The sequence below is a fragment of the Natator depressus genome, chromosome 2 (genome assembly GCF_965152275.1).
Source record: "Natator depressus isolate rNatDep1 chromosome 2, rNatDep2.hap1, whole genome shotgun sequence".
In the NCBI taxonomy this organism is placed as follows: domain Eukaryota; kingdom Metazoa; phylum Chordata; order Testudines; family Cheloniidae; genus Natator; species Natator depressus.
This window is the reverse complement of record NC_134235.1, coordinates 133,066,116-133,642,831: the sequence shown is the minus strand read 5'-3', so window position 1 is coordinate 133,642,831 and position 576,716 is coordinate 133,066,116. Positions and strand designations below refer to the sequence as shown.

The following is a 576,716-nucleotide window of genomic DNA, read 5'->3' as shown; positions in this document are numbered from 1 at the left end:
GATTTATTTCTGTAGTCAGTCTTTTACCACATACTCCTCCGTTAGTTTCAAGGTGGCTTTTTTTAATTTTATTTTTATATAGAATACAGACACTTAACAAAACAAATATAAATACACACACACAAGCTGAAAGTACCATATGAAAACAAAATTCCATGTTCAAATATTTGTAAAACCTGGAAAAAAAAACAAAAAACACCTGAACCTGGAGAGGTCATGTAGGGCATCAATTATTAAAGTGACTAAATAGAAAAACAAGTGAGAATAATCTATGAGTATCGGGGACTAATCTATACTGAACTGCAGAAGTATGCAATAGTTGCACATGTGACCAGACACCCTCATATTTTTTCCCAAGTGTTTCTATTATGAAGCCATTTTTTCCCATTCATTTAGTAGCAGAGAGCTCACTAAGCCAGTCTGTGTATGAGGGAGGAATTGCAGATTCCCATTTTCTCAAAATAATTCTTTTGGCCGCTAAAATAGCTACTGCAATCCGTTTCTTAATGTTAAATGGTAATATCAACTCATCTAGCACCCTAAGGAGAAGGAAAAATAGCAACACAAAGTTTTTGAGAGAGCACTGAATATGGTGTTCTAGAGCACATGCACTTTTGGAAAGGTATAGAGGATGTGTTAAGAGTTGGTATGTGGCTGTTTGCATCTCCAAGATTCAAGATGTATTGTCAATCTAGTCTTAAACAAACATTCTGGAGTCCAGCTATGCCCATTTAATACCTTGTTCTTGTAGAATCACAAGGATAAAGACCTTGAAGTATCTTTCACATTAATCCAGATATCCTCCCAGGTGTCTGTTGTACTAGTAAGACTAAGTTTTTTTCCTCATTCTTCTTGAGTCTGAGACGGTAATGCAAAGCATTAATGCACCTATAAGTAAGTCCTACAAAGTGACTTTTGTGTCCATATTTAACATGTTCTTCTAGAGGTGAGAGTGTTGAAACAGGCCAGCTGTCCCCTATCCTTGCATGAATGCTTAAGCATAGCCCCTGAAAGAAGGAACTGTGAGACTATGGTAGCTGATATTTGTTACATTTGTAATTGAAGGAGGCCAGACTATCATCCTGTATTATATCTTTAATTTTTGTTAATCCCTTCTCTATCCAAAACTGTTTTAAGCATGATGTTGACATTGATCCTGAGGCACAGGTTATCTCATAATGATAAGAGAAGAGAATTGGTAAGATTGGATGCTGTAATTATCTTAATGTGTTGCAGGTGCCCCATGCAGATGCAAAAACTGGATTTTCCTTAAGGGTGTAGACAGCTTCTCAACATATGTAAAATAAGAGAGGAAACTAAATGGCATAGCTAAGCTTTTTTCAATCTCAAACCGTGCCACTGTGTATACAGAACAATTGAAGAGGGAACCACCTTACAATAGGATGCATTTGGAGTGCTAGATAATAGATACAAATCTAGCGACCTGATACCTCCAATTGCCCAGGATTTTTTAAGAGCCTTGTGTGACAAGCAAGGCTGTTTTTATCCCGTATAAACTGTAAGATAAGCCTATTTATTCGAGCAAAGGAGAGACCTTGAAAGGCAATACAGTGATGATGTAAATTACTCTTGGGCAGATCTTCATTTTGGCTATTTCTGTTCTCCCAAGTAAGGATCCAGGAAGGAGACATCTCTTCTCTATATCCTTGGAAATTTGTTTTAATATATAGTCCATATTTATAGAAACAATTTGGGGAAGATTAGGACAAATTTTAAAACACCTAAATAAACTATGTCCTTGCATATTCAAAATGTAAAATGCTGAAACTGAGAGGGATCTGGTCTTTTGGATATATCCATTGTTTGTGATTTATTTCAGTTAATCCAATAGCCAGAGATCTCTTTTCAAAAATATTAGCTACATTAAATAATGATGGGACTAATGTGGATGGATTCTTCAATAGCACAAAAATGTCATCAGCATATGAATTGATTTTGTATTCTTTCCAGTTCATAGTCACAACTTCAGTGGCCGAGGGTTCACATATGTACATTGCCAGTGGCTCAAGAAAGACATTAGAAATGAGGGGACAGCCCTGTCATATCCCTCTTTCTAGGGCAGAGGTGGGCAAACTTTTTGCCCTGAGGGCCACATCGGCATTGCAAAACGGTATGGAGGGCTGGATAGGGAAGGCGGTGCCCCCCCAAACAGCCTGGCCCCCAGCCCCTATCCACCCCCTCCCACTTCCCACTCCCTGACTGCCCCCTCAGAACCTTCAAGTCATCGAACCCTGATACCAGTCAGCTCTGTGTTCTTGGGGAACCAGGGTGCAGTATCCAGCCTGTCTGACTCATGAAAGACACCCCCCACTACCAGTCTCTGCTTGAACCAAAACCCATCAGAGAAAAAGCTTGCAGAGAGCAATGAAGGGCAGATGGGAGACACATCTAGACCCCTCCTGGCAAGGGTGACAAGATTAAGACATCTCCATTAGCATACAGAATGGAAAACAGAGACAACTCCCCTAGCCTCATCTGCATGAAAGATGGGACAGGGAGACATCTCAATTTACATACAGAATGGAGAGCCGCACTGAACTCTGGGACCAGGAAAGCGGGGACACACTGGATCATGGGAATCTCTGCTCCAGATATTAATGAACCTACGCCCGCACACACCCAGCTCAGCAATTATCAGACCAATTCTAGTAATGAATCCTTGATTGATATCCAAAATACTGAAGCAGCCTAGTTGCATTGTGTGCTCTCTGGAAGAAACCACCACTCATAGCCAAGAGTGATCAGCTCCTATTGTCTAGCCTAAAGAAAACCCTTGAGTCATCAGTTTACCTATAAACAAATGTAGTGTTCTCCCTGGAACCATTGTATTTTCTCTTACAAAAATCCCTACTCACCCTCCAGTCAGTGTTCTGATGCTTAGACTCAAACTCTGCATCGGTTCCACTGGGACTCCATCATCACCTGACTGATCATGCTGGGGGCTCTGCCAGTCTCCTATCTTCAGGACTCTGAGCTGCTACCATCACCTGGGAACCCCGACCAGTTCACGCTTCTTGGAGTGGTGAGAGCCTCTCTCTCTCTATCTCTCTGTGTGTTTTCCTTTCTGCCTCAGGTATTACCCCTTAATAATGGATGTTTTGTTGGTTTAGTCTCTCCTTGTATGGTTATCATTATTATTCAATAAATAACCCTTATGGTTAAGTTGGGTGTTTCTCTCTCGCTCTCTGAATTTTACTCGTTTGTGTCTTTAGCGTCTCCCATTTACTCTTCAGCGACGCTTCTTTTACCTAAGCTAACAGATCCCTGTAGTGCCCAAAAATACTGTGGGGTTTGCTCATCAAGTTGGTTCCTACCAGTATGATTATAACGTGAAAGTGGAATAGGGACGTGCTGAACTTGGGGCACATAAATGGGGGGCAGCGGAGAGTGCTGCTCAACTCAGCCCATTGAGACCAAGAGTGCATAAGGGTACCAGATTGAAAAGTGCTGCTTGACCCAGCTCACTGAGCACAAGGACATATGAGGGGGTCAGCTGAAGAGTGCTGATTGATCCAGTCCACTCAGACTTGCTCTGCTAGTGTGTGTGTGTGTGTGCGCGCGCGCACAGGTCCATCTAGTTCTAGGGCTGGAGGAACCCAGCCCCCGGGAACCTAGGGCCTTCAGCATAGCTCCATTGGGAGGGGACTTGCAGAAGAAAGGAGGAGACCTCCATATGAACACACAAGTGACATAAGCAGCACATTAATAGACTTACAGCACACACACACCCCCCCGAAGAGTAACCCAAATAAATGAGCATACCCCAAAGTAACGGGCACATCTGGTAACAACCCCCCCTGCTCCTTGTCCCCTGACCGCCCCCTCCCGGGACCCCCCACCCCTAACCCACTCCCCCAGGACCCCACTCCCTATCCAACCCCTCCCCCCCGCTCCTTGTCCCCTGACTGCCCCAACCCCTTTCCACACCCCCACCCCCTGACAAGCCTCCCGAGACTCCCGACCCATCCAACCCCACACACACACACACTCCTTGTCCCCTGACACCCCCTCCTGGGACCCCATCCCTAACCGCCCCTCAAGGACTTCACCCCCATCCAAATCCCCGCTCCCTGTCCCCCCCGCCCCTCCCGGGACCCCCGACCCCCCGGGACCCCACCCCCTATCCAACTCCCCCTGCTCCCTGTCTCCTGACCACTGTTAGAAAAGGCCATGCAACCCTACCAAAGATTTTCTCTCTGCATCAACAGATAAGTCTTTGGAGGGAACACCTGAGCTTACTGGATCAAGTGAGTGATTTTTCTCACATTATCAGCAGCCAATCTTCCTTTAATGAAACCAACCTGATCTGTGTGTATAATTGATGGCATAATGGTGTTCAGTCATGTCACTAAAATTGTTGCAATTATTTTGCAATCTGTGTTCAATAGCAATATGGGGTAGAAATCGTAACAGTTGTAACCATCTTTGTTCTTTAATATTAAAATAATTAAAGCAGTTCTCAGGTCATGAGACATGGTTCCTTTTTGGAATGTTTCAGTAAAGACCTCTGAAAGAAATGAAGATAGCCGATTACAAAATGTTTTGTAGAAACAGGCCAGGAAGTCACCACCCAAGAACCTTGCCGAAATTCATATTTTTTATAGCCTGTTCCATCTCTTGCATTGTGATAGCTTTGTCCATAACAACACTTGTTCTGAAGTAAGGGTATATTAAAAGATAGGCCTTCAATGAAAAGGTCAAATTTATTGGAGTCAGATTGATTGTCTGATTTATATAAAGCTTGACAGAATTGCTTAAAATTGATTATTTATATCTATTGGTTCAAGGATGGAAGAAATGTTGTTGGCTAGTTCCATCTTAAGTCTTCTGACAAATAGTTTACCTGCTTTATCTCCCCATTCATAATATCTTTGTTTGACCCTATTGAATGCAGATTTGACTTGACTGGATAAGCATTCATTACATTTATATTTAGAGTTGATTAGAGAACATAGGTTGTTTTCACTATTTGGATCGTTTTGTGTGTTCTCGGCAACTCATCTATTCCCTTGTCTAGAGAGTCTAACTTGAGACTCTCTGTTCTTTTGGGAGGCATACTTTATGCATTCACCCCTTATAGTAGCTTTCAGAGCTCCCGGAAAAATGGTATCTGAGACAACTCAGTGCTTATTTTTCTGTATAAAGTTAGAGATGACTGAATCAACAGTGGAACAAAACTTTCAGTCCCTTAATAGCTGAGGGTTCATCTTCCACCTAGAATATTTTAATTATGTGTAACCAGCATCTATAGTAAGTATAATTAACATTTTTGAGTTGAAACAGCCTTCATGAAGAAGGTATCTTCCTTCAGGATCAGACCAAGATTGTATACACTGAAAAGTTACACTGTTAGAATTAAGATGGATGTGTCTCTGCTCTTTGAATTCAATGATGAATGGTACTCACAAATAGAATCAAGAAGATGTGGGTAGGTGCAACTATTTCTCCTAGATGAGTTTCCTGCAATAAAGCTACTTGGTACTTTTTTGATCTGAGGTGTCTCAAGATTTTAATTCTTTTGGAAGGTTGATTAAATCCCCTCACACTCCAGGAGCACGCACTAAAAAAATTCATGGCAAAATTTTAAAAGATATATAACCTTAAGGTACATATTTTCCCATTGATATTATGAAACCACATCTCTAGGATATGATCTGGATTTTTACATATTAGATACTGCTTAGTTTTGAATGAATTTATGCCTTCAATTGAGCCTCTAAGGGTGTCAGCTATACAAAAACATCTGTAGTTAATATCATGTGTCTTCCAAAGTATATTTGTCACAGCAAACAAAAAAAAATTAACAGACTTAAAACAAGCCAGTGTGGTCATGTTCAAATTCCTGATGGCTTCAGTTTCATCCACTCCTCCCCTCACTATATTTATCCAATAATAGTCTAAACATCTCTAATTACAAATATATTTTAAGTCCATATTATAGACTACCCGGTGGTATTCCTCTGTAAATACCACCAGGTAGTCTACAATATGCAGGGCTTAAATTCTCAGAAATTATTTCCCGGAGCCCCATCCACCTGCCCTCATTCAGGGCTCCAGACTTCAGCTGTGGGGCGGGGCATACTGGGACTCCGGTGGGTTTGAAAATATTTACCGGCACTGCGCTCCAGTGAGCATCAGCTGAATTTAAGCCCTGATAATATGTAGAATATACCTACAGAAGATTTTATATATACATACACATATGTATAGGCATAATGCATATATACAGACTCAACACCTGCAAATTTACAATTGTTTTGATAAATCAAATATAAATTTGTACAAAATCTTAATATGAATATATAAAAAATCATATTCATAGTATGTCAAATGCCCTACACAAGCTGAATAACTAGTGCTATTCAAGGTTTAGGTTATAGTCTACTTTATATGTCAGGAGTATGGACTGCTCCAAGGGATACAATCCATCAGAGGCAGAGCTAGGGACAAGATTCTGTCTAGCAGTGCAACCTGGGATGATTAGTGCTGTTAATACTTTAGTCAGTAGATGGCGCTATAAACCCCATTTTAGTGTTCAACTATTATTCTGTGCATTGCAGAGCTATACAATTGTTGTTATTGCTCAGTTCCAAAGGAGATCAACAGAAGAGTTCAGCCTAACTGGTTATTTGTTAGGAGTTGGAAGATTATATAAGTGAACACTGCCATATCTATAAGGATACATAGGAAAACAAATTGATCTTTAAACTTGTTGAGGTATGCTTTTATGATAGAATTATTTTTTTATTTTTGGTAAAATCTGGTCTCAGTCTTTCAAGAGTCTGCCAAGCTTCAGAGGGGGTTTTGCAAAATCTTGTGGAGGCTGCTAAATCCATAATGAAAGGTGGATAGGTATTTAATGCTGTACCTAACACTGATCTGCCTTAGGATTTCCTTTATGTTCATCTCAGTTAAGAAGTCAGGAAATAGAGAAATTTTGTGGCCTTTGTACATAAAGATTTCAGCTTTTCTGGCAGCGTTCATTAACATTACTTTATCATTGAACTTCAGGAGCCTGAAGATGATGGGTCTGGGTTTACCAGACTCCTCCCTTCTAGTACGAAGCATTCCATGAGCCTTGCACTATCTAATGGAGGTAGCCGGGGTAAAATTTAAGTACGTCAGGGAGCAGCTTCTGAACAAAGCAGAACACTTTCAAAAGACGAGCCGGGGAGCTTAAATTCATAACTCTGCTAGACACTTAAAATCATAGAATGAACAGAGACACTAGATTTATAGCTTATCACAACAATCTGTAACCCACTAAACCCCTCTTTGTCCTAAAACTGAAGAGGTGTTAACGGGCCACTCTATCTTGAATGGTCCCTTCGAACAGTGTTTCTCCATGACTAACCAGCGGGCAGAGGTGCTGGAACCATTTTTTCCTGGAGGTGTTGAGAGCCATTGAACGTAACTGTAAACCTGTATACAATGGAAACCACTTCAAGCCAAGGTGTGTGACAGCACCCACACACACACACCTGTAGCCCCAGCATCTATATCAGTCTGTGGACCAGCACCAAGTCCCCGAGATCTCCCCGACAGTTTAGGAAGGCAGCAAGTCAGTCCCTGGTATCAAAAAGATTGAGAAACACTGCCTTAAAATGTGTGTTAACTACTTTTGCTAAACAATTTGTTCCACCTTGCATTTAACTGTGATACTTGGAGTACCTTTCCCAGACCTGAAGAAGAGCTCTGTGTTACTCAAAAGCTTGTCTCTCTCATCAACCAAAGTTTGTCCAATAAAAGGTATTAACTCACACATCTTGTCTCTCTAATATCCTCTCTAATATCCTGGGACCAACATGGCTACAACTACACTGCATATAAGAAGTCTTTAGCACTGATGGGACCTTTCACCCCAAATCCTGTTATTTAAGAACAAAAATTAAGGCACACAACAGCCCTGCAAGAATAGCATACATCTTAGGGTTTGTCTTCATGTACAGCATTGAAGCTGCGCCACTGTAGCAGGTTAGTGAAAATGCCACTACACCAACAGGAGAGCTTCTCCAGTTGGCGTAGTTAATCCACCTCCCCAAGAGGCGGTAGCTATGTCGACGGGAGAAGCCCTCCCGTTGATATAGCGCTGTCTACAGCGAGGGTTAGGTCAGTATAAGTCGCTCAGGAGTGTGCATTTTTCATACCCATAGTTATACCAATATAAGTCTGTAGTGTAGACCTGGCTTTAGTCTACAGAGGATATGAACAAGGCAAAGATTAGATATAGATAGCCCAGTCAGATGCTCCCAGTGGCTTCCTAAAACTCTGAAGTCTTTTCATTAACCTAAGGAAAAGGAAGGCTGTTTCTCAAACTTAATATGAATGAGTTAATATGGGACAAATTTTGCCAAGCTTACTCAATGGTAAATGCACAAGGAATAAGTTACCATTCATTGACCATCAACTTCACAAGAATGCAGGTCCAGGTTCTCTTTACAATTAGAATCATAGAATAACAGAGTTGGAAGGGACCTCTGGAGGCCAGCTAGTCCAACCCCCTGCCCAGAGCAGGACCAATCCCAACTAAATCATCCCAGCCAGGGCTTTGTCAAGCCTGACCTTAAAAACTTCTAAGGAAGGGGATTCCACCACCTCCCTAGGTAACGCATTCCAGTGTTTCAGCACCCTCCTAGTGAAAAAGTTATTCCTAATATCCAACCTAAACCTCCCCCACTGCAACTTGAGACCATTACTCCTTGTCCTGTCATCTGCTATCACTGAGAATAGTCTAGATCCATCCTCTCTGCATCCACCTTTCAGGTAGTTAAAAGCAGCTATCAAATCCCCCCTCATTCTTCTCTTCCGTAGACTAAACAATCCCAGTTCTCTCAGCCTCTCCTCATAACTCATGTGTTCCAGTCCCCTAATCATTTTTGTTGCCCTTCACTGGACTCTCTCCAATTTATCCACATCCTTCTTGTAGTGTGGGGCCCAAAACTGGACACAGTACTCCAGATGAGGCCTCACCAATGTCGAATAGAGGGGAACGATCACGTCCCTTGATCTGCTCGCTATGCCCCTACACCCCAAAATGCCATTGGCCTTCTTGGCAACAAGGGCACACTGTTGACTCATATCCAGCTTCTCGTCCACTGTCACCCCTAGGTCCTTCTCTGCAGAACTGCTGCCTAGCCATTTGGTCCCTAGTCTGTAGCCGTGCATTGGATTCTTCCGTCCTAAGTGCAGGACTCTGCACTTGTCCTTGTTGAACCTCATCAGATTTCTTTTGGCCCAATCCTCCAATTTGTCTAGGTCCCTCTGTATCCTATCCCTACCCTCCAGCGTATCTACCACTCCTCCCAGTTTAGTGTCATCCACAAACTTAATCAGGGTGCAATCCACACCATCCTCCAGATCATTAATGAAGATATTGAACAAAACTGGCCCCAGGACCGACCCTTGGGGCACTCCGCTAGATACCGGCTGCCAACTAGACATGGAGCCATTGATCACTACCCATTGAGCCCGACAATCTAACCAACTTTCTACCCACCTTGTAGTGCATCCATCTAGCCCATACTTCTTTAACTTGCTGACAAGAATACTGTGGGAGACCGTGTCAAAAGCTTTGCTAAAGTCGAGGAATAACATGTCCACTGCTTTCCCTTCATCCACAGAACCAGTTATCTCATCATAGAAGGCAATTAGATTAGTCAGGCATGACTTTCCCTTGGTGAATCCATGCTGACTGTTCCTGATCACTTTCCTCTCATTTAAGTGCTTCAGAATTGATTCCTTGAGCACATGCTCCATGATTTTTCCAGGGACTGAGGTGAGGCTGGCTGGCCTGTAGTTCCCAGGATCATCCTTCTTCCCTTTTTTAAAGATGGGCACTACATTAGCCTTTTTCCAATCTTCCGGGACTTCCCCCGATCGCCATGAGTTTTCAAAGATAATGGCCAATGGCTCTGCAATCACATCCGCCAATTCCTTTAGCACTCTCGGATGCAACGCATCCGGCCCCATGGACTTGTGCACGTCCAGTTTTTCTAAATAGTCCCGAACCACTTCTTCCTTCACAGAGGGCTGGCCACCTCCTCCCCATGCTGTGCTGCCCAGTGCAGTAGTCTGGGAGCTGACCTTGTTCATGAAGACAGAGGCAAAAAAAGCATTGAGTACATTAGCTTTTTCCACATCCTCTGTCACTAGGTTGTTTCTGAAGCACTCTTGTCCATCTCCAACAACCTCTGAGAACTGTAATTCTCTTCAGCAACATAACAGAGAGAAACAAAACAAAACAAAAATCCATATTTGGAAAAAGAAAACATTTATGTTTTGCAGCTCCTAAGGATTGCAGCATTGGAGTTGAGGCAAGGAACAAAAGCTGATTTGGGGGTCTTGGATACAGACAGGTCAAGAACTCTTGCCTGAGCAGAGCTGGCAATTTAAACCAATGTGTGTGGGGGAAGGTTATTGCCCCACCTCATTCCAAAGGAACTATTATCTCCTGCCTCTGGTTTCATCAGACGACACTAACCAATTTCCACAAGAAACCCTCCCAGTCTGAACTGTTACTTCAGACTCCTTCCCAGATGACACTATACAAACACTTTTGCTTCCTGAAATCTACTTCCCTTGAATCAAACCAGAAAAAGGTCAGCTGCACGATCCACTTAAGTCTTTTGCCAGTATATGCCTTGCTTTCCAGGGTGTACCAGTCAACACTACAAGCACATTAGCCATCTTTTGTCCATTTCAGAATATTCCCTTAACTTAGGATGAGATCTAAGATCTACCTTGCTAATTTAGCAGAAGTCAGAGTTCCCCCTGTGACACAGAGTCCCCTTGGTGGTTCACTACTCTGTGTCAGCAACTCCTGCCAGACCTGACAAATTCACTACACCTAACACATTGCTGTCAGGCTATTTGTCCAAAAAGTCTCTTGTAAGGTATCAAATGGAAGCCAGTGACAGACTGGTTATTAATATCATTGTGAAATGGAGGCATTATTGCTATATGAGGAATTATATTGCTGACAGTATGCTTTAAAGTCTGTAACCAAGTATGGAGAGAAACAAGTTTTCTTCCCAACAGGAGGGAAGATAATTATCTCCCTGCCTCTAATGTAAATTAAGCACTGGGAAAGCAAGTTGTATTTGCAGGTAAAGTAAACAAGAAAGGCCAGGTTGATTGGAGGAGGGTGAGATGTGAAGTTAGTATGTGAAGACACTGCAGACAAATACCACAGGAGTGGGAGGTTGCCATGTCTCTTGGTCAAAACAATGACTTTTGGGGAGATATATGGAGAAGCAAAAAAATATTGTTACCCATTAACTGAGGAGACCCCGGGCAGGGCATGTTGGAAATCATGAGAATCTAGATCCTGATTTGACTAAAAATTAGCCAGCTCTAAAGAAAAACTCTGAGGGTGAGAAAACTGCTTCAGCCAAAGGATTATAGTTTGCTAAAGTTATATTTAGTCTCTTAGAAGCGAGTTATACTTTTGTTTTATTTGTAACCAATTCTGTTTTCACTGTCCTTACTCAATATCACTTAAAACTCTATCTTTATTAATAAACTTCTCTTTGTTTTATCATAAGGAGATCTTAGTACTGTATACTTAGTGGAATCAAACAAGCTGGTGTGCACAGTGCCTCTTTGGAGACACCAAACTTTATCATTCCTATGAGTGTTCAGTAACAGGGCCTGGAAGCTCCAAAGGAAAGCTCTTCTAGAGGGCTTAGGAACGGCACTGCACCAAGTGTTACCTGGAAGGCAAAGTAAGGGAGATAAGTTCTGAGATATTTGTCTGGGATGGCTAACAGACTAGGGTGACAGAGTTATCCCCCAGTTTAGCACCACCAAATTTCTCTCTTGCTGAGGCAGATTGGTTACACAGTGACCTATTGTTTGGGTACCCCGAAAAAGTGTCAAACCTCCCTTAACTACTCTAGTATAGGTTCAGGTTATTTTGAGAGTGTGGTATACATAGCCACAGCATCCTCCAACATTCAACTCTAGACTCAGCTCTTCTATTAAGTAGTCAACTTCTTTAACAATGCTGCCCACCACACATACATTAAGCAACTATTTCACTTATGGCTAATTTTTCCTATTAATAATTGTTACAGTACTGTTTAAGGCCCATATACACCATATACTGCAAACAAGAATTGCTCCATAGCAAGGCGATGCTAGCCCAGGTATTAAAAGAAGCCTTATAAGTTGTGTATCTTAAGTATAAGCTCAAATAAGGAATCTGCTATAGTCCGTAATAGTACCTCATCTCCAAACATATGCAGAAAGGGAACAGTTTTGTAAATGTTTCCAGTATATAACAGCCCACACAAATATACAGTATTATGGTCAACAAGGGTCGATTTGGTATTTCAGTAGCTGAAGTAAGTTATGCATGTAAGCAAGATTCTCCATCATTAATTAAAGGTTTTATGTCTTCCTGCAATTTTCTAGTTTTAAGAGATGTACCCAGAGATCTTACCATTGTTGTGAGGTTTTGGCATGCTAGAATATATGTCAGAGTCGGAATTGGGGGCTGTCTAGGTATTAGGGCTCAAGTGTCTCAGTACAGGTAAACCAAGGCACACTGGAAACCAAAGAAAGATCAGTTCAGTAAACTTACTATAGCATCTCAAAATTGTTGCAATTAGCTTAAATCTGACACTAAATGTTTCAGTAACAAGACAGTGCAAAAGGCAACTGCTCTTTTTTAGGTGAATTAATGAGAAAACAGAAGCCACATTTTCTTCTTATGAGGTCATCTAGTCCAGCCCCCTGCATTAGAGGCAGGACCGTGTATAGCTCAACCGTCCCTGACAGGTGTTTATCTAACCTGTTCTTAAAGACCTCCCACGACAGGGATTCCAAATCCACAACTTCTCTTGGAAGCCTATTCCAGAGCTTAAACTACCCTTATAGTTGGAAAGTTGCTCCCAATATCTAGCCTCAATTTTCCTTGATACACATTAAACCCATTACTTCTTGTCCTACCTTCAGTGGACATGGAGAACAACTAATCACAATCCTTTTTATAGCAGCCCTTAACATATTTGAAGACTTATAGCCGTGGTTCCCAAACTTGTTCCGCCGCTGGTGCAGGGAAAGCCCCTGGCGGGCCAGGCCGGTTTGTTTACCTGCCGCGTCCGCAGGTTCGGCCGAACGCAGCTCCCACTGGCTGCAGTTCGCTGCTCCAGGCCAATGGGAGCTGCTGGAAGCGGCGGCCAGTATGTCCCTCGGCCCGTGCCACTTCCAGCAGCTCCCATTGCCCTGGCGGAACAAGTTTGGGAACCACTGACTTATAGGTTTCCCTTCAGTCTTCTCTTCTCAGGACTAAACATGCCCAGTTCTTTTAACCTTTCCTCATAGGTCAGGTTTTCTAAGCCTTTTATCATTTTTGTTGGCTCTTGTCTGGACTGTCTCCAGTTCATCCACATCTTTTTTAAAGTGAGGCACCCAAAACTGGACACAGTACTCCAGCTGAGGCCTCACTGGTGCTGAGCAGAGGAGTACAATTACCTCCTGGGTCTTACATACATCACTCCTGTAAATACTCCCCAGAATGATATTAGCCTTTTTCACAACCACATACCATTGCCAACTCATTCAGTTTGTGATCCACTGTAACCCCCAAAGCCCTTTCAGTAGTACTACCACCTAGCCAGTTGTAGCCCAACTACAAAATATGTAGCTACCTGCCACAAAGTCAGATATAGAAGAAGCCAAATTGTTAGCTACACAGGAGCTCTACAGAACTATATTCAGACTGTTAATTTGAGGTCTAGAATTCAATTCTGAAAGGACCAGGCCAACCTTGTGAAAAATCAGGATTTAAGTGGTTCAATTCACTACTGAGGGTCAGAGTGTGCCATTGCAGAGGTCTTCTTCTCTACCACCACCTGTTGACCACTTGGGTCCTGCCATGGCCTGGATACATTTTTTGCGGTCCAGCCATCCAACCACGTCACCTTTTAAGTTCGGTCCCCTTCCACAGTACTAAAAGTCCAACTAAACAGCCAAACAAAAATGTTCTTCTGTCCCTTATGAGCTATTCTTCAGCCTGCCTTCTAGGCTCAGCTCTCACCCCTTTAAATCCTTCTAGCTTTGCTATAGGGATCTGACACTCAGGCTGCCTTCCTTGGAATCCCTCTCGATCTAAGATTCACTGATATTCCCCACTCTTTACCCATACTCCCATGGGTCTGCAGAGTTCTTGGAACCTTTTAACTAAGCACTGCTTCCCAGGGCCTTCTCCCTGGAGGCTCTTTTCTTTTCTTCCTAGCATATTTCCCACTGCTTCCCCTCTCTGAGGACTCTGACAGCTTCTCCAAGGGACCTCCTTGCTTCTTTACAAGCCTCATCTTACATCCTCCCATGCAAGCCTAACCTGTGCCCTGTAAACTCTCTCCAGCAGGAGGTGCCTCCATCAGGGACTTCTCTCTCTGTATGAAGAACTCTGACCCTTTCAGGCCTGGGATCACTTGTTGTAAATAGTCAGTTTAATATCATCTGGGGTAACTGCTGTGTCACAGGCAAGGCTGAGCTTCAGTCCCCTTCAAGGGCCAGCCATATTTCCATACCTGTTTGGTGTCCCCTCACTTTTATAAAGGGCAGACTTGCATCTTACAAAATATTCATGGAGTCAAAGTTAACCTAAAAGAATACATCACACATTGCTAGCCAATCAAAACATGGCTTTACACTCACCTCAATAACATTTCTGTCTGTATTTGACACAATAACTTTTGAAAACTGCGTCCAATCAATCCCCAGGTTTCAGAGAATGTTCTAGACATCAGTGGGCAGATCCTTACTGATTTTGTTGACTAGAAGACTTGAAAACCCCACTGTGGGCCACTGACTTCAAGGTTAGGGCAAATGTTTTGGGGTAAGGGTTAGTGGGCCCCTCACTCCTCTGGCCAGCTCCCTCCCCCACAACCAATCAGTACCCTCTGGATTTTGGTAAGAATTGGAAAAGTCTGATTTCCCCTAAAAATCAGGCACTTCTGGTTTTAACCAAAGTCAATAGTGTCTGTATTGTAGGAGTCAAGGAGAGAGCAACAAAGGCCCATCTGCACGTACAGCTCAGCTGGCATAAGCCACAAAGTGTACAACCCTTAAGTTAAAATGAGTCTTGAGTCTTTGTCACATTGTGTCTCAAATTTAGCCCTTGGCTGGTTAAGTGAGTTACTGCTGAACAGAACACAAATACAGCTTTGCATTCAAGAAGCGAGCTTTTTAGCGCCTCTGTTAATGACACTTGCTGTATTATTCCTTGAAGCCTCAATCCCGCCCCCTTTCCCTTCAATCATGCTAGTCACAGCAGATCCTATTTCTTAGCTTCCTAATGTTACCATAGCAATAGGAGGAACTGCTGAGAGACAGAATGATGCAAGATCCAGGATCCTGTCATGTTGATGTGGCAGAACTACAAAGACTGCACTAGCATCTCAGTTGGGCTATATTTAATGCATTCCTGATTTTGGATTCATTATCTGCACCCCAGGCAGAGAAACAAAGGGTATGGCATATGACCATAATGCCAGAGCCATTGTCTTAGCCGTCAAACAGGAAAGCATATGCATGCAGCAACAGTATATGTTTTAGCTGTAAGGCCCAATTAAATACAGCTCCCATTAACTTCAGTAGGAGTGGTGGGTGCTCAGCTTTTTCTAAACATCAGCTACTGGAGTTCCAAGTAACTTTAGTACTGTCTACCTTTAGAATGGTACTCCTGGCATCAGGAATGTTTTAGACATTCTGTAACATTTGTGGAAGACTTGAGAAACTTGTAATTGATTGTCCTAGGAGGTTTTAGCAACTCATCTTGCTCCTCGTGACTTACAGATGAATGGGTAATGCTATCTAACTCTAGGCTACAGAGGCAGTTCTTTTTAGCCTCAGTATGATGCTTTAAGGCCTTGTTTCAGATGCTTATATCCTCCAGTCTCTAAGTTCCTCTGACTGCTATGGCAATATTTTATGAGGCTGAAAAAAATTGGGTATTGTATTCATGTAGCAGGTCATCTTGCATATAAAATCCACAAGGAAAGTAGAAGGGAATGGAAGGAGAGATGAGAAGCAGGAAGTGAGGTTTGGAGAAAGAACACATTCGGTCCTAGTAACAGACTCTGGTGAGAAACTGTCCCGCTTAACTCATATATTTGCTCAGTTTTATCCAGGATGAACTCACTGCTCAACTCCCTCAAGGCTCAAGTGTGGCAAATAATGTGACACACTCAAAACAAGATTATCTATATAATAAACTCACGCTGGTATTAAGTTTAGCTTCCACAGGAAAGTTGATAATGTCTCAGTAGAAAGCTATATGGACTTGAAGAGTATCACCACACCCCAAAATTTTAAGTGCCCCACCATCCAAAAGGCTTTCAATCTCTCTAGCTTCCCTGAGATTGGAAGCCACATTTTCAGTGCCATTCCAGTTTTTATTTCAGAACTCTGAAATACTCCAGACCAAAGCATTTTGTGCCTACAACACTGGTCTTGATAGGTTGCCCATTTCCTTTTGGACACACAAGAGCAGTATGAACACCATGAGTCAGTGGGTAAAATTAGGAGACTGACCAAGCGGCTGCACAAAGAAACCAGAACAGTTAATTATACACAAACCAGGCAAACTGTAATGAACACAAGTTGGTTATGGCAGCACAGTTTGCTTCCTGATTTTACCAAGGTGCTGAAAACCTGCTGCTCCCATTAACTTCAAAGGCAAGATGTGTTGGGCACCTGCAACCAGAATCCATCACTCTTTAAAATTCCTGAAGGTGAATATTGTTCCAGAAGCTTAGACATCATTTTTGTGAAGATTGGCCTTGACTTGACCACAATTCAGAGACAGGAAGGGTCCCAAAGTGGAAGGAAATGCTTGTCTGTTGAGCAGTCCCCAAATTCCAGGCATATGCTGGCAGTACAGAGGAGGCCCAAACCTCTTAGCTCTCCTTCCACAACCTTGGGGAGGTAGGAATTAACACCAGAATTAAATGCCACATCCATGCATAAAACCAATTTTTGTATCTGGGAAGGGACAAAACATCAAAGAAGGACCATTCAGGAGCTTCTATGGGAGTCATGTATACATCCCCAGCAATAGCACAATCTAACCCATCAGAGTTCAAACTACTCACAGCCTCAGTCCCAAAACAGAGTGCCTCCTTTCTCTTCCAGTGCTCACTGATGCTTCAGTTCAGTGTGAGCTTGGAGTGGTGAAACTCGGTTGGTTGGGTTGCCAGGTGTCCTCCATTATGCTGGGCCAGGACCACTCTTCAAATCTGGCTGCAGCTCCACCTAGCCCAGGTCATTTGCCTAGCCCCAGGGACAGGTTATGTTTGTGCGTACTGTCTCCAGAAGCCTCCGCACTAATACATGTTTACTGCCTGTAGCAGGGTGCCATTTTCAGAGCTCCCCCTCATGGCATGAGGTGACCCTGCTTACACCTCATCCTCACTTCCCTCCTGGGTCTCCCAGTAACCTTCCACAGTCCAAAGTATCTCCTGGGGGGATCCAACTCTTTGAATCTGTAGATATTTTCCATTGGCCCTTTGGGCCCAAACCCTTTCCCTTGGTTAAAGGATCTGACAGCCCTCTTTTGTGGGGCTGTGCTTAACTTCAAGCAGCTTCTCCCAGTTGACCCCTTTGAATTATTCTCATCCATTTCCACCTGGACTGGCAACAATGTCTTTCACACAGAGAACACAAAACTAAACCTCAATAATAAAACTCTTCTTCTCCCAGGCCCTTTACTCTGCTGGGTGGAAGCTTCCAGCCTTCCTCCTGAACCAGGAGACCAGGTCTCACCACCTCAATCCTTTGTCTCCTAGCCTGGGAGTGACCAGCAGACAAACAGGCCTGCCCCTGCTAGTGTCTCTCCTTAACTGGCTTTAAGCTTCATTTTTTGTTTCACCTGCCCTGTTGTCTAACCATCGCTTGACCCTTCCCCTGTAGGTCTAATAGCCCCAAACACCTCTCTGGACCAGCTAGGAACAAGGAGAGCCTTGCTCCTCCCTCTCTACAAAGTTTCTAGTCCTTGCCCTTAACAATAGCCTGGATTTTCCCACTCCTTACTCCTCCCCCAGACACTAACTATTCCCCAGTACGATCTTCTCTCTCAGTGTCTGTCTTAATTATTCCTTTGACCTTCTTTCACCTGGAATGGCTGACTCCTCTAGCCTTAGAGGCTCAGTACCCCGTTACACTGACCAAGTCTACTGTTTTCTCCCCACTCTGCCCCACACCAGCTCATCACCTCAGACTGAATCAGACGGTCTGCAACTATCCCCCCCGTCCTCTTTGAGCAGGGATAAACTCCCACTCTAGAAAGACTTTTCCCTCCTCCACTGAGAAGTGGGCAGGCACGAGGAGGTCTAGGGTATATTTCCTTCCAGCCCTCTAGCCAGCCTGGGCTGTGGGACCCAGCTATCATCTTTGCTCATCCCCTAGTCAGGACGTTTATGGGGCAGGGCTGGGCCCTGCACACTGCTGACATGCCTCTGGGGAATGAGGGCTCCACACCAATTATACCTGCATTTCAACTATCTGAAGACAATCTTGGTAACCAGATCCTGCCATAATTGTAGTTTTAGCACAAAGGCTCACAACACTACTTCTTAAGTGCTATAGTTAAGGCAACATTTTCCCAGCTTTTTGAAAGCTAAGCCCCTTCCTTAATCCCTACCATGAGTTTAAGGCCTACACATTTGACTGTTTTAACTAAAAATGGAGAACGTGTTTTGGTAAGCAAATTTACTTCAGGATTTCACCAGGACATCATGATTAAGCAGAAATATCATGCTTGTCAGTCATTTAGTCTCTGTAAGAACAAAACTAGAGTTTTTTTGGAAAACCACTGTAATTTTTCTGTTCTGACTCTTCAGAAGCAGGTTTACACAATCCCTTGGAAAATGCCATCTCCTTTTCAATAGCATCTAAAAGTCTGTGCAAATAAAATTGTCCATGTCCCTTTCCCTTCTGTTGTAAAAGGTGATATTTCAGTACATACAGATTCCCCTCTACATGCCAAGCACCACTGCCAAATTTTGTGCATACAGATACTACTTCTAGAAAACACAAGTGCTAAGATTATTTTGCAAATTAACATTAGTGATCTATGTAATGCTCAGTGTCTAGAGTACATAACTACAACACAAGCAGTGAACTCATTTCATTTCAGTTTAAAACAAGTAATTTTTACCTGTAGGAAATTTTTCTCTATCCCTTAAGGGAACATTTGCCAGTTCGTTTCCACAGCAAAAAAGTAAACGTGTCACATCACTATACATAACTACTACAGTAACTGATGACTGGACAGTAAGTTTCTCTTTCAATAAACTGGAGACAGTTTAAAGAGCTCCAGCTGCTTGAACACCTGCATGTTCTCAAATAATCTTGTGTGAACATGTTGGCTGACACCACTGCATCCCTTCAAATGAGCCAAGTGCATTGCTGGAGACCCAGCAGACAGTCATTAATTCCTTGTACATATCAGGCTTATCTAAGTAGCAAGCAAAATTACATTTATATGTATAATATAAAGCCTGATTGGTCCTTTCAATAGTTGCCCAAGTGACATTTTACTTGCTCCTTACATTGGCTTCATTTGCATTTCTGCCCCTTCATTTGCATTGGGTATTTATATGACAAGGCTATTTGAAAAAGTAGCTGCCCATACAGTACATTTGTCATAAATATAAAGGGAAGGGTAAACCCCTTTAAAATCCCTCCTGGCCAGAGGAAATCTCCTCTCACCTGTAAAGGGTTAAGAAGCTAAAGGTAACCTCGCTGGCACCTGACCAAAATGACCAATGAGGAGACAAGATACTTTCAAAAGCTGGGAGGAGGGAGAGAAACAAAGGGTATATGTGGTCTGTCTATATTTTGTCTTTGCTGGGGATAGACCAGGAATGAAGCCTTAGAACTTTTAGTAAGTAATCTAGCTAGGTACGTGTTAGATTATGATTTCTTTAAATGGCTGAGAAAAGAATTGTGCTGAATAGAATAACTATTTCTGTCTGTGTATCTTTTTTGTAACTTAAGGTTTTTTGCCTAGAGGGGTTCTCTATGTTTTGAATCTAATTACCCTGTAAGGTATTTACCATCCTGATTTTACAGGGGGGATTTTTTTTTTATTTCTATTTACTTCTATTTCTATTAAAAGTCTTTTTGTAAGAAAACTGAATGCTTTTTCATTGTTCTCAGATCCAAGGGTTTGGGTCTGTGGTCACCTATGCAAATTGGTGAGGCTTTTTATCCAACATTTCCCTGGAAAGGGGGGGGGGGTGCAAGTGTTGGGAGGATTGTTCATTGTTCTTAAGATCCAAGGGTCTGGGTCTGTAGTCACCTAGGCAAATTGGTGAGGCTTTTTACCAAACCTTGTCCAGGAAGTGGGGTGCAAGGTTTTGGGAAGTATTTTGGGGGGAAAGACGTGTCCAAACAGCTCTTCCCCAGTAACCAGTATTTGTTTGGTGGTGGTAGCGGCCAATCCAAGGACAAAAGGGTGGAATATTTTGTACCTTGGGGAAGTTTTGACCTAAGCTGGTAAAGATAAGCTTAGGAGGTTTTTCATGCAGGTCCCCACATCTGTACCCTAGAGTTCAGAGTGGGGGAGGAACCTTGACAACATTAGAGCAGCGTTTTCCAAACTTGGGACGCCGCTTGCTCAGGGAAAGCCCCTGGCAGGCCGAGCCGGTTTGTTTACCTGCCGTGTCTGCAGGTTTGGCCAAACGCGGCTCCCACTGGCCGTGGTTCACTGCTGCAAGCCAATAGGGGCTGCGGGAAGCGGCGCAGGCCGAGGGATGAACCTTGGGGAAACACTGCATTAGAGAGACATGGTGGATGATGTAATATATTTTATTGAACCAACTTCTGTTGGTGAAAAAGACAAGCTTTCAAGCTACACAGTGCTCTGGAGAAGTTACCCAGAGTATCCAAGCTACACACCAGGTAGAACAGATTGTTTAGCATAACTGGTTAACACATGTTCTAAGGGCCCATTCAAGGTGTGTAGTAGAAAGAGAGAGCCTGAGACATGAGGCCTGGTATGAGGGCTGGGTGTAAAGCCTAAGGCCCAAACTAAAGTCAGGCCCTGTTGATTTAAAGCAAAGTTAGCAAGTTTCAGACTATGAGCAAAAGTCAGGCCCTGTTACAAAGCAGATGCCTGCTTGCAGGTTCACTATCCGACACATGAACTTAACAAGAATAGGGTTGGTGTTATAAAAACACAAGCACGGATAAGTATTCACGTAAACACATTCTGGAAAGATCATGCCAGAACATCCAGATACAAGGTTATGTTGTAAACACACTCCCCAAAGATGATACATAGAAAAACTGACCCCTCCTAAGGTGACCGATGGAGATATTTTGATCAAACCAACATGTACAAGGTAAATGGCGGTAACTATGTCAGAGGGGAAATATGTAACCTGTTTGTATCAGTGTATATGAGGGGTCACAGAGTGAGTATCTTTGTCCAGCCTAGGGGGAGCGGAAGGTCCTGCCCCTCACTGAGCCAAGTCCATTGTAATGGATATATATGTGTTAGTGTCCTGTAGAGTCTATGGGATACTAGGACGTGCTTCATTGAAAATAAACCTGGTCGAGCGCCTTCGCTACTGAACCGCGCCCGTGGTCTCGGGCAGTTCGATCGGAGCCTGCTGTTTGGGTTATCTGGCCAGAGCCAGTGCAACATGCAGAGAGAACACACAGGCAGCCAACAACTGACAACAAGGTGAAGTGGCCTATTAACACCCCTGCAGTCACGGGACCAAAAGAGGGGAGAAGAGGTTTAGTGGATTACAGCACTGGTTCTCAGCCTTTCCAGACTACTGTACCCCTTTCAGGAGTCTGATTTGTCTTGCGTACCCCAGCTTTCACCTCACTTAAAAATTACTTGCTTACAAAATCAGACATAAAAATACAAAAAAGTGTCACAGCACACACTTTCTGAAAAATTGCTCACTTTCTCATTTTGTCTGTATGAAATTTTAGTTTGCACTGACTTCGCTAGTGCTTTTTATGTAGCCTGTTGTAAAACTAGGCAAATATATAGATGATTTGATATACCACCTGGAAGACCTCCAGGGGTACATGTACTTTTGACTGAGAACTACTGGGTTACAACTTATTACACTCTAATAAGTCATAGGTGATGGGGTGTACCAGGTGGTCCTACCACACCCAGCCCCAGGAAAGGAGCAGTGAAGGTGTGTCCTCCAGGTCTACCTAGAAAGGCTGCAGGGAAACAGCCAATCAGAGCCCAGCAGGCTCAGGTAAAAGGAGCTGCACGGGGCGGAGTAGGTTAATTCCTGACTGGGACCTGAAAAGCACAGATAGGGAGCTTGATGCTAGTCACAGGAGCTCAAGAAAAAACTCAGAAGGAAGGTTTGGGGGTTCTTGCATTCAGTGAGGCGGGAGAGGAGTTAAGAACCTCAGCCCTGATGTCAGAATGAAGAGAAGGGACTATGTGGGTGTGATGTTATCTGATTAAAATATGACCATATAGATCATTGTTGCTACCATTGTTATACAATTGCAACAAAGCTTGTACAAAGCATGTCATGTAAGGTAAGTTATGATTTGCTGAATATGTTTATCCTATTTGTATGCATGTATCATTTAGTATCTGAAGTTATGAATATTGACTATGTACCTGTATTTCAAATGTTTGCTCCTGTGGTAACACCCACAAACTATTTAGCCAGCACATTGTGAAGGCACTATTCAAGTTGAATGGCCCATCAAAGAACACTTAACTCACAATAGGCCATGGAAGAAACCTATCCACACCTGATGGACTTTCATGTGTGGATGTTCTAGCTAGAGTAAGGGTAATAGCTGCCCGGCCTCAGCAAAGCATGCAAGGGCATGGGACTAGATCATGTTACTAAACCATGTGATTAGAACAGATTTAAGAATTTTATTAAGATGATGTTAAATAAAAAAAAAAGGTACAGAGTTTAAGCATAGAAGTTTCTGGTTATCAGGGAATAAGGTACAGATTATCAAGGGGTGCAAAATTCGGTTTAGGATCGGATGGCATAAGGAATACATAACCTGAAATATCCCCAATTGGGGGTAAAAGGTTAACGGGTCAAAGTACAGACATTGAGGTCTGAGGGTATATTGTTCATATAATGGCTATGTTCAGGTGTGGAGTATAATGAGTGGATACAATGATGAGGATGGATTGACCCTCATTTGGTGAGATTTAATGTTCAGTTAGTTTATGGGTCCAGATTATATGGTCCAATGGAAAAAGTCTCTTGGTCCCTTTCTTGTAGTTGATGCACGATGTCATTCCGGCTCACGCCTCCTGGTACTGTCGGTGGCCAGTGATGTGTTTGATGTAGATGTCCCTGGACCATCGGATGGTGTCCAAGACCATGAGGCGCCGGATGAGCCGTGCATAGCGTTGACCGATCCCACAGGTCCGCAGCACACGCTCATTGCAACTAAACTCCATCTTGTTACCTGTATTTTTCCACAAGTTGTGCTGAAGGCTTTGTCTGAAACAATGTATTTCCCTCCACATGGCAAAAGCTATAGAAGGCCCTGGAAACCTCTCCATTTTGCCTTTTTCCTGCTCTGATCTCTGTGCTATGGACTCAGACTAATGGAAGCATTCTAACCAAGAGACTGAGGACCTTCTAATGATTTGGGAGCAACCAGAGACTTAACCAGGTAGCAGTTTATGCCATCACTGCTTTTGCAAGCCTGATCCAAGAACTCTTTACAACACAAAAGCTCCCCATTTCTAATATGAAACTGATCTCAAAACTGTATTCATATCTGTAGTATTATGATCTTTTAACCAACACATTCTCTCCTTTCTTTTTTAATAAATTTTAAATTTTTCTAATTTTCTAATAAATTTTAGAGTTCGGAGGTGAAAGTAAGCCGGTCTGGTATGGTGTACCGGCAAGAGCCGGTATGCCGTGCCAGACCAGACTGGCTTCCCCAGCGGTGATTTAAACAGCCCAGGGCTCCAGCTGCTGCGGGGAGCCCCGGGCCCTTTACATCACTGCTGGATCTTCGGCAGCGGGGCTCGGGCGGCACTTCAAAGGGCCCGGGGCTCCCCGCAGCAGCTGGAGCTCCTGGCCCTTTAAATCACCGCTGGAGTCCTGCCGCCGCTACGCCGGGGCTCTGACAGCAGGGCTCCGGCAGCGATTTAAAAGGCCAGGGGCTCTGGCTGCTGCGGGAGCCCCACGCCCTTTAAAGCGCCGTCCGAGCCCCGCTGCTGGAGCTCCAGCAGTGATGTAAAGGGCCCGAAGCCTGTGGTAGCGTTGGCCAGCGCCCCAGGGCCTTTAATCTGCCCCGAGCTCCCAGCCACCTCTGCAGCTGGTAGCTCCGGGGTCATTTAAAGGCCCTCGAGCTCCCAGCCAAAACCGGAGTCCCAGGGCCTTTAAATCTTGATTTAAAGGCCCCGCCTCTTCTGGTTGGGGCCACGCTTCTTCCGGTTGAGGCCACGCCCCCCACTCAGGACTCCGGCATACCAGTAAGTCCTTTAAGTTACTTTCACCCCTGGTTTAGTTCATAAGAATTGGCTGTAAGCATGTATTTGGGCAGGATTTGAAATATTCATTAACCTGGGTGGTAATGTGCCCAATTCTTTAGAATTGGTAGAACTTTCTGGGTGGAAAGTACAAGGGTGGGTTGCTTTAAGGGAACTGTATTTTGGCTTCTATGTAACCAGTAAGGTATTGTAGCTGTTCTGTTGCAGCTTGATGGATCTAAGTATTAGAATAACCACCAGCTTTGGGGATTGTCTGCCCCATTCTCTGGGGTTTGCTCTAGTTGAGTAACCTCAGAGTGGCTCCCCAGTCACAGTGGGGGAAAAGGCCTAGGGAACTGCAGCAGCAAACTGAAAGAAGCAGTATGTGGCTGCTGTGCATAGGGTCCTTGGGCTGGGACCTGGAGTAGTGAAGTGGCTTAAGCCCAGAGAAGGGGACAAGGCTCTATTGCGAAGCTCAAGTGAAGGGCAGGACTTAAAGGGACCAGGGCTGAAGGCCCTGGGAAAAGTAGGCCAATGGTTGCAGTTGGACTCTTTCTTAAAGGCCTGAGAAAGGGGCTAGATTTAGAGGGCCCAGAGACAGGGCTGAAGACTCTAGTAAGGACAAACTGTGTGTTGAACTTTTGTTACCTTGGAAGGGGTTCATTCATAATTTTCATGGTGTGAGTGAGCCAGAAGGCTGAGCCACTGAAGACCTGCCCAGGGAGGGCAACAACCTACAGGGGTGCCAGAACCAAGAAAGATTGCAGCACCACACACAGCTAATAAGAGGCACTCAGGAAGTATGTCCCCTATCACTCCATAAATCCAGTGTCTTTATTAAGACTATGAGCTTTAGTGTATAGCAAAGTTATGAATTCAAGCTCCCAGGCTTTGTTTTTTTTTGTTTTTTTTTGGGGGGGGGGGGGGTGTTGTGCAGGTTTCTTTGAAGATGAGGACAGAGATCAGATATGGAGTGATCATTTTTTGAAAAGTGTTTGCCCATGGGTGACAGTGGGTTTTGTCTTAATTTTCTGTGTGCACTCATTCGAGAGTGGTGATTTTCTGGTTTCACCCACAACTGTTGTTGGGGTTCTTAGTGTACTAGGTGAGGTACACCATATATTGTGATAGGCATGTGTAGGACTCATGGATCTTAAAGTCTGATGTGCGGGGGTGTTGATCCTTGTAGCAGTGGAGATAGGTCTGCATGTTTTACATCTTTTCTGGCAGGGTCTGGTGCTGCTCTGAGTTGATGGATCCTGGTCTGTGGGGAGCTTGCTTCTGATGAGGTTGGGGAGTCTGAAAGCCAGAAGTGGGGGTCCCCATCAAGTATGGGCTATAGTTGTTTGAAAATATACCTTTATAGGTGGGGTGGTAGGTGACAACTAGAGGTACAAAGTCAGAGGGGTTTTTCCCTTGTCTTCCACAGAGCTAGCTTTAGCATTATTCAGCGGTAATGCAAGGAATTTACATGCCTGTATTCTGTAAGACATTTGCTTCAGCCGTTACCATAAGGCTTGAGGCCTATGAACTTTGGCACAGATAAACTTCCCTAAGTTTTGGAGGCCTGGAAATAGTGTGTAAGGGGGAATTTTGTCCATAACAGCACCAACTAACCACAGGAACATGAGCTAACACCAGCTTTTGGATAAAACATCTGCAGATGTCCAACCACAAGAGTGCTATGGTGACAAATTGACGTGTATATATAAGTTGAGATCATAAACGTTCTATCCTATAGAAGAAGGACACCCCAATGTTCATAGGGTGAGGAAATACAAATAAGGAAGATGAGAGAAACTCCTACTGAATATGCATTAGACATAATGGCATCAGCATAACATATTATAAAACTTGTATCCCAGCCTCTGTGTGGGAGAAGAGAGAGATATAGCCCTTTGGAGGTGCCAGGATCATGGCTACTGTTGATGATGAGGAAGGTAATAGTGATGAGAAAGAGAATGGCTAACACTTCAGGTTGTTCTGCAAGGGATGGTGGGAGTATCTGGATGTGCAGATGTACATTCTGTATTCTCTATCTACCTTATTGGGTTAGAGGGCTTGTGACTTTGCTAAATGTATTAATAAACTATTGTAAATATAGAAAGGTTCCTACAGTGCGAGTATCGGAACTCTGCATATCAGGATTCCCCACTATATAGTAACTTTAATAATACTGTGCCTGATCTTAGCACAAGAACCTGTCAAACCTCAGTGATAACTGGGAATTCTTAAGTAATCAGTCAATCTAATTAATACATAATCTATAGATCAGACTACATCCTGTATGCATGTTCTCTCGGGATATTTGGGTGGCCCATTCCATAATGCAATCCATTTCTCTGGTGGAGTGTCCTTGTTTGATGAAGGTGGTTTTAAGTGTGTCAAGGTGTCTGTCCTGGACTTTGTCTTCAGAGCATGTTCTGTGGCATCGGTGGGCCTGGCTGTAGATAAGATTTCTTGGGGCAGTTACCAGATCTCTGATAAGCGTGTGATTTGTGGGTTTCTTACCTACAGTTTATCTGTAGGGTTCCATTGCTGAAGCTGATCATGGTGTCCAGAAAGCTGATGCTGGTGTGGGGTGTTAATGAGTCACTTCACCTTGAAACGTCCTTTAGAATGCATGCTAACTACTTATCCTAAACTCAGAGGTGAAAGTAAGCAGGTACGCCCCAGTACGGCATACCGGTAAGAGCCGGTGCACCGTACCAGGACCAGCTTTCCCAGATGGCAATTTAAAGCTCTGGGGTAGCAGTGGTGAGGCTGCAGCGGGGATTTAAAGGGCCCGGAGCTCCAGCCACTGCTGCTGCCCCGGCCCTTTAAATCCCCGCCACCGCTACCCCAGGACTCGGGCACCAGGGCTCAGGCGGGGATTTAAAGGACTGGGGCAGTAGCAGGGGCTGGAGCTCCGGGGCCCTTTAAATCCCCACCTAAGCCCTGGTGCCAAAGCCCTAGAGTAGCAGTGGCGGGGCTCTGGCTGGGATTTAAAGGGCCCCGGAACTCCAGCCTCCACTACCGCCCTGGAGCCCTTTAAATCCCCACCTGAGCCCTGCTGCCCGAGCCCTGGGGTAGCAGCGGTGGGGCTCAGGCGGGGATTTAAAGGGCCCCGGAGGGGATTTAAAGGGCCCCAGAGCTCCAGCCGCTGCTATCACCCGGGGCCTTTAAATCCCTGCCGGAGCCCTGCTGCCAAAGCCCTGGGGTAGCGACGGTGGGGCTCCAGAGTGGATTTAAAGGGCCGGGGCAGTAGCGGCGGCTGGAGCCCCAGGGCCCTTTAAATCCCCAAGGAGCCCGTCCACCGCTACCCCAGGGCTCAGGGAGCAGGGCTCAGGCAGGGATTTAAAGGGTTCGGGGCTCCGGCAGCCGCTACCACAGCGGAGCCCCAGGCCCTTTAAAGCTCTGCCAGGGCCCAGAGGTAGTGGTGGCAGCCGGGAGCCCCCAGGGCTCCTCAGTGATTTAAAGGGCCCAGGGCTCCTCTGCAGTTGGTAGCTCAGGGGTAATTTAAAGGGCCCCAGGCTCCCAGCCGCCACTACCGCAGCTGGAGCCCTGGCCCTTTAAATCAAGATTTAAGAAGCCTGGGGATTTAAGGTCCTGCCTCTTCTGGTTAAGGCCACGCCTCCTCTGGTTGAGGCCACGCCCCCTGCTCAGGACTCCGGTGTACCGGTAAGTCCTCTAACTTACTTTCACCCCTGGCTATTTGTTCCCCCTGGCATTTAGCTGTGACACAGGGTACCTTTCTCAGAGCTGAAGAGCTCTCAATCAGTCAAAAACGTTTTTCTCACCAACAGAAGTTTGTCCAATAAAAGATATTACCTCACCCACCTTGTCTCTCTAATATCCTTGGACCGACCTGGCTACAACACTGCAAACATACAATACATCACAGGGAAAGAAGATGCCAACGCTCTGAACAGCATGTCCAAGTGGGTCACTTTCAAAATCATCCTGAGTACCAGTGGCAATTGAAATAAGGGTTGTATAAGAGGTACTTGTTCCTGACCACGTATTGCTGGTCCATGTTGGCTATTAGACCTACAGACAGGTTTCGAAGTTTGGTCTGGTATTTGAGATGTTGTAGAAGTGACTAAAAGGGTTCCAGTGACTTGACTTAAGCAAAGCTTTTTAATTGGAATTTCCTTTACTTCACTATTACATATGGTCAAGATGATCTACTAGTTTGTCTTGCTTCTTATTTCAGAGAGGAAAACAGACCTGCCCTTTCCTTCTCTCTGTATTCATGTTTGTCTATTTTATAACTGTTACCCCCACCCACCCTAACACATCTACATGGTATATCAAGTTGAAAAATTGACAAGTTTAAAAACTGTAACTGCATAATTCTATTGGATATCCTGTGAAACACGATAGTTAGAAACATACACTAGCTATAAATTTACTTTTCTACACTTTCCATTCTGTTTGTGTGAAAATCAATTACATAAACCCATTTTACATCAAGTGGGCTTTTAAATGCTAAGTTTACATTAACAGACTCCAATTAAATAATAAAACAAAACATTTTACTCTATGGTCACAGGTGCTGGGGCAACCAGAATTACCTACACACCCAAAAATGGGGCAGATATTGGGCGTTAAAATTGCCTCATTAACTGTATCTTATGCATTCACATTTAGTGCAAAGTGTGACTTACCTATCTTATTCACATACATCAAATGAAATTAATTTTGGAAGTTCTGTAGTCATGTTTCTACTTATTTTTAATAAGCCTACATTGACATTTTCTACACTACAACTGTCTAGGGTTTATGCAGGACCCTTTGGTAAGTAAGGCACAATTCCTTACCTGTACTAATTAGCAAAGATAAGTAAGCCTTTACATATCTGAATTTGTTTTAATTAACATCTAGTTATTTCAGCTAAAGACTTCATAAGGACCCTTATTAAAATAAGGTGCTCTTAATTTGTAATACAAATTGTAAAAGTATCCACACACTTCCACTGCAGCTACAGGTTTAAATTCCAACCAGCTTAGGTATTTTGGGTCCCATTTCTACACAGACACTCAGATTAGTGTTTAGCCAATACTGGCAACTTCTAGAGAAAAGATGTAACACAAGGGGCCAGAAGATACTTTTCACCAGCTGTGGGCTCTTTTCTTGGTTAGCATTCAAGATACTGGATGTTCCTCCTTCCCCCTTTAATGTAGCCTGTTGCCCATAATACACATTGCTCACCATGTACTGCTATCCTGAGTATCCCAGGGAAACTCTACTGTTCTTCTAGATGTAGCCGGTGTACAATAGTTTCTTACATTTAGCAGCTATTTCATGATTTTACTTCCGTGTTCCGCTGAGCTCAGCAGTCCTTCTGCTCAGAGCTAGAATGTATTTTTTTTTTATTGCCCTGCTATTTGGATGCTCAACCTCTTTCCCTCTATTCCATGTGACTTCACCTATGATAGATTCAGTTCTAGGTTCCACATACACCCTTGTTCTTTGACATTCTAACAGGTCATAAACTGCACAGAAAGATGAGTATCAATCCTTCGGCCTGGACTACACTAGAAAATTAGGTCAGCATAACTACATTGCTCAGGGGTGTGACACAGCCACACCCCTAAGTGGAATAGTTAAGCCAACCGAAGTCCCCATATAGACAGCACTAGGTTGACAGAAGTATTCTTCCATTGATCTAGCTACTACCTCACAAAAGTGGATTACCGACACCATCAGGAAAATCCCTCCTCTATGCATAGATTGTCTACGCTGCAGTGGCACACCTGTGCCGCTGCAGCATTTTAAATGTAGACAAGCCCTTAGCATAGCACTGCCACCATGACCAATACTGTGGTTTATACCACTTTCTCCCTTTTGAGTTCCTACATCTTGCAGGGATCAACTACATACAGTGTTAATTGCAAGGATGGCAACCTAGCTCACAACTCTTTATAAACAACCTAGCTCAACTCTCTAACTCTAACAGAAATAAAGTAGTCCAGTAGTTGGTTAACTGCTTGTGATGTTATATGGATTTAAATATGACCATGTATATCATTGTTGCTACCACTGTTATACAATTGCAACAGAGCTTGTACAAAGTATATCATGTAAGGTGTCAATGGAAAAATTATGGTTTGCTGAATAGGATTATCCTGTTTGTATGCATGTATCATTGTAGTATCTGAAGTTATGAATATTGACCACATACCTGTATTTCAAATGTTTGCTCCTGTGATAATACCCACAAGGCAGTTTACATAAGTCTAGCCAGCACATTGTGAATGGAGTATTCTAGTTGGCCCATCAACAAACGCAATGGGCCATGGAAGAAGCTTATCCCTACCTAATAGGCTTTCCTGGGGACGTTCCAACCAGAATATGGGTAATGGCCACTGCTATGACTCATCCAAGTAGGCACGGACATGTGACTAGATCATGTGGTACTAACCCATCTTGTGCCTGTACTTTTTCATAAACTATGCTAAGGGCTTTGCTTAGAACAATGAGTTTCCCGCCACCTGATAGAAGCTAAAAAAGGCTCTGGAAGTATCTCCATTTTGCCTCTTTCCTGCTCTGCTCTCTGGATTATGAATTTATACTAATGGGAGCATTCTAACCAAGGGACTAAGGACATTCCAATCATTTGAAAGCAACCAGAGGCTTAACACGCCAGAAGTTATCACTGCTTCAAGCCTGATCCAAAAACTTTGCAGTTGTTTTAGGTATTTGATTCCTTTAACCTATTTTAACTCTCACCTCTTTCTTATCTAATATCTAAAGGTTTATTTATGCTAAAGGATTGGCAATAGGGTGATTATTGGGTAAGATCTAAGTTATATATGGACCTGGATATGTGGCTGGTCCTTTGGGATCAGAAGAACCCTTTGGTTGATGAAATTGGTTTTAAATAACCACTCATCATTAAGGTTACTATCTGGGTGTTGAAACAAGGACTTGAATACCTAAAGAGACTGCAGTTCTGACTTCTTGTTAGCCAGTGGGGTGAGACAGGAGTTTACTTTTGTTGCTGGTTTGGTATATTGTATGGAAGAATAACCACCAGTTTGGAGGTGCTATTTCTCAGCACTTTGTCCTGAATTTGGTATTCTCAGTTGTGACCCTTCTTATGGAGGTTTTGTAGCCTGTTCTCGGTACTTGAACCTAGGCCTAAAGGCAATCAAGTCATGTAAATTGTGTGTGGATTAAAAGCCACAGTGTCTCCCTCAACTCTGTGCAAAGAAGCATGAAGCAAATGTTAAAACCCAGTCTACTGGGGGGGCTGTATTAAGAGACCAGAAGCCCAAATCTCCACCACATTAGACCCTACACAGGTGTCAATTTTCTAGCAAGTGGATTGTTCTGTTTATAAAGCTGGCTTTGAACAGCAACGCTGCCACCTCCTCAACTGTAGTGCAGCTACTTGCAGGCCTACAAACAATTAAAGCACCAAAATCTCCAGTTCATGGCTCCACCTTCTCACTGAACTGATTAAGAAATAACACACTACAAAATATATTCAGTGTTATCTAGTGTGGTAAAAGTGGAATATTCATATGGCTGTCTTTCAAAGCAGATCATATGAAAGTGAAAAGTTGATTTTCTAGACAGAAAGGTAGTTGGAAAAAACATTTAAGGGCTTTCTGGCAGAAATCAATGCACATATCCCGCCTACTCTGGCCTCCGCTTTTGACCATTTTACCTTTAATCACTTCTGTAATCTAATTCCCAAGATCACACCTAAGCTTTGAAAGAAATGAGGACTCATTTAGCCCACTGATAAAGCTCTTGTTAACATTCATAACTATTTGGAATGATTTTCTATAAAACTTCTCTGCTGAAATACAGTAAAACAATGTTGCCAAGATCATATAAATTTCACTCAATCCCAAAGCCCAGGCATCTTAGTCTTGTCACTTCTCAACACTTACCTGGTCAATGAGTTCAGTGTTTCATTTTTATTTCCTCTGTTCTAATTGGAGGCTGTGTTTCTGCTTATGTTGCAAGTTCTTTGGGGTAAGGAGTGTTTTTTCTGTGGATGAGTACAATCCTTTCACCATAGGACTGTAGTCCTGATTGGGAATCCTGGACACTACTACAATACCAACAGTGATATGTTTTGGTAGCTAGTTGACTCTGGATAGTCATTTTGGTACAGCAGCAAGTCTCTCATGTACCAAATGATTCAAGTACCACTACTGAAACATTCACAGATATCATAATCAAGTTCAATTTGGCACTTAACAGCAATATGCATTGCCAGACAAAGTGACCTAAATGCATACATGACCTTCAGTTCTGAAAGGCAACTACATTCTGTGGTTTTAATGAGTAAAATTTGGCCCACCTGAAAACTATTGTAATTACATCTATTTTAATAAATCTGTTTTTAGAAACTATTTATTTTGCAATGCTTATATAAAAGTAATTCCACACCCCCACAGGTTAGATCTGCTACCACTGAGGCCTTGATTTGAGGATGGCTGTGAATTCTTAAACATATTCAACCACCAGTAGGCCTGGGCACTGAACTGTGTGTAGTTGGTATCTTCAACAGCTTTGCCTGTTACCTTCAGTAATTTCTCATCTCTAGCACCAATGAGCCATTAGTGTTATAGTATACTGACAAAAGAGGACTCATTTTCCTTCAAACCGCAGCTGCACAACCAGGAGGACTAAGGAAAAGCAAGATAATATACCCCAACATTTGAACAGTACCACAACTTAAAAGGGCAAGTTTAACTGAAAGTAAAGAGATAAAGAGGGAAAAAATGACTTCTGCCCCCAACCACCAACTGAAGTTAGTGGGTTTGCACAGACTAAATGTGAGAAGAGTTTGTGGCAGGTTAGACTAGATATTAGACAAATCTTACAGAGAATGTTGGACAGTGGAGAAGTTTTCCAAGTTAAGAAAAGGAAGCCCCTATCACTTGACAGATTTAAGTTTAGATAGGAGAGACCCTGTAGTGAACCTGCACTTGCAGAGGATGGACTCCATAAACAGATCTGTTTTTATCTGTGATTGTAGACAAACATTAGGTCAACCAGTATTTAGTTGTTTTCTGGCATCCCCCAATCCTTATCTAGTCATGCTTAAGAAAGCAATGTATTAGTAATACTTTTGGACTGCTGAGGTCTCATTGGATGCAGTTGGCCTTATGAACTATCATCACCTTGCTGTTTGATGAAAGGTAGTCATGTGAGTATCCATTAAAAGCCTTAGGCTGTAAATCTTGATATTCATCAGCCTTCCTGATTATACATACTGTTGGGCCCTGGACAAAAGGAAAAGTTAATTGAATTAGTTTAGCCTGAAAGTCTCACTTGAAGTCTAACCATGCAAAGGTCTATATAAGTAACTGATTTCAAGGCTTATGTCAACAAAACTAAGGGCCAAGCAACTGCCATGGCAGCAAATAGTCATAAACCTGACCACATCAGCATAAATTTGGAGGCTAATTGATTTTTTTTTTAAGAGCTCCCTGGAGGAGTTGACAGCCTTTTGGATTATCAGATTGTGATAAACCCATATGGATATGTTGTCTTCAATATCTGCCCCTCGGCTTGAGGGTGCTCTCAAGAACCCCTTTCTGCAAGAGTTATTACAATAAGATCTCTGAAGTTATCCTGTTTTAAATGGTTCAACTTCTGGGGATTAAAACCAAGCTGCAGTTACTGAACCTAGCTGACCTTTATAGAGTGGCTTTGTATACAACTGAAGTTCACTGACAATTCATCACAGTACAACTAGTCATATGAACAAGAGGCAGTAGAGAAAGTGATCCAAAATTGTCTGCTCTCATTTATCTTCGTGCCATTGATATCAAGCCAAATCACAGATGACCACCCTCCCTTGCATTGGGTGAGTTAAGGATACTCCTGGACAGTGCCATCTATCTAGGGATAATCCCCACCTTGTGGTCCAAAGAAGTGTGGTGTTGCTATGCTGATGTTGGGGGAGAGGGAATACAGCCTCTTTTGGCAAGGCATGCGAAGTTAGATTTTGTGAGATCTGCTAACCAAAGTAACTAGCAATACAGGAACTGACAGTATCAGATCTCCCAAGCAAAGTGAAAGAAGCCACCCTGCAATAGGCAGTTAAACTTGGATTCGGGGTTGGCTGTTGCGTATCTACCACTGCAATGATTAAAATAAGGTGTTGTTATGTCCTACCATAAGAAAATTTTAAATAGCTTTTTAGGACTTCGGTGCTTGGTGATTTTCTTTTATACCCTGCTACACCCTTTTTTTTTTTTTTTTTGTCTCAGTGACATTGTGGTCATGAGTTCCACAGACAAATGCATTGGGTAAAGTAGTATTTTAGTTACCAATTAGTTGCCTTTTGGTTTTGTTCACTGCCCCCTTGTTCTAACTTTATCCAAATTAGTGCTCCTATTCATCCTTTATTTCTTTATACTTTCCACTGTCAGCCCATTAGGTCTCCCTCTTATGTCCCCCTATTCAAAGGGAAGAATCCTAACTTTTTTCTGTGAGGTTTTTCATTCTAATTATTCCTGTTGCCACACCCCTGCCCCCTTTTCTAAGAAGCCATCCTATTTCTTCTGTACTCAGATATACAATAAGAAACTACACACTCCAATATTACACTGGTAACTGATTTACAGAACTTAATAGTTTCATGTTTTTTTCCATTCCACTCTTTATGTCTATTCCTATGGCATGAAGCTGCTGCCCCCATGGCTGCCGTGTGGTTTCCTGCTGCGCTCTTGAGAGTTCAGCTAAGGTACTCTATCCCTTAGTCTTTTGCACCACCTCCCTTTGCAGATCTATGCTTCCCTGAGCTCCTCTTCCCCTTAAGACTGCCCCTTTTCTTCCAGACAAAGAAGACAGGGTTTCTTCCTACAGCTGCCCCTACTGCTCCTAGCACAGGGAAAGGGAAAGTTAAAACCCTAGCACCCCTTCCCTGGCCTGGAGCAGTGGGGGAAGGTGCCAGGACCTTTACACCCCTATTCAGGCTTCGAGAGAGGGGCCAGGATCATTGCTCTCCCCATCCCCCTGCCAAGAAGAGCAGCAGTGGCAGCTTCATCCAGGCAAGACAAATATTCGCACTCATGATGGGGAAAGGGATCCCCACAGGCAGGTGAGCTTAAGGGGATGAATGGATTGAGGAAAGTGCTGGTAAGGCTGCTGGAGATTGGGCAACTCAGCCGACAGATGCAGAGAGGCTCAGAGCACTGCTGTTCAATTCAGATCACCTCCTAGGGCAAGCACTGTGCATGCCCTTCCTCCTCCACTTACACACACCTGAGTGCTCCTGCTCAGGCCACCCTAACCCAGAGGGGTGGGGAAGTTAAGGCCAGCCTACAAATTTGCAAGGCAAAATGCTGGCATGAGCCAGGGCTAGTGAATGGCTGAAAACAGAGCAGCCAGGGCACTAACAGCAGGGTAAAACATGTTTGGAAGCATTTAGGAAGGGCAGCTCCTTTTCCTTCCCCTCAAACTAAGGCCCAACAGCCTTTGGATGTCATTCCCTTCAACTAAAATGAGGAGTCCTTGTGGCACCTTAGAGACGAACAAATTTATTTGGGCATAAGCTTTTGTGGGCTATAACCCACTTCATCAGACTTATGGAGTGAAAAATATAGTAGGCAGGTGTGTGTGTGTGTGTGTGTGTATATATATATATATATATATATTACAGCACATAAAAAGATGGGAATTGCAACTGTGTGATGACAGCACAGCTGTTAGGCAGAAAGTCGTGACAAGGGGACACCTACAGGTGCCTGACAATACTTGGAGGGTCCGGTTGGGTTGAATGCCTCTTCTTCCCTTCTCCCCCCAGGGGAAACAGCCTTCTACAGTCAATATACCAGTCTTTAGTTACAGAATTTTATTCTAGTCGTTTTCCTTTGAAAGGCCTGTCAGCCTGGGATCATGACCCAGTGTCAGGAGTCCCAACTCCCTTATCGCCCATGATCCCCACCGAGGTGTTGGAGGATTGACGAGTCCTTTGCCCGGAAGAGGCTGAAAGCCCCTGTTTGAGGGCACTGCTCGGGTTGCCGTGGCGTTGCATGGGGCTAGCTAGTGTGTGTGTCGATAGCTGCTCTCCCCTGGGGGCACGCCTGGGCCCTTGGGGAGGAACCCGAGCCCGCGCTGAGGCGCGCGTGACTGGTGGCCGGATCGAGTCTCTCTCGCTTCCCGCCCCCGAGGAGACCGAGCACCCTGCGCCCCCTCCCGAACGCGGCACGCTCCGAGCAGCCGCGCGCGCCTTAGCTCGCCCCGCCCAGCAATAGCCGGACCCCGGCCGCAGCACAGTGACCGCTCTGGCCCATGTTGCCCGGCGGGCAAAAGGCTCCGCGTTGCTGCCGCCGCCTGCTGCTCTCCCTGGGTGGGGGGCCGGGAGAGCAGCAGAACCCCTGCCCCACCGCCCCGCTTCAGACCAGAAGAACCACTGCGCGCCTCACCTGCATTTCTTTGATGTTCTCCACCGGCGCGATGGGCTGGGCGGGTCTGGGGTGGCGATAGCCCGGCTTGGCTTGGGGCTGCGCTCTGCCCGGGGGGGTGGCGGCGCCGCCGGCGGCAACCGCACTACGTTGATCCGCAGCCCCCTTCTCCATCTCCTGCGCCCCCTCCAGCTCCCAGGGGCTCTGAGCGCGGCTGCCCGCCGCCGCTTGCCCCGGCTGCGCTCTCCTCCGCCGGCTTTCAGGCCAGCCCCGCAGACCCTGTTTGCTGCTGCTGTTTCCATGGTGAGGAGGAATCCTTAGACACTCGCTCATGGTCCCCAACAACGGCCTCCTCCCTCGGGACCATCTGCCCCTGGGCGCAGCTGCTCCGATTCACACAGCCGGCTCGCTCCAGCAATTAAAGAGCATGTGCCCTGCGTTGTCGCTCGTTTTACAGCCAGCCAGCTCTCGCTTTGAATACCAATGACCTACCTGCGTGCCACAGATTGTCTCAAGAGCAACTTTATCACCACCTAGCCCCAAGTCCATAACATTTAGATGCTCAAGACCTGCCAAACCAATCCATCCCCTTCAACCCTAACAGCTGCCGTGTCAGCATGGGAATGGTCATTCTCCCCCACACGTGTTTTTTCCACCTCCTTTTTACTTTCCCAAACAATACAACTTCATCTGGCATTTAAAAGCAGATTTAATTAACTACCCCAGGCCAGAAGTGCATGGGCCAAAGCCCTGCCCTTGTCAATGGGAGCAAAGCCACCTACCTCTCTGCTGGAATTGAGTTGAAAAATCCACAGGGCTAGTTTTATGTTGCATCCCAGTCACCTACACTGGAATGACTCAGGCATGGGATAATTTGTTCCTCTTAACAGCATACTCAGCTATTGCAGCTCCAAGCAACAGGGAACCCTCAGTGCCATTTTACAGGCCCTTCTTGAGTAAATCTTTGAGCTTAGATATTAGTGCATGAAGTGTCAAATATTTCTACCTACTCTGCATCTGCTGCTATCACTGCTAAGTGTGTGTGGAGCTTGCCCCAGCCCTCTCCAGTGCAGCGACACCAAAGTAAAAGCTGCACTGGCAGTGGAGAAGCAAGTGACCATCACTGTGTAGAAGCTTGCAACACCAGATTGCTACCGATCAGTCAGGAATCAATTTGGAGTTAGAAAATCCACCATAGGGGCTGCTATGATGCAAGTGTGCAGAGCCATTAATCACATGTGTAGTATAAGGGACCTACCATCAATCAAACGTAGCCCCTTCCCTGACTCCTCAGGCCCCGCCCATCTGTCACCCTAAGACCCGCCCCTGGGAGTATTGCTTCCAGGGTCATGACGGACACAAGACTGGAAGCAAAGGGTCTCGTGACCGTTCTAAGAACTCCTCCCACTGCCCTCTACGAATCAGGATGTGTTTCACCCCCATAGGACCACCCCGAGAGGAGATATGACCAATCAGGGAATGTTCCAGGGCAGGGTGATCCCTCCAGAAGTGGGTCATGTGACCCCTCTAAGAATTCCTCCTACATCCTCTACCAATCAGGATGGGTTTCAGCCACAGAGGACCTCCCTGACCATGGATTTGAGCAATCAGGTGGAGTTTCAGGGCGGGATGACCTGCCCAGAAAAGGGTCATATGACCCTCTAAGAACTCCCCCCACCCTCTACAAATCAGAGTGCAGCACCATCCCTGGAAATTCCAGCGCCGCACAGAAGAGGACATTTCGTTCCAAGAATGCGTGTTTTGGAAATTGTGGAAACACTGAGTGGAAACAATGACTCCTCCACCACCCCCGTGAGAACTTCGGACTTTGTTTTAGTTTCTAGGGCGTTCGACTACCCGTGGAGGAAGCGCTACATCAGCGACAGTTCCAAGGAGGAGGAGGGAGCGGCCATGGGGAGCCCTTTGGCCAGCTGTTGATGGATACGCTGGAACCCGATCCTGAAACCCAAGCACTTATGAGGCAGCCCAACAAGTGTGATGGCCTCTCGTTGTCCACCCCTATGGAGGAAGGTGACCACGGCTCATGGGAGTCACTGGTGGACAAGATGAATGGAAAAGATGTCGCTCAAGTAAATGAACGATTAAGAAGTGACAGTCGAGGATGGGGTGTAATGGGGTTAGGAACCGACCCGGGGTTGCAAAAAACCTAAAAACAAGCAGTGGGGCTGACAGTGTTTCTCTTCTTAAAATATCTCAACTGCTCGACGATGCCTTTCTAGAGGCCTTTGAAAATGTACACATCGGTAGCCCTGTGGGAATAAATCTACCATGCACCAGCTGTTTTTGCTCGCGTCTGAGACACAGATCTGAAGAGGAAAATCCAGAAAAGGACAAAATGGAAGAATGAACCAGCTCAGACTCCCTAATGGTAGGGGTCATGGAGTCCATTTTCAGAGGCTGCTGGAAAAGGGGGTGTTAAACTAGGTGATCAATAAAACTTGTTTAAATTTGTCAATATGACTCTGCCCCTTCCATACTCATGTTAGTAAAAGATGGTACAAGCAGATGGCTCTGTTAAAGAAAATATATTACACCCCTGGGGACGTTGGGAGCTTTGGTGGGGTGAACCCTCAATTTCAAGCAGCCAAAAAGCAAAGTAAAACTTTAACTAGAAGACAGGTAACAGCTTGGCTTTCAGACCAGGATGCTTACGCTTTACAGAAACCAGTTCGAATACATTTTCAAAACAAACAATTTTGGGCAACAAGCGGGACAGTGGATGGTTTTGCACCAATAGGGTTCCCGAACTGTGGGGGGGTGATAGATGGCACACACATCCCTATTTTAGCACCCAACCACCTTGCCACAGAGTACATCAACAGAAAGGGCTACGTTTTATGGCATCAATGTGGGATGGTCAGGGAAGGTACATGACACATGCACTTTTAATATCACAGGCCTGTTCAGAAAGCTGCAAGCAGGGACTTTCTTTCCAGACCAGAGGATTACCATTGGGATGTTCAAATGCAAATAGTGATTCTGGGAGTCCCAGCCTACCCCTTACTCTTATGGCTCATGAAGTCATTTTCATTTCACAAATGCCAATCGTGTCTCTCACAGGTCAGCGTATGTATGGCTGTGATAGTCTGTACTCTCCACCGGGGCATAGTAGTAGGGGTATCGCAGAGGCCCCAGACGCCACTTAGGGAGAGGGAGTGAGTGAGTGTGTGTGTGTGTGTGTGTTCCAGAATGCAGTTGTCTATGGGCGACAGAGGGAGGCAAGCACAGGTCTGTTGAATCTGAAGGTCAATAAGAGTCTCTAGCATGTCTCCTTACTGCTTGAGAAGTGCTAGTATGTCCTGCTACACTGCACGTCTCTCTCCTTCTCCTGTGCTTTTCTCCTCTCTGCTCTATCCTGGTCCATGAGAGCAATCCTCCAAGCCCTGTACTCGGTATCCAAAGCACCAGAGACTTTCAGGATCTTTTGGAACATGTCATCCTGTGTCCTCTTCCTTCTCATCTTTATCTGGCTGAGCCACTCCGCTGGTGTGGATAGAGAGACCCTCAAGGCCACATTTGCATCTGCAAAAGATACAATGCACCGGGGTACTGCTGTGAGTGTATTCACAAGATAAATGGAAATTTGGTATACTGAACTCATTCCCCTTGATCTACACAAGTTACAAGCACTACATTCTCACTTCTCCTTGGGATTCATAGAGCACAGCGGCACTCCCAGCCATGGTGAGTACAGCCAGGAGGTGGCGGGGAGGAAGGTGAGCCGGGACAAAAAAAAGTGTGTGGGTGGAGATCACTGGTATCAGTAAATGCGAATAGGGCAACTGAACTGAATACTGGCACCATTTTCCACAGGCAGTGGTGATTTTAGCTGATATCTCACTCCTGAGGGGAACAGAGGTTGAAAAGGAACAGCTCCTACATGCATCCAGCTGCAGACTGGGTCTGTATGCTGCTAGCCTGTGTGCTGCAATGGTGCCTGCTGAAGTAATTGCTGAGTGGCATGGGAAAGTGTCCCACCGCAGCAGAAGAAATAAGGCAGCTCTCCCCAGAGACCTTTGGCAGAGGATTGCAGACTACCTCCAGGAAAGTTTACTCAAGATCTCTATAGAGAACTCATAGGACATCCTAGCCCACATAAACTGTTCTGCAGTCCCCTGCTGCCTAAGGGGCAGGAGGGGATTGTATAAGGGAAATGAGAAGCAGATAGCAACTCTACTTCCACTGGTTGTTTCACTGTCTCTTCTAGCATGATTCAAAAAAGAGTAAATGAACAGATGTGTCCCTGCACTATCACAGCAAATTGCATACTTACCAGATGATCCTTTTTCTGCATCAGGTTTGCCCATGCTGGACTGTAGGGACTGGCTTGACTACTCTGGCATCAAAAACAGGTCTGGCTTGCTGCACTACTGGATCCCCCATTCACCTGTCCCCATCCTCCTCTTCCTCATCCAACGCCACCTTCTCACTGTTCACTCCAGGGGCCTGTGACTCCAGCTCCCCCAAAGTATCCCGAGGCCCTTGGGGATAGTGGTGGGGTCTCCACCAAAGATGGCATGCAACTCTCCAAAAGCGGCATGTCTGCAGCTCTGCACCAGAGCAACTGTTAGCTTCTCTGGCCTTCCGGTATGCCTGCTGAAGCTCCTTGCCTTTCAGGTGGCACTGCTTTGGGTCCCTCTTGTAGCCCTGCTCCCCCATGCCCTGAGTGATCTACTCATAGATACTGACGTTTCTCTGGCTGGAACAGAACTGGGCCTGCACAGCCTCTTCTCCCCACAGACACAGGAGATCCATCACTACCTGTGTACACCAGGCAGGAGCACATTTGCAGCCTGGAGCAGGCATGGTCAGCTGGGCAGTTGCTGAATGAGCTCTCCACACTAAGCAAACAGGAAATGGAATTTCAAAAATTCCTGGGGATTTAAAAGGGGAGGGTCATGCGTACCTGTGTATCTTGCCATCAGGCAGTGGAGTTCAAAATGGTGACCAGAGTGGAACACTTCCTGGAGGCTATTAAAATCTAAGTAAGTAACACAGTGTCTACACTGACACTGCATCACCCTAACTACATCGACCTAAGCGCTATGCCTCTCATGGAGGTGAAATTACGTTGGCATAGCAGGCGAGTTACATTGGCAGAAGTTTCAGAGTAACAGCCGTGTTAGTCTGTATTCGCAAAAAGAAAAGGAGTACTTGTGGCACCTTAGAGACTAACCAATTTATTTGAGCATGAGCTTTCGTGAGCTACAGTGAGCTGTAGCTCACGAAAGCTCATGCGCAAATAAATTGGTTAGTCTCTAAGGTGCCACAAGTACTCCTTTTCTATTGGCAGAAGTGACATTTTAGTTTAGATGTTTACAGAGTTAGGTCGACATAAGCTTCCTTGCGTTGACCTAATTCTGTAGTGTAGACTAGGCCTAAGTCTACAGCCTCCCAGTCCACTAACCGGTGTTGAGCTCCCAGTTTTTGGGTCCTTTATTGTATATTGTCATGAATGTATGGGGGGGGGCAGAGGGCCATGCCCCCCGCCCACACACACACTTTTAAAAGTGGGAGAGCTATGCCTTCCCACTTTTTATCAGCCATATGGGCAAGGGGGGGAGAAGAGAGAGCAGGATCAGGGTATTGGGGGGAAGAGGTGGCATGAGAGCAGGGCCTTGGAGAGAAGCGGCAGCGCAGGAGGGTAGGGCCACAGTTCAGGCACCTTTGGGCCCCCCCCACACACACACACACACTCACACTCTCTTTTAGGAAGCTTCTGCTGCTCCTGGAATGGAGTTTGGAGATGGTGGCAACTCACCAAAAACCTAATACAGGCTATGGATATTTAGTCTAGGTCTTTCATGTCTTTTTAATATTGAATAGCTTTGGGTTTCTTATATGTGTAGTATCCAGTTTCTAGTGTGACTGTTAAATTAACCTCTTCCATCAAGAGGTCAAAGAAATGGAAATTTTCTTGTTGATATTTGTTTCTGGATGCATTTGAAAATTGGCTTCCACTTAAATAACTAGTAGAGAGGCATCTGGAATGGGTTCTTTTAAGAGATCTTTATCTTTACTATCAAGTTCTGTGAGTGAAGAGTGGTGAAAACCTGCTGACTAAGAAATCCTCAGGTTACCTGAGAGGGCTAATTGCATTTTCTTGTAAAAGACAGCTGTATTAAGTTAACACAATTACTTTTGCTGTGAAAATGGATTTAGTTTTAGTTCTGGTCTATCATGTAGCTACTATTAGATAGTTTGGATTCCTATCTAGTATGTTCACTCAGATGTTTAAAAACTTGGTATTTCACACAGTATTGTCAACATCAAAGATTCAAACATGAGATTTTAAAAATGAGATTAAATTTTGGGTTCTCTTTTGAATTTTGAGGATATACCTGGTACAAGTTTTAAAGCTGTTCTATGCAATCATGGGGGCTAGTAAACCTTTCAGAAACTCAGCTTTTATTTTCATGTAACCCTTTGACCCAGAAACAAGGGTCAAAAACAAAAAAACAAAACACAACCAACCATATACAAAACAAACATGAGATGAGAATATCAGGGGTTGCCTACACTATGCATAATGCTTCCTTGAGAATCAAAGCGCTACATGTGTGGGATCTCACAACTCCCTCAACTGTATCCCTTATTTATCATCAATAACTTTTATTAAAATTACTTGGACAGTATGTTCATTGAACTTAATCCCCCTTTTATAACAAATTAAAGCACACTAGGGTTAAACGCTCACAAGACTTTGCCTTATTCCTGTGACAGATGGATGTGCACAGGTATAAAGTCTGAGGGAAAAAAACTAAATATGCAATTGGCTGGCTACGTGAAGGAGTTCTGCAGCTACTGCTCATCATCCCATACCTGCATAAAGACTTGATCCTACTCGTCAGTGCATGTTTCTCAGGCCCAAAACCAGCACTCCACCATCTGCAGCTGCTCTGTGAATGCCAACAATAGCCTTGAATTCTTTCTTTCTATGTCCCACAGCAAGTTAGCCTCCAAGGAGTCATCATGTTCCCTGTGGTTCCTCTGGTGGCTCTGCAAATACTGCTGGATCAGGAGCATTGTGCTCGCAACATTCATGACAATAGCGCAGAGCTGTGCAGGATCCATTCTTCCCACAGAGATAGCAGACATGCGGGTTTGCAGGGCTTTTGAGAAGAGGCACAAAACATTATGAGAGGCAGATACAGTTATCGGATGGAGAAAATGCATCATGGGATATTGAAACCATATTCCCAGTCACCTTTCTGCGACTCATTTGCACTGCAAACCCTTCCCAAAACAGCCTGCACTAGATGGTGGCGAGTTGCACAGAGGGGGTGGTTACCTGCGGTGCACAGTTCTCTGCATCAGTGCAAGTGCTGCTGGTTAGGAAGTGCACCACCGGCACAGGGAGCATAGTGTGGACATGCCAAATCAATTTAATTACTGTGGTGGCTGCACATCGACATAACTTAGGTCAACTTAATTTTGTAGTTTAGTCTTGCCCTTAGGTTCTAATCCTAGCTCTGCCATTGACCTGCCATGTAACTTTGGACAGTTCACTTCACCTCTTAGTGTTCCTCTTTCTCCCCTTTGTCTACGGCTGTATCTACACTGCCACTTTCAGCGCTAAAACTTTTGTCATTCAAGGGTGTGAAAAAACACACCCCTGAGCAACAAAAGTTTTAGTGCTGAAAAGTGCTCGTTCAGGGTGGGTTTTTTTTAATTGCAGGGAGAGCTCTCCCCTGGTGATAAAGCGTGTCTTCACTGCCCACGTCACAGCGCTGCCGCAGCCGCGCTATAACGTGGGTTGTGTAGACATACCCTAAGTGTAAGCTCTGTGGAACTGCAACTGTCTTACTATGCATTTGTATAGGGCCTAGTTCAAGGAAGCTCTGGAGTCAGTAGGTGCTACTGTAAAATCATTCCTTCAGGCTTTGAGAAGTGCCACTCATACTATTAGTTATTTTATAAATAGATCAGACATAAAAATCTAAATATTCATTTGTAATACTTTTATGCTTAAAACATTAATATATTAATGCATCAATGTTGGTTACCATTTAAATCTACGGGAATTGCTATTGGTTAGCATGAGATCAAGCTCCAGCCCAAAATTTGTGCAATAGAAAATTAAGGTTTTTTCTTCTTGTTCGTTTAGAATATTTTCCCAAGAGAAATTAGTGGCTAGTATTGCTAAGCCTTGCACTTGGAAGATTTTGAGTTAATTAAGGAGTCTAAACACACAAATATTGCTGACGAAGAACAGATGTAAAAGGAGAAAATGAAGGTCAAAAACTAAAAGTGGAATGGCTAGTGCAAGCCAGTAGCAAACTGGGTAGATCAGGGTCCAAACAGGAGACTGGACTGAGGTAGGGATAGAAGCACCAGAGACACTTCTACCCCCAAACAAAACCATATGTGGTTTTACAACAGCTATGTTTCCCACTGAGCCCACCTAAAGAACTAGCAAAATTAAAGTGACTTAGTTTGGTACGACACATCCTCCATGTGATTGTTATCCAACTCTTAGCCCAAGTGAGAAAGCAATCATGTCTCTGAGCAGGTCTTATGATATGACAGTTCAGGCCCCAAGATCCTATAAGATTGGCTGTTACCAGACTTAGAAGTCATTTACCACTTGCACATAATTCCAGGTGCCAAGGCCTTTTCCATTAAGTATTTTATGCTTAACTGAGGTAGTCTTCTAAAGCAAGATGTTTCCTCAAAAAGGATAAAATGTGTGCTCTCCTCTATTTATTTTTGTCATCCTTAACCTGTCAGCTATGTTGAATCCCTTGATTTTTCTTCCAGCAGTGGTCCCCATGCTGGACAGTAGCAGATTCAGCAAGACAGCTTGAAATACTATTGTAAATGCTCTGATTTCTGTTGTAGGAGCACAAAGCCTGCTGTACTAATAGTTTTCTCAGAAAGTATTTTTTTTTAGTCAACAGAATTAACATTGTACAGATGGCTCCTATATTATAACGCAACATTCAACAGTTTACACAGGTTGTAACAACTGAACTGATAATTCATCTTCAGTCATTCTTTTAAGAACCCTACAATAAATAGCTCACCCTATAACATGAGCTAAACTTTACTAAGGAAGTAATGTTTTGACAGCTATCCATTTGCTTTACTTTAAGTGGGTAGCTCCGCTGATTTCTACAGAACTTGCATAACTGTTTGCACGATTGGGACATTGTTTGGAATAACTGTTGTTGGTTGTTGTTGTGGTGTTGTTTTTTTTAAAAAGCTAAAACTGTAAAACTTTCCCCCTGAAATACAGACTAGTCAGAAACTATTAACAGTGCCTCCTTATATATTCAAGGTGGGTGAGGTAAAATCTTTTATTGGACCAAATTCTGTTCATGAGAGACAAGCTTTGAAGCTTATACAGAGTTCTTCTTCTGGTCTGGGATATGTACTCAGACTAACATGGCTCCAACAGCACTGCCTACCTCCCTTATATATGACATTTATCATTATACTTGCCCAAATATTTATCTGTACAAATATTCGTCTGAACAAAACCCCCAGTTTCAGTGGTTCTGTTGAATTTGTATTTCCATACCACTTCAAGAATAGACAAGAAAGAAGTGTTCTTTAAGTTTATTTATAAAGCTGTGGATTCTATGATTATCCATAGTTGTACAGCTAGAGTTTGGAACAGAGTTAAAAAGAAGTGAGTTTTTGATCTTAGCCCACACGTGGAATATTATGAGAGTTTATTATTAGGAGGGTGTGAATGCTAGTTTTAATTAATATTTGTACTTTTGCCAAGACCCTGTGACTGATGGCAGTTTAAAATTCTAAATTAATAGGCAGGACTCCAGACACAGCACTAAAGTTGAATTATGATGTCATCCTCTATTCCTGAGGCCAAACTATTCCTTTTGAAGGTGTATTTTGGTACATGTGTGAACACATTTCTCTCTCCGTTTGCTGATCTGCTTCCATAGTGTTACTTTTATCATCTTGTTAAAGAACAGTTACTAGAGCTCCACCGTGCATGTTCATTTAATGTTCGATTACAATAGCCTTAAGAAACTGAAGAGGATGGTAGAAATATATCAAAGATCTCATTCCCACTCGGAAAGAGCAAACACAGATGTAAAGTTGGGCTTTAATTTGCAATATCACTGACAACATTAGTAAAAAACAGGAATTCATTAAGCCGGGGGGGGAATTCCCACAGTTGTCTTACTAGACATCAGTATCAGTACATCATAATGCTTCCTCAGACAGGATCTCCTCTAAAAATATTACTAAGGCAAAGGAAACTGCTCTTCACAACAGGGCTCAGAGTTTGTACACAGGACGTGTACAAGGTCCCATCTATATCTTTTTACTGTATACTGAAGGTATCAGATAAGTGTAAAATCAATGCTTTGTGATGCACGTTTTTGACAAGCTATACAAAAAAAGTAGTTCTCAAAATTTAAGAGGTCTGCAACCATACACTGTAGGTTTCATAAAACCCTTATAAAAATGGGAAAGATGGGAATGAAGTAGAGAAAGTGATGGTTGCACAGTCACTGTCAATATTGTGTCTCCATGGCGAGTAATATTCCTTGCGCTCCCTTGAGCCCAAAGACTGCTCTTAGTTAGTGGTGCTAGCAATCAGAAAAGGGAAAGGAGGAGATGTGTGGCCATGTCCCCTACCCTTTTACACAGCCAGCAGAACTGAAGAATAATGAAGTCAAATATTGCCTTAACTGAACTCCATTGGATAGCTGTATATCCCCCTTGCATGTGGAAATAAAGGAGTTCCAAGCTGTTGCTAATCTTGTAAGCAGTTGCTTCTCACACTTAGCAGGGAGTAGGATCCAACCAATGAGAACCAGCAACTTCTCAGTAGTTTCACAGAACTTAAATTTTACAGCCTTTTTAAATAAGACATTCAACCCCTAAACATATTTTTAAGTTGCATTAATTAGGTCGATATCATCTCTTTAAAAGAAGTACTTTTAGGACAAATACATTAAGAGTTTTTCCTGGACCATTGATGAGAGAACGTATTTTTGATTGGTGAGCTCAAATCTCAGCATCACAGCCCACTTGCATTCCCTCAGGAACATTGCTCCTAGCAATACTGCTTGCCTGAACACTGCTGTCAACACCTGGCGTTATCATCCCCTAGCAAGACCCGGACCAGCACTTAGGGTAAGTTTCTGCCTGTTTTGGGGGGGGTATGTGAATGGAAGAAGGTGGGTCACTACCTTCTGCACTAAGGAAGAGGTGTGTCTGCTCTGGCAATGCTTGCAGTACAGCATTGTGGCCTGTGACCCTCCAGCCTGGGTCCTTAAGATATCCAAGAAGTATGATACTTGTAGTTTTCATTAATGCCCCTTTACACCTCATTGGCATTGGAAAGAGGTCCTCCTGTAAATGAAAATAAGGCCCATAAGCTTCTACTGCTGCTAGCGAAAGGAAAATTTTTAGTAGCTGTGTGTAGACTTAAGGTTTATAGCCTCTTCATAAACCAGCCACTAGAGGGCAAAATAATACCAAACACTTGAGCTGGTCTGATTCTATCTTCGAGTACCTAAGTACGTACGTTACACAGTTATCCTTTAACATGACCCAGTGTGCAACTGCAAATAATCCTATTCTTGAACCTCTATCCATGAACCAAAGCAAGTCCAGCACACTGGGCTTATTGTTAGCAGTTAAACAGATTATTTTTCCGCAAATATAAGCCCTTCTTTAGAAAGGCTTAGATTTTCATTAACAATTTTAAGTTCAAAGTTGATTATATTTTGGTTATTAATATTATTAATTGTTGATTGTGTCCCTTTAAGATGAACTCAGTAAATCAAACTGACTAAATGTCAAGCCTTTTTTCAGCACATCTCAAAGCATTTCATAAACATGCAGGGCTAGATAGTGACTTGGAGTCCAACATGACAACGAGGCAAGCGACAATACTTTGACCAACAAACAGTTGAGCTGCGCTGCCTGTACACACAGTGCCGTCTAACAAGTCCCAATGATGACCACATGAGAGCCTGATTCTGCCACCCTTGATGAAATCACTGGGACTACTTGCACAACTGGTACTACTCAATGTAAGTAAGGGTGGCAAAGCAACTATTCTACTGTGACACAAAGCAAACCAGAATAATATAGCCTTTAAAAAAAGCCATTAGCCACCCACATCACCAATGCAGAAGTTTTTAGCCAAATACAATCCAGCCATGAAAAAAATCTGCATATAACAGCCATGATCATTGAGTTGGGGTGGCACCAAGACTGCGTTTTTTTGGAATTATTATTATTTTTATTAGGTTGGTTGCTTTCTCCGCCCCCCCCCCGCCCCCCAAACTGTTGTTCATAAACAGTATAAGGAAGTAAGGGGATACAAAACGGGCAAACCAAATGCCAGCTCTGGCCAAGGCTGTAGGCATTAGCTAAGAACTGGCAAACTCATAGCTGGAAACCAAACCAGCTTACCTCCATGTTAGTTTTGTTCAAAACAGGAATTAGTCTTAATGTTGTCAGTGTTTAGACTCTGAAACATTTGTAAGTTGCTGCATGCATTAATTTCACTTGTAAGGTCTGTATTCCATGATACAAGGTGAAATAAAAGATTGTTTTAAAATTGTAAAATACCTGCTCTGAACTTGTGAAGTCAGACAGGAAGACTATCCAAAATTAAGTAGGCTATTGTAGAACAAAAGCTTTATTAATTGCCCCCATCTTCCCACAGAGAAGCAGATGCAGAAAGCCATGTCCCATTTGTTTGAATGCTGGAAGAGGGAAATAATAGCTAAGACAAAGATTTTTCATCTCTTTGCTGTTTTGACTCTCACAAGGGCTGGAGCTAAGAAACAAAAAAGTAGAGCTCCCAAGGGTAGGCCTGGGTTAAGCCCTAAAAAGACATTCAGTGCTGGCAGATTGCTACATCTGTCACCTTTTGAATCAGCCTGAACTCTTACGTACATATATTTGCTTGCTTTAACCCATTAACAGCATTTCTTTTTCATAGTTAATAAACCTTTAGTTTTTATTACAGGATTGGCTACAATTGTCTTTGGTGTAAGATCCAAGGCGATTGGCTACACTACTGTTTAAGTCTCCTGTCAGCTTAGAGCAGCTACAGGCCACTGTAAGCTCTCTAGTGTAGCCATAGCCTAAGGTACAAACTGATCTGGGGTAAGTGATTGGTCTCTTGGGGCAAGGAGCAACCTGAATATTTTATAATTTTTTATGATGTCAGTGACCATTTATCACTAAGTCCAGTTTGTATCAGTGGCAAGATAGACTGGAGAACCCAAGCGGACTGTCTGTGACTCCATAGTAAGACTGTTACAGGGATCTAGGAGTTCACATTTGTTACTGGGTTGGTGAAATCTAATCAAAGAACATGCCACCAGTTTGGGGTGTCTGCCCTGTTTATGACAGTCTGCCCTGAGGTAGGCACTCTTGATCATGAGCCACTCCAGACAGCATGATGGGGGGCACTATATGTCCCCTTAGCCTCCTACATGGCTGCTTTGGACAAGTCATGATTGAGTTGTTGTTAACTGCATAGTTTTAGGCTGCATGATGCAAGTACCTGGAATTCTTCTTTACTGTAGGCTGTCCACAGATAAAGCAATCATTTATTGGTGGGTGGGGAGGAGGGTCTCTGTGTCCATCACTTCGGCACACCCTAGGGGCCAAGACAGGACCTCTGCACACACCTGGCGTTTGGTCTGTGACATCCAGGTGTTCCTACACACTGGTCCAGTCTTAGGAGATTCAACCCTCCAGTTGAGTCCCAGATATTTCAACATTCCAGGGTTAACACACACACTCACACACACACACAAAGAAATAAACGCAAATCAGCAGTCACACTGGCAAGGTAAGGCTCTTTCCTTAGAGAGCCCCTGGTGAGCAGTGGTCCCAGTCAGGTTCACAGCCCAGTCTACAGTAATGGTCTCTCAACTGCCGTTCAGCATTAGGCCCACCCACTCTCCCTCCTTCCAGAAAGGGAACCATAAGACAAAAGTCATTTCAGAACCTTCTCCCTTCAGCCAAGAACTGGAGATCTGGGATATGTCACCTATACAGCCAAAAACAAAAAAGACCACTCCAAAACCATGGCAGAGAGTTCCAGAGCCCAGGTCAACTGAGGAGCCGCGACCGGCCGAACCTGCAGACGCGGCAGGTAAACAAACCGGCCCGGCCCGCCAGGGGCTTTCCCTGCACAAGCGGCGGAACAAGTTTGGGAACCACTGGTCTAGAAGATACACACAATAAACAAACAGGCATGCATGCAAGCTCTGACGTACATGCTCATCTGAACGTATTGATGAATCTCATGCCCATGATGTACATTTCAAACTGTTAGCAGATAATAGTTTAAAGATCTGACACTAAAATAGGAAGAAAATTAAAATCTGTATCAGAATATGTTTCAGAACACAAGGAAGTATTCAAAAGTTTAAAAAAAACAAAAACAGGAGAAAAGGATTAAGCTGAGTGTATGCGCTGCACATGGCGTGGCCCCCATTATTAAATGTAAATATTTATAAGCTAATAGTTCTAAGTCTACAACAGTAAACTGTTTATTCAAATGAAAAGGTTTATTTGGGGATTAGAGATATATTGTTTTCTTAAACTCAGAGGTGGCATTGTATTTTGAGTTCGCTGTTAGTTCTGCAGCAAACTACATTGAATTCCATTCATCAAAGCATTAATCTATTAAATACTTTTTTCCCTGTCCTTCTGACCACCAAAATAAACCTCCATATTTACCCAGAAAAATTATTTTTTCCCCACCAATTTTCACCTGTTTTTGTTGTCGTTGTAATAAACACCGATAAATTTCTGAGAAAAATTACATAAAGTAAAAACTGAAAATGAAGGGCCCTACGCATGAGACATGACTCCGGGACAGAAAGGAAAATCATCTCTTAGCATGAAGCTTCACTCTTAATATTATGATCCCCATCTTAAAACCTAACAAATACAAACTGTATTCCAGCCACACCGTTGCCAAATTTTGTGTGGCTCCCAACATGGGAGCTTCATATGCATGACAGCAAAGCACTTATTCTCCCCAACCCCTTTACGAAGTGGAAGCAGGTGTGGGCAGGATGAAGTGGCACAAGACAATTCCACCCCCTCCATCCACAGAACAGCAGGAGGCAGTGCGAATGGGAGGGCAGGTGGGATTGTATTTCTCTCCATCTATCACACCGGTCAAAAGGACGACCCTACTGGACCATGGATGGGTTCAGAAGTTGGTTATGGGAGCAGTGGGGAAGCGCTTGGGCAGCTGGTAAGCTGAAAGTGCTCATGTTCAAGAAAATGAAGGGATGCTTTGGGAGCTGCAGGTGCTGATGCTGAGGGGAGAAGCTCCTGTGTAGCTAGAGGAGTGGGCGTTGCTTGTGGGTGGTGATGGATGAGGGTGCCTGGGCAGCTGTACTGGCTGAGAATGGGAGGGCAGGCATGATGGAATTGGAGGGGAGGGAGGCTACACCAGGTTGTTGAAACAAGCCTTTAAAAGACTATTCATTTGAAAATCTGTAAAGAAAGTTAGTACATTTTTAAGGGAATGGTTTAGATGTTTAAGCAAGCAGGTTTAAAATAGCTAGACTAGTTATGGACAAATCAATCCCTCTTTCTTCTGCAGCTTCTTCATTCTTTTTCTTAAGAAAGGACATTAGGAAAAGTTCTGGAAGAGATCGCTGACTTCAGCAGTGGAGAAGATAGTGGAATTAGTAAACCAAGACACATTGGAAGAACACCCAGAAAGTTAGGTTTTAATTAGAGGTAATTAGCATCAAGTCACAGAAAGGAGTTCATGCCTGACAAATCAGACAATCTCTTTTTAAGTAAAATACAATTGATGGGAGAGCCGCTGTGGATATAATTTACCTGCTCTCTAGGACAGCTTTGATACAGAACCACATAAAAGACTAATCTACAAAGTCAGTAATTACACTGTAGGGGTGAGCTAATTATGTGGATAAAGAACTGGCTTGGGTAGTAAAGACAAAGGGTAATTGTGAATGATAACAGTTTGGGCTAGAGCAATGTGATTAGTGGAGTGCCATAGAGATCAGAAAGTACTGGGAGTGCCTTTGTTCACTGTACACGTATCAGTTGTGGTAAGGAAATTGAATCTGCTTAACTGGGCAGAAACTCAACACAAAGGAAGAGAGCAATAAATATCAGAATGTCTTGGACAGACTAGGAGCAACAGGATGAGTTGCTTATACAATTCCATTAAGAGAAATGGTGGCATGAAGCAGTGGGACAAAAAAAATAAATTATTTTGGTTCAATGGGGTGGGGCACTTGCCCCACACAGGTAGATGGAGGGTTAAAGCAGCCCTCAGGGGGCTGTGCAAAACCCAACCAATGGGAGGAAAGCTTGTAAAGAGCCAATCAGGAAAAGGTTTGTTGGAGCAGACATTCAGGGCCAAGGTGGGCCATATAAGAAGGGCTGCTCAACAGACCTAGGGTAGTTTCTCCCTGGTGTGCAAGGGAGAAGGATTAGCTGCCTTATAGGAGTACCCCAGAGCAGTGCTGGGCAGGGGAGCAATGGGAGTTCCAGCCTGAGGACTGCCAGACTGAGGCACCTGATACAAAGGGCTGGGAAGGAACTAGGACTATGGAGAAGCGGCCCAGGGAAATAGGCAGCAAGAGTTGGAGGAGCAGCAGTACCGTGGCCGCTGGCTCTGGAGTCCCTGGGTCAGGGCCTGGAGTAGCAGGTGGGCCTGCCTTCTTCCTCCCCTCCCCACTTGCCACAGAGGAGGTGGCCAATATTCAGGCTGCAGTTTAACCCTTGAGTTGAGGGGCTAGAGAGAAGGCTTCAGTAGGCCAGAGTGGCAAGTGGATGGACTAGAGACAGCCGGTTCCCCCCAGAAGTGGGGAGAAAGCAGAGTGGGGCACAGATAGAGGACCATGCCCAGAAGAGGATGCTGCCGTCCGGGGAGCGACGCAGGTCTTAGAGGGGGAGCAGAAGTGACGGTGGTGAGACACCACTAGAGGAAGGTAACCAAGAGCAAATTCCTAGCACAGCCAGCAGGAGGTGCCGAGGTGATGAGTCCCACCCCATCTCATTCATTTACTACACCCATGACCATGGCATCTGAACACCTTAGCCACACTACAATGAAATGCTGAGCAGGACAAGGATTAGCAGTTATAGATTATAAAATCCTAAAACATTTATCACTACTATGAGCTGAATGACCATTCAAAATGGAGCAATGTAATCCCTCTATCACAGGGCTCACTCTGCTCACCATCTGGGATTAACTCACCACTGGTTTAATGCCTGGCCTTGAAGTTTCTCACCCCCTTGTCCCAATCTCTCAATTTCTGGTCTCTCTCATTCTCTACAAGCTGTAGCATTTCCTCTTTGTGGCTTGGCCCTCTAGCCAGCTCACTATGTGGTTTCCCTTTTCAGAATATAGTGTCTCATTGGACCTGCTATCCAGGCAATAGTGCTCTGTTAGGAGCTGGTAGGGGAACATGGGGTCCACCCCTATTCTGGCTTCCAGTCCAGAGACCCTACACCACACAGCTAAGGTTTGCTCAGTTCCCAACCTTGCTGTTCCTTTCCTAGGCTACTTCCTCTTCCCCCAGGCTTTCTTCTTCACCCTTCTCTCTTCTGGGAACACCCTTTCCTCAAGGCCAGGCTCATAAGGTCCTGCTCTTTTCCTGGATTTCTTTCTTCCTAATGCACAGAGGATGACCACAAACTTTCTCGGTGCAGCCATTTCTATTGCTGGTTTTTTGGCTCTAAACTAGTTCAGCCCACACACCTGCTCGGCTGAGCTCTATCTTCCAATCAAGGGTTGTTCTCTAGCTTAAACCCCTCAGGTGCAGACTGGCCCTTTTTTTCTTACCCTTTCAGGGCTGATATGGGGTGAGCACCTCCTCACAACCTCTTTCCTCACTTTCGTAACTTTTCCAAATTGACTTTTGTGATGGAGGTTTTCCACACCAGGTGTCAATCGATAAGAACTTTTTTTTAATGTGGTTGAGCAAAATCTCTTCAGCCACTTGTGAGTAACATATGTTTTTAAAACATCTAACCCCACTTTTGTATAAACTGGGCTACAGGGAAATTCAGTGAGTGTTAAAACTTGAAACTTGATATGGACATTGTCCTTGTTGAAGGGCTGTATACTTTGCTTGTTGTTTTTGTTTGTTTTTTTTTAACTTAGCAAAGTTGTGACCATTTAACAACTATGTAGTGAGCACATGTTGTAGATATTTTTAAGATCTATAGTTGTGCATTTAGTTATTAACATTACATCTTTGCTCAGATGTTTAGGTTTTCTAACCATTTATTTACACATTTTTTGAGGAGAGCAAGCCTTCTGTAGCATTGCTTGTGCATCCACTCATTCCTAATTTATTTTAGGGTTTGTAATGCTGGATTCCATCCTGCAGCTGATACTAAACAGATGGGTATTGAGCAATGGAATGTTGCCCTGCCTCTGATGGCAGCTAGAGGTATGCAGTTCGCTTCCCCCAGACAGCTCCACCAACATCTATTAGGAATTGGGCCAGTGCAGAGTGCTGGTGGTCAAGGATGCTTGAGCAATGCAAAAACTATCTAGTGAACCACTGCAAAGCAACTGGATAGACTGAACCTATCCAGACTGTTCTGGACTGCTTTGACATTGGCTCATCCTTTGGTCTAATAGTCAATGGGAAGCTTCTCCCTCAAGATTTGTCTCAAAATGGAATTTGGAACAGAGGGATCAGATGCATTACAGTTACATGTATTTGATGTACAGACCTAGCTTCAATATTAGGGCATAATATGTTTTCTATATAGATGTCTCTACTACTCCCATTACCATACTGTGTGAGCACCGAAAAGAACTTAAACTCAGCATCCGTTTTGAATGGGTTAAATACAACTTTATCATACCACATATTAGCCTGAAAATCATACCTGATAGCTATAGAAGAGTGATGGAAGGCAGGTATATCACCCCTAGAATAATAAAAGCCCTTTTCCCTATGAGATGAAAAGAGGGTACCTAGAAACACCCGAGACCAATTAAAGTCTGCCTGAGACATTAAACCCCTCTTCTGATGAGAGATGGGGGAGGAAAGAAATGAGAGACAAGGTATAACAGGGTTAGTGGCAGCTGGGAAAAAAGGCCTCTCCTGGGTGGAAAGCTGCTCTTCACCCTATAGGGAACACAACCCAGCTAACTGTTGTTTGGGGAAGGACTGGCATCCAGAGGCCAGCATCATAGAATAGCAGGGTTGGAAGGGACCTCAGGAGGTCATCTAGTCCACCCCCCGCTCAAAGCAGGACCAATCCCCAATTTTTGCCCCAGATCCCAAATGGTCCCCTCAAGGATTGAACTTACAACCCTGGGTTTAGCAGGCCAATGCTCAAACCTCTGAGCTATCCCTTCCGGGCAACACCTGAGATGGGGCAGAGAAAGGTACTCATATCAATGAGTTTGTTGCTCGTGTTCAGCTGAAGAGTACCCCAAGGCTCACTTTGTAAATACTGAAAAAATAAACCAGAGTGAGGCACAAAGAAACCGCTCTGGAGTCAGACTGATTTACTCCAGGCCTCCTCCACCAGAGGGAGAAATGCTGAGACTGACAAAGTGAAGGAGATGCCTTGCCAAACATGGTGTCAGAGTGGGATTTCATGCAGCATGCTATTCCAGTGGCACGGTAGATCACTGCTGAGACTGGAGGATATGGTGAGGGTACTGATGCAGGCCATGGTGGCACAACAAGAGGCAACCAGAGTCCAGATGGCTGCTCAGCAGGAATCTGTACAGTTACAACAGGAGGCTAATCAACTGCTGATGAACCAGGCAGCCCAAGAGTGAGTCACCCTATAGGAGGTGGTGAGACAACTGAAAGCCCTGACTGTCCTGGGATGTGGCCATGACAGGACCCAATCCCTAAGGACCAGCAGTTACCTGCAAAAGATGATGATGGAAAATGACATTGAGGCATATCTCCTCACGTTTGAGGGTGACTGAGGATGGCCACTCCGACTCACAGCCTCTGCAGCTGGACGCCACCTCCTGGATCCTAGGTCTTCCTCTTCTGTGTGTGATGGGCACCCTGTGTGGCCACCATCCTGTTTTCTATACAACGATGCATGCCCACAGTATGGCAGGGCAAGTGCGGAGGAGGGTTGGGGGAAGAGAGGCAGGGGGAAAGGACAGAGAAGAGGATAGGGGAGTGGGGAGGTAGGGGAGGGGGAGAAGAAGGGCGAGGGGAGGGGAAGAGAAGGTGATAGAGGAATAGGCGGGGAAGCAGGACCCCGGAATGCAGCGTCCTCTCAGCAGCAGCAACAGCTGAGGGTCCCCCATTAAGCTGACCCATCCCCTCTCTTCCCCAGCACTGGCAGCCCAGGTACCACTCCAGGTGGGGGTGGGGGGAGAGCCAGTGAGCCAGGGGAACTGGCTTCAGCACCTGTGTGTGTGTATGCATACTACCCCCTCTCCTCTGCCAAATATAGCTGTCAAACTACGCCTATGCTTGCCACCATGGTAAAATCAACAGGGGGTGTATTCTGCTTCAAATGCTGGCTGTAACTCTCATGGATATAGCAAAAAAAAACCCAGTTTCCATTATAACTCCTCTTCTCTGACAATCGGGATACCGACTGTCTCCTGTGCCACGATCTGCTCAATTACAGCTCCATAATTCATAAGTCACATCTCCTCCAGCCTTGGCGTAAATTAGAGCAGCCATCTGAGAATTGATGGGCTGCACTATGTTGGGTAGGTGAGGCGATAGGTGTAGGAGAGAGCTATGATTACTTCACTCAGTCTGAGGGCTCCACTATCCCAAAGGAATTCTCATGTAGGAATCAGCCCTACCTTCAAAATCTTCTGAAACATTCATCTTCTGGCAAAGACGAAGCATGAACGATTTCAGCCCAAAGGTGAATAATTGGAGGAGATGAATTTCAGAAATCAGAATGTGTTATAATGGAAACTTTTCTGCAACACTAGCTGTACTGGTCATGACCAGCACCCTCTGTAATATGCTGTGCATGTCCAGGAAGTCAGATCTGTGTTTGTGTGACTCTCTAGGAGTTAAATCATACTTTTAAAGCCAGAATACTGATATTTCTTAAGCCTGTGTAAAGATCATGTCATCCTACATGGCTGCAGGCTACAGACGTTATAAATCCAAGTCCTGTCAAAGCTATGGGATTCTCCATAAATTCTCAATTTTCAGAGCCTCCTAAGAAATCTCTGACTGGCCCTCTCCTCTGTTCCTCTCATGTTCTGTCGAAGTTCAGCCAAAACAGCCACTTCCTGTATTGGGGGGCTGTTTTCTCTCTCATCAACAGATACAGGCTTCCTGCTCTCTCCCTTCCCCTGTGCAGGGAAACTGCTGTTTCCTGCTATCTCTGCACTTCCATATCCTTTCTGGCTCTTCCAGCCCTGCCCCAGAGACTCGGATTGAGAAGTGAAAAGACTGCTGTACTTTGCCTCGTCACTCCTTGCCCTCTGCAAAGCACCAACTTTCTGTTCCCCATGTTAGGATATGAAGGAGGAAAAGAATGAAAGGGAGTAAGCAGTTAGAAAGAGAGAGAGAGTGCATCTCCCCATGAGAACTACCCCCAACACTCACCCTTTTACATACATTGGAACTAGAGTACTTACTGGTGAAATGGGGGCTTCTATTTTCTCGTCATTGGTGTATGTGGAGGTAGAGAGGAGGGGGCTGAACCCAGTGGGATAGGAGACAGCATGCATTCCTCACACCATTGAGGACCCTGCCCACACCAAGGAAGAGGACCATGAAACTCCTACACCATTAGCAAATGCTCTAATTCAGATTTATATAAACTAACACAAATTTTGACTCTACTGAGTATTTTTTTCCCCTTTTTTCAGATGAGCTGGCAGGCATGACACCCTAACACTAATATGAATGTTTGTTTCACAGGTTCCTGCTGGTTAATACTCATGTGAGCTGAGTCAGCATGTACATCCATAACAGAACCTTTACATGAATAATGCTTGGCAATTTGTTTCTTTTTGTTTCATTTGTGTATTTGTTTCTTTAATCTGCTTTGTTTGTTAATTATTACAGTTCTTCTATCTTGTAATTAGTATTCCCTGATTTAAGACCTCTTTGAAAATAAAATTTGAATCTCTGAATATAATATTCGTACTCCACCTAAAATAATTGTATACATGTTCAGAATGTAGATGCATATTAATAATGTCTTTATAGTTTTGGAAATGGCTATCATAACAAAATACCATACTAATGAAATATAACTTTCATATTCAAATAATAGAATCTGGGAATAAAATAACTGATTTATATTAGAGAGAACAAACAATTTATACTGGCAATTTATGTAAAGTATTTAAATGCTATAATGTGTTGTCAAAATGCTGTAGAATATTAAAGAAGTGTTGTGGACTGCAGCACTGACAAGAGATTCATATGGAACACTAATACAAAATGAGTTCTATGGACAACTACTTTTCATAATTCTATTTGATTTTTCTAGGAGTAGAGCTGATCACTCATTGCACATGTGAAATCTCACACCTGGGCAATGAGATTTGTAACTGAGGCAAACACAGGCTCTGGCTAAAAAGAGGATTTGGGATTATAAATATTTAACCATAACAATCCCAATACATAGACACATTTGTACAAAGGCTGAGGTTACAAATTATAAATCTATTTTCGGTCCTAATGATGTGTAAGAACATGCTGGAAATAGGAAACATGTAGAAGTTTCCCCACCTGGGACAGGAAAAACTCCACAGTGGCCCAACACTGTAGCATTTAATTTCAGAAAGGGGAACTACACAAAAATGAGGAGGTTAGTGAAACAGAAATTAAAAGGTACAGCACCAAAAGTAAAATCCCTGCAAGCTGCGTGGAAACTTTTTAAAGACACCATAATAGAGGCTCAACTTAAATGTATACCCCAATTAAAAAACATAGAGAACCAAAAAAGAGCAACCGTGGTTAAACAACAAAGTGTAAAAAGCAGTGAGAGACAAAAAAGCATCCTTTAAAAAGTGGAAGATAAATCCTAATGAGGAAAATAGAAAAGAGCATAAACTCTGGCAAATGAAGTGTAAAAATAGAATTAGAAAGACCAAAAAAGAATTTGAAGAACAGCTACCCAAAGACTGCAAAAGTAACAGCAATTTTTTTTTTAAATACATCAGAAGTAGAAAGCCTGCTAAACAACCAGTGGGGCCACTAGACAATCGAGATGCTAAAGGAGCACTCAAAGACGATAAGGCCATTGCAGAGAAACTAAATGAATTCTTTGCATCGGTCTTCACTGTTGAGGATGGCAGGGAGATTCCCAAACCTGAGCCGTTCTTTTTGGTGACAGATCTGAGGAACTGTCCCAAACTGAGGTGTCATTAGAGGAGGTTTTGGAACAAACTGATAAATTAAATAGTAATAAGTCTCCAGGACCTGATGGTATTCACCCAAGAGTTCTGAAGGAACTCAAATGTGAAATTGCAGGACTACTAACTGTTATCTGTAACCTATCATTTAAATCAGTTTCTGTACCAAATGACTGGAGGACAGCTAATGTGATACCAATTTTTAAAACGGGCTCCAGAGGTGACCCTGGCAACTACAGGCCAGTAAGCCTCACTTCAGTACCGGGCAAATTGGTTGAAACTATCATAAAGAACAAAATTGTCAGACACATAGATGAACATAATTTTCTGGGAAACAGTCAACATGTTTTTTGTAAAGGAAAATCATGCCTCACCAATCTACTAGAATTTTTTGAGAGGGTCAACAAGCATGCAGACAAAGGAGATCCAGTGGGTACAGGGTATTTAGATTTTCAGAAAGCCTTTGACAAGGTCCCTCACCAAAGGCTCTTAAGCAAAATAAGTAGTCATGGGATAAGAGGGAAGGTTCTCTTATGGATTGGTAACTGGTTAAAAGATAGGAAATAAAGTGTAGGAACAAATGGTCAGTTTTCAGAATGGAGAGAGGTAAATAGTGGTGTCCCCCAGGGGTCTGTACTGGGACCAGTCCTATTTAGCATATTCATAAATGATCTGGAAAAAGGGGTAAACAGTGAGGTGGCAAAATTTGCAGATGACACAAAACTACTCAAGATAGTTAAGTCCCAGGCAGACTGCAAAGAGCTTCAAAAGGACCTCTCAAAACTGGGTGACTGGGCAACAAAATGGCAGATGAAATTTAATGTTGATAAATGCAAAGTAATGAACGCTGGAAAACATAATCCTAACTATACATATACAATGATGGGGTCTAAATTAGCTGTTACCACTCAAGAGAGAGATCTTGGAGTCATTGTGGATAGTTCTCTGAAATAATCCACTCAATGTACAGCAGCAGTCAAAAAAGCGAACAATGTTGGGAATCATCAAGAAAGGGATAGATAATAAGACAAAAAATATATTGCATCTATATAAAATCCATGGTACGCCCACACCTTGAATAATGCGTGCAGATGTGGTAGCCCCATCTCAAAAAAGATATATAGGAATTGGAAAAGGTTCAGAAAAGGGTAACAAAAATGATTACGGGTATAGAACAGCTTTCGTGTGAGGAGAGATTAATAAGACTGGGACTTTTCAGCTTGGAAAAGAGGCGACTAAGGGGGGATATGATAGAGGTCTATAAAATCATGAGTGGTATAGCGAAAGTAAATAAGGAAGTGTTATTTACTTCTTCTCATAATACAAGAGCAAGGGGCCACCAAATGAAATTAATAAGTAGCAGGTTTAAAACAAACAGAAGAAAGTATTTTTTCACGCAACGCACTGTCAACCTCTGGAACTCCTTGCCAGAGGGTGTTGTGAAGGCCAGAACTATAACAGGGTTCAAAAGGGAGCTAGATAGATTTATGGAGGATAGGTCCACCAATGGCTATTAGCCAGGATGGGCAGGAATGATGTCCCTCGCCCTCTGTTTGCCAGAAGCTGGGATTGGGTGACAGGGCATGGATCACTTGATGATAACCTGTCTGTTCATTCCCTTTGGGGCACCTGCCGTTGGCCAATGTCAGAGGACAGGATACTGGGCTTGATGGACCTTTGGTCTGACCCAGTATGGCTCTTCTTATGTAAGTTTTAAATTGTATTAAGTGGCTTTGTGTGGTAGCCTGACCAGAAACATCACTGTAGAAATGCCATTACTAAATAAGGCTCAATCCTGTATTTCTCATATTTCAAACTCCCACTTACAAAAAATAGAATTTGGAGTGTGCAAAGACTGCAGGATCAGATGAAGAGAAATTATTTGTTTTAGTTAAAATCAAATCTATCCCACTAAATTTTTTTTTTGCTGTAAACATAAGAATAAACTATAATCTTTCAGTATTCAGTAATTTGTGAGACTTCTTTTAAGCCTTCTTAGCAAAGTAACAATAAAAACAGGAAATGAAGAGTAGAGAAATATTGACTCAAATTGCACAACTTCATTATTTGAAAACCATCTATGTACATGAAATCCTTTATAGCTGAAAATTGCATACAGAGAGAAATTCCTTCACACTGAAAGAAAAGTCATGCCTGACTTCTACCATTTTTTTTTAATACACTAGGTAGTTCCAGTCTGCCATTTGATTTCCAAACACCTGTGCTAAGGGTATACTTCTGTACAGAGACACGTTTACCACATCAAAAAAGTTTATTTTCTACTGGATGCTATCTAGTCCCTAAAATGCATTTGCAACCGTACATCATAGAACAGAAATATGTAGAAAGCAGAACAGATAATTTTGATTCTGAAACATAAACAGTACTCATAATCTAGAAACAGTAACAATGAGAAAAATACCCTTGGTCGTTTATATTAGCATTTTTGAGTGTTTCACAAATATGTACTACTATCTGTGATAATACTGAAATAGAAATCTCCGTCCTAACTGATTTGGGGGGAAAAAGGCGATTTTTGTTAATTAATTAAAATATAACAAAATATGCTGGGATAAATTTAAGATAATGTAATTTGACAAACTTCAACACAGATGAAATGGTTACTTACTGTAACTGTGATACTTCAAGATGTGATACAGACATGTATTCCACTTAGGTTTGTGTGCACCCAGGGCAGCGCTTGCATTTCATGGCTGTGGCCCCTCCCTTGGCTATATGAGGCGATGGCGCCCTGACCCCCCTCAGTTCTTTCATACCGAAAATCCCTGAAAGGAGACACTAATGCAGAAGGGATGGAGAGTGGGTCGTGGAATACACATCTGCATCACATCTCAAAAAACCGTAGCTCACTCGTCTTCTGGGAGTAGATGCAGACGTGTATTCCACTTAGGTGACTTACAAGCAATACCCCAGTCCAGAGGCGAGGCTCAGAGCCTACTGCAATAGGGATCGCAGGACAGCCCTTCTGAGAGGCCTGCCTCCGCTTTAAAAGATGCAGTAACACAGTACCATAATGGTCCATAAACATATGTATGGAGGACCGCGTTGCCGCCCTGCAAATGTCCAGTATGAATATGTCACGGAGGGATGCTAGCAATGTCACTTGCGCTCTCATGGAGTGAACCCATATTTTTCTGAGAAAGTGTAAACAAACTTATCTCATATGCAGCCTTGATACAGGATATTAGCCATCTAAAGGTAGTCTGTGCAGAGACTGCTTGCCCCTTCATGCAGTCCACATATGACACAAATTGGCAATGCAAAATGGCTTCGTCCTGTCTAGATAAAAGGCTACACATTGCCTGACATCGACAGTATGGAGGTGCTGTTCCTCTGGGGAAGAGTGCAGCTTGGGGAATAACACAGGTAAATAAACTGCCTGATTCAGATGAAACTGAGACCACCTTGGATAAAAACTTTAGGTGTGGTTGCAGCATTAGTTCTCCAAAGACAAGGTGAGTATAAGGCAGCTCAGCCATGAGTGTCTGCAACTCACATAGCCATCACTTTGGAAATAAGGGTATCAAGAAAGCAGTTTTCTGAGACAGGAGGGTTAGTGGACAGGATGCAAGAGGCTCAAATGGAGGGCCCATCAGAGCCACCAGGACTGTGTTTAGGTCCCACAAGGAACCAATTCTCAGACTGGAGGATGTAAGCAGAGAAGCCCTTTCAGAAATACCATCACCATGGCATTGATAAAAACTGACTTCCCTTGAACCTGGGAATGGAACACTAATATTGCTGGCCAAATGCACTCTCAGTGAACTGAGCACAAGACCCAATTTCTGAAGATGTAACAGATATTCCAAGATGTTCTGGATGGAAGCCCCTGTTGGTTGGGTGCAGCAGGCCAAGGACCACACTGAGAACAGCTTCTGTTTCACTAAGTAGGCCATTCTAGTGGAGGAATTGTTGGACAGACTCTGAGCACTGAGCTTTCTCTTCATTTAGCCATGCAGCAGCCACGCAGGGTAGCTGATCACAGGATGGAGGGTGCAGCTGGGGTTCTGGGTGAGCAAGTCATGATGGAGAGGAAGCAATATGAGAGGTTGAACTGACAGAACAAGGAGATCTGAGAAATAGCACTGTCTCAGCCATGCTGGAGCAATGAGCTTGGCCTGATCCGCTTTGAGCTTGAGGATGAACTGAGGAAGGCCTGGAATAGGTGGAAAGGCATACAGAAGAGTCAACTGCCAGCTGCAGTGGAAGGCATCAGAGAGGGAGCCCAGGCTGAGGCCCCATCAAGAGCCGAATAGTTGTCAGTTCCTGTTTTTATTTTGTTACAAAGAGGTCAATCACAGAGTTGCCCGTGTTACAAAGCTGACCCAGAGAATACTCTCCTTCAGGGACCGTTTGTGGCTCAGGAAGAAAACCCTGCAGAGAGGGTCTGCAAGATGATTTTGCGTCCCCAGCAAATGGACTGCTACCAGAATGATGATGTCTTTGTTGCAAAATTGCCACAGGTTTATCACCTCCAGGCAGAGTTACCTGGAATGCGCTTCCCCACCGCTTGTTCATCACAGTGGTATTGTTGGTAAGAATGTGAACCACTGAGTGTCTGATGCGCTCTTGGAAGGCATGTCATACACTGGGGAAATTCCAATATGTTGATATGGCGTGAAGCTTCCTGTTCTGTCCACAGGCCCTGCACCCTCAAGTCCAGATGCACCCTCTGACTCAGAAGGGAAGCGTTGGTAACCACTGATGTGGTCGGAGTAGGTCAAATGAAGGGGACTCCCACGAGCACAAGGAATCTAGGACTTGTGAAGGAAGGTGAACCAATCTGTCTAGAGAATACAAAGCAGGATGGTTAACCGTCCTGAATCACATCTGATGGTGGCAAAAGTGCAAACTGATTAACTGGACCACCCATGTGCAAGTGGACACCAGTAGGTTCAGACACATGCAGGACTGTCTTGGAGGGCTGAGATTGCAGACAGAGGCAGAGATGTTGAATTGCCTGGAAGAACTTGGTCAGCAGGAACACCCTAAACCTCATGGAATCTAACAGGCCCCAATAAACTCAGTTTTTTGAGTGACAGCCAAAGCTGACATTGCAGTGTTTAAAATGAGTCCCAGATCATTGAGCAAATGCAACATTGTGCCTATGTGGGTAAGTACCTCCTCTCAGGAGTCTAACTTCAGCAACCAGTCGTTGAGGTACAAGAAGATGTGGATTTCTTTTCTCCTGAGATATGCCATGACCATTGCCATGCATTTGGTGAAGACTCGGGGAGGGCAGAAGAGAGGCCGAATGGGAGAACTGTATACTGAAAATGACGTTTTCCTACCACATAACTCAGAAACTTCCTGTGGCTCAGCAGAATCGCCACATGAAAGTAAGTGTCCTGAAGGTGCAGAGCAATGAACCAATAGAATGACCATGCGGAATCTCATGTACTTGAAGAATTTGTGGAGGCCAGGAAGGTCAAGAATGCAACTCATCCCACCCTCAGATGCTGGTATCCAGAAGTACTGGGAGTAAAAGCCATGGCCCCGGTGTTTTGGCAGAACTTCCTCCACTGCTCCCAACTTCAACAGTGAGCTGACCTGCTGGATGAGTAGTGTCTCATGAGAGGGGTCCCTGAAGAGGGGAGGGGAAGAAGGAGGTGTGGAGAGGAACTGGATTGTATAGCCCAATCTGAGTGTGTCTAGGACCCAACTGTTGGAGATAATCAAGTCCCAAGCACTGTAAAAGTGGGTCAGCCTGTCTCCAAAGGGACAAAGGGGGTGGAGTAATGACTGGACCAGTGCTCTGGATAAAGGAGTCAAAATGGACACTTAGCCTGCACCAAGGGAGGGCATGTGAACTGTTCAGAGTCTGAGCCCAACTGCTTCCTCTGTGGGATCTGTCCCTCTTTCTAGGGAAGTCCCACTGTTTTGCGGGGGAATGGTTGCACAAAGGAATGCTGCACACAACATTGTTGCTGCTGCTGCACCCCACAGTGGCATCTTTACACAGATGGCATGTACACTTCCAAGGATCTCAAGGTAGTGGTAGCTCTGAAATCCTTGAAGGAGAGTCATCACTCTTGTCTGAGAACAAGACCTGGCCATCGAAGGGCAAGTCCTCTGACTTGCTGGAGGTTCAGAGCAATCCCAGAGTTTTCCAGCCGATTACCACCAAGTCCATGACCCTGGCTGAGGTGTCTGCAATGTCAAGGGCAGACTGCAGGGACATTTTGGCCACCAAGCAGCCTTCCACAATGAACACCCAGAACTCTTCACATGAGGCCTCGGGCAACTGGTCCTCAAATTTAGCCATGGCTGATCAATTGAGGAAATCATACTTGGACAGCAAAGCTTGTTGAAATGCAATCCTTATCTGTAGGGATGATGGGGTATAGATTTTCCTGCCTAAAATATCCAAATACTTGGAGTCCCTGTCCTTGGGTGTAGACATGAACTTACCCCACCAGGCCCTTTTATTTTACCACCATTATGACCAGGGAATTTGGGGATGGTTGGGAATATAACCCCTCAAATCCCTGCATGGGAACTAAGTAGCACTTTTCCATGTGCTTAGCCACTGGCAGTACTGAGGCTGGTGTACTCCACAGGGCTCTCACCAGCTCAAGGAGCATATCATTGATTGGGAGGACCACTCTCCTGGGGTCAGCAAGTTGTAAAATGTCCACCAATTTGTGCATTATCTCTTGGAGGAACTCCCTCTGGAGGCTCAGGGATGCACCTACATGGCATAACAGGTACCTGGTACCTTAAAGTTCTCCAGAATAGATAAGGAGGGTGAACGAGGCAACACATTATTGTCTAGCAATGAGGACACGGGTCTTGACTGAGCCAAAACTGGGTCTCCCTCCAGGAAGACATACCCAGGAGGAAGTATGGCTCCATGGGGAGGAAGACCACCAATTCCTGGGTTTCTGGTTGATCCAAAGCCACCACCATCAACTGGGCAGGTGATTTCGGCTTCAAACGGGATGAAGAGCGATCTCCATGAACAAGGAGCATCCCACTGAGTCAAAGGCTGCTGATATGGGTAGGGCATTGGTGTCTAGTAGGGGCCAAGCCAGGAACCTCCATCCCAGCCAGGGGAGACACCAACCCTGCAAGCCATACTGGTCCATTCGCAGCCACTGGAATTCATTGGGTAATGAGGAGCAGGAGGATGACGACTCAAAATCAGAGCCCCAATATCTTGGCGACCTGGGCAAAGAAAGGGAGCCAATAGGTGATGCAATTCATCTGTCACCTGGAACGAGGTGTAAATTGGCATAAGCAGCGTCATTCCCAGCACAAACAGCAGTACTGGAGCACCCAAATGCGCTGATGTCGAAAGTGGTGAGAGCCACCATGGGAGCACTTGTGGCATCAAATGCAGCAGGGCCAAAGAGAGTCCTGGTGCCAAGGTCCTCTGCACTAATTCTGGTACTGGTTCCATCCCCACCATGGGGAGGGGAGCATCTGGATGTGGTGCTGACAGAAATGAGGGTTCACTGGCTCACTCCATCGGAGGGGCCATAGGTGGCACAGCCCTGGGAAAGTCCTGAACAAATGGTGAGGTTGCGACTGAAAGGAAGAGAAGGTTTCTGGCTGCCTGGTACTCTGACATGGACACAGACCTTACCGGTCCTTGTTGGTACCAGGCTCAACAGATGCCTGGAGGCCAGAACCAGAGTCAATAGTACATGGAAGTGTCAGAGGTATGCATAACATCCCACATGCTGGAACCGGCCTCATGCCAGTCCACGCTTTTTTGGGGGAAGCAGATGAGTTGCCCCATGACCTGGAGTGGTCCCAATTGGTCTTATGAGACCTCTTCCTTGGCGCCAATGATGGAGAAAGGCTCTTCTGCCTCTTCAGAGAGGTGCCTGCCCTGGAACAAGAGGCGGCAGTGCTCTCCAAACCCGAGGGCAATCTTCAACCCGAGGAGGGCCCTGGTTCCAAATTGGGCTCCATGGCTTGTGCAAGCAGGTGCTACTTGAGGCAAAAGTCCCACAACATCTGTGTCCTTTTTAAATGATTTACAAAGGTGGGCCTCGCTGAAACAAAGCAAGCACCATGTGTGGAGGTGGCTGTTGGGGATTGCCCCTCCACACGAAGGACAGTGTTCAAACCCCGGTGAGGGCATCACCAGGGAACACTAACGATATACAATAAATGAGGCTAAGACTAAACGAAAGGTTGTGAGACTACAACCACACGGAGCTCTGACTCCAGCACAGGCTGTGAGGAGGAACTGAAGGGGATCAGGGCAGTGCTGCCTCACATAGCCAGCAAAGGGGCCACAGCTATGAGGCGTGAGCGCGTCCCCCCTATGGGTACTACTGGGCGAAGTCTCTGGCTCCAGCGCTCTGGGTGTGCACACACGTAAGTGGAATAGACATCTGCATCTACTCAAATACTACCTACCCTATGCTTTAAAAAAATGCTATTTTTGCTATGGATTTTCCAACCCATTCTTATATCAATGATTTACCTGCTAAGAGTCTGATTTCAGGATTTGTTCTAAAGAAAAGTTGTACTGACTTATCACTTTGATACCATGGGTATGGGCACCAGGGAACTATCTAAAAGGGAAAGAGACAGAGGGAAGTCATATTGGCCCAGATCCTCAAAGGTATGTATGTTCCTAACCTTCATTGATTTCAGTGGACGTTAGCAGCCTAAATACATCTGGTCTGGAACACTGTGCCTAGATATGAGGGTCCAGATTCACAAAGGTACTTAGACACCACCTAAATTCCAGTTTTAGGCTCCACTACAACCCACAAAACTCCCACTAATCCTTAGGCTATAGGCACCTAAATTCATTCAGCATCTAAGTTCTCAGGGTAAAAGTTTCCTAAGTGCCTATGTGTCTGCCTCTGAGCATGTGCACTGCTGCCTCACTCTAGGTGGCCAGATGCCAATTTCCCACCTAACCTCAGAGCAATCCACAAACTGGGGAAAATGAGGCATTTGGCCACCTAATTCACATGCAAGGCCCAATCTGGTAGGTGTGCTCAAAGGCTGCCTACCAGATCAGGCCTATTCAAAATTTGGCTACTGCCAGGAGGGGCTGGTGGTGCTGCCCACTATAACTTTTAGCCCAAGTGCTTAGGGTACTCACCTGGGATGTGGGAGAACCAGGTTCAATTCCCCCCTCTGCCCGTGTGGGAGAAAAGAGTAGAGGTGTCTTGCCTCTCAGCCCAAATTCTTTGGGCTATGGGATAGTCTGATGTGGGGCTCCCTTGATCCTGTGGGTTGAAGTTGTTTCACTGTGTATGATTTCTTACAGAGCCATTGGCTAGGCACAGAAAAAGTGAGTGACTCCGTAGTCCAGTGCTTAGGGCTTCCAACTGAGAGATGTGAGGCCCTGGGTCCAGTCCCTGCACTGCAGTAACTCTCTATTTATACACTGTGGAACAGCTTCAACAGGAGAGACTGAGGGAGTCATAGGTGCCGACTCTGTGGGTGCTCCGGGACTGGAGCACCCACAGGGAAAAATTGATGGGTGCTCTGCACCCCAGCTCACCTCCGCTCCACCTCCACCTCCTCCCCTGAGCGCGCTGCCGAGTCCTGCTTCTCCCCCCTTCCAGCGCTTGCGCTGCAAAACAGTTGTTTCGCAGGGCAAGCGCTCGGAGGGAGGGGGGGAGGAGGAGGAAGGTGATGTGCTTGGGGAAGAGGTCCAATAGAGGAAGGGAGGGTGTGGAGTTAGGGCATGGCCTGGGGGGGCACGGAAAGTTGGCGCCTGTGGAGGGAGTCCTATATCACACTGTCCCATAACTATAGTGGTTAGCACATTTTCTTGAGAGGTGGGACACTCTTCTTCAAATCCTTTTTCTCCCTCTGTCTGAGGGCAGCTTGCATCTCCCACATCCCAGGTGAGTGTGCTAACCACTGGGCCGAAAGGTAAAAGGGGTGAGGGGAATCACACCTCCTCCTCCTCCTCCAGCTACTTTGTGTGGAATGAGTCAGGCACCTAACTCATTCTTACAGGAAACAATTCAGGCACCTATATTGCCTGACTCTACGAGAGGGGTTCCTAGCTGTGGAGCACTAGCAGAGATAGGTGCCTATCTCTGTGAGAGGGGTGGAGCTTAGGACACATCTTCTTGGCCTCTTCCATTGGCTAGCTCAGGTGGCTCCCTGCCTAGCGTGCTGGCTTTGTGGATCGCATTCTAAGGTGCCTCTCTCTCTCCATTCTTTGTAAAGGGCAGGGGTGAGCAAACTATGGCCTGCGGGCCAGATCCAGCCCATCAGGGCTTTGGATCAGGTCCATGGGATTGCCATCCCCATGGCGCCACGGGCCCTGCACCACTGCAGGAAGCGGACAGCACCACGTCCCTGCGGCCGAGGCGGGACAGAGGGCTTTGTGCACTGCCCTCGCCTCCAGGCACTGCCCCCCGCAGCTCCCATTGGCTGGGAAAGGGGAATCGCGGCCACTGGGAGCTTCGAGGAAGGTACCCACAGGGGAGGGCAGCGTGCAAAGCCCTCTACCCTCCATCCCCCAGGGGCCGCAGGGACATGGTGCTGGCCGCTTCCTGGAGCAGCGTGGCGTGGGGCCAGGGCAGGCAGCGTGTCATGGGGCCAGGGCAGGCAGGGAGCCTGTCTTAGCCCTGCTACGCACTGCTGCTACTCCGGAGCCACTCCAGGTAAGCCGCGCCGGGCCAGAGTCCAAACCCCTGAGTGGATTTGTAGGCTCTAAAGTTTTACATTGTTTTGTTTGAGTGCAGTTATGTAACAAAAAAAAAAATCTACATTGTAAATTGCACTTTCACGATAAAGAGATTGCACTACAGTACTTGTATGAGGTGAATTGAAAAATACTATTTCTTTTATTTTTACAGTGCAAATATTTCCAATAAAGTGAGCACTGTACACTTTGTATTCTGTGTTGTAGTTGAAATCAATATATTTGAAAAAGTAGAAAAATATCCAAAAATACTTAATTTCCATTGGTGTTCCATTGGTATTGTTTAACAGTGCAATTAAAATTGCAATTAATCATGATTAATTTTGAGTTAATTGCGTTAGTTAACCGCGACTAATCGACAGCCCTAATTTAAACATCTTTAATGTTTAAACTCTTTGGTCCAACACTGGACTGAACTTTGACATTGTAGGGCCTGTATTGTACCTTTTATATGCTAGTTATCAGTGTTAGGATTCTCCAGTGGGGTGTGGTTGAAATCAGAGTTGGAGGGTGCGGTGGAAAGGGGGACTTGTGTGATTTACAACTTCTCTTTAAGATGCTTCTCTAGAGTTCACATCATCACAGGCTTATCTTATTAAGCATTTCCCTTGACACAAGGCTTGGTATGTACTATTTTTTTGACAGCCACACCTCCTTTCAAGTTATAAACCCCTACCCCTTGCCCTCCACTTTTTTTGATACTGGAAGCTGCTAACGCCTGCCTTTTGTCTCTTGTAATAGCACTGTAAATTCCAAATGGTCATAAATTAGATTCCTGACACTTAATAGTCACTTTTTACTTTACTTACACCAAGGATATAATTTATACCACCATTTACACCACCACAGGATTTGGCCCAGTGAACTAAGCAATAGGCGTTAGGCTGAAATCACCATACGTCCAGTTATCAAACCAGCACAAAAATTAAAACCTGGTAATATTACAATGTTAACCTTACTTTTTTCTGTGGTTTTCCAGCATTCTGCACGCCTATCACACAGATTAGTAGCTGCCAAATCAAATAAATCCTTAATAGCCACTCAGTCTTTCAAAATATGCCAACAAGTTTTGCAGTAGAAGTGCCTGAACTAATCCGAAAGGAATGTGTGCCACTTGCTCAGTCACATTCTGCCTGTTGGAAACATTTCTTTAATGCTTATCCTAATTAGGTTTTAGACATAGGTGTTCCACTCTCATGTACCAGGAGAGGCTTACCTTTCCATGGGTGTAATTAACTGGATACTGCCTGCAGCACAGAGCAAACAGAGCCCATTGATCTAGGGATGAATGATGTACAACTCCTGCCCCTTTGTGATTCATCTTAGAACTGGGAATGTGAACTCAGACAGTGTCATTTGAAGAAATAGCATCTTGCACCTATGCTCCTGGGTTCCCTTGGATAGGGTGACCAATGAGTAAACCTAAGGGCCAAAATCAAAGCAGATTTAAATGCAGATAACTGAAAAGCATTCTTACAAGAGTGCTAGGAGTGTCTAAATATATAATGTCTTATCAGAAATCTGTCTGCTTTGCGTAGCCCAACCTGCCAGAAGTTTATTGAAGCAGAAGATTTCTCAGAGGTCCTGGTAGCAATCTAGCTTTGCAAAAATGCCCTGGTTTACTATAATGAAGGAACAACAAGATGAAGAAGAAAGTGTCTAGACTTGTTTGAGTGAGAATAATGAAAAACAGAAGCATATCTGCTATTAGAACTAACCAAAAACTGATACCTCAAAAAGGTATAAATAATGATTGGAAAAGATGCGTTCACGGTGTGTAGGTGACAGCTTTCTTCTGTGACTGAACTCTGGTCCCCCATATCCACAGCTATTCTGGGCTTACACAATATCATTTAGAATAAAGCATGGTTGTCCATTTTTGCCACTATCGTTTACACTTACAATAGAACCTAAGGTGAGCATACATCTACTAAGATGTGCATGTGAACAACACAAATGAAGTAGGACTCAAAATGGCAATGTATGCAGAGCACTTCTTGGTGTTTTCTGGGTTATCAAAGCTTAAAGAATCACTGGCTGCAGTACAACACAATCTTAATGACTAAGGGCCTGATCCAAAGCCCACTGAAGTCAGTGGAAAGAATCCCATTGACTTCAATAGACTTTTAGCCCCCAATCCAGTCTGCTTTCATTCAAAATGGGGGATTTGATCCACAAGTAGAGTTAATCAACATGTTGCCTGGAAATTTCCCTGTGATAGAGATGTGCCGAAAATGTGTTGCTATTCCTAATAATGAAAAGAAAACAGATCCAAACTTAATCTTCCCTATCTGAAAAGATTCAACAAGATTTACTATGATGGAAAGGATTAGGGCCTGGGTTTTCCATGGTACTATATAAACATGTCCTTGTCTCCTACCTGTGACCTGATATTGTCCCATCATCTGAATGTATCCCTGGCATCCTCACCTCTAGTGGAGCATCAGGCCAGGGAGAAAGGGAGTAGGGAGTTACTGTGGCACTAAGAGCACATTTAGCAGGAATGGAAATGCTATAGTAGCTATATGTAGCCATGTGCAGTTGCATAAGCACCACAAAGGATGACCTTGGGAAGGGATACCAAAATCATTCTATGGAATGTATATATCTAAGGGAGATGAAGAACTATGGCAATACATAAAAAACAGCTTTTATTTTAATTGGAATAAATACATTTTAAATATTGGAGGGAAAAGATAGTCCAGTTGTTAAGGCACTATGTGAGGATTTAGGAGACCTAGGTTCAAGTCCTTGTGCCACCACAGACATCCCATGCAACCTCAAGCAAATCACTTAGTCTCTCTGGGCCCCTGTTTCCCATCTATAAAATGGGGACAACAATACATCCCTACCAGTAGAGTTGTGAGGATAAATCTATTAAAGATTTTAAGTTGCTCTGTTGTTGTAGTCCTGAGGCCATATAAGAACCTTAGATAGACACATTTAAATAGAGTTGGGGGGCGGGCAGGCTTGTGTAATTTATAACCTCTTTAAGATGCTTTTCTAGACTTTATGTCATCACAGACTTGCCTCATTGTGCATTTTCCCTTGGCATGCTGCTTGGTATGTTCTATTTTTGGGCAGCCACCTCTCCTTTCAAGGTATAAACCCCTTTTATTGTACTGCAGCCAGTGATTCTTTAAGCCAGGGATCACAAACTCAAATCATCACGAGGGCCACATGAGGACTAGTACATTGGCCCAAGGGCTGCATCACTGAAACCTTTTCATACAACGATACAAAAGTATAGTCAAAAATGGAAAAAAAATGAGTAGAGTACGCTATTAAAAGTCAATGTATTAACTTTTTTTAAACTAATGCGAAGAGGGGTTTTAATAAAATATAAGCACCTGTAACTATTCCTTATGTGGTCAGTAACACTGATGATGATCTACACTAACAGTCTATCAACATAGCTGTAATGGCAGGAACTTTTTAAAGTAACTATTCATACAAAATACATTGCCACTTTTAACAAACATTCTTCCCAACTACTCACAGCATGCCTTGTTCCGTCTCTAAGGCAGCAGCTGGGTGCAAGGTGGAGTAGAGCATACTGGGAGTTGTAGGGCTCTATTGAGCAAATTTACTCAGCAGTCAGCACCTGTGTTGAAGCGTCCGCGTCCCCAAGGAGGGTCGGGGATTTATTTTCCACCCAGGCATTGTTGAGGGTGAGAGGCGTGGGGAACAAGCTTGGCTTTTGTACGCTGGAAAATCCAAGATCTCTGTTCCCTCCCCCACACTCATGATATTTCTCTCTGATTCATGTTCCCTTTCCCTCCCAGTGTTAAAGGAAAAGGGCTTTTCCCAGTGACTGGCTGCTGCTGCTTTCCCGGCTCCCTTCTCACCCAGTGTTTCATACTGCACATGGGATCAATGGGGATGGATTTCAATGGCGGGTGTGTTTGGCCCTCCCCTGAGGGAGGGCAGATTTGAAGAATGGCGAAGGGGCTGGCCGAGGGTTGGTGTGAGTTGGGCTATAGCTGAAGGGGAGGACTGGGGATGCAGGAAGAGCAGGCTCAATGGCTTAGTCGGGAGCAAGGAGCTGCAAGGCTGTTTGTCAAGCTTGGGCAGTTTGACTCGGGTAACTTCAGAGAACTATGGAAACAGCTCATTGAAATGCACACAGCAGACATCCACACCCCCAGAGTGAGAGTGACTGGAAACACTGCTTTAAACAGCAGCTCGGAGAGCCCACCTGCCTGCCCGCCCTCCTCCCCAGAGCATGTGTGGGGGAGCTGGCAGCAGCAGGGCCGGAGGTGGGGTTATGTTTTGCTGATCCAGCTAACAACGTCTTCCCCGCCCTGGCTTTTCCCACCCCTTCCCTGCCCCCATTCCAACCCCTTCCCCAAATCCCTGCCCTGGACCTGCCACTTCTCTGCTTCCTCCCTTGAGCATGCTGTGTCCCCGCTCCTCCCCCCTCCCTCCTGGAAAGTCCTAAGCGCGGCCAAACATCTGTTTGGTAGTGGGAAGCACTGGGAGGTAGGCGGAGGAGCGGGGACACAGTGTGCTGGGAGGGAGGTGGGGGTGAGGGGAGCTTGGCTGCTGGTGGAGTCAGCGCCTATGGTGGGCTGCAGGAAATAACTCCCCAGGCCGCATCCATGTGTTTGAGACCCCTGCTTTAAGCTTTGATAACTCAGAAAACATCAAGAAGTGATCTGCATACATTGTCATCTTGAGTCCTACTTCATCTGTGTTGCTCACATGCACATCCTTGCAGGTGTATGTTCACCTGCAATTCTATTCTAAGTCTAAACAACAGCGGCAAAAATGGGCAACGATGCCTCTTTCTAAAGGATATCTTTGGCCTTGTCTACAGTACTAAAGTAAATTGAACTAAGTTACGCTACTCCAGCTATGTGAATAACGTAGCTGAAGTCAACGTAGCTTAGGTCAACTTACTGCAGTGTTTACACCACTCTGCATTGATGGGAGACACTCTCCCATTGACTTACTTTACTCTTCTCATTCCGGTGGAGTACCAGAGTCGACCGGAGAGTGCTCTGCGGTCCATTGAGTTGGTCTTCACTAGACCCACTAAATCGACCCCTGCTGCAGCAGCATCAATCCCCAGTAAGTATAGATATGGCGTTTGTATAAGCCCAGAATCACCGTGGATACCAGGAACACCAATTCTGTTACAGCAAATAGCTGCCACCTACACAAAGTAAGCACATGTCAGATAATGATGGCTGTCTGTAACAGGTGGAGAATGTTAACAAAATGCCTTGCCATCTCCCAACTACCCCGTGAAACAAATAGTTCGACTCCTGTAATTCATACCAGGGGTTAAGGATGGGGAAGAGTTTGACTGAGGAAAATAAAGGGTAGTGGTTTTCAAAATGGTACATTTCACATCTTTGCTGCGGTTATATGCTAGGCTACAGAGAATGTGGCAGCTTTTTAATAGTGCTGAAATTTTATTTGAGGACAGGCTGTATCTTATTTCTACAAGCTATTTTGTCAAAAAATTGCGGGAAGGGAAAAACAAGTAGAACAACAGATTTGAATATTGTCTCCAGCATAGACTCAGTGAAGGAAAGCCATAAAAAACACAGGAACTTTGTAACAACGTCAGATACTGTATATCACTTTCATATTGCATACAGTAGATTTCTCTTTCCTAATTTCAACTTGATTCATACATACTAATTTTAATAGGTCATGTCATATGAAATTACATGTAAACTACTAGGACCTTTTAGCTAGAAGCCATAGTAACAGGCATTCCTCCACTTCTATCTAATGATTTGTCCCTATCAAGAAGCAAAAGAACAAAATTGGAAAAATGGCATCAGATTTTTATTATTTATATACAGACTATGGAATCTACAAACAATCTAGAATCTCCACATATGCATTCATTTATCTTTCCCATTGGGATTTGTTACAACATAATTTTAAAATAGGAAGGAAGGCAGGCTACTTCTGATTTATGCAAATAAATGCAAATTTGTGCAAATTTGAAATCCATGGTCTTTTGGTCAGAGGATGGCAGCAGGTTTCCTACTATAAGCATTCAAGTTCTAATGACCAAACCCTATCCTGTGTTTGTTCTGTCTCGTTTTCTTCCGTTTTCCTTTGCTTTTGGGATTGTTAGCCCTCTCAGGCACAACAATTAAGTGCAAGCCATCACTGACTTCAATGGGATTTAAGCACATGTCTAAAGTTAAGCACATCACACTTTAGCTTTGATAAGCTATCACACACAAACCAGAGGCCTTGACTTAAGTGGGCTTTGGATTAGGGCCCCAATGATTATGATAAAGAGATGCCAACAAGTTGGTGGTGTTTCAGCAACAGTACTGTACATTTGGTTATGAACTGCAGAGGCTATATTTCCATTTTCTGCAACTCTACAGTCCACGAAGAAAGGAATTGTACTACACATGTATAAAATGGTTCATTGTCCCTGTTATACTGGAAAGCAAAACTTACATCCATGATTACAGAATTGGTGTATATTTTGAAGTTTATTTGATCAAAGATTATATAATCATGAATTTAAAAGTTCTGGCTGCTTGCGATTGCATTCTAGTACAGAGTATAACCAAACAGACAAATTCAAATGAACTGGAGCTTTCAGTTCCTCTCCTGTTCAGCCACCCTGGGTGAATTTAACTGAATAAGTGAATAAACCTCCTTTATTAAATGAATGGTGATATAGTGAAACATTTTACAGACTTGTATTAGTGACTGGTCAAACTTTCCTTTACCCAAAAGGAGTCTGTAAAGGGATGCTCTAAAAGGGGTGCTCTGGATTTCAAAACAGACTCTTTGGAACAATGGGGAGTTAATACAATTACTCTAGGTGTGTGTTGTGCTCCCTCTCTTTCTCTCTCCCCCTCCCCCTCGGGCCCTTTTACACTTTTCTCAGGGTAAAGGAGCTTTAAGTAGGTATAAATTACATCCACTTTAAGGCCCATTTACACTACCAGAGCACTGGAAAGGGGTCTTAGCCCTGGTCTACACTAGGACTTTAGGTCGAATTTAGCAGCATTAAATCGATGTAAACCTGCACCCGTCCACACGATGAAGCCCTTTATTTCGACTTAAAGGGCTCTTAAAATCGATTTCCTTACTCCACCCCTGACAAGTGGATTAGCGCTTAAATCGGCCTTGCCGGGTCGAATTTGGGGTACTGTGGACATAATTCGACGGTATTGGCCTCCGGGAGCTATCCCAGAGTGCTCCATTTTGACCGCTCTGGACAGCACTCTCAACTCAGATGCACTGGCCAGGTAGACAGGAAAAGAACCGCGAACTTTTGAATCTCATTTCCTGTTTGGCCAGCGTGGCAAGCTGCAGGTGACCATGCAGAGCTCATCAGCAGAGGTGACCATGATGGAGTCTCAGAATCGCAAAAGAGCTCCAGCATGGACCGAACGGGAGGTACGGGATCTTATCGCTGTATGGGGAGAAGAATCCGTGCTATCAGAACTCCGTTCCAGTTTTCGAAATGCCAAAACCTTTGTCAAAATCTCCCAGGGCATGAAGGACAGAGGCCATAACAGGGACCCGAAGCAGTGCCGCGTGAAACTGAAGGCGCTGAGGCAAGCCTACCAGAAAACCAGAGAGGCGAACGGCCGCTCCGGGTCAGAGCCCCAAACATGCCGCTTCTATGATGAGCTGCATGCCATTTTAGGGGGTTCAGCCACCACTACCCCAGCCGTGTTGTTTGACTCCTTCAATGGACATGGAGGCAATACGGAAGCAGGTTTTGGGGACGAAGAAGATGATGATGATGACGAGGTTGTAGATAGCTCACAGCAAGCAAGCGGAGAAACCGGTTTTCCCGACAGCCAGGAACTGTTTCTCACCCTGGACCTGGAACCAGTACCCCCTGAACCCACCCAAGGCTGCCTCCTGGACCCAGCAGGCGGAGACGGGACCTCCGGTGAGTGTACCTTTTAAAATACTATACATGGTTTAAAAGCAAGCATGTGAAAGGATTACTTTCCCCTGGCATTCGCGGCTCTCCTGGATATACTCCCAAAGCCTTTGCAAAAGGTTTCTGGGGAGGGCAGACTTATTGCGTCCTTCATGGTAGGACACTTTACCACTCCAGGCCAGTAACACGTACTCGGGAATCATTGTACAACAAAGCATTGCAGTGTATGTTTGCTGGCGTTCAAGCAACATCCGTTCTTTATCTCTCTGTGTTATCCTCAGGAGAGTGAGATATAATCCATGGTCACCTGGTTGAAATAGGGTGCTTTTCTTCAGGGGACACTCAGAGGAGCCCATTCCTGCTGGGCTGTTTGCCTGCGGCTGAACAGAAATGTTCCCCGCTGTTAGCCACAGGGAGGGGGGAGGGTTGAGGGGGTAGCCACGCGGTGGGGGGAGGCAAAATGCGACCTTGTAACGAAAGCACATGTGCTATGTATGTAATGTTAACAGCAAGGTTTACCCTGAAAGAGTGTAGCCAGTGTTTTATAAAATGTGTCTTTTTAAATACCGCTGTCCCTTTTTTTTTTCTCCACCAGCTGCATGTGTTTCAATGATCACAGGATCTTCTCCTTCCCAGAGGCTAGTGAAGATTAGAAAGAAAAAAAAAAGGAATCGAGATGAAATGTTCTCCGAGCTCATGCTGTCCTCCCACACTGACAGAGCACAGATGAATGCGTGGAGGCAAATAATGTCAGACTGCAGGAAAGCACAAAATGACCAGGAGGAGAGGTGGCGGGCTGAAGAGAGTAAGTGGCGGGCTGAAGAGAGGGCTGAAGCTCGAATGCGGTGGCAGTGTGATGAGAGGAGGCAGGATTCAATGCTGAGGCTGCTGGAGGACCAAACCAGTATGGTTGAGCTGCAGCAAAGGCAGCTGGAGCACAGACTGCCACTACAGCCCCTGTGTAACCAACCGCCCTCCTCCCCAAGTTCCATAGCCTCCACACCCAGACGCCCAAGAACGCAGTGGGGGGGCCTCCGGCCAACCAGCCACTCCACCACAGAGGATTGCCCAAAAAAAAGAAGGCTGTCATTCAATAAATTTTAAAGTTGTAAACTTTTAAAGTGCTGTGTGGCATTTTCCTTCCCTCCTCCACCACCCCTCCTGGGCTACCTTGGTAGTCATCCCCCTATTTGTGTGATGAATGAATAAAGAATGCATGAATGTGAAGCAACAATGACTTTATTGCCTCTGCAAGCGGTGATCGAAGGGAGGAGGAGAGGGTGGTTAGCTTACAGGGAAGTAGAGTGAACCAAGGGGCGGGGGGTTTCATCAAGGAGAAACAAACAGAACTTTCACACCGTAGCCTGGCCAGTCATGAAACTGGTTTTCAAAGACTCTTTGATGCGTACCGCGCCCTCCTGTGCTCTTCTAACCGCCCTGGTGTCTGGCTGCGCGTAACCAGCAGCCAGGCGATTTGCCTCAACCTCCCACCCCGCCATAAACGTCTCCCCCTTACTCTCACAGATATTGTGGAGCACGCAGCAAGCAGTAATAACAGTGGGAATATTGGTTTCGCTGAGGTCTAAGCGAGTCAGTAAACTGCGCCAGCGCGCCTTTAAACGTCCAAATGCACATTCTACCACCATTCTGCACTTGCTCAGCCTGTAGTTGAACAGCTCCTGACTACTGTCCAGGGTGCCTGTGTACGGCTTCATGAGCCATGGCATTAAGGGGTAGGCTGGGTCCCCAAGGATACATATAGGCATTTCAACATCACCAACAGTTATTTTCTGGTCTGGGAATAAAGTCCCTTCTTGCAGCTTTTGAAACGGACCAGAGTTCCTGAAGATGCGAGCGTCATGTACCTTTCCCGGCCATCCCACGTTGATGTTGGTGAAACGTCCCTTGTGATCCACCAGAGCTTGCAGCACTATTGAAAAGTACCCCTTGCGGTTTATGTACTCGCCGGCTTGGTGCTCCGGTGCCAAGATAGGGATATGGGTTCCGTCTATGGCCCCACCACAGTTAGGGAATCCCATTGCAGCAAAGCCATCCGCTATGACCTGCACATTTCCCAGGGTCACTACCCTTGATAACAGCAGATCTTTGATTGCGTGGGCTACTTGCATCACAGCAGCCCCAACAGTAGATTTGCCCGCTCCAAATTGATTCCCAACTGACCAGTAGCTGTCTGGCGTTGCAAGCTTCCACAGGGCTATCGCCACTCGCTTCTCAACTGTGAGGGCTGCTTTCATCTTGGTATTCATGCGCTTCAGGGAAGGGGAAAGCAAGTCACAAAGTTCCATGAAAGTGCCCTTACGCATGCGAAAGTTTCGCAGCCACTGGGAATCGTCCCAGACCTGCAACACTATGCGGTCCCACCAGTCTGTGCTTGTTTCCCGAGCCCAGAATCGGCGTTCCACAGCATGAACCTGCCCCATTAGCACCATGATGCATGCATTGGCAGGGCCCATGCTTTCAGAGAAATCTGTGTCCATGTCCTGATCACTCACGTGACCGCGCTGACGTCGCCTCCTCGCCCGGTAGCGCTTTGCCAGGTTCTGGTGCTGCATATACTGCTGGATAATGCGTGTGGTGTTTAATGTGCTCCTAATTGCCAAAGTGAGCTGAGCGGACTCCATGCTTGCCTTGGTATGGCGTCCGCACAGAAAAAAGGCGCGGAACGATTGTCTGCCGTTGCTCTGACGGAGGGAGGGGCGACTGACGACACGGCTTACAGGGTTGGCTTCAGGAGGCTAAAATCCACAAAGGGGGTTGCTTTACATCAAGGAGTAGTTCAGGCAGGACTTCACGGAGGGTTCCAATAAGAAATGGTGCACCTAAGTTATTGTTCTTATTGGAACAAGGAGGTTAGCCTGGCCTCTGATTGATACATGGCTAGATTTACCTCGCTGCACCTTCTCTGTGAGTGACTGCAGTGTGACCTAGAGGAATGAGTCCCCTAGACAGGGGAGGAGGCAAATGAGTACAAAACAAATTTGGTCTATTTCTTGTTTTGATCCACTCCATCTATCTTTTACATCTTTGGCTGGCAGCAGACGGTGCAGAAGGACATATTGCCTACCTGCTCACCATAAGACGGTTCAATAGGACTGACTGCCGGACTTAAGAGAATGACCTGGTCAAGTCACTAAAAATTTAGTCCCTGCGCCCATGTCTGCCCAGGCGCTCCTGATCGACCTCACCCAGGCGACCAGGAGTACCTCGGACATGACGAGGACGGCTACCAGTCGTATTGTACCGTCTGCTGCCACAAGGCAATGGGTTGCTGCTACTGTGTAGCAATGCAGTACCGCGTCTGCCAGCACCCAGGAGACATACGGTGACGGTTACCTGAGCGGGCTCCATGCTTGCGGTGGTATGGCGTCTGCGCAGGTAACTCAGGAAAAAAGGCGCGAAATGATTGTCTGCCCTTGCTTTCACGGAGGGAGGGAGGGAGGGAAGGGGGGACTGACGATATGTACCCAGAACCACCCGCGACAATGTTTCAGCCCCATCAGGCATTGGGATCTCAACCCAGAATTCCAATGGGCAGCGGAGACTGCGGGAACTGTGGGATAGCTACCCACAGTGCAACGCTCCGGAAGTCGACTCTAGCCTCGGTACTGTGGAAGCACTCCGCCGAGTTAATGCACTTAATGCACTTCTGTGGGGACACACACACTCGAATATATAAAACTGATTTCTAAAAAACCGACTTCTATAAATTCGACCTTATTCCGTAGTGTAGACATACCCTTAGTGTAAATCAAAATCAAGCCCATTTATACCTATATAGGTTTCAGAGTAGCCCTGTTAGTCTGTTTCCTCAAAAAACAGGAGTACTTGTGGCACCTTAGAGACTAACAAATTTATTAGAGCATAAGCTTTTGTGGGCTACAGTCCACTTCATTAGATGCATTGAATGGAACATATAGTAAGATGATTGTATGTGTGTGTGTGTATATATAGGTTTCAGAGTAACAGCCGTGTTAGTCTGTATTCGCAAAAAGAAAAGGAGTACTTGTGGCACCTTAGAGACTAACCAATTTATTTGAGCATGAGCTTTCGTGAGCTACAGCTCACTTCATCGGATGCTCCGATGAAGTGAGCTGTAGCTCACGAAAGCTCATGCTCAAATAAATTGGTTAGTCTCTAAGGTGCCACAAGTACTCCTTTTCTTTTTGTGTATATATAATATATATATTATACACACACACACACACAGAGCTGAGCTTGAATTAATATGCAAACTAGATACTATTAACTTGGGTTTGAATAGAGACTAGGAGGGGCTGGGTCATTACACATATTGAATCTATTTCCACATGTTAAGTATCCTCACACCTTCTTGTGAACTGTCTAAATGGGCCATCTTGATCATCACTACAAAAAAGTTTTTTCCCCCCTCCTGCTGATAATAGCTCATCTTAATTAAATTAGCCTCTTACAGTTTGTATGGCAAATTCCACATTCTCTGTATGTGTATATATCTTCTTACTATATGTTCCATTCTATGCATCTGATGAAGTGGGCTGTAGCCCACAAAAGCTTATGGTCTAATAAATTTGTTAGTCTCTAAGGGGCCACAAGTACTCCTGTTTTTTTATACTTATACAGATATATATGCCCAGAATTGTATGGGTATAATTTATGGTGGGATTTTAAGTTTTGCGGTAAAGTAGATCTTCGGATGTGACACCCCAAATAATTGCTGATAACCAAATTGGTGCTTTTGAGCTGCTTCCTTGCCACAACACCACAGTCTACAAAAAGGCCATTGTTAGTCCCTATTGACATAAACTGGACTCCCTGCTGATGTGTTGCCAATACACTGTAATCAGTGAGTACACATTTTAAAAGAATGTCAAAAACTCTGACTAGTACAGGACAAGAAGTCATATGGCCCCACACTGAGGCTGCACAAAGAGAATAATCATGTTAATAGATGGCAGAGGTCTCTAAAGAGAAGTTTACAACAGCCACATAGTCCGTTACTCTTAAAAGAATACACATATGGATCTATGAAGCTGAAGTTGCATCTTAAAGGCACTGCCTCCTGACAATTGCAATCTAATGCATCATCCCATTTCCTCCGAGAGTTAGACTCCTAAGAACATTTTAGGCACCTAATTCAGTGGCCTGATTTTCAAGATTGCTGAGCATGCCAGGAGTTCCTAGTGACTACAATGATGCTGGGCATTCAGCACTTTTGAAAATTAAACCACTTCTAAATCCATATTTATAAGCCTAATGTTTGGCTTCAAAGTACAATTTTGGCCAATATTTTGGTGTCTTCATGTCATGTGAAACGGCATTAATTACACATATGATTAATTTTCACGTGGTGCCAGTACTTCACCACTAGCCCAAAGAAGCTATTTCCTGCATAAGGGATGTTATTTGCAGTGTAACACAAAATGCTTGCATTAAAACCATGATTGCTTTGCAACTATGCCCTAGTCAACGTGTTTGACAAACTTGCAAGCAGGCACCATGCCATCCTAACAGATGGGCTTGATTGTAGACAACCAGGAGCCCATGTATGTGCACCAAGTATGGGTGATAAGGGCAGGATTATTTGCCAAGAACATCCAAACAGCTGTCCATCCATAATTTACATGCCTCATGGATGAGGATATGTGCCTTCACTAACTGAGTTCTAAGCTGGATAAAGTTTCAGAAATTGAGGCTTCTGAAAGTACATAAAGAAAGCTGTTTACATGGCTTTTAATCAAAGGGATTCACTAGGAAGAAGTGAGGCAATGTTGTGACATCTCCACACCCTTTGCCTCTCCTCAAGAGGGCCCAGCAGAACTGGTCATAACAAGTTACTTTGTTTTAACAAGTCAGCAGGGGTGCAGAAACCTGTTCTGCAGGCTTTCTCCCTGTACAAAAGGTGCATAACATTTTATAGGAATAAAGCCCTAAGTAAAATTTCAAAAAAAAAAATGCATAGACACTGTCTTACGGTATAAAAAATCAGGAGGGGTAGAAAACAAGAGAACAAGCTCTTACAGTACAGAAATGCAAGAACTAGTTGGGCAGTTTTTCATGAGGTTTAACATGTCCCCCAAACAACTGAGTTTTTGGACAACTGGACACTAACACTTAAAAAAATACAGTCTTAAAAGTTGTTTTCTCAGGTTAGAGTTAGGCATATTAGCGGGATGCAGGAGAAAACCTTACAATGCTTGCAAGACCTTCATTTCAAGAGCTATCAGTAGAGTATCATTCAAGATCACTAACATTCACACACACAATTTCCAATAGACAATTAAGCAGTACTCCAAATACATTTGTCTTGGGTTCAAGCTTCAACAGCAGCCAGAGATCTGTCATGACAAACTGAGCATGGTAGTTAGGTTCTGGAAAGTTTTCTATATTATTTCAACCAATAAATGACTATCCTTCTTTGCAAACTGACTGGACATGATGAAGACCATCTCAACTAACTCTAGCAAATGACCAAATATATGCCTAACTGGATATCATGAGGTCCACCTATAGACTTCCTACTATAGTTTAATATCTTGCCATCGGAATAATTACTATATTACATGAAGTACACCAATACTATGTATACTAATTATACTACTATGTAGGAAAAGTGTTGTTCGTTCATATATATAAAACACTACAGTCTTCACATAAAGAAGAATGATTGTTAGTTCAGGTATATAACTTTTGTAAATGGGGAAACAGAAGCAGTTAGAGGCTATAGTAATGCTAACCCTATTTCAAGATACACTACAACATAGGCACCGACTTTTCGTTTTCCCCAAGAATGCTCCACCCCCAAGTCCCACCCCCACTCCACCCCTTCCCCCAAGGCCCTGCCCTTGCTCTGCATATTCCTACCCCCACTCCATCCCCTCTGAGGTCCCTGCCCACTCGCTGCTCTCTGCCCTTCCCCAAGCCCCTCCATGAGCCACCAAACATCTGAATCACGGCAGCGCCACTGACCAGCTGTGAGTCAGTGCCTGTGCATTACAAGAAAACTGTACTTATCTTCTCAGCACAGCAATCTGAACATTTACAGAGCCATAAACACCTTGTTAACACATAAAAAGTGTAAAATACATTTAGAAAATGAATGGCCAAATTACAGCCATTTTGGTGTGGGTGAGGTAGATGGGAGAGAGGGTGCTAAGAGTTTTTTTACCTGCAGTGCACAAGTTTGGGGCAGGCATAACTGGGTGCAGGGAGTTGGAAAGTATAAGGAGAAGGGGGCAGCAGGTGCTGACAGCCATGTTAGAGCCTCTCTGGGAGGGCACAGCTGGAGCCCTGTCCACAAGCACACCAGCAGAGCTGAGTGGAGGATGTGCTGGCTACAACTTTGCAAAGATGTAACAAAGGGTGCCTCTCCCCATCCCCCATGCATCACGCAGGAGGCACCGTGCTTTCAAAGGCTCCCACAGAGCTGCAGAGGCAGTAAATTGCTTCTGTCTCCCCTTCCTCCACCTCTTATTTTCATAATCCTCGATGCATTTAGAAAAAAAATTAAAGGACATTTCTGAGCTGGCCTCAGCCATCTTGCTGAAAATGATAATATACGGCATTAGCAGTATGGGAAAGCAATGAACTGTAAACTAACTTCCTTCCTATTTAAGTTTCCTGTGCGTCGTTTATGTTATGGCATTAACTCTTGAGGACATTGGAAAAATGAGTATTTTTAGAAAATAATCATTCTCACCACATTGTGAATAGAAAGTACCAGCTCTCTGGACCAATTGATCTGTACTTGGCATAAGACCAGAGGAGGGAGGCAAAGGTGGCTTTAAGGCACCTTTATTCCTTGGGCCAGGGTAGTCTCCACCATAAGTTGTCTATGGCCCCAGAGGGCTGTTCTGGCAGCAGAGAATTGCTGGGACATACACAATGCCCCAGTCATTACCCATTTTCCTAGCCCGGCCTCAGGATCTGGGAGGAATAGGAGCTGCCACATCAACTTTATGCCACCCAGCATTCCCCTGTGGAGCAGAAATTCTTTGGGGGCTGGAGCTGCTGGCTCTACAGATGCTATGTGGTGTGAAGCAGTTTTCATGGGGCCAATTTTATAACATGCTCCATATACTTAAAAAAAATTAATCTGTAAGGTTAGCAAGCAATAAAATGTGTGAGAATTTTCTTGAAGCATAAAAAACACCAAGTCATTTTAGATCACCAAAGTTTGACTTAAGGAATATGTTGTCCAGATGCTATCAAAACATTAATATCCTGCCTTCTGGCTTCTCAGACAATTATAAACTTACCTCAGCAAATAAAAAAGTGATATAATTCATATAGTCTACATTTATTGTGCTGTTTTTAAATGAGGGTGTGTACTCTAAAAGTTATTGCATGTCAAAATATTTTTCCGACCCAGTTCTGCAGATTGGGTCCCTATTTTTATAGTGCTGAGCTTGCTGATTATTATACTGCATTCAGAGAGGGAACGGTGATTCAAAATATTAATATTTTGCCAGGTAATATCGAATTGTGATTATTAGTTGCTTGGAATAAGCAGATGGAGAAATTTGCATTCAGAATAAATCACACCATAGAATGGGCCTTGTAGCCTTGAGAGATTTAAATGAATTGTTTTTCATTTTTACATAGACATGTTCTACAATTTGCAGCATAACCACATTGGAACAAACCAGGAGTGCCCCTATTTGCTGTTTGGTTTAACACTGCATAGCTAATTCAGTGAAATACATTGTATCATTCAATAGACTGCATTTTAATGGACTGCTACTTACAGTGGACAAAAGCAAATTTCCTAAATTACACATTCAGTTCAATACATTTTTTGGCAGGAACTTCATAAATAATGGACACTGTGTTCTTTTCTGAGCATTACTAATGCTCTGAATTAAAGGGGTAGGCGAGCTGGCTAGTATTGAAATAAAATGGAGCTACAAACGTTCAATTTGGTAGAAAAAACAATTATCCATAAGCTGTGCAAGCTCAATAGAGTTGTGCTATGGTGAAAGAGGCTGAAAGTTTGCAAATCATTTATGCCCTTGCCTATGGGATTTTTGGAGAAGAGGGTGTGATGTTCCCCTCTGGTGTTATCTGGACCAGTGATCTGCTAGGTCACTCCAGTCCTTGACTGTGGGAGCCAGCCTTACCCTGCTCCGCTGTGAGAGCCCCCCACTCCTGGGCTGTTCATACACAGCCTCTGGCATGTAAGCTGCTCCCAGCTACTTGCAATCAAATTACACTAGCCAATATCTCTGGTACCAGACAACTCCAGGAACCTCCGCTTGCAGTATCCAGTTATGCCCGCTGGATGCTGCAAGCTTATATGAGTTCGTCAATTTAACAAAGAAATCGATATGTATCAGACTTGTTATCCCAAGGGGAGCCTCTGACACACTTCAAACCAAATGCACTGCTTCAGGTAGAATAAAACAAATACATTTATTAACTATAAAGAGATTTTACATTATTATAAATCAAAACATAACAAGTCAGATTTGGTCAAATGAAATAAAAGCAAAATGCATTCTAAGCTGATCTTAACACTTCCAGTGCCCTTACAAACTTAGATCCTTCTCACCACAGGCTGGCTGGTTGCTCTTCAGCCAGGCTCTCCCCCTTGATCAGTGCTTCAGTCATTTGGTATGGTGTCTGTAGATGTAGGTGGGAGACAGAGAGGGAGCATGGCAAACGTCTCTCCATTTTATCATGTTCTTTCTTCCCTCTTGGCTTTGCCCCCTCCCCACCTTCAGAGTCAGGTGAGCATTACCTCATCACAGTCCCAAACTGGCCAGAGGAAGGGGGAGTGACTCACTCGAAAGTCCAACAGATTCTTTTGTTGCTGCCTAGGCTAGCATTCTTTGTTCCTGTGAGGCTAGTCTGGGTTTATCCCATACCTGCCCTGATGGGGTGTGAACTGCCTCTCTGCTCTTTGGGAGTTTTTGCCTGTGCTTATTTTAAGCCATGAGGATACATTTTCAGACTCATAACTACATACATGAAATTATAACCTATAACATTACTGTAACAATGCTCAGTGCATCATGAACCTTCCGAAGACACCCGACATGACAAAGTTTGCATTGGATACCACACAATCATTTTACTAGGATGAACACGGGGGTGCTGGGTGTTCCCCTGGGGTACAGAGCATCACAGAGGGAGGTCTTTCTCCAGGTGCATATTTTTGAACAGGCTGGTAGTCATATATTGCACTTCCCTCATTCCTGTTCAAGCTATTGAGAATGGCTCTAAACTTATTATCACTAAGGCCCAATCCACAAAGGTATTCAGGCTCCTAACTTCTACTGATTTCAAGGGAACCTAGGAGCCTACGTACCTTTGTGGATCCGGACCCAAGCGTCCTTATTCTGAAAAAAGGACAAGCAAATCTCTGCTCTTTGTAGCCCCAATTCAACAAAGCATTGCTCTGAGCAAGTGAGTAGTCCCATTTGCCTTCAAAATGACACACATACTTCAGTGTTTTGCTGGATTTGGGGCCTGCAAGGATCACATTCTGTAGCTGTTCCATTAGCTCAATCATGCTGCCATCGAAGGGAATTTGCCATTTTCTCTTTAATGGAAATGGGATCGGGCTTTCTGCCAGAATTTCTGGCACACTCCAGTCCCTTTGCACTTCTCAAGTGTCATTAAAGGGTTGGATTCTTGCTATAAATGATCAGCAGAGAATTTTCCTGGAGGAGGGGAACTTCCTACTAATGTAAAGCCATCTCCTGAACTAGCATCAACTCCTACTTCTGGTATAGAGGGCATGCCAGGAGCAACATGGAGTTGTGCTCCACTGATACTCCACTAGTGTTAGTTAGAAGTACCGGTAGGCTCCTTTGAGAGCTTTGTTTGTTTTGCAACAAATCAGAGTGCGTCCATTGGATTAGTTCTGAAAACTAGAATTGGAGGAAAATCCTTGCTCTGTTTTTCTTTATGAAGCTGGGAATTTTTTCTACATTTTTGCCCCACATTTTTCTTTAAAAACAAAAGAGGTGTGTGGACATGTAAAGGGGCTAGCTGGGGCTTGACCCTCTCCGGGGTGGCGGGAAGCCACATTGGCTTGCTACACACAGTTGACTTTGGGGAAAGTTGTCCGGCCACCGGAGTCTCCCTCGACAGCCTTTGCGCTAACTGGAATGAGCACCGTAGGCCTGGGCCCTGAGTCAGGGCGGGGCACCAAATAGTCAGTAGCTCAGGCCCTCAGGCAGGGGCTGAGCAACACAGCATATGTGAATTAGCCCAGGCCTCCAAGGACCTGGAAGAGGGGGAGACTGCCACCCAGGAGTTGCACTGCATCCCAGTCCGGGGCCCTAGCAGCAGCAGCAAACGACGCGCTGCTGGGTCCGTGGGGATCCTGACCGCAACACACTGACGTGGGCTCTGGCAGAGTTACAGCCAGACTAGGGTCGTCTGCCCCCAGGCTGCTTCCTAACTCCCCTCCTTCCGGTACCTGGGTCCCGGCGGTGTTCTCCGGGGGGTCCAGCACCATGGGCTCCTCGGAGCAGTGGGCAAGCGGCCGGCCCGGTCACTCCTCTGTGTAATGGGCACAGGGCAGGTCCGGTAACTCCCCTGGATAGCGGGCGCAGGGCAGGCCAGGCCAGTCCAGTCCAGTCTTGGCATAGACCTGGGGTCGGGGGGTTTTCCCAGTCACAGTCCAAGCTGGCTGCGTGTGGCCTCCCCGATGGCTGGTCCTCTAGTGAGCTCTGAGGACCTGCCTTTCTACCTCCAGGTCGCCGCCTGTCCCTCTGAGGGGCGGGCTCAGAGCTTCCTGGCTCCACCCACTCTGGTGTCTGGAGGGGCTCGACCCTCTCTAGGGCGGCGGGGAGCCAGACTGCCTCGCTACAGGACACAACAAACAAGAAAAGAAAAATCCATAAAAAGGAGAGGATGTGGGCAATATCACATGGAATTGTAACAAACAGATAAAAGGCAAACATCTGAGGACAATTTTGGCAGAACCTATCCCCCATATAGGAATAACACACACACATACTCTCTCTTCGTTTCTTTCTCTCTTCCTCTCTCTCACTTTACTAGGCTCAACAGAGCTTCAGACAGTGCTAAGGAATTTTAATTTATTTGCTAGCCAGAGACTGCACTTTCCCTTTATTCAGTATCAATTGTGAAAGCAGAAGTTCACCTGCCTGCTCAGCTGGAGGAAAAGCAGTGGACAAAAGCCATGATGCTACACAAGAGACATGGGGAAATTAAACCAGAATAATAGGAGTGGAGAAGCCAAAAAGAAAATATATATGAATGTAAGCTTTTATTTGCAGCATTTGCATGGGAAAATATCTCATACATTTATATTAATAAAAAGTGAGAAATGGAATAATGGCAGCAATTTGCACATGATAACCAATTTCCTGCTCAGTGTTTTATTGTCTCCAGTTGCTGGTTCCCTGGCAAGTCACGCTGCATATTAATTAGGAAAATGAAAGTCATTTCTCTATTTTCAAAACTGATGGAGTGGAATAATATTTAACAGTGATGAAACTTTAAATAACATGCTAAGTGTATCAAAACTGGTGAGGCAGCAGATGTTCAGCGGTTGGCTCGCCTGTGAAATAAAACAGGCATCTCATTATAAACCAGGAAGTATGTAATTAATCCCAAAATGGTGTAAAATTTAATAAAGAAAGCTCATAAACAGACTGGTATAACTAATATTCTGAGAATTAAGTTTATAGTTCTTCTACATCAGAGGAACTAGCAGAGTCACATCAGAGAGGAATCAGAGTAGTGAGCTGTAGCTCACGAAAGCTTATGCTCAAATAAATTGTAGTCTCTAAGGTGCCACAAGTCCTCCTTTTCTTTTATCAGAGAGGAAGGAACTGTCTGTGATTCAGATTTCCAGTTCTGGGCCAATTCAATTGTTATAATTAAGAAATGTTGCAACTTCCTAATGTTAATTCATAGCAAAATGTAAAGCAGTTGCAGAGTCTGGGTCACATTCCTGACCTTAGTGGGAATTGAGGGTTGGGTTTTAAAAAATAAGGACAAGTTTTATAAATTCCCCTGTGTGGCTATGAAAGGGAGTAAGGGGGCATAAGGATGTGTGTTTATTACTCTTGTTGCTGCTTTACATGTAGAGGGGAAAAGCAGGCTCCACAGGGCACTACTTCCCCCCTGCACAGGGAGTGGTTAGAAAGGACTGGGAAGTGGGCAAAGCCCTGGCTGTCTCACGATATACAGGTACACTGACCAGGACATTTTACCTGGTGAATGGAGAGAAGTAATATGTGCCTGGCAAAGGGCTGGGGCACATTACTTCCCTTTGCAGGAAGATGGGAACTATGAATGAGTCACAATTCTTTTTCTGGGCTGCTCCTAGAGTGTGCACTGTCTCTCACACAGGCTGAAATGTAAAGTTTCAGTCTTGCCATAAATATCAAGCCTAGATCGAACTTGCTCTCCTTCAGTTATTTGAACCCAGTGTACCCTATACGTATAGGTATTTGCTAGGTAAGGCATAGGTATAAGTTAAGGCAGTACCGCAATGAGCCTACAAACCTCAAGGCCTGTAAGACAATAGCTTAGCTTAGCTAAACTAATCAAGGCATAAAGCCCCAAAAGCCTTAGCCTAAACAGCTAACTAGGAGCAACCATAGATCATAAGATATAACAAGACAGAATGCTGTAATAAACAAGTATGACTAAACTGCTGATAGGTAACCACAAGATGCCAGTTTACACCAGCTTGCAATATTTTAAGTTAGGAACATCAGCAGATGTCCAACCACAAGAATGCCAGGGTAACTAATGGACATATATGCTAATGAACTTGAGGTAAAAGGCCTACTAACCTATGGGAGAAGGGGACCCCAATATAGTAGGGTGACGAAAAGGTGCTGAAACCCCTACTAAATATGCATTAGGGATAGGTTTCAGAGTAGCAGCTGTGTTAGTCTGTATCCGCAAAAAGAAAAGGAGGACTTGTGGCACCTTAGAGACTAACAAATTTATTTGAGCATAAGCTTTCGTGAGCTAGAGCTCACTTCATCAGCTGAAGCTCATGAAAGCTTACGCTCAGATTAATTTGTTAGTCTCGAAGGTGCCACAAGTCCTCCTTTTCTTTTTGCATTAGGGATAGTGGGTGTCAGTGTCACACATTATAAATGCTGTATTCCAGCTCACATGCCTTGGGACATAACAGAATGATATCCATTGGTGATGAGGATGAGGATGATGACTAACTTCAGATTGTTCCACAAGGGATGGTGAGAGTATAAGGATGGACATTTTACATTATCTCTACTTTCTTGGCTGGATTGGTGTGTTTCTCATTTTGTTAACTGTGCTAATAAAAATATTAAAAGGACAGAACGCCTTTCCGACAGGGAATTGTCTCTGCGCACGCTGGCATCCTCGTAATAACTTCAATATTTTTGTGTCTGTTCACGAGGCAGAACTCTGCCAAATCACAGAATATTAACTGGGAATTAATACATAATCAACAGAAAAGGCAACATCAGAAAAGGAGCATGAGTGAATGCATTTTGCCTCGCTGTACCTTTGCTGCTGCTGTGAATCCAAAGCCTAGAAACGAAGAGAATACATTTGTTTTGGCAATACACATAAGAAGTAATGTCAACTGAATAGACTGTGTCATTATGAAATAATAATATTCTGTCAGAAGAAGAAGAATATGAGCTATTTGCCACCAGTGTTTGGACCTGATCCTGAGAGGGACTTGTACCTGCAATTCACATTGTAATCAAACTCTCAGGCCTGGTCTACACTACGAGTTTATGTCAGATTTAGCAGCGTTAAATTGAATTAACCCTGCACCCGTCCACACAACGAAGCCATTTTTTTCAACATAAAGGGCTCTTAAAGCCGATTTCTGTACTCCTCCCCAACGAGGTGATTAGCGCTGAAATCGACATCGCCGTTTCGAATTAGGGTTAGTGTGGACACAATTCGAAGGTATTGGCCTCTGGGAGCTATCCCACAGTGCACCATTGTGACCGCTCTGGACAGCACTCTGAACTGGGATGCACTGGCCAGGTGTACAGGAAAAGCCCCGGGAACTTTTGAATCTCATTTCCTGTTTGGCCAGGCGAGCTCATCAGCACAGGTGACCATGCGGTCCCAGAATCGAAAAAGAGCTCCAGCATGGAGCTAACGGGAGGTACTGGGTCTGATCGCTGTTTGGGGAGAGGAATCCGTGCTAGCAGAACTACGTTCCAAAAGATGAAATGCCAAATATTTCAAAAAAATCTCCGAGGCCCATGAGGGACAGAGGCTACAGCAGGCACACAACACAGTGCCGCGTGAAACTTAAGGAGCTCAGACAATTGTACCAGAAAACCAGAGAATCAAACGGACGCTCCAGGACAGAGCCCCAGACATGCCGCTTCTAGGCTGAGCTGCACGCAATTCTAGGGGGGGCCACCACCACTACCCCACCCCTCTCCGTGTACTCCGATGATGGGGTACTCTCCGCAAAGCCTGAGGATTTTGCGGACGGGGAAGATGAAGAGGAGGAGGACGAGCTTGAGGAGAGCACACAGCACACCGTTCTCCCTGACAGCCAGGATCTTTTTATCACCCTGACTGATATACCCTCCCAACCCAACAAAGCCGGAGAAGGGACCTTGGTGAGTGTACCTTTTTAAATATAATACATGTTATAAAAGCAGGAGTTTTTTAATGATTAAGTAGCTCTGAGGACTTGGGATGCATTCGTGGCCAGTACAACTACTGGAAAAGTCTGTTAACGTGTCTGGGGATGGAGCGGAAATCCTCCAGGGACATCTCCATGAAGCTCTCCTGGAAGTACTCTAAAAGCCTTTGCAGAAGGTTTCTGGGGAGAGCAGCCTTATTCCGTCCTCCATGGTAGGACACTTTACCACGCCATGCTCATAGCAAGTAATCTGGTATCATTGCATGACAAAGCCTGGCAGCGTATGGTCCCGGTGTTTGCTGGCATTCAAGCAACATCCGTTCTTTATCTCTCTCTGTTATCCTCAGGAGAGTGATATCGTTCATGGTAACCTGGTTGAAATAGGGGAATTTAATTAAGGGAACATTCAGAGGTGGCCATTCCTACTGGGCTGTTTGTTTGTGGCTGAAAAGAAATCCTCCCCGCAGTTAGCCATGTAGAGGAGGGGGGAGAAGGGGGTCATTGGCGCTGAGCTGTTTGCGTTTGGCTAGCAGGGATCTTCCCTGATACCAGCCACGTGGTGGGGGGAGGGGTAAAGCGATCATCCCAGAGAATTGGATGATGGGGGGGTTAGTTTGGTTTCTGCTGCTGCATGTTAACAGGAAAACCGCAGCACTAAATGGCCAACTCATCATGCCTTGCTTGGTATGGGAGAGGAGGGTGCTGCTGTTATGAAGGTTGCAGAAGCCGAAAGACTATGGCTTACCATGGCCACCTGCAAGCCGAATTCTGTTGCCTGGCACTGTGTGTGTGATCTCTAACACCAAAGCAAAATGCGACTTTGTACCAAAATCACATGTGCTATGTAATGTGAATAGTGTTGTTCACCGTGAAAGAGTATAGCCATTGTTCTGTAAAATGTATCTTTTAAAATACTTCACTCCCTTTTTTTCCTCCAGTAGCTGCAAATGTTTTAAGCCTCCCTCCTCTGTCCCAAAGGCTATCTCAGATAAGGCGGTGAAAAAAACACATCCACAATGAAATGTTCTCTGAGCTCATGCAGTCGTCCGGCACTGACAGAGCTCAGCAGAATGTGTGGAGGGACACAATAGCAGAGTACAGGACAGTGGCCGATGAACGTGAAGAGAGGTGGCGGCGGCAGGAAGATCAGAGGAGGCATGAGGCAACACTGGGGCTACTACGGGATCAAACGGACATGCTCCGGCGTCTGGTGGAGGTTCATGAACTGCAGCAGGATCACAGACTGCTGCTGCAGCCCCTGTTTAACTGCCCTCCCTCCTCCCTAAGTTCCATAGCCTCCTCACCCAGACGCCCAAGAACACGGGGGTGGGGGGAGGCTCCGGGCACCCAACCACTCCACCCCAGTGGACAGCCCAAGCAACAGAAGGCTGTCATTCAAGAAGTTTTAAAGTGGCCTTTTCCCTTCCTCCTACCCTCCTCCCACACCCCACCCAGGCTACCTTGTGAGTTATCTCCCTATTTTTGTAATAAATTAATAAAGAATACATGTTTTTTAATGATAGTGACTTTATTTCCTTTGCAAGCAAGCTGTGATCGAAGGGGGGAGGGCGGGTGATTTTCAGGGAATTTAGAGGCAACCAAGGGGGTGGGTTTTCATCAAGGAGAAACAAACAGAAGTGTTACACAGTACCCTAGCCAGTCATGAAACTGGTTTTCAAAGCTTCTCTGATGTGCAGCGCTTCCTGCTGTGCTCTTCTAACCGCCCTGGTGTCTGGCTGCGCATATTCAGTGGCCAGGCGATTTGCATCAACCTCCCACCCCGTCATAAATGTCTCCCCTTTACTCTCACAGAGATTGTGGAGCACACAGCAAGCAGCAATAACAGTGGGAATATCGGATTCGCTGAGGTCTGAGCGAGTCAGTAAATTTCACCAGCGACCCTTTAAACGTCCAGATGCACACTCTACCACCATTCTGCACTTGCTCAGCCTATAGTGGAACAGCTCCTTACTACCGTCCAGGGTGCCTGTGTACGGCTTCATGAGCCAGGGCACTAAGGGGTAGGCTGGGTCCCCACGGATAACTATAGGCATTTCAACATCCCCAACAGTTATTTTCTGATCTGGGAAGTAAATCCCTTCCTGCAACCATTTAAACAGACCAGAGTTCCTGAAGACGCGAGCGTCATGAACCTTTCCCAGCCATCCCACACTGATGTTGGTGAAACGTCCCTTGCGATCCACCAGTGCTTGCAGCACCATTGAAAAGTACCCCTTGCGGTTTATGTACTGGCTGCCCTGGTGGTCCAGTCCCAAGATAGGGATATGCGTTCTGTCTATAGCCCCACCACAATTAGGGAATCCCGTTGCAGCAAAGCCATCTAGTATGACCTGCACATTTCCCAGAGTCACTACCTTTGATAGCAGCAGCTCAATGATTGCGTGGGCTACTTGCATCACAGCAGCCCCCACAGTAGATTTGCCCACTCCAAATTGATTACCAACTGACCGGTAGCTGTCTGGCGTTGCAAGCTTCCACAGGGCTATTGCCATTCGCTTGTGAACTGTGAGGACTGTTCTCATCTTGGTATTCTTGCGCTTCAGGGCAGGGGAAAGCAAGTCACAAAGTTCCATGAAAGTGCCCTTACGCATGCGAAAGTTTCGGCGCCACTGGGAATCATCCCAAACGTGCAACACTATGTGGTCCCACCACTCTGTGCTTGTTTCCTGGGCCCAGAATTTGCGTTCCACAGCATGAGCCTGCCCCAGTAACACCATGATCTCCAAATTGCTGGGGACCGCGGTTTTAGAAAAATCTGTGTTCATGTCCTCCTCACTGCGCTTCCGTCGCCTCCTCGCCTGGTTTTTCAGGTGCTGGTTCTGCATAAACAGCACAATAATGCGCAAGGTGTTTATAATGGTCATAACTGCTGCAGTGAGCGGAACGGGCTCCATGCTTGCTGTGCTATGGTGTCTGCTCGGGCAATCCAGGGAAAAGGGCGCGAAATGATTGTCTGCTGTTGCTTTCACGGAGGGAGGGAGGGTTGACTGATGACATTTACCCATAACCACCCGCAACAAATGTTTGGCCCCATCAGGTATTGGGAGCTCAGCCCAGAATTCCAGTGGGCAGCGGGGACTGCGGGAACTGTGGGATATCTACCCACAGTGCACCACTCAGAATGTCGACGCTTGCCATGGTACTGTGAACGCAGACCGCCGAATTAATGTGCTTAGTGTGGACGCATGCACTCGACTTTATACAATCTGTTCTCAAAAATCGACTTCTTTAAAATCGAAGTACTTTAGTAGCGTAGACATGGCCTCAGAGCTATTACACCAGTATAAAGCTGTCGTGAATTGGAGAATCAGCCCCTTTCTCCATAAACTGGCAGTATCTTTCTCCTGCTGGCAGGCAGATTAGACACTGATTTAGATCATTTGGGGCAGGTCCCCAGTGACTTCAATGGAGCTATGACAATTTACACCAGTTCAGGTTCTGCTCCTATGATCTTTACCTGCTGGTGTTGTCAAGGTTCCTTCCCCACTCTGAAGTCTAGGGTACAGATGTGGGGACCTGCATGAAAGATCCCCTAAATTTATTCTTACCAGTTTAGGTTAAAAACTTCCCCAAGGTACAAACTTTGCCTTGTCCTTGAACAGTATGCTGCCACCACCAAGCGTGTTAAACAAGAACAGGGAAAGAGACCACTTGGAGACGTCTTCCCCCAAAATATCCCCCCAAGCCCTATACCCCCTTTCCTGGGGAAGGCTTGATAATAGTCCTCACCAATTGGTACAGGTGAACACAGACCCAAACCCTTGGATCTTAAGAACAATGAAAAATCAATCAGGTTCTTAAAAGAAGAATTTTCATTAAAGAAAAGGTAAAAGAATCACCTCTGTAAAATCAGGATGGTAAATACCTTACAGGGTAATCAGATTAAAAACATAGAGAATCCCTCTAGGCAAAACCTTAAGTTACAAAAAGACACAAAACCAGGAATATACATTCCCTCCAGCACAGCTTATTTTACCAGCCATTAAACAAAAGAAAATCTAACACATTTTCTAGCTAGATTACTTACTAACTTTACAGGAGTTATAAGGCTGTATTCCTGATCTGTTCCCGGCAAAAGCATCACACAGACAGACCAAACCCTTTGTTCCCCACCCCCCTTCCAGATTTGAAAGTATCTTGTCCCCTTATTGGTCATTTGGGGTCAGGTGCCAGCGAGGTTACCTTAGCTTCTTAACTCTTTACAGGTGAAAGGGTTTTGCCTCTGGCCAGGAGGGATTTTATAGCATTGTATACAGAAAGGTGGTTACCCTTCCCTTTATATTTATGACCAGTGTAAATTGGCTCTGCATGGCACTTTAACATGTCCATTTGACCTATCCACTATCAGATGTCACCATTCTCCACTATTACCCAATTAACACAAAACAGATATTCACCAGGGAGTGGGTACGAATACCAGAAGATACTTAAAATACAAATAAGGAATAAGGGAGGTTCAGTTATAAGTCACTGTCACTGTCAGAAACCAAGACATGGACGGTCAGGCCTAGTGGTTGGAGGAATGGCAGTTGGGCCGAGTAGTCGGTGGAGTGGTAGTCAGGCTAGAACTGGAGCCAGAGATCAGAGCAAGAGTCAAGAGCAGGGTTGGAACAAGGCAAACGTAGGGCTGGGAGCTAGGCTGGAGCAAGGGCAGGAGTAGGGCAAGATTGGGAACAAGCCTGGAGCTGGCCAAGACTGGTGGAGTCTGTCACTCTTATCAGGCAGGTCAGAGTTTCAAACCATGAAGTGACATTGGGCAGACTGAGCTGCTGCGTCTCCTGTGAGGCTTATATACCTGCACTGAGAGTCATCTGACCAGCTCCTCGTTTGTGGATTGATTGGAGCCTAGCACAGGAATGACTCATCACCGCATGTAGCTTAAACAGGCTTCAGTTCAGGGATGACTCATCACCTTACAGTCAGTGGTCCAGATCATCCCTTTCTGCGGTGGTGTTAAAGCTGCAGAAGGGGCTTCTAGGGAAGGAAACCTTTACAAGAATCCCCTTCTGCTGAATTCTCCACATAGTCTCTCTTTAGGGAGATGGGGGTCTGTTCCCACTGACAGGCTCCGGCCTCTGGCTGCCTTCTCAGCTTCCTGGCAGCCGACAGTCTACTCTTACTTCTGCCTTGGTCAGTGTCCACCTCCTGCTCATGTGCAGACCCCAGATGTCACAGAAAGGACTCCATAGGGTGTGGGTTCAGGGAGTGGAATGGTGCCATGGAGGAAAATTTTTCTTGGAAGATGGCTGTGCATGGAATGTCTCTTCCATGAGTGGATTTAGGGGGCATGACATGAGCCAGTATTTCCATCTGTGTGTTTGGCTATGTCCAGGGCTATTTCCTAGTGCCTGATTTTAACATCTTGATGGGTTGTATTAGCTAACAGGAGTCTGAAATTTTATTTTTTTATTTTTTGAGTAACAGAGAAGTGCACCTACCAGTGGTCAATTAAAAAAAAATTACTTTAAAATTATTTTAGCAAATAAAATTATATACCTACTAGAGGCTCACAGAGATGCCAATATGAATTTGACCTGTTAAGACCAAAGCACAGTGCAGTTTTGCTGGTATTCTACATTACAAACGTTTATTGGCATAGTTATGTCGCTCAGGGATGAGATGAAGTGTGTTATGTGATTGATATAGCTGTAGCAAGAGCCCCTAGTGTAGATGCAGTATAGATTATTTCACTCGGGAAGACTGGAATAAGCTAGATTGGCAAAACTGCATACATACTAGGAGGTTATTTCCAGTATAACACACTGGAATAGTTATATCAGGAAAGCCTTCAAAATATAAACCTGGATCAAGAGTGTCCACACAGGGAACTGTACTGATATATTTGCAGAAGACTATTAAGGAAGCTAAGTAGTCACATGGTGAGACGTAAAGTACAGTACTATGATTTCTTAGAAATGTATCAAGAGAAATAAGAGTAGACGTTAATGGTCAATTTTTTATATGCAAGTAGATTAACTGTGCAGGGAAGTGAGATGCCCCAAAGATCAGTACCAGGACCAGTGTTAGCTAAAAAAATTTTTTTTAATGATCTGAAAGAGAGTGAGCAACAAGGGTGGCAACATTTGTAAATGACACAAAATGAATTTGATTAATGAAATATACAGAGGACTGTGAAGAATTTCAGTAGAAATTCTAAGAACACTAAGCAATAGAACAACATGATCAATGAAACTCCATGTAGACAAGTGCAAAATACTGCACACTGAGAGGAATTATTAAGCATACACATTGCTGGGTTCTAAATCAACTGTAATTACCCAGTAGCCAAATTGTGTTTGTCTCACTCATGTAAAAAGCACAATGAATTTAATATGAATGTCTTCTCATGTCTCTAATCCTTGTCGCTGCCTTTCTTTGATCCTTTCCTTTTTTCTCTGACCTTTTTATTTTGTCATTAACATACATGAATTGAAAAAAAATATAATCCTTCAAATTGTACAGATGTTTATTAACCCCAACCTAATCAATTCCCATTTCTACTCAGGTATAATAAATGTAGTTTGCTCTATCCTTTTTGAGATGGAGTGACCACAACTGAACACAGTTCACAAATCAGCCTGAGATAAAACTGTACCATTAATTTACATAATAACAATACTACAACCATGATCACACTGTTATATACATTGATGGCATGCTCTCTCCTTGAGCTGAACTGTGATCTGTGTTCATTTTTTGCCATGATTAATCCAAAAGGAAAACAAATTTAAAAAGTCCAGAGAAGGGCAACGAAAATTATTAGAGGTATGGAAAAAAAACCTTCATAAGAGGAGAGATTTAAAAGATTAGGGACTATTTAATTTTCACAGAAGGGTAAGAAGAAATATGACAAAATATATAAAATAATAGATGGTGTGATGGGAGTAAATTGAACTCACCTCTTTACCTTTAATCATAATACAAGAAAGCAACAGGGCGCCTATTGAAATTAAATGGCAATACTGTAAATCTGTGTTATGGGATATATAAACCTCACACTAGTTAACCAGGGTGTGATGGGGTGGACTATGCCCTGAGGGCCCCTGCCAGAAGCCTTGTGGTCCTGCTACAACCCATCCCAGAAAAAGGGCAGGAGAGAGGTCCTTCAAGCTGCCTAAAGTGGCTGTGTGGGAAGCAGCCAATCAGAGCCTAGCAGGCTAAAATAAGAAAAATTGCACGGCCAGCGTGAGATCAGTTCCTTGCTAGAACTGGAGGACAGTGGATGGAGCTGGATGCTGGGACTCCACCTGGACAAGGCCTTGAGGTAAGGGTGAAGAATGTGCTGGAGCCATAGGGAAGTGGCCCAGGGAATTGTAGCAGCAACACAGTGTATTTAAAGGGACATGGCAGATGGTTGCTATCTATAGAGTCACTGGGCTGTGACCTGGAGTAGAGGGTGGGTCTGGGTCTGCCGCACCAGCCACTGGGAAAGTGGTCTGGACTGTGATGCATGCCAGAAAGGGAGCTGAACTCTTTTAGTGGCCTAGCTGAAGAGCTGGAGCCAGAAAGGCCCTGAGAGGGTGAAGACATTATCTCTAGGCCAGTGGTTCCCAAACTTGTTCCACCGCTTGTGCAGGGAAAGCCCCTGGCGGGCCGGGCCAGTTTGCTTACCTGCCGTGTCCGCGGGTTCGGCCGATCGCAGGTCCCAGTGGCCGCGGTTCGCTGCTCCAGGGCAATGGGAGCTGCTGGAAGCGGTGGCCAGCGCTGAGGGACGTACTGGCCGCTGCTTCCAGCAGCTTCCATTGGCCTGGAGCAGCGAACCGCGGCCACTGGGACCTGCGATCGGCTGAACCCGCGGACACGGCAGGTAAACAAACTGGCCCGGCCCGCCAGGGGCATTCCCTGCACAAGCGGCGGAACAAGTTTGGGAACCACTGGTCTAGGCACTGCTCTATACCGGAGCAGGGACAACTTGAGAGAGATGTTACAGAGGGCACTGAGAGAGGCCTCTGTTGGACTTGTATCCTGGAAGGGGTTTGCTTTGTTTTTATTTCACATACAGACTGTATGCTGGAGGGCTGAGTCAGCAAAGACCCACCACAAGCTGATAGAGAGAGCAGGCATACGCACTCGGCCAGGAGTGCTCATGACAGGTGAGTGCACCCCATTACACAGGTTAATGAGAGCCTGAGCCTAATTAGGCCACTGGGTGGCAGGCAGGCATAACTGATAATCAAATCCACCCAGGGAGGAGCTGGGCCTTCATAAAAAAAAAAAAAATGGAACAGAGAACAAGGGGAAGGAAAAAGAACCTCTACCTTTTTTAAGGTTCTAGAGCAGCGTAAGAGCGTAGTGGCATGAATGTATGAGGAATATAGAAGGAGGTGGTTATAGACTCACTAGGTGAGTCTGCTTCACCATAAATCATAAGAAGAGGGAAGGGAATGGGGGAGGAGGAGCAAGAAGGAGGAGCAGCAGCATGGAAGGGTGGGTGGTTGGCTTCTGGGCTGCAAAGGGCCTGGCGGGCTACAGAGGGAGAGGCTGAAAGTTATGTAGAGAAAGGAGGGAGAAGTAGCAAGAGAGGCAGAATGGTTTCAGATTAGGAAAAAGAATAGAAATATCTGTATCTGAAGAAGAGGGAGCAGATGGGCGGAGAAGAGAGTAAGGGAAAGGAGCAACATCTTATAATTAGAAAATCACTAGTTGAAGATGTAGAGATAGGAGATGTTAATCCCTTGAAAACAATGGAATACATTAGCTAAAGTATTAGAAATATATTAAGAGCTAAAGAATGTAGGGTGGAGATTTATTAGTACAATGCAGACCGAAGGAAGAGGCTGAGAAACTTCTTAAAACTACACTTGTAGGGAGAATAAAAGTAATTTGCCAACTACTTAAATATTGAAAAGATGCAAGAAGGGTAATGTATGGGGTTCCTCTAAGCATGTCTGAGGATTAAATTAAAAAGGTATAGACGAGGCCTAAGTGTTTGTTATGTGGCTGACTAGCAGGAGAGGGGGAGAACTAGTTATGATCACTAGTTATGCCTACCTGCCACCCAGTGGCCTCATTAGGCTCAGGCTCTCATTAACCCCTGGTTAACCAGTGTGAGGTGTATACATCCCGTAACCCAGATTTAAATTTACAGTATTGTCTTTTAATAAGTGACATTGTGACAAAGTCAGGCTGGACGGTTCTAAGAGAGTGGTAGAAAGTGGGTATGTTAGCCCTAGGCCTTGTCTACACTATCGGGGTAAATCAACCTAAGTTACGCTACTCCAGGTACGTGAATAATGTAACTGGAGTCGATGTAGCTTAGGTTGACTTACTGTGGTGTCTTCACTGCACTGCGTCAATGGGATACGCTCTCCCGTCGACTTATCTTACTCTTCTCATTCCGGAGTCGACCAGAGAGCGCGCTATGGTCGATTTAGCGGGTCTTCACTAGACCCACTAAATTGACACCCACTGCATTGACTGCAGCAGTGTCAATCTCCCCAGTAAGTGTAGACATGGCCGTAGAATGATAAAAGCCCTTTTCCCTATAAGCTGACAAGTGATTACCTCAGGCCTACTAGGGACACCTGAGTTCCATTAAGGGCTGTCTGAGACCTCTGGTGAGAGAGGAGAAGGAGAGACAAACTGCTGGAGGGCTAGTGGCAGCGGGGTGAGATGCTGCTCTCCTCCCTACAAGGGAAACAACCAAAACTGAGTGCCTGTTTAGGGGAGGGACTGACACCCTGGGGCCAATAACACACACGCCCCAGAGAGGGGACAGGGAAAGGTGTTCCCCTTTGTTTTATGTATGTGAATTTGTTTCTTTCGTTTGGTGGAGGAGCACTTCTTGGGCCTGCCCCGAGGTTGTCCTTGGCAATACTGATCATTCCAGGCCCCACCACAGCCACAGGGGGAAGTGTGGCGAGAATGAGGAGGTGCCTTGCCACATCATCCACAGCTGTCCAAGTAACATTTAAAGGTGCAACACTACCCGATATGGTGAAAATAGGATATGAACTCTTCTAGGTTAAACCATATATCCCGACCCCTTTGAGATGTTATAAATGTCAAAGGTTTGGGCATGTGACGGCTGTCTGCAAGGGAAAAAACAAGGTGTGGTAAATGTGGAGGAGAATGCTTCCATGAGAACTGTACGGCAGGAACAGAACTAAAATGAAGCAATTGTGGAGCTAAAACTGTGCAGTATACAAAGGGTGCATGGAATGAGCTAGAGAGATACTGAAAATTAAAACTATCCATAAAATATCCTAAACAGATGCTACCAAGAGATATTAATAGCAGAAAGTGGAAAATAAGGAAGATGCCAGTGAGGGGAAAGAGCTACTGGTACAACAAAAGGCAGTTTGGGGCAGGAAAGATAATATAAGGGGAACAGAAGAAGAGTCACACTCATGGGCGACAGGTATGATGATGGTGATGGGCAATCACTAGTTACCGAGTGTGATCATCTTCCATTGGAGTTATGAGTCCTCAGGTGGTTAATAAGGCCAATCCTTGAACCACAAGTTCTATTACAATGAGGGTAGATGTTTTCAGGCTCAGCAGGAGGCTGTTGACCATGACTGGGAGCCAGTCTCCCCTTCCTCCTGCGCCTCATGTCCTCTTCAGCTTGTCGGTGAGCAATTTCAAAATGCAGGGGACCATCACTCCATTTTAAGCGATCCTGGGCAAGTGTCAACGTCAATATTACACTTCTTAAGGTTGTCCTTCAGCAAGTCCTTATAATGCTTCCATTGTCCACCCACATTACGGTATTCTTCTTTCAGCTGAGAGAAAAGGACCTGTTTTGGGAGGCGATGGTCTGGCATCCAGACAATGACCAGTCCAGTGGAATTGCTGATGGATGATCATTGCCTCGACACTGGTGGTCTTTGCCTCTTCCAGAACACTAATATTGGTGCACCTGTCTTCCCATTTGATCTTCAGAATCTTAAGAAGGCAGCGTTGATGGTGCCTCTCGAGGACTTTCAAGTGGTGTCTATAGGTTGTCCAAGTTTCGGATCCATACAACAGTGTTGGGAGAATAACGGCTTGATAAACAAGAAGCTTGGTGTGTGTTTGAATGTCGTGATCTTCAAAAACTCTGTGTCGTAAATAAGAAAAAGCTACACTGGCACAGCTCAGGCGATGTTGAATTTCTGCATCAGTGTCTTGGATGAAAGATGACTTCCAAGGTAGAGGAAGTGATCGACGTTCTCCAGTGCCACTCCATTGATTTTGATAGATGAGGCATGTAATACCTCATTTGGAGAGGGCTGATAGAGTACTTTAGTCTTCTTGATTAAGAGTGAAACCAAGACATGCGTAAGCATCAGCAAACACATTCAAGATAGTTTGAAGATCTTTCTCAGTGTGGGCAAAGATTGCGTTGTCATCAGCATACTGAAGTTCCACAATAGATGTTGTGGAAATCTTACTGTTGGCTGCTAAGCCTGAACAGCTTTCCATCCATTCTGTAAATGATTTCAACGCCAGCTGTAAACTTCCGAGCAATTAGGTAAAGAATGACGGCAATAAAAACCGCAAACATGGTTGGAGCGATGATACAGCCCTGTTTGACTCCTGTTTGTACTTTGAAAGGTTCACTCTGGGAGCCAGTGCTGCTCAGAACAGTCGCTTTCATGTTATCATGAACCAATTATAGGACATAGATGTATTTATCAGGACATCCAATCTTAGAAAGTACAATCCAGAGGGCACGGCGATTCACTGAATCAAAGGCTTTAGTTAGATCAATAAAAGCCATGTACAGTGGTTGGTTTTGCTCCCGACACTCTTCTTGCAGCTGCCGTGCTGTGAAGATCATATCCGCAGTTCCACGACATGGTCGGAAACCACTCTGTGACTCCAGTAAAATTTCTTCTGACAGGGGCAGAAGGTGGGTTGCAAGGATCCTCACCAGAACTTTGCCTGCAATGGCTAGGAGGGAGATACCACAATAATTTCCACAATCCACTTTATCCCCTTTCTTGAAGAGGGTGACAATCAGGGCATCCCTCATTTCACTGGGTATCTCCTCCTTTATCCAGATTTTAAGGATAAGCAGCTAAAGCTGCTGAATTAGCTCTGGTCCACTGTCTTTAAAGATTTCAGCAGGCATCCCATCTAGACCTGCTGCCTTGTTGTTCTTCATCTGCTTGGTGGCACTGTGTACCTCATACAAATTGGGAGGGTCTCCAAGCTCATCCCTAAATGGTCATTGAGGGATTTGCTCAAGGACTTCATCTGCAACCACAGAATTACGGCTAAGGAGATCTTCAAAATGTTCTTTCCAGCGAGAATTGATGGCTTTGTTGTCCTTCAGAAGTGTAATTCCATCCTTACAGCGAAGAGGATTCATAACATGACAAATAGGCCCATAAGCAGCCTTGGTGGCAAGGGTATAAGCCTTCCCTGGTGCAGCTGCCCCTGAGGGACACCTGGACCATGGTGACCCCAGCCCTTCCCTGAGGACCTCCCACCTACTGCCGCCTGCTGCTGCTGCCTGCCAACCTGCAGTCCACACACACCCCAGGTCCCCGCTGCTCACCACGTCGTTTCTCCTCAGGGAATAAAATATAATAAAATAATTATAACAAAAGCAGCAGAAAAGTATTTACATATAGGCAATCTCTCAATAGGCCACATTCAGACAATTTCAAAAGAAGGTAATAATTAGGGCCCTACCAAATTCACAGTCCATTTTGGACAATTTCACAGTCATAGGATTTTAAAAATTGTAAATTTCATGATTTCAGCTATTTAAATCTGAAATTTCATGGTGGTGTAATTTTAGGGGTCCTGACTCAAAAAGGAATTGGTGGGGGGGTCACAAGGTTATTTGGGGGTGGGTTGCAGTACTGCTACCCTTACTTCTGCACTGCTGGCGGTGGCAGCTCTGCCTTCAGAGCTGGGCAGCTGGAGAGCTGCGGTTGCTGGCCGGGAGCCCAGCTCTGAAGGCAGAGCCACCTTCAGCAGCAGCTCAGAGGGAAGGATGGCATGGTATGGTATTGCCACCCTTACTTCTGCGCTGCTGCTGGCAGGGCACTGCCTGCAGAGCTGGGGACCCGGCCAACAGATGCTGCTCTCCAGCTGCCCAACTCTGAAGGCAGTGCAGAAGTAAGGCTGGCAATACCATGACCCCTCTAAAATAACCTTGTGACCCCCCTTGCAGCTCCCTTTTGGGTCAGGACCCCCAATTTGAGAAACACTGGTTTCCCCCGTGAAATCTGGATAGTATAAGGTAAAAGCATGCAAAAGATCAGATTTCATGGGGGGGAGACCAGATTTCATGGTCTGTGATGCATTTTTCATAGCCAAGAATTTGGTAGGCCCTAGTAGTAATGTAGTTTAAACAACATGGTTCTAACAGTTTTTTGCTGCAATGTATATAGTTTAATAACACAGGGCCAGGAATGAAAGAAAACTCTTTTTGACATGAAAAACAAACGTGCTGTGATATGTGTACAAGAAATATGGTTGGAAAAGAAAACATATGTGTAGACTTCCAGAACATGATATAATCAATGATAGAGAAATAACAAAAGGAGGAGAGGTTTGTATATTTATAAAGGAAGGCCTTAGCAACATCAAAATAGCCACACAGAAGTTTTCAATTCAACACCATTAAGATTCCTCTGCAGAATAACACCACCTTTATATGAATCTATAATGTCTATAACCCATGTAAAAAGCTAGACAATTTAGAATTGGAAGAGTTATTTAAGAGTGTCAAAGACCTGTGTATTATTGGTGGAGATCTTAATAGTCATAATGAATTATGAAGAAGCAGGAAAACTGATTGTAATGTCAAATGCCTACAACAATCCACTGACATGCACAACCTGGTATTACTAAATAGTGGAGCACCTACTAGGGTTAATTTGGTGGATGGAACTTTTTCATATTTAGATCTGGAAATTGCAACAAGCAATATAGCAAGCAAATGCAGCAGGCAAATTTACAAAGAAGGTGGAATGGGAAGTGATCATTTCCCTATGTTAATTACATATCAAGGTCAGGGTAATGTTGAAAACACTGAAGGAATTTCTACCTGGAGCCTTACAAAAGTAACTGCAGACTCTTTAAGAGTAAATAGAAAAGGAGTACTAGTGGCACCTTAGAGACTAACCAATTTATTTATTAAATGTGATTGAATATCTAAGTAACAATTGTATAAGTGATAATTTAGAGGAATTTCAGGATGATATAATCAAGGGAGTTGTAGAAGTAGCCAACCTAGCCATATGCACGACATTGAAGTGCCACAGACTCAGAAATCCATTACCGTTAGAATGAAGATTGTAAAACAGCAATTAAAGAAAGAAATTAGGCATACAAAAGAAGCAAAAAATACAATGACTAGCAAGGACTTAATGAACTATAAAAGGTGTAAAGCAGTGGCACAAAGACTTATTAAAAAGGCAAAGAAAGAGAGGTGGAGAAAGTATTGTGGAAAAATGAACAAAAATTCTAAGGTTACAGAGATATATAAACAAAGTTAAAAGAATGAATGGAATATAGAGTAAACAAATTTATACCTGGTCTAAATGTAAATGATAAAATTGGAATTTCTAACTTAGGAAAAGCTTACTTTTTTAGCAACAGTGGTCCAAACAATTGGTAGTGATATCAATCAAAATGAAGATTTTGTGAACAAAAAGGAAAGTTTGTTTAAGAAAACTGAGTTCATCAATGGCTGGGTACACAGTAAAGATGGTGTATTGAATGAAAGTTTCGGTATACAGAAACTCAAAAAAGCTACGACAGCCCTAGATAAAGATAGCATATGTAATGCAATAATTAAGCATCTACCAAAATGAAGTTTAAGGGTTTTATTGAAATTGTATAATAATGCAGGGATTCTCAAACTTAATTGCAGTGTGATGCCCTTCTGACAACAAAGTTACTACATGACCCTGGGAGTGGGGGGGGGGAGGGAGAGGTGAGGCAGAGCCTGAGCCCCGCTGCCCCAGGTGGAGGGAAAGGGAGCCGTAGCCCGAGCCCTGCACTGCTCTGGGAGGGGGTGAAGCCCAGGCTTCAGCTTCAGTCATGAGTCTCAACAGCTTTGGGGTCCCGACCCACAGTCTGAGACCTACCATAATATATGGGGGAAAGAATATTATCAGAATGTAAGCAAGTGATGATTACACTAATAGGAAAACCTGCCATCGTGTGTGGGGAAAATTATGGAAAGAATGATAAATGAGAGATTAGGAGCATACTTGGCTGTGGGTGGGAAATGAAATTATAAACTGAGTACAAAGTGGTTTCAGGAAAGTAAGATGCACAGTTGATCATATTATAAAATTTGACATGGAAATACAAAAAAGCATGAGGAACAGAGTTTGACAGCTATTTTTTTTTACATTGAAAAAGCATATGACTTGCTCTGGAGGAAAGACTTGCCAAATAAACTGGCTGAAACTGGAATAAGAGGAAGAATTTTCTGGTGGATAAGGGACTTTTTAGGTTATAGAACCATACAAGTTTGGTGGGGATGGAGATGGCTTTGTCAAATATTTATAAGCTTACTAATAGCACTCCACAGGGGAGTGTTATCAGCCCTCTCTTGCTTAACATCATGATTAATGATCTCCCAGAAAGTGTACAGACAGGAATCGGTATTACCCTATGTGACGTTCTGTACCTCGGGGGAACACCCAGCACCCCCATGTTCATCCTTATAATAGGATTGTGTGGTATCTAACACAAAGTTTGTCAGGTTGGGTGTCTTCGGAAGGCTCATGATGTACTGAGCATTGTTATGGTAATGTTATAGGTTGTAATTTCATGCATATAGTTGTGAGGCTGAAAATGTGTCCTTGTTGCTTAAAGCAAGCCCAGGCAAAAACTCTCCAGAAGCAGAGGGGCAGTTCACACCTCATCAAGGCAGGTATGGGACAAACCCAGCCCAGCCTCACAGGAACAAAGGACACTGGCCCAAGCAACAACAAAGGATCTGTTGGACTCTCGAGTGAGTCACCTTCTTTCCTTTGGTCAGTTTGGGACTGCAATGAGGTAATGTTCACCTGACTCGGAAGCGGGGAGAGGGCAAAGCCAAGAGGGAAGAAAGGACATGATAAAAGGGAGAGAAGTTTGCCATGTTCTTCCTCTCTCTTCCACCTCCATTTACAGACATCACCACAAAGCAACTGAAACACTAATCAAATGGGAGAGCTTGGCTGAAGGGCAACCAGCCAGCCTGTGGTGAGAAGGATCTAAGTTTGTAAGGGCACTGGAAGTGTTAAGATCAGCTTACAATGAGTTTTTTGCTTTTGTTTCATTTGACCAACTTGTTATGCTTTGACTTATAATCACTTAAAATCTACCTTTATAGTTAATAAATTAGTTTGTTTATTCTACCTGGAGCAGTGCGTTTGGTTTGAAGCACATCAGAGACTCCCCTTGGGATAACAAGCCAGGTAAATATCAATTTCTTTGTTAAATTGACAAACTCATATAAGCTTGCAGTGTCCAAGACTGCAAGACAGAGGTTCCTAGGGTTGTGTCTGGGACCGGAGATATTGGCTAGTGTCATTCAGTTGCACAATCCAAGGAGCAGCTTACATGCCAGAGACTGTACGTGAACAGCCAAGGAGTGGGGGTTCTCACAGCAGAGCAGGGTAAAGCTGGCTCCCAGAGTCAAGGATTGGGGTGACCTAGCAGATCACCGGTCTGGATAACACAGGAGGGGAACGTCACACCTTATTTGTGGACGACTGTGCTATATGGGCCAAACACAGAAGACTTTAGACAGCTGTGGAAAGAACTGATGAGGCATTCAGGAGGATTTCAGAAAGGAGAGATACTTGGGGATTTAAGTTCTTTCTTGCTAAAAGAAGAAGGAAGAGTGGGAAAGAATGGAACCTATATCTCTATGAAGAGAGAACTCAGGTAGTTCAAAATTTTACATTCTCAGGAATTATGTTCAATAACTAACTAACTTGGAAGGGCGATACAGATAATGCCACGAGTAAATGTAAAGGTTGGATGAATCTGATTAGAAAGTATTTCTGGGAACAGCTGGGATGCAGATAAAAATACACTGATGATGTTGTATAGGGCACTGATAAGACCAGTTATAGATAATGGCTGCCAAGCCTTCAATGTTTCTAATTCAACATTTACAAAATTAGAGCTGATCCAAGCCCAAGCTCCATGAATCACATGTAGTGTGAATATTACAACACTGTGGGATGCAGGTAGCTACCAAAGAAATGCCTAGAAATTTAAGGATGAAATTGTTAGATTTAACCTTTTGGGCTCAGGTAAATGGAAATATCAAAGATAAGAGTGCTCAACAAATACACAAGGGCTGTTGGGAATTAAGAAGACCAGATGTAACTGGCTGCCACAAACTCCCACATGTTAACAGGGTCAAAAGGTGGATAAAAGACTTGAATGAAAAGGATGGACTGGAAGAGATTGAAATCTTTAGTCCCGGGAAATCAAACTATAGCTGGGGATGGTTTTCTCTCCAGCTGTGGATCTGGAATTAAATGATAAAACAAAGGAACAAGCAGGACCATCTGATATGAGGAATAAAGTTTATACATGGCAAATGAGGTCAGCATTGCCAAATGTATACTGACAGATCTAAAGATGACAACACAGATCGAATGGAAACAACCTTTCATATCCCTGAATTTGAAATTGAGATTGATATGAAACTATCCAGTTTTGTGGCTGTTATAACAGCCGAATTGGTGGGCACCCTGCTGGCACTGACCTGGCTAAGATATGTACATGCAGCTGTAGCTGCAATCCTATCTGACTCTCTTCATTGGGTATAATAGTGATCAAAAAGGGAGCCTTGGAAAGCAGGAGGATTTAATCAATGAAATACTGTTCTTAACTATGAAGATAGTACAATTAGGTATACATGTAATAATAGCGTGGATTCTAGCACATGACAGGATATCTGGCAAAGAGACTGCTGATAAAGCAGTGACAAATCCCTTACAAAATGAGGAGTTTGATACAAAGATCCAGCTGAGTACACAAAACTTCAAAAGTTTGGTTAAGAGAGAGCTTAAGAAGGAAAGGCAAGAAATATGGACCAAAAGAGGAAAAAAGGGCAATGTTCTATGAAATATGTCCTAAACTGGAGGATAATGTTACACTTCACAGCTTCAACAGAAGAAGCGAACTAACTATTTAGAGTGCTAACAGGTCTCTGGGGCCTGAATGGTAATTTATATCTACTAAATGCACACGAAGATGGGTTGTGTGAAACATGCATGGGCGGTGGGTATAATAGGTCAGGGAAGGCTAAGCCTTCCCTGGCACAGCAGCCACAACCCACCGCCAGACACCTGGGCCATGGTGGCCCTGCCCCTTCTCCGAGGCCTCCACTGCCCGCTGCTGCCTGCCGGTAAGTCCTCCACTCAGAGACAAATGGGGGGCATAGCACGTGGGGTCACCAACAGCTGCAGCTGTGCAGGAGCCAGCAAACAGAGCTGTAAACAGGGGAGTTTGAGTGGGAATTTGTAAGGGGAGTTTGGGAGGAAGAGTAGGAGAGCCAGGCAGAGGAACAGACAGGCTAGTGAAGGGAGTGGGTGGTGGTCTGGCAGTGTTTTGGTGCTTGTTGGGGGTTTGTTTTGCTGTGGGTGGTGGTGGTTTGGTTTGTGTTTGTGTTTCCCTGACTAACAGGACTTAGGTGAGAAGGCAATGACTGATTCAGAGGCAGCAGTGGTAGCGACCCAAGCGGTGGAAGACACAATAAAGATGACTGGATGTGGAAGCTGCGGCATGTACATGATCCTGGAGCAAGTACCTGAAAAGAGTTTTGTCTGTATGAAGTGCCGCCTGATAGAGCTGATGGAAGAAAAGATCCGAGGATTGGAGATGCAGGTGGAAAACCTGATTGAGTTTAGAAGTGGGTTTGAGAGGATGATGGAGCAAAGACATGAGGAGGCTGAAGGGAAAAGCTCAAACTTGCAGATGGAAGCAGGACCAAAGAACTCTGAGGGGAGACTGCTGGGTGAGGAAAGTGGACAGTGGACGCATGTGACTAAGAGAACCAGGCAGAGGAAAAGACGGGCTAGTGAAAGAGAAATGGAGCTCAGGAACAGGTTTGCTGAGTTGGGAAATGAAGAAGGAGCACAGCAGGTGGTCACTGAAGTTGAGAGGGCAAGGAAGAAAAGAGCAGCTAGTCCTATAGGAAGAGGGGAAGAGTCAGTGGAGATAAGAACACCAAATATGAGCCCCAGGAGGATACGGGATGGGTTGCAGAGGATTGCAAGGGACAACAGGAATCGAGAGGACTTGCAGCCAGATGGAACAGGGGATAGACCGGAGAATCACACCATCACCAGGAAAAGGCAGGTCTACGTGATTGGGGACTCCTTACTGAGAAGGATAGACAGACCTGTAATCAGAGTTGATCCAGAGAACAGAAGGGTGTGCCGTCTGCCAGGTGCTAAGATATGGGATGTGGACCTGAGGCTGAAGAGGATCCTAACAGGAGGGGGAAGAATCCACTGATTGTCCTTCATGTGGGAACAAATGATACGGCGAGATTCTCGCTGGAACATATCAAGGGAGACTATGCCAGGCTGGGGAAGACGCTTAAGGAAATCGAGGCTCAGGTGATCTTCAGTGAGATTCTGCCTGTTCCTAGAGAAGGGCAACAAAGGTGTGACAATATTATTATGATCAACAGATGGCTCAGGCAGTGGTGCTATAAGGAGGGCTTTGGGATGTACGGCCACTAGGAAGCATTCATGGACAGAGGACTGTTCTCTCGGGATGGACTTCACCTGAGTAGGGAGGAAAATAGACTTCTAGAATGGAGGCTGGCACAACTGATCAAAAGAGCTTTAAACTAGGAATTTGGGGGAGATGGTTGAGAGATGTCCAGGTAATCTCCACGCCAGATTTTAACATTGAGAGGGAAGAAAACAAAGTAAGAAAGGATACAGCCATGGATAGGAGAATGGACATAAGGAGGAAGGGTAGTGTAGATATCAGTCTAATAGGTGATACTGGTGGTAGAATGGTTTCTCTCACATTCTTTACCCGATTAGGCACAGACAAACAGCAAAAATTAAGATGTTTGTACACTAATGTGAGGAGCCTAGGTAACAAAATGGAGGAACTAGAGCTATTGGTGCAGGAAGTGAAACCAGGTATTATAGGGATAACGGAAACATGGTGGAATAGTAGTCATGACTGGAGTACAGTTTTGAAGGGTATGTGCTGTTTAGGAAAGACAGAAATAAAGGCAAAGGTGGTGGAGTAGCATTGTATATCAATGATGAGGTAGACTGTAAAGAAATAGGTGATGGAATAGATAAGACAGAGTCTGTCTAGGCAAAAATCACATTGGGGAAGAAAGCTACAAGAGTCTCCCCTGGGATAGTGCTTGGGGTGTGCTATAGACTGCCGGGATCCGATTTGGATATGGATAGAGACCTCTTTAATGTTTTTAATGAAGTAAATACTAATGGGAATTGTGTGATCATGGGAGACTTTAACTTCCCAGATATAGACTGGAGGACAAGTGCTAGTAATAATAATAGGGCTCAGATTTTCCTGGATGTGATAGCTGATGGATTCCTTCACCAAGTAGTTGCTGAACCCACAAGAGGGGATGCCATTTTAGATTTGGTTTTGGTGAGTAGTGAGGACCTCATAGAACAAATGGTTGTAGGGGACAACCTTGGTTTGAGCGATCATGAGCTAATCTAGTTCAAACTAAATGGAAGGATTAAAAAAAAAATAGATCTGTGACTAGGGTTTTTGATTTCAAAAGGGCTAACTTTAAAAAATTAAGGAAATTAGTTAGGGAAGTGGATTGGACTGAAGAACTTGTGGATCTAAAGGCAGAGGAGACCTGGAATTACTTCAAGTCAAAGTTGCAGAAACTATTGGAAGCCTGCATCCCAAGAAAGGGGAAAAAAATCATAGGCAGGAGTTGTAGACCAAGCTGGATGAGCAAGCATCTCAGAGAGGTGATTAAGAAAAAGCAGAAAGCATACAGGGAGTGGAATATGGGAGGGATCAGCAAGAAAAGCTACCTTATTAAGGTCAGAACATGTAGGGATAAAGTCAGAAAGGCCAAAAGCCATGTAGAGTTGGACCTTGCAAAGGGAATTAAAACCAATAGTAAAAGGTTCTATAGCCATATAAATAAGAAGAAAACAAAGAAAGATGAAGTGGGACCACTAAACACTGAGGATGGAGTGGAGGTTAAGGATAATCTAGGCATGGCCCAATATCTAAACAAATACTCTGCCTTAGTCTTTAATGAGGAGTTTAGGGATAATGGTAGGATGACAAATGGGAATGAGAGTATATGAAGGTAAATATTACCATATGCGAGATAGAAGCCAAACTCGAACAGCTTAATGGGACTAAATTGGGGGCCCCAGATAATCTTCATCCAAGAATATTAAAGAAACTGGCACATGAAATTGCAAGCCCATTAGCAAAAAATTTAGTGAATCTGTAAACTCAGGGGTTGTACCGTATGACTGGAGAATTGCTAACATAGTTCTTATTTTTAAGAAAGGGAAAAAAAGTGATCCGGGTAACTACAGGCCTGTTAGTTTGACATCTGTAGTACACAAGGTCTTGGAAAAAATTTTTGAAGGAGAAAGTAGTTAAGGACATTGAGGTTAATGGTAATTGGAACAAAATACAACATGGTTTTACAAAAGGTAGATCGTGTCAAACCAACCTGATCTCCTTCTTTGAGAAGGTAACAGATTTTTTTAGACAAAGGAAACACAGTGGACCTAATCTACCTTGACTTCAGTAAGGCATTTGATACGGTGCCACATGGGGAATTATTAGTTAAATTGGAAAAGATAGGGATCAATAGGAAAATTGAAAGGTGGATAAGGAATTGGTTAAAGGGGAGACTACAACGGGTCATACTGAAAGGTGAACTGTGAGGCTGGAAAGAAGTTATTAGTAGAGTTCCTCAGGGATCAGTTTTGGGACCAATCTTATTTAATCTTTTTATTACTAACCTTGCCACAAAAAGTGGGAATGTGCTAATAAAGTTTGTGGATGACACGAAGGTGCGAGGTATTGCCAATACAGAGAGGGACCACGATATCCTACAGGAAGATCTGGATGACCTTGTTAACTGGAGTAATAGTAATAGGATGAAATTTAATAGTGAAAAGTGCAAGGTCATGCATTTATGGATTAATAACAAGAATTTTTGTTATAAACTCGGGACGCATCACTTGGAAGTAACAGAGAAGGAGAAGGACCTCGGAGTATTGGTTGATCACAGGATGACTATGAGCCGCCAATATCATATGGCCATGAAAAAAGCTAATGCGGTCTTGGGATGCATCAGGCAAGGTATTTCCAGTAGAGATAAGGAGGTGTTAGTACCATTATACAAGGCACTGGTGAGACCTCACCTGGAATACTGTGTGCAGTTCTGGTCTCCCATGTTTAAGAAGGATGAATTCAAACTGGAACAGGTCCAGAGATGGGCTACTAGAATGATCCAGGGAATGGAAAACCTGTCTTATGAAAGAAGACTCAAGGAGTTTGGCTTGTTTAGCCTAACCAAAAGAAGGCTGAGGGGAGATATGATTGCTCCCTATAAATATATCAGAGGGATAAATACCAGGGAGGGAGAGGAATTATTTAAGATCAGTACCAATGTGGACACAAGAACAAATGGATATAAAGTGGCCATCAGGAAGTTTAGACTTGAAATTAGATGAAGGTTTCTAACCATCAGAGGAGTGAAGTTCTGGAATAGCCTTCCAAGGGGAGCAGTGGAGGCAAAAGACCTATCTGGCTTCAAGACTAAGCTTGGTAATTTTATGGAGGGGATGGAAGAATGGGATAGCCTAATTTTGGCAATTAATTGATCTTTGACTATTAGCGGTAAATATGCCCAATCACCTGTGATGGGATGCTAGATCGGGTGGGATCTGAGTTACTACAGAGAATTCTTTCCTGGGTGTCTGGCTGGTGAGTCTTGCCCACATGCTCAGGGTTTAGCTGATTGCCATATTTGGGGTCAGGAAGGAATTTTCCTCCAGGGCAGATTGGAAGAGGTCCTGGGGGGGTTTCGCCTTCCTCTGCAGCATGGGTCACTTGCTGGAGGATTCTCTGCACCTTGAAGTCTTTAAACCACGAATTGAGGACTTCAATAGCTCAGACATAGGTAAAGGGATTGTTATAGGAGTGGGTGGGTGAGATTATGTGGCCTGTGTTGTGCAGGAGGTCAGACTAGATGATCATAATGGTCCCTTCTGACCTTAAAGTCTATGAGTCTAGGAAAACAAGCAAAGTTAAAGAAACGGCTGAACATTGGCAACGTAGGGAGAATTATACAGGAAGAGTAATTCTTTAGGAAGAACTAAGATGCCTCCAGGTGAGAGAATATAGACTAAAAGTATTGGTGAGAGTGCTGGGAAAATGGGGTAGCATTAAAAAAGGATTAAAGCACCTTTTCAAGGATACAGGACAGGGTCATAGCCTCACATGCTGAGGCTACTGTGCCATAAAATGACAGGAGAAGGGGAAGGAAACCAGGCAGGAAGCCCTGATGAGAAGTAGTGGGGAGTTTCCTCTCCTGGGCTACAAGCATAGTGAATTTGGGCAAAAGGAGTGTTTTGGACTGAAGTCTGAAGGAAAGCTGTGGCAAGGGCTACAGAAGGCTCCTACAGAGAGCTGATTAGGCTCCTGTGAGGCCATGAGGTAGAGCCAGTAAGAAGCAGAGAGGCTGAATGCAAAAGCAAGGGGAGATTCTGGAGGAGTCGAGTAGAGGTATAACTCGTATGTGGTGGACACTGTGGAGAACACTGCAGAGGACTTGCTTGCAGGAGCCCTGACATGAGAGATGTGGTTAGTGGGAAGAAGTCAGGGGGCAGCTGCAACAAGTCTGGCAGAGCACACTATAGCTACTTGTTATAGTGTCTCTGGATTGGAACCCACTGTAGATGGTGGGTCTAGGTTCTCTTACCAATCAGTGGGAAGGTAGCATGAAGCTCCTGGCAAAGTGATGAGACTAACTGGAAGCCTTGAGAGAAGGGCTGTGATGAAGACCATGCTGCCCAGAACTGGGACCAAAGACCTTTTTGAAAGGATATTAGGACTGTTAGATGGACTTTTTCTCCACCCAGAAGTGGTAGAACTAAGGTGTGTTCTGTCCAGAAGGCCGATCCCTGGGAAAGGGCAGACTACCGTGGGACTGGAATGACCATCCACAGGGGATTCTAGATGTGAAAGAGCTGCTGTGCCACAACCAGCCACAAGGGATGTGCAGCAGGAAGCCACTTTTCTACAATTTGATAAAAGAAATAGTAGTTTTTTATTTTCTGCATAATTACCCTGTAGAATTCCCTGCCACAAGACAGAAGTCAAGAGCTTAGTAGGATTCAAAACAGGACTAGGCATATATGACTATTGTATGCAGGTACACTAGGCAGGATAAAAATGTTTGAAGGACCGCAATCATGTTTCAGGATATAAGCCCACTATTAACTGAATACGATTAGGAAGAAATTTTCCCTATAGGCAAAACATTATTAATAATTATGGGGATTTAATTCTTCATCTGCAGTATCAGGTATTTGCCACTGTTGAGACAGGATTCTGAAATACATAGATCACTGTTCTGACCCACTATGGCAATTCCCATTTGAAGACTTGACTGCGAAGGAACCTTCCATAGTGATTTACTGTTCTCCATTTTACATCTTAAAATGGAGAATTACAAACTACAAAACTGTCAATATTCCACATGGGGGGAAAAAAACCAAAACAGGTTCAGATATATATGAACATCAAAACTTTGTCAGTTTCAGGAGAGCAGTATTTTATGCTACACTTCTCTCTCCCCCACTAAATTATTCAACTGGTACAACCTATTTGCTATAGTGCAGCTTCTCACAGCACTCAGAAGCAGTTCTATATCTCCTGGCTTCCAACCTGAACTGTCACAATGCAGTCTTGCCTAGTTTCTTTTGGCTTACTTAGTGGTTTACTCCTAACAAAATAGCTCCTTTGCCCCCAGTTCCATAAGAAAGATTTATAAAAATTGTCACTCAGTAGTTCAAAGACTACCTCAAATAACTGAAGTACATCTTGGATATCTGACACTACTACAGAAACAGAGTTACTTGACAACATATCACTTAGAAGCAGTGATCTTTCAGGAAGCAAAGAGGAAATGATGAGGCCCCTAAACATATTGCTAGGGATGCGAGCCAGGTAGAAGAAAACTAGTCTTTGACCACTGTCAAATATGGAGAGAAAAGCTGGCAGCTATGGCTGGTTAGGCTGATGGGAGAGATGTAGATTACAAAGGAAGTAGGGCTGCCCACCCCCCATAGGGTAAAGGAAAAGATCTTTCTGCAATGGAAGAATATTGATTTTACAGGGGGAAAGGGGGAGGAAAGAAGGGGTAATTGTTAATCAAGTAACCAATTGGGGACAAGAAAAATGAGGTAGCTGAGGACTATGATTGTAGTGGTGACAAATTGCTAGACCCATGATAAAATGTAATTTGTTGCTTTTTCAATTTGGATTATCGCTGGTGTTACTTCCCAGAATAAGTGGAAGGAAGCTGCCCTGTGTGATTTCGTATGTACGATTAGATAAAAGAAGCTGAGAATGAAATGGCTTGTCTTTCCTTTCACTACCTGGCTTAAGAAGGTTTGTGGTATTGGAGTAAGTTTTCCGCTCCCTGCAATATGGCATGCCTGAAAATCAGTGCCAATGTTTCCTTTCTGTAAAACAGGCTTATTCCTTCCATATGCCTGTCTCCAAGGAATACAGTAAATATATGCCTGTTAAAGCAAAAATCTAATTGATATATCCAAAAACTAGATAAAACTATGTCGTTTGCTTTCTAAGGAAAGAGCATATTCTAAAGAGCAGCTTTATAGCGTTGACAGGGAAGTATGTTAAGAGATCTCCAACAGGAAAGATGGATCTCTGTGAAGACAACTTTCTAAGCTTTTTCTGTGGAACTGAAAATAGCTACTTGCTCAGGTATTTGGGGAGGAAGGACCTTGATGAGGGCTAACTTTCCTCATGGAGGGGAGCCTTGTTCCTTGCTGTAAGGCTATTGGTTAAAACACTTTTTCAATTAATTACTTTTTTTTATGGATATTGAATAATCAAACTAAACAGACTTTTTTTTAAGAAGACGAAAGGGAGAGATGGGTGTTTGACTCTAAAAAATGGGTGATAAACTCGGTGCAGTACATGTTGCCAGTTGACGTACTAACTAGATTTACTGAAAACGGTCAATAAATGTCAGTAGTTAAAGCTTCTAAGGCCATATTTCTATCCGAAACAATGCAGACTCTAAAATCTTCACTGTATAATAGGTGAGGTGGCAAGAAGACACAGGAAACTTATTCTTTTCATTAAGAGCGACAAGTTGTGGAAGAATACCAGGTCTGTGACCTTCAGTGTGAAGTTTATGAATTTCTTAACTTGAAACCTTGATTGTCTTGCTTGATGTGTAGAAAAAAAGCATGAAGTATTATTCTCTTCTGCTTTTAAGCTTGGAAAGCTATTCCCACCACTACAAAATGTAAATAAGCTATCAGATCAGAAAGATCATGTTTTGTGCTCTATTTGCAGAAGTGTAAATCAGAGCAGAGGAAAGCAAGGCCCAAAACTATGTGTGTATTTACTATTACAGGCTTGTGGGCACCTTCTACTTGCTAGTGTCATTCTTGAGTGAAGAAAGCCAAGGAAATGTTGCTCTTGGTTAACTGTATTAATTTGGTTAATTTGTATGCAATTAACAGTTCTAAAATTTAAGCTTCACAGCATCAAAAACAGAATTAAAGAATAAGGGTACAAATGAATAAATTCAGTTTGAAAATGACAAATGTTTGTTTGGATTTGCTTGGACTTCTGAAATTATGACACTTATAACTAAGGAGTGACTTGTGGTGATGCTCTTAAATCTCACTCTGGGTCAACTCCTTGCTAGTCATGCTACCATTCCCAATTGCCATTCATAACCTTTCTCACTGATGTCCTTTGGGGGTGATTCTAGCACCTTCTATGTTATGTCTAGTTGGTAACAGGGGTAGAAATGTTTTTTGGTGTATTTGAGTGGGCCTGCCTAAGGATTTTGGGGAGCTTCAGTGACTCTCTGGCACCTCAAACTTTGATTACAGAAAAACTATTTAAAACATTGCTCTCGACTCCCAAGATGAGGTTCTTAGGTGAGCAATAAAAATAATGAATTAATTTATAAGTGAGTTGTTAAAGGTGCCAGACTGATTGGGAAACAATCCATAATCACATCAGCTTCATTGAACTGCTTGTCTGTAGAAGAGAGGACTGGTGGTGTAAGATGAAGTAATTCCCTGCAAATCCTTCTCATCTATGGATAACAAAAGACAATCTCTGAGGTAAACTACAGATATTTATCTGCCCATTCAATCTTTGACTTGCCTGAGACTGCCAAAAATTGGTATTAATTGTGGTGGTGGTATGACATGGACATTCGTTCTCTAGGAACTAGACAGACAGTGTCTGTCGCCCACATTCCCCACCACATGTTGCGGGGCTAAGGTCCAAATCTGGCAGTACTGCCCAGCAGCAAGAGACAGTGGCTGGGGATAGGAGAACCCAGGCCCCCTCTACGCCACCAGCTTAGAACCCTGATGCCCAGAGCCCTGTGAATAACAGTCCAAATATGTGGCCTAGGGGCAGGTGCCCTTACACCTGTACTCTGGGCTACTGCCTACCCCAGCTTCAGTTCCTCCATCTGCACCACTGGTCAGTTTCCGGGATCCCCCTGAAGTTCTCTCTGATCACACTCTGGAGGGTTTTCCTTTATCATCCACGGCCCATTGTTCCCTGCCCCCACAGAGGGAAGGGCCTGTGGCAGCTTGGCAGTGGGGCCTGGTCTCAGCTGCATAGAGCCCCAGTGGTTTCTCTGCAGGAGCCTGCAGTGCACAATTGCTCTTCTGCTCTGTCCACCCAGACTTATCTGAGCTGCTCCTTTGTGAGCCCCACCTCCAAAGTGAGCATGCCCAGCAGGTGTGGCTGATTGGGGCCTTCTGGGTCCAGAGCTTTATGTTATGTTCTTTAACCCTTAGTTCACCAGTGTGTGGCTCATATACCCCATCACAATAACCAGTGGAGATGAAACACATATTTAAACTATTCACAAATTAGCCGCCTGACATTAATAATGCTGCCTGTGGGGCTAGTTGATGTAATACAACTTTAATTGATGAGGAAACTTATGCCTGGGTTATCGAAGAAAATTATTATTGCATAATAAAAGAGAAGCCTCAGTCCAGGCTATAAGTCTGACCCTGCTGCCTCTGTAGTAAATTGCACAAGTATTCATTTCAAAAAGTAGAATTTGGGACCTAAAGTTGTGAAGTAGTTGCCTTTGGCTGTATAAACAGGAAAGAAAGCACAGTGAGAGTAGCACCTTCCTGACTACTTAATAGACAAATCACGTGAGCTACCATACAGTATAGCTTTATGGCTCAAGCCAAGAGATCAACTATATAGTGCTCAGTTCTGACCTCCAGCAGTAAGTATACTGTTTCAAACTGGACAAGCTTATGCATCTGAGAATTTAACAGCTGCCTTTATGGTAAACTGATGCTTGTCTGCGTCCTCTAAAAAAGCATGTTACAGTAGATAAACATCCCCATATCTAATCAAAGATCCCATCTGTGTCCTAAATTTAGATTGCATGCCATGGCTGAAAAACCACATTCTGACTGGCATTGCCAACTTTGGTTGGCCAAAGGCCTGGAGAGTTCGTCACATGACATAAGCTTTAATGAAAAATTACGCTTTAATTCCTGGAGACTCCCGGACAATCCTGGAGGATTGGCAACCCTAATTGTGACATGAGTTACACATAAATGAGAAGCCTGCTTTATACCATGAGCCACTGTATCCTGAACTGCAAGCAGTGGAAGACTATCACCTGTAAAAACGGCAGTTTTGCCAGAAAAAAGGTTACTTTAAAAAGGTTCCTGTTCCCGCCCCCCCCATTTTTCTAAACCTCTTTCAACAGTTTCTCTCATTGAATTAATGCCAATAATTATAATTCAGTCACAGTTGCTCTGGTTAACCTAACACTAACTTAGACTCATGAGTATTAAGAGAAAAAATTATGAAACTCAGTTGAGAGAATTCTCTGGAAATTTCCCTGGGTTGCTTTTTGTCAAGACATGGATGCAGCTAAGGTTCAAAAATCAAGATTCTAACACATGCTAGAGATAAAAAGCTTATTCTTGCTGTAATTAGACAGAATCTAGTTTTTAACATTAAAAAACAAAATGTAGAGATTTTAAAGTGCTTTATCCTCTTTTCAAGAAGAAATGCACTTAAGGTGTTGCTCATAAACTGTGTTTTCTTGATAAAATGCTCAAAAATCTCTAACTACAGGACCAAATTTGTAAATTAATGATAGGCCAGATCTCTTAAAAGCAAAACTGAGGTTTCCCTTTAGAAAACTGTCTCTCACATGGTGCCAGTAGGAAACATATTTTCTCCAGGATGGACAGTGGGTATTATATAGTCAGAACTCTTGTCTTCAGAAATGGCTGTCCCCTCCTGAAATCTAGATTCTTAATAGAAATTGGATTAAGAAATAGTGTTAGGAGATGAGGAAGAAAGGGAGTGTGTTATATATACTCTGCTTTCAAGACATAAAACAAGATGACAAATATGGTGGTGACGTCTCATGTGTGCCATGACTTTGAAAATTCTAGTTATCCCAGGACAGCAATGGGAGGCTAATGAGTTCTAGGCAAAATAAAAGCTGGAACAAACTTGAATGCATCCTGAGGAGCTATTATCGCTAGAAATAAACTTAGTCTGAATCCACTCTTTCAAAATGCAGTTCTGAACCTCTTAACCTCCTGGTTAAACCCAGTTAAACCTTTTTATTTTTCCCCCTTTCTTTTTTTTTTAAAGAAAGTTGGCATCAGACAACTCTCCCAAACACTTAATCCAAATCACCACACTTCTAGCAATGTATCAAACAAGAGCAAGAGTTACTTGAATCCATTATATAACCTTCTACTCTGAGTGTGTTGATTTGTAAACATAATTTTCTGTTTACTTAAAAAGGAACTACCTTCTAGCAAATGACCCAAATTAAATTATGGAGCCAAGGGCAGCTTTATCGCAACCCGCTTGTTCTCTTGGTCTAGTTCTGATAACATAATAAACAGACAGTAAGTTTTTGCTATTCGGATGGCGGGGAGAGAACACACCCTGAAGTCAAAGTTAGTAAAAATCAGTGATACCTTGACATGTTTCTCACTGTAAAGGAAGTTAGTAGTATAAGGGCCCTACCATCAATCAAACCCTGACCCCGCCCCTTGACCCCTTAGCCCCGCCCCTTGACCCCTCAGCCCCGCCCCTTGACCTCTTAGCCCCACCCACCGGAAGTCCCGCCCCATGGGTTATTACTTCCGGGGTCAAGGCTGCCACATGACCGGAAGCAAGGTGTGTCATGTGACACCCACCCCACCCCTTGACCCCTTTAGCCCCACCCCTTGACCTCTGCCCCCCCCCACCGGAAGTCCTGCCCCATGGGGTATTACTTCCAGGGTCAAGGCTGCCACGTGACCGGAAGCAAGGTATGTCATGTGAACCCTCTAACAACTCCTCCCACTGCCCTCTACCAATCAGGATGGGTTTTGCCCCGTAGGACTTCCCCCCCAAGAGGAGCTTTGACCAATCAGGGTGAGTTCCGGAGAGGGGTGTCCTCTCCAGAAGTGGGTCTTGTGACCCCTCTAACAACTCCTCCCCTCCCCCCCCACCCTCTACCAATCAGGATGGGTTTTGCCCCGTAGGACCTCCCAGAGAGGAGCTTTGACCAATCAGGGCGAGTTCCGGGGTGGGGGTGTCCTCTCTGGAAGTGGGTCTTGTGACCCCTCTAACAACTCCTCCCCCCACCCCGCTACCAATCAGGAGGGGTTTTGTTCCGATAGGACCAAGAGGAGATTTGACCAATTAGGATGAGTTCCGGGGGCGGGGTGACCCGTCCGGAAATGATTCGTGTGACCCCTCTAACAACTCCTCCCACCAACCTCTACCAATCAGGCCGGCCCGAGAGCAGATTTGACCAAAATAGGGCAGGTTCTGGGATGGGGTGAACCACCCAGAAGAGGGGCGTATGACCCCTCTGCCAATCAGAGCGCAGCACCATCACCCCATAAGGCCCAGCGTTGGGCAGAAGAGGCTGTCTTTTACCAAGAGCGCGTGTTTTAGAAATCGTGGAAACATGGACTCCTTCACCACCCCTGTGAGAACTTCGGACTTTGTTTTAGCCCCGAGGGCCTTCAACAAACCGCGGAGAAAGCGCTACATCAGCGACAGTTCTGAGGAGGAGGAGGGGGCAATTGAGGGGAGCCCTTTGGCCCAGCCATTGATGGATACCCCGGACTCTGAAACCCAGCCGCTTGTGGGGCCCCACGATGAGCGTGATGGCCTCTTGTTGTCCACCCCCCAGGAGGAGGAAGGTGATCGCAGCTCGGGGAAGTCACTAGTGGACAAGATGAACGCTCAGGTAAATGAATGCTTAAGAAGTGACGGTCGGGATGGGGTTGTAACGGGGCTAGGAACCAGGGATTGTGTAAATCAAAAACCGAGCAGTGGGGTGCTAACGCTGTTTCTTTTTTGAAAAAAATCTCTCAACAGCTCAATGATGCCTTTCTAGAGGACCCGGAGACTCTGGACAGCGTTGCACCAAGCAGCGAAGATGAACCGGGCCCACCTTGTTTTTGCTCAACGCCAATACAAAATGTTGAAGAGGACTCCGAGGATGACGGCTATGAGGAGTTTAGGAGGAGGCTTGGCATGGAACTGACTGAGCCAGTGCCACGTCGTGAGCGTAACAAAGTCATGCGGACTATTGTACGCGTTGCTGTTTATTCTGTTCTTAATCACTGTCTTAGGGAAAAGCTTTTTGAAGATTGTGAGGGCTGTGTCATAGATGCACCAGGCCAGCGGCACCATGACTGTGTGACTTGGACTTCAGTGGATATAAACTGCAAGCTCCGGGGCCTGTGTGCTGAGCTGTGTTTGGAAAGCTTATTAAACACTGTGATTGCCATAGGTTATGCTATGCAATGTCTATGCCTAACCCAAGAACATTTAGCACAAGGGGTGACCTTGATAAATGCTGTGCAATTCAGTGGAGACCCTGACCATGTTTTAAAGAAAATGACCAAACCGGAAGATGCCTGCTTAGAGCGTTATATTGACCGTCTGGTCTGCACAAAAAGTTACAGAACCCTGCTTAAGAAAAAGGCTATTTGTAAGAAATCTAAAAGGATTAAGTTAGAAAATGGTGAGGTGCCAAACATGCGATATAAAACTTGGTAGCTGTAAATTTAAAAAAAAAATCTATTGAAAAGGGCTTTGTGACTATTTGTATTTCTGTTAAAAGGTCTCTGGCCCTTAAGGGAGCTTAAAGTCTTTTTTTCTTTCTTTCTTTTTTTAATGGAGCATCTTGGTTTGTTTTGAAGGAGCTGTATGTCTTTTAAATAAAAAAAAAATTTTTTGTGAGAACCTAGCTCTTGTGTCTTTTGTGTAAGAGAGACCTATTTACAGCAAAAAAAAAAAAAAAAGCTGAAATGTATGTTGTGGGAGGGGGAAAAATACCCTAAAAATGTGTTTACAATAAAACAAACGGGGATGGTTCAGACATGTGGTTGAGTACAATAGAGTTGACTTATTCTGTTGAACTGAACGGGTTTAACCACCCCCCCCCCCACTGAATAGCCAGGGTGACTGTGATTACTCACCCTTGTTGCCATAGGGTTAATTTTGATGGGGGTGCACCCATAGTAAGGGAGGTGGGTGGGTGAGGATGGTGAGTTCTGATTAATATGAAATGAAATAAAACCTCAGGAGTTTGCAGATGCTATTGGGCAGTTTAAATATAACCCCTGGAGTTGGTGGAACGCTATAGGCCAGTTTAAATATGGCCCAGGAGTTGGTTGAAGGCCACGGGGCACTTTTTCTAGAAATCACCCCCCGTCCCACCAAACTTTAAGCATGAAAGAACATGTTTTTAAAAACAAAAACAAGCCCCAAGACATTCATTGATATCTGCAAAGGGCCCCTCACTTGAAATGGTTACTGTAAGAAGGCCCTACAGGGTGGGGGGAACAAAAAGTATTTGAACTTAAAAAAGAAAAAAAAAGAAAAGCAGCCCAATTGTGCAGAAAAACTTATTCCCCACCCCCGATCACAAAAGGGAATGCTAGGGAGGGGTGATCCAATCAACCTGCTAACTATTTTGAAACAAAAGAGTTAGGATGGTGTAAAAAAAAAAACCAAAACCTCAGGTAGCTTGGAGACTGTCTCTTTCAACAGAAACTCTCTTGAATTGCTGCTGGGCTGCAAGTGGAGGTATGTTCCCTGGTTTTTTTTTTTTAACTCTGAAAATATATATATATTATATAATGCCATTTTTTGGCCATGCTATATTAGTAAATAATGGTGCATATCTGTATCGCAGTGTGATCTGTTTAGCATGGAGCCAGTAACTTTAAGTTGCAGTTCATCACCAGGCCAACGTAAAAACCATTTTTAACTGTAGTTGTGCTTAATAACTTCAGGTATTACATAGGTTGAATAGGGATTTGGGAGCTAATACTAACTAACATTTTGGCTTGTTTTTCTTACCCCAAAGACCCCAAGCACACATGGCTGGGGCAGGGCGGGGGCCAGAACAACCAGGGATCTTTTTAAAAGCATGTGGGTTTATTGAAAAGTATTTTGTTGCAAACAGTGTTTTAAACTCTGTGTGTGTGTGTGTGTGTGTGTGTGTGTGTGTGTAAAACATAGGCGGTTTTTAAAAAGTATATGTCTACAAACTGATGGTGATGGTGTGTTTCCAATTAACAGGGTTTTTACTTTGCAAAATGAGATGTATTTTAAAAAAAAAAAATATTTGTGGGGGTTGTTTTCAAAGTGGTAGAAATAAACTCAAAACCTGTGATTGTTGTACAGCCTGAAATGGATTATTTTGTTTTAAAGCTATGACTTTTTTAAATAGAAAAAACACTCTAATGGATATTATTTTATTTTATTTTAAAGTTTACTAGACAGTTTCATGTGTTTTATTAGAATGTTGTTTGCTTTACAGCACGGTCAAAACTTGAGCGGGTAAAAATGCTCAAAAGAAAAAGGAAAGAGACAATTGAAAAGAAAAATTCACAAGTATCAGTGACAGATGGATGGATGAAGCCGGGTAAATATATTTTGCTTATTAGTCTGGTTAATTTATGAGGTTTTGTATTTTAAGTACATACATAGGTGTGGGTGAGAAAGCTGGCAAAGTTACATTTTTGTAAAATGCTTTTTTTTCCCCCCTCCTGCCCCAAGCAGGCATATGCAGCCCTTCTGACAAGGCTGTAGTGGGAGCTACAAGGACCCCTCCCCGAGAACCACCAAAGAACCAGGAATCTGCTTTGAGACCTTTAACAACGCAAAACAGCACAAGAGTGCAGATGAAGCATCAGCCCAGTCCAAACCTCATTTACGTCAAACCCAAGGACAAAACAAAACACTCTGGTAAAAAACATCCATGCAAAGACAACTCCAGTTCCTCAGCGGCCACCGCCACGCCAAGCCCTGAGAAAACTGTGAGCGAAAATGCCCACATTCACAAACCCGGAACAGGCGCTCTAGGGATTGTGAATAAAAAACCAAGGATTGAAAACACCTGCGATGCCAAGGTATTGCAACCATGCAAACACAACTCCAGTTCCTCAGTGGCCACCGCCGCACCAAGCCCTGAGAAAACTGTGAGCGAAAACGTCCACATTCACAAACCCGGAGTAGGCACTCTAGGGGCTCTGAATGTGTGCAGAAACACACACATTCACAAACCCAGAGCAGGCACTCTAGGGGTTGTGAATAAAAAACTAAGGACTGACAAAGATCCCCCATATTCTAGTATTTGGGAAGAGTTTGATGCTTCATTCAGAAAACTGATGGACGCTGTATCTTCGGGGAGTCTAAAACTACGGCATTCTAAAAAGATTTGGAAAAAATACGACGCTTTGTTCAGAAAACTGATGGACGCTGAATCCTCAGGGGGCCTAAAAGAAAGGGGGGCTGGAAAGGGTGGCTCTGATCAGGCATGACTAGGTGTGGAAAGGGGTACCCTCAAGGGTGCACATCAGCTCGTGTGTAAACAAAAGGGCGGACGGCGCTTGGGGGATAAACAGATGGCTGCCAAAAAATTCCAGGCCAGGGTCGCTGTAAAAATTTTAAAAAGGGCTAAAGAGGTAATGAGGGAAAAAAAACAAAAAGAGATGCCCCCTACCAGAGGCTCTCAAACTGGCATGTCTGAAAATGGGGAGGCGAAATCAGACTCTGGTTTAGAAAATTCCCCAGAGTGCTCTCTAGACGGAGTCCCATCGACTCCCAATGCCCCTCACGGAGGCGTCTCAGAGTCTGACTCTCAATTAGTATCGGATGTAGAAGATGCCACTGATGGTTCCGTAGAGGAACCCCCAAGTAACCCTGAAAATGCAGAGGTGTATATGGAGAGAGTGAGAAGTTGGCAACGTGAATTACGTAGATTTGGGGGGTCGGTGTATTGTGAGGAGTTTCGTTTTGTCCATCTTGAGCAAATAAATTCAGCTCAACAGGCTGTTGAAGCCATACACAGAGGGATACAGCTAGTTCTTGATGATGTTAATGGTAGGGTAGGCCCTGATGATTACGTACAGTTACGTTTAGAGAGCCGTCGTTTAACTAACCCTTTGTTTTCAGTCAGAAGAACTAGGGATGAGCTGTCCGCTGAGGATTTCTTGAACCAGACCTCAAAGCTGCTTCAGAGCAATAGAGAATTGCATTTCGATGGGACGTTGCGCCTTGTTGTGACAGTTGTAAAAAATAGGGGTGGGGGCGCTCGAAGAGTTTTAAATTCTATCCTTAGTAGTCAGATTATTCATAAAAAGAGACAATGTTTAGTAGACCTGACTTACACCGGTACCAATCTATGTTTTGCGGGAGGGCTCTTGGCTGTCATGGCCGGTCATAAACCCACAGATGCAGAATTGTTAGCAGAGGCGAGAAAGTTGCACGAGAAACTGGGGTGGTCAGATCAAAAAAAGGTTATGCTCACTGATGTAGCAAAGTTTGAACAGCATTTAGGAGTTAACATACAGGTGGTGCTGTATGCGGTGAAAGGTGGCTGGGGTTTTTTTAAAACGGGGGGCCCCGTGTACCCTAAGACTTATTTCATCCTGTTGCACAATGAACATTACTATGGGGTTCTGGATGTGAAAAAGTTGTTCGGAGCAAAAAATTACTGTGAGTTTTGCCACACGGTGTACAGTCACGACCATTCTTGCAGGTATCGTTGCCATCTCTGCTTGAGCGCAACATGCTCTGACAACATGGGTGTGCAGCTGAGGTGTCCTAGCTGTAAACTATATTGTCGGTCCAAAGAGTGTTTAGACAGACATGTCAACTGTGCGTCAAAAAACCAAGTTGAATGCCTGTCTAAAACTTTGTGCGGTAAGTGTCAGGCGTATGTGGACAAGCAGCACAGGTGTAAAGGAGGCGCTGTAAGCAGTGTCAGGGTTTGATCGTTGGAGATGTAGACATTCACCTCTGTTTTATGGACAGCCTTAGAAAGCCCAAATCATCAGAAAAGTATATTTTTTATGATTTTATTTTTGCAATGTCCCTAAAGCCGGAAAAATCCTGGAAATTTAAGGGTGACGAATGTCTTTCTATGTTTGTTAAGACCTTTATTGGCAAAGAGTTCCGGGACTACACGTTCCTAGCACACAATTCCAAAGGTTATGATGCGTATTTCTGCGTTAGACAGTTACTGAAGGAAAAGATGTGCATAGAACTGATCACTCAGGGCAGTAAACTAATGTGTGTGGAAGTTAAGGCCCTTGGCATTCGTTTTATAGACTCTTTAAACTTCTTGCCCATGAAGCTTAGCAAGCTCCCACAGGCGATGGGGTTTGAAGGTTGCAAAGGGTATTTTCCACATTTTTTTAACACTTTAGAAAATCAAAATTATGTGGGGCCTATGCCCGGTGTGGAGCACTACGGAGTAGAAAGCATGATGCCCAGGGAAAAAGCAGAGTTTCTCGACTGGTATCAAGACCACAGCTCTGAGACTTTTGACCTGCAGAAAGAGCTTGCGTATTACTGCCAGCAGGATGTAAAAATTTTGAGACAGGCTTGTATCCTATACAGAAAAGAAATTATGAATATGACGGAGAAGGTTGATCTAGTAGAGAGAGAACCCGGTAAATTCACTGAGATAAAACTGTGTATAGATCCGTTCCGGTACATAACGCTGGCATCCTTCTGCATGGCTATGTACAGGTTTATGTTTTTGGAGCCTAACACGGTAGCTCTTCTCCCTCCAGACAACTATCACAGACAGAAAAAGAGATATTCGACCCCATCTATCCAGTGGCTGTTGTATATCTCTCAAAAAGAACATATACAAATACGGCACGCTTTACAGGGTGGGGAACTACAGGTAGGCCCCTACTTTTTAGACGGTTATGCCAATATTGACGGGGTACACACAGCCTTTGAGTTTAATGGGTGTTTTTTTCACGGCTGTGTCGCCTGTCATTGTGAAAAAGCACAAAACCCTATGATGGGTACAACTTTTGGGTTTCTTTATTACAAGACGCAGCTCAAGACCGACTATCTAAAACGGCTTGGTTTTGTAGTGAGGACTCTTTGGGAGCACGAGTGGGTGGTGATGAAAGAAACAGACAGGGAGCTTGCGAGCTTTTTAAACCGAGCCCAGTTACCCCAGCCTCTCATGCCTAGGGATGCTCTTTTTGGGGGGAGGACGAACGCCATCCGTCTATATTATAAACCTAAGCCCGGGGAAGAAATCCACTATTATGATTTTACCAGCTTGTACCCTTTTGTAAACAAAACGAAAGACTACCCTATCGGGCACCCCGATATAGTTTATGACAAATTTGGACCCCTTGCAAATTATTTTGGAATTGCAAAAGTTAAAGTGTACCCCCCACGAGGCCTCTTTTTCCCATTGTTACCTGTCAGAGTGGGCGGCAAGCTTATGTTCCCGCTATGCCGAACCTGCGCGGAAACCGTGCAGCGGGAGACGTGCACCCACACTGACGAGGAGAGGGCCATCCTGGGGACTTGGTGCACTGTGGAATTGAACGCAGCCATAGCGAAGGGGTACGTGGTGGCTAAAATCTATGAAATCTGGCATTTTAATGAAAAATCTGATAAACTCTTTTCGGAGTACATAAAATTACACCTCCGCCAGAAACAAGAGGCTTCAGGGTATCCCAGCTGGTGCACAGACGAAGACAAACAAAATAAGTATGTTAACGATTTCTACCAGAAAGAAGGCGTGCTTTTACGCCGACACGAGATCAGGCTAAACCCTGCTAAACGCCAAATTGCTAAACTGTTTTTAAATTCTCTGTGGGGTAAATTCGGCCAAAGAACCAACCTACCCAATACCAGCATCGTGAGAGACCCCGACGAACTCTTTCAGTACCTATTTTCCCCCAACTACGAGGTTTCATCCTGTGAGTTTATCGACGATGAAACAGCGTGCGTATCTTGGAAGCACGCAAAAGACCGTTATTCTGTCTCTGGCAATACCAATGTTTTCATAGCCTGTTTCACCACCGCTTATGCCCGCTTAGAACTATACAACCTCCTAGACGGATTGCAAGAGCGGTGCCTGTACCACGACACTGACTCTGTGATATTTGTGAAAAGGGAGGGGGCCTGGAATCCCCCTCTGGGGGATTATTTAGGGGACCTCACGAGCGAGATCCCACCAGATCAACACATCACCGAGTTTGTGTCGGCAGGCCCAAAAACATACGGGTACAAACTGTCGGGAGGAAAGGCTTGTATGAAGGTCAAAGGTATTACCCTGAACGTAGCAAACTGTGAAAAGATCAACTTTGACAGTTTGAAAGATCTAGTCCTGGACTATTGCACGGGTCTGCGAGAGAACCCCTCAAAAAAGATAGAGGTGCAGCAACCCTCTATTGTAAGAAACAAAAATCAGTGGCAAATAGAGACAAAAACCCTTAAAAAAACACAGAAAGTCGTTTACAACAAGAGGGTCCTAGGAGAAGGGTTTAAAACCCTGCCCTACGGTTTTTGAAAAATGGATACGAGGTGGAGACACCCCTTTTCTGCAATTCTCGCGGGGCCTAGCAACTGCGGGAAAAGTTACTTTATAAAAAATGTATTGGATAATGCCAAACAAACATTGTCTGTTACGCCTGAGAATATTGTGTGGTGTTACAGTTGTTGGCAACCCTTGTATAAAGAACTGCTCTGTAAATACCCCTTTATCAATTTTGTGGAGGGTCTGCCTGATGCTTTTGATGATGACCGTTTGTTTCCTACCAATAAAGTGAACATGATTATCATAGACGATCTGATGAACTCCGCTTGTGAAAGCAATGAAATCGAGAAAGCCTTTACCAAGTACGTGCATCACAGGAACCTGAGCATTATGTATATAGTTCAGAACGTATTTTGCCAGGGAAAAAAGAGTCGCACTATTAACCTAAACACAAAATACATGGTTCTGTTCAAAAACCCCAGGGACAGATTACAAATTGCTACACTCGCTCGGCAAATGTACCCCGGCAAAGCTCAGTTCTTTCTAGAAGCTTTTGAGGATGCTACCAAAAGGCCTTATGGCTACCTGGTGGTGGATTTAAATGCTTCCACACCAGAAGCTTATAGGCTAAGAACTGGTCTTTTCCCTCCAGACTGGCCGGCAGTTTATACTTTAAAAAGAACAACAGCCCTGTATAAAAAGAGAGGAATTATTGGCAGGTCCCTTTTTAGCAGCCGGGGTTGCTGACTGAAAACATGTCTAGCTGCGTGAAAAGAAACCTGGGCCTTTTAAAATTACTTAGCAAATCGTCCCCACAGCAAAGGAGGGCTATACTGTGCTCGGCCTCTGACGATCTAGTAGCAGCCATCTCAGAAATAGCGCTCAACACCTTAAAAGGAAACGTACCTTTAACACCGAAGCAAGTGCGTGTGCTGAAAAAGAAACACACGCTTATAAAAACTTTGTGTAATAAAAGGGTTTCACTTAAAAGAAAGAAGCGTCTGGTGAAGCAGTCTGGGGGGTTTATAGGACCCCTGTTAAGTTTTGCTATCCCTCTGATAACGGGGCTTTTAACTAATCGATAATGGAGTATGCAGAAAAAATGTACCTGGTGCCCAGCCGGCAGTTGGAGCAATTAAGTGCTCCCCCTCCGGCAGAGGAAAATATCAGAACGACTGCAACTCGCTTACTGGATGCTGAAATGAAATCTGTTCTTCAAAGAACTGACTTAGGTGAATATGAAAAGGCTAAACTTTACAGCACCGTGCTTCAAAGGTACCTAACGTACGTGAAGCAGAGCGATGTGGACAAAGGAAAACTAAGTCTGTTTCTACCAGAACAGGAACAGAGTGTGACTGCCAAACCCTCCGAAACACCAAAGACCTCAGACTCTGTTGCTCAGGAGGTGTTGGATAACGTGAATAAGCGTTATAAGAAAAATGCATCAGTATTGCTAAATAAGCTGGGCCAAGATAAAAACATTTCTTCATGGACCGATAAAGGGTCTTTTGTGTACAAAGGCTCTGTGGTTAATGGTTCTAACATGCTCGACTTAGTCAGGGCCGTCACCCAGACGCGCTCTGTTCCTAGCAGACATGTACCTAAAGGATGGGATGTGTTTATGAATGCCATGGCGGAACTGAACATGCCATCTTCCATCATGGGCAACGCGACCAACAGAGATCTTTTGGAACGCCTCAAGGCCTCAATCGCCGACACCGGTGTGGACCAAGAAACAGTGACCCCTTTTTTGCCATCTAAAAAACGAAAATTGGCTAAAAGAGCCGAATGGCTCAGTTTGTGATCTTTTTCACGTTCTATTTTTTTTTAAAACTGGTAATGTTTTGCTTTAAATAAAACATTTCTGAATTGGGTCATTATGTTTTGTTTTTTTTAAAAAAAAACCACGCCAAACATCAATTGTCTTTAAACTCCCCACCTGGGGTGCTTTATTGGGTAACATGACTATGAAAATCGTTGCAAGATACGCATGTCTGGGCTTGTTGACACATGCTTTGAGCAAGGCTAGGCATGGCCAAGTATTTAAATTTATTTTTTACAAAATTCATCACCATCCGGTCGTTTTGCACTAAGTCATTAGAATACAATTTTAAAATCCGGTCAAAAGATAAACCCTTGCTACGATGGTGTAAGAAAAACACGCAGTGATAGCCGCAGGCAACGGAGCTGGGGTCTTGTAATTGTCTGTTGTGAAACACAATGTCTATGGCATTTTTGTTTAAAAATTTCATAATGCTTTTAGGAAAGAACACACTGTTCGGGGGATGCCCGTATGAGTCCAAAAACTCTCCAAGGTTACGCTCCACCAGATACACGGCAAGCCAGTGTTCACCTGGTCGGCTGTGTGGATGTGTGTTGACCACCAAACCTAGGGGTCTCTGAGACAGCTTGCCGCCAGGGAGCCAATCGCAGGGAAACACGTCTAAGAAATTCTTTTTCGTGTAAGGGTCTGTTGATAAGACACGTGAGAGCTGCACGGTGTCCATGTTCACATGTAGTCAAACAGAACATTTCTCCTCTGATTTATCTCTATGACGTTGTCAAAAACCCCATACACGATCATATTGACGGTAATGGTTAAAGCCTTCCCAAAACGAATTTCTGCTCTCAGGTTCCCGGTTTTAATCAGGGAATAGTGATCGGCGCATTCCTGGTCGGGGGACAGGTCAAAGGCAAACATGGTGTAACCCTGTGCAAACTCCTCACGGTCGATTAACAGAGAACGATCTTTCATGTGTTTACCGGCCGTCTGTACCAGATTCATGTATTCTCTCACGCAGCGTCCTGCCTCGAAGTCTGGTTGCAGAGGCTTGGTCGGTATCTGCTCACCATCCACATACAAGGCCACAAAATTAATATCGTAATGCTTAAAATGAAAGGGATTTTTAGCGTAACTTCCGCTAAAGGCATCGTTATCCACGAACCCCAGGACAAGCATTTTGGGCAACTGTCCCAAGAACAGGTTCTCCTGGTTACTGACCCTGCTGCCCGCAGGGATGCTAAACACTTTCATTCCCACACGGTCCACGGGGTATTTGGCATTAGCGGTAAGCAGGGCCTCGGCGTGCCCCAGACGAACGCTCGGGGCCACACGTACTTTCTTCACAAAAGGGATGCTGATAGAATGCGCAGTTTAAAGCCTTCGGTTCCGCTGCCCATTAAACAGAAAGGATCTTTACTGCGCGTCAGTTTAATTTTCACATCCACTCCGTTCAACAATAGTTTTTCTTGAAAAAACAGGTCGCTGTGTAGATGACCCAGAAGCTCTACTGTTCTGCTTTGAGCGGTCAGCTTTGCACGCCTCACAAACCCTAGATTCTCGCCATCCAAGTCTGTGTCTTCCTGTTGTCCGGCAGTGTCTTTGTAAAAGAGGCCAGCGGAAAATTGCGTGGCGAGGGTGTCGTTGCTGTAATTGAGCACCGATTCTATAAAGGCCCTGTAAGGGTAACAGTTGTTGCTTTGGCTTACAAGACGGTCTCCGAGCGTGACATCCAGCTGACTAAAAATAGAGGCCACTGGGTAATTCACCAGGCCCACCTCGGCACCCGCGTTGAGTTCAGTTCCGTCTCCTTTTACAATCTTGCAACACAGGTACAGCAGTGTGTTGTTTAAATCCATATAATCTACGCCATTCCCTGCTATAAAGAAGTCAATGGGGGCAGACTCCGTAACGGCCGACAGAGGTGGCACCTCGATGTAGATGCTGTTCTCAATGCTGGTCTGCGTAGGGGCTATTTGGAACAAGTCTAGTTCGGATTTGGTGCATTCTTCAGACCCGCAGTGAACGAAAGCCATGTTGATTAAAATATATCTCTCGTATCAGCCGGCGAGTGTTTCCTCTTTCGCCCAGGCTTCCTCTTGGACTTTCGCTTATGGCCGACCCTGCGGGTCAAAGCCCTTCTTTTAAAGGGTTTCGGGGGACCTGCGCGTCGCGGGTATGACGCATTTCTCTTTCTCTTCTTCCTCCTTTTAATGTACATCAGCCCCGATCCTTCCTGTGAAGCTGTGTTCCCCACCTTCTCCAGAACAGCGCGGGAGACGTGACCTACCACGTCTTTAGCTATGTTTTGAGCGGCGGTTTTTACGTGGGGTTTAATAATCTCTAGCCCCCTCCTCAAAAGCGGTACGGCTTTTCGAAAGAGGCTACGGAATATTCCACCCACGCCTGCCCCATACATCATGGGGGCCCCATGATATCCGGGAAGGGCGTATCCCGCCTGGGCTTTGTAATAGTTTCTGTAGACTTTGGGGTCGCCGTAATTTTTTAGGATCGCCATAATACTGTTTTGCTTTTTTAGAAAACTCGCTCTCTCCGGGGGCGCAGGTGTAGCTTGATGATCACCTTGCCAAAGCGAAATGAGATGCTTTTGTTCTGATCTGTCTTTATTTCAATGGTAATTGTGTCGATGTGGTGTTTACTGATAGGGACGTAATGAGGTTTATCGTAGGTGATGGTGACAAACTCGTTGTTCCTTCCTTGGACGGGGACACAACGTAACAGGGGAACAGAAAAATCCCCCACAAACTGATGTTCTACGATATCCGTGTACAGATACAAGGAATTAAAACCCCCTGTAATGTCTGCCGAGAAAGGGAATTTTTGGACGCTGTGTTTGGGGCCCAAGCCCAGAATGTTAGCTAGCTCCCCGCTGGTAGAAAACATATAAGTAAAAGCGGCGGATTTAAGTCTAATTTTTCTACCCACAGGGTCATAGTTCATGACCATCTCAGGCGGTCCGGGGTGACGAGCTATGATACTGTTCATATGATCCAGTAATTCGGGTATGGACGCGTAATAACCTCGTCGTAGGATGAAACTCCATGCCATATCTCCAAAGGTGACTTCAAAAGGGGTGTCTTCGTTGATAGTGTTCCAGCTGTGCGGGTATTGTATTTCCACTAACCCCATCTCCCAGGCACCCCGGAGATCCAAGGGCTTAATTAGCCGTATTGTAAAGTTCGAGCTGGTGTTTTGGGGAAAAACTGCAGCGCTGGCGTTGCTGGGCAAAGTAATGTAAAACCCGCCGTCGCTCATCTTCTCTGACTTTGCGGGGAGGAATAACTTTTGTTTGTTTGTTGTTTGCGTCTAAATGTCACAGAGTTGAGAAGCTTTCACCCAGCTGTTAAACTTATCAGGCCACCCCAACCATTTTACCAGTAGTTGCTTTTTTCTCTCTTTTCCTTTCTCCGCTAGAACTTTTTCAACCCTGTAAATCCTGTCTCGTTTGGGGTTTACTTTTTGTAATTCTTCAGGGTAAAAAGATCCAGTAACTGTCTCACCCTCGTAGTCTTTTAATCGGTATACAGGTCTGTGACCCCTGGTTAAGGCTTCATCCACTATGAATATCTCATCGGTAAATGTCTGTTCATAACCTTTTCCAAAAGCTCCTTTGGTTTTAGATAGTCTCACGTGGTCACCTTTTCGAAAAGGGGCAACAACCGGTTTTATTTTAAAATCATCTCCATAAACCATTTTCCATACCTTCAGAGAATTTGAAGGGTTAACATCAGCGGGTCTGGTATGTATAGTTCTGTGAAAGCTCTGGTTGTAACTCTTTATAAAGTCAGGTAACACATCGATGTAGCGAAAGGTGTTATGGGCTGTAAAATATCTCCACATCCTAGTTTTTAAAGTTCTGTTAAACCGCTCCACAACCCCTGCTTTGACTTCATTATTAGTAACAAAATGGTGAATGCCATGCCATTTTAACAATCTGCTTAAGGGTTTGTTTAAAAATTCTTTCCCCCGATCGGTTTGTAATTTTTGAGGCACACGCCCTTCGCTAAAAATAGCTTTAAAGGCCTTGCATACCTCACCACTCGTCTTGTCCCTTAGGCCTAAGGCCCAGGCATATTTGGATAGAATGTCTACCACTGTTAAGATGTACTTAAAATTGCTGTTCTGTTTGGAGAACTGGTGCATATCCACCAAATCTGCCTGCCATTGTGCATCCACATCTGAAACAATGGTCTTGTTTCTTTTAAAACGTATTCGAGCCGGTTTGTGTAAAGTATAAGCATCCTGGTCTGAAAGCCAAGCTGTTACTTGTCTTCTATTTAAAGTTTTACTATGCTTTTTGGCCACTTGAAAAAGAGGGTTCACCCCGCCAAAGCTCCCAACTTCCCCGGGGGTGTAATATATTTTCTTTAACAGAGCCGCCTGTGGAGACATGACTGTTACTGGTACCATCTTTTACTAACACAAGTGTGGGTGGGGGACAACATTCATATTAACACGTTTAAATAAGTTTTATTAATCGCCTGGTTTAACACAACCTTTTACAACCGCCTGTAAAAATGGACGCCATGACTCCTAACATGAGGGTGTCTGTGCTGGTTCATTCTTCCATTTTGTCCTTTTCCTCTTGAGATCTGTGTCTCAGACATGAGCAAAAACAGCTGACGCATGATACATTTACTCCCACAGGGCTACCGATGTGTAAGTTCTCAAAGGCCTCCAGAAAGGCATCATCGAGCTGTTGAGAGATTTTTTTTTTCAAAAAAGAAACAGCGTAAGCACACCACTGCTTGGTTTTTGATTTACACAATCCCTGGTTCCTAGCCCTCCCCCCCCCACCCCCACCCCCATTACACACCCCCACCCCGACCGTCACTTCTTAAACATTCATTTACCTGAGCCACGTCTTTTTCATTCACCTTGTCCGCCCGTAACTCCCCCAAGCCGTGATCACCTTCCACCTCTCGGGGGCTGGACAACAAGAGGCCATCATGCTCATCGTGGGGCCTCACAAGCAGCCGGGTTTCAGGGTCGGTTTCCGGTGTGTCCATCAACGGCTGGGCCAAAGGGTCCTCCTCAGAACTCTCGCTGATGTAGCGCTTTCTCCATACAAGTCCAAAGGCCTTCGGGGCTAAAACAAAGTCCGAAGTTCTCACGGGGGTGGTGAAGGAGTCCATGTTTCCACGATTTCTAAAACACGCGCCCTTGGTAAAAGACAGCCTCTTCTGCCCGACGCTGGGCCTTATGGGGTGATGGTGCTGCGCTCTGATTGGCAGAGGGGTCATACGCCCCTCTTCTGGGTGGTTCACCCCATCCCAGAACCTGCCCTATTTTGGTCAAATCTGCTCTCGGGCCGGCCTGATTGGTAGAGGTTGGTGGGAGGAGTTGTTAGAGGGGTCACACGAATCATTTCCGGACGGGTCACCCCGCCCCCGGAACTCATCCTAATTGGTCAAATCTCCTCTTGGTCCTATCGGAACAAAACCCCTCCTGATTGGTAGCGGGGTGGGGGGAGGAGTTGTTAGAGGGGTCACAAGACCCACTTCCAGAGAGGACACCCCCACCCCGGAACTCGCCCTGATTGGTCAAAGCTCCTCTCTGGGAGGTCCTACGGGGCAAAACCCATCCTGATTGGTAGAGGGTGTGGGGGGGGAGGAGGAGTTGTTAGAGGGGTCACAAGACCCACTTCCGGAGAGGACACCCCGCTCCGGAACTCGCCCTGATTGGTCAAAGCTCCTCTTGGGGGGGAAGTCCTACGGGGCGAAACCCATCCTGATTGGTAGAGGGCAGTGGGAGGAGTTGTTAGAGGGTTCACATGACATACCTTGCTTCCGGTCACGTGGCAGCCTTGACCCTGGAAGTAATACCCCATGGGGCAGGACTTCCGGTGGGGGGGGGGGCAGAGGTCAAGGGGTGGGGCTAAAGGGGTCAAGGGGTGGGGTGGGTGTCACATGACACACCTTGCTTCCGGTCATGTGGCAGCCTTGACCCCGGAAGTAATAACCCATGGGGCGGGACTTCCGGTGGGTGGGGCTAAGAGGTCAAGGGGCGGGGCTGAGGGGTCAAGGGGCAGGGCTAAGGGGTCAAGGGGCGGGGTCAGGGTTTGATTGATGGTAGGGCCCTTATACTACTGAAGTTTCAAGAAGGGCTGGCTTAGATGTTGTGAAAGGTTAGCAACATGTGGTTTGTTTCTGATACTTTTTACCAAAAAAGTAATAAAAATATCAAATATTCCAGGTCCCAAAGTATAACTTGACATAACAAAGACAACACTTCAATCACTTAAGTTACGCTGCTTTGCATTTAAGTTCTTGTGCCGAACAAGCAGACCAACATGGAAATTTTCTGATAATAGTCTGCTCACTGCTCTACATGATAGCTTACCTGTGAGCCAAGCAGTGAAGAACTTAACACAAATAGCAGAAAGGTTTTGGTACAGAAAAATATACATTGAACTAAAGGTTCATAAAAGTTTACAAAGATTCATTGTTTCAATAGCATTTTAAGTCCATACCTCCAAATGAAACAAAGTAAAGATAAGATTTTAGTTTTCCCCTTTAAACTTTTTATACTTACAGATTGCAGTGCAGCAAATAAAATATGCTGACAGCTAAAGTGGGGGTGTTTGAGAGTCAGTGATTCAGATTAGAAGTACATGAAAACTGATGTTCAAAGACGAAATGATTTGGTGGTTCTCCTTATCAATAGTAAATGCCAAAATCCAACACAATCCACAGATGTCATTACTTTTCACCTTTGTGTGCAATACTGGCAAAGAGGCAAAAGACTGAATGGGCAGGAAGCCTTAACTACCCTCTCATACCTAGAGGATTCCCCATAAAGAGGAGGATTGAGACACTTTGGCTGGGGTGAGGAAAATTACATTGATCCCGCTTGTGTTATATGCACTGTCGTAGTAGATGTGTTGGGCCCAGGATAGTAAGTATTAAGTGTTCTGAGCCACTAGCCCTGCACGCCATTTAATGCCTTCAACACCAACTGACTTCACCAGGAGTTAAAGGTGCTATGCATTTTGTAGTGGTGGTCAGGATTAGTTCCTTTTTACTACTTCAACTGCAGTGACACTTAAAGTTTCTAATCAAGAAGAGGGTCCCATTATGCTTCTCACAGCAGAGTAAGCCTGCCCCCATCCTGCAGAACTTAATTTCAACGTAGAAAAGTGCACAGAGAAAGGGCATATAACATACAAACTGAGTGAACAATGTGGTCTGCAAAAATGCTGCTTCATTTATCTTTAACAATTTAGGAAGTGATTACACTTGGAGAAAAAGAAGAAAGGCTACGGTGTGTGTCTGGGGAGGGGTGATGGAGAAAGGAGGGGAAATGGAGAGCACTGAAAAGGTGTGGGGTGGTGTGAAAAGACCTGGAGGGAGAGGCAATTGGAATCAAAAGCCAGTCAGTGCACGAGAGATGTCTAGAGTAAACACTGTTGCTAGAAGTCGAATACGATCTTCAGTGTCTGGAGGACACTGCTGCAGCTGATTCTCAAGTCAGCAGGAGCAAAGAGGCTCTTCCAAGGCTGAACGCCTCCTGGGACTCACTTGATCAGGGAGAGGTGGAATGGAGCCTAGTGCCCCAGAACAAGAGTGTTCGCCTGCACAGTTCTAAGTCCAGGACACTGGTTGGGACAGATGTGCCGACTTTCCAAAATGCCGGGGGTGCTCGACCCAGGACTCAAGCACCCACCGAAAAAAATAGGAGGTGCTCAGCCCCCACAAACCACCAGTAGGTGGCAAGAGCATGTACATGGTGCACAGTGCAACTGGCAGGTGGAAAGCACCCACCAGCAAAAACAAAAGTTGGCACCTGTGTATAAGAGTCTATGTGGTGTTTAAACTTCATGAAAAGTTACCTGCATTGTTTTCACTTATCTTTGTCATAGAATCTCAGGGTTGGAAGGGACCTTAGGAGGTCATCTAGTCCAACACCCTGCTCCAAGCAGGAGCTATCCCCAATTTTTGCCCTGATCCCTAAATGGCCCCTCAGGGATTGAACTCACACCCCTGGGTTTAGCAGGCTAATGCTCAAACCACTGAGCTATCGCTCCCCCTCCTGTTATAATGTAGTAGCAAACATTTTACATTGTATATACCCCTGTAACTAAATAACCCATCAAATGAGGAAGAAGCCTTGTGGAATGCAAATGGAGAACTTCACAGAAAAGTGCTAATTTCAAAGCAAGTGGTCATTGTGTGTGATGATCGGAGGTCAAAGACTCAAAATGCATTCCTCAGTCTCTGTCATCAAAGGAAAAGTCCACGTGGGTAGTGACAATGTCTGCTTGTTTTCTGGGAGTAGAACCTAGAAGTATGGATTAAAGGAAAGATCTGTCATCTCTGGACTGCTTGGACTCTCTCAGGGAGTGGGTGAGGGGTTCCAGCTCTGGGAGGGGGCGGGGGTTGGGGTGTGGGATGGGGACAGGGGAGAGGCGCTTACCTCGGGCAGTGCGGCTCCCAAGGCGACTGGCACACACCCCCCTCCGGCAGCGGCTCATAGGCTCCGGGCGCGCCTTAGCCCTGCTGCTGGCACGTCTCTGCACGCCTCTTGGGGAGAGGGAGGCAGCGGGTCTCCTTGCGCTGCCTGGGGCAGGGGCAGCATGTGGAACCACCTCCCCCACCCCACCAGGGGCATGCAGAGACGTGCCAGCAGCCAGCCGCTTCCAGAGCGGTGTGGAGCCACCGGCCATGGCATGCAGGCAGCCTGCCTGCCTGAGCTCTGTTGCACCGCTGGCCGGGATTTGGGGGCAGGTTGTCAGATATTTATCCTCCATTTGGGGGGCCCCCCTGTCGTTGGGGGGCCACATGGTACCGCACAGTTTGTTTCATGGTAAATCTGCTCCTGGACTGGATATTTAAATCTGAAACTAACTTCTCACCACTTATGCTGATTGGATGCTTTCTGCAATTCATTCATCTGGGCAATGACAACAGCCAAACTAGTTTTCTTCACGTGGTAGTATATTGTGCACTTACCGACACTTCACAAGAAAAGCTGTAACTATTATTGGACCTAAAGGATTAAAATACTGCTGTTTGTCTTGGATTTTGTAAGCGCAGGACTTGATAAAAACAAAGCTTAAACTAAGTTTGACTTAACTGTCCATTTATGAAGGGAATTGTGCATAGCATTAAGGCCCTCTTAGTGTCCCATATTATGAGAACAAAAGGTCTAATGAGTAGCTGGTAAATTCTGAATATGTAAAACCGGAAACATAAAAAAAGTCCACCTGTGGAACATGTTGCCGGAGTGAAGAGTCAAACACAAAGGTTGGAAATAATCGAAAGATAGTGTTAGGATCAACAATATACAAAGGTACATATGCCAATGTAAAGGTATATCTTCTGGACGTAAGTGGATCACAACTGTTACCAGATATGCCCGTTACTTTGGGGTATGCTCATTGATTAGGGTTACTCATCTGGGGGTTGGGGGTTTCTGTAATTCTATTAATGTACTGCGTACGTCACTTGTGTGTTCATATGGAACTCTACTCCTTCCTTCTGCAAGTCCCCTCCCAATGGAGCTATCCTGCAGGACCTAGGTTCCCCAGGACTGGGCTTCTCCAGTCCTAGAACCAGATGAACACACACACACACACACACACAGAGAGAGAGAGAGAGAGAGACTAACAGAGCAAGTCTGAGCAGACCGGGTCAATCAGCACTCTCAAGCTGATCCCCTTATATGCCCCTGTACTCAATGGGCTGGGTCAAGCAGCACCCCCCCCTTATGTGCCACAGTTTAACACGTCCCTATCCCCACTTTCATGTCACAATTGTACTGGTAGTAACATACTTGATGAGCAAACCCCACAGTATTATTGGGCGCTATAGGGATCTTTTAGCTTAGGTAAAAGAAGGGTTGCTGCAGAGTAACTGCGGGAAGCTAAAAACACAAAAGAATAAAGTTCAGAGAGAGAGAGAGAGAGAGAGAGAGAGAGAGAGAGAGAGAAGCAACCAGCTTAACCATAAAAGTTATTTATTGAATAATAGTGATAACTACACAAGGAGGACTAAACAAACATAACAGTTACATTTTTAAAGGTTAATACCTGAAGTAGAAAAGAAGAGAGAGAGAGAGAGGGCTCTCACCCACTCCATGAGGCTTGAACTCGTTGGGGTTCCCAGGTGATGGTGGTAGCTCAGTGTCCTGAGTGCTGGAGACAGGCAGAGCCCCCAGCACGATCAGTCAGGAGATGGAGTCCCAGTGGAACTGTTGCAGAGTTTGGATCCATGCATCAGAACACTGACTGGAGGGTGAGTAGGGATTTTTGTAGAGAAAATACAATTGTTCAAGGGAGAATACTAGATTTGTTTATAGGTAAACTGATGACTCAAGGGTTTTGTTTAGGCTAGACAATAGGAGCTGATCACTCTTGGCTATGGGTGATGTTTTCTTCCAGGGAGCTCACAATGCAACTAGGCTGCTTCAGTATTTTGGATATCAATCAAGGATTCATTACTAGAATTGGTCTGATAATTGCTGAGCTGGGTGTGTGCAGGTGTAGGTTCATTAATATCTGGAACAGAAATCCTCATGATGCAGTGCTTCTCTGCTTTTCTGGTCCCACAGTTCAGTGCAGTTCTCTGTTCTTCATTCTTTATGCTAATCCATGTCCCATCTTTCATGCAGAGGCTAGGGGAGTTGTCTCTGTTCTTCATTCTGTATGCTAATGGAGATGTCTTAATCTTGTCACCCTTGTCAGGGGGGATCTAGGTGTGCCTCCCAATGCCCTTCACTGTTCTCTGCAAGCCTTTTCTCTGATCGGTTTTGGTTCAAGCAGAGACTGGTAGTGGGGGGTGTCTGTCATGAGTCAGACAGGCTAGATACTGGGCTCTGGTTCCCCAAAAACACAGAGCTGACTGGTATCACAGCATGTCAACATGTCATCAAAAGGAAAACTTTTCCTCACTTTTACAATTCAAAACTGCTAGTGTCACATCCATCATGTGGATATTGGTCTTCCTTGGAAGCAGTAGTTATTGGTGTGCCCCTAAAGTGCAAATTTAAGATTGACAATTACCTGTTCTGTTCATTCCCTCTGGGGCACCTGGTATTGGCCACTGTTGGAAGACAGAATACGGGGCTATATGGACCTTTGGTCCAACCCAGTATGGCTGTTCTTATGTCAAAACAACCATCAGTTTAACTGTTCTGGTTTTGATAACAATATTTCTACAAGTCAAATAGAAGCTTCTCAGCAGAAGTGCCAGGAACTGGCTCATGGTGGGAGAAGTGACTCAGTTCAGCTTCCGTAAAAAAATAAAATAAAATTATAAAAAGGTACAGGATATTTCTGTTTATCTCAATTGCTAATCATGCCCACTCAAAAACTTGAGAGCTCATCTTTAATTTTGTCTTCTGCTTGTATGTTGATTTGTTCATCACTGAAAGTATACAATAAGGACAGGCCATATTATGAAATTCCTCATTGTGCCAAAAAACCCCACACTCTAATCTCAAGGGAGAGAAAGCTGTCTGATGTAAACTGGCATTGTACCTACAGTGGAATAAAATTGGCCCAAGTGTGTTGGAGGAGCTCTGGGAAAACAGCTCACTCGTTTAGTACTACTGCAAAGCTAACAGCCTATTTTACAGGGCTTAGGCAAATTCTGCCTAAACAATGGAGTGGTCTCCAAAGTGATTAGTAATTATGGTATGTTCTCCAGGTAAAGTTCAACTCTGGGCATAAACTAAACTTAAAATATCAATCCTCTGATTCTCAAAACTACATAAATGTTTAACCTCACATAAAAGCACTTAATTATAAAATGCCAACCTTAAGTACATCTGTTGCCTACCATTAAATACACAAAAACGACATGTTACATAAACACTGTAATGACCAGGGTAGTATAAACAAACCAGTCACTTGATTCTGGGACTTCTCAACTGTATAATAAATTATACAATGCAACAGTTACAGGAGATTGTAACGCGTTGCCCACCTTAGGATGCCACCTGACATGCTGAGATACCACTCAGCCTCTCTGGGCACCCTTTTTACCTGTCTTGCTGAGCCAGGCTATTAAGCCTCCTCCAGCACACACCCATCTGCAGAATGACACAGACACTGAGATCAGCTCTGGGAAGACTCCGCTTAAGGGACTTGCCCAAGCAGTCAGGGGTCCACCTCCCTTGAAGTGCAGACCCAAAGGTATATTATGAAATTCGCCTCCTCCCTCAATGTGGAGGAAGGATTGCACAGCCTCTTACCCCCTGCCCCCAGTTATGAATTGCACAAACTGGGTTATATTATAAACAAGAAATAGGGTTATTAACTACAAAAGGTGAATTTTAAGTGAATATAAGAGAGAACACACAAAACAAAGCAGATTACTGAGCAAATAAAACAAAATATGCAAGCTACACTCAATATACTTAAGAAACAGTTTACAAAATGTAATTTCTTACCCTAAATGTTATTTTAGGCAGGTTGCAAAGTTTCTGCAGCTTAGAGTTACAGTTATATTTCTTTTCAGACTAGACCCCTGTCTCAGTCTGGACTCCCCTCTAGCCTTCCCTTCAGGTGTCTTTAGCAATCTTTCTTCTTGGGCACACAGGCTATGGAGAGGAGGAGTCCCGTTTGCCTTTCTCCCCACCCTTAAATAAGGTTTACATAAGGCGGGAATCCTTTGTTTCCCAAACTTGACCTCTCCCCTTTTAGTGGAAAATTACAAGAAGTCCAAGAAAATGTTTAGTATCAGGTGACAAGACCACCTGACCTAGTAGTGTCACAGTTACATCCCAGGATGCCTCCCAGGAGGGAGAGAGATTAGTATCTTCACAGTCTTGTTGTTCCTTCCTGATGGCCCATCAAATCTGATGACCTGTTGTCTGGTGGGTGTCTTCCCAATACACACCCGCAGTAATTGTTACTGTGACCGGGATCCTAGTGGGGAACCAGCTGTGGTCACTCAATTAGGGTGAACTGCAAAGAATGGGGCAGACAATCCCCATAAAGCTGGTGGATATTCCAATACTTAGATTTACCAAGCCAGCATAAAACAGCTTCTTTATTACCTTACTGGTTACTCAGAAGTCCAAAAAACACAATTCCCTTAAAGTGATCCAGCCTCAGGCCTCCATCCAGGTACTTAAGTCAAATATAATGAACGTTTCTGTAAATCTTATTTCATCATATAAAAGAAAAGGTTCTACCAATCCCAAAGGATTACCTCCCAAAGGATTACCTCCCAATGTTTCAGATCTTACTCAAATACACACTATAACCAATTCTTATTAACTAAACTAAAATTTATTAAAAAACAAAAGAGAGAGAGTACGGTTAAAAGATCAGTATACATACAGACATGAGTTCAATTCATTTAGGTGCAGATTCATAGCAGAGATGGTGAGCTTTGTAGTTGAAAAGAGTTCTTTTAGAAATAGTTCATAGGTCCAATGTCCAAATCTCATATTCAGGGCATACCAGCATAACTGGGACCCCAGTCTTGCGACTCAAACTTCCCCTGATGAAGCGTAAGAGATCTGAGATGACAGAATCAGGACCCAAGGATCTTTTATACAATTTCATGTCCTCTTTTGTAAGGTGTTTTATGTCATTTGGTGTAAAAGAGCAGGAAGACCACTGGATCTAGTTCACGCGGTATGGCTGAGAGAGAGACTATATAAGGGGAGAACACACCTTAAGCAGTGCTGTCCTTCTGAGCAGCAGCCCATGAGATGCGCGCTTCGAGAGACAACGTACCATCAAAAGAGCTTACCTGATTTCCATACACGGTGCTCCATAACCATGGTTCATCCAGATTCCGTGTTCCTCTTGCTGGCCATTATCTAGGTAGTAGGCAGTCCAGGATCCGATGCTGCAGTCATGCAGCCTGTCTCTGTCTGGAGGTGCATCCGCAAGTATCGTAACATCATTGTTAGTCACCCATATTTGTACGGTGATCTGGTAAGACTCTGTTCGGGATCCATTGGATACAATGAGCCAGATGGTCGTTGGAATAAACGTCCCTGACTGGGTAGAGGGTTAGCGAGGAGGCTTCTGCGTCCGATGCAAGGACGCCTCTGAGGCAGCGACAGCAATCGTCCTGACAGCGGTTGGTGGACTAGGCAGGCTCAGAAGTAGGATGCTATCCGAGGAGGGGAAACATTTGTTTCCTTGGGTGGGATCTGCAAAATAGCAATCCCCCTGTGTGAGTGGTGTGAGATTGTGGGTGTGAGCCCCTGGGGAAGATGGACTCCCTTGCGGGACCCTCACTTGGGGTGCACGAATCTGTGGGTGTGGGATTAGTAAGTCCTGTCGCCCACCCAAGGGTGTGTGGAGAAACACCTTGTTAAAATACCTTGAGGTGGGTCTGTGTGTGTGTATGTGTGTGTGTGTTCGTTCCCCGATTGATTGAGTCCCTAACTAAAGAAGAAAAAGTTAACCTGCCAGGGTAGGATGGCCGAGAACGTGGTTGGAGTGACGGGCTGGACAAGGCAATTAAATAAAAATTCCATTGACTTCTGTATTGCTTTATTTGGGAAGAATAAAAACCCCAGGACTTATGATCTGTTCAGTGGGGAGAATGCTATGGTTAAACTGTGCAGAACATGGGAAAGGTTTATGATGTCTAAGCCTTTCCCCACTAAAAAGTCTAAGAAGAGAGCTTTGCTCTTCAGGTTGGGTATGACTGCAAAAGAGCTGGATAGGCAACTGAGATTGAAACAAGAAGCCACTTCTCAAGCTCTAAGTGTAGCAGCTGAAAAGGAAGCTGAGGTAGGAAAGCTTGGCTCCCAGCAGGCGGCTGCAACAGCCCAGATTGCTAACTTGACAATGCAGCTTAACCAGTTATAATCCCAAGTGCAGGAGTTGAATGGCAACCTCCTGAAAAAGGAGAAAGAAATATATATGCTGTCAAAAAAATTAGAAGGCTCTCAAGCTGCAACTAGAGAGTTAATGAAAGAGGTAAAGACAGCAAGACAAGGAACATCTGTGAATTATAGTGTATGTGATCAAACGATAAGAATGTTGAAGCAAAGGTTGCAGCATATGCAGGGTGTCATAAATGCTGTAAAAACTGACCCCGTAAGAGGGTATGAGTCTGGTACATCTATTGACTTGGATGGGAGTGACACAGAAAGAGAAATGTTACCTCCTCCTCCTAGGTATACTAGGAATGAATCTGTTTCCCCCTCAGCACCAGAGGAGCCACATGAGTCTTGAGGGAACTAGGAGGGGAATTCAATTCACCCTCTGATTGCTCCAATAACCACTACTGTGGTTCATTATGGACACAGCAAACCCTCGGAAATGAGGTATGAAATCCATGCCCTGGGGCCGGAACAGGTGCGAGCTATGAGCAAGCACATGGGCCCCTTTTCTAAAGAAAATGCATTGGATTGGCTGGTAAAGCTTAGTGTGACCGCCAATTTAAGTTTCGAAGACACAGTTGAGTTGGTAAAAGAAAGTATGAGCACTGATGAGTTCGGGGCCCTACCTACAGAGGTTCAGGTGGCTAGTGTTCAGGAATCTGCATAAATTTACCTTGCCATTATGAAGCTGTACTACCCATATGAAAATCTTAGGGGCAAGATGTACGCTGACAAACAGAGGATCTCAGAAAGACCACAGAAATTCCTTGCCAGGAAACGATTACTATATTGGCTTACAGGTCAGCTTCTGATAGTAAATGGAGTTGTTGTGTATGATACCTCTGAATTCCAGGAGATGTTTGTTCAGAGTTTGCTCCCTGCAATTAAAGTGGCCATGGGAACTGCGAATCCCAGAGTAACTCGTCTCAAAGAATTGGAAACCAGAGCTCAAGAAGCATATGATCTATATAGGGAAGCTTACCCTCGCAGCAATAACATCCTGAGACACAAAAAGAAAGTGGCTGCCATAAAAGATGGGAATGATGGGAAGGCTAGTTATTGAAAGAATGGCAAAAATAGAGATCCTGACTATGGGTTTAGATTAGCCTTATGGATAAAACTCCTCAAGTACGAGCCCACAGAACAACTAGAGGGTCTGCCAACTCGAGCCTTGCTGAAAAAGCTAGCACGGTATGAGGGAGAGGATCTAGCAGGGGAGGAAGCGGTTCCTAGAGAGGAAAGAGCACCACCCCAAAGCTCCCTCTGAAGCCACCAAGCTCTCCCTTCCCCATTGCATGTGGCCACTATTGTAAATGATAGGTGGGGAAGGCAGCAACTAACATCTGCCTGCAAGGGGAGTTCGGTAACATCAAGCAAACAATGCTGCTGGACACTGGGGACACAATGAGTATAATTTGCACAAAAGCAGCTCCTTCAATAAAATAGCTACCGCTTAGAGCAGGGGTGGGCAAACTTTTTTGCCTCAGGGCCACATTGGGGTTCCGAAACTGTATGGAGGGCCAGGTAGGGAAGGCTGTGCCTCCCTAAACAGCCTGGCTCCTCTGCCCCCTCCCACTTCCCACCCCCTGACTGCACCCCTAGAACTCCCAACCCATCCAATCCGGCCTGCTCCCTGTCCCCTGACTGCCCCAACCCCTATCCACACCCTCGCCCTCTGATAGGCCCCCCAGGACTCCCATGCCTATTCAACCACCCCCTGCTCCCTGTCCCCTGACTGCTCCCCAGGACCCTCTGCCCCTTATCCAACCCCCCACTCCCTTATCATGCCTCTGTGAGCAGTCAGGTACATCTCACACACCAGTCAGGTACATCTTATCTGGAAAGGCAAATGGCGGCTGGGTGTCCAATTCCCGTCTCACCGGTTGGACTCTGTGCTTGTTCAACCGGGAGGTGAGGGTTCATCAAGTGCCGTCTGTGTCCGCTGTACCATTTGCTCTATTGTCAGAAGGTGAAGACCACGAGTGCCCGGTTCCATTGGAGGAGAATAATACCATCAAGTCTCCATTCCAGCTAGAGACCTCATATGAAGTAGCTAAAGCAGTGGGTCGTGACATATGGGTCGTTGATGGGAGCTGTTTCCATCTAAAAGGCACCCACCATACAGGTTATGCTGTACTCCAGGTAGCAACAGATAGGGTTTTGCAAAGGACTGTGTTGCGCCATTCTGCCCAGGCAGCAGAAGTTGTTGCCATAGTAGCCACTTTGGATGCTGTGGATAGAGACTCTGTGATAATGATTTGCTCAGATTCTGATTGGGTCCTGAGGGCCCTCATTGACTGGATGATGGTGTGGATGGCTCACAGCATACATACAACAAACCAGTAGCCCATTCCAAATATCTTATTCATGCCTGGAAACTTGCTGAAGGCAGGAGAGCTCCAACTTTCCTTTTTAAGGTACGGGCCCATCGGAAGAACATGGCCGAGGTATCCATACTTAACAACCGGGTGGATGGCCTAGCCAAAGAGGCAGCATTAATGGGCCCGGACATGTTGTGGGTAAAATCGGACAATGTTATGTGCTCACTGCAACCTGCAGCTGTACAGCAACAACTTGACATTTTGCAGATGCAAAAGAAGGACAAAGAGATTCAGGATCTACTCTCTCAACATGTCATAAGGGTACCAAATATCTGAACATAAAAGAGGACTGGTAACGGCAAATTGAGCAGAGGTGAAAGATGACCTTCCAATATTGGTAGTTCTGGGCTGTCTACATAAGGAACTTATAACTTTAGTGCACCAACAAGGTCATTTGGGCATCAAGAAGACAGTAAAAAGGCTCCTCACTGTTGGGTGGTGGCCAGACATCACCAGGGATGTAGAGTATCATATCTGGAATTGTTTGGCATGTGCGCAGAACAACCCAGACCATCCTGTTAGGAAAGGACCTGTCATCCACCAGCTCACTGATTGTCCCTGGCATCGGATCCAGGTGGACTACATTGGCCCACTACCACACACAGGGCAGGGAAACTGCTACTGCCTTGTGGTAGTGGATCTATTTTCAAAGTGAGTGGAGACTTACCCTTCCAAAAATAATACTGCAGCCACCACCACACACCTGCTTCTGGAGCAAACATTTTCCCGGTATGGCCTTCCGGAGGTCGTCGACTCTGACCAGGGACCCCACTTAGTGTGTGACCTGGTTAAGAACATTTGCCTTGCACTTAATAGCAAACAGCGTCTCCACAACGCCGGACATCCCCAGAGCTCGGGGCTCGTTGAGTGGGCTAATAGGAAAATTAAAAGAGTATTAAGGAAGATCATAGAGCTCGCAGGAAAGAATGGGGACAAAAAGCTACCCTTTGTCCTAATGGCCATCAGGTCCTCAATTGGAGCACACGGATTTACATCCCATGAGATCTTTACAGGTTGGCCAATGAGGACTCCTGAGTTGTGGTGGCTAGGGGGGGTACCACCTGATAAGTATCAGCTCCGGGTACAAATAGACCAGTACATAACCCAGCTGTTGGCTAAAATGAGTGATGCTCAGAAGGAGGTAACTACCCAGTTAAAGCAGAACATATGTCAAATGGACAAAAGGCTGAATGCCAACCTTAAATTTCATGAATGGCATGTTGGAGATAAAGTTTTATTTTAATTCTACTCAGAGAAACATCACCCTCTGAGTCCCCGCTGGGTAGGCCTCGTAGTTATAACCAAAAAGGCCAGTCCAACAACGTATCAGGTCGAGTTAAGATCTGGCAAGAGACGGGTTTTTAAATGGTTCCATTCGTCCCAACTAAAGGAATGGAAGGGCGGTGTGGGGCCATAATCAGTGTCACTAACCTAAATCTCTGCTCTGTCTATTCCAGGAAATTCATGCAACCACCTGGATTGGAAAATGTTAAATGTGTTAATATTGTTGTTTGTTAGATTTATGGACTCTCTTATTGTAAATAAGAATGAACACTGGTATTGTAAAGTGAACAATAGGATGGCTGAGAGATGGGATACACCTGTAGGGGTTTATGAATATAATTATGAGTTGCTAGAATCCACGTATAATTAAACTGATGATTATGATGAAGATGCAGTATATAATCCCAAGGGCAGAAGTATACTGACGAATAAAGCTCTGTTGAGCTCGGTCTTGAAAGGGATTATATCTGTATATGCCTATGAGGATACTGGCTATTCTTATCTTGTATGGGCAGAAGAAAGGGGTAACACTTCATTAATGGCCTTCACAGCAGATGACGAATGGAAGCATGAGCTCATATTAGGTAAGGATGCACAAATTAAATCTATAAGGAAACAAGGGGGCAATTGTTCATGGCTCTTCGATGACACTTTCCTATAGAAGTGCTCTAGGTTTATTGAGGTTTGGGAGCCGTCCAAGTGTCTGTCTGTCCCTCTACAGGTAAATCCTGGGGATTTAAGTGTAATGGTTTAAATAGGCATCCGTAATGTTAATCAAACCTTTATAAATGCCCATTTGTATTTGCCATCAGGTCATTATCTAGCAACTCTGAAATGCAGCCATTGTATAGAACCATGTGTTGTTAGTAATTATAATGCCAGTATCATGAATGGGTTTTGTAAACAGTTTCCCTGTTGTATGTATTGGGAATGCTCGTGTTACAATGTTATCAAATGAGACAGGTGACTAGGTTATCACAAGTCTGTACGGAACTAAGGTCAAGGTAAAGATATCTGTGGTACCTAGACCATATACAAGTTCTGTTGGACCGATGGTGGTCAAACAGAATGTTAGAAAAGTACTGATGATAAATCCAGTATGTTCCATCAAAAGGTTAATACAGTAATGCCTGTACAAATTTCCATACACAATGTTAACCAAGGATGTTTTGCATACACTGCACCTCTAATTGCAGGATGGAGAGCTTGGGTGCAAGGAGTGGTTCCATCATCCAACTCTCTCATAAGGAAACCTAGGGATACCTTATCTAAATATTAGGAGGGGTCGGAACTGGACTAGGCATGTTAAATACGATATGATCAGATCCTAGCCAATAAATAGGAACTTTGGGCTATGATATAGCCTCTTTATCACACTCTCTTACTACCTCATTAAATAGGAGTAGTGAGCTTGAGTATCATATAGCCAATACCTTACCTTCCTGGATGCAAATTCAGGAGACAGATCACGTCAACATCATGGGGCCTTAAACATTCTTCAGTCTAACATCTCCCTCACTTTAGCATGTGTGCAAGCTCAGCAATGGATCCTAGATGTGGCTAAATCCATTGTGAGGGATTGCCTGAATGGGCTTATTCCAGTAGAGATAGGGCATGTTTTGTGGAACCATCTCACTCCCTTTGAGCAAGAACACCAGGGGTGGTGGAAGTTAATTAACTTCACTTACCTCCACCGCAACCATTCAATAATTGCTTATGTGCTGACCCTAAAAGCAGCAAAGAAGGAATGGGTTTACCCTTTAGTGCCCATAGGCTTAAATGTGGGACAAACTGTACTTATTCCTATGGCTATCAGCAAATGGGTCCATCGGAAGGGTGAGGAATACCACACTGTGAACCTCCAGTCTTGCTTAGAAGAAAAGGGCCTAGGCTACATTTGTAACACTGAAGTTTTGGAAGGATCCCATGTATATTTAAATGCTCAAAAAAGAATGTGTCATTATAAAATGCACTCTTCAGATTTTAATCACTCCTCCATCGTGCTCACGAATGACCATTGTTTATGTTTAAGCAGTTGGTGCAGTGAGTTACTGTAAGTAGTTATTATAGAATTACACACTACCCCTCCATCAACCTTTTTCTGGGCTCCATATTTTCCATCAAGGGTTGTTATATAGACTTTGTCTAACATGACATCACCACCGAGACTACAGATGTACAGTATACTTTATATCCAGTCATATATATTATGTCAGTATACTTTAGATCCAGTTCACCTTGGAGCAAATATAGCAGCCCTAAACCAATTTATATTCCACCCAGAAATGAAGGCCCACTTAAAGCAAATTGAGAAGGAAGGGAAAGAGGTATTGCTGACAGTGCATCTGCCTTTAATCAGATTAGGCAGGTGTTAAAGCGAATCAAATATGAGACCGCTTCTAGTCAGTGGGGGGAGAATCTATTTGGGGGATTGGAAAATTTTAATGATGTATGGAATATTATGTTACATCCTATTATTGTGGTCCTAATCATCCAATTTGTAATCATTGTGTACTTGATCTGCCTTACTGTGTCGATCAAAAGAAAAACAGCTGTTACCTATAGCTTCTGTGCCTGTATCATCTTTTAAGTTAAGTAATGTCTATGGAATGTGATGGTTAAAGTTCTGTGTATATCCCTTTACTGTCAAGGAGGGGAAATGTAAGGTGTTTTATGTCATTTGGTGTAAAAGAGTGGGAAGACCACTGGGTCTAGGTCACGTGTGTGATGGGTTGGATCACAGAAACCCCTTTGGGACTGCCACCTGATATGCCTAGACTACCTCTGAGCCCATTTTTCCTGCCATCTTGGGACTTCAGTACCTTGCCTTGTTTGAGCCAGACACCCTTGCCTGCTGCAAACACAGATCCAAGTCTGAACCACGTCCCCCACAAACTGCAGGCTTAACTGAAAACAGCTTAAGAAGTACTCCTGTCTCCAGCACTCAGATACCCAACTCCCAATGGGATCCAAACCCCAAATAAATCCATTTTACCCTGTATAAAGCCTGTACAGGGTAAACTCATAAATTGTTCACCCTCTATAATACTTATAGAGAGATATGCACAGCTGTTTGCCCTCCCCCCCAGGTATTAATACTTACTCTGGGTTAATTAATAAGTAAAAAGTAATTTTATTAACTATAAAAAGTAGGATTTAAGTGGTTCCAAGTAATAATGGAGAGAACAAAGTAAATTACCAGACAAAATAAAATGAAACACGTAAGTCTAAGCCTAATACAGTAGGAAACTAAATGCAGGTAAATCTCACCCTCAGAGATGTTCCAATAAGCTTCTTTGACAGACTAGCCTCCTTCTAGTCTGGGTCCAGCAATCCCTCACACCCCTGTATTTACTGTCCTTTGTTCCAGTTTCTTTCAGGCATACTTTGGGGTGGAGAGGCTATCTTTTGAGCCAGCTGAAGACAAAATGGAAGGGTTTCCCAGAGGCTTATACAGTCTCTCTCTTGTGGGTAGAAACTCCTCTCTCCCACTGTGTAGAATTACAGCTACCAGATGGAGTTTTGGAGTCACATGGGCAAGTCACATGTCCATGCATGACTCAGTTCTTTACAGGCCGATGCCATTGTCCACATGCTAGTCTGAATGTTCCCAGGAAAGCTCAGATGTGGATTGGTGTCTATCAAGGTCCATTGTTAGCCAAGTACTCCCAATTACTTGAATAACCCCTTCACATTATGTTGACCAGGTTTGCCTTAGGTGCTTCCTACAGCAAACACTTACAATACAAGCATAGAGCCAACGCTCATAACTTCAGATATGAAAATGATACATGCATACGAATAGGTTGAATACATGCAGAAGAACATAACCTTTGCAAAGATATGTTACAGAGCATATGTAGCATAAAACGTATTCCATTTATGTCATATTTACATTTATAAGTATATTTCTAGAATGCGTTATGGGGTGCAATGTCACAACAGGGTATGGCTGAGAGAGAAACTATATAAGGGGAGAACACACCTGAAGTGGTGCTGTCCTTCTGAGCGGCAGTCCGTGAGATGTGCACTTCGAGAGGCAACGTACCATCAAAACAGCTTACCTGATCTCCAGTCAAGGTGCTCCATAGCCGTGGTTCATCCAGATTCCATGTTCCTCTTGCCAACCGTTATCTAAGTAGTAGGCAGTCCGGGAAACAATGTTTTCAGTCACAGCCTGTCCGTGTCCGGAGGTCCATCTGCAAGTATAGTAATGTAGGAGGAGAATTTCTGTATTTCTGTTCCAGTTGTTAATACCCACACGCCATCTTGAATTCCTGACAATGACTAGGAATCCAACTTGGCTGCCTTTCTTCCCCCTGCTTAGGTATAGTTTCCTGCCCTTTCTACCGAAAGGCGGGCAACCGGGCAACCATGTGACATGTGATCTGCCCAGTAACAGCAGGGCATATAAGGGTTAGCATGTCTGAGGGAAGGGGATGCCCATCTGAGTGGCAGAGTGCTGGATCACAGCAGTGTGTTCTACGCAGGTGCGTAAGCCAGGACACTGTGTCTTAGGGTTGTGGGAGGGTTTAACACACTTGCACGCAAGGGTGAGCTGTAGCTGCCACCCTCTCATCTGAATCTTACTTGCACCCATGACAACACAGGGGAGGAGAAAGAAAATCACCAGCATCAATCAGAGTTACCACCTACCTGTTGCCTGAGGTCCACTTCTCACCCTGCTGAGTTACCTGATCGGTTCCAGACCCGATCTGCATTGTGAAGTCAGGAGGCTCCAGACACAAGCTGCAAGAAATGGTAGAGACCTTTTAAGTCCTCCATACCCCTTACCTGGGACCTGTCTTGAGAAGGGAGTAAACCCTTTTTGGTCACAGTCAGTACAGTTATAGTGTCACCTTTACCTGTTTACCTTATTACCTGTGTTGGGAGTCCTTTATAGCATACCCTGTTTACTTATCTTGTTTTCTAATGAACATTCCTGAGCTTTACTCCTGCACTCCCTTGTTGGCTTTTATTTTGGGTGACCTTAAACCCCGATGATAGATGTGGGTAAAGAGATGAATATCTCGGCTGGTCTCTGGCCATCCTGAAACCAGTCATCAGTAACACCATTGTTAGTCACCCATAATTGGGTCTGGGCTCAATGCCCACAGTTCCAAGATCAACCACTGAGTTATTTGTTGTACTTTCTTCAGTTTCATTTTCCCAGGTATCAGACATCCTTCCAGTGATTTGGAGGTGGGAGGTCCTTACAGGTGATAGATATTGAGTTGGGTCGGGCCATTACCATATGTGGTATACCTTTAACATTGCAACTTCTAGCCAAGCAACACTTTGACAAGTTGGGATTTCCTCGGGGAAGAAAAGGTAATTAGGATTACTTTGAAGGAGGTCCATCATTGGTACTTAGCTATACGAATTAACCTAAGGCCAATTGCTTATTCCTCCACCATTCACAGTATATTTCAAAGAGAGACCAATACCAAGATATCCTGTGTTTACAATTCATTTAAATGTTACGATGTTCTTTTGATCTCTGAACTGTCAGAATACAGCAATGACAGGGACTGTTGATTACATTGTTGACCCTACTCATACATATATACATACACAAACATTATCTTCCCACTGTCTTTTGCGGGTTATTTATTTTGCAGGATGTTTAACCCTTTCTGGCCATGTGTCACAGTTATATAGTCCATATTCCTAACTTTAGTTACAGAAATGATACAGGCATACAAATTAGATAATCACATTCAGTAAATCATAACCTTTCCAATGACAGGTTTCAGAGTAGCAGCCATGTTAGTCTGTATCCGCAAAAAGAAAAGGAGTACTTGTGGCACCTTAGAGACTAACAAATTTATTTGAGCATAAACTTTCGTGAGCTACAGCTCACTTCATCGGATGCATCCGATGAAGTGAGCTGTAGCTCACGAAAGTTTATGCTCAAATAAATTTGTTAGTCTGTAACCTTTCCAATGATATCCTACATGAGCCATCTTGCGTAAAGTACATCTCAGTTATGTCATATCCATATCAGAAGCATATTTCCATAAAGAATATGGAGAGTAATGTCACAGAGATATTTCGGTTTAAGTGATTAAGGGCCTAGGCTTTTGGAGCAGGAAAATCCTAGTTGTATTTGCTACCATAAGCTTCCAGTTGGCTTTGATAGAAAGACAACCATGAAGACCTACATTTCATGCATTATTAAACTAATCTGCTTGTGTTATGGGGGAATGCGACTTCTCTCACATTTCACATATATTTGTTCCCCTTTGTCAATCATACCTTTCAATTCCCACTAGTTTTGAATGTTTTCATAAATCTTCAGTGGCCTTCAGGCAGTCCAGTGCACTTCTTGGTCAGGCTTCAGGCCAACTGAAGCTTGTCTCAGTTAGCTTAACCAGACATAGAGCATGCTGAGTTTACTCCCAAACAGGGGTGTGCCCAAGGGGGAGCAAGCAGGGGCATGGCCCCCCCAATACTCATTGGGGGAACAGAACTTCTCTGGCCCCAGGGCTGCGGAGGCAGGAAACTGAGCGAGCTCCTGCTGGAGCAGAGGGAAGAGTGAGCTCCTCCCGGGCCCAAGGCAGGGGGTGGGGGAAAGTGAGCTGTAGCTCATCAAAGCTTATGCTCTAATAAATTTGTTAGTCTCTAAGGTGCCACAAGTACTCCTTTTCTTTGTCTCTCTGTGGGTTCCCACCCTTCCTTCTAAATGGAAAAACACCAGGTTTAAGATGGATTTCAGTATCATGTGACATGTTCACATGTCCTGTGAGACTTCAGTACTCACTGGCTGGCACCCACATATACATAAAGGTTTACAAGTAAACAGAGCCATTTACAACCAATTGTCCTAGTTAATGGGAGCCATCAAGATTCCAAGCCACCATTAATGGCCCACACTTTGCATAATTACAATAGGACTTCATAGAGTAAAACTTAATATTTCTAAAAAGAAAAGGAGTACTTGTGGCACCTTAGAGACTAACCAATTTATTTGAGCATAAGCTTTCGTGAGCTACAGCTCACTTCATCGGATGCATTCAGTGGAAAATACAGTGAGGAGATTTATATACACACAGAACATGAAAAAAATGGGTGTTTATCATGCACACTGTAAGGAGAGTGATCACTTAACATGAGCTATTACCAGCAGGAGAGTGGGGGAGGGAAGAAAACCTTTTGTAGTGATAAACACCCATTTTTTTCATGTTCTGTGTGTATATAAATCTCCTCACTGTATTTTCCACTGAATGCATCCGATGAAGTGAGCTGTAGCTCACGAAAGCTTATGCTCAAATAAATTGGTTAGTCTCTAAGGTGCCACAAGTACTCCTGTTCTTTTTGCGAATACAGACTAACACGGCTGCTACTCTGAAACCTGTTAATATTTCTAGCTTCAGATACAAGAATGATACATTAATACAAATAGGATGAACACACTCAGTAGATTATAAGCTTTGTAATGATGCCTTACAAGAGACCTTTTGCATGAAGCATATTCCAGTTACATTATATTTACACTTATATACGTATTTCCAAAAAACATGTGGAGTGCAACATCACACCAATGTTTGAATCTTTTTGCTGTTGAAATATGCCATTGTCTCCAAAAACTTAACTGTTTGGTGGAAATATGAGTTTGGATAAATTACTGGGAGCAGGGGGAAGAGTGACTGGCCCCCTGGATAGCCCAGTGGTTAGGGCACTGACCTAGGAGCCTTAGGTTCCAGTTCTTGCTCTGCTGGACTCAAAGCCCTGAATTGAACCTAGGTCTCTACATCACAGGTGAGTGCCCAGCTACGGGGCTATGGTGTGTGTATGTCCCATGTTTCTTCATGGAAAAACTCAAAAAGGTCTTGGGTTTGTGACCCGTAGGAATCCTTGGCATTTGTGTGTGTAAGAAACTCTCCATGCAGCTCTGCAGCCAGCCCAGCTGGTTTCCACTCCCTAGGCAGTCTCTGACTTGCCCCTTCTTCCTAAGATTACCACCTGGCCAGTATTTGACCAGGCTGGCCAGGTTTTTTTTAATGGATTTGCCAATTGCCAGAAAAATAATTTAATCTGCTGGGTTTTTTTACATGGGTATAAAGATTTGCATTATCATCACAGTACACTGGGATATCTAATGTTAAAAGTTTCTCTGTCCAGCTAAAGATGATGCAGTATTTCCACTTCCGCAGTTTAAGTGATAACAGATCAAAACTTTTGAAAATACAGCAGCTGTCTGCCCATCAACACACAAGCACACAGCGCATGTGTGTGAGAGAGGGTTTGAGTCACACAAGACTGAAGAACCATGCAAAGCATATTAAATAATGAAAGCAGAGTTGCCAACTTTCTAATGTGCTGGGGAAGTGGGGGCTCGACACCCTGGCTTTGCCCCGGGCCCTGCCCCCACTCCTGCCTCTTCCCGCCCCGTTCCGCCCCCTCCACCAAGGAGGCCGGGCCCTCGCTCCTCCACCCCCATTACCTTCTGCATGCCACGGAACAGCTGATAGCGGCGGGTGGAAGGCGCTGGGAGGGATGGGGAGGTGCTGATCATCAGGGCCGCCATGGGTGGGAGGCGCTGGGGGAGAAGAGCGGGGAGCTGACTGCCGGTGGTTGCTGAGCACCCCCCATTTTTTTCCTGTTGGTGCTCCAGCCCTGGAGCACCCACAGAGTCAGCACCTATGAAGGGAAGATCAGGGTGATGGTGCAAGTGATCCCACGACACGCCCTGGGAAAAAAAGCTTGCATCAGAAACTGCACATCCAGTGACAACTGGCTAAATGAAACAGACTACAAAGACTGGCTGGCAAAATGTGCTGATAAAACAAATGCCCATTGTACAATGTGTCAAGGTGTCTTTACACTGAAATTTGATGGAATTGATGCTGTTTGGAAATATTCAACTGGAAAAAAACACCCAACAGTGGTTCAGAGTGCAAAACAGAATGCATGCATACACAGGTGCTGACTTTCCAAACTGCTGGGGTGCGCTTGACCCCCGGCTCTGCCCCCACTCCACCCCTTTCCCCAAGGCCCCATCCCGTCTCTTCCCACCCCCACCCCACATCTTCCCGCCCAGTTCCACCCCCTCCCCGAAGTGTACCATGTCCTTGCTCCCCGAGCCTCCAGCACGCTGTGAAACAGCTGACTGCTGCGGGTGGGAGGCATGGGGAGGGAGTGGGAGATGCTGATCCGTGGGGCCCACTGGTGGGTTGGAGGCGCTGCGGGAGGGAGGAGCTGATGGGGGTCTGCAGCACTCACCATTTTTTCCCCATCGGTGCGCCAGCCCTGGAGAACCTACAAAGTTGGCTTCTATGCCCCAGCCCTGGAGCATATCAACATTTTTCCCATGGGGAAACACAGTTAAAGATGACGCTGTGGCTGCAAGTGAATTGGCCTATGTCTTTCGTGAAGTGAAGCATGACTGCAGTTTTTTGTCAATGACTGTGGCAGTTAAATAGGTACACACTACTTCTGCTGTGGAAAATCAAATGAAGCTGAAAGGAACAAAAATCAAAAGTCTAGCTGAGAATGTGTTTTCTTTGGAAACAGGAGTGAAAAAAGCTAAAAGAAAGGTTCTCCCTTTGCAGTTGCTACTTACGCATCAAATGAAGGAAGCCAGAAGTTTTTTCCTTTGGTTACTTGGTGTTTTTTTTTAATATCGGAAGAGGCATAAACAACATCCTTTTGGATTTTTATGAAGAACTAGATGAGACATCGGAGTTGATTTCAGGAGGTATAATGAATGCCATAAATGACCTGGGGTTGGACCTGAAAAATCTCAGTGCTTGTGGAGCCAATAACGCATCTGTGAATTATGGTAAGAACTGTTCTGTGTTTGCTGAACTCAAAGCTGTTCAACCACTGAAGATCCAAGCTAACTGCAACTGTTATGTTTTAAACAATGCAGCAAAAAACCGCATGAAAGCCCTCAGCTTTGACATGGAAGGTTTGGTTTTGAAGATTTTCAATGAGTTTTCATGTAGTGCAAAAAAAGCAGAACATCTCAAATTCTGCTTTGAATCTGTGGAGGAGGAGTATCAGAAAGTACTTTTGCATGTGCCCATTCGCTGGTTAACCCTCTTCACTACAACTGAAAGGCTTCGGTTAAACTTCTTTTTCTTCTTTCATATGGCTGGTGGAGAGCAGCAACTACAGTTTCACTTGAAGTTAATTGAGTCAAATGGCTACATCAGGAGTGGCAGAATTTATTGCAGTAATGGCTACTTCCTATTTATACATTGGGCAGTAGGTGGTGATATGTTCCATGGTCTGTCGTGGAGAGCCACACTCGCACACCGGGGAGTCCTTGATTTTCGATTTGTGCATTAGATGTCCGCATCTACCATGGTTAGTTCAGAGTAGACCAAGAAGACTGTGGAAGGTTGAACCCAGGCACCTTCTGCGTGGGATCTGGCACAAGGTGCTTATTTTTTAAGTCTTGTTTAGCCCAATCTGCTTTCCAAGTCTCCTTCTGATCGCAGCCTGATTGCATGAGGCTAAGCTGATGTTCCCAGAAAAGCTTGCGGGACATAAGGTGTTGGGGGGTGGGGCATTGTCAAGGTCTTGGTGGATAGGAAGACATCCGTTTCCTGGATTCACTGAGCTTCGCAGAGTGCTACAGCAGTTCAGCATATCCTGTCCTAACATCGCGGGGGAACAATGTTAGAGAGAACAGGTAGCCATGGTGTTGGAGTCAATGTAAGGGTTCCAGTGGTGCAGCACATCACTGTATTCAGTTGGGTGTCAACAAGTCACATGTGGCTGCATCTGATCCATACCTGTGCACAATATTCAGCTACCGGATATAAAAGTGCTATTGCAGATGTTCACAACACTAATGCCAATGCACCCCAGGTTGTACTTGTTAGTTTCTGGATTATGTTGGGTCTCGTTTTTATCTTTGTAGTTACCTTCTCAAGGTGATTGAGGAAGGTGAGGATGCGGTCGAGTTTCACTCTGAGGTACGTTGGGATGTAATCATGTTGCATATTTTTACCACACAAAGCTACTTTCAGTGTGCTTTTGGCACTCCTATTATCAAGATGAAATGCACTTACTATTATTTTTTCCAAGGTTTGGTTTGAGCCTCCATTTCCAGAAGTATTGTTCTATAGCTCAGACTCCCTCAGTTAATGCTTTCTCAATATCATGCAGGTTTGGTGTTTGGATTGGCATGGCAAGATCATCTGCATATGCAAATTTGCATGGTTTAGTTAGAGGCATGCCACTCATGTAAATATTTAAAAAGGTTGGTGCGAGTACAGAGTCTTGTAGTAGCCCGTTTATGGTATGGGGTGAGCTGGTCTTATTACTTAGGTACACCCACAGGTGTCTGCTAGCGTGGTCCACAGCAGGCGAAGTGTTTGGTAGCAAGGTATAATTTTTGCAAATTTCAGCATCAGGCCCTTCATCTATACAGTGTCATATGCAGATGACATGTCAACAAATACTGTGTCAGTCTTTAGTTTTTTCTAATAGCTAGCCTCAATGTGAGTTGTGAGTGCCAGAACAACTACGATTTGGCTGGAAACCGGCCTGTTTGACAGGGATACTTGGCTCAGTAAAAGGGTGTATTATTTTGAGGATGATACGTTCAGGAAATTTATAGATTACGCGAAGTAGAGAAATCGGCCTATAGCTTCCTGCTTAATTAGTGGGCTTCCCAGACTTCAGAATGGCAATTACCATTGCCTCACACCAGATTTCTGGGATCCATACTGTCCTGAAGGTAGCAGAGTACAATGTTGCTAGCCACTGGAATTCTTTGGGGCCAAGATGGTAGAGGAGTGTATCAACAATTCTACCAGACACTTGCATCAATCCCCAGAGGAGAACCTTCCAGTGTCAACATTGAGGAAGTAAAAGAAGGACTTGGCGTGATGAAAAAAGGGAAGGCTGCAGACCCTGATGGTATTCCGCCAGAATTCCTCCTATGTAGAATTGGGAAGCTATGAAGGTGTACTACTCGGATCTTGAGGAATTGGACTGTGACAGGCTGATCTGGAGATTCATTGGCAATCAGAAGCATGAGTTAAATGACAAGTTGATGCTTCCCAAGTACTACATTTATTTTGTTTGCATTCTGTCATGGCCATCTTTCAGAAGTCAATTTCCATTCTTGAAAAGGATTCTACGAATGCCACAGAACTTTTTGATCTGATGTCAGATGTCAGAAGCCAGCTGATTGACAGAGCAAAGGACGAGTTTTTCGGTTATCAGGTGAACAGAGCTTTGCCACACTTGCCAAGGGAAGCCCAGGAAAAGTTCAGAAACGAAGCAAAGACTATGTACAATTGAGCAGTAGCTTATCTGGAGAAATGGTTTTCTTTCAAAGACTCTCCATTTAAGTCATTTTCCTGCCTAAACTTCAAGGAAGTGCCAGCATTTCATGACTTAATGAAGCTGCAATACCTTTTGAAATTGAGTGCTGCTACTGTTGTAGATGGGGATGATTTCTACAGGGAGTTCTGTGTCTTAAGTACTGGTGTCCTGGCTCTAATGGAAGATGACAGTCTTGCTGGACCTGCTGATAAGTGGTACGCATTTTTCAGGATGGTGGAAGCCCCAAATGTCTTGAAAATTGTTCAGCATGTGTTTGCTGTTCCATGCAATAAGGCATTCATGGGGCGAATTTTCAGTTTGATGGGAAACCTCCGAACTGATTAGATTGGAATTGCCTAGGTGTTGAAGTGGTCAAAAGTGAGCTTTGCATTAGATGCAATCTTAGCTATTCCTGTCTGGAATTCTACAATGTTGCTGTTAAAAATAAAAGGCTGGAAATGGCACAATCAGATGACAAATACTAATTCAAGAAATAAACTCACTGGATTGTCTTCATTTATAAAGTTCCAAAACATTCACATTCACATATATAATTAAAATATAGAATCAATGCAGTTTGGGAAACAATAATCTCAACAGAGATGGAGAACGCAAACCGCTTTGAGAAAATGGGAAGAAAATGATGTTCTCAGTCTTATCTGTGGATATATGGATGTATTATGGATGGATGTTATGGATGTAGATGCTACACGTGACTGGGGGGTGGGTGCTGCAGAGTTACTTTGTGGAGGGGGGCCGGGTGCCTTTTGAAGGTGGTAACCCTACTTCTCCCCGCAGTGCGGGTGGGGGGCGAAAAGTGATGAACGCTGCCCTTCGCCCTGAGAGAGAGTGTGGGCTCAGGACTCGTCCCTTACTCTGCTCATACACTTCCCACAGCAGGAGGAAGCTGCTGGGCTCTTCCCCCCCCCCCCCCCCCCCCGGAGATGGGGCTGGCCTAGGGTGACCAGACAGCAAGTGTGAAAAATAGGGATGAGGGGGGTAATAGGAGCCTATTTTAGAAAAAGACCCCAAAATCGAGACTGTCCCTATAAAATTGGGACATTTTGTCACCCTAGGCTGGCCCCGCTTCCCCCATAGGTGGCTGGGGAAAATATTTTTGGGCCGTGGAGGCTGACCCCGCCCAGCACGCAGCCCCCAGCGGCAGCTGCGCCCCCCACGGGGCTGGGCGCTGCGGCTCCGGCGCCACTGGCTGGGCGCGCAAGCGGACCCCTCCCCGTCGGACGGACAGAGCCGGGGGCGAGTGCGCCCCTCCCGGGCTCGCTGCGGGGTTTCTCTCCCCGGGCAGGGGGCATCCCCTCGCACGCGGGGATCCCCGGCCTCGGGCAGCCCAGCGCTCGCCCCCGCGGGCAGCCAATGAGAAGCCGCCTCAGCGGCGGGAGCCGCCCAGTGCCGAGCGGGCCCGGAGCGAGCCGGAGATCGCCGAGGCTCCCCCTCCGCGCTCTCCCCTTTTCTCTTGCGCCCTTGTGCCCTGGGCGGGGATTCTCTTCCCTGATCCCCTCTCCCTCGCCCATCCCACTTGAAACCAAGATGGAGGATGGTGGCTGCTGCGGACACCACCGCTGCTATTGCAGCTGCTGCTCCTGATCCCTGAAGAGGCTGCAACACCCCGGTTTCCCCTCCCACCAGCTTCCTGCTGCACTGATTGCAATCGCCCTCCATGCACTCACCCCCTTCCTCTTGCAATTGTCTCTGTTTCTGCTCTCCCTGCCTCTTGCCCGCATGCATTGAATCTGTGCGTGCACACACAGCCCCCTAGGTGGCTGCTGGAGGGTGAAGGGGGGACTCCCGTAGAGCTGCAATTGCACGCATACCTTCATGTTCCTCTATTTATTGTTGCCACTGGCAGCCACCCCCACCTCGGTGCATTACTCTGTTGCCTGGATTTCCGCGTTGGCTGCTGCTGGAAGGTGAAGCCGGGACCTGAAGACAAAACATAGACACACCTTCCTCTTCCCAGGCACCAGCGGGGGAGCAGTGAGTGGATCAGGGTGGTGGTGGTGGGGGGATCTTGTCTGGAGGAGCGACACTGCACGCAGCAGCCATGAGCAGCTCCACTACCACCACCTCCACGACCAGCGGCAGCAACGCCGGGGAAGGGGCTGAGGAGGCGGCCAAAGACTCTGCAGACATCGTGGCGTTTTTCCGATCCGGTGAGTGTACTTGTTTCCTTGGGACAGGAGAGATTTTGATGGGGGGGAGGCGGACTGGGAGGCCACGATTTGCACCAGCTTGGAGGAGGTGGTGAAAAGTCTCTTTTCTCTTTCCTCCCCCCAAGAGGGAGTGGGAGCGATTCGCTGCTTGGGAGCTGGCTTTGTGAGAAATGCAAACTGGTAGCTTATTGGGGGGAGGCTTTTCTTTCCGTCCCTAAGAAAGGAACACTCTGAATCTTTTGCATTTATAGTCGTGTATCGAGGGGGAGGGGTATAAGAGATCTACAGATGCGTTGGTGTGTAGAGGATTGCATACGTTTTACGGTATCCATTTTTATACATGACTGCAATCTAGAGTATTCGGATGTCTCTTTTTAAGGAGACAGTTGTGTGCTCCCGATTATTAAGGTATACGTCCGTGTAAATGGCAGAGCTTACTGTGGAGCATGTCACAGGGAGAAATCTGAATTACAGCCTTTGTCATAGTTAACTGTTAAAGAATGATAGTGTAAAAAAAAAGCTTCTATTCCAACCCCCATGAATAATAAGGAGGGGACTATCCATACACAACTGTCGCAACAGTAAGTTATGACCTTTGACTACGACCATGCTGCTTTTCACTTCACTCCGATATTGGAAGAAAATTACAGGGGTGATATCGCAGTCACTAATGATGAACTAACAAACCTCAGTCGGCATACTAGTCACTTACAAAAGTTGGGACACAATCAGAAATAAATGTTCATCGGAAATTGTGGAGACCGGCCTAGTTCAATAAGCATTAGGGCCATGGTTCTGTGATGTAGCAAATGGTGGCTCGGCTGGTGACAGGTGTAAGTATTTATGACGTTAGTAAGAAAACACATGTCACTTGCACTTGGAGGCAGAACCTTAAAGTAGCATTTGACGCCAGACACGAAAGGACTTTCTGCCATGGCCGGCTGAGGGGTTAACCCCCTGCATCGTATGTCACTGCTGAACTTTTGGGACGGGAGAGAGTCCCTGCAAATGGTGGGGAAGGCATACAAGCAGTTCGTGGATTTAAGGGGGGAAACGGAGGCATGTTCGAGGCTCCTGCTAACGTAAAGATTAAATTTGCACATAATGCGGTGATTGAAGTTTGCTATGTATGTAGGGTGTGGATGGCACTACTATAAATAGCAATGCAACTCCAGTCTGTTGCAACTCCAGTGTGTCTGGGCTGCATTTCTAGACGGTGATTAGGGAGATGGGTGGAAGAGGGAAAATTTCAAAACCGTGTTTGCAGCGGGAAGTGAAAACGTTAAGGGATTTCCCTGCCTGCACGAAGGAGGAGCAGTGGAAGGAGCCGGGCTGCTGCTGCTGCTCCTCATGTGTTGCTGGCTTGTCGCTGAGCTGGAAAGTCTCGCTGTGCTTTGGAGACTGGGGAGGGGAAAAGTGGGGGGAGCTTGTTGACAGGCTGCTAGGATAAAAATGGAGTCCGCCTCTTCCTCCCTCAGTGTCTCCCCTCGGTACCTAGTCAGTTGCACTCCAGGGAGCTGCGGAATAACGCGCGCTCTGTGGCGCAAGCTGTGATGTGGCGATGGCAGCTTTGCTGCCGGAGGCATTAACGCCCCAGTGACAGAGCCTGAGCCTCGGAAGGGATTGGTGCCCCCGGGGGGCACCCACCACATGCCTGCTGCGGCTGCCGCTGGGGCCGGCGGAGGGGAAGGGCTGCCTGCTGACTGCAAGGCGAATGAATAAACAGGGGCCGAGGCTCAACACCCCTCCCCAGATTCTGGGCGGCGGCGGCGGCAGGGATGAGGCTCCGGCTGGGGTTACTCTCCCCCAGAACAACAGCTGCAGCTCCCCTCTTCTGGCGAGTCTCTCCCCCCTCATCATGCCCCAGCTAACAGGCCGGAGGAGGAGATAGCGAGGACATCGGCCTTGGTTACTTGTTTCATCTGGATGTCCACAAAAGGAGTGGGCTGGAAAGGAAAATGCAGACTCACCGCTGGAAAGATGAAGGGGAGTCCGGGTTAGGTGTGTAAGATTTCGACTTTATTCGTGGGATATCTAAGCAAGTGCCATGAGGGAGGTTGCCTGTGTATGTGTGAATGACCAGCACTCGTACAAGAATTGGTTCTTTCCGGTTGATAAGGTTGTGGGGGAAGAAGTGCAGTTTGAAAGAGACCTCATCTTTGCTCTAGGGATTTGCATGGATAGGCGATGTAAATAGTGACATTGAGTCTTATCTGGAGCGTCTGTGGCTCTTTTAGAAATAGGCTCAAAACAAGTTGACCAGTGCACAAATACCTGAAAAGCCCATGAGGATAATAGCATTTGTGCAGAGTGAGTTTTTTCTTGTGAGAATGAGATTACCCTCTTGCTCCCCGTGTTAGGCAGGCTCCTACAATGACAGCAAAATTATACATGCTTTTTAACAGCCAAAGTGGAAATCTGTTAGTGTGTCCACAGTGAGGTACACTTCATGTGATAGCTTTTGCAGTATGGAATGTTGACAGCCCTAGAAGTAGTCAGCTGCACTAGATGACCTATGGCAGATTTTCCCCAGTTACTGAAAATGACAGCATTAATAGTCTTACTCCACTAGACAAATGAAAAGGACCAAGTATTCTATTTGGTGTAACAAACTCAAAGGATCTCGCTTGTTTGTTAGCTCGTCAACAAAGAATGTGTGTTAGTGTGCTACTACTGAAGTCTTGGTGAACTGGAATCCAGAAGCAACTGAAACTAATGTTTTGAACACCCTTCTGTTTACCTGTGGCAAAGAAATTAATATGTATTGGCTTTTTAACTTTGTTTACCCATGGCCCTGCTGTGGACGGGGAGAGGGTGTATGTATATGCATATATTCCCCTACTTCCATTTTTATCTCATGCTCCAGGTCACAGCTTCATTCTCCTGGCAAAGTAGAAAAAAATCTCTTCAAAGCATGTCAGTGCTGCCCATTATGGGACAGAGACAGGATCATTATATCCATGTCCTCGAAGTTGGGAGTGAAGTGGAAGGGAATGCATTCTTAAAGATATAATAATAACATACAGGCCAGGGTGATGCTGTGGCCAACCAATAAGCAAAACGCTTAAAGGGTGTTGCTTAGGTTTAGGCATGAAGTTAAACATTTTGATTGCACACTTCATAGAAGATGAAATATTCGTTTCCCCCAGACTTTGCAAATAAGTGTCAGCAACACTGTAGCTGCTATAGTAACAAAGGGCTGAATGCGTGAATGCAATTATTAAAATTGAGATTTTTATTAAGATTGCTTAGAGGACTGTAAACAGGGAGCAATGCATTTAAAAAACAAACAAACCAGAAAACTATTCCCAAGTACATTGTGCCCATCTTAATTTAAAGTGGTCCATTTTGTCTGTTGTGTAGCACAGAGGTGGCAAAGCTTTTCTGCAGTCCAGTTTTTAAGCTAAGTCTTATCTTAAAAATAGGCATATTACTTTGAGTGAAATAACACAGGAGCAGAGAAATTTTCATCAGTAAACTTAAAGATGTACAATTTAATGGAGTCTGATAGAATTCTCACTACTCAGTTTAACTTTGTAAAGATCCAGATTCTATTCTTGCTTAAATGGGCAGAAATTTGGGGCTATGGTGGCCAGAAGGGCTAATGTGATCCTGGGCTGCATAAACAGGAACCTCAGGTGGTAGAGGGGTTATTTTACCTCTGTATTTGGCACGGCTGTGATCGCTACTGGAAGAGTATGTCAAGTTCTAGTGTCCACAACTCAAGAAGGATGTTGATAAATAAAACCTTTTGTAGTGGTAAACACCCATTTTTTCATGCTTTGTGTGTATAAAAAGATCTTCTATACTTTCCACAGTATGCATCCGATGAAGTGAGCTGTAGCTTACGAAAGTTTATGCTCAAATAAGTTTGTTAGTCTCTAAGGTGCCACAAGTCCTCCTTTTCTTTTTGAAGATGACTAGTCAATCTCTTGAGCAACAGGAAAAAGTATTTGTACTTTTCTGCCTAACAAATGACTTTCTGTTGATTGAGAATCTTAAAATGCAATATTAAACAGCTGTTTCTAATGCAATTCAGCTGGGTTATAGAAGTTGCAGAATTGGGGAGAATATTAGATGATCTCTGTCAAATATGCAGAGAGTGGTGAGCCCAGTTAACATAGGATAGCACTTGCAAAGCTTTGTGTAAGACTTGGTTATAAACAACTACAAATGTTAAACTTAACACTTGCAAGAACTGTTGACATTGCGAACCAAAATATTCTGAAGGACACAACACATTTTGTTCTCTGTAACGTTGACATAACACTTCCATGCCAAATAAAGTATTTTGACTTAATATAGCATTGATAGATTTTTTTTCATTTATACTTAAAATACCATCAATGAATCTGGCAAAACGGTTGAATTATGGGATATAAATCTGTGGGTGCTTAGGGGCTGGAGTGGAGGACAAGTGCAATGCTTTGTTTTGTCTTTAGCTATGCTGAAGGGACTCTGTTGCTGAAGGTGTGGCCTACAGTACACTACTGCAAAAATATTTAATAAATCACTGATGTGAATGGAAAGGACAAAGTGTAGATGTGTGGTGAAGTTAATGAATAGGTAGGGAGCAGTGACTGTTGTATGGTGTTTTTTTTTTTGGGGGGGGGGGGGGGTGGGTGCTTGGGAATAGGTTCTCCAGGTGAAAAGCTATATGGAATAAGTCGTTAGTTTGAAGAATTTTTGATTGGAAGTGTAGGGGGAACATGATGCTGCTCTGTGCCAATGAAATTCAAGTGTCTCTGCTTAGTGCCTTTGCCATCCTGCAGTTTTTTCTGTGAGATGGGAACACTGGGCTCTAAGATGGAGAGGGGCAAACAAACATCCCTGGGGGGAAGAGGGGGAAACTGACCAGTGTAACTTAAACAAAGTCTGCGTTTTACAAAATTTAACATTTCACTGTTCTCATTATAGTAAGGACATCAAGCTACTTTTGGAAAGATCATATTGCAAAATTTAGTTGATGGCTTCAGGAGACTTCAGAGTAGAAAATGTACTTAAGCCATAAGTGGAAAAGGAAGCGAGTTGAGGCAAAGACTGAAATATTTCTGTGACAAATGTTAGTCTAAAGAACTTTGGTAGCTACAACTCCTGCATTTTGCATTGGAACTTGTCAACCAATACACCGCAGCAAGACTTGCTGGAAACAGCATATGTTGGTTTAAGGCTCTTATTTAAATTGTTGTTGAGATGAGGAAGGAGCCTGTTAGCTTCACTTTCAAAAATTGAACACGAAAGAATTAAAATGCAAAAAGCTTGTCAAGTCTCTCCTTAAACGCATGAACAGAGAGCATAGGACTTATCTACGCTAAAAACGCTACAGCGGCACAGCTGCAACGCTGCACCTGTGCGATGGCAGAGCCCTGTAGCGCTTCAGTGTAGACACTGCCAATCCCTGAGAAGCAGTCGCAAGATCGACAGAGATTAGGTCAGCTTAACAATGCCAGCCGGGTGTGGATTTTCACACCCCTGAGTGATGTAGATGGGTCAACCTAACATTTTAGTGTAGACCAGACCATGTTCTTTACCCTTACGTTCTGTCTCAATCATAATTAGAAAAAGGATTTGAATACCACTGGATAACCTTTTAAGACAAAATTATAATGGGGGAGCTAGCTAACCATTAAACTTCCGGAACTTACATGGAATTACAAGTATCCAACCATTAATAAAAATCGGAGCACTGCAACACAAGTTGGGTTTACATGTGAGCTGATGGAATAAAATTCTGAGCAATAGGAGATTAGTGTTTGAATTATGTGGGGGTAAAAGAATCATGATAAAGTAGTCCTGTTTGCTTAACTGCTGCTAAAGTTGTGTGGATCTATGCAGTGATATGTGATACTGGAAGTGACATGCATAACTTTACTAAGGTGGTGAGCATTGACCCCTTTTATTAAATATTAAGTCAGTGATAGAAACTGAGATGTGCAGTGGATTTTTTTTTTTTTTCAAAAGAGCTAAGATAAATCAATTCCTGATAAAGAGCTTCCACCTGTGGTTAACTTCTTAGGCCATTTTGCATTTAATTTTTAATAGTGTTTGAAATAGGACTACATCAGTAAAAGTAAGCTCTTGTGCTCATTAAACAATCAAGGCTTTAGGTGAATGTCCAGGATGCTGAACTCTGTTTCTGAAAAACCTTTGGGCTAAGGATGTCAAGAAATTGGTCCATATCACTGAGTACTTTAGTTATAATTGTCCAGAGTGATAGATGAATTATTAGGCTATATGATGGATTGACGAAGTGATACAACAAGTGACATTTAATTATTCCCCAAGAAGCCTAACGAAGTAGGTAAAGTTAATCAAAATAGTGTAATAAGGATAATAGTGGGCCCTACTCTAAACCGCTAATACACTTTGGTTGTCTGCATCAGTGGTTCTCAACCAGGGGTACACGTATCCCTGAGGGTATGCTGAGATCTTTCAGGGGGTACATCAGCTCATCTAGATATTTTCCTTGCTTTACAACAGGCTACATAAAAAGCACTAGTAAAGTCAATACAAACTCAAATGTTATACCGACAATGGCTTGTTTATACTGCTCTATATACTATACACAGAAATGTAAGTACAGTACTTTTATTCCAATTGATTTATTTTATAATTACATGGTAAAATGAGAAAATACGCAATTTTTCAATAATAGTGTGCTGAGACACTTTTGTATTCTTATGTCTGATTTTTGTAAGCAAATAATTTTTAAGTGAGGTGAAACTTTGGGTACTCAAGACAAATCAGACTCCTGAAAGGGTTACAGTAGTCTGGAAAGATTGAGAGCCACTGGTCTACTTAATGCATCCTGTAGCTAGCTATCTAATGTCTACTGTTTAAAAGATAATAACTACATGCAGGGCTAACCACCATGAAGATGAAGGTGTTTGTCCAAGTTGTTCTAAGCTAATGGTGAGAACTTCCTAGTCACAACAGTTCAATGACTAGTGAGAATTCTTCCAACTGAAGAAAAGACTGATAACAAAATGAAAGGGATGTTGAGACATCCATAATATTTATGGACATAGAGTTTTGAGGACAAGAGTGAATCTACGGACGTGGATTTGCCTGCTATGTACTTGTTTCAGCCGAAAGGTAGCTTACAATATTTGTACAATTGTGCCAATAATCTTTGTTCTGAGTAGCTGAGACCAGTCAGTACTAATATGTACAGTTCAACATGAAAAAGAAAGTGAAAATTTTTAAATTATTTCCTTTCTTGAACTCACCCACTTCAGCTAGGTCAGCACTTGACAAAACCATCTGAGAAGGCATACCCTATTTTCTGCTGCTAGAGTTCATGGGTGAAGTGTACCGTTAGCCCTGTTCAGTCTGTCTGGGCACCCCTTTCAATGCTGGAGACGTGCCTGTGCTTGGGCTTTCAACACAGTGCATCACAGTGTCTTGGAGCCTGGGCTTCAGCCTGACCCAAAATGTCTATACGGCAATTTTTAGCCCCGCAGGCTGAGCCGCCCGAGTCAGCTGAGACTTGGTGCTGTGGGTTTTTTGTTGCAGCGTAGACTTATTGTAAAGCTGCAAAGGAAATATGGGGCTCAAAAGATATAGTAAACTTTCATTGTGCATTTGGTTGCATGGACTACTTGGCATGACAGACCAAAAACAAACAGGCAAAATCAAGCTAGGAATCCTTTGTCAATCTTTTAAAGAGAAAAATGCTGCCTGACCTTGCAATACAGTAGTAGCTACTTCAGTGGGGCCTTCTTTCAGTTGGATCCTGCAGGCTGTCTGGGATGTCAGGTGGCTGTTATGTGCAAGTATTGACTGGAACATCTTTAGGTCACACAAGCCTTTTCAAAACGAAGTGGTTGCTTGATGTAAGAACATAAGAATGGCCATATGGGTCAGACCAACGGTCCATCCAGCCTAGTGTCCTGTTTTCTAACAATATCAATGCCACATACTTCAGCGGGAGCGAATGGAACAGGGCAATTCATTGAGTGATCCATTCCCTGTCGTCCAATCCCAGATTCTGGCAGTCAGAGGTTTAGAGACACCTAGAGCATGGGGTTGCATCTCTGACCATCTTGGCAAATAGCCATTGATGGACCTATCCTCCATGAACTTATCTAATTCTTTTTTTTTGAACCCAGTTATACTTTTGGTCTTCACTACATTTCCTGGCCATGAGTTCTGCAGGTTGACTGTGCATTGTGTGAACAAGTACTTCCTTTTATTTGTTTTAAACCTGCTGCCTATTAATTTCATTGGATGATATCTGGTTTGTGTGTTATGCGAAGGGGTGAATAATGTTTCCTTATCCACTTTCTCCACAGTGTTTTCTAGACCTCAACCATATTCTCATTGGTCATCTATTTTCCCAGCTGAATAGTTTGTTTTTTTAAATCTCTCTTCATATGAAAACTGTTCCATACCCCTAATAATTTTTGTTGCCCTTCTCTATACTTTTTCTAATTCTAATGCATCTTTGAGATATGATAACTAAAGCCACATACAATATTCAAGGTATGGGCGTATCAAGGATTTATATAGTGACATTATATTTTTTTGTCGTTTTATCTGTCCCTTTCCTAATAGTTCCTAACATTCTGTTCTCTTTTTTTTGAATGCTAGTGCACATTGAGCAGATGTTTGTTAGAGAACTAACCACCATGACTCCAAGATCTTTCTTGAATGTTAGCAGCTGATTTACACATCATTTTGTATGTGTAGTTGGGATTGTTTTCCAACGTGCATTACTTTGCATTTATCAACATTGAGTTTCATCTGCCATTTTTTTGCCCAGTCTCCCAGTTTTGTGAGATCTTTTGTACTCTTTTAGAATCAGCTTTAGACTGAACTATCTTGAGTAATTTTTGTATAGTCTGCAAACTTTATCACCTCCATTGTTTCCCCCTTTTTCCAGATCATTTATGAAGATGTTGAAAAGCATGGGATCCCCCAAGGATCTGTGCTGGGACCAGCTATTTATCTCTGTCCACTGTGAAAACTGATAATTCGTTCCTACCCTTTGTTTCCTATTTTTTAACCAGTTACTCATCCATGAAAGACTTTCCTTCTTCTCCCATGACTGCTTAGTTTGCTTAAGAGTCTTTGGAGAGGGACCTTATCAAAGGCTTTCTGAAAGTCCAAGTATACTATATCCACTGGCTCATCTTTGTCCACACATTTGTTGACGCCCTCAAAGAATTCCAATAGATTGATGAGGCATAATTTCCCTTTACAATGGCTGTGTTGACTCTTCCCCAATGTATTGTGTTTATCTATGTGTCTGACAATTCTATTCTTTATTATGGTTTCAACTAATATTCCTGGTACTGAAATTAGGCTTACTGGCCTGTAATTGCCAGGGTCACCTCCTCGAGCCTTCTTTAAAAATCAGTGTCACATTAACTATCATCCAGTTATCAGGTACAGAGGCTGATTGAAGCAATAGGTTACATACCACAGGTTTAGTAATTCTGTAATTTCGTGTTTGAGTTCCTTCAGAACTCTTGGGTAAATAACATCTGGTCCTGGTGACTTATTACTCTTAAATTTAGCAAAGCTTTTGACACGGTCTCCCACAGTATTCTTGTCAGCAAGTTAAGGAAGTATGGGCTAGATGAATGCACTATAAGGTGGGTAGAAAGCTGGCTAGATTGTCGGGCTCAACGGGTAGTGATCAATGGCTCCATGTCTAGTTGGCAGCCGGTGTCAAGTGGAGTGCCCCAGGGGTCGGTCCTGGGGCCGGTTTTGTTCAATATCTTCATAAATGATCTGGAGGATGGTGTGGATTGCACTCTCAGCAAATTTGCAGATGATACTAAACTGGGAGGAGTGGTAGATACGCTGGAGGGGAGGGATAGGATACAGAAGGACCTAGACAAATTGGAGGATTGGGCCAAAAGAAATCTGATGAGGTTCAATAAGGATAAGTGCAGAGTCCTGCACTTAGGATGGAAGAATCCAATGCACCGCTACAGACGAGGGACCGAATGGCTAGGCAGCAGTTCTGCGGAAAAGGACCTAGGGGTGACAGTGGACGAGAAGCTGGATATGAGTCAACAGTATGCCCTTGTTGCCAAGAAGGCCAATGGCATTTTGGGATGTATAAGTAGGGGCATAGCGAGCAGATCGAGGGATGTGATCGTTCCCCTCTATTCGACACTGGTGAGGCCTCATCTGGAGTACTGTGTCCAGTTTTGGGCCCCCCACTACAAGAAGGATGTGGATAAACTGGAGAGAGTCCAGCGAAGGGCAACAAAAATGATTAGGGGTCTAGAGCACATGACTTATGAAGAGAGGCTGAGGGAGCTGGGATTGTTTAGTCTGCAGAAGAGAAGAATGAGGGGGGATTTGATAGCTGCTTTCAACTACCTGAAAGGGGGTTCCAAAGAGGATGGCTCTAGACTGTTCTCAATGGTAGCAGATGACAGAACGAGGAGTAATGGTCTCAAGTTGCAATGGGGGAGGTTTAGATTGGATATTAGGAAAAACTTTTTCACTAAGAGGGTGGTGAAACACTGGAATGCGTTACCTAGGGAGGTGGTAGAATCTCCTTCCTTAGAGGTTTTTAAGGTCAGGCTTGACAAAGCCCTGGCTGGGATGATTTAACTGGGAATTGGTCCTGCTTCGAGCAGGGGGTTGGACTAGATGACCTTCTGGGGTCCCTTCCAACCCTGATATTCTATGATTCTAATTTATTGGTTTGTTCCAAAACCACCTCTATCGACAGCTCCATTTGGGTTAGTTCATCAGATTTGTCACCTAGAATAGCAGCTCAGGTGTGGGAATCTTCCTCACAGCTTCTGCAGTGAAGACGAATAAAAAGAATCCATTTAGATTTTCAGCAACGGCCTTGTCTTCTTTGAGTGTTTCTTTGGGACCTCAAATAATCAGTGGGGCCACTGGACAATCATCAGGCTTCCCGCTTCTGATGTATTTAAATAATTTTTTGTCATTAGTTTTTGTCTTTTGCTAGTTGCTCTTACAATTCTTTTGTGGCCTGCCTAATTATACTTTTACCCTTGATTTGCCAGAGTGTGTTTCTATTTTCCTCAGTAGGATTTGACTTCCAATTTTTAAAGGATGTCTTTTTGTTACTCTGTTTAGGCATGATGGCATTTTTTGCTTCTCTTACTTTTTGGGTTTTTTTTTTTTTTTTTTTTTGCATACATATAGTTTGAGCCTCTATTATGGTATTTTTTAAAAGTTTCCATGACCCTTTCAGCAATTTCACTCTTGTGACTTATTTTAACTTCCGTTTTAACTAGCCTCTCCATTTTTGTGTAGTTCCTTTGAAGTTTAATGTTACTGTGGTGAGTTTCTTTGGTATTTCCCCCCCCCAAGGATTTAAAATTTAATTACATTACAGTCGCTGTTACAAAGCGGTTCAGCTATATTCACTGCTTCGAGCAGATCCCGTGTGTCACTTAAAACTAAACAAAAATTGCGTTCCCCTTGTGGGTTACAGGACTAACTGCTCCAAGAAGCAGTCGTTAATGGTATCTAGAAATTTTATCTCTGCATTCCATGATGACGTGTTCACAGTCAATATGGGGATAGCTGAAATCCTCCATTATTAGAGTTTTCTGTTTTTGTAGCCTCTCTAGTCTCTCAAAAAGAACAGGAGTACTTGTGGCACCTTAGAGACTAAGTCTCTAAGGTGCCACAAGTATTCCTGTTCTTTTTGCGGATATAGACTAACACAGCTGCTACTCTGAAATCTAGTCTCTTGGAGCATTTCACAGTCATTGTCACCATCCTGGTCAGTAGTGGAAGTATATACTTACTGCTAAACACTTTTTTTATTCATGTATAGAATTTCTGTCCATAGAGATTCTGTGGTACTGTTTAATTCATTTAAGAGTTTTACTGTAATTGACTCTGTGCTTTCTTTTTTTGTGCAAGACAAGAGTCCAGGAAAGTGCAAAAATAAAGCTTGAAGTTAATTTTGTTTTAAGAAACGGATGCACTTTATATTAGATAGACTAAAATGCTAGTTGATGTTCGCTGTCTGGAATGAATGGACAAATGGTGTGCCTGTGATTTCAGAATAGTAAGTCACCATGCTGGTGCATATAAATAGTAGGTATTGGGAGTGTCAGTCTCCCTCAGCCAGCATATGGAAAATTGGAAGACTGAAAATGTTTTTTTGATAAATGTGAACATAGGTGTGCTTAGCTCAAGAAGTACCAAGTTGCATCAGCTTCTCTCCAAGAGGCTTGGGAGCAACACACTAAAATAAACCTGCAACAACACTCTTAATAATCTATAAAGATAAGATACTGCCCTTGCCATACACTGGCCCAATAAAGAGAGAAATTGTGTATAAAAACATTGTGATTTGAATGGATTGACTCACTGACTTTAAAAGAAGCTGCCTACCAACTGATTAGGTGAGCTGTCCAGGTTTGAAATCAGGATATGACTTAATTTCAATACTGTAAAGAGCCCATTAAAATCTGTCTGGGAGAGAAAATGAATTTTGCATTCCTAAGTATCTCACGAGTCATGACTACCAGAAGGATGCCACTTTCATTCCTTCTGAAATAATTATTTGTAGTTTACCAGAAATATCATGTAGAAACATATTAAATTGTTCTGCTTTATTATGTTTCTGATAAGTGTATATGTGGATGGTGTTTTCTAGAAGCTTTCCAAGACTGCGATAAAAATAAATTTAAGGTGTTTTCTCTCAGATTACATGTGGGGAAGAGGGGAAAACATGTACAATGGGGAAAAAATTGTGTAGTAGGTAAAATAATTCAAGTGTACATTTTTTTGTTATTATGGTACTTTCAAACTTCAATCCTAAATAGATCTAGTAAACTGTGGCTTACTAGTTATTTAAATAGTGAAAGGTTTCAGAATGGTAGCTGTGTTAGTCTGTATGAACAAAAACAATGAGGAGTCCTTGTAGCACCGTAGAGACTAACAAATTTATTTGGGCATAAGCTTTCATGGACTAAAACCCACTTCATCAGATGCATGGAGTGAAAAATAATAGAAAGCAGTGTGTACAGCACGTGAAAAGATGGGAGTTGCCTTACCAAGTGGGGGGTCAGTGCTAACAAGGCCAATTCAATCAAGGTGGATGTTGCCCATTCCCAACGGTTGGCAAGAAGGTGTGAGTAACAATGGAGGGAAAATTACTTTTTGTAGTGACTCAGCCACTCCCAGTCTTTATTCAGTCCTAATTTGATGGTGTCCACTTTGCAAATTAATTCCAGTTCTGCAGTTTCTCATTGAAGTCTGTTTTTGAAGGTTTTTTTTGTTGAAGAATTGCCGCTTTTTAAAGTCTGTTATTAAGTGTCCAGGGAGATTTTTTTTTTTTAAATAGCGAACTCTCTCTTCTACAATAATATCAACTAATATCCATTAGCCTGGGGAGGGATTTGATACTATTCAACTTACATTATTTGTAACGACACAGGAAAAGACAAAAGTAGGTTGCTGGCAAAGTAGTATGCGTGAGCATCTGCAAAGCTGAATCACTCTAGTTCAGGAAGTATGCTGCTGTTGTGGGAAACTAATCACTTAGATAGTGGGGGGGTGGGGGCAAATCTTAACAGCAAAAAACAAACATAAGTACTTCTAGATTTACACTAGGACTGGGCATTTTTAATTCTCTGGTGCAGTAAAATATCAGGGCAGGTCTATACTACAGTTTTGCCAGCATAGCTTTGTCAGAGATGTGGGGGAAAAAAAATCCGATGCTCCTCACATACAGCTGTGCTGGCAAAATCCCCATGTAGACATAGCTTACACTAACAAGAGTCCTTTCATTGGCACAGTTGGTCATTTGGGAAAGTGGATTAATTACACCAGCTAAAGAACTTCTTTTGCTGGTATATGCAGAGTCTCCACTAGGGGGCCTTGCTGGCATATCTGTATTAACAAAGTCTAGACCAGGGGTCTCCAAACTTTTTAAATCGCGCACCCCCAGGGCCAGCTCTGGGGAAGCAAAAAAAAGAAGAGCTGCCTCCGGCGTGCCACCGAAGACGGAGCAGGGAGAGCCAAGCTGCCGCCGGCGTGCTGCCAAAGAATCAAAGGTCCAGGAGCACTTCTCCTGCCACGCACCCCCACAGATGGTCTTGTGCGCACCCCACTTTGGAGACCACTGGTCTAGACCAGTGGTTCTCAACCTTTTAGGGCTTAGGACCCATTTGTAAATGTCTGTTGTCTGTCATGACCAAGTAAATAGTCTGGGGGTAGAGGCCCTGGGGTGGTTTCAGTCGGGTCCTGTCCCCTGAGGGGGGTTGGGTCCTGCCCAGCACTCACCCCACAGTGGCAGCTTCTGTGCTGTGGGGCTGGCTGGGCTTGGCTCTCTGATCTGAGTGTCGCAACTTCCAGAGTTGCAGTGCCTCTCAGGTTTGGCCCCACCCCTCTGGCTGGACCAAATTTGTGAGAGTGGAGTTGTGACCTGGCTCATCGGGATGCAGTGCCACTCGCTCAGATTTGTCGTACCCAGACTCCCATCGTCATGATGGCTGGGCCAGACCTGAGCAGCACTGGGACCCCAGAGGCTGCAGTGCTGAGAACAAGGAGGCGAGCCCAGCCAGCCCTGTGGGATGGGAGCTGCTACACAACCATTTGAAACATATCCTGACCCACAGGTTGAGAAACCCTGATCTAAACTAGCCTTCAGATGAGCTGCACTGACTTAAGAAGCGTAAGTGCAGGGACTTAAATCAAGAATTGTGGCCATACAAATAGCCACAATACACTCTTTTGCCAAGAAGCAAAAGAGTGTATTGTGCCACCGTGTTTGTGCCATGTAATTTGATAGAAATGACCATCTCTTAAATTCCAGCTCTTCAACGTGCTTGCCATTGTAGGATATGAGCGGGAGAGAAGCTGGCTAGTTGGGTGAGGAGTGAAGCAAGGGAGCAAACCATGATTTTGAAGGGAGCAGGAGTGGATGGCTGCTGTCTGCATCCCTGCAGGACTTGAAGTTTTTTTTTTTTTACTGCCAGTTTTTGTTCATGTTTAAACTGCAGGCTGTCTCTCAGGGCTTGCAGTTTCATTGCTTCTGCTGTTTCTGTAGTATCCGGTAAGGGCTGTTCTCCTGCCTTCTGATCGCTGGTCATTAACAGATCTCTCCGTTTCTTTTGATTTGTAGCTTGCTTTCTAAAGTTATCCCCTTTTCTGAACACACATCTTTCAGGGCTTTTGGTAGGCAGGAGCTTTCCCAAACTGCATAGATGCTTGCAGAGCTGAGTTCTCTGCCACTTCTGATGATGTTGCTTCCTGCTGTCCTGTGAGAGCTACAGCCACTTGAATGTAGGAGGAGCACCAGCTATTAAATGATGGCATAATAAACACTGAATTGTCATTCCCACTTACTGCACTAAACAGGCCTTTTAAAATTAGGACTTCTTGCTTCACACTTCATGTCCAAAATACTGTGATAAAATACTTTGTTAAAGGGTATGTTACAAGGGGGGCTTGAATACATTTACACCCATTTACTGCAGTAACAAATAGTAAAATAACAATCTTCACGTGGGCCAAGGAAAAATGTCCCTCCAGTCTTATTTAATTGTTCTGGAAGCATGTTATACAGTGTGAGGCAATGGGATAGCGAGGCAGAAAGATGAGATTGTTTTGAAGCTAATTGGCGTTCTGTTCAGCACTGTAAAAGTACTTACTGGCACCCCTTGTTAGGTATTCGGGAGGACGTATTTTAGTGTACTCCCATATTTCAACCAAGTGCTCTGATAACTCTTGTAAATCTATGCAGGGGTCAGGTTAACTGTTTTGGTGTGTTAAGCATGGAGTCAGAGTAAATACACAGAAAATCCAAAAGAGGATTTGTTACACCAATTTGAATAAAGATGTATATTCTGTTAAGCAAAAGCTTCATACACATAGATTTGAAACAGTTTATTCATCGTAAGCTACTAAAAAGAAACAAATACTAGACTGAAAGGGTTTAATAATGTTGGCTGTTAGAATTGTTAATTATCAGCACTAGGATGATAAGAAATTAGCTTTCTTTGGGTACTACTAACAGGAGTGATAGTGAACAATCTTGTTTTCCTCTGCTAATGTTTGAAAAAACTGGAGCCGATGTAGAGGCACGGGAGTTGACCACAGACTGAGTGAAATAACCTATGCTAATTTACACTTGGCTTCACAAGAACTCTCTGGCATCCATAAGGGCTACAAAAGTAATGTTGACTTTAGGTTTTGTAGAAGCTGATGGCAAATGGGAGACCAACACCAGGGCTAGTGACTCATTCACCAGGGGCAAGTGCTAAAATGCTTTTTAGACTTAATTATGTCTCAAGCACAACAGTATAAATCTTAAAGTAAAACAAACAAAAAACAAACCTAGATAAATTCAATGTAAAACCTAATGAAGGAACCTAAACTCTGCATCTTTAAGACCACCCTTTCAATGCATGTGCTAAATTAAAGATGCCTTGACTTCTGCCAAAAAGTGACTTGGTCCTTATAAACTACAAAAATAAACATGATTAATATAAATTAACTTCAGTTCTGACCAGCTGGAGCAAAATCCTTCCTTCACAGAAAGGGAAAATAGCCATCACATTGAAATCTGGAATTTGTTCCGGTGCCTAAGCAAATGCTGACACTCAGAATAAAATGAGGTGACACTATTGGTCATTAGGGACCCAACTTTCAAGAGATTTATAAAACCCAACATGATAGATTGTCCCAAGATGTAAGTCAGTGAAAAATGCAGAATAGAAGTATGCATGGTTATTAGAGAAAAGAAGTACTAAGTTATCTAATACGTAGTGCTGGCTGGCCGAAGTTACACTGGGCTTCAGATATAGTTCCTGTAGAAGGTAGCATTATGTCTTAACCATCTCCATAATAAATAATGAATAAGTGCTTAGGAAACCTAAGTGCTGAACATGTTGGGATGTAGAACCTTGTTTATGGAAGGATGATTCTATTTCTTCAGACTGTAAAATGTAGCTGGATTTTGATATCTCTGCTTGCTAATCAAAAGGTGTTACATCAGAGACATGAAATTTGAGTACTTTCATTTATTATTCTTAAATCTATAAAAACAGGCATACCTGCTGTTTAGTGCACCTTAGATATTCTAAAACCTAACATCACTAAACCTCCAGGAAAACCAGAGTCATCCTTCAAAAGTAATGCATATTAGGTCCCACTTTTCAGTTGCCCATTCAAAAGGTGGCCCATGAATCATGCTACGAAGGTCAACATTATGATGGCACCAGAAACTCCCATCAGGTATAGGGCCCCATTACACTTTGCACTATACAAACATAAGACTGAATGTGCTTCCTGTGGTTGATGATTTATAAAAAGCCAGGATGCTTGATAGTCAAAGACTTTTGTAGCCTGTAGGTTTTTGTGCTCTTCGTGCCTTTTTGAGGAAGATATCAGAACTTGATTTGAATCTTTCAATCAATGATAAACTAATTCCTTCACTTTTTAAGCTTTTTCCAGTGGTGGATTGTCAGCTGATTAGAAGATCCCCCACACCAAAGCTATTCTTTTTAGGTGATAAATCTGAGGAACTATCCTCAGGAGATGGAGAAGGTTTTGGAACAAATTGATAAGTCAAACAGCAGTAAGTCACCAGGACCACATGGTATTCACTCAAGAGTTCTGAAGGAACTCAAATATGAAATTGCAGAACTACTAACTGTGGTATAAAGAAAAGGAGGACTTGTGGTACCTTAGAGACTAACAAATTTATTGGAGCATAAGCTTTTGTGAGCTACAGCTCACTTCATCGGATGTTTGCAACCTATTTGCCTAAATCAGTCTCTGTGCCAGAGGCGATCTAAGCAATTACAGGATAGTAAGCCTAACTTCATTACCAGGCAAATTGGTTGAAATTGTAGTAAAGAACAAAATCATCATCAGGTACGTAGATGAACACGATAAGTTGAGGAAGAGTCGACATGACTTTTACAAGGGGAAATTTTGCCTCACAAATCTACTAGCATTCTTTGAGGGAGTCAACAACCATGTGGACAAAGTGATCTAGTGGATATAGTGTACTTAGACTTTCAGAAAACTTTTGTCAAGGTCCCTTCCCAAAGACTCTTAAGCAAAGTAAGCAGTCATGGAGTAAGAGGTAATGTCCTCTCATGGATCAGTAACTGGTTAAAGGAAAGGAAACAAAGGGTAGGAATAAATGATCTGTTTTCACAATGGAGAGATGTAAATAGAGAGGTTCCCCAAGAATCTGTTCAACATGTTCAGAAATGATCTGGAGAAAGGGTAAACAATGAGGTGGCAAAACTTGCAGACTAGCTGAGTCCAGAGCTAATTGCAAAGAGTTATAAAGGGATCTCTCAAAACTGGGTGACTGGGCAACCAAATGGCAGATGAAATTTAGTGTTGATAAGTGCAAAGTAATGCACCTTGGAAAAAAGAATCCTAAGCATACATACAGACAAAACGATGGGATCTAAATTATTAGCTGTTACCAACTTCGAGAAGTATGTGGCACTGGCCACTATCAGAGACAGGATGCTAGGCTAGGTGGACTATTGATGGTCTGACCCAGTATGGGCATTCTTAAATCCTTATCATAGCTAATCCTTCTTAGTCACTTGGGCACATTGAGAAGTTGTGCTGCAGTTACACAGATGAAAGAAGGGAAGTGTCCACAACAGTAAAAAGTTGAATCAGTTTACAAAATGAAAAGGAGAAAGCTACAAGTCTAATTTTTACTGTACTTTTAACTTGTATTTTTTGGTAACGTCCTCTATGCCCTTTTAAATTAAATTTCCCCCTCAAGTTTCTGTTAGACCACTTTTTCAGGTAAAGATCCATCATGTAAATTACAGAGGAAACTGTCAAATGATATTTAAATGGTTTAGGTAGAAGATGGCACTAGGAAGTCTGGCAGTGTGGTCAGGTTGGAGAGTAACCCTTGTTAATTCTATTTTGTGTCACTGTGTAAAGGGTTGGGTTAAACCTTGTTGCAGTTAGGGGATGGGGTAGCATTCATAATTCATTCATGATAAATGTAAAAAGCCCATTAAGCTATTTTATACAACCAGGTAGCTGAAACAATGAGTACCACCCAAAATGCAGGCATATGGCAAGGCTTGAGGAGAAGCTGAACCATGTGGCCCAAGGGATTTCCCTGGGGACTGATACAGCAAACACAGAGGCTAGGGCATTGACTGGCGGAAATGAAGCACCATAGTCATGGAAGAACTGGTAGCATGTCTGCGGTAAAAGCTGCGCCTCTAGGCTCTGTGTTGGTTAAAAGAAGTTAGGAGCTGAGCAAAAACCCCTCTTCTGTTAGATTCCTCCTGTGTTCAGGGAAGTAGGACTTCTTACTTTCTCTGTAAATAGGATTGGATTGAATACATGACTTGCATCGGATTCTCTTCCTAAAGGAAACAGCCTGCAGGGCCCTGAACTTTGGCTAATTACTCAGGTCAAAAAGGGGTAACAGTAGTCAAACCTGACCCATGTATCCAGAAAATTGCCTCACATAGAAAAATTAGTACTCAGTTGTGGACACCCCATCTTCAGCTTCCACTAAGAGCAAGTGTCTGGGAACAGTTAATAATTTGTGCTTGAGTATCCTGGAGGAAAAAAGAAATGTAGATGACTGGCTAGAAAAAATTAATAAAATAGATCTGGAAGCCTATTTAGGGTGTCAGTAAAGACCAGTGGTTCTCAACCTATTTATCATTGTGGGCTACATATGTGGTCCACAAAGGGTTACCTGGGCCACAGGTTGAGAACCACAGTGCCCCCAACCTAAACTTCTACACAAACCCCTATGCCCAGCTTGTTCTGCTCCTGGCCCCACTCTGTGGAGGGTTCTCTGGGTAGAGAGCCAGGTGGGGAGCAGGGACCCTGACCTGGACCCCACCATGTGGGGCTGATGGGGCAGCCAGCACCTGGATCCCGCCAGGTGGCAGTCTGAGCCCGCCGGGCGGCAGCCCCCGCCCCGAGCCCATGGCCTTTAGTACACAGCTGAGCTGGGCTGCAGCTGTGTGCTAATTGGGCTGCAGGTTGAGAACTGCTGGTAAAGACTCCTACTACTGGCTCTTTCCCAAGTTAAGTAGAGATCAAAATTAAGAGGGTGTTACATATGTTACTGGGATTCTTTATATATGTAAATACACTGTCTGTCTCTTTCGCGCGTGCGTGTGTGTGTGTAAAAAGAAAAGGAGTACTTGTGGCACCTTAGAGACTAACAAATTTATTTGAGCATAAGCTTTCATGAGCTTCACGATGAAGTGAGCTGTAGCTCACAAAAGCTTATGCTCAGATAAATGTGTTAGTCTCTAAGGTGCCACAAGTACTCCTTTTCTTTTTGCGAATACAGACTAACACGGCTGCTACTCTGAAACCGTGTGTGTGTGTGAGTTTTGTCCACTGATTTGCTTTATATACCAGTTCAGAAGCAATCCAGGCACCTTGGTTAAGTTGAGGGTGGAGTGGGAAAACAAACTAAGGTTGAAGTAGTGTAAAATTGAAAGGACCATAAGAGAATCTGCTGCATGTGCAAGCACTAGTTAAGAAGTGGTTTAATCCTAGCCAAGATAGTTTGTTATGCTGCGTCCTTTTGAAAAGGACACTTCCTCTCCATCTGTAACAGGCAGCATTGCACAACTTTTTGTTAAAAGTTGGAAGCTGACAGCAAAACAAGAATAGAATTAAGATTTTTCCAGTCTGATTTCTAGCAAACCAGGTTAAAGTGAATCATTGTAGACTTGCAGTCACTGGCTCCCAGTGAAGAGCTTTTCTTCACATTTTACTATTCTGGCTGCTCCTCTTGCTGGAGAAAAAATTGCTTGATATGGTGGGGACCTTTTGGAAAATAAAGTTTTGTCAACAAAGTGATATTTGTCAGTAATTCTGGAAATCTTCAACATGGATATATACTAAATGCACAGCAAAACTTCACTTAAAGGCACTCTTCAAACAAAGGAAAACTTACCAGCTTATACCCTTTCTGTTTGTTTCATATATAAGGGCAATTTCAGATTGAAATCTCAGGTCACTTGCTTTTTTGCTTTAGGCAGTTCACACCTATAGTGGAAGATTATTGTAGTTGGAGAAGTAGTTAAGTATAATCTCACAGATTGAGCAAACCATCTGAGAGGGGAGTCAGTCCTGAAATTGTTAGAAATTTGTTCATTAAAAGTGACTAGAAGAAAATATTTGCTTAAACAAATGTGAGGCGAGTTTTTAAATAGCTTGAAACTTAAATGTTTTTGAAAATTCTAGCCAATAAGTGTCTTGGGATTGAGGGTGGGATTTCCTGTTCTGTGATTTCTTGTATAGCATTGAGTGTCTGTTGCGTATCATGGAGCAGTTAATGTTAAAAGACCGGTGTCTAATTTGTTGCTCCTCAGAGAGCTTACATCATGGCTGAATGCTGTTATCTTGCTCTGTTTTCTTGACTGTCTGCTGGAAGCTTTTGAAAACCGTTTCTGTGCTCCTGCAGTGTTGCCCAAACAAACCTTGCATGTTACTTTTGTTGCTAAATATAGCAACGGTTCCCAGTTCCAATTTGAAGTTCGAGTGGCGTCCTGCATGGGTCATAGAAAACAGAAGAGTATACGTGCAGTTTAGCCTGTAAAACATTCTATTTAAAGCTTTTCATTATAAGCAGTATGCAAGTAGTGATGCCTGTACATTCCATTATAAGACCCATTTTTTATTTGCTTATAACTTAGCCCTAACGGTTACAGTGAGGCAAAAAAAAAAGAAATCCATGCTAGTTTTCTGCCTCAAGCTGATTTGATTTTGAATGATTCAGCTAAAATAGTTCAGCCTTTAAAGGGAATGAGGTTTAAGAAAAATACATTTTGCCCATACTGAGTTTCTTTTCAGGGATGTACCTTTAGGTGAGGTGCTTCTTTTCTTTTTCTTTTTTTTGGTCAAGCCATAAGCCTCTAAAAATTTTCATCTTTACACATATTCTAGACTAGTTGGAGTTTGGCAGCTAAATTAATCCTGTGTGTGTGTGTGTGTGTGTGTGTGTGTGTGTGTGTCCCCGTCCCATCTCCACTGAGCATACGCCAGGCTGGGGCTATAAGGTCTGAGCAGGACCTCTCTTGCAAATGCAGCTCAGAGACACTATGGTACTGTACACAGGAACTGAGAGGTAATACCCCAGGAGCAGTCTCTGGTGCTCTGTGTTGCTTCTGTTCCCCCAGCAGCGAAGAGGAGGAAGCAGCGTGAGTGCAATACAGAGGGGTGAAATGATGGGGTGGGGAAGTAGGAGGAGGGTACAAGGGCATGGGGAGGAAAAAGGAGGGGCCAGGGTCAGGATTTGTAGTGGGTAAGAATAAGAGCAGAAAAGGATAGAGATGGGAGTGGGGTGAGATGCAGAAGGGTCTCTGACCTGTAAATCATAATCACACTCTACTGCAGAACCTGGGCTTAAACACATTATTCCCGAGTGTTAGCAAACTTTGATTGTTCGACAGGTAGCTAACCTGTTGGCTAAGTGGCTCATCCCTGTCTAGTGGAGGTCAATGAAAGTTAGCTTTCTCCTGCAACCACTTTGTTAGCTCAAGTGGTAGAGGACTGCGTGGATGTAAAGGTCCCTGCTGATAAAACCATGTCAGGGTACTGTGGGTCTACATGATGAAATACTTGTTTTGTACGCCTCTATTTTTAATTTTTTTGGAAAAATACATTAAAAGACATGCAAATATTACACTTGCAAAGTCAAAAACTCAAGTCTGTAAAACCTTAATTTGGCCCTCTTGTGCATATGCATTATGATTTTCTTCAATTAGTGGATCCCATACTTACTGTTTCCATAGGACCCCGTTCTAGTGCACAGGACAGACTGAGCTCGCTGGGTATTCATTCTTTTTTTTTTTTTTTTTTTTTTTGGATCAGCAACAATTGTCGTCTGGTTATGGGTATTTACAGCACTCCCTCCAAATAGTGAATTAAATACAATATTAATTTCCTTCTGAGCTTTTGTATTGTGCGTTTGTGATCATATTCAAATGCTTCATAAGCATTAATGACTTCACATTCACAACACTTATGTGAGATGGAGTTTTCCTCATTTTACAGCTGGACAATTGAAGCACAGATTAAGGCCAAAATTGTCAAAAGGGGAATCCAAAGTTAGTTGCAAAACTAGAAGACCTTGGGGCCTTAATTTTCAGAATATATGGCATTTCATAACACTTCATGTAGGAGCACAGCTCCCACTGAATTCTACTACAAGTGGTCCGCCCTTGAGCAAATAGGACACTTGGTGATTCAAGTTGGGTACCCAAAAAGTGAGGCTCACACAGTGGCCACCTGTGAACATTTTAAGTAACTTGTCTAGCATTACAGGGGCAGAGACAAGCATAGATTCCAATTTTCCAGGGAAACATTCAACTACCTGAACCATGAGACCATCCTTTTGCTTCTTGCAGTCCCCTTCCTCATTCACTACACATCTTTCAATTTCTGCAACAGATGAAGGGGTACTATAAATAACTGCCTTCTCTACACAACCCTGATTCATCTCGAGAGCAGGTCTGGCCTGTGCTCTGAAGGATGTGTGTGTGTGTGGGGGGGGGGGGGGGCTGTGGAAAAAAAATTACTTGGTCACATAGGAAAGACTACATCATGCATAGGCACAAAGGTAGTGGGGGTGTATGTGAAATAACATTACACAGGCAACCTTAATGTTGGTGTTGGCTAACCTGAGTGCTTTAAACCTTTGAAACCTTAATGTTCTTTCAAGATAATTTTTTGGATGTATTTGGATGTATTTGAATACTAAACCTGCTGTATACAAACGTGGTCTTGTAGCTTAATGTCAGTGGAATGTAATACACATTTGGACTTGAATATTTTTGAAAAAGTAACCTAAATGATAAATGACAATACTTTCATGGAAACACAAGGAATATGTAGTGAAATATACGATTGTGTTGAGCTGAACTGAGGCCCGCATTTTCTTTCTATCTTAGCTGAGAATGCTGCTCAGACATTAAAATGGCATACTAGAAATATGCTCTATAATGGATATTCAAACCACTGAGTTTCAACAAACTAACATGACATCACTTGTACAGCACAATATACAACATTTGAGAAGAATGGCCTGGTGCTGTGTAATTGAACTTATTGAACACAAAGCTAGGGTTGGTGTCCATTTGAACATCAAGGTCAGGTAAAATTGATGGTGGGGAAATAAAATAAATCCCTCATAGGAGAGTTAATTGTATAGAAAACTGACTTGCATGAAAATGACATGTTTCAGCAGTGTGTAGCAGGAAAACACAAATGCACCCAAACCTGCATGTGTTTTCCTTGTTGATAGCCAGGACACAAGGCCAGGAGAAATTGTAATTTGCTTTCTACTGTGGGGTACCTCATACTGCAGTTAAAGTAATAGGCTAATTGAATTTATTTACTTAAAAGCCAGAGTGTGATGACTGCTTCCACAGAAGGGAGCGGAGACACTTCTGCTGTTCTGCACTGCCGAGGGAGGAAGACGTGACTGCCTTCCCTCACTCAGTTTATTTACTTCTGGTGGAATTCTGTGCCACTGCGTGTGCACAGAATTCATGTTCCACACTGAGTTCTTTGCTTCTCTGCAGAAAAATTACTTTCTGACAGGGAAGCTGCAAGAACAGTCACACACCACTCCCTAGCAGTGCAGGTACAACGTTTCAGGCACCCAGAGTAGCCAGCGGAGAGGTAAATCACTGCAGGTCTGGGGGCACCCCAGCCAGTGGCTCCTACCCTGAAACAGGATCAGCTGCTAGTCCTGGCTGGGTTTGAGGTAGGAGAGGATGGGACTTCCTCTTCCTCTGTGAGGAGTGGCTGGGGCTGTGTCAGACCCATCCCCAGAAACCTCCCCCAGCTGCAGGAAGCTCAGCCTCCTCCCCTGCTTCCTGCCCCCATCACTCCTCAGCTGTAGGGTGAGGGGTCAATGTATGGGAGCTGCTCCCCCATCCACCCAACCCCTGTGCATCTGGACCTCCTATACCCAGACACCCCTGCCAAGCCTCACCTGGTACATCCAGAACCCCCCTAACCCTCCATACCTGAACCCCACCCCAATGAATCTCAACCCCCTGCATCTGGAGTCCCCCTGCACCCAGACCACCCTCCACTGAGCTCCCTACACTCAAATTCCCACCCTGATGCCTCACCCTCTGCCACCCTGAGCCCCCACATCCAGACCCCCATTGCCACTGACCACCAACTAGTTGCACCCAGACCTCTCCGCTGAGCCTCAACAGACTTCACCTGGAAACCCCCCATAAGAAGCCTCTGTGCATCCAGATCCTCCTCCCATCTAGAGTGTTCCCCCCCCCCCCAAACTGAGCTGCCTGCACCCAGATTGTCCCACACAGAATCCTCTCACCCCACACCTTGATCCCCTCCACACTTGGATCCTGCCTGGTTGAGCCTACCTGTCCCACACTTGGTGCACCTGGCACAGAGAGGTAGGGCTCCAGGGTATTTCTGGGGGCAGGCCTAGGCCTTATGCTGTGTCAGGGTCAGGTGCAGCCTCACTGCTGAGTTCGTGTTCTGGGGTTGGGGAGTGAGGGGGACTGCAGGGTGATCTTTCACCTTCATGCAGCTCGTGGCCTTTGCTCCCCACTGTTACGCTGGAGCCTCTGCATTTATTGACAAATAAAACTTCCAGAATCTTGAAGAATTTAAAAATATTATGCGCAGAATTTTTAATTTTTTGGCACAGAATGCCCTCAGAAGTATTTATTGTCCTGGATATAACTTCAAGTCCTACCTTCATTTTGTTTCTTGGGATGCAGGAAGTATGTTATAAAGTATTCAGGACAAGGGGCTATTTTCTCTTTTGACAGAAGCACCATGGACTTCTGTAACAGTAGGCTTAAGTCTTTATGGTAATGAGTAAAGGTGTCCCTCTATTACATAAATATTTCAACTGTTTTCTCTTTAAAGAAAAATAAGGATTTGTTCAGAATTTATACATTGTGTCTTTCACCTTCTGACTGTACATGGCAGGCGTTTGGCAGGAAGAGAAGGTGACATTGCCATCTGACCCTGCAGGTATCATTCTGCTCAATGAACCATCCAACTATAAGAACAGAATCATGATTGGCTTCCACAGAAGTTAATCAGGCAGCTTTTCAACTTGTCTAAACCAATGGCATGATATAACAGCTATATCGATACTTCAGAAGAACCAGTGGAATCTTGGAATGACAAAATGGGGAACACAAGACCATCTGGTTAAGCTATCAGTTTTTGTTTTTGTTTTTTAAAGAGGCAGCCAGAAGGTTACCACTGGACTTTGCCAAATTGGTGCTCGTAACATACAGAAAAAGAATGCCTAAAACTTACAGGTAGAAAAGTCACTTTGGTGTAATTATGCTTGCACTAATAACTGATCAGCAGTATAAGCTTAAAGCTTTGACGATGTGATTTGGTTACAAAGCAGGAATATTTCTTCCCTCTGTAAGAAGTGACCTTGTTGTTCATTATGATTGAACAACATTAGTCCTAGCAATTCTGAATGTCTTAGGCCTGAAAGTTTAAACTTAAAGCTATCTAAATAAGTGTCATGAAGTGATTTTGTGTGTACTTTTCCCAGTTTGATTATAATGGAGAAAGTTTATTTGTGTGTTCTAAACCTGCTCTTACTATGTTTTTATGTGTCTTAAAAAATATTTTGGTCCAGTAAGGCAAAGTATGTTTAAATTTCTTTTATTCTATACTCTAGAGAAGGTAGCGATCCTGCAGGTTTCCTTGCTGCCTAGCCCTGAGGAAGAAAGATTAATGGTTGCCTTAAAAAGAAAAAGAAAAACATTAAAACTAACAGAAGTGGCAGGTTCTGTAAGTCTACTTGGTAGAACTATAGGCCTGTCCCTGAAAGGAGGAAAGCTCCCCAAAAGCCTGTGGGTTTTTTGTTGTGGATTACGATCACCAAAAAATGAAAGATGGCGTCAATTTATTGAGCACTGTTAAGGTATATATTCTTAGTGCTGATGAAGATAGCACATAACAGTATCTTACACAGAGTAAATCACTCTTTCAAATGCGGGGAATTGAAGTGCATGGGATCCAAGTGATTTGCTCAGGATACACCAATCAACTCATCCATGATTGATCTTTGCACTGCAATCCAGGCCTCTTCATGGAGTAGTGTGTCATACTATCTGAACTATGTTTTCTCCCTTAAAGCAGATACTTCACTTGGCCATTGCGAAGAGAAACAATGTAAGGAATTTGTTCATGTTATCAATACCACTTCAGAGGCCTGAACTTTCAGTTTTAAATGGGTCGCTCAGAAAAGCAGCCTATACACAATAGATTACTTTTAGTCCTCTAGATTCACTTTCTCTTTCTCTCAGCTGGAAGACTAAAACTAGACTGGTTATCCATTTCCCGACCTGCTGCATTAGGATGATACTACCGTCAGGTCTCCCCACACTGGAGTTGAAAGTTGTTTTTTTAACTATACAAGGCCATCTGTTCATATCGCAGATAAAGCCCTTAATTTTCAAATTACTGAATTTCAGGGCAAAATTAAATGGATAGCCACTATTAAGTTGTTCAGTTAGCTCTCTTGGAGTTAGCTCAGCTTACAGTACTTGTGATCAACTGGGAGCTATTTCAGCTTTTTTGGTCAAAAAGTCTAACAAGAATTTAAAAATAAAAATAGTGGTGCACACCTCACCATTAACAGGAAAAACCCAACTTAAAATGACTTAAACTACATCCCTGCTGATATCACTGCTTTTTGCAGCCGAAGAAGGTAGGTTTCCCTTACAAACCTAATTTTGACTAAACGTGTTAAATTGCTGCCTCTCAATGCACGGTGGGAGCAGAAAACTGACTAGGAGCACCTGATATAATGAGTGATAAGTCTTTAGGATTTCATGTCCCCATTTAGCAGAAAGCAAAGTTAAACAAACTGCAAAGTGTTGTCCGAAGGGAAACTTGGAGGAATGAGGCAGAATTTTTTTTAATAACAGGATGACTATGGCTTAGCGTATCGAACATGAGACTGTTGTTTTAGAAAGTGATCTGCAAAGCGTTTTTTTTCCCTCTGTCTCATGCTAGAAAAGATAATAAACTTGAATGCAGTATTCTTCTCTCAAGAACGAATGTTCTTACAGCTGCAAACTGGTAAGTTGAACTTCTCTTCCTCAAGCAGAGTTCCTTCATGCTAAATGACAATGTCAGATACAGGGATTTCTTGTTAAATAAAGGCTGGAGAATAGGATTGAGAGTTATCACTTGTACTCAGTGTTTCAGCTTGTGCTGTCTTCCCTTTCTATAGATTCAGTTTCACTTAAGTTAAAAGTATTCTGAAATGAAGAGAGCCTTGCAAAACTTGCTTTTGTAAAGCCTAGTGAAGAAAACAAATCTACTTTAACACAAAATTGTTGCATGGGCCTTATGAGAATTGGTATGCAGATGAGTGGCTTGAGTTCTTATCCTGATGCTGTTGTCAGCAACTTTTATTATTTTTAGTGGGGCCCCTACACTTTGAGTGTAGCAGTATAAGATTTAATACAGAGCTTTCTGGACTGGGCTGTGAGCCTAGCTATAAAGCAGGATCTTAAGGTAGCGACATTAATGGGCAGCTCGGCCTTCTCTGAGGATTCTGTGAAGGATCTGTCTGCTGTGGAATGGCCACTTTTCTACTATGGTATTTATTGAGCCCACACTGGGCTTCTTGTGTGGTACAGGTAGCTGCTTCTGTCAAACTCTGAGACCATGTCTACACCACAAACCACGATCAACACCAGTTATATCTGTGTACACCCACTGCAGTTTGTACATCACTCAGAGGCGTGCATATTTGGCTGCTTGTGTCAGCTCTGCGTGTGCTCACCAGGAGTGCTTGCATTGATGCAAGTGACGTGCACCACAGGTAGGTATCCCAGTGTGCCACTTGCCACCATCTTGCACAGTGCCTGATGGAATCTTTTTTTCCTAAGTCTTGGTGAGGAGAAGTGAGTTGACAGGGATCTCTGGGAGCTAGGAGTCAAGTTCCCAACATGCAACTTGCTCCCATAGTGGATGACATAAGGTTTCCAGAGTATGTGGCTGCCTTTCTTAGCTCATGCTTTTGATGCTCTTTATTCCAAACTAGTTCTGACCTAGAACTAGAGTTTTTATTAGATAGGGGTCAAAGTGTTGGCTGAAGTTAAGTGAAAGGAGAAAAGCATTAACCTGAGTTTCTTTCTTCGCTTCTAGTTGCTATCACTGTGAATATACTATATGGTGTTAGCTGACGGGCACAAATGTGGTGGGGATCTGATTTGTACTGTTCTACCCCAGGAATAGAACACAGATCCGAGGTTCCTGAATTCATGTTCTTCAGATATCACTCATGACTCTGACAGTAGGCTCGGATCTTAGGCTGCACTACAGCATGTCATTTAAGTTTGTTTGGTTTTTTTTGTTTTTTTTGTTTTTTACTGTGGCACTTGTAACTAGCCTCTATTTAACATTTTAAAGATTGGGTGATGTCAATTCCATTTTAAATAACAAAAAGTGCAGAGATTATGCAAACTATCTGGCTCCAATAACCTTTTATAGGTGCGTACTGTCAAGATCATCTTGCTTACGCTTATCAGGTACTTTCTGCCTATCATCTTCACTTAAAATAAATGGATAACACTTTTTGTTCGATATCCCTATTTCTGTTGTGCTAGTGGCTGTTCAACAAGCTACTGGAGTGTAGTTTTTCATTTCCAAATCTTGTTATATAACATGCTAAATGTGATTACAAAGGCATGGTACTATCTCAGCAGTAGGTGAAGTATTGAATGTAACCAGTTGGTCAAATTGTCATAAATGTTAGTGCTTTTGTTGAACAAAGCTTTTCAAAAACCCTGAAGCAGAGGTTTCCAGACTAGTCTGAACCAGTGGTTGTCTACTAGCTGATTGGTCACTTGGCAGTGCCTCCTCACTTCCACTGTCAAAATAATAATAAGATAGCGAAATGTTCATTATCTCATTAACATTACTTCAAACTTCAAAAATTGCTTTTGTCAGAGGGGTGCTATATAATGGTAAATGGGAGTGGAGGTTGGCTGCTTGATTTCAAATGGAAGGGTAGGGAAGACAAGATCCATATTGACTCAAATGGAAAAGTTTGAGAAGACAAGTTAATTAAAACATGCAGGAGCTTCCTGGTTACAGTAAGATCGTTGGGAATGGATAAGACTAGATGTGCGTAGATAAGTGATCCTTAAAGAAAGGTTACCACAGAGTTCTGAAGAACAGGAATGTGACTGCCACTCAGTCTGAATTAGAAACGAGAGAAAAAAACAAATGAACTAATGCTGGAGCAGTGTTCACGATGGCTTTCAAGTGCAAAGCATGGGAGGCAGATGAAATAACTCTGGTCACATCAGCTTTAGATGGATGAAATTTTGATATCTTAAAATGGTTTATGCAGGCTGGCTTCAGAGTGTTGGTAGTCAGGAGCAGCCCTAGCAGTTTCGACAGTCAGGCTGGAAGACATTTTCAGCATGAGCTCCCTTCTCCCCCCACCCCCAAGTGGCTGAGCAGCAAAAAAAAAAAAAAAAACCACATAGCTGGCCAATCAGTGTGGGGCAACCTCCCCCCCCCCCCGCCCATACTGAGCGACACAGCAATACCGCACGCCCTGGAAGCTGGTGCTCAGGGTGACCGCTGTGCTCATCTGACCCTAGAACCAGCTCTGGTAGTAAGATATTTAAGCAAGCTAAGCTTGAACACATTAAGTGTATCTGAAGATGACTGCAGATGATTTAGTGTTTGTCTTCACCTGGGAGAGGCTGCATTGATGGTTTATTACAAACTGAAGCGACAGTGTGGCATGCAAATTGGGTTATTACCTCTCTTCTTAAGACAAACAGCTACACTTCTGTCTGTCCAAACTAAATCCTTGGCCTGACTGACACATCCTCAGGGATGTCTGGCCATGAGCTCCCTGTTTTCCCTCCTGTGTTCCTCTTCCTTTTCCCAGCTCTACCACTTCCTACCTCGCCTTTCACATTCCAGCCATATTTAAGTACTGTCTGATTTCACTTCTCTCTCAATTATTTTTGGAAGTGCTAAAGTCTGGTGCAAGAACTTACTGGGTTGTTGCCAGTTGTAAATGCACCTTAAACTGACCAACTGTTTGGCAGGTTTATTGAGTATGTGTCCTGTTTAGGAAAGGTTTTAAAACTGGCTGGAAATCTTAACAGTCATTTCCCTGTAGCTAATGGGATGTTGTCTTGTGCAGGAAGATAATGAAGCACCCACCAGCTGAAAAATCGGGAAAACGCTTAGGTTGCTTCATCCCAGAAAGCATTTAGGAGGAGGATCTGAAAATGAGCCTGCAGAGTTAGAGGGAACTGGCCGTGTCTATACTAGCAAAATAAGTTTCTGTACTGCACCAATTGCATCAGTGAGGCAGCTGTGCTGGTGATGGCAACAATGTAAATGTTAGTGCAGACAGAGCCCAAGCATCTCCTTCCTGCTGAGTCACTGCCTACTTTGAATGTGTTCTTTATCAGGCTCTGGTGAACACTTTTATAGGTTCCTATATGGCGCTTGTCACTAGTATCTACACTAATGGCTAGGCACTAGTGTAGCTGTTGAGTTGCTGCCTGTTGCTGAGACCAAGGCACACGTTCAGGTAGCGTAGATGCAGCCTGATTAGTTGGCAACAAAGCAGCTGACTACAGGGCTATAAAAACAAGGAGCTAAAGTGCGGAAGCCAGGCAGCCAGAGGAAGAGGGCTTCTAGTTATAGTAGCTGGATTTGCCTGTGGGACCCTGATGGGGAGGGGAAGTAACCAGCAGTTGGCCTAAACAATGCTAGGGTGACTCAGGGCTTGGCTACACTTGCGAGTTACAGCACAATAAAGGAGCCCCGGGTGCACTAGCTCACTCCCCGTCCACGCTGGCAAGGAACGTAGAGCCCTCTGACTCCACGGCTACAGCGCTGCTGGTACTCCACCATGGCAAGTGGAATAACGGTTGCTGCGCCCCCGCTGGAGCGCCGCAGCACCAGTGTGGACGAGGTGTTGCATTACTGCGCTCTGATCAGCCTCCAGAAAGGTCCCATAATCCCCTTAAGTCAAGTGGCCACTCTTGTCATTGTTTTGGAATCACTGCAGGAATGCGGATATGCCCTTTGAAAGCTCCATTTCTGACTCCCTGCATGCTTATCTGCTCCAAGACAAAGCAACCATTAGTGTGGAATGCTGTGTGTGTGTGTGTGTGAGAGAGAGAGAGGTGGGGGGAAGGGGGTCTGCTGCTGTCTGAATTTACAAGACTGCATGCTGACATGCTCTCAGCCCCCCAAAAACCCACTCTCTCTCTCCCCACATACACATAACGCACTCCCTGTCACACTCCACCCCACCCCCCCACCCCCATTTGAAAAGCACATTGCAGTCACTTGCATGCTGGGATAGTTGCCCATAATGCACTGCGCCTAATGCCGCGGCAAATGTGGCCACGCCAGTGTGCCTGAAGCTGTCAGTGTGGACAGACTGCAGCGCCTTCCCTGCTGCACTCTCTGGAGGCTGGTTTAACTCCAAGCGCTCTACATCTGCAAGTGTAGCCATGCCCTCAGTGACATAAACACACTTAGGCCTGTGACTCAAGGACCTCTTGATGCCAACTGATGGGGTATATAATGTTACAGGGATCTCTGGGGTCTGTTATTTATATTCTAGTTGAGAGTGTCCTGTAAGGTTTCTACTGAAAGTCCGGGTCACGCTGGTCATCATAATATTTGCAAAATGTACGTGTGGATAATATGTAAGGAGTGGGATGTGTGTGTATCCTGGCTGAAAAATGCTCTGAGAGGGGCTTTGGGGTAAGCAGTAACATACTACACAAGGGGGCATCGTGTTGCGTTTAGGCTCAGAATGAATGTCATGGTTTTATTTTATATGTAGCCCTTTGTTTCCAGTTTTTCTGTTTGCTATCATATGAATCTATTTTTGTTAAATAAAACTTGCTTTCTTTTCTAGAGAAAGCAAATATAAATGTTCTGTGTTAAGTGCAGCTGTGTTCTAAGGTGAACTAGTAAGTTGTGGTGCACTTTTCATGTGGGAACAGTGGGTTTGGTGATTCTGAGAGTGTCCGGGAGATAAGGGGCTGGACACACTGGGGGACTCGGGGATTGGAGTGTGTCTGTCACTTACCTGCAGAGGGACAGTGGAGCCCATGGGAGGGGTGTGGGGGGGGGAGTACTTGTGCTTCCTGTGGCTGGGGTTGTCCAGGAGCTATGCCCTGATGGATAAAGGCACGGTTCTCTCACACTAAAGGCAGCTGATAGCGAGATGCCTTACAACCCTAGGTACCCCAAGGGAGCATCAGTCACCTAAATAGTATAGGTTAGTCTCAGTGCACAAGTAAACAATGTCTTAATGTCTGGCTTCCCAATGTCTCAAGGTACCTGAGCCTGTTAGAGGCTGAGATTGTGTCACACTGGACTTTAACTTTGCAGATCAACCTTAAATGGCCTGAAAAATTGATGAGTGGATTCTCCACCTTCCAGGCTGTAATGAACTCGTTAAGGTAACTGCTGTATCTCCGCTCAGTGACATTCACTTTTTTGTCTTGCGCCTAACTTTTGTGTCAGGGAAGGGAATCATGTTTCTTTTACCACTGGATAAATAAAGGCACTGAGGGCTGGCCAAGAACACTGGTCATAAGGGATGGTGCTGAATCAGAAGGATACTCTAAATGGAGTTCTGTTTAAAACGGACAAAATTCTTCCACCCTCTCCCCCCATGCTTCTTAGATGACTAAATTGCTCATTTCATACATGACTTAAGTGTGACTGGAGCAGTGAATCAGTGTTTGTCAGCACTTGGTATCTGGCTGGTCTTCCAACTTTCCTTATAAAAGCTTGAGAGGCCCTTTGTGCCGCTACAAACAATGTCGTGGAAAGTCTCTTAACTCCCCTTGTTCTGAGTGAGTGAAAATTTTTGGCAAACTCATTTGAATCAATAATTGCTTATTTGCTTTGCTGCTGCTTTTTAAAAAGCTTTACTGTCCTTTTTGTTTTTAGACAGATAATCAGTGTCACTGTCTTAAAATTTGACCCCCCCCCTCCGCCCCCCAAACAGGGACAGAATGGCTTTGCTTAGAAAATCTTGTCTAACAAGAAACGCTTATGAATGGCCTTTCTGAAAGTTGATTTATTAACTTGCTTCATTCTTTGTGTCATTTCTCTAACTTCCTAAGTACTAGGGCTAATACCATACTCTGAAGTTAACCTTGATTTTCCCAAATTTTTTATATATAATTACTTCAGGAGACCAGTTCCCGTTTTGTCAAAGTTTACCATGTTAGGTAAGAAGCCCCTAAGAACGACTTAAGAAAAGAGGTTAAACTGAAGGTATGTTGTTTGTTTTCATCCTAACTTTTGACTTGGTATTAAAAAACAGTGGCCATGTCATTTCAGCTGGCCCATGCAGGTGCTGAAAATGGAACAGTAAGGCTGTATTGCTAACAGGAAAGCCTTGCATTTCTATTTTGTTCTGATGTTGCTGACAACTTTAGAATTTAAATAGGGGAAAAACATGTTTCCATGATTACAGCCTTCCTTTGGGAAGCATTTCAATTGTGGCTTCCTCAGTGTGGCTTCCTTTCCTTCAATAGCATCAAAATGCGTATGTCTGGTAACTACTTAGATTGGTAGGTTTGGCATGTGGGGTTTGTATTTTTAAGATGGATGAAGCCAACTCCCAATCAGTGTTCCCTTTCAACGAGTCTGCATAATAGGTCAGCTTCACACAGTTGTAAACAGGATTGTACTACCGGATATGCGGTGATGGTAGAGAAACATAGGGCAAGCACCCTTCGTATACATGATTTGCCTCATTTTATAATGTGAGGATTTATGCATTACTTTAATGTAAAAGCAAACTTTTTATGTGAATCCAACTGGAAAACCTTATTCTACCTGTTGAATATCAAAACTGGTTACTGACAATAAGAACTTCTGAAAGCGTATAATCATATATAGTGTCTGTACTTAAAAATATCTGTAAGAGTAAGCTAGCATGGGTTTCTTAAGTGTCTTCGTTGCTACCAAACTTTAGTTCTTGCACTTACACCAAAAGAGTGACTTCGTCTTTATCTTTGCAAAAAGCCATTGCTTTGTGATTTGAAAATGTATAACTGAAAGTTATTCTTTCCCCACAGAAAATATAGAACAGATTAGGTGCAGTGTCTAGGCCTGCTACCTCCTTGGAAGTGCACCCTGACTGCCATCTTCAGCTCCTATGACTTGAGTATAAAATACCAGGGGAAAATGTTGCAGTTCACAAACCAAATGAGTCCTTTGGACCTTGACTGAGGTGTGCAAATCTGACTCCTTGTTTGCCAAGTGTACACAACATTTCTCACATGCATAATTAGCATTCTTCTCTAAAGTTTTTTATAGTGCCCACTAATATCTTAGCATTATCTACAGGAGTGCATTTTAAGTGCACACACTAGAAATACAGCTGAGCGGTGCCTACTGTTTTGTGATGTGGACACTCGTCCATTAGGAATTACATTCAAGCCTGCCTATTGGTGGGTCACTGAATGCCATTTCTCACATAGAGTAAAATCTACGCTTTGAACGTGGAGTTGAAACACTGATTTGAGATTTCTGTGGACAGGTGGAGACGGTGAAAGGAAACATTTACCGTGCTTGCAGTGATGGTTAGCCACCTTGATCCTTTTATAAAAACCGTGGTATATAACTTACGGTACAGTGGTGATGCTGTATTTTGATGCTGTAAGCAATTGCCCTGAAGGTTAAATATTTAAGTGATTAAAATATATGACTTATTATGAGGTGCTTTGTGTATAGGGTGTGGCACATTCTTTTTATGTTAACCAAGTAGTTCTGATATCTGCCTGCATTCCCCAATCAGTGAGCCGGGGGAAAATGTCTGGGCATATAGTCTTAAGTGGTGACGATGTGCAAAATTAAGTGGGGCAGTTGATAGCAATATTCTCTCTTGACCCCATCAGTCTTGTTTTTAAAAGAAGGAAAAACACTTGGGTTGCTTCTTGTAAGTAGCAGGGTGAGAGAAACTGTGTTGGCTTCTCGTGATTCCTTCACTGTTCTCTTCAATACTGATTTTTCCTCCAATACTGAATTTTTCCCCTTCTAACCTAGCTTTCCCTGCAGTCTTCCTCTGCCCACTCACAATCTTATTCACCAACAGACTCTAGTCCCTCTGTAGTGAAGCTGCCAACCTAACCTATCCCCACCTCCCAGTTTTGAAAAATCTCAAGCTTTCTTGAGCCCAGCTCGCACCTACTCAAACCTATATAGACCCCGTTACCAATCTGAGAACTTCTCTGTTTTCTGCCTAAACTCTCCAGAGCTCGGGCTCTGTAGAAGCCTACATTCCATGCTCTTCAGTCTGCCGTTGGTGCTGCAGGGCCAGAAATCCCCTGGAGACAGACAGGTGTGCTGCAACCTCCAGAAGTGTAGGCGCTCCAGCCCCACCAGAAGTCCCCCGGGGCAAAAAGTATTGCTGCACTCTAATACATAGATAATTAAATAACTCTTAGTATGTCTACCCTGCAGTGTAAGCCCAAGGTTTGAACTCAGGCTCAAGCCTAACCCCCATTTCATCTACCTACAAATTGCCTTGAGCTGGGGCTCGGACCAAAGGTCCCAGGACCCCACAGGAATGGAGAGTCCAAGCCTCAGTCAAGCTGGGACTGGAGTGTGGACGCTGGAGCTCCAGGCTTGGGCCTGAGTTAGAAAATTCTTAAATTAAGGTTGACAACCCATGTAGACACTCAAGTCGTGGGTTCTCTAATCCACCATCTGCTGACTCATGTTCCACTAATCCTGGGTTTACATTGTGGTGTAGATATACCCTTTAACACTGTTTGGTGCGGCTAGCCCCACCAGTCCCTGTTGACTAGTTGGCCCTGCCCTCTCTCACATGAAAGCCCTGCTAAAAATATTTTTCGCTATAGTCGTTAGCTTTTTTTTTTAGCTTCTACTACTTTTGCCAAACTCAGTAATAATTCATAAACAGAAGCAGGTTGTTTTAATATCAACGTTTTCAAGGTGAAATGAAGCTGATCTTGTGGTGGAAGTGTGGGCTGTGTCCCTCCTTTCTCAACTCCCGTTTTTACCAGGTATTATACTAAATTACCTACATTTTTTGACAGACTCACAATTCAAATCATTCCTCTTAAAACCTTTATTTTTAGTAGTCATTTTTTTGTAAGACATCCCCTTCAACATTTGCATTCAGAGCCTTGTAGGAGTCTAAAGTAAATGAACAAAATAAAGCAAATAATTTGAAAAACTTAATTTGGTTTATCCATAACTTGATCTGTACCAATGTAGATTACAGGGCTTGGAGAAAAATAGGTCATCTTACTTTTACTGTCTATAGCATCTACTGTGTTATATTCTGCTTTTTAAAATATTTAGAACACTTTATCCATTGGAAAAAAGTCAACAGGTTATTTTCCTTGGCCTTTTTGAGTCAAACCAGAATCTGAAAGTACCATAACTGATTTTGAAATAAAGCTTATACTAAAGACATGAGCTATTTCTCCAACTTGAATAATCTTGGGCAATACATTGGTGGCATATATAACATAAAACAACAATAAAAATGCAATCTCACTTCAGAGTACTTTGATAATATTGAATTTGGGTTGATTCCGACTATTAATTTACAGGTTCATAAAATGAAGAAAATATTAATAATTTAATAATATTAATATTAATAAATAATGTGGAACTCACAAGTATGCCTGAAATCTCTGTGGTGTGAAGGAAGAAACAGGTGCAGTGTTATCTGTAAAATTGAGTGCTCATGGTTGAATTAACAGAAACTACATGACTGTATTAATAACTTGAGCTACATATCCACTTGAGAGAAAAAACAAGTATATTTAAAAGGGGAAGAGCAGGAGGGTTTTTAAAAGATTCTATTGGTATCTGTAATAAATGAAGAGAATTGAGTATAACTGCATAGAACCGTGAAAATGTAGATTTGAAATGACAGTGGTGTCATACTGCTAAGCTGGATGGATGAGGTAGAGGTGTTGCTTATTGACGCTGGAGCCGTGCAAAGTACTCCTCATTCTTGAATGGACTAGATTGTCTTAATGTCTCTAAACATTGTTGATGTGGCTTTGAATGTGACTCTGTTACATGAAAGATTGCATGGGGTTGGTGTTTTCATGGTAAACACTAGTAAAATTGTCATGACTTAAAATCACGCGGGATTTCTGCCCCTCTTCCTTCAACCTGATAAAACACTGCCTGGAAAACCATACCAGTTGTATCATGCACAAATACAGTTCATACAGTAACTTCATTCTAGTTCTGCTATACTTGATTTAGAAGCTTTTAGTCAAGCAGTGCTCTTTATTTTTATGTGATTTTGAATAACCTTAGTTGAGGATGAAAAACTCAACAGAAGTTTTGCTGGTTTGGACTGCTTTATAGCCCTCTTAAAACTAAATAGTTGGATTATACACTAAATCTTCAGGGCTAAAGTTTCAAAAGTATTAAGTCATGTCTGAAAATGGCACCTGGGAGCTTTAGAGTACCTTACCGCTTGACAACATCTCAGGCTTAAAATCAAATTTAAAACTGTTTAAGCTTGGTAAGTGTAATGTACATGTATAGTAACAACTCCAACTTGTCCTGCTTCATGTAGAGTAAGACAAATTAACAGTGTACTAGTTGCATTTTATTTGTTCATGTCCTGGTCAGTGGCCAACCAAAACTAAGATTCAAGATAAGAAATAATGTCTCAAACACAATCCAGTAATTGGGCAAAGCAATCTAATGTTAAAAACATAAAATTTCTGGGGTTAAAGAGATAATCACATGACCTACTGTTGACATAGAATGATTTAGTTTTTAGCAATAGTAATTGAAAATAGATAACATCTATTTACTTTAGGCATTTGTCAGTAATTTGCAGTTTTTGCCCCATTTGTATATTTGACAGCAATAGGAAGAAAACTTAAAATGGGGGAACAAACATTGTAAAACCACAAATGAAAAGGGAAACCCCAAGATAAGTAACATCTGAAATAGCAAAACTAATTTTTAAAAAATGTGGTTTCAAATGGCTTATGGAGCCACAAAAGAATCTTAACTCTCCATGATACCTGATCGTCCCAACAATTGAACTTAGAAACTTCTAGAACCTTTGGACACTGATGACTACTAATATCAATGTAATGAGTTAGGTGTGTGATGTGACTTCTCATCTCCCCCTCTGTTGGCTAGCAGTAGGGCAGCAGCTTGTTTTGGTGCATGTGTTACTTTGACATCTGTGGCTAGTTACATCAGTATTGGTCTCGTGTGTGGCACAATGGGGGTCCAGAAAGAGGCTCTTGGGCATACTACAGTCCAGATATATGTCAGGTAGATGGGATAAAAGGGTGCTAAAATGAAATCTGAGTGTAGTGAGAGGATATGCAGTTGTGATGGAAACAACGTTTCCAGATTAATTTAAGTAAGGAATGCTTAATGTGTTGTCTCCGGTAGAATAGCTGAGTGCTGGGGTTGCCAACTTTAATCACACAAAACTGAACACCCCTGCCTCGCCCCTTCCCTGCAGCTCCTCCCCGTCTCAAGGGCCCTGCCCCCGCTCGCTCCACTCCCTCCCTCCGTCACTCGCTCTCCCCCACCCTCACTTTCACTGGGCTGGGGCTGGGGATTGGGGTGTGGGAGGGGGGTGAGGGCTCTGGCTGTGAGCACAGACTCTGGAGTGGAGCCGGGGATGAGGGGTTTGGAGTATGGGAGAGGGCTCTGGGCAGGGGGTTGGTGTGCAGGTGGGGTATGGGCTCTGGGCTGGGGGTGCAGGCTCTGGGTGGGGCCAGAAATGAGGGGTTCAGGGTGCCGGAGAGTTCTCCAGACTGGGGCAGGGGATGGGGTGTGGGGGAGTGAGGACTCATTGTGGTTCCTGGCCAGTAGGAGGTGCAGAGCACAGAGCCTCCCTGGACGCCGGGACCTGGTGGCCACTTCGGGGAGCCACACAGAGCTAGGGCAGGCCCCAGGCCCCTGCTGCATCGCCGACCAGACTTTTAACGGCCTGGTTGGTGATGTGGCCTGTAGCTGCCAGGGTCCCTTTTTGACCGGGCATTCTGGTCAAAAACTGGATGCCTGGCAACTCCCCTGAGTGCAGAAGATGTTGCCTATAACTTTCTTTAAAATAAGACCCACTCGATTTCTACACTATTGAGAAAGATAGGCTGAGATCAGTGTCTGCTCTCTGGGGGCTGTCCATGTGGCACTCTAATTAATGCTAATGAAAATTAGATACATACATGCTTCCTGAAGTAAAATGGGTATTTACGCTCAAACTTAATCTCAGTAGTGAAGTGATTAAACTCTCATTAGACGGCAACATAGTATTGCAAAATCTTACTGCACACACTAATGGTAATACAGGCATGTCAAAACTTCCCTTGTTATGATGTTACCATTTGCGTAGTTATTTCTTTTGAGTATGCTTGGAACACAAAGCTAAGAGTGGGTGTAGAGTTAAATGGCTTAAAAGAAATTGAAATATATAATGGGGGGATGTTCAAGTGGGAAAGGGAGCAATTATTCTGCCCCAAACAAAGCATTGTCTGCTTGGAAAATGAAATTGAGATGCCATCTGGAGACTGAGATGGAAAAATCCTATATATTGTTCTGGGGTCCTTGGGGTGAGCTTATTCTTGAGAGGTTGGATCCCCTGCTGGGCTCTGCAGGGTTGGTTTCCCCTTCGTATGGCTTGAATCATCCTTAGGGTTTCTGGCTCTGCTGGTGAGATTGAGAAGACTTGATAGTGTACTCTCAAGTCCCACTCGCTGATTCTACTCAAAGCAGATGTGCAAATACAGATGCTTAATCTTAATGCTTTAATCATCAATGCAATAGTTAATAGACATCTAAACTATTCTGGGAATTTAAACACCACCAAAAATGAACAAAAGCAGCTTGCACCTTGCAGTGTTATTTTAAACTCAGACAGACAAAACTGCATCTTTCACAGTCAGTTCATGTTTGGAAGGAGTTACAAAGGAGGGCTACAGGCTCTCCTAAAATAAAATAAAAGCTGAGGTTTTGGACTACAGAACAGTAGGCTCAAACTAAAAGTACCATCTTATGAAGCTGCTGTGAATCGGATCATGTGAACCCTATTTACATTTACCAATGAAGATGGGCTGCTGAAATTCCACTTAAAGTACCATGGCACACTGAAGTACCCAGGATCCTCTTAGTCTAGTTTTTCTCCCCTCACTTAGCTGTTAGCTTCCTGTAACAGTTCCAGTAACAAATTTAATTTAAAAATTTTTTTTTTTTTTTTTTTAAGAATGGTAAAGCTTACATTTGCAACAAGGAGTACGGAAGTCCAGGAATACTGCTGCTTCGTTCTGACCTAACTGCTTGTAGTTTGTAGTTTGAAAACAAGTGTAAACACAAACTACAGCTCTCACCCCATTATATGGCAAGATTAGTTGTGGGCAGTGTAAGAACTGTGTACATCTCAGTCCGTCCTTACTGTCAACAGTTTGAAACATACACAGCTACATCCGATGAAGTGAGCTGTAGCTCACGAAAGCTTATGCTCAAATAAATTGGTTAGTCTCTAAGGTGCCACAAGTACTCCTTTTCTTGTATGACCAAAGTTTAACTTCAGTTGATGTCAACAAAATGCTTAGCATTCCTTCAGTTTGACAAAACAGTATCAAGAGAATACTGACAAGTACTAATCTATTATATAAAAGTAACTTCAGTTGGTAGCTGCAAGCAGTTTGGACTCTGGAAATGCAGCATTGGTGGTGGTGTTAGGTTTGACTTTTTTTGAAATATTTTACCACAGGGAGATATTTACACTGTACAATACAAAGACGACAAGGAAATTGTCAATTTCTATATTAAACATCAGTGCCCAAATTTTGTAGTGTTATTACTTTCACCGTTCTTGGGTGCAATCCAGACCAGCGAGAGGTTGCCACCACCTGCCCTGTAACTGTGGGTGCCTCACAGTGCTTTACTGCTGTAACTCCCAAGCTGAGCCACTCAGAACCAGCCTATCAGCATTCAGGTCACACCCACCCTGAGTGTCTATATTTAGGTGCAGCCCTGGTTCAGCAGCTCTGACCTCAGCAGCCTATTTGCAAAACTCCAGTCACACTCTGGCTTCCACCAGCCTGGCTTATTACTTCCAGGGTGACTCCAGTCTCAAAAATGTGTTCTGCAATGTCCAGCCCTCTCCTGGACATTTCAGATATTAAGGTTTGTTGCCCCTTCAGAGAGTCTTTATTAAAGGGTTTTCCACTGAATGCATCCGCTGAAGTGAGCTGTAGCTCATGAAAGCTCATGCTCAAATAAATTGGTTAGTCGCTAAGGTGCCACAAGTACTCCTTTTCTTTTTGCGAATACAGACTAACACGGCTGCTACTCTGAAACCTATTAAAGAGTTTGTTACTTTAACTGGAGTTACTAAACAGTTCATTTTAAACACAGCATTGGATTAGTTTAGATGAAAAATGAAACACATTTATTAATCCCTCCAAAAAGATAGGATTTTAAGTCAATTCAAGTATAGGCGGTAAAGTTTTTAGAAATGGTTACAAACAGAAGTGAAAACATGCATTTAAAATTTAATCTAGCAAGTTTTGGTTCAAGGCTTTCTTTAAGATGGTCTTGCTCACCCATGGTCTTCCAGCCAGATGGTGACTGACCCTTTCCCTGATCTCACCCAGAGGCCCAAAGATGCTGGGGCCATTGTCTTAAGTGAAAGAGAGAACTTGGGGTTTTCTGCTCCTTTCTTTTATAGTCCAGTGAACATCTGAAGTGGACCCGCAAAGCAAAGTTGATCCAAGTGGTGAGGAAGGCAACATGAAGTCTTGTGATGAAGAGGCTACGTGTTCTTTCTTCGCCCATTTACGTTTTCTAAAATGCAAATTGTTGTGTTTCCTGCCATTTTCTCCCTCTGCTCTTTTGAAAACTGAGGTAAATAGACTTTCCTTTGATTAGGATAGGCTTGTTTAACAACTTTTGCCTAGACAGGGCTGTCCAGTTTTGAACATGTGCTAATAACATTATCTGGGGGCGAATTCATAAATTTACATATAATGTACATTTCACTAGGATATTATTGATGAGTGAGTTTAGTTTTCAAAGGATACTGTACAGGGCATATTATGTACAAAGATTATTACAGAGGTGTGTAGGGCAGGGATGGCCAAACTGCGGCTTGCGAGCTGTATGTGTCTCTTTTCCAGTTAAAGAGCGGCTGGTGGAGCCCTCCATTCCCCACCTACCAGACTGCGGGGGGAGTTCGGGGCTTCTGCCCTGTGGTGGGGCTAGGGACTTCTGCCAGAGATGTCCGGTGCTTGCTGAGAGTGGGAGGCACAGTTTAAAGGTTTACCTCCCCCCCAACCTCCAAACAGCTTGGGTCACTCCCTCCCCCGCCTTACCCTCAGTGGCCCCTCCCTGCAGCTCCCAGGTGTTAGCTCCCCATGGAAAGGCAGCGGCAAACAGCTGGGAGCTGCAGGGAGGGGCCGCCGCTTTAGCTCAGCAGGGAGAGGCAGCAGCTCTCAGCTGTTTTCCGCCACCTCTCCTATCAGCTGCAGCTCCTACCTCGTTGGCTCCAGCAGCTACCGTGCAGGGAGGGTGCCCAGCGGTGCCATGTGACTGAGTGGGGCCAGAAAACCCTGGCAAAAATTGGGGGGGAGACACGTGGGGCCATGTGACTCCTCTGCCTTCTGCCTTGGGGCTTCAGCCCTGTGGGAGGCACACCCTGGCTCTCGAACTTCTGAAGATTGTCCTATGCGGCTTGGAGGTCAGTAAGTTTGGCCACCTCTGGTGTAGGGTATGAATACAGGATACTTTTGGCCTCAGGTACTAATAGTGGAAGACTTTTGAAGTCGACTGTAAAGCTGGTAAAACTTCTTTGGATGGCAATTCAGTGAAGGTTACGTGGAGTGTGGAACCATGTCAGAATTGCTCTTTTCTATTCCTGGTTATACTGGGGGGATATGGGAGGGGGGAAGAGATTTACCGAATAATTACAGATATGGAAATTGGGTGTCTGCTATATTAGTTGCACTAGCTTGTCTTCCTGTGACTGTGGCAGTCCTTTGTTAAATTTTCCAGTGTGCCACCACACCCAGTATATAGCTATTGGAAAAGGGTGGTTTCTACCTGCACCCTGGTTATTGTCAAAATACTCAGCCAAGGATAACAGTAATAAAACTGCATGTTGAATGTTTAGAGGTGGGGACGTGACTAGAAAATTGGATTTCAATGTAGAAATTGAGATGATGTACATCTCATTTTCCTAAAATAGTACCTTTTTTGATTCAGTGAGTAATCAAGCAATTTGTTTTGAACAGAGCTATATGGAATGGGGTTAAAACAAATTCCTCTTTTTCTCCCCAATCCTTCAGGGAGTATTGCAAATCTGTTGCTAACAGTGTGCTCCTTAATTTGTTACTATGCTTTCCTGTAGTAGAACAGGCATGAATTGTCAGTCAGGTGCAAAATTCAAAAGTAGAAAATAATTTGTTCGCTAAATCCAGAGGAATCTTATAACTTCAGTAATTTTAAGATTACATCACCAACCGTATGATGTAAGAACAGGTCACTCCCTCTTCATCACCAGCGTGGCTGGAAGAAGACTACTGATCTGGAAAAATTGATTAAAAATTGCACAAGCTCATATTTCCTTGGGAAAACCAACAGCTTCTGCTGCAGGTGAATCCAGACACTGGTGAGGCCTCATCTGGAGTACTGTGTCCAGTTTTGGGCCCCACACTACAAGAAGGATGTGGATAAATTGGAGAGAGTCCAGCGAAGGGCAACAAAAATGATTAGGGGTCTAGAGCACATGACTTATGAGGAGAGGCTGAGGGAGCTGGGATTGTTTAGTCTGCAGAAGAGAAGAATGAGGGGGGATTTGATAGCTGCTTTCAACTACCTGAAAGGGGGTTCCAAAGAGGATGGCTCTAGACTGTTCTCAATGGTAGCAGATGACAGAACGAGGAGTAATGGTCTCAAGTTGCAATGGGGGAGGTTTAGATTGGATATTAGGAAAAACTTTTTCACTAAGAGGGTGGTGAAACACTGGAATGCGTTACCTAGGGAGGTGGTAGAATCTCCTTCCTTAGAGGTTTTTAAGGTCAGGCTTGACAAAGCCCTGGCTGGGATGATTTAACTGGGAATTGGTCCTGCTTCGAGCAGGGGGTTGGACTAGATGACCTTCTGGGGTCCCTTCCAACCCTGATATTCTATGATTCTATGATTAGTTCAGAGCCTTAGAGATGAGAGATTTGGGCAATTCTGGTATTAAAAAATGAGAGGCTAGAGAGGATTCTTTATTAAAAATAAATAAAGCTGTGAATTAGCAACTGTAGCTAGAGGAGTCAGTCCTCCAAGAGTCTCATGTCAGTAGATCCTTGATGGAATAGCTTCTCTTGCTGTTACAGTCAATAATTTATGAAAGCTAGTCTGCTGTAATAGATGTACAGTTGAACCTTGCTAATGCACACTGATTGGGACATAGTGAATGACCATAATTCTCTTCATAGTAACACAAAGCACGGATAGAGTTGCAAAACTACTATTACTTACTTGACAAGTGCAGTCTTAAATGTTAAGTAGTGTATCACTTAATGGCATTCTGTTATATCTGAAGAATGGGAAGATGGCTGTATGAATGAGTGTATGTGTGGATTATCAATGCTTAATCACAGAGTTGTGTCAATGTAATTAAAATTCCTTTCCCTTGCCAGTACTACAAAAGAAATAATAATGGGCAGGATGTCTTACCTTCTTCCACTCCTAGAGTATGTGAGAACTTGTCAGGTAAATGTACAGTTGATACCAATGGCCCCTGCTTAAACTGGACACTGCATATAGGAAAAAAAAAATTAGGATTTATGCACAGGATGTGTTAAACCCCAGACTTCATCTTATTTTAATGACCTACTGGAAGAGCCCTTAAAACAATAATCTCTTACCTCTTACAACAAATAAGAGGGTAACATTTAAGTAGCTGAATGGTATTTCTGAAAAAAGTGTGTGTGAGAGAGAAGTTAGAGGCGATCACATTCATAGATCTTCTTGTAAACAGAAAAATCCCTTATAGGTAACTATCACAGGAACAAAAAGGTTGCTATTGTAGAGAATGGTTATTCTCTAGGATTGTGGTTTAAATATGCAGAGGCCGCTTTATTGCGGGTTAGTGTGAGCACTTCAGCTCTCCTCTTGGCATTAACTAGCAAGGAAGAAAAACATTGGCATGATACTGACTACTGTGTATATTTGTGAACTATAGTGCATATAGACACATGGTCAGAAGGCCTTTTGTTATCACTATGGGAGAAGTGTGCTCTTACCTTGAGTTAATGTGGTGTAAACACCTAGTGAGCTAGAAGTAGCTCACTGAAGTTGAGAACACACCTCCTTTTCCCCGCACAAAGGCGTGCACTGAAGTTCAGAGGCAAAAATTGGATGGGAATGAGATAATGGCAGCAGTAGCAGCTTGTCTTCCCACCGTCTCCTTGGCTAAAATGCACACAAGAAGGGGTTTAAACCTGTTGAGAATAACACGTGTTTCTAAAGCCTCTCAGTAATGGTACCAAGGGTAAGGGGGTGAGAGAGACAACACTTCAAATGTATTCAAGTGATAAATAACTACACCTTTGAAATTGCCTAAAAAGATTAGAGGTACAAAACTCACAGCACAGAATCATTTTTTACACAGTCCAGTACCTATCTGCAAGAAACATATTACTGTTCTGAGGAGGTGCGTGGGCCTGGCAAGGTAACACCTCTTCCACAGGATTGTCCAGGCTGCAATGTCAGCTACAAACTTAAACATGAACACTTAAAACCAAGTTTTTAGTTTAATGCTCGTAAGAGTTCAATATGTTAAAGTTAAAAGCACTCTGTATGAATCCCAAATTTATTACTTCATTAAAATCTCATGATTTTAAGCCAATCTCAGGATTTTTTTTTCCTGTTTGAGGTTGGTGATACTGCAGACAAAAAGGCTAATGGTCCCTTTTGGCCTTAAACTCTACAAAATCATCCAAAGTTATTGAGCTTAGTACAGGGGTAACAGGGTGAAATTCTCTGGCCTCTCTTACACAGAAGGTCATACAGATGATCCAGTCGTCCCTGCTGGCCACAGAATCTATGAACGTGGAACTACTACTTAAGTGACAAATAGTGAGTGAGTGACATCTTTACTACTATGTACAAAGTGAATAGTAAGCAATTCATTTGAACGCTGCTAAGCAACTCATAGTTACTAAATAGTACTGAAACATCTTGGAACACAATATTTTACACGTCATCTTTAATGCTATGCAATTAAATCAGTCCAGACTTCAACATGTCAGTTGTAATTGTCTCTACCTTTTGTAAGTAAAATGAACATTCTCTTAGCTATGTTTTTAAAAGGCAAGTGAAAATCAGCCAACTTACTTATTGCGTGCCTCCCCTGGAAGTTACTTAAATGAAACCTTGAATAAATCAAAAGTCTTGTGTTGCTCAACTGAAACTGTCCCCAGAATAGCTCCAACCCAATTTACAGTGACCCCCATGCTTCACAAATGCAGTATGTTTCTCAAGGGTGAAGTGTCTATAAAGAACTAGTCTGTCACCTAGCAAACTTATTCTTAAACTTAGTAATAAACCATCATTCGCCTAAAGTTAATCTTTGTGCCGCATTGGTATGAAATGAAGCTGGAAGCTTTTGCTATCCAACTGGTCACTGAAACTTTCAAATCGTAAAAAATCTGAAGATTACAGTACAATGAACTTAAATGTTAATACTTGCATAAATTAATGTGGTTGAAAAGGAAATGAATGCCCCAATAAAACATTCAAACTTCAATGACAGCTCCTTACCTCACCCTTCCTGCCATCTCTGTATAATATTTTTTAATACAAATGTCACATCAGTTGTCCATCCGTGTAAACTATACTGGTGCAGGAATGCATTTAATTGTTTGAAATGTATTTAATCTTTACATAGCGAGTAGTGCAGGTATAGTTTTACTATTTTATGACTAATGTGAAAGTACTTTGATTTACAGATAGCAAATCTAAAAATGAAGGTCTGGGTTGTCTGTTACCGCATCAGATAACATTTTAAAAATATCATTGAAATATGGATGGGAAATGCTCAACTATTGCTATCTATGGAACTTGAATGTTACCCATCATGGTGTCCGAGCACTTCAGAAATAGTTAAAAAAAAACACTTTTTATTTTCAACCTGTAAAAGAAATGGCTTATAGGCTGCTTGTTAGTGGACTTGTTCATGTTTGAGTGGGTGTTTGTATAACTGTGAAGAAATTGAGGGAAATGTCATTTAGACAAGGTTCATCACAAATACTGAGATGCGAGATAATAAAAATAATGAAGAGAAGTAACTACCATGAGCGTTTGATGCGGGGAGAAGGGGCATTGTGAAGAACAAACATTTTAACAAGTGAGGCTAATGTCGATACACGGAAAGTAGACTGGTTTCAGAGTAACAGCCGTGTTAGTCTGTATTCGTAAAAAGAAAAAAGAAAAGGAGTACTTGTGGCACCTTAGAGACTAACCAGTTTATTTGAGCATGAGCTTTCGTGAGCTACAGCTCACTTCATCGGATGCATAGCATATCGTGGAAACTGCAGAAGACATTATATACACACAGAGACCATGAAACAAAACTTCCTCCCACCCCACTCTCCTGCTGGTAACAGCTTATCTAAAGTGATCATCAAGTAGGGCCATTTCCAGCACAAATCCAGGTTTTCTCACCCTCCCCCCCCCCCCCCACACACACATACAAACTCACTCTCCTGTTGGTAATAGCCCATCCCTCTTTGAAACCTCTCTTTATAATGCGCATGATAATCAAGGTGGGTCATTTCCAGCACTAATCCAGGTTTTCACACCCCCCTCCAAAAACCACACACACAAACTCACTCTCCTGCTGGCAATAGCTCATCTTACAATGTGCACAGCAATAATCCAAGTTTAACCAGAACGTCTTGGGGGGGGTTTGTAGGAAAAAAACAAGGGGAGATAGGCTACCTTGCATAATGACTTAGCCACTCCCAGTCTCTATTCAAGCCCAAATTAATAGTATCCAATTTGCAAATGAATTCCAATTCAGCAGTTTCTCGCTGGAGTCTGGATTTGAAGTTTTTTTGCTTTAAGATAGCGACCCTCATGTCTGTGATTGCGTGACCAGAGAGATTGAAGTGTTCTCCGACTGGTTTATGAATGTTATAATTCTTAACATCTGATTTGTGTCTATTTATTCTTTTACGTAGAGACTGTCCAGTTTGACCAGTGTACATGGCAGAGGGGCATTGCTGGCACATGATGGCATATATCACATTGGTGGATGTGCAGGTGAACGAGCCTCTGATAGTGTGGCTGATGTTGTTAGGCCCTGTGATGGTGTCCCCTGAATAGATATGTGGGCACAGTTGGCAACGGGCTTTGTTGCAAGGATAGGTTCCTGGGTTAGTGGTTCTGTTGTGTGGTATGTGGTTGTTGGTGAGTATTCGCTTCAGGTTGGGGGGCTGTCTGTAGGCAAGGACTGGCCTTTCTCCCAAGATTTGTGAGAGTGTTGGGTCATCCTTCAGGATAGGTTGTAGATCCTTAATAATGCGTTGGAGGGGTTTTAGTTGGGGGCTGAAGGTGACGGCTAGTGGCGTTCTGTTATTTTCTTTGTTAGGCCTGTCCTGTAGTAGGTGACTTCTGGGAACTCTTCTGGCTCTATCAATCTGTTTCTTCACTTCCGCAGGTGGGTATTGTAGTTGTAAGAATGCTTGATAGAGATCTTGTAGGTGTTTGTCTCTGTCTGAGGGGTTGGAGCAAATGCGGTTGTATCGCAGAGCTTGGCTGTAGACGATGGATCGTGTGGTGTGGTCAGGGTGAAAGCTGGAGACATGTAGGTAGGAATAGCGGTCAGTAGGTTTCCGGTATAGGGTAGACTGCGGCTCATGGGAGTATTTGGAATGGGGAAAACATACTGCATCTCTGACGCTAGACCATAGTAAGGGGGGTAAAAGATAAAAACTTAAAAGTGCATGGAGTGGAAATCTCTTCCTCCTGTGGTACGTATTAAGACAGGTACAGCTTGGAACTTGTTTAGGCATTGCCTAAATAAACACAGCACAAACAGATGGTAAAAGAGCATTTAAAAGACAAAAGATGGTGGTGGTGGTGGTGGTGGTGGTTGTTGTTGTTGTTAAATCCTTCTAGATTCCCCCGGAAACAATTTGAAGCCAATTTTCAATTAAGGTTTTCATTCCCATGGTTTTTTACCGTTTTAACCCAGTCTCATAACTTTGACCTAACCAATCAGCTTCCTCTTGCTTGCTCAGGAGGGTCTCTTTTCACTTGCTTAGAAGACAGACTGCATGCCTGCAGCAAGCCTCCCTCCCCTTCCCAATAGTCCTGAATTGGAATTGCCTTTCCCTGGAGGAGAGCAAGTTTCTTACAGCAGCCTTATAACACCTGTGTTCTTTGTTTCAAGTCCCAGTTGCACTGTGTTCATGTGCACTGCCTCCCTGGGTTCGGGTAGGGAACAATTTGTGGTCTGAGGTCATCACCCATTCATATTTCTGTATGTGCAACACGTGAACTCGGAGATTATGAACTCCTTCTATATGTAAGCCTTTAAGATTTTCTTCATGGTATTTTTGACTCATACTACTTACGTTAAGAAGACAGGGAGGGGCACTTGAGTGTCTCTGAATAGGACTGGAGAAACAAGGTGGGTGAGGTATTCTGAATAGGACTGTCATTAAAGACATATTGAATACACCATGCCTGTACAGTACAATGGGATGGCTAGCTTCTAGGTGAAAGCAGTTTTGTCTAGCTTGTCTAGCAGGAGCTAGGGTTTGGAGAGGTGGAAAATCCCCAGAAGGGGAACAGGAAAATCAGGAATTAGTACAGGCCTCTTAAACACCAAATCTGAGAAGTACAAGGACTATCCCTCACTCTCACAGATCTTGGGAGACAGGCCAGTCCTTGCCTACAGACAGCCCCCCTACCTGAAGCAAATACTCACCAGCAACCACACAACAAATACACTAACCCAGGAACCTATCCTTGCAACAAAGCCCATTGCCAACTGTGTCCACATATCTATTCAGAGGACACCACCATAGGGCCTAATCACATCAGCCACACGATCAGAGTTCACCTGCACATCTACCAGTGTGATATATGCCATCATGTGCCAGAGAACTCTATATGTATAAATATCTTCTTACTGTATGTTCCATTCAATGCATCCGATGAAGTGGGCTGTAGCCCATGAAAGCTTATGCTCAAATAAACGTGTTAGTCTCTAAGGTGCCACAAATACTCTTGTTCTCGTTATAGTGTGTATGGCAACATCCATTTTTTCATGTTCTCTGTGTGGTGTGTGTGTGTGTGTGTGTGTAATATATATAATCTTCCTACTGTATTTTCCACTGCATGCATCCGATGAAGTGGGTTTTAGCCCACGAAAGCTTCTGCTCAAATAAATTCGTTAGTCTGTAAGGTGTCACAAGTACTCCTCATTCTTTATACTGTTGTATGTTGACATTAGCAATTATCCTAGACATTTTGTTTTTAAAATCCTGGAAATGAAGGAGTTTTGCCAATTTAAGACACAAAACTAGGCTAGCTGGAATACGTTGCTCAAACTGAATTTGCTAGCAGAGGAAGAACCCTGTTGGAGGAATAAGGGCTTGTCTGCACTGCAAAGTTGTCGACAAAACTTTTGTCTTTCATGGATACTTTAAAAAGCCCCCCCCCCCCCCCCCATGAAAGACAAAAGTTTTTTGCCTATGCAAGTGGCAGTGTGAACGCGGCTTTTTTGGCAGGAGCGCTCTCCTGCCGACAAAGCTAATGCCGTTTGCGGGGCTTGAAGTATTTTGTCGGCCGACAAAGTACCGAAAAAGAGCATTTACGCACACCTACTTTCAGCGACAAGGCTGTGTTGACGCAGCCTGGTCACTAAAAGCTGTGTGGTGTAGACGAGCCCTATAAAACGGCTTTCTTTCTCAAATTAGAAGATTATGTCAAAGAGCTCGTCTACACCACGCAGCTTTTAGCGTTCGCACTGCCACTTGCGTCGGTAAAACTTTTGTCTTTTGCTGGGGGGGGGAGGGGCTTTTTTAAATTACTCGTGAAAGACAAAAGTTTTTTCGACAACTTCACAGTGTAGAGAAGCCCAAAGTAAAAGTCAGAATAAAAAAAACATGAGCACAGCAAGATAGCAGTCTACAATCCACCCACATTGATTGAATTAATCCTTTTCAATCTGGTTCACTGTGGTTTGGCTAAACTATTGTTTTCCTTAATTTACCATTTCCAGTACAAATGTTAAAGGAATACACTAAATAAAGAATCCCAAACAGAGTCTGAGAACATTAAATTAAGTACTGTACTCCAAGAACTTTTACATTGACTTCAATTATAGGAGACTGGGTAACGTTTGATTGCGTGCTCAGTAAGGGCAAGAATGAGAATTTCAGAACTGGCAAATGCTAAACATTCTCAGCTGTTAATTACCAGCAAAGATGAAGGTATGTAAACTACTACTGTTTAAAACAATCTGATGCTTAATTTTATTACAGAACTTCAGGAATGTATGAAATGTAGATTTCAAAACTTCTGGGGCGTTGAACTTAATACATTAGTTCCAAATGATTTTTTGTGGGGGTGGGTGGGGCGCATGATTGGTTTGAAAGTGCCACTTATTATCACAAATGAAATATATGCTAGGAATTTGTGAATGTTTCAGGTCACTTCTGTCAAATTGATAACATATTCTGGACGCTCTTACTTTTTGACGACTTTGACTTGTTTTCATCTCCCATTTTAATTTGATGTAGATTTTTAAATCAGGTTTTTACTTGTGGGTTGATCATGAGGTGCTTTACTCACTGCTGGAGTGCCTCCTTCTGGCTGCATCTGGGGATTAGCCCTGCCAGGCTGACACCCCTTCCTGCAGTTGCACTCCCTCACTCTCTGTTTTGCTGTCCTGGGACTCAGTTGCTTCTACTTCATCGCTTAGCCCTCCAGCCAGGCCACTGTGGTTTTTTCCCCTTCTGGGGAAACCATGCACATCAAAGTCTCGTAGGACCTACTGTCTCTGGCAAATTTCTTTTTCACTGCCCCTTAATGGTACCACTTCCCCAGTGGCTGGTAGGGGAGCCCTGGCCTTCTCTCTACACAGGGGTCCAGCCAAGGGACCCTACAACAAGCAGTCAAGGTCTGCACTGTCCTATCCCTTACTGCTGTATCCCTGGACAACTACTTTGCCATCTCTCACCCTGACCCCACTTCTCTCTCTGTAGCCCCCTTCTATTCTCGGCTACTGGGCTTAATACAGGCCCCTCTTGCTCATATAGAGCTTAGCCTCATCTCTGATTAGTCGCTCCCTGACTCCTTCAGGTGTAGTCTAGGCAGATAATAGGCCCACCTATCCACCTTAACCCCTTGGGGCCCTATCACAGGGTCACTTTGTGTAGGGTAGTGTTGCAGATGAGCAAAGCAAAGGGCTTTGTTTTCCTGTCCTGTATAAATGTTTTTGAAAAAAAAAAAACCATGTTGTGCTTCGATATTTCTCTAAGGGAAACAATACTTAAGTTTGTAAATAGTAATTATAAAGATCTGAAAATATTTGAAGGGTATAAACGCAAGAGGGAAAAATTCAAAGGAATACAACCAAAAGTTATGGTATGCTAATGAGAGGAAAGTCATGCTGTCAAGGAAATTGGCTACCAAAGGGAAAATGCTAGTCCCATAACTTCAGGCACTCCAGTATTAGACTGGCAAAGTACGAGTGTGTGTAAAACAGAGAAATCCTGTTTTGGTAAAAAGATTAGGTGACCAAAGATGTCACTTGTATCTCAAATATTAGATTTTTACTTTTGTATCAAAACATCACACTATAAAATAACAACTCTAACTGACTTTTTATGAAAAGCTGGATCTATTCATGAATAATAAAACACTAGTTCTAAGTATCACGTTGGCACCTGACGGTACGCTAATACAATAGCGTGTATGTGAAGCATGTTCGTCTGATCCTCAAGAGAAGGAGGCTGATTAGAGCTGTAACTCAGTTGCACGAAGCTTAATGTTAAAGCGCCACTGGGTCACGTTCTAAGGAAACATTCAATTTGGAGGGAGCTGATGGGAATTAAAAATTTGGTTGGTACACTGGGATTTCATAGCTTTCTTGCTTTATTTCCACATGTCAATATCAACCATGTCCAACTATATTATGAAATAAATGTGATAATTCTAAAAAGCCCCGTGATCCTCAGACATCTGCAGAAGGGTGAAATATTAGTAATATCAGTGAAGCAGTCTTAAACTTAATCTGTTATTTTGAGCATGGGCAGCAGCAATGTGCGGTGAGTGGGGTCTTTTTACCTTACATAGGACTGTGGTACGTGCATGTAGGTGGGACTTACTGAAGGTAATTGTGGAGAATTTTAGAACAAGAATTGCATTGGCTGTAGAGTGACATTTAAGCAATGGGAGGTGGAGTTGACAATTTAGTCTTTCCTTCCACCCTTCGGAGTCTAAATCCTTCCTCTTACAGCCAGAGGCCTTGTGTACACTTAAAACATATGCTGGCATACTTACATGTGCTAGGGGTGTGATCATTTTATTTTTACTGACATATTTATGCTAGTTTCAGAGTAGCAGCCGTGTTAGTCTGTATTTGCAAAAAGAAAAGGAGTACTTGTGGCACCTTAGAGACTAACCAATTTATTTGAGCATAAGCTTTCGTGAGCTACAGCTCACTTCATCGGATGCAGTGAGCTGTAGCTCACGAAAGCTTATGCTCAAATAAATTGGTTAGTCTCTAAGGTGCCACAAGTACTCCTTTTCTGTTTATGCTAGTATAAGCCCTAGTATAGACACACTTATATCAGTTCAAGTACTTTTGACTATATACCTTACATGTCTCGGAATCAATGTGAACTATGTCAGCAGAAACATCAGTATAATAGGGCAACTGGCATCTACACTAGGGAGTTTTGCCATTATATCTGTGCCAGCAAAATTTTCCTCGTACAGATAAGGCCTAAATATACAGATAAGGCCTAAATATAGTATAAACAAGAGCCTGGAAACTCCCTGCAAAATGAGATCCACTTGTGCCTATAAAAATGAAGTTGTAAAGGGTTCTTTGTCAGTTCTCCCCCCAAATGTTATAGTTCAATATTGGTACAGAACTAACATGTCAGCAATGTGTGTTTGGGGCTTAAATTAGCCCTGTTTTTGAGAAATTCTGGCTGCAATTACCTCAAAACGGGTACATCTGGAAATTCCTTTTACTGAAAGCTAACCTAAGAGAATGAGAATAGGCTTTCAAGTGTGCAGTGTTGATTGCAGATTGCCCTGCTCAAATTCTATGTTAAACTCACTTGATGTCTTGATATCATAACATTCAAAAGCCAGTCGGAAAACACTTCAGTCTCTCTGATCACTCAATAGCAGACCTCAAAGTGGCAATTCTTCAACAAAAAAACTTCAAAAAAAGACTCCAACGTGAAGCTGCAGAACTGGAATTAATTTGTAAACTAGATAACATCAGATTAGGCCTGAATAAAGACTGGGAGTGGTTGGGGCATTACAAAACCTAAACTTAATTTCCCCAATACTAATTTCTCCCTACTGTTACTCACACCTTCTTGTCAATTGTCTGTAATGAGTCACTCTCTTACCACTTCAAAAGTTATTTCTCCTCCTTTGGTATCCTGCTGTTAATTGATTTATCTCGTTAGACTGACCTAACACTTGGTAAAGCAACCCACATCCTTTCATGTATTTATACCTGCTCCTGTATCTTTTACTTCATACATCTGATGAAGTGGGTTCTACCCCACGAAAGCTTATGCCCAAATGAATTTTAGTCTCTAAGGTGCCACGAGGACTCTTTTTTTTTTTTTCCACTTGATGTCATTAGGCAAATAGACCATACTTAAAAGTACTGAAGTGTCACGTTGCTAAAATTTGCTAAAAATCTTGGTTCTCCTGGTGCTCTTGCTGTGGAAGTTGTTGGAATGAAGAATATTGGCAGGGTAGAGAGTATCTGCTTAGAAATCCTGCCTGATCATTTAATAGTGTATAATCCCTTTACAAATCCTGGACAGAAGTTCTTAGGCAAGGGCTACATTACAAAGTTTTGTCAGCAGAGCACAAGTCTCTCTAGAAACACGACAGTACAGAAGTGTGTGAAATTCATTACCATCTGGGATTTTTGGACCTATAGGTCAACCAGGGTGTGCAGCTTTTGGGTTTGCTGCCTGAGAAGACCTATCTTGTTCTGGTGCTCTCCCTCTTTTTCCTGCTGGGACTTCTTCTAGGCCTTCCTCCTGCCTGCTCTTTCTCCATGCTGTGTGCAATGTTGGATGTCCAGACCATTTGTTTACGGTCCAAAGTAGCACTGGCTTACAGGATCTTGCTGAACATGTCCTCCCTAATCCTCTTCTTTATCCTCATCAGGGTCAGGAGTTCTGTGGGTGTGGAGGGGGCACCCTTGAAGGCTGTCAAGCCAGAAGTTGCAGATTAAAAGCCAGAGATTGGATTTGCACTTACAACGGAAAGAGAGAGCTACATTTCAGATCTCCCTTTCCTTGTTCCCATAAACACTTCTAAATAAGAAATGCTTATTGACACTTCAGCATTAGAGATCCTCTGCACAACGCTGCTGTCCAGCCCCAACCATAATGAGCATGATCCTTCAAGAGCGAGGCAGGGTGGTGAGGGTGAAGAAGGCATTTGGGTTTCATGGAACAATAAAATTTTGCTCCCTATTTCGATGGGCAGAAGCATAGGGGGAATGGCACTGTTTTTGACAGGTAGTGGTGGTTTTAGCTGTATCTCATTTCTGAGGGTAACAAAGGCACGGAATACAGCTGCTGCTTATGTACCAAAAGTGCTTGGGCCCGTTTGTGTTGCCTGTTTACTGAAATGGTAGCCAAACTCATCAAGGAGTAGTAGCATGAGAAAGTGTCCTGCTATGTACAGAGGAAGAGATAAGACAGCCATCCCTAGAAACCTTTGAGAGAGGATTGCAAATATCTCTATGGAAAGTTTATCAAGCCCTTTCAGGAGGATACAAGGGACATCCCTGTGTACATAAATTGCTGCTTATGGGCACCCCTAACCCAACAGGGCAATGAAAAGCAGATGCCTACTCTGTCTCTGTTTGTTGTACCTCTACCTCTTCTACGACTAAAACAATGAAAAGTAGATAGGTGTGCCTTGTTAGCTTCAGGTTGGGATGGGCACCATCCTTAAATTTAAACCTTGTAAGAGAAAATGCAAGCACACTTACCAGAGGTCCCACTGGGCTCATCCGTGCTAGGCTGGCAGGACTGGCTAGACAGTGCTGGAGTCTTGAACAGGTCCTAGCTCCCCTCCCCTGTCCTCCTCGCTGTTCACTGCAGGAGTCTCTGTTTGGGCTCTTCAGAGGTATCCACAGAGTCTGCAGGGTGCTGGTGGCGTCTCTGCCAAAATTTGGACGCCTCTTGTGAAAGCAGCAGGTCTGTGGCTCGGTACCAGGTTGGTTGATTGTAGGCCTCCCTGGCCCTGTGGTATCCCTAGTGAAGTTATTTTGTTTTCATGTGGCACTGCTGCTGCTGTCTGTCATACCTCTTTGCTTGCATCCCCTGTGCAATCTGTAGATGTCCAGGAGATCCGTACTTCTGGTCTGTTCTGGGCAGGTGTGCGTTAGTGCATGAGGTTGGCTGGGCAATTGCACAGAACAAGAGAGAACTGCTAAGTGTGCTCGCCAGGCTGGGCAATCCATAAAAGGTATTTCAAAATAAGTGGGGCGTTTTAAAGGGAGTAGCTTACAGTGTCTGTGACCCCTGGGCTGCGGAGCTCACAGTTGTGACTAGAGGAGTTGCTATTACAGGGAATGGGCTACTGAGGGACAGCTGCTGGTGGACTACTAGGGTCAGCAGAGACCCTTGTACTATGTCAATGTCAGTAGGTTGATTGTGGCTTTACGAGGCCTCAGTGCATGGTAAGCCAGGGCATGAAAGTTGCTGTATGGCTCCTGCTAACATGTACAAAAAGTTCTGTAGTGCACTTGGACATACTGTTCGTTCAAACACTGTACACACAGCAGTAGATCAAAGTATACAATGGAACTTTCAGTTCACAGTAGCTGGGTCCATGCAACCAGTTAGTGTTCAGCAAGCTAGTGCACTGTAGATATACCTCAGCTTGTCACGCACAAACTCTCTGTTTAGGCAGGCCTTAATTAATGTAATCTATCAACTGACATGCAATAGATGTGTGTATAAAGCACAAGATATCGTGGGGGGGGGGAAAACTAGGAAATCAAAACGAAGAATCTGGAAGATAAGACATAGTTGTGTCATAACGTGAAGCAGCTGAAGAGAAAGTGCAAGTGGCACAAAAAAAATAAGGATATTGAAGAGGAATGAACTGAAATCTGTCAAGAGCGTAAATAGACAAGTTACTTTTTGGAGGAACTTCTGTGCATTGACACAACAAAGGACAGGTACAGCCATCCTGCTTTCCTTTCTCTGTCATAAATGAAAATCTGAAAACAAAAAGTTAGTGATAAAATAATTATAAGAAATCACAGAAAATGAAGTGCTGGTAGAATATCTGGCCATCACACCAATCCTATTGAAAGCATTTGAAAAGTAGGTCAGTGTTGGCAAAGATACGCTGATAACGAACATGCTGTGCATACAAGGGGAAATTAACACTAAAATAGTGTCAAACTTCTCTTCAGTTAACAATATGAGATGGGGCTTGTGTACTTTTGTAACAAGACGTGATTACAGAAGTGTAGCCCAAAGGCCATATAAAGTGCATCTGAGCATAGGATGTTGCAATAATACAGTTCATGCATCATATCTCAAATATGGAGCGATGTATGTGTGGTGCTACGCTGATGAAAATGTACAAATATAGATCATTAAGTATTTCTTCGTCTTGTCATACACAACCATGGTGGTGGTTAGACTAGGAAAAGATCGTGAATGTAAGTGTGTTCACTAAAATGTATTAGCAAACACATTAAACAGAAGTGTACATGTACAACTCTTATAGCTGGATATGGTCTACCTTCAGATTCCCCAGTAAGGCTGACCATGACCAGCTGATGTCTCAGAATGCCTAACATTTCATTTCTAGTAACTCCTCACGCTTAACTTGTCAACATGGTAGATGGCAGAGTATTACAGTATTGGCCAGTCTCTGTTTGGAAAGGACTGAGAAACTTGTTCCTAATGTTAATCAACAAAAGGCCTGTTCATTTCTGTCATCAGGGAGATGGGCAGGGGAATATGTAGGGGGGAGGAAGTTTGTAAATGGTCTGAGGCCAGCTCTACAGTACAAGTATTTTGCTGATATAGCTGTATTGCCTGAGCCCCGTAAGTGTTGACGCAGCATGTATAGTAACACCACCACCCTGAACAATATTAGCTATGCTGACAAAACTTTATTGTAGAACTGGCCTAAGGCCTTCTGTCTCAGATTTGTAAAGGTATTTAGGTGTTGCTGAACTCAGGATGGCAACATGTAAGTCCCTTTATCAAAAGTGATTCAGGCACTTAGGAAGCTAAATCCAGTGAGATTTAGGCTCCTAAATTCCTGAATCCTTTTTGAGAAGGAGACTCTCCATATCTGACCTCTGTCCTCATCCTCAAAGGAAACCTGTACAACACCTTCAAGAGACGAGCCTGGGAACTGACATTCGTAACTTGGCCAGACACTAAAAGTCATGGACTTAATAGAGACGCTGGTTTTATGGCTTATTACAACAATTTGTAACACATCCTACTGCCTGCTAACCCTCAATTGCTCACGTAATTTTAAGTGGTCTCTTACAACATGTGTGAATCCCTTATGCTTAATCATGTGTCCCAACTTGTATTTAGCTCAGACACTCTGGTTACTTCCCCAGACCTCAAGAACTCTGTGAAGGTCGAAAACTTGTCCCTTCCATCAACAAAAGTTAGTCCAATAAAAGATATTACCTCACCTACCTTGCCTTGCTCCTAAATCAGTTAGGTGTTGCAATGCCGAGCAAAACTATGACTTAAATACCTTTTAAAAACCTCAGCCTCTGTTTCAATGAACAAATTGCCTTAAATTTGTCTTGGAGTATTCTTGGAGCATACCAAGCATTTACTAAACTGCTTTTCAAGCTAGCGTTCAAAAGGAATGACAGAGGGAGGCAGTAACTATAGAACTCAAATGCTACTTCAGAGCTGTTCCCTTGTAGATCATAACTAGAATAAAGATGAAAATACTAACTCGCTTTTGGTAAAACCACTGCAGTCCTTCTCAGTTGGTCAGAAATGTCATACTTCCCTCATGTTAGTATTGGCTGGGAAGTCACCAGCACTGACTAGGTAGAACAAAAAGGGATTTATGTTTTTTATTGAGTAACCTTAAAACTCTGACACACTTATATAGTACAAAAATTTTAAAAAACCCAATCTTTCATCTTAATAAAAAAGTCATCATGTACACTTGAAATCTTCCTCCTGCAGCAGCAGACAATAAATATAAATCAAATGCCTTACCCTATAGTTGGCTCATTTCTAATTTACCACTTATGGATGCTACCCACCATGGCAAACCATATATATTATTGGTATCATAAGTTACAGTGTTACCCAACTGTCTTCCCAAGGATGAAAAATCTAATTTTGTAAAACTCCCTAGCTACCTGCCTAGCTTCTTCGTGGTCCAGAGGTGGCCATAAACTATTAAATGATAGTGGATAATTAGAACAAAATATCTTTTCAAAAATCTCTAAGGAAAGACTCAGGAGCACTCTGCAAAACCTCAAATTAGAGACAAAGGCCCAGGAGAAAAATAATTTGCTTCTGTTCCCTGCAAGTTTTTCTGTGGGGGCTCTTCTAGAGCTTGACAGAAATAAGGCCTTGAAAGTCCTACTTTGTATATTTTCCTCAGAGTCTGATAGTATGGTGGGCATGTTAAGACTGAATACTAATTTCATAGGTACCATTAGTCTATTGACCCTTATTTGGCCAAAAATGAATAATAAAATGCCCAGAGGAAATTGCACGCTATATATATATATATATATATATATATATATATATAAATTTGTGTTTGGCATACAGAACAGGGAAACAAGCATCATAGGCCTGACAACATGGTGTTTTTTTCAGATTTGTTACAGCAATTTGCCATGCTCTTGAGTGTCTCAGCAAAAGAAGAGGGGTAGAATTTTAATTAATGTTTAGCTGTTTTTTTCCCAGTATTCTGTGTGGTAGAAATTAACAAAGTGCTTGTAGTCTGCCTCAATGTGGGGTTGCTCAGTTTTACTGCTGTGTCTGCATGTGGGTGGAAGCAGATTTAGTTTCCTGTTCAGTTAATGTTGCACTGAACTTCAGCTCAGTAGCAGCATTTAGAAATAATCTCGGATGGGCTCCCATTGGCACACTGTGAGATACTGAAGCCAACCTTGTGGGTTATGTGATTCTGTTCATTATTGTTGGATGAGTTTCTTTGGGATCTGATATTTACTGCAAGTCTAAGTGAATGAAAATAACTCACTTTAGCATCTTCAGAAAAGAAGACAAAGCATTGACTTCCTTTCTCATCCAAACAAGCCAAGCTACCACCAGATTGTTGTCCGTTGGCTTTTACGTTTTGTATATGATTGTCATTTCTCTGGCTGCCATTTTTGCTTAAGTAGTATCTAGTTTAAGATCCACTAACTATTACTTTTCATTTCTAGTTTTCTAGCCCGCAAACCTAAGAACATATCATGGACCAATGTAAGTTAATTTTTGGAATACTAAGAAGATAGAGTTGTTGAGAAAAGCAAACAAGTTTGTTTAATGGTAATGAGATTTAGGTTACTGAGCAGCACTCAAACTCAAGTCACACTGTGTAACAAGAATTCTGCACTAGAGGTATTGGGAATAGCCCTTTCTACATGCGTGATAACTTGCCAGAAACCAAATTGGCCATTACAAAAGTTGGAATTAGAACTCAAGTGGAATCCAATTCAAATCACTGTTATAGTCCAAGACCGTCTGTGTACATATTGCACTCCTACTTTAGATATGGCAAAAAAAAGTAGAGCCTTCAAACCATTGTAGTTTAGATGTGGGTGGTCAGCCTATCTGCTCTGTAAATTTTCATAGAATCATAGAAGTGTGTAAGACTGGAAGGGACCTCAGTAGGTCATCTAGTCTAGTGCCCTGCACTCAAGGCAGGACTACCTAATAACTAAACCATTACTGACAGGTATTCGTCTAACCTGTTCTTTAAAACCTCCAATGATAGAGATTCCACAGTAGGCAATTTGTTCCAGTGCTTAACCACCCTGACAGGAAGTTTTTCCTAATGTCCAACCTAAATGGCCCTTGCTGCCATTTAAGTCGATTGCTTCTTGTCCTATCCTCGGAGGTTAAGGAGAATAATTTTTTCACCCTCCTCCTTGTAATAACCTTTTATGGATTTGAAAACTGTTATGTCCCCACTCAGTCTTGTCTTCTCCAGACTAAAGTAACCCAATTTTTTTCAATCTTTCCTCATAGGTCATGTTTTCTAGACCTTTGATCAATTTTATTGCTCTCCTCTGGACTTTCTCCAACTTGTCCACAAATTATTTTGTCCAAATGTTTTGCTTAATTGTGTGTTAAATGAGTCACAAAAGGTGCTGCTTGCTAGTACTATTGCTAATAAAATCTAATGTAAGATGGTTATTCATGGTAATGTTCATAAGACCAGGCTGTCAGTTGGTGGTGGCACAAACTAGTGTTTCTCAAACTGGTGGTCCTTTCAATGCTTTGTGATGGTTTAGAGCTGACAGGTCAAATGGTGCAAATTTGTTTGCAGCTGTTGAATTGCGTTAAACAATAAAGATTTAGCAGCACTTCCAGCTGTCAGTTTCATAGAAGCAACTGCCTTGCTTGCCACAGAAATATTATTGTAAGAGTTGGAGGGTAACTGGTTTAGGCATCTTTGGTTTTAAGATGTAGCCGATGTAAGGGGGGGGAAGTGTGGAAAGGAAGGGTTTTAGAAATAACCAAAGTCTTGTCTTAGGAGAAGAGAGATGAGGGTGCAAGATCATGGCTAGATAAACCATCCAAATGATTGGCTTTCACAGGAATTGTCTGTGACAAACACATACAGCCTTGTAAAATTATTTAAGTAATGAGAACTCACTACACTACCTTATTGAACATTAAATATGTCAGAGAAGCAGTCTGTCTGTGCACATTAAAGTGTGTGGATTAGTTCATTTGCTTTGGTGCACATTTCAATGACTGGTAGCTGAGTATTGGGATAGTTACTCAAGAACTGGAAAAGAGTTACACTTGTCTAGTGACTTGTGAAGTTAATTTGAAGTACCTAACAGCTAAGTATTTCATGTAGCTGGCTGAGTCAGTTGTTGGCAGTAAGGGGACTATAATTTGATAAATTTTGCAATGACTACCAACTTTAGTGGCAAGTGCTGTGTATTAGTACAATATATGCAAGGAATAATTACTTAAGTATCTGAAAAGGAATTGGAAAGCCGTTTTAATTCAAGCATTATGAAGCTCTTGTGTGAAAGTGAGGTATTAACACAGAAGTCAAACATACCCTTCTCAAGTTGAGGCAGTACACTGGCCTATGTAATTGAAGCAAAGTAAAGTCACATGTAGAATTTTATAGATAGAATGGATTTGTATACAAAAAACAACAGGCTGGTAGGTGTCTCTGTATTTCCAAAGAAACAAATAATTTTGATGAGCACAGCAGAAATTGGAAGAAGTCCAAGTGGCTTTCTGTGACCTCTTTGAAAGTGGTAAAGAATAGTGTTAAACTGCTCATGTGTGTTTTTGTGGGATGAGTAGTATTAAACATTGCTAATGTATGGAAAGATGGGGCATGTTTATCTTTCCGTAATGGGTGCAAATGGCTTTCCTGCTTTTTTCCTTCTTGAAACACTTTCACATTGTTACTGCCAAGCATGAAGTAGAACTAAATGGAATGTTGCAACAGTACATAATCATAAAAGGGTTAATCTCTTCAGGTCTAAGTTAACGAACAAAACACATATGCCTTTCTGTTGCCTTTGGCCTATTTGGTGGTGATAGAGCTCATGTGGATTGTTTACAAGGGCACTAAAGAGGGTGGCCCAAAGGACAAACAGCATGGCAACATATGATATCTGAAAACAAAATGTACTTCTGAAGGCCAAACAAATGGCTGTGAAAAGATAAAAGATAAGCTTCTTGATTTAAGGGCACGTAAATTCTGAAAATTGTGTCTTGACTTTGAAATGTTGGGAAAGCTTATGAATTTAGGGTAATGTGTTTAAATACAAGTAGCGATCTTTTCAGTTCATTGGCTTGAGACTCTGAACTTAAATCTTGAGGGTGCATTTTGTCTGCTCTGTCAACATTTTTTTTTTTCTTTGAATCTGTCAGTATGACTCTTTGGTGAGCGGTCAGCATTGCATTCTGGGAACAATGCAGGAGTGAGTTGTCCTGAGCAAATGGTGACTGCGGTATAGCTACAGGAAGCCCCATCCCTTCCCCTGACTGAATCCTTAGGTGGTAGCATGAACTGAAAATAGCTTTGTAGTGTTACTATACCACTTAATGGAAGATTTCTTGATGGTGGGAAGGCAGAAGGGGCAGCAGGAGTGGCAATAACTAGGGAAGGAGAGCATATGGATAGGAGGTGGTGGTGGTAGTAGTAGTAAAAAAAAGTACTTTTTAAAAGCAGAGGTCTCACCCGCTGCACAAACAGCAATAAAACCTTTTTTTTTTTTTTTTAAGCAAGCACAGACTTGTCCTGAAAGTTCTTAAGTTTTGTTTAAAAGAGTATAGCATCTTGGGTAGGCAAGCTTTTCTGAAGCTGAACCAGCAACATCTGTGCTAACTTATTGTTATTGGCATAACACATAATATAGACAAGAAGCTTTTGGAGGGATTTAGCCATGATAAACCTTCATTTTCAAGTATGCAGACGCTCCAAACTTAAAACAGGGTGTTAATAAAAGTTTAGCTTCCTTGTGTATAATGGACATGGGATGATATAAGATCCCCCAGTCCCCTTGGACCATTAAAATCACAGATATGAAGATTGCTTTAGTGAGTCCAGGGCCCTTGAAATAGAATATTGACAGTAGTGTAGAATGAACTGTGTAGTCCACAGAAAGAAGTACTGTAGAGACAGCAGAACTGTGATTCTCTCTCTCTCTCTCTCTCTCTCCCCGACTTATTGGTGTACTTTTGTCCTGTATCAGAGTTCACCTGTACGACCTAAAAGCTAGTTTAGTGTTTCTGCCCCCTTTGGTCATATGGTTATTGAGGCTTACAGTGTGGGTGGGGAGCCACTTACAGCAGTGGTTAAAGCAGCAAAGCGTAGTGCATTAATAGTAAGGTTTCAAAAAGATTGAGTGACAGAACCAGCCTTCTAATTGTACTCCTTCACATCACATGGTTATCTGTGCTTCTTTCCAAGTATCAGTGGCTTGTAATATCTGATACAACATCATTCCCTTATGTAGGCAGTTCTCAAGCTGTGGGTCGGGACCCCAAAGTGGGTGGCGACACCCTTTGAATGAGGTCGCCAGGGCTGGCTTAGACTTGCTGGGGTCTGGGGCTGAAGCCCAAGCCCCTCCGCCCAGGGCCAAAGCCTGAGAGAGCTTCAGCCCTGGGTGGTGGGGCTCAGGTTACAGGCCCCCTGCCTGGGGTGATGCCCTTGAGTTTTAGCTTTGGCACCCTTGCCTGGAGTGGTGGGGCTCAGGCTTTGCCCCCCCCCCCCCCCCCCCCCCAGGAGAGTCCACGGGTGAGTTCAGGCTTCAGTCCCCCCTCTGGAGGCCATGAAATAATTTTTGTTGTCAGAAGGGGGTCGTGGTGCAATTAAGTTTAAGAACCCGTGCCGTGTGTTGATATTAAGCTTTTCTTTTGTTTGGGTTCAGTGAGGATAGTATATTTTAATGAATAAAGTACTTGTATTCACTTGGGTTGCATATACCATGGCAGCAAGTTTCCTAGATGCTGGATCTTACTCTTTGTACAGGGAGTAAACATTTGGTGGCATAGTTTATTCACCTAGTGGAATAATAAAGGCATATGTTAGTCTCTAAGGTGCCACAAGTACTCCTTTTCTTTTTAAAGGCATATGTATAAACACAAGACCAAACATTACTAGACATAAGGCTGTTTTTCCTTTTTGCTGACCTACACAATGTCAGATAATTTATGCTAGTAGAAGGGAACAATAAATACCAAATTATTTGACTTCTTAGTTGATTGGAATATAGGGCTGTCAAATCTTAAAAGGTATTTCTCACATCCTTGTCCCAGACGCAAGCAATTCAAATGAAAGCCCATGACAAATTAGCCCCAGGGCTACTTTCTTTGCTGTTGGAGGGTAATTACACATTTTGTATGGAGTATGTCTGACTTCAGTGGTGTTGGAGGTTATATTTGAAGCTTCACTGATGTTGCCAAAGTGACAGATGATCCCTACAAAGATTTTTATTTAAACAAACACCCCCCCCCCCCAAACATTGGGTCTTATCACTTGAAGCATCAGGTTTCCTCAAATCCACAAATATCTGACTTGGCACTATGTCCTTCTATGATACAACTCTCAATTTTTGGTGTTAGGGGAAACTAACTCTAGAAGGTCAGTCAGCACATGACATGGGGGTTTTAGGTCTGATCTAACTCATGAATGTGTTCTGAATGCGAGGCTTTTAGGCACTGTTTGAATACAACTAAGTATTAAAAACCAAATGTTAGTTTGCAAGATGACTTCATAACTAAAGGGTGGGGGAGGGGAAAGGAGTGATAAAATCTTAAGCACTGAAATGCATCAGTTTGAAAGTAAACATGTTTCTAAATATGTAAATGTTCCTTCTCTTCCTGGGGAAGGTGGGGAGGTACATAGAAGTTAGTTATAGAACAAAACATCTCAAGTGCTGCATTTTGGTGTGATTCTGTGCCCTTTCCTCTGCATCTAGAATCATAGAATATCAGGGTTGGAAGGGACCTCAGGAGGTCATCTAGTTCAACCCCCTGCTCAAAGCAGAACAAGTGGTCTGCAATCTAGCAGAGTGATCTGCAAACTTTTTACGCACAAGATCGCTTTTTGAATTTAAGATCAACCCAGGATCTGTCCCATCCCTTCCCTGGGGCCCTGCCCCTCCTTGTTCACTCCATTTCTCCCTCCCTCCATCACTTGCTGTCCCCCACCCTCACTCACTTTTAATGGGCTGGGGCAGGGGGTTGGGGTATGGGAGGGGGTGCAGGCGCTGGGCTGGGGCTGAGGGGTATGGAATGTGGGAGAGGGCTCCGGACTGAGCCTGGGGCAGGGGGTTGGGATGCAGGAGTGAGGGGTGCAAGCTCTGGGAGGGAGTTTGGGTGCAGGGGTCATATTGTCTCACTGCATGTAATCTCATAGAATCCACTGGACATTTCATGAGTTTTACTTTTTATTAGTGTCATTTTGGTTTATAGATCTAAAATCCTTCAGGGATTGTCACAGATAAGTGTAACATTCTCAGCTGTGGGGTGTGCATTGGCTGAGCCTGGGGCAGAGGGTTGGGTGCAAGCTCTGGGAGGGAGTTTGGTGCAGGAGGGAGCTCGGGGCTGGGGCAAGGGGTTAGGGTACAGGAGGGGGTGCGAGGTGCAGCCTCCGGATGGGAGGCACTTATTACAGGCGGCTCCTGGTTGGTGGCGCAGCGGGGCTCAGACAGGCTGCCTGCTTGCCCTGGCCCCGCGCTGCTCCTAGAAGGACCTAAGGACTAAGGCTGGCTGCTGGCACGTCTCTGCGGCCCCTGGGGGAAGAGGGGGAGGGAAGCGGGTCTCTGTGCACTGCCTGCCCATGCCCGCAAGCCAGCTGCAGACTGTGGAGCTGCCTCATCCCCAGCCCCCAGAGATGTGCCAGCAGCCAGCCGCTTCTGGGAGCGGTGTGTGGCTAAGGCAAGCAGGCAGCCTCTCTGAGCCCCGCTGCGCTGCCGGCCATGGAGATCACGATGGACTGGCAGAGGCTCCAGGATCGACCAGTCGAACGTCATCGATGGGTTGGTGACCAGTGATCTAGAGCACTCCAATGAATTTTCTTTTAGTTTCTTGTAGAATGTTGAAGACCATTCTGGGAAAGATGTTGAGCAGGGGCTGGCTTTGTTGTTTTATATGTAATATTTTTACTTGTTCATCATGCAGAGCTATAACTAACTTTACAATATAACTAAAGTGGTGTTAGAATGTTTGCTCCTGTGCTGGCATGTGACTTTTGAGTTAAAATTCAATACTCAGTGTAAGATCTTGTGTGTTTGGGGTTCACTGTGCTAGTCACTGGGAGGAAGATTTGAGTGGGATTTCCTTGGTTTCTGAAGTAGGCTTTCACATGAACATGATTTGCAACCATATGCTGAAAACATTCTGAATGGTAACGTGGTGCAAAGTCTAGAGGGAGCCTGGCAAACAAATATAAACCTTTCTATCCTTCATTCCTGGCTTCAGTGCACACCAAGAGTTCCATGGACTCCAAGCCTCCCTGCCAGTAGGTGGAGTTGGTGCACAGGGGTTTCTGAAGTGCCGGGGAGGAAAAGCCACTACTCTGTTCAGTCCTTTTCTTCAGCAGTGGAGCTGTTACTGCAGCTTCATAGATGGAGTGAATTGCACAACACTTGCTCCGTCAGGGAATAGTTCCTGGATTTGTATTGTGTTGGATCCAGCAGCTCTTCCCGAAGGTGCAATAGCATTCCCCGAGTGCTTAAAGAGCTGCTCTTCCTGGGGTGTGCAAGGTGTGCATGCACTTGCACAGGTTTCTCAAATTATATCCTTACCCACTGCAGAAAAAACACACTGATTCAACGGATCCCTTTCCAGGCCCAGAAGGGCAGGATTTACCTGTCAGAAGTAAATTGTGCCCTGTTAATTCAATATGGTGAAAGCTGAATTGTCTTAGTCAAATGTGTGGCTAATTTTCATTAGGCTTAATCCCTTTCTCTTGTAATGCTAAATGCTTGGAGTGCTAATGGCAAGTAGGATGCATCTGTGGACTGGTGACCTCCATGGTCATCGGTTCTGTACAAATATGGCTGCTATGATGCGCAAATAAACCCGTTCTGGAGGCCTAACATAGGTGTCCCTGAAAACCTTATGCTGCCCCTAATTATCCAACAAATTTTGAATTTGTGTCAGGCTGCATCAGAGATGTTGCATTGCCATAGTCACCAGATGTTTCAATACTTCAGACCTCAGTGTTACTGACCAAATGGGATTAAGATGTGGGTGTCACCCTTGTCTTTGCACAGCATGATATTTAGGCCACAGAGCCAGCACTGTTCCATCATTCTGAATTCATGTGTTAATAACCATTGCTGCTGTAACTAAATTCAGACTGTGTCTCTGTCCCAACACTACTACCAACTAAGTACCAAACAGTAAATCTGACTCTTAATGTAGCCTAGGGCCTTGTCATTATTGGGTGCTAGAAAATTCAACTGTGTTCTGGTGATGAATAGTCTGGCTAGGAAAGAATTGGATCAGTTCCATACATTATGTTGTTGGGCAGAACATCAACTGGTGAACGGCCTACCAAAACAAGCCACTTTTTGTCATTTAAGTAGAATGAAGGGCCTGGAGAAAGCGGCACAAGAGGGAACCATTACTACATGGAGAGCAGCAGTAGTCTAAACTTGCCTGCTGCAGGAGCTCCCAGGACAAAAGCAGTAAGCGTGGGGGAGAATCCAGGATGCTGGCAGAACACTGAAGAAACTGGTAGCAGTCATGCTGTTCTATTCCTATAATCATACACACAAATGAATCCTTCAAGCAGTTGGCAGCCAGGCTCATAAAATCATGAGTGGGTGAGACTGAAGTAATACACACACCACTACATTATAGTGAATGAAAACTAACTTTAGCAGGGTGTGTATCCTGACCTCAGAGGACTTGTACCTGAATATGGGGAAGCAAAGCTGAAGTGAGTAGCTACCTTGTGTGCACTTCTGGACTGCACAGCAAGGTTGCCTCTGTTGTTATACTGTTAGTTCATTCTTTGCTTTCATTTGGTGGGGAGAAATCAGTTTTGAGACTAAAAATTGCCTTCCTGATCACAATATCCTAAACTGCGCTACAAGTGAAACCTGTTGTATTACTGGATAGTACTCAACCCCTCTGTATTTCTGTTTCTGGTCTAGATGCTATGAACAGCCAAAACAGTTAGTTTAATAATGTAGCCTATGGCTTCAGGAAATTGGAACTAAAACAAATATGCCTACTCTACTCAGATTGTCACTGACAAACAGAAAAGATGTGAAACTGAAGGTTTTATTTAACTCAGATTCCATTAGTAGTTAATTATCAATACAGATATTGTTTGTTACTGGGATAGCTCACATATACTGAGTGTTGAGAGCTATGGATGTTGCCATACAAACTTGGTGAGCTCAGATATTTATAAAGGTGATTATTCATAGGCTTTATGTAATTGAGAAGGAACACCAAAGTTAGAATGACTGGTTTATCTGACGTAAATTGCTAGTTTGAGGGGAAGAGAATGCTATCTTTGTCTTTTAATTGTGTGAAAAGAAATAATATGTGACTTAATAGCATTAAAGTTTTCTGGCTATTGAAAAATATATTACTTTGCAGGAACATGGCTGATCAGACTTCACAATAAGGAAATGTCTGGTTTCTTGAGTAAAACCAGTGCAACAAGAAGCTTCTTGTGAGCCTTAAAATGAAAATTAAGCCTGTTTCTTCCATAATTGTTCCAGTACATCAGCTGATGCTTGGAGACTTCGCAAGAGTCAGCCTGAAAACTTACCTTGCTTTGGTCTGAAAGCTCCATAATGTTAAGTATCTGGGGGAAATCGTTAGGATATTCATTTGATGTTCATCTTCTGATAAACTATTAACTATACCCCTTGAATAATGCAAAATGTTTTTTGTGTAACTGACTCACAATCTGAAATGCCTCAAATTACTTTAGCAAAATGGAAAATCTAGACTAATTTACTGATATTCCCAATTAATTTATTGTGCCTCTAAATACATTCTAATGTGTACAGCTTTTCAAACAGGATGCTTCTACAATGAGTAAGCTGTACAATGTATCAGGATAAAGGTGTAGTCCCAAGATAAATGACTATTGTCTCAAGAGGCAAACAGTCTGCATCCCTTCTTGGGGTTCTCAAGCAGTAAACACAGATAAGAACTTTCCTTGAAGCCATAAAGAAAACACATGCTGAGATGATTACTGGTGTAATGGTAAAACACATACCTATGGAGTGACAGTTCCAAAGACTTGGACCAGCACTTGATATTACTCCAGTAACATGAAGAGGTTGCCAGAAAAGAGCATGGAGTGCTATTACTACTCTGCTTGCTTTCCTGGAGGAAAGGAAAGGAGAATTTGTTGTTTAAAGTCACTCTGACAACACGTATCATATCACTTCACCACCAAACCTGTCAAAAAAGGTATGCAGATTTTTCTAAACAGAACATAAGATATTTAATTTTTCTGACTCACAGACCATTCCTAGTAACATTCAGCTCAAGCTCCCTTTATAGTTCCATTGGGAAAGATGAAACTCAGCAAAGTCCTAAGACATAAATGCCTGAGGCAGGAATTGGTCCAGGAAGTCTTCACATGGTACCCTTTCCCTTTCATTTCCTTAAAGTAAGGACAAAGATGCCATCCTCTATTTCCCATTTGTCCGCTTCTCCAAGTATTTTCACTCTCCCATGCAGTCACTTACATGTAGGGAAAAAATTTCCCAATTTAACTTGAGTAAAGCCACAGTCTCATGTTAGTTACCTGCATATGTGTTACAGCCATTAAATAATGGCTTGCCAGATGGAGGTGATTACTTGTAATGGGCTGTGTACTTGCACAGACCTAGTTTAGATAGCAAAAGCATCATGTTTAGCGTCAGCGTCTTTATTTTGTTCTTGCTTGTTTGTCACCTACCCTGCTAGTCTTCGCTAACATTTTATCATCTCTCTGGAGTAGCGACTGTTTCTTAATATCTTTATACAGTGCCCAGCTCAACTGGATCTGTGGACTCATAAATATTTTGGGAAGTAACAAAACTGCAAAGTAGTATACATAGCTGTACAGCCCCCAGCAAGGTGGGCTGAGGAATTAGGTCAAAACAAGGATTGCAGAACTACCAGCCTAAAGTGAGATCTAGATGATTTCACACTACTTCCTTTCCTTTGCTTGGACAACTAAACATATTGGGCTACCAGACATCAGTATCCAGGAGTGTTTTCATTAATGGAAGCTCATGTTAATACAAACACAATTCAGTGCTCAGTAGTCAAGCAGCTCCAATTTTACTAGTAGAACCTTAGAATGAACCTTAATTGATAATACCATTGTAACCATGTGATACCTTCATAAAAGTCATAGGTCAATGTACAAAACGCTCTCCAGATTCCTCTTACTGGACTTATGGTCCTTTGGCAACAATTCTTAAACTTTTTCAAATAGTTCTGAAATCTGAGTTTCCATAAAAAGGTGCCTTTTTCTTGTCTGTGGTGTAGATTTAAAAAGCAAGGAAAACAATTTTGTGTCGTCGTCGTCTTCTCACTGCACCCTGTCGACCGTAAAAGGAAACTCACATGGCTATAGCTTAGTGCTCAAGTGACTTATGTACAGAAACTCACAGTTAGAGTCCATGTCATTCTCTCTTTGTGTACTGGATGATGACCTGTATTTCCCTTTATTTAAAATATACTTGTATGTGTTCATAGTTACGTGAGGATACATTTCAACCATCTAGTAGTTACCAGGACACCTTCGGCACATAAGGTGGAGAGAGGGGAAAGAATGTCAATGCCTGTAGTGCTGTCAAGGTGGAAGTAATTTAAATATTTTCAGAGATTTTTAGTCAGAAGACATTTTTCCACCGTGTACTTAATAATCTTAGAGTCTGTTAGTCCAAGACAAAGTACCAAATCTGTTACAGGAGGTGTGCTTGCATGTGGGATGTTTTTTTTTAATAAATCTCTGTCCTGTTACCAATTTGTTAGCACTAGTGCCACCTCAGTGTGATCTTCTACTGAAAAACAACTGCCTAAACCATTGCCAGCTTCTTTCCTTAGAGGATTGGTGTACTTATAAGTAGGCTTGGCATGATTAGATTTTACTGTAAACTACTTCACTGTGTGCACACAAGCAAAAAAATAAAAATGGATGGGTAGTATTTTAGATAGAGTAAGAAAAATGCTGCTTTAGAACTTACTAGTGTTTTTGATTTTAAAGTACTGATGTCATATACTTTGATGTGGCATTGACAATTTGTGTTAACAGTTAAAAGCTTTAACTTTCTGAATCTCGACATCTGTCATTCTGTAATTCTGACTCCTCTCCTATAATTTCTCACAACTGTAAAAGTCTAAATTAGCAAAAATAAAAAGTTTAAACATCCACATGTATCAAAATTATTTAAAAAAGGTCAAATTGTGCCAAGCCTACTTTTAAGTTGGAAAGTTTTGGAATGCTTCTGAGATTTCTTAATCTTCCAGAGTGAAACAAGAACCTCAGTTGTGTCTTTATCATAGGGAAGACGTGTGTGGGTAAAAGCGAAGGAATTAAGCAGATGCAGCATGGCTTATAACAATTACTCTTTATTGAAATAAAGGCTTGACAGGAATTGACCACCATGCTTACTACCAGTTAGCCCCACCTATAGTCTATTTATATGTGTGGTAAATGACTAGGGGTGAAAGTTTAAAATTAATGTGATTGAGTTAATTCATAACGCCAGCCTATTAAGTGGTGAGGTGGAAAATCTCGTTAAGAAGGAAAAATTACTTGCTGCTTTAAAGGCCAACACTAAAGGATTGTCCCCTTCTGAATGATTTTTAACTAAACATACTCACTGTTACGTTTTCACTTTCATAGAATAGTTTTTTTTTTTTTTTTCCAAAGTCTGTCAGTAAACTTTTCTGATCAAATTGTAGAGGCTTTGGTTATTTAGCACTTCCATAGAATCAAAACTGACATTCATGTATTTGTGTAAGCTTAATAAAGGGTCAGAAAGCCAAAAGCAACTTGATGTACATTAAACTGAAGGTGTTCTGAATAAGTCATGTAGATGAAAACTCTTAAGGTGGCTTAGTGGTCTCACTACTGCATTTCAGGAGTATGTTCCTCATGCATCAGATGTTGTGGGAGATTGGTTCAGCATAGTCTGTCAGGTCTGTTTTTTGTAGGATATAGTCTCTTGTCAAGCCCCCTCCTCTTTCTCTCCCCCCCCCTTTACCTGACCTCACCTGACCTGTTCTGGTTCTGAAGCAATGCTGAGTATGGAGAATTAATTAAGTGTTTACAAGGTTGTGTCTGCTCTTCCACATCTGTCACTTGAAAGCACTGTAGTTATGGATTACAGAAAATCTTAGTCTAACTGATTTCAGTAATGAGAAACCTTGTGCAGAAAGTAAAATGAAAGCTGGAGATATGGCAACACTTGCTTGCTACAGTGGAGAATCACTTTAACTTTGCAGTCTGTCTCAATCCAGTGAGGGGCTGGGAAGACTCAAATGTCCAGAGGAAATGAAAGGTGGCTGTCAATTTAGGAGTCTTATGTGCCAGTAGTGGCTGAAAGGCATCACGATTGGATGATCTGTGAGTAGCCTTTGTGAAAAGACTTTGCTGTCTCATTCCACTTTATAACAAGACAAATATTTCTGTCCACAATTGGCAAGCCTAACATCGGCGAACAGCTGAGATGGGTGTACAGGCGGAAGTAGCCTCACCTCTTATTGTAGCCCTTCTATGGGGACGGTCAAACTGGAAGATCACTGTCTAGAAATACAAACTTATTCCTTTTAGTGCTGTTCTTAATTTGTGGATATGACTTGAGTTCTCACTGCCATCAAGTCTAGTCCTTTCAGTTAGTGAATATGCCTGTTTCATATTAAGCCTCACAAACAAAGTACCTCTGGCGGACCAAAAATTAAAGAACTAAAATTTGAAGAAGACTTGGGAACTTGTGTGAAAAAGGTTGGTAGCACAACTTAACTATCAGTTTTGCTGGCTCTTGATTTTGCCACATTATGCACCTTTGTTAAGGAACTATAAAAGCTCACCTAAAATATGCCTTTTACTTCTAATAGCTGATTGTTGATATATGGTACAGGTCACTGATGTAGAGAGTGAAAAAATATAAGGAGGGAAAACAACAAAATTGTATTGCCCAATATGAGTAAAAATGGAAGAAAGGAAGAGCTACTGGTAAAATGGCAGTATACTTACCTTAGAACAGTGGTTCCCAAACTTTAACAATCTGCGAACCCCTTTCACTAAATTGCGAAATCTTGTGAACCCCCTCCTAAAAATGAATATTTCCAGGGATTTAAGTTTAAATTTCCTCAGTGTGATGGATGTGCTTGCTTTGCTCTGCATAGCTCTTGGAAGTCCGGAGCCTCTGGAGAAAGATAGTCTCAGGTCTGGTTCGGCATCAAGTCTGTTTCTGTATTTGGTTTTCAGATGTGCATACGAGGAAAACACTTTCTTGCATAAGTTATGTTGTTAAAAATGGTAACAAAACTGTAGTAGCTTTTTCTGCCAGAAGGGGATACTAGTTTCTTAAAACTCAGCCAAAAGTTGATCAGTGACAGATTTCTGAAACTCCTTTTCAGTTCGTAATCACAGATCTCAAATCAATTTCTCTTTTTCCTCAGTGTTCAATATCTGTGTTGAGAAAGGGGTATTATCAAAAGGGTTGTGAATCCAGTCATTATCACCTGACATAGCTGGAAAGTATTCCCTGAAAGTTGTGTAAAGTCCTTTTAGGTGTGCCATTTTATTGGTTGTAGAGCAGTGATCCAACCGAAGTTTATGTTCTGTTGGAAGTCGTGAAGATTACTGAAACACTGTTTGCTTGTTTTCCAAACAACTTTCCCAGAACTGCAACTTCTTTATCATGGATTCATCTCACTCTTGCATATTGAAAACTGTTATATTGAGGCCTTGAAGAGATAAATTTAGGTCATTAATTCTTGAGAAGATATCTGCAAAATAAGCCTGGCTCTGGAGCCAGACATTATTTTCCATACAGCTGGCAAAGTGGAAAGGATGGCTGTTGAAAAAAACCTAGGATTTTCATTCTAAGCTCAAACAAGCGCACAAGGATTTTGCCCCGGGAGAGCCATCTAACTTTGGTATGCGTCAGACAATTGTGTATGCTACCCATTTCTTCACAAAGTACGTGAAATATTCTGGAATTCGTTGGCTGTGATTTTATGAAGTTCACCATTTTTACTGCATTGCCCAGCACTTCCTTCAGTCCCTCAGGCATGCGTTTTGTTGCGAGGGCTTGTCTATGGATACTGCAATGAGTCCAAGAGACTTTTGATGTAACCGTTTTTGTTCGAGCTACAAATACAGTGTACTTCCCCGTCAGTGATGTGGCCCCATCAGTGCAAATGCCTAGGCAACGAGACCAGTCTATTTCCTTTTCTTGAAAATATGCATTAGTCAGATTGAAGATACCTGCTCCAGTTTGTATGTTCTTCCAATGGTCAGCAAAACAAGAAGTCATCTTCAACCATACCTTCGTTCACATAACATACAAACTAACAGAATCGGTAGATTAGCTACATCAGTTGATTCAACTGTATAGCATAATACGGACTATTTTTCACTCTGTACAATTGTAGTTTCTACATTATTTGACATGTCATTAATTCTTCATGACCACTTATTATTGGACAAAGGTACCATGTCAGTCCTTTTTGCAGCCTTTTCTCTGAGCATGCAATGAACTACGTCTTTTATACATGGACAAATCAAGCTTTCTGCTATGGTATGGGCTTCTGATGCTTTTGCTACTCGGTAGCTCATGTGGTATGATGCTTCGAGTGCATTTTCATTATCAGTACTTGCTTTGGGTATAAAATTGGTAATGTCACTTTTCCTCTCAGCTAATTTTCACTTGCGAAAAACAGGCTTGTTGAGTTGTGCAGGATGCCTAGTTTCTAAATGGCGCCGAAGCAGAGAAGGTTTGAGGCTGCTGTTTGCTGGAACATCACCACAAATTACACCCAGTGGTTTCGAACGTTCTTGATCACCAATGCATGTAAAGCCATATTTTATATAATCATAGTCATATTTTCTTTTCTTTGTAAGTGACTTTCCAGGACCATCATGATCATTAGGCTTAGATTTTCCACAGTGTGGACTTGAGGAAACACTAGCTGATTCTTGCATCATTACACTTTCCTTTTTCAGCCACTTATCCATTGAACTTGTGTACAAAAGTTCTAATAAAAATAACACAGAGAGAATGCTAACAACCAACAAACTAGAAAATGAGAAGATTCACTCACATCTCACTGAAGCAAAACAGCACTCCAGAGAGAATGACTTAGTATCGAATTACTGAGGCACCTTAATGCTGCTACACTGGCTACAAAGTGGTTCTGGCTGGTTTGGCGCACAAACACCTTTTCTTCTGCCACCAGGGCCATCCCTGGGGGGTGCCCTGCAAGGGACAAATTAGCCTGGATCACCCCCCATGTACAGCATGGGCCCTGCTCACTCTGCCCTTCATGCCACCCAACTTCCCCTGTCTGCCAAGGACTGGGGTCCCAGCTGCCGCCCTGCCCACCACAGGGCTCAGGCTGCTGGCCCTGCATCGGGGTCTGGGCTGCTGACTCAGCGCTCCACTGAGCTCAGGCTGCCGGTCCCTGCTGACCGCCGGAGCTTGGGCTGCCGGCCCCAACTGCCCAGCCCCGCGCTCGATGGTTCTTGGGCTTCCGACCCCATGCTTACCGCTGGGGCTTGGACTGCTGGCCCCCCCTTCTGATGGGGGCAGGGCTCGGGCTGCTAGCCCCAACTGCCTGGCCCCGCTCTCCATGGGGCTTGCGCTGCCGGCCCCGCGCTGACCGCTGGGGCTTGGGCTGCCAGCTCAGTGCTCCAAGGGGATTGGGCTGTCTGCCCTGCAACCGGGTCCCACCTGTCTCCCATGCCCGGGGTCCTCTGGCCGCCATTAGGGAAATTTTTCTGGTGAACCCCGTGTAACGTTGTGCGAACCCCAGTTTGGGAACCACTGCCTCAGAATAATATTGGTTCCATTAATTCCAGGGAACATCGCTTTTTACTGATGTAGTGTCCTGTTGAACTAAAGTGTGGATGAGGCAATAATAAGAATATGTACATGAATTATTATTCCTAACGATTAACCTTCCTTTCAAAATGTAGAGGGCACCCTAGCATTGAGCAACCGAAAAGGATACATAAAAGAAAAAAATTACAAGTAAAATGGCTTAGTTTATAATAGTGGTATTCCTCTTTGTATTTCTCAACTATAGAAATTGCAATGTGTGATAATTTTGAAATACAGCGTAGTTGTAAGGTGGTAAGCCAAAACCACGCACTGTGTTTGACCCAAGGCATATCTATACTACGGGGACTAAAGGTGCACAGCCATGGCACTGTATCTGTGCTGGCATAACCCCACAGTGTAGATGATGCCGAGGGGGAGGGGTGTGTGTTTCCATTGCTGTAGGAACTCCACCTTCTGAGTGCCTGTAGCTAGGTCAACGGACGCACTTTTCCATCGACCTACTGAAGTCTACGCTGTGGGTTAGGTTTGCATAGTTACAGCACATGGGTGTGTGGATTTTCACACACCATAGTGACACAGCTGTATCAACTGAAATTTTACGTAGGCCAGGCCTACGTGAAGATTACTTTGTTGCTAAATGTACCTTCTAGCATTTGTGCACCCCTTTCTTCCTTGCGGTAGTTTGTATACACAAGCTACTGCTATGTAGTAAACAAACTCTAGCATCCTTTTCTTTCCACAGCCTTCCAACGAAAGGATTTTTGGAGCTAGTTGTTACAGCGGTATAACTTTAGTGGCTTGTGGAAAACTCTGTCAGCATTTGGATGATGCCTAAACAGTGTGGCATATTGACCAGTGAATGTTTTAAGACTGGCCCTGGCAAAACAAATACATAGATTTTTGGGGTAGTAGCCTTTTAATTATTGCTGCTTGAGTGCTCCTTAATTAAGCTATGAGATGTTTCCATGTAACCTTGAATGGATTGTGTCAGGGACAAGGTGGATTACGGTTTTGGTGGAAAAAATATAGCGAGAGATTTTAATTAAGGATCTCATGAATTTCCATTTTGAACCGTTGAGGTAACCCTGCTGGTTCAAAGCAGTTACACATGACTAGTTCCATTAAAAATAATAAGGAAGTAGTGGCTGCTGTAGCAAGGCTTTTAAGCTTTGGCTTTTTGCATTGTACGCATAGCAGCAACGTAGTGGCGCTTCCTCTCAATCCCTGCATGATGGTGATATTCAGATCTTATTAGCTTCTGGTAAATAGAATTTTACATACTAGTTAGCCATGCTTGAAAAAGGCATTTACACATTATGTACCTTAAAGTTAGTTGGTTGACTGTCCGTATAAATCTAAATGTGGATAGCTTTTAAAAATCCTCATGTTAAGAATGCCTAAAATTGAGAACTTCTGAAAACTGAACTTAGTACTTTGTTTCAAAAAAGAAAATAGATTGGCTAAGTACTTGTATTTAATTCTACTTTGTTTCACCTGTGTTAGGGTGGCAAGACTGGCTGTTAACTACTTTCAGTTACTCTAGAAATTAGTTACACCTGCCCTAAGTCTCTTGGACAACTAATGTGTCATTAGTCAATATCCTTTGCCAAGGTTATGTCTTGACGAAGGCCATGTCTATACTAGAAAGCGTACAGTGGCGCAGCTAGACTGATGCAGCTGCACTGCTGTAAGATCGCTCGTGTAGCCATTCTCTGCCAACGGGAGAGAGCTCTCCCATAGGTGTAATAAAACCACCTCCATGACCAGTTTTGTTGGTAGGAGAAGTTCTCCCGCTGACATAGCACTGTGCACACTACCACTTATGCTGACGAAACTTATGTCGCTCGGGGTGGGGGGGTTTTCCCTACACCCATCCCAGGCTCCTGAAACACTTCAGTTTGGTAGACTGGAAACTCAGGGTATGTCTACACTGCAGAGTTTTTGTGCAACAAGTTATACCACTTTTATTAATGTGCTGGAATTAAACCGCTGTTGCGTTTGCACTCTGTGCTCCTTGTGACAGTGGAGCGCATCCACATTAGCAGCTCTTGCAACGCCAAAGAGAGCCGTGGATTGTGGTAGCTATCCCACTGTGCAATTGGCTGCAGGGTGCTTTGGGAAGGGTTTGCAATGCCTCATGGGGCAGGGACAGAGTCACATGATGCAGGTTTCTCAATCCCATTGTTCCATGGGCATCCTACTTCATTGCCAGTCACTTTTCAACTGAAGTGGAGGGGGAGAGTGTGTGACAGGGAGTGTATATGTGGGGGACAGACAGTGTCAGCACACTGTCTTGTAAATTCAGAGAGCCGCAGGAAGCAGCCAGTCTTGGGGGAGGGGGAAATCCCGATATCAGCCCCTGCCTCCATCCCCAGCCTGCGTGTGTGCATACATAGGCCTCTGTTCAACAGCACGTGCATTCCACAATAATGGTTTGCTTTGTGTCCTGGAGCAGATCAGCTCAGCACACAAGGGCTGTCAGAAAGAGAGCTTTGAAAGGGGAGAGGAGCATGCCTTCAGGGCAGCCAGCCAGGTTCAAAACAATCCCTCAAGTGGCTGCTGTGCTCATTATGGGACACTTCTGGAAGCTAATTACAGCACTGAAAGCAATTGATGTGTTTACACTGGCAATGCAGTGCAGGAGCATCTATGCTGTAGGCCTTAATTGAGGAGGTTTTTTTGCAATGCTGCAACTGAGGAGTTTCTGCACGCTAAGTGGCTTGGCAGTGTGTACACCTCGGGAGTTATGCCGCAGAAAGCTGCTTTACTGCACAGTAACTTGCCAGCGTAGACATTGCCTCAATGGCAGTTTCAGATATACTTTAAAATGAGTTTCTTACTGAATAAAATGGGTGTGTCTTTTAGTTGGTACAGTATTTTTTGTGCTGTATTGCAAAAGGAACTACACCGTAATATCAAAAGAAATGTTTTCAGCTTGGAGTGGAAGTTGGGTATTTAGCTACCAGGAAGGCACGGGAAATAGTTTGGAATCTAGCTGGGCTCTTCTGCAGAGAAGGATATTGACTCAAAATTGTCAAATCGTAGATGCATGTTACAAACTGTAAGGGCAGGTGTAGTACCTGAAGAGGTTTTTAGCTCACTTCAATTGACTACATTTTAAACTGCTTAAAATGACGTGAACTTGAAGTATGTTCAGAGTCAATTTTGGTCTACTTTGAAAGGTTTGATGGGAGAGTTATGGAAAAAATGACATGTTTGTGTTCAGTAACAGCTGTGTATCCTCTTAGCTTTAGAGCAGCCTGTCTGTGTCATACAGAACTGAAAACAGGTAAGCATGACAGTGTTTTCATAGCTGATATAATAATGTTACCTCTACAGCACAAAAACTATTTGTTTTTTCCATTTTGCCCATAGTAGATAAGCAGCCTGACTTCCTTGAAAGAAGTGGTGGGGTCAAAAGGTTAAATGGGCTCTGTACAGTAACTAACCTGTGAGTGGGAAAAATGAAGGTAATTATCCCTCTACAAACAAGCATACAACTTCCTAGCCAGGAAATGCATTTCCCCTCCATTCTGTTTATTTGCAATTTGTGGTATTGGTTGAAAAGTATTATGTGCTATTGCCACTATAAACAGCTTTTAAGACTAATGTAAATTCATCCGCCACACGCACCCTTCCCCCTTCTAGGAATTTCAGAAATTGCTGCCTCTGTGAAGCTGCATGAGAAAATATCACTTACTTGAATTTCTTAAATAGAAATTAATTAAAGGTGGAATGAATGAATGAATGAATTAATTAATTAATTAATTAATTAAAAAAAGATGATTGAGTAAATGCAGTAAGTCTCCCGGAGACATCTAGGTACAAAACTAATCTGGCAGCAATACTTCAAGAAAGTGCTCAAGTTTCTGGCTTTCCACTCATTGACAATATTTAGTTAGATGTATTGTAGAGCACATTTGGAGGGACACATAGGTACCTTTTGAAATTGTACGTCGTCCTAGTGGTACAGAAATGCAACTTCTGTCTCAGCCCCATGAAATTTTGAACAGAGTACTTTGGGAGGCTGAAGACCATCTGTAAATGCCTATAACGTAAGTGTAAACCTTGGCTTTGGCAAAGAAACATTTAATGTTTGAGTAATTAATAAACAGGTTTAAGTCAGATCAAACTACCATAATAAACTTCGGTGATCAGTTGAAAAGATGTATAGCAGGATTGGACAAACGTACTGACCCTTCGCGCCGCATAGAACAATTTTCAGAAGTTCGAGAGCCAGGGTGTGCCTCTCACAGGGCTGAGACCTTGCTCTCTGCTGTGCAGAAGACATAGGAGATGGGGGTCATGCAGGGGTGATGTGCCCCCACCCCCAGATTTTTCCCAGCGTTTGCTGGCCCCTCTCAATCACATGCATGGCAGCTGCTGGAGCCAGCCAGGTGGGAGCTACAGCTGGTGAGAGAGGTAGTGGCAAACAGCAGTGAACTGCAGGGAGAGCTGCTGCGTCTCTCCACTGAGCTAAAGCAGCGGCCCCTTCCTGCAGCTGTTTGCCGTTGCGAGCTAACACCTGGGAGCTGCAGGGAGGGGCTGCTGAGGGTAAGGGGGGGTGTGACTTAAGCTGTTGGGGAGGCCAAACCTTTAAATTGTGCCCCCCACTCAGCAGGCACCAGACATCTCTGGCAGAAGCTGCTAGCCCCACCACTATGCTGCAGGCAGAAGCCCCGAGCTCTCCTCTCCCCGGAGTCTGGTAGGTGGAGAATGGGGGGGCGGCAGGGAGAGATGGGGCATAGGAGCTCCCCCGAACCACACTTTAACTGTAAAAGAGCCTCATGCAGCTCACAAGCTGCAGTTTGGCCACCCCTGATCTATAGCAACCTGTTAGTTGATTCTTTTAAAACTTTCAGTTTTTCTATTTTGAATGCCCTTTACAAATGACACCAACTTAACTGTTGAAAATCTTTTAGTTGAAGCGCTCCTCTCAATCAGAAGTTAACTGGAAAATACTTAACTCAGTCACATATGTGGTAAAATGTTACAATCTTTGGTCTGGAGGTATTAACTCAAGTTTTAGGCCTTTACTGGTTGGTTATAAGCTGGAGACAAGTGAGGGTAGGGGAAGCAGGTTGTTCAGAGGTGAACTTTTAAGGTGGGCAAACTTCTGTGTTCAGAACAAAAATGTGGGAGACAGACTGGAGAGTTGCTTGAACTGGCAAGTGTTAATTGTACTGTCAGTTTACACTTAGTTTCAGAGTGGTAGCCGTGTTAGTCTGCATTAGCAGAAAGAACGAGGAGTACTTGGGGCACTTTAGAGACTAACAGATTTATTTGAGCATAAGCTGTAGCCCACAAAAGCTTATGCTCAGATAAATTTGTTAGTCTCTAAGGTGCCGCAAGTACTCCTCGTTCTTTATGCTGAGTGAAACTTTCAAGTTGGTAAGCTCAACTTTGATCAAGATGTAGAAATGTTGAATGTTCACTTTAACACAATGAATTCTTTTCAAATGAAAAGTACTTTATGTGGTACACCACTGTCTGCTGTTTGGCAGCTCATACTCTGTGTTCATAAAGGCTGGTAAAACCATGTCATATATATCTGAACTTGTTTTCATGATGAATATTCAGTTTTGTCACTGGATTATGGCAGGTAACATAAGCCAGTTACCATAAGCCCATTACAGGATGTTGGAAAAAAGCTTCAGTTCGTTTAGTACTTAAAAAAATAAAGAGGGGTGGAGATGGGGAACGAGGTTGAAATTGATTGCCAAGACGTATTTAAAACATCAGACTTCTCTGAAGTGCTTTGTGGTTGACGTGGAACGTGTCAATGTGACAACTGCTACAGTAGCACAGCTGTGGCAGTGCGTCTGTGTCACTGTAGCGCCGTAGTGTACCTGTTCTGTACATCGGAAGGGGTAATTCTATCAACATAATTTATCCATCTCTCTGAGAGGTGGTACCGATGCCTGGGGTTAGGTTGACCTAGTGGTGATACTTGGGATGCGAGATTTTTCACAGCAGTGTAAACTAGGTCGATACTAAACTAATTTGTAAGTGTGGACCAGGCCTTGATAAAATAAAGTTGTACAGCTTGCTGATAAACTGTGTATTCCCAGTACAAATAGCAGTGAAGTTGTGGTAACCTGGTTAGTAGCTATGGAGGCATGGGTTAGTCATGCCAAGTATGTGCAAAACTGGTACCAGTTGGATACATACATGATAAGAGCTAGTACATAAGCAGGGGAATCTCAACCTTAGCTTGTAGTATAAGCCGGGGTGGGCAAACTTTTTGGCCCAAGGGCCACATCTGGGTATGGAAGTTATATGGCGGGTCATGAATGCTCGTGAAATTGAGGGTTGGGGTGCGGGAGGGGGTGAGGGCTCTGGGGTGGGGCCAGAAATTAGAAGTTCGGGTGTGGGAAGGGGCTCCGGACTGGGGTAGGGCGCTGGGATGCGGGGGGAGGGCTCCAGCTGGGGGTGCGGGCTCTGGGATGTGGCTGAGGATGAGGGGTTGGGAGGTGCAGGAGGGTGCTCTGGGCTGGGACCGAGGGGCTCAGAGGCAGGAGGGGGATCAGGGCTAGGGCAGAAGGTTGGGGCGCAGGAGGGGGTCAGGGGTTCAGGCTCCGGGTGGTCCTTACCTCAAGCAGCAGTTCCTGGCCAATGGGAGCTGTGGGGGCAGCGCTTGGGTCAGGGGCAGCGTGCGGAGCCCCCTGGCTGCCCCTACACGTAGGAGCCGGAGGGTGGAGATGCTGCTGCTTCTGGGAGCTGCACGGAGCCACTGCATGGAGCCAGGCAAGCCCTGGCCCCCGCTCCTTGGCAGGAGCATGAGGACCAGATTAAAATATCTGAAGGGCTGGATGTTGCCCCCGGGCTGTAGTTTGCCCATCCCTGGTGTAAGCATACCTTGTGAGCATCAAGATACACTGCAGGTTTTCAAGAAAGAATAACTATTTCCCAGTACTTCGCTCTGGGATCTACAGAAAAAGAAGTACTGTGGGAGTATCACTATCCATTGCTGCTGTGCTTTGACGGTGATACACCACCATCTCCAAAATAACTGTTGAATACCACGGATAGAGTAACATAGCAGACACACGATCTTAATCTGTCACCAGTCAACCAGAAGTTGGTTGGTGGACTCCTTCAGTATAGGTGGTTTGTGACTAAGGGTCAGATATGACCATACTTTTCAGATTTCTAGTAAGAATTCACAATCACAAGTGCCAGGCTTTGAGCTTTCATTTCATTGCAGTCCACAGTGCTGTGGAAAGCCTTTGTCTTTGTTTCCCATTTCTTTCTCCATTTAACTTTATAGTAAACCAAGTTATGCCATAGCAGTTCATTTTTGTCAGCTAGCTGTTAACTCATGGACATTAACAAATATTCTTAGCCTACCACTGTTGGTGACCACAGTCAGAGGACAGACTTTTTAGTGGTGTCACAGAAGTACGGTATACAAATATTTATTTTTCCTTCTCTTTTCAAACGATAAGGGTTTGTCTACACTTGGACGTTAACATGGAGTAGCTGTTCCTGAATAGGTGGAATTGATTTAAATCAAAGTAATTTTAATCACTGATTTAAATGATCACTGATTAAAATAACTGAAATTAAATGATTTCAACAAGCAGGAGACCTGAGTTTAAATAATTGATTTTAATCTCATTTTGTATTTATACTTTTTAGAAAGGTTCATTGATAACATCCAAACATGCTAATTTTCAATTAAATACAGCTTTTACACTAAATTTGATGCTGCTTTTGGTAACAAGGAGAGTATTTCTATCTTTACATATTTAATAATTTTAAATATTTAAATGTAAGTTTAAGTTATTAATTTTTACTTTGTGTTAGAAAAAGGTGAATGGCTCATTCCTTAATTACTAGATTTTTTTTTTTTTTACTTGATTTGTGTCAAGCTCTATTTGGATGAAAATAAAAATTCAATTAACATACACAAAAAATAACATTTTAAATTGTTTTTATTAGTTAAATAAAACTACCTTCTCTGCTTAATACATGAAAACTGATCAAAAGAAGTTTTGCATTTAAAACTAACTCCGTTTATTAAACAAAGGAGGTACTTAAGTGAACTGAATTGATTTTGTTTCTGATCACCATGTCCTTCAAGAGTTTAGAACTTGTAGGTCTCACTCTCTTACATCTACCTTTTATTCATAAATGGAAGAGGAGAACAAATTTTCCTGCTTTTTCAACTCCCTGCTGGTTTCCTTGCTTTGAATAAACTGAAATTAGGAAAATATTCTCTGCACCTGCACAAGTGGCCACTGTTGTCAAAAGCTGGGTTTAGCATGTCCACAAATTGGCTTAGCCAGTGACCTCCAACAATTCAGTGATTTGACTTCATTCAAAATTTGGCAACAAATGTGTTGCTTATTATTTTTGTAATTTAATTTAAATTTAGTATAGTACAGTAAGTTTTTAGGCCATAACATACTCTCATATCTTAAAATGTAATTTTAAAAAGGTATTTTAAAAAATTGAGTTTTCTATTTAAATTAAATGCAGGGAATTAAAAAAAAAATTTTTTTCATCCACACTGTACCCCAAACCCCTCATTCCTGGCCCTACGCCTAAGCCCCCACCCCCAGCCAGAGCCCTCACCCCACTGCACCCCAACCCTCTGCCCCAGCCCTGAGACTCCTCCTGCACTCCAAACCCCTCATTTGTGCCCCCACCCCAGAGTCTGCACCCCCAGCCAGACCCCTCAGCCCCCACATCACAACCCTCTGCCCCAGCCCTGAGCTCTACCTCTCCTAGCACAAGTATAAATCAGTAAATCAACAGATGTCCTGCTACTTTGGGTGTTCCACCCCTGTAATTTCAAAGTTAACAGCATATTTACCAGAGGTTCCTTCCCCTGCATCAGGCTTGCCTCTGTTTGACTATCAGGACAGGCTGGATTGTGGTGGAGTCAAGCACATTTCCTGGCTCGCTGTGCATCTGGATCCTCCAGTTGCTTGTCCCCTATACTCCTCGTCTACCTCCTCCTCCTCTTTGTTCATGGCAGGTGCCTGTAATTCACGGTCCTCGGAAGTATCCATTGCTCTCTGGGGTGGGTGTGCGGGGCGTGTCCATCGAAGATGGCTGACCGGTTATTGACTCAGCACCTGATCAATTGTTGGCTTCCCTGGCCTTCTGATATGCCTGCCACAGCTTCTGGGCTTTCACGCAGCCCTGCTGCTCGTCCTTATTCTTGCCCTTCTGCATCCCCTGAGCAATCTGTTTGTAGATGTCTATATTTCGGTGGGAGGATCAGAGCTGTGCCTGCACAGCCTCTTCTCCCCACAGGCCCAGGAGGGCCAACACCTCCTGTGTATTCCAGACAGGAGTGTGTCTGCCAAGTCAGGCAACCAGGAAAAGGAATTTCAAAAATTCACCTGTCTTTAAAGGGGAGGGGCTGCTTCCTGTCCACCTGACCCCTGGGCAGTAGAGTTCACAACGGTGACCAAAGTAGTCAGTGTGAGCGCCTTGAGGCCAGTGACAGTCGACATAAGTAATGTAGTATCTGCATTATCACTACATTGACTGTGACTCTGCATGGCTCGGGGAGGTGTGTCATTAAGTCGGTGTAACGGAGCACTTATGTCAGCAGGAGACAAATCTAAGTGAAGACACTTCCATAGCTAGGTCAACGTAGCTACGCTGCCTTGTGTCAGCCTAATCATGTAGTGCAGACCAGGCCTGAGGCTCAGAAGCTTGCCCCTTCTGCCAACAGAAGTTGCTCCAATAAGATACTACCTCACCCACCTCGTGTGTGTTGTGTCTTGCGACCAACACTGGTAGAACAAGAACAACACTGTAAATAAAGAATGCCAGGCATTTTAGAGTAGGAGTTGGGGTATGTGACAAGAATTGCGGAGAACAAATGGCTTGAACTTAGGAAGAAAGCACAATGCAACATGCCAGAAGACTATTTCGTTTGGGTTCAAGCTGGAAACTTTCCTAAATTTACTTTATTTCATTGTAGCCTGTTCTACTCCCATCCTCCTTCAGGGACTGTTCTTTGTTTACCAGAGGGTGTGAATTCTCTGTGAGCTGTTCTGGTAGTCAGTGAGTTAATTAGTATATAATGTATGGAGAGAAGAAACAAGCTTTTAGAAAGCTTGGAGTTTAGCATATTCTAAATAAACTGGTGAAAATTGTTATGAAATACTTTAATAAAAGTGGAGGAAACAAGTGACATATTGGGTTCGGCTTTGCCATAGATTTGCTGTACAATGGTGTGTAAATTATGCCATCGTTGAGTGCTTCAGTTTCTTAATCTGTCTGAAGGTATAATATCTACCTGATGCATGGATTCCTGGTAGGCAGACATGTGAATTGTATCTGATGTTTATGTCCACTAAACTTGGGCATGTTAAAAATGTAAGTTACTCAATTCTATTTGTAGATTTAATTTAAAGATCAGAACTTATCAGTTGCCTTTAAGTTTTCCAAATCATGGAAAGTTGGATTCTTTACAGGATTACTCCTCTATCTCTTCTGGTCTCACATCCCACCTCACATAGCCGTGACAAAAAGACCCCTAGTGCCTTGCTACTGGCACAACACACACAATTCTGCTTTGAAATGGTGCACATGCACCTCATTCCTATTGGTAACACACATTTGAAGGGGAGGACTCAGACCCAGATCTCCTCATATCACAATCACAGGTCTCCTAAGCTGCTGCAGTTTATTCGTCCGCAGTTTAGTACAGCTCCCCCTAACACAGTGAATGCAGGTGGAGTGCATACTGATAATTTCCAGGGGCTATTTCCATTGCCGGGGATGTGGGAGGGGGAGGCTGCGCTAAGGATTTCATGGATGTTGGCCTTAACTCTGTATTTCCTGATTTTCAGGAGTTTGAGTTTTGCTGAAACTGCATGACCTATTATCAGGCCACCTGAACGCTGCATTAACTAAGTGTTTTTTTGCCATTTTATTAGTATAGTGACAGCCCTCACATTTCTTTAAACAGAGTCAACAGTAGTCTCAGCTCAGCTGCTAAAATTCCAAGTCAGTTGGCAGAATCCAATACTTTTAAATGCTCTCCAAACCAAGAGTTAGGATTGGGTTATTTAAAAGGTGACACCTCATTTTGCGGCCTTTCATTTTCAAGTGCATAGTTTTTGACCTTTTCACGTCTCACAAATTCACTTTTGGAATATTCTGTTGCTGAATATTAATTCCACTTTAATTTCAAAGTCTGTTCTGTATCTCTGTTTATTAGATGGTGGTTTGCTAAACTCTGTCAGTTAAAAGAGCGCAAGTAATTCTGGAAATCTTCAGTGCTTGGTACTTATCACTGTCACTATGGTCAGTCTCGAAATATTTCACTTTTAGCCTTTTGCAAATATTTAAAATGGAGTTGGAATGACTTTGGTGGTTTCCTTCAACAGATGGAAGAACCATTTGCACTCATTGGTCCCCAAAACGACAGTATCATATCTCTGTTTCGGTGCAAATCAACTACCATAGGCCCAGAATATCTAAAGCTGACGTTTTTTGTTCTGTTTCAACAAGATTGAGTTCTTACAAATTTCTCCGGAACTAAATCTTAAATAAGTAAAATAACCTGTACCCTTCTCTGTATATCAAATGGTAAGCTTTCCCATGTTTTTTCTCAAAATTACAGGCCCACAATTTTAATGGTGTCTTTTCCCTTGTTAAAAACTGTTTTTTCACTCAAAACATCTCGTCACAGCAACTTAAAGTTTACTAGCCTGATAGATAGTCATGGTTGTTTTCTGAGGCGTCCTTAGAGTAGTACCAGCAGCACTGATAATAAATAATGCTATAGTAATGGTTAGAATTTTAAGCACAGATTTTCAACCCATACAGTACACTTGTTAATGTGGTCATTTCACCTAATTTAAACTTATAGCACAGTGTGATTTGTTTTCCGCCTCCCTCCTTTCACACCCCCCCCCCCCATTTGAAGCAGAGAATATTATGAAAACTGAGAGAGGGTTGGGAACTTTTTCCCTCTTCCAGCTCTTACCTGGATTTTAATTTCTCAATTTTATTTACCCTTCCAGCTTTCCTTCTATTCCTTCTCTTCCCCTCCCCCACCCCCCCAAATTAATCACAGATTTAGCTTCTGGTTCTTCTAAAAACATCAGCTGTGAATCTGAGAAGATGTCAGCGTTTCATTGGTGCTCAGCAATAACACAGAGAAAATATGTAGGTCTTCAGTCAACTTTATATTGATTTTGCTGCTGCTGGGATATTTATTACAAAGGAAACATAACCATTTATAATTTATGTTGTTTTTTTTTTAAGACAAAGGAACAAACTTGCAATTGAAGCTGAAATTCAGTGACTTTGCTTTTTGATAGTATAATCAAAGACCAAAGTTGTTTCTCCATTAAGGTTGAGAGTACATATCTGTAACTTAGAGGGGGAAAAAAACAGTGTAGATGCTGCTAGGTCAATGGAAGAATTTTTCTGTCAACTTAGTTGCTCCATCTTGAGGGGTGGATTGACTACAGCAATGGAAAGCCCCGTTCCATCACTGCAGCAAGCATCTATGGTACAGCGCTATGGCAGCATAGCTGCAGTGCCACAGTTGTGCTGCTGAGTGCTTGTAGCGCAGACATGCTGAGTCTCAATATCTTTGTGCTATAAGGACTCTTCTTGCGTTTGGTTCCCTGGGCAGTGCTACTTCACTGTGCAGTGGAGCGAGTGCAGCAGTACCATGGGAAGCATTTCAATCACTGACGGCCAAGCGAGCATATTGTGCAGCCGTGGCACAATTGTAACTGTTCTTCCGAGGTTCCAAGTGATATACTAATGCTAACTCTTATCATGTGCCCTGTCTCCCTCACGTTATTGAGACACTGCAACAGTCGTTGCATGCAAATGAGCTGTAGAGGGAGGGTGGTGACGGGCTGAGTTAGTCTGTCACAGTCTGAGGGTATGTCTGCGCTACAAGAACTACAGCCGCACAGCTACAGTTACACTCATGTAGTGTGCACATTTGTTACAGCAAGGGAAGGGATTTTTCTGTCGCTCTAGTAAATCCCTCCCCCGCCTCCCCCTTGAGACGCAATAGCTAGGTCAATGGAAGTATTCTTCCGTTGACCTAGTTGCATCTACTGTATGATTTAAGTAGACCTAATTACATTGCACAAGGCGTGGAATTTTTGACAGCTCTGAGCAATGTAACTCAGGTTGACCTAAGTTTTAGGTGTAGCCCAGGTCTGAATCTGAATCCTTCCCACGCCATCAGATGTTCCTTAGGGCGCAAATGAGGCTCCACCATCCCTGTCTGTACAGGGCTGCTGTTTGCATGTCCTCCATGCTTTACATCCCATAAGCATTCCCTCTTTGAGTTGTGTTTGATGGAGAGATTCTTTCATTTGGGTGCTGTGTCCTGTTCCTCCAGCTGCCCAATAGCATGCCTGCCATGGCAGATGCTCATTCTTACACCGTGTCATAGGGGTCCCACTTGGGTAAGCTGAGCAATAAAGCATGCCTATCAGTAGTCTTTATAAGCCTACCAATGAGAGGAGAAAATGATTAATTTCTCCTAGTTTCAATTTAATTTCTTCAAACATAGCCTATGCATAAGTTTGTATAGGGAAGGTTTCAAATGTCTAATTATTATGTTAAGATCACTGGCAGCAAGGAAACAACTGAAACAGATCCTAAACTTAAAGCACCTTTTTTGTAGGAATTTCATACATGTCCAAAGAATAAGTATTGTAAATATGGGGAGGGTATGATGCTATATTTTTTCATACGTAAAAAAGAGATTGAGTCCATTTTTGCAGTTTAAGCAGGGAGTCCGTTTTAATTATGGAGGTTGTGACTCCATGATAGGGAAATTATCTGAGATGAGGATCGAGAAGTTAGTTTTGTTAAAGCTAACAAGCCAGTATCCTGTGTTTCTGGAACCTCTTAGCTCAAGGGCATGTGTGCTGCGCAGTCAAACTAGCTTCCGATTAAATGGAACTGTCATACTCCTGACTTCTACATGCACTTCTAAAATAACGCTGCTTTAATAATCTAACCGGTATTGTTTTGGTTACATAAATGTGAATTAGTTCTAGGTCTCTGGGAAAGTTAATACTTGTAAATTTAATAGAGCGAAGGGGGGGGAGGGGGGAGAACCAAGTTTGTTCTTAACTTGCAAATAGTTCATAGAATATCAGGGTTGGAAGGGACCTCAGGAGGTCATCTAGTCCAACCCCCTGCTCAAAGCAGGACCAATCCCCAATTTTTGCCCCAGATCCCTAAATGGCCCCCTCAAGGATTGAACTCACAACCCTGGGTTTAGCAGGCCAATGCTCAAACCACTGAGCTATCCCTCCCAATTTAACCAAATTAAATAAATTTGTTCCAGGAATAGTACACAAGTAAATTCAGATTGCTGGTACAAAAGAAAGGTGTCTTGACAGAGTTGGGAGCATTGTTAATTTAGGAATTACATAGTCAAGCTGCTCTTTTATATTTGTGCCTGTGTTGGTATTAACTTTTGTTGCTCAAGAAAAGAACCAAATAAAGACTAAACCAAATACTGGGCAAGGAAATCTTGCACTGTAACCTTTTGTGGATCAAATAAAAAATTATAGTACTGCCTGCTTTAAATTCTAGACCATCTGAGCCACTCTGTTTATATACAGTATATGTATGTGTTGCCTATTCTTGTAGCTGTTGCGAGAGCAATGGAATGGGACTTTAAAAAAAAAATTTGCTTTCGATGTATTTTGATGGAATCCTCAAATAGTATCTAGCAGCCACTTATCTGAAAAACTTTTAAGCTAAAATTAAATTGGGAACAAACTGTTTCTCCTCTTGCAACGTAATAAATGCTTAAGTAGACTCTTGTATTTGGAGACCCAGAGCTACATAATTTGTTGAAATGTAAGGTAAATTTTTGTTGAAGTACTGTCGCCAACGTTTGAAAGCTTTTTAAAAGGTTCATTTGTGGAGAAAAATAGGGGCACATTTTATACCCCATGAAAATACAGGGCTAAAATGCTGTTTAAAAATGAAAATAGGGACTAGGCCTTAGTAATACGTATTACTGTTCGGGTATATACAGCATTTTCTGCCCCTTGTTTAGATGGAGTGACACTACAGCCAACCTTTGCATACTGAATTTGTTTGCGACCCTGTTGAAATAGGTACACTAATTTTGTGGGTTTACAACATGTCTGTTGGGGTAAGGAGTGGCTTGCTAATGACTCATGTTGCTACAGAGAAGCACAGCTGAATTAATTCCTTCATTTCTCTGCTGGTGGGAGGCACTGGTGTGTGTTTGTGTGTGCGTGTGTGTATTGCAATTGCTGGATTGAAGTCAAAGTTGTAGGCCTGATGCAGATGGGTGTGGCTGTGTGCAGACAATTGGGAATGAGACACGACATAGTTAGTGTTTGGGTTTGGAGCTGAACTAGTAGGTAGGACTTTTTTTTTCCCCCTCTCTCTTCAGTGGTGAATATTTTTTTTTTTTTTTAATTTTTTGATATACTTGCTCAAATGGATTTGGTAAGGTCAGTATTTAGCAATACTTACAGATACTCTCCAGTTGGTGGTCCGTTTGTTACCTTTCATGCTGAATGGTAAATCGGGGTATCCTGTTACATATCAAGCTGTTAGTCTGCTTGGCACAGTTTTAATAAAGGAATTGATGCTGTATGAAATGGAATTCATTGGCTAAAGATATCATCACCTCAATCAGAATTGCTTTCATTCATCAGATTCACACTCGGAAATATTTATCATGGAATAGCTGATGCATTTCCCTATTTCCCCCCTCCCTCCCTCCCTGCACACACACACTTGAATAAAATACATCTGCAGTAGTTGGAAGACTTGTCATTTTATAGTCAAAAAATTGTTTGCCTGGATTCCAGTATTTTTGTTTTGTTTTGGATTGAGAAGGAATCATTGGCCACAGACTATGGACAACAGGCTCTTTGTTGGAAACGGGTAAAATTATGTCACAGATTTCCATGCTTGCTTTTTAGACAAAACTTAACCAGATTCTCGTCGTACATTTAGTGATCAGTATGAGTCTGTATTTATTTAAATAGTTTCTGGTAGCAGGTTTATGAAGGGGGCTGCTGCACTCATTGTTCCCAATAATTAAAGGGGCACCCACTTGAAATTAGTTTCAGAAAAAGCTTCTTACTGTACCTGCTCCTGAGTTTTCTTGCCCATTCTAGGGGCTCTCCAGTAATTAACTACCTTGACAAAATATTAGTGCTTTGTTGATGCCTGAAAGGAACAAAACATAGGGCAAACCAGCTGTGCGAAGCACTGTGAATGGTGTACGGGAAACTGGAAACAAAACGATATGTAATCTCCTTAAGTGCATCTGCCGTAAGATCTCCGTTCACGTCTGAATATCAGCAGTGTAGCACCACTGGTTGTAGCAAAAGTGAAAATGTTAGCACAGACAGGAGAATGACTGAATCATGTCTCTTGGTGCTTCTGTTATAGCTACCACCAGGAGAAATGACCCAATGACTAATGATCCAAACTTAGCTAGGATAGATATCTGTCTTCAGTTACAAACATTAGGTGTTAACTTTTAAGCTACTGTTGTTACAAGTTAAAATCATTGAGGCTTATTCATTTTAATTGGGTGTAATGTAAAAGTAAAGGAACAGCCCTCCCATTTCTACTTCTAAACTGGTTAGAATATTGCAAAATGAAGTTCCATGATTGCATACTACTGTGTGTCTTCATACCACGTAGATCTCAGTGAGGTTTAGGTTCATATACTGATAACGTGTCCTGAAAGCTTGCTTGTTTGGTTGTTACCTTTAGTGGAAAATGACTAGGGTGCTTAAATGATTGTGGAATAGAATTCTTAAGTGTAATCTTACCTAGCTGTGGGTACTCCACATTGAGTGTGCCGTATCCTGTTCTCTCACCCCTTCAGAGGGTATAAAGCAGTGGTATCTACTTAAAACTTTGAGTCTCATTCAAGTGGGAGAAAAGCTGGAGGAAAGTTTTGAGCTAAAATAGTGGATCCCATACTGAGTGTCTGAACTACTTTTAATAGATTATATCCTTCCTGTGCTATCTTGGTGCTTTTTCTTTGGTTTCTAATTTGGTCGCATCAGCCCCATTCCCCAACTTTTTGCTCCTTATTACAATGAAGTACTACTGCTGTATGATTGAGACTTACACTGAAGTTGTAGCATCTAGAGTGTTATGGATAGGTAGGTGCTTTTTCATTAATTATAGGAATAAAACTAATATTAAAAATGGGGTTCTCGAGATATAACATCCTCTAAGTCAAGATGAAATAGGATCCTTTCGTTTGCTCTGCTTCAAGGGATTTTAAGACCTATTCCTCCTCTGCTTTAACTATAACTAGTAATCACTGTTTTTTTCATAGGTTTTTTTTGTTTTTGTTTTTACAGTGAAGCAGGGTTGTTGGTTTTTGTTTTTTTTTTTGTTTTTACAGTCAAGTTCAATATAGATTGAATCTGCATTGAATTTTAGGTACCTGCTTTCTGTTTGTACATCCGTTAGTCTCCATGGTAATTGACTCAATATCTTGGTCAGGTGGAGTGCTGATTACTGTTAGGCTCTTTTTGTGTTCTTATTTCCTGAAGAAACTTGTGAGATGACTGATTCTAGTGCAGGCAGAATCAAATGTGAACAGTCATATCAGATATTTTATCCTTCATATTTAGGCAACTTTAGGCTAAGTTTGAACTTCAGTCTGGTGGCGAAGTGAAGGTGTCTCACTTAATAATCATTCAGGTAATAAGTGAGAAGGCATCCTGGGAACCATTTGAATGTGTGTAAAAAGAAAAGGAGTACTTGTGGCACCTTAGAGACTAACAAATTTTTTAGAGCATAAGCTTTCGTGAGCTACAGCTCACTTCATCGGATGCATCGGAGCTGTAGCTCACGAAAGCTTATGCTCTAAAAAATTTGTTAGTCTCTAAGGTGCCACAAGTACTCCTTTTCTTTTTACGGATACAGACTAACATGGCTGCTACTCTGACACCTGTCATTTGAATGTGTGGATATTGGGGGGGATAACAGCAAGACTCTAATGTGGGTATGAGCTGAAATATCGGAGTTCACAGACAAAATTATTTCCTGGTTCCTTGTGGTTTGATCTCTTGAGCAAGAAGTTCAGTAAATACTGATGTACAATTGAGCGTTGCTTATCTCTGAAATCCTGGTGACTTTGGGTACTGGCAGTGATCTCCTATAAGGAGAAGAGAGGAGAAAAATCCTGTATCTTCTAGACCATATTTAGGAGAAAATTATTGTGCAGAAAACTTGTCTGGTAGAGCAACCTTAATTCCTTAACTCAACTGTATATCTAGCAGAGACATAAGAAAACAAAGTCCATTTCTTTTTGGTCTTTTTCGCCCTCCACCTGAAATTACCACTAACTTTCTGGAGGTGGCAGGTAATTCTGGTGCTGAGTTTAAATATAGTGAAATTTAGGGTGTGTCTGTACATGTAGTGTGTGGCAAAGTGAGGAGGTGTCAATCTACAGTGCAGTCTGCTGCATACTAAATAGATGTGCAGATCCACTGAGAATTCTGTGGGTTCAGACAGCAATCGGTCAAAGTGCACCCTGGAACTTTGTGTGCATGGTAGTAGGGTCTACACAGCTATTTAGTGCATGGCTGGCTACAGTGCTGTAGGTTGACACCCCACCTGTCGCTCCCCCCCACTTCCTGTATAGACAAACAAGTAATCGTGCCTAACAAAAATGATGCTGATGACACACAGACTTTTGTTGCTTGTAAAGTACTGTAACAAAAGTAGTAAATTACCCAGCCACTACACTGCCAGTTAAATTACCTTTATTTGTGACAGCACCATTATCTTGAGTAATGCTCACTTGTATTTCTTAACAAAAATCTGCATTTTAAGCAGCACAAAATGTAAATATGTAGGTGCTTGATTGGGTTTACATGATCTGATTAGAGTACGGAAGCAATGCTTCTTTCTCAGGAAGTTGTCTTCCTCAGTTCGGCTACTAAAGTGTTTTTAGCATATGACTTCAGTCTTGTGGGTGTATGGCTGGTTTTTGTTGTTGTTACTGTCGTCCTTGTTGGAACAGTTGCATCTGGGTATTACAGAAGATTAAATAGCAATCATTGTCAAAGCCTATTTGGTAGTAAATCCAGGCAGAGCAACTGTTAAGCAGGCGGGCATTCTGGCAAACTCTACAGAGTGAAGATCTGTATTAACGCATAAGATTTGGGCTTTGGAATATGGATTGTACCTTTTTTGTCAGTTTTCTCATGCACAAGAATTTTAGAAGCAATTTTTGACCTCTGAAATATAACTTCCTTGAGACGGTGGAAAGTTAGCAGTCATGGAAAATAAGTTAGATTCAGCATGCACCTGATTTTGAGAGACTGTAGTTCTGAAAGCTTGACTCATTCAGTCGGAGAGAGGGGATAGATTTAATTTGATGCTTATTTTACAGAATCATTTTTATCCATCTTGTTCACCATGCAAAAAAAATTAAGCCGTACGAAGGAGCTGAAAGGAAACCGAATTGTCAGTTCTTGGGTAGTTAGATAATTTCAAGTACGTGCTCCCTTGGTTATAAGAGTCGTGTACTATAGATACTTACAAGTGGGACGCAGAACAAAACAGATGTGGTGATATTTCTCATGGTAAGCCACTTGAGTATTCTTTTAAGTACTCCCTTTGCAATAGTATGATGTCTGCTAATGTAAAAACATTTCTGGTGTTAACATAGCTGTAACATGAGAACATTATAGGAATAGAATCCCTTGTTCTTTTAGTTAACTCCCTTGTAAAACAGAAGAATGTAAAATAAAATTGATAGACTGATGTATCGGTTAACTTTTGATGACAGTTCTTGAGTGTAACATGTTACCCCTGTTTTTATAATGGTTCTCTTTCCAAGAGGACATGGACTACGCTTCCCATTTCTAGTCTGATATAAGAGGTAATGGCAGCTATGGTATTGAATTGCAACCAAAGGAGTGTGATTGATCATAATTTTAGTAATCTTTTTTGGAGAGATGGCAATTCAGATGCTATGATTATTATAAAGGAATGTCATTTTTTGGTTACAAGAAAAGGAGTACTTGTGGCACCTTAGAGACTAACAAATTTATTTGAAGCATAAACTTTCGTGAGCTACAGCTCACTTCATCGGATGCATTCAGTGGAAAATACAATGGGGAGATTTATATACACAGAGAACATGAAACAATGGGTGTTACCATACACACTGTAAGGAGAGTTATCAGGTAAGGTGAGCTATTACCAGCAGGAGAGCGGGGGCGGGGAGTCAGGGGGAACCTTTTGTAGTGATGATCAAGGAGGGCCATTTCCAGCCGTTTCTTATGAAAACACATACTGTTTGCTTGTGCCCAGTTTACCAAGCAATTGCTTTGAATCAGTGACCTGTCCTCTTCATTATTTATCACTCCCCCAATTTGTTTGTCACCTGCAAACTTTATCAGGGCGGGTTTTGTTTTCTTCCAGCTCATTGATAAAGATGTTAAATAGCTTGAGCCAAGAACTGATCTCTGCAGGACCCCACTGGAAAAACACTCCCTTGATGATGATTCTCCATTTACAGTTACACTTTGAGACCATTTAATGTGTGCCATTTTTAAATTTTATATTCTAGTTTTTTTATCAAAATGTTTTAAACTTATTGTCAGACTCACTGAGGGCAACAACTTCAGATTCAAAAAGGGATTGGACACTCATAAAGAAAACAGGTGTATCCAGACTTGTTAGAGTTAACACTTCAGAAGAGATATTAAACATCATGCTTTAATATTTAAGCCAGGCTCTAGCTGTTCAGAGATCAGGCTGAGCAACAGATGACCCCACACCTGCCTATTGCAGCACTGTTACATCTTCCTCTGAAGCATCTGGTAGTGGCCATGGTCTGAGAAACATACTCGGCTAGATAGACCTCAGGTTTGATCCAGTATGGCAATTTCTATGTTCCGTCACACACTCTGACAAGCTTTTGATAGCACTGTTGTTTAACTAGGTCCCTTACCCCAATACTATAATACCGAATAACCTAGATACATCTTTCTATATTAAAGAACCCACCAAGATGTCTGACCATCTCCTCTCTGTAACTCTTAACCTTGATTTCATTCTTTCCCTATTGGTCCACCCACAGTTGTGTATGTAAAATTTTAGAGTATAAGCTTTCTGGGGTAGGGACTTTCCAGAGCATACTAACCTTATTTTATAACACCAATAACTATCGGTAAATGTTTTGATGCCGCAAAGTAGTTGATGTCCTTGGATTCAGTGGGGTGGGGGGGAATGAAACAAGAACTGGTTTATATTTTTTCCTGACGGCTGAAGTTTCAGTGTAACTGGAACTGCTTTAAAGCAGTACAGATTTGGCATGAAGCTGACAGTTCTAAGACCTTCTGGCAGAAGTGCATATTTCTGGCTTGCTTGGCAGCCCTTTCTTTGAACAGTAACCAGCCATGTATTTACTACTTGTGGATTTAATGCCGAATTTGCAAAACTGGAATCTAGTTGGTGTTAGACAAATATTAGAGTTGCCTTGCCCTTCATCGAAAAGGGCAATTGTGAGCTGAAGAGGTCTTTGTGCTGCAGTGGACTAAGCCTTGCTGCTGACCTTGATGGTAAAATACGAAATGTACAGTGAGTCACTGATTTCTTAGACAACCTGCTGGTACTGTAGATCCTAGAGATTAGTGTAAATGGTCTCATACATTTCCTCTAAAATTTGAATGAGTTGTTAAAAATTGTACTATTTTTTCTTCTGAAATGTATGATACTGCAGTAGAACAGAAGTGTGTTATTGGCAGTAGATAACGGTGGAAAAGTGTGCAAAAAGTTCACACTGAACTGAGTAGTAAGGGGAACTGGGGTGACTGAGGTGCAGTTGATCTCTAACCCCAGCAACTGTGCGACAGATGACCTTGTTTAGGATGTTTGGTTACTCCTAGTGCAGGAGGCAGTGTCTGTCTTGAGTGCATTTGAATTCTGTTAAGAAAAGAGAAGAGGAGGGGCCAACCAATGGTGGAAGCGCTTCTGAAGGCTTCTGTGGAAAGCAGCTGGTTTCTAGGCTACTCAATTCCACATTGTATATTGGACACAACATGTTTTGGCCAGCCTAGCAGCTTGCAGCACCCACTTCCCTCCTATTACTAGATATTGAGTAATAAAAAAACCCATGCTCATCAGCCTCTTTGGTATGTCACTTCTGATTTCTCAGACCTTACCCCATACCCATTCTCGCAGTCTTGGATGTGCGCCGAGTACATCAAGGAACTAATGACTTTTAGGGTTCAGTATCATACAAATTGCCAGGATAAAAATAAATATTTCTAACACTGTTGGGAAATTTGGAACTTTAGTATTGGAATAATATGACAGTTTTGACAAAACACATGTCATATTGGATCTTAAAAACAAGCTGGTATGATTTTTTTTTTGGTCCTCCCTGAAACAGAAGTGGATCTAAATCAAAAGTGCTTCCATAAAGAGAGTGCTTATTAATTTCATAGTATGAGGCAGGTTTATTTACACAGTCACAATTGATATATAGGCTGGATGTGCCATGCTGTATTACTGTAGTAGACTTCTCGACTAATATGAAAGACTTTAGTAGAAGGTTAGTTTGATCACATTTGATTTGAAGTAGTATGGAACCGTTTATCTCTCAATTTCATAATTTTAAGTGGAATTTGTAACAATTTCTCATGAAAGCATGACTTAAGCAGCTAATGAGGCATGTCAGCTCACCATGAAGTGTATTGGATGGCTGATGCTTAACCTTAAGAGTAAAAAAAAAAAAACAACAAACCACCCACCTAACTTCTATTTTCAAATGCCACATAGGATAGATATGTCTGCACAGGGATAAAAAACCCATGGCTGGCCCGGGTCAGCTGACTCAGGCTTGGACTCCAGCCTGAGCTCCAGGACCCTCCCTCCTCGCTGAACCAGAATGCCGGTGCATTGATATTTCAGCCTGGAGCCTGAACCCCGCGAGCCCAGGTCAGCTGACCCAGGCCAGCTGTGGGGTTTTTATCCGTATGTAAATGTATCCTTATATGGTTAGGTGTAAATTCCATTGAGTTTCAATGGGATATAGGATTCTGAGACACTTAATCTCTTTTGAAAATTTTAGCCAGGATTCTTTTAAGAAAACATCCTGTACTTGTGTTGTGGCCTAACCTCTAAAGTACTTGTATAAAGAAAGCAGTCAGCATAAAAGGATGCCTTCTGTTAATGCAATTGCAGCAACATATACGACTATAAACAGATTATTCCAAAAGACTTAAATTCACGTTGTAGAATATTGTAAAACATTTATAATGAAGAGAAATTTCAGGCTCATTCTTGGACCAAAAGCTTGTTTAAATGGGACTGTATTGGGAAAAAATCTCATCATATGGTAAGTATAGCACTAATTCCATTCTGCTAGTATCTCTGGAGGATGTTAAACAGAAACTATTCAAGTTAGACATTTTAAAATCAGTGGGTCCAGATACTTGCATCCAAGAGTTTTAAAAGAATGGACGGAGGAGCTCCCTGGACCTTTAATGTTGACTTTGCATAAGTCTTGGAGCATTGAGGAAGTTCTAGGGGAAAAAAGTTAATGTGTCAGCTTTTAAAAAAGGGTAGATGGGATGACCTGGGTAATTATTAGGCCTGTCAGCCTGTCTTAGATCCTGGGCAAGATAATTGAGTGGCTGCTGCAGGACTCAGTTACTAAATAACTAAAGGTAATGTAATTGGTGCAAATCAACATGGGTTGTGGACAACAGATCCCAACAAACTAACTTGATACCTTTTTTTCTGAATGAGATCACAAGTTTGGTGGATAAAGATAATAGTGTTTAAAGTAATATACTTAGACTTCTGTAAGGTGTTTGAATTGGTAACAAACATTTTCATTAAAAAAATTAGAACAATATAAAATTAATGTGGCACACATTAAATGTATGAAAACTGGCTAACTGATAGGTCTCAAAATGTAACTGTAAATGGGGAACCATCTTTGAGGGAGTCTATGCTGTTTAAAATCTTTATCAATGACCTGGAAGAAAACAACAAAAAATCCTCCCTGATCAAGTCGGCAGATGACACCCGAACTGGGGGAGTGATAAATAATAAAGAGGGACGGGTCACCGATTCAGAGTGATCTAGATCGCTTGGTAAACTGGGCGCAAGCAAACAATATGTGTTTTTCATACAGCTAAAAGTAAATGTATATCTTGGGGAACAAAGAGTGTGGGCCAAACTTACAGGATGAGGTACTCTATTTTTGGAAGCAGTGCTTCTGAAAAAGATGTGGGGGCCATGGTGGATAATCAGCTAACAGTGTGACGCTGTGCCCAAAAGAGCTAATGTGAGTCTGGGATGTATAAGTGAAAATCTTGAATAGGAGTAGAAAGTTGTGTGTCCACTGCTAGAATACTGTGTCTAGTTTTGGTGCCTACAATTCAAGAAGGATGTTGATAAATTGGAGAGGGTTCAGAGAAGAGTCGCGAAAATCATGAAAGGATTGGATTTAGCACGATGGACTTGCAGAACTTGATCTGATTAGATTAACAAAGAGAAGTTAAAGGGGTGGCTTGATTAGTCTGCAAGTGCCTACATGGGGAACAAATATTTAATAATGGGCTCTTCAGTCTAGGAGAAAAAGGTGTAACATGGTCCAATGGCTGAAAGTTAAAGCTAGACAAATTCAGACTGGAAATAAGACATACATTTATAACAGTGAGAATAATTAACCATTGGAACAATTCACTGACAATTTTTAAATTAAGATAGGATGTTTTTCTAAAAGATATGTTCTAGCAAATATTTTGGGGAACTTCTGCTGTCTGTGTTTTAGAGGAGTCAGATGAGAGGTTCACAAAGGTCCCTTCTGGCTTTAAAATCTATGAATCTATGAAAGGTACTTTCTACAGCAGGGGTGGCCCGCAAGCCGTTTTAAGCTGGCCCATGAGTTGCACCAGCAGCTTGGCCCTGCTCCGGCCGGGACGCTGGGTCGGGGCCACACCACATGGCTCCCGGATGCTGGCATGGCCCTGCTCCGGCTTCTGCACCCTCCAGTGGGAGATGCAGGGGCGGTGCCTGCGGATGGGGCAGCATACAGAGCCGCCTGCCGCCTCCTCTGCTTAAGAGCCGGAGAAGGGACAGGCCACTGCTTCCAGGAGCCACTTTAGGTAAGCGCTGCTCAGAGCCTGCACCCCCTGAGCCCCTTCCCATGCCTCAACCCCCTGCCCCAGCCCTTATCCCCCTCCTGTTCGCCAAACCCCTCGATCCCAGCCCAGAGCACCGTCCTGCACCCCAAACCTCTCATCCCTAGCCCTACCCAAGAGCCAGCACCCCCAGCCGGAACCTGCACCCCTTCCCGCACCCCTGCCCCAGCCCTATTGCCCCTCCCACCCTACAAACCCCTTGGTCCCAGGCCAGAGCACACTCCTACATCCCAAACTCCTCATCCCCAGCCCCAACCCAGAGCTCGCACCCTCTCCCGTGCTCCAACCCCAATTTTGTGAGCATTCATGGCCCGCAATACCATTTCTATTTCCCAATGTGGCCCTCGGGCCAAAAAGTTCGCCCACCCCTGTTCTACAATCATTTAAAAAATTGTCAGTATTTTGCTTTACAAAGCAGAGGTTAAAATAGCTCACTTGACAAAATCTCTATTCAGTGCTATACGAGAGAATTCTTTTTGAGAAACAGAAATGCGCCTTTCATTTTAACAATCCTGCATTTCTCTCATATTTCCACTAGTATTCTAAAATCTATATGAAAATTGCTTTGCCATCAGAGAAACAGACATTTTTGGACTTGTGCACAGCAGCTCATTAACAAGGCATAGCAAACTAGTCTACCATTTAGAAATGGGATGAATAAATCCCAGACTTAATTTGTTGAAGTACTTCTTTATCTTCAAAAAATCTTCATCTCTAGGTACCCAGCCAGTAATTAATCGCAAACAAACATGTAATGTAATCAAACATCCCATTTAGTGTAACTCTTTAAATCCACCTTTTATCAAGAATATAAGCAGCTTCCTTGCCCTTTATAGCTCAGATGGTATCTCATGGCCTCAGAATTATCGCCCTGTCTGAAAGCCTGGGAAATCAGGACGTTGGATCAAGGAGGGGATAAAGATGCAGTAGATGATTCCCAAGTCACTAAGCCACCTCCTCTCTAAATGAGGAAAGTCTGTGCATCTCTGCTGACCTCAACTGTGACAATATCTCTGAGTCTGATGGTCTCTTAAGTAGGCAGACCTCAAGCCAGTTTAAAGTGCTTTGCATGTTACAGCCAACACTGTAATTTTTACCCAGAAGCTAATGGGCAGCCACTCTTCAGTCCAACTGAAAGTGAGAAGTAAGTTGCTCATACATTGAACGCAACACTTGTGATGTGTATGTTACTACTGAGGGCATTTTGCGCCTAAAAATCGTGCGCCAAAACATTAAAAATTATGCACACAATATTTTAAAATTCTGAAAATTTTATTTGTTTAATAAATGTGGAGGCTCTAGCATGGCATTGGGGAGCACAGGCCACTGGCTGCACAAAGGTCGGAGATCATTCTGCAGCTCCCCCCGGGACACAAATTCAGCGGTGAGACCGCACTCAAACCTGACATAGTGCAAGGACCGGGCTTGCCCCAGAAACACCCCAAGGCCCTGCCTCTCTGTGCCAGGTGGACCAAGTGTGGGCAGGCAGGCTTAGCCCAGCAGGATCCAAGTGTGGAGGGGCTTAGTGTGGGGGGATCCAGGTTTGGGTTGAGAAGGTTCTGTATGGGGCAGTCTGGGTGCGGGCAGCTCAGTTGGGGATCTGGATGCCCAGAGGTTTGTTGGAGGTTTCTGGGTGCAACGGTAATGGGACTCTGCAGGGAGGTCCAGGTGAAGGTGGTTGGAGCTCAGTGGGCAGAGGGTGGTGGTGTTTGGGCAGGAGGGGATAGAGCTCGGCAGGGCGGTCTGGGTATGTGGGGTTCAGTGCGGGGGGTTTCAGATGCTGGGGGAGTGGGGCTCAGTGGGGTGGGGAATCCAGGTGCAGCTGGCTGGGGCTCGGTGGGGTGGGCATCAGGGTGCCAGTGACTCATCGGTATGGTTCAGGGGGCGGGGCTGTGTGTGTGTGTGTGTGTGTGTGTGTGTGTGTGTGTGGAGTGGAGGGTGAGGCTCAGTGGGAGGGCCTGGGTATGAGGGGTCTGGATGAATGGGGGTTGGGCGGATGGGGGAGCAGCTCCCTGTACAATGATCCAGCTCAGTGGGAGGGTCTGGGTATGAGGGGGTCTGGATGAATGGGGGTTGGGTGGATGGGGGAGCAGCTCCCCGTACAATGATCCATCCCCCTGCAGCTGAGGAGTGATGGGGGGTGGGGGGAGTTTGCAGAGCTTCCCTGGAGCCTGGGGAGAAATCTAGGGGTGGGTCTGACCCAGCCCTGGATGCTGTGCAGAGGAAGAGGAAGTCCTTTCCTCCCCAGCCCAGCCAGGACTAACAGCTGAGCCTGGTGCAGGGTAGGAGCTACAAGCCAGGTTTTCCCCAGTCCAGTCCCCTGCCCCACAGTGATTTAAACCTGTGTTGGCTGTCCTGGGCACCCAAAACGTACTGCTGGGGAGGGTCACATGACCACTCTTATGACTTCCCTTTGCTTCCTCATCAGAGAGTCATTTTTCTGCGGGGAAGCAAAGAAATCTGCTGGGGACATGAATTCTGTACATGTGCAGTGGCGCAGAATTTCCCCACGAGTAGTATGCAGCAGTACCTAATTCAGAAGTCTTTAAATGAACATGATGTCTGGTATAGTCAATAGGATCATCAAGTAAGGACGGCAGTATTGGAGTCTTTGCTTTCAGTTATTTAACTTCTAACAGGGTTTAGTTGCAAACCACAGGTTGAAACTGGATGTGATGTACCAGCAACTAGTTGCAGGTGATAAACAGCACACTGAGACTCAAGCAGCTATTGCCCATTTCTAGCCATGGTCAGAATTTAAGTGTATTGTTATTCACTGTATTATAAGCAGTTGAAAATGGTGAGTGTTAAAGTAACTGCTCATGCACTAAATATTTGGAGTTTGTTGTATCTACAGTAATACACTGTTCTGATGTAACATTGATCTATAAAACTGTAAATGCCACAATTGGTAACTTGAATTTTACACCAGTCTAACAGATAAGTTCATTGTTTCTGCAAATGCCTTTTTTAAACAGCAATTCACTCGCTTATTTGGTCTTTTTTGGGTGGTGATTTGTTTCCTTAATCTTGCATATACTGCTTAATCCTTATTAAAGTTGAGCTTGCAGTTGCTTTAATCATGAATCTGGGCTAGTCTGAGATGACTTGGTGATAACCTCTTGACTTGCATTGAGATCTGGATTCAGAAGTGCACTTTCAGGATTTAGCAGACATGTGAAAACTGCTGAGCCTATTGCACACATAATAATTTGTGTCTACTTACAGGCGTAGTGTAACTTGAGTTAAAATGTTGTTAAGCTCCCAGCTTCCCTAAGTAAAACTTTTGAGAAGTAGCTGAGTGGAGTGCCTCAGAGTAGCATTCTCAGCCAGGGGTCTGAGGCTCACTGGAGGGGCCGCAAGCAGGTTTTAGGGGATCTGCCAAGCTCGCAGACAATGCAAAAACCCAAAGCCGTGCTACCCCGAACCCTGCCACCTGGGGCTGAACCTGAAGCCCGTGCAGCTTAGCTTTGTGGGACCCCCTGTATCGTAGGGCCATGGGCAATTTACTCCTGGGGGAATTCTGCGCCACTGTGCATGGGGAAATTTATTTAAATTTATTTATTTCCCCTGCAGATTTCTTTGCTTCCCCGTAGAAAAATGACTTTCTGACTGGGAAGCAAGGATAATCCACAAGAGTGGTCATGCAACCCTCCGCAGCAGTATGTTTTGGGTGCTCAGAGCAGCTGGCTGAGAGGTAAATCACTGTGGTGCAGGGGGTTGGACTGGGGAAGACCTGGCTCCCTACCCTGCAACGGGCTCAGCTGCTAGTCCCAGCTGAGCTGGGGAGGATGGGACTTCCTCTTCCCCTGCATGGCATCTGGGACTGGGTCAGACCCACCCCTATATTTCTCCCACAGCTGCAGGAAGCTCTGTAAACTCCCCACGCCCTGGCCCACCACTTCCTGCACACATATCGCCTGAGCTGCAAGAGGAAGGATCCCTGTATAGGGAGCTGCTCCCCCATCCACCCAACCCCCGTGCATCCAGAACCCCTCATACCCAGATTCTCCTGCCGATCCTCGTCCCCCCAATGAGCCCCACTCCCCCTGCACTTGGACCACCCTGACAAGCCACCCGGATCCCCACCCTACTGAGCCCCATTCCCCCAGCATCTGGATCCCTCCCGAGCCACCCATGCCCCCCTACTGAGCTCTATCCCCCCCCCACATCCAGACCCCCCTCTAAGCCCCAACCACCTTAACCTAGACCCCCCCTACAGAGTCCCATTACCATTGCACCCAGAACCACCCAACAAGACCCTGTGTATCCAGATCCCCGTGCATCTGGCTCCCCCACTGAGCCGCTCGCACCCAGATTGCCCAACACAGAACCTTCTCAACCCACACCAAGCACCTCCACACTTGGATCCTGCCTTGCTGAGCCTGCCTGCCCACATCTGGTGCACCTGGTACGCAGGGGTGGGGAATGTTTCTGGGGCAGGCCCAGTCCTTGCGCTGTGTCAGGTTTGGGAGCAGCCTCACCACTGAGTCCATGTCCAGGGTTGGGGGAGCTGCACAGTGATCTCCCACCTCTGTGCAGGCAGTGGCCTTTGCTCCCCAGTGCCATGCAGGAGCCTCCACATTTATATGACAAATAAAATATGCAGAATTATAAAATACTGTGTGCAAAATTTTTAATTTTTTGATGCAGAATGCCCTCAGGAGTAGCAGTTGCGCTGCTTGTTACCCCCTAATGCTGGCCCTGGCTTTTATATGCAGAAAAATGGTTGTGGCACAGGTGGGCCCCAGAGTTTTTTTTTATAGCATGTTGGGGGGCCTCAGAAAGAGAAAGGTTGAGAACCCCTGCTTCAGAGGACAGTGAACTTTGACTCTACAATATGTATGTGAAATACTTCCAGCTGCAGCTTTTCCCCATGAGAAAAAAACAACACTAGTACAGCAAACGACTGTAAAATTGGCAGGAGTGGGAGGCACTCTCCGTTTAGTTTGTCAGGAGAGGGATTGAGTGTACAGTACACACCTCCCTCGTGGAAAAAGACAAAATCAGTTGATGGCCCAAATATTTTAGCTCTCATTCTGGCAAAACTACTGTTGACGTTTAATCCATTTGTCTGAGTAAAGGCAAGAGGATCAGGTGCTGCGTTTGCTAAATTGGGCTTTCGCTAGAGGGGAGACAGCCCCTTCTTGCTGCCTTGCCCAGATGACTCGGTAAACCACATAAGGAGGCAAGATGGCAATGGTTTGTGACAGTTATGTAAATCTTCAAATTTTGTGGCATTTTAGGGTTTCTAACTGATTTCTAGAGAGCAGTATGTCAAGAAATGAGGCAAAGCAGCTCCAGGCTAAGTGCTGTGTATAAAATATTCTTCACTGGTTCAGTGATAGTTCAGCTTTGAACAAAGATGATGTAATGGGTTCTGCTGCAAGCACTGCTGATCATGTAGTACCTACACTGTCATTGGCTTCACACAGATAGCACTGTACTGCTCCGCTTCTGCATCCCGGGAGCTAGTATGCATCGGCAGTACAGTTGAATTATTGCCAGTGTGACTTTGTCTCCTCTATGGCTGCTATTCCCTTCCGCTTGATAATACTGTACATACATACTGGGTGTGCATATGCACCTACCCAGAACAATTGAATTACCCTTTCTTTTTCAACACAGGATCACAAACGTGAAAGCTTGTGGCCATCCGTTCAGGCATTGGATGCTGTTTTATCTTCTGTTCTACGATTGGGAGAGGGAAGGCAGGTTGCTATTAGCAACTACTTGCTCATTTAAATATAAGTGAATTGCACAGGTTTTTCGTGGATTCTTTGTGGATTGCTCACTTCCATCCAGTACTGAGATCTTAAAATTGAGATTATGGCATATCCAGAATAATTGCACAAATGAATCTTTTTAAGGGGGGGAAAAAAAATCTGTTCAATAAAAAACACTTCCATGGTGTAACTTGTTTAACTATGCCTTTTAAGTATCTTTAATAGATTCATGTGTCTCACTGAATCTAGCTAGCGTGTATGTAAAGCTAGCTGCAGACTATTCCTGCCTCTTCTTGCCCCAGTAAAAAGGGTTTCAGCATATTGTCATGCTGAATAAACAAAAGAAATGTCTCTCTTTTACTTCCTACCATTTCTCCCTTCTGCATGCACTCTAATCTAACTTGGACTACCACAAAATCTAGAGTAACTTTAACTAATTTCTGGTATTTAAGATTATTGCATTCAAGGATCATTAAAAGGGAAAAGTCAATGTATTTGCATGCAAAGCTCCTTGCTTGATCATACAGGACTACTTGTGTTAAAGTTGTTCAACATAAATTTTGTGGCTGGCTGCTAGATGGGAAAATAATATAGTTTGTTTATATTGAGATACAAGTTAGTATTAATTTAGCTTGATCACAAATACAGCATAAAATTTTATGGCCTAAGAAGACTGCATGTAACACTACAATGCTGTGTGAATGCTGGTTGGTCAACTCCCTCAGACCTGATTGATTTTAACTTAATCTTAGCAGATAAATTGACATACCAAAGAGCCATGGAATTGTGTATACTATTGGTGAAACTAGAAAGAAACTTACCAGGCATCACATACCTAGCGACAAATAAAGTTAAGAGATAGTAAGACCCAAAGACTGCACCTTGGTGGGAAGCCCAGCACAATCACGTGCCTCAGTTGCTGTGTAGGGAAACATACTGGATCTCCTAATAGTGTATGGAACCAAAGCAGAACTTAAGACAGAGGTTACTCTATCAATTCGATGTCCAGCTGAATAGAACTTGCCATGGCTGCTGAGCACAAGGGGGGGAGTAGAATTCAAGTCTCTGCTTGTTTGGGGTGTTAATCTTCAGTTGGTCATCTTTCTTTGTTCTCCTTTTTTCTTTTTGCCCATAGCCATAAATGCAGGCTCATGCCTCAACTCTTCTGCTTTTAGCTGGCAGCAACCACAAAAACAGAACAAAACACCCTTTTCTTGAGTAATGCAACAGCCTAGTCAAGGGGTAGGATTTTCTGCTGTTCCTGGGATGGGATAGGTAACTATACATGATCTCATTGCACATTAAAAAATCATAGCAGATCATCAGCAAGAGTAGTAAAATTGAGCTTTCAAGAAAAAACATTATGGTGCTGTGGCTGTGCCCCAGGGAATCCTTTTCTTTGTATACCTGCCCAGTAACTACAGCCAGATGGGAGAGTCCATTTTTCTAGGCTTCACAAAGACTTAGGGATGATAACAAATCTTGAGTCAACACAAAACTTGACCCTAATGTTGTGGTGTTAATAGTTTCTAAAACAATATATTGGTTTGCTTGGTCCTTAAAATAGTTTTTTTTTCTGCATTAATAAGCAGTACTGGAAATCCATTCTGTCACTATAACATTTTAACTGTTCACTTTTACTTGACCTATATATACGTAAATTATGTAATTAAGCACTATAGAAGAATCTTTCAAGGTATAGGAAAGTTAATGCTGCATTCTTGTGGGAAGATGTTGGGTATACTGTACCTTAAGTATTAGGCAACAGCCACCTAAAACTGCCAGCTTAAGTGTTACTGATGGTTGTGCGTCAAACATCAGAATTGCTTGTGGCATACAAGATGCTCTTACGTACCAGCACCTTTCAGGTTCTAAAACTAAATAAAAGTAATGTCTTCAAGCTCATAAACCATACCATCAATGGTATTAGCACCTCTAAACTAAATGTCTGCAGTACTAGCCAAGAGAAGAAATATGGAGCTGGAGATAAGAACAATATGGTGAACAACAGCACATAAAATGCCTATTGGTTCATGAATGAAGCAGTAAGTTGATGCTTTAGACAGTGTTAAAGGGTGAAATAATATTTTTCAGATAAAATTAGGTGACTTAACGGCAGGAACGGAAGAAAGACACCAATGGACATATAAGTTTAAAAATCCAACCTACTGAATATCAGGGAAGCAGTATAGGTCACCCTTGATATTAATTTTGCATTTATAAACAGTTTAACGTCCACTATTCTATAAACATCAGTTGTATGTGTTATAAGCACTTTAGTGGAAGGTATTGTAAATGGTTGTAAGCCAGGGTGGTAAGCTACCAATTACTTGTTACCCATGAATTGACCTTTAAACTTTAAGTGGACCCTTAATATAAAGTGTTACCACTGTATTAAACTCAAAAGTTTGTTCACAATAGATCCAGTCAGGGGGGTTATTTTCATTTACATTTCAGGTTGTTCCCTCTTCTCCCCTCCCCAGCAACTATTAATTAGCCTGTCCACCTGGTCATTCACCCCTTCTAGTACTGCTTGTGTCTCATTCAACTGTTATGGCTCATTATCAAATCAGTTTGTAAGCATTTTGGAACAGGGACTGTTGTTCTGGTTTGTACAATGTCTCAAATATGTTTTAAAATCACTCCTGAGCACTTAAGAACAGCTGTCATAAGAGCAACCATTTTTCTGCCTCAGTCCCTCACATCTATCATGCTCTTTCTCCTTTGGCTCTAAATATTTTGGTGCGTTAATTATCCTACGGTTTCTGAAACAAGATAAAACTTGAATACCTTAAATTCATTGTTACTTTGAGGTTTACAAGGCAACGTATCACATTGCTTCAATGTACTATTGGAGTCGTGCAAATTGTTTGCAGCCGTTGTGTGGTGTCTTTGAGTTCTCCTCCCCATCTCACAGTTGGCACTAGTAAGGGAACAGGGCATTTTATACCGTCCGTAACAACTGAATCACAAAACAGATAGTGTGCATTTGTACTGAGCACTCTGTTGTTTTTTTGCTAAGAACTAAAAAACTGGCAATAAATTCCATTCTCTATTGTGTTGAAGTAATTCCAGGCTGTCAGTTCTAATTTACATGCAAGTCTGTGAGTCACATGCAGCCCTGTAGTCTCTCAAATAAAGTAGTTCAGGATATTCCTTCCAGTTTGTGGGGGTGCATGGGGTAGATGAGTGGAAGGGAAGTAAGGTATCCGGAGCAGCAATCATGATGAGCCGTTGAAGGTTTGATGATGTAATGTCTTGTGACGGGTGAGTTGTCAAGCCTGAGCAGAGCTGATTTAGTCAAAAGCACAACTGCCTCAGTGCTCTTGAAGTCTCCTAAAAGTTGAGGATAGCATTTTAATGTTAACTTACAGGCTTTTGCCTAAAAAAACAAAAACAAAGAACCACCTCTCTTAATTTGACCAGTGTGACTGGTGAAATTAAATGTAGAGGTGGGTTTTGGATTACATTGTTCTCTTCTCATTCCACTGTAACTACACACGTTAGAAAACCTATAGGTGGCTAACATTAAACAGTCTAACTTTGAATATGTAATCAAACACCACTACGTGGATACTAAGGTACATAATGTTTGGTATGTTGTACTGCTTGTTGAATGTCCTTACACAATATTCAGAGGCTGAGTGAACCGAACAGGATGACACTTTGTGTGTGTTTTTTTGGCAAAGAGGTATAACAATGACATTTGTTTTTAAAGATGACCTGTTAGTCATACTTAAAATTGTCATGGTGTCCTCTGAGCTGGGGGATCACCAACACATCCATTATAAATTGCTCTTTCCAAAGGGTGGATAATGCTGGTTCCTTTAGACCAGTGGTTCCCAAACTTGTTCCGTCGCTTGTGCAGGGAAAGCCCCTGGCGGGCTGGGCCGGTTTGTTTACCTGCCGCGTCCGCAGGTTCGGCCGATCGCGGCTCCCCGTGGCCGCGGTTCGCTGCTCCAGGCCAATGGGAGCTGCTGGAAGTGGCGCGGGCCGAGGGACGTACTGGCCGCCGCTTCCAGCAACTCCCATTGGCCTGGGGCAGCGAACCGTGGCCACTGGGAGCCGCGATCGGCCGAACCTGCGGACGCGACAGGTAAACAAACCGGCCCAGCCCGCCAGGGGCTTTCCATGAACGGCGGAACAAGTTTGGGAACCAGTGCTTTAGACTGAAACTTGGGGGGGGAACTGGTAAAATTGCATCCCTTAGTAAATACCCTTGAAATCTGCCTTTGAACTTTGCTGAAGTTCCAAAGATTGGGTTACTTCTATATTACCTGAACTGATACATTATAGGCAATGTCTAGAACCCTGCTAAAAGAGAGAGATTAAGATAACTAGGGCAGTTGGGAAGCTAGGGGTGACCACTATATATTGCAGTAAAAAGGGTTGCTGGAACACTTTGTAAACTCAAGAACACAACCATGAGACTTTCTAGATATACCTACAGTAAAATGAGACTAATGGCTTCTAGTCCTGAGAAACATGGCAACTACTGTCCACATTTTCATAGTTTTCTTGTTCATTATTACAGCTTTTTACTTTTTGAATTCCGACACTGTTGCCAAATATTCACTGGTTTCAGACACTATACATGAGTCCATAACACCATTTTCCAGCCTGCACTTCACAACTCTCACTAATACCCGCCGATTGCTGACTGTTTGAGCCCTGAGTCCAAGTCTGCAAGAGCCTTGAGACGGAATTAAATTATCCTAGAAATTCTTTATCCAGGTCAGAGTTACGGCATGGAAAATCTTGCGGTGCCACTGCCTGCTGGTTTTGTAGCTAGTTAACAAACATCTCCCAAGCAGTCACTGTGGTATATTTCACAAGCACTGCATTAATTAAACTCAGAATCAAATGACCACTTCAGTTGTGCTTGAAATAACTTTTTCATGGAATAAAAGGCCATTTAGGTATTCGCCTTGGTGTATTTGCACATCGCTATTGAAAAACACCAGTGAAATCCAGCACAATGGAATATAGTGGCTAAGTGGGAGAATGATACCCTTTTATTGTCACGTAAAAGAAATGAGAAGAGGGGACATGTGAAAAGAGCCGGAGCTTTGTAGTGAAATATCCTCAGATAGCAAGCAAATTTTTATATAATAAAATGGGTTGTCAGGAAGGTGGGAGGGCTGTGATCAAAGCGCTCTGCTTGGTCTATGGAGGGAACAGAGTAATGAAGCGGTGTGGACCATGACTAGGAGTCAGTGAATTTCATTACTCTTGATTCGCCTGCCCCTTTTTAGTCTTTCAACAGGCAACTGGAAATTAGTTTCTCCCCAAGATGTAACTTTCTGGTGAGTCACTTTGGTTGCATCACATAACTTTACTAATGGCACTTAACATTATGTATTTTATCAAAAATTGCAGAATATACACAACTGAACCATAGGTGTTAAGTTCTGGTGGTCAGTGTGTCACTTTGTTTCTACAGTTTCTATTTGCGACCATTTGCAGAACAAAAGTTGAAGGAAATGAAAACTAAAGTTAGAGCAATTTGCTTCTCTTTGCTCACTGCATCAGGGGAATTGCCTTTAGAGATGAGAATTTCACTAGGCTGTCTCATTGAGCACACTGAAGTAGGCTTGCCCCAGCTTGTGATCCCACTTCACCACCCTCTGAAGTGAGAATTCAGCTTTCTAGTTTAACGTACCTTTGAGAGAGCTAACGAGATAAGCTTTAAATGTTCTCAACCTAATTGTTTGAGGCTTCTTCTGATTTAAAAAATAAAATCTGTTCTTCAAGCTTCTTGAAAGGCTTTAAAAATATATTGCCTCTACAAAGGAGATGCCTTTTATAGATGGCCACTTTCTGTCAGTAATTTCTTTTGTTACCTTGGAGAAGGAGCACACCTATTAGATCAGACTTAGAATCAAATACGTATTTTAGGTTTCTTACCAAACTTATTTTAGACCCCATTAAATTATATGGAAATTTCCTTTAATTCACCAAATGGCCATCGTTGTCTTAATGGTTTCAGGTCTGATATGAGACTTCTTCACGTCCATGTAAATCTGAAATTCCACAGCCTGTTCTGGTGGAAAAAGAAGACCGTGTGAGAACTGGGAAATAGGACTCTCTCACCTGGGGAATGAAGCTTTCTTCCCAAAGTTTCGCCCACACTCAGTATAGACCTTATTCACCTGTAGGTTTATTAATATATTTAATTTCTTTTTTTCCTCTGTTACTAAAGAACTCACTTCTGTTTGTTGGGTAATCTAGATATAGGTTAGGGAAACAAATTGAGTAATGTTTTATAACCTCACTGGAATATTGTCCAGGTGAATTTAACTGGTCCATATTTAGCAATAGACATACCTCTTCATAGGGAATAATTTTGCTTTTGGAATTATGTAATAGTATGTAGACAAAGATTTGTTGAAAAAGTACAGAAAGACCATTCTGGAAATCATAGTTCAAGTTTAAGGTGCTTGCACTCATTACTGTTCTTGCTGGGGAGTACAGGTGAGTTGAAAGGAAAACTACAAGCTTAACTTGTTTTTCTCTTTATCTATTGACCAATTATTACTTGAAATTTCAAACTGAAGCTTGTCTTTGGGCCAGACTAGTTTGCCTCTGCTTATGCAACTTGTGTGTAGCTGTGAAAATGGCAGACGTTTGTCTGCTCCGTGGTTCATGTGCAGCAGCAGGGTGACCTCATCCTGCTTATGCACTGATCTGGAAGCAGACAGGCAGGCTTCCCTCTCTTCTTAAGAAAGTGCATGGGAGAATTGAACACCACTAGATGTAAATGTTGTGTTCCATATGAAGTGGTCTTCCACACATTGTGAATGATAGTTAACAGTAATAAGTCTTATACGTTCTTTACACAAATATGTAAATTGTGTTATATACAGCAAATACCAAATAACTGTATGTGGTTCTCTTCTGCCCCCTCCCCCAGTCTGTACTTTTTTTTGAGTCATGGCTGTCCCTAAGCCTATGCTCCTACCAGAGTAACGTTGCCCTCTTTACCTCCCTGACTATGGGGGGCCGGGGGGCAAGGGAGGAACAACACTGCAGTGTCCCTGCAAGCCTCGCTACACCCCAAACCTCAGCTTTTCTTTCTGGTTGTACAGCCCCTTCTTCCGTGTATGTTGCTTTTCTCCCATCAGCTCTCCAAACCACTGAGAAACTTACTTGCTAGTGCCCCCTCCCAGTCAGAGATTGAGCCCTCCCCACATTACCCACGCAGGTATGTTGTGCTGTTTGCGGAAATCAGCCTGAAGCTAACACACCTGTTTTAGCACAGAAGCCCATCAGTGCTGGGGCCAGTGATGAAACAGGGGTGCCATTGTGCTTACTAGCTTGTACAGTCATGCTTGTGCAACTAAATATGGTGTGCATCATTGGATATTTTTGTAAGGTGTCTTCAAAGTATGCAAAATGAGCTTTACTCTCCTTTAAAGGGAGAGTCTTTTTAAGGGAATTTATATAGTGTCATCCTCTTCTCTCCGTCTTCCCCCACACTCAGTATTGCAATAACAGCTAAAACTTGTTTCCCAACGTAGCTTAGTTGATAATGGGGTATACACAATTACACTGTATATGTGGTTAGTCACTGAATGTCATCAGAGGCAATGCGTGGTGGGAGCATGCGGGGTCATGTGAGCCCCAGAATTGCTTGGCTTGTACTGAGAATGCTCACATGAACTGAGCATGCTCAATAACACCTGCTGAAGCCGCTGCCCTCACTCTGCCCCCCACTGTCCATGTAGTGTGTTCATGGGATTAACACAGTTACCTTCTTCTCTGTCTCTAAAGGAGATCATAGATTTAGAGATTTTGACCAGATTAACGTCTTTAAATTTGTCATAAAAGATTTGTGGGCTGCCACAGACCAGTGTGGTTTCTTGCTACTCCTTAAAGGTGGCGCTCTGACTGTCTGCAATTCATAGGCTTCAAGAAACCATGTAACGTACAGCATAAAACTTCAGTATTCATAAGAGTATGACACTCATGCAGAACATGGCAGTGTTCCCAAGCAGTGGATCCCTTTTTCTATTGATTTCCTAAGATGATAATTGTGATTCTTGCTTGTTTGCAAGGCGTCTGCCCTGAAATTTTGTGATGCCAGCTAGCTTCCAGATTTGCAAAATAGAAGTGTAGAGTAGCAAATGAAAGTGACAGGATTTAGATTTCTACAGTGTAAGAGAAAGTAGTAGTACACACCAGGGTGGATAAAAATCAATGATTTAAAAAAAAAATCCGATTTTTTTTATTAGTTTTTTATTGAAATCGGATTGTTTTGATAAAATGCTTTTTGAGGAAAAACCCTATCTAAAGATAGTTTTAATTAAGATACATTATAGCTCAAAGATATCTCATCATGGAATAGGGATTATAAATTCTAATTCTATAGTATGACACAATATATTCATGTAATGTTTAAGAAAATTTTTGTAAATGAGTTCCAATAGTTCATGGATCAGGGACCCAATCTTATGGGGCTCCAGGGGCTTCTGTATAGATTATTTAGGTTAATCTTTCTATCTACCCAGTGGGACTCAGTGCTCAGTCTGGAAGATACCATCAGAGATGCTTCGTTTTGCCGTTCTCAAACTGTGGATTTGTGTCTCCAGAGATAACATGCTAGTTAACAGTAAAAATGTTTTAAAATAAATAATATATAGAGGTGAGAAATAACAGACCTCAATCCTATTGCCCTTCTGCAAATTTGTGTACACAGATTCAATCGCTTACCTCTCTCTAAAAGTGTAAAGTTTCAAAAAGTTCAATGAATAGAAGATTGTTGGCGGTGGAATAGATCTGGACAAGGAGAAGAAGTCTGGAGATAAATGTGATAAGGGAGGGACAGGCAGTAGAAACAAAAGTGAAAGTGTTTGAGCAGCATATTCCAGAAGTCTTTCTGAGCATAGCCTTCATTGATTTGAGATCTACCATACCATTCTCTCACTAGAAGGGAAGACCTATAATGGCAGCAGGCCGTAAAAGAGACCCAGTTTGGGAATAAGAACCATTCAAGAAATGTATGCTTGCTGCTGATGTTTTAAAGAAAGGCACACCACTGAACTGGTGGAAGTCACTTAAGCACTTGGATTCAGAGACTGTTGAAATGGTAATCTCACTTCTAACAGCAGTAGCTTCTTCTGCCAGTGTAGAAAGAATATTTTCTTCCTTTGGACTAATTCATTCCAAATTGAGAAATGGTTTGGGACCTGAAAAAGCAGGAAAGCTTGTTTTTCTTTTCCAGATTATGAACAAACAGGAAAATGAAGGTGAAGACGACTGAGTTAGCTGCAGAAGCCAATATTTTAAAAAAGGAGTATCCGATGAAGTCAGCTGTAGCTCATGAAAGCTTATTCTCAAAGAAATTTGTTAGTCTCTAAGGTGCCACAAGTCCTCCTTTTCTTTTTGCGAATACAGACTAACACGGCTGCTACTCTGAAACCAATATTTTAAGTTTCTCATGTTGACCTGGCTGACATAGTCACTTTAATTTTTGTTTTTATTTTAAAAATATTTCGTTTAACTATTTTAGTTCAAAACAGTTTTAACAAAAACAAACCTGATTTTAAAAAAGTTGAGTGTTTGTTGAAGAAAAGAATCCAGAATACATAACATTATTTTAGTTAAATAAAACAATTTAAATGTTTGTCTGGTGGGGATCTCCTCCTAATACAGCATGGCAAGAAAATCCTCCAAATATTAATGATTAACATGTTGAATTGGAGATAGTTCACCGCCCAATGACTTCATAAATATCTGCTTCAATTACCCTTGCTAAATGAAATAACCAAACAATCATTCATTTTCTGATATAGCTGTAAAACTAATCGGAAAAGTTTTCAAAATAAATCACTTTAAAAATGTATAGTGAGTGCCTTCTAAAAATGAAACGTACATCGGTCTCTGAGTTGTGAAGAATACGTGTTAAGGTTATAACAACCAACAAGAATGCACTTTTATGTAGAAATCCATGATTAAATCAAGTCTTCCTGACTAGTGATTTCAATCATGATTTAAATCAATTTGATTTTAATCAAATCCACCCTGGTACACACTGCTTACCTATTCTTTTTAGGTTTCAGAGTAACAGCCATGTTAGTCTGTATTCGCAAAAAGAAAAGGAGTACTTGTGGCACCTTAGAGACTAACCAATTTATTTGAGCATAAGCTTTCGTGAGCTACAGCTCACTTCATCGGATACATACTGTGGAAAGTGTAGAAGATCTTATTATATACACACAAAGCATGAAAAAATACCTCCTCCCACCCCACTCTCCTGCTGGTAATAGCTTATCTAAAGTGACCACTCTCCTTACAATGTGTATGATAATCGAGGTGGGCCATTTCCAACACAAATCCAGGGTTTAACAAGAACGTCGGGGGGGGGGGGTAGGAAAAAACAAGGGGAAATAGTGGTTTATCTGCCCTTTGGTGGGCATTTTTCTCCAAGTGATCTAAAGGTACACATAACCTACATTTTAAGTAATGGGCGGGCTGGCTCTATCTGTGCTAAGTTTTCCAGTGTTGTCATAGGGTTGTACAAAATCCTTAGCACAGCAAGTAGTCTCTTAATCATCAATTAAACATCTCTCAAATGTCCTTCAGTAATTGCAAGGTGTGTGGCACTTGATTATTTGCTTTATGTACTCAGAGTTCCTTCAATTCCATACCATCTCAGTATTTTGATACCATAGTGGTGATAGGGGGCCTGAGAAGTTCAAGCAACAGTTGTTTTCCCCCTACACTGATATTCAAATATTAGAATTTTTTTCTGAGTGTTTACCAAATTCTATAAAATGTAAAGTTTATTAGTATGACTTGTAGTAAAGCAAGAGGAAGAGGACCTTACTGAATTCCACCATCCTTTAGACCCAGATAGCCATCTAAATTCTCTGACTACATGACTTACATAAAATGTAACAAAAACCAGGGACCTACTAGTTAACAGTAACTGACAAAAAAAAGAAATGTGAAATGGCAAATTGGTGTTAAAACTAAATAGTAAACTGCACAATTATTTGAAACGAAAACGCACATTAAATCTTGGTGGTATTGTTTGTATAAAACCAAAAGAAATTATAAATGAAGCTGCTATTTGTTACTCTTTTTCTCTATGTAATTTTAAAATCAGGTATTTGGCAAGCAAGAAATTGCTTTATATTAGCTTTGAGTGGTGAAAAACTGATGTAGAAATAGTGTGCAATGTGTTAAATAGATACTTTATACAGGCAAATATTGTGTTGAATGGCTGCAAATGCTATTGTGTGAGAAATACGATCAGCTTCAGAATTCCAATCATACATTTTTAATTATACATGCTTGAATTAGAAGTCCATTCGTCACTTAAAGCTCTCAGTATAGGTATGTACATATAGAATTGCCTCTACATCTCAAACCTTTGTTTGCTTGAACACTGTGCCACCTTGTGCTTCTCAAAATCCTCTGACTACTGCAGGCACTGCAGTGAAAAACACGGCAGCAGCAACTGCAGACTGGCCTGGTTTGAAAGGATGACATCACCTCCATTAATGTGTGATAAAGACTGCTGGCTCAGAGGTTGCTGAGCTGTGTAGAGATTGGTGCAGATATTTTTGGCACTTCTCTTGAGTACATTCAATGACTTGCTTCAATAAGTCTTACTAAACCTACAAATCATAAGTGCTTTGTAGTACAATTAACCTTAAAACAGATAATGTGCTGCTTTATTTATTGGCATATTAACTCCCCCATGGAGTTAAAAAGAGCACATGCTCTTTCCTTTCTTCCAGCACCCTCTCACCCAAATATAACCCCTGCTGTCTTTTGCCTTCAGTAAATTCACCATTGTAGAACAGGCACAGAAATAGGCCTTCAAGGGGACAGAAACATGAAACTCGTACTCCATGAGCCTTTAAGGGCACATTCAGCTGCAGTGAGTAAGTCTCGGAGGCCCCAGTTTAGCAAGGTGCCTAATCTAGTGCCTAACCTCACTAGCTACTCATTGAAGTCAGTGGGATTATACACATTTTTAGGTATCTAGTGGAATTGGAGCCTAAGGCAGACTCTAACATACAGAACTAGCCCTATACAATAAGATTATTTCTGCATGAATTTCTATCAGATAAAACAACATTTTTCATCTTAACCTTAATAAAATCAGCATCTTAATTGGTCCAGTGTGGCGGATGAGGGAGTGGTATACAAAACCCTCAGCAGGTTTAGGGTCGATAACTCAGAGTATTACCAAAGAACTCAGTCTCTTGGAAGAGAGGCTGCAGAGTACGGTCACCTTTCTAGAGCTGGTGGTCATCGTGCTATGGCAGAATAAATGCCTTTACAAACATGCTGGCAGACTTGTTCTTTTCATCTAAAGCTGCTGGCCTTATTCCTGTCCCCATAGAGGCACAGCTGCCGCAGGGGGAGCTAGGATATATCAACAAAAAGTTGCTACGTAGATTACTACGAAACATGAGTGGCTCCCTTGAGCAGCTGCAACCTGCGGGACCTGTGATGCTCAAACAGGGATCTAAAACTTCAAACCATGCCCCCACATTAGTTTGGATGTGGAACAGCTATGTAATCTAGGAATGATGACCTGTAACTTATCGATACCATGTGTGATCTGAATAGTGAGAATTGCTCTATGGCTATAATGGCTTATTGGGCTGTAATTCGAATGTTTTGGTTAACTTTTAACGGTGGGCTATCAGAAGAACAAGGAGGAGAGCAACACAACAGCTCTAGATAAGCAGCCTCCTGACAAATTTGGGGGCAGTTACAAAACCCTGGCCAAATAATTAGTGGTGAAGTGTGCTATTTCCCGGCTCCAGTCCAGAGCAATGCAGCTCTTTTGCCAAGGCTGGGAGCCTGGAGATCAAAGCGATTCTTAACAGTTAAGACTTGGGGGCAGGGCGGGGGGATTGTCAATGAATTCTTCCTGTGGGTGGCAACTGATGTAATCACAGACAGGTCATGCAGGAGTGTCTGAAGTAGAGACCTTCCCAAGCTTCCAGGAGGGGACAGTAGGCCTTAGGGAAGACAGGCCTCAGTATTGTTTTTGGTTTAAGATCTCTCTCTGAAATGTGTTGAAACTAATTAAAAATACATGGCATTAAGAAGGCTGCGTGGTCACTGGATGCCACTGGCCATAGCTCTCGCGGAGAAGAAATGCATATACTGAACCCTGAACCTAAGGCACGCCTCCTTAGGTAATCACAGTGTCCAGGGACTGCAGCCTAACTCCCAGTCTTGATTCCATTCTGAGATGAAGGTTTGAGAAAGAGACAAGAAAGGGCCAGAGGTCCAGTCACAGTTAGCAGGGAACAACCAGCAGAAACTCATTGGAGCAGAGGCAACGTCAAAGCCACCTTCCCTCACTTGGGACGAATTACCACTGGGGAGTGGGGGGCAAGAATGAGCTTGTGTAAAGCGCTATGTGAGTTGCACTATTTTGCCTTCTGGAGGATTCAAGGTCCTAGGGGGTCTCGTATGTCTCATTTTTAAATCTGCATAAAATCTTGCCATTAAAATGTGGAATGTGGCTAAAAACTGGATGAATTTGGTTTTTAAAAGAATCCTTTTTGAAAAGAGACAATTGAAAATTTATGAATTATGATTTAGTCGGAGTGATGTTCCACCCATGGAGTACCACCTGTTTTGTTGACTTAACAGATTCTGCAAATGAGAAACTCGTTTTATCTTGTTTGCAGGTATTTCCCGAAGAGATTGCCGGTAAGGAAGCATTAATGATGCACTTTAACAAAAATTTCTCTTAGCAAGATAGAGCAGAGGTGGGCAAACTACGGCCCGCGGGACTGTCCTGCCCGGCCCTTAAGCTCCCAGCCGGGGAGGCTAGCCCCCGGCCCCTCGCCCGCTGCCTCAGCTCACCGCACTGCCAGTGCGGCTGCGAGCTCCTGCTGGGCAGCGCGACTGCCAGTCCTGCTACTCTGAGTAGCATGGTAAGGGGGCGGGGAGTGGCGGGGTTGGATAAGGGGCAGAGGGTCCCCGGGGGCAGTCAGGGGACGGGGAACGGGGGGGTTGGATAGGTGTGGGAGTCCCGGTGGGCCTGTCAGGGGGTGGGGGTGTGGGTAGGGGCCGGGGCAGTCAGAAAGGGAGCAAGCGGGGTTGGATAAGAGGCATGGTCCCAGGGGGATGGTTAGGGGTGGGGGGTCCTGGAATGGGACGGTCAGGGGACCGGAGGTGGGGGGGGGGTTGGATGGGTCAGGGTTCTGAGGGGGGCAGTCAGGGGGCGGGAAGTGGGAGGGGTTAGAGAGGGGGCAGGACCAGGCTGTTTGGGGAGTCACAGCCTTCCCTACCCGGCCCTCCATACCGTTTCGCACCCTGATGTGGCCCTTGGGGCAAAAAGTTTGCCCACCCTGAGATAGAGTACTCTAAGCACTATGTATGTGGTTGACTGGAAGAAGAAAAGGGGGACAGAAGAAGGATACACACCGAGTTCTGGCTGCTGGACATGGGGTGGCATTCCTTTGAATGCTGGACATTTACAAAGGGGTTTAGGATGAACCATTCAAGAGACTTAAAATGTCACTCGCTCTCCATGACGTGAATGCTTTTTTCCCCATCTAAACATGCAGGAACTTGGAGTATGTCTGTGCTGCAGCTGGGAGCATGCTTCTCAGCTCAGGCAGACAGTTTCACAGTACCTCCGCTCGAGCTAGTGCATTAAAAGCAGCAATGTAGCTAGGGGTAGCAAAGGTAGCTTGGACTTGCTTGAATACAAACCCACCCATACCCCCTGGGTACATACTCGAACAGCTACCCTGAGCTGCCACTTATGCTACCCCAGCTGCACTGCTATTTTTAGTGCACTAGTTTGAGCCAAGCTAATGTGTTTACGTACGTGAACTAGGAAAAGCACTCCCAGCTGCAGTGCTCGTTCTAGTCCAGTGCTGAAAGTTTTTCTAATTTGGTGGTGTCACGGAGTGTGGGGGAGTCCAGGCCCTGCACCCCTCTTCCTGGGATTCACTGAGACTCTCAGCCAGCCAGTAAAACAGAAGGTTTATTGGACAACAGGAACACAGTCCAAAACAGAGCTTGTGGGTACACCCAGGACCCCTCAGTGAAGTCCTTCTGGGGGAGCAGGGAGCTTAGACCCCAGCCCTGGGGTTCCCTGTGTTCCTCCACCCAGCCCCAAACTGAAACTAAACCCACCCAGCAGGTTCCCTGCTGCAGCCTCCATCCACATTCCTGGGCAGAGGTGTCACCTCCCCCTCCCCCTCCCCCTCCTGGCTCAGGTGACAGGCTCTCAGGTCTCCCGTCCCCAGGGCACATTCCCAGGTCAACACTCCCCCCTCCCTGCTGCGTCACATCGTCACATCTCTCCCCCCTTCGAGACTGAACTGAGCGGGGTCACTGTGACCAGTGACCTGGGGAAGTTCGGGGCCCCCTCTCCGGGACAGCGCATCCGCTATCAGGTTGGCACTTCCCTTCACATGGACCACGTCCATGTCGTAATCCTGCAGGAGCAGGCTCCACCTCAGGAGCTTGGCGTTGGCTCCTTTCATCTGGTGCAGCCAGGTCAGGGGAGAGTGGTCGGTGTACACGGTGAAGTGTCGCCCGAAGAGATAGGGCTCTAGTTTCTTGAGGGCCCACACCATGGCCAGGCACTCCTTCTCGATGGCCGCGTAGTGTTGCTCCCGGGGTAGCAACTTCTTGCTCAGGTACACGATGGGGTGTCTCTCCCCCTTTTCATCCTCCTGCATTAACACCGCCCCCAGTCCCGTGTCGGAGGCGTCGGTGAACACCACAAAGGGCTTGTCAAAGTCTGGGTTTGCTAGAACTGGGCCACTGACCAGAGCCTCCTTCAGCGCCCGGAAAGCCTCCTGGCACTGCTCGGTCCAGACCACCTTGTCTGGCTTCCCCTTCTTGCATAGCTCAGTGATGGGGGTGGCTATGGCGCTAAAGTGGGGCACAAATCTTCGGTAGTATCCTGCCATCCCAATAAAGGCTTGGACCTGCTTTTTGGTGTGGGGAGCGGGCCAGTCTCTGATCACCTCCACCTTGGCCGGTTCCGGCTTTAGGCGGCCGCTCCCCACCCGATGGCCCAGGTAAGATACTTCAGCCATCCCCACCTTGCACTTCTCCGCTTTGACAGTCAGCCCAGCCCCCTGGAGTCGGTCCAGCACTTGTCTAACCTGGGACACATGGTCCTCCCAGGTCTGGCTAAAGACACAGATGTCGTCAATATACGCCACGGCATAACTCTCCATCCCCCTCAGGAGCTGGTCCACCAGGCGCTGGAAGGTGGCCGGCGCTCCCTTGAGGCCGAAAGGCAGGGTCAGAAACTCATAGAGCCCCAGAGGGGTGATAAAGGCCGATTTCAGCCGGGCATCTGCATCCAGCGGCACTTGCCAGTAGCCCTTTGTAAGGTCCATGGTGGTAAGGTACCGAGCTCCTCCCAGCTTGTCTAGGAGCTCGTCCGGCCTGGGCATGGGGTAGGCATCCGATACAGTGATGGCATTGAGCTTCCGATAGTCCACACAGAACCGGACTGACCCATCCTTTTTGGGGACCAGCACCACCGGCGAGGCCCAAGGGCTGGCCGATGGCTGGATCACCCCCAAAGCCAGCATGTCCCGGACCTCTCTTTCCAGGTCCTGAGCAGTTTTCCCTGTGACTCGGAAGGGGGAGCATCTTATCGGCGGGTGCGACCCTGTCTGCACCCGGTGGACAGTCAGATTAGTGCGTCCAGGCTGGTTGGAAAACAGCTGTCGGTACGGATGCAGCACCCCCCTGACCTCAGCTTGCTGGGCAGGGGTGAGCTGATCCGAGAGGGGGATTGTTTCCAGGGGGGAACCAGCTCTGGTCCCAGGGAATAGATCTACTAAAGGGTCATCTCCCTGCTCCTCCCACTGACCACACACAGCTAACACCACATTCCCCCTGGCATAATATGGCTTCATCATATTCACATGGTACACCCGGCGGTGGTGGGCCCGGTTTGACAGCTCCACCACATAGTTTACCTCATTGAGCTGCTTGACGACCTTGAACGGGCCCTCCCAGGCGGCCTGTAGTTTGTTCTTTCTCACGGGGATGAGAACCATCACCTGATCCCCGGTGGCGTAGGCACGGGCCCGCGCCGTGCGGTCATACCAGACCTTCTGCTTCCTCTGGGCTCTGGCCAGATTCTCCCTGGCCAAGCCCATGAGTTCAGCCAGTCTCTCTCGGAAGGTCAGGACATACTCCACCACTGACTCTCCATCGGGAGTGGCCTTCCCCTCCCACTCGTCTCTCATCAGGTCCAGGGGGCCCCTCACCTCCTTCCATATAACAGTTCGAAAGGCGAAAATCCGGTAGACTCCTGGGGCACCTCCCTGTACGCGAACAGCAGGTGAGGTAAGTACTTGTCCCAATCCTGCGGGTGCTGGTTCATAAAGGTTTTCAGCATCATCTTTAGCGTCCCGTTAAACCTCTCCACCAGCCCATTGGACTGGGGGTGATACGCTGAGGCCCAGTCATGCCGGACCCCACATTTCTCCCACAAGCACCGGAGCAGGGCCGACATGAAGTTGGAGCCTTGGTCTGTCAAGACTTCCCTGGGGAACCCCACTCGGCTGAAAATGGTCAGGAGCGCATCTGCCACGGTGTCTGCTTCAATGGAAGCTAAGGGCACTGCCTCGGGGTAGCGGGTGGCGAAATCTACCACCACCAGAATGTATTTCTTCCCCGACCGGGTCGTCTTGCTGAGAGGCCCCACGATGTCCATGGCCACCTTCTGGAAAGGCTCCTCTATGATGGGCAAAGGTCTCAACGCCGCTTTCCCCTTGTCCCGGGCCTTCCCCACCCTCTGACAGGGGTCACAGGATCGGCAATACTGCCGGACGGTGGTAAAGACCCCGGGCCAGTAAAAGTTCTGTAGCAACCTCTGCCGGGTGCGCCGGATTCCCTGGTGCCCTGCGAGGGGGATGTCATGGGCCAGGGACAGGAGCTTGCGGCGGTACTTCTGGGGGACCACCAGCTGCCTCCTGACCCCACAGGACTCCCCTTCCCCTGGGGGAGCCCATTCTCGGTACAGGAACCCCTTCTCCCACAGGAACCTCTCCTGGCAGCCTCTCCTCATGGTCCGTCCCTCACTGAGGTCGGCCAGGTCCCTGAGCTTCTGCAAGGAGGGATCTTTCCTCAACTCGGCCTGGAACTCAGCGGCTGGGGAAGGGATGGGGCCCGGTTCCCCCTCCGTGGCCCGGTCTGAGGCCGCAGCCTCTCTGAGCCGTGCCCCTCGGCGCTCCCTCCCCACCCGAGTAGGGTCTCGCGCCTCCAGTGTGGTACCCTCCCCAGGGTCAGGTCGCAGTGCCCCTCGCCGGCTCTGGCTACGGGTCACAACCAGGGCGGTCTGGGGGTCGCTTGGCCAGTCCTCTAGGTCTCCCCCCATCAAAACTTCAGTGGGCAAATGGTGGTGTACCCCCACATCCTTGGGGCCCTCCTTGGTCCCCCATTTCAGGTGTACCCTTGCCACGGGCACCTTAAATGGGGTCCCGCCCACCCCCGTCAGGGTCAGGTAGGTGTTGGGCACCACCCGATCTGGGGCCACCACCTCGGGCCGGGCCAGCGTCACCTCCGCGCCCGTATCCCAGTATCCATTGACCTTCCTCCCATCCACCTCCAGGGGAACAAGGCACTCTCTCCGGAGGGACAGCCCCGCACCCACCCTGTAAACCGAGCACCCTGAGTCCAGAGCCTCCAGCCCTCTGGCGGGGCTGGCTGGGGGTACTCTTCCCTCCTGAGCAGGTGGCAAACTGGTAGCCCCCCTTTCCTGGGTCGCCTGCCCCTCGTCCAGCTGAGTCCCTACCCAGTTAACCCTGGGTAGGTTGGGTCTGCTCAGTTTGTCCCTGAGCCCGGGGCACTGGGCCCGTACGTGGCCTCTCTGGCCACAGTGATAGCAGCTCAGGTCACGTTGGTCCCCTCGAACGGGTCGGAGGGGCCCGACACCAGGCGTTCCCCTTTGGAGGGGGTTCTCCCTATTTCCCCGCTGGGAGGCCCCATGGTGACTCTCTCTCTGCATCGGGGGGGGCCTGTTCTTTTGGGACTCCTCCCGGCTACCCCCTGACCGACTGTTCACAAACTCGTCGGCCAGCTGCCCTGCATGCTGGGGGTTCGCGAGCTTTTTGTCCACCAGCCACAGCCTCAGGTCGGAAGGGCACTGTTCATACAGGTGCTCCAGTACAAACAGGTCAAGCAGGTCCTCTTTAGTTTGGGCCCCCGCTGTCCACTTGCGGGCATATCCCTGCATCCTGTTGACCAGTTGTAGGTAGGTGACCTCAGGCGTTTTACGCTGACTCCGGAACCTTCTCCGGTACATCTCGGGGGTCAGCCCAAACTCACGGAGCAGGGCCTGTTTGAACAGTTCATAGTCCCCTGCCTCTGCCCCTGTCATCCGGCTGTAGACCTCCACGGCTTTGGGGTCCAGTAAGGGGGTGAGGAACTGGAGCCTGTCTGCAGGGTCAACCCTGTGCAGCTCGCAGGCATTCTCAAAGGCCGTCAGGAAGCTATCTATGTCCTCCCCCTCCTTCCGCTGGGCCAGGAAGCACTTATCAAAGCTCCTTGCAGTCTTGGGTCCCCCCTCACTCACCGCAGCCGGGGCCCCACTGCTCCTCAGCCTGGCCAGCTCCAGTTCATGCTGTCTTTGTTTCTCCTTCTCCTGCTGCTCATGTTGACGTTCCCTCTCCTTCTCCTGACGTTCCCTCTCCTTCTCCTCCTGCTCATGTTGACGTTGTTTCTCCTTCTCCTCCTGCTCATGTTGACGTTGTTTCTCCTCATGTTGACGTTGTTTTTCATGATCCTCCAGCTCCCTCATTTTCCTCTCCCTCTCCCATTCCAGCCGCATCCGCTCCAGGGATGGGGAGCTCCGCTGGGAGGATCCCCTGCTGGCTGCTGGGGTCAGGGGGCCCTCGGTATTCGCTGGGCTTCCCACAACCCCTCCCCCAGGCATAGGTAGGAAGGGTCTCGGGGTGTCCTGGGCAGCAGTCTGACCCCTCCCAGCCTGGTCAGGCCCCAGGGCCCACGCTGCGTCCGCCGGGCGGCTTCCCTCAGGGACAGGGATCGGGTCATCCAAGCGATCCCTCTCCTCCAGCTGGGCAATCAGCTGTTCCTTGGTGGACCTCCCGACGCGCAGCCCCCTCTGCCTGCACAGCTCCACCAGGTCGCTCTTAAGGCGTTTAGCGTACATCTCCCTGCTGGCCACTCGCAGGCCGGGCAGCTGTCCACGGTTTCCAGGAAAAGCCCCTAGTGTGCCAGTCCTTCTTGAGGTCACCACCTCTTTGCCAGGGTCGAGCTGCAGACTCCTCCGCCCCTGGGACCGCTCGCTGCAATCCCCCGGGGGACCCTGTTACTGCAAAAGTCCTTCTCTCTGGTCACACACTCCCAGGGGTTAACCGCCCCCTGAAACCGTCTCTCTCTGAATCTTCAGCACGCCTGGTCCCCGTCAATCCCCCTTCGTTTTACTGTTCCCCAGTCACTTACTGCAGGAAGCGCCGTTCACGGGGTGCAGTAGATCCCACCGCTGCCACCAGTTGTCACGGAGTGTGGGGGAGTCCAGGCCCTGCACCCCTCTTCCTGGGATTCACTGAGACTCTCAGCCAGCCAGTAAAACAGAAGGTTTATTGGACAACAGGAACACAGTCCAAAACAGAGCTTGTGGGTACACCCAGGACCCCTCAGTGAAGTCCTTCTGGGGGAGCAGGGAGCTTAGACCCCAGCCCTGGGGTTCCCTGTGTTCCTCCACCCAGCCCCAAACTGAAACTAAACCCACCCAGCAGGTTCCCTGCTGCAGCCTCCATCCACATTCCTGGGCAGAGGTGTCACCTCCCCCTCCTGGCTCAGGTGACAGGCTCTCAGGTCTCCCGTCCCCAGGGCACATTCCCAGGTCAACACTCCCCCCTCCCTGCTGCGTCACATCGTCACAGGTGGCAACTGTTAAACAAGTCTGTGTTTGATGCTGACTTGCAGCGATTTCTTAAGATATGATTTTTAACTTCTGTGGATATAAATGGAAAATGTAACACCACTGCATAGACTATTCAAGCCTCCCCATCCCTACCCTTTCTGAACAAGAGACTACACAAACCTCTTGACAACTCAGTGATATCCTTATGAAGTTTCTCTGTGGTCTTCTAAGACTTAATGGTACTAGCTTCTAAGTGACAGAATTTATTGCCACGTTAATTGAATTTTTTATTCTGGTAAGCTTTGCAACAATGAATGGAATTCTTCACTGAATGAGGAGGAAGCAGTAAAACTACTTGCTAAAGGCCAGTTGACACCTCTTCGGTGTATTCAGAAATTGCTGGACCTTTGGATCATCTCAAATCTCTTTTTGTGAGCCCTGGCTTGTAAAAGGTGGAGATGAATGAATATTCACTGGGTTTTGCATAGTACTCCTAAGGTTCACACCAGTAGAAGCCAGGACCTAGAAAGGAATCCACATGTAAGACAGCTTTATTTTTGCTTATGGAGGTGTTTTGAAAATGGCGTGTAGGTGACTGAAATTCATTGCTTGCTGCCTTGAAGGATTCATGCCATTAGTTGCATATTAGATCTCTGTTTGCTGGAAGAGGAAGTGAAAGACTGGTATCAGAGCACCATTCAAAGTGAGAGCTTCTAAATTAAGTTGACCTTTCTTTTTATCTGCTTTGAAAATGTTTAACTTCAGTGCTTCATCTTCCATTAAGGGTTGCCTACTGACGTTGTTGGTATGTTACATGTATACACATTTCTCAACTGATCATTCGTGTAGGTAAAATTGTATAGGATAAAAATGGAGTTTACCAAAGATTCTAACTTATTGAGATCTCATTAACAGGGTTAAAAGAACTTAAATAAAGTTGTAGGCTTCAAGATACATTAAATAAGGTAAATGTTTCCTTGTGTATTAGGTAGATGGGATTTGAAAGCCTGCTTACATTGCATATCAAACCGCTGACTTATTTCCTTGTTTCTTATGTGTTCCAGGGTTTCGCAAAAATGATGAAATGAAGGCTATGGAAGTATTACCAATTTTAAAGGAAAAAGTTGCCTATCTTTCAGGTAAAGTCTTACTAACATGCATTGTATTTTTAATTGAAGTGTTTGACAGCCACAGAAAAAAACCCACTAGTTTACATGTCCATAAAATACCAGGTAAGACGATCTACCAGCGTTAAATATTTGTATGTCTCAACACCTGTAAAATAAGAACCATCACACAATTTTTTGCCAATATTTATCCTTGTACAATGACATAAAATTAAAGTATCACTGGCAACTTGTTTCCATAACAGATTACTTGCTTTTTCCACTTCACTCAAAATGCTTTCCCCTGTCTTATGAGCCTTAAGTTTGTTCTCTGCTTGGGAACATGGTAAAATAGGACAAGTATGTTGACCAGTTCATTGGGTCGTGTGTTTGATCTGTAAAGCCTACGTCACAAGTTGATTGAGAGACAAAATTGATGAGCATTGCACTGAGAGAAGCTTGATATCCCCCCCCCCCCCCATTTCTCCAGTATACAATTGGAGTTCAGTGCTGGCTAGTCTACAAACTGGTGGAAGGATTTAAAAGTGTGGTTTAGATTCACAAAGACAACAACTGTTTGGTGTTAACCTGCACACTGATAGGTAACCTTCCTTAAAGGAATGCTGACCGTATCTTTTAATGACATACTCCTGTGAACAAGGCTATGGCTGTGGCTTCATTCTGATTTAAATACTTTAAAAGCTGTTGAGATTAAGAAGCAGCAGTCTCTCTACCCATAATCCGTAAATGACAAATCACTTGCAGAGGACAGTTTCAGCCTTGGTATTACCTTTTTTTTAGGTTAATAGTGTGTTAAAAGTGCAGAAAGGTTTTTATCTATAAATATTCAGGCACACAAGGGTGCCTCAGATTGGGCTAGCGCACCTAACACACTGATGCTGCTGTTTTGCTTTTGAGTGTGTGGGTCATGAGACTTGCAGGCTCTCTCATCAGCTGGGAGGGAAGCTTATTATCAGAGAAATGCTGAGCCTAATTCCAAGGTCACAGAAACACTGCCCCACACAGGAAGGGGATCACTGAATGAATGCCCTTGTTACTGTGAGAGCCACTGTCTCATCTAGTTATGAACACTAGAGTTTGCCAAGAGCTTTAAAACCCAACAAAGCTTTTCAATGAACGTTGGGGAATTTCAGGCCAGCCATTCTAGTTTTCTTGGTTTGCAGTTTTGCTTTCGCTTTACTTGGGGTTCATTGGAAGCACTTGCCCTGGCTTTATTCTATCTGCCTATCTATTCTCCCAATCCCCAAACGTAGCACTTTAGAGCAGTGGTTCCCAAATTTTTTTACCTCGCGACCCCACAGAGCTGGGACGCAGATGGGTAAGGGGGCCGCAACTGGGGTTGGGGGGGGGGGGAAGGAGAGGGGACCCTCAGCTGGGGGCTGACCCTTGGCCAGGGGCCCAGGCCTGCAGCCGGGCATGGGGCTGCAGCTCTGGGGGAGGATTGCTGGGGCTGGTGGCTGGGACCCTGGACCCAGGGCTGGCGGCTTGGGCCAAGAGCGGAGCTGGGTGGCGCTCCCTCCCCGCCCACCTGTGAATGCATCCCCCAGATTGAAGACCTCTGCTTTAGAAGAATGGGGGGAGGGGATGGTGTAACCGATATATCTAACCTGATTTGGCAAACTTATGCTCTCCCTCTCCCCTGTTCTATGTTTTTTTTTTTTTTTTTTCTCAAAATGCATTGCTTCAGTGAAGTCCAATAACTTGAGTCTTCCCCTAATAGGAAGGGTTTTTCTTATATTAAAACCGTGTACATCTGTGGTGCATGCATTAGTTACTGAAGGCTACTTAATGATCTTTGTCACCTGCCATTATTCCCCCAGTGTTCAAGGAAAAATTGTAAGCGCCTGGGAGTAGGGATTAGTCTCTGTCATGTGCCATAAACTTTTATGGCATAGTGTAAATAGAATATTCAGGTGTCACTCTAGTTTAGAGGTGGGCAAACTACGGCCCGCGGGACTGTCCTGCCTGGCCCCTGAGCTCCCGGCCGGGGAGTCTAACCCCCGGCCCCTCCCCCGCTGTCCCACTTTCTTTGCGGCTTGTGCCCGCCCACCTCCCAGGCGTTCCAGTAAGCCTGTCCTGCCACTCTGAGCAGCATGGTAAGGGGGCGGGGAGTTGGATAAGGGGCAGGGGGTCCAAGGGGGTAGTCAGGGGGCGGTTGGATGGGGTGGAGGTTCGGGGGGGGGGTGGTCAGGAGACAGGGAGTGGGGGGGTTGGATGGGGGGGGTCACGGGGACTCGGGGGGTTCTGGGATGGGGGGGACAGGGAGCGGGGGGGTTGGATAGAGGGAGGGGTCCTGGGGGGGCAGTTAGGGATGGGGGTCCGGGGAGGGGGCGGTCAGGGGACAAGGAGTGGGGCAGGGGGTTGGATGGATCGGGGGATCTGTCAGGGGGCGGGGGTGTGGATAGGGAGCGGGGGGGTTGGATAGGGAGTGGGGTCCTGGGGGGGGGCATGGTTAGGGGCAGGGAGTCCTCAGAGGGGGCAGTCAGGGAGCAGGTGGGGTTGGATGGGTCGAGAGTTCTGGGGGGGGGCAGTCGGGGGCGGAAAGTGGAAAGGGGCGGATAGGGGGTGGGGGCCAGGCTGTTTGCAGAGTCACGGCCTTCCCTACCCGGCCCTCCATACCGTTTTGCAATCCCGATGTGGTCCTCAGGCCAAAAAGTTTGCCCACCCCTGCTCTAGTGAGTTAACAAGGCAGTTAGTGGGAACAACATGACTGCAAAACATTTTCTAGTCATATTCCTCAAGGAAAAAGGTAATAAAAACAGGCAGCCCCCTGCAACTTGGAAGTGTTTGCTATTTGGGTATTGGGACTGGTACCTTGCTGCTTTCCATAGTGGAGTAGTGTTAATATAGTTTGTCTGAAACCAGAGAAAATGGGATAGTTTTGGAGGAGCTTGCTTAGTGTTACGTAGGCCCACGCAGTGTTTTTATGTTGGTGTAAATGTGAAAGGATATGCAACAAATCACAACATAGAGGATTCTAAATGTATTATACCAGCTATCAGAGCTGCCCATTGCAGTACCCAGGAAAATTAGGGTGAGAAAAAAAACATTGACTTACTGGTTTATTGCAGAAAAATGCAATTAGCAGCTTTTCAATAGATTCTATCTCTGTAGGTGCTGTTAGTTTATCTGGTAAAACTGTATCCAGCTTCTCTGAAATTTATTTACAAGGGACTATATCAGGTCATTATATTAAACCATTAAGATTTAAAAATCGTACATGTACTAACAAAAAAGAAATTTGAGAACAAGGTATAAATTCCTGAATAAGATCTGTACTGGAAAGGTAATGGTTCTGTTAAAACAGTACACTTGTAGGCATACTATATTTTTGCATTCATTCCTAATTGGTTTCGTAGAGTTGGCAAGCTGTTAAACAAGCACACTATTAATTGTCAAACACATCTACATACAGAAGTGAAGAATAGTAAGAAAAAGCAGCAATTCTATATAGAAAAAGTACTTCTGGTACAGAACAATCACACGAGAAAGGTTATTGAAAATGTCAGTGAGCACCTCAGCTTCTGGGTGCCTTTTCTTCTCCCATCCCTCTTCTCCTGCCCATGGATCTTAAAGTATTTCTCATCTTGAGATACATTAACACTTGCACAGTAGATAGCAGCAGAATCTGGAAGATGACAGTAGCAGTTTACTCTTGGTTGACATTATTATGCTTTCTTCTAGAACAAAGTCTTCAAACATTGCTAGAAAACAGAGCTTGGGTTCTGGAGCTACATATGATTTGTTTTTTAAGCAACTGCTATGACCAAGAAATAATGAAATAATCAGGGCCCTGATGATAACCTTTTTACAGATGGGAGTGACTACCCTAGAATAACCCAGAAAGTTAATGGCATAACCAGGCACAGAGCACAAGAGCTCTGACTCGGGTTCCCACAAAGCTGTAACCGTCTCTGTTCAGTACTGCAGATAAAAACGTTAACATACTGCTGATGTCTCAAACTGAGGCATGAGATGAAGTGACTCATTGGAGGTTTTCCAGTGAGTCATTGCACTTGTATAGTTTGGATTAGAATATGTCCAGACCTCAAATCCTTTACTCTTACCATTAGTCTACTATCCCATTATACATAGTTTAGCAGCATTGCTTAGAATCCAACTTTTTACCAGATGACTTAAATATTAACTATGACTGTGCTCTTGCTGGTCTTAACCAGTCTTTTCTAATTTAGGAATGCACTTGGCACTCATATATTACAGTGATGGAACTTTGTAAACTTGAATGTATTTATCCTCACAAACACCTCTGTGAGGTAGTGTGGAAGTACTATTACCTTAATTTTACAGATAAGGAACTGAGGCACAGAGACTAAGTTACTTGCCCAGGGACACACAGGAAATCTGTAGCAGAGCAGGAAATGGTCCCTGGGTCTCCTGAGTTCCTGGCTGGAACCTTAACTACTAGACAACCTTCCCCAAAGATAACTTGTAGTTTCACATCACAAACAAAACTTATTAACTTGCACTTCTCTTCAGGGGTACCCCTGAAGACCGCTGCTTCTTGTCAATGTGTTGTATTGGTAAGGTTTTGTGCAAATTGGCATTTCCTGAAAAACTTAAACTAGCCATCTGGAGGCTGTTGGCAAGGCTGCTCTTACATACTTTCACTTGCAAGAGGTGATGCATGCCCACTGATTCTGGCTGGGGAAAAAAAATCAAATGAAAGACAATACACATCTCTCTTTACAGGCAGAGGAATTTGGTGTCTGTGGATTAATATTTAATTTTAGTTTATATTACTAAAATAAAAAATCCAAGTCTTACTACAGAGAGCAATAATTATCTTCTGATGAGAGCTGCTTATACTCTGCAACTTTGGGGGTGTTGGACTTCGCTTGGGGTTGAGAGAGGTGGTAATGTTTACTGTCAACAGAAGGACTCCATTTTGAGTTGCATCTACATTTTGAGTCAGTCTGGCTGATGATCCAGATCCTATCGAGGAGGTCAAAGAGGCTATATAGCAGTGGTTTTTATTGTATTTACCATTATGGGCCGCATATGCTGCTCTTTGTGTTATGTGGGCCGCATCCACACAATATATATACTACCTGTATGACCCTGAGGAGGTCATATGGGCCGCAGCTGTGTGCTGACTGGGCCACGGGTTGAGAACCACTGCTATATACCCTGCTTCAATACTTAGGAGCTCAGTTTAGTTAGAAGTTTGCTCCACGGTGGAGCACATTCCAGCTTGGGAGTTCAGTGTAGCTCCGAATTTCACTCTGAGTGTAGCATAGTTCTGACACCCTCTCCACTTCAAAATCTTCCTTGAGCCTGGCAGTTGAGTTTAGCTCTAGAGCTTGTTTGATCTTAAGCAGCTTAGTACAGTCCTGATGGCTGGCAGATACCAGCTAGGGGTTACAGCTATAAGCCCTTGTACCCTTTGAGGGGATTTACAAAAGGGAGTTTATTTTGGAGCTGATGACTCATAAATTACACGTCTAGTAACTTGATTCCCATGGGATCTTAACTTTAAAAATCACTTATTTTTCTGCGTGTTTAAGGGACTCCGGATTTTTAGCTCTTCTCTCCTACACTGCACATGTCTACACATGGAGCTCTTCACTGGTGTTCTTGTAGCAGTGTACTTCACTGGCAAGGTGCTCCTAGTAGGCTGTGTTTTGTACTGGTATATTAAAACCACCTTCATGGGCAACACAAGCTATGCCAGTAAAAGCTCAGTTTTGCCTTAACTGCGTCTACACAAGGGATGACTTCTGGCACAGCTGTGTTGGTCAGCGATCACTTATCTGCACACCCCTGACTGACGCATCTATGTCAGCAGAAGTCTGTATGTAGACCTGCTCTATGATCCATAGCATTACATCACGATGCGCAATGTGACAGACTAACTCCTTTTGGCCAGAAAATGCTCATGTTTAATCTCAAGCCAGATCTATGCTAGAAACATTACCTGGTTTAGTAATATCAGTGAGGGGAGAGGGGTTTGGGGTATTTTTTGGTTTTTTTTACAACATATTTAATTGATGAGTCCTAGTGTATATGCAGTTACATCAGCATATATAAGTGCTTTTTCCTGTATAACATACTTCACTTGGGGAACCAGTATAATCTCTACTGCAAAACACTTTTACACTAGGAAAGTTTGCTGGTATATAGGTATCCTTATATCGGTATACCAGCACACCTTTTTTAATGAAGACTAGGCCTCAAAGGTGTATTGTGGGAAGTTGAGAAATTATTACTTCCACAGTGCACTCTTTAGTACTTGGAGATATTCAAATTAAATGCTGTCTAAAATTAATATTTGTTACAGGGTCATAAAAAGGAATCTTAATACAAAAGTCTAATGGAATAAACTTAATTTTGAGGGTACATTTAATTCAAATAGCCTGGTTCTGTCTCTTCAGCTACACAGAGTAAAATGCATACACATGAATTGAGACAATCTCAAGTAATATATACGTCTAAGGTTTTTTGGTACACCTTCAGATTCAAATATTGTTTGTCAACAAATGTCTGCCAAAGCTGTTACAAAGCTTGAGCTTTGGTTCAGAGGTCTTGAGTGAGGGTTTCCTTAGTCAGTGAGGCAGTAAAACTAGAGGTTCTGTGGTATAAAGTGGGTAATTAAGTACACATTTTGAATTGGCACTACAAAATGAAATTATTTTAAAACAAGCGTGTCACTGTGTAAAACAAAGAACCAGCAAATTCACTGTACAACTAGATCTTCCCTGACTTGTCGTTCAAGTCCCCCTTGACGTTCAGGCATGGCAAATAACACTCTTTTCCCTCTAGTGACTGTTGCTCGAAGATACCTGTGCTTGTGTACCATTCCTAGGTATTGGTTAAATCTGTTAATTTTCTTCAAGACAAGGTATCTACAATACCTCCCCCCCGTGCACGCGCGCGCACACACACTACGTTAAAAGAACATTTATTGAGGTTGCTCAAGTCAAGTGCTCAAGGAAACACCAGAATTAAGATTGCCTGAGCAACCTCAATTCGGCCCGCTTGTACATATGCATTAGGATAGTCTTTATTTACATGGCAGAGTCCTGTGGCACCTTATAGACTAACAGACGTATTGGAGCATAAGCTTTCGTGGGTGAATACCCACTTCGTCAGATGCTTGTTCACCCACAAAAGCTTATGCTCCAATAGGTCTGTTAGTCTATAAGGTGCCACAGGACTCTGCCGCTTTTACAGATCAAGACTAACACGGCTATCCCTCTGATACTTGATTTATTTACATGATCACATACTAATTTGTCCAGAGGAGTCCTGACTCATTCAGTGCTCAGGATGGATGATGCTCACTGAATGAGCAGCTATTCAGTATTCTGTTTTTCCTCATCATTGTTCAGTGTATGGCCCAGGCCTTATTGGGTATGTTTATATTGCACGCTAAGCCTGGGTTCTGAGTTAGATATGAGCTCAAGTCCCCCTTCCGTCCACAATCGGTCTGACTTTCAACTTTTGAACCAAATGGGGCACAGGTCCTACAGACAAGTCTCCTTGACAATAGAACGCTGATTCATCCACAGACCTTTGTGTCTGCCAGTTCCCCCTCCAAAATTGACACTTTGTGCCCTCTTCCCATTCTCTCTTCCCCCCCCCCCCCCCCCCCCGGTTTGTCATTGTAATCCTTTTCTCCTCATATAGGTAGTTTTGGCTCCACTCCTCAGTCTTCTCATCTCAGTTCTTCTCCTTGCTCACCCAGTCCCAGTCCTCCCATCCTGGTTCTTGGTTCAGTCTCTCTTCCCTGCCCAGTCTCAAGTCACCTCCACCCATATTCTCCCACCCAAAAGGCTCCCACTCCCATTCTTCTTTCCTCAGTTGTACAATCTGTTGTCTTTAACCCCACCCTGCTGACACTTTGTCACAGTCTCTTTGCCCAGCCAATCCTAGCCTCATCTTCCCCCCAGCCCCAGCATCTCATCTGATCTCATTTTCCCTCCCCGACTCTAATGCTAGTCTATCTGCCCACCCAGTCCTCGCCTCTCTCCTTTAACTCTCAGTCCCAGTTCCCTTCTCCCACCTGCTGTGCCACACTCAATCTTGGTCTGTTCTTTCTTTTTCTAGTCTTATTTCCTCTGTCCCCGCCCCCCAGGTCTGGCTGTTGTCCCTTCTGTGTTCAAATCAGATGGCTTCCTGCTCCGCACTAAGTAGTGCAAGCAGAGGGGTCATTGACAGTGCAGGAGAAGTGGGGTTTCCTATTCGGTTCCAATGTCTGACTCGAGTATGGCCCGCCTTAGCCCAAACTGCTGTTGCCAGGGAAAGTCCTGCTCAGACCTGGATTGGAGTATGCCTAGTGTGGATGGAATCTCCTCAGAACTTAGTGCTAAACTCTGAGTTTCTACTGCACATGTGTGAACAGCAGTTTTTCAACTTCGCCAAATATGGGTGGACTTTCACAAGGATGGCAAAAAGTACATCCCTGACAAAGAGGCCATCCCATTGCCAAATTTCAAGTCTCTGCTCAACAGTATGGGAGCGCCAGAGCTTCTCAAGAAAGGAGTCCATTTCAGCCTGGACAAAATCATAGTTCCTCCCTGCTCCTTCTAACTTTCTCACGAACAGCTGAATAGTTTTGGCTGAAAACTTTTTTAAAACAAAACCAAACCACCAGCATGCAGCAGATATCCAGTCCAGAAAATGTCAGCCCAAATGGCCAAAGTTCAGCAAAGTTGTAAGCAACTGAAGACAGGGTCTTAAACTAGAACTATCCGACAACTTTAACACTAGATGGTGATGCCCACTCTGCCTGTGCGTTGGTACGTGGATGCACTTAATCATTTATTATAGAACGGTACTCTTTTGGTCTTCATGATTACATAAACAAAGCACCATGAGTGGGTGCTGAACACTGAATCTGCATGATGGATCAGACTGATCAGGTGTTGAACTCATTCATAAAAATGTATGCCCTAACCTATCCCTCACAATTTAAAGACAACCCAGTAAACTTCGGTCCAGATCCTGGCTCTCTGCTCTCTTTGCACTGCTCTGGTAACCATTAGGAGGGTTGAAACAGCCACATCTCTGGCTACGGGTCCATAGTCCATGGGAAACCTCCCAATGGTCATAGAGCCAGTATAGCTCACTTCTAAGCTTCCTCCTCCAGCCCCTGGTGAAGGGGAGCGTTAGGCTGTCATGGAGAGAGGGTGTGGTTGGAACAGGCTGTGAAATTACTATCTGCTGGTCAAGTTCAGAGTAGTCTTGAGGCTACTTGAATCTCCACTGGAACCAAGGCTGCCACAAACCCAGCCTGATCATCAGAGAACCATAACCAGGAATTGGGGCTGCTTTTCTATTAGCTATTAACTATTAATAGCTATTAACTGTTAGCTCCTGTGTATTGCAAGTTGTATATTAACTTGCTGCTCTGATTTAGCTGAAGTACTTGATTTAATTTGAATACTGTGTAATTGTTTTCTTCTGAGAATGCAGTGATGCATGTACTTTGATACGGGATGGAAAGGACTGTTAAATTTTTACGTTTGACTACTGCTGGCGAGATATAGATATAGTTGCGTTTCTTATACTGTTCTTAATACCATAAAAATACTATCACTGGAGGTCCAGCAAAAGGAATCTGACAGCATCTCAGAAGCAATGCTGCACTGACTACAAGATAGAGTTTAAAGTTTACACCACACAAGTATCTGGCTGATCATTTTGTATACTAAGTTTAATTTAAAAGAGTTGTTTCTATTTCAAGCTTAAAGCTATAAAATGAGAAATGATAGAAATGAAGACACGCTGTTAATTTTAGTATATTAAGTGGTGCCCCATAATTAAATTTCATTGTCACTAGTAAATATTGGGAATACAGTTGCAATCCATTCTTCAAGCAGAATTTGTTTACTTTGTTCACAAAATTACGGTTTAAAGTCACACAGATAAAAATGGGGGAGCTCAGCGGCAGAATTGCTAGCCAATTACCTACATGTTTTATTGGTTCAGTCTCTTACACTGTGATACAAGGATTTCGCTTTTTCCAGAGTGAACATGAGGATAAATTCCTAATGAATTGACAGATTCAGCAGCTGCAGATCAACACATGAATGTATAAGTCATTTATCTCTTAGTGTAATGGGTACTAAATCCCATTGTTTTGGAGTCATTTGCTTATAAAGCAAAGTATGTTCTGGGTAAACCTCAGATGTCACCACGACTGTTAAATTTTATAAACTCAAGACCTTGGAGTCTCTTACTAAAAGTTCTTGAAGACGGTGGCAAAAATCTACAATGAAAGTCATCCCTACAGTCCCAGGTTTTTTATGGCTAGGTGCACATTGTTTAGCCATCACAGTATGCTACTTCAGGTACATTGTACTGCAGTGTTGAAGTCTAAAAATTATTTCAAGCATAGTCCTGTTTTTTTTCCCTAGGCCCTGAATTTGTATTTCTATTAGGATGCAGATGCATCCTCACTGCAGAAAGTGTAACTTGATGCTGTCATATGCACTGGCTTAAAACTCTTTATTTCAGAAGCAATACCTTAATATCTCCCAGTAATACTTGAGTAGTTCAACGGAGCTGACAGTATGTGGTGCCGTTCTTTCTTTATAGAATGATATTAACCATAGCTGAGTTGTTCGTATTTAGTGCACAGATATGCAGAATAAAGCTCTCAATATGAAATTATGTAGTGTCCATGGGCTCTTCTAAGTAGGCACATGCTGATGTAATTGAACTACTTGAATTGAAGTCATTTATATTAATATTCTATAGGCACTCAGATGGTGGGAGGTATGCTGAGATGTGTAGTATTGTCTTTGGTTAAGACAACTCCCCACCCCTTCATGTTAGTCTTTGTGGTTGCACAGTCAAATGAACAAGTTTCACAGAACCAGTGATTATCTGTAACTTGCTGTCCGTCATGGAATTGTAAATAACCTAAAAGCATACAGTGGGGTAGCATGGTTTGTTTCTGTCAGGTTTTAGGCTTTGTCTACACTGGCATTTTTGTTGCTAAAGCTTTTGTCGCTCAGGGTTGTGGAAAAACTCCCCCCGAACGACAAAGGTTTTAGTGACAAAAAGCACTGTTGTGGACAGTACTTTGTTGTTGGGAGCTGCACTCCCAGCAATGAAGCTACCTCCCCTCGTTGGAGGTGCTTTTATTTTGTTGCCAGGCGAGCTCTCTCCCGGCAAGAGAATGGCCACACTGCACACCTTACAGCAGTGTGGCTGCAGTGGCACGGCTGTGCCCTTGTAAGGTGCACAGCGTAGACATAGTTAAGTGTGTCTTTTGGGAAATTTTTATACTGGTTTTTGGCATTTGAAGAATCAGTTACATAAAGCCAGCTATCTTAAATTGACATAAGAATGGCCATGCTGGGTCAGACTAAAGGTCCATCAAGCCCAGTATCCTGTCTACTGACAGCGGCCAATGGCAGGTGCCCCAAAGTGAATGAACGGTTATCATCAAGTGATCCATACCCTGTCACCCAATCCCAGCTTCTGGCAAACAGAGGCTAGGGACACCATTCCTGCCCATCCTGGCTAATAGACATTGATGGACCTATCCTCCATGAATCTGTGAATCCATGAATTCTCTGAGAAGCACACATTAGGTGCTGTTAACTTCCCCTCCCCCCATCAGTAAATACACCAAGCTGTGAGCAGTAGGTAAGGTTGTGTGTATGACTCACTGACAGTCACATCCTGTGAGCTGCCAGGGACTCAGGCACATCATTGGTTTGCAGTGATGAAAATAGGGGAGCATGGTGTTGGTCATCCTGACCCCAACAATTTTTTGTTTAGTTAAAATGGTCTTTTGACCCACAGCCTTGGGTGGTTCTGTTTAGTAAATTTTAAATCCCATTTTCTTTTCAAGTGGATGTGCACACCTATTAGAATGAGGCCTTAGTTCTTTTCTAAGTGCAGTCTGATTGTAAACTGTCCAAGGCAGGGACTCTTGTTGGTTTGTTGTGTTGTATAGTACACTTTTGGCACTTATCACAAATCTTGTTTTTCAGGTGGCAGAGATAAACGTGGAGGCCCCATTCTAACATTTCCAGCTCGCAGCAACCATGATAGAATACGACAAGAGGACCTTAGGAGACTAATATCATACTTAGCTTGTATCCCTAGGTAAGAGCTAATCACCCGTTAAGCTTTCAAACTTTACGCTGAAATTGTTGGTTAGTGTTGCAGCATCCTTCCTGGTTATGAAATGAAATGGGTTAAGGAGCGATGCAAGTTCACACCCCTCACTGTCTTTAAGCTGCTTAGAAAAAGACATAACAGCAAATGGGGCTGCCTGTGGAACATGGATTGCTGGCAGACTGGCTGCTGCATGTCAGCTGGGAGTAGGCAGTGGTCTCTAGATGGTCATACAGGGGTGCTTGCATTCTGAAATATTGAGATCATCACTCAAAGGACTTGTCAAAAATAGGGAAAAAAGTTGATTTAAAAACCACGTTCGTACCTAGTGTTGCTAGCGTTGAACACCTCAGCCGCCTCCTTGGGTTGACCATGACCTGTTAACACATTTTAGTGGTATTGAAGTCTACCGTAGTTGCTAACAGGTCTTGAACTAGCACAGTTACAATTAACTGACTGAACAAACTTGTTGATACAAGGCCTAAGAAGAAAGCAATATGTAAAACTATAAAGAATATCCCTTTGAATAATAACATAGTACACCATGGTAACTTGGACATCTTATATGCTGTGAAACACAACGAAAAACACCATCAAAAATACACAAATTGGAGCTGGTATTAAAGAAAAGTATCTGCCCCAACCCCTGCTTCAGCTGAGCTATGCTCAGTGCAGGACAGAGTGGGGACAAAGATGACTACTGTATGCCCTTTATTCTGGTCCAGCTAAGGCCTGCCAACCCTGGTGTGAGTTAAATTAGCCCTAAGCCTGCTTTCATCACCTCAGCTGTCTGACCCAAAGGAGAGGCTCTAATAGCTGAGAATAGCTGGAAGGCAGCAGTACAAAGCCACAAGGCCTCCTATGGTGCGGGTTCCAAGAAAGAATTGAAAAACAGTTTCTACATCCAGGGAAGTCTCATTAAACGAGTGTTACCCCCGATGGCTGAACTGTCTGGCTGTACAGCACTTTTAAACTGCCAAAGTGGTAAAAAAGAGCTGTGTCTTACAGATAGTAAGGGCTAGCTTATACACAAACTGAAAACAGACCCAAAAAAGTGTGCATTAAAACAGATTTGTTTTGGCGCAAGTTTGTGTAAACAAGCCACTGTAACTTATGATGTGGTAGGGGGCTAAACAATCCTCTAACGCATGCTATTCCTAATGTCACCTGAGTCTTTTGGCAGAATCCTTGTATTACGTGACTCTTACTTATTTCTGACAGGCTGTTTGTCTGTTACACAATAATTTTTGAATTTTGAGGTAGTTCACATGCTTTGCTACTCCTGTGTTTAAGTGGTTTACACAATGTCAGGGTGCTGGGAACTGAATACGTATGCCAAAGCTACTAGCTTTAATGGACAAGAGACTTCACCCTAGGTGTCTGAACTCTCTCAAGGGGCTAGAAAGGTGTTGGAGGCTTGTATTCATGAATGTGTTCCGGGCTGGAAACGGCTGCTGGTGCTACGCCTGAGTTGGGCTCCAAGTGAGCAGAAGAGAGCTGTTATCTTTGCCCCACCACCTGTTCCTTCCCAAAACAAGTTGTGAGGAAAGCCACAGACTCTCAGCAGGATTTGATAGGGAAGGTGCAAAGTGGTACTGGCTAGAGTTCTGAGGGAGTAAGCGGAAGAGGAAGGTAGCTATTGCAGCCACTAAGTAGAAGGACCATTAAGGTGCTAAACGGAAGATTTTGTTGGAGAGGAAGGTCAGTTTTAGAGCCTAGGATCCGCTGTCAGTTAATGTTAGGGGGCTCCCCAGCCCCTTGTAGCTGGGAGCAATGCCTTTCCTATTCAGGGTGGAGGAGGAACAAGTGCAATAGAGAAGCAGTGACCTCCCTTGTTCCCTCCGTGTACTTACAGCAGCAAGTGAAAGGCCACTGTGCTAAGATATGTCTATTAAAGTGGGTAACAATAGCAGTGCTTCAGGGTATAAACAGATAAGCCTGGGCAGTGTTGTCTTCTCTCAGTTATCACCCCAGTTGAAGTCCAGCTGCAGCATGGTTTTATCTTTTTCTGAGTAGACCACTTCCAGGGAACGACTACTGGATTAAGGCTTAGTTTTCAAAAATGAATTAGGAGCACAAGTTCCATTGAAAGTCATTGGGACTTGTACTCTCAATTAAGTAGATGCTTTTGAAAATCTTGTCATAAATTCACTCTTTGTGAGTTCCACTATGGCAATTTTTATTTTGCTTTTGTTCATGGCTAATAAATATGGATATGTTTGTGTCTAATTTTTTTTCTATGAGCAGATTGGTTTCACACCAGCATTCAGTTTGACTGTTCTTTAGGAAACTTAAATTGAGAGTGATAGGTAATGAATAAACCTAAAGGTGATCTGAGCCATAGCCTTAAGTTAAAAAATGTAGAAGGTAAGGATTAAATCAAGCTGCTGCTTTGCTGCACAAAAATTGATGAGCAAATTCTTTAAACAGGGATGGGCAAACTTTTTGGCCCAAGGGCCACATCAGGGTTGCGAAATGGTATGGAAGGCCGGGTAGGGAAGGCCGTGCCTCCGCAAACAGTGCCTCCGCAAACTGGCCCTCTGCCCCCTCCCACTTCCCGCCCCCTGACTGCCCCCCTCAGAACCCTCGACCCATCCAACCCACCCTGCTCCTTGTCCCCTGACTGCCCCCTCCCGGGACCTCCCACGGCTCCTGTCCCCTGTCTGCCCTACCTATCCACACCCCCATCCCCTGACAGGGCCCCCGGGGCTCCCACACCTACCCAACCCCCCCGTTCCCCAAACTGAATCCAAAAATTGCAGAAAATGTCAGTGAATCAAAAAATCAGTGTATGGGGAAGAATTTAAATGAAAATGTTTGTTTGACCTGAAATTGATTTTTATTCTGGTGTTTATAAAGGGCTAGAGTCACAAATAGGCATTTGGGGTGGTGGTGGTAGCACCCTCCTTACAACTTTTAGACCAGTGGCTTTGGGAGACCCAACTACCAGCCTATAGAGGCACTCTGGTCATTATGACAATGAATTTGTCAGTTTGCCACCGGGTCACTCAGTATATGGGGAGGGGAAGGAAGGAGGTGCTTGGCCAGAGTGGGATGGCCCAGATGGGTTGGGGGAGGGATGGGGCAAGGGCTTCCAGTAGTCTGATTTCCACTCAAATAGTCCCATAGAGTGTCCATTTGGTGCTACAGGCGGAAGAAACTCTGTAGTGCCGTAACCCCTTATCCCAAGATAGTTGACTCACCCCTGTGTATTAATGACAACACGATGATTGTAGTGGAAATCAGTAATTTCCACGGTGATTGTAGCGGAAATGATAGAGTGTCAGGTCGCTTTCTGCTCAGCCAGTAAAACTCAGCTCACATTTTACCAATGGGTAGACGTCACTTTTTTCCTCAGCAGCCTGGAAAACTTTTTTTATCAGCTACTTTTAGATTATACTTAACTCTTCGGTTGGTTAGTCTGGGTCCACAGCACTGCTAATGTTTAATATTGGACACATCTTTCCTAGATACCTATTTAACTGTCTTCATGCATTTTTGTTTGAGACTCATCCAGTTAATTTGCATAGCACAGTTGGGTATCCCCTCTCTCCGGACACGAAGAGGTATGTCATTGATGTGCACAAGGGATAAAAAAATCAGGTATTTATTAATGCATTTTGCTGCTAACGTGGACTGTGTATCCTTCCATGGGGGTACAGCCTAAGAGAATAAAATATAGATGTACAAAATGAATGATACTAGTACAGCATTGAAAAACAACTTGTGAATATGCTTGCTGCTCTGCTGATTCACAACAAGGCTGAAAAACGATAACTACATAGAGAGCTTGGAAATAAAAAATTAATCTTGACTAAGAGCAAGTTTTGTGCTTCCTTTACCAGGGTGTAGTTCTAGACCTGGTTAGTACGTCCGATAGTAAGCATTTAGGCCAAATCCTGCTGCTGTTACACAGGTAACTGAATTACCAAGTGTTGTGATGGAACAAGAGAAGCCTAATTTGACCTTTAACTTGTAATAGTGCATATTAACATTTTCTTTTCTTTTTTCTCCCTCCAGTGAAGAAGTTTGTAAACGAGGATTCACAGTGATTGTAGACATGCGTGGATCTAAATGGGACTCTATTAAGCCTCTGCTGAAGATTTTACAGGAATCCTTTCCCTGTTGTATTCATGTTGCACTGATAATCAAGCCAGACAACTTCTGGCAAAAACAAAGGACTAACTTTGGCAGCTCTAAGTTTGAATTTGAGGTAATAGCAAGATAGAAAAATGTAGGCTTACTGCTTAGTTCCTGGGGAGTTTTGGTCCACCTAGCTCAGGTTTTTATTAAAAATAGTTGAGCTGAACCTTGGCATTTAAATGGGAGGAGAGCTAAATCAAGCTGCAGGACTGCAAGAAGTGTGGGTCTGTTTTTAATCTCATGTTAGATTTGTGGTTTCTAAGGCCACCTGTGCTTTGTAAATAAAGCATTGTGTGTTGCCTTGGTTGTTTTTAATGTTATATATTGTTCAAAATACGAGCACAGACAATATTAACTAGATGCTCTGAACTGTATTTTCACTGTATTTTCCAAATGCACCAGATTTGTGATTGCAATATTCTTCATTGTGTTTTAGACTAACATGGTATCTCTGGAAGGCCTTACCAAAGTAGTTGACCCCTCTCAGCTAACTCCAGAATTTGATGGCTGTTTAGAGTATAACCATGAGGAATGGATCGAAATCAGAGTTGCCTTTGAGGACTACATTAGCAGTGCAACCCATATGCTGTCCAGATTGGAGGAACTGCAGGATATACTGGCTAAAAAGGAATTGCCTCAGGACTTGGAGGGTGCTCGAAATATGATTGAGGAGCATTCACAATTGAAGAAGAAAGTCATTAAGGCCCCTATTGAGGACCTTGACTTGGAAGGACAAAAGCTGCTCCAGCGGATACAGAGCAGTGAAAGTTTCCCCAAAAAGAACTCTGGGTCAGGGAACGCAGACTTGCAGAACCTTTTACCCAAAGTATCCACCATGTTGGACCGGCTGCACTCAACTCGGCAGCATCTGCATCAGATGTGGCATGTGCGGAAGTTGAAACTGGACCAATGTTTTCAGCTCAGGCTGTTTGAGCAGGATGCTGAAAAGGTAAAAGGGCTGTGGGGTAAAGGGGAAACAAACATGCACCATCAGCGTCAAGGTACTTAGGTTGGTCTTGCCTGATTTAAAAAAAAAGAAAAAAAGTGCCAATGAAAGCTGGAAAACATTCTCTAAGAACTACTAACTACAACTTTCCATTGAGGTGGGGGGAGTGTTGTATTCAGAGTGGCTTTTAGTATTTTCTGAACTCAGTTTCTAGTGTGGATAATTGGTGTTTCAGTGAACTTGATTAACGGAGGGGGATTTGGGTTTTGAGTGACACACAGACACTTCAGTTGCAGTAAGTTTATTTTAGGATGGTATTTTTTCTGGCACAACATGAATGTGCATACTGTTAAAGAGTAATGGCCCTCTGCTGCAGCAGGATGAATGCAGGGATGCATCATCTCCGTTTCCTGTTGAGTGACTCTTGCTCAGTCTGTAAGTGGTCAGAATGAGTTAAGCTCTCCTGAACTACAGGAGGGGGAAAAAGATGCCTACATTGACATGTTTAAGAGTCCTGTGTTAATTACTGGGCGGGACGGATGTGCTGTCTAATTTCCTGAGATTCATTTTTAGTGGTTGATAATATCTCCTTTGAAGAGAGTGCACGCCCTAGTGGGGAAGCCTAATGAATGGCCATAGGTACAGCGCTCACTTCACATTTGTGTTCATAGTATTACCAGGGTTTGTTTGGTAAGGGGTAAAGAGTTACGTGCATTAGAGTAAAAGCAGTTCTGCGTCAGAAGATGGGACATAACTAGAAACTGATGACCACTATATATTTGATCAAGAAGCTTTCTAGAAAGATAGTAGTTTCTTCCTAAGAGAGGCTGAAATTAGACTGCCAAAACACTTGGAGCGTGGTTTTGGCCCATTTTCTAAAATGCTCAGGTTATAATTTCTCCTGGAGATGCCGCTTCTTATGATCTATGACCAAAGGAAAATTATTAAAAAAGTAAATAGAAGCTGTTTCTGCCATGCAGGAATTGGGGGGATGGTGCACATTAGCTCAAAAACACACTCACAGAAAAAATCTGACCAAGATTTAATGCTCTCTGTCATCCAGCATTCGCGATGCCCCATATCTCCTTAGAAATGTGTTAATTCAGTTACTCTTGCAGGGATTGAAAGCCTACAAAGCTGCAAATTTCTTGCTGTGTTAATTTTGTACAGCGAACATATGAAGGAAGAGTTAATGTTTAAGACACCTAAATATGGCACTTGACAACTATTTCCTTTATTGTCTTACCTGAAAAGCTCCTGATTCATATTGTTAGCTCCTGCTTAAAAGTTTTGGTTGTAGGGTTTATGCCAATCACTCAGAGTTCTGTCTTTTCAGTCTGTCAGAAAAAAATCTCTTCCATTTTTTCTATTTCCCAAAGACTGGAATTAGGTGGGTTATGAGTTGATAAAGCTGAGATTGTTCACCTCTGGGATGTGCTCCTATGGGTAGCTGTGCTCAGTGATGGTTAATGTTGTTTCTTTGTTCTTGTCTAGACTAGGAAAAAAGATGTGGGTATTAATTAGCTAAAGTGCTAAGCAGCTCAGCAAGTTTTAAAGGCAGCACGCTAAACTTATAAAATGTGTCTGTGCTAGCTAATATGTTCTAATACACACACCTTTTTATTCTAGTGCAGATAAGACCGTAAGACAGTGGTTCTCAACCTATTTACCGTTGTGGGCCACATATGCAGCTCTCTATCTGTTATGTGGGCCTCATCCACACAATACTACCTGTATGGCCCTGAGGATGTCACATAGGCCGCAGCTGTGTGCTGATTGGGCCGCGGGTTGAGAACCACTGCCTTAAGAGTACGTATTCACAGCACATGAAGCCTGGGCTCTGAACCAGGTTGAAACCCAAACCCCTTTCAGTACACACACAAAAATTAGTCTGAGTAGGCCAGGAACCCTTCTGGACTTGGGCCAGTGTCTGAAGACCACATACTGCAGATTCAAGGATGTCAACAGAACTTTTTGGGAACTCACTGTCCTCCTGCCTCTTTTATGAGAAATTCATCCAGGTACTGGCAACTGTGGTGTGCACTGAGCACACAATGGTGCATGACTGTGCTGAGCGGGGGGACAGCCCTTGGGAGCAGCCCGCTGTAGAATCTGATAAGTTTCTGCCCCCATGTTTGTTAATATACGGAAGGGAGGAATGTCTATTACGTTATGAATACCAGTCAGGGTTTGGATGTGCTTCTGGTCATGGCAGAACCCACGCCCTTCCCTTAGCTCCCCCCGCTTTCCTCCCATCACCACTTAGGATTCAAAATGGATACCGTAAAATGAGTAAGAAAGTTGAGCGGTTATCATAAAATTTTTGCTAGTTAATGGCTGTTACCAGGATTCATTGGGGCCCCACAATTAACCTCACGTACTCTTCCAATCTAATACAGTGCATCTTATAAATTGGCCATGCCCATACTGTTCTGTTAACTGAGTCCCCCAAAAAGCTGGCTGTTAGGAGTCCAAACAAAATGCCAATGTGTATTTTGGTCCATAGCTGGCTTAAATAGGAGTCCAAATTACAGCAGATGGTAGCTGTCTGTGTTAGGAGTCCCCATGGGCTGGCAGCCATTTGGGTCTATGCACGGACACAGGATGCTTGTAAGGAGGATGTACTGTGTCTCCATGCTAAATCAGCACCTTATTGATTTTACTACAAATTTTCACCCACTGCTGGTTGGTGATTAAAACAAACAAACTTCTCACTGAGTAGGAACTCCAGATGATTGATTTCTTTCCAGGGCTGGGTATACTTATCAGGGCTGCATCTCGAACTCAAGAGTAAGATTTTGTCACTGCTGTTTTTAGTAAAAGTCACGGACAGGTCAGGGGCAATAACCAAAAATTCATGGAAGCCTGTGACCTGTCCCTGACTTTTATTAAAAATAACTATGACAAAATGGGGAAGGAGGAGGATCCAGCACCCACTGCTGCTGGGACTCCAGAGTTCAGCGTGGGGTCCTCCCTGCCTCCAGCAGCACCTTGGAGCTGTGGGTTCTGCCCACAGTGTCTTCGGCAATAGCTTGTAGCTGTGGGGTCCCCCTGCGGCAGCAGCTCCGAGCTGCGGGGGTCCCTGCTGCTTACAGCGGTGGCTCTGAGCTGCCAGGGGGACCCCGTTGCCCATGCCGGCTGGAAGCTGCAGGGTGTCGCCCGTCAGCTGACAGGTCCGTCACCGCCACCCTGGGGCTGAAGCGAAAATATCACGGAGGTCTCTGGAAGTCACAGATTTGGTGACTTCCATGACCTCCGTGACAAAATCTTAGCCTTACTCTTGAGCCCCTCCATATGTTGGGCACTAGAAGCTTAAACAGATCTTAGCATAGACAGATGGCTGTCCTCTCTTGGCTTGGAACGAAGTTCACACTTCCACTCAGGGACTTCCAGAATATCAATGTTTTCCAGAGCTTGCCCTGCCTGAAAGGACTGAAAAATCCATGGCCAGTAAGTAGACCACTTATAAGTTCTCCCTCCCAATCATGGAAAAATGAAAGGAAAATAGATTAATTTTTTATGTATTTCTTGCCATGATGTATGATAACTTTCAGTGCTGCTCCGGAGGAGATCTTCAATGGCCAGTGTTTTTTGTGTGAATAATAAACAGTCCATTGATGAAAGTAACATGTTTTGACCTTGAATTAAAGCAGCCCCTTTGATAAAGTGGAAAATATAATTTTTATCATGACTGGACAATAATGTCGTGTCCTCCCCCCCCCCCCCAAGACCCTTCCACCTCTGTAGGGCAAATACACAGCACTAGGAGCCTGGGGGAGTGGACCTACCTTCTGCTGGTAAGCAGAAAATCTGAGATGAGCTGGTGGGAGAGATTCTAGATAGAATGAATCAGCAGATAGAGTTCCAGAAGCACCCAATGAAATATCAGAAGGATAAGGATGAGAGAAGAGTGGAAAAAGAGAGACGATACACAGCGTGAGCAAGGATTGGCAGATAGATTAATGGAGCATGCCTTGAGGTTGAAGAAGGAAGATAGTGCAGCAGAAGGAACAGTTCGAGCTATTACTTTTACTCATGGCTACCACACTGCAGGTTCTGTTGCCACTTCCAGCTTTAGCCCCATGCCCTGAATTCCCTCCACACTATTGTGTCCTGCAGACTGTGTAGCAGTTCAGCAGTTGGCTGGATCATGTCACAGGCAACGAACAGTAGCACGTGGAATGGGCAGATGTACCCTCTGGATTCATCCATTCAAGTCTAGTTGCAGCCCACATGTGTAAAATGCACCAGAAAGTCAAGGAGAGGCCACCCAGGAATAGTTGGCCATGTCTTTTGGTAACATGCACCTTTCACTCTTCTTGCACATGACTTGGTTATTGTGTTGTATGTTTTGAGGGCAGCTGGACTGCTTTTCTGTTTCTTATATTTGTATCTTAATACATGTATTAAATAAAGTCTTGCTACTGTAGCCTTGTGTGGAATTCAAGTTTTATTAGATGTAATGTTAAGTGGCAAACATTAATAAAGGTCATCACATGCCCATTCTCAGTAAATTTCATAATAAAATTTTACAAACGTCAGAGTAATCCATAGACTGAGTTGAAGTACCTGGCCAATAGTCATAAAATGTATAACATCTCCATACATTTCATGAAAGTGTTTCCAGAATTCATATTACCAACACACTTAAAAATAAAAAAATAAAAATAAAAATCCCACAGCTGGCTTTCACTCATACAGAGCATGACTTAAAATAGCACTTAATTCCCCCTTATGCATGGCATCATGCAAACCTGGTATGTGGGCACACAAAGCATCCCTAATTTCTGTGGGACATCTGGATCCTGCACCCGTTATGACCTGTGCACTGTCTGGCTGTGTATGCCAGTGCAGAAATCCAGGAGTGTCCTGAGTCTACTAGAAGAGGTTTCCCCTTATCCTCCCAGACATTGTGCAGTAACATATGTAGTGCCTACCAACTTTCAGTACTTCACAGTCCTGATCACCTCTCAAACCTCTGCCACAACAACTCGCACAGTGATTTGCCAATTCTAAGCTGGCTAGCCATGGACCTGTATTAGGCTGGGGTATTAGCTTCCAGATGGCTATGGTGACCTGCTTCTGGACTGGCTTGGCTGCCCTCATGTCGGTGTACTGACACTGGAGGATGGGGCAAGCTGATTGCATACCTCCAGGAGCATCTGTTTCTTCATGTCAAAGGACTGTGCTTTGCTAGTCACTCCAGGTCTGTTTGATGATGTGAACCCACCAGTCTGTGCTGTGGACCTGCTCCAGAAGCTCTGGTCTACATAGAGGGAGTCTGTGGCTAAGGCAACAGGCATGAGCAGCATCAGCTGGGTCATGGCTGGCATGTCAGTACCCCCTTCTGAGAGGTGCCTTTGGCAGCTCACAAACTGCTACTTTAATGTCCACCAGCATCTTGCAGACGCTCTGCCTGATTGGCAGCATGAGGTGGAAAAGTTTTTCCGCCGAGTCGGAATCCATGTGGATGGCTTTGACTGCTGGGAGCATGCAGACTCAAAATGCCTTGGTTGGATGTGTTGGTGGGCTAAAACCATGCAAAATACTTCCTGTCAACTTCCACAGACAAGTTCTCCCATAACCAAGCACAGAGCAGCTTAAGCTAGCTAGAGAGCTAGTAACTCTGGGATATGATGCTAAACACCCACAGAAGCTGAAGTTCTGACGTGGGTCTGCATAGAGCAGTTTGGATGTGCCAGCATGGTTGTAAGGTCTGAGTTTCCAATGAACCCCCAAATGCAGGCTTAGAAACACCAAGTCTGCAGATGTGGCTCACGCAGACCTGAGATTATTCCTTCTAAATATTCAACCTCTTTGCTCAGGTATGTCTGGACTGCCCTCACGTTGAAGCTGCCATGCTCTTGGCTCTTCCTGCTCCTGGCTCCTGACATGCAACCCAGCCACTTACAATATATTCTGTGTTCCCAGCTCATGGAGGAATGGAGAACTGAAGTTACTAGTGTTGCTTTGGTAACCTACATATATTAAGGCTGATATTTTCAACTTGGCAGCACTTTTGGTTCCTCGCTGTGTTCTTTCATCAAGGAATCCTTTTCACCCAGCTCGGAGAGCAGGTGGTCTCTTCAGTTTAGAATTATGGAGGAGTTGATGATCACAGCAGGGAATCAAGCTCTGCATCTGTTTTTTGCCGTGCTGCTTGTTCTCTGTAGGGCTTCACTTTTCACCGGCAAAAAACTGAACGGCTCCCCAGCATCAAATTATATATATATATATACATTGCATGCAAAAAATCTATGTGAATGTTAATTCTGTTCACACACACACACACACACACGACAATTAAAAAGTGAAGGAAATACAGCATTAACTCATCTACACCTTGAATGCTGTATTTGAAGTCACGCTTAACAATGTAGCCAATAATTCAAGATACATCAGTTGCACCAACTTCTCGCTTAGATGGTGGTTGGGAGTGTAACTTGCATTTCCTGCATTTATGCTGAATTAAAAAACCTTGGCATTGTCATAATGTAGGATTTTGTGACTATTGTATTTAAGACAAAAATGGAGGAAGTTGTGATCGTGTACTTGAACATTTATATTTTGTATAAATGCCTAGGCTTTAAGCTGCACTGCTGTAATACAAATAAAACGTGGCTGTGACTGCAGGCAATTACATAACTAAAATTATATTTTTGAGCAGGTATAGAAGTAGGCTTCTAATAGCTTGTCTTAATTTTTTTTTTTAATTTAGCAAGCCAGCATTGAGAAGATTAGCAACACGAAAAGGTAGATGTTTTATCATGCAGTCTGTCTTTGTGCATTACCTTCAAACTTCAAGTAAAGATTTTTTCTCTGGCCCTAATTTAATGGAGCAGATTTTGCTTCAACTAGAGTATGGGGTGATACAATCTTTGGGCTGAGATTGTTCGTTTGAGAAAGCTTTGAGATGGTTAACACTGAAATTAACAAAGTAGCAAAAATAAACTGCAACTTCAGGCCTCATTATTGTAGGGTCTGGGTCTCTTGTAAAACGCGAAATCATATGTTCCTTGTTTATAGCTTGTCATTGCATTGTAAATGAGTGATCTCGTTGTTGTTTTTCTTGTAGATGTTTGACTGGATCACACACAACAAAGGTCTGTTTCTGAATAGTTACACAGAGATTGGAACCAGTCACCCCCACGCTATGGAGCTGCAGACGCAGCACAATCACTTTGCCATGAACTGTATGGTAAGAAACATGACTTGCAAAACAGTTTCTTGCACAGCTGTTGGATTTTATGGAAACATTTACAGTCTCTGACCAAAATCAGGACCATGTTTCTGTGCAAATGCACAGTGAGAGACGGTCTGTGCTCCAAAGAGTTTAGAATCTGAAGAAAGGATGAGAGGGGAAATAGACATAGCGGCAGTGTGACTTTACCAAAGTCACACAGTTCAATGGCAGACCTATGATAGAATCCAGGTCTTCGGACTCCAAGTCCCCCAGTATCCTGTCCATTAGACCACATGTCAGTATTGGTGAAAGTACAGCATACGGATAATGAATAGTTCTTTGGCAACTAGCAGCAAGTATTTCAGTAGTGGATTCTCAAGTATTGCTTTAGAAATTGCCAGCAACTTCAGAGAAAACATGTAGGGCTTTAAATGAAGAATGATGCTCGATGGGTGCACAATGTGGGCAGAATTAGTTATATGAAAACCCATAAATTGACTCCAGCTTATGTTTGAATACTTGTAAGAAATTTCACTATTCAATAAAAGAGCCTGTCAGCTCAGTATTCACAATCCTCCATTTTTAAAAGGGATCATTTATCATTCTGACATAACAGAATGAAGTTGAAGTAAATGTTTTCTCATGGAATTGGTACTTACTTTCAGTGTGGACAAAAATGGATGTTTTTTTTTAAAAAAACCAACAGATTTTTTAAAAGTTTTAAATTAAATACAGGTTTGTTTTTAAAATAAACCTATGTTAAAGCCTAAACTATTTTAAATTGAATAAAAAATAATAATTAGTACATGTTTGCCTGCCAAGTTTTAAATCAAGTCAGACCACTGAATTGGTTTCAGTTACTGGCTAAGCACCTGGAACCAGAGTTTAAAGTGCTAAACCAGCGAAACATCAGGAGCCATTTCTGCAGCTACAGAGAGACTATTTTCTTGATTTCAGTTTCTTCAGCTAGTTCAGTTCAATCACTAATTCAAAGCTAAGAAACCACTTGGCAGTTGAAAAACCAGGAAAGCTTGTTTTCATCTTCAGAGTTATGGATTAAAAAGTAGGTATGAGAGGGTGAGATCTAGTCGTTCTAAAATGTAGGTAGGGCATGGTGTCCAGAAAGGTTTCAGAGTAGCAGCCGTGTTAGTCTGTATCTGCAAAAAGAACAGGAGGACTTGTGGCCCCTTAGAGACTAACCAGTTTATTTGAGCATAAGTTTTTGTGAGCTACAGCCCACTTCATCGGATGCATAGAATGGAACATATAGTAAGAAGATATGTATGTGTGTGTGTATGTATATATATATATATATATATATATACATACAGAGAAGGTGGAAGTTGCCATACAAACTGTAAGAGGCTCATTAATTAAGAAGAGCTTTTATCAGCAGGAGAAAAAAACTTTTGTAGTGATAATCAAGATGGCCCATTTAGACAGTTGACAAGAAGGTGTGAGGGTACTTAACATAGGGAAATAGATTCAATATGTGTCCAGAAACAATCCGTTTGGATCACTAACTAAAGATACTTGCTTTGTGTAATAGATAGCTAATTTAAATGCCAAACATGCTAATATAAACTGCAAAACTTTTTTCTTGTGTATCCAGCACTTTAAAAATCATTTTACTTAATTTATCAAATAAAACTCTGTTTTGGTGTATTTTATTTGAATTTGAATTTCCGTCCAAATAGAGCTCAACACAAAATAATCTGGTAAATAAGAAATGAATCGTTCACTGTTTTCTAACATCATAAACATGTAAATACGGAGAAGCTGCAGAAATGTAAGTTGCTATATAATTGCTTAATCAAATGAATATAGATATAGTGTATCGTCCTTGTTAGCAAAAAAACCTCCACCAGATTTCGTGGAAAGCCTATATTTAGCTGCAGGTCAACATGTTTTAATTATTACCACCCAATGCAAATCCATCTTTCTTTAGGAAATACCTAAACAGTACAAATTCAAAACTAGATTAAAATAATTGATTTAAATCCATTTCCTGCTTGCTAATAAATCATCATTTTAAATTGGTGATTTAAGTTTCTTTTGACTTAAAATCAGTCCACCCTTTTCAGGACCAGCTATTCAATGTAAACTTCCAAGTGTAGACAAGTACAAAGGGGTAGAAAAAATAAATCTATGTATACTTTTATATTGTAAATTTGATGAACTTTTTCAAAAACAAGTGTGATGCTATTAAGAAGTCACACAGTTTGAACCATGAAGAGAAAACAAATTATTGAATATCTGCTCATTCAGAGATCATCATCTGTTTTATGTACTGAATGAGGCAGGGGTCCTGTGGAAAAATTAGTATGTGATCATGTAATAAAAGACTCTGTAAGAGGGGTGGCCAAACTTACTGATCCTCTGAGCCGCATATGACAACCTTCAGAAGTTTGAGAGCTGGGGCACCTGCCGGGGCTTGGGGCTGAAGCCCTGCACCTTCTGAAGCCCTGAGACTCCCGTCCCCATTGCTCAGAACCAGAGGTGACGCATGGGGGGGGGGCACACGGAGTCACGCGCCACCCCAGATTTTTGCCAGGGTTTGCTGACCCACTCGGTCACATGATGCTGCAAAGCTGCTGGAGCCAGCAAGCTGGGAGCTGTGGCTGTGGGGAGAGGCAGCAGCAAACAACTGGGAACTCTGTGGGTGGTGGTGGTGCGGGGGCTGCTGCCTCTCGCCACGGAGCTAAAGGCAGTGGCCCCTTCCTGCAGCTTCCGGCTGTTTGCCGCTACCTCTCCATGCGGAGCTAACACCTGGGATCTGCAGGGAGGGGCCACTGATGGTAAGAGGAGGTTGTGACTCAAGCTGCTGAGGGAGGGGCAAACCTTTTAAATTGTGCCTCCCACAGCAGGCACCAGTTGTCTCTAGCAGAAGAAACTAGCCCCACTGCCCTGCGCCAGGGCAGAAGCCCCAATCTCCCCCTCCGACGGGGGAGAATGGCGGGGGAGGCTTCACAAGCCACATTTTAACTGTAAAAGAGCCACATGTGGCTCACGAGCTGCGGTTTGGCCACCCCTGCTATATAACTTCAGTTTATGCATCTGCACAAGGGGGCCAAATTAAGATTGCACAAGCAACCTTAATTCTGGTATATCTGAACTTCTGACTTTGCTGACAGGAGAGGAATGTTGGCCGTTGGTTATTGTGGGTTCTACTCCAGGCTCGGTAGGCAAGTCTTCTCTAGTGGTTAGCTATTTTGCCTCAGCCCATTCCAGCCTGTCCCACTAGTGATCCCTACCCTACAGGCATGCATCCCCTCTGAATTAGAGACAGGAGATTTCCTCCTCCCTGTTGCTTGGGTGCCAGAGTGGTGGGGGTTGGCAGTAAGCACAGGAGAGAATCTCCCTGCTGTCAGTTCTGGTGTCACTACAGCTGGGAGAAGCAATTGCAGGAGAAGCCCTGCCTGGCTTCTGCAGCCCTGGGCTGGAGCACATTCAGTGAAGATTAAATTTTTTGTGAATTTAGCTGCCAAAATTCACAAAGCCTATATAAAACATGTGCAAACTGTGGTTTTTCAAATCTTACACGTGCGCCAACTTTGGTTTTTTTCATGGGAACAGCTAGAGTGACCAGATGTCCCGATATTAGGGGCTGTGTCTTATATCTGCAACTATACTCCCTCACCCTGCAAAAAAAAAAAAAGTGTCCCAGTTTTTCACACTTGCTACCTGCTCACCCTAGGAACAGCCAAAGGCACATTCCAGATGCTAGCAAGACACCCGTCACCTGAGCCTTTGCTGGAGGCCCAGAGCTTCTCAATGAAACAGCTGAAAGAATTGTTTCAACGTGGGCAAAACATGTTTTTCTTTAATCTCACTTTGAGAAATGGCTGAAGCATTGTGGATGAAACCTACTATCAGCCTGAACAATTAAAGTTGAGCAAAGTTAAAGGCAACTGAAAACAGGGTCCTTTCATGGAAAGCGTCAGACAATCTTAACGAAGCCTATAAAAACTGCAGTCATCAGAAATGTCACATGCTTTGTAAGCAGTAAATTGACAGTCTCGATTTGAAAAAATTGTCAGTAATCATATGCAGCTTACATACATTATGTATTAAATATTCTCACTTAAAAAAAAATGATTGTCTCTCCCTTGCACCAGCCTGCATCTCCCTGACAAAGTAGAGGGAAGGGAGGAAAAGTGATAAAATAGCTGCTAGGTATGTACAGCTTCTCTATATGCACGAGATTTTGGAGGTGTAAGTTGTTGCTGAATTAAGTTGTAATGGCTCTGTCATCAGTAGGAGTAATCTAAATCCAAATCGGGGGGGGAATAGGGCTTGCAAATGGAAGTTTGTCTCATAAATATGTTTGTCCAGAACCTGATTCATAAACATTTCTGTCCTTCCTTTTTCAAGATGAAATTTCAGAGCAAATCAGCTGCAGGTTCAACAAGACAATAGAGCCTTCAAACAAACACCCCCCAACCACCAATAATGCCTGAAAAAACAAGCTTGAACATCACTGAGTTCCCTCTCTGGTAATTGCTTCACTGCTGAATGAGGCATCGCCTGTGTTCAGCCAACAGTCTTAGCCAGAAAAATGGACGGGCATAGCTGGTGCTGTACTTTCTAGTTTTCCATTAATCAGAATAAATGCTAGATGGAAGCTTGCTGCCAGAACACAAGCTGGGTCCAGCAGTAGTGAAGAAGCTGTGACCAATGGGATTCTTTGTGGGTCCAGTGAGAAATGCCGAGGAGAGGAGCATACACAAGGAGACTGAGTGGGGCCAGCTGAATGTTTTAAGTATGGATAAGAACAAAAAGCAAATTGCTATTTTAAATTGGATATAGTTAACCTTCTGTGTAGTTATGGGTATATGACCTACACTTCATGTGTTTAGTCTGCAGAGGAATAAATTTGACAAGTGCTGAGTCTTTTTCCTTGCAATACAAGAGATAGCACATCTGCATATATTACCCTTTTTCTGTACACTAGTGTTGCCCCTAACTGCAGGGTAACCTATTCCAAATGATTCATCTCCAAAGATGAAAAGAACAAACTAGTCTTCAGTACACTGTGTTTAGCACAAGTAAAGCACCTGTCTGAACACCATTTTAAAATAAAACTACTGAACTTAGATTCTCTTTGAGGATACAGTTGTCAAATGGCCCAAGACACACACCACCTTGAAAAAATACAACCGTTGTATATCAGCTAACATTAGCCTCTCATTTGATCACAGTGGGCCCTGTTTTCCCTACTTACATTAAAAGTGTGCAATGGGAAACAAGGCAGTTCCAAACTTTGGGTTTTTTTAGGTGCTGCTGTTTGAGCCATGTTGTCGTTCCGCAAAGGGAAAGCCGGAGATGTGGAATAAACACAGCACGAATCAAGGGAAGCCTACAGAACAGGGCAGGGGGCTTGCAATCACTTGTAGATCAAACCTACAGTCCGCCCAGAGGGCTTTCCCTTGTGTGCATGTTCAGTGTCCGTCTCTGCCTTCAGCACTAGCAGCACAACTTATTACCAGCCTGTTTACTCTGACCACTTGGGAATCACTCAAGTGTTAGGGTTTCTTTAGAGAGCAGTGACTCAGTGTTATCAACGTGTGAGATTTACTTGAGTTTAGTGATAATCAGCGTTTTTCTTGAAGCCCTAAGGGTTGAACTTCATAAGGCCCCCTTGTGTCCGGCCCACCTTCAATCAGGGCGGCTCTGTCAGGCGCCCACCTATCTCAGCACCCCTAGGTGGGGCATTGAAAACTAATTTAAGCGTTATTCCCAAAGAAAACAAAATGGAGGGGCTGCCCTCCCCCCACCCTCTTGCAGCGTGCAGACCATCTAGACTTTCTCCCTGGAGGCCCACCTCTTATCTGAGCTACTGACCCCAGGGCTTGCTCCCTGGAGTCCTTTCCCAGTCTGGTGGTTCTCCCCAGTCTGTCTCCAGGCCACTTATCCGGGATTTGGACCTGTCTAGGCCCTCTCACAGGAGCTTGCTCCCCTCCTGCCTGCCACCCTCTTCCTTCAGTGCCAGTAACAGGAGACAGCCTTCTTCTTGCAGCTCTTCTCTCTAGTTCTCCCAGGCTTTTAGGGGAATCATCCAGCTCTTACACAGGGGGTCTGATAATTGACCTAGGCCCTCTGATGCCCAGCAGATCAGGATTAGTGGGGCGGGACAGGTGGAGAGGAAGGGCGGGGTAGCTGATCTGTCACAGGTGAAGCTGAATCAGACTCCTCGTAAAGTTCTAGCCAGTCTGTAACACCCCAGCTCCTAGAGTCAGGTGATTGTGAATCTCTGCTTTGGTTGATCAAAATTAAGTTTCTGGCTCTCATGTTCGAGGTGAAGAAGCTTGAAAACCACGAACTTTAAAATCACAGAAAACAGAAGGCAAGTAGAAAGAACCCAAAATGCATATGGCTGAAAAAATTGTTTGAGTCTTTAAGCCAATTTAATTATTTTGGGGGTGTGAGGCTTGATTATTTTTTTTTCAGCGCGTGGGGTTGGAAACTTTATCAATCATTGATCAGTTACGAAGGCTTCAGTCCACCTTATGCGGAGGAGGAGGGAAGACGTGCTCCATGGCTATGCCCCCTGATTCCATGTGCCCCGTGGGCTGCAGATGCTGGCAGGCATGACAGAAGTAGCTGTGCAAGTGTATGGAGTGGAGGGAGCATGAGGAACATCTTGCACAGCAGTTGTTGCAGCCTCCATTACAAAACTCAGCTTTTTAAAGAGAGCTGTGTTTATGCTGGGGATCCAAACCTTTTCTTTAGGAGTTCACAGCTCGGTGTGCAGCTACAGGCCAGCCTCCTCTTGCAGCAGCAGCATGCACTGGGCAGGCCTTTGGGAGCCCCTGCGTTAGCTCCGTCACTATGCCTCCACCGTATCCTTAAAGGGGCAGCTCCCATAAATTTATATAACCATTAACAAAAATATATACAATAATAAAAATACTGAAAAATTATTACTAAAAAATCCCATTATAAATCTATTTCTAAAACATCTGTTCTAGGAATCTCACTCTCTCTCATTGGCCTTTTGTACATCATCTCACCGCCTCTACAACCTTTTTTCTGGACTTTCCGTGGTTTTGCTTTCCTCAGAGCGGTGGACATGATCGTATAGGCCAGTGTTAGTATTGCTTTAAAAATAAATTGGGTAAGAGAAAGCTAAAGCTGAGCTACCTTTGGCTACTGCCAGAGGCGTAGCACACTGCACGCCTGAAAATTAATGTGTGAAGGCACAGTTGTGTTTGTTGGGTTTGACATAGAGTAGACAATTACGGTAAATTGTGGGTTATATCTATGCTACATGGCACTGCAACTGGGCCATTGTAGCACCCTAGTGCAGACGCTTCCTACCTCGATGGAGGCATGTTTTCCATCAATATAGTTAATCCACCTCTCTGAGAGGCGATAGATAGGTCGACAGAAGAATTCTTCTGTAACCTAGCTGTGTCTACACCAGGGGTGGGCAAACTTTTTGGCCCGAGGGCCACATCGGCGTTGCAAAGCTGTATGGAGGGCTGGGTAGGGAAGGCTGTGTCTCCCAAAACAGCCTGGCCCCCGCCCCCTATCCGACCCCTCCCACTTCCCGCCCCCTGACTGCCCCCCTCAGAACCCCTGACCCATCCAACCCTTTGTCCCCTGACTGCCCCATCCTGAGACCCCCTGACCCTAACTGCTCTCCCGGGACCCCACCCCCATCCAACCCCCCCCCCCCCCCGCTCCCTGTCCGCTGACTGCCCCGACCCCTATCCACACCCCTGCCGTCAGACAGGCCCCCCTGGACTCCCACGCTTATCCAACCCTCCCGTTCCCTGTCCCTTGACCGCGCCCATTCCCCCACCCCCAGAACCTCCGCCCCATCCAACCTGCTCCCCGTCCCCTGACTTACCCCTGGCCCCCCCCCCGCCCCTTATCCAACCCCCCGGCCCCAGCCCCCTTACAATGCCGCTCAGAGCAGCATGTCTGGCAGCCGTGCCGCTTGGCCGGAGCCAGACGCGCTGCCGTGCAGGAGTGTGCAGCCCTGCCACCCAGAGTGCTGCAGGGGAGCGGGGACAGCCGGGGAGGGGCCAGGGGCTAGCCTCCCCGGCCGGGAGCTCAAGGGTCAGGCAGGATGGTCCCACGGGCTGTAGTTTGCTCACATCTGGTCTACACTGAGGGTTAGGTCAACCTAACTGTGGCTCTCGGGGTGCAAAATCTTTCATAGCCCTGAGCCATGTGGCTAGGTTAATCTAATTTTTAAGTGTGGACCAGCCCTTAATCTCAGGTTTTGTTTTCCCCATAGATAATGCTAAAAGCTATACTTGCTTATCCTCTTTGCCCTGGGAGTTAACTGACCCGTGACCAGCTAACATGTATTTTAGTTAAGGAATTCTGGATTCCTGTTGTCAAAGCATGGTATCTATCAGGGGTGTGTGGGGGAGATGGGGGGGGGTATGTGTATATACATATACATATACACACTAGCCTGTTTCAGAATCACTAAAATCTGTAGTAGTCAAACACTGTCAGTTTTGTCTGTGAATTGTGAGTCCTAGAACTAAGCACCCTTACAGATTTTTGGAAGCTTTAATCTAAAGCACGGAGGCTGCACTACAGACTCCAGTGGGTCAACAGTTAACTTGGAGCAGAGAGAAGGTACTAGGGTAGAATCTGTTTAAATCCCACCTCAGGGGCTGGTGTGAACGAAAACATTAAGAGGGTCAGATGAGGTAAAAAGCGTTTAAGAAATGAAAACCCCTGGGTTTTTTTTTTTTCCCCTATTAAAGATACCTTTTTCAGTCTCAAGTTTTTTACTTCTAACATTTCTTTAATTTACAAACCTGTCACCTTAGACTGATTGATAAGCTACATCTTGAATTTTAAACTCCTGTAAGATTCTTTGAGTCTCCAACAAACAAGAGCTGCACTGTTAGTTTTAAACTGCAGTCTTTGTCAGATGACTTTGACATGCATTTTTCAAAAGACTAAATGCTAACGCATAATTGGAATAGACGCACCTAGGCGTCTCTGTAGACTTCATTATTTTTGTATTCTAGTTTCCCAGGGAGGGGTTTTTGTAAAGCATTTCTAGACTAAAGAGTCCAGTTTTCTTTTCTATAACACAACAGGGAGTACTGATTGGATACTGCAGGTAACTTAAGTAATTACTAATGAGGGACTATAAAACTGTTGACATTGCCCAGTTTTCACTTGTCTGGGCAGTGCCTAGTACAGTGGATCATTGATCCCTGATTGGAACTTCTGAATGCTATCTCAGATGAGTAATTAGTAATTTACCACAAAAGAGAAGTAAGGATGCAGTGATAATAGTCCTAGTGACATGAAGTGAGCTGTAGCTCACGAAAGCTTATGCTCAAATAAATTGGTTAGTCTCGAAGGTGCCACAAGTACTCCTTTTCTTTATACTTTTAAGGATGTCTCTTTTAGTGTATCATACGAAATGTGCACTCCCTATATGCAGAATAGCAGCTCCTGTTTCAGAACCTGTTTACTAAACCAGCATTTTATAAAGGGCTTGGGAATATGTGGGTGAAAAAGGAAACCTTTAATGCTTTTGCTGGTTTGTTTCTATTAAGTGCTACAGAGAAGCTGAGGTAAACAGGCAGGCTGTCACCCATATTTCCCATGTATACTTGCCTTCTACTGAAATCAGCCACATGCCAAAGGATGACACATGCTGCTATAGCCGGCCTGTGCCTTAGCTTGTTTATCTGTATTTGGTGGCCTTTGCCATGTTGAACAATAAATATTTTTATATAGCCTGTAGGAGAAAAATTCTGGTATTTCCAGACCTTACAGAACCTCTGTCAGGTATTTTGAAGTTTAAAGAGCAAATGCCATTCTATTAAAGTGTGCTCTGAGTAAAGAGTAAAGAAGGTTGTAAATGAGATGTACTTTTATACAAACTGCTGCCCTTATACTTGCGTATTTGTTGCTGGTTTTTTTTGCTGTCCTTTTGTGCTGCTCCATAGCATTCATTAGTTTTATACTTCTGCAATGCAGTGGAATAATCTGACAAACACAGCGAAGTTGTACCTCTTTCTTCCCCGACTTCCTAAACAGTTGATTAGCATTTGGAAGCTCCGGATTCATTGCATTTGTTGTCATTTAAAATGACCGATTAAACCATTATTATTTCTTAGTAAAGTTGTTGACGATCATTGGCCTACAATTATTGCCTATTACTTGCAGTCAGCTAATGGCACCCATCAACTAATGGGATAACTAAGAAGAAATCCCTGGATGGGGCAGTAGAAAAAGAGAGCATTCGCTTCAATTCAAGAAATACCTGTTGGTTCTTGAACAGCATGCCATTTTTACTTTGCGTATAGGTGTTATAAAGATAGTTGACTGTTGATAGTTGATAGTTGCTTTCACTGAATGCATCTGTCAGTCCCTCTCTATCTGTATCCAAGGTTCAGTTAACAGTCTTCCCTTAAATATCAACTGGCTACCATAGGGTTTGTCATCCTCCAGTTCTTCCTTTTTGTCATCTTTCTCTGATCTGAATTGCTGCTGCTTTCTGTCATAGGAACCAGCTTCTAGATACTGAGATTTAAATCTTTAGTAGACTTCTCAAATAGTGGTGGGTGCTGTAATGGGGAAAAAATAAAATACTGAGTGAGACAGCTGTTCATTTGTGTTCTGGCAGTGTGCATTTGCACACTTTTTAGTACCTTTCATGCTAAGGCTTCAGAGAACAAAGTAGTGTAAATACAGTGATAAGGAATATTTCTTTGACACGCGCAGATGAGCCATTCACCCTGGAAGCCTTAGATTTGGTTACCCATATCATTGCTTTGGCTTATGTAGTTACTCACATTTATGGTGGTAAAAGTTTCAGTCCTTCAAGCCCAGCTGATGCCATAAGATTAGCTGACTTCTTCTTGTGGTGGGTTATACGAATTAGATGTACACTTCATATAGTAATAGAATATTTCCTTCATTCTTTTCAGTTTCTCAGTATGGAGAAAGAGAAGGGATTTTCAGTTTTCACTATACTTAACATAATTTCCCATTACTCAGTCAAGCCCCATTGTCAGGTGTTTTAACAGGCTTTCTGTCATATAGTCCACATGCCAGAGAATCAAATTGCATTTACTTCAATAAGATTGTTCAGATAACAGATAGAGTTCTGTGTTTCTCCAATCATATATACTGCTGCTTCAAAGAGGAAGAGACAAAGCCAGGTTAGATTTTGTTTTGTTATACACTTTGTTTCCAGATCTGACGCATTGTGATTTCAGTTAGTAAAGGTATCAAATCACAGAGTATTAGAGAGTACTACCTTTTTTCCGCACTGATCTGTGATGGTTTTCAAAAAGCGCAGAAGGCTGGAAAGTGGAACTCACATGGGCAGAATACAGAGAACCTGGTGATTTTAAAAAGTTCTTCTCCTCACGAGCATTGTGTGTATTAGTGCTTGCTGGAACTTCAGGTAGTTTTTACTACAGGTGTGATGGTTCTCGGGGCACCTCTGACTGAGAGTCACTTTATTACCCCCTGCTTCTTATGAGAGGGAGTCTCAACTCAGTAACACCATGAGCCTTTTAGCCACTCAAGCACTCTCCTCTGGGCTATACCAGCCCTTACTTCACCTTGCAGGTTAACAATAGGTGCAGTCCAAGCCCCAAGTCCTTTTTGAATTGTTCCCCTGTGGTATCCAGCCCCTGACACATGCTACTCGTAGAAATTCCAGATACTTAGCATGCAAAGTACCCCAATTTACCAGTTTAACATTAAACCTCCACTTCTGTAAACCACACAGCACTTGCAAGCACTTATGATAAAGCAAAAGCAGGCTCATTTAAGAAAGGGCAAAGAATTAATTGGAAGTGGGAGAAAGTGATGAAAGCAAATGGTTACAGTACAAAACAAAATCATAAAATGTGAACCTGGGTCTACAATTATTAAGTTAAATTTCCTATATAATAAAGGAGGCTTTCCCCCAAAGTTCAGTCCATTGCAGACCTAGCTGGTTTCACAAAAAACAGAATCCAAACGGTCACTCCTTAAGGGGTTTCCTCAGTGAATGGATACGGTGTCCTTCCCTACACACTGTTATACTGAAAGAACCTTTTGTCTTTATTCATAGCCAAGGCGATCTCCTGCCTGCTATAATGTTCCTTTTCACCTCCAAGTGGTTTCTGTCCTTGGCAGTTGTCTCTGATAGTTTTCAATTGAATATTCTGGGATGTGGCAAGGGTAAACAAGAGAACCTTGCATTACCTTGCCAGCTGATAGCAGGGATGGTGAATGGGGGGTGGGGAACAACTCTCTCTTGCTTGAATGGATCATCATTGAAACACATTACCTCCTGGTGACTAATTTCTACTTCAAATGCATAAGCAGACTTTCAATATAAATACATTATTCCTTAAATATTACCCATAAGTAAGTATATCTTATAAATCTTGGTAAGTTACGAGCTTTCTGTAGGTAACTTACATGTTGTTCTTTATGGATAAATATCTGGTCAGACATGTGGTGTAGTGAGTTTGTCAGGTCTGAGGTAAGAGCTGTTTGCAAAGAATGGGGACCTTTCGCCAAAGAACTTCTGTGTCACGTGCCAAATCTTCATCCAAATTTGATGAGGTACTCCCAGTATTTTTCAATGTTACGAGGAGAAAAGTAAACCAAGAGCACTTGCTACAGATAACTTTATTGTAGCTTCTCAGGTTGGCCGAGAAAGAGTGACACTGTGAAAACAAATACCCTTTGGTTAGGTAAAGATTTTCAGCTTCTGGTATTTTCTAGAAGCTGAAATACGTGGTTTTTTCAGTTGCATGATCTTACTTTTTATCTGCCCAGAGTTTAGGTGTTGAGTGTTTAGGGTCAGAATAAGGATGTAATTGTGAGATGAATGCAGTCATGTCTATGGATGCCTAAGATTGCCCAGGTATTAAAATTTCAGAGCAGTGGTTTTCAACCTTTTTCCATTTGCGGACCCCTACAAAATTTCAAATGGAGGTGCGGACCCCTTTGGAAATCTTAGACATAGTCTATGGACCCCCCAGGGGTCCGCAGACCACAGGTTGAAAACCACTGCTTTAGGGTATCATTTTCAATTTTTTGGAAGTTAGCCAGTCTTTTACTCCTCTGGCTAGAGTTCAGTGATTAAGTCTGGAATTAATTTTTTTCAGAAAGTATGTGCAAAAACAGTTCAGTATTTGGCAATAACTGAAGAGGACTTCTGATGCTGTCACTTTCTGTGACCTTGAATGGCTGTAATGCCTCAATGAGTGGAGGTAAAATTTTAAGGGGGAGAGAGGATCCCTAGGTTATGGTGGTCTGGGAACATGAACACGCTGTTTAAAATGCGTGATTACCAGTCACTTATGATTTCCTAATGGTTAACTATTTGAATGCCTTCATTTCTCCATTAGTGAAATTGATTTACTATACAAGCCCTCTGTGAGGCAAGATGAAGCGTGTCTGTTTGCTTTTATTAGGGTCTTTGTGAAGTACTAGGGGTTCCTTTGACCACAGTATTATCATTCATTGAGTCAGAAACACAAATTTGCAACAGCTGAGAATTTCCATTGTTGTCAATGGAGCGAGGCTTCTTTACACCAACAGAGGATCTGCCCCCAAATATGTACTTTTAGTATATGTAAAACTAGGTTATTCAGAAAACATTGCTTAGCATTTTTTACAGATTCTTTCTTGAATCTAGGCTTGTGAGGTTAATTGTATTTCCTAACCACATTCTGCCTTTGTCATCCTTTCTCTACAGAATGTGTATGTAAACATAAATCGCATCATGTCAGTAGCAAATCGTTTGGTTGAATCTGGCCATTATGCTTCACAGCAGATTAAACAGATCGCTAGTCAGTTGGAGCAAGAGTGGAAGGCATTTGCTGCAGCCTTGGATGAACGAAGCACCTTACTGGATATGTCCTCCATCTTCCACCAGAAAACTGAACAGGTCAGTAAATGGGAAACAGCCAACGAAAGCTAGCAAGCTGAAATTATAAACCAAATTACCTGATTTAGCCATGAAACCAGTTAAAAAACAAATCCAGAAAGCAATTTAGCTCCATTTTGGATGGGGCTTAAAAGGAAGCAAAGGCTACAGGCAGAAGACTTGATCTCTGCTCAGCTGTACAGTAGTATGGAACTTCATCATCACATTTAAGCAGAGCCTTGTTCTCCCTGACTCAGGACTGCCTGGGTTTTAAGTCACTGCTCCTTGTGCTCTATACACAAGGCTCCTTAGAACATCAATACACGATAGAAATTAGAAAGCAAAAGGATGTAGGAATTTAATGATTTGAGCATAGAGGCTTAACCTGGGGCAAGCTTTTGAGATGATGAAGAAAGTAAAAAAAAATAAAAATAAAAATAGTATGAATATAAAGGTCTTTTTACCCAAACAATCATTTGGCCAGCAATTCCTTGCTTTTTGCCTCACACGATGAGAGATGATAGTGTTTGACATGTGAATATCAGTCCCAGAATGGTTCAGTATTTAAGGAGCATTTCAGGAAACACCTATTGAGTAGTAAACCTAACTCACTGGAAAATTAGGGGAAGTAAAGTACTTAAGTGTCTGTCTTTAATCTAGGTTTCAGAGTAGCAGTCGTGTTAGTCTGTATCCGCAAAAAGAAAAGGAGTACTTGTGGCACCTTAGAGACTAACCAATTTATTTGAGCATAAGCTTTCATGAGCTACAGCTCACTTCATCGTAGCTCACGAAAGCTTATGCTCAAATAAATTGGTTAGTCTCTAAGGTGCCACAAGTACTCCTTTTCTTTTTGTCTTTAATCTGCATTTGGAGTTGGGTGGGGGATGTTTACTCAGTGTCCCATAGGAGTACACTTAACTTCCATTGGCATTACATATCCCTGTTCCTGGCTCTAGGCCCCCTAACAACTTAAAATACCAGTCATAAGCCATGTGTAACAACCAGTGAATTAATCTGGTCCAGGAAGAAGTAGGCCTAAGTATTCCACATTTCCAGGTTAATAGCCTTGATAACTAGAGCATGTTTTTCCCTTCAGGGAATTAGTTGCAGCCTAGTTGACAGAGGCATGCTCTTGAGTCTCCCATCAGTATTACGTTTCCTTGTTGGTGTGTTTTGTTAGCTGCTGGGGGTGGTTTTATTGATGGGGAGCACTAGGCTTGTTGAGCTAGGTAAGAAGGTAGCGTGTTAAGTATAGTTCCTGTAGATATTTCTCAGTTTTCTCCTGCAACATGCCAAACTGAGTTCCAGAAAAATTGCCATTTGCTCATAACTGATATAAGTGGCCTGTTGGGAACAAGGTCATTTGGCCACAAAAATTTAAGAAGCAGTCTAATGACTAATTGTCTTAAAGTGGATTTTTGCATGTTTACTAAGAGGAGATGTTAGATTCTTAAAACCAAATTGTTTGAGAATGTGAATCCATTAATTGACAGACAACCCTACAGTGCTTCCAGCATGCTAATGATGATGCTTTGGTCTAGGGAAGCAAGTAGCTGATCGTAGTCCATTTCTGGTAAATAGATGTCCTTATTGCAAGTACAGCTGTTGCTAAGAGAGACCTTTTTTTGGCAGTCTCAACAGTGAGGCCACAGAAGGGCGAGTCCTGAAGCATAAACTGTTTTCATGCACCTATAGATGTGGTCATTCTAGGTCAGTTTGTGATACTTGGTGGGACGTGTGGGACTTTACCAGTGCTTGTGCTATATTTGTTCCCTGGCTAACTTAAAGATTTGCATCGCTACAGTTACCAGTCTGACACCTTTGAAAAAGCACCATATGCAAAAACATAATTACGTGTTGGTGTGCCTCCTGACCAAAGTGGAGTGGTTTTTTTTTTTCAAATGAACTGCATCAGTGTCTGAAATTAGGAATGTATTTCACAGAAAGGTTGTTTTGTACCTGGCAGTTAACTGACAAGTTATGACTGACCGTGTCCAAGCCATTTTGGGAAGTTACTACGTGCTTCAGTACAGAGTGTGCAGAAATGTGAATTGGTGAGAGAGAAGTAAAATAAATTAAAGGAAAGAACACGGTTTGCAGTCTACTGGGATTAATTAAATTAGTTTCTTTAATTGCTCCTTCTGCTGTGTTCATTTGACAATTAGCTGTGATGGATTCTAATACTCTCTCCATAGGAAAACTGGCTGTGATTGATCAGCTATCTGATTAGCCATAGGGGATGAAAGTTGAGGTGGAGAAGAAACCGGGTGAGAAAGGAATGGTTTGCAACAACCAGAGACTACAAATGACAGGTTTCAGAGTAACAGCCGTGTTAGTCTGTATTCGTAAAAAGAAAAAAGAAAAGGAGTACTTGTGGCACCTTAGAGACTAACCAGTTTATTTGAGCATGAGCTTTCGTGAGCTACAGCTCACTTCATCCGATGAAGTGAGCTGTAGCTCACGAAAGCTCATGCTCAAATAAACTGGTTAGTCTCTAAGGTGCCACAAGTACTCCTTTTCTTTTTTCTTTTTAAGACTACAAATGGTTGCCTTTAAACTGTCATTTGCATTTAGGACTTTCTGTTTACATGCAAATAGCTTTAGGTCTTTAATTATTTTAGTGCTTCCATATACGCTTATCTACTTCCCAGATCCAGCACACTTAACTGAGAGAGTACCTCTTGTTTAAGTTGCATCTCCCCTTATGCTCACTGTTGTAGTGGGTAGCATAATACAGTAGTTTTCAACCTTTTTTTTCATTTGCAGAGCCCTAGAAAAATTTCAAATGACGGTGCAGACCCCTTTGGAAATCTTAGACAGAGTCCACGGATCACAGGTTGAAAACCACTGGCATAATAGGGTGTAGTTGCCTTTGGTGTATGTGATGTGAGATTTGTCTCATGCCTTTATCTTTTTTGGTTAGCTGAAAAATCAAGAAACTGTGTGAGTGAAAGTAAGCTCCAGAAATGAGAGGTATGTTTAGCAGTTGAGTTCACTTTGAAGGTTTCTGACATTAAGTAGGCCGGCTTCTGTGTGTGTGTGTGTGTGTGTGTGTGCGCGCACGCATGTGTAGTGCTCCAGAGAGTGCTGGAGAACTAAAAACATGGACTCAGACAGATAGTTTCCATAATACAACCCACAGTCTTTAAACAATTTGACTTGTGAACTCACATATTCACTTACATTAGATGGTTTTCATCAAATAACACTTTTTAAAGGTCCTCCCCACCCAAAATAGTTTTGCACACTCCTATGTATGAGCATCGGTAATAAGTTTTACTTACTGATGGTGTCTTACCATATGTACGTCTGGGAATGACACAGTGTGGTTTTTCAATTTCTAGTACATGAACAATGTGGATTCATGGTGTAAGGCCTGTGGTGAGGTAGAGCTTCCTTCTGAACTACAAGATTTAGAAGATGCCATTCATCATCATCAAGGAATATATGAGCATATCAGCCTGGCTTACTCAGAGGTAGGCAGTTTATTTATTCCATTAGGCTGCTGACTTATTTATAGTATGTTTAAATAAAATGATGGTTACATCACCAACTGACAAAAACCAGAAAACTATCTGCTAAGTTTGGTACTATGCCTTGAAGTATTACACAGAAGGGCAGAGTGTTAGTCTTAACTTCGAATTCTGGCTTTTGCTGGTCTGTTTTTCAAACTCAGACTTGGTTTCTGGCTTTTGCTCTTGTGGGAAGAACTTTAAACTGTCTAACTGGGATACCATAATGCTTTCCCTGCAGGTTGCCTTGATGCAAACAGCTTGGCAATGTATGAAGCGGTGTATTTTTTCCATTGTGTATTACTTAATGCCATTAAAAGATGTTCAGATGTATTATGATACTGTCATTAAAATATGTTTTTAAGTGCACAGCAAATGTGAAATACCTTTGGAAAAGCACTGAATTAGGAGTCAGCACTTAAATAAGTGTTTTTAAAACTTTCCGTTTATTGCAAAAAGCTAAAGCGGATTGGAGTAAGGATTGCATTATTCATTTGGCAAACTAAAATCAGATACCTTGTTCTGCCTGCAGCGAAAAAGCATCTAAAACTAGCCAGTGTGTACACACATTCAGGATTTATAATATTTTAACATGTTCAACATCACTGTTAGTTTTCAAAAAGTCATAAAATCCTGGCTTTCAGAATTACAACCACAAGGTTGCACTTCTAAGCTAGAGAATGTATTTACAGCTGAGTTACCAACTCTAGGAAACAATTCATTTTGAAAAATGCTGGCAGAACACCAATAGAGCACAAAAAAATAACATCCATCATGAAGTGTTTCTGGTGTACTTTAAATATTTCAGGGTCCCAAAGGGGCAGGAAATCAAATGGGTGTTGGCTTCCCTTTATAACTAAAATGTCCTGTATTAACCATTTTTCTGTTCAGTCTCTCTCACTCCATCTCCTTTAGTGTCAATGTGTATTGTGACCGGTTTCAGAGTAGCAGCCGTGTTAGTCTGTATCCGCAAAAAAGAAAAGGAGGACTTGTGGCACCATAGAGACTAACAAATTTAGTTAGTCTCTACGGTGCCACAAGTCCTCCTTTTCTTAATGTGTATTGTGTGCTTCTGGAGAACTTTTTCTGAAGGGGCTTGGGTGAGGTGTTACAAAAGTGAATGAATTGAGGATACTGATGATAAAGAATTTTTTAAAAATACTACTTTCAAGAACAAAAATTCTCATTTAGTGTTGAACTCAAATGCTACAAAACTCTGCCTACTGCTGGTGATGGTTTCGTTTTACTGTCTGAATGAAATGCAGAAATTAAGCAACATAAGATGAAAAAGAATAGGAGTACTTGTGGCCCCTTAGAGACTAACAAATTTATTAGAGCATAAGCTTTCGTGGGCTACAGCCCACTCCATCAGATGCATAGAATGGAACATATAGTAAGAAGATATATATGTACATACAGATAAGTTGGAAGTTGCTGTACAAACTGTGAGAGGCTAATTAGTTAAGATGAGCTATTATCAGCAGGAGAAAAAAACTTTTGTAGTGATAATCAAGGTGGCCCATTTAGACAGTTCACAAGAGGGTGTGAGGATACTTAACTTAGGGAAATAGATTCAATATGTGTAATGACCCAGCCACTCCCAGTCTCTATTCAAACCCCTAATGGTATCTAGTTTGCATATTAATTCAAGCTCAGCAGTTTCTCCTTGGAGTCTTCAGAGTAGCAGCCCTGTTAGTCTGTATTCGCAAAAAGAACAGGAGTACTTGTGGCACCTTAGAGACTAACAAATTTATTTGAGCATAAGCTTTCGTGAACATCCAATGAAGTGAGCTGTAGCTCACGAAAGCTTATGCTCAGATAAATTTGTTAGTCTCTAAGGTGCCACAAGTACTCCTTTTCTCCTTGGAGTCTGTTTTTGAAGCTTTTCTGTTGCAAAATTACCACCCTTAAATCTTTTACTGAGTGGCCAGAGAGGTTGAAGTGTTCTACCGGTTTTTGAATGTTTTGAATGATTCCTCATGTCAGATTTGTGTCCATTTATTCTTTTGCGTAAAGACTGTCTGGTTTGGCCAATGTAGCCCACGAAAGCTTATGCTCTAATAAATTTGTTAGTCTCTAAGGTGCCACAAGTACTCCTTGTTCTTTTTGCGGATACAGACTAACATGGCTGCTACTCTGAAACCTGTCATTATAAGATGAAAAGTAATTACAAGTTAATTGTCTAATTTTAAATTTGTGGCTAACATTTTAATTTATATCCCATACTGCCCTTTGGACTTGGCTGAAGTCACAAGTTCTCTCTCTGTGTGTAAAACATACCTTGATTTCCCTGTTTTATGCTGACAGACTCCTTGGAGGAAAGGAGAATGGTTGAGATTGTTTCTTACGACAAACCTGAGCATTTGATGCAAGTTTTAATGTGTTTAAGACTTAGTTTCTTTAGTTTTTAACACCTGGCCTCCCAAGAAAAGAAACTCTCTTTGAAATTTCAAACAACCCCGCTTCTTCAAGCTTTTTCAGTCATCCAGTGGATCCTGGTTGGAAAAAAAGAAAGAGTGAAAGGCTAGACTCAGTATTCTTGCTAACTCAAACGAAAGCACTTCATGGTGGAGGACAGGACAACAGGGGGAATTGTGAAATGATATTCAGACATGTAAAGAGCAATAAAGTCTTGAAGCAAAACAAAATTAGTTTTTCTTCTTGAGTTAATTATGAAACATTACAAGTGTAAATGAAACTTCACTTGAACATCTTATTCCTTGCTAACCAAAGCTGTGGAAAAATTGGATAGTCTGTCATTTTAGTCTTTTGGTGCAATAGTACCTGATGGTGATGAGTAGGAAAAATGAATTAGACTATATATCCTTTGTAGGCAAGACTTTACTCAGGCAAACTATGTGGAGTTTTTACCTGAGACTGGAAGTTGAAATCCTGTGTTCTCAGCATGAGTACAGCGAGATATCTGAACAGAATCCCTTGAAATAAATGAGGCGAGACTTCATCACAACAGCAGTTCCCGCCTCAATGTGATGAAGAACTGACAGTACCTGGAATGCAGAACCAAAACCTGGATGCATAATGTTCACACATGATCAGTGTGGCGGTGCCATGGTACCATCAAGAGCTTGTTACTCAACAGAAAGAGTTCAACTTTACCCTCCTTTGACACAGATTCAAATCCAGTAGTTGTTAATGGGTGAGGTATGCATATGTGAGAACCTTGAGTTTTAGGCTGTCTACACTGCTCTTTTGTCGGTAAAACTTTTGTCGGTTAGGGTGTGAAAAAAAAACACACACCTGACTGACAAAAGTTTTACCGACAAAAGCACCCGTGTGGATAGCGCTTTGTTGGCGGGAGGTGCTTTCCTGCCGACAAAGCTACCGCCCCTCATTGGGGGTGGTTTTATTGTAAAGAGCGGCTACACTGCGTACCTTACAGTGGCACTGCTGTAGCGGCACAACTGTGCCACTGTAAGGTGCGTAGTGTAGACATAGCCTTAGTGTCCTAGGTGATCTGTTAATTTATCTTTTAAAAAAAACCCAGTAAAATAGCTGGATTATAGCGTATACTTCGGTCACTTTAGGATGAATGAATTATGGGCAGAGGGAGAAGTATCCTATTAATTCCAGCATTTGTGATTGACCATGTTTTTAAGCATTACACTTATAATGTGTTGACACATAGATGTACTTTTTCCCTACTTCGTAACCAACTTCAAAACTAAACTTGCTTCTAAGCCTTGATTGTGGCTTGCAAATTTGAGATACTAATTACACTGTCCTTTAGTAGGAAGAATCCTACAGTGCCTAATGAACATAAACTCAGATATTGGATATACATGTGGATCATTGTATGCCCAATCACTGAAATGCAGCTAAAACTAGAATCTTATAAAATTAATGTGGCATGCATACAATGGATTAAAAACTGGCTAATTGATGATTCTCCATTTACAATCCCATGTTGAGACTGTCATCAAGCCAAGTGTTTCCAGTGGGGTTCCGCAGGAATTGGTTCTTTGTTCAGCGTTGTTTAACATTTTTATCAATGGATCTGGAAGGAAACATAGGCATCACTGATCAATTTTGCAGTTGATGTACAAATTGAGGGAGGTGTAAATAATGAAGAGGCCAGACCACTGATTCAGAATGATTGTAAACTGGGATCAAGTAAACAATATACATTTTAATATGGCTAAATATAAATGTACATCTAGGAACAAAGAATGTAGGCCATACTTACAGGATGGGGAACTCTATCCTTGGAAGCAGTGGGGATTGTAGTGGATAATCAGCTGAATGTGAGCTCCTGGTGTGATCCTGTTGCCAAAAGAGATAATGTGATCCTGGGATGCATAAATGGGAATCTTGAGTAGAAGCAGAGAAGTTATTTTACTTCTGTAATTGGCAGTGGTGTGACCACAGCTGGAATACTGTGTCCAGTTCCGGTGCCCACAATTCAAGAAGGATGTTGATAAATTTCCGAGGGTTCAGATAAAAGCTACAAGAATGATGAAAGGATTAAAAAACATGACTTACAGTGATAAATAAATTGAACTCCTTAAGTCTAGCGTATCAAAAAGATGGTTAAGGGAATGACTTGATCAGTCTGTAAATATGTGTGTGGGGAACAATATTTCAAAATAGATTCTTCAGTCTAGCAGAGAGAGATAAACACGATCCAATGGCTAGAAACTGAAACTAGACAAAGAGTGAAAATAAGGAAGGCATACATTTTTAACAATGAGAATAATTAGCCACTGGAACAATTTATCAAAGGTCCTGGTGGATTCTCCCTCACTGACAGTTTTAAAATCATGATTGTTTGTTTCTGTAAAAGATCTACCTGATGAATTATTTTGGGGAAGTTCTTTGGCCTGTGTTGTACAGGATGTAAGACTAGATGATCACAGTGGTCCCTTCTGGCCTTTATGAATATGGTGGAACATATTAACTATTTATCACCTCACAGTAACTATGCACAGTAGTCTAGGACAGGATGTGAAGAATGCTTTCCCCTGTTACTTTACAAGGAAAAAAGTTCATAGGTGTACGGTTACCAGAGTAATAAATTCGGTCAGAACACAGGGGCTAACATTGTATTTTTATGGAAAGTTTCTTGTGGACTCTTTTTAAGTAAAAAGATCCGGGCCTTACTTTCTTGACATAACTGCAAGAAAAAACCCAGTCTCTAACGTTGTTCTGGGTCATTAGATGAGTTACTGATTAAGAAAGAAAAGTGTCATCTGCTGAACTACCAGGTTTTGCTGCATATATAGATGCCTATTTTCTATCCTACTTTACTTCGTAGGATATTCATATTTTCAAATGTACTTTCTTTGGCCATATTACAATATTTTGTGTTTAAACCTAACCACTCAAATAGGTAAGGCACGTGTGTGGGAATAAAGATAAAATGCTTCCCTCTTTAATTACTGGGAAAAGAGAGAACCTCTGAAACTCTGCAAGGCTGTGGAATACTAGGAAATACACAATAGGGAAGAACCCTGTACAATTTCTAGATTGGGTTGGACTTGAGACACTAGGTCTTAACTGTCTCTAAAGTCTGATTCTCATTGAATGAGAGATGTCTTTTTTTTTTTTCTTACTTCACAATTGGAAGGCGTTCTTTCCACAATAGTACAGGTGTGGGCTGTCAGAGCACTGCACCAAATTCCTCCTACAAATGACAGCATCTTAATTGGAATTAATCTTGAAAATTAATTTCTTAAGGACTTAAACAATGAGTATTCAACATTAGTTAAAAGTAACCGTTCCTCTTTATTTGATCATTGCTGCTTTTTCTTCAGCTAGTAAGACTAACTGTGATAAGTTGCTGTGTTCTTTTGAAATTATTTTGCACTTTAATGGTTGGGTAGAATCAAGATAAAACTAATAGAATTAACCTGATACTCTGATATCAGTACTACAGGTTAAAATGTAGCAAGATTTGTCATGTATTTCTCAACATTATGCTTCATAGAAGCACTTTGGCTCTGATAACATCCACATCTTATTCTAAGGTTAAGTCCCAAGTAATAGCAAACTTTGATTTAAGCATGTGAAATCAACAGAATTCAGTTAAAACCAACTTTGGCCTTACCTCGCATCACTTTGACTCTTATTGAAAAGTCACTAGGAAGATGAGCTTTATTGGTAGGCCACTGTTTCAGAACAGTAACTTAATGCATACAGTGGACATCATATATGTCATTTTCTCTGCGCTATCTGTTGTAACAGCAGTGTGTTCCCATTCTGGGATTAGAGAGATTGAGAGTGCTAGGTGTCACGTCTTTAATGAATCTGTTCTGTATAATTTTGTAGTCTGCGTTGTTCATTAATGAGTTTTCGAATAGAAACTTAATGCTTCATCCTTCTTGCTGGTCAGGTGAGCCAAGATGGGAAGTCATTACTTGACAAACTTCAGCGACCTTTGACTCCTGGAAGCTCTGACTCACTCACAGCTTCTGCTAACTACTCCAAGGCAGTGCATCATGTCCTGGATGTCATCCATGAAGTACTGCACCACCAGCGACAACTGGAGAACATTTGGCAGCATCGGAAGGTCCGCCTGCACCAACGGCTTCAGCTGTGTGTTTTTCAACAGGATGTCCAACAGGTTAGTTCCAGTCTCCTCATGTTCGTGTTTGTGACCAAATACGCTATTAACAAAGATGAGAAAATAATTCAAAACAAGCAATTCCTGTATAAATTAGAAAATCCAAGCCCAAAGTTACCAGGCATAGGCAGAGACTCAGTCGAGAAGAAAATGAAAAGGTAGATGGAAATAAATTTTCTGGTATAAAGCATACTGTTGGCAAAATCCCACAGCTACAAATTTGTAGTACCTAGCAACCTACTCTTAGGTATTCATTTGTGCTGTGTTTTATGTCACATAGAACTTTTCAGCTTACGGTAATGACAGCAATGAATTATTGGTAATGGTCGAGCAGTGATGCCATGAGGAAGCATGGAAGTTGAGATGCATAGCTTGCATACGTCTTAGGGAATGGGTCAGGCTTTTTTTGAGCAGTGGAACACTGATCAGAACACAAGGTTTCTCTGTCTATTTTGAAAAATAGAGGCCATCTTTAACTTTCCTTTGTATAGCCATCTGCGAGAAGCAAAAGTCACTCCAATTTAATGACTCACCTACAGGTTAGCACTTAAAATAATTGATGAGGATACTTGAAACTTATGTAGTGCTAAAATGCTCAAAGCATGTTAGAGAGAGACCCCTGTGAACATAAGTGTAATCTCCCATTTTATGGATCAGGAAATTGAATTGAAGAGATTGTGACTTAACCAAGGCCACGTTTGTAGCTGGTGGATCCTAGCTTGCAGCTGAGGACCTCCTAACTCTCAGCTGTGCTTAGACCACCAAGACAGTAGCTTGTTTTTTTTGTTCAACAATTAAACAGTGCCCTAGAATTTACAGTCAATCCAAAAGTAAATGTGCTATCAGCTGTGCCTGATTGAGACAGTACTGTGATGGATTTGCCAAGCAGGAGACTACAACTTCTGTCAGCTCCTTTCTTATTCAGAATGAAGTCCACAGATCCTAGACACTGGGATTTCTGCTCCTGTGCAGCCTTGGAGGCAGACTAGTCCTGTTAGGCAGAGGCAGGGGAGATGTGGCTCCACCTCTGAGAAACAGCCAGATTTGCTCTGCCTCTCTGCCTTTCTCCTCATATTCACTGGGAAGTCTGTGCCCCCTCCCCCTCATCGTTCACCCATGCAGAGTGCAGCATGGCAGAGACGCTAAGGAGGGAGGGAAAGACAGATTCTCTTCTGCACATCCTCTGCTGATGAAGTGCCTGCATGGAGATGTGTGCTTGTTCTGTGGAGGCCCAGACCATGCAGGGGGAGCGTAGGTTGAAGTACAGATACCAGAAGGCCCGGGAAACTTCCCACCCAGCCTCTGGAGCCCAGGTTCTCAGCCATGCCTGACTGCAGAGCAGCTGTGCAGCCCCTACTCTATAGCTGCTGTGACAGAAGGGAGCTGATAGGGATCCAGAGGCAGAGCAAGGATGAGCCTTGGTAAGGGGCCCCTGGGCCCAACCCTTTCCTCAGTTCTACAGGATGCCCCCTACAGTGACTCCAGGTTATTATTTCCTAGCAGGGTCAGCCCAACTGCTGTCTTCCAGTGCAGTAAGTGGGCCAAAGACTCTGAACCTACAGGGTTGGAGCCTGGTGCTCCTTGAATCGGGTCAGCCTATCTCCAGGCCACAACCAGGAATCTCCGATGAACAAAGCTTGGGACCCAGGGAGGACCCTTCTGGACCCATTGCAGCACCAATGTCCATTCCGAACCGCCACTTTCTCAGAGCAAGAAAGCTGCTCAAAAGAGTAACAACAAGGCCCTTCTCCCCCACCCCATGGGACTGTCTGTCTGAAATTCCTCTCTTCTGAGGAGGATCAGGATCAAGGGCATCAGTGTGTCTCAGACTTTCGGACCAGGGCCTCGGGCCTGAATTCATTTGTGTGGGCGGTCCCCAAAAACATAAGCCACAGATTGGCAGGCACCCCAGCTTGCAGTGCCACTCACTCAGATTTGGCATCCTCCCTCCCCATTTTCTGTCATGATGGAGGGTCAGTCAGGCCAAACCGGAGTGAATGGTGCTCTGTCCTGTCATGAAGGGCCACAGCACCACTCAGCTTTAGCCTGGCACCTTTTCTATTGGCTTGCCGGTTGCTGGCGTTGCAACCAGCACCTGTAAACCAGCCATGCAGCTGTTAGCACGCAGGTCACACGGCTGCTGGGAGCACGGCTAGTGCAGCACTCGGATCCGCTGGCAGGCCGGGCTCTCCGTGTGCCAGGGCGGTGGCTGAGGCTTGCGCTTCTTTCCGCACTAGGAGGCGGAACAGATAGGCTTTGCTCACCAGCAGGGAGGACTAAGGGCTTCTCCCTGTGGAAGAAGAGGAGATAAAGAGAGACAGCTGGTCATCCTAGATATCCTACAAATGACAGCAATAGAATCTCTCTCTCTCTCTCTCTCTCTCTCCCTCCTACTTCACAGGAAATAAGACGGTTGCTCCATATTATTCCTGGCCCCCCCCTTCCCCCCCCCACAAGTCATGAGGCTGCTCAGCTGTTCTCAATCTCTGGTATCTCAACAGATCCATGAAGAAATCACAGTTTAGAATAAAGATGTTTAAATGCACATTAGCTGCCACCAATGAAGGGGACTGTGCGATATCAATAGATGCGAAGGAGGCCTGTCTCTCTATCCTGATTCAACAGACTGTTAACTCTTAAGTACACAACAGTACAAATATCCGTCCGTGGCCTTTGGTTTAGGATCAGCACTGCAAAAGCTTATTAAAAAGTGCAGGTAGTGCAGGGGTTCTCAAACTGGGGGGGCTGGGACCCCTCAGGGGGTCACGAGCAGTCAGCCTCCACCCCAAAGCCCACTTTGCCTCCAGCATTTATAATGGTGTTAAATATATTTAAAAGTGTTTTTAATTTATTAAGGGAGTCAAATTCAGAGGCTTGCTATGTGAAAGGGTCACCAGTACAAAACTTTGAAAACCACTGATGTAGTGCTATCTGAGAGCTGCTCTGTCTACCCTCTCCTGGGTGATCTCTGTCCTGAGTCAGTCCTAGATGGCAATACCCAAGCAATAAGGTTGCTGCAAAGCAACGGTTTTATGATTTGAGTCTCTTAACTCAGTCTCCATGTGTCCCCATCTTCTACAAAGTTCATCACTCATCTAGATATTTGCCTAGTTTTAACAGGCTACACAAAAAGTACTATCAAAGTCAGAACAAACTAAAATTTCATACAGACAATGACTTGTTTATACTGCTCTATATACTATGTACTTACATTTCAGTGTATTTATATTCCATTTGATTTATTTTAGAATTATATAGTAAAAATGGGAAAGTAAGCAATTTTTCAGTAATAGAGTGCTGTGACACTTTATATTTTGCATGCCTGATTTTGTAAGGAAGAAGTCTTTAAGTGAGGTGAAGCTTGGGGTGTGGGTGAGGAGGAGACACAGGAAAAATCAGACTCCTGACAGGGGTACAGTAATCTGGAAAGGTTGGGAGCCACTGCCTTATTGCATGAAAGACCAGAGAAGCTGAGAAATCTTTTCAAAATAGTCAACCTTTCAATGGGGACTACCCCTTGCCACACTCCTTTCTCTTCTGGGATCAGTGGTCTCCCATGTGGATATTCTTAGTGGGCTATTGCTCACATGAGGCCACTGGAGCGTCCTCTTATTCTTCTTCCAAGTATCTCTCCTCTACTCCTCAGAAAAGGGTTTCCTCCCCAGGAGGATTCTCAGGTCACTCAGATGGTGGACATGTCCAAGCAGATTGAAGTTGGGTTTTCCAATAGGAGAACGAGTCAGGACAGTTATCACTACATATGCCAGCCTAGAGGGATGGTGTGCTTACATGGAATCAAGGACTCTCCAAAGGATCTGAAACAAGAGAGCATGCACAGCATAAACTGACAAGAATCCAGGGCAATGCAATGTGGTCTCACAGCTTTGCTCCCATACTGGGACTTCCCTTGTGCAGATCATGATAGACAACACCTCAACCATGTCATTTGTCTACAGACAAAGGGGAGCAAGGTCTACAGTCCTGCAAAAAAGAAATTTACCTTGTCGTCAACTTGGGCAGGGAACAATTTACAGTCTACTCAATCCCTTCACATCAAAGGCAAAATAGAATGTTATGGCCAACTGGTTCAGCAGGCAAAGTTGGATCATCCAGAATAGTAACCGCATCCACAAGTGTTCAGTCTCCTGGTAAAGGATTTTGGTTTCCCAACAGTCGATGGGTTTGCGTACGACCTTTATCACAAGGTTTCAGGTTCTTCTTTTGCTGATGGGATCACAAAGCCAAGGCAGCAGATGCCTTGTAACAAAGATGGCCAAAAGGGATTCAGAAGACAAGCAGCACTGGTAATTCCGATATTCCCATTCTGGCCAACAACACCTTTGTTTTCTGGTCTCCTTGACGTGATACAAAGATTTCCTATCTGCTTTCCATCTAGAAGGTATATGATATTACATAGGGCCACTCATGCTCATGTCAATCCAGACAGTCTAGCTTAGCTACCTGGTTCTTGAACAGAGCCTCTTAAGCCGAAAAGGTTATTTAGAGAGGTAATATCCACAGTTTTAGCTTCCATAAACAAATCTACTAATACAGGCCATCCAATGGCCTGGCTGAGGCTCTCCCATTCGTATCCAGTCTCATCCCTACATCTGCATCATTACCACAGTTCTTGAGTTTATTCAAGATAGATTTAGTCGAGCCCTGGCAGTACAGATGCTCCAAGATCAAGTCGCTGCTTTGTCAAGCATCCTTACGGAATCAGGCAAGTGGTGGATTTCATCTTACCCAGACAGCCAGTGTTGGCACTGCAGTGTGGCTGCACAGCACAGGGAATAGGCATTATGTTCTTAGGCAAGGTTGGTTGCTTCAAGGCTGGAAGGAAGTGCTGTAGTAGGAGTACCACACTTGGCTTTTTTGTCTTTGGGGGGAAGGGAGGGAAGGGTAATTGAGTATTACTCTGTAGCAACTGCCAATCGTTGTCAAGCTTTAGAACAATGCATAATTCTCATTTAATGTGAAGACATTTCTTCTGACAATTTATGAGTAGTACACTTCAATACCACACAGTTCAGAACACACAGGGTGGGTTATTTGTTTCTGGTGGCACAGTTTTAGAGCAAATGGCAATGTGAAGCCAAATCTATATCAGAAAAATGTAATTGATACGGGATTCAGAATGAAATAAAAAAATTCACAGAAGTGTGGCTGAAGAAGACTATCTTGTTTCTGAAAAGAACTATACAGAAAATATTGCACAGCAAAGAGACTCATTACTCATCTTTGGGCCAAACTGACAAAGAAATTAGGCCATGTTTATGCTTATAGTTTCTGTTATAAAAGATATAGATGATGATTAAGTTTTACTGAAAGTGGATTTTAGTTGATATAACATAAATCTGTTCATAAATCAATAGCTTGTGATTATGGGGTTAGCTTGGCTGTTTGGCCACACATTCCATTGTATTATGGGTACTGATTTGCATGTCGATTAAGATTAAAAAAATGACTTGTAAATGAAATCCTCACATCTGCCCTTCACAAAATACTGGATAAGAGCTGTTGGGAGTAAAACGAAGTATGCACCTTGGATGAGTCTGGCAATGAGTGCAAAATTCAGCTGAGGCAGCAACACAATTAAAATTGGTGCTTTATAACGGTAGAAAGTGTTTTTTGTGTTTTTGTTTTTGTTTTGTTTGGGTTTTTTGCAATAGGTAGAAGAATATGGTAAAGGAAATGATCTGACCATTTCTGTGGCGGGAAAAGGAAATTCTACGCACCCAACATTAATTTCTGCAAAAGTCTGCATTGCACAGTGGCGCCGAATTCCCCCAGGAGTAAACATGGACTATATGGGAGTGGTGCCAAGATAACTTGGTGACATTGGGTCAGAGGAAAAAGTTGCTGGGCAGAACAACAGAACCAAGTTGCCAGTCAGCTGAGAGAAGATAGGCCTAGCAGACATTATCCAAGTAGTGACTTTGGATAAGTGGATCGACACAGGAAAAGTTGTGTGCCGAGCCTCACTTTGAACATGTTGTCTGTTACTGCCCTGAGCAGAGATCTCTGGCACCTGGAGGTGCAAGAGAGTAGATCTGGACTTTTTAGCTCAAATAATATAGTTTAAAGGCAAGTACTGTTTCTAGGGAAGGCAAGCAACAGATCTGGCTTTGACAAAGAAGGCTTCAATGTAATAAAATCCAGCAGGCATCAGTTCTGGGTGAATTACAGTTTTTCAGCTGTGTTGAAAGAAAAAGACCATGAAATTGAAGGTGGTGGTGGACAAAATACCTGGCAAAAATGTCAGAGAGGGTAAATTCTTGTTCTGGACACATTTGCTGAAGTCTGGTCAATAAAATACTTAATAATACTTTGGCTTGAAAATGGATGTTAATAGTCTATATGCCAGAAAGAAATTCGAGTTTTTCTTGTATTTCCTCTTAAATATGTATTTACTTTGGGTAGCGTTTTGACCCGTGCGTATGCTGCGTGTGGTTGCTCTTCCTGCTTTCTCTGACTCCCCTACAGGGACGACTGCTCAATGAATCTTTTTTTAAAAGGGAATGCCACTCTTAGTTGTGTATTGGATACAGAAAGTCAGACCTGAAATGATGATTACCTTCATTGTGTCACAACTTAATTATGTCACTATTGTGGGACATGAAGGTTCCCCCTGCCTTTTCTAATTGCTATGGGAAAGGGTTTCACAGCAATTGGTAGGCTTAGTTTATTTGAAAACTCTAGACTTCTTTAAATGCGAAGGTATTCGGTAAATTTAACATTTTTTCTGTGTTTTATTTGTAGCAAATATGACAAAATAATTTCGGGGGAGGTGAGGGAGGAAAAATTGGGGAGATCACAGCAACACAACAAAACAATGAAAGGTCTGGAAAATGAAACGGAAAAATGGGTTGAAATGGGCATGTTCAGTCTAGAAAAGACAAATGGCCTGTGCATTCCGTCACATAGCAGGGTTTCAGCAATCTAGCAGCAGTAACCAATTATATTTCAAGGCAAGGCTGTCATTATTGCATAGTATTTATTATTACCAATTATTAAAAAGTAGGCTATCTCCCAGAGGTGATTTTGATAATCAAATTAATCCTGTTACAGTTAGGTTGGAAGGGCTAAGTGAACTAGTGGTCTGCCTTTATGACCCAAATGGTTCTGTGATTGAAAAGCAAATCACAGCCCAATCATGAAGCTTTGCTTATTTTTCACAGTAACCGACCTTTATTTTGATTAGAGATGCGATGCATATTGCTATCTTAAAGTAGCCCAGGCCCTGCTAAGAAGGGGAAATAAGAGAAAATAGTAGCTTGTTAGCTGAATGAACTGCTTTTTAACCAAGATTTCTGCACAGTTCTGTAACAAATGTCACTGCAGTCCAAATTAAGAAGAGAGCACTCAGTCTGATAACATTCATTTGTCTGTGAAGTGTAAGAGAAATTTGAAGTTTTAATTTTTGTTTGTGGCTTCAAGTGAGTGTCCCTGTGGCCTGAGACTAGGTTTCATCTAAATACAGTAGTGATAATAAGTGCCAGCTGGTTCTGAATGAATTTGGTAGGTGAATGGATTACCCTTTTGCCATCAAATTATCTTTGGAAACTTGGAAGGGGCACTATCAAATAGTTTGACCACCCAAGTTCACTTATTTGACAAGAAATACAATCTGACTTCATGGTGAGGGTTGTCCCCAGGAATCTGAATTTGTTTAAATGCATGAGGGCAAGGGACATCAGTTTATTCCAGTTAAAGGAAGAAGGATCTGATTTTTGCAAGGTGCTGAGAGTGCCTTTTACAAGCAGGTGTGGGAACTCAACTGAGAATGACTTCAATTTACGGAGATTTGAGAACACAAGTTTGGTCTGTATGTATGCTACTATATATAATGCACTAAACAACACAGGCTTAATATCTAGTTGTTGTAGAAGGCTGCAAGGCACTGTTGAATCATTGTATTCTTAACATCTTCACTTAGTGTCATCCTCCTGTGCAGGAGACTCTTGGAGGGGCCACCACATTCATGCACCTTGCTGTGTGCTTTGTGGTTCCTTGGACAAACAGTGTGTCTTGCCCTCTCAACCAAAGAGCTTGTATGGATCAGCAGACCTAAGATTTTGTGAATATCTGACATAAATGCAAAATTCTACCCAATATGTACTCAATTTTTATTTATTTATTTATTTATTTATTTAATCTCATTTGGATATTGTTAACTTTTTTAAATTTAACGGTTTATATTTATTTATCAAAGCTCCAGATTCCTTAAGGATGAGAACAACAAATTGGAAAGGAATGCATACCATCTCAACATGAAAATATTGAACACATATTTTAAATACCATAAGGTGCACTGAATGTTCAGTATGGAAATAAAAAATAGATCAGTGGTGCAGATAAGGCTGAAGGGATGGATTTTTATGAATGTTGTAGGAATGCCTCATAAAATAGTGGAGAAAATAGCTAGAATGATAGGGAAAACTCTCATACATAAATCAGAGAAATGGAAATATGCTTAACAGCATTTTCTCAGTGAAAGCTATAAGTACTGGACTAACTTGGTCTCTTGGTAATGAAGCATAAAATGTGTGGAAAAAAGATAACAGGAGAGTGGTTAGTGTTGTTGTTAGAAGTACCAGCAAGTGAGTGTTCAATAAATAACATGCATGTTTATTTACAGGATTAGAAAAATATTGTACTTGTAATATGAATGTCAACACAACAAATGCAATTAAGAAAATATGGGAAGAGAGGTATTACTGTCTCTGTTTTTATGTGTAAAGAGATGTCTGCAGATCCTAGAAAAGTATTGGAAACTTTTGTAACCCAAGAGTATTTTTAAAATAGCAATTTCCTCAGGGGCCTTGGATTTTTAAAACTTGCTGCTGAACCTGAAATTTTGAAGTGAATAGGGAAATTATAAATCAAGCATTCTCCCATGGAGTTGTGTTTATAATACACTGATAAACACTTCTGATCATTTACTCAGTCTCCCTTTTGGAAGCTTTTATCTTGCTCTTTTCAGGTGGTGGTTGATGTACTGTAAAAACGAACAGAGTACAGGCATAAATAAAATGTTTTTTCAATTTAAATCACATTTTTATTTACATGTAGCTAGTCACTTAGACACCTCTGCATATTAGTGTCTTAACTTGCTAAAGTGGATGCATGGTTTCCTAATTGCTAGTAAAATATTAGGTTTTACATAGTTATTTTCTACCAAGGAAACGCACGTTTGAAGTGTTGTCAGTGTTGATAAAGACAAATCCAGGACCTCAATAACTTCCTTAGTGTGGGAGTAACATAAATAGAAAATAGATAAGCAAATAGCCCTTGCACTGCTTTCGGATGTATTGAGTTTCCACAAGAAAGCAGAAATGCTTTGACCAGGCTGTAGTCACACATCAAGCCTTTCAGCTTCAAGTTATGGGACTTGTGCTTCTCAGTCAATGCTACAATAATAGGGTATCTAGCTGCTTAAGAAAAATCCCATCTTTCATGTTTAACTCTTGGCTTCAGAGCTAAACTTCAGGCTCCTATTTTGGAAAAAAAATTATGTGTGTATTAAGTACACAATAAGTTGGTTAATATTTTGAAGGTCTAAATAACTTTTCATAGGTAAAACAGAATTGATTTTGTTGTGAAGTGACAAAGAATGTATACCACAAAGTTTTTAATAAATAATATTAAATTTAATAATGTTTTGCTCCAGTTACTGCAAACACTTAAGCACGATTAAAGTTTAGGTAAGAAGTCCACTGATGTCAGTAGAACTATGCATATGTTTAAACTTGTGTACCTGTTTGCAGGATTTGGGCCATAACTTTCAATATTTGGTTTATTGCCTACAACAGTTATATAAAATTCAAATAAAAGCCTTTACCAGTAGTAGCATTTTTTAAAAAAAGAAGTTTTGTAATGCAGTTAATTACAAGTTTTGATCTAAAATTGCAGTAACACGTTTCTAAATTACTATTTTTACACAGTCATCAATCTCATTTGAAATCAATGATTGTGGGGAAAAAAGTAAGCATTTAAGTCATGCAGTGCAATCTCATTAAACAGAACTCCCAGGATGTTGGTGTTATTATGTTCATGGACAGAGAAGTTCAGTAAAACTATAAAAAAAACCCCTCTTTCTGGAAGGTTGCAACATAACATTTACTTCTCAGAATCCCAAACCCTACTACACAAGAACCAAAAACAGAGAAAACAGGCTTCTCCTTAAGGTAGCAAGGCATAACTTACCCCACTTTGCTCTAAACTAATTCTTTGCACACTGACTGCTAAAGACCCAGATCGCACATTCCCTCCCAACCCCCCTAGCTGCAAGGATGATTTGGAAAACCCCTGAAAATTTAAACTGATATCTTATCATTTTAACACAGTTTTCAACATATCACCATCAAAAGGACCTCTAAGAGTAGGCCCTTTGAGATCTTTGAGACTACTACTGTTAAGCACAACTTTGGATAGTGTTTGTGTAACACATGGTATTGCAATATGAGTCTCTGTCCTTCTCTCTCTGAAGGTCTTATACTGTTCCCCCTCACCATAATATTGGAGTACCTTCCATGTACTTTCAGTCCCAGCAGTCTAGTCCTTAGTGGACTTCATGGAGTCTCTGGATCTTCCTTCCTGGAGCCAAAACTCTGCTCAGGGTAGGACTGTGGCTAATCAGCATAAAAAGTTAAAAGGCTGCTAATGAAGTGGCTCCTTTGGCTCAAATGGTACACTGTTGCACAGAAGGCCCCATTGACAACTCTAGAAGGGGATAGGCAGAACTGTTGTTGGCAGGATTACTCACATTTAAAAGTGATTACACTTCTACAAGCAGTCACCTTCCTGAACTGAATCCTTCCTGAAATATTTTCCAAGATTAGCTGTGGAACCAAGTGATGCTCTGGGAAGCTATATCAGATATTGCACTGCAACAGAGGAGATTAATATAGGAACTAAAGTTGGAAAGATGAGTACAAAGTAAGGCTGTCAAGCGATTAAAAAAATTAATTGTGATTGATCGAGCGATTAAAAAAATTGACTAGCATTTATTTAAATATTTTTGGATGTTTTCTACATTTTCAATATATTGATTTCAGTTACAACACAGAATACAAAGTGTACAGTGCTCACTTCATATTTATTTTTGATTACAAGTATTTTTACTGTAAAAAAAAACAACAAAAGAAATAGTATTTTTTAATTCACCTAATACAAGTACTGTAGTGCAATCACTTTATCATGAAAGTTGAACTTACAAATGTAGCATTATGTACAAAAAAAACTGCGTTCAAAAATAAAACAATCCAAATTTTTAGAGGCTGCAAGTCCACTCAGTCCTACTTCTTGGTCAGCCAATTGCTCAGACAAGTAAGTTTGTTTACATTTGCAGGAGATAATGCTGCCCGCTTCTTATTTACAGTGTCACCTGAAAGTGAGAACAGGCATTCACAAGGCACTGTTGTAGCCAGTGTCACAAGATATTTACATGTCAAATGCCCTAAAGAAAAGGAGTACTTGTGGCACCTTAGAGACTAACAAATTTCTTTGAGCATAAGTTTTCGTGAGTTACAGCTCACTTCATCGGATGCATGCAGTGAAAAATACAGTGGGGAGATTTTATATACACAGAGAACATGGAACAGTGGGTTTTACCATACACAGTGTAACAAGAGTGATCAGGTAAGGTGAGCTATTACCAACAGGAGAGAGAAAAAAAACCTTTAGTAGTGATAATCAAGGTGGGCCATTTCCAGCAGTTGACAAGAATGTGTGAGGAACAGTGGTTGGGTGGGGGGGATAAACATGGGAAAATAATTTTACTTTGTGTAATGACACATCCGCTCCCAGTCTTTATTCAAGCCTAATTTAATGGTGTCCAGTTTGCAAATTAATTCCAATTCAGCAGTCTCTCATTGGAGTCTGTTTTTGAAGTTTTTTTGTTCAGAATTGCGACTTTTAGGTCTGTAATCGAGTGACCAGAGAGATTGAAATGTTTTCCGACTGGTTTTTGAATGTTATAATTCTTGACGTCCCTTCATGTTTCAACCACCATTCCAGGGGACATGGGTCCATGCTGATGACAGGTTCTGCTCGATAACAATCCAAAGCAGTATGGACCGATGCATGTTCATTTTCATTATCTGAGTCGGATGCCACCAGCGGAAGGTTGTTTTCTTTTTTGATGTTTTGGGTTCTGTAGTTTCCGCATCAGAGTGTTGCTCTTTGAAGACTCCTGTTTAGCATATCTGGCATGTAAATACCTTGCAATGCCTATTCTCACTTTCTGGTGGCACTGTAAGTAAGAAGAGGGCAGCATTATCTCCTGTAAATGTAAGCAAACTTGTTTGTCTCTTAGTGATTGACTGAAAAAGAAGTAGGACTGAGTGGACTTGTAGGCTCTGAAGTTTTACATTGTTTTGTTTTTGAGTGCAGTCATGTAACCAAAAAAATCTACATTTGTAAGTTGCATTTTCATGACAGGTTATACTACAGAACTTGTATGAGGTGAATTGAAAAATACTATTTCTTTTGTTTTATCATTTTTACAGTGCAAATATAATAAATATACACTGATTTCAGTTACAACGTAGAATATAATATATATGAAAATGTAGGCAAACAGCCACAATATTTTATAAATTTCAGTTAATTCTATTGTTTAACAGTGTGATTAAAACCGATTAATTTTTTTGAGTTAATTGCATGAGTTAACTGCGATTAATCTACAGCCCTAGTACAAAGATGTGAAGTAGTGCTAGGTTCACTTTGGGGAAAGTAATGTTGCTCAGTTTTTGTGGCTTTATTCATAGACCATTTACTTTTTCCCCCGAGGGAATCACCCCACCTGCACCATTTGGAAAGTCAGGGCATCACCATCACTGTGTGGAGTGCAGAGTCTGCCTCAGTCCTATATTCAGTGCTTTCTATTTACTCCTCTGTTGGCCAGATTCTGTTGTCAGTAAAATCTATGTAAATCTGAATTAACTCTAGAAGTCTAATGCAATTGAGAGCAGAATTTGTCTTTATAATCATAACCCTTCTGCATTCTTAGTTCACCTTAGTTTCACATCTGAAATGTTAGGAGAATGGCCTCCTTGAAACTAGCCAGGAACACTGAAAATGCATCACCAGTAGGTACTCATTGACACATGATTTTCCTCCTTATTCCTGCTGACCGAGGTGTTTCTGTCCACTTAAGCATCGGTCTTGATTTTTTAAAATTATTGCATACAGAGATGCGCACCAACTGTAGGTAGACCATTGAAAAGTCTTTCAGTCCCAGTCTCTGGGCTTCATTCTCCCTACATATGACAGAATCTTCAGTGTCTTCCTCATTTTGTGCAGCCATGTGTTTATGCAACAAGCCTGGCTAATATCAGAGGTTTTCATTTCCTTCTAGTCTTCTGGGGAGGAGGGCATGCGACTGAACGTCCCTGTTTGAAGGCTGTGTAACTTCATCTGACCAGCAAAAGTAGTACAGGGATGTCAAGTAAGCCACTACAGTACATGGAATTCTTGAAAATGTTATTTTGGACAGATTTAAATTAAATAGGAGCTCTTCGGAAATAAGGGAAATGCACTGGAATGTGCTAATGAAGTGAGTGCATCTGTACAGAACGCATGGAACTGAACAAAATCTTGCTTTCATTACTGCTTTTAATTACAATAGTACAATTGTGGTATGTTGGCCCTTTTACTTACAATTATGTGTGGTTTTGAAACTGGCTTTCAGTTACAAACTAGTGCCCAGAATAGATACTATTGGAGTTGATGAGTTTTGCCTGATTGTAGGATCAAAGCTTGTATCTGCCTTCTGGGCTCTCAGTGGACCTGGTAAGACATATGGCTGCTTTAGAAGTTGGTAAAGTCAAGTAAAAATTGTGGGCGTGTGATGAAGTTCTTAGAGATGAATGTTGTATGGATATTCATCGTTCTAAATGCCTATCAGTCTTAATATAGATCAAAATATGAACTTCTGCACAAGACAGGCAACAGCCCAACTGCTTTCCACTTAATGCATCATTTTTCTGAAGGTGCATGGTCTTGAAATTGTCATTGAGATTTCTCAAGTAGGAACTGTTCTGTTATTGTTGCTAAAGATACAAATCTTGAAATAATTAGAAAGTATGAGCTATTATAAATTCAAAGTTTGGTTTGTGGTTTTGTTTCCAAGAGGGTATTATGGGATATTAACTGTAGTTAGGATTGAAAGGGTTAGATTTTTATCAGTAATGTCAATAAACCTTGATTTCACCATACACGCACTAACAAATGAAGAAAAATTTCCATTAACAATAACTGAAATTTACAGATAGGCAAAGTAACAAAAATGCTGCTTGAGAACTTTGAGGGTTTGATTTAAGGATTTTTATTTTTTATATTTTGACATGTATATGGTGACTGTTATAACAGTTATAAAGCGTTAACTTTTTGAATCTGTCTCTACTGTCATTAAATAATTGTCTGACCTGGCCCCCTGATTTCCCACAACTGTGAACATTTATAGAGATAAAAATAAAAAAGCTTTAAAATACTGATATCTGTCAAAATTGTTTAAAAAACAAAAAAACAAAAAAACCCCAGGCGTCCCCCCCGCAAATTCTGCCAAGCCTAGCTTTACAGTAAGGTTTAAAACTGTTCTCTTTATTTGTTAAACTAAACTGAAAGAGAAATTCTACTGCTTTCAGTGTCTGTGTTTAATAGATGTGTTTCAAGGCCAGAGAGCAAATCAGTCTTTTGTTTCAACCACCTTTAAGTACAAATTTTATAAATGGATTTTATTAAATCATTATGGAGAAAATGTAATCATTGTGAATGCATACTAGGCATGACCATGTTTCTTAATTACACTTTTTTCTGCACCATCTCCAGTTACCCTTTCGCTTTCAAAGAACAAAATTAAAGACAATTCACGAATAAACTATAAAACTGGTAAATTTGATGTATAAATTTTTTAGGAAAAATTATTTAACAGCAATATTGTTTTTCTCTATTGTCTCTTTAGTGTTGGACCCCAGACACATGTCCCAGAGTGATTTTTTGAAGCATTTCTAATCTTAAGTGGCTGTGAATGTGGCATCATGCGATTGCATACTGTGTGTGTCAAGAAAATGTGATCTGGAAATCAGTTGACAAACTTGAGCAGATTTTTTTCTAACTGCCAGTCTTGCCAACTCAGATCTCAAAGTCAGAAAGGGATCCTTCTGAGGTATGCACCACCGTCAAATAAAAATCCATTTAAATTTAAAAATGTAGTTTGGAATTATATGCATGCATTAAATTATCCATGAGTATACAGTTACAGGATTGGAACTTTAGCAAGAAAATTTGTTGGTCATGCGCAAGCCAGAAAAGAATCCCGGCCCTCCACCTCATAACTGTAGTGGCTGTGAGATGCCAAGAGGAGTAAAGAGCCGTGAAAAACTTAATTTAGTCAGTAAAGTTGACAGATTGTGTAAACAAGGTGAGATAATGTATAGAATTCTAGCAGGTAGATTTAAGAAATAAGACAAAATATCTCAAAATAACTTAGTGTAGACTTTCACTGGAGTAAATGTTAACTACTTAAATTGTGATCATACAGGTAAGCAGACTGTAAAAGGGTTCACTCACCCCTGGCGGTGGGTCTGGGGATCAGCTCTTGTCTGGCCTCATCTGTTCTCTCCATAACTCAGCCCTCCAGCTGGCTCACTGTGTAGTTTTCTCCTTCCAGGGTATTGATGTTTTGCCAGTCCAATTGTCCAGATGGTGTCTTCACCAGTCCTGAGCCACTTCCCAGTGGCTGGTACGGGAACACGGGCTCGCCTGCTACTCCCATTTTCAGCCCAGGGATCCTATAATCAGCAGTCAAGGTCAACACTGTCTCTACCCTGGCTGCTGTTTTCCGGGGCTTCTTCCTATTCTATCCCCTGCTGGCTTTCTTCTCCTCTCCCGTTTTGGGTAAACCCCTTCCCTCGGGATTAGGATCCCAGGGCTTCTGTTCCGCCCTGGGTTTCCTCCTTCTCGCCTCACTAGGCCCAGAGAGTGACTGCAGCCTGATCTGCTATTAGCAAACTTCCTCTTTTTATAAACCTATCCCAGCTGGGCCTCATCTGTAATTAGTGTTTGTAAATGCCAGGCCTCCCTGCAGATGCAACTGTGAAGGTTAATTGGCCCTTTCTGAGACATTGTGGCCCCTTCAGGGCTGGCAAGGGGTGAACACCCCATCACATCGAACTTAAAGTTAGAGGTGCCTTAACAAATCATTGTGGTGAATTCTTTTTAATTGCATCTGACTTGTATTCTATTTCAAGCTATAGTCACACAGTTGTGAATAGCACCAGGCTTTTCTGGAAGCGAATGCATGGAATGAAAGTTGAGTAGTGGCTAGAGCAGGGATTCTGGATGCTACTGCAGTCTGTTTCCTGCTCTGCCCGTTATTTGCTTTGTGACCAATGCCCTAGCTCCTAGGTGCTGCAGTAACACAGATGTTTACTAATTAAGCTGATGGTGTGCGTTAAGAAGCAGTACAGTTGTTGTAATTTATTATTTTTCCAGATAGCTGCCTACTTAGGGTTCAGGTTAATTCATAAGTTTATATAAAACTTGAAAAGAAGGCAGCTATCTGGAAGGATAGTAAACTATCACAATTGTGTAAATGGTGAGCTAAAAGTAGACAGCCCATCCCCTAGCTCTAATGTTAGTTTATATCATTACTATAATAAAGAAAATGGATAACATTTCAGAATTTGTTATCTTCATAAGATATTATGGCTTTAAACTTCACATAAAGGAAAGACAAATGCACATGAACAAATTATCTACTTTGTATTGCGGTAAGAATATGTAAAGTGAAGTCACAAATGTAGATCCATACAGCTCTTAAATGTATGTATAGACCGCTGTACCAGTGTTGTCACTCTTTCCAGTTAATAACTGCACCTTTTAAAAACTAAATATAACTTTTAAATGCGGTATAAAGAAAAAAAATTACCAGAAAGTGTATCTCGGGGGGGACCTGTGGGTGTGCACTTCTAAGGAAGCCTTTAAATAAAACTTATCACGAAGGCTGTGTTACGTAGTATTGTATAGGAGATTATATAGGATATATATATGATTCCTCCTGGTTAAGTTGAATTCTGGAAGATGTGTATTGTATCACTCCTGTGAAGTTTCTCCTTGTTCTGTGTAGCAGTCTTGGACTTGTGGAATGATTTGGCTTATATGGAATTAAATACTATATAAAGTCTTTCTAATGTTTAAATTTTCATTGAAAGATTTAAAGTAATAAACTTAAGTTTCATGCTTTTAAATGGCAACTAAAAGATGTCCCTTTTCTACCACCATGAAGAGGATGTGTGTAACACTGTAGAGAATACTGTTACATGTCGAACCTGTTGTGCAGTATGGAGTTCAATTTTACAAAGTTCTTGGCGCAGGCACTGTAGTGTGTGGTTTAAAGATCTAGCTTATTAATAGCATAATTGATCATTTTTGTCTTTGAGAGCCTAATTTTTTTAATTAAAACTTGTGAATCGGACATAACTTGTAACATTAATACCTTTCAGTAAAAATATGCAAGGATCCTAGGATTGGCTTCTTGATTGCTGACCCTTCCATTGATCTTACTACACTCTAGGAGGCTAGGAACTCTCTTGAGAAATAGAACTTAAATGTGCTATCCATTAAAATGTTTTTTGATCATGTGAAGTCCATTATTGGTTTATTACAGAAAAAATGTCAAATTATTCAAGGCCTTGTGTTCAGTGACTCAAAAAACTGCAGAATTATGCTCCCAGAGTCTTAAGGGCACGGCTACACTGGAAACTTTCAAAGCGCTGCCGCGGGAGTGCTCCCGCCGCAGCGCTTCGAAGTGCGAGTGTGGTCGTGAGCTCTCCCAGTGCTCCTGGGGATCCACCTCCATGAGGGGATTAGCTCAGAGCCTGTCCACACTGGTGCTTTAAAGCTCTCAGACTTGCTGCACTCGGGGGGGGGGGGGTGATTTTTCACACCCCTGAGCCAGTAAGTTAGAGCGCTACAACATGTAAGTGTAGACAAGCCCGAAGCTTTCATTTTAAAAACCCCACCAAAAAACTCTCATGCTTGTGAAGGTTACTCCCTTTGCATTGAGGTAAACTGTTGCAGTTGTCTCAGGGTATCTCTACGCTGCAGTTAAACATCCGCGTCTGGCTCCTGTCAGCTGACTTGGGCTCGCGGGCCTCTGGCTGCGGGGTTGTTTAATTGCAATGTAGATATTTAGGGTCAGGCTGGAGCCCGGGCTCTAGAAGCCTGCAAGGGAGGAGCATCCCAAAGCTCGGGCTGCAGCACAAGGCCAAACATCTGCACCACAGTTAAACAACCCTGCAGCGGAGACCCACAAGCCCGAGTCAGCTGGCACAGGTGTCTTATTGCAGTGTAGATATACCGCCAGTCTCCAAAGAACCTGAAACAATTGCTCTTCAAAAATGTGAACTTTACTCACTTATCTACAGAAAATTAACTCAGTGCCTAATGACTGTTTAAATGCCAACATAAATGTTTTCACTACTCTACGGTAGTGGAAACATCAATCTAATATGCTTATCTGTAACAGACCCAACATTTCCCTCAGTGCCAAAAGTCCCAACTCTCCCCTCTCCAGCTAGGCTGGCCAGATGTCCCAATTTTATAGGGACAGTCCCGATTTCTGGGTCTTTTTCTTATATAGGGTCCTATTACACCCTGTCCCGATTTTTCACACTTGCTGTCTGGTCACCCTATATCCAGCTGCCAAAACCTCTAACTCTCCTCATTACTTTTGTGGTGCAGTGAAGTTATAAAAATAAATAAATACAAATGTAGAGAGTATGTAAATCAGTTCTACATCAGCGAAGATAAAATACATACTGTGCTGTGTGTTCAATTAATTAAAAACCGGAGTTTAAACTAAACTGCTACAGAATTTACAGCATGTCAAATCGTAGTGCTCAGAATCCATGGACCCTGCTGCAGAACTTAGGTTGTCCTTGCTGTGGAGTCCGCTGGGCCTTGTTGGAACTCTGTCAACATGTACTGTATAATCTTGCTCAATTTAGATGGCTACCGGTTTAGTAACTGTTAACATAGCTTTCAATGTAATCTTTATTAAAATTTTGTAAAGGGAAAACTGACGTCAGAACTATCAATACAGTTCTTCGTAGATTGTTGCCTAACTGCTCCTCAATTTCTTTGATAGCTTGGTTTTATTGCTTTTTATTTCTCCCACTGCAGGAAGCAGGCTCTGGAAGCAAAACAGAGAGGCATGCATTGAAGCTATATTTTATACGGTTGTCTTTTTGTTGCAGGTATTGGACTGGATTGAAAACCATGGAGAAGCTTTCCTTAGCAAACATACCGGGGTAGGAAAGTCCCTGCATCGGGCCAGAGCTTTGCAGAAACGCCATGAAGACTTTGAAGAAGTAGCACAGGTAAATGTTTCAAACATGTTAAACCCACATCCTGTTAAACAATTGCACCTATATCACTGTTCAATGGTGCCTTAAATTGCCTACTTGTCATTGAAGGGTTGGGCACATTGAGTGCTCTGGTAAGAAAAAAATGAATCCAGACACCGTGCAAATTTAAATTCTGAGTGTTTCCTTTTAACTTAACTTCTCGAGTAGATTTTTATTTGAGTTTTCAATTGTGCATAAAAATATTGAAAGCAAAAAGCAATGCATCCATTGCAAAAAGTGAAAATGATGCTCGCAAGAACAACAAACAATAAATCTCTGAAATCTTTTATATCCGATTGGGTGCAAGTAGGCACACTCCATTGTTTGTAAAAATCAAACACCCATCTGATAAACTCAGTGTCAGTCAGCCATTCAACATAACCAATTAAAACACATGATAGTAAACACAGTTTTTTAACCACGGGTTTAAGTATTCACATCAATCTCATAAATGTAACAATACCTTTGTTTGGCTACAGAAACATCAATATGAAAATGAGAAGATTGTAAAACACAAAGTTGGGACTTAAGGACTCATGCTCATGTTGCTTGAGTTAAGATTGACGACCATTCTCCCTGTTAAAACAAATGAGTTTAATATGTATGCTAGGTGATGAAACAATAGACACATTTCTTCTGAGCTGAATGTTTACAATTCAAGTTCTGGTGCAGGTTGTGCAGATACTGGAATTTCCATCCCATAATAAACTTCGTTTCTTAAATAAAATAAAAACATTAATTCCTAATCAGAACAAAAATTCAGATATGTGCAATCTTCCATGGGAGGGACATCTTAAAAATTCTTGCATTTCAGAAGAACCAAAATGGGATTGTTTGAATAATTCCAGTCCCTGCCCCCCAGGCTCCAACGTTCCCTGGCTGCTGAGTTTCAAGCCAGGCATGAGTGGAAGCTGGGTGGCCAGCGTGCTTGGTTTCCGTGAAATCAACATTGTTGGGTGGAAAACATTCCGAATATTTTCGACCAGTTCTCGCATCGAGTAAGATTACCAGTAATGTTTACGAATTCAGTTTTTATTCACCAGAGCTTTTTTTAAAAGCTTATGATCTGAGAGAAATGACTGAGCCTATTGAATGCTTTTGTATGTCTGGCTGTAACTTGGAAGATAAGTAATGTGTAACTGGGAATTAATAAAAAGAAAAGGAGTACTTGTGGCACCTTAGAGACTAACCAATTTATTTGAGCATAAGCTTTCATGACCTACAGCTAATGTGTACCTTGGAAATACAGCATGGTCACAAAAAAGGCTTGGAAGACATTAAAGAAATGAATATATCTGGGTATTATCTTAAAATACATTGAGTTGTAATTAGTGAAATCACAGCTTATAGCGCTTGAAAAGACAAGCCTTGGAGAGAGAGTTACCAGACAACTTAGAGGGAAAGCTATTGTGATACCAGTCATCAAAAATGGGAAAAATAACAACGCTTGTGTAGCTGACACTTAGCTTCAACACACACGCTACTGGTGACGCTTGCACTGTCAGGGTTATCTGCTAGCCAGTTTTATTGACGAATTATCCTGGCAAACATGTATGCTAAGGCAAATCATATATAGTAGGTCTGTCTAAGCTGGTTTGTTTACCAGGGGAATGTTAGCGTTTAAATTGGGAAGTTGTGGTGTTTTCCCATTGGGTGTTTTTTGCTAATGATTGCTGGAAGTGGCAGTCAGACAACCAGAATACTGTGAAGTATTAACAGAATCAGAAGTACAGATTTAATAGACAATATAGTGGATTGATCAAAGTGTGAGTGAGGGGTCAAATATTTGTGTGTTCACAAGATGTGGGTTTTGTTTGTATTAGTTTTCCTGTTTAATGCACAAGGTAGCCATTTATGAACCTGTAATGTTGAGAGCATGTCTTAGAGCATTTCCACTACTCAGGAACTGAAACACCATGAGAAAACCAGATCTCTCATGACAATATCCTGATAAAGGGCTCAAAGACACTGAAACAACCTTAGGGCTATACACAGACACTAGATTCCATACACACTCTCTTAATTTTTCATTTATAGCAAATGTATGTTTTGTTTCACATTCAGAGTCATTACTTTCTGCATCAGAGAGTCCAGACCCTCTTTGTTTAAGATGCTGGAGATGAAGTCCCATTAGGCATTTTACACTGTGATACTTGAGCAGAAGGATTAAAAGAACAAAACGTGACTAAGGGCACGGCTACCCTTGCAGATGTAGGGTGCTTTGAGTTAAACCAGAGCGCAGTAGGGAAAGCGTGGCAGTATGTGTTCACACTGACAGCTTCAAGCGGACTGGCGTGGCCACATTTGTGGCACTTGCCACAGCATTGGGAGCGGTGCATCATGGGCAGCTATCCCAGCATGCAAGTGACTGCAGTGTGCTTTTCAAATGGGGGGAGGGGGAGGTGGAGTGTGACAGGGAGTGTGTTGTGTGTATGGGGGGGGAAGAGAGTGGGTTTTTGGGGGGCTGAGAGCATGTCAGCATGCTGTCTTGTAAGTTCAAACAGCAGCAGACCCCCTTCCCCCAGCGCCTCTCTCTCTCACACAGCATTCCACACTAATGGTTGCTTTGTCTTGGAGCAGATAAGCATGCAGGGAGTCAGAAACGGAGCTTTCAAAGGGCATATCCGCATTCCTGCAGTGATTCCAAAACAATGACAAGAGTGGCCACTTGACTTAAGGGGATTATGGGACGTTTCCGGAGGCTGATCAAAGCGCAGTAATGCAACACCTCGTTCATACTGATACCTGGGCATTTCAGCCAAGGTGCAACAAGCGTTAATCTTCTTCCCGAGGTGCAGTACCAGGAGCTCTCTAGTCATGGAGTCAGAGCACTCTATGTGCCTTCCCAGTGTGGACGGGTAGTGAGCTAGGGCGCCCAGTGCTGCTTTAATGCGCTCTAACTTGCAAGTGTAGCCATGCCCTAAGAGAGAACAGGGTGAAAGTATTGGAAGGGTGTAAACATCTGGGACAGAGGAATTGATCTAGGCCGGTGGTTCTCAAACTTTTTTTTTCCGTGGACCACTTGAAAATTGCTGCAGGTCTGGGCGGACCACTTAATGATCTTTCCAACTGTTGTTTGTACTGTTAACTAACTATTGTAAAGTGCTTTGGATAAAAGCGCTATATAAAAAAACCACTTCAATAATAAACTTTTTTTGTTCTACAAATAAAAGCACACAACTCATATTTTAATATCAGTAGTCTTACCTTTCTAATTCGATGGATGTGCCCTCTCTCCCCCGCCACAGCAGCCACAGAGCTGAGGCTGGGAAGGAGGGCCATCTCTCCCCGGCAGCAACAGCCCTGGAGCTGGGGAAAGTCGCCTCTTTCTCTGTCTGCCGCAGCCCTGCACATCCCAAATTCCTCCCATCCCCTTTTCTCACCCCACTGCCCCCCTCCACCTACACTGTGTAATGTAATGAAACTGAACAAAGGAAAATATTAAGCTGAATAATAAGGAAGAATTTCCTGATGCTGAGCTCTAATAGACTGAAAAATAATCTCCTCAGGGAAAGGGTGGAATATCTATTGCTTGAGACTTGAAAAACTAGACTGGACAAAGTGCTTAAATATACTGTAGGAAACAATCCTTCACTGGCAAAAGGATAGACAAGATGACCTAATAAGTCTTTTTTTTCATCTCTAACTTCTGGTTCTGTGGTGATTGCCAAGACAGGCACACCCTTCAAGATTTTTTCCCTTCTCTAAACCAAATATAAGCAGGCAACAAACATGCATCCCTGCTTTGTGTATTCCAAATAAGACCGTTGATTTTTATACTTCAGGGCTTAACATAACAATGAATGTGATGTCCGTCACATACTCCTGCTGTTCACTTGTGTGCGGGCATATGACAGTTTTTTGCTATGAGATGCATTATGTTCTGTAAGAGTGACTGCAGATGAAGTGTACTTATTCCCTACGTACACTTCAGGTTATTCACGTTTTTCCTTTGATCAGAGAACCTGGCCACACCTGGGGTTATCAGAGTCAACTCTACAAAAAAAAATGAGAAGGCATCAACCCCTTGAAATCCCACCTGGCTACATTGCTCAATCACCTGGAGCCTCTAGTAAATGCTGAACTATTCACTTTCAGCTAAGGAGCTGACAAGTTCAGACAGGTGATCTGTCCTTTTTTCCTCTTATGCTGTTTCTCCAGGGTAGTTCAGATTCCAACTCCCCAGGACTGCTCGAAGGAATCATGGAATAAGCTAGCACACAATGTGCAAAAAGTGTTCATAATTCCCTGTAATGTCAGCAGACTTCAGTGTCATCACAGGTTAAATATTCTGATGAAAGATTGATATTTTCATCTGCTCACTGTACTGGATAGCATTGGTCTTCTGTAACAAGGGCCTGCAGTATGTTTATGTATCCCATCAATGCAAATGCAAAGGGGATTTGTCACATTGGCTATAGGTTAAAATGCTTTCTTTAGCAGTTATGAATAAGGCTAATATTTGGTCACAGATATTTTTAGTAAGAGTAATGGATAGGCAATAAAGAAAAATTAATGGAAGCCCGTGACCTGTCCCTGATTTTACTAAAAATATCCATGACAAAATGGGGAGTTGCGAAGTCCCCACACCACCCGTGGCGGCTGGGCAACTGTGGGGGCTGCGGCTCAGAGCTCCAGTGGCCCCCACCGCCTGTGGGGGCTCAGAGCTCTAGGGGCACCCACTGCCCAAGATGGCCAGGAGCTGCGAGATCCCCCTGAGGTGGCCCTGAGCTGCAGGGTCCCTCCGCTGCCTGAAGCAGCACAGAGCTGCAAGGTCACCGTGGCAGGGTGACCCTGCAACTCCTAGCCACCATGGGCTGAAATCATAGAGGTCTCTGGAAGTCATGGATTCCATGACTTCCGTGACAAAATCATAGCCTTAGGTATGACTATATCTCAAAATATGGTGATTGTAACACACATGGACAAAATTTTCAGTATTACACACACAAGCCACAAGTGAGTAGTAACAGTTACTATCAAATTGACCAATTTTGCCTTCAAAGAAGCAGAGCTAGAGCCTACCCTTTCTTCCCTGCTAGCTAAAATTTCTTGTGATCTGTGTTGCACACACAAGAACATTTACCCCACAGGTATAGGATTTCGATTCCAGTTACCTTTAACAGTCCACTTGTAGGGCAAAAGATTGTCATCTTAAAAAACCTTGGACGCTGACAAATGTTTTGTATTTATTCCCTTGTATATTTGTGGATTGGATTCTGACTCAGCTATTCCTTTTTTTTGCAACTGTGGCTGAGAGATGTCCAATTGTGCATAATGGTCTCTGCCCAAGATACATGTATAGTATACAGGGCAAGAGTCTGTTAGCCCTGTGTTTCTTCTGCAAAGCCGAGTTAACTTTTTATCCTTATGGAGGTTGCATCTTAATTGAGCTATGGATCAGCTTCCTTGGTTCAGGGACCAAGTCTGTAGAAATCCCTTCCTTACCATGCCCTCCTGAGCCTTTGTTGGTAGAATAAGTCAAGGCTGAAATAAGGCCTTTATATGTCAGCCAGCTCACATGAGACCATTGTAGCCTCCTACTTTTACCAGTTACCTGGTAGCCCTTGTCCATTTTCTTCTATTGGTGGTGGCTATGACTCTGTGCTATTTTATTTAATTCACACTTAACTTTTGTACGAAATCTAGATACATAATATATTGTGCTATATAAATACATAACAGGTGTTCATTTTCTTGAGGGATGGCTCATGAAGGTGACAGCTACTGCAGAATCTCTGAAAAATAGGGCTGCCAAGCGATTAAAAAAATTAATTGCAATTAACCACACTGTTAATAATAGAATACCCACTTTATATTTATTTTTTGATTACAAGTATTTGCACTGTAAAAAAAAAAAAAAAAAAAGAAATAGTATTTTTCAATTCACCTAATACAAGTACTGAAGTGCAATCTCTTTATCATGAAAGTTGAACTTACAAATGTAGAATTATGTACAAAAAACCCCTGCATTCAAAAATAAAATAATGTAAAATTTTAGTGTCTGCAAATCCACTCAGTCCTACTTTTTGTTCAGCCAATCACTCAGACAAACAAGTTTGTTTACATTTTCAGGAGATAATGCTGCCCTCTTGTTGTTTACAATATCACCTGAAAGTGAGAAGAGGCGTTCCCATGGCACTGTTGTAGCCAGCATCACAAGATACTTACTTGCCAGATGCGCTAAAGATTCATATGTCGCTTCATGCTTCAACCACCATTCCAGAGGACATGCGTCCATGCTAACGAGGGTTTCTGCTCAATAACAATCCAAAGCTGTGCGGACCGACGCATGTTCATTTTCATTTTCCTAGTAGGATGCCACCATCAAAAGGTTGATTTTCTTTTTTGGTGGTTCGAGTTCTGTAGTTTCCTCATTGGAGTGTTACTCTTTTAAGACTTCAGAAAGCATGCTCTACACCCTGTCCCTCTCAGATTTTGGAAGGCACTTCAGATTCTTAAACCTTGGGTCAAGTGTTATAGCTATTTTTAGAAATTTCACATTGGTACCTTCTTTGCGTTTTGTCAAATCTGCAGTGAAAGTGTTCTTAAAACAAACAACATGTGCTGGGTCATCATCCGAGACTGCTATAACATGAAATATATGGCAGAATGCAGGTAAAACAGCAGGGGTCATACAGTTCTCCCCCAAGAGTTCAGTCATAAAATTAATTAACACATTGTTTTTTTTAACAAGCATCATCAATAAGGCTGTGAGCCTGTCATGAAGGTCACTGATTCCGTGACCTCCATGACTTCTGCAGGGGCTGGTGCTGACTCAGGGGCTGCCCGAGCCGGGAAGCCCCTGGGCCAGCAGCAGCAGTTTGGGTTTGTAGGAAGGGCTCAGGGCTGGGGCAGAGGGTTGGGGAATGTGGGGGGCGCTTACCTCAGGGTGGGGGTTTCCCAGCTCCCACTGGCATGGCCCTGCAGCTCCTAGGTGGAGGAGGGGCCAGGGAGCTCTGTGTGCTGCCTGCACCCACAGCTCCCATTGGCTGCGGTTCACAGCCAATGGGAGCTGCGCAGCAGGGGCTTGTGGCAGGAGCAGCAGGCAGAGCCCCCAGCCCTTCCGCCACCTAGGAGCTGCAGGGACATGCGGAGCCAGGAAGGGAGTCCCAGCCAGTCCCGCCAACCATCCCCCCCAGCACCAGCGGGGGTCCTGGGCCACCTCCCCTGGCACCCACAGCGCCCTTGGACTGCACCCGTGGCCTCCCGCCCAAGATTTAGTTAGGGGTATAACTGTGAATTTTTATTTATTACCTATGACCTGTCCAAGACTTTTTCTAAAAATACCCATGACTAAAACGTAGCCTTAGTCATCAGCATGTCCTCTGGAATGGTGGCCGAAGCATGAAGGGACATACAAATGTTTAGTATATATAGCAGGTAAATACCTTGCAATGCCAGCTACAAAAGTGCCATGCAAATGTCTGTTCTCACTTTCTGGTGGCACTGTAAATAAGAAGAGGGCAGCATTATCTTCTGTAAATGTAAAGAAACTTGTAAACAATCGGCTGAGCAAGAAATAGTACTGAGTGGACTTGTAGGTTCTGAAGTTTTACATTGTTTTGTTTTTGAGTGCAGTTATGTGACAAAAATAAATCTACATTTGTAAGTTTTACTTTCATGACAAAGAGATTGCACTACTGTAATTGTAAGAGATTAATTGAAAAATACTATTTCTTTTGTTTGCAAATATTTGTACTGTAAAGATGATCGAAAATAATATACACCTTGGTTTCAATTACAACACCGAATACAATATATATGAAAATATAGAAAAATGTCCAAAATATTTAATAAATGTCAATTGGTATTCTATTGTTTAACAGTGCAATTAAAACTGCGATTAATTGTGATGAATTTTTTAATCACGATTAATTTTTTTGATTATTTTTTTTTTCAGTTAATCGCGTGAGTTAACTGCAATTAAGCGACAGCCCTACTGAAAAGGCATGATAATTAAATACAGATAGTTAAAGCTGATCTACATCATGAATGCCTCCCTGTCTAGTTAGGAAATGGGCATAAACTGCTTCGAGTGCCATGGTGTTACTCTTGTCTTCCCAGCCTGCTAGAATAGCCTTAACTGACAGCTAGATATAAAATCATCTGGCATACTTTAGATCAGTTTTATTAAATGCCTAAAGAGACGCCTTCTCTTTGCTCCCTTTTTATTCATCTGTCTGTCTTGGGGAGTTCTCCAGCACAACCCACCATGTTTAAGGTCTTAGCTCCTGCACACTGGCATAACTATATAAGAAAAAGCATTTCCGCTGGATGTCATTACCAGTTGAAGGAAGGTTTACAAAAGTGAGTTGAGGATTGACCCTCTTTTCTGCATGCTGTCTAAGGATACAGCATCTGAGCTATTTTTGAAAATGACATCCAAATTACAATAACTTCTTAACTACATTAAATCCTTAATTCATCTGTATCATTTTCCAGTTTGCAGAAAGATAAATCTGAAATGCTTAGGCTACATCATAACGAGGATGCTCTCAGAATTCTTAAATAGTATTTCATAAGAATAAAATGTCAGATTAATTATAAAATGGGAAACGATCTCTTCAGTCACACAGATGGCTGTGGGTGGGGCCCTTGGTTCCCTAGGTAGTTCCCAGTGTAGCCTTTCAGGTTACAAATGTGAGCATTGAACTTCTTTTCTCGTTCATCTGTGTGAGCTTTGACTATAGCACTGGGCATGCATAAGTACTGACCAGGAAGTGTTCTGATCTAACATCTTCTAAGGTGGTGGGTAATGCACTCCAGTACCGTGCGGGTGCAGGCTTCCTCAGGTATAACAACTTACAGACTCAGAACCTCCCTTCAGGGTTGGAGAGCAGGAGGAGACACCCATTGTCTGGTGTGTGCACAGTTTATTCAAAAAGCACCAGGGACTAATGTTGTTGCATAAATAATTAATGAATTTATTATACTGAACAAGGAAAAAAATCGAATAGTTGAAAGCAGTATTGAGACAGACAAGGTTGTCGATCCCAAAGTGTACAAAAGTTTGTGCTGCCGGCTGATATGCATCAGAGTATTTTGGAATGGCTTTGAACCACGTTTACAGTTAATTTCAAAATGTTGATGTTGATTTTAAAAATTGAGTTAAAACCTGAGCTTAAAGGAACAAGATCAGATGAAACATTAGGTTTCTTAGGGGAATTGAGAGGGAGGCTATAGGAATGAGTTTTTACAGGAACATGCCAACATTACCCAAGTTTTATTTTTCTAGTTTGTGTGAAGATATTTTAAAAAAAACATTTTATATCACAAGCACTTTCCAACTGAGGCACTCAAAGCAATTTTGCACACACTAATAAATAAAACCTCTTACTATTTCCACCTCCCTAGCAGAGGTATATAAGACTCTCTCTGTTCTACATACAGAGGCACAAAGATGAACAGATGATTTGTGTAGGAGTTGCCCGGTAACTCAGTGGCAAAGCAAGCAAGGAGAATGCTGATTGCCTGGCTCCTTGTCATGTTTTAGGTCTACAATAGAAACTTTGACTGGTATGTATTAGGGGTGTGATTTCTTTTCCTTTCCATACCAGCAAAAGCCCTAGTGTAGCCACAGTTACACTTGCAAAGTGAGAAGGCTTTTGCCAATACAGTTTTTATGTGGGGATCCAATATAAGCTATACTGGCTAAAGCACTCTTCTGCTGGTATAGGCTTCATCTTTATTAGGAAGGTTTGCCGGTGATGCTATGCCAGCAACCCTTTTCTTGTGTAGACTAGGTCTCCATCTTCTTCCTCTTTAGTGGCTAAAAGTTCCCCATTAGTATTTGTAATGTAAACACTGCGGAACTATGCTAGTGCATGAAACCTGCGTTTCACTGGAAGTGTAACACACTGAACAGAGAGCGCAGGATGAAATGTAAAAGTAAGCGAGATTCTACATTTCAGTTTTAATAAGTAAGGAAACGTACTTGTTTAAAAACATCTCCTTTCAATTGACAGAGGCTCTCTTGGAGAGGAAATTGTTTTCATGTCAGATATTTGAGTCTTGTGGTTCTTGGGGTTTTGGTTTTTGTTGTTCAGTTTTGTGAACTGACTCCTCTCCCCTTTGCAGCTGCTGAACTCTCGCTCTGCCTTTCCAAAATCACAGTCAGTCAGCACTCCAGTCCTGGGAAACAATCCCTTATGCCGCTTCCAAAGTTTGCCTTACTTGGCCCTGCCACACAAACACCAGACTGTTTCGCAACTTGTGTCCAGAGTTACCCCCTGAACCCTTCCACTGCCCTTTCATTGTGCCCCCCCTTCCAGTTACCTGCCTCCCTATGCGCCATTTCAACACCTCACAACTGCCAAATTTATCAGCTTTTGCAAGGAAACCTGAGGATTTTTTTCTTATCCATTGACTCTTGACACCTCATTGCTGTCAGATGTATGATATTTTTTTCTAAATGCCCTGCTTAAAAATGTGAATTAAAGCCTTATCTTTCTGGTCATTGCTCTTGGATAAGTGCTGGGAAAAGCTTTCTGACCTGAGAGTATTTGTTACTGGTCTGCCAAATGGTGTTTAACATGTTAATTTACAACATATCAGGCCTTAAAACTGTCCTTCAGTCTGGCAGTGGATTTGTGTTACTAGTCCTGGAAGGAATGGACCAAGTCCTGCATCTTGGACTAGTATATTTTCAATGCTAGGAGAAATTCTGCTTCACTCGTGATGTGTTTTCATTGTGGTTAGAACACCAAAAAAAAAAAATGAAGAAAATTAACAACAAATGGTGAATATTCACTGTGTTTTATTTGAATGAATTGGATAGTTACTCTTCCTAACAGGAGAAAAACACACATTTCAACTACAAAAGTGAAGTGATGTGAAAGGATTATGCTTGTTAAAACGTAACTTCAAAGACCTATAATTCTAAGAATTTCCATCCAATGCCCCCAAAAGGAACAGCAGCTAGAGGTCCTTTTTGTTTTTTATGAAACTGAAGCAAAGTGCAGCAGACATTTATAGATGCTTCCTTTACTCTGGTACTTGGCTACATGCAAAAAATCATAAAAGCATTTTATTGCCTGGTGTACGTAAAGTGACGGTTTGTCTGCAGATGTTCCCTTTTCTGCAGTGTATTAAAGGACAGTGTCAGAGGATTAGACAGTTACCTCTCTACTGTAATGAGTATGAGAAGGCTTATTGACATGAGATTCCAGCAACCTAATGCTTTACTGCTTCATTTTTTCCAGTTTTCCTGCAATGGGTAATGTATTGTGTCTTTAGATACAGGCCAGCATTACCTTCTGTTCGCTTATCCCTGTAAAATGATCATTTTATTTTTCTGCAGAACACATATACCAATGCAGATAAATTGCTAGAAGCAGCCGAGCAGCTGGCTCAGACGGGTGAGTGTGACCCAGAAGAGATTTATCAAGCTGCACATCAGTTGGAAGACAGAATACAGGATTTTGTGAGGCGTGTGGAGCAACGCAAGATCCTGCTGGACATGTCTGTGTCTTTTCACACTCACGTTAAAGAGGTAAGTTGACCACGAACCATGGAAGTACCTGGCAAACTTGAAAAGGATGCAAGCCGAGTAATATTTTCATCGGTATAACATACAGCTCTTGCTAATGCGATACAACGAACCCCAACTGTACAGTGAGCCTTTAATTAAAAACTGAGTTCTGCCTGTCCTATTCTACTGTCACCACAGTGTTAGCGATCTCTGTACATAGACAATCCCTGACAACTGTTTATCCATGAATGGGATGTGATTATTATTATTTGTATTATGGTAATGTAACACAGACAGACCCTGGTTGTCAGCATGTGGGATTGAACCGGGCACCTCTGGAGCTTAGTGCATGAGTCTCTACCGCATGAGCTAAAAGCCAACTGCCTGTTAGCTAACACTGTAGAGCAGACTCATTTTATCTCTCTCTTTAAGTGGTCTTGGTGCCACTAGATGGGACAGAACACCACACCCAGAAGGTGTGTGGGTTACAGTAGCTTATATGTAGATACAGTAAGAGACAGTTGCTGTCCTAGAGAGAGCTTAAAATCTATATTTACAAGATAGTGGATCGGGGAGTGGGGGAGATCCAAGGCACAGAAGTCCAGTGACTTTCCCCAGGATCACACGTTGGCAGAGCTGGGAATAGAACCAGGCCTCCTGTCTCCCATGTTAGAGCCCTCTCCACTAGACATTTCCTGCATTAACGCAACATGAAGAGAGTCCTTAAAAATTAACTCTCACCTATTATACTTTACATTATTTTTTGGTGTCTCAGTATAGATCTACTTTCTCTTTCCTCTCTGTTCCTCTGATATCATCTGGTGCTGCTATGTATCATTAATCCAGCAGAGATACTTTTTTATGTCTTCTTCACAATTCCCATTTTCAGTACTAGTCCTCCAAAGTTACATTTTTCCACCTCTTCTAGTTCTTTGTCACTGATTTGAATCTTTGTCTCTTCCTCCTGTCTTCCAGTTGCCATAATTTTTGTCTTCTCTGTACATATCATCCATCTGAATTTTCTGTTTTGGTGGTCTACCTTGTCGATTACTCTCTAGAGCCACCCTGGACAATACTGTGAGGTCAATATCATCTGCGAATCTAAGGCTATTCACTGTTCTCCCTCTTAACTTGGCTCCTTCTGTTTCATCTCTCAGTGCTACAGCCCTGACTGCATCTAGTACCAAGCTGAACAAATCCGGTGATACCGCATATCCTTGTTGCACTCCTGTGGTCATCCTGAACCATTCCATCAGCTTCTTGTCTATTCTCTGCACATTCATCAACTTGCTGTAGATACTTTCTACCAGCTCAGTCAATTTCTTGGGAATGCCATACATACTCAAAACTTGCCATAGCCCTGTCTGCCAAATGCTATCGAAAGCCCATGCGACTTCTACATGGTTCTTTTAGCAGGTTCAGTTGTGTTGTGTGTTTTTCTCTGATGTCGGTCTCAGTGCAACCTGTTCCTCTGCCAGGGCCGCATCCTCATACCTCTCATTGTCCTCAGCAACATCTTGGGGAACGTGTTTCCCAGAACACTCAATAAGTGGATTGCTCTGTAGGTCTTGCACTCACTCTTACTTCCTTTTTTTTTTTTTTTTTTTTATAGATAGGTACTTGTTATTGCTTTTCCCCATTCGCTAGGCACTTGCTCTTGCTTGTAAATCTTACTGAGTACTTTGTGCATTGCCTTTATTATGTGTTCCTTGCAGCAGCGCTGTGAATTTATCATCACTTCGTGGTGCCTTTTTCAGACTTTCTGTCGAGAGCTTTACTTTTTCTAAGAATTTGAAAAAGTCTACAAAATCTAAAATAAATAAGTGATGATAAAATGGGTAAAGCAAGAACTAAGATTGGAGAGAGATGACTGTGATGGTTTGGACACGTGTCAAGAATGGACCCAGAAAGGATACCGTACACAGTAGTACATACCGAAGTGCAAGGACATAGAAATAAAGGAAGACCGAGGGTGGGTTAGATAGAAACGGTGAAGAATGACATGAAACAAAAAGGTTTAAAGGTTAGTGAAGCTGGTACAAGCAAGAAAGTGGTGGAAAGGCTTCATTCAGCCCCATTGTCACCACTGAGGTGACAAATGGGAATTGAAGACTAATCCAGCAGAGAAATGGCAGCTTGGGCTGGATGCCATAATATGATGATACTCTTATGGTTGTTCTTTGTATTTCTGCAGTATCTATTCATCTGCACCAAAAAGAGAGGCTGAAGTGCTGTAATGTATCTAGGATGGACTCAGTGGAGGGCAACAGTGAACGATGTGGAATGTAGAGGAAGAAAGTGGGGAAGAGGGGATTTACAAAGGACAGGCTTGCCTGTGAGTCACAACTCAGGAATTCTGACAAATCAACCCAGATGTGTTGGAATGTTGCCTCTGTGCCTCTAGATGCTATTTGACTTCTTGCTACACAACTTCTGTCTCTTCAGGCATTTACATCTTTCCCCCTGGATAAGTTTTGCTGTTGTACATCTGCAGTGTAACAGTCCTTTATAGGGAAGCTTGTTTTTTTTACCTATTCTCTAAAGGCTTGGTTATGTAGCTGTTAATTTTTTTAAAGTTAAATGTCATGTTATAGGGTATGTCTACACTACAAAGCCTATGTCAACATAGTTATGCCAGCGTTGTCCCCTAGTGTAGGCATGGCCTACGCTGACGGGAATGTTTTGTCAGTGGGAACACCTCCAAACAAGGTTAGCTGTGTCAACAGGACCCCTCTTCCATCAACAAAGCTGCGTCTATCCAGGGGTTTTGTTGGCATAGCTATGTCAGTCAGGGTGGGGTTTTCACACTCCTGACTGGCATAGCTATGCTGAGGTAACTCACAAGTATAGACCAAGCCCTAATGTAGTCAATTTTTAAACATATGCAAACAGGAGAAGTGGAAATGAGTACTTAATATATCCAGACAAGATTAGCTCTTCATTTGCAACATATACAATTTAAACTACAGGGGCGAGATTAAGACAGACTTCTCCTATTTGAGTGTCCAGTATTTTCAGGATAAAATTAGGAGGCATACGAAAAGTATGAGAGAAATGATTCCTTTGTTGGCTTATGTTTTTGTTCTGTGTTCCTGCTCAGAGGAGCACTGCTTTCTCAATTCAGTGGCATGTTGCTTGTTCTCAAACAGTGTGTAGAATGCAGAGATGACGCCACAAAACAGATGGAAGATAAAAATGTGCTAAGCCAAAATATCCTCCTTGCTACATTGGCATGAGCATTGTATTCGTCCTGCAGGACATTTATTAGAAATCGGGATTATAATCACAATATTTTAAGTGTAATTTTCTGGTGTGCATTTCAGTTGAATAAAAAGCTTATTTTGTATGTACACTTAAGTTTTCTAGGGCAAAGAGAAGTATTTGTGTATATTTTAATGTACTTACTGATCACAGACTGGATGGAAGGATCTTTCAGTAACATGATACTATCACACTTTGCCTGCCCTCCTCCCACAGGATGTGTTTTGTTTCTCAGGTACTTGCAGTTTTGCCTGGCCAAAGGGCAACCATTGAAAATCTAACGTGATGCCTGAGTGACAGTGAGCACTTACTAAATTGTGGGGGCGTGTAGCTTGCTTTTCTGCCTTGCTTTGTCTGTGATTTTTAATTCATTGTCAGATTCTTGGGGAGCACTTGCCAGCTCAGTCTTGCCCTGACTCCTGCTACTTTCTAATGTCTGAACTGGCTTGTCTATAAAAGCAACTTCCTATTTAAAACAAACTCTCTTCCTGGTGGAATGGATCTTCTAGAATTCTTCTGCCCCTTGCTTTTGTTTCTTAGCCTTTCTTCATCTTCCTCAAAATTTGTTGCCTCCATGTTCTTGTTTTATCTCACCTCTCACTTTCCCTGTTGCCTGTCTTATGTTTCATTGTTGTCCTTCATCTCTGCTTGCATGTTCCAGTTCCTACTCTCTTTTCCTCCTTTATTTTGTGTCTCCCCCACATACTGTTATTCCTTCATGCATGTGTCACCCGTTCACTTTCTTCTCTTTCCATAGTCCCCATTTGCTCTGCTCTTCCCATATTTTTATTTGCATTTAATTGCTCCTCTCACTGGTTTGGGAGATTTAGAAAAATGTTGCTCCTGTGTTTTTAGGCCACCACTTTCTTATAAACGGGCCTCACCTCTGGGGTAAGTGGCTCAAGTTATGGTGCTCAGGGTTTACAGTTAACATTTACTAACAATTACAGCACAGCAGCATCTGAGATATTACAGTTGTTTTTCTACTAGGTATGGGAACCACCATATATTTCTTTGCAAAGTAAGCAAATAAGAATTATCAGGTCTGAGGACTGAATTGGAAGGTAACAGACTGTATTTCAGTGTGATGGTTTGTACAGTGCACATACACAAAGTATTGCAAAATACAATTCAGATACGGAATAGAAATTACTAAACATATATTCATACTCTTGTGTTAATACTAGTACAGCCTGTTACTGGTCTGAATGATGTTTTGGGGAAATAAGTCTTCTGGCTGGGCAGCATGAATAATAAAAAACTTGTTTACAAGAGTAGTGGTTTAGTTTGAGGTCTGTATGCAGAAATCAGTGGCAGGCTCCACTGATGATTTCCCAGGGTGTGGTTTAGCACCAGTGTGTGAGTAAAACAACCTTTGGGGTTGGGATACAAATATCTGTATGAAAGATGAGTGCTGTATGTGTAGGTGTCTATGCACTTGACATTCTTCCACATGCTGCTATACAAATACATAATTAAATGGATCCCTCGTCATCCATGACAGGAGGAAAATGGTGTAATGGCCAAACCAGGTGTTTGTAGCAGTGCCAAAGTACAACAAACAAATCATCTCAATAACTGGAGTAAAGTGTAGAAATATAGATCAGAGGTGAACACAGATTGGAGAGAATGGTGGGTTTAAAAACACTTATTTTTTGGCATTTTACGTGTAACACTTGTGAATATCCTGTCGAGTTAATTTTTAAAAAGTTAAAGCCTTTGCTCTGTATGTGGCATGTTCTTTTTAGAACAGCTGAGTCAACTCCTTTCTCTCCCTCCCCTCATTTCAATACAAATTTGTCACCTTCTCCATTGCAAACTGATGTGCATTCAGGCCAATGCGGGAAGGGAGGGAATACCGTGAGCTAAATGTAAAACACAATGCGGAAAACCCCTGCTGTCCCAAACTTTGAAATGTTTGGCTGTAATTTATGAGGGGAAGGGGGAAATTATGATGGAAGAAGTAGTGAGAAGAACACTTAAGGCTTGTCTGAACAGTGTGTCAGTCCACACTAGAGGGGTGTAAATTCTAGTGTGCACTAGCATGTTATGCACTAACTGGGTCTTGTGGACCCACGAAAAACTCCCTAGTGCATCTTAATGTAGTCCTGTTGAAACTTAGGGTTTTCAAAAAATTTAGATAAAATATTGAACTAATAAAGTTGCTTAAATGTAGTCAAATAGTATGTTCCTCTGTTTTTTAATATTCATCTCTGCAATGGTAGCATCAGACTGTGCACTTTTTGATTTTAAAATCCCATTTCTAAAAGGGACTTAGATATTTATCATCTTAAGTCTCACAGAAAGACCATGGAACTTAAGCTTCTGAAATGCCTGCCTAACTTTGTCATAGGCTTCTAAGTCACCTATGTCCTTTTAAAAAATTACAAATTGAAAGGACACTTATCAGATACTAGCTCTGCAAGAAGAAGCCTTTACAAATACAGAAGATCTATGGGAATGTTTCTATAACCCTTTACAATTCCTGTGGAAATAGCTCTTTAAACAAGCACTCTACAGTGTTTGTTGCACAGATATTGTAGCACTGTGCTGATAGCCAAGACCATGCAAGGTAAACTGACAATTTTTGAAATGGGTATTGTATTCGCGTTTGAGTCATTCAGTCATTTTTTTTAAAAAGTTGTTTAATTTCCAAGGTAAAAATATGCAAATTGTAATGAAATTACCAGGAGATGGAAAGAAATTCCAAATAGTTCTGAAAAATTGCTTGAATATCATGGCATACATTAATGACCAGTCGTTTTTCTCTCCTTTCACAAAATAACTTAAGAGCAGTTCTTCTGTGGCATCTTATGTAATTGCAGCCTTTCAGTAGTTGTACAGTGTCAGCAATAACTGGGAGGTTAGGTCAATCATGGAAATATTTAGATTGCCAGGATATTGCAGTGAATAAGCTCATTTAAAAATACTAATAACCATCCTAAAATACTAATCATATGCTCCCAAGATTTTAGGAAAGAAAGTGCACAGGATACAGGATTGTTTTAGCAGATGTTTCTGAGACCTTACTATATTTATGTATGGAGAAATGTTAAGTTGGTGTAACATTCATCTACCAGAGATCCAGGAGTTGCAACTTTGTGTGTGAGCTCCGAGCCTGATAGGGCGTTAGAGCAGAGAAGTGCAGTTGAAGAGGATCATATTGAGATTGTACTCTTATCTACTTGTACAGTAATTCCCTAATTCCTAGGGAAAACTATTGAATTAAAATAAAATAAAAAGTTTTCACTGTTGCTGAATGAAGGTTGAAGTAAGAGCACAAAACATACTTAATCCCCAGTTCTGTGCCCCTGGTGCCAGGTCTTTGAAATCCTTCTTCCTCTTCAGTTCAAAGAGAAAATGCATGTTTATTTTAGTAGGAAGTATTTGTATTAGTTCTTACTATTTGGCTTCATTTTGTGTATCCTGACCTGTTTTACAAGAAAATTATTTTGCTATCACTCTGAACAACTGTAGTTCTCTGCCAAGTAACATCTATGTTGATTGACTCAGCCTCCTTCATGTGAAAAACAGTTTGATTCTCTTCAGTACTTGTTTTGTTTCTTCTGCATGCTCTCCTTCCATCCTAACTTGACTTCCTGCCTCTTGATAGAAGCTTGTCTCAAGTAATGACACTATACCTAATGCTATTTTGCAAATCAGTACACAAGGCAATCAGCCACTCCTGTTCATCATGAACTAGACTCACCACTACAGTTAGGGCTTGTCTAACTTGCTATGGTACATAGGGCTTACCAGGGGGTTCAACTTGCGGCAATTGATGCATCGGTGGTCGATCACTCTCCTGTCAACTCCTGTACTCCCACCTGAACGAGAAGCGCAAGGGGAGTTGACAGGAGAGCATCTCCAGTCGACACAGCGTAGTGTGGACCCCGCAGTAAGTAGATCTAAGTATGTCGACTTCAGCTACTTTATTCACGTAGCTGAAGTTGTGTAACCTAGATGGATCTCCCCCCATACTGTAAACAAGGCCTTAGTTAAATATCTGCTTCCCACTCTGATGGTAATGTTATGGCATGCTGATCTGTAGCAGTCTTATTTTAACTACTGAGTATGTATGCTACATGGATTCAAGAATATCTTTAGGAATAATCATTTTAATATTCTCTTCAGAGGTTGGCTTGGGAGACCATATAAAAGATCTATTGGGTAAAATTCGTTTGCTGCAGATGTATCATAAAAGCGTTCAGTGATCACACAAGTGTTTAATTTTCTGTGGCTTCAGCGGCAGATTTCGTCACAACTAGACAAACACTGCATATTAAGTATTGTCATTATTGTCTATGTAAATTTGTCAAACATAATTTTTTTGTCTGAACTGTGAGTGCTCAAGGCTGGATTAACCACTGTGCAAATAGGTCAGTCAGTGCCTGTCACCCTGAGGGCATGAGGCCTTGTTTGAAACCGTACTGGCTCTGCATCTAGAAATGAGCTCTGCTTTTGGCAACCAGGCATCAAACCAATGGACACAATACCCTGCTGGGCTAGTCTCCATATTGTTCCTATGCTTGGGATCGGGCTGCTGCTTGGCTGGCTCTGCAGAATGAAATCTCTGCTTATTCTGTGTTTGCTCTGTCTGGTGCATAGCATAGCAGTGAAGGGAAATGTTCATGCGTGCAGTCAGGCAGTGCAGAGCCAGCTCAGCATTAGTAAGCCTCAACTTATCCTGCCAGGGCCTCTTTAGCCTAGTAACTGAGTCCTCTGAAACATGGTTCTCTGTGGGTTAGGAACAGAGAATTGGGGTGCTTCAGAGGCACAGGCTAGGGGGCTAACTCTTGGATGGTTTAGGACACAAATTTAGAGGGGTCCTCAGCTGACCAGTGGGCTGGGTAACAGAGGCCCAGAGAGGAGCAAGGAGCCAAACATTTTATAGTGCCATGGTCTACAGAGAGCTTTAACACTTCATGCATAGCTAACACTTCTGAAAATCAGGCTTCTTAGTTACCTAGCATGGAAATAATTGTCATAAGGATTAAGAATATTGGCATCAACGATCACAGGCAGGTGTATTCCAGGGGAAAAATTATTTTACATGTAGGATTGTTAGGTTAGGCTGTTTATTTTGGAAATAGAACCTGGGCAAAGTTTTCAAAAGTGCCAAAGTCCTATTCTCAGAAGTGACAGGATCCTAAGTCCCTTTTTACTTTGAATGAGACTTGGACTCCTAAGTGAAAATGGAAAGAATTATCCCAAGTAAATACTGTATTGTGTCCTGTTGGACTTGATAAAGTTTGCTTATGGTCTGAAAGACTGTGTAAGCGCTGTTGGTTGAATTGCTTGGGTTCAAGGAGTCCACTACACATTCAGTCCATTTGGTTTGGTTTACCAAAGTTTGAACTTTGTTCCTTAAATTAATAATAGGTGATGTCTTTAAATGACTATAGTCATAAGGAACAGATAATGAGCCACCCTGTGCAGTTTTGTACTCTTATTCCTATTGTAAATGATAGGGTTGTACACGTGTCAGAGGCATATGAGTTTGGCCCAGTCTCAATAACTGTGCAGCTAAGTGAAAACTGGGTTGTTGGAGTTACTTTAAGATATACCTAAGGTAGTACATAGATAATGAAATTAAAACAGTATTGTTGGAGTACTGTAGTTTTTAATTATAGTTGTTAGTAGAGCTGTGTTTTTTTTAAAAAAAATCCAGAATTGTAATTTTTCATTATTTTCATACAAGTGTTTTGTCAAATTAATTTTTCATTGGATATTAGTGAACCTCTTTTGTCTGAGAGCAACACTGTAGGCAAGCGTATTAGAATATATGCTTAAATAAAACAATAATTTTGCATAAGTTGTTGCAGCAGTACTAGCATGTGAGAGGTCTTGAAATTAAGGAAAATTTACTGCTTTAATGTCATCAGTTTCCAACAGCATTATACTCAGAGTCGTATTCAGGGTTTTAGAGAAAATCACGGGTAATGTTCATACAGCATATCAAAGCAACTCTTCAAAGATAATTGGAGTAAGATTTTAATTCTTTTATTGAGGGAACTCAAATAGGAATTATTTTTCCCTTTGAAAATAGTAAATAAAATAAAATTAAAAAAACGCACCAGATTTCATGAACATATGAAGTTCAGACAGAAGAATTTGAGAGTCATGATGTGGGTAAACAAGATACTTGCAAGTTGTTTTATGCATCACACTAAGTGTCATATATGCTAACAAGAAAAAATACTCACAGGAGTATTCACACCAGAAGTGAGTTCTCAGCTTCTTTGAACAGTATTTTGGTCATTTGTATAATAGATGTCTGGTAGCTGCAAATGTTAGTGGATAATTTGTGAAGAGAGGCTCATGTTTGACAGCTTAGCTCATCCAATCAGGGAACAGAATACCACATCATCTAAGGCTATGGCTACACTACAGCTTAAGTTGACATAAATTGTGTCACGCAGGGCTGTGAATTAGTCCCCACTTCCCCCTGAGTGACATAACTTATGCAGACTTAAGCACCGGTGTGGACAGCAATATGTCAGGCCAACACAGCTACCGCCACTCATGGGGGCTGGAGTAATTAAGCTGACGGGAGAGCTCTCTTTCATAGGCTTAGAGCAGGTACACTAGAAAGCTTACAGTGGGGCAGCTTCATCAGTGCAGCTGTGCCACTGTAAGCCCTCTTGTGTAGCCATAGCCTAAGTAACCAATAATACTACGCAATAGTAAATACTCAGTGATTTGTTGTTTACAGGTTAAAATGTGTTTGTGAAAATTAATTACAAAAAGACTTGTAGACGTGCTTGCTGAAAAAGTACAAAGATGAAAAGGTGGAAGTTTATAGGATAAATTAGTTGTAATGAATAATTCAGCCAGTTGGCATTGCAAGTTATATACTCTGTCTGGATTTAGTATGGTTCCATATTTGAATAAGTGGACAGCATAATTACAATAGCTAAATAGTTGGCATAATTAGAGCAGATGAATATTTTCCATAGGAGACTACCTGAGATTGTGTTCTGGACTGAGGCTAGGAAAAGTAGAGAATTCAGTTTATTTTTGATGTACCCCTTTGACTGCTATTGTTGATTTTCATGACCACTGCTCAGTGCCATGTACCTTTTATGTATGTGTGTCACTCAGCAGTGTAAATTTAGCTGTTGAGATACATCTCCCTTCCTTCCTTCCTTCTCTCAGGGAGTGTTACCATAGCATTTTCCTCCCAGAGCTGCAGACGGGACTGACTTTGAATTCTGTGCTGGTAGCTCCGATACGATGTAGTAGGAGAATGGGAAAGAGGGTAACATAGCAGCGTGGATAAAACTCCGCTTGTTTTTCCAGCAAGAGAACACCATCTCTCTGACATGGGGTCATCAATTTTTTTCTAACATTGAGGACTGAATTTTGTATAAACAGAAGCAAATCTTCTGGCTTTTTCATCTGTTTGCTTCTCCCAAGGAGATCCATACGAGGTAGTGTCTGCCTGACACCAGCCTTCATTTATTTTCTCTTGTAGCTGTGGACGTGGCTCGAGGAGTTACAAAAAGAGCTGCTTGATGATGTCTATGCAGAGTCTGTGGAGGCTGTACAAGACTTGATCAAACGCTTTGGCCAGCAGCAACAGACCACTTTACAGGTTACAGTCAATGTCATCAAGGAAGGGGAGGATCTTATACAGCAACTAAGGTAATTTTTTTTTTTTTTTAAAGAAAAATTGGTGTTAAATTTTTTCAACATTTTGTTTTAAAGCATTGGGGATATTTCTCCTTAAGCCTCTTCCTCCATATACTTCCCCCATATAATGGATCATTACCCTCTTGATTTTTTTTGTGAGGGGAAGGGCGAGAATAAAAAGCTACCCTGTATGAAAATAAATATGAGCAGTACGATTAGATGTGTTTCATTCTATGCAGATCTTATCTCACCCTTTGTTTACAGGAAGTTGGGCTCATAAACATTACCTTCACGTAAAGGAGAGTTAGCCTCCATAAATTATCTCTGTGACATGAGTCTGCGCGATATCAGTCAGAAGCATCCGTGTGGCATGCAGTGCTTAAGGATTACTGAACTCTGAGCAGCAGCCCTTTCTAAAGAGACCGCTTGTTTTAAACTGACACTTGAAGTTCTTTTGAATGTTAGCACGTGACATGATTGTTTTTTTTTCCTGTAAAGGCAAAGTGAATGTGTGGTCTTGTCCATTACTGGTAGCTTAAATAAATCCTTGGGCACTTTCTGAATTCTGCAGAAGTGGGTGTTACCTCATTTGTGGTGGTGGAGTATTTTTTTTTCTTTTTTCTTTTTTGGCTTTATACTCAAGTAAAATTGAATCATGTAATTCAGCATACAATGAAGTATGTAGTCATCATGTCTCATTCCCTCTTCAAAATGAAAAGTTTAACATTTAAATTTTACTCGTGACACAAATAAAATGTTGATTGAATACATGTATTAAACAAGAATGTGCCTATATGTTGAACACTGAGGCAGAAAAAGAAAGTAATCTAGTATCCTGATGCTTTATTAAATTACTACAGCATCATTGTAATAATTTATCAAAGGACCTCATGTGCTGAAACAAGGCCAGCTTCCTCCTAGTGTTGTTCATACTAATGGTTTTAGTTAAAGAGCTTTGTCATGCACATTTAACAGTTGACTGTATGTAATCCAATTCCTGTTGCTTTCTTTCATAATACCCCCTTTCCTTCCTTTCCACTTTCAATAGGGATTCTGCCATTTCTAGTAACAAGACCCCTCACAACAGTTCCATCAATCACATAGAGACAGTTCTGCAGCAGCTGGATGAGGCCCAGTCTCAGATGGAGGAGCTTTTTCAGGAACGCAAGATCAAGCTTGAACTCTTCCTGCAGCTACGCATATTTGAGAGAGATGCAATAGATGTGAGTCTCTGTTTTGTGAATAACTTTAATTAAATTTGCTTTATCCATATGGGAAGATTTATACAGATTTATACAGACACATTAATTTATACAGACACATGAAAATAATGATTTCACTGGTTTAGTTCTTACCTGAATGGTCTGACGGATTTGCTTTCCTCTAAACTATGGGAGTGGCATGGCCTGAGTGTAGAACTGGAAGCTGAGGACGCCTTCATTCTAATCTGAGCTCTGATAAACACACTCTGTGGCCGCTGGCAAATTATTTAATCTTGCTGCTACAGTTAATCCGTGTGTAAAATGGGGCGTTAAGCAATCAAGTTGACTCTCTTTCACAGGGGTGTTGAGGATGAAATCTTTGTAAAGAGTTTTGAGTATGAAAAAACACTACATCAGTGCTATTCAATAGTAGTTATAACCATCCTTTCTTCCTCTTCTGCACACCAGACTCTCAGTTGTAGATATATTAAACCTCAAGGGTACTTCTGAATGGCTGTGTTTTTGCTGCTCTTGGAAAGCCATAGCTGCTGCAGCTAAAACAAACAAAAAGCTCCCCCCCCCCCACTTTTCCGTAGCATTTAAAATAACAAAACCCACCCGTTCAGTTGTACTGCAAAACCTGCACAAACTTGCAAGCACCTTGTGGACTGGCCAACACTTGGAAGAAAATACTTGCTATTGGTATGAATGCTTTTTGGCTATTCATACTTTAAGTAACTTTACATATAAAATTAATCCCAGAAGACTCTAGATTCCCCATATGTTAGTAAGATGGCCTTTCAAAGATGCTGCTGGGTTAATCATGTATCCTGTAAAAAAAACAAAACAACCCAAGCCTTAAACTGCTGTTTGATACTATAAATGCACACAAAAATTCTCAGAAACTTAATGCAGAATTAAGGCTGATCAGTGGTGCCTGAATGTGGAGAGTGGCTAAATTTAAACCTGTGAAAACAAAGAATTGAAGAGTTAAGGTTCATAGAATATCAGGGTTGGAAGGGGCCTCAGGAGGTCATCTAGTCCAACCGCCTGCTCAAAGCAGGACCAATCCCCAATTTTGTTTTTGCCCCGATCCCTAAATGGCCCTCTCAAGGAACTCACAACTCTAGATTTAGCAGGCCAATGCATCAAGAATCTTATTGGAAGATGCTTTAGTCAGACCAAAACTGTTAGGCCCAATGCAGGAGTAACTGGGTGAAATTCTCTGCTCTGTTTTATACTTTGTTGTTAAATATCTGTGTATCTGCTGTCAGGAGATATGAGGGAGAACTAAGAACATGCCATTGTTCACATTGTGCTCCACACACCTGAATTCCAGTATTTATCTGCATGCATTCTAGCTACATTCATTGTGCTAGGTGTTTCTGTTCTGAATGGTGGAGCGATTTGTTGGGGCAGCTCTGCAGGACTGCGATGAGTAGAGAGGTGCTTGTGTACCTTGAGGAATCAAATATGCCTCATTTCAGCACTGAATTTGGTAGCATGTCATTAGAGGTGCACAAAGGTGTCGGTCTGACATAGGGACTGTCAGCAGTCTGGTGACATACCTCACTGGTCTTAAGGGCTTACTGAGGGTTCTGTGAAGGCAGTATCTCAGAAGGAATCTTCAGGGAAAGATTGAAGGGTGGTTTCTCTGGAGTAGGCTCAGTGTTTGAGTATAGGCCAGGTATAGGCAGCTTCAGTTTGCTACATCTGACTTAAACCTGAGTTTTGCCTTAGCTAAGGAAAGGTGTTACCCTTCGTCTTAGAGTGCTCATGTGCACTGTTCCCAGAGTGTTGTGTAGTATCTATGAAGGCAGAGTGCTGGGGTATCCTCAGAGAGGAAACAGTCACAGTTGTGTTGCAGGAGTGGTGTGGACCTTAACTTTGTATTTCCTGGTTTTCACCAGGTTTAGCCACTCCCCACCTTCCGGAAGGGTACAAGGCACACCAGGCAGCCTTAACTTTCTGTTAATGACGTTTTCGGCATTTAATTACCTTTGTTTAAAAAAAATTCACAGCACCTCTGTGACAGGGCATGCCTCACCACTGCGGCGCCTCCTGTTGGCTGTCCGGGGAATTAGTGCTGCACCCTCTTCTGGTGGTGTCTCACCCACTGTCACCTCTATTCCTGGACCCACGTCACTCCCAGGACTGTGGCATCCTCTTCAGAGACACTGCCCTCCAGCTGTGCCACACATTCTGTCCCCCACTTCCGGGGGAACCTGCAGTCTACTGTCCAGCCACTTCCTTTAGTGGCAAACTGCAGTCCACGGTCTAGCCCCTTCCTTCAGTGGCTCCAGCACCCTCCTTGCCCTTGTGTCAGGGCCCCAGTCTGCAGATCCCTGCAGCCTGCCAGGAGCTGCCTTTAGTTCCCTGGGTCTCTGCCTGGAGAACTGCTCTGCCCAGAGTACTTGCTGCCTTCCGCCTACAAGGCAGCCACTCCTCCTCTCTTCTCAAGCTTCACAGAGTAACTCCCACAGCTCTGTTCTGCTGCCCTTCTTATATGGGCCAGCCTGGCTCTGATTGGTTGCTCCTATAAACTCTTCTGTAATTGGCTGCCTCCCTAGGGCTGCTTTTAATCTCTTTTCTGCCAGTCTGGGGCAATAGCCCAGCTTCCCTCTCCACTGCTTCTGGTTCCTTAGCAATGATTACCCTGGCTACAGAAGGCACTGGCTGCATGTTGATCCCTTCACTGCCCCCTCCATCATTTCCATCTCCCCTCTCTCCGCCTGACCAGCACAGCCTGGTTCTCCCTTCTCCCCACAGAGAAACTGGCATCAGCATGGGACCTGCAGGTTGAGGAGAGGCTGCAGGGACTAGCAGGGAGTTAGTGGGGACATTTTTAAAGAGGGGTGGAGACAGAGATGGGGCATAACGAGAGGAAGTATGGTCTAGTAGTTCAGATACTAATCTGGCACTTGGAAGATTTGGTCCCTGCTCCACCTTGGAGTTCCTCTGTGACCTTGGGCAAGTCACTTAGTCTCCCTGTGTCCGTTCCCCATCTATTTAAAAAACAAATAGCACTGACCTGCCTTACAGGAGAGTTGTGAGGGGAAATACAATAAAGATCGTGAGGTGTTCAGATACTACAGTGGTAGGGGGCCATATCAGTTCCTGTGATTAGATGGATGCGTTGGCTGAAGCCCTGCAGCATCCCCTCTTCACAGCTCTGACCCCTTCCTTTCCACCCGGCACTGTTCCAACACTCCCTCCTCATGGCTCTCACCCACATGTTCCTTCCCCTGTGCTCAGACTTGCCTTCCACTGCTCCAGGTACTCCAGCATTTCCTCCATCATGCCCACTGCTCCTCCCTCCCTGGCCCCAACGTACCTGTTGTTTCGAGCCCCACACTCTCACACCAGCTCCACCCTCATCCTTGCTACTCCATGACCCCTGCAAAGTTGAAGTGGATGTGGGAAGGTGATGGGGCTGTGAGCTGCCTGTACCTGCTGGAGGCAGGAAGGGGCAGGAGAGTGGAGAAGCAGAGTGTCTCTCCCCCCACCCCCCTTCCCCCCCCCCCATCTAGGCCAAGTGTAGGGGATAGGGCTCTGCACATCCATTTACAGCGCAGGAGACTCGTAGAAGTGGCCCATTAATGTCAGTGACACGTTCTCAGCAGAACGAGGGCACCCTACAGAGATGAATACTGTCTGAATCAATAGCTCTGCGTTGTGTGAACTGCAGCATTCATCTAAGTACCTGTTCTTCCCTATTATCTGGCTCCCCCCTCCCCCTTCCAGGATTGCTGCTCTTGTGGGCCGTGTTCCAGCTCAGCTCCTCAGTTTCCATGCTTTGTGCCTGCTCCAAGCATGTCTCTTCTCAGTTCCCCATCAAGAGGGTCAGGGACCTCCAAGTGTTAGCTCACAAAAGCAGCAGAGATGGGGGCTCTGACCTTCTCAGAGGGTCATGGCCTCCCAGATTCCAGCTCGTGCTGCAGGGCAGGGAGTGAAGCTCATAAGTGTCCAGAGGGGCAGAGCCCCCGGGGTGCTCATTCCCATATGGGGGATCAGGGAGAGGGGCTCAGAACCTTCCAGAGGGACAGGGCTCCCTGGATCCCATCTCACACGTGAGCAAGGAGACTGGCTCAGAGTCCCCAAATCCTGGCTCACTCTCGGCACCCCAGCTGTTTCCCTGAGAGATGGGGCTGTGAATGGGCTCAGCTAGGGACGGAGGAGCAGCGCAGAGGAGGGAAGGGAAGGATGTGGGGCAAACAGTGTTTGAATGCTCACTTACACTAAGAAGAGTAGCTGTCTAGAGTGTTCTCACTTCTCAGTAGCTGTGCCAAAGCGCCGCCCTACAGGGGAAGCTTGGCAATGGGGCAGAGAACACACTCCCTCCACTACCCAACAGCCCCTTGCTGCTCCAGACTCCCCACATCTTCCTGTTTCTGCCGCACAAAAGTTTATAAGAGTATGAAGATGTTAGGAGCAGCTCATGTAAGGGGCAGGGGCTGTACATAAGGAAACCAAACTGATCAGTCACTTGCTCTCCTTTGATCATACTCACTTCTGTTGTTTAGGAAACAGGTGAAGACCCCGATTGTCTAGGGTCTTTCATCTTCACTTACTTCCTTGACAGCAATTCTTAAGTAAAATCAGACTTTGCATTTAGATTTTAGAGCACATTAAAGCAGAAATGTTGGTATCAGGGCAGAACTCCGCAAAAGAGCCTTTGCTGGATGCAGGCAGAGAACAAGAAACATGCACAACACACATTCTCTAGGAGCTGCCAAGGGTGGGGCTTGAACTCACAGTGCATGGGTGTTGCACAGGTTCAGTAAACATAACTTGTCACCTTGAGCCGCCCAGTTGCTGTGACGACAGATGGCCTGGAAGCCCTTTTGCTGTTAACAAAGTCCTGGTCTTGCTGCACATGCACGCTTGAATCTTTGTGCCAAGTTAGCACAAGCTGATTGGAAGTTCCTGACTCTAAAGTTAATAGCTACTTCAATATTGCTTCCCCAGCAGGGTAGTGGCTGCTGTGCACTAACTAAGATCAGTGCAGATTGACTGAGATCTAGTTGGGAAGGGTAAGAGCCATAGGTTAAGCCTTAGGTGTCTGCAAAATCATGTTAAAACACTTAGGGCACGTCCTCACTGGCAATGTTAAAGCGCTGCTGCAGCAGTGCTTCGATGTGGCTTTTGTGGTCACGGCACCAGCCCTGGGAGAAAGTTCTCCCAGAGCTATAGAACCCCCACCCCCACCAGGGGAATAGCTACCAGCGCTGGTGCACTGTCCACACTGGCACTTTACAGCGCTGAAACTCGCAGCGCTCAGGGGTGTGTTTTTTCATACCCCCTGAGCAAGAAAGTTGCAGCGCTGTAAAGTGCCAGAGTCTAGACAAGCTCTTAGATGACTTTGTAAAATGCTGCATTCAGGGGAGGCTGTATCTTGGAAGTCTTTGCTCAAATGATCCCATATTTGGACCACTGATATTGCCCAGCATCCACCATGAGGCACAACAGATTTCAAGCCAATCAGAGGTAGCATGAGGATTTTACAGCGCTTAGAGTAGTCCGCTTTTAAGCAGAAAGTAATGCTCAAACTTGACTGTGCCTACGTTGGCACTAAGCTCTGTTAACCATTTGTGGTGTTTACTGTTTTACTTAGCTTTGATAGTGAAAATAAACTGCTTGATTTCTCAAGCAATAGCACAATTCTGCAATATTTAAATCCATGGGTACTGTTATAGAATCCTATAAAAGTAGGACTGGAAGAGACCTCAAGATGTTATCAAGACTGGCCCCCTGCACTTAGACCATTCCTGACAGGTGTTTGTCCAATGGGGATTCCACAGTCTCCCTTGGAAGTTTATTCCATATCTTAACTATCCTTATAGTTAGAAAGTTTCTCCTAATATCTAACTTAATTTCCCTTGCTGCAGATTAAGCCCAATACTTCTCGTCCTACCTTCAGTGGACACGGAGAACAATTGATTACTATCCTCTTTTTATAACAGCCCTGAACATGTTTGAAGATTATACGCACACACACCCCAGTCTTCTTTTCTTGAGACTAAACATGCCCTGTTTTTTTTAACCTTTTCACATATGCCAGGTTTTGTAAACCTTTTATCATTGGCTCACTCTCGTCTGGACTGTCTCCAGTTTGCTCACGTCTTTACTAAACTGTGACACTCAGAATAGGACTCAGTATTCCAGCTGAGGAGAGCAGACAATTTACATCCCTTGTCTTATACAACACTCCAGTTAATATGCTCTAAAATAATAGCCTTTTTTCCAGCTGCATCACACTGTTCACTTATATTCATTTTGTGATCCACTATAACCCCCAGATCCTTGTCAACAGTACTACCACCTACCCACGTATTCCCTAGTTTGTATTTGTGCATTTGATTTTTCCTTTCTAAGTTAAGTACTTTGCACTTATCTTCACTGCATTTCATCTTGTTGAATTCAGACCAATTCTACCAATTTTTCAAGGTCCTTTTGAATTCTAATCCTGACCTCTGAAGTGTTAACAACCCCTCACATCATCATGTCATGTGCAAATATGACAAGTATACCATCAACCTCCATTATTCTTGTCATTAATGAAAATGTTTAATCGTACCAGACACATGTTGGATTCCTGCAGGATGCCACTAGATACACCCTCCCAGTTGGACAGCGAACCATTGATAACTACTCTTCGAGTATGGTCTTTCAACTAGTTGTGCATCCACCTTCTAGTAATTTCATCTAGACTGCATTTCTCCAGTTTGTTCGTAAGAATGTCATGTGGCACTGTGTCAAAAGCCACACTAAAATCAAATTTTATCACATCTACTGCTTTCTCACTAACCACCTGGCCAGTAATCCTGTCAAAGAAGGAAATTAGGTTGGTTTGGCATGACTTGTTCTTGACTAATTTATGTTGGCTATTCCTTATAACCCTGTTATCCTTGAGGTACTTACAAACTGATTATTTAGTAATTTGTTCCAGAAACTCAACTCACCAAAGCCCTGGCTCACAGTTTGTGCTGCCATTTATACCTGGGCTAGCTCGGTGTGCCGTATCTGCAGGCCATTCTGAGAGTGGACGTTCCATAAGGGACCCAATATGGCATATCTCTAACCATGCCTACTTTACAGCATAATTTGCATGATGTCTAGTAAGCAAAATACAAAATAACCAGAGGAAAAAATGCATCCAAGTACATAACGCTTCTACCCATTGCTTAAGCTGTGATCCTTTCTGATCAGCTTTTTGTCCCACATGGCCAGATAAACCCAGTGGGTACCAATAGTGCTTCAAGATTTTTGTGCAGCTTTCCTGTATTCTTGTAACTTTTCAGTCCTGAGTAACCCGTTGGCAGATCAGTGTCAGAGCCCCTCACCGTGTTACAACCCCCTATCGTAGTGCCAGTTTTTCCCATAGCCAGTTAGGCAGCAGCCCCAAGACCAGCATTCTCACTATCCAGCTTACATCGCATACCTGTGCATGATCAGTTGTACTGCATGAACACCTCTTAGCTGGGCTACCTGGTTTTCAATGTTTTCTACCTCTCTCCCCTCACTGCTGTTGGTGCCCATCTATCTTGCTCCCTAAATCACAATGCCCTAGGAATAGGGTTGTACCAACAAATCGTTTTGTATGATGATTCTTTTCCCATGCCAGTACCAATTTTCAGTGAAACATATGGAAGTCCAGAAAGGTTTTGTCGTAGAACATAGATAATAGGCCCCAGGTCATTCGGTGTTTGAGATTTCTCTATCTGAAACAGGTTTGTTTGAGTCTGATGGCTGTTTATTTCTACCCTATCACAAGAAAGTAATCCAGTCTGATCAACAGTGAGGCTTACAGATATTCTTTTGGGATACGGTGCTAACTTTGTATAAATAGCCTGGTTTTTTTAATTAACTGTTTGCAGTTTCTGATAGTTGTTTATGCCTTAGGCTTGGTCTACACCCAAAACTTAAGATGACCTAGTTAAGCCGACCTATGCCCTGGTGGAGACAGTGCTTGGTCAATTGAAGAATTCTTCTGTCAAACTAGCTGCTTCCTCTTGCAGGAATGGGCTTACTACAGTGATGGAAAAAACCCTTCTATCGCTGTAGTAAGTGTCTATGCTACAGCGGCACATTTGCAGTGCTGTAGAATGTGCTGCTCTAGTGCTTGTCATGTAAACATCCCCTCAGTGGTATCAGCTACAAGAGTGGTGCTGATTTTCAAATTGACACATGGAAAAACACGCTCTTGGGAAGAAACAAAACGACTTTGCATTTGATTTGAAGTACTAAAATACTGTTTGCTAAAATAACATGCAATTGATGTTGGAGCTGTGTCAAGAGATACGTAAATCTAAGTAAACTAAGTTTGGGTACACTTAAAATCAAGATTTCAGAACGTAAGATTGATTGGATAGGTTATATAATTACTGCACTTGAGCTTTTCTTTATAAAATTCTCAATATACTACGACAAGAGTTTTGCTAAGCAGTTAGCCGATAATGGAACACACACAAGAAAACTGACAGTTCCTGCTCAGAAAGGTGAGGCGTTATTGGCTCGTTTTATTAATGCACCTGAGTGGCGTAGCTGAAGGCTAAACTGGCACACCATGCTGCTGTATGACTTTGTTTCTTACCACTCTTAGCGTAAGCGAATAGATTTTCTACCCGAGGTGTTATGCCAAAGTTTGTTTATTTTACCCCTGGGTACAAAGACGATAATTCTGCTGCCTACAAAGTAATGTGCTTGTAAATTGATATTAAAAGTGCATGCATGCATGCATGCGCACACAAGCATGCACGCTCTGCTGTTGGCCTACAGAGCCAGAGCTAATCTCAAGGAGGAATTCCTTACCTCCCAAATTAGCAGAATTTTCTTGCCTGCCTACATCATAAAACTAATAACTTCCAAAACTTGCTCAGACAGCCCAGTGTTTGTACAAGTCAGTAATAGTTATGTTAGTCTGTAGCTTAGATGTTTTGCCGAATGGATATTATGAAGCTGTTAGCTGGGGAGAGAACAGATGGAGGTGGAAAGCATAGTTCTTCTAACTTGTTTTTGAATTCCTGGTCATCTGATTCTCCAGTACAAATTGGACAAGTTGTAGTTCTTAATCCCAATAAAAACCTCTCCTTTCTCTATATCAGATAATTTCAGACCTTGAATCGTGGAATGATGAGCTCTCTCAGCAGATGAATGACTTTGACACTGAAGATCTTACGATAGCAGAGCAGAGACTCCAGCACCATGCAGACAAAGCCCTGACCATGAATAACCTGACCTTTGATGTCATCCACCAAGGACAAGATCTGTTGCAGTATGTCAATGAAGTGCAGGCCTCTGGTAAGATGGATCTGTCCCATCTTATTCTGGTTAATGTCTTTAGAGGGATTATCCAGACTGATACTAACAGGGGTCTGAAAGTGGCATCGATCCCCATTAATCACAATCGAGAGGAGAATGGACATGTATTTTGCTTCTTGAAAATAATTCCATAGCATTTAAATAAAATAGATGAAGCGTGCGGATCACTAATAAAGTAGACCCTACTGACAATTAAAATGCTCAGGTTTAAAGTGGGGGTGGGGGGAACTCTGTAGGAAGTGAAAGTAAATAGAAAAAAGAATAGAATGAATAGTACAAGGAATTTATTTTGAGATAAGTCATGTCTGTAAATTATGCATTGACTTTACAAGTAAAAGCAATTCATGTTTTAGTTTCTTAACCCTTTTCACTTAATTTTTTTTGCAATATCCTGCTGCATTTAATCTTTCACAAGATATCATTATAGACTTTAAGGACTTCTCCCAAGATAATGTTGAGCATTCACTTGCTCATTATAAAACACCTGGAAATAATGTTTAAGTTCCTTAATCAAATTCTTCAAGATTTAAGTATATTTTACTAAATCGAAAATTGTTGGTATATAATAACTGTAACTCCCCTGGAAATTAGATCCACGTATGTTTCAAATTAATGGGTCTCCACAGGTGTGGAGCTGCTTTGTGACAGAGATGTAGATATGGCAACTCGTGTTCAGGATCTGCTGGAATTTCTTCATGAGAAACAACAGGAGCTGGACTCGGCAGCGGAACAGCATCGGAAACACTTGGAACAGTGTGTACAGCTGCGCCACCTGCAGGCTGAAGTCAAACAGGTATGAGCTAAATATGTTCTGTGCGTTGTGAGTAGATGTGGGTATGTGTTCCATTTATATACACATATGTATGCAAATAAGGTAGCTAGGTTGTAAGAAAAAAAGTGTTTTAACTTCTTAATCTTGCAGATTTTTGTCCTGAGAATTAAGCATCTAGCACACTTTTTTGACCCTCGAATCTCAAAACAGATAATACCAGCTTAATTGTTAAGTTACTGTTTGCTATGGGACAATGCTGTCTGAAGAGCAGTTAGACTGTTCAGTCCATTTTTGTATCTTCCCTGTAGCAGACTGTAAAAAATCCTTTGAAATATTCCGTGACCTGTGCAGTGTGACTAGCTTGGGTGCCTTGCTTGCAGCACATACCAGTAAGGAGGGATCATGCATAACAGCAGGGCACATCATATTGGCTGAGCGAAGTGAGACCTTTCACTCAGCTTGATGGAATCTCTGTCTTTCTGTAATGCAATAACTTTGGAATGCTTCATGTAGTCAAGTCCAAAATTTCAGAGATGGTTTTAGTCATCGGTGGACATAACTCTATTGATTTTGGTGAAATTAGGAAATCCAGAAGGCAGAAAGGGGGCACACAGAGCCCTTGCACCTGGTGAACAGAGCCAGCAGCTTCAGCCAGCTCTAATTGTCCATAAATCAAAAAACCGGTTAATGACAGCCATGGACATCTTCTAGCTCCTATTAGCATCTTCCAGCGTAACAACAGTCCCCATCTGAGCTCTAGCCATTGTCCAAATAGAGTTTAAAATGTTGGCACCCTGAATGACTTACTCCCAGACAGGAGGGAAATGGGTGATGGAAGACTGGGGAACCTGGGAATGGGGAGGGGGTGCACAGAGCCCCTGGCATATGAAATAGGGGAGAGCAGGGGGCATAAAGAACCCCTGGCATGTGGGAAGGGGTTGAGGTGGGTTGTAGGGAACGCTGAAGTAGAGGGGGAGGATGGGAGGGTGCACCCCCCTCCTCTCGGGGAACTTGTGAAAGGGAATGAAGGAGTGCAAGAAGCCCCTGGTGTGCAAGGAGCTCAGCCTGAAGAAGCTGTGAAACATGTGACCACCCGACTGTAATGTAACTTGAAGTATCTAAATGTTTATAGTTGGCCAGTGTGCAGACAGTATAGGCAGCACTTCTTAGAATGATTACAGAGTGCAAATGACCCTTTTACTGTGAGAGGAAGGGAGGTGGAAGAGATTTTCCAATGATGTAGCTGAGACAGCCTTCTGTTATTTATTACACGTTGTCTTGTGAGGATGAAAGGAAAGTGCCAATTGGTTATGATGTCCAGCTTGCACAATATATTCTTGATTGCAGAGAGTCACTTACCAGCTGAGACAAGATCTTTTCTTTATGAAATGCTGATGGACTAGAATGTGGTCAGCGGCACTACCCCTCCCTTTCCAGTGAGGTCGAAGCAATCGCGTTTTAGAATATAGCATGCAGTACTTGGTTCATATTCCATGGCATACTATATTTACGGTTTAATCACATATGTAATTCTTACTACAGCGTACGCTGTCCTGTCACCTGCATTTGTGTATGAGAGCTGGGGGACCAGGGAGCGAGAGAGGAGGAACAGTTGAAAATTGCATTGACATGTGTTGCTGATCACATGTCCTACAGTAGTTGACAGAGGTATACTGCTGAGCAATGCCAGTGTCATGCTTAATACGTGTTTTCAGGATTTATTCAGTAAACCCTGTGTGACTCTTCATTTTTCTGAGTGATTAGTAATCCTAGCTAAAGTGGACATTGAAAGTTGACTATAAAACCAAAGTACTGAAAGCATTTAGCACAAGCCTCTTATATAGATGTTAATTGCTGAGATTGGACCCCTCTTCTTCTTGAAGTAAGTTTGTGGGAATCTTTCAGCTGACTTAAAAGTCAGTTGGATCAGGCCCTTTAGAACTAGAGCTCATTTCTATATTGTAAATAAAAAACACTTGCCAAGATAGTATTGTTCATACTGCCTAGTCATAAAACAGTAATATTCCCACCCAGGAGATAGGTTGTTTACAGAGCATCTTCCTGTGGCTTTTTATTTTTTTAGTCCCTTCAGATTTATGAATGTTCACATGAAAGGGTGCAACCCGTAAAGAATATTTAGATTGTAAGTTCTTCAAGGCAAGTGCTCTCTCTTATGGTTAGTATAGGTCTTAACAGAAATCAGGGCCCCATTATGCTTGGCTCGAGGTGATACCTTAATATCAACAATTAAAAACCCATTTTTATCTGTCTAGAGTTTTATATTAACTGTAATACTGTCATTCTTGACCTGTCACATTTTTCAAAGGCGTTTGAATTTTCAAATAAGTTCATAAACTGTGCTTAATATAAACACACAACTGAGAGGGTGCATGCATATGTTAAACACTTAATTTGTAAGTTTATCGCTTCTTATCCATATAATCTAAAAATGCTTCTCTCATCTTGAGACTGAAAAGTGTATGAATCTGAAAATATGGTCTGATACTTTGTATTTGTGTGGTCTCCTTATAATTCTACTAACACCCTTTGAAGTGTTTTGGGACTAGTAACTTTTATTTCTTCTGACTTTCATTACCTTAATACAAATACATGAGTTTTGGGGGGGCGGTTAAGCCAGGAAGCAGGACCACTTGCTGTTTCCTCTGAACTGGAAAAAGCTTTGTAGCACAGCAGGTCACAGCCCTTGCGCTATCTGAGAGGAACATGACATAGTAAACCTCCTTTTCAGACTGCTCTGTTGTTTGTATTTTGTTGCCGGAAGCTCTGAACACATGGTTTCCAGGGTTAAATTACTGTGATTTCCTGCCCAATTTACTACTGTTGAACTGGGCATAAGCATCCATTATGTTATGGAGAGACAGTGTCTCTGCAGAGCTAAGATTGTAACCAGCTTTTCAGTTTAGTCATGATTTTGACTCCCCCACTAACTGTCAAACCTGCTGCTACTGCTGACTTCTTTTCATGATTCATTTACATATAGCAGTAGCGTGGCATGGTGCCCTCCAAAGAAAAAGGGGTTGATAGCTCAAGCTGTTTACCATCTAATGAAAACAAATAAGATGTGCCTGTGCTGGGTTTAGTTGCCACAACTGTCCCTCTACTCCACCAGAGATAGCAACAATGGTGGGAGCCCTGTGAAGACGAGGCTCTTGCAGCTACTTAATTTTGATTGGAGTTGTCCATCCTTGCTTTGAGCACAACAAATGGACATGGTGATAAAAACATCCATGGCTGCTGGTGCCTTAATTACTTTACCTCTACCACTGGTGCAGCTCTTTTTATTTCTGACAGCAGTGGTAATTTCCCCCACCCACCCCAAAAAAAAAAAAAGGTTAGTGTAGATAAAACTACAAGCTAGAACGATAACAGAAAATGAGGAGGTAGTGGAAGGGCTAAAAGAGGAACAGAGGCTTTAATAAGTCACATAAAAGCTTTGCTTGCTAAATTAAGATGCCGAATAGAGTTGGGTAGGGCAAGAGTAAATAGCAACGGAGAGTGGTGTAGAAGAAGGGGTTTGAGGTGGAACTTGGAGGGGGTCTCAGGATGCTTGGTGTGCAAGAAGAGAGATTGCTTCAGATGTAGGGACTAGTAGAGCTTGACTTGAACTCCAGGGATGTGTGGTGTCTAGCTAGAAGAGAATTCTGGGGGGAAGTGAAAGGTAAACTGATGCAACACACATCAGACATTGGCTTGAAAAATAAGGGTGGTGTGCTTTTTCCATAAGATTTCTAACAGTTTTTGCCTCATGAAACTCAATTTAACCTTTACAAAATTTGCTTGTTTCTCAGTGTCAGCACTGGTGTCTCATGCTATTTTCAGAAAGTTGATTGTTAAATTTTAACTGACATGAAAATTTTTTTTTTTTAAATCTATGTTCTGATAGTGTTTATTATTATATCCATTGACTTCCTGATATCTGTAGTGGGGCCACCAGAGATTACGGGGTTTAATATATGTCCCAGTCTTAGAAGTGGGCTCCTGCAGCGTTTGTGAGTCCCCCCTCAGTCCTGAGCCATTCAAAAACTCCTGTGTTGACATTATACCATAATAATACTTCACAAATATAGACTGAAATACATTCTAGCTTGAGAAACTAAGAACAAGCTATCAAAGTTTGCCAGATGAATTCTTAAGACTTTCAAAAAAAATTAGGGAAATAATTACATTTTTTTTAATGTCCATTAAAGTAGCATAAACCAGTAGATCGTAGGCCAATGTAGTTAGTTATCCAGGTCAAATTTATAAATGACAAGGAGTGGAATTGCACCTTAGCTCTGCTCCACTGCACCTTATGAGACCACCGTATGCCTTCCTCTCAGAGAAGATGAGAAATATTAATAAGGGAGAGAATAAGCTAGCAGTTTCCTTGAACTGGGGAAAGGAGAGACCATCTAATATGAAATGCACCTGGAAAAAGCTTTGTGGATCTAAATGACTATCCACCTTGTTTAGAAACTGTGATGTTGAAAATTATTGTTAATAGCTGAGAGGAGATGATGCCCATATGCAGTTAAACTTTGACAGTATGACCAACACAATTTCTTTGCTGTATTACGCTCTGCATGCTAACAGTTGCCCCATCTACATGAATAGATTCATCCTCCATGACACTTAACTTGACAATACAATAGTACTGACTTTCTGTCTTCGAGACCTATACAAGTCTCACTCCAGTCTTCCTGGTGAGTTGATTTATGACAGATGGTGGGGAGTTCACCACCATTTTAACATCTCAAATATACATTAATTAGATTATCTGGGGCTGCAGATATCATAAGCCCCATATACTCTTCCTATTAGGATAATACTTCTTGCTACATATACCCTACAGCTGCGGACTTGTTAAAATCTATAAGTGAACCCTCAAAATACCTTGATTTTAAGATTATTCTTGGCCAAACCTGCAAAAAGTGCAACACTAAAGGTCAGTTACTGGAGCTGTGAAGCTTGTTCTAAGTACAGATGCCTTACAGTAGGGTATGCAGGTTGGTGGGAGCATGAAAACAGAGTTGTAGTTGTTGGAGGTACCTTAACTCTGCATTTCCATGTTTTTCTACATTAACCCTTTTCACTTTGAGACGATATAGACTGTTTAATTTCTTTAACTTCCTTTCTGGTTTCCCATCCCTGACATGTTTTCAACATATCATGACAACCCCACCTTTAAGTGGTTAACTGTAGAACTAGGTATTGGCAGGTAGTCATATAAATCTGGTGACATTTTTGACAGTGTGGGAGGGGGAAGTGACATATAATATAAATGAAACATTAGTGCATATACATACATGCATGTGTCAAGAGAGGTCTTGCTGTTTGTAACTTCCTGAGCTGTTAGAGGGAGAACTAGGCTTGGTGCTCTTCCCCACTCTGGATGGGGAGATCCAACTCTGAGTTACTGTGGTTATGCAACACCCTAACCAGTTACTTGACTTGTTTGTGTTTTAAACCCACTGTTGATGTATGTGGGTACTACCACATTTGTATTGCACTGGGAACCAAATAGGATTCTATTCTTGTGAGTGTCAGACAGTGGGGTTCACACATGGCGGGAGTGCAGAAGTACTTACCCAGGAGCATTCAAAAGTCAGAAGGGAGAGAGTAGCCCAAAACATGCATTAACATTAGTCCCATAGATCGCCTCAATATGATGTTCTTACTGCTTCATTCCCCAGTAAAAGGCTTAATGGATGACTTAAAGGTAGCTCAAGTCTGAGTTTGACAACCAAGAATTAAAAAAAAAAAAAACAGTAGTCATTATCTTAGCTTTCGTATGTGCATATAGTCATAAACGTACAGTTATTAAGCCTTATGCTCACAGTTCAAATTCTTGATCTGAAACAAAATTAACGTTAGCTGTTATAAATCAGATCTGTAACTTCACCTAGTGTTGTTTTCCAGGCACTGTCAAGGGCATTATGTTGTGGAACAAGTCTTGTTTCCTTAAGTAGTGTTAAATGCAAATAACTTACTTCTGTGTAGTAATAAGAAATGGAGCCTTTCTTGCTGATCAGAGGAGGACTTCTAAATTGTGCTGTCTTGTGTTCTGTTTCAGGTGCTGGGCTGGATCCGAAATGGGGAGTCCATGTTAAATGCGGGGCTTATCACGGCTAGCTCCCTCCAGGAGGCAGAACAGCTGCAAAGAGAACATGAGCAGTTCCAGCATGCTATAGAGGTATAAAAAGTGTGGTGTTCATGCCATTCTCCAATAAGATGGGTGCTTACGATATAGTTCATGGCAATCATTATAAAGCAACATGAGGAATAGATTAAATTCGTATGTACCTTCTAGGTAGATCTCTCACCCACCTGGGCAACAACGAAAAGGTTAATAACATGAGTGTGTACATTTGGGGTGAACAGATGGAGGGAGGTGAGGACAGTTACTAGGAAAGGGAGTTTTGGGTAGCAGGGATTCTGACAGTCGTGATTCTGCTCTATGTCAGTGCAGTGCTTTTAATAAGTCAAGGGCAGTGGAAGTTCACTTTATATAAATATTTAAATTGTGTATTTATAAAATGGCTGAGACAGATTTAATTAAACAAAAGACTATTGCAAACACAGCGTTTTAGAATAGGATGCTGTTGGTTTTTAGGTTTTAAGACTAAGCTAATATAATAGATGACAGATTGGTTACAAATGGGGAATATACACAAATTGCATCATTATAGATAAGATAAAAGTTTTCCTAACATGGTCTCATAACTTCAGTGTACTGTATGTGTAAATTACTAGGTTTTGTTAATACTTTAATTTGATCTTTACAAGGTCTTGCTAACTGAGCTTTCATTATTAGTATGTTAGTGTTAATCCTGTCTACCCTTTCAGTATAAAACTGGACAAAAAATTAAAGCCAAATTTTAATGCACTATTTTGGCACGTGGGGAGAGGTAGTGTGTAAATATTTGTTCGGTATTTTATTGTTGCTGAACACTAAAAAGTCTCTGGTGGTTGATTAGCTTTTTTGTTTTCAGAAGAACTCTATTTTACAGTAAATGCCTTCTGTTTTGCTGCCTTTTTGTGGAGTTTTCTGTTTCCCATCTCTGTTTACAGTTTGTAGTGTGTGTCCCCTCACTCTTGAAAGCTTTGGTATAGGGTATAACACTCCTGAGCTATGAGTATTTATTCTTGTAGGGATAAATGATGATGATTTTTAATTTGAATATTTTCTGGACCATAGTGCACTTGGATATAGTCAAACTTCTTGTACATAGGGCTTCCAGATTACAAACAGGTATATGTTTTTACTGGGGGACCAAATGTTCAGTATTATCATTAACAAATAATCAATTAGTTGGCTCATTTCACATCCCCCTGGATACTTGTTCTATCCATTTTCACTCCACATAAGTGTGAAATGGATTGCAAGAAAGTTTGTATGAAGAAAGTAATTCTGATATCCAATAATCAAGCTGTGATGCTTTGGGTTTCACCCAGACCAGTAAGAGGTTGTGTCACTGCCTGCCCTGTAACCTTTGTGCTGTGTAACTTTGCCTCAGAGCCCTGAAACCAGCAGCCAGCTCACTACACAATGGCCTCAACCTGGCTCCAGCCCTTGCAGGGTGACACCAATAGCCCTTCCAGATCCAAGTTGCCCCTGCAGCGTCCAGTCCCTCTTGCTGAACCCTCACAGAAGTTATCAAGTTTGCTACATCCAAAGAGACAACACACAACAGCCTGGTAGTTGGCTGAAGACCCACACTTAAGATACTTTTCTAATAAAACAAGAATATGTTTATTATCAAGAAACCTAGTGAAAGAAGAATTAAGTGATTACAAGTAAGAGTGAAAGAGAGCGAGGAGAGGTTACAAATAAAACAAACAGAATGCTCTTTCTTGTGACTAAAAGTTAATTCTAGCCAGTTACAATTATTGCCTAAGGAATTTCCTTACCTACATCAACTTTCTTAGGCTCAAAGGGTACTGTACCCGATCGTCCCATTAGAGATGGACGCAAAAATGAAAAGGCTTTTTGCATCCCCTTTTGTATTTCCAAAACTCACTGTTTTGTCCCCAGACTCAGGATGCACCCTGGTGTTCAGACTTGTGCGGTTCTTCCCATCTCCCTCTTTCCTTCTGATTCGTATGTAAAAGGAACTTCTGTTGTGTTGATTCCACAATGCTTAATTTACATTGGAGATATGCGGAAGGCTGCCACATCGGGGTTGCGAAACTGTATAGAGGGCCGGGTAGGCAAGGCTGTGCCTCCCCAAACAGCCTGGCTCCTGCCCCCTCCCACTTCCTGCCCCCCTCAGAACCCATGACCCATCCAACCCCCTCCCCCCCGATCCTTGTCCCCTGACTGCCCCCTCCTGGGAACCCCCCGCCCCAACTGCCCCCTGCCCTCCCCCCCCCCCGGGAACCCCTATCCACGCCCCCGCCAGGCCCCCTGGGACTCGCACACCTAACCAATGTTCCCAGTCCCCTGACTGCCCCCAAGAACCTCCACTCCCTGTCCCCTGACTGCTCCTGGGATCCCCTGCCCCTTATCCAACTCCCCGCCCCTTACCATGCCGCTCAGAGCAGCAGGATTTCGCAGCCACGCTGCCCAGTAGGAGCAGCGGACCACAGCACTGGCGGTGCGTGCTCCGATCTGAGGCTGTGGGGGAGGGGGAGACAGCAGGGGAGGGGCCGGGGGCTAGCGTCCCCATCCGGGAGATCATGGGCTGGGCAGGATGGTCCTGTGAGCCGTAGTTTGCCCACCTCTGCTTTAAAGCATAATATGAGTGAATATTCCTAATTCCTCATACATTGTGAGTACATACATTTCACAATGATAGTAATCACCAGTGTGTTACCAGCTTTCATAAGAGACCTTACTCAATATACTTCTATAGTACAGTAGTATTGTAGCCAATCAATTGATTCAATTGCTTATTCTTTGAGGTTCAGTCCCCGTTCTCCCCCTGGGGTATTTGGACCCAGAACACTCCACCTTTCCCCTCCCAATCCAAAGAGAGAACAAACCTGGAAGCCATAATTATAATCCGGTTATGTACTGTAACTTGGCGAGCATTGTATGGCTTGCATAATCTGTTGCTGTGCAGTTGCTGTTCTTGTAGACGGATAGACACTGTCAATTGATAATAAATCTCTGTTGAATTTACTTCATATTTGTTTGCCTAGAAAAAGTTATGCTGCAAACCTACTGCTAGCCCTTTATTTCCTTTGTCTGATATACGTGTGTAGAAAATAGCATTGCAAATAAGAAAATGAAACATGGATTTAAAGCAAATGCATTTAAACGTTATGCAATTAAATATTTTATTTCAACTTCTTATCAGAAAACACATCAAAGTGCACTGCAGGTGCAGCAGAAAGCAGAGGCGATGCTGCAGGCTAATCATTATGATATGGATATGATCAGGGACTGCGCTGAGAAAGTTGCTTCTCATTGGCAACAGCTGATGCTCAAGATGGAGGACCGTCTCAAACTTGTGAACGCTTCCGTAGCCTTCTATAAAACGTCAGAGCAGGTATAGGAACTCCTGAAGACCCAGGCCTTGCAGAATAGTAAAGGGATTTGTGATGTTTTAGCATAAAAATTACCTTTGGCTCAAGTGGCAGAGTTAATTAGCTTTAGAGCTCAAGTTTATAAAACTGATATTAGCAGAAATGTTGGTATTTTAAAATTTTTATTTAGAACTTTCCATGCTGTCTTGGAAACACTGACGGTATTATATTAACTGAGGCCTAGAAAAATGAAACTGACTCTAACCAAATTGCAGTACAGTCAGTGAAGTTTTATTTTCTATACTGAGCAGAAAGCAAAAACCACACATTATAATTGATAAAACAAAGTGTGTTTGTAAAATGCTTGGTTACAAATTATTCACATGTTATTAATAACATTTATATAAGATTTCCTCTAAAATGTTGCTCTGGTATTAGATTTTTTCTTTAGTGGTAAGTCAGCTACATCTTAAATCCCCATCTGCCCTTCTTGACCTTTTTTTCTTTTCCCCCCTGTTTCAAATCAGGATTAGATAATTGAGTAATTTGGATTTTCAGTTTCTAGAAAAGGCCTTGCCCAGGGAAAGTGTCATATGTTCAGATGTACTGTCATGTAAGAAATCACTTCTGATCATAGCTTGATTAAAATCCTATCATAAATAACTAGTGTGTTACCACCTATATCATACTTTTCATCTTCAAAGTGTTTCATGAGTTTTAATCCACATCACATCCTGGGCAGAGGCTGATGGCAGTTTCCCTATTTTAGAGAGGCGGGATGGAAAACAGATAAATTGAAGACACAATCAGCATCTATGTCAGAGCTGGGATTAGATGTCTAGGGTTCTTGGTTTCAAGTCTCCTGGCTCAAACTACTTCACAGTGTTGTTCAACTGAAATACTAGAGATATTTGTCTCCTCTTGGCTGGTAGGTTTGCAGTGTGCTGGAGAGTCTGGAGCAGGAATATAAGCGGGAAGAAGACTGGTGTGGGGGAGCAGACAAACTGGGTCCCAACTCTGAAACAGATCACGTGACCCCTATGATAAGCAAGCACCTTGAACAAAAAGAAGCGTTCCTGAAGGTAAAGATGATGTTGGTTACATGTTGGGAAGCAAGCAGTTACATCCTCACATATCTCGAATAGACCAGAAAAACCCAGTGACAGGTGTATGGCTTCGTGAGCTCCTGAATGATGATTACACAGGGAATGGCATATGACTGTTTCTCGTGGTGATTAGAACATTGCCAAGTGCATAAAATGTATGCCAGTTTATATAAATAAGTTTCCAATTCAACTTCAGCAGATAGCTTGGAGAATCAGGCATCCCACTGTGATAGATGTGCAGCTGGGACTCACTTTTTTCAGCAGCCTCCACTTCCCAGAACACTTGAAAGACACTTCTTTAAAAGAAGCAACAGCTGCTCAGCACAGTGGCTCCCCATGACTCAAAGCAGCTCCCAGCAGCGCTAGAGCTACAGTGGGGAAACCTGATTCTGTGCTCCTTTTTCTGTGGTATTTTATAATTGCTCTTAAAAAAACAAAATAATATTCTACACTACAGTAAAGCTCCAAAACGCTATAGTGCCACCATGTCTTTGAGTATTCCTGTTACAATTCTACTACCCTTAAAATAAAGGTAGTGGTTCAGATTTTGTAACCAAATTATAAATAAAAAAATCACTTAGGAAGAGGAGAGCCAGTTTGGAAGGGGAAAGGGTAGCAGAAGGCGAGTGGGGAGAGAATACCAGGAGAGGGAGACAAAGGACGGCCGGGAGGTGGGGTGTGTGTGTGAAGGCTGCTGTTTTCCAGAGAAATACAGTCTTAAAATATAGTACAAGAAATTCAACACAACAGCAATCTGAAGAAAAGATAAGGCAGCAGTATTGGGCCACTTGTATTCAATTTTTGCTGATAAGCAAGGTGACTTAGCAATGGTAATACGTCAGTGGCGCTTGAAAATAATTGTGATAGCCTCTGCCTGTGGGATGTGTGACTGCATGGAAAATACTATATGGTTAGTAAGTATACAGAATGTCCTTCCTGTGGTGTTGTATTAGAGTAGTTTGAAAGCCTCTTAATGTTAGATACTGAGCTGCAAACACCACTGAAAACATGAATTTTCGTATAACTGTAGGGGCAGTGTCAAATGGATCTCTCACTTGCAAATGTCTGAACTTTTGGGCTGTTCTGAGAAAATGATCTGATAAATTACTGTCTCAGTGATCTTTGTCATTGATCATATCTGTTCTGTTTTCACCTAACCTTTTAAAGTAGTAGTTTGATGTTCCACTTCATTACAAACAAAGGACACCAGGCCTATATATAGTATTTGGTATATATTCAGAAGTTGAGGTTAGGAAGGCAGCTATGCTGGTTCTTGGCAATGCAGTTAGATTCTGGTTGTTGTGTTGCTCTTTGGTTTGAATGCTTTTAAGACCTTTAAAGGGCATGTCTTCTTTCAGTACTTTTGGTTTCATTTCAGCAGAGCAACCATTTTTTCAGTTTAAACTAGTGGTGGATCTTTTACAATATCCAGGTGATTACTGAAAGTTGTGGGCTTGGTTTACATAATAATGACAAATAAGTTAAAACAGTCTACTCTGTATACCTTGAGCCGCACTTAAAAGTATGGAGAAGATGATCACTTTTAAGTAACTTCAGGTATAAATTACATGTAATGCTATTTAGTGTGCAGTGCCAGATAACCTAGTCCTGGATTAACTGCTATTTGGTTGGAAAATAGTGATCTTTTTAACTGTTTGTCTGCTCTGTATTGAATAGGACATAGTAAGCAGAAAAAGGAGTGTGTGTGTATCCATGTGTCTGTTAATGCCCCTTCAAACACAGCAATTTCAAATGATACTGAATCTTCTCGTAGGCTTGTACGCTGGCTCGGAGGAATGCTGATGTCTTCCTGAAATACCTACACAGGAATAGTGTAAACATGCCAGGGATGGTAACTCACATCAAAGCTCCTGAACAACAAGTCAAAAGTAAGTGTTCTTTTAGGAATTTGGCCTTCGTGTGCTGCAACAAATCTGAGAAAATGAGGGTGAGCCCCTGCCGGGGCGGATACAGTATTTCAGATTTATCAGAAAAGAAGTGATCGCCCTGGTGGAGGTTTAAAATAGCTGGTAACCACTCATCTTCATTTTTCAGTTTTAAGAAAGGGAAGAGTCTTGCACCCAAATAAAGCTTGATTGTTATCAATTTGTATATTTCAAAGTTAATGTCATGTTTAATTTACAAATGGAAACTTAAATGCATTGCTCTTCATACAGAAGTGTCAAGAATTCCACAGCCAATAAGTCTATATAAGCACATTTGGTATTCTGGGCTATACAAAATGCAATGGGAATTCTGTGTTAGGAGAATACAAATCTTGAAAATGGCCTACTGAATCTCTGGACTAGTTTAAAGGTACTTGATTGAACATAGGATAATTGGGAGGCCCAGGTAGTAGGGTAAAATGGTTCTATTAAAGCTACAAATGTGTGCGCATCTGTGGTGGTGGAGAAAAGGAGATGGATCTTGAGATGGGATTTGAAAATTGTCAGTATTCATTTAGGCAGAGCAAGACTTTAAGGTAGTACTGGTCCACTTGGGTGAGGAATGCGAGAGATGTTAGTGCCCACAGTGAAACAGTGGATGGAGAGAGAACAAAGATCAGTGGTATTACACCAACAGAACTTAAGCTCAGAAAATAAATGAGATAGGAGAAATGGAGATGGAATGGGACAGAACTTAGAGAAGGTTTTGAACAATAAGGATCTTTCTTCAATAGATTTTTGAGTGATGATTGCTTGTTTGCCAGTTGTGGTTCCCCCAACCACACTTTAACTATGGCTAAACGTTTGGGTCATAAAGTAGACAGGTACAGTGTGTGCAAGTATTGCAGAAGGAAGGGTTGTCCCCTCATTGCACTGCAGGTTGAAGAACTTTCTGCAGTTGCTTCTTCACACAGTCTGGTTATGTTGAAATTGAAAGCTAAGCCATGTTGAGTTGTGTTTGTGGATGTCAGCAGCTATCTGAGGTGGTTCTGGCTATGGGGGAGACGAATTGTGGGTGTCAGACAAATATACGATTTGAAATGGAAGACTGAAGAGGGTTCACAAGGGATGGAGTCACACCACTGAATATGAGAAGGGATAAAAACATGAATTAGTTTATGAAGAGGTTAAGACCCACTCAGAAATATATTGCTTACATAAGGGGTTTTTTTTACAACTTCATGGATTTTTTTTTAAGTAAGAATTTGAAATAGTGTAGTGTAGCAACAAAGACTTTTAATCTGATTGCTATTGGTACATTCACAGTAGGTGTGCAATCAACTCAGCTACTGTAAACCAGAAAGATTTGAGTGAAGAAAGGGGAGAAATACCAACCTGTATCCTCCAGGGTATTACTGTACTTGTACTGTACTTTTCATGGTCTCCTACATCAGTGGCTTTCCGTCTTTCCAGACTACTGTACCCCTTTCAGGAGTCTGATTTGTCTTGCATATCCCCAAGTTTTACCTCTCTTAAAAACTACTTGCTTACAAAATCAGAGGTAAAAATACAAAAGCGTCACAGCACACTATTATTGAAAAATTGCTTACTTTCTCATTTTTACCATATAGTTATAAAATGAATCAATTGGAATATAAATATTGTACTTACATTTCAGTACATAGTATTCAGAACAGAATAAAGAAGTACTGTCTGTATGAAATTTTAGTTTGTACTGACTTCAGTAGTGTTTTTTATGTAGCCTGTTGTACAACTAGGCAAATATCTAGATGAGCTGATGTACCCCCTGGAAGACCTCTGCGTACCCCCAGGGGTATGCGTACACCTGATTGAGGACCACTGTTGAACATAGTAATTGGCATACTCAGTTCAGACATACAAGTCACAGATGACAATAACCTAAATATAGGAAAAACTAAATCTACAATAACTTACATGTAGGCAATATACACCTTTCATCTTAGTAAATTCTTCAACTGTTTCATAAAACAGTGTAATGGTGCTGAAAAGATGTATTGAGGTGTACTGAGGTTTTTTTCTTTGTAGGACTCAATACTGCCGTGGTAGCTGAACAGATAAATCATAGAACCATAGGGAATGTAGGTGTGGAAGGTACCTGCAGAGGTAATCTAGTCATTGTATGATAGTTTTCTTTTTCTAAGTGTATTTAAGAAAAACAAAAGGAAGGAGTATGATAAAGGATGGTAATAAAACCATAAATACATTTCTTGTCAAATGCAAGCTGCAGTACATTTCAGAGTCGTTTCATTCCCTCTCGTTCATAGAAGAAGCTGACAGTTTGAAATGCTGTCTGCTCTGCAAGCCTGTGCTCTGTAAATAGAGATTAAAACTTTTGGCATAAATTTAACATTGGAAAAACTGAACAAATACACACCTATAATTCACATTTTAAAAGGCTTTTCCAAGAACACACTGGATGCCTATTTCATAAAATTACTTGAACCAGTCAAGTCTAGTACTGAAGGCTTAAAAGTATGTTACTCACCCCCCCACACACACACACACACCAGACACCCACTTAATGAAGGAGGTGGCTGGGTGATCCTCTGTCTAAGATCCATTACTTTTGCTCCTGTCTCAGGAAGGCTTTAAGAGGTGCAGTTTGTGGTACCTGCAATACAAATCAAAAAAGTTTAGGAAACATGCTGTTATCCTAACCACCCCTGGAAGATGAGTTATGAGAGGCCACTGTTAATGGGGAGTGGGTATAATTCAGGAGATGGAAATATGCAAAGCTGCTTGTCAGCAGCTGAATTCAACACACTACTGTTATATAACTTCATGCTGTGTTATACAGTATCTTTTTCTGGCTCTTGGCATCCAAAGGAACTAATAGCATAAATCATTGCAAAAGCACAGCCAAATGTCTCTCACTGGCACACCATCTGTACAATGTTCTGATAGCATGGACTCTGTTCCAGTTAGCTAAGTAGATCTTACATGCTGTGTATAACAATTGACTCCAGTTACGTCAGTCTCAAGATGTCCATTTTTATGTAGTGTCCAGTCTGAAATGTTGTAATACATTGAGATTTCCCCGGAAATCTGGGAAACGTTTCTCTAGGATGAGCATTTGAGAGGTGGTGGTAGGCAGATAGACTGTCAAAGTAGATGGGAAAATGCGATCAAGGTAAACCTGTCAGAAAAGGGGAATGGGAGCTCAGTAGATGAGGGGAATGGAGGTACAATTATGGCTCGTACTGCCCTTCTTACCAAATTAGGAGATCATAATATTAATGGGCCGAGTCGCTGTCCTGTCGGCCATGTACTGTGCATTGACCCTGAGTTAGTATTAACATTCGCTGTAAGCTGTGCACAGCTATCCTGTATCTACCATGCAGGGAGCCCAGCCAATGTAGCAACACAGACTGCTTCCCAACACAATTTGCTGCTTTGCTGTTACTGAGCATACTTAGTAACATCTCATGAAGCTTCTGCCCTTATTTTGCCCTCACATGGCATAACAATTTGCCCCTTGCTAGTAACAGAGGCTAAAAGGGTGGTGGGGGGGGAAATTTGGAGGGAGTGATGGGCTGAATTTGTTCAGGGAGCAAACTGTGTGTGCATGGGGCTCAAACAGATGGAGGGAGGGGAAGTGGAGAGAGGGGGAGAATCAGGGATGGGAGGTAGGAGCCAGGTTTAAGAAAGGGAATGGGCGCTGCCAGACAGTGGCGTGGGGGTTGGACAAGGATAGGGAAGAGCAGAGAGGATAAAAGTTACTGTAAACAGGGTGAGCTCTCTACAGGGTTTGCAGAAACAGGATGTACGTGGCAGAAGCTTCCCCCTGCCCCCAGCACGACAGCCCATCTCAGCACCCGCTTCTCATGTCCAGCAGGGAAGGGGTGAGAGATGGGTTGGGGAGACAGACTCAAAGGAGGGGATGGTAGGGGGCTCCCTTCAGGGCTGAGGCTCCTGCCCATGACACAGAAGTTACTGAAATACCCAGAGTAAGAATTACGGTAGCCAATTTTCAAATATCAGTAATAGGACATTTTTTCTTTTTCTTTCTTTCTTTGAATTATCAGAATCCATGAGTCTAAAAGTAAAGCCAGGCCCTCGCCATCTGTTTTTACAAATTTGAAGAGAAGAGAAGCATCGAATGATGCTACAAGTAAAATTGGATGAACATGACAAAAGTCTGCTTGTGAGTACTCTTATGCAGAGTACCAAGAAATGCCAAATGTGCTCATTTTAATTTTATCCATGGTCCTGAATTTAATAACTAAATGTAAGGATCCTGAACAAAATTGTTAGCAACACCGCCTAACTTAATTATGGGTTTCATTTCTGCTAGAAGTGGAAGCAGGTCTCAAGCAGTCCAAGTAAATGTTCTTCTACTGGCAGGATACTGCACAATAATACCTGTCTTTAAAACTCCTTTGACACACGTGTACATGATACTCTAGTCTAGTACGGTCAGTACTATGCATTTCTGAAGTCCTTACATGAACATTTATGTAATCCATACTTTAAACAGTCCTGAAATATTCATGTACACAATAGACCATAATCTCTCTAAAAAGCAATTGCAATCCATTGTGTTTACTCTGAGTTCTGTGTGGGATTTCTGACCCTGCCTCATTTGTTGCAGGGGTTGAGTGCTATGTAGGAAGCGAAGGCATGGTCTCAGGGCTAAGGCAGTTGAATGCTGCCCTGAAGAATTGGATTCTATCCCTACCTCTGCCACAGACTTCGTGTGTGGTGCTGGGCAAGTCACTTAAGCCAAACTGTTCACAGGTGATCACTGTTTGGGCACCAGGAAAGTGAGGCACACGCAATATGAGACACTTGGGTCTACATCTGTGAAGTGCTGAGTGCTTGAAAATGAAGTCTATTGGAGCAGTGCTTTAAATACATAATATGCTATAAAAATAAGCACTGTGAAAACCCTGTGTGTCTCAAGTCGGGCATACAAAATTAGCGAATGTTTATGCCAGTTTTAGCTTTAATCTCTCTCATCCTCAGTTCCCTAGTTGTAAAATGGGGATAGTGCTACCTAATCTCATAGGATTCTTGTGAAGATACGTTGATGTTTGTGAAGCACTGTTATACTATTGTGAGAGCACTGCAAACATCCAGGACAAAATCAATAATTTTGTATTCTGTGTAGGGTTTAGATGGTGTGCATTACGTGAAGCCTGGGCCACACATTGAACCAGGAGGTTAAAAAAATATATTGAATAACTTCTAATCCACTGAATGAAGCAGTAGTCCCATAGAAAAAAATAGTATATGATTATGTTATGATGTCCTGTCCCTTTAAACATTTGAGCACTCCCCAACTCTCCAGTGCAGAACCTCACTTTCATGTTGTTTTCACTTTTGCTGCAAGAACAATAGAACTACCATCGCAACAGACAGCTGAGTTTCTATCAGCTCCCTCTGTGTCTGTGTCTTTTTCTGCTGGATCCAAATATAACACATGCAATTAAAGATAGTATTATAATGCATTCGCACAAGGGGGTGCGAATTTAAATTGCATAAGCAATCTTAATTCCGGCATTTCCGAACTTTGTCCACTTGACTATTAAGGTTGCAGTGTTATTTTAATGTGCTTCTTTTTGGGGAGGGTGTTTAATGGCTTATATGGCTTTGAATCTATGATCTAGATCAGAGGTGGGCAAACTACAGCCTGCGGGCCACATCCAGCCCGCGGGACCATCCAGCCCAGCCTTTGAACTCCTGGCCCGGGAGGGTCGCCTCCTGCCCCTCCCCCTCCCACACAGCCATGCCTCCATGAGGGCAGTGGGGCTGCGATCTCCTGCCGCTTTGAGCGGCATGGTAAGGGGGCGGCGCGTGCAGCGGTGGGGGGGTTGGGTCCCGGGGGGCAGTCAGGGAGCAGGGGGCGGTTGGGTGGGTGGGGCGGAGGTTCTGGGGCAGTCAGGGGTCAGGGAACGGGGGGGGGGTGGTTTGGGGCAGAGGGGGTCCCCAGGAGGGGGCAGTCAGGGGACGGGAAGTGGAAGGGGCTGAATAGGGGGTGGGGGCCAGGCTGTTTGGGGGGCACAGCCTTCCCTACCTGGCCCTCCATACAGTTTTGTTCCCCAATGTGGCCCTCGGGCCAAAAAGTTTGCCCACCCCTGATCTAGATATTTTCTGTATACTGTCATTTATTTTACATGATTCAGATTTAATCGTATGTAAAATAGGTCTCCAATGTTCTGGCTCATCTGTGTAATCCTCCCTCAGAGATTGCTTTGTGGGCTGGCATGAACAACTATGAAAATGAGCGTTTCTGCTTTGATTCCTCTGAATTTTGCTGCTTGCCTGTCACTGTCTGCTTTGTCAATAAGCTGTATCGAGGGAAGCTGCTCAGTGTGCATGAGTTTAATTCCCACACTGTGTGCACCTCCACTACTGAACTTGGCCTACTCATTTGAAGTAACAGCAAAGTCAGTCATAGGGTTGATACAGGCATATCCATACCCATACCCCATGCTGCACAGGAAGGCGTAAAACCCTCAGGGTCTCTGTCCATTTGACCTGGGGGAAAATTCCTTCCCTACCTCAAATATGCTGATCAGTTAGACCCTGCGCATCTGGGCAAGACCCATCAGCCAGACACCTGGGAAAGAATTTTCTGGAGTGACTCAGAACCCTCCCCATCTAGTGTCCCATCACCAGCCATTGGAAATATTTGCTGCTAGCAGTCACAGATCAGCTACATGCCATTGTAGGCATTCTCGTCATACCATCTGCTCCATAAACTTATCTAGCTGAGTCTTGAAGCCAGTTAGGCTTTTTGCTCCCCTTGAAGCCTGTTGCAGAACTTCACTCCTCTAATGGTTAGAAACCTAATTTCAAGCCTAAACTTGCTGATGGCCAGTTTCTATCCATTCGTTCTTGTGTCAGCATTGGCGCTTAACTTACATAATTACTCCCCTTCCTGGTATTTATCTCTCTGGTGTATTTATACAGAGCAATCATATCTCCCCTCAGCCTTCTTTTGGTTAGGCTAAACAAACCAAGCTCTTTGAGCCTCCTCTCATAAGGCTTCTATGTGCAGTTCTCCAACAGTGGAAGTATGCAGTTCATCCCACTATAGACTGGGTCGTTAGGTTACAAACTCCTGTTTCACAAGCCACATTCGTTTGAGCCAGCCTAAATGGGTTTGGGTCTGGCTGTGCAGTCCTTTCTGGAAGTTTGTGACCAGAATGAACTGCAGTGACTCAGGACAGCTTAATCAAAAACTATGATTTATTTGTTTATGGAAACTAACAGTAGAATTAAAATAGCGTTAAAACAAATGTCTATATGCATCTCCTCTGCCTTAAATCTCAGTCTTCACTTGCATGTTTAAGTAGGCACTAGCTTATCCCAGATCTCTCTCCTTCCCCTCCCCCTGCCCCCACCCAAGTTGGAAAACCAGTTTGCATCTCATCAGACTCCCTCTCTATCTCCACCAGCATCTCGCCCCCTCTATCCTGTGGTTTTTATCAGAACCAACCTCCGTTTTAGTGTCCCTCCAGAATTTCCCCCTTTCTCGGCCACAGTTGAGTGACAGTAAAGTGCATCCAGTCCTTGTCATTGACATAAAAGGAAAAATGGTGGTTAACCAAACTGAGGGGATGAACAGTCAAATTAACAGTGGCAGGTGGGTGGGGATTCCTGAGGGCCTGCTATTTGCGGGATTCTCTGATGTGTGAAAGGAGAGAGATGGCATAATAAACAGCAGACCTGCTTTTACATGTGTCTTCATTGCCAAGTAATAAATTCATTTGCTTGAAACCAAATGGACTAGGGACTATTTGAATCGGTGCATGATTTGTTTGACTGACAGTATTCTTGTTGACTTTTGAAGGAATGTTAATTATAGTAATTTTATTTCTGAGTTTTGTAGTGGATTTCTCTGCATGCGTGGGGTTTCAGATGAGTTAGGATATCACAAGAATAAATCTGTTAACATATTTATTCCTGGGCTGTATGTTCACCCATGTTTATTGCATGACACCAGATACCTTATAGAACTCTAGAAATTTCAGTTGGGAAATGATTATTGATTATGTTCAGCCTGAATGCTTAAATACATCTTGTCTACTTGTCCCCATTCTCTCTTTCCTCACCAGCCTGGTGCAGAACTGTCCCCTACATTATATCAAGTGCTCTTTCTAGTCTCAAAAGCCTATTGTTTCAGTACCACTTTTTGATGAAACCACCAGTCTTTATTTTAACTAAATCAGTGTCCCTGTTTATAAAACAATTTTTTTTTAAATTTGTAAAGGAAACTTTTTTGTGTAGTTCTTAATACAACACAATATTTATTTGCAGAGCTTTTAGCCTCACAGCTTCCCTTCATTACAAAATAAAGGACCATAACCTTCAGTTAATTTGTCTGTCCCTGCAGATATCTTAAATGAACTCTTCCAGAGGGAGAACCGCGTGCTGCATTACTGGACAATGAGAAAAAGGCGCCTTGACCAGTGTCAGCAGTATGTGGTCTTTGAAAGAAGTGCCAAACAGGTCAGGATTTTATCTAAGAACATTTTCCATTCCATGCAACTCAAATCCCATGCAGATCAAGTTGTGGCTTATAGCCTGACTTTGAGGGAGTAGGTTGCTCCCATTGACTATGTTACCCGGAACTTCTGAAAGGCAGACTATTAAGAATCAAGCTAGAAAAACCTTATCCCACTCCTCCGTCAAATTAGAACACTAGAAATAATTTTTAAAAAAAAATGTAGGCAGCCACCTATAACCAATCTATCACTCTCATATTGTACTACAAACAGGTGGTTGTTTTACCACACTGTTGAGTTGTTTTTTTGCCAGGCTGTGTTGAATAAATTGTTAAATATTTTAGTAAATTCTACCAATGCAAAATAATATGAATAAGGAAATACCTGAAAGGCTGAGTCATAACAATATTACCTTTAAAATCTGCATTTCTTTTGAGTATCTTCAGAACTGTTAAATAACATCATTGTAAGTGAAAGATCAGGGAAGAAAAATCTTCACTATTGTGTGCATTTAATAACACTTTGTATACACTCGGTTTCACTGTTTGTCCTGCTTACTGAGTTAACGTCATACATTTGTGTGGGTCTATTACACAATGGTGGAGAGAATACTTAAAAAGAGAAGTGATTTTTAAACCATAAAAATATCAGGGGAACTCCAAGGCAGAAGTAGTAATTGAAATGGCTTTTAACTTCTTGGAATTGACTAGATGACACAGAAAGTTCTGTCAAATACTCTGAGTTTTTTGGTCCACTTGGCTCAGTCAGTACAGGCACGATAATGCTGGCTGTCTCTTGTGTAGGTGGCTTTAGTAGATGTCTGGTCTCCTTGTGTCACTTGGCTCCTGGTGTACTTGCCCAGGAATATTCAAAATTCAATTCAGGAGGTATTCTACCTCTGGCAGCTACCCCTTAGGTACTATATATCTGCATCCTAGCTACCCACTGTTTGGAATGACTGTGTAGGAGTCACTGTCATTGAGGCCAGAGAGGTAGAAATTAGAATAATTGCGTCTCGAGAAAATGACTTCCCAGTCTGGAGAGACAGAAAAGGCTGAATTTCAGAAATATGGTATGGGCAGAAGCACCCAAGCTTGGATACAGCCTGGATGTATGGTTCTTCTTTGAGTGCTTGCTCATGTCCATTCCAGATTTGGTGTGTGTGCTCGCCACATGCACTGGTGCTGGAAGTTTTTCCCTCAGTAGGGGACTGGTTCTGGTGCCCTCTGGAGTGGCACCCGCATGGTGCGGTATAAGTGGCACCACCAGCTCCCCACATCCTCAATTCCTTCTTGCCACCAGCGATGGTGCTGAGACATCTGCTGCTTCAGCTAGCGTTGTTTCGTTCTCTGTTCTTGCAAACCTTGAAAACCTGTAATATAGTTGTATATAGTTAGTAGTTTCTTAGTTACCCTTGGTAGTCGTTCTCAATTCTTTTAGTCCCGAACCGGACTCAGCTGGGGGACGGGGCATGCCCTGCAATTGCTGCAAATGGTCTACGCTCATCAGCAATCCACATACCAGCTACCTAAGGTGCTTAGGCGAGGGACCCATAAGTGACAAGTGCTGGATCTGCAAGTTCTTTAAAGCTGGGACGAAGGAGCACGATATCTGTCTGAAAGCGCTCCTAATGGAGTCGGCCCTCACTCCGGCAGCGGTCCGACTCTGCCCCGAGCCCCGCAGCTTCCGTGCACAGTGCTCCGCTGGCACCGCCTACAAACTGGCAATGATCCCCCTCCACGACTCCGGTCAAGAAGCTAAAAAAGACTGTGAAGGGAAGCTCTCCTACCTCCCATAAGGGAAAGGAGAGGGCTGGGGGCGAGCCACGACCCGTGCTGGGCAGCTCAATGCCTCCTTTGGGTAGTCAGGCCCCAGCTCAAGTTGAGCAGTGCAGCCCATCCCATACTTCTCCTGCAACTCCAGATAGCGGCGCAGGCCCTCGCCAACTTCAGGTGCCTTTGACGCCCAAAGCCCTTCAAGCAGCTCAGGAGATCCTGGTGCTCCTAGTGCTGTCCACATCGGCTCCAGCGGTACCCCGGTCTCGGAGGAAACCCGCGCTGGGACCTATGCAGGAGTCCCTGCTTCAGCTGCACTGTTCCCCATCGAGAGGGACGTTCCGCCACCCAAAGCCGTCACACCTCAGGACTAGAGAGGCAGACTCAGCGGAGCTCTCTTTGGTCTCCGCACAGGGGGCACCGATCGAGGGACTTGAGATGTACCTCGCTGGTAGATTGGCGCAGACCTTCTGAGGCATACGCCATCTGGCAAAAACTCCCGGACCGGCCCCATCCGTCTCCAAGGGCCTGGTACTGATCACGGAACCGAAGATCAGAGATCACTGGGCCGTCATCATCTGTCTCTTAGCAGTTGGTCACCCTACTTGGGAAGATCCTCCCTGCAAGCGGCCTGTATTAGCTCCCGGTCCTGGTACTGGTGGAGTAGCATGAGGCGTGGATCGCTGGGTCTCCGATGCAGATCCACTGAACACCGTCGGTCCCTGAGATCCCAACCAAGACGCCCGTCTCACTCGGACAGGTCAGCTTTGGGACACAGTGACCGGCACCAGTTGGACAAGAGCCAGCGCTCCACCCAATCTTGGTCGCCTGGTACCGACCGCTCCATTTATACCTCTGACGTGGAGCTAGGTTCCCTGACTGCGGGACAATCCCTGGTACCTGCAGTTCTGCCTACATCATCAGCACTGAAACCTGTCCCATGGCCCCAGGTGCAGTAGCTGGTGCCATGGTACCTGTAGAACCCTTGGGGGTTCACCCAAACTTCCCAGGCTGCCTGGTCAGCATCGAGAGCCTTGGAGAAGCCAGTGGTCTCAGTATCCCATCCCCCTCCGGTGCTCGAGGCTTCGGGGGGTAGGACCCACAGGTCCAGGAGGATCCAGGGGAGCAAGCTGCTGGACCACCAATGGAAGTAGAGGACACTGCGGCACCAGCATCATCCTCATCGTTGCCAGAGGAGGCTATCACAGGGCCCCCTCACCCACTTCCGCAAGATGACGCCAAAGCTCACTGGGAACTTTTGGAAAGGGTTGCAATCCAACCTGGGGCTTCAGGCAGAGGAACTGAAAGAGCCCTCGGACTCCCTGTTCGATGTCCTCTCCTCCTCGGCTCCTGTCAGGGTGGTCCTACCCCTTCATGAAGGGGTTTCCAAAATCACTAATGCCCTGTGGCAGACCCCCTCTTCCCTGGCCCCTATCTCCCAGAGGGCTGAACGCAAGTACTTCGTGCCAACCAAGGGGCATGAGTACTTATACTCCCACCCAGCCCCAAGTCCCTTGTGGTGGAGGTGGTTAACCACAAAGAGAGGCAAGGACAATCCAGGGACACACACCAAAATAAAGACTCGGAGAGGTAGGATCGCTTTGGGTTTAAGATTTATTCGTCTTCCAGCCTTCAACTGAGAGTGGCCAACCACCAAGCCCACCTTGGCCGATGTGATTTTAATATGTGGCAAGCCATGGCCAAGTTCGAAGGGTCGCTCCCTGAGGCTTCCAAGAGGGAGTTCCGAGTGATCCTCGATGAGGCATGACCACGGCCAAGGCGGCCCTCCAGGCAGCGTCAGATGCCACTGCTGTTGCTGCCAGAACCATGGCTTCTGCTATCTCCATGCTGCGAGCCTCTTGGTTGTTCCTCTCTGGGTTGTCCACCGAGGCCCAGCAGTCAATGCAGGACTTGCCCTTTGACGGCCGAGCCCTATTTGCAGAGCAAACAGACAACAAGTTGCATGGCCTCAAGGACTCCCGCACCACTCTGAAAACCCTGGGTCTTTACGTCCCAGCCCCGGCACATAAACCGTTCAAACCGCAGCACCCTCAGGGCCAGGGCAACTAGCCATGGCAGGACCAGCCCTACAAACGAGCCAAGGGCTACAAGTGCCATCTGAGCCACCCGCCTCCAGCCTAAGCTCAGTCGGGCTCGACCCGTACCAAGCAAGGGGCCAAACGGTCATTTTGAGGGTGCGCCTGAGTGCGACCTACAAGACTGTTCCCCAGATCCATCTGTCCCAGTGTTCTCCAACCGCCTTCCCCCTTTCTCCCTGCTTGAACCACTATAACCTCTGACCGATGGGTCCTCAGCACAGTGGAGCAAGGTTATACCCTCCTGTTCCTTTCTAATCCCCCTTCCCACCTGCCTTCCCCATCCCTCTTCATGGACCCCTCTCACAAGTCTCCTCGTGCAGGAGATAAAAGGGTTACTGCAGCTGGGTGCAGTGGAAGAAGTTCCTCTTGAGTACAGGAACAAGGGGTTCTATTTGTGGTACTTTTTAATCCCAAAGGCCCAGGGCGGCCTATGGCCCATCCTGGAGATACGAGACCTCAACAAGTACTTAAAGAAGCTAAAGTTCCGCATAATTTCCCTGGCCTGTATCATCCCGTCCCTGGATCCGGGAGACTGGTATGTCACCCTTGACTGAAGGACGCATACTTCCACACACTGATCTTTCAAGGACACAGACACTTCCACCCTTGGCTCCATGTCCAACCTGTTCATAAAACTTTCATTTTTAGTTGCTAATACTTCGGCCAGGAGGGTGAGTTGGGAGCCCTCATGGCAGACCCTCCTCATACGGTTTTTCACAGGAAAAAGATATCCGTTCATTTCCATTCTAAGTTCCTCCCCAAAGTTATTTCTGAATTCCATGTCAACTGAAGTATCTACTTACCTTTCCTTTTTCCACAACCCCACTTTTCTGCCTAAGAGAAAAGACTTAATTCCCTTGATGTCGGACATGCCCTGGTGTTCTACCTTCAAAGGATCAAACCCATCAGAAAATCACCAAGACTACTTCTTGCCATAGTAGAAAGATTGCAAGATCAAGCAATATCCTCTCAGAGAAATTCAGTTTGGGTTTTCAGGTGTATCATTGAGTGTTACCGGTTAGCTTGCATGCCTCCTTCTGACACCAGCAGGACACGCTCCACGAGGGCACAAGCTGCCTCTACAGTATCCCTGTAGGATATTGCAGTACTAGATACGTGCAGACATTACGTGCTCGTTCAGGCCTCTGCTGCAGACGCAACAGTAGGAACTGCAGTACTGCAAGCATCTTTTCTGAGGGTTTCCTCTCACCCCTTCCAATCTGAGCACTGCTTATCGGTCACCCAGATGTAGACTACACATAGAGACCAGCACTTGAAAAAGAAATGGAGATTTACCGGTAGCTGCAAATTCTTCAAAATGTGTGGTCCCTATCTGTATTCCGCTACCCACCCTACATCCCCTCTGCTTTAGATCCTGTTCGATTTGTGGTAAAAAGAGGAATTGGAGAGGTGTGAACCTGCACTGCCTCTTATACCCCTGATTGGGAGTACAAGGAGATCTACCACACGTGTGCAGGTCAACTGACGCTGTCTGTTAGAATTTCCAGACTCAGGTTCATGGCGTGCATATGTGCCCATGTGTGGACTACAGATAAGGATCACACATCTTGAAGGACTTCCAATTACAGGTAGATAAACTCCATTTCAAAGTTGTTTCAGGCGAAATGTAGAAGGGATAAAAATGAAATATAGGTCTGTCTAGTAATTTTATTATGCAAGTATTTTTATGTATTTTGAGTACTTAAATTGGTGTCTCTTGAAAAAGTATGCTACTTTCTTTTCTACTCTTCATTGTTTCTTGTTTTATTCAGGCTTTGGAATGGATCCATGACAATGGAGAGTTTTATTTATCCACGCATACTTCCACTGGTTCCAGTATCCATCACACTCAAGAGCTTTTAAAAGAACATGAAGAATTTCAGATCACTGCAAAGGTAAATAAAGAGCAACAGCAGGTGTATGGCCAGCTTCACCTTGCTGTATTGGCTCTCTTACCTGTTTCCACTTGACATGAAATGAAACACAAAATTGCTGGTGTTACCCTACGTTGACAAGACTGTGGTGACCTCGCTTAAAAATGGAGAAAGATAACTTCCTTTCGAGTCCTCAGCTTGGTTGGTTTTCAGATCAATCTGGAACTCAACTGGAACGCAACTCCTAAATCTTATTTTATGTTAGCAAAAAGCAGTAAGGCTTATTATGTTCCAGTTTGTGTGCTTCAAAATACTGAACACTTTACTAATGAGAAGATAGCACAAGATGAAAGATTCAATCATTCAGGTATGGCTCTTACCTAGAACAACATATTGTACTGCAATGTTTCTAGGCAGTGGCAGGCTTACTTCTCTGCACACTGTGGCCACATGGGACCCAGCATCACAGGTGCAAACCTAACATTCCAGGCACAGGACATTTTGTTCATTATTAATTGTTGAACTCTGGCACAAGTAACTGCAGCAGGGATTGGTTTCCCTAATTTCCCTCTCCTGCTCCCCATTTTAAAAGCTGCACTTTGTCTACACCTCTTGGCTCTCTGTCCTGTGTGGAAAAATCATGGAGCCTCAAGCTGGTAAAGAGGTGGTGATCAAAGAAAGATAGCTGGAAATGCAGGATGTCATGGAGGAAGGAAGGAGAGACTGGTCACATTATATATGGAAGGACTAAGCGTGCCTCTGCACACCAAACCCACTGTCCCCTCAAAGACTTGGTCCAGCCCTCTTAATGTTAAACTTCTGCCATGCAATGCTGCCTCTGTTATTTTCAGTGGCAGACAGCGGGTAGTGTGCGCATTTTAAAGTACCATTTTAGTGCAACTTCCCTACACATTTGTAGCCATTTGCCAGGAGGATGCGTTGTCCTTAAGTATGAGCATAAGTCTTTGCAGGCTCAGGGCCAGTGTTTGTATTGTGGTAGTACCTAAAGACCTTAATAGGGCTCAGAGCCCCTTGGTGCCAGGAGCTATAGAAACACCTGAGAAGACATGGTCCTTGCCCTAAAAGCTTACCTTGCAGAACTGATATTCTCTATTTCCAGTCAAGAGAATTTCCAAAGGTTTAAAGCATGAGGTTTTTTGCTGCTGTTGAAATAATAAAGAAGCAGGCAGCACTTGCTGATCTTCTTTTCCTTGCGAAAAATTATGGTATTTAAAAACACTTGGGTGGAATAGAAGGGAGATGATGGAAGGTAACACTTATTCAGTTACCTTCCATCAGCCCTCCACTTGTTTTTAATAATTAATTATACAAAACGAGCCCTCACATTATAGGTACTTGGCCGTAACTTTACTTGGCAGTATTTTCCTGTTGTTTTTCACAGCAAACCAAAGAGAGGGTGAAGCTGTTGATACAGCTGGCTGATGGCTTTTGTGAAAAAGGGCATGCCCATGCAGCAGAGATTAAAAAATGTGTCACAGCAGTGGACAAGAGGTACAGAGACTTCTCTCTGCGCATGGAGAAATATAGGACCTCTTTAGAAAAAGCCCTGGGGATTTCTTCTGATTCAAATAAATCGGTGAGTGAAATTTCTGCATGTTTTAATAGGCAAATAAGCAAATGCTTTAACATAGCTCCTTGTAGCTGATCAGATTGGCCATTGTTTTTCCATGTCTCCTCCCTTAACCATTTTCCCTTTTCTCCTTAATACAGAGCAAAAGCCTGCAGCTGGATATAATCCCAGCTAGTGTTCCTGGATCAGAGGTGAAACTGCGAGATGCTGCTCATGAGCTTAATGAAGAAAAGCGAAAATCTGCCCGCAGGAAAGAGTAATGCAGTCTTTACAGATATAAATATATAAATTACTGTTAGTGAAGCAACTGTCATATTTTTTTACTTCAAGATTTAGCAAAACATTTTAAATAGGAATGTAGCAAAGGAGAGCTCTGTACTACCCAGAGTGTACCTTCCATAGCCTTGCACAGACATATTCATTGCCTTATTCCAATTTTGGTTCTTCACTATCTGGGTTTAGGAAGTGTTCAAAACCAAGCTTAAAATGAGGATCATTTTAAAAAAAGAAGAAGAAGAAGAATTGGTAGAAATCCAGAAAAATTCACGAAAAATAAGTGGGCAAGGAGGGAAATAGTAGCAGTGAGGGTAAAGTATTTGCAAAATACGACTGTTAAAATAATATTAAATAAGTAACACAACTCCATAAAATGTCGATTTTTCCTGCTCATGAATAGTAGCAGCTATTGCTCTTTTTTTATCAGTTGAATATTAGCCCCATGCTTCTAATGGATCCTCTTCTCTCTCTCTGTGTTAATGGTCTTAAAATCCTTGCTGCATCATCCCTCCATTTTTTTTTTTCCAATGTAAACTTTGCTAGTGTTGGAAGCCCCTCCCCCAACAAAAAGTCCTTCTGATGCTAATTAATCTCTTATATGCTTTTCTTGTAATATTGGAAATAGAGTAAGTTCATTGCAATGGAGAGAGTGTATTCTGGTTAGTGGAAAAGCATTATCCTGTGATCTAGCAGGCTGCGATTTGATCTTTCATTCTTTTGTCATTTTTAAGGTTCATTATGGCTGAGCTAATTCAGACAGAAAAGGCTTATGTAAGAGACCTCCGGGAATGTATGGATGTAAGTGTATATTTTATGGGACAAGGTTTCATTACGTATATCATTTTGCTTCTGCATTTCTTTAGCAACCAAGTGGTGTTAGTTTATCATCACAGGGCCAAATTCTGTGCTAATTTTTGCCTCCTGCTAACTTGCTGGTGTCAACATAATTGCACCAGGTGTCAGCCAATGGAGAATTTATCCCATGTGCTTTATTTTTGCTCATTTTCATTTACAGTACTTTATTGCTTTTTGCTCAATAGAAAACATTTTAATGGTCTCAGAACTGACTATCCACTTCTGTTGGGTTTTTGGTCAGTTTGTTTTGTTAGTAGCAGAGATGAGCCTTTGTTAATTCTTTCATTGTGTTTATCACTTGTTTCAGGACTGGCTGACTCTCTTTGAATAGAAATTCAGAGAGGTTCCATGGAAAAGTGCCCAGTAATTGTTAAACTCGAGCAAGTATGCTCAGCAGTAGCTATTACACAAAATGAAAACTTCTGGAATCCAAACATGACCTTGGTATAATACCCTGAAGCACTGTTTGTTGTCAGGAATATTGCATATTTGAAAAGATTAAGTCTCAAGGAGCATATTTGATTGTCACTTTCAGGCCTTGACTTTTTTTAAGCTGCACAGTGTGTAAAGCTCCATACCCCAAAATCAATTAGAAGTTGTACTTTCCTGTACTTCTCCCTTTGAGAATGTTTACTTACAAATGTCAGAAACTGCTACTGTTTGGAAACTTGATTGCTTTTCATGTGCCTTTTTCCTTCTGGTCAGACGTATCTGTGGGAAATGACCAGTGGCGTTGAGGAGATCCCACCTGGTATTGTAAACAAAGAACACATTATCTTTGGAAACATGCAGGAAATTTATGAGTTCCATAATAAGTGAGTAACTTAGCTTCCATGCCTATGTTTACTAGTAAAGATTAAGTGATCACTTCAGGTATTTCCCAGTCAGAATATTGTGTATATTGTGGCAAGATGGCCGATGTTTATATGGTGGGTCCTGAGCTTTTCTTGGAGAGAGGCTAAGATGTCACCCCTTGCCCCTGCTCTTGGGTGCCAAGGGCCCCGCTACTAGCCCGGGAAGGTGGTAGAGGAGGGAAGCAGGGGAGGGGTCTGGGTTTGCTCTTCACTCTGAGTCCCAGCCCCTCTCAACCTCTGCGGGTTTCTTATCCTCATCCCCCTTAGATGGGGTTACCCTCAGTCCTTAGGTGCTGCGGGGAAGGGAGTCTCCCTGTACTGCTGGGGCAGGGTCTCCCTTACTTCAGTGTTCAGGTCTTCCAAAACTCTCAACACATCTCCAAGCTCCAGTCTTCTCTCCTTCCTCCTCCTCCTCTGACTGCCTGAAGCAGCGAGTTTTATTTGGTTCCTGACAGGGTTTAATTGACCACAGGTGCTCCAATTAACCTGTAGCAACCCTCCCTAGTCTACAGGGAACCACGCCTTAATTAGCCTAGGGCTTATATGTTTCCCCTCGACCATTCTACCATTGCTCCCTGGCCCTCCTGTATCACAATATAAATGAATAAAGGACGTTTTGCCACAGCAGTAGCTAAAGTGTCTCCCTCATTGTTGAATTACTTGCTTCCATTATAGCATTTTTCAGTAAATAGCTATGTAATTCCATTTAAAATGACCTTCTCTGTCCCAGATATGTCTACTAATCTTGAATTTTTTAAGAAGCAATTTGAACGCTTAAGTAAAGTTCTAGACTGGTTGATTGCCTTGAAGAGATGGACACCACTGATTCTACTTAGCACTGGCAGTGGTTGTGTCAGGTTCATCATGTTCACCTGCCAGTGGGCTCATTTCTGACTTTTAGAAACCACTGCTAGTGGGAGGGGGTAGTTCAGTCTCTTTTTCTGTTGTTCCTTGGCCCTACTGTGAAAATTGCCAAAAAGGATTGCCATTAGCACTGGTTACAAGGAGTTTGATATGGACACTTGTTCAGTATACCTTTCTTTTAACTCTTAATGATTCAGAAGCATTATGTTTAGCTAGCCTTACTCACATTTTCCTGTTGTTTGTTACATGCACTTACTGCATCTCGTGTTAAGTTCGATTGAAATCTTTTTGAGTGACAGACCACGTAAGCCTGTGTGTTTGTCTGTTGCCTGGCTTATCACCATCCAGACCCTGATGGGTGCTTTTACATGCTGTTGTAATAGAAATAATAATAATGTCTAGCAGAGCTACCATTTTGTATATTATCTGAGGGATTCACAACAGCTATATTCTCTATATCCACAAGGTACAATAGCAGTGTGCACTATGCCGTATCAGTAGTGAAAAATCTCAGACTTAATAAAATTCATACCAGGAACTTAGATCAATAACAAATTACTTTGGCTGTGAAAGGGATAGTCTTGCAAAGAAAGCCACTTGTTGATTACTTTGTATGCACCTGTTGCTGCCCTTAAGTAACTTCATAAATAATCTATTATGGGTATAGATAATGGAGGTTTTTTTCCCTTCATTGATTGGCTTTTTTAAGGGTGCGGGGGGGGGGAGGCTTTTATTGCTGGGGCTGGCCTCCATCTCTTTTTCTATTTTTTACTGACATTTTAAAAATTAAACCATTCGTGGGGCTTAGGTGAGAGGACACCAATTAGCCCCTTTCTGAAGGGAACAGCAACAGTTACTACAGTGAGTAGATAATACAGCAGTAAAAGAAATATCAATACAACAGTATTTATCACCAACTATTTAAAATCTGTGTTGTTTGAGATGTGGTATTTATAGGGTCCTGGCACCCCAGATTCTCATCCATTCATAGTATCTTGATCCAGTTGTCAGACCATGCTGTTGGTATGAAGATCCTCTAACAATATATCTGCTTAAACTCTAAATAAATGTTAGCTGCCCTAATGAAAACATGCCATGTTCCTTTTAATGGTGTTCTGTTTTTCTCTACCCGTAGCATATTCCTAAAGGAGCTGGAGAAATACGAACAATTACCAGAAGATGTTGGGCACTGCTTCGTAACTTGGGTAATGAAATCCTGGTTGGTGTTAGAAGTAACAAAGGAAATCGAGAGCAGAAGGAGATGGAGACTTTCATTTTGTGTAGTCTTTTTCTTAATTAGTGGATTTGTAGAAGTACTTTTCTTCCTCTTGGAGTAAACAAACTATTGACTTGAATTAAAAAGCCAGTGTCTGCCAACAAATGCAAGAACATGGCTCCCACTGAAATCAGTTTGAGTTGCGTGCATACACCGGAGGCAGAATATAGCTCACTTAACTATAAATCAACTTTCTCATTCCTTTTTATTATTTTGATTGTAATATGTTTAGAGCCCTGCAAATCTGTGGATATCCACTGACCATGTTTGCGGATCGTGGATTGGATGTGGATACAAATTTTGTATCCGCCCAGGGCTCTAATTAGGTTGTGTATTTTCTCACAATGTTGGGTTGAATTGGAAAAGACTCCCCTGTAGTTTGTCTGGTTTCAGGCAGTGGAAATGCTGTTTCATAAGCTGTTTAAATTTGCATTTTGTTCTGCAGGCAGACAAGTTTCAAATGTATGTTACATATTGTAAAAATAAGCCAGATTCTACTCAGCTGATATTGGAGCATGCAGGAGCATATTTTGATGTAAGTACCAGACTCTTTGTGTATATATTAAAAATATGGATGGGTTGTTATTAATCATGCAGTTCTAATTACATTGGAATGCCTAAGAAATTGGACATCTACTAGTAACACCAGATAAACTCTCCATAATTAATAATCCTACAACACAATGTCAGTTAAATCGAAGAACTTTTATGTTTCTGGTGTCTAATATATAGTGTTTTATTGCTATTTTAGTCCCCTAACAATCAATTAAAATATAATTTTAAACAGTTGCTATTACCTATCAAAGGAATTGGAAACATAGCAATGGTTGAATATCTGTTTTGAAATGCAAACAGATTTTAGCAACTAAAACTCACATATAAAACTACAGTTTTAGAGACAGATGCTGCATATTCTAACAACGATGAATTTGGTTCAGTTTGCTTGCACTGAATCAAGACTAAAATCTTGGACTAGCAGCATAAAAATGTATATTAACAGTAACCTGCTTATATTTCTTTTTAATGTACTGTTCAAAGCTGCTGTAATCAGGGGGAAAGGGTCTCCTGCCTATTGGTTAGCATCTACGGTAGCTGTTGCCCCTAGTGGGTGTGGTTCACACAACTCCATTGAATGGATACAGTTCTCAGGGCAGCAGCTCCTCCTAGTGGATACAGGGTAGAGTGGGGTAGGGAAACCAGGTCCTTCCCACTACACCAGGTTCCAACCCAGGGCCCTTTGAGGCTGGTTTGGCTGCACACCTGTCGGCATCTGATGTCTGCCTCAGGTTGACTTCCCTGGGTCACTTTCTACCTTGGCATGCACCCCATCCAGCCACCGCCCATCCCTGGGAAATATCACCTTCTGAGTTTCCAGCCCTGCTTCAGTTGCTGGGTGCTGTGGCTCCTCCACTTCCTGGTTCAGTGTGGACTCAGCTCAGGTCCTCCTGCCTTCTTAGAATCATAGAAGATTAGGGTTGGAAGAGACCTCAGGAGGTCATCTAGTCCAACCCCCTGCTCAAAGCAGGACCAACCACAACTAAATCATCCCAGCCAGGACTTTGTCAAGCCGGGCCTTAAAAACCTCTAAGGATGGAGATTCCACCACCTCCCTAGGTAACCCACTTCAGTGCTTCACCACCTTCCTAGTGAAATAGGTTTTCCTAATATTCAACCTAGACTTCCCCCACTGCAACTTGAGACCATTGCTTCTTTTTCTGTCATCTGCCACCGCTGAGAACAGCTGAGCTCCATCCTCCTTGGAACCCTCCTTCAGGTAGTTGAAGGCTGCTGTCAAATCCCCCCTCACTCTTCTGCAGACTAAACAATCCCAGTTCCCTCAGCCTCTCCTCATAAGTCATGCGCCCCAGCCCCTAATCATTTCCGTTGCCCTCCGCTGGACTCTCTCCAATTTTTCCACATCCTTCTTTTAGTATGGGGCCCAAAACTGGACACAGTACTCCAGATGAGGCCTCACCAATGCTGAACAGAGGGGAATGATCACATCCCTTGATCTTCTGGCAATGCTCCTACTCATACAGCCCAAAATGCCATTAGCCTTCTTGGCAACAAGGGCACACTGATGACTCATAACCAGCTTCTTGTCCACTGTAATCCCCAGGTCCTTTTCTGCAGAGCTGCCTCGTAGCCAGTCGATCCTCAGCCTGTAGCAGTGCATGGGATTCTTCCATCCTAAGTGCAGGACTCTGCACTTGTTCTTGTTGAATCTCATCAAATTTCTTTTGGCCCAATCCCCCAATTTGTCTAAGTCATTCTGGACCCTATCCCTACCCTCCAGCATTTCGACGTCTCCCCCCAGTTTAGTGTCATCTGTGAACTTGCTGACTGTGAAATCCATCCCATCACCAAGATGTTGAACAAAACTGGTCCCAGGACCGACCCCCTAGGGCACTCTGCTTGAGACTGGCTGCCAACTAGACATTGTCTGGCTGTTGATCACTGCTCATTGAGCCCAACGATCCAGCCGGCTTTCTATCCACTTTATAATCCATTCATCCAATCCATACTTTAACTGGCTGGCAAGAATACTGTGGGAGACCATATCAAAAGCTTTGCTAAAGTCAAGCTATATCGCATCCACTGCTTTCCCCATATCTACAGAGGCAGTTATCTCATCCTAGAAGGCAATCAGGTTGGTCAAGCATGACGTGCCCTTGGGGAATCCATGTTGACTGTTCTTGATCACCTTCCTCTCCTCTTCAAAATGGATTTCTTGAGAACCTGCTTCCTGACTTTTCCAGGGACTGAGGTGAGGATGTGACCAGTCTGTAGTTCTCCTTCTTCCCTTTTTTAAAGATGGGCACTATATTTGTCTTTTTCCAGTAGTCCAGGGGAATTTTCAAAGATAGTGGCCAATGGCTCTGCAATTACATCAACCAACTCCCTCAGCACCCTCGGATGCATTAGAACCAGGCCCATGGACTTGTGCATGTCCAGCTTTTCTAAATAGTCCTTTACCTGTTCTTTCACCACTGAGGGCTGCTCACCTCCTCCCCATACTGGGCTGCCCAGTGCAGCAGTCTGGGAGCTGACCTTGTCTGTGAAGACCAAGGCAAAAAAAGCATTGAGTACTTCAGCTTTTTCCACATCATCTGTCACTAGGTTGCCTCCCCCATTCAGTAGGGGTCCCTCACTTTCCCTGACCACCTTCTTGTTGCTAACATAAGCAACCAACTCTTAGCCCAGAGCTGCACCTTAATTCCCCTCCCGTCCAATGAGGGGTTTATACACCCCATCACAGCTGCTAATCTAATTATGGCACAGCTTGCTTTTATATGGAGGTTCCTTACAAGGTATATGTGATATCCATTTGAGACAAGGGCATAAAGGCAGCAACTGCTTCTGGACTTTGAGCACCGAACTTCATTGAGGACTCATAGTTGCCACAATAGAGGACTGAGATTCCCTTTCCAAATGTGACCTTGGTTAAAGAGTGCATTTGTATTTAAACGCCAATTATGGTGCTCCCTCCTACGTATGTACTCTGAGCCATCACTAGTGAAATGGATACTGGGAAGAACTGTTTGTGCAAAGAAGAGAAAAAAGGGGCTTGTGATTTAATCACCTCTAAAAAAAATCTTTACAGGTATCTGAACTGTATACCAAATAACTTTCACTAATGCCACCAACAGTATGAATGTTTTAAAGACCCATCACGTTGGACTTCCACGTGCTGCATTTCTACTACATGAAAATGAAGAGCTGTGTTGGGAGAGAAAACTAGTCAGAGAGAACCAAATAATCCTATGTAATGTGTAATTAGGCAACTAATGTTGATGTAAAAAGTGTGTGTATGCAAATGAATGCACACTTAGTACATATATGAGCAGAACACACATGCATGTAACATTCATAGCTAAGTATATGTAGAAGCTAAGACTGCATTGTATATTATAGGGGGATGCTGTTTGCAACTGTTTAAAACCTCAAACCTAAGATTTCCTTAAAAACAGTACCTTATGCTTCTGAGTCTATTAAAGAAATCTAGCGTTTCAGCTTCAAACTAAAAACATACTTGACTTCATATTTAGTACACAGTCTGTACCTCATGCTGTGTGTGTGACTCCATTACGATCGTGGTCTTACAACTCATGGATTCAATAGATAATTTGTTACTTAAAAATGAGTACAACTGCCCTGTGGGTGTAAATTGTATTAAAGTTTTGTGCCAAATTGACACAACCAATCAGTTAAACATTCAGTGTTTGAGGTTCTTAATTAGCCTTCTTTTATAACTGTTATAGTATACTGGAAGAAAGTTCTCCATGTAAATACTCAGCTTTCCTCTTAAAAATCTTGCCTACTATTGCTGAGCTCTTTCTCTTTTGGTAAGTAGTCAGTAAATTACACTTCTTGCTCCCTCTGCTGGCCTTGTAGCAGCAGTTAATGAAACATGTTTCCCTGAGTTGGTTACACTTTAAACTAGCAAACCACAGTGTGAAATCTGTTCCCAAATGGGCGTTGGCCATTGCCAGACAATATCATCACAGCCAAAAGCATTTCCCTGTTTACCCAAAGCGACTTAGGAAATAATTATCAAAGTTAAAATGCCTAAAAACTCAGCGTTTCAGATCCAGAGTCTTTGCTGTTCAGATGCAGGTTCTTTTTAAAAGCTTGATGAGAGTTGGCCAAGAAATTAAAAGAATGTTTGTATGGAAGGGGAGCAGATGGACTCAAAACATAATATGCTTTGGTTTGAAAATCTTGCTATACTGTCCTTTTTTCTTTGCTCATTACAATGGAAAGGACAGGTATTGTATCAATTGTCACACTTGTAGCTGGCTAACCTACTATCATTAATACACATGACACTCAAATTCATCATTGTTCAATACAGGAAATACAACAGCGGCATGGATTGGCCAACTCCATCTCCTCTTACCTTATCAAACCTGTCCAGAGGATAACAAAATATCAGCTTCTCTTAAAGGTAGGTATGACTTTAAAGTTGTAGGTTGTCTGATCCTGCAGTTCTCATACAGGCAAAAACCCCATCACAGTCAATAGGACTGTTACTTGCATAAGGCCTGTTACTTGCATAAGCTTTTCACTGAGCCTCAGGAACTGCAGTAACTTCTTCTGTAAGAAACTGCTTAAAAATGAAAAAATTGTCCTAAATAAGCAATTTTCTATTCAGACACCTGTAAATCAAATATGACACCTATACACTTGCCCTAGTTATCCTACTCTTAATTTTAAAAATACTTTTTCCAGTTAAAAAATGAGCAGCTAATGTCCATCCCAAGAGTTTGTGAATGATAATGTTGAAATAGCTACTAGAATGAAGTCTCATAAGCCTCTAGCTGTATTAATTTTTTTAATTGCTTAATATACTATTACGAGTGTCTGGAAAACTACAGGGCTATGGATTTTTATGTAATACTGTATAAAATTATCTAGACAATGACGTTGCAAATACTAAAACACAAATAGACAACTATTACTACTACAGGATGCGGGTAAATTTGAGCTTACAGGTCAGCAAAAGAAGCGTTTGACAATGGAGAGAGAACACTTTGGACTCCAGGGCAGTGATTATGAGACTTGGGCAATGTACTGTATTTGCAGTTTTAAAATATTCTAGGGTATCCTGGGTTTTGTGTGCTTAACAAGTTCAAAATTAGATATTAACTTTTTCTATGGTTAGCTAAAATTGCACTTTGATTTGATTGCCAGCCTGTGTACTGATAAAATATTCCTAATTGTTCTTTTTGAATGTTTAATAGCTTGGCCATTTCAGGTCACAACGGGTGGAAACTACATCTCATTTTATATTGAATGTGAAATCCTCCCTGTCCTCTGCCAGTGAAAAAAATTAATGAATAAATCCATAAACCTGTTAATTATTTAATTTACAATATTGATCCAAACAGATGTGTGTTTAGAAAGTGTCAGCTGTCAGTTTCAAAACTTAATTTTAAATATAAACATTGCCAAAATTATGGATTAATACAAAAGTTGTGGGGCAGCCTGGTGTCTGAGTTGATTGGTGATGTGCACTGACAAGGAAGCCTAGTTTCATGACCCCAGTGAGTCACAAAGCAGTAACTGTATGAGTAGAATATGTCTCACTACTCACAATCAGCCACTTCATCCCCCTAGTGGCATTGACATCCTCCATATTTCTGTTCAGTTACGTGTAGCTTTAAGGGTGTTGGTGCATTGTGGGATACTGTGAGAGGCTAGAGGGGGAAGAAAATGTGGACCAGCCCATATCCCCAGGAGAAGAAATAAAAATAAAAACAAATTGAAAGTTAGGACTAAATGACACTCTCCACGTATAGTTGTTTCTTACCTAGTTAGGGAATGCAGTGGCAGTGTTGCGAGCTGGGTCAGGCTTGAAGTTAAGTTTGAGGGCTGGTCTTCACTATGAGGAGATCCACGCTGCTGCAATCAATGGAGCAGGTGTCGATTTAATGGGTCTAGCGAAGACCCGCTAAATCGACGGCAGAGTACTCTCTGGTTGACTCAGAAGTAAGGGAAGTCGACTGGAGAGCGTCTCCCATCGACGCAGAGCAGTGAAGGCATCGACTTCAGTTATGTTATTCACGTAGCTGGAGTAGCATAACTTAGATTGACTTACCCCGGTAGTGAAGACAAACTCTGAGTTAGAGTCCAGCCTAGGGTTATTGCTGTTTGAAATCAGATTTGATGGTGTCAAACGTGCCAAGCTTTTCTCATGAAATTTTAGCCTAAAGTGGCAGAATCCAAAAAACAACTGGACACTGTCTTTCATCTGGACTGGCCAGAGTGCCTAGATTGGCTTTGTTCATGAGATTTTGCCTGTATCTGGACCAGAATTAGAAAATAGGCTCCTTTCACTTTTGGAAGCGACCAGTACCAAATACACAGAAGTGGGTGGAGATGCAGAGTTCTTAATCCAAACCCCCTCCCTGTGCCTGAAATCAGTTGGGGTTGTAAATCAAGGCTGTGGCATACATTTTGGCCTATCTTCGGACTTCATGATGTGGGATGATGTGCTGAAGGTAGGCTGGAAAACATTAGGGCTGACAGTTTTAAGGAAAGTATCCAACTGAGAACATTAAGTTTATTTTGTGTTTCCGATTATTCATGCATCATCTGCTGTTAGTTTGTCTTACCTCTGCGCCACTCTCTATACAGTTTATTTAAATTGTGCCTCTCCCCTGCCATTTCATTCTGTTCCACTGTGCAGACATCAGCAAAGTGAAGCATCCTGATTATATGCTTCAGAGAGCAGTCTTCTAACACACTGTTGTTTGCTGCCACCTGCACAGTGAAGTAAGGGATTAAAACAGCATTTTAAAGAGGAAAAAAAGGCAAAGGAAGGAGACGTGGCAGATGTGAAAGAGCATAAATAAAAGCAACTAGGAAGAGTAGAGCAAGCCAACAGATTAGTGGCAGTTGAAATTTCAGAGGGCTCGGTCACTTCCTCAGATTCTGGCAGGTTGCTTTAATTTGTCTCTTTCAGAACCTATGCCCGGAAAGTTCTTGAAGTATCTTCAGCTTTTAGTACTAAAGCCACATAACTCTGAAGTCTGTTTTTACTCTAGTTTCTTGCATTTATTGTGTTGACCGTTCTTTAAAAAAAATGAAGTAGCAAAAATAGGCTAAGAATGAGCAATAAGACCGTTTTTATTTTTTAAAGAGAAAAGAAGTTCTAGAAACATGCTGTAGTGAATGTGGAGCCCCGCTTGGATACCTGAGGGGGCATATATGCCTCTTTAGCTAAGGAAAGATGGGTCTTATACCTGTGTTGTTTAGATGCTGCAGCAGTGTGGCACAAGAATGTCTGACACTAAGAAAGTCCTGCCTTAGAGTCAAGTAATGTGGACCCATGCAGTTTTATGCTAAAGTCAAGTGGGATTGCACATGGGCACAAGGATATATACTGTTAAATTGGAATGCAGGATTGTGGCATCCTACTAGTGCTTAAGGACATCTAGTGCTTAAGGACATCTCTTTGACCAGTGTGTCATGTATATATTCAAGCAAATCTATAACTTTTGGGAGATTTGCAAGTGTATACTAACATTTTATTGAACATTGGACATTAAAAATTTAATCACTTTATCAAAAGCTTCTTTCTTTAACACTTTCAGTTTTAAAAACCGATTAATATTTGGATCAGCTTACCTTAAAACATATGGATGGTTAACAAATCAAATAGAATCTCTTGCTACCCCTTCAGGGCCTGATCTTGTGAAGTATAGAGTATGTGCTACACTGCCACTTGCAGTCTGAGAGGAGCTGAAGGGCAGCTGGCAGGACAGGGCCTTTGGTCACCAGAGCAAATGCCACTGTTTTCGTTTTGTTGTATTGTAGAAACAGATGGTGTGCTAATAATGACCCGTTGATCTTCTGCAGGAGCTGCTCACTTGCTGTGAAGAAGGTAAAGGCGAGATTAAAGATGGTCTGGAGGTGATGCTTAGTGTGCCAAAGCGAGCCAATGATGCCATGCACCTCAGCATGCTGGAAGGTAGAACTAAAACTTGCCAACGTACACGTGTGTAATAAATTCTGTAACTACATATTAAAATATTCGCTGAAGTCAGAGAGATCTGAGGGAAAAGTGGAAATTTTGTTTAGAGTTGCTCTCGCTTTCTAATGACATTGATATGCTTTCATCTTTTTGAAATGGAATTATTTGGATGATTTCTTTTTATAAAACTATGAGGTAGCAGATGACAAAAAACTATAGTAATATATCTGATTAAAAAAGGATGTTCTTACATCTCGACATACAGCTGTTTACAGCTTACTTACAGTTGAAACATTTGATTCAGTTCTATTCTAAGGGAACGCACATAGAGCTAAATAATCTCAGCTGCATTTCTCATCCAGTATTATAACTTTTTTTGTCTGAAGAAAGTTCAAAAAAGTATGTAAATCCACCAGAGGTGGTTCTGGTCTATGTATCAAGTAATAATCTCCAGGAAGGTCATTGCTTTCACATCTGTATGCTGTCTGTTCCATAACTGACTTCCGGTTCAAAAACAGTATGTCTTTTGGCAGTTTAAAAAAAAAAAAAAAGGCAACATAAACCAATTTAGTCTGAGACATAGCCAGAAAAGAACAATCATGTACATGCAGAATATAGCAGGCATTTAAGTTTGGATTCAATTGCTTACATATGCTTATAATTGACATTTGACCCAAAACCATTTCATAGTCTGTACATGATCATGTATTGCATAAAAAGATCCCCCATATACTTGAGAACTTTGATGGAAGATCTGTTTCGCAAAGCAACCCATCACAAATAGAGATAAAAGCATGACCACAGGAAATTTAAGTTGCATATAAAGGCTTTATCACAGATGTGTTGGCTAATATTTACATTTTCTTTGAGACTATTGTGACTGCAGGGTTGGGCCCTGTGATAGGAAACTGAAAACACTTCAGATGGGATTTCCAAAATCTCCTGAATGACTTAGAGCATACCATGCATTGACTTTCAGTGGGACGTGCTCCTAAATGTCACTTTTGAAAATTCCCCACCCCTCCATATTCTTATGGAACTACTAAAGTGAATGAAAGTTTGCAGGATCAGTCCCAAAGTCCCATACAATGTGAGCTTGAATGCTGAAAAGCATTAATGTTCATCCTTTACCACTAAATGCACATAGGCTGACTCTACAGAATATTCTAATATTTCTGTCACAAAGCATATGTGCATAGTTATGAGTCATTCCATGGTAGATGAATCTCATGAGTGAACACATTTCCTTTTATGTCTCGAGACTCCTAAATGAACATCCTAATCCAACTTCTCTAAGATACTCTCTACGTATTTCTGTACGTAAATTGTTTTATATTGTCATGGTAGTCAGGCCCCATTTATGTGCCGCTTTGTTACATAATGTTTTACACTTAAATATAGAGTAAATGTAAATTCACCCTTAAATGATGGAGAGGGGACTTTACTACAACTTTTGCTGCGACCTGTGAGAGATTTCTGAGGTCTGTATTCTTTCTATAGCAGTTACTGAACTTCTTTTATTAAGAAAATAAAAGATGCCATTTGTCTAGACTGAGAAATGCACTGGTTAAATTGTGCTTGCCAATTTATAGTGGGTAAAAGTAAATTAGTTTAGAAGGAAACTGGTGTTTGAAGGCCAGAAGTCTTTCTTCAAATTACATTCCTCTCTTTTGAAAGAGAGATGAGTCTGATGGTGCTCATAATAAGTACCCTGAAATCTGAGGAGGTGTGGATCCTGACTAGAATATGCGGCTCAGGTCCATCTGTTCCCTAGAATTATAGTTCAAATAAATCTAGTTGGGCTTTTTGGGGAAAGAATATGCAAATTTGTATTTGCTAATTTAATATCGACACCTATTGTCCTGGCTTTCTGTCGCATGAGGTTAAAATCTCATTTGGCTTTAGATGAGTCCAAACCCTCACAAGACAAAATAGTTTTGTAAGACTTCAGCCCAAGGTGGCAGAAACCTTGTAAGAAAAGTTTAATTTCATGATGGGGGATGTACATGAGAAGCTGATTTTGGAGACGTGTCATTTGGAGCCAGAATCTTACCAGAGCAGTTCACAAGACTTTTCAGCTGTTGAATGGAAACATAAACTTGAGTAATGATTTGGTTTTGAACTGTAAAGCATACCCTAAACCAACTGGGATCGAAATACCACCTCCTGGAACCCTCTTTATTAAAAGTAATAAATATATTTGAAAATGGAGCAGTGAAGGAATGATTTGATAAAGCATGGTATGTTTTTAGTGTTCTCACTTCTACTTTTCAGCTTGACCTTGTCTATCTTTGCCTGTTTTGCAGGATTTGATGAGAATATTGAATCTCAGGGAGAGCTCATCCTTCAGGAATCCTTCCAAGTTTGGGACCCCAAAACTTTAATCCGAAAGGGTCGTGAGAGGCATCTCTTCCTTTTTGAGATGTCCTTGGTCTTCAGTAAAGAGGTGAAGGACTCAAGTGGGAGGAGCAAGTACATATACAAGAGCAAACTGTTTGTAAGTATGCGAAAACAGCAGAAGATTGTTGTGTCCGGAAAAATTAAAGAATTCTTATCCAAATGTAACCAAAAGTTTTAAGCAGGTGTATTCAAATGACTTAAACATGACTTTGGAACATATATGAAACTTTAGCTTTCAGCAAGCCCCCCCCCCCCCCCCAAAAAAAAAAAAAAATGCTTGATAGTGTTGGATCATTGGCCTTTTAAGGTAAGCAGTTAGGCTTACTCTCTTGCCGTGCTTCTGCAAAGAAGGGTGTGTTGAAATGGAGAAGTTATTAGTCCTCATGGAACCTGTGGAGGTGAAAGTGAATTTTAGGTTAGTTCAGTCTATAACAGTTTTGTATGTATCCATTGTACAGATGGTTGTTATGTAGGATGCATTTTTATAAGTCTAAATGAGTTGTTTTTTTTTTTTTTTTAAAGGATTTGGCTGACACAGAATTATTAGAAGTAGTATTTATAACTGTTAACCATTGCAATTATAATAGCACCCAGATCTCCTGGTCAGCTCTACAAAGATAAAAGAAGAGTCTGCCTGTCCTGAAAAGCTTGCAGTGGTCTTTGTAGAACACACAACTCTGCAGTACACTGGACCCTCGCGATAGCCTGGGCGCACGGTCCCACGTTAACGCGGGGAACGCGTTGCCCTGGATCCCAATTTAAATATTTAAATTTGGGATCCATCACTGCGACCGCGCTATAGCAACGCGGGCTATAGCGAGGGTTCGGTGTAATAGCTTCAGTGTATGTTCTGTTCTTACAGGGCCTTTTGAACCCTGCCTGCAAACAAATATTTTATTGGCTCCAGATAGTTCTGTTTATGGTCTGTTGGAAGGATGGAAACATAAATCACTGTTTTAATTTCTAAAAATGCTTTGGCCAGATTTATAAAGGTTACAAAACTGAGACTGGGATTTTTAAATGGAGCATAAGGTAGATAAGTAACTCACTTTCTTTGGCAACCCTACTCTAAACCAATAGTGCAGACCATGGTTCAAAAAGTAAGAAGTATTCTATCAGTTCCTACCCTATCTACGGCACACTCCGATCAGCCCCACTCACCTGCTAATCCTTCCCTCTGGAAGAGATTGGGAGAATAACTACAACATGACCTAAACATCAGCGTTGAAGTGAGGCTGGTAACAAATTCCCTCATTGAGCACAGCCTACTTTGTTGCCCACATGAAGCTGACCCCGGGAAGTCATTAGTTTGAGCACCTCAGGAGATCTCAGCTGCTAAGACTTTACCTCGGAGGAAGAGCCACGTGTAGGACAAGTACTAAAAAATAAACTCTGTCCCTTGCGAGCTTGTCATTTCAGTTCCCAGCTTCTGCTGGTAGCTCTTAGAGCCAGAGTGGTTGCTGGGAAAACACTGTGAAAGCTGCTTCCTTACACGTACCAAAAACTAGTACTGTGCCTCAGTTGTGACCCACCAAAAACAAAAAAAGGTCACCCTGGGCTTCAGAATATCCTGAGGGCTCAGACTGCCAGTCATCGCAATCTGTAGGACCTCTACTGAGACAACCAAACTCTTTCTTTTGTGATCTAAACCGTGGTTTGATTTGAAGTTTCTAGGGATGAGAAGCTGGTGTATTAACCCATTGAACCGCATGAAGTCAACTTCTGACCCAGCTAAATGTCAGTAATGAAAGTTAGGAAACAAAATGGGATTCGTCATTAATACTAACGTCTAAAACAATCCCAGAGCTCTGCTTCCTGTCCAGTGTTGATCTTCTCATGTTGCACTGTGCCGAGGAAAGATCGTAAGCTGGAGTTCGTGTTGCTCTGCCGCAGTCCTACCTGATATCAGAAATAGAATGCATCGAGTAAATTTAAAAAAAAAACTTCAAGATATCACTGGAGGAACAGTTTGAAAATGTAAATGTAATAAGAGTTTGGAGTCAGAGAACGGGGTTGTATGATAGAGCTCCGAGTCCTCCAACAACTTCTGCTTGTTTCGATCTTAAAAGCTATGCATATAAATACTGTTCTGTCAGCTTCCCTGTGAAATGGCAGCACTTTCTATGTGAAATTAACTGTCTTGTACAGATGTGTTAAGAGTTTATACCTGGGTGCATCAGTGCTGCTGCCAGATTTTTCATACTTGCTAGGAGTAGACAGTGTATTGTCCTCCTGCTGCGCAATCCCACATCATAGCCCATCTGGTCTTTGCCATTATTAACCTATGAGAGGGAAACATTTCTGTGTGCTTGTGGAAATGGTAATCTTCAAGGCAGAGCTAGGATTAGGGCTTGTGGAAAATTTTCTGTTTATATTGGTTTTGTCAAAAATCCCAGTGTTCTGTGGAAAACTTTTTACATCGTGTTTCCTTTCCATGGAAAATGTTGAATTTTCATAGAAAAATCAAAAAATTTTCTGCTGAAAGCTGATTATTTTTTATTTCAGGTATTTAGACAGAGTTGATATTTTCCCTGGAAATTTTTGACAAAAATCTTTTTTTGTTTTTGTTGTAATTTCCCATGGTGGCATTTTCTAACCAGCTCTAATGAGGATATTGTCAAGATAATACTCTGGGGATTAAGTTGAAGAAAGAGAGCAAACCCACCACCCTCACCCCCCAGTAATACAAAAGTACATTGTCTCAAAATCAGAGATTGATGACTTAATTACTACATGTAACTCGACTAAAAGTGAAATTAAAGGAATGCCACCACCTGAAAAGCATGCAACTGTTTTTTATCCAGTATTGTGACAAGTAACAGCTGAATTACTGTCAAACAACTGAGAGGGGTTGGAGGAAGAAAATATTTTCCTTTTGTTTCAGTTTCACGGGCTACACCTTACAGCACTTATGAATAAGCAGTTTCTTGCAGTAGATGGAGGAGAGACATTAATTTAAAAAGATGTGATTTGTAAATTTGTAAAAATTGGCAGGACTTGGGAGCAAGTGCAGTACCTGAAACTACAGTACTTTAAAATTATTTTTTAAAACTTTACTAGAATTCAAGTTGTTGTCTTAATAACTAAAATTTATATTTAGAACTTGTTGCTAAATATAAATTATTCTATTTCTTGACTTAGTTTGAGACAAGCAGTGGAATTCTGTATTACTAGGGTTTTTTATTCTCTTCTTCAAATAGTCTATTTCATATTAATTTATATAGGGTACAGGCAGAAATATAATCTGATTTCTTTCTAATATTTCTATCCTCTGACTAAGCCGTATCTGAGGATGGGGCTTTTCAACACCAACGTCCCTGTAGCACCCAGAGGATTGCTTTTCCAAGTATCACTTACACTCATGACTTTTTAAAGTTCACTTAAAAATACTTTTCTGATATTTTTTAATTGTGATGTTACATGTTAAGATACCCTTCAGTATTTGCATTGTATAGCATGTTGGCACATGCAAAGATTGTTCATAGATCAATTTAAATATATTTTACACTTTGAAATAAAAGTGCTTTACAAACATTAAACACCCTTATGAGGTAAAGTTTTACAGATGTGGATGACAAAGCAGTGAGTCTAACTGATTTGACCAAGGCCACAAAAGCAAGTAGTGTCGAAATGCTATTAGAAAAAAAAATTAGTGCCTCCCATGCTCTGGCTCTCCAGTGCACACTACAGTCAGTGTGTAGATGCTAGTAGTGCTGTGTGTGTGTGTAGGAAGATAGTTTCCATTATGCATGTTACTTACACTTAAGCCATAATCCCACATAACAATTCTGAACGTTCACCTTTTTACATTTAAAGAGTCAGGCATCTTGCAGTTTGATTTGTTTCCTAATTTATTTGCTAGTTCTCTTGGACTACATTCTTTTTGTATTGCTAAAGGAGAAACTAATTGACGTTTTATACTCCAATTGGAAAGAAAAACAAGTTATTGGACAGCAATTCTCTACAAGGTTCTGGTATTAAAACATCTGCCTGTACCCAAATGTTCTGAGAAGCCAATACTTCGTCCTTTAATTTACCCTTTTATGTTTCGGGTTCTTCAAGTAGATGCAGATGTGTATTCCAAGTAAGTGTGTGCGTGCGTTGGAGCCTTTTGCCTACTAGTGCCCCTAGAGGGGAGGTGCTCATGTCTTGTGCCTATAGCCCCTCCTCTGGCTATATGAGGTAGCATTGCCCCAACCCCCCTCAGTTCCTTTTCACTGTCCATCAGCCGGAGTCAGAGCTCTGTGCAGTTGTTGCTTCACAACCTTGCATTTTATCTCTTCATCTAGTTTGATTGTACGTTGTAAATGGCTAGTTAGTTTAGTGGTAGTGCTCCCTGGTGATGCCCTCACTGGGGTTCAAGCATTGCCCTTCATGTGGGGTGGTGATTCCTAACAATGACCACCACACGTGGTGCTTGCTCTGCCTTGGCGAAGCCCCCCTTAAAGGAGCACTGTTCAATCTGCAGATTGTTCAAGGAGAGGACTCAGGTGGTGGACTTCGCCTTAAGCAACAGCTGCTTGAGCAGGCCACGAGGCCTGACCCAGTGCCATGGCCTTCCTCAGGCTGCAGATCACCCTCTGGCTTGGGAAGCGCTGCCTCCTGTTTTGGGTCAGGGGTCTCTCTGAAGAGGCGTAGGAGTCGTTCTTAGTTGTCGGCACCAAAAGAGGAGGTCGCATAAGACTGATCAGAAGTGCTCTAGGTGCCAGGATGAATTCTCCCACTCTCCTGAGAAGAACGCGGACTGACACAGGTGACTTTGACTCTCCCTCAGTACAGGGTAGTGAGGGCAGACACCCCATGCCATCAACTCCAGTTCCGGCCTCTGGGCATCTGTTTAGTCCAGTACCGACAGTTTAAGTGACATCAGCGTACCAGGTTGTGGCAGACCTACTCTGCCTTTCAGTCCCATCCTTGCCATTGGTCCAAGACTTTGTGGGCCTGGCACCTGTGATGACCCCTCAGTTGGAGCATGCCGCCAAATCAGCACCTCGCCACAAAATATGGACACGGTACCGGAGACCGTACAAAGTTCTTCAGTACCAGGCTGTGACGGGGTTTGGACTCATCACCGCAGCGACTCCTGCTGTTCACTCTGGGAATTAGCTCAGTTCATGCGGCGCGCCCTCTGCCAGTGGTGTCCCGTCCATCTCTCGCCCTAGATTGGCATCTTGACCTGCGTTGCTCCCAGCTTGCAGCGTCCTCTTCAGGACACTGCCCTCCAGTAGTGCCCACTGCTCCGGTCTCACCCCCTTCCAGGGGTTTGGTGTTATCAGCAGTCCTTCTCTTCACCCCAGCCACAATAGCCAACCGCACCCCAAAGTCTAACCCCTTTTGGCAGAGGTCTGGTACAATCCGTGATGTCCACTTCTAATGGCCAGGTGGAAGTGGAAGGGGGGGGGGACCCAGGCCCGCCCTCTACTCTGGGTCCCGACCCAGGGACCCTTTGGCAGCAGCCTTCCTGCCTGCCCTCCTTCTCTCCCTTTGTCCGTCTCTCTCCCTGGGCCGTTTCCCCTTCGGCCCCTTTGCACTGGCTCAGCCCTTTTTCTCAGGGCCCGCAGCCCGGCAGGTACTGGGCGGAAGTTCCCTTCTGCTCCGCCTGCCTGCCCAGCACTGCGCTGTCCCTGGTGCTAGTCTCCTCATGCAGGAGACAGACCTTCACCCTCGGAAGGCCTGGGAGAGACTGCCCGCTCCCTTCCTGGGCAGCCTTGATATAGGGCCTAGCCTAGCCCTGATTGGCTGGCTGTAATACTGGCCCTGATTGGCTCTCTAACAGGCCCTCCCTGATTGGCTGCCACCTGGCGCAGCCGATCTGGCCTGTTGAAGCCCAGTCTGGCATGGGGGTGGGGCATCGCCCCACCACACGGGCCCTTCCTCTGCATCAATGCTGCAGATGATTCTGTGGATGTTGGCATGCCCCCCGCCCTCACAACATCGAGACACGCAGGCGCCCTAGTACTATCATTTACACCAGGACCGACCTGGCCTACGGCACTGACCTTTTTGACACCGGTGGTACCAACTACATCAGCAGTGCTGATTGTGACCTCATTCTGGGCTATGGATGAGTCGGATCTCCTGCTGGCTCCCGCTGGAGTTGCTCCTCCCATGTCTCCGAGGTCCAGGACTCCTCTGTTTCAGAGTCAGGCTCCTCATTCTCCCATTCCACTTCAACTGAAAGGGTTCAGAGGCAACCGGTGGACCAGTACAGCTATCAAGGTTGGCATGTGCCCTGAGGCCAGGATGGAAGCCCTTGGCCCAGCGCCTGCTGGCCACCAATGCTTTACCCATATCAGTGGCTGCCTTGGGCTCAGTGGGAAGCTCCTCACTTCCAGAGATCTTGCTCATTGTCTCAAGAGCGAGATCGCCTGCTCGTGCAGCATTCGTGGCTGCAGATCAGCTGCAAGTCCAGATGCCCAGGGTTCCCCTTCCTGTGGAGCCATCAGAGTTTCCCCTTCTGGAAATGCTTCCTCAGGAACAGGATCTGCCTCTGGTCCAGCCAACAACCTCATCCTCCTCGGTGGGCAATAAGCTGTGGCCAGGTTCATCCTTCCCTTCCATCCCGGAGGACTTCAGGGCATACCAAGACTTTTTACGTCAGGTGGCCTTGTCCCTGGGTATTCAGGTGGCGTTTCTCCAGGAGAATACCCATAAACTCATGGACATTATCCAGTCCTCTGTCCCTGGGAGAGTGGCCCTCCCAATTAACGAGATGCTCATTGAGCCTGTGAAGTCTCTTTGGGGTACCCTGGCCTCTGTACTGCCGGTGGCCAAGCGTATTTTGTGCTGGTACGGGGATATAAGGGGTTTTATTCACACCTGTTCCAGAGCTCCCTGATGGTCACAGCATTGAACGACAGAGTTTGGAAGGGCAGGTTGAAGTTCTCCCCCTGGGACAGGCACTCAAAGTGCCTGGACCTTCTAGGCAGGAAGATATTCATCATCAATACAGATGAGGATCATGAACCAGAAAGCCTTGCTGCCAAATATGACTTCTTCAATTGGTCGGCTGTGGACAAATTTGAAGAGCAGTTGCTGAGGCTTCCCAAGATGAATTTTGGGCATTTCTCACTGAGGGTTGCTTGGTGGCTAAAATGTCTTTACAATCAGCACTTGATGTGGCAGACACTTCAGCCAGGGCCAGGGCTTTGGCAATTACTATGTAGAGGGCTTCCTGGCTCCGGAACACGGGGATCACACTGGATGTCCAGCAAGCCATGGAGGACTTGCCATTTAATGGCTGAATCTTGTTTTTGGACAAGACAGATGAAATCTTGCATTCTTTCAAGGACTACCTTAAGGTCTTTGGAGGTATATACGCCACCCATCCAGAGATGCCATTATGGGGTGCAGCAGCACCCCTTTGTGAAGCCCTTCCCTCCCAACCCCAAGACATGAAACTATCCCAGGAAGAGAGAGAGGTCTCATAAGAGGAAGCACTAGAGTTTGGGACCTGGCCGCTCTGCACACCAGCCTTCAGTGCCTGCTAAGCACCCATTTTCACTTGCTAGTTCTAGAGTACTCTTCCAGTTGTTTTTCTTCCTCCCTCATCATCCTCCCCCTTCTTTTTCAGGCAGGCTGGCCCACTTTTACAATGCCTGGGTCTTGATAACATTCAACAGTTGGGTCCTAGCCACTGTCCGATCAGGCTACAGAAAATTGCATTCTTGAAGCCTTTAACTCAGCCAGGAGAGCATGAGAGTTGCAGGCCCTGATGACTTGGTCTCCTGACACGCAGTTCCCCAGGGACAAAGTTACATTCTGGCCACAACCGAACGTGGATTCAAAGTGATCTCTGAGTTTCATTTGAATCAGGTGGTGTATTTACCTGTATTTTTCCCTAAACCTCATTTCTCCCGGGAGAAATAATGCCTCCATGTGTTAGATGCTATCTAGCCTTTTATCTGAACAGGACTGAATAGTTTTGTGCTTCGCCTTGCCTGTTCATATCCTGTGCGGACCGCATGAAGGCACAAGCAATCTCTGTACAGACCATCTCTAGAAGGATAACATCTTGTATCAAGATCAAGAGAGAGCTTCTGCTACATCCCTCCCCCGACCCCCGCAGATACAGGCACATTCAACGACAGCGAAGGCAACATCGGTGGCATTCCTTAATGACATTTCCATATTGGACATTTGCAGGGTGGCCACATGGTCGTCCATATATACATTTACAAACCATTACGCAATCATTGCATCTTCCAGAGCAGACACTAATGTCAGAAGTTCAGTCCTGCAGTCCTTATTTAAGGTAGACGCCAAACCCTACCTCCAGATGGGGGTACTGCTTGCTAGTCACCTACTTGGAATACACCTCTGCATCTACTCAAAGAAAAAGAAATGTTTACTTACTATAACTGTGGTTCTTCAAGATGGGATGCAGACATGTATTCCACGGCCCACCCTGAGTCCCCTCTGCATTGAAGTCTTCCCCTGGATGTTCAGTGCACAGGAACTGAGGGGCTGGGGCGGCATTGCCACATGTATCTGGGGAGGGGCCACAGCCATAAGGCATGAATGCCACCTCTCCACAGAAACTGCTAGGCAAAAGTCTCCAGCTCCAGTGCGCGCACACACCTACTTGGAATACACATCTCGGAAAGTTCACCTCCAAGGCCATGCAATTTCTGAATCATTTCCATTATTGCAGAGGAAAGGAAACACATTAGAAGTGATTTCTTAGGTAGAAAGGAGATTAGAATTTTAAACATAAATAAAAATCTTCTTTTGTTAACCCATGATTTCCAGGCAAGAATACTATCCCTTACCTGCTGTAATAATTGCCTTGATCTCTAACTGAAATAAGTGAGGACAGCAGCTGCTTGACTTATAGCCTGAGAAACTGACACTTAGAATAGAGTAATGAGGATTTGGGTGAAAAATCAGAACATAGAATTTCTGACATGTTGTTTGGTGGTGTAACCACATTTTTATTAATTTGTATACCAATGTTGGAAGTAGTTTGCTGAAAAATTTTATTTCTAAGCAAAAAAGCCAACAGATGGGGTTCTCAACAATGCCAATGTGAAGAGGAACTTTTGAATGCTCAGGAGTGACTTAGGAGTATATGTTCAGCTTAGTGGAATAGTTGTCTTTCTGTGGATACTGTGCAAAAATTATCATAAAGTCCTAACCAATTTTTCTCACTTCCAGACTTCAGAGCTGGGTGTCACGGAGCACGTAGAAGGAGATCCGTGCAAATTTGCACTGTGGGTAGGAAGGACACCAACTTCTGACAACAAAATTGTGCTTAAGGTAATTTTTCAAGGAGGCATATTTATGCTTCCTATATCAATTGGTTGACTGCAGATCTTTATACATTACTGTTTAAAACAAACAAAAAAATAACCTCTGTGAAATTGATTGCCTATGGATGGACACCCCCTTGAGCCAGTAAACTTACCTTAACCTTAATTAGGGGTGGTGTATATTAAATCTTAGTGGCCCTTTAGATACTGGGAGAGTCTGTGCAGCCCACCTAGGAATAAGCAATCTTGTTATCTCCTGTAAATTTGAGAGGAGTGTAAAGCTGTTTAATTTGTTTACTTTGCTTTTCTGTTGGGATTTAAATCCTCTTGCTTGAGAATTTAAGCCAGCGCTAACTGATGGAGTCAGGAAGAAATAAACCCATGGACAGGCTATTCCATAACTGTCAGTTACAGGGTTTATTGTGCTCTGTATCTGTTACGAATTGCTGATGAATGGTGTGCTCTACTAGATAGATAACTAATCAAATCTAATGTAGCAATTCCCAGGTTTGGAAAATTTTATTCTAACAAGGCTAATCCTATGCACAATGAGCAATGTGGAAGACATGACTCCTACTGTGGCTTACTAGTAAAGGAAAGATGTGAAATGCCACAAAGGAAGTGTTAAACTATACTTGAGCCTGATCCGCCTAAAGCCTAGTAAAGTGTGGTGTGTGAATGGGTGAACACTGGGGAAAGCAGCCTCTGTTATTTATCCTGCATCTCTGAGAGGTGCCAGTACTACAAGAGAACTGAGCAGCATTTCAGAGGGGGGACAGCGAAGAGGACTGCAGCAGCTATAATGCCCAGGTTCCATGAGACGTGTATTCCCACAGGGCAGAAATCTTATAAGCATGACCAGGGGGCATTGTGATAGTGCTGAAGACCATTCTTGGGTTAAACCAGAGACAGAGGTGCCGTGACAAGCCTTTTGAGAACCGGGCTGTGAGTTATAAAATGAAAGAACAGCCTGTAAATTGTGAGTATAGGGAGCATCAGAAAGCAGGGCCTGCAGCAGGGCCGATCTCTAGGCAACCTAATGAACACAGCTGGCCTGTAGTAAGCTGCCTGATTGGCTACACAATCTGATTGGTGGGAAAAATCAGCAGACCGGCTCTTAAGCCCAGCAGCAGCTGTTTAGCGGCTGCTCAAAGCATTTGTCCACAGCTGTGATAGACTGTGCCTGCTTGTTCCCAGCCCTGCTCCTGCCTTGGCCCCAGCCTTGCCTCACTCCAGGTAACCTGGTCTAACCCACAGCTCTGATTCCTCATTTTGGACTCCACATGCCAGAGCCATGGGTCAGAGCTGGCCTTTGACTCTGGTTCTGACTCTGGGCTCCACTTCCTGGCATCCATCTTCTGCTCTGACCACTGGGCGTGACTACCACTGTCCCAGTCACGTGACGATTTGAGCATCCCCAACACCAACAATAATAGAACTAGAGCTGATACAGTGAACGTGGATTCTACAAAGGCCAATATCTCTGACAGCGATACCTGGGAGCCCTACAGACCTTGCAGGCCGGGGTTGCCTCCCTGTGCAAAATGCAAGTGCAAAATGCAAGTGCAAAATGTGGTTCTGCAAGCTCAAGCCATGCTGCCATCAGCAGTGATCCCTGCTCCCTGCAAGCCCAAGCTTCCCCTCGCCTGACAAGTTCAACGGTGATGGCAACAAATTTCATGGCTCCAGTTTCTACTACATCCACAGTTGTACCCCACTGATCAAGCCCAAGTGGGATTGATATCAGCCTCCTTACTGGGGAGGCCCTGGCTCGGGCATCTCCACTCCTGGAAGAATCAAGCACATTTCTAGGACTGTTTGAAGACTTTGTTCGAGCTATGGCAGAGGTCTTTGATGATCCAAGTCATGAGTATGTGGCCGAAGCCGCACTTCAGGGGTTGTGGCAAGGATGCAACAGAGTTCCAGCCCTTGGTAGTAGACACCAAGTGGAACAAGGCACCACCACCAACTCTGGCTGATCTGGGGCCTGAGATCAGACTACGTTGACTGGAGGGAAATTTTTCACATTACACAAAATAGAAATATTCACGTGGGTAGGAATAATACTCTTTTGGAGGGTGGGGGTGGGAATAGCTAAAGATCAGAATATTGGGTACTTTGGCCCTGAGAAATCTCAAATGTAGGAGTGGGACAAAGTAACAGATAGCAGCACAGTAAAAAGTAATACAGTAACTCCTCACTTAGCGTTGTCCCATTTAACGTTGTTACGTCGCTGATCTATTAGAGAACATTCCCATTTAGAGTTGTGCAATGCTCCCTTATAATGTTCGGCAGCTGCCTGCTTTGTCCACTGCTTGCAGGAAGAGCAGCCCATTGGAGCCAGCTGGTGGGGGCTTGGAACCAGGGGGGACCAGCAGCCCCCCTATCAGCTTTCCCCAGCCCAGCAGGCTATCAATTGCCTGGCAGTTCAGCTGTCCCTCCCCCCACTGCCAAGTGCTGCTCCTGTCCTCTGCCTTGGAGCTGCTCCACGAGCCTCCTGCTTGCTCTGCGGGGGGTGGGGGGGAAGAGGGGTGCTAATGTCAGGGTGTTTTCCTCCCCCTGCTCCTGTCTGTCCTCCTCCCCCCCCCCCCCCATACACCATCTTCACAGAGCGGGGGAGGGACACAACAGGGCTCAGGACAGAGGGAGCTTGCTGCCAGCAGCTGCTGTCTCAGCTTGCTGATCTATTTAAAAAGGCAGTATACTTAGCGTGGGGTCAGAGTACTTAAAGGGGCAATTCACGTGTCTCTGTGTGCCCCCCCCCCCCAGCACCCTAGTGGTGCACTCCAGTCGGATAGCGTGGGTTCATCATCACATTCAGTTTCCGCAGGGAATGTTTGCAGCCACTGCCATGCATCTATTGTGTCCCCTCCCTCCATTCGTGCTGCCTTATAGAGTGTGAGGCTACAGTAACAGCAATGTGTTAACCCTTGAGGGCTCAGCCGAGTGCTAGTTCATCATTTAGCAGCAAGGCATCCCCTGGAAAATGTCATAGAATCATAGACTATTAGGATTGGAAGAGACCTCAGGAGGTCATCTAGTCCAACCCCCTGCTCAAAGCAGGACCAACCACAACTAAATCATCCCAGCCAGGACTTTGTCAAGCCGGGCCTTAAAAACCTCTAAGGATGGAGATTCCACCACCTCCCTTGGTAACCCATTCCAGTGCTTCACCACCCTCCTACTGAAATAGTGTTTCCTAATATTTAAGGACCTCCCCCACTGCTCCTTGTTCTGTCATCTGCCACCATTGAGAACAGCCTAGCTCCATCCTCTTTGGAACCCCCCATTCAGGTAGTTGAAGGCTGCTATCAAATCTCTCCTCATTCTTCTCTTCTGCAGACTAAATAACCCCAGTTCCCTCAGCCTCTCCTCATAAGTCGTGTGCCCCAACCCCCTTACCATTTTTGTTGCCCTCCGCTGGTGTCAAGGTTCCTCCCTCACTCTGAACTCTAGGGTACAGATGTGGGGACCTGCATGAAAACCTCCTAAGCTTACTTTTACCAGCTTAGGTTAAAACTTCCCCAAGGTACAAATTAATTTTATCCCTTGTCTCTGGATCTTCACTGCCACCACCAAACTCTAACTGGGTTTACTGGGAAACGTAGTTTGGACACGTCTTTCCCCCCAAAATCCTCCCAACCCTTGCACCCCACTTCCTGGGAAAGGTTTGGTAAAAATCCTCACCAATTTGCATAGGTGACCACAGACCCAAACCCTTGGATCTGAGAACAATGAAAAAGCATTCAGTTTTCTTACAAGAAGACTTTTAATAGAAGTAAAGAAATCCCCTCTGTAAAATCAGGATGGTAGATACCTTACAGGGTAATTAGATTCAAAACAGAGAGAATCCCTCTAGGCAAAACCTTAAGTTACAAAAAAGACACACAGACAGGAATAGTCATTCTATTCAGCACAGTTCTTTTCTCAGCCATTTAAAGAAATCATAATCTAACACATACCTAGCTAGGTTACTTACTAAAGTTCTAAGACTCCATTCCTGGTCTATCCCCGGCAAAAGTAGCATACAGACAGACACAGACCCTTTGTTTCTCTCCCTCCTCCCAGCTTTTGAAAGTATCTTGTCTCCTCATTGGTCATTTTGGTCAGGTGCCAGCGAGGTTACCTTTAACTTCTTAACCCTTTACAGGTGAGAGGATTTTTTCCTCTGGCCAGGATGGATTTTAAAGGGGTTTACCCTTCCCTTAATATTTATGACAGCTGGACTGTCTCAAATTTGTCCACATCTCTGCTGTAGTGGGGGTACCAAAACTGAACGCAATACTCCAGGTGTGGTCTCACCAGTGCTGAATAGAGGGGAATAATCACTTCCCTCGATCTTCTGGCAATGTTCCTACTAATACATATCCCTCCCCCTGACTCCACCACCTCAACCAAGCTTCACAATTATCATTGCTGTGTACGGTATTAAACTGTTTGTTTAAAACTTATACTGTGTGTGTGTATATAACGTCTTTTGTCTGGCGAAAAAAATTTCTCTCTCTCTCACACACTCACACACACACACACTTATTTCACTTAACATCGTTTCACTTAAAGTAGCATTTTTCAGGAACATAACTACAACGTTAGGCGAGGAGTTACTATAACCAGTTAAGAATTTCCATGAGCTGCCTTACTAAGGAGGAAGGCAAGAGTGCCTCAGAGTAAGGGGAGTCTGCCCCAGGCAGAGCAGGCTGGATGGGAAGGGAGTGACTGGCAGGAGCTCTCATGTCTTCTGATAGAGATAAAATGTTGGTGGATCCAGCGGTTGCCAATTAAAAAGAAAAAAAATTACCACATTTGCTGCTTACATTTATTTTAAGTCAACAGGACAGTTACCCTATAATGGAATATCTGAGGGATTATTTGTATGGTAACAGCATATGGTGGCTATTACAGGAACTGCTGTGTTCTTAATCTATCCCTTTACTGGGTGAAGAGGATTAAAACCCTTGATTATTAAATCCAAGTATGAAATGTTCTATAACAGGCACTTAATTTTAGTCATAAGGCATTGGTCTAGAAACCACACAAAAAATCTCACTCTTACTGTGTTTGGAGGGTGAGAAATCAGACTGGTCCAGAATGAGTAGACTGACAGCAAAAAGGGTTTGCATTTTTTTACAACTGCCATGTGGAAATTAATTAATTAAATGTATGTGAAAGTCTAGCACCATAAAAGTCCTTGACACTAAATTGATATTACAGCAGACAACTCAACATTTCAGTCCACCACCTCTCTTCCCAACCTTTTTTGGCATAACTAGTAGCTACCCAGTCAGAGACTAGTCTCCTGCGTTTATATTTCAAACACTTAAGTTATTTCCTGTAGCTTTTTTTTTTTCCCCTTTAGATAAAGATTTTAAAGGCTCAGCTACGTGCAACATCTTAAGGTTTTTTTTTATGGTTTTCTTTGGAAAATATTTTTATAATCTGGTTGGACTGTGTCTGATACTTTAAGACATCCTTGCCATTTTATTTTTCAGACACATTTGTTACTAGCTCCTGCCAATTTTTTTTCTTGTTCTGTACAAAGATGCCTCTGTCACTCTGAATTGTCGAAGCTGGAGCTTTGTAGCAATTCTGGTATTGTAGCTGCAAAAGGAGCTACACTTCATGGAAAACTGTAAGGAAACAAATCTCCCTATCTTCTATTTTTGAAGCAGGAGAGGTGTTTTGGGTTGCTGTTTTTTGGGGTTTCTTTTTAACAAAAAATTAAACGTTTGTCCTTGCAATTTAGCTGTTCCTGCAGCTTTTTCCCCAATGAAGTCCCATTGTGAAACTTTACGTAGTTTGTATAATTAAATAAACAATTATGATGTATTAGAAGTTTATGATTTTGATGGGAGAGGAAGCAGGAGCTGCAGGCTAATGCTTGAAACCAAATTTTAGTAAGACCTTGACCTTGTCTATAAGTTTGTGTCTGAAATTAATTGCACTTGCAAACAGCTCAATTGAGATGTTAAGTGACTTTCTTTCTGGCCATAAATAGCATTTGTACCCACAAATCAAGTGGCTGGATACCAAATACTATTTGTTGTACCACAAAAGTGCAGGTGCTCAATGAGAGGCAGTTCTTGAGAATCTGTTTTCATGCAAATATCAAGAAATGGGAAAAGTAGTAGAGAAAACATAACACAGAAGCTTAAATACCTCAATAAAATAGTTGATTTTCTATGAAATGGCAGCATCTCTTTAAATGCAGTTAGACTTCACTTAGAATTTATTACTCCGTTACTAATTTGTAAGGTGCTATTACCGCACACGTCTTGCAATGTATTCATATAGCAGCTATAACACAATAGGGCCATAATCTTGATGAAGGTTCCAGGGTGCTTTATTGTGCAAACATATAGTATGCAAAGCTGAAATTATTTATATTTTGATAAAACAGTATTGGTAAAGTCAGGAAATGAAAATAGTGGAATTTGAAAATGGGAACATCTAGCTGGAATTTTCTATTAAATATATTTTTGAAAATAAATATGTGGAACCATACTTATGCCTTTTCCCATGTGTATATGTGTGGTTTACTAGTGGACACAGGCCTTCTTAACCATAATGGTCCATTTGTTTGTTTGCATATTAAAGGCTTCCAGTATAGAGAACAAACAAGACTGGATCAAGCACATTCGGGAAGTGATACAAGAAAGAACCATTCATCTGAAAGGAGCATTGAAAGAGCCAATCCACATCCCCAAAACAGCTCCAACAACTAAGCAGAAAGGAAGGAGGTTAGAATTTGAATAACTTATTAAGAAGATGGGGATCATTTTTAAAGTGCCCCATCATGAAGGCCATATTTGAACTGCAATGATGGAATTTTCTGTAAGGAACACAGTGTTCTCAGTGCATTCCGTGACTTAAGCCAAGATAGGAGTCGTTGTTGGCTAGCGTTATCTTCAAGTGTGGTCCCTGTAAATTAAGCTCCAGTTGACCACAGTGAGGTACATGTTCAAATCTCTGCTCTAAATGCTCCCTTGCATTTTTCTGTGGTGCTGTTCTAAAAGGATGTGTTGTTTGAAGTCAGTGTTATGTTCAGCAGCCTAGGAGGTGGGCATAGACCAGATGTACTCATTAAACTTTTACAGTACATGTTTTTTACTCAAGTTGCTTGTTTGTTTAAACCAGACTTCACACTCTGCAGTTTTGGTGAAATGGCTACCTGGGGGGTTCTCTTACCAAGCTTCCTTGTGGTTGGCTGCTGCTATATATTTTTACAGCTTAAGTTGGACAAAGATAGTTAACTCAGTTCATTATATATTACAGTATAAAATAAAGTAATTAAGCAAATGTTGGGGTGCAAGGCTGGTCATCAGCTGCTCTGTCTTAGGCACCCACTGCTGTGATATCTAGATGCCTTCCATTAGGGTTGCAGATAAGAACTGGCAGCCTCTGAAACAGATGTGCTAACCAAATTCTGACAATTGGATTGTATGTTTGCAGAGATGGAGAGGACCTGGACAGTCAGGGAGATGGCAGCAGCCAGCCTGATACTATTTCAATTGCATCACGAACTTCCCAGAACACACTAGACAGTGATAAGGTAAGAGACATTAAGTGATATTCCATTTTTTTTATTATTATTATTATTATTTTTTTAGCAAATGGCGTACAGTTTAGACTGAGGTATCACCAACTGTGTGTAGTTTCCCCTGAAGCATACTTCTGACAACCTTCCTTCCTCCAGATTGGCTACATGCAATAAAGAATATGCATTTTAGTCCCTTGTCAATGAGGTATCATGGCTTAACACCATAGTCTTGAGGCAAGGCTTTCATTTTTCCGAACTTATACTATTCCTTTTCTCCACCCCAGAGTCATTTATAACTTTGACCCAAGGATGCATGATGGTGAAGATAAAGAGGGGACCTTTATTTTGTGTATGTGTAAAATCCAATTAACCTTCAAAGTTGTCCCTAATCTCTCTCTCTGAATCTTTCTGAAAATATACCTTGTGCCGTTTGTGACAGCTAGGCAATACTGGCTATTGTGTCAAATAGGAATGTCAACTTTGAAAGGGCACTGTCTACCAACAGCTCAGATCAGCACAGTAACATATCTTATAAAACATGAAGGGGTTTCCAACAGTCTAAATCTCATTAAATAGGGTGAAGTGTATCTGAGCCAGGCAGAAGTGTGCAAATCATCAGTGACATCCTAAGACAGCTAGGTGAGAGGGTTCTAAAAAGAGTGTTTAAAGAATTATTTTCTCCTAGAGTCCCCACACTCTCTCTCTCACACACACACACGACATGGTTTCTGTACTGATGCAACAGTTCAAGTCTACTGGCAATTGAGACTTTTTGCTAAATGAGGAAGAGAAAGAAGCAGGCAAGAGGGTAAGTTCAGCTCCCTCAAAAATACTTAGGGCTGATATTTATTGAATCTGCTGGGGGGAAAATCTACTTTTTGACTAGCTGCAATTGTGCCAGCAATTGGTAGTCATTGGTTGTAGAGTTCATAGATCTTGGCGTCTACCTGAGCTCTAACACTGTTAGCCAGAAGCCTGCTATGTATTGTCAGGGAAGAAGAGGGAGGGGGAAATGTCTCAACAGCTTTTGCCTGTGATATTTTCCTCTTCCATTTGGATAAAATCCACATTCTAATTTGAGCAAAAGCTGGATCTAGTGTGTCTACCTATACATCATTTACAAAATTGTACTGTATATACTCGCATTCATCTATTGATATGTACCGAGGAAGAGGACTAATGCATGGTATGGTCTTCAAACATAATCTTTCCTCCTCTATGTTGGTTAGAGAAATGGCTAACTGTGTTTAGATGCATTTCTACCTAATAAGCTTTTCTGCACCAGTGTAATCTAGGATTTAGTAGGTATTGGTGTAAGTGAACTCATGGAGCTATAGGATATAATGTTTAGCAATCTCCCCCCGTGCTTGAGTTTATAATGCCTGTTAAGTGGGTTGTTAGTAAGACGTTTCTTCACAGATGTTATAGGGTGGAAGGCAATCAACATAAGTTTAAGTCCTAAGGGAAGTTCATTCAGCCAAGCCTCTTAATAATTCTCACATGATACATGAAGTATTGCTGTGAAATAAGGCTACAGATAAGCCACCCAATTTCCTAGGGAATACTACATGATAAATAACAGAAGAGGGCGTTTGGTTATGCTGGGAATGGATTGCATCACCTCTTTATTGTCCAGCGTGTGCTTCAAGTCAGCCATTGCTCACATTCGTTCCTGTCTCAGCCAGACACTGGGAAAACAGAGACAGCATGTCATCTGGGTTTGGTGGGTTAACACAGTAGAACCTCGTTAATTCATATTGATGACTAGGAGTCCAAATGCAAATGACTTGCTTAAATAATGTATTGAATACACAAAGAAAAATGACAAAAATAAGGCACTTTAATTTACTTTGACAGTTGTCGTATTTTTTTTTTGAGTTTTTGTATTTGCACTGAAATGTTGTCTGGTATAATTGGTTTTAAAAAAAAAAAAAAAAAAAAAAGAAAGAAAGAAATCTTAACAAAAAGATAGTTCACTCCAGCATGCTGATATTAAACCATTGCTAAAAATTGCAGAGGCTGCCTTTATTTGTGCAGATTTTCAAGTGTATGGATTAGCCAAATGCAGATTATAAATGTTAATCAAAACTACCTCTGGATAAAGAAAAAGACCTGCAATCAGGCAATCCAAAGTCTAGTGGTTTTTTTAAAATAATTTTAATATGAGGCGCAGTGAAAGGACATGAGGCAGGAGGCCAGTGAAGTCTCTGAGGAATATGAATCATAAGTAATACATATATTTCATTTAATGGGTTTGTAACTCGCTAGTTACAGTCCACTTGGGGCTGAAATTTGGCACATAATTTCTCAGCCTAAATACTTTTTTTTTAAAATGTTTAAATCACTTACACAATGAGATAGTAAAAAAGAGGGTAGAGAGCTGAGACTTTAGGTACTTCTAATGCAGTTCAGCCAAAAAGCTTCTTATTGCTAAATTAAAATTTACAGACCGTTTAGACTACGGTTATTTTCATTAAATTAGAAACAGATTAATTAAAAGTATCAACATGTAAAACACATTTTACCTAATTTAAAATAGTCATAATCAGGTGGTGAAACTACTCCACGATATATATTTCCATAATTTTATTTATGTGCTCTTCTTAAATCACATCACACCAAAAACCACAAGCTCCCATGTTGCTCAACAGGTGACTAAACCCACTCATTCTGTCCAATTATATTTGTATGCAAGTCATTTCTTTTACATGTTCTGAGTAGAACAAATAAGCTGTCGCACAGTTTAAATATGAACGGTGTCAGTTAAACTAGTGGTAAGCACGATGGATTCCAATGAACTGCTCACCAAAAAGCAAGGATTTGTTTCATTTTTGCTAGACAGCAGCGTAGGGTAAACTAGAAATCTTTGTAACCTACAAACAATTAGGAAGTGTCCAAGCTAGCCTTTACAAATGTGTTTACTTGGAATTGTTTGGCCATAACTTAACTCAGAGGTTAAAAAAAACCAACAACCTCAGTGGCTTAACTCTGGAACCTGATGGCCTGAGGAAGCCCCACCCCAGCAAGAGACTCTGGTGGGGCTGGAGAAAGGAGGGGCCAGGCCCTTGTTACCACTCCATCAAGTCCTCTGTCGAGTCATGTGGGGACTGAGTTCTCCCTCTGATCTGCCAGTGTGATGGTCTGGAGCAGAGATGGACCTGTGCCAGCTGAAACAGGGATGGTTTTAGGTTCTCGTTAAGCTTAGCTTATGGCGTGGGTTGCCTTTATTGCTATCACCCCAAGCCTGGGTAGAGGCACTGTGGTTTCTATTTAAGTGTGGGCCTAGGACCCTGTATTGCCTTAATCCGCCTATAAAAAGTGCCTTGGTGTTTGTAATAACAAGCTTCTGCACTGAAGAGAAAACATGTTGCTTGTTTGATCCTGCCTCTGCTGGGTCTTGGTCATTAAGCTACACAGTGTGTGACTTGCCAGACTTGTTTGACAGGGATTGAACAGTCCTTATCTAAACCAAAAATTTTGTTTTACATACCTGGCTGTTCTCCATTTCTTCTGTGGACTGTCTGTATTATTTTGAAATTGCTGGCCCAGAGCATCTCTATTTTCCCCTCCCTTCCCCCAGGAGGAAAGATGTTTTAGGGAGAGGGTCTGAGGAAGCGTAGCTACTTGAGCTGGTCACAAATTAAGAGGGTGAGAGAGAGGGGCATGGCAAATTCCTGAAAACATAGGTTTGGCCTACACTACAGAGTTAAGTTGATTTAATGCAGCTTATGTCAACCTAACTCTGTAAGCGTCTACACTAAAATGTAGCTACCACTGATGTAACTCACTCACTCCACCAACTTAATAACTCCACCTCTACGAGAGGTGTAGCACTTAAGTCGACGTAGTTAGGTTGACACGGTGTCAGTGTGGACCCTGTGTTGCTTACATCGACTGTTGTTGCCTTTCAGAAACCATCCCACAATGCCCCACACTGGCAGGTACATCGGTGCAAGTGCTCCTGGTGATGACACGCACCGCCGACACAACGAGTGTAGTGTGGTCGTGTAAAACTGATTCAATTACTGCGGTGGCTGTATGTCAACATAACTTAGGTCAACTTAATTTTGTAGTCTAGATTTGCCCATATGGAGTGAGCTGCAGTTGATTGCGCAGACCTTGAGATCTGTCCGAAAGCCTTGTCTCTCTATACTTTTTCCAGGCAAGTCTCTGGGCACAGTGCCGCCTGCTTTTTGGGTTTCCATAATCACGCACTTGAATGCTCACAGGGGATTTTAGAACAATTTCTCCTTTTCCTGTAGCCTTGTTTTGCTAACGTGATCTTTGAAAAGGTGTGTGCAAGTGAGAATAACTTAAAATCATATAAAAGACTTCAACTCCCTCCCCCCCCCCCCCCATCTGAGTACTTATGCTGGAATCTTAGGCCGTGCTTACACTAGGGAAATCAGTTGGTAGGATAGCAAAAAATAGTTGTAGGAACAATTTAGTACATCCATACTACCCAGCCCGAATTGGTGCCGTTTCTTCCACATTAGGGCTGTGTTGCACCAGCTGGCCTCTCGTGGTTCCTGTATTTGGCAAACTCCTCAGTCCCCCAGCTGAGTGTTTTGTTTCCCTTGCCAGGTCCCCTTCAGTAATGTCTCCCGACAGCCCAGTATCTAGTTTGCCTCCCACTCCGCAGCTCCTCTACTGATGATCTGCTTGTTGATACAGGAAAAAAAGACAGCAATCATTGACCATTCTTCCCTTCCTGCAGTATCAGTAACGCCCCCGTTCTCCTAGCTGCCCTTCTCCTGAGGAAAACTGCATTCCTGAGGACAGCTACCAGAGTGCGGGCATTACTGGGGGCAGGGGACAGCATACATGAGGGGAATAGAGACAGGGGAAGGGGGATGATTGTAGTTGAGAGCAAGAGAGGGCATTGTTTGGGTGAGCAGAAGTTGGTCTCTACATGTGATCCACACCTGGATGACTGACTGAAGAGCTGCAGAGCAGGAACTAGTGCATTTCAAGGGCCAGAAGGGGGCTCTCAGCTGGCTAACTACTTAATTACCAAGGTAGCTTCAATTTGTATCTCCCTAGCAATAAATTGTCTTTTGTACAGCAGGTGGGAGGCGCATTTGAGTTGAGTAAGAGCATAGTAATCGATTACTCTCTCAATGTAGACAAGTCGTTAATGGCTGAAATGAAGGTTAGAACAGAGTTTTGGTAGCACCCTGAAAATATCTTTTAGCAGTCACCAGGCTTGGAAGTTTAGATGATGTAAAACATCCTAAGTTCCTTCAACTGGTCCTAATGCAGAGGAAATTAAGTGTAGGCATGAGAGTATGTTGTGCAGTGGTATGTCAAATCTTTTCATGTTTATGGTGACTGAGTTGGCAGTGATATTAAATGCTATTTCAAACAATCATATGGAAAATGGAAGGGGTAAGCGAGGGTTGGGGTGGGGTAGGAAGAGAGTCAATGTAGAGTGCTAGGATTACAGTTAGTTATATTGGCTACAATGTGTAGGCATTCAGTAAAAATCTTGACTTCTGTCATCCTTCTTTATCAAGCAGTTGCTCTTTGCAGCCTGCTCCGTGCAATCCACTCTGTGTGAAACTAGCTTTAATCTACAAGCATCTTTATATTTGTGTGCAGTTCTTGAAAGACAACAAAGTTTGAGGCAGCAGGAGAGATCCGAAAGTACTCAGTGTATTAGTTAGCAAAAGCCAGGGGGAAGGGGCTTGTATTAGTGATGTTCAGTTTCCTTTTTTCCTGCTCAGAACTGGCAACAGAGAACTACCTACAACTGATCTTCAAAAGATGAGATTTTTTTAACTTCCCGCTTTCCCCATGTCTTCTCTTTAGAGAAGACTAGTTGAAAACAAAGATGATTTCTGCCCTTCCAAACTGTAAATAGTCTGTTTTTGTACTGAGGATACTAAACCAAAACCAATTACATTCTGTACAAGAGCACTTATTTGCACACGTAGACATTATTCAAACTTACCTTTTATGCTTTCTACACTAAAAAGTTACTTTTTTCATGAAATCTTAAATATGTAGTGTTAAGATGTAACATAATGTGAGATGGTATGGTCTAACTAAAACACGCGTAAGGTTCCTTTTTAAAAGGCATCTCATATTTGTGTCGGATAGTGATTGTTTCCAGCATTGAAGGCCAAATGCATTGTTGATGCAACTGCACTGAATTCATCAGATGTACATAAGGAGTGTATTTGGCCGATTTAATAAGACTTTTTTTCTACCAGAAAATACAATTTTTTTAAAAAAGAGGCACAAAATGTGAATCGTGTATAACATTAAGATGTTAATATTTCCCATGGCATGTTTGTTAATGAAAAGAACTTCCTTCCTCTTAAGATATGTGAGTTTGTCCGTGCCTAGTTTTCATTTCTCATCTTGCCTCTGTCTTTCCAGCAACTCCCATGTTTCAAACTTAGCCTCATCATTTATTTCATCAGGTCTTACTAATGCAGTTTACATAAGGGGTTTCTTGAGAGAAAAGGATGAATTTACGCAGAATATTTACAGTCCCTTGTGAAACTTAAACTGGGATTTAGGCGTTTTCAAAGTCCTAATGTCCTCATCAGTGTAAATCAGTCTCCACTTTCCGGTATGTCTTCTTTTCTTCTCCCATCCAATCTAGAGATTCTTGCCAAAGCTGTACAGCACCAGCTGCTTGAGCTGTGCTCTTTATCACAGACACCCCTTGGTTTCCAACTGTGTTTGAGTGCTAAAGATGAATCTGCATTTATAAGGTGCATTAAGGAGAATAAAGGGCAGAAACAATTTAAAAAGAAAAACATTGGCTAACAGTTAAAGTAATGTGGGGGAAATTAATGGGTGTTGTCTCAAATACTGGACAGTTAAAAGTTGAAAATATTTTTATGTTCTTAAAATTATATTTTTCATGGTGATGGCTAGTGTTTCTGGATGAGATGGGTAGAGGGAGTAGAACTTAGTTTCTTCTGTTATTGATCACAGTGGGAAAGAGACCACACTCACTTTCACCTGCAGACGTTGTGCAGAGCTGAGAACATGGTGTCAGCATTGGCATGCTGTAACCTGATGGTATGTCTTCAGTGCAGCGACACACCTGCAGCTGGCCTATGTCAGCTGACTCGGGCTCATGGGGCTCGCCCTGCAGGGCTATAAAATTGCAGTGTAGACTTTCAGACTTGGGCTGGCGCCCCAGCTCTGGGCCCCCATGCAGGGGGTTGGGGGCTCCCCAGAGTCTGGGTGAGTGTCTACCCTGAAATTTTATACCCCTATAGTTCAAGCCCCATGAGCCAACACAGGCCAGCCACAGGTGTTTTATAGCAGTACAGCCATACCCTTAGAGTCTAATGCACAGGCTGTGTTGTGGACGTGAGTGTTATTGAATAGTTAAGATGAAAGGGACAGCTAACCAATACTATTGTTTGTTGGTTCCCACATAGGTAATCCATATTATTTCTGTTTGTTATACTCTTCTGTCGTAAGACTCTCACCAGTTGAAATATTTAGGGAAAATGAAATCTGTTGTTAGCTAACTTCCATTTAATTAAGGGAGGGGGAAGAAGGAACATCTGTGTGAAAGCAGAAAACTATAGGTATTCAGATCGGTTAATGCATGGTTTCCAAAAGTGGTGAAACTTGTTACTGACCTATGCTTAGGGTAGTGGGGAAGAGAGAATGTGCTTTTCATGAGAAAAAGTTTGGAGCCTTGCATTTGACACCTTATGAAGTTAGACTCTGTGGACTTTTTCTCAGACCTCTTCAGGCATACACATGTTTTCAATTGTTTCAGACTTAGTTTGAAGAGGGCTATAACATAAATCAGTGCCAGAAACCAAGGGAAGGCTCTTGACTTTTTCCCCTTTGGCATAACTTTGAGTGGACTAAAAGCTAATATAATGCAAAGGAAGAGGGGGGAGGGTAGCAAGATATTTTTAACGAGTGAGAAGGTAGCATGTTTTGAAGCTGTGCACCTCATAACTTGAGAGCTGAGACTGTCTTGAAAGATGAAGTAGAAGCCGTGTGATTAATTTCTTGCCAAAACCTGGGAGGAGGGGTTGCAGGCTGCTGTACTTTCATTAATTATGAGAAACATAAGGTTTCTCTTTCCCTCCCAAGAAAAATCACTCCACGCGCACACGCAACCAGGATTAGTTAACAAGATTGGCAGGCAGTGGTCATGGGAAAGTTCTGCAGACTGGCTGTCAGGGGTTATGTCCTGTGGAAGTGGCAGAGATGGGGAAGGAAGGATGGAATTAGTCTGTCTGTGGTGTCATGGGTTGCTTGGCAAACACTTTTCAAATTCTTATTTGATGACAAAGCATTATCCTGGAGAAGAAAATTTCTATCTTGCATTTCAGTCCAAGAAAATTAATTAAAACTGATTTATAAGTAATAATCCAGATGTGTGTGTAGCCCTGTGTCTAAAGTACACAGGACTTTCTGGTATCAGGATAAAAAGGAAATTTTAGTTGTAGCAAAATTAGGTAAGCAAATTTCAAGATTATAAAACGTTTGTGTAATAACCTCTGCAGTTACATTTTCTAGGGTAAGAACTATAAGGGAACAGTTGTCTTTATTAATCTGAGTATAAACTGGAAGAAACATTCCCCCGTGCTATTGCACAATTACCCCCATGAAATATGGGGATTTTGTGTCTAAAATGTCTGATGTTTTCTACTATTGGACGTTGCCTACCAGATTAGATGCATCATTCATCTGTTCTGTTCTAGTGGATTGTGTTGTAACAGCGGTACTCATACACCAGGAGAGAAAACAGTCCAGTAGAATACTGCTGCTGTAGTATTACCGTTAGAAATTAAAATCAAGTTAAAGGCGCTTAAAGAAGCTGTGGTGCAACTAGGGAACTTCAGTGTATCTATCAGCATGCTTTCAGTTAATCTCAAACAAGGTGAAGCAGTAGAGCGTAGTTAATCTGGATCCAAAGAATTTTAATTAAGTGCTTAGGAAAACACTAGTGAGGCATGCTGGGTTTTGCCAACACCGGTTCACATGCGTATCTGTATGAGTTTGAAGTCTTTTTTTTTTGTCGTTGGGTAGGGTTAGGAAGGAGAGAGTTAAAAATCTTGAAATACAGCTATTTTTGGGTCCGTATCATAAAAATAGTTGGTTGTCTCAAGAACTGGTGTGCAACGATTCCTATGCTTAAGATATGTGAAAAGTCCATAGTAAAATTTTGACCCACATATTCAGAGACTGGATTTGAGGTGTTTGATGACTGAAGAACCTGGAGGGAGATGGTGAGCAGTTGCAGAAAAGTGTTGAACTTCTTTTTCTCAGCCAGTTTGTCTTCCTCCCTCTCCCAGTTACAATTCCCCTTCACCTCCACCGAGTCACAGGGCCCCATATTTAATAGTGGTGTCTTTGGCTTCCTGCCACCCCCAACCACCACACACCTGTACACTGTCCTGGGTAACTGCTACTTCAGACCCCTTGGGTGAGGAGGAGGGTGATGAGAAGGCTGGCTGATGAACCCCCTCCCACATCTCCTGCTTTCGCAGAGGTTATTGACTAGAAGGGTTGTCTGAGGTGAGCCAAGAAAGTTCACTTCCCTAAAATACTCCACGTTGCAGTGGGAAGGTAAAATCTCTTCCTCTCTTGCTTTAGCTGTCTCTGCACTAAGCCCAGGACCAAAAAATGCACAAAAGACCTACTGTGATGGCTAACATACCTTTATGGGCTTTAGTTGTGAGTGTCTAGTTACTGTTCTAAGACTTGCAGGGCTCCACCTGAACCTGGTTTCAGTGGGAGAAGAGAGTGGGTTGCTGTCTTGTGTGGAGTGGTGAGTCTGCTTTTTGTCTTCAGTTTTCTCAAGATACCCTTGAGAGAAAGCTACACCCAGATGCAAGCCTACCTGCTTAACCCATATCATTCACAGCTCTTGGAATCATTCTGCACAGTGAATCTGAGGTGAAGGAGAGATGGGGCGTTGCAGTAAATCTTCAAAACTGACAACGTTTCTTTAAAGCTAATAAATTTTAATATGGTGCCATTAAAAAAAAAAAACAGAAAACATTGCCATATTGTAAATGTCAAAGACAAAAATAGATCTCGGCAGAAATCCTAAATAAACCGTGGTGTGTGTTTAAAAAAACTGCAGCACCCATCCTTCCCTTGTTTTCTCTCTTTCCACAGTTGTCAGGTGGCTGCGAGTTGACTGTGGTCATCCATGACTTCACAGCATGCAACAGCAATGAGCTGACAATCCGCCGTGGTCAGACAGTGGAGGTTCTAGAGAGGCCGCATGACAAGCCCGACTGGTGTCTAGTACGAACCACAGATCGATCCCCTGCTGCAGAAGGGCTAGTTCCCTGTGGGTCGCTCTGCATTGCCCACTCTAGAAGCAGCATGGAGATGGAAGGTATCTTTAATCACAAAGGTAAGTGAGAATGCGTTTTACGTCCCAGTTGTTGGCCTCATTGCAGCACTTCATATTTTTTAGTAAAAAATGCTGTGTAAGATAATGATTTTTTTTTAAGGGTTTCATTCGATGCCTTTGAATTTTTATCTATTCTTGGATAAGACTTTCTGGACCTTGGGGTAAAACTTGTATTACAAGACTTCTGAGGACCCAGACTGAAGCAGCTCAGCATCTTGTGTGTGAAGTGGAGAAGCAATGGGAGATTTGGAAGCCATGTAGACAAGCTATGTCCTATTAAAATAAACTGAGTTGTATGTTGTGCTGGAGCAAGCCCTGACACTGTGCTAACCTGTGCCTCAGAAATTTAGAAGAAAAAAATTTAAAAGGAGACCAGGGTCTTGCCCTGCATGGAGAGAGAAAATTAAGTTCAGCTGCTAAAAAAAAAAAAAAAAAAAAAAAACTATGGTGAAAATTCTTGCCACTCACAATACCAGTTAGCTGTGTAGAATGCTACGTTTTTCTTTCTCAGCATTTTAAAAATTGTACAATGAGTCTTGGGAGATTAGGCTTTTCCCTTTGTCTAGTTGTTCAGCTTTATAAGTAGCCTGTAAGGAGCCTAATCATTAGACTTCAGCCGCAGCTATTTTGGGTCCTGTTTAAATTGGGGGGGCATAATTGTATGAAAAAACCTTTATATGTAAGGGCACAATCTAGTTTTCCGAATGAATGATACTCTTTTTAGGAAATCAAGGGCAATATGGGAGGCTACCTGTAGCTTTTTATTAATTTTATTGAGGCTCTGGAAAAATAAGGGTTTTTTTTCTGTGTGAATGGGATATTTCACCCTCTAGCAAAGAGAGGGATTATCTTTATTTGGTGTGTTCCTGGATAAGTGGGTGTGGTGTTTAATGTTCCAGTCCTCACAGGATGTTTTTACATGTAATATCAGTCTAGGAATGAATAGCTGTGTCTCTTGACTTCTCGACTGGGGGCAATTGATTTCATTCCCGAATTAGGCTGACACACACAGCCTGTGCTCAGAAGCAAATAGGTTTATTGGAAAAAGCAGTTTGCCCATTTAAAAGAAGCCTTTTGAGCCCCTTCATTTAGAATAGAGAATTAAATGTAAGTTATGAGTCAAAGTGCCTCATCACAAATGTGGTAAATATCTATAGAACTTCTACATTGATCAGATTGTATTATAAGCAGAAGAACTGTTGAGAAATCAATTGGTGGAAAAAATTGTCTGGAATGGTATACTATGCTGTTGGAAAGCACTTTTTATTTTTCCCACTTCATCGATTTTCCAGCCAGCTCCTTGTTCTTCTCTTCTCTTTTTTCTCTTCTCTTCCTGGTTTCTTCAGCTTGTGCAACAATATGGTTGGCTATAACAGGAAAGCTTTATGTGTTACTTACTTGGGTGTGCAGCATGCACAGCAGGAATTCTGTGTATGCAGGATGATGGAGCAGAGAAAGCTGAAGGTTTTGTCTCTAGGTTGATACTTCAACTTTTTTGTCCTGTGGTATTCTGGGTAAGGAAGCCTAGCAGCCATTTGGATGATTAATTGATAAATATTTTTTGGTTTCACTAAGGCGTTTCTTCCTTTGACTGGGAGTGTGAAATCATAATAATGTGTCACTGTTTGCAAAGGGAGCCTTTGAAGCAAAAGAATTCTTATTAGAAAGGGCAGGCTGGATTGGACAAAAGGAAAATTACAGGAATATTGAACCAGTTATAACCAGACTCATGCGGGATTCTGTGTGTGAGACACAAAACTACATTTATGTTTTAATAAGTTTTGCATTTGATTTTTCCTTCCTAAGTGTAGTACGTTGAACATGTCTTGATTTGATTTCAGACCAATTCTCCAATTTATCAAGGTAATTTTGATTTATAATTCTGTCCTCCAAAGTGCTTGCAACCCCTCCCAGCTTGGTGTCATACGCAGATTTTATAAACGTCCTCTTCATTCCATTATCCAGGTCATTAATGAAAATATTGAATAGTACCAGACTCAGGACAGACTTCTGTGGGGCCCACCATATAGTGCTCTCAGCAAACCATTGATAAGTATTCTTTGAGTACAGTCTTCCAACCAGTTTTGCACCCACTTATAGCAATTTCCCTAGTTTGCTTATGTGACTGTCATGTGGGACTGTGTCAAAAGCCTTACTACAATCAAGATATATCACATCTACTTTTACCCACTATCCATTAGACGGGAACCCTGTAAAAGAAAATAATTAAGTTGGCTTGGCATTATTCATTATTGACAAATCTATGCTGGCTATTCCTTATAGCCCTATTATCCTCTAGGTGCTTATAAATTGATGGTTTAATAATTTGTTACACTATTTTTCCAGGTATCAGAAGTTAGGTCTGTCACTCCCCGGGGTCCTCTTTGTTCTCCTTTTTAAAGATAGGTGTGATATTTGCCCTCGTCCTCAGGGGTCTGACCTGTACTTAAAGATGATCGCTACCAGTTCGAAGTTGGCTACAGCTAGTTGCTTACATGCTCTAGGATGCATTTCATCAGGCCCAGCTGATGTGAATTCATCTAACTTAAGTCAGTACTCTTTAACTTGTTCTGTCCTTATTCTGACTTGTGCTCCCTCCCACTTAGTTGTTAATATTGTGTTAAGTGTCTAGTCACATACTTTTAGTGAAGACTGAGCAAAATAGGCATTAAACACCTCAGCCTTGTTGTCCATTAATAGTTCTCCTTCCCCACTAAGAAGAAGACCTTCACTTAACTTTGCCTTTTATGTCCCTTGCTAAGTGTGACTCATTTTGTACCTTAACCCTTCTGTTTTTGACCTTGCTTGCTTCTGCTATTCTTTTGTACTACTCCTTAGCAATTTGTCCATGTTTCCACTTTTTGTAGGATTTCTTTTTTGGTTTTCAGGTCACTAAAGAGCTCCTGGTGGAGCCATGTTGCCTCTACTATTCTTCCTGCCTTTCCTTTGTGTTGGGACAGTTTGCTGTTGTGACTTAATAGTGTCTCTTTGAGAAACTGCCAGTTCTCCTGAACTCCTTTTGTCCCTTTTGTTTTCTTCCCAGGGGACCTTACCCTACCAGTTCTCTGAGTTTGTTGAAGTCTGCTTTTGGAGGTCCATTGTCCTTATTCTGCTGCTCTCACTCCTGCCTTTTCCTTAAAATCATGACATCTGTCATTTCATGATTACTTTCACCCAGGTTGCCTTCCACCTTCAGACTGGCAACCAGTTCCTCCCTGTTAGTCAGAATCAAGTCTAAATTGACCAACCCTCTGATTGCTTCCTTCACCTTCAAAAACAAGAAATTGTCCCCAATACATTCCAAGAACGTACTGGATATTTTATATTTTTCCATAGTTACTTTTCCAACAGATGTCTGGGTAGTAATTAGTATTAGTATTAGTACATTAGTATTTTGACAGGTTTCAGAGTAGCAGCCATGTTAGTCTGTATTCGCAAAAAGAAAAGGAGTACTTGTGGCACCTTAGAGACTAACCAATTTATTTGAGCATAAGCTTTCGTGAGCTACAGCTATTTTGGATACTTCTGCTATCGGTTCTAGAAATGAATCCTCCATTTATTCCTCCTGCTTGGGTGGTATGTAGTAGACCCCTACCATGACAGTGCCTCCTTTTATTCCCCATTTATCCTTACCCAGAGACTTTTCAGCTGGTCTGCCTTCATCTCTTTCTGGACCTCGGAACTTGTGTGCACATTCTTCGTGCATAGCCATGAGATTTATTCTCCCTCCCCCCACTGCCTCCCCCCCTCCCCCCCCAGTCTACGTGATGCCAGTTAACTAATACTTCAGCTTGTATACAACTCCTAGTTCTTCCTGTTTATACACCATATTCCCTGCATTTATCGACATTTGTGATGTGGAGCAGATTCCCACACACACGCACACACTCTCTCTTGTTGCTCCTGTGTGACCCTGTTATAATTTTTAATTTCTCCCCAACTTTTAGCCCTTTGTCAAGGTCACCGTTTTTATGTTTACCCGTGGGATTTTGTGACTTGCCTCCTTTGAAGCTAGTTTAACGTCCTCCCCACAACTTTGGTGAGGCTGCCCTGGAGAATTGGATTCTATCCCTGGCCTTTGCCACAGAATTCCCATGTGATGTTGGACAACTCACTTAAACCAAACTTTTCACAGGTGGTCAGCTGCTCACTAATTATTTGTCCCTAATTTTCTGGATGCCTGATGTGAGAGCCTAGGCTCTGATTTGCAGAAGTGTTGACAAGTCACAGCTGCAACTGAAGTCAATGGGAACTGTGATTTGAACATATGAAGTGCTTTAAAGTGCTGAATACTCTGAAAAATCAAGTCCTAGGTATTTCAAATTGGGCACCCGAAATTAGGGGATACTTCAGCCTTACTGTCTCTGTGCCTCAGGTCCCTATCTGAAAAATGAGGCTAATACCAGCCCCAATCCTCACAGGAGTATTGTGAAGCGCACAGATTCTGTAGTAATGAGCAGCATAGAAAAGCCCTTGATATTAATAATTTTTTCTTCAGAGAAAGGTTTAAATAGTTGGTAGTGAATAAGTCATCAGGCCACACACTGAACAAGGATAAAGCAAGATATTGAATAGTTGCTCATTCTGGTATTTCCTGACACATTAATGCTCAACTTTAAATCCATACTATTCTTTTAATGTAGTTTTTTCCCCGTGTAATATAATAAAGCTTCTGTGTTGTTTGAGTGAATCAACAGATGTTTATGGTATTAGGTTTCGTATTTTTATTTACTTCAATAGCCAGCCTACCTGGGTTGAGATTTTCTTCAAATGAATCCGCTTCATTTTCTTTTTTCCCCCAGTTGGATCTTTGTAGAAACAAAGGATTACTTTGGTAATCCTCCTCAGTTCCACAGTAACTTTCTTCCTCTTCAAAACCACGACACAGACTGAAGCATGAAACAACTTCATTTTGAATATATTTCTGAAATCCATGAAGACATATTGTTAAAGCTCTTCGATTCCTGCAGTCATGGCTTTACAAGAAGCACTGAAAAACCGTCTCAGAAGTTTCCTACTTTACATGATAGTTGGAAAATTATAGGATGTCCGAAAGCTAAAATGGGCTTCAGCAGTTGGACATAGCCAGCCTCTTCTCTTCTAATATAAATAGCTAATTCCTGTGTGGCATTTATTTTAAAAAAAAAAAACTGTATATATTCTCAAGGGGATTTCACTGCCATCAAATGTAAAAAAAAAAAAAAAAAAAATCATGTTAGTTGTGTTAATCATGTTAGTTAGCAAAATTAATTCTCAATTAACTATCTAAAATCTGGATTTCTATGGTAACTAGGGAGCTAAAAGGGTTTCATTTCAGGAAAGCCTAGTGCTTGCAGCCAATCTAAACACCCGTGGTGGTCAGTCTACGTCAAATAAAACACAGCACAGTGTCAGATTTTATTCAGGCTATATTAGAAAATGCTAGATGACCAAAACATTGATTTGGGAGTATTCTGCACTGAGGCACAGCTGTTGGCATTATTTTTTTTATAAATAAAGCATATTCATAGTTTATAATATTAAAATGTCTGTAATGCTGAGCAGGAAATGGAACTTACAAGAAAACTTGTTTTTAGGTAACATTTTTATTAAATGTGAGAACAGGGAGCACATGGCAAGTAAAGGAGATTTAATTCATATAGTGGGTGTTTAGTGACTCAAGGCTGCATTGCCACATAATTGATACCTGAGGCTGATCATAAAAGCTGAGCAGTTTCTGCAACTTGTTCACAGTGGAAAAGGCAGATGACATGTCACACTGGTCTGCGCTCATACCTCAGTAGCTCCTCGTTCAATGTAAGGCTGTAGTCCTTATAAGAGCCATAAACAGGATAAGGCCAAACTACTTGAACAGGTATCTCTCTCCTGCAGCATCACTCCGTGACAAAACTTGCCAGATCTGAAGTTGGTCTGTTGTCAGTCATTGCCAGGCTGTTGCAGGAGTTTTGGTTTTAACTCTTGCTTTACATCATACTCTAACTGATTAATCTGTTTGTACAAGGGTTCCCTGAATATAAGGAGCGACATTTTCCAATTCTTCCCCTTTCTTTCCTCAAAGAAAAACTTTCTGTGTTCAGTCCATAGAGTAGTACCACCCAGAATCTCAAAACTCCTGAATTTCACACCTAGACTGGCTTGTGATCTGAACACGTCTAATACTTGGATGGATGGATATAAATTATATCTAATGAAGGTAAAATATGACCAAGGTGTGGGTAAGGGCTTTCACAGTGGTGACAGAAAAAAAGAATGGCTATGTTTGGGGCAAAGAAGACAAGACATCATGCAGAGGAAGGGTCCTGACTCTAATTGTGAAAACTGGGGATTGAGGGAGGGGTGTGTAAAGTAATAAAAATGGGAAAGTAAGATGACTTCATCAGTGACACTTTATTTAGGCTGGAAGGGTGGGGAAAGATACAGATAAGGTGGTTAAAGTAACCCAGGCTTCAGAAGACCAAAGCATGGACAAGGGTTTAGAGGTAGAATGAATAAGGAGGAAATAACTTATGTGAAATACACAGGCAGATATGATGGGACATAGCAAAAAACTGTATGTGAGAGAGAGATAGTTACAAATATGAGACACCAAATTTCCAAACCTGGGCAAGAGGTCAAGTGGTGGATTTGTCAAAGTGAGTATGTAGCCAAATTCTAGTGCAGTCTGCCATATCTCTGAGGATTTGTGTTTTTAGTTCTCTTTTCCTACCACATCCTACATTAGCTATCTTGGATCTTATCAGGTCCCAATAAAACTTCCGGAAATTAAATTTCTGATCGTTTTCTCTCTCTAGCAGAGGTAGATTTTTTTTCCAAATCAAATATCAGATTAATTTTTTTACTAGTTTCTGTTTCTCAAATTATATGCATCTGTAACATTTTGAATTTTCTCAGAATTAACAGAATTGATGGCTCCATTAATGAATATATGTTTGGATCATGAAGGATTAGGTTTCACCATTTCAACCCATGAGACTGGTCAACTCTGTCTGCAGTTCATAAGTTACCCCTGTTCAGGGGTATTAAAATGCGGTTAAAGAGTTGGCTTCTGAAACTTGAATAGCGACAATGAAATCTTCCTACCCTGTGGGAAGTTAAATGAACAAAGCATTACATTTGAGACAGAGCAGCCTGCGGAGGAGAGAACTGCTCAGGCTGGATTTGGTATTCATTCACTTGAACATGCTTTGGGTACCAGGCAGCAGCCATTTTATTTATTTATTTATTTATTTTAATATTAGCTGGAAGGGAAATCGGGGTATAAAAAGTATCCGCTTCGGAACAGATGTATTTGCACAGCTGAAGCTTTGGAGATAGGAGGTACAAACCAGCAATTCTGGCTGGCTGCCTAGGATTTCCCCGGGGAATTAGTATTTTGCATGTAATTAGCTTTGCTCATGGCAATTTTCTGTACATTTTTCAGCTAGATTCAGACATCGGATAGGCTGTAGCCATCACGTTTTGTTTGCAAGAAATGTCCTTAGTTTATTGCATTGAAGACAGAAGTCCTAGAATGTTAATTACTTTCTGTGGTAGTCTTTCCAGGTGCTGTACTCTGCGTTAATTAAATTTGCTGAGAAGAGAGGCTGTTAAAATTAGTTCACCTTTGTACATACACACTTTCAGCTTCCCTTGCAGTACAGCCCATCTGATCAGTTTTCACTCATACTAAACGGAACCTGCTACAGTATGTCATAGCATTTTAAACTAAACAATACTACCACTTTTTAATAGACGAATTTGTGCTCTTGCTAAATAGAGGTGGCTTTGGTTTCAGATAGGCTCTGAAGCATGCTGCTTTGAGTTTTCCAGTATATGATTGAGCTTTTGATTAGGTGATACCTCTCTGCTTTGGTACACGATGTCCTCATTTCAGTACTGTTTTCAGTCAAGGTTTATTGGCATTATCAAGAAGTAGTGGTGCACTGAAAATAACTGCTGAATTAATGTATTAATGTGAATAATGTCTAGTATGGAAGAAGCAAGCAGGAGGTAGGATTTTCACTGTGAACTGGACAAAAGGAAGAGACCAACTGCATAAATGAATGAGGCTGGAGAGACCCTTCCTATTCTTAAGGAAACTACCCCTAAAATCTTTAGAAATATGGTATAAGTGCACACATGCACTCTCTCTCTCGCTCTCTGGCTTTTTTGTAAAGAGCAGTCCCAGTAATTTATTTTTAGAAGTGGTGAAAGCATTGTCAATCTGTGTGTAATTCTGATATGAGCAAACCTGGAGAACCCAGGTGTCTGAAATAAAACTTAGTTACTCTTGGTAACCTAGGCACTTTAAATCTTCTGGTCCTTGGGCTGTAAATCAGTTTGCAGTATGCTCTTACACAGTAGACTAAATACAGTATAGCAACACTGAAGTCCTTGAATAAAAGACATTATCAAAGTAATGCAACAAATTCAAGATTAACATGTCAGTTTAGCACAACTGCACCTTTATTCCCCAGTTACAGTGTTGTGAGGGCACTCACTCTAGGCTTCCAGCTCCTGAGCCATCACCTCTTTTCAGCGGAGACCCACCTCACCCTCCCTCCTTACCGGAAGAGTATTTCCTATACTGTGTTCTCCCTAGCAAAGTCAGGCAGCCTAAGCTGGCCTGCTTTACTTTTCTCCCCAGAAGATGTTATACAGTGCAATTGCCACAGTTAAGCTACCACACAGCTTTTTCTAAGCAAGCACATTTATTCTTAAGGTGAAAAGCATTACAGAGAAAACAGTAAAACAATAAAAGAACCTACACACATGTCAATAACTTTACCAGAGGTCACCCCAGCTCGCACAAGGTTTTTTTTCCTGTGGTTATAAATTCATCACAGCTTCAACTCAGAACAAGAATCCTCATTAATGAGTCAGTTATTCTTTTATACAATTTGTCTTTGAACTGTCCTCATGTAACAGGTGATCAAAAGATGTCCCCCTGAGGATGAAGCGTCAAAGGCTGAGTCCTTATATAGGAGTTTGCAATCCCCTCCTCCCCAAGTACATCCTAAGAATTCCACTTCACACGTATTGTCCAAAATATCATACGTGCCTACTACATTGCTCAACCTAGTCTTTCGAAGCTCACAGTACTACCCAGAGATTGCATTAATCCTGTCTTCTTCCTAAAGAAGCCCCATACAATCCCACATTGATACATAAACATTTGCATTTTTAATACAATGAACTCTTAAAATACTTACACTTCATTCAGTACAGTGTGTCCAGAATATTGCAGGAAATTGCCATAACTGTTACATAGCCTAGTAACTGTGGATGCATTATGGTTTATTCTTTTTCTGAAGGCCAAAATTTCTCTTCTGTCCAAGATTATTATGGACACCTTATTGGGAGTGCTTCATATTTAGTATCATGTACTAGTTCAATCCAAGGAAGAGCCAAATATGAATCAGGAAGTGGTTTTTTATTTATAAAAAGTCAGCTTTCTGTCTTGCTGCACTGTGAGACCAGTGCCTCTGCCTAAACATTATTTTTAAAAAATCCTAAAATTTTAGTGGAAGCTAGAAATAAATAGGGAATTTAAGTAGAGCTTATGGCATGTGAAGAGTAATAAATATACTGAATGGAAAAAAGTACTAGGGAATACAATTAAAGCTAAGCATAACAAATTCAAAAGGTACCGATCTCTTCCTGAAGGAGAGCTTTGTGAGATGTCAAATTAAGAAAGTGATGTCTGGGATAAAATTTTGGTGAGGGGAAGGCAGTTAGGAAGTACAATTACTTGTTCTTGTAGAAGTGCTCTCTCAGTTTGGCCTTTGGGATTGGTGCTCCCCTTTGCCTGCCGCCTTGTGCTAACCTTTACATTTGGTGGTGTGATGCACCCAGAGCACTAAATGGGAGAGCAAAAAGTGATTCCCCCTCATATCATTCTTCAAACTTTACAGATGATAATTAAATCTAAAGCTGACTGCAAAAAATTACAAATGGATCTCACTAAAGTGGGTGTCTTGGCAACAAAATGGCACAGGAAATTCAGTGTTGGTAAATGCAAAGTAATGCACATTGTAGAACATATCCCAACTATACATTCAAAATGATGGAGTTTAAATTAGCTGTTATCACGCAATAGAGAGATTTTGAGTCATTGTGGATAGTTCTCTGGAAACATCTGCTCAATGTTCAGTGGCAGTCAAAAAAGCTAACTGTGTTAGGAGTCATTCAGCTTGGAAAAGAGACAACTAAGATGAGTTATGATAGAGATCTATAAAATCATGAATGGAGAAAGTGAATAGGGAAATATTATTTATTCTTCCATATAAAACAAGAACTAAGGGTCATCTGATGAAATTAATAGGCAGTAGGTTTAAAGCAAACAAAAGGAAGTACATCTTCACACAATGCACAGTCAACCTGTGGAACTCGTTGCCATGGGATGTTGTGAAAGCCAAAAGTACAGCCGGGGTTCAAAAAAGTATTGCATACATTGATGGAGGATAGGTCTTCACTATTAGCCAAGATGGTCAGGGATGCACCCTCATGCTCTAGGTGCTGCTAAACTTCCGACTGCCGGAAGCTGGGACTGGACAACGGAGCATGGGTCACTTGAAATAGCCCTGTTCCATTTATTCCTTCTGTAGCATCTGGCACTGGCCACGGTCAGAAGACAGGATACTTAGCTAGGTGGACAATTGTTCTGAGTCAGTGTGGTGGTGGTGGTTGTTCATCCTATAGTGAGATGCTAGCCCATGGAAATCCGTCAGCTTAAACGTGCAGAATGAGAGCACTGAGTGGCACCTTTGGCAACTTCCTACCGTCAGTAATTCTCTTCCCCTTTCTAGTCCCCCACAGTCTTGGAGGACAGCAGAGAAGCTGCTTGGTGACTCCCTTATGGGCAGAAGAGGAGCCTCATGCCAGCTTCCTCTCTTACCACAGAGGGGAGACAGAAGTAAGGCCTCACCCCAAGGACAAGGGAATGGGCCCCAGCAACAGTGAGCAGAGAAGAGGTTATGGAGAGAATAAAATAGGGTGGAGCTGTGAATGAAGTAATAGTTTTGGAAGAAAAGTAGAATTGGGAGAAACAAGATGGAATGAGAAAGGGAAGAGGTTGAGGTCCATCTCACAAAGTGGGATATGATGGGTAAAGAGAATAAGGTGGTGATGGAGATGAAGAAAGAAAACACATTACTAATACAGGCAAGGAAATGTGGGGAAATAACAGAAGGAAGAAATTTGACCAACTGGAATGCAGTATAATTCAGAGTAAATAACGACAGTTCATTAAACAGGAAAAAGAAAACTGTAGAGAATCAGATGAGAGGCGAAACTAGAAAATTAAATCATCTTGGAAGAGAGAGGAGAAAGAGGATCTTGCAATAAACAAGACTGAGGATTAGATAAACCTGGACACAGTAGCAAGAAAGGAAAGTGAAATGAAAACAAGAAAAGGGAGTTGGTAAATTAAATGAATTTTTTAAAATACATATTTTTATGCCAATTTAGGTATGAAAACCTAGGTCGGGTCTTGGTGATGGCCACTAAAACAGTATGCAGCCGATGAAGTGAGCTGTAGCTCACGAGAACTTATGCTCAAATAAATTGGTTAGTCTCTAAGGTGCCACAAGTACTCCTTTTCTTTTTACTAAAACTCTAGCTCCTCTATTGACTTATTTTTAACCTCCTTCAGTGATTAATTTATTTTAAATGGGCATTAATGACAGCTTGATTGGCCTTTTCCTGTTCTTGAGTCTTGTGCTCTGTGGAGAGTCTTGTGCAACCCAGTTTACACCATGTATCCAGGGGAGTGAGAATGTAAACACACTACATTACTGGGTGGGTTAGTGGGAGAGGCCCAGGCCTGGGGAAGAATAACATTTTCTTTATCCACCCCATAAACATGGTGTCAAGTATCAGAGGGGTAGCTGTGTTAGTCTGTATACACAAAAACAACGAGGAGTCCGGTGGCACCTTAAAGACACATTTATTTGGGCATAAGCTTTTGTGGGTAAAAAATGCCCTGTTTAAAATGGTTGAAGAATTATTCCATTCTTGCCTGTAATTGTGCGAGACAGTGCTACGCAACAGCTTTACCAGGTGGATTTCACACCAAAAGCAAGTGAAAGTAGTTACTATGTGTGTATGTGTATACATAACACAAATAATATTAAATAATTATTAATATAAATTTTGAAGGGTCAGTGATTTTTTTGTTTGGGTAAAACTCTCTGGTTACCAATTTAAATTTCATCATTTTCCCTCTAAAGCATTTAAAGAGGTTGCGTGTAACTCCAGAACATACTTTCACTTTTTAAAAACATTTTATGAATGTGAACATGCTTCTCTGTTTCTCTTTTCTCAGTGGCCAGGTGTATTTCCAGTTAAAATGTAACCACTATCATGCCCCACAGTATCACCTTACAAATCTCTTGACTTCTACCAGTGTATTCACAAATGAAAGTCAATACTCAATCTAGTTGTTTTCTTGAGCACACTGATTCCTTTTGTTTTAAAGAGTTTTGATGAAAATCTTTAAAAGAAAAAAAGGTAGCAACTTATTTGTTGCAAAATTTTATTTAAAAAAGCAAAACAGTTCATGGCGAAAGTTTTGGATAACAGACAAAAACAAAAGGAGTACTTGTGGCACCTTGGAGACTAACAAATTTATTTGAGCATAAGCTTTCGTGAGCTACAGCCCACTTCATCGGATGCAACATCGACTAATGGTAAAATTAGTATTCAGCACTTCATTAGGAGCGCAAAATATTCCTCACTGTGAACAACTGCTTTTTTTGGCGCTCTCCCATGGAGAAAGGAGACTGTTTCCTTCCCCCTTGTTAAGTAATCTATGTATGAGGAATAACATTGCTTGCAGTCATCCAAGAGAGTTTCAGTGTTTGAATTATCTGAAGCTGGTTTTGTTGTGGTTTTGCTGACAGTGACTGGAATCCTTCAAGCTGAATTGGCATTCTGCAGTGGTGACTGTGCTTAGGAGTCAGAGTTTTCCCAAATCTTATCCAGATAAATGCAAGACAGGGACATTGAAGCATTCAGTATTTCTCTGACCGCTTTTAAAATCTAAATTAGTCAGAAAATAAATTATTAATATGATGAAGATGGTGTTGAGGGAAAGTTTGCGAAGGTCTGTGCTTTCGTGATTGTGCCTGTATAATGGCAGACATTTGCCACACCTCTGGCATACCTTATATGATCATAGTGATGGAAGAGACTTAGTCAGTCATCAAGTCCATGACCCGGATGAGATTAACTGTTTTCAAGCTTTAATATTTCTGATTAGAGTCTTAGTAGCTGAGTGACTTGGTGGCAGTTCTTCACAGTTTAGATATTAGAAAATTCTCATTTCATAGGACGAATAGAAGTTTAAAGGAAACTTATGAATTGTCTGGCTAGGAGCGGTTTTTGAGAACGAAACAAAAAAAATTCCCTTCCATCAGTTTTCAGTTTAACATGGTTTCCCATTTTGAGCCAATTTTAAAAAAAGAGAGAGGGGCGATGATGCATGTTTGACTTTTTGTGGAAATAGTCCTAGTATGTTGAAAGATGGAAATGTTAATGGACACCCCAAAGAAGCGACATTCACACCATTACCCCCAAAATGCAGCTTCTGATTTTACCCAACAAAAGGTGCTTTTCAGCTGGCAGTCCCGCTAGGAAGGAACAGGAAATAATGTGCTGAATACATTTCGAAAGAAGCAGTGTTCTAATCATTCCGCTCTTGCGGTCTGCATAGTGTTATCTGTGGGGTAGAAGAGCAGAGAGGAGTTCTGTGAACAGGGCTATCTTTGTGTATGGAACATAAGAAACCAGATCCTAGTGGGTGCAGCTGTGCTGGAAGTACTGAAACTGTAGACACATTCTACAAAGAGGAAAAGCAAAAATTAGACTCCTTTCACAATTTCTATTTTAATGTAATGTTAAAGTTACCCTCAAAGTCTCCACCTTAAATGTATTTATTGAAGTACTCTTGGTTTCCTCGTTAGGTTGTGGTATTTTGGGGAGGATGTAGAGAGGAGAGTCTGAATTAGCAGAGCTGGCAACAAAGAATGAATTATGTGGGTTCATAAGCAAGCACTGTTTGTTTCTTTAATGTGAAATGCATATTGTAAATAAAATTCCGACTAGTCTGTGTAACATTAGATTTTAATCCAAGAGTTTAATAGTTACAGCTTTATATTTCTGAACTTTAGCTTTTAGGCCTGGGTGGTCTTCTGTCCAGGACGATATTGCGCAATTCTAAATATTTATCCTCTCCCTCATGCAAAAACATGGATCAGAATTCTGAAGGTTAAACACTGAAATAAGGAAAGTATTTGCCTTTATAAGATAGCTTTAAAAAAAAATCTTCAAAACATGGCATTTAGATGCCTGCAAAACTAAACAATTCACCCTTAGTGTAACTTAAAATAAATACCTAGTTTCTAGCAGGTAAAAATGAACTAGCACATTTGCATTTCAGAGTAATGGGAATCCTATTAATAATTTGTAGTGATAACTTCTAAATGTATGAAGTATTCTGTGAATTGAATGTATGAGACACGTGGGAAAGTTCCATAAATGCAGACTGTTCATCTGGTGTTGCTTGAATGTTTCATTGACTTTGGAAGAGGTTTTTTTTAAACAGTCCTAAAGAGACTCATCAATTATTCAGTATACAGAAATAAAGGGAGAAGGATGGATGTTCAGTAAAAACATTTTTGAAGTTGTGGTACAACTTAAATAGGTTTCAGAGTAGCAGCCGTGTTAGTCTGTATTCGCAAAAAGAACAGGAGGACTTGTGGCACCTTAAAGACTAACCAATTTATTTGAGCATAAGCTTTCGTGAGCTACAGCTCACTTCATCGGATGCATTCAGTGGAAAATACAGTGGGGAGATTTATATACACAGAGAACATGAAACAATGGGTGTTACCATACACACTGTAACCAGAATGATCACTTAAGGTGAGCTATTACCAGCAGGAGAGCGGGGGTGGGGGGGGCAGACCTTTTGTAGTGATAATCAAGGTGGGCCATTTCCAGCAGTTGACAAGAACGTCTGAGGAAGCGGGTGGGGGGGTGGGTAATAGCTCACCTTAAGTGATCACTCTGGTTACAATGTGTATGGTAACACCCATTGTTTCATGTTCATGTTCTCTATGTATATAAATCTCCCCACTGTATTTTCCACTGAATGCATCCGATGAGGTGAGCTGTAGCTCACGAAAGCTTATGCTCAACTTAAATTGGTTATTTTAAAAATGTCATTAAAGATCTTTCAGAATTTTGATTAACCCCTATGCCTTGGCTTTTGAGCAGTTGATGCACATTGTAATGTGTTTTACATGGGTTATGCTGGAGTGAAGTTTGTTAATGTGTTTTGCAGATTGGGGTGATGTTTTTGTTAAACTAGAGGTATGAGAATATGAAACAAAATCAATTCAACTCCTACTATTGTCTTTTACTTCAGGGTGGCTTTTTTTAAAAGGCTGAATACTTTCATCCTTATTCACAATAAAGAGTACATTGCTCCATGCCAGTCCCATTATGGTAAACAGAACTATTCACTTAGTAAGGTACGGAGGTGTCAAAATCTGGCCCCAAGTGGCTTTGCTGATGAAGGGATACTTACAAGGGATTAAACCCACATTTGATTTAAATCTCTCTGCAAAATTGATGTAAATACTTCTCTCACACACACACACACACACACACTCACTCACTCTACATTAAGAACATTATTAAGATTGCAAAGTTTTGGTAATCAGAAGTTAGGAAATGCCAACGTTAAAATTACCTGTGCTGGTCAGTATTTTGCTTTCTCCTGATTGTTCGTTGTGTAGCCCCAGACCTTTTGTACTCCACACTATTCAAACCGTGCTCTCAAGACAGAGTTATTAATTTCCCGTTTCTGTGGAACTCATCACTGTATTATCAGAGCGCTTCACAAACATTAATGACATATTTGTTTCCACAACACCTCGGTGAGATGGGGGAGTAATATTATTGACCCCATTCTATCCTGTCCCTTCCAACCGGTCCCTGTCCCCATCCTCTCTCTTTCACAGTTCCTCATCCCAGTCCCGTTTTCTTGACCTACCCAGTCCCAGTCTCCGTGCTCAGCCAGTCTCGGTTCCCCACCCTTCCCAGGTCATCAAGCAATCTGTGTCTTCCCTTCCCACCCACTCTCGGTCTTCAGTCAACCCCATCCACACTGGCTCACAGTCCAGTTCCTTCCAAGTTTCAGTGTTCCCCTGGCTCCTTGTCCCAAACTCTTTGCCAGCTAAGATCCAGTACTCCCAACACACTCCCTGGCTCCTCACGAGATCTGTGCCCCAGCCTCACTCCCAATGAAAATATATAAAATAATCAATATAAAAACCAAATAAAACATGAAATAAAAGTAATGGTGCTCATTTGGTCATATAGGAGTTGAGGAGAATTAGGTTTTTTTAACTTCTCTGAATTTTTTTAAATCTAAATTAAGATAAAAATGACTTTAAATTCTGGCCAACAAATGTTCATATAATTGTGCTGCTATGTTTTAAGTCGTGGATAACATCTTGTTGGCTAAATCTATGATAGGAAAATTATTCTTACAGTAGACGTAAAAGAATGTTCCATCCCAGAAAGGATGTTACAAGCAGCTGTATGACTCTCTCTGTATTTCCTAATTGAACATAATTTATAAATTGTTGCCTTTTTTCAGTATCTGTATTGGGGTCCTTTAGAGCTAGATTCTGCTGACAATTATAGTCTCATGAAATCACTGAGACTGGATGGGACAGGTTATGGTCCACTGTGTATGATTGTAGAACATTTGTTTTTTTCATAATGCCATTTTAAGCCTTGGGGACATAAACAGTCTATTCTTGTTTCCTTGCTCCCTTCCTCTTACTCATATTGATTTGCTTCATATCTTTTGGCTTGTGCTTCACAGGCTCATTTTATCTTTTCAATTTACTGCTCAGACTTTCATTTTGAGAATGGACCAAAGCAAAAAACTCAAAAAAAAACAAACAAAAAGAAAAGTGTTGCAATGGGAAACTGCAAATGATGTGGTTTGTACAGATTTCTAAGTGGCTTTGTGTGTATGCACTGTTGCCAATAAAAAGTAAAGCTGTTTCCAATTAAAGTTGCATACTGCATGTGACAGCTCTGAACATAAGAATTTTGAAGCATGTCTGCACCAAAAATTCACTTCCAGCTTGAGACTACATTATTTCATAGCAGTGCTAATAAACCCATCAACTTGCTCCCCAAATCTCACTTGAGTATTCCTGTATGTGCATTACAAAAAAGAATAGTTGAGGGCTTTCTTCTAGTCTCCAAAGAATCTTTCCTTTAGTGTGCATGAAGTTTGTGTTTTTTTGGAAACTGTTGGGGGAGGAGATGTAGGAATAAGTTGTTAACCTTTTCCTTGCTAATATCTTAGGAAATATAGACTAAATAGCAGACCTATAACAGTTAATACATAATACAGTAGTGTAAATCTCATTCTGCTAGTGAGATTTATACAGTCCTGAAGCTCTAAAATTGCACCTGTTCTGCAAAAAGATTGTCTCCACCCCCCACCCCCCACTCCCAGGAACTCAGTATTATTCAGTGGAATTCACCTTGGATGAGAGGAGGGATTTCAGGGCTGAAGTACTGTAATGACTATAAGGAGTCTAAGAAGGGGGGGAACACTATTTTAAGATTTCAGCAGATATCTTTAAAACAAATAAAAGTAGAAGGGAAAAGAGACTGATCTTTAAACCTGGTGCATGCAGCTGCTTAATATTAAAATCATGTTAGTAGATATGTGTAAAAGCAGTGTTAAGTGCTGATGGTAAGCTCATTGTCGCTGTCTTCAGGGCCCTTCATAAATGTACATCTGTTTCTATATGTTACCTGCTATTTCATCACATCACACCCTTGCCCCTTCACTCCCCCAGTGCCAGCATCATTGTCCGTCATCTCATCATTGTCCGTCATCTGTACCTTTTTCGGCACCACTTGTTGAGTCTCTCCTGAAGGCTAATTTATGTTATGATGTTGTGAAGTAAGAATTGAACTGCTGTTTTCCCGATAAATTAATGACTCACTTGAGGCAGAGAGATGTTTACATACCCACTCAGTGACTGATAATAACTTTACTCCTTAGCCTTCTCAACCACATACCCTGCCTGCTGCTGTTTCTCTCATTTGCATCCCATCTAAAATTAGATCGTAAGATTTCCGGGTAAGGACCAAGTTTTCCTGTTTGCACTGTGACGTGCTTGGGAAATCCTTAGCACTGTGAAAATAATAAATAGTAATAATGGACAGACATGGGAAAGAATACAGGTAAGTGCTAGTGTGATGTATTGAGAGGGAAATGCATAGGTTGGAGAAAATACACCCACAGTTATAGTTCAGTGAACAATGTACTGAACTTAAGATATAATTTCATACTGCAGAACATTGACTTAAAATGCGTAGCTCTGAAATAGACTTTTAACCAAACCTCATTTAGAAGACAAGGAAACCTAGTTCTTTACTTTACACAATAAGGATGACTAGGGGATACATGCACTCATCATGTATTGGATGAGAATTTGTGTGTGTAAAATCTCTAAAACAGGAAGAAAACAAAACTGAGCGCTGCTAAAAAATTTCAGGCTCTCTAGTGTGATTCTGTGTTCCAAACACTTAAGTTTTACTCACATAATAAGTTAGACCCTTTCTCAGAGAGAAAACAAAAATTATCTGGTTTATGGTGTTTTCCAAGCTTTGCGTGAGCTTCAATTAGGGTAGTTACGGTAGAGTGTAATCCACTGCATCTGGCTATTCCCACATGTGAAGCTAAAATCTGGAGTACTGCTCAGAAGTGAGTCAGAGGAGAGCATCCCCAGGAAGAGAGAGTAGCTGCTCTGAAGATAGTGCAATGGGGCTAAAACAGATGAAAGCTAACAGAGCTTCCTAAATCTGATTACTTTGATTTTTTTGTTTGTTTTTGTTTCTTTGTTTTATACGGTTTGTGTGACCATCTTCAGCAGAGTGTGTAAGGGTGGGCAAGTAGGTGTTTTTGAACCAGAGGTCTCGGAACAACTAACTGCTTACCATGCCAAACGGGATTAAGCAGATAGATACTCTGGATTCTCTTCACTCTCTAAACCCGACCTACTGCGGCAACGGGCAGTCTGGCAACTGTAAATACTGGATCCTGGACTTAGGTACAAAAACACATAAAGCAGATATGTAGTTTATGAGATATTTCCAAATCATGGGCGTTGCAGTCTGTCTTTTTTCCCCACTCTCAAAATTAGTCGAGGTGTGGAGTATACTAGTGAGTGGCTGTGTAAGGAAGAGGGAGTGTAAATGAAATTAGTCTGTGTGAACCCTGTAAAAATTGCGGGGAAACTGTATGGGAGGCTCTTGCAGAAGGTTAAAGTGAAGTTCAATTGATGTTATTTTTATAAAATGGAACTGTAGCAATGAGAAGCGTTGCCTGTGTTATATACATGCTGTCACCTGGTAGCAATTAATCTGAAATGTTTAGCAGCAATCTTGTCAGAGTGCTGCGGCTTGGCTGAGGGAGCCTTGATTTTCTCATCTGTATGAATTGTCACTGTTGAATTTAAAATCACTGAGTGGTAACAGTTCAGGTGAAGAGCTGTTGGGAGATAATGTGGAAGCAACAGACCAGTTAGACTGTTTGCAAATGGTTTGGGAATTTATCATTGATGGTGAAAGTTAATCCAATGTTACCCAGGAAGAGATGCCATTTAATTGGTGATTGGGGGAATGAGTGCAAGGAGAGTCAGGGTAGGCTGTAAGGGGACACTGCTTAAGTTAGGATGGGGGAGAAATCATGCTTGTACCAGGAAAATTATACTTGTATCTGCTATTCTGACTGTATTGTGATCACTGCAGCTTCAGAAATAGAGTAGACTTTCATGCAAAACATCTGAAATTTTTCAAGGTAAAACACAGGTGTGTCTCAAATGCAGCAACCTATGTGGTCACTGGGATGGTTACGCTACAAATTCAGGTAGTTTTGTGGTGGTTCATATACTGGCTTTCCTGCTTGCTATCAGCAGGCACACTGGCAGTGGGCAGCAAGAGGAAAGGAGATGTGCTCTGCTATGCAGCACCAGTTGATTGTAGCCTTGCTGGTTTTGTGTGTTGAACTAAGAGGAAAAACATAAAAGAAACACAGTAAAACTGCAGGTAGGAGGAACAAGAAGTTTAAACCTGCTGTGGGCGTCTGAAGACAAAGTGGCATGTTAGTAGGACAACTTCACATAATTCACTGGCTCACTGAAAGATGGGAAGAGTGGGCATCTGCTCTTTAGTTACTGCTCTGATGTGTGGCAAAGGGGCCAAGTGCTGGCAGTCTAGCTACTGTACATGTCACACAAAATCACATTCTCAGTATCTTCCTTAATAGTCTGCGGTGCCAGAGCTGTCAGACTTCCAGTGACAATGATTATTCAAACTTTTAGACTTAAAAATAAATAAAAAAGTACTTTAAACTACCCTGCTTTTCCCTCCTCCTCTCTCAAGTCAAAAACAGCCAGCAAATTTCTCTGCAGCCAACATTCATGCCATGCCTTCTCCAGTTAGCTAGATAGGGCCACTAATTCACTTGGCAGGATGCTGCTTTCCCCTGAAACACTGAGCGCTTCATCGTCTTGATTTGTGCTGCTTTGTATCCATCCTCTGCTGAGTTCTTGTTACTGTAGGCGTCTGCTGTGCAACATACCATGTGTGTTGCTTCCAAGGTGTCTTCATAAAGAGCACATTTTTTTTGAAATGCTGAGTGTAATAAACTACACTAATAAGACATTTTACATCCATCTGTGAATTAAGATTGAAAAGTCTGTTGTTTGTATATGAAAAGTCTTGTTTGCAAATGGTGACTCTGCGTGCTCTGATATGTTACTTTTCAAAGTAATGTTATTTCCATGTGCAGTTTTCCTGGTTGTAAATTGATGTCTGTCTGTATAGTGCATTTTCATGAGCAGCTCCTATACCCTTTCCTAATAGAAGAACAGAACTGCTTGTATGATCCACTGTCACTTAATAGTAATGGTGTCAGTGAGAGTAGCAACAGCAAGATGTTATTTCGAGAGTTTTTAGCTGCCACAAATTTACAACTGCCAGTGGTTTGTTGTTGTTTGTTGTTGTTGTAGCTGTATTGGTCCCAGGATATTAGAAAGACAAGTGGGTGAGGTAATATCTTTTTTTGGTACCAAATTCAGTTGGTGAAAGAGACGAGCTTTCAAGCTACACAGGGCATTGAAATTAGGGGTAGTAATTGCTGCAGTTTTCTCTGTAGAAATTTTGAACAACACTGGTTTGTCTTAAGAATTCTTCAGAACTTGAAGTTTGTAACTTCCTTAAAATGTTTGAGAGAGAATTTTCATGGAATTGATAATGAACTGTTCTTCCTTAACACTGTGATCTTTTTGTTGTTCTTTCCAAATATGTGTCAGACTGAAATCTGTAGTTAAAGATGAGGGGAAAGTGGATGCATTACTAAGCAGTCAATCAGAGAAGGTACATATTTCAAGAAAAGCATTGGAAAATAAACTACAGCAAATATTTAGATACTCTAATTTTGTTCCCATAACTTTGGGTAGTTTAGAAAATGTTGAAGATTTTAGGAATTTCTCACTAAAAACCAATCAGGAAATAAATTCTCGTAAAGATCACACTCATATCTGTAAACGTATAAACGCACTAAAAAAGAGGAGTATGGTTGAAAACCAAACTTGGCTGTGATTTGACTGTAGGGGGAGGAAAAGCATTGATTTGAGTCTTACACCTACAAATGAATGTTAAAATGATTAGATTTTTTCCCAATTATCCTGTTAACCAGAGGAAATTACAGGACACATTTATTCCAATCCATAAGTGGATCATGTGACCCCATATTTCAGTTTGGAAATTTAAAAAAGCATGATGAATGAAATCCAGGGAATAAATGTGCAAAGTCCATGAGTTACTAACCTTAAAGTTCATTACACCCATAGGGATATGTGTGGTGGGTTAAGAAGGGAGATGAATTGGCTTTAGTTTGCCTGGGAAGAGATGTTTTATATTTCATATGACATATATCTACAGTGGAAAGCACAGGTCATCTAGTTGCACTTAATTTGATCCATATATATATATTAGTTTAATTTCCTGTTTGATCACCCATATCACTTTATAGATACAGCCAATCTTAAAATAATTTATATATCCATAAATCAGGATAGTTTGACTACAGAGTGTAATAGTTGAGAAAGCGCATACAAGAGAGGAGAAGATTCTCTGAGGTCTGGATTCAAAGAATACAGTGGGAGAAACCAGTGGTACTGGTGGCTTGGTGTAATTTTTGGATCTGATCCAGTCCTGAAATATGTGTAGCCTTTTAGAACACAGTTGAACATTATATGTGCATTGCATGCTCTTGTCCAGCTCAGTCAAAATAACCTGCAACACAAATCCCCTCAGAATTACATGCATCTGTGTGCTATGTAACTGCATGTCTGAGGGTAATTCTCTGCAGGCCCATGCATCCTTCCTTTCTTTTGTCTCTCTTGGGATTTTTTTTTTGGATTCCTAGACACACAAAATTCAGAAAGGTTGAGTTGAGGTTGAAAGCTTACATCAGTAAATTAAGCATAAGAATCTTTATAGTTAATGCAAATCATCAGAGATAGGAAATTCATGCTCATTTGGCAGTCGATGAGTCCCAACTTCATATAACCCTTAAAACGCTAATTGGTGCTTTCCTAGTTGTACTGCCTCCTCCCATGGGTCTTTGAAGGTGTGTGGGCCTTTCTCTGTGAACATTAGGAAACTGTTTTAATTCTTCTCTACCTATACCACTCCCCCCCCATGAGCTTTAGAATGTTTAATTCCCACTCCCTGGAGGCTGGTGACTCACCCTGGGCTGCAGATAAAAAACCCCACCAACTACAATCAGCTTAGTTAGAATGTGAACACCTGTAAATATTACCTTGTCAGTTTAGGAATCCATATTTTAAACTTAAAATTAGTTTAAAATATTCTTCTTAAGCCACCTGACTAAGCTACCAATTTTGAGTTTGGTGTTTCTTTATATTTCTGCGTGGGGAGAAGGTGAAATTGGATTTATAGCATAGACTTTGTTGGAGTCTGAAGCCAGGACTGGCAACAGCAACTCCATAATAAGGAAAATAATAGTTTTCCTAAGGCATGCTGTTTGTTCTTTTGTTGAGAAGACGATTGCTGTATGTCACAAATGCATCATTTTACAGATGTTACAGACAGCTGATACCAAGAAGGCTTCATAAGAATTATAAAAACAAAAAACGATGCTGGTAATACTTGCACAATAGAGACTGCATTTTAGGCTATTGCCAGCAATAGAAAAGCCAACCTGAGCTAGTCCCCTTCTCTGTCATTTTGAAGACAAAACACATTTATTGTTTAAAAGGAATACCTACACTTAAGCATTTTGCAGGCTATACCATTGTATAGCAGTTGAGGATCAGTGTCAAGCCGACTAAGTTCAAATTGAGCATATTAAGTTGCAAAGCAAGGCAGAATGCACTAGCTTTTTATTCAATACTGTGTATACTAGATTTCTTCATTAGGTTTAGTGTTTTCTGGTGTGTCTGTTTAAACTGTATTGCCAGTTTGCAAGAGAAGCACAAATTATGACCTTTCATTCTGAATTTTTTTTTTCCAGGTGCTCATTGTTAGGCCTTGGAGTGAATAGTGGGTTCATAAAGACTGTTGAATGTTTGACTACATAGTGGTGTAATGATCCATGGAATTTGTCCATCCAGGCTTGACCTGTTTCCTTTTCCTGTTACTGGGGTTAGGAAGGGCAGCATAATCCATCTGCTCTGACCAAATTCAGTCATGAGTAGGAGGTTTTGTAATATCTGTGATCTGGATACAAAGCATAATTTCAATATTTGCAATTTTTAGTGGTAATTACTATGTTCAATAGTAAAATAAAGGTGGTGGAGTGAGAGAAAATACGAATGCTCCTCCTTACTGTCTGTAGGAAGCTTTACTTGATGTCTGCGTTTTTGTTTTCATTTGTGTATGCACACGGTCTTGAAAAGAAGACAGTCATACATAACAATGCTTGAGCGGAAAAAAACCCTTTTTCTTAGGATAGCTTTTAATGTGTTGCTAAGAACTAACAGGTATTTGAACTAAAGTGTATTTCAGTTGTTTGTAGCTTCTGGTAGCTTCTGTCTCCTAGTGCCAAATGCTGAGACGACTACTCATCTCTCCAGCAAGTTGACTTAAATGGAAGTTAAGGACGGTAAGCCCTTTACAAATGATGCATAGTGCCTCGCAAGATCGGGCTTATATCATCCAAGTGTTATAGGTTGCTCTAACAGGAACCTTTTGGCAGAGGTCAGTACAGCTCTTGGGGAGCACACATTGTTGCAATGAGGAGCCGGGGGTCTTGGTTAGTGAAAAAATTACCATCTACTATCTTTTATTATTTATTAAGAATCCAAAAAGGAATGGACATGTGTTCATTCCCTATCCCCTTTCTTCCTCACAAAGAAGAAAAATGCATTTCTGGTTCCTGAATAACTCAGTTGCTTTAAAAAAGTGAATGTCATTTCACCCTCTCATGCTGCTTACCATAACACAGCCAGTGCTGATGTGAATTTATCGTGCATGCTGCTAATTAAAGGATTTTTACAGTTAGTCAGGGTTTGAGAAAAAAGGTGTTGCTCTTTTTCCCTCCCTTTTCTTTGTTTCCCTTTTTTCTTGCTTTCTTTGTCTGGAATATCTCCAGATGGTTCTCTCCCCCCCACCCTCTCCTCCTTTCTCATTATTTCTTTGTGGTCACTTAGTAGTTATTAGCAGTAAGGAGGGGGTTGGGAAATGATTCAGTGAAGAAAGATGCAGGGGATTTTTCCTCAGAACATGGACTTTGCTTTGAGCTATTCATAAGATACAACTGCAGAAAATGAGTCATACAGCAAAATGTAGCATTTAATTTTGAGACGTGGGCTTTTTCATACCAAATAGGACCAGCAGTAAAGATACCCTGCTGGAAGACCATACATGTGGCGATCAAAGGTTCTGGTTTCAATTTGCAATGGAAGTTCAGTTTTACGTGTTGTAATTATGCAAAGGTGTAAACTGACTGCTCTTTCAGTAATAAATTACAGGATATTTTGTTCTTTTATGTATTGGCAATATAAAGCAGTGTGATTTCCCACCCCAGTAGGTCAGTGGACATGTTGATTCTAATTCGGTCAGAATCATTCTACTCTGGTTATTTACTCCTTTCTCACAGTCTCTTCCTTTTAGTCAGATACTACATTCTGAAAATCTATTGTTCTCATAATTCTGCCTTGCAGATTTACTGAAAGGTGCTACTTGTCCTTGTCTAGAAAGCACTATTAAAAATAGTTGGTGGGATAATTTGCCTGTACTGACAGTAATGCATATTTGTTTCTCATTGTTCAGATTACGCTTTGATGTGAAGATAGAAATTATTGAAACTAAATTACTTTTAATTGTTGTTTAAACCTGCAATTACTAATGCAGCTATTGTGGGGAAAGGGGACTAGTTTGTCATTACCCACAATAAACCAGCTAGATTGTTTTTGGGCGAGTACCCGTAGTGGAGTGGGAAAGTACACATTTTAATGCTCCTATATAAAAGGTATGCTTTTCTGGGATGTTATTTTTAGAAATGTTGGTAAGTTTATTTTATAACGTTGGATTTGGCAAGAACTGTGATAAAAATTAAATCTTTTTCATAATGACTGGTCATTATGAAGGACCAGTTTAGCTCATTTATTTAGTGGATTCATCTTCTTTCCAACTGTCCTAACTACCTACAGCAGAAGAGTAGTATTTGAAAAGAAAAAATTACCAAAGTTATTGTGATAGCCTTGGAACCAAACAGTATGAGAACATTGTTTCAAGTTCAAGGCAATGTTCCTGTCCCAAGGTCAGAGTGTTTACACAGCTGTTGCTTAAAAGAGTCAATAGTTGTGTTACTAAATAATTCTGGTTTTAATAAAAGTGAGCAGGAAGAAAATAATTTTAAAATAGCGTTGAATTAGTGTGCATACTTAGGTTCACCTGAAATTGAAAATGACTTGCATTGCATATTGTATTGTACTCTATCCAGTACAGGTTTCGGATGGACTCTGACCACTATTTATCAACATAGACAGAAGTGAAATAAGCTGGTACTGTATGGCACAGCGTACCAGTAAGAAAGTGGCTGCTGGTACACAGCCGACCGTACCGGCAGGGCCGCTGATGGGGGACGGAGGCGGCAAAAGTGGCAGCTGCCCTGGGGCCCAGCGATTTAAAAGGGCCCAGGGCTCCCAGCAGTGGCCGTAGCCCCGGGCCCTTTAAATCACCGCCGGAGCCCCAGGCAGTGCTGAAGGGCTGGCTGGGGGAATCTGGCCCCAGCCCCGGCCCTTCCAGGGGCCCAGAGGCACGCCCCCCCCATTGATTTGCAGAATATTGTCAGTTTTTTATTGCTTGCAGCTACAAGCATGCCTTATGTTCTGACTTGCATAAATTCTCTTCATTGTAAATTAGCTTAAAGCCATCATTGTTAAAATTGTCATCATTTGTACATCACCAGCAAATATCGGTTTAGTGACCTAACTAGAGACAAAATATTATTTGACTTATGACTAGGACCCTTCCAAATTCATAGTCCATTTCATGGTCATAAGATTTTTAAAAATCATAAATTTCATGATTTCAGCTATTTAAATCTGAAATTTCAGGGTGTTGTAATTGTAGAGATCCTGGCCCAAAAAGGAGTTGTGGGGGGATCACAAAGTTATTGTAAGGGGGGCTGCAGTACTGCCAACCTTACTTCTGCACTGCTGCTGGCGGCGCTGCTGCCTTCAGAGCTGGGCAGCTGGGGAACGGCAGCTGCTGGCTGGGGTCCCAGCTCTGAAGGCAGAGCCACCGCCAGTCCAGCAGCAGCGCAGAAGGAAGGATGGCCTGGTATGGTATTGCCACCCTTACTTCTGCGCTGTTGCCTGTAGAGCTGGGCTCTCAGTCAGCAGCTGCCACTCTCCGGCCACCTATCTCTGAAGGCAGCAGCAAAGAAGTAAGGGTGGCACAGTATGGTATTATCACACTTACTTCTGCACTGCTGCTGCTGGTGGCTCTGCCTTCAGAGCTGGGGGCCCGGCCAACAGCTGCCGCTCTCTGGCTGCCCAGCTCTGAAGGCAGCATAGAAGTAAGGGTGGCATGACCCCCCCCCTAAAATAACCTTGCCACCCCCCTGCAACTTCCTTATGGGTTAGGACCCCCAATTTGAGAAATGCTGGTCTCCTCTGTGAAATCTGTATAGTATAAAGTAAAAGCACTCAAAAGAGCAGATTTCACAGGGAGAGACCAGATTTCATGGTCCGTGACGTATTTTTCAAGGCCGTGAATTTGGTAGGGCCCTACTTATAACATCTGTTTCCTCTTCTTCGCTGGGTGTTTATTCAGTATGTCACCAATCTTTGTCCTCTCTCACTGGATCAAAATTATCTGTATTACTTGGTATGTTCTTGCTTTCATACTCTGGTGAATCATTCAGGAAGAATTTCTAGGGATTTTCAACAGCCTGGTTGATTGCTGTATCTGGGTGCTGAGGGGTAACACTCAAGAATAATCAGTGTTAAGATTTTTATTTTTGGTGTGCAAAATGGTGTAAGTGTGGACTCGGAGTTACATCTTAGATCATGTGGATAGTATGCCAGGAATGGACGGTAAGCTTCTCCACTGAACTTCTAATTGGGAAGAAACTGTGTAAGTAGTGATTTTTGTCCATAGAGAGTATATTGATCCTCTGGCAAAGATGAGATGCAACTTTGGAGGTGCCTCTTGCATTGTCAACCTTTAATTCTTGTTGATTTCAATATAGATCTGCATACTATTTCTTTTTGTCACATGTTCTCTTGATTCCACCAGTGATATCAGTAGAGAGCTTTTTTCGCGGGGTATAACTTTCTTATAGGCATTCTGAGTAGAGAGAGACTACATTGGATCCACATTCAATCTTCTCCTGAAATCCAGACCACATGTTCAGTACACATTTGGCAGATCATATATTTGTTTTCCCTCTCATCAGTGAAAAATTGAAGAATTTAATTCCCTTCTAGTCAGCACCAACAGATGCTTGTTTAAGCATCTGGCCTTCTTGATCTTCACTGTCTGTTTGTTTCATACTTGCTTTCTTCTCCTCTTCTGCCACCATCACTTATTTCCTTCCAATGGTATAGAACTCCTGGATTCCATGAAAGATGCCCTAATAGAAATTATTACCAGTACACCACTTCTTCTGAATACTGACTCCCTCGGTCATACTCTTACAAGCACACAGATAGCCTTATGGCTAGATTAGTTTAGATGTTTTGGAATCTGAAATTATATATTGAAAGCAACCTTGGACAGGTTCTTCTAATCAGCCGCCTTTGACTTGTTGAGATTCTGCACACTTTCATAGGCATGGCATGCATAGTGCTTGCAGTGTTTTTACTAGTGTTTGAATTAAGTGATTCCTACTAGGTCTGTGCAATCTCTTGTTTCTTTCCTTGTCTTTCTCTGCTCATCTGTCATTGCTTGCTTTTAGGCCAGACGCTGCTGAATGTAACTTTCCCTGCTTGCCGCTTAACATTTCCATGTTTTTCTGTATTGATGTTGATGTTCTTGTTATCATTTCTTATTCTGGACAGTCATGCTGCATATATCAAGACAAGCTATTAAATTGCCTTGTGGTTATATTTGTAGTGCTGCACAATTGTTTTCAGAGGGAAATAATTACTTGTCAGGAGAATCAGCTTTGAGAGGGCAGATAAGAAATCTTGGTGTCCAATAATGGTTGAACATAAATGCACCACACAGCTGCTTTGATGATAAAAGTAGAATAACTGTTCTATGTAAACCTTACATTAATAGTATTTCCCATTTGCATTCCAGGAAGTGCACTTTCCTACCAAGAAAGCAGCCGCCTCTTTGGTTAGTACATAGCAGTTGTTTAACACCATAGAGCATCCCTGTAAAACGGTTTAGGTCACAGTGAAGAGTATCTTGTCCAATTGCAACAGCAGTGGAAATATACATAGCTAGAATATAGATGAAATTGCAAAAAAGTACTTATCCAGGAGATGGGGCCAAGTATACCTGCTCTTCAATAACCATAGTTGAGAAGGTGGCATCTCCCAACAGCACAGTGCCAACTTAACACCGTGCTTCATGTCAGCATAATACTTGAATTATCAGCACTACTTCCTGCAGCACTTTGGGGTTTCGTTAGTTGCATAAAAATATTCATTAGGCCCAACTGATCTTAGCTTGTGAAATTGGATTTGTTTACCTGCCCGAGTCCTGTTTGAAAGCTCTCATGAATTTGCACACATCTCCTATTGAAATGAATGGAGATTCTCTATATATGCTTAATGGATAAATGAGTGCTAAATGTCTGATACACACAAAAAGATTTAGTGTCTTTATCTTCCTTTGTTTAAAGAAAAAAATTTTAAGTTAGGACTCAGAGTACCACATATGACAGCTTCAAACTTCATAAACCAGATCAATAGTTTGTAGTTGGTTTTAAAAAATGCAGTTGATCTCTTGTCTTAAAATTTAAGATTCCAAACACATGAATGAGAAGCAACCAATTTATACCACAGACTATTTTTAAGCAGTTGTCAGATGTGGCCCATGATTTATATATTAAATTACTTCTACATTAAATGTTAACTTTCATGGTCCAGAGAACTGTATGAAGTGTTCAACATTCCGTGGTCCTGGGGGAGGAAAAACACATCTCAGAAAGCAGGGTTTTTAAATCTTTCAATACACCTGGTCACATATTTTGCCTCCCTACCCTGTGATCACATTTATAATGTGCAAGCAGAATAAAGTCCAGACCAATAATATATATACTTGGTGCTTTAAAAGGGCCAGTTTGATAAAGCTGAAAGCAATTGAGCCAAATCAGCTGGGAGGAAGAATTTAATCAGAAAAATGATAACTGGGACTCATTTGAGAACACCTTACTAGATGCCCAAAAAGCCACAAATCGAGGAAGAAGGCCATACTGGTTAAAAAACCAACCTGGTTTAGAGGAGGAAGTGAAAGCAGCTATAAAAATAAAATATATCTATCTATCGATATATACAACAAATGGAAAAAAAAGGGTAAGTTGATAGTAATGAATATAAATCAGGAGTTGGGAATTGTAGAAGAGTGATAAGGAAAGCCAGGTTTACACAAGGAGAAATCTGTGGTCAGCAGAGTTAAGGACAAGGAGGAGCTTTAAAAAAAAACATTAGTAACGAAAAGAACCCTGGCAATGGTGTTGGTCCATTACTAGATGGAAACGGTATAATTATCAATAATAATTTAGAAAAGACTGAAGTGTTTTTTTTTTCTGTTCTGTATTTGGGGAACAAACAGATAATATATTTTCATCATATCCTCACAACACTCTTTCTATTCCACTAGTGTCTCTGGAGGATGTTAAACAGAAACTACTAAAGTCAAACATTTTTAAATCAGCAGCTCCAGATAACTTGCATCCAAGAGTTTTAAAAGAGCAGGCTGATGAGCTCGCTAGACCATTAATGTATATTTTCAATAAGTCACGGAGTGCTGGTGAAGTGCCTGAAAACTGAAAGAAAGCTAGTGTTGTGCCAATATTTTAAAAAAGGTAAACAGAATGACCTGGTTACTTAGAGGTTTGTCATCTTGACATCAATCCCGGCAAGGTAATGGAGCAACTGATATGAGATTTGATTAACAGAAAACAAAAGAAGAGTAATGTAATGCTAATCAACATGGATTTATGGAATACGCATCCTCTCTAACTAACTTGATATCTTTTTTTGATGAGGTTACAAGTTTGATTGATAAAGGTAGTAGTGTTGGTGTAATATACTTAGACTTCTCTAAGGTGTTTGACTTGGTACCGCTTGGCATTTTGATTAAAAAATAGAACACTATAAAATTAACATGGCACACATGGATTAAAAACTGGCTAACCGATAGGTCTTAAAATGTAACTGTAAACTGGGAATCATCATCAAGCAGGAGTGTTTCCAGTGGTATCCCACATGGATTGGTTCTTGGTCCTACCCTATTTAACATTTTTCGCCATAACCTGGAAGAAAATAAAATCATCACTGCTGAAGTTTCAGATGACACACACATTGGGAGAATGGTAAATAATGAAGAGGACCGGCTCACTGATTCAGAATCATCTGGCTCTCTTGATAAGTGGAACAAGCAAACAATATGTGTTTTAATACAGCTAAATATAAGCGTATGCATCTAGGAACAAAGAATGTAGGCCATAGTTACAGGATAGGGGACTCTATCCTTGGAAGTAGTGACACGGAAAAAGATTTGGATATCATAGTGGTTAATCAGCTGAACAAGAGTTCCCAAAGTGACTCTGGAACCAAAAGAGCAAATGTGATCCTTAGATGTATAAACAGGAAATCTCAGGTAGGAGTGGAGAAGTTATTTTACCTCTGTATTTGGTACTGGTGCATCTGCTGCTGGAACACTGAGTCCAGTTCTGATGCCCTCAGATTCAAGAAGGATGTTGATAAATTGGAGAGGGTTCAGAGTAGAGCCACAAGAATGATTAAAGGATGAGAAGTGTTAGATTCAAAGAGCTCAATTTAAGTTAACAAAGAGAAGGTTAAAGGGTAACTTGATTACAGCTTGTCAGGATCTACATGTAGAACAATATTTGATAATCGGCTCTTCAGTCTAGCAGAGAAAGGTATAACATGTTCCAGTGGTTGGAAGTTGAAGGTAGATAAATTCAGACTGGAAATAAAGGTGTGCATTTTTGGCAGTGAGGGCAATTAATCATTGGAACAATTTACAACGGCTTGTGGTGGAGTCTTGACTATTTTTAAATCAAGATTGGATGTTTTTCCAAAATATATGTTCTAGGAATATTTTGGGGACACTCTGTCTTGTTTTATACAGGAGATCAGACTAGGTGTTCACACTGGTCCCTTCTGGTCTTGGAATCTATTAACCCGTCAGTGTCTCTTGGAAAAGTGCCTGGGAACTGTTCACGCTGAGATTCAAAAATCTTGAAATATGATTAGTTTCAATTTTATGAAAGGGGTCCAATTTCATGAAGAAAACCTGCAAAAATATACTCTTCAATAGGAGTTGAGAACATTTTAATTTTGTCTTATTTTTAAAGTACAGATCTTGATATTCTTGAAATTTCAAAATTAGAAATTGCATTTGGATAGCGTTCTTGCATCAAAACGTACATAGAAGTTTTGATGTGAAAAGTCTTGTTTATGTAAACTTTGAGGCTATAGAGTGCTCCCAAAACAAGATGGGGGGTGGGGGAGAGGGAAGTTAGCTCTTTGTTTAAAAAAAAAAAAAAAAAAAAAAAAAGCCACTGTCATTTAAAGGGTCATTCTGCTATAAATGGTAAGTAAAAATGGCACCTTTTTAACTCACATCTGCACACTCTGTGTACATAGGAAAATAACTGTTTACTCTAGTGATTCTTTCTTTCCTCATGAACTGGTTTCTGTTATTGTTTGTGCATCGCTAACAAAACTCGATACTAAATTCCACCACTTATACCTATGGAAGCCCATTATGTACAGCTGATTTGCACAAATAAAATATCTTAGTGTAGAGCACACATGAGGTGTCTGAAGGCACAGACTGGAATAGAGTGGAATGTATCTAACTCAAGATCTAAGTTGGCCAGTGGAACTTTAATGACTGGAAATGATGCATAAAAAGGAAAGAACCCAGCGTTAACTGTAAGATATAAAATTTTGTTTGCAGGATTGGTGAATTTTATTTGCGCTTGTGAACACTCACCGGTTTTTAGTCTATTTTCATAGTATAAACACAGCTGAACATTCCTTTTAGGCAGAGATGCCCAATCTCTGGTGGTCGGAGTACTTTCTCTTGGTCCACAGAGAGTTGAGAGGTCACGTGTCATTTGCTGCAGCTTGATTCAAGCCACTAAATTTCATTAAAAGTCACCCAAGCCTTGAATAGAAAATGGATAGTCAACAGAAGAATATTATTCGAGGGGCAGTGGTCCGGGTGTTTTTGAGTGGGAGGTGGTAGGTAGTCTAGAACAGTGGTTCTCAAAGCCGGTCCGACGCTTGTTCAGGGAAAGCCCCTGGTGGGCCAAGCCAGTTTGTTTACCTGTCGCGTCAGCAGGTTCGGCTGATCGCGGCTCCCACTGGCCGCACTTCGCCACTCCAGGCCAAAGGGGGCTGTGGGAAGTGGCACGGGCCGAGGGATGTGCTGGCCCCCCTTCCCGCAGCCCCCATTGGCCTGGAGCGGTGAACCGAGGCCAGTGGGAGCCGCAATCGGCTGAACCTGCGGACACGGCAGGTAAACAAACTGGCTTGGCATGCCAGGGGCTTTCCCTGAACAAGCGGTGGACCGGCTTTGAGAACCACTGGTCTAGAAGATTCCAAATGCAAGACCAAGATACTACTAATAAAAATATGGGCTATGCCACAGGGAAAAGATGATAATCCCTACTTTTATTATTAAAAGCACGTGGTGGTTTGGCAAATCCTGCATATAAATTTAATCAGTAGAAACAGATTTTTCCCTTAATGTTTTATAAAATATATTTGTTTCCTGTTTACCAAAAAACAGACTTTAAATAGGAGAGAATTTAACCACTAAGTGCCAAGAGTTGAATAAAATGCCCTACCGACTCGCTCTCCCTTCCTGTAAAACTGCCTAACGCTCAGTTGCATGCAGGATTTTGGATTTGGTTTTCTATAGCCGTGTGGTCTAAATTCCAGGGAGCAGAAACAGAACCCTTTCTGTTCATCTGGGAAAATGGCCTGGGACAACGTCATGCTTTTTTTAAAAAAACGTCTCTGTTAGCATGTAAAACTATCCAGCAGGCATGAAAGGAAGGAGGGCATCTTTGCATCTAAAATGTGTTGGTGTTTGAATTTTGATTGGTGACACTGACATGTTGAAAGCTGCCTCTGTGTGTGCAAGATTAGATAAGGGTTTTATTTTAAAAAGATTAAATGCAAGACCTTAATTCCTACTGATCTATTGAAAGGAGAAAGGGGGTGGGTGGAACCCGAAGAACAAATAACCTGAGAGATCCTGAAAGAACACAGTAGTGCATTAGACCCTGTAGACCTGTGCCACTAGTTTATTTTATTCAGACACAGAGCATTTTTGTGCACAGTTTGCTATTATGAAATGTTTTTGCAAACTGTTATCCCACCTTCCAAATTATTATTGGGGGCTCATGAGGAGAGTGAGGAGCATGGAGAAAAATATCAGTTTATTTTCTAAAGTGCCTAGTAAAAGTAAACTCGAAAGTTTGGACTAATTCAGTAATAGGTTTATCATGAGGAGACATTTGGTGCATATTTTAGTGGTTGAGATTGTACGTTCGCTTGTGAATAATTGGACATCATCTGAAAGGATTTCATACAGGACTTCTGAAGAGGTGAAAGAACATATACAGCCTCCTTTTTCTTTCTCTGCCTTTGTTAAATAGTTGATGTTAAAATTCCTAGACATGTTGTTTGAAGACCTACCAGATATCTCCTCTCTGTCAACAAGAGCTGAACAACAGCTTCACGGTCAAAATTCCAACTGTAATCAATATTGATGTGATCCAGGTGATTACATTTGGTGACGGTAACTATTCAAAGACATTCTCTCAGTTCATTTCCTAGTGGACAGGTGTCCACATTACAAAAGCCACATTTAGTATTAACTGACACCTTGTTGTCAGTTTTAGCAGAGAAATTAGGGGTAGAATGACTTTTGAGGGCTGAACTAGTCTCTCAAGGTTACCTCTGGAGGTGGTATTTTCAGAGAAGAGTTGCCGTAGCCAGTGCAATATCTTTTCTGTGGATAACAAGATTTTTTTCTGAGGTTCTCAATCCACCGCCTTTCATTTGCTTATACTCTGTTTTAGAAAATGGAAGTACATTTTAATCCAAAGATCAGAAGTGAAAATGTGTTCCAGTCGTACAGAACAGTTTGCCATGACTGGTTACAATACATACAGTATGTGTAGTAGCTACTACCTCTTAAGAAAAAAGGTAAAAGTATATATATGACAGCTCTAAATTTTGATGAGTATTACTACTAGGCCATTATAAATTAGCATTAAGACATAAAATCCTCTATGCCATTCTCTAGTATTAATACACATAGTTCTAAAAGTGATGCAATGAACTGTAGGGTTCCCATTCGAAAGTATTTTGGTTTACAACATAAGGCCGCTATAATACATAGAAATGTCATGGAGCATATTTCAGTATAGTACACAATTTGAAAGGAACAGCTGGTTTACTAGAGATGAATAGTCAATGTATTTGTACCACTGCAGACGATTAGCATATAGTTCTTTTGTATATTGAATAATAGTTTCCAGTATGTTTTGGGCTGGCTTAAAAAATGGTTCCATGGAAACTACTACAGTGTTTTCGTGGAAAGGGAAATTGTCTCTTAATGAGTGAAGGGGAAATTCCACATTTGCAAGCGTAATAAAAATGGCAGTTGTGTGGTCCTTCAAGTGTCAATTGCTTTTTTATAGATGCTTGTTAAATATGAAACATTTTTAATGTTCTTAGATGTATATTAGAATATTGGCTTACAAAAGTATTCAAGGAAAACTGAGCAGGAAAGAAACAAATTTATGCCATTTAGGAAAGTTTTGAATGGTTGTACACATGACACCTTTTTTACCAACTGCAGGTCAGAGGTTAAAGAGCTGCACTGTGTATACACGTCTGTGAATAAAATATATTTCTTTAGTCCTTTCTCATGCCTCCCCAATATCTCTTGCCCAGTGAACGGGTACTTTGCAGCTGAGTTTAGTTTTGGTTGTTATGGACCTTTGTCATTGATTCTTATTTTGGAAAAGAAGATCAAACTCTTCCTTCTCCAGTATCTGATTGACCTGGCGCTGGTTTGTGCATGTTGGTCAGTTGTTTAATAGTGTTTTTGAAATTGCCAAAACTACATTTTAATATATTAATTAGAAATAACAAGAAAGTTTGACTGTCTAGACAGCTTTCTTTCTAGTCAGACTGGTCCCTGGGTTCATTGGCAGCAGCATGGTGGTGGTGTTTTGATTAAAAAAATGTTTAGATGGTGCAGACAATACAACAATTGGACTCAGTTTGCTTTCTAAAGAAGTAGGAAAGTATGTTCCCTGTAGTACCCTGACCTTTAAATACTAAGACCGTTACAATGCAATATGGAAATAGTTAATCTGGAGCAGAAAACTTCAAGTCATCAACTAGCTGGACATGGTTCATTATTTTTAAAAAAAAATCAGTTATTAATCACAGATGTCCAAGTTTCCAGGGTTGGAAGAGCTGGGAATAGAAGGAGTATTCCAGTTCCCCCTTAATGTCAGGAATGTGTGTGTTCACTGGAGGTCATCTTGTATTTTAGTTTGAGAGGGTCAGAATCCATGCTGCTTGCCTTTTTCCTCTAGCTCTGTTATTTTAAAAAAAAAAAAAAAAAAGTAAATTAATGGATTTTCTGTGAACTCTCTGACCTCATCAACAGAGAAACATATGTGGTTTTGCTTCAAGTTAGGGGAGAGGTGGAATTTAATTGACTTTCTCTTATGTTTATGAATTGTCTAACAAAAAAGTGCAGCCATTAGTAATTCAGGAAAGAAAAAAAAACCAAAGGTTTACTAAGCTCCAGTGGTGTCTGAATTTGAACAGATATAAGTTAATGAAACTTAATTTACTATTGTACCTGTGCCTTGCTAGAAATTAGTGTCAAATGTTTCTCTAAAGGAGAGGCTATAAGACACTGGACAGACACTTGCTGGAAAGGTTTTCTGTTCTTGGGACACAGTAAGGGCTAAGACAGGTTTCAGAGTAGCAGCCGTGTTAATCTGTATCCGCAAAAAGAACAGGAGGACTTGTGGCACCTTACAGACTAACAAATTTATTTGAGCATAAGCTTTCGTGGGCTACAGCCCACTTCATCGGATGCATAGAATAGAACATATAGGAAGAAGATATTTATACATACAGAGAACATGAAACAATGGGTGTTAAGGTGCACTATTACCAACAGGAGAGGGAAAAAAAGAAACCTTTTGTAGTGATAATCAAGGTGGGCCATTTCCAGCAGTTAACAAGAACATCTGAGGAACAGTAGGGGGGAAAAATAAACATGGGGAAATCGTTTTTTTTTGTGTGTGTAATGACACATCCACTCCCGGTCTTTATTCAAGCCTAATTTAATGGTGTCATAGAATCATAGAATATCAGGGTTGGAAGGGACCTCAGGAGGTCATCTAGTCCACCACCCTGCTCAAAGTAGGACCAATCCCCAACTAAATCATCCCAGCCAGGGCTTTGTCAAGCCTGTCCAGTTAATTCCAATTCAGCAGTCTCTCGTTGGAGTCTGTTTTTGAAGTTTTTTCAAACTAAAACATCTCCAGCGCATCATAAAGGATCTATAACCTATCCTGGAGGACGACCCATCACTCTCACAGATCTTGGGAGACAGGCCGGTCCTTGCTTACAGACAGCCCCCCAACCTGAAGCAAATACTCACCAGCAACCACACAACAAAAACACTAACCCAGGAACCTATCCTTGCAACAAAGCCAGTTGCCAACTGTGCCCACATATCTATTCAGGGGACACCATCATAGGGCCTAATCACATCAGCCACACTATCAGAGGCTCGTTCACCTGCGCATCAACCAATGTGATATATGCCATCATGTGCCAGCAGTGCCCCTCTGCCATGTACATTGGTCAAACCGGACAGTCTCTACGTAAAAGAATAAATGGACACAAATCAGACGTCAAGAATTAGAACATTCAAAAACCAGTCGGAGAACACTTCAGTCTCTCTGGTCACTCAATTACAGACATAAAAGTTGCAATATTACAATAAAAAAACTTCAAAAACAGACTCCAACGAGAGACTGCTGAATTGGAATTAATTTGCAAACTGGATACAATTAACTTAGGCTTGAATAGAGACTGGGAGTGGATGTGTCATTACACAAAGTAAAACTATTTCCCCATGTTTATTTTTCCACCCTACTGTTCCTCACACGTTCTTGTCAACTGCTGGAAATGGCCCACCTTGATTATCACTACAAAATGTTTTTTTTTCCTCTCCTGCTGGTAATAGCTCACCTTACCTGATCACTCTTGTTACAGTGTGTATGGTAACACCCATTGTTTCATGTTCTCTGTGTATATAAAATCTCCCCACTGTATTTTCCACTGCATGCATCCGATGAAGTGAGCTGTAGCTCACAAAAGCTTATGGTCAAATAAATTTGTTAGTCTCTAAGGTGCCACAAGTACTCCTGTTCTTTTTAGTAAGGGCTAAAAGACACAAAACTTAATCAGTCTGTCTCTATTTGCAAAGTCAGTGTTGTTCTTGGTTTCATTTTGAATTCTTACATCTCTTCTTAGAGCTTGTATTACTGATAAAGGATTCTTGAGCAACCTTAGTAAAACAAATTGGTCAGCAGTCACAATAAAGAAAAAATAAAACAGTTTTAGTTTAAGGTTCCCATGAAGAACTGTAAATGGTGGAGAAAATGTTGCTTCAATTATCTGGGTATGATGTAGATAAACCAGGGTAGAATTTTTGAAAGCATGTGAGTGCCGTTTTTCAAAAGTGAAAGTCAATGGCCCTTAGGGAGCTTTTTGATAATTTAACTCCTAATCTTTAACAAATGGATGTAAGATGATGAATTTTATGTTATTTTTGCTAATCAGTTACACCGATCAATATAAGTAACCAGTTTCACCAGAGTTTCTGTTAACCATGCATTGCAGGGCTTGTTATCTTATTTAACAGCAGGGGTCTCAAACTCAATTTGCCTTAGGGCCAGTGCCAGTCCTCAAATCCTCTGAGCGGGCCAATAATGTCACTGAAGACGGTGTTCAGAAAAGAAAACGTTTATATTGTATTTTTTATTTCAAATTTCTTAGAAATAATAAAACAGTCATACAACTTTATACAATTATTCACCTACCAGAGAGTTTTTAGTGTTTGCCAGGCAGCTGGCAATGCTTCCGTTCTGTCAGTTTGTTGATGTTTGGCCTCTGTGACTGAGCAGCTGAAACCTTCAGGATTGCAGCAAGGTGTGCTTGGTTGTTTTTGTGTATATAGATAGATAGTTGTGTTTGGTATTTTGACTTGTTTATATTCAGTGTGGAAAAAAGTGATGCTGACTCTGCCTGGCGACTAGTGAGGGTATCTCTGACCCTCTCCCCCAGCCAATGGGAGCTGCGGGGGGTGGCGCCTGCAGCAGACAGAGCCGGCAGCGTGGCTGCATGTGTGTCTCCTCCATGGACCTCAGTAGGGAGGTTCTCAGGCCACTGATGGCCCGCGGGCTGGGACTTTGAGACTCCTGCCTAACATGAAGGTGGATTAGAATTAAGGTCCTGTACTTGTACCTCAGCTCTGAAGCCTAAGGTCCTGATCCTGCAATGGGACTGCTGTTACCAGATTTGCCCGTGACTTTGGGGTATGCTCATTTATTAGGGTTATTCTTCCGGGGGGGGGCAGGTTATTTTGTAAGTCTATTAATGTACTGCTTGTGCCACTTGTGTTCTCATACGGAGCTCTACTTCTCCCTCCTGCAAGTTCCCTCCCAGTGGAGCTATCCTGCAGGACCTACAGTTCCCCAGGGCTGGGTTCCTCCAGCCCCAGAATCAGACGAACACACACACACATTAAGAGAGAGCATCTGAGAGGATCGGGTTAATCAGTGCTCCCAAGCTGACCCCTTATATGTCCCTGGACTCAGTAAGCTGGGTGGAGCAGCATTTCGAAGCTGTCACCCTCATAGGCCCTTGGACTCAGCAGACTGGGTTGAACAGCACCGCCAAGCTGTCACCCTCGTGTGCCATGGGCACCGCACCGGAATAGAGTGCCCCTGAGCTGGCTGGGTCGAGCAGCATTTTCAGTCTGCCCCCCTTCCATGTCCCTGGACTCCGCACGTCCCTATCCCCACTTCCACGTTACAGTTCTGGCAGTAACCCACGTGATGAGCAAACCCCTCAGGATTTTTGGGCGCTTCATGGATCTTTAGCTTAGGTACGAGGAGCGTTGTTGCAGAGCAAATGAGGAAGCCAAAAAACACCCTTGGGGGGTGGGGGGGGAGAGAGAGAAGCAACCAGCTTAACCATGAAAGTTATTTATTGCCAAGTAATAATCATACAAGGGGAGCCAAGCAAAGAAAACAGTTATTATATTAAATCTAACATAAATTTGATTATAAAAGTCAGGTTTAGAAAACTATAACTGATCACACAAGTCAGGGTCAGAAGGCTATACCGAGAGAGAGAGAGAGAAGCTGCGTTCTCACCACTCCATGAAACTTGAATCGATCGGGGTTCCCAAGTGGTGGTGGTAACTTAGTGTCCGGAGTCAGGCAGAGCCCCCAGCATGCTCAGTCAGGAGAAGATGAAGTCCCAGTGGAACTAATGCAGATTTTGGATCCAGGCATCAGAACACTTACTTGAAGCATGGGTAGGGGTTTTTGTAGGGAAACAACAATGGTTCAAGGGAGAACACTAGATTTGTTGATGGGTAAACTGATGGCTCAAGGGAGTATACCAGAGTTGTTTTGTTCAGGCTAGACAATAGGAACTGCTCATTCCTGGCTGTGGGCGGTGTTCCTCGGAGGGAGCTCACAATGCAGATAGGGAACTTCACTATTTTGGATACCAGTAAAGGATTTATTGCTAGAATTGGTCTGATAACTACTGAGCTGGGTGTGTGCAGGCGTGGGTTCATTAACATCTGGAGCAGAGATCCCCCATCATGCAGTGCTTCCCTTCTTTTCTGGTCCCAGAGTTCCATGCGGTGCTTGCCTTGGAATCTCTGTTCTCCATTCTGTATGATAATTGAAATGCCTCCCTGTCCCAACTACAATGCAAATGAGGCTAGGGGAGTTTCCTTAATCCTGTCACCCTTGTCCCAGGGGTTTACGTGTCTCTCCCACTGCCTTTTCATTGCTTTTTGTAAGTCTTTCTTCTGATTGGTTTTGGTTTAAGCAGAGGCTGAGCCGGGCAGGAGGGAGGTCTTTTGTGAGTCAGGCCGGGTACTGTACCCTGGTTCCCCAAGAACACAGAGCAGATAGGTAACACTGCTCACATGCACAAAGTTGAGCGGCTGAGGAAATGTTTGTATAGTTGCGCCCTAATTCTATAATCATTAGACAGATACCGTTCCTTTTAACTTCAGAGGGAGACTGCATGCTTGAATAAGGACTACAGAATCTGGTCCCTGGTCAGCAGAAGCTGGGATCCTTTTAGAGTGAGACAATGAATTGTTATTGGGAAGCAACCTCGTGCGTTCGGCCCTTGAAATGGCATACATGTACTCTGTGGAGTCAACACTGAGGCTTCCTCATTGAGAGTGAGATTAGTATGAACCAATACAAACAATTACATTAAACCTCTAATAAGTGGAAATGTGAGTGAACATCTGTAAGAGTTACGAATGAGTACTTTGTGATATGAGGATGCATGTGCACAAACAAATAACATACATTGTTCTAGTGAATTGCATACCCAAAGTTAAAATATCCCAGTGGTTACATGTCTGTTGCTAGAGAGAAGATTGTTTGCCCAAGGATGTATTAGCAAATATCCAGGAAAATATTGAGATGGGCTGGAGGCTAGAAAATAAGCCTTATGCCAAGGAGAGATTAATAGAAAGGCAGCACGCGCTCCCCCAGTGTCTGTGAGATGGGCATCTCTGGGGAAGCTCAAGCCACACTTACGAATAACCTAAAGCAGTATTTTTGCATTCTTCCTGGATCCTTTAACTCTTCCTCCACATCAGATATGGCTCTTAATGAATAGTTTGCACTTAGTATTCTGCAATAGCTAAGCAGCCCAATGGGTTCGGGTTTTGCAGAGCTACTCCTCTGCAAGAAAGATAAACTTACCCAGGCTGTGCCTACCATTGTTCTAAATTGCTTTATTTGTTCCCCACCATTTTTGGTGAAAGAATCCCCTTGCACCTAAGCTGTGTAGGAAGGATCTGAGTACAAATACCAACCTTGGGGTGTTTAACTCCCAGCACTAAAGCCATCCAGCTAAAGGTCATTTCACAAACCTGGCTTTTAAACGTAAACCTGCAGTGATAACTCCAAAAAACTAGCAAAAAAAGAAAAAAAACAAGAACTGTTTAATGGGGTCTTGTTAATTGTGTTTGTAAGAGAAGCCTTCAAATTTAAAAAACAAAAAATGTATGAATACATACTTTGGCTAGGGAAAAAGCACAGACTAGCAGTACTAGCAATTCATAAGCCAGTGTGTGTTTACAGTAGAGGTACTGTCAAGTCCGAGTGAGATGAACCTCACTGGAAACTATTGATCTTCTGTATCTATAATTACTAGATTGGGCGGAGGGAGAATTATCCTTTGTTTGATTGCAGAACCTTAGGCATTCTCAAGCAAAGAAAAAAACATTGCTCGTCTTGGGGTTTGAGCAAGGGCATATTTTCTTTTAAATGGAACTACTCATGCTGTTTCCTTTTTAAAACTGTCAGATTAAAGCAAAAGAAACAAATATTTAACTGGAGTTTATCTGAAGTCGTCTTCCCTTTCTCCACCAAACCTACCTTCACCCTCCTAAATAAATAAATAAATCAGTTTGTCACAAAACTAAACAGAACATTTGTGGTGATTGTGCACACTGGATGCTTGTGCGTATGTATATATAAGTATTGTAGCTGAGTTAAAAAATTAACACATTTTAAGACAACTTCCTTTTACTTTTTTTTTAAATACTTTCCTGAATTTGTGCACATTACAAAATACGTAAAATTAGAACACAGCAATTTTTGGTCAGTGTATATATGTAAATGGTAATCAGCAAAAGGCAAAGGACATGACTGTTATGGAGGACAGTGTCTTGTAAATGTTTGCCAGCCTATGAGTGGTCATTTATAATGTCGTGGGCCAAGATATTCTTAATTGATATAATGATTTTGGTCCTCAAGTTAAGACATTTTGAAGGGGTCTTGCATTCAGAGAGCCTGTGCTCATGCAACAAGAAGAAAGCCAAGGAAAGTGTGGGCCCCTTACTGAATGAGGGAGGCAACCTAGTGACAGAGGATGTGGAAAAAGCTAATGTACTCAATGCTTTTTTTGCCTCTGTTTTCACTAACAAGGTCAGCTCCCAGACTGCTGCGCTGGGCATCACAGAATGGGGAAGAGATGGCCAGCCCTCTGTGGAGATAGAAGTGGTTAGGGACTATTTAGAAAAGCTGGACGTGCACAAGTCCATGGGGCCGGACGAGTTACATCCGAGAGTGCTAAAGGAATTGGCGGCTGTGATTGCAGAGCCCTTGGCCATTATCTTTGAAAACTCGTGGCGAACGGGGGAAGTCCCGGATGACTGGAAAAAGGCTAATGTGGTGCCAATCTTTAAAAAAGGGAAGAAGGAGGATCCTGGGAACTACAGGCCAGTCAGCCTCACCTCAGTCCCTGGAAAAATCATGGAGCAGGTCCTCAAAGAATCAATCCTGAAGCACTTACATGAGAGGAAAGTGATCAGGAACAGTCAGCATGGATTCACCAAGGGAAGGTCATGCCTGACTAATCTAATCGCGTTTTATGATGAGATTACTGGTTCTGTGGATGAAGGGAAAGCAGTGGATGTATTGTTTCTTGACTTTAGCAAAGCTTTTGACACGGTCTCCCACAGTATTCTTGTCAGCAAGTTAAGGAAGTATGGGCTAGATGAATGCACTATAAGGTGGGTAGAAAGCTGGCTAGATTGTCGGGCTCAACGGGTAGTGATCAATGGCTCCATGTCTAGTTGGCAGCCGGTGTCAAGTGGAGTGCCCCAGGGGTCGGTCCTGGGGCCGGTTTTGTTCAATATCTTCATAAATGATCTGGAGGATGGTGTGGATTGCACTCTCAGCAAATTTGCAGATGATACTAAACTGGGAGGAGTGGTAGATGCGCTGGAGGGGAGGGATAGGATACAGAAGGACCTAGACAAATTGGAGGATTGGGCCAAAAGAAATCTGATGAGGTTCAATAAGGATAAGTGCAGGGTCCTGCACTTAGGATGGAAGAATCCAATGCACCGCTACAGACTAGGGACCGAATGGCTAGGCAGCAGTTCTGCGGAAAAGGACCTAGGGGTGACAGTGGACGAGAAGCTGGATATGAGTCAACAGTGTGCCCTTGTTGCCAAGAAGGCCAATGGCATTTTGGGATGTATAAGTAGGGGCATAGCGAACAGATCGAGGGATGTGATCGTTCCCCTCTATTCGACACTGGTGAGGCCTCATCTGGAGTACTGTGTCCAGTTTTGGGCCCCACACTACAAGAAGAATGTGGATAAATTGGAGAGAGTCCAGCGAAGGGCAACAAAAATGATTAGGGGTCTAGAGCACATGACTTATGAAGAGAGGCTGAGAGAGCTGGGATTGTTTAGTCTGCAGAAGAGAAGAATGAGGGGGGATTTGATAGCTGCTTTCAACTACCTGAAAGGGGGTTCCAAAGAGGATGGCTCTAGACTGTTCTCAATGGTAGCAGATGACAGAACGAGGAGTAATGGTCTCAAGTTGCAATGGGGGAGGTTTAGATTGGATATTAGGAAAAACTTTTTCACTAAGTGGGTGGTGAAACACTGGAATGCGTTACCTAGGGAGGTGGTAGAATCTCCTTCCTTAGAGGTTTTTAAGGTCAGGCTTGACAAAGCCCTGGCTGGGATGATTTAACTGGGAATTGGTCCTGCTTCGAGCAGGGGGTTGGACTAGATGACCTTCTGGGGTCCCTTCCAACCCTGATATTCTATGATTCTATGATCACTTCCTGAAAAATGGGTCCTTTTAAGATGTCTCGAGTTGAGCATCCAAAATCACAGCTTATTTGAGAAAACTCTGGCCCTGGTTTGTAGTGGGACTTTTAAGCTTACCTCATAGTCATCAGGTGGCATTAGCCATTGTGAAAGACATTAAACTAGACTTGATAAATCTAGTAATTTGTTCCACTGTGGCTAATGCCACAGTATCAATGTAAATATTTAGTTTGTGCTGCGTTTCTAGTCTTTCTCTCTTAGCAGATCTGTCACATGAAATGTACAATTAGAGTTGCCTCCTACTGTAATGCAAATATAAATGAAGACTCTTTTGGTACATTTTTTCATTTATATTTCATATTTTACCATCAGTTCTTAAAATCTACTTAAGGTTCTTTCTCTTGATTTTAAATTGCTCAGTTGTCAATATTTTCCCTCTAAAATATTGTTCACCTTCTTTCCTCAGACTCTCTTTCAGTCTCCAGTAACGATGCCAGTCCTCCTGCCTCCGTAACATCACTTCAGCCCCATATGATTGGTGCACAGAGCTCCCCAGGCCCCAAACGCCCTGGCAACACCCTGAGGAAATGGCTTACCAGTCCAGTGAGGCGCCTTAGCAGTGGGAAGGCAGATGGGCATGTCAAGAAATTGGCCCATAAGCATAAGAAGAGTAGAGAGGTCCGCAAAAGTGCTGATGCTGGCTCTCAGAAGGACTCTGATGACAGTGCTGCTACGCCACAGGATGAAACCATTGAAGAGGTTAGTGTTCAGGCAACTTTCTTATGGTTTGTAAATGTTGGACATGATTCAAGTGCTTGGGTTTTGGATGCTGGGGGGCACTGCAGGATGGCACAACAGCTTATTTTGCATCTGTTGCTTCTTGTACAAATTTGATTTGGTCAAGTAAAACAGAGTCATCTCATCCAGATCTCTTGTGGGTGTGTTTCAGTTTTACGCAGCCATTAGTCCCATGCATGCCTTGACTGTCATTCTCTGCTCTAGAACAAGCCCTGTATTGGAATACAAGGGTTTATGCAGTTCAATGTTAAGAGTGTTAGCAGAGTCGTGTGGGGAGAGCACTCTAGTTGAAGAACAGAAAAGAGGATGGGGGAAATTACTTTTTAACCTCATCTCCCACCCCACCAACAATCAGAAAAAAATGACTTTTTGACAGATACTGAGTAACATCTGAGCAATGTTCTGATGATAGGCTATTTCATGCTTCCCTTTTCTCCCTTCCCAAAGGACCAGGAGGATGTATAGGGAAGGGTTATTAACCACTTTAAAGCCAACAAATCTTGCGTTCCTGCCTTTAGAAATAATGTGCGTCTCATTAGTGCAGTGTCCTGGGAAATAGCTGACTTCTCGAATCAAAAGGTGGTTCCAATCAGTTACGTAATACCCTCACAAGCTTTCATTAAAGCAAAGGGAATGGGGAGGTTGTATCATGGAGTTCAAGTCACAGATGTTTGTCGAAAGCCTTTTTCTTCCCCGCCATTCATAGTTCTGGTATGAGATTAGGACCCATATCCAGTTGATAAAGATACAAACTGGGCCTGATTATGCTTTCACTTATGTGTGCACAGCTCACATTGAATCTAGCGGCATAACAGAGCATCCAAGGGTTCTACTCACAATGTATTTTAGTTCACCTTTTCTTTGACCTGAATCGGACCATCAGTTCTGATGGTTTTCCTATAGATTATAGGTAATGAAGTCTGATTTCTAACTAAGTGGCCCAGTGTTATTATTTTAGTGGCTTTTTGTCTTATTTTTCTTTTGCTACTGGCATATTTCATTTTCAACTTGGAGCATCGGTGATCCAAGTAAAAGTTGAAAGGGAATGGACTAGAGGCATGGCACCAGGATGGTGTAGGAGCTGTGGGTTTGGGCAAAGTGTTGTTCTCTGCCCTCAGATGCCATAAAGTAAAAAGAGACCCTTCTCCCAAGGCAATCGTCACAATTTTCTCAGAAGTAGCCACACTCCTACGTTCCTGAGTGTGGGGAAGAGTGCCAGTGTCGTATCAATGCCCTGAGGTGGAGAGAAGGCAGTACAAGTCATTCCTCGTTACTGTGAAGGCAATTGCAATATCCTGTAAACTATTTTTGTCACAGACCAAGGATTGAGGTCCTGTTCCTCGTGTAGCTGACTGGATGGTTTCTACCCAGAAAACATTAAAAACAAAGTATGTGGTCTGTGTTCACTGTTTAAAGGCGAACTAGTGATGAAATTTAGGATTTTGTTAAAATATCCCATATTTTAATACTGTTTTGTACTCATGTCGCACCTTTCTGTTTGAGGACATGAGTACTCTACAGATGCCAAGTCTGTAGTTACATATGTTGCACCCATTTTACAGAGGTAAACTGAGCAGAATCAAAGTCACTGATGGAACCCAGCAGTCAACTCCCAAGCCTCGGTTTGTAACTTTTTCTACAGTAAAACTCGGGCTGAAGTTCTGCAAGTCACTTGTACTCAGTGCATCAGCCCAGTTGCCTTACTTGTTGAACAAGTCATAAACTGCATCTCTTTTAAGGTAGTTAGATTTTTGGCAACTGTGTCTATCTCTTGAGATGTTGATCTGTTTAGCTATCCCTAGGCTTGCTGGAGATGAGCCTTCAGAGGTAGTCTGGCATCTGTGAGACAGCTTCCACTAACTCTGCTTTATGCATCTTATGAATGTCTTGATCTTCACTGCAGAGAGGGCGGAATGAGGGGCTGAGCAGCGGCACTCTCTCCAAATCCTCCTCTTCTGGCATGCAGAGCTGTGGAGAGGAAGAAGGTGAAGAAGGAGCAGATGCTGTACCACTCCCCCCTCCAATGGCAATTCAGCAACACAGTCTACTCCAGCCAGACTCCCAGGATGACAAGGTAAAAAGGGAAATAGGGAAGAATCTCACATGCTGAGATAAACTGATAACTTTTAGAGTGTCTTAAAGGGATTTACTGTGGAGAAAATATCTGGGACATATGTAATTATATGAGTACAATTGAGTACACAATTACAGGAACCTTACATCATTGTTTAAAAAAGGACCTTATACCAAAGATAGGGATGAGCAGTTGATCTTTGTGTGCGTAAAGGAGTTTTCTCACACACACACACACACGCACCCCCCTTCTGAGTGGCTTCACATTTTTGTAATACTTCATGCTTATATATGCTTAGTCTTCCCCCTTTCCACTAGTTAAGAGCTGTTGTGGGAGCAGTTAACTTTCTGACTGAAATCTTTTTGTCCTGTAGGTAATTCACAAAACAATTCTGTTTATCCTCAGACCTGGAGTTTTTGTCACAAATATTTTCCGTTTGCACAGGAAGATGGTTTTTCATGTCGACATAAAGTCGCATGTCCATTGTGAGCACACCATAGCTTCCTCAAGTGCTGTAAAGCCTTGGTCCACATTAGTGACTTGCTGCCTGAAACTGTTCAGTTTAACAAGCAAAGCCAAGTTTAAATTGAGAGTGCAAAACTGTATCTGAAACCACTAACTGCTAAGTTTTGGATGGAGATCATCAATCTGCCAAATTAATCGTGTTTTCATATTTTGTTGGTTTAAAAAAAAAATCTCACAACATTCTCAGGTTTTGAGATGTTTTATTTCAATTTTCAAAATGAATCAAATTTTTATGGGGCAGTCACAAAGCCTGAAAATAGAGGATTTTAAAATGGAAACTCTGTTGACTTCTGCAGCATGGATCTCACCTCTAATATCATTTTGTCCCCATTGTTCTATTTAAAATGGTTAAGTGGTGAAATATATGGTATGAGCTCATTGTTAGTGAGTTGTGTTGGCGGTTATTCATCTTTCTTAGTAGACCAGATTCTTTTTCAACAAATTTTCTTTCTCTCCTTCACTCTTGTTGTTTTCTCCTGGGCATCTCAATCATAACTGAAGTAGACACTTTCTGGATTGCAATGGGTTTTTTTCCGTGCACTGCATGCACCAGTTTCCTGCTTTTTTTCTAAATTGGAAACCGTCGCAATATAGGAAATGATGGATGAACATACTGGGAAATACTTCTGAGACCAAAAAAAAAAAAAAGTATTATATTCTTCAAATCTTTTTATTCTTTAAAAAAATTGTTGGGTTTTTTTTTCCTGCTAGTTAGAAAATTGTCTGACCCTTTGTTTGCTAGAGTTGCAATAGCGTTGGTGAGAATCATGTTTACAAACTCTTGCTAGCAAGCTGCTAACATGATTTCCTAACCAGTATATTCAGTAACTGTGATACGAATAACACATACTAACATTGCCCTTATTGCATAGGTCCATCTGCATTACAAATGCAATTATATCAGAGGAAGCCATGTTATAACTTGGTCTCCATTCACTTTGCATTTTCAGTGTAGATTGGATCTTTAGCACAGTGTGGTGTAACGCACCAAAAGATAGGTTTTGCCCTCACTTGCCAGATTATCATCCTGCTTGCAAAAAAAACATGTTTGAACGATGATCTGCCTCATGCATTTTCAACACTGGTGTAAGCAGGACCTTGGAGAAGGATTTACCTTGTTTTAATATGAATCCCGTGGAGGACAGAAACATGCTCCCATAGTGTATCTGTCTGTCTCTAATAGACCGAACCTTGTACCCAAACACTGCCAACTTCATGGTAGTTTGGATTCTGATATACATCCAGATTTAAACTTTGTCTTGGATGCATGTTTAGGACATAGGTTTTGTAAAGTTGTTTTTAGTAGCATTTGGGAGTTGGGATTGTGACATCTGGCAACATCTGCCTCAAAGTCCCATTGCATGTGGGCTTGCTTAGTTTTGGAGGTATATGCGAGCGCCAGGTATGAGGCCATATTGATTTCTCTAATATCACTAAATAACAGGCTCATTTTTTTTCATTAGCATTTCTTGTACAGTACACATGCTTCTGTTTGGAGAATCATTGCACAATTCATTTATTGCATTGAATAGCAGCTTATGAGTTTTTTGCATTTATTTTTGGATAAACAATATTAATGTTCCAATACAGTTGTTATATTGTAAAACTAATTATTTTTGTTTTTTTGTTTTTCTCTTTTTGTAAATTTTGACTGTAGCATTATGTTGATTTGTGTTCTGTCTCTGCTTTGGCTCAATTCCCTTACCTTTCCATTTAAAGCTATTTGTGATTCTCTCGTTTACCCTACCCCATGTTCCTTTCTCAGTGAGGCAAACAAAAGCACACCCATATCTTTGCAGTCCTTGTTTTCAGTAATGGGGTTGAAAACCACAGTCAAGAGCATTCTGTTTAAAATCATAATGAATGTAATTTCTTTGTTTGTCCAACATGTTTGAAACACTTGCAGAACAGTTTAACCTGTGTTGCATGATGTATGTCTGCCCTTTCCTTAATATGAAGTAAGGTTCATAGTGTACCCTGTTCCTCTTTCCAGTTATTTAATGATACGTGTAATCTGCAAACCAGCTGTGTGTTTGCTAATTACGGAGGCTGAATTTAATGGCCCTCTCCCAGAATCCTTTACTGTGAATACCTTTTACCCTCAGTTATAGCTATAAACTGGCATCTTATAGCTTGTGAGGCCAGAGATCTTCTATACTCTGCACTTACCTTTGGGAAAAATGGATGACACGCAGAATGGTGAGCTTGATTTCCCCTATTCAATCTGGGAAATATACCCCAGCTCCTTTTAGAAATGTAAATGTTCTTGGTTTATTTTTTTAATCCTGTTTCAAGGTTTGTGTGTTGTAATTTATTTTTACAGTTGCTTCTTAATTATATACATAGTTGAAAAAATACTTAAATTGTTCACTATCAATCAGGTCAATCCCTGCAATCTGTATGGCTGTCCTGATAGACTTTATAGTAGTTGAAAGTTTCCCAAGGATATTTCCCAGATCTATAATGTGCGAAACAGAATTATGAAGTTACATCCGACTAATTGAAATGGATTAGACCTGTACATGGACAGTTCTCAAGGTGTATCAAGGTTTATTTAAAAATTTTAGATTCCAGTTGCATAAATTATAAGGAAACATTGTATTCTGAAACTAAAGGGAAATCTTTGCTGGGTAGCTTGACCTGAAAAGATACTTGGAAGAGGAATCTTGACAGCCTGTGACAAACGAAAGTAAACATGATATTTTTCCTTTTTTGTCACTGCACAGACATCTTCTCGATTATTGGTACGCCCCACCAGCTCTGAGACACCCAGTGCAGCAGAACTAGTCAGCGCAATTGAGGAACTCGTCAAAAGTAAAATGGTGAGACTGTTTGGAAGATGAACATGATTCAGAAGCTAAGGCAACTCCAAACTGCCCCGCTGTATGAAAAGTTCCAACACACTTCCTTATGAATTCCAACATTTAGCATCATCCATTTTCAAAAGCAGTCTCAACATTTTGTGCATGCAAAGTGGCATGTATTCATGAATGTACGAGCATATATGGAATATACATATATTCAGAGAGAAAAGATTACTAGTCAATGTGAAATATACTTAAATTTATTTGTATTGCAGTAGCATCTGGCAGCACAATCAAGGATTGAAGTTCCACTGTGCAATACCCTGTATATAAACTTACATTTTAGAGTCCCTGCCCCAAGGATTTCACAGTATAAGTCTTGTCAAGGGACAAGTGAATGAAACAAACCAAGCAGAGAGTTAACTGTAAAGCTTCTATTTAAGACGCTCTTTCATTACCTCACACTAGTTTGTTTGCTCAAGTAAAATACTTCAAAAATATGAGAGTTTTATTGCTATTTGAAGAGAAAGTATTTAATACTTTGTTAAAGCATACTCAGAGGTCAGTGTTAAAGTAATGTAGAGCTTGGTTTGCAGCAGAGTACTTTCATCTCATATTTTCAGGTGACACACAGACTATTTCCAAACTCTTCTTTATTTGAATGCCTTTAAGATGCAGAACCAGGCACATTACATTTCCTTTATATATTTTCCTCTTGCTGAGGACAGTCCTGACTTCATTATATATAGTAATTCTTTGTTAGCTTGTGTATGGATTCATAATATCTTTGAGGTTTAGTTTTTACTTACAATCATAGAACACCAGGGTTGGAAGAGACCTCAGGAGGTCATCTAGTCCAACCCCCTGCTCAAAGCAGGACCAGTCCCCAGTTTTTGCCCCAGATCCCAAATGGCCCCCTCAAGGATTGAACTCACAACTCTGGGTTTAGCAGGCCAACGCTCAAACCACTGAGCTATCCCTCCTCCCCAGGAAAGGTAGAGGATGTATTTTTTTAAATGTGACCCTCTGGAAGACTAAATCAGGTTTTAATAAATAAAACTGTCTGTGATGAGCAATGCTTGCTGGGCACCACTAACTGTTTTAATGATTGCTCTGTGTAGTCTCAAGTGGTGATATCATTCTCCCATCAGATTATTCACCAACACAGATCAGTTTTTCTTAGTTTTTGGGCCGTCTGTCTATGAGGTCAAATCCTACTGGGTTTTTATTGATTTCAAAGTCTTGAATAGTGCATCTGACTCAGGAGGGTGTGGCTCAGCTGCATCTTACTGTAATGCTGCAGGAAAACATGATCAATAGCTGCAGCAAGACCTGACCCTGTGGGCTGGAGTTAAACTGGCTTAATAAATACTTTCTAGAACACTCCTTCACACAATCTCTTCAACACCCCTTCTTTTCCAAAACCGTATAAAATTCTGCTTGCTGTCTAGCTTCCAAGGGCAATGGAACTGCACCCTCTTTCAACACAGAATTTTGCCCCTGGTTTTGAGAGTTCATTTTGAAGAGTATAAATGACAGTTACTATTGTACGTAGTGCAGGTGTGGAGAAAAGACTGTTTTATGAAACCAAAGGATTAAAGGTGACCTGCAAATTTTTTTAAAAATTGGTCTTGTGCAATTTTTTTTTGTCTGCTTTGAAACATATAGAAGACCTTAAAGGTTGACGGGAGGGGTTATTCTTACCCTGTGTGGGGAAGGGGGATTGTAGGGGTCTCAATATGTATTTCTAGCTCTTATATTTTATTGAAGGGGAGGGATTTTGTTCTATATTTAACAACTTCTTCCTTTCTCCAAAATGTAGCCATTGACTAAAGCAATCAAAAACTGCTATAAACAGTCGGTCTCAAAATTCCTTCCCTCTTAGTTTACATTCTGTTATCTCGGGTGATGTCATAATTTCCACAAGTTGGTAGGTCATCAGTCTTCCAGATTGGACAATTTTTTAATGTAGTGAGAATTTTGTTAGCATCTAGAGCCATAACCTGGGTTTAGGCCCGTAGCACTAGATGCTGTACAAATAGCAGGGGTGAAAGTAATATTAATCTCTTAATAGCTGGTACCAGCCTACGTTCACCTCTGACAAACAGAGTAAAACAGAGTTCCTGCCCTGAAAAGCTTAGCGTGTGTTTAAAAAAAGGAAAGAAAGAAAACAAACAAGCTGAAGAAAAATTATTCCTGGACTTCTACTTATATCTTACAAAGAAGAAGAGGGAGAGGTCATCTCTTCAGAGGGGGCGGGTTGGGTTGTTGGTTTTTGTGAGTCCCCTTTAATTTTTTCTGCCCTTGTCATTTAAATGCAATGGTGAGGATTTAAATTGTTCTAACTTCGTTATAGTAATCGCTGTTAAAAATTCAGCATTTACCAACAGTTACCACAGATTTTCCCTGTAGGTAGAATAAAAGTGTGGTAACAGTGTGACAAATTTTGACTTTTTAATGGCAACCCTAGAGTGTCATCTTATTTTTTTTGGACTCACTAAGGTAATGTAAATATTTGAGTACAAAAAAGAGGTTCCATATTTTTTAACAACTGTAAATGTGTATTCATTTTGTACATTTAAAGACAGCATGAATAGAAGGCAAGATGAATAAATATTGCAACAATTTATGAATACACTCTTAGGCACTGGAAGATCGTCCAAGTTCACTGTTGGTAGATCAAGGTGACAGCAGCAGTCCATCTTTCAACCCTTCGGACAACTCCCTTCTCTCTTCCTCGTCACCCATAGATGAGATGGAAGAAAGGAAATCCAGCTCTTTAAAAAGACGACAGTAAGACTGGCTTACAAATTTATATTTCCCCTCTGTTCTCAATCAGGTAACATTTATAAAGTCCTTTGCATCCTTTCAAAACAGTCTATTTTAATTTAACAGAAGAAGTAGTTCTTTTTCCCTTCCAGCTTGCATGTTAGGCATCAAATGTATGATTTGGTTCTTCCTTGAAAACCAGCTGTTGTTCAAAGAGAATTCTCAGGCATATTATTTCCACTACTAAGTTCACCCAAAAGTCCTGTCAAACATGTCAGTCTCAGCCTTCATGGAAGAGGATGCTGGCTTTTAACTATTCTCAAGGGTATTTTTAGGTTCCAAAAACCATAAATCGTTGCTTTTTCCTGAAACCGTCTTTCTCTACCTTGAACTCAAATGATAGTTGGGAAGATCCAGAAATATTCGTTGACATTTCAGCTGGTATTGAAGATTAACCGTATGTATGTCGGTGTTAAAATAATAAGGACATTTTCAGTTTGTTTGCTTATGAATCTCTTGCTGTTTCTTGTGAGTCAAAAATTGGAATTCTTTTTAATTAATGTTTTAATTGTCCTGACCCATGCAGCAAAAGTCCTGGCTGCTGCAGCTCTAGTTTAGTAAACACAAGAAGTAAGAATGCCCTGAAGACAGTGAAGCATCCAGATTCGGAAAGTCAGATGTAAACTCTACCTTACTAAATGTGCATAACTGCAAACTTGTAAAATGTTGTATGCCCATTCTTAATCCTCTTTAAGAATTTTTATCCACATCAGTACATTTTTCTCCCTGAATGTGTTTTTCCCACCTTTTCCCCCTCCTTGTAGCTATGTCTTACAGGAATTAGTGGAGACGGAGCGAGATTACGTCCGAGATCTGGGTTATGTAGTTGAGGTATGTTAGTTCAACCTTTCTACATTTCTTTTATTAATCCCATTGCCGGTCATCTATGTGGCTCGCACACTGTTCTGTTAGAAGAAAAAGAACGAGTCGACTTTAGGTGTGGGTTTTTCTATAGAAATTTAAGAAAAAACAGGATTTGATATAGAATTCCGTGTCTCTCCTTCACACTACTTCATACATCCTTCTTTTCCCCCTTATAAGAAGATTAGTTCTTCGTCATTCATGTTTCAATTAGTGACACCTAATAACATCTGAAACAATAGGCACAGTTTAATTAGTTGAGGCAGTGTGGTCTAGTGGATAGACCACTGGACTGAGACTCAGGAGACTTGGCTTCTACACCTGGCTCTGCTACTTCTCTACTGGGTGACATTAGGCAAGTCTCTTTACCTCTTTGTGTCTGTTTCCCATCTGCAGAATGCCGATTATGATACTGACCTGCTTTGTAAATTGCTTAGATCTGCTGATTTCCTCATTTAGCTATTTCCAAGTATGTTCCAGAAAACTATCTTTTCCCCAAGTTTAGACATATTCCTGAGAGGAGCTGATTAACAGGTCTGTTAACTAGATTAAAGGCCAACTCCTAGGTGAGGCAGCAGCCCAGCCCAGAGTATTGAATAAATATCACATACTGCAGGCCTTAAATGTACTAAACAAACAGTTATACAGGCTTAGTATTTATTCAGTGTGTGGGATCAAAGTATTACTTTATGTGCATGCTATGCTTAAAGGTCAATGCTAATGTACAAGATCTTAAGTATTCCAAGTTTAGTGGTTGACAAATACTCTTTTTACTGTGCTTAAATGGGAACTAGTAAGAAGGAAACTCTATTACAAGTTAAGGTTCCAGGTTTTTTAAAAATTCTTCTTACTGTGGATTTATTACAGACATTGAAGAGAGACAATTTGTCAAATTCTTATTGGGGTACCATCCAGATAATCCTGTATTTATTTCATTTTATGCATCTTTATGCTTTGAAAGATGCTTTGTGAAAGATTGTCATAGGATAAGAGGGAAGATCATTTCATGGATTAAGAACTGGTTAAAAGACGGGGAACAAAGGGTAGGAATAAATGGTAAATTCCCAGAATGGAGAGGGGTAACTAGTGGTGTTCCCCAAGGGTCAGTCCTAGGACCAATCCTATTCAACTTATTCATAAATGTTCTGGAGAAAGGGGTAAACAGTGAGGTGGCAAAGTTTGCAGATGATACTGAACCGCTCAAGATAGTTAAGACCAAAGCAGACTGTGAAGAACTTCAAAAAGATCTCACAAAACTAAGTGACTGGGCAACAAAATGGCAAATGAAATTTAATGTGGATAAATGTAAAGTAATGCACACTGGAAAAAATAACCCCAACTATACATACAATACGATGGGGGCTAATTTAGCTAAAACTAATCAGGAAAGAGATCTTGGAGTCATCATGGATAGTTCTCTGAAGACATCCACTCAGTGTGCAGCGGCAGTCAAAAAAGCAAACGGGATGTTAGGAATCATTTAAAAAGGGATAAAGAATAAGATGGAGAATATCTTATTGCCCTTATATAAATCCATGGTACGCCCACATCTTGAATACTGTGTACAGATGTGGTCTCCTCATCTCAAAAAATGATATACTGGCATTAAAAACGGTTCAGAGAAGGGCAACTAAAATGATTAGGGGTTTGGAATGGGTCCCATATGAGAAGAGATTAAAGAGGCTAGGACTTTTCAGCTTGGAAAATAGGAGACTAAGGAGGGATATGATAGGTATATAAAATCATGAGTGGTGTGGAGAAAGTGAATAAGGAAAAGTTATTTACTTGTTCCCATAATATAAGAACTAGGGGCCACCAAATTAAATTGATGGGCAGCAGGTTTAAAACAAATAAAAGGAAGTTCTTCTTCACACAGCCCACAGTCAGCCTGTGGAACTCCTTGCCTGAGGAGGTTGTGAAGGCTAGGACTATAAGAGGGTTTAAAAGAGAACTAGATAAATTCATGGAGGTTAAGTCCATCAATGGCTATTAGCCAGGACAGGTAAGGAATGGTGTTTGTCAGAGGGTGGAGATGGATGGCAGGAGAGAGATCACTTGATCATTACCTGTTAGGTTCACTCCCTCTGGGGCACCTGGCATTGGCCACTGTCAGTAGACAGGATACTGGGCTGGATGGACCTTTGGTCTGACCCAGTATGGCCATTCTTATGTTCTGAAGATAATGTAAAAAAAATTACAATAAAATAGGTGGAGAAATTGATCCCTTTTCAATAATTGTACACAGTCATAGGGCTGGGAAGCTATGAGGCCAAAAAAAAAAGAAGCCTTAGTGTTTCAGATGGGACATCATAAAGTCATTTGGGACCACAATGTGGTCTCTGTAAACAGAAGGCTTACCAAGAAAAAATGTGAAAAGAAATGTTTTTTAGAACTGGGAAATGTGAAACTTTCCAGTCTGATTACATTTTGATTTCATGTACTTGTGGGAAGTGAAAATAAACTGAAAAATTAAATTAAAAGTACTGGCTAAATTTAAACAAAGTTGAGACAAATCTTATTTCAATAAAATCGTTAATTTAACAGCTAAATACACTGCTACATGTAATATTGGATTCTTACATCCTATCGATTTAGTGGCTTAAATAGGAGCTTGCAGTTTAAAAATTCTTAAGCTCCTTAAAGCGAGAGACAGAAAAAGAAAGAGAGAAAGAAACCCACCGTTTAAACCTGGACATTTCACAAAGAATTGTCCTGGATTGTTTCAGGGTTACATGGCACTTATGAAAGAAGATGGTGTACCTGATGACATGAAGGGGAAAGACAAGATTGTATTCGGCAACATTCACCAGATTTATGACTGGCACAGAGAGTATGTATGTTTTTTATTTAATAATTATCTGTTACTGGTAGAAAATAATTTTATAACATACTGAATGCACACAGGGCAAAAACCTTTGGCAATAAAAGTGTTTCAAAGATTATAAAAGCAAGTAACAAGAAATTAAGAGCAGCTGGTCCTACACTTTTACAGTTAAAATTAATTTCTAAGTTGAGATGATTCCTATAATTATTTGTATGGAGACTATTCAAAATAAATATGTAAACACATCAAGCATTTGGACTGATCTGTCTTGTATAGATAACGTTTAATGTGACTATTTAGTTGATCCTATTAAGAAAGCATTAAGGAAAAGAAAAAATCCTGTGTCTTACGCAGTAACATGCGCGGTACTTACCTATTCTTCTGACAGTGAGAGGCTATGCTGCGAATGGATCAAAAACAGTTTTTGTTCTCAAATTTCAGTGGTAGTGTAGTTATGAGCACATCAAGGAATCAGAATGAGTAGAAGAGAAATTTGAATCCCCATGGCAAACACAAGGATTGCAATGATGAGTCACTATGTTGCTTCCTTTTGTTCTTTACTTTAAAATGCTGCTTGCTTTGAAGCCCTGCAATATATTCTTTATATAGGCTTCAGTTGCAGATAGGACACTCACTAATCAAGGATCCCAGCAGTGAAGAGAGTGTGGATACAAAGAATGCAACCACCACTTTCTTTTAACATTACCTGTTGCCAGATAATGTGGTACAAGCTAAATGATTTCTTCTTTGTTCAGCTTCTTTTTAGGAGAATTGGAGAAGTGCCTTGAAGATCCAGAAAAACTGGGATCCCTCTTTGTTAAGCATGTAAGTACAAACATCCTCTTTCAGGCAGGTAGTGCCAATTGCTGGTATTACTAGTGACTGATCTTATTATATAAAGGATTTATCTGTGGAGCAGCACAGGTAAAAAGTCAGTAGAATAAAAATAACACAGGGTAAGAGGCAGAGACACAGAATTAGGTGAACAGGGAGTCTAATTTTTGTTTGCAATGCCTTGTGAAGAAAATTGTTAACATGGTACGTGTCTCTCAACTCAATCTCAGCTCCTCTTTTAGGAGGCTGTAGTTTCATATGACCAGATGAAAAAAATATCCTCTCAAATCCTAATGCAATACTTACAGAGTAATAAAAACTCTAGATGGAAAAGATCTGTTTGGCACTGGAAGAACTGAGTGACCTATGCAGGATTGGTTTTCTAGCTCTCTATCCAGTCTAACATCAAACGTCTCCTTTTACCACTTACCTTGGAAGACAAAGGTACAAGTTTAAGAGCCAGGAATTTTAATTCTGAAGCTTTCCTCTGCAGCATTAGACAGGTCACTCACTGTTTTTTCCTTCCCGCCTAGCTGTAAAATGGAAATTAAAATAGTGCACTATGCTTGGATACCACGGTAATCAGCACCTTAGAAGTCATTATGATAAATAATATCTCAATGCTAATTTTGTGAAATACTTTGAAATTCAAAATATTATATACAACCCAGTTGTCTGTTTTTCCATTATTTTATCATTCTCGGTGTCCCAATGTCAGGTGTGTTTGTGTAGTACCATGGTCAGATCTATAACTTCTGCATGTACAGTTACATTTTTGGGTCAGAGGTATCCAGTTTTCAAGTAATTGTAACTCTTAGACAGATACTTCAAACTATTTGAGGGTTTTTCTTTTCTGGCTGATTTGTTATGTTTGAAGTATACCTGCTTATTTGCTCTTGATACAGAATTTATTCTACCAGAAGGCAGAATGAGCCTTTTAACATAGAAGTATACATTTAGATATATGTGCTTTTTTATTATACTCCATTTCAGCCTGTCACTTTTTTTCTGACTGTAGTACATTATCTTTGTGTCTCTGTTTATTCTTCCTAGGAGAGAAGGTTGCACATGTACATAGTTTACTGCCAAAACAAACCAAAGTCTGAGCACATTGTCTCAGAGTACATTGATACATTTTTTGAGGTAAGTCTCAGAGAGTAACATAGATTTTCAGGGTGGAAGTTGGGTTTTATTCCAAATTATGAGCGTTCTTCTTTGCTCTTGAATTTTGTTGCTCTTTAAGAGATAGATTAGCACCACCACCTTCAGAAGGGGGCTGCTGGTATTCAAATTTGAGATAAATTCAGTGATACGAAATGAACGAGCTTCACTCTTGGTAGGCCAAGGGAGGTGTTGTTAATGTATTGTACTTATTATTAAACAGTAATGCAGACAGAGAGATGGATTACAATATGGATGCAAATGGCAATATTTGATTTCGCTATACAGTACTTTTGAGACTCATCAGAAACTCAGATGCTGTAGACAAAACATGAGGTGTTCAGACAAAACCTTTAGCTTAATGTCTTGCCTCACAAGTTTGTCATAATATTCTATGTTCAGATCTCCTGCCAGTTCTGCAGATCAGCCCTGCCTTAAATAAAGGCAGAAAAGTTGACAGTAGCAAAAATAAGTAAACTAAAAAGCAGATATTATGAACTATGAAGGTAATTTCTGTTCATTTCATAATTAGGGATAAAACCTACTTGAGACACTGATTCTGTACTCGTGATTCTGACAAAAACACTGTTGGAGTCTGTGGGAATGTTTTATGAATAAACTAAGAATAAAATCCATTCCACCCCACAGGAGTATTTGAGCTCTAGCTGGGTGGAATGAGCTGTTGAGGAAGTAAAATCCGCCTTTGATTGCCAGGCTGTGGGAGGAGTTTGAGGTTGCTGGTCCCCTTGAGGGCTACTGGTCCCTTTTGAGGGTTGCTATTCCAGACAGTGGGTTGGAATAGCAGTTACAGTAATTGCACAGATATTGATGACACTGGATCTGTGGAGAGGTGGTTTTGAAGCCTCATCCCTCGTTTATTCCTTTGTGGCCACCAACACGGAATTATGTGGCCTGGGATAGAAATCCTTTCTGCAGCACATAGGACAGGGGTGGGCAAACTTTTTGGCCCAAGGGCCATATCGGGGAATAGAAATTGTATGATGGGCCATGAATGCTCACAAAATTGGGATTGGGGTGTTGGTTCTGGGGTGGGGTTGGGGATGAGGAGTTTGGGGTGTAGGAGGGTGCACTGGGCTGGGATCGAAGGGTTCGGAGAGCGGAAGGAGGATCAGAGCTGGGGCAGGGGTGCGGGAAGGGGTGCAGGTTCCGGCTGGGAGTGCGGGCTCTGGGGTGGGGGTGGGGATGAGAGGTTTGGGGTGCAGGAGGGTGCTCTGGGCTGGGATCGAAGGGTTTGGAGAGCGGGAGGAGAATCAGGGCTGGGGCATGGGGAGAGGCTCAGGTGGTGCAGGCTCTGAGTGGCGCTTACCTCAAGCGGTTCCCGGAAGCAGTGGCATGTCCCTTCTCCAGCTCCTATGTGGAGGCGCAGGCAAGCAGCTCTGCACGCTGCCCAATCCACAGGCACCACCCCTGCAGCTCACATTAGATTGCATAGGAGCCTGAGTGGGGCCATGCTGCAGCTTCCGGGAGCCACATGCTGCGGCCCCCGACCCAGCGCCCCGGCTGTTGTGGGTCTGAGCTGCATGGTGCGACCCTGACCCAGCACCCCCGCCAGAGCGGGGCCGAGCTGCGTGGTGCAGTTCGCCGGCCGGATCCAGCCCACAGGCTGTAGTTTGCCTACCTGTGACATAGGAGGCGCAAAGGAACTTGTGTGAATGCTCTGCCAGCAGCTTCCTTCCCACACTGTCACAGCCTCCCTGCCCATAGCATCATACTGGCTCTCCCCATGAGATCATCTTAAGGTCTCAGTCCTGCAAATACTTGAAGCATGTGAGCATTACCATTGAATTCATGTGCATAAGCTTTTGCAGGTTTGGATCCAAAGTAAGGACTGAAGAACTGGGCCCCAGGGTTATAAGAAAAGCTTTGAAAAGGCAGAATTTGGAATACTTTGGGAATAAAGATGATACAAATAAAACAGGAATGGCTTTTAAGGTTATCACAAGAAAATGAGAATTTGGAGCACAACTTCAAGATTAAATTTATTTCTGCTCTTCTGCCTTAGCTCCATGACAGTAAAAGTACTGGTCTATATCGAAGTAAAACCAGTAAAATTTAAAGCTAACGCTCTTCATTTTACAACCTTTAGGACTTGAAGCAGCGCCTGGGCCACAGACTTCAGCTCACAGACTTGCTAATAAAACCAGTGCAGAGAATTATGAAATACCAATTGTTACTCAAGGTGAGGTGATGCTGGGTACCCTTTCAGTGTAACCACCTTTACTAAAGAAGAACTGAAAAATCGTATTACTCTTGGCTTTGTTTTTTGGGTAGTAGAATTGAAAATGGTGAAGGGGCCTCTTTGTACTCGACATAAGCCAGAATTTTTAATACTGTATTTCAGTTTGTTTCCTAACTTGGGTTCACATTGTTCTCTGAATCCCAGTAAACAGGTTGGACCAAATTCTGATACTGTTTAAACCAGTGTAAATCCATATTAACTCTTCAGTATAGTGGAAGGGCTTAGGGTTTGCACCCATGTAACTGAAGGCAAAATTTGTTTGATTTTCCTCTGATTTTTTTCTTTAATTAATTTTATAATCCCTTTAACACTTTTTGTCTGAGTGTTTGGCAAGACGTATTTTTGACCCTTTCTGCCAAGGGGGATTGATGACTCAGTAAATGTTCTTAGCACTAAAAACCTACCTAATTCATGTCAGAAAGAGTCTTTGACTGTTTGTATTATTTTCTTAAGAGCATCTTTTGGAATGTGTAATTCTCACACAAATAGGAGCCAGTTTGGACTTGAGATAATTTTACCTTTTCCCTTACAGGACTTCCTCAAATACTCTAAAAAAGCTAACCTTGACACAACAGAACTAGAGGTACTTTTGGCATTTTCTTTATTGACTTGAATACTTGTGCTCCACACTTCTTTTACTTCCAGTGCAGTGCTTGTGAACAAGTCGAGTTATATGAAACTACTGTTCTGTTTCAGCTCTAATTGTCCTGCTGATTAAATACACTGAACTATATTGTAAAGCCCCTGCCATCACACGCACAATCCTCCACTAGAGAGTTAAATTTTTATTTTCTCTCCTTGGCTATAACAGAGAGCTGTAGAGGTCATGTGCATAGTACCGAAACGGTGCAACGACATGATGAATGTTGGCCGCCTGCAAGGATTTGATGTAAGTTGGTTTTCTTTCTTAAAATGGTGCATACATTTCTGTTCTCCTTATGACATCATTTCCAGATGAATTTATATTGTATCTGGGATGGCTATGCATTTCTCACTATCTGTGACACAAAGTTTTGCTCCTAATTATTTGTGTTAATGCAAAATGGGAAAGAAGAATCTTAATGCGAGCCCTGCCCAAGAGCAGGCCAGCCTGGTACCTCGTTTGATCAACCTCAAAAACATGACCTGTCTTGTGTCTCTCATTGCTTGACTCTTATATGAGTAAAATTGACCCTCAGGAACTACCAGTGTGGGAAATGTTTTCATTATGACGTCATCATTTTGAAATATCTTCTTGCAAGAAGTTAGACAATTGCATAGAAATGATTTAAAAGGGATTTTGAGTGAGTGAGTGCCTCTCTCTCTCTCTCTCTCTCTCTCTCTCATGTATCAATCAGTGAACATATATAAAAACTACTCTGAACACTAAAAAAACCTTGTAATGAGGTTTTATTTCTTGGAGAGGTTCAGAAAAATAACTGATGGATTAAATGAATTTGTTTCTGCTTCTGTTTTTTAGGGTAAAATTGTAGCCCAGGGTAAACTCCTGCTGCAGGACACATTCCTGGTCACAGACCAGGACGCGGGACTTCTGCCACGTTGCAAAGAAAGGCGGGTCTTCCTGTTTGAGCAGATTGTCATATTCAGTGAGCCACTAGATAAAAAGAAAGGTTTCTCCATGCCGGGATTCTTGTTTAAAAACAGTATCAAGGTAACTGTTGTCTGTGAGCATAATAGGGTTTGTACAGTGGGGTACCAAGGTAATCATTTTCTGGTAATGGCCTACCAACTCAGGAACCTATGTCTTTACCAGTAAACGTAGAAGAATGGTAGCATTTAGCTCACTACTAAAAACACATGCAAACAATTCTGTGCTCAGCTGTGCCAACACATTAAGCTCATTCCGTGCTGGCTTTCTGACCTCTTCTGCCTTAAATACAGTAATATAAATGTCCTCATTGTAACTTAGATATGCCCTACACTAAGGGGCTGTGTCTCAACTCTGTGTTCACATCTTATCACAGATAATTGCAATACCTGCCCTTACAGTAACATGTCTATATCTTAAAGCTTGAAGGCAGTAACTTGAAAGTATTATTCCCCAAGAAGTCTCAGCCCAAACCAAATGCAAATACTTGCCAACAGTACCGAAATCTTGACTAGAACATCTGTCAGATCACATGACTCGAGTTCCACAGGCTAATCCCTTAAACATTTTAGCCCTGCCCTTAAGCAGTAGTGTGCTGCACAGTTATGTTGGATATTCCCAGAAGTAATCTGACTGTGGGCTTCTGAGCAATAGGGTAAATTGGTATGTGCATGGATTGATCGGAATGACTATACTGAGCTCTGGATGCAAGCTATGCTTCATAGTCCTGCTCTGCCTTGGCAGCTTGTACTTGTTTGGAAATAGTTGCTTTCTTATAGTGAAATCTTTATAGACTACAGATTAAAGTACAAAACTACTGTAGTATTTTAAATAAAAGGAAGGAGTGAGCAGAGGACTCTACCAAGGGGAATTTCACTGTGCTACCCTGGAATGGATCACATTTGACTTCTTTCTGACCTTGAGTCATAGTTTCTGAAATGCAAGATGCTATTAATGACTGAGTGAAATCTTAAGTGATGTGACAAGGATGACGAGTATCCATCATGAATCCTTAGTTTCATTTAATAATTTATTTTACGGTAATCCTGACTACATTAAATAATCATTATCTTAAATGTTTTGAAGACTTTAGAAGCTCAGAGCTCCTGCCTAGGGCTGTTGGTGGTGTCTTTGCAGTACAATAGATACAATAAATTCTCTTTCATTAAGGTGAGTTGTCTTTGCCTGGAGGAAAACGTGGACAGTGATCCATGTAAATTTGCACTAACATCAAGAACAGGGGACGTCATGGAGACCTTTGTTTTGCATTCTACCAGTCCAGGCGTACGCCAATTGTGGATCCATGAAATCAACCAAATTCTGGAAAACCAGCGTAATTTTTTGAATGGTAAATCATTTGTTGTAATCTTTCTGCCCCAAGCGCTGTACTGGATGCCCCAACTACTTGCTCTCCTTCATATTTTATCTGACCTAGTTCAAGTAATACTCCAAAAGATTTCTTTCTTCTGGGGTGGCAGGCCTTTCAGCTGGGGGGAAACATGCTCCTTTGTTTTCACTTCCCAACAAATGTTTGAACTTGTGTAGTGGCCTGTAACTGACTATTTCAAAGTGCTTTATAGGAAAGAATTAAAATTGACAACGTCCCTCTGATATGAGGAAATAACGTATCCGCTTTAAACAAACGGGAGTTTTTGGAGGGCTAAACCAAAGTGACAGCCTAACATTACAGTATAAATGTATTTCACTTGCATTACTTCATAGTTTGTTCAACATCATTTAGTACTATAACATTTAGTGTCACTAGGAGAAAGCTAGGAAAAGCTAGGAATTGCCACAGATCTCAAAAGGGTCTTTTCACTGACCTTCACACTCATGTTTCTACTTTTGAATCACTCATTCTTCCTCAGCATAGATTTTTTTTTTTCCATTGTGAAAGAGCTGGTTTAAAAATCATGTAAAAAGACCTGTTGGAAACAGGATGTGGTGGTTAGAGCATAGGACCGGGAGCTGGGAGTTGTGGCAGGTATTTACAGCTCAGCCATTGACTTATGACGTAGGAGAAATGGCTTAACCTCTGCCGCAGCTTCCCCATCTGTTTTGGGAATATAATCTTACCCACCAATCTACCTTGCAGGGATGTCATGAAGCATTAATATCTGTAAAGCATTTTGAGGTCAGTGGAGTAAAGGTGTTATGTAAGAATAAAGTTTGGTTTTGGTCAAACTCTAAGGCTGCATTAAACATATCCAACTTTAACCTGCCCTCTTCTCACTCCCTCTACTCCTTCCTTCCTGTATTTAAATTGCAGCCTTGACATCACCAATTGAGTATCAGAAGAACCACAGTAGCGGTGGCGGTGGCAGCAGCAACAGCAGCGGCCCCAGCAGCTGTAGCGGAATTACCAGCTCCAGCCGTAGCAGGCCCTCCCGGATCCCCCAGCCTGTCAGACACCATTCCCCAGTCCTGGTCTCCTCTGCAGCCTCCGCCCAAGCAGAGGCAGACAAGATGTCAGGTATGTCCATTCATAATCCCTCCCTGCCACCCCACAGCACATCCCTAGAGACTGGCCTCAGCCAGCCAGCCAGGCACCCTCCCATTGCAGAACCGGATGGTCCTGAGAAAGAAGCTGAGCAGATTCCCAAGATGAAAGTTATTGAGAGCCCCAGGAAAACAGCTGGAAACATTTCTGGGTCAGCAGATGGAGCCCAGAAAGAACTGCGTGGGAGCTCGGAGGACAATCGCTCAAGGAGCAGCATAGGATCTCTGACGCTTGGGAAGCCAAGGCCAGGAGCCATCTCTCCAATGAACTCTCCTCTCTCAACGACTTTCCCTTCTCCTTTTGGCAAGGAAACCTTTCCACCCAGCAGTCCCCTGCAAAAGGGCTCCTTTTGGAGCTCCATCCCAGCATCCCCTGCCAGCCGTCCTGGCTCCTTCACTTTCCCTGGGGACAATGACTCCCTCCAGCGCCAGGTCCACCGCCACTCTTCACACAGCAAGGACACAGACCGCATGAGCACATGCTCCTCGACCAGCGAGCAGTCAGTTCACTCCACCCAAAGTAATGGGGTAAGAGCGGAGCATCTCTGTCCTGCGAGCTCTTCTAAAACCTTCCCATGCTCCCCTTCTGTGCGTTACCATCACTCTCCATACTAACTTCTGGCTCTCCAGTGCTGCACTGCTCTGAAATAATCAACTGTTCCAATATCTTCTCTACACAAACAAATAGAATATATATTCTATGTCTGTGTGTGTATGCATACAGCAGACTTGTGATATGTATACAGACACAACACAACTGCTAACATTAGTTGTGACTTCCACCTCTGCTGAAACATCAATCACTAGTCTGATTCCTACTAACTTGCTCTCCTTGCTTTTTTGTCTCTAATCCGAAGGCAGATAATTAACGTGCTGAATATGGCAATCACATGGCCTCTGTTTGTGCGCCACCAACAGCATTTGTAAGATTTCCAGTTGGCCGATTGTCTTGGGGCTTTTTTCCCCCACACACATCCATCCCTTTTTTGTTTTTCCCTATATAGTTTTGACTTTGGTGAGGCATCCATGTCACACTCCCTGGGCTGCTTTATTTTACTCCTTTCAGCCTTAATTGAACTGCAGCATTCTTTTCACTCATCCTCTTTAAATCCCATATCTGGTCAGTGAAGCTTCCAAGTATCAACTGAAAACACACAAACACACAACCAAAAAAAAACTCTGATCACCGTCAGCCCCCCAAAAGTTAGAAAGTGGAAATATTCACTCCACGCCTTTATTCCCCTGTGTAAAAGAAACTGTGTTAGGGCATCTGGAGATTCAACCTTTTAGTCTGCACTTTTTTGTGTGTGTGGGGAAAAAAGGGTTAACAGAATCCACATCCTGAACTGATGTCCACCAGGAAACGCAACATAGTCATGGGGCATGTGCAAATTTAATGCACAACAAATGAATGTCACTCACTGTGAATGTGATAGGCATGTCACCATGCCTTTTACCAGCATTTGGTTTTCCCTCACTAAGTGTTGTTTTCACAAGTGTTTGTTTTTTCAGTACCTGTCACAGCTCCTACACAATACCAATTGCAAATCACCTAACCTGCAATACTTTTTTAAACGCATGCACTTCTTGGTAGAATTGTTTAACATATAGAGCTCTCTCGATGTTTTAGTTCTTACACTTACCTTTGTAATAGCCTTAGAGGAAAAAAATTGTGCTTTGCATGTATTCTTTTTTTATTTGATCTGGTCTCCTTTCTAATTTTCATTTGGTTTGGCTTTGTCTTGCCGTTATCTTTTTCTTTAGTCTAGCAGAATGTTATGTTAATATGATATCTAGGGTAAATAGATGTCTTTTGAATAAATGAATAGAGCATTAATAAGATATTTTTATGTGAACTAAAGCAATAAACACCAATTTCTTCTGTCATTCCCAAATAAGGCTTTAAATCAATTATTAAAATTCCATTTTTTGAACTGGGACATTCATGAAAACTTGAAAAGGAAGCCATAATTTCTGTGTTTGCTTCCTACAATAGCCAACGCTATCTGAATAGCCTTCTCCCTCACAACTCACCTTCTCTTTTAGCTCGATTATAGAGGTAGGTCATAATTTTACATTTATAACGTCACTGTCTGTCATCATACAAGGTGATGTCACAAATTTTAATTTAGTGACTTCCCTCTGTGATCAACTAATTGGAGAAAATGAGCTGTGAAGTTTTATGTCCTTAAATTTGATGTATTCATTTGTGGATGTGTGTTTGTACATATTTACACACACGTATATAGATGTAGTTAAATGATATGTGTAAAAATATACATACACATGCACTCATGTATGCATGTGTTTCTGTTTCATAACTGAAAAGGGGGCAACCCTGAAAAACACATGAAATGAACCTTCTAGTCTGGCTCTTGTAAAAGCTGTGAGAAACACTTATTCAAAACATAGAAGATTTCTACTTAGTAGGATTGTCAAGTATGTGGAAACAGTTCTTGATTAAGCTTTTATGGTACACAATGCTTGAATTATGGGGGGACATGGTACTTCGCAGGTTTTCCCTTCTTGGGCTAGATTGCTGTGCAGTTTCCCTGACAGTACTAGCAGTTTGCAAGTAGTTCTGGTGGGATGATTCACATGATTGGAATGTTAAAATCAATTGTTATCACATATTTAGGAAGGAGCAAGCAGGCAAAAGGAGACTGGGAATAACACTCTGTCAAAAATGGCATTACCTGTTTCCGAGTCACTGATAACTCAAGAGAAAATGACCTTGAATGCTTATGGATCAATGTCCTATCAGATAAAGCATAAGATGGGGTATTAGTTGGTGTCTGCTGCAGACCCTTGAACAGGATGGCCGGCTTCTTGCACATCTATATATAATGAATAGGGGGGAAAAGCTGCATGATCATGGGGGACTTCAGTTTAAGTGACGTATTCTCGGGGTGTCTTGCTGCCAGTATTAAAACATCCCTGGAATTTCTAAATATTATGACAATCTCCTAATTCAAAAAGTGTTGCATCCAACACGGGGGAATTCTATATTAGACCTCTTCTTGACAGATAAAGAGAAACTGATCACAGAACTAAAAATTAGAGGTAACTTAGATACAAATGATCATGACTTGATCACATTTATAATGTGCAAACAGAATAAAGTCACTAGTAAATGTGTACTTGATGCTTTAATAGGCCCAGCTTCACAAAGCTGAAAACAATTAAAAGCCAAATCAGCTGGGCGGTAGAACTTAATCAGAAACATGAATGATAATTGGGAATTATTTAAGAACATGTAACTAGATTTCCAAAAAGCCACAATCAAGAAAGAAGGCCATATTGGTTAAAAAAAGGAAAAGAAAAACTACCTGGTACAGAATGGGAGTGAAGGCAGCTATAAAAAAATTAAAAATAATATATAGCAAATGGAAGAAAGGGGAAGTTGATAGCAATGAATATAAATCAGAAATTAGGAATTGTAGAAGATTGATAAGGAAAGCAAAGGGACACAAGGAGAAATCTATGGCCAGCAGAGTTATGGATGATAACTAGGTAATCTTGAGTAGGAGTAGAGAGATTATTTTACTTCTGTACTTGGCACGGATGCAGCCACTGCTGGAAAACTGTCCAGTTCTGGTGCCCACAATTCAAGGATTTTGATAAATTGGAAAGGGTTTACAGAAGAGTCACAAGAATAGTTAAAGGGTCAGAAAACATGCCTGATGGTGGACTCAAGGGACTCAATCTATTTTAGTTTAACAAAGAGAAGATTTGAGGGGTGACTTGATTACTGTCTGTGTGTACCTTCATGGGGAACAAATATTTGATAATTGGCTCTTCAGTCTAGCAGCGAAAGGTATAACACAGTCGAGTGGCTGGAAGTTGAAGCTAAACAAATTCAGAACGGAATTAAGGCGTAAATTTTTAACAGTGAGGGAAGCTAACATTTGGAACAATTTATCAGGGTTGTGGTGGATTCTCAATCATGGACAATTTTTAAAACAATTGGATGTTTTTCTAAATGATATGCTCTAGAAATTATTCTGGGAAAGTTCTCTGGCCTGTGTTCCATGGATGATCACAATGGTCCCTTGTGGCCTTGGAATATATTAATCTGACCATGTTGGAATTTATGGATGCTCCCTACTGGGGCTGGGCATTTGTGTTCATACATTGACTAGCCTGGAAATTAGATGGATTTCCCTGCCTTTGTAGATATGATGGGCACATTCCTAGGCTGGCATAAAAATTTGAAGATGCTCCCTACTGGTATTAGGGGAGCTGCTAGCAGGATTTCTATGTGCTGACACTCCCTTTCTCTAGCTGGCTGGCTGTGCACACTCTCAGTCCAGGCAGGCAGTTTGCAGATGCTCCCTCCTCAGACATGCCATTTACAGGGACCATTGACTCTCCTTAGGGTGGGGGAGTCAAGCTGGGCTCTTTTTGTCTTGAACATTGTTAACTGTAATACAAAGTCAGTTAACTGGAATTCAGTTAATTATCTTATTGGGGTTTGCAGCCCAAAATAAAATCCTGTTCCCTCACCCAGAGGTGTTTGCGCTCTGTCATGATAATAGGAGTGAAATGCAGTACATACTTACTTTAATCACCAGAGCAGTATTATGGGTAATACTAAGGTATTATAGTAGTGCCTAAAGTCCCCAGCTGTGCTAGGTACTGTGCCAACACATAATCACAGACAGTTGCTACCCCTAATAACTTGAATTCAAAATAGAGTAGACACACACAAAAGTGTTAAGAGAAACAGAAGCACTGAGAGGTGTGATGACTTGCTCACGGTCACACAGCTGGTAGAGGGAAGAGCCAGGAATAGAACTCAAGTGTCCTGACTCCCAGCCCAGTGCACTGTGCGTGGAACCATGCTGCTTACAGTGATGACTCAGAATATACATCAGGAGCAGTTGTGTTGGGTAAGAAGGTGCCATTCGAGCAGGCTTTACTCTTCTGACCACAACCACGTATTAAACACTGGGCCAAACTATCATTTACACTGGTATAAATCTGAAGAAACTTGACATTGATGTAACTGAGCAGATTGTGGCCCATTTTCTTTTCATTTGCAGTTACAGGTGATATTGATTATCAGATAGGAGTGGCATAATAATAATAATGGGGAGACAGTTGAATTCTTGCCCTCTGTACTGAGACTGCCAGCACAGGGTGCATTTTCTGTTGGGGACAACTTTTCACGATCAGCTTACTGTCTTTGGGCTATTGACCAGCCATTGGGTGGTGGTAGTGATAATAGTCATCGACTTAAGATATATTCAGAGCACCAACACTTACGCCACATTGTTATTCCCCGGAATCATCCAGTCCCCCAGTTTACAGGTTGGCTTACCTTTAAGTCCTTCCTAAGGAAACTGGATGGTTCAGGGCCAAGCTATATGGAGTTGGTTTGTTAGTCTGATAAGAAATTGCATGTTGACATTCATTAAAACTTCAGAAGGAAGCATAAGGTAGTCACAAGAGGTAATAGCTAGACCTGAGTTTTCAGGTGGGACCACTGTCAAGACAGATAACTTTTCATGGCTGAAAAACTTTGATAGTGTGATTTACATCATATGAGTTATTGATCAGTCATTACAACATTTGTTGCCAGTGCTTATTAAGGAGAAAGGCAAAAGATTCAGGTATACCCATACAATGTTGAGTCCATGCTTGTAACTACACGCACTTATAATGGTTGTACTTACTGATAGAATATGAGAAAAAAGACCTCCAACTGTAGGGTAGCTATAAATGGGTCAATTAATGATCTGTTTTTCCTGTTTTTTTGTGTTTTTTTTTAAACACCTAAAAAGTAGCTAATTTATCTCATCCTACACATTTAAAAATAAAGAATTAAAAAATGCACAAAGTATCGGGGTAGCCGTGTTAGGCTGTATCCACAAAAACAAGGAGGAGTCCGGTGGCACCTTAAAGACTAACATAAATGGCCCATGCGTCTGAAGAAGTGGGTTTTTTACCCACGAAAGCTTATGCCCAAATAAATCTGTTAGTCTTTAACAGACTAAACTGTCAAGCATTAAGGTTTTTGAGAAACACTAACAAAAGCCAGTTCATTTTGCCCTTTTGTACCTTATTATATATAATATGCAAGATTGAGCTACTGTCCTAAGATCCAACAAATGGAGCAAGGTGAGAACGATCGTCTGCTTCAAGGCTGAATTTCCCAGCTTTGATTAGGTTAGGTCCTAGCCTTAATTTTTGGTCTCTCTTTCAAATTGTGATTTATAATGCCTCCCAATGGATAATCCCATGTACTGTCATTTGGTTCTGTAGGTAGTAAAAAGGGGTGCCCTGAGGCTTCAATAAAACTGGGATCCATAGAATGATAAATAAAAGTAACAAATGTGGGGGGAAATCCCCATTTCTTCATCAGCTTTCTGTAATGGCAGGTAATAGTATATTTTATTTGTGTAAATGACAAAGATACAGTAGACCAGGCATGTTCAAAAAGACAGATAAACTCCTTGGACTACAGATTGTTTAGTGTCGCAGCACAATGTAATCTTAAGTGTCCTCTGTGTGAGCTCTAAACTTGATCCCATTTTTTCCCCTCCCCTCTCTGTCCCTATCCCATTAATACCTACAGAGTGAAAGTAGCAGCAGTAGCAATATCTCCACGATGCTGGTGACACACGACTACACGGCAGTGAAGGAGGATGAGATAAATGTCTACCAAGGAGAGGTCGTGCAAATTCTAGCCAGCAATCAACAGAACATGTTTTTGGTGTTCAGAGCCGCCACTGACCAGTGCCCTGCAGCCGAGGGCTGGATTCCCGGCTATGTCTTGGGGCATACCAGTGCAGTCATCATTGACAACCATGATGGAACAATCAAGTGAGTGTCTGGGTTTCTTCAGAAGAGAAGAGGGTTTGCACATATTTTATGTTACATGAGCATTTTGTAAAAAGATTTACAATTAAATCAGGATTTGAGCCTTCTAAACTAAAAGTTTTTGTGAACTTCCAGAAGGAAATGGACCTCACGTGTGATGAATTCCTGGAAAATATTTGGTGTGTCTTGGTGTCAGTAAAACTGATTTATAGGTTGGAAATTTGCTATGATAGAAATGTTTAAGAAACCCATGCAGGTATTTTCTTTATGACAAATGCTATTTAGCTTTCCTGAAATGATACCTAATGTTATTGAAAGAAGACTAATTATGCACTCAAACTTAACCTTTCCCATAATAAAAGAATCAAGAGACCTGAAATGGAAATTAAGGCAAACTTTAAATGGAATAATTTATTAAGAATTAGGCATTTCTATTAATAAGAATAATAAACTATAGTTACACCAATTAGGATGAGATTACCGGTGCTTCCAGTTCTTATGCTTTAAAGCAGAAAGATGGTTGTTGGCATGAAAGTATATTTCTCCCCATACTGTAGTATTGGAAAATTGGATGATTTATGGGGGGGGGGTTTACATTTGTATCTGAAACATTTGTCATTGATCAGTGTTGGAGACATAGGCGCCGATTCCATGGGTGCTCCGGGGCTGGAGCACCCACAGGGAAAAAATGGCGGGTGCTGAGCAACCGTCAGCAGCCCCCTGTCAGCTCCCCACAGTAGTTCCAGCCTGCCGGCAGGCCCCACAAACCAGAGTCTCCCCTTCCCTCCCAGCACCTCCCGCCCGCCGTGAACAGTTGTTTCGTGGCGTTCAGGAGGCTGGGGGTGAGGAGCGAGGACACGGTGCTGTTGGGGGTGGGGTTGGCATGGAGGCGGGATGGGGTCTTGGGGGAAGGGGTGGAGTGGGGGCAGAGCTGGGGGTCGAGCACCCCCCATCAGTTTGAAAAGTCGGCACCTGTGCTTGGAGACAGGACAGATGGGCCATTGCTGTGTTTGACTGACAGTTTCCATGATTTTATGAAAGACTTCGCTTCACAGGTAAGATTCCATACATTACAACGCTTCTCATTGATCTTTCATTTTGTCTACAGTTTTAAACAAAGGCAAAATGTCTCTTATACTTACCCTGCATCCTTTAATTTTGTAATTTTTTGCAGAAATACACTGAGATCAAAATTGATACTTTTAGCATGGAGGGTCACCAGGAAATCTAAGATTTCTTGAAGATATTTTGTGAGTTTCCTTTACAGCTCCCATACTCAACAGGACTGGACTCTGCAATCTTTTCTCTTAGATATTTACAAACATTAAAATTTTGCAGTGCAAGTGAAGTTAAACAGCACAGTGCCCTGCTGAGGGCTCAAAAGAGTTGAACAAAATGTTAATGTTCTGCCTTCAGGAAGTCAACATCTTGGCACACAGCACTCCGTTTAAGGAAGAAATCTGAGAAAAAAGATAAAGACGGCAAAAGGGAAGGCAAGCTAGAAAACGGTTATCGCAAATCCCGAGAAGGACTTGCCAACAAGGTTTCCGTGAAGGTAAATGCTACAAGGATATGGTATTTCAAAAATGAGCCCGTGGGGTAAGTTAAAATAATGGGTCAAATTTGTCTCTTGTGTAACAGCATTGACCTGAGTGGCATTAGACCAAGGAGGAATTTGGCTCAGTGTGTGTGGTTCTTCATGTTGTTTCTCCAAATTCAGAGCCTGTGGAAGTGATCCTCCAGTTTGGGGCTGTGAGGCCATTCCAAAGTGAATATGGGGAGAGTGGTATGGGTGCCAAAACACTGAGTTGCAGCTGCTTCTGTGCTTTTGTGGGGATGGCTAAAACCCATCACCATGCTAAAGCGTTTTCATTTTAGACCATTGGAAATAATATTGGTTTTAAGAATGTTACTTGAAAGAAATAAATAATTCACTTTCTCTCTTTTTCAGCTTCTCAACCCCAACTACATTTATGATGGTAAGTTGTTCTAATAATTAAAAGCCATCGTAACCATAGTTTGAGGAAAACATACTTTGCATTGTATCTGCTGATGTGATTTTGAGTGTAGGAGAAACCACTCCTCATTGCTTCATCACCAGAAATAGTCACTTGCTTGATGTGACACACATCAGGAATTGACTGTATTGTATCTTAAAAACTTGGAGGTTTTTTGGAGAAGGGAGGCAGTTCCTGAAGTATGTGCTGTGATATTATCTTGGAACTTTGGGCATATATCCACAAATAATAACAAATACATATTGTACTGTGTAACATACCTTTAAGAAATAGGCAAAGACACCACTGCTAACAGATTCCCACCCACTCTTTTCCTCTCCCTACCCAGTATGGCTTACGCCTGAAAAAAGAGATGGGTCTTGTATTGAACACAGAAGGCCTGTAAAATCCAGGCTGTGTTGGAGATGGGGGGGGGGGGGGGGGAGATCTAGAACTGAGAACCCTCCCCCAAGAATGCCCTGCCTCCATTCCCTCACCTTTAAATCTAGGGAATGTTAACAAGAGCACCTCAAATGCAAGGGCTGATCAGACCTACGAGTAAACAGAAAACCTGTGTGTTTGCTGAATTTTGCTAACATCCACATATTGGATGGAGTACAGCATTCTGCACCAGCTCCGGCTTCTGAGTGATCGTCAGATATAAACTCTATTCAGTAATCCATTTGTGAGGTGATAAATACATGGATTGCTCTGGCAAGGCCCAGATCTTGAAGAGAACATAATTTCATAGGTACCTTTAGGTTTCTTCTTCAAGGAGTGTCCCTGTGGGTGCTCCACTTCGGGTGTCTTGGCGCCCTGCACTTGTAGTCGGAGACTTGTGGTAGCAGTGCCCCGGTTGGCCATGCACGTGCGGCAGCCATCTTGCACCGCTCCAAGCAGCTACCCCACACGCGCAGCCAACCGCCACCCAGTTCCTTCTCTACTGCCCTTGGTTTCAGTCAGAACGATGGCAGTGCCCTATCTACTCTCATATTCCTTTCATCTCTCCCCTTTTCTCAGTTAATTTTCCCGATTGTTTATCTCTCCATTCATTTTTCTTTCATTTTCACATTTAAAAAAAAAAAAAAACTTTCCCGTTTTTGTCCCTGCCTCTGGCAGGCAGCCGCCAAAGAGGCATTAGACCGGGACTGTTCCCATTTTTCATTCAGCTAGCCTCTCAGACATGCTGGGCTTTGCAGGTCTCAAGTGCTGTCTGATGTGCAGTCTCTCAATACCAGTGACAGACGGCCACTCACAGTGTGTCCGTTGACTGGGGGGGAGACGCACGTTACCCAAACTTGTCCCCACTGCAAGAAACTCACAGCGTGGACAAGAAAGGCCAGGGACCTCCAATTAAAACTTTTAATGATGAAGAGATCCCTCCGACCCCGAGTCCAAGACGCCACCTCACCAGTCCTCACCTGCAGCTGCCTCAGATATGGAGTCCTCTTCAAAAATGACTGCTAAGGACCCTGGTCCTACCAAAACCACAAAAAAGTGGTCTCACTCCTCGCCACACCAGGATTCACCTCCAAAAAAGCAATCCCCAAACACAAAAACTGCCTCGGTATCAACAGCACCCAGAGCACCGGACCACGAGGCACCGGGCCCGTCCGGTACCGAGACATCCTGAGGAGCAAAAGACCCTCTGCGGTCTCACTCTCATAGCAGCAAAACTAAGCCTCACTGGAAACCTCAGGCACAGCGCCGCACTCTGGCGCCACCTGCTGCACCAATACAACACGACAAGTCTGCGGCACCGACGCTCCCTCTGGTTCCCAGCCTGTGCTGCTGGCACCGAGTCTCCTGGTACCGCAACAGTTTGTCAGCCATGCAGACCTCCTCATTGCTTCCACCTGCTCTTTGGTACCAATGGCACCCTGGCCAGAGTCAGGGCCAAGCTTTATCGCGACACTCGCTGACTCTGCCCCTCCTCTCTCCAGTGATGAAGAGGAGGAAGTGGAGACAAGAGTGGCACGCCTCACCACTCCTCTCCTAAACCTGCCAACCTACAGGGCGTCTGCTCCCATGGCCTTCCCACTGCAGCGGTCATACTGGGACCCCTGGGTATTATACAGAGCCAGGATACCCAGCCATCCAATCCACCCAGGTCCAGGACACAGTGATCATCTCCATCTGCTCCAGCTTCCCCAGGACTGCTGGAGGAGGAAGCTGAAGAATTTGCGGACAGGCTGGAGGGTGACACCCTCCCACCTACCCACATCCCAGCTTCATCTCCAGACGAAACAATAATGCCACCTCCCACCACATTGGGAGATGATTTCAAATCCTTTCAGGATTTGTTTAAAAGAGTAGCTGATTCATTAGACATCTCTTTGGCTGAGTTACCAGAGATTCAACATAAGCTGACAGACATATTGCAAGCTTCTCTATCAGCCAAGATAGCACTACCCATGAATGCTGCCATCATGGCCCCAGCAAAAACCGTATAGCAGACTCCAGCCACAGCCCCACCTTCTTGTAAGTGATCTGACAAGAAGTACTACATGCCGGCTAAAGGAGCTGAGTTTTTGTTTACTCACCCTACTGCAAACTCATTGGTGGTAGAGGCAGTTAATCAAAGGGGGAAGCAACATCAAACCAAAACCACCCCATGATAAAGATTGTAAACACCGAGACCTCTTCGGCAGGAAAGCCTCTTCATCAGCGACCCTCCAGTTTCACATAGCAAACTATTCTGCATTACTGGCCAAGTACACACACAACATTTTTTTTCTCAGATGTCATCTTTTATTGACCACGTCCCAGGTGACAAAAAAGAACAATATAAAGCCGATATAGCAGAAGATTTCCTCATCACCAAAACTGCTCTGCAGGCTTTTCAGGATTCTGCTGACACAGCAGCCCGCTCCATCACCACGTCGATTGTCATGCGGAGGGCTTCATGGCTCCATCTCTCTGGCTTCCCCAGGGAAGTTCAGGCAACAGTAGAGGACTTACCTTTTGAGGGGAAGAAATTGTTTGCAGAGAGCACAGACGTCTCCTTAAACACCCTGAAGGACTCCCATGTGACACGAGGGACACTTGGAATCTGTATCCCTGCACAGGAGATTCCTACGATTCACTCTGGGCAGCCTACACGACCAATACAAGATACTTCCTTTTGGCATCTCTACGGCCCCAAGGGTTTTTTTTCCAAAGTACTTGCCATTGCAGCAGCACATCTTCGCAAGCAGGGTGGGACCATATTCCCCTATCTAGACGACTGCCTGCTGAAAGCACTGACATACGATGAGGCAGTTCACACCACCCTAACCCTATTTACAAACCAACCTACAGAAATCCACCCTGACCCCAACCCAACAACTGAACTTTATAAGGGCACACCTCGACTGTGTCATGGCATCAGTACGGCTACCCCAACAATGGTTTCTTGCCTTAACAAACTGTGACAGGGTCGGGCCGGATGGCTACAGGAGAGTAATAGAAGGCAGATATGTTAGCCCCAGGTTAAGTAGGTCCCTTTTCCCTGGGTAAGATAACAGGAAAGGTTCCAGAACAATCAGGAACCTTCTGGAGACAATTAAGACAGACAAGCTGATTAGAACACCTGCAGCCAATCAAGAAGCTGCTAGAATCAATTAAGGCAGGCTAATCAGGGCACCTGGGTTTAAAAAGGAGCTCACTTCAGTGTGTGGTGTGCATGTAAGGAGCTGGGAGCAAGAGACGCTAGGAGCTGAGAGTGAGAACGCATATTGTTGGAGGACTGAGGAGTACAAGGATTATCAGACACTAGGAGGAAGGTCCTATGGTGAGAGAAGGTGTTGGGAGAAGGCCATGGGGAAGTAGCCCAGGGAGTTATAGCTGTTGCACAGCTATTCCAGGAGGCACTCTAGACAGCTGCATTTCACAGGGCCCTGGGCTGGAACCCAGAGTAGAGGGCGGCCCAGGTTCCCCCCAAACCTCCCAACTCCTGGTCAGACACAGGAGGAGTTTACTTGGACTGTGGGTTCACGAAAACGTCCAAGCTGAGGGCTGCCGTGAAGCTCCAAGGCGAGCAAATCCGCCAATAAGCACAAGACCCACCAAGGTGGAGGAGGAACTTTGTCACAAAACCTAATCACAACAGTAAGACACAGCCCACAAACATTCGCCAGAACGTGCCTACAACTTCTCGGACACATGCTGGCTACCACTTTTGTCGTGAAACAAGCCAGGCTGCATCTGAGATGTCTACAAACCTGGCTTGCACTGTATACATTGCTCACAGACACCCAATCAACAGACTGCTTACAATGCCCAGCAGAGTGAAAGACTCGCTCACATGGTGGACAAAACAAACAAATGTTTGCTGAGGCCTTTCCTTCCAAAGGGAAACCCCATCAGTCACTATCACCATGGACACCTCTCTGGTAGGATGGGGGACACACGTGGCCGACAACACCATCCAGGGCCAATGGTCCCTAGAGGAGTCAAATCTCCACATAAATCTACTGGAGCTCCAAGCAATTCAAAATACCTGCCATCACTTTCTCCCCCATCTGCAACAAAACTGTCCAGATTCTCACGGACAACTTGGCAACTGTTTTATATAAATCGCCAAGGAGGGGCCCGATCTTACCTGCTCTGCACAGAAGCAGTCTGCCTCTGGCAATGGTGCATCTCCAACAACACACATCACGGCATCCTACCTACCTGGAAACCAGAATGCCACAGCAGACAACCTCAGCAGGAACTTCTCATGGACACATGAGTGAGAAATAGAGGCACAAATTCCGCAAACTATATTCCAACAATGGGGATTCCCCTCAATAGACCGTTTTGCCACAACCCACAATGCCAAATGCCCACAATACTGCTCCAGAGCGGGACCAGGACACAACTCTCTTGGAGACGCCTTCCTCATCAGATGGGAGGCCCCGCTCTTGTATGCCTGATCCCCCTGTTGAGTCATGTCCTTCACAAGATCAGTCAAGACAAATCCAGAGTCATCTTGATTGCACCAACATGGCCCATACCAACTTGGTTCCCATACCTGACCCCAGTGGCTGTCAGATCACGAACCCTTCCCCTCCTGCCTCACCTGTGGACACAGGATACCTCCGTCACCCCAACATTCCAACACTGTGTCTCTACTCATGACTAATTCAGGGATGACAGAACTCCAATTATGCTGTTCCAAGGAGGTCCAAGACATTCTACTTAACAGCCGATGTCTCTCCACACGAAAAACATATGCACACAAGTGGAAAAGATTCTCCATCTGGTGCCGAGACAAGCAAATCATTCCACAGTTGGCCCCGTTACCCACTATCCTTGATTACATATTGACACTCAAAAAATCTGGCCTCTCGACTAGCTCATTCAGAGTGCACTTATCAGCCATCACCACCTTTCACGACAAGGTGGACGGACTCACGGTCTTCACCCATCCACTGACTAAGTGCTTTCTCAAGGGTATAGAGAATACTTACCACCCATTAACAGACTCGACCCCTATGTGGGACCTCAACCTTGTTCTCTTTGCCCTCATAGGCAAACCCTTTGTACTGCTAGCGACCTGCTTGTTCCTACACTTATCCAGGAAAGTTCCCTTTCTAGTAGCTATCACATCAGCACGAAGGGTGGGAGATTTGGGTGCCCTAATGGCACACCCACCTTATACCACATTCCTCAAGGACAAAGTCATCCTATGCTCACACCCTAAATTCATACCCAGGGTTGCCTCCCTCTTCCATCTCAATAAATCCATTTACTTAACTTGTATTCTCTCCCAAGCCACATGCCAACGACAGGGAGGCATCCCTTCACACACTAGACATCCACAGAGTGCTGGCATTCTATGTAGAGAGAACAAAAACATTCAGAAAATCATCCAGGCTATTCGTATCCACAACAGAACGATCAAGAGGCCAAACCATTTCCAGAGACTTTCTAAATGGATCTCTAATTGTATCAAACTATGTTACCAAAATTACAATCTGCAAGCTCCTTCTGGACTTCACGCACACTCCACTAGAGCTATGTCCACATCCATAGCCTTTCTCAGACAAGTATCTATCACTGATATTTGTAAAGCAGCTACTTGGGGATCGCACCGTACTTTCACCAAACACTATGCCCTGGAACAGCAGTCAGCTGCAGACGCTCACTTCAGTCTATCGGTGCTCTTCACTGTACATACATCAACTATGAAGCCCCTCCTCTCCACCGAGGGGCACTGCTCTTCAGTCACCTAAAGTGGAGCACCCACAGGGACACTCCTCAAAGAAGAAAAGGTTTACTCACCTTGTTCAGTAACTGAGGTTCTCCGAGATGGTTGTCCCTGTGGGTGCTCCCACCCTTCTCCCCTCTGCCTCAGAGTTCCGGCTTGATCCTCTGGGGTAGAGAAGGAACTGGGTGGCGGTTGGCTGCGCTCATGGGGTAGCTGCTTGGAGCAGCGTAAGATGGCTGCCGCGCGTGCGCAGCCAACCAGGGCACTGCTATCACAAGTCTCCGACTAGAAGTGCAGGGTGCCAAGACATCTAAAGTGGAGCACCCACAGGGACCACCATCTTGAAGAACCTCAGTTACTGCACAAGGTGAGTAACCTTCTCATCCCTTCTCATTCCTCAGGGTTACTCAGGCTCATCCTGACATTAGATTGGACTTAGTTTCAGATGAATGGAGTTACACATGCTAACACTTCTTTTAAAAAACCCAAAACCGCAGCACATCCATTTAGATCACTCGCTGTAGCATTTACTCAGGAAACTCATCTCAGATAGTGTTTAGTTTTCAGTTAGATCTTTGTGGGTAGCATAAGGAATAACAAGAGCAAAATGTTTTGCCCAAGTTCATGCAGAGAATGGGTGACTAAGGGTTAGAACTCTGCGGAGTCCCCGTTGCTTAGTCTAACCACTTGACGCTATAGGCTTCAATTGGACATGTAGAATAAGTATTTCAAGGGGAGAGGGAAAGGCCCCAAACTTGTAAATGCAGTGCTTTATCTTGGAATGATGGGAGGGCAGGATGAAAGGGGGGTAACTTCAGTCCACTTATTGTAATTATTTTTCCTTTTGCAGTTCCCCCAGAGTTTATAATACCATTGGGTGAGGTCACATGTGAGACAGGAGAGACCATCGTTTTTAGGTGTAAAGTCTGTGGTCGCCCGAAAGCTTCAGTAACTTGGAAGGGTCCTGATCATAACACCCTAAGCAATGACAGTCACTACAGCATTTCATACAGGTACAGTAATGTGTTCGCTTGTTTCAGCATTCTGAAGGAGAGAGTTCTGTGGAGAGCAGAATGACTTGTTTTCTTGAAAGTGTGGGGCATTGCCTTCAGTCCCATTTTACTTTTTCCATTCCCTCCCCCACCCCCAAAATAAATAATGGAGTTCAAATTCCTGTTTGTGCTTTGACTGCACATAATAGGCTTTAGCTGCCAATCCTCCAGTTTGCTGCTAATCCAGAAATCATACAGTGTTGGGTGTGGATGAGTGTATGTTTGTTTTGGACAAGGGCATTAGAGGTATCTTCACGCTTCTTGAAAATCTCAGGAATAAATCATAGTCTCAGCAAGCAGCATTAATGCAGGATTTGTTCTGTAGGAGTTCTAGAGGAGGACTGCAGGGAATTGTAATGGAGTGTAGCTGATCTAAAGGTTTTGTATGAAATGTTTCATGTCTTTGTGCAACTGCAGAGGAGTCACTGCTGGAAGGGCTCTGGCTCTTTATCTAAGCCAGAGGTCCCCAAATTCTTGCGTGCCTCCCTAGGGGGCATGAAGGAACGTTTGGGGGAGCGCAGCTGGGGCCTGGGCCAGCCCGCACAGGGGGTGGGGGAGGGAGTGCCACCTATCTTCTTTCCTGGCTCAGCCCTGGTTTCAGGCCCCACCCCTAGTGCCAGGGCTACTGGCCTCGTGCCCAGAGCTCCACCCCGGTGCTCTGGCTGCTGGCCTCGCTCCCAGGGCCCCAGCCGAGGCTCTGCTCTCAGCCCTGCCCTCAGCTGTGGCCCCAGCCTTGGCCCCTTTACCCCATCCATGTATCTCTCCTCCCCCGCCCCTGGGCCATGGCCCTTCTCCTGGCCCCAGAGGTGGGAGGGGGCACGCAAGGTAAAAAGTTGGGGGACCACTGTCTAAGCATCATTAATTTCAAAACAAGGGATTAGAGTTTAAGGGATATCAGTGTCAAATGTAGCCAATTTTGAAAAAATCAGTTAAAAGAAGTTTAAGATATTGCATCTGCTTAAGTCTGCCTGGCAATTGTTGTGACTCCATCACACTTTCCTAATTTATTTATTGTTTTCTTCTCCCCTGCTGCTGTTAGAGACCCACACCAACTGGGAGAACTGGCTAACTGGTTACACACAAAGTGCTGTCAAATACGCAAAGTAAATATCCTGAACAAATAAAGAGGAAATAATAGTGAGGTGTTTATTAAATAAACTTTCAGTTATTGGAAACTTTAGTGGTACTTGCAATAATAGCAAGTAAAAATTGGAATGCAGCAGTGAAATTTTCTGCTAGTTAGATGTTTGTCCTTTCCACCAAACACAATCTCTGCTCCAGAGAGGCATAAAGCTGGAATAGAAGAGGTTTTGCAGGGCTAAGGTTCGGTGTCAGACCTGAATGAGAAGCTGATACAGTGCTGACACCTGACTCAAGCTATAGTTATTAGTTCTCTATTTCATAGTCACTAAATTCACTTATTTTTGGTGACCTTTTTTTTTTAAACACAGAGATGGTGATTGAATGAACTGAGAGTAAGACTAGTTAAATGTTGCTAGTCCTTTTAAAAATAAAATAAAATCCAGTGTTTTCCTGACACTAGATAGTCAAGCAAATGTTGTGGCAAAAAGTTTCGTTATGTTTTAAGCAATTGGATGACACTCAAATTTGTCCCGTGGCCAGCCTGGTGATGGAGTGACAACAACAGTACTCCTGAGTGTTTGGGAAGGAGGGTTGTACTGATCTCTCCGACAGAGGAGGGCAGTATTAAATGGTTCCATAGAGAACTCTCTGACACAAAAGTTGCTACAAAATGGTGACTTCAGGATGGCAGGAGAAAAAGGAAATTCTTGATCTTCAGGCGTCAGAGGGTTTGCCAACAGGAGACCAGTTGTCAGATGAAGATTTTGATTCTAATGTGAGTCTGCAAGATGTCACTCTGAAATGCTCAGAGCTAGGATATACCATTATTTAGTGGAGTTGGTGGGCGTGTATTGTAAGAGTGCTGAATTTGAATGTAAGATGCGTTGCGAGCTGGAGACTTCTAAATAGGACATGGAACTCCCTGATCGATTCTAATGTGTTTTGCAGTGATTTAGGAGAGGCATCCTTGAAAATCATTGGTGTGACCACAGACGACGATGGTATCTATACCTGTATAGCTGCAAACGATATGGGTTCGGTTTCATCTTCAGCCAGTCTTCGAGTTTTAGGTGGGTTTGTCTCTTTGCCTCTTTTCATCTGATAACATTACCAGCAATCTTGGGTTTCATAGGATGGCTATACATTATCCACAGTACGTAGAAAACCCTGGCCTCTGAGTTCATGAAATTTAGAGGTGATTTATGTCAATCTTTTTCACGGGACATGTGGCATTATATGTGAAAAAAAGCATAGAATCAAATGAAGTAAAAATTATAAATGAATCAAACTGTACCACAGAATCTCTATGGATAGAAATTCCATGCTCTAATAATAAGAATATATAGCGATAGGGATATATTACCGACCACCTGACCAGGATGGTGATAGTGACTGTGAAATGCTCAGGGAGATTAGAGAGGCTATTGAAATTAAACACTCAGTAATAATAATGGGGGATTTCAGTTATCCCCAAATTGACTGGGTACATGTCACCTCAGGACGGGATGCAGAGATAAAGTTTCTTGACACCTTAAATGACTGCTTCTTGGAGCAGCTGGTCCTGAAACCCACCAGAGGAGAGGCAATTCTTGATTTAGTCCTAATTGGAGTTCAGGATCTGGTCCAAGAGGTGAATATAGCTGGACCGCTTGGTAATAGTGACCATAATATAATTAAATTTAATATCCCTGTGGCAGGAAAAACACCACAGCAGCCCAACACTGTAGCATTTAATTTCAGAAAGGGGAACTACAGAAGAATAAGGAAGTTAGTTAAACAGAAATTAAAAGGTACAGTGCCAAAAGTGAAATCGCTGCAAGCTGCATGGAAACTTTTTAAAGACACCATAATAGAGGCTCAACTTAAATGTATACCCCAATTAAAAAACATAGTAAGAGAACAAAAACTTGCCACCATGGCTAAACAACAAAGTAAAAGAAGCAGCGATGGCAAAAAGGCATCCTTTAAAAAGTGGAATTTAAATCCTAGTGAGGAAAATAGAAAGGAGCATAAACACTGGCAAATGAAATGTAAAAATACAATTAGGAAGACCAAAAAAGAATTTGAGGAACAGTTAGCCAAAGAATCAAAAAGTAATCACAAATATTTTTTTTAAGTACATGAGAAGCAGGAAGCCTGCTAAACAACCCGTGGAGCCACAGGACGATCGAGGTGCTAAAGGAGCACTCAAGGACAATAAGGCCATTGCGGAGAAACTAAATGAATTCTTTGCATCGGTCTTCACGGCTGAGGATGTGAGGGAGTTTCCCAAACCTGAGCCATTCTTTTTACGTGACAAATCTAAGGAACTCTCCCAGATTGAGGTGTTATAAAAGGAGGTTTTGGAACAAATTGATAAATTAAACAGCAGTAAGTCACCAGGACCAGATGATATTCACCCAAGAGTTCTGAAGGAACTCAAATGTGAAATTGCAGAACTACTAACTGTTATCTGTAACCTATCATTTAAATCAGCTTACGTACCAGATGACTGGAGGACAGCTAATGTGATGCCAGTTTTTAAAAAGGGCTCCAGAGATGATCACAGCAATTACAGGCCGGTAAGCCTGACTTCAGTACCAGGCAAACTGGTTGAAACTATAATAAAGAACAATATTGTCAGACATATAGATGAACATGATTTGTTGAGAAAGAGTCAACATGGCTTTAGTAAAGGGAAATCATGGCTCCACAATCTACTAGAATTCTTTGAGAAGGTCAACAAGCATGCTGACCAAGAGGATCCAGTGGATATAGTGTACTTAGATTTTCAGAAAGCCTTTGACAAGGTCCCTCACCAAAGGCTGTTACGCAAAGTAAGCTGCCACGGGATAAGAGGGAAATTGGTAACCAGTTAAAAGATAGGAAACAAAAGGTAGGTATAAATGGTGAGTTTTCAGAATGGAGAGAGGTAAATAGTGGTGTCCCTGAGGGGTGTTCTGGGACCAGTCCTATTCAACATATTCATAAATGATCTGGAAAAGGGAATAAACAGTGAGGTGGCAAAATTTGCAGATGATACAAAATTACTAAAGATAGTTAAGACCCAAGCAGACTGCGAAGAGCTTCAAAAGGATCTCTCACGACTTTGTTTGTGACTGAGCAACAAAATGGCAGATGAAATTTAATGTTGATAAATGCAAAGTAATGCACATTGGAAAGCATAATCCCAGCTACACATATAAAGTGATGGGGGTCTAAATTCACTGTTACCAGTCAAGAAAGAAATCTTGGAGTCATTGTGGATAGTTCTCTGAAAATATCCACTCAGTGTGCAGCGGCAGTTAAAAAAGCGAACAGAATGCTGGGAATAATTAAGAAAGGGATAGGTAATAGGACAGAAAATATGTTGCCTCTGTATAAATCCATGGTACTCCCACATCTTGAATACTGTGTGCAGATGTGGTTGCCCCATCTCAAAAAAGATATTCTGGAATTGGAAAAGGTTCAGAAAAGGACAATTAAAATGATATGGGGTATGGAACAGCTTCCGTATGAGGAGAGATTAATAAGACTGGGACTTTTCAGCTTGGAAAAGAGATGGCTAAGGGGAGATATGATTGAGGTCTATAAAATCATAACTGGTGTAGAGAAAGTAGATAAGGAAGTGGTGTTTATTACTTCTCATAACACAAGAACTAGGGATCACCAAATGAAATGAATAGGCAGTAGGTTTAAAACAAATAAAAGAAAGTATTTCTTTGCACAACGCACAGTCAAGCTGTGGAACTCCTTGCCAGAGGATGTTGTGAAGGCCCAGACCATAACAGGGTTCAAAAAAGAATTAAATTCATGGAGGATAGGTTCATCAATGGCTAATAGCCAGGATGGGCAGGAATGGTGTCCCTAGCCTGTTCACCAGAAGCTGGGAATGAGCGACAGGAGATCAATCACTTGATGGTTACCTGTTCTGTTCGTTCCCTCTTGGGCACCTGGCACTGGCCACTGTCAAAAGCAGGATACTGGGTTAGATGGACCTTTGGTCTCACCCAGTAGGGCCATTCTTATATTCCTTCGCCAGTAGCCTCAGCAAGGCTGGACAGATTTCAGAAGTGAACTAGTTTGGGGCACCCACAGATGGTAATCCTGTGTGGGAAGAGTTGAGTTTACTAGTTCCTTGAGTGGCTCCCAGGTTGGCCCAGTGAGTCAAGAATCCTGTAGTGATTTTATTGTCCCAGTTGGCAGTCTCAGTGGCTACCAGTACCAGCTGAGATCTGTATTGAAATCACGTTTTCTAAGTCTGTATTCTTAATGCTATTTTGGGGGAAAATTGTGTCATCTCAGAATTTCTCAAACCCACAAGAGATCAAACACTAGTGACATGTCCCCTTTGAGCTCTTTTTCAAAGCTCTTTCTCTCTAAATAGGGAAGGCCAAATGCTTAGTGGCGCATATTTCTTCATCTCCGTTTCTCAGATCCAAAAACCACACAATCCTCTTATGTGGCCCGTCTAACACTTTAAAGCAGTATCTTACTTCAGGATCTGAAATAAAGCAGATTTTTTAAAGCATGTATGTGGGGGAATAAAGGAACACTAGCAACGTAAAAATGACTGTTTTACTTCAGGATCTTTTACCTACTATAGCTACATGTCACTGTTTAAGATGAGAATATTTTTTCTGGTTTGTTTACTTTATGCTTTTGACAGAACATACATAACAGTTTCAGTGTTTTGCTAACAAATTTCCCTTTTTTTAAAACGGGTCCTCCACCCAGCAATTGGGAAGCAACAGACATTTTTAAAAACATGAAAAATTAAGTAAAGTGGTAAAACAAAAATTGGTAGGTGATTTGGGCAGGTGAAATACCTGAAACTACTTAAGTCATTTTTTTAAATTGTCAAGGTCATGTTTTGTCATTGATTTGGATTAATACAAACCTCTATAGATGCCCATTCTGTGCTCTGTCCATTCCATAAAATAAAACACAAAATGAAATACAACAAAGGGCTGCTCATCCTACCCTGGACACATGTGCCAGCCAATATGGGGACTATGAAATAGACTCGGGCTTCCCCAAAGCCTGTGAGGAAAAAAAAAGATGAGTTTTGTAGAGTGTCTGGAAGCTTAAGTCTAGGCTCTGAAATAAGTGACCTCTTAGATCACCAAGTCTCAAACCACTTAGGGTTTTATAGGCAACACCACCACCACCACTCTGAATTGTATTGGCAACCAATGCAGATCTCATAACGTGTGCTCCTGATACATAACTCCTTTCAATAAAACAGTCAAGGCATTCTGCACTGTCTTCAGATTTGAAACAGTCTGCGTATGTAGCCCAATGTTGAGTGTATTGCAGCAGCCTGGTTTTGAGGTGATAATGAGGTGGGCATAATTGGGGCAAGCTAGTTCCTCATTGGAAAGGAAAGTCCTGCTTTTCTCACTAGGTACCTGTGGGGAGAAAAGGCCTCTTGGCCATAGTTAAGGCTACATTTTAGTCATTCTAATTTTTAGTAAAAGTCATGGACAGGTCATGGGCAGTAAACAAAAATTCACGCCCCGTGACCTGTCCATGACTTGTACTATATACCCCTGACTAAATCTTGGGAGTGCTGCAGGTGCTCGAGAGGGGGCCTGTAGGTGCTCAGGGAGGCAGCGTGGGGAGAGGGGTGGTTTGGGGGGGTGGTACGAGTGCTCCAGGAGGCACCGTGGGTGCTTGGGTGGGAGCAGCCCGGGACCCCCGCTGGTACTAATGGGGGGGTGGGGGTTGGCAGGCTCCCTATCCGGCTTCTTGGAAGCGCCAACATGTCCCTAAGCTCCTAGCTCCACACACTGCCAGCTCTACAGCTTCCATTGGCCAGGAACTGCAGCCAATGGGAGCTGTGGGGGCAGAGGCAGCGTGCGGAGCTAGGAGCTGATGGAAGGATATGTTGTCGCTTCCAGAAAGTCCCCCCAAGGTATATGCTACCCAGAGCCCTCACCCCCTCCCGTGCCCCAGCCCTCCTCCCCCCCCCCCAACTCCTCCTGCTGCTGCTGGGGAGGGGGAGGAGACGGTGGCCCAAGACTGCCCCAGTAGCGGCCAGTGCAACTGGCCCAGGGGTTACCTGAGCTGCTCGGGCAGCCCCGGAGCCAACTGCACCAGCCACTCAAAAGTCATGGAAAGTCACAGAATCCGTGTTTGGTACTTGGGCATGCTGGAGAAGCCAGGGCTCTGACGACACACCCAAGTTACATACCTGTGTTTATAAATGGCAATTTCATTCCCTCAATAAAGGACCCCAATATACATCCCACCTATTCTTCTGGCTGCTGCTTCAAACCCACCAAGATTGTCACACTTGTCCAAATAAGTCACAGCCAGCTAGCCCTTTCCAAGCTTGAAATTATATATTAAATAGGTTTTACTCCACTGTTCTGTCAGCATACTTGAGTGCACTGCTGCCCATGTTGTCTCACTCCTGCTTCCAGCCACTTCATTGCAATCGACCATACGGTAATACCCTGCAGGAACGCTTCCTCAGCACAGAGGAATGATAGCCCACAGTTAGCTTCTGGGCTCTTGGAGAGATGAGAACAGAGCCACTCAAGAACAATTCCACTCTCCCTTGCCTGAATCTGTAAGCCAATAAAGGAAGCTTCATAAGCAATGGTATTAAAAGCTGCTGCAGATTAAAAAAAAAAATCAATGTGGAAATGTCATCAGTTTATTTACAGTTAGAATAAAATAATCAGAAGTTGCACTGGTTGCACTACCTATCCCACACTTGCACTAGCTATCCCACACTGTGATGTAATTAGGATCAAGGAAATCTTAGAACTCAAGGAACTGCTAGTGTCCCTGCAACTTTCTTGATGACCTTGCCCAAAAATGGGAGACTGAATGCCAGTTGACAGTAAGCCAGACTGGCAGCATCAAGCATTGGTTTCTGGACCATTAGCCTTACAGTGACAGCCAGCATCCCTATTCCTCCTCAGCTCCTTGGCGGGAAATGCTGACAGCCTCAATAAACAGGGGCCTCAGTGCCTCTCCCCATTAAGCTTCACCAGCCCGTAAAGACAAAATTCCAACTCCTAGGTTGTAGGACAGAGCACCTGTATTTCTGCAAGGCCATAGCATGTGACCTTAAAATCTGTCACAATTCTTCAGACTCACGTGAGACTTCAGTCACCAGCCCTGTAGCCAACTTCTTGCATCATCTTTTTCAAGTCACTTATGTGATGACTTGTAGGACAAAGCCAGAGGAGAAGGGCACTTACAGGCCATTAGAATATTATTTTGTTCTCCATTATGGAAATGAAGTCCTACCAAACCATCAGGAGGGGTCAATCAGAAGAGCAACCTTATCCCTCAAGGGTTCCTGAAAATCACTGACACCACTAAACAGGCCTATCACCCTTCCAGGATATATGCATCCCAGTCTCAAACCAAAAAAGACAATGGTCAGTCTGTGATAGAGGAGTATTCATCCCTCCAAAATCCACTCCCAAATAATGCACGATTTCCAGAGTTTGTCCGGCCTACAGCCACCTGAAACAGTCCTATGGTTGTCATGGCAGTCGTGAAATTCTGAGGAGTATTCCTTTTTAATATTGGTTGTTTAAATTAAGGCTGAAAATATTTTTTTGTACTAGAAATAATTCTATTTGTCTTTCCTTTAAGGTCCTGGAAGTGATGGGATCATGGTAATCTGGAAAGACAACTTTGATTCCCTGTACAGTGAAGTGGCTGAACTTGGCAGGTATGACTTACCCATGCCATTTCATTGTGAAGGTTGGAAAGTTCAGCCGGTATGTATGTTAGTCTCTGAAGGGTGGAAGAGAAATGTCCAAATATGACATTGGTTCAGATTATTTCTTTATGAAATCTTCTTGAAATTTACAATTATTTCTCGCAATGATCAATTGTTGGAGTCAAAAACAGAACACAGAATTGCTCACCCTGTGAAGAAAAAGTAACATAATGCTAAAATTCTGCCATAACTAGATGACATAGTTTAAATACAAAAGCAGTTTTGTTTATGCTGAAACTTTATTCATGGGCAAAATTAGAGGGTGTATGCACTGCATGTGTTTTATGAAAAATTGCACAGGTTCTCCAAATGATTGTACATAAGTGCTCCATAAGATTGTACAGCACTCCCTTAGTTAAGTATCTTAGTCTTTCCAACAAAATCCATTTGCATTACTTAGTCATAGTACCCTAGAAAACAGATAACATTCTGGATTTTACTTTTCTGGATATTTAAAAAGATTTTTGGTAACTGCTAATTAGTTATCAAGACCAGTTTGCTAGACTATTAATAATACTTAAAGTCTTTGAATGTAGTCAAACTATTCTACTCTACTCTAGTCCCATTGGACATAGCCATAACATTTGTCCTAATAAAATTTTGTACAGTTTCTGGTCCTTTAGCACTGCCCTCAGCTAATTCTTTTCCTTTTTAATTGTTTTTCAGGGGCAGGTTTTCTGTTGTGAAGAAATGTGATCAGAAGGGAACCAAGCGAGCAGTGGCCACTAAGTTTGTGAACAAGAAGTTGATGAAACGAGACCAGGTTACCCATGAACTCGGAGTCATGCAGAATCTCCAGCATCCCCAGCTCATTGGCCTTCTAGATACCTTTGAGACTTCCACCAGCTACATCTTAATATTAGAGATGTGTGTGGGCTCTAAGTAACATTATGTTATGTATATGTGCAATCTTCATGCAACTGGGTATTGTAGTAGTTTGTGAATGATTTTGGAGAAGTTTAGGATTTCACAGAATTTCTAGAGTGCTTACATAAAGTCCTGGAACTCTCACATTCTATTTTTAAAGATGGCAATACTGAAATGTTCTGCTTGTCCATAATGGAAAGCAAAGGCCCTGGCTGTTCACAAGAACCAGTTCCCCCAACTAAAATCTCCTGTAAACAAGTTCCCATCGGAAGGGTTTGGTAAGGAGGGGACAGGAGGATCGTTGCAATGTAGAAATGATCCTCATAACAGCATCCCTCTGAAATTGTGTAAGTGGCTTTGGATGTGGTGAGAACAGGAGTGAGATGTGGATGGAGTAAATGTTCTAAAATGCTGATGTGCCTGGACTTCTCATCTCATATGTTGTTCCTCTCTTCCTGAAGCTGCAGTCTACCACATTTCAATATAAGCTGTAGTGGGTGGTGGAAGAGGAAGTTCTTTTTGTAGCATCCTAATTAGGTCAACAATTCCATGCTTCCCTGTTCAGCACCCCTCCACCCTCCTCCTCATTCTCCTAAGGTTTTTTCTTCTTTGTAAATGCAGCACAAGCATTAAAGGTTCCATCTGTACGTATGTTGACACACTATTCAAAGGGGTTCAAAATGCAGGTTCTCCGCATGTCATGGTGCCCAAGACTTTCAAAAGAAACTAATGGTTTTAGGTGCTTCAGCACGTTATGAAAATCAGGCATCTTGAATGTTAGTGTCTCAGACTGGGCACCAAAAATGGAGGCCCCATAATATTTTTATTACATTGTTGTGAGCTGCTTTTCTGGGTTATCTTTACAGGTCTATGTCGTGGAAAGTCAGTAGATTAAAACTGTGTGAAGTACATCAGGGGTCTTCAGTACTTGAACTGGAATTGGGATTAGCTGTGTGGCCCCAGTATAGCTTCAGTTGAATAAAGCCGTCGGTTCTAGAGCAGTGTTCTTGCACTGCCTGTATTCTACTAGTATTTTTTAAAATTCACAATAGAAGAAATGTACCCATCAAAAATAGCTAGTGTTGCACAGCTTTATAGCATTTCTTTTATTGGTTGAAATACTGCCTTTCCTTCTTTAGTCACCCCCTTCCAAAATGTGCTTCAGAATAGTAATCCTCACTTAACGGTGCCACATGATTAATGCAGACTGATTAATCCCAAGGGGCATCGAATTTGTCATTTGACTTCAAGAAAAGTAAGATTAAACTTCTAATGAGTAATGGTAGCCAGGATTCACTAATAGTGAATTAACTGATGCTGTTGGTGAAGATAAGGACAGTTTAACTTGAAAATGCTTTTGAAACTTTAAAATTAGCAAATATGTTTTTTAAATGTTGCTGTTTTAGTGTTGCAATGAAATGTAACTCTTGTACTTCAATAGGGCTGACCAGGGTCGCCTTCTAGACTGTGTTGTGCGATGGGGAAACCTCACTGAAGGGAAGATCAGGCTCTATCTGGGAGAGATTCTGGAAGCTGTACAGTATCTTCACAACTGCAGAATAGCACACCTGGACCTAAAGGTGAGGAGCAGATGGTACTCCTGGAGTGTTACCAGAAGAGATTGCAATTTCTGGGGTGCAGCTGCATGCTACATACAAACTTGGGTCTCCTAGAAATGGCTTCCTAGAATGGCCATTGAGAGCCATGCAACCTTTGCCTTGAGCCATAGAATGCTCCATTCAAGGTTATATGAAGTGGTGGGAATTGCCACCCCCCCATGCACCCCAAGCTGTTTTCTGCCACTGAAACAGAAAGTCTTAACTTCCTCTGCGTCTTCCAGTTTTGCTCATTAGCTGTTCGTGTCCATTTTCGTTAGATTTTGTGTAATGCACTGTTGATTTGTTTGCTTGGTTTTTGCCTGGGGAATTTGTTATATATATAATTTTCTCCACTTGAAACAACAGAATCTATTGTGCAAATTGGGTTCAAGAATTGCTCTTCTTGTGGCTCCAAATTCTCCTTTTCTCTTTTTTATACTCTGTCTGAGGTGCTTGGGTGAAGGGCATCTGCTGGATCATTAGAATAGAATATCATAGAATATCAGGGTTGGAAGGAACCTCAGGAGGTCATCTAGTCCAACCCGCTGCTCAAAGCAGGACCAATCCCAACTAAATTATCCCAGCCGGGGCTTTGTCAAGTCAGGCCTTAAAAACCTCTAAGAAAGAAGATTCCACCACCTTCCTAGGTAACCCATTCCAGTGCTTCACCACCCTCCTAGTGAAAAAGTTTTTCCTAATATCCAACCTAAACCTCCCCCACTGCAACTTGAGACCATTACTTCTCGTTCTGTCATCTGCTACCACTGAGAATAGTCTAGATCCATCCTCTTTTGGAACCCCTCTTCCGGTAGTTGAAAGCAGCTATCAAATCCCCCCTCATTCTTCTCTTCTTGTTCCATCCATCTGGGTTTCACTGTTTGTATCTGATCCATTTTGACGGAAAAAGTCTTGAGGGTTTCAAGATGGATTTGAAGCTTGTTACTGGCCCTTCCTCCCACCCAATTTTGGTTTAGATGGGGAAATCTTGTACCAAGAGATCCTCTGTGCAGGCAGGGTCTGCTAGGCTGTAAGGGGCCTTGAACTCAGTTCTGCAGATTTCATTCAAAAGAAGAGGAAAAAAGAGGCAGTACCATCATGCCCCAGATTCCTACTCATCTTCAAAAAAATTAATTAAAAAAATTGGCTTGATCTACAGCTGTTGTGGGCCCAAAAAGTCAGAGCTTTCTAGTTGTTTCTGGGTTTGTATGGCATGCACAGCTGAATTCAAGAGTGGGGGTCTACTTGAAATCCAGTTACAGGTAAGTAACTTTTCTTTAATTCAAAACACAATAAAAATTCCACCTTCCCTCATTGCTTTTAGGAGGTGCTTGTAAGAGTTCCTGTGGTTTCCAGTGTGGCTCTAAGAGACCGATTTTAAACTTCAGCTCAGTTCAGCTGCCTCTATATTGTAAAATAAATGGCATGTAAATGTTAAGGGACACTTCTATGTTGGGGGGAAAAAAATCTTTAACTTGCTACCCCAGTCTTCAAATATGTGCTGTTTGTTGTTTTTCTGTGTCAGGAGGCAAGTAGTCAATGAGTATTATATACACAGTATCAGTCAAAAGTTGTTGGGTCTTCAAAATGCAGGTTTACAGGGTTCCTGTTTTCGGTGGAGCTTTTCTGCAGAACTCTTCTTGTGAGTTTTTGCCGACTAAGGCAGGACGGTGTTTCCTGTGTCATGACTGTGTGAGAACCTAAAACTGGATGATCACATGTTGCAGGATGCTGCAGGATTGTTTGAGGAGCTTGATAGAACGGTGCAGGAGCTTTGTGGAGCTAACCATTGTAATCCACTTAGCTTGTAAATGTTTGCTGTGCTCGCCAACTGACCCCGCTGGCGGGGAAGCAGTAAACTAGGGCGTTAGATGTGTGCTAGACTTATTTGAAAGATGGATATGATTTTTCTCTTTGTATTTTCTAGCCTGAAAACATTCTGGTGGATCAGAGCTCAGCTAAGCCAACAATAAAATTGGCTGACTTTGGAGATGCCGTCCAGCTCAATACCACCTATTATATCCACCAGTTACTTGGGAACCCAGAGTTTGCAGCTCCTGAAATTATCCTCGGAAATCCTGTCTCCCTCACCTCAGATGTTTGGAGCATTGGAGTGCTCACATATGTCCTTCTTAGTGGCGTCTCTCCTTTCCTGGATGAAAGTGTAGAGGAAACTTGCCTGAATATTTGCCGCTTAGACTTTAGTTTCCCAGATGACTACTTCAAAGGAGTTAGCCAAAAGGCCAAAGATTTTGTATGTTTCCTACTTCAGGATGACCCGGCTAAGCGTCCTTCTGCTGCATTGGCCCTTCAAGAGCAATGGCTGCAGCTGGGGAATAGCAAAAATGTTGACAGCATTGACATATCCAGACTGACTTCGTTCATTGAGCGGCGAAAACACCAGAATGATGTTCGACCCATTCGTAGCATTAAAAACTTCTTACAGAGCAGGCTCTTGCCAAGAGTTTGACCTCGCTTGAAATTCTCTCTCATTCTCTTTCACCTGCCAATCAAACTGGAGATAGAAATCTCCTGCCAATCAGCTGTTGACTTGAATTTTGGAGAAAAAACCAAATAGAGCCAATCAGCTGCTAGAATGTTCGTGTGAAAATGCATTCCAAGTAAACCTGCACACAGTAGTACTTGGGACTAGCAATGCAAACTACGCTGAGGTGGAGAACTATAGCATTGTACTCTGTGAAAGGCAGTCAAGAGCGTTACAGTAACAGTATTTTATTCAGGTTTCTGCAAAAAACAAAACAAAAACACTTTTTTAAAAAAAACAAACTAATAGAATTTTGCAAATGAACTGATCTATCATTTTCAAGATGTGTTCAAGGAAATAAATGCCTATGTTCAAAGCACTGGTATTAACGAACAAACAAAGACAAATATCAAATCACACCTGGAGAAGACTCACCAAATTGGCTGCCCATTGATATAGCCTCCATTGATGTCCGTTTTTCACTTGGTCCTAGAGCTTTCCAGTTGCCTCGCCTGTATGTATCTCACATAGCAGTGCACTGAGATCAGACTCTGCTTTTAAGTGCATCCAACCTCAAAATTTTTGCATACAAATAGAATGAATCGTTTTGCTCTGATAAAATGTAGGCCTTACTTGTATATAGACTGTTACCTGCCTTTGGTTTGTAATTTTTCTCCCCCTCTCCCTCCTTCCTAAATGGTGGTATACCACTGTGCGGGTCTTCAGTTCAGGTCAGCCCTTGCTGTCCCATTCGAAAAGGACTTTGGGTTGGTGCCCAGCCTGCCAATCTGATTGTCGAGCAGTATACAGCAGGATGAAAATACTGTAAATGCACTCATTTGGGATTTTGTTTTATTTCATATCATGTGCAATGTTGTGGCTTTAACATTTTATGCAACTATTTATGAGGACCTCTGTTGTAACTGTAATAAATATATAGAAAAAGCACATACTTAGTACGGCGAGCTTTATGGTTTTGTTTGTGTGTTTGGGGTTTCTGGGCGGGTGAGGGAGGGAATATTGTATCACACTGTCATTACTAGTTTAAGATGAGATTTTAGCATAAAACTTAGTAAAAAAAATCTAGTGAGTTTTAAGGATTGTAAATAAATAAATTAGATATTCATAACCCAAATCACAAACTGGATAAGAAATAGGGTGACATTTTTAAAAAAATTATTATTATATTATTCAAAATGCCAAAGTATTACTTTCCCAAAATCAGTCTCAACATTTATGACTTTTTAGAATTTTCAAATCTGCGTTTACTGCTTTCTGTACAATAATTGAATGAATTTTTTGCTCTTTGGTGAAGAAATACATCCAAGCAGTAGCGGTTATAAGACCTGACACGTAATGTAATTGTATCTTATGTAACTGTTTTTAAGATTGAGGTAATATTAACATGTGATGAAATATTTAAAAAGACAGAGATGGTTTTCTGTGCATCAAGGAGTTCACATGGATGTGTTGTCGTCTATGTTTCTCTGTGCAAAATGCCATGTTTAATAAGGAAACTAAGCCTGCAACCCACACTAGTTAGATATATGGGTCTTAAGCCATAAACTGGCTTTGGTTAGTTTTAAGCTTTGCCGCTTCCATTGTATTCTATTTATTCCTTTTTGTTTGTTTTTTGTTTGTTTTGTAAAGTTGTACAGAAACTTTTTAAAAGAAAATTGAATTCAAAACTGGATGTGTATTCGTACCAACCTCATAACATCTTGTTCGTGTTTATTTTCCTCTATTATTTCAGTTAAATTTTTACTTTATTTTGCATGTATATTTCTTTGTACAGTGACGTTATGTGTTTAAACAGTATGATGTGATGTAAATATTTTATTTTGCCATCAGTTATTTTAAAAAAAAATTAAACATATTTGACATATTTGTCTGATCTCTCTTGTTTTAAGACCTTATGATCTAGGTCTTCCTATATTTCAGTGGTGCTCTGCACTGAAGCTATGGCAATAGTTCCTTGCTATAGAATGAGATTTAAATTGCCTATTTTAAAAGCCGGGAGTATGCCCCACAAAATACTATTTGCCCTTTACTTCTAGGTGTTGAGTGCTTTGCGGTATCCTTGTCTTCCCACATGATTAGATAATTTGATTAGCTACCCTTCGGGGACTTGTTTGTCACTGCATTGTGTACCTTTAGAGCAACTGTGGATACAACAGGTGCAGCCAGACGTCACCCAATTAAGGGCCACATTGCCAATTTATCAAGAAACCAAAGGACCAAAACTAAATCATATAAAATGGAGTATATTCCAGTCACTCTTATATTTAATCTGGAGCATGCTACCCATGAGGAAAAATCGTTTTAATGTAAGGATGGTTTCATTATTGCTGATGTAACTCCATCTAGATCCTTCAAAGGATTCAGGTGGAAAACTTTTGAATATGTACACTTCTTGTCCTTACCTTATTTGCAATTCAAAGACGAATTTAAAGGTCAGTAACTCAATATGTAGCACTTCTGCATATCAATTCATTGAATTCTTGATTTTCAGGATTGTATATTGCCCAGCTTCAAAAACTAGTTGTTTCTCTCTCTTCCCTGCACCCACTTCCCTTCCCCACACACAATTTGCCATGGAAATCCCAGAAATAAACATACAGAATATTCAGAGATCTATCTGACAGGGCAAACAGCCTGAAGTCTCTTCTAAGGTATGAAAATAAAATACCCCATCCCAACCTGTTGTTTCCGTTATAAACGCTCAAGCTCCTTGCTGCTCTGTGATTACACACCTGCCCCTCTTCTTGTTGAGCAGGAAAATGGATTAGGCCTGGCAATAAACCACAGTGGGGAAGAGGATTAACCCAAGTAGAGTATGTGTAGACATTACTCACCTGCTGGGTTTCAGTGACAAAAATGCGTTCCTTTCAACTAATATTAGTGGCAGAGAACTTGTGGGTGCACAGGCCCTGCTGTGGAAGTCTGCACAAGTTTGGGTGCTCAGGGTTGTTGGTTTTTTTTTTTTTTTAACAAAGAGAACGTTCATTTGTACCCCAGTCCCCTGCTTACTTCGAAGGCTGAGCACTCCAAGGGGGTTGTTTAAGGCTATTCAATAGGAATGTTCAGATGTGCTCAGAGGTCCCCCAGACACACATTTACCCAAGTTTTGGAGCGTGTCCACATTGCAGTCAGAGGTGTGATTGCAGCAGGAGTAGGCGTGACCTAGCTAGCTTGAATAACAATAGCTGTGAAGCCGAGGCAGCATGGCCTGAACAAGCCCGGGTCCCTGAACTCAAGTGCACACTACTGCGGTTTCACTGCTATTGTTATTTGCACAACTAGATCAAAGCTATGTTGGGTATGACTACGCTTGTTTCAGTCAGACCTCTGATTACAGTGCAGATGCACCCTTGGTCCCAAAGTAGCACAGTTAGGCCTACAGGGGCAAGTTAAGCCACTCAGACACCAGCACTCATCAGCTGGTTTGCACACAACACGCCTGGAAATAGCACTGCAATCTGACTGAAAGAAAAAGGCAAATAGCTTGGGTGAGAGCAGCTAATATGGGGCTTGTGGTCTAGGGCAATGCTGCAGGGTGTGGGGAGGGTAGGAGAGTTGCAGTGGAAAGGATGGGGCGGGGAACGGGTCTGGAAGAGGGTGCACTTTGAGGTTTGGTGCTGCACCCAGTGGCGGATTTAGAGTTAGTGGGGCCCTGTGCTCAGCTTCATTTCTGGAGCCCCTCCTTGGGACCCAGCCAAGAAAAAAAACATTCTCTCTTATCTCCCCCTGCCCCGGTGTTTTCATTCTTCTTTTCTTCATCCTCCTCTTATAAGTAATAGCAAGTAAATGAAAATAAAGTGAGGTACCTCGCTTGTTCTTGTAGTCTTCACTTCTTTTTCCACAGACCACTTGAAAGTCACTGAGGGTCTCGGCGGACCACGGAATGATCTTTCCAAATATTGTTTGTACCGTTAGCTAACGATTGGAAAGCGCTTTGGATAAGAGCGTTTATTTAAAAATGTAAAAAAAGTTAGGGTGCGGAGGGGGCAGGGGGTTGGGGTGTGGCGCGCTTACCAGGGGCACCTCCTGTTTGGTGCGAGGGGTGCAGGTGGGGATGTGGGGGGGGTGCAGGAGTCAGGGTGGGCATGGTGGTGGGGGGTGCAGGAGTGAGGGGGTTGGGGGGTGTGAGGGGATGCAGGAGTCACGGCTGGGGGTGCAGGGTCTGGGAGGGGGTTGGGGTGCAGGGTCTGGCCAGGAGTTAGGGTGCGGGACAGGGCTCAAGGCTGGGGCAGGAGGTTTGGGTGTGGAACGCTTACCTGGGCCCGCTCCCATTTGGTGCGAGGGGTGCAGGTGGGAATGTGGGGTGTGTGTGCAGGAGCTCCCATTTGGTGCTCAAGATGGGGGTGAGGATGTGGAGGGGTGCAGGAGTCAGGGATGGGGTCATGGGGATGCTTCCAGCCCCCTGCCCTGAGCGGCTGATGCGGGAGTGCGGGGGCCCCACCTTTGCTTTGCCCAGCCCCAATTCCACCCTCTTCCCCAAGGCCCCACCCCGCCTCCTCTCCGCCTCCTCCCCCGAGCGTGCTGCGGCCCTGCTCCTCCCTCTCCCTCCTGGAGCGCTAGCAAACAGCTGTTTGGCAGTGGGGGCAGCGCTGGGAGGCAGGGCTGGGAACGTGGCGTGCTCGGGGGAGGAGGGAGTTTGGCTGACGGGTGCGGAGCCTGCAGCAGGAGTCCCAGGAGCCGGCAGGACCAAGTTTCTGCCTCCGCAACTGCCCGGCCCTGTGGCCCCCTGTCGTAGGGGGGCCCCATGCCAGGGCACTCTGTGTTTCACTGTAAATCCGCCTCTGGCTGCACCAACCTCTGGCTATAGGCATGACTTCTAGATGTATTTTGACAGAAAGGAGGAGGTGGCCAAGACTTACTCGGCATAGAAAGAGTGGAGTGCCATTACTTTCTGACCGGGATTTGAGAGCCTGTGGGACCTTCCTTGACTTCACTGAGGCACACTGAATCTGTGCCTTTGGACTACATCTTTTAAGTCTTCATGCATCTTTGTGGTAAGCTGCAGGAGGATCTGGAGACAATTCCATAGGAGCCATGCCCTCCTAGTTCCAGACAGGGTCAACACGGCATTGGGCATAGTAGCAAGTTGGTCTTGCCTTCTACCACCCTGCTATGCACTATTACCTGGAAGATGTCCTGACTGCCACGGAGAGGAAAGCAATTATCACACAGCCTTACCCATGGAGAGAAATAAGCACATCTAGATAATGCGTGAATTCTGTCATATAGCCCACTTCCCATCAGTGCTGGGTATAACGAATGACATGCATAACCCTGAGGGCTCTCAAGGTGGATAATGTCTCCAGAAATGGGAAGGATGCCAACTTAGCCACAAGCATCATGTTAAAAGATAAAGTTGCTGTTCACAGTTGTGGTCAAATTTCATGGATCCTGTTGTGACTCTGTACCGAGTGTTATCCTGCCTCTGTTGTTAGAGTGGATCCAGTGAGTCCAGTTTCATCGCGGGTGAGTAGAGACAAAGAAGAAGAGAGTCAGGTCTCTGCAAAAGCCTGGTGGTGGTCTGAGAATGTCTACCCCACAACATTATCATGAGACACCAGATACCCTAGCCTGAGGTGGCAGAGAGAAAAAACGTTGTGAACCCATCGAATGAAGGTGGTGAGGAGGGAGGTGCTGGTGTGCACAAGCATAGGAAGGGAGTAACAAAAACAGCTGGCTGGAGGGAGGTCAAGCACCACAGCCAGCAGATCCCAGGCAGTCGTCCATCAGAGAGAGGCAGAAAGCCAACCACTTTCCTAGTGAGTGAAAAATGAGTAGCAGGCACGGTACCGTGCTGCTCTGTGGTAAATGCAGGATGATGTGGCATTGGGTGAGTCCAGTTAGTGGGAAGCCAAGGCTAGGGGAAGACGGCAATGGTATTAATGTGAAGTCAGTTGCTGCTGTGTTATGGATGGGTGCCAAAATAGAACTCCATTTTGAATGTCTATCGGTTGTGGCGGTGGTAGAACTGGTGATGGAAGGGAGGGGCATCTCATCTCCAGTCCAGGAAGTGATCTATACTTCATGTACCTTTCCTGTATATGTAGAGCAATGGAAGCCTCTGAGTAACTTTTATTCTTAATGTTCATTATTAACTTACCTATTACAGGGAAGGGGTTGAGTGTAGTGTTAAGCATATGGATGTAGGATTCTGCATTTACCCAGACCAACAGTTTTGCCAAAGCCAATGCTCCATCCCTTAGGTAAATAGCACTGGCGTAACTTCTGAATGAACCTGCACTGCAGCTAAGGTAAGGAGTGTCTGATGAAAAGTTACCAACCTTTAGAGCAGGGGTTCTTGACCTGGGAGCAGCAACCAGGAGATACAGCTCATCCTGCTCTTCCCAACTTTTTAAAGGGAAAGGGGTTTGCATCCAGGTGGGAGAGAGGGTCAGTATACAAAAGGGTTGAGAACCACTGCTGTGGGCAAACACTTGTTGTCAGTGTTCTGAGGGGGTTGACAATATCAGCAGCCGCCTCCCCCCCCCCCCCCAAAATGCCAATAAGTACAAAGTAAAGGCTATGATTCCCACTATCCCCATGCACACATATGGGGTCTCTATGTGTGGACTCGAACACCTTTTCCAGAATCCCACCTGAAGTCTGCCAGGGTCTGCCCACTCAGATCCCTTTGGGCACCAGGATCCAAATGTATTCAAGTATTTGGGATTTTATGACTACCTGATAAATAGCTGATTTATCCAACCTCTCCCTGCGGGTCTCTAAAATGCAATTGTCTGCTGATTACATTTGTACTGACTGTAAATTAGTAGCACAGCCTGACTGGCCTTAGCCAGCTGCATCCAGCACTCCTGAGATGGGGACAGGGTAAAGTTGCTGCAATGAGCTTGTGAGGTCATAAGCAGGATATGAGAGAGGTGGTGAGGGAGGAGGATGTCAACTTGGGGGATATTCTCAGAGGTACAAATAGTAGCTGTCTAACTCACGCTGAAAGTCTGAGAGAATAGGGCACCTCCCTAATGTTTTATGTCCAAAAATCATCTCTTCCCTTGACAAAGTAATAATCCTAAGGGAGATGAGACCTGGGCTGCTGAGAATGGGTTGTGGTATCCATGCTGAGAGGATGTTGCACAGGCTATAAATGTCCTGCTAGTTCACAGAGGCTTTGGGATGGGAGGGTGATAACCAAACAAAGCACAGAGGTGCAGGATAACAGAATAGCCCCCTATTTGTAGTAACAAATGCCACAGGATCAGCAGCGTCCATAGCAGGCAAGGCTGAGATTCCATTCTGTGCTGCTGGCATTCAGGGGGACTTTGGGGTTTGGATGATGCAATTTTGGCATAGGCGAAGAGGAACTTTACTGTTTGTGCAAACGTGATGCAACTGTCCAGTTACGGTGGTACATGGTAAGTAATGTAAACTTTGGATTAGTGGGGGGGCTTCATCTTTACATTGTATTGTTGATTTGCATAATTTCTGAAATAAGCAAATTTTAAGGAATTTAATCACCTTGTTTATCTTTCCTAACCCCTGCAAAATGACCCCTCTCCAGGTGCTAAACACGGCTAGAAAATGTGCAGGCATGTAATGGAAGACATTGCCAGCAGGAAAACGAGGCAGACCTCTGTGCTGCCTGTGAGAAGTCTCAGGAATGAGGCCTCCACGTCAAGAACATACAAACTAAGAGCCGGGTGAAAGAATGGGAATTTTCTGTGAAAAATCCCATGTTTTTGTGGTGAAAACCCAAAATTCAAAAAAATTCAACGAGCTGTAAGAAAACACTAATTGCAAAAGTCTCTGCTTTTCAGCAGCCACCGTGGGCCAAATCCTGGTCTGATATAAATTGGGAATAATTCCACTGACGTACAGGAGATATGCTAGCCGAACAAATTCCCACGGGGGTAGCTGGGAGCAGAGCATTGAACTGAGTTTTCAGTTATCATAGAATCATAGAATATCAGGGTTGGAAGGGACCCCAGAAGGTCATCTAGTCCAACCCCCTGCTCGAAGCAGGACCAATTCCCAGTTAAATCATCCCAGCCAGGGCTTTGTCAAGCCTGACCTTAAAAACCTCTAAGGAAGGAGATTCTACCACCTCCCCAGGTAACGCATTCCAGTGTTTCACCACCCTCTTAGTGAAAAAGTTTTTCCTAATATCCAATCTAAACCTCCCCCATTGCAACTTGAGACCATTACTCCTCGTTCTGTCATCTGCTACCATTGAGAACAGTCTAGAGCCATCCTCTTTGGAACCCCCTTTCAGGAAGTTGAAAGCAGCTATCAAATCCCCCCTCATTCTTCTCTTCCGCAGACTAAACAATCCCAGCTCCCTCAGCCTCTCTTCATAAGTCATGTGCTCTAGACCCCTAATCATTTTTGTTGCCCTTCGCTGGACTCTCTCCAATTTATCCACATCCTTCTTGTAGTGTGGGGCCCAAAACTGGACACAGTACTCCAGATGAGGCCTCACCAGTGTCGAATAGAGGGGAACGATCACATCCCTCGATCTGCTCGCTATGCCCCTACTTATACATCCCAAAATGCCATTGGCCTTCTTGGCAACAAGGGCACACTGTTGACTCATATCCAGCTTCTCGTCCTCTGTCACCCCTAGGTCCTTTTCCGCAGAACTGCTGCCTAGCCATTCGGTCCCTAGTCTGTAGCGGTGCATTGGATTCTTCCATCCTAAGTGCAGGACCCTGCACTTATCCTTATTGAACCTCATCAGATTTCTTTTGGCCCAATCCTCCAATTTGTCTAGGTCCTTCTGTATCCTATCCCTCCCCTCCAGCGTATCTACCACTCCTCCCAGTTTAGTATCATCTGCAAATTTGCTGAGAGTGCAATCCACACCATCCTCCAGATCATTTATGAAGATATTGAACAAAACCGGCCCCAGGACCGACCCCTGGGGCACTCCACTTGACACCGGCTGCCAACTAGACATGGAGCCATTTATCACTACCCGTTGAGCCCGACAATCTAGCCAGCTTTCTACCCACCTTATAGTGCATTCATCTAGCCCATACTTCCTTAACTTGCTGACAAGAATACTGTGGGAGACCGTGTCAAAAGCTTTGCTAAAGTCAAGAAACAATACATCCACTGCTTTCCCTTCATCCACAGAACCAGTAATCTCATCATAGAAGGCGATTAGATTAGTCAGGCATGACCTTCCCTTGGTGAATCCATGCTGACTGTTCCTGATCACTTTCCTCTCATGTAAGTGCTTCAGGATTGATTCTTTGAGGACCTGCTCCATGATTGAGGCAGTTGGGCTGTATTTGGAAGGAAGGGAGTTACCTTTCCACACATTTCAGTCTGTCACCTTTATAGTGACAATTGAGTGAGCACTAGGAATTCTGGTTTCCATCACTCCAGACGTACATGGAACCTTTGCTCCCCACGGAGCAACGTCACTCAACTAACACTCTGCATCTGCTTTGCATGTCTGCTCCCAGCCAACTGAATATTTCTGTTTTCAGATCTTGTTTTGTTTAAATAATGAAGTGTGGGTCAACATTTTGTTCGGAGGCAGGCTTTTTTTAAATCCACTCAGACTTGATATGGATTAAATGAGAGGAACCCCCTACACACCCTGTGGAATACAAAGCCATTATTAAAGGTCATAATTTTCTAAAGGTTTGTATAGAAAGAATGTCTATATGAATAAGCCACAGAATGTACGGTTCTATTTTCCATGGCTGGGGAGCATAAAGCAAGTTTGCTCAGTGGCCAATGTTTCTTCCAACTCAAACTTTGAAAGAAAAGCTATTTAACATGTTACTGACTCTATTTTTGGATTCTCTCAGTTAGTTTCTGGGAAGGCGGGAAACCTGCCTCCTACCTGATGGCCAGATATTGAAGGCATAATATCTCTCTGCAGGTTTGTCAGAGCTTTTCCATGATACAGTGTAGTATAAGTGTATGCTGCGTACAATATAAACAGAGGTTCCCTTTCTCTCTTACACTGTGGCCTAGTCAGATAAATTGTGTTGATGGTAGCACATCCAATGTCTTGTCCTCATGGTTTTGCCTAAAGGTACTGATGTTAACACATAGCATAAGAGTTGCTCCAGATAATGGAAGTGAAATTGGTGCCAGTTCAGTTTAGAAAAGAACTGCATTTAAAGGAAGTCTTTAAACTTTGAGGTCTTTAGTAACTCAGTCAGAGGTTAGGGGTCTATTTCAGGAGTGGGTGAGGTTCTGTGGCCTGCAACGTGCTGGAGGTCAGACTAGATGATCACGATGGTCACTTCTGACCTTAAAGCCTATGAGTCTATGAAATATCTGTATTCAGGGTTCTGTTG

General features: G+C 42.9%; 1 protein-coding gene and 2 long non-coding RNA genes across 6 annotated transcripts; 1 reads left to right on the top strand and 2 right to left on the bottom strand.

The window, feature by feature from the left end:
• Positions 1 to 156,904: 156,904 nt before the first annotated feature.
• On the bottom strand, positions 156,905 to 168,193 carry LOC141982718 (uncharacterized). Of its 2 annotated transcripts, none has more exons than XR_012638196.1 (4): positions 167,750 to 168,193; positions 162,076 to 162,321; positions 158,286 to 158,378; positions 156,905 to 157,828 (listed from the first exon to the last, which is right to left on the bottom strand). It is a non-coding gene; the product is annotated as an uncharacterized LOC141982718 (long non-coding RNA). The 2 variants fall into 2 exon arrangements; XR_012638197.1 differs by having other exon boundaries at positions 156,907 to 157,828; positions 162,076 to 162,272.
• On the top strand, positions 167,442 to 567,419 carry TRIO (trio Rho guanine nucleotide exchange factor). Of its 3 annotated transcripts, none has more exons than XM_074945021.1 (57): positions 167,443 to 168,088; positions 298,891 to 298,965; positions 310,923 to 311,037; positions 315,070 to 315,262; positions 315,629 to 316,141; positions 323,214 to 323,336; positions 337,024 to 337,215; positions 340,539 to 340,670; positions 347,056 to 347,286; positions 366,552 to 366,674; positions 378,004 to 378,195; positions 388,913 to 389,082; positions 390,119 to 390,293; positions 399,377 to 399,572; positions 400,220 to 400,386; positions 406,439 to 406,558; positions 409,668 to 409,859; positions 410,769 to 410,918; positions 412,717 to 412,831; positions 421,212 to 421,327; positions 426,970 to 427,092; positions 428,474 to 428,668; positions 428,803 to 428,918; positions 429,670 to 429,736; positions 430,499 to 430,608; positions 432,647 to 432,716; positions 433,233 to 433,322; positions 437,643 to 437,735; positions 441,152 to 441,263; positions 443,573 to 443,763; positions 452,823 to 452,924; positions 459,512 to 459,654; positions 460,367 to 460,466; positions 470,574 to 470,817; positions 516,023 to 516,315; positions 518,258 to 518,428; positions 521,680 to 521,775; positions 524,402 to 524,550; positions 525,351 to 525,417; positions 528,174 to 528,277; positions 529,027 to 529,096; positions 530,159 to 530,248; positions 532,374 to 532,466; positions 533,059 to 533,109; positions 533,338 to 533,415; positions 533,986 to 534,177; positions 535,285 to 535,462; positions 536,384 to 537,141; positions 543,194 to 543,441; positions 544,855 to 544,993; positions 545,390 to 545,417; positions 552,461 to 552,623; positions 554,694 to 554,815; positions 561,345 to 561,423; positions 562,141 to 562,341; positions 563,783 to 563,921; positions 565,864 to 567,419. In XM_074945021.1, exons 1-57 carry the CDS (start codon positions 167,980 to 167,982, stop codon positions 566,404 to 566,406), a joined length of 9,207 nt encoding a protein of 3,068 aa, XP_074801122.1. In that variant the 5' UTR covers positions 167,443 to 167,979; the 3' UTR covers positions 566,407 to 567,419. The 3 variants fall into 3 exon arrangements, with proteins under 3 accessions (XP_074801124.1, XP_074801122.1, XP_074801123.1); XM_074945022.1 differs by lacking the exon at positions 167,443 to 168,088 and adding an exon at positions 169,867 to 170,089; XM_074945023.1 differs by lacking the exons at positions 544,855 to 544,993; positions 545,390 to 545,417; positions 552,461 to 552,623; ... (3 more) ...; positions 563,783 to 563,921; positions 565,864 to 567,419 and having other exon boundaries at positions 167,442 to 168,088; positions 536,384 to 536,587; positions 543,194 to 543,331.
• On the bottom strand, positions 445,500 to 475,677 carry LOC141982719 (uncharacterized). The gene is made up of 3 exons (XR_012638198.1): positions 475,567 to 475,677; positions 462,076 to 462,142; positions 445,500 to 445,565 (listed from the first exon to the last, which is right to left on the bottom strand). It is a non-coding gene; the product is annotated as an uncharacterized LOC141982719 (long non-coding RNA).
• Positions 567,420 to 576,716: the final 9,297 nt, after the last annotated feature.

Coding starts and splice junctions, on each gene's coding strand:
- TRIO (XM_074945021.1), top strand. CDS start 167,980: ATGAGCAGCTCCACTACCACCACCTCCACGACCAGCGGCAGCAACGCC. Junction 323,337..337,023: donor ACTTTGCCATGAACTGTATG/GTAAGAAACATG, acceptor CTTTCTCTACAG/AATGTGTATGTAAACATAAA. Junction 406,559..409,667: donor AGTTCCAGCATGCTATAGAG/GTATAAAAAGTG, acceptor ACTTCTTATCAG/AAAACACATCAAAGTGCACT.